Below are 576,716 nucleotides of genomic sequence, written 5' to 3'. Positions count from 1 at the left end.
ATTTTCTGTAAAGAGCCAGATAGTAAATATTTCAGTGTTTGCGAGACAAACGTTCTCTCTCTCCAATGTAGTGACTACTCAGCTCTGCTGTCGTAGCACGGAAGCAAGCACAAAAGCAAAGTAGTGACATCTACTCAATTCTGCTGTCACAGCACAAAAACATTCATAGAAATATGTAAACAAATGGATGTTTATTGTTTGCCAATAAAACCCTACAAAAACAGGTAGTGGATTTGACCTGTGGGCCAAAGTTTGCTGATGCCTGCTCTAGATCTTTACTAGTGAAAAAAGGAGATCTGAGCTGGACTCGGTGGTAGCTGCCTGTAATCCCAGCTACTCAGAAGGCTGAGGCAGGAGGACCACTTTAGCCCAGGAGTTTGAGACCAGCCTGAGTAACACAGTGAGACACCGTATCAAAAAAGAGAAAACGGCAATCTTTGGTAGCTCAGGGACAGTCACCTAAAATGCGTCTCATGTAGTACAGTTAATAGATGATATGCGCATGTTTCCAGCTGGACAATACTAGTGGAGAGGAGGCAATAATGGTGAGATCTTCTAAAATAAAGAAACAGTAGTGATAGCAATATGGTCTATTTGTCCTTTGTGTTAGGTTGGCCTAAGCAGAGGTTGATGAAATAGTGTAAAGAATGTCAAAGACAATAAGCCCATAAATGGAAAGATGAATAGTCATCTCTCTGACATTTCATTTTGCCCTTCTCGTAAGGAGGGGAGGAGGTTTTCTACAGAAACATCCAGAGCTGCAGAGCTTTCAGGTTTCAAAGACAATGAATTAAATCTAATTTAAAAATAGTTGGTCATTATGCTAATGCACATGCACGCACACACACAGGAGCAAAGTGTTGTGATCTAAAATACTTAGAAAAAATGACAGAATAATAATTCTGTTAGGAGAGTATGATTTATTATAACTTGAGTATCGACAGAAAGCAGGCATGAACAAGCAGTGTGAAAGGAGGAGAATGAATATTTTAAAAATATAATGTTTAATGATATTTCCAAATAAAATGTTTTTGAATTGGACTCTTTTCTTCTTTCAAAAAATTTATTCTATTTAATAATGGTTATTACCCATTTTTAAGGTGCCCTGTGATGAAAACAATCTTTTGAGACAAAGTAAAACTTCAGTAGGAAATGAAAACTTCCTCTCATTTTTCTCATATATCTGCAATGCTTACCCACAAAGTAAAGCAAACAATACAAATGCTAAATATAATGAGCATATGCTTAAATAATATCTACTCCTGACAGTTTCTTGATGTTGACATAATGTTTCCATGGGTCTGATTAGCTTGTTACTTCTCAGGTTAAATAGTTCATACACAAGTTTTCTTTCCTTCTCCATTTGACCACAACCTTACAGGGAGACATATCATTTGGAGACATATTTTTTGTTCCATCATGAATCCTGAGGTGTGTGGCTAAGCTAGTAAGAGCAATGCAGGTGCAGTCTGTCCAGGGTTCAGCTAGCAGCCCCAACCATACTATACCCATGAGTCCCAGAGGTCACTTCACTGTTCCTTGGAGGGCCACCAGAGTAAATGACAAGACGGCAGGAAAGGAGTTAGCAAGAACTCAAAGTTATATTCACCAGGAATAACAGATTTCCTGGGATAGGTCTACTTCTAACAGTTGACCTAACTGACCAGGCCTTAAATACATTTGTCCTTGGCAGACCACAGATCTAGAATTTTAACTTCAGAGCTAGGAGACTTTCAGATCCAGCCTTAAGAAGAGAATGAACAGGGAGCAAATGGGAAGAAAATGGTGCAAGGCCTCCACAATCTTGGTCACCTTCCCCTATTTAGTATGTGTGCTCTTCCCTCCCTTCCCATTAGGGGCTCATTGGCAATGAAGTCCCCGAAAATGAAAGTATGGTCAATCAGGAAGTGGAACCTAGGATGAGAGTAGCAAGAGCAAAGGAGGGAGACAAGTGTCTGTGAGACCTGTGAGGAGAGAGGAGCTAAGCTGAAGGATGGCAGCACAGCATCCTTCAGAGAACACCCATTTTGGGGTCAGATACTCATGTTTAAATTGTAATTCTTCTATCTGTTGGCTGTGTGATACTGTCTGGGGTGGGCAGGGGGACATGCAATTGAGTTTCTCTGAACCTGCAATTTCTTGTCTAACAAATGGATATCTAACACATACCTTGCCATTCTGGATATGAGGATTCAATGAGAGAATGCATGGAAACAGCCCCTCAAAGTTCTGGCACAGAGTAAGCCCTTGTGTTTGTTAGGAGTCTACTCTGGGAGCTTAGGGGAAAAGGGATCCTGGGTAGCCAGCACAAGAGAGGAAACAGCCCCAAAATTTAGCTTTCAGGAAACTCAGTGGGCTTTCTAGTCACCTCAGCCAGCTGCCTCCATTCCACGACAAAACCAACAGCTTGAAAAACAGGCCCTGTAGGAGATGATCAAACAGCTTTCCCTAGTCAGTTCCTTCTGATTGAATACCGTCATGTGGTTCACTGGATACTTTGAGGAAAGTAGCCATAAGGCAAAAGAATTCTCCAGTGAGCTCCCCCAAAATTTACGGCATCAGCTTAGCATCACAGCATACTGCTTAATTAAGATGACTCTTTTTCTCACCACCCTTTCCACCTTAATTCAGTATCGTTTAGTTAGCTGTCAAAAGGCTGTGCTCTTTGCAACAGCTGCTGCTCCCCTGGCTGCCAGGGCTGGAACGTTGAGGTCGCCTGGCAATTTCGTAATTCTGATCCTAAGTTGAGGACAGCATCATAGCAACACTTGAGTGTCAGGGCAGAATATCCAGTGTAAACACTTCATCCTGAGTTGGCTTCTGTGGCTTGTTCAGCACATTTTGGATTTATTACCCTCTCTAACTTCTGTGACCTCGAGGAATGAAAAGCCATTTTAATAGTAGTGTAAGTAAAGCTAATTTAAGAAGGGAAATCTGCTATATATATCAAATAATGTCTTTCAAACTGAAACGAGTGACTTTGGGGTGACTCATTGCCTTGGATTATCCTTTTGAATTATTCATGCTTCTTTTATTTCCTCCTTTAACACAACTGAAAGCTGGCATCACCATCCTACCTCAATTCTTGGGAGGGGGTAGAGATGATAAGGATCCTATTTACTAATATTTGTAATGGATACTTTGAAAATAAAGAAGAAATTTTTTTTTAAAAAGCTGCATTGAGACAGTGCCTACTTTCACAGAGCTCAACACGTGTTGGCATCATCTATTTGATGGCATCTATCCTCAAGGTCAATTTGTAAGTATGAATTGAGTGTCTACCATATGTGAAAGAGAACATTCCATGCTGTAAGCACAGAAGCCTAAGTAATAATAGATGTGATGCTGTCATTTGAGTAAGAAGAGATCAGGAAATGGAGAGGGAACCTGAATTTCTGAGTACCTCCCGCTTTGTATAAAAATGAAGAAACTTAAAGTGGGTAGATATTAAGTAGTTTTTCCATGGCCATACAGGCAGCATGAGGTAGGGCCAGGACTCAATCCTAGTTTCTCTGACTCCAAAGACTGTGATCTTTTCACTATACCATGTTGGTATCTAAAAATATAGGTCTACAGATCTGGGGCAGGAAATTTACATAATGATCCCAGAATATCTTAGCATGCCTAGCAAGGAAGCTTTCAAAACCTGCAAGATTCATGTAAAAAGGACTCAGGGGCCAATTTAAAGAGGTTCCCTATGGCCAAAGAGGGGCCAATGTGAGCCTCAATATAAGAACAATGAATCAAAACACATAAAATATGTTTAAACCCATGAATTCATTATTATATTTTGAAAATAATCACTCATTGATTATATTAGTGGATGCCAGTGAGCTAGCTCATTATTTGGAATTAGGCATTTATCCTGCCTTCTTATATAAACTGTACCACTGGATAACCAAGTAGTAGATGTACAGAAATATTCCAGCTAACAAATAAAGAAGGAATAACAAAACACGAACATCACCATTTTTGTAACCCTTAATGAATGAATGAATCTAGGTTTGATTGTCAGTGGCTGCTAACATCACAAAAACAGAGACAACCAGATAGTATGTGCCTCTAAATGTAGCGCACAAACTATATATGATACAGTTGACCAAAAACAAAACTAAAAGCAGAGAAACTTAAGCCTCTGAAACCAACTATTAATTCAGAGAAAACACAGAAGACTGCAGAGAATGTTAAACTTAACAACGAAAATGCAATGAATAAAATCCAGTATAGGAAATGCTACATGGAAAATTACCCATTTTCTTCAAAAAATAAATGGCAAATGGCCAGGTGCGGTGGCTCACGCCTGTAATCCCAGCACTTTGGGAGGCCGAGGCAGGCAGATCATGAGGTCAGGAGATCGAGACCATCCTGGCTAACATGGTGAAACCCCGTCTCTAGTAAAATTACAAAAAAAAACCCAGCCGGGAGTGGTGGCGGGCGTCTGTAGTCCAAGCTACTCGGGAGGCTGAGGCAGGAGAATGGTGTGAACCCAGGAGGCGCAGCTTGCAGCGAGCCGAGATCGTACCACTGCACTCCAGCCTAGGCGATAGAGCTAGACTCCGTCTCAAAAAATAAAACATAAAAAATAAACGGCAAAAAGAAAAAAGGAGGGGAACCTGTAGATTAAAAGAAAGTTAAAGGCCATATCAATCAATTATAGTATCTAGCCCATATTTGGAGTCTTATTCAAACAAATGAATATCCATTTATGACAACTGTAAGATAATTGGAAACTTTAACATTGACTGGATATTTGTAGATTTTAACACAGTTTTGTTCATTTTTAGATGTAATTTTTGAATTGTGGATATATTTTTAAAAGAATCTTAATCCTTTAGAAATACACACTGAATTATTTACAGATTAAGTGTCATGATGTCTGTGAATGGCTTCATGATATTACAAAAAGAGGTAAAGCAGATGTGGGTATAGATGAAACAATAGTGGCTGGGTGTTGATCATTGTTGAGGCTGGGTGATGGGTATAGGGGGCTCATTATATAGTTCTATCTGCTTTTATATATATTTGAAATGTTTCATAATTAAAAAGATGTATCTATACAACACACACGTACATGATTTGACGATACATGCATGCATATATGTGCCAAAATTCCTCTTCTTGGAATTGATCCTGTGGATACATAGTGGAACCATACCACATGCATATGTGAGTATGTAAATTCAAATATATACACTCGGTATACAGAGAGAGCAGAAAGAGGAGAGTGGGGAGACAGAGACAGAAAGTTAGAGAGAGGAGAGAGTTGAGGGAGAGAGGAGAAAACCAGTGAAATGGTATAGCAGGATGTGCCCACCATTTTGCTCAATGATCCTGCTGTGCCTAAGAAAGAACATAAGGTAAAAGCTGTGGCTCTTCTACTCCATCGGTAAGTTTCAGTACCTGTGTGTCTCTCATACAGTGAGTATCTCACAGTGATTGTGGTGTTTAAAGACACACATATTTCATTCAACATAGCTCATAACCACAAGCTAACCTCTTCATCTGGTGCTGAGCCAATGACTCAGTGATCTACTCCAACATTGGGGGCAAATAGGCTCTGCTGGAATAATGAAGATATGGCATGTCAGCCTTCCTGAGGAAGTTTTTGTTGTTGTTGTTTGTTTGTTTTGTTTTTTTGAGTCAGAGTCTCGCTCTGTCACCCAGGCTGGAGTGCAGTGGCGTGATCTTGGCTCACTGCAAGCTCCGCCTCCTGGGTTCACGCCATTCTCCTGCCTCAGCCTCCTGAGTAGCTGGGACCACAGGCGCCCACCACCATGCCCGGCTAATTTTTTTTTTTTTTTTGTATTTTTAGTAGAGAGGGGGTTTCACCATGTTGGCCAGGATGGTCTCGATCTCCTGACCTCAGGATCCGCCTGCCTCGGCCTCCCAAAGTGCTGGGATTACAGGCGTGAGCCACTGCGCCTGGCCTCCTGAGGAAGTTCTAAGGGTGGTTTTGACTCTATGGGATATTCATGTTATGTGCTAAATAATCTAGCAAAAAGGTGTTAAAGTCCACCGTACCCATACATGTGTGCAAGGACATGTGTCAAAAGATATGTTTAATGTTTAATATGTCACTGTAATATTTAAAAACTGGAAAAATACTAAATGTTCACTAACAGAGAACTGGTTAAACATAGTGTGTTTTCACAGTAGAATAATTTATGGAGTCATTACAAACAATAAGGTTGATAGCTTCCATGCAATGATAGGAAAAGATGTCTAAGATATACTGTTACAGGAAAAGAAAGCATGTGGTAGAATAACATATGTAGTAAGTTTATATTTTTGTAAATTACAAAAAGAATAAATATATACCTGTAGAGACATATACATCATTATTCTTTTACAACACATTTCTAAAAGAATACACTAGAAACTAGTAGTAATGATAGACTCTGAAGAGAGGAAATAGGACTTTAGAGTGAGAAGATAACTTCCTTTTAATTGCACACTCTTTAATACAGTTTGAAATTTTAACATGTGCATGCATCACTATTGAAACTTTTGTTGAAACATTATACACATATAGAAAGGTGCACAGTCCATATCTGTACGGTTCAATGAGTTAGCATAAAGTGAATACACACAAGTAACCACTACCCAGACCCAAAACAGAACATTGCCAGTCTCCAAAAGCCCCATTATGCACCTATAATTTTCATTTCTCTCCCCTTGGAAATTAACTACTATCCTGATTTCTAATACCACAGTTTAGTTTAATATGTTTTTTTAATCTTTATAGAAATTGAATCAGACAGTATGTATTATTTAGGGTCTGACATTTCAATCAGTATGTTTGCAAGAGCCTTTCACGTTCTTGCATGTAGTTATACTTTGTTCATTTTCATTACTGCAGCGTAGTCTATTGTACAAATGTATTGCAATTATTTATATATTTACTGTTGATGAACATTTTGGTTATTTTCATTACTTGACCAGTACTAAATTAATGCTCTAATGGACATTCTTGCGTATGTCTTCTGCTGAACACAGGCAGTGGAATTTCTGGGTCACAGGGTAGGTATTTACTTAGCTTTAGTAGATACTGCTAAACAGCTTTCCAAAGTGGTTGTGTCAGCTTACCCTTCAATTAGCTGTGCATACATATAATAATAAGAATGAAAACAAAATCCTACTTCAGTTCACATAAGCAGTGTTGATTTGACTGGTATTTCTGTGTTGTTTGTAAAAATTAAAGACATGAATCACTATGTTACCTAATATGTTTATTCAACATTCCTGTGACAAATCCATATTTGAGTTTTGTGTCAGGGAGAAGTTGACATTTAAAGAGGAATATATCCCTCTTCTGGTTCTCAAGTTATTTATGCCTCTGTAACTCTCACCCCTATCTGCAAAAAAATTCAGTCAAAGTCAGTGCTCAACATGCATAGTGTTCTGATCATGAGGTATCTGGTAATATCTACTCCTTCTTGAAACATGCAATTCTTCCCTATGTCTTACTTTACATGATGCTTAAACTAGTAAGTTTCTGCAAATCCTTTTGGAAATAAAGGGAGGAGGAGGTTAAATTGTAAATAAATAAACCAAAAATAGTTCTAGCCCCAGATGGTGAAGTTTAAAAAGGAACTGTAAGAAACTAAGGCTAATGCAGTCCAAACAACAAAAGTGCACAAAGAAAGCAGTATAAAATGCAGTGTTCAGTAATATGTGATTTGCCAACCACCATGCACATGGCTGGTGGCCAGGACAATGTCAGGTTTGCATGAGTTTCAAGCCCTCACAGAACATACTGCCACATTTTGTCTTCATGGGTGAAAGGTAGAAACTCCCAGGATTTGGAACCTTGTGACTCCTGCCCAGAGGATGAGCCCCTTTCCCCAGACAAGGGTCCAATTTATTCTTCTTGAACTGGAAAGAAATTATCCTTTGTAAGAGACACACAGTCTACTACTATGTCTCTCAGTCAAGTATTGCCACCCTGGAATATCTTCCTATCTGTGCCTCCAGGCAGACAGACGCCCACATCCTTCTTGCTCACTACCAGAAGGAGCCCTAAGCAATCAAAAGGCCCACTTGCCTCACCTTTGGATGCTGTTGTGGTGTTCATTTAATACTTGATGAATGTATCAATAGATTTCTTAGATCTCACAGTAGTGACCAGAGAGATTCAATAAGATTTTCCATTTGGCTAGAGGCTAAATCTTTGCTGAGTTTGAAACTGGTATCACACAGAGTAAGAGTTCAGGGCAGAACGCCTGGGATTCTGGAAGAGTATATGAGGCTCTAGAATTTAATTGGAGGTTTAGAGAACAGATAAGGTATAAAGGCAATAATTAACATGAAGTTTGGGAAATCACATATGCTGAGTAATGTATCTACAGACCAAAGCAGAGGGAATAGGTATTGGGAAAGGAGATTTGGATTAGTTCATGGAGGCCCTTCTATTCCAAATTAAGGAATTTGGAATTTATGCTATTATTGAAGATTTTCGAGTAGGGCGAGACGAGATCATAGTGCAAATAATATTTCAGGAGATGAATCTGGCCATGATATTCAGCACATACTGGGACTGGGGAGAAAGATAAGCAGGGATTTCACTGCTACTGCTATGATTCAGGCAAAGACAACACATATGAAATTGGTTGAGAGCAGCATGGATGGTAAAGCAGAAACAGAGAAGAGGACAAAGGAAGAACTGCTGGGTTCTGAAGTGATTAGGTGTACAAAAGGAGGCAGAAGGCAAAGCAGGCTTGGAGCCAGGAGAACCAGGAGACAGGCACCTCCATTACTGATGGTAGCATTCTTTGTAATAGCAAAAGATTAGAACCAACCCAAATATCTGTCCACAGGGACTCCCTGGTTGAACAAGCTATGATTTCTCTTCAGGCTGGCATAGGATGCAGTTATAAAAAAGGCACGAGGAAGAGCTCCATACAATGACATACGAAAATCTGTAGGATATGTTGTTAAGTGGAAAAAACAAAGAAGCGGGGCAGTGTTTATAGCACATGATACATTTTGTGTAAGAAACATGGGTGGAATACAACTACTAACTCTCATTTGTTTAATATTCAAACACATAATAGATCTATAAAACAAAACCTAATAAAAATGATTACTAAAGAGGGAAGAAGGAAAAAGAATGGTGAGCAGAATGGAAACAAGACTTCAAGAATATCTGCTCTCATAGGATTCCAACTTTGGAACATATAATGTAAAGATAAATTTAAAAGAGAAAGGAAAACAATCCCTAAAACTGAGGGGAAAAAATGAAGCAAAGGAATTAAACTGCGTATCAAGTTGGAAACATAACTCCACAGGGAAGGAAATTAGTTCAAGCAACATTAAAATATAATACTTTGACTACCTCCATAACAGGACTTTAAGAACAACAAAACAGCAAAGCAATCTTAAACTGCATTTCATAGTCTTAGCAGTAACACTTGAATTGTTATTTTTAAATTGTTACAAATATCATGTAGGGTAACTCAAGTAATTATGTTGATGTCATTAGGAACCAAGACTTTTAGAGTAAGAGAGAAGAGATACAGTTAAAAACACAAAAGACAAGTAAAACCCCTATCCTCTTAAATTTAACTTTGAAATATCAGTATAAACTCATCACTTCTACTGTTTAAAAAATACGTTATCTCCTAGCTCTTTCACTAAAAAGTAAATACATGACAATCTAGTAGCTATGAGGAAACCCAGCCCTCAGACTGTGCTCTCTAAATACCATTTCCCATTAACGGGAGCTAGAGCTCTTTGGATAAATGGTTGACCCCTAGTTTGGGTTTGGAATTGTGTAAGATGAGCCTGAAGCATCCTATATAACCAAAAATCAAGGAAGCTATCATGACAAAAGAAAACAGAAGCCAACTTAAAAGATTTAACTTAACAGTTATTATATATAACTATAGTTATAATATATAACTAGATATTATATATTATATAATATATAACTAGATATTATATATTATATAATATATAACTAGATATTATATATTATATAATATATAACTAGATATTATATATTATATAATATATAACTAGATATTATATATTATATAATATATAACTAGTTATAATATACAACCATATATTATAACTATAGTTATAATATACAACTACTATATATAACTACTCTGCCATTATTACATTAATATATATCATAATTAGTACTACTAGTTATGATATATACATAAAATGACGCTGCCATTATCACAATTAATAATTCATTATATATAATTCATATATATATATTCCTTATGAATTGTATAAGGAATATATAGGCGTTACCATTATATGAGAAGATAGAAGAATTGAAAAATTGAAAGGTATTACTGCTAATAAAAAGAGAGAAGATGGGAAGAGAAGTCAGTTTGGGGAAAAAAGATGAGGATTTTGAGACATGAAGTTTGGGAAGTCAGCCAAAGAACCAGGTTTAGATATGCAGCAGGAGGCTGAAGACTCAGACTTGGAGCTCAGAAGAAATGTCAGAGCTGGAGAGAGATTTGGGAGTCATCTATACAGATGCCTCTAAAGAGCAAAGCCTTGGGATTAGATTAATTTTCACCAGAAAAAGAGAGGGCAGGGCCAGGACCAAGCCCTAGAGAATATTTATATCACACTGGGGTGCTAGTGGTGGTATGGGGGAAATGGAAGAGGTAGTGGTAAGGAAGCAGGAGGAAAAAAAAGACTTGGGTGGGTATGGTGGTTCGTGCCTGTATTCCCAGCACTTTCAGAGGCTGAAGTGGGTGGATTGCTTAAGCCCAGGAGTTCGAGATCAGCCTGGGCACTGTGGCTGAAACCCTATCTCTACAAAAAATACAAAAATTAGCCAGGCATGGTGGCACACGCTTGTAGTCCCAGCTAATTAGGAGGCTGAGGTGGGAGAATCACCTGAGCCCAGGAAGTTAAGGCTGTAGTGAGCTGTGATCGTGCCACTGCACTCCAACCTGGAGGAGAGGAGTGAGACCCCATCTTTAAAAAAAAAAAAAAAAGAGTCAGAGAACACAAGGAAACCCAAAATAGTTTTGTCTTACAGAGGCCAAAGAGGGAAATAATGCCAAGGAAAGAGTGGTCAACAGTGTTAAATTCTACAAGGTTAAAGAGGATAAGGCCTCAGGAAATGCAACTATCTCTTACCCCAAATTCCTACCATATATCCAAATTAATTTCAAGCTGATGGTGACCTCACTAATAGTGGGCCTGTAAGACACTGTCTTAATCATCAGCCTCCATCTGTTCCTTCATTCATTCCTTCCCCCAATCCCCTGCTCCCCAGTCATTCATTTAACCAACATTCACTGAGTGCCTACTCCAAGCCAAACCCCTGCTACATTCTGCAGATACTGAGACAAATGAAATATCGGCCCTCCAGAAGCTCACGGCTTAATGAGGAAGACAGACCTAGAAATATAATTACAGCATAGTGTTAACACTTCAGCAACGACTTATTGAATGTATACTCTGGGGCAGACACTATGGGAGGCACTAGAGATACAAACAAACAAGTAGTTGTGCCTGCTGGGAGCTCAGAATATAGCTTGGAAGGCAGATAGAATTATAACATGTTATGATATGAAGTACAAATAAAAGGAACATACAAATTATATGAGAGCACAGAGTAGGAAATGAGGCTTATGAGGAAGTCCTGTGAGGTAAGGGATATTCGTATGCCCATTTTACATATGAGGAGATTGAGGCATGGGGAAATGAGGTGATTTGCCCAAGGCTATATAGCTGTGAGTGGTAGAGCCAGGGTTCAAGTATGGGTTTGGGAGACTCAGGAGTTCAGGCTTTACCCACTCTTCCATAATGCCTGAAGGCCTCTTCCAAGAATTCCCATGCTCTTTCCACTGTACCACCCTGGTTGCACTTTCAAGGGCACACAGTAGGTGCTCAATGAGTGTCTGTTGAATGAATAAATGGATAAATAAATGAACTATGCAACTACATAGGGTTGCTGAGAAGGTTCTGAGATAAGTACTTTGTTAATTAGAGGTCATTGTATAGAGTTACTGTGTAGGATGGCAGGTGAGGACAAAAAGACTCCACACCCAAGTGAGAATCTCTGCTGTGTGGGCCACTATTACCAAAGAAGTCACATCCAACGAGTAGGTTGGGATAGCTAGAGACTGGCATCAGGGAGCTCTGACAGTAGAAGGAAGGGCGTAAATCACAGGGGCTGGAAGGGGAAGTGCCAAAAGCCAGGCAATATCTCAACCCTAGAGTGCTCATGCTGTGAATGCAAGGGTCCAGGGCCCAAGATCTAGTTACCCAAACTGGGCCACTAGGTCAGAGCCAGGTCAGCTTGGTCCTGAGTCCATCAAGCCACTAGCCTGAGGTTCGAGAAAGTCCTCTGAAAATGGGGGATGGTGGGGTGGGGTGGGAAAGGAGAATGAGAAGGATAATGGAGAGGAGGAGGGGAAAAGCGAAGGTCGACATTTACCAAATGCTGATGTGGGCCAGGTGCTGCACTAAGTGCTTTCCAGGCTGTCAGGTTACCCTCGCAACATCCTATGACAGATACTTAACTTCCCAATTTTCTTGGCTAAACTTGCCAGCCAAGGGCAAGCGGCTCTGCTCTCTTCTTCATGCACCTGTGCAAGCCCTGCCTGCAGATAGCAGTGGCCCCTGCTGATGGCTCTAGAGGAGCCTAGTGAGCACGGCAAAGAAGTGTGAATCAGCTCTAAATGATACTTTCCCATCACAGAGAAAAGGGGATGGGGTGGGAAGAAGCAAAGTTCCAGCCTCCTCCTGTGAATTCCTGAGGTTGCCAATCCCCAGTCTGTAACAATGAAGATGCTAACAAGGTCATGCACAGGGCTTCTGCCATACAGCTTAGAAAGTCTTTTACATACATGACTCGATTATTATGCCCCCTTAGTGAAAATAATTAAAAGACAAAAACAACAATAAGATGGTTTTCAGTCATGGAGATTTTCCCCAAAAGATTATTTTTCTCCGCTTCAATCCATATATATTTCCCAGATGTCCTCCGGTCTTCTGCAATTTCTACTAAGAATTTCAGCTATCCTAACAAGGACGTTCAAACATCATAGTTTCTACTAACATATGGAGACAATATCTCTTGGCTCCAAATTCATTTCCCTTTCCACCACATCTGGCGCCTATGCTGCCAAAGGGATAGGAGAAGGAAAATCAGGTTCCACAGGAGCTGGGGTGTTATTCCTAGATTTTGTCTCATCAGCCCCCAGTTCAATTCCCTTCTCCTACTCAGATCCCTACAGTTGGAGCTTCCACCTAGAGGCTAAGGCCCACTCCAGTTCCCTGACCAGCCCATTCACAGGCACGAAGTCAATGCGTGGCCTCAGCCCTGGGCTGGAGCATTAGAATTAGGGTGCTCTCCCCTGTCTGGGACCTCCTAGAACAGCTGTCTGAAAGATCTGTAATGCTCCCAGATTAGAACTCTTCCCAAGCCTACCTCTTACATTGACCCATGCTTAACAGCTGGTCTTCTGCTTTGACTCCCACTCTTAAGACCTAGAGTTGTCCTGCCTACCTTCTTACCCTCCTTGAAAACTAAACGCTAGCCTAAATGAGACAGCATCTTACTTAAATCTTCCTTCAACACCTGGCGCAGAGGATGGTCCTCAATACTAGACTAATGCTGGATAGATGAGTCACTCTACCTGCCTTGTTTTTGCCCATCCTTCTCTCTGGAACTGGCACCTTGACTCAGTGGCTAGGGTGTGGCCACTGGTTAGAGGTCTTGCAGATGATGATTGCCCAACTGGCAGAAGAGCCAAGTAATACCCACATACTCCCTAAGCTGTGTGATTTTGAGTAGGTTATTTAACTCCTCTGTGCCTTAGTTACCTCCTATGTAAAGTAAGGAGATAATATTGCTGCCTCACAGGATTGTTGTGAAGACCAAAAGAATTAGTATATGCTAAATACTTACCAGTGTCCATACAAGTGTCTTCTTGTGCTATTGTTATTATTATTATTATGTTGGTAATGCTGTATTCCTCAGTATTCATCATTTTCTAGAATATCACCGAGGCACCCAGCTCTGTGTGGAGACTATTCTTCTCACCTTCTTGTCTGCCTCTACCTGTAACAATGCCATTTTCCCAAGCCTGTGTCCTGCTCAGTGGCCATATCCTGTACCACGGGTCAGCTATCTCTCCTCCCTGACTGGCCTGCTTCTGTCATTGAGACCATGATTTGACGTGCACAAGTCCAACGTTAGGACAAACAGCCACTTCTAAACCCAAAGATTGAGTAAGCAAACCATTCTCTTTTAGGCTAGGAAATAGGAGAAAGCACCAGTATAGTCTGAGAAGCAGCAGTTTTGGAGGAGTGAAGCAGAGATACAAAAAGCTGGGCTGTGTCTCTGGCAACTAGGTGCAGTTGTACAACCTCCCAAAGGCTAGAAAGCCCACTTCCCTTGATAGGAGAGCTACCCCGGGAAGTGTTGGCCAACAGAACAGGGAGACAGCTAAGCTGCTGCTTTGTGGGGGATGGGGACCTGCCAGTGCAGCTCCTGACACATCAAAAGCGAATCCTAGCATCTCAGAAACTCAGGGTTACATTCTGAAGAGAGAAAAATGGCCTACCAAGAGCACTTGTTTGTTGCTCAGAACCCTGATGTAGCCCAGCTCTGCATATCTGCTGGCTCAGAGAATGTTTGACTGAGGGATGTGTTCAGAGCTCATTTAGCCAATGAGCCTTTCTTCTACTGGTGAGAAAACTGAGGGCTTCTTCTGTCCTCTGCATGGCTTTTTAGAGGGGTTGCTCTATCCACATACTATACATGAGCCTCACTTCAAAACTCGTCTCAAACAATGCCAAGCCTTGGAAACTGTACCAAAGCACTCTCACCTTCCTGTGACTCACAGGGCTTGCTTTGTTCCGCACTCCCCCTACCAGTCATCTCAGTGCCTCCTGATTTTGGTTCCTCAGTTTGGGCAATCCACTTGGACTTCCTCTGGCTTGTAGACTTGAAAATAAGTCTATAAGCCAGAGAAAAGCTCGAAAAATACCTGAGGGCTGTCCCTCGGGTATTTTCACTACCCTGGCTGTGCTGCCTCAGGCAGTGTCTGTAAAGAGAATCTCTCCTTCAGCCCAAGCCAGATCAGTTCCCTCATCTGTCTGCCCCCCAACAGATTTTAGGTCATGGGATTCAGACACTATGGCCCAGAAAAATAATGATAGTAACACAAGCTCCTTGTCAGAGGTGAGATATTTTTTAACTGTTAAAATAAAGAACAGAATGCTGGTACAAATCTCAGCTCCAGCTCTGCAGAGCTACATGATTCTGAATAAATTATTAAACTTCTCTGAACCTCAAATTTCCTCCTCCATAAAATGAAGACTAAATGTAATATTGTATGTACATTCCTGGAAACAGAAAGTGATCACTAAACTGTAGTTAGTATTAGTAGTAGTAACAGATAATCTAATAACCTGTGCTTCTTCACTATCTATCAAGCTGGTGTCACAGAGCAATTGTTTAGTAAGTGTTGAGTGAAAAAGATGATTCCCTATTCAACAGGCACAACCACCAGGTGGGGCAGGTAGAGAGAACTTTGGTCTCCCCAGCGATGGAGACCTGAGGCTGAATGGTTAAATGACTTGTCTCAAGTCACAATTATTGAGCAGCAGAGCTTGGATTGGGAACTTCTGTTTCTTGACTCACTGTTTGTTGTTTACTGTTTTAATTTGCCTGATCAAATTTAGGCCAGAAAGGAATTTAGAGATTATCTAGTATAATCTCATCATTTCAAGGTTTGAAAACAAGCCAAAGAAATCAAGGATGTTTCTCCTAGAGCTAAAGAGCTGGTCAGCTGGGGAGTACAGCACAGATCTCCTGACTCTAGCTTAGTGCTCTGTCAATAATGTAACAGCTTACTTTGCAAAAATCACCTTTCTGTTTGTAACTCAGCAAACACAGTCATTCTAGGTGCAGAGCTGCTATAGCTTTCTAGGAAAACACCCAAATGGTAACTGCAAAGGCCTTCTGCAATAACAGGCCCACCCTCAGTGTACCAGATCCATTCTTCATGGAAAGTGCACCTTTGGTGTGACTTGAAGGAATGTGTCAACATGAAGCCCGGTGACAACCAAGTGTGCCAACAACCACAAGCTTCGTGGTGTGGAATGCCATCTTTGAAGCCGACCCTACAGTACCACTGGTACGTAAAGCATGAACTATGAGAAACAGCACCACTTGGCAGTTCCTTCTAAAGCAATAAAGACAGTTAAATGAGGCCCAAACAGCACAGGATATTATTGTTTACATGCAACCCTTATCCCATGGCTGTAGGAAATGGAGCCAAATTCCACAAGCGCTTTCGTTATAAGAGGACAGAGGAGGCCAGCAAGACAGAGGAGGCCAGCATTGTTGCTTGGTCTGCTGTTCTCTCTTGAATTCAGCTTCATTTGAGAATGAAAAATGTTGTCAGACTTCAAACTCCAATGCTGGGGAAATGTATTAGGTTGTTCCACTTGCAGTTAATCTGAGGATGCAAAAGTTAAATAAGCATCGTGTTTACCTCAAATGAAATACATAAGGAAGGGGCAGAGGTGAATAACTCATTTGTCAATGTAACTAGAAAGGGATCTCCAATAACTTCTAATTTAAAAGGTTTCAAATTTTGAAGTTTCTGATGGAACAGGAGGGGATGTTTCCTATAGAAGAAAATCAACACCTTAGATTCTAATACCACTCTTTATTCTACCTTCGAAAAATCATCGAAACACAGTGATTATCCACACCTATGCTATTGCACAATGGTGGCTACAGAAGCATATGATTGATGGAAGAGGCCTGACTCTATGTCCATGGCATGCCCTGGTCAAGCACACAAATCAGGAGTACCTTGCCCTACTCCCCCAAGCACAAGTAAGTTAACAGCAGTGTTTGTGGGCTCAGTAAATGCCATATCTCTTGGTTTTCTCTGCTCCTATTAGAAGCAGCTAGCAAGTCTTGGGTAAGCAGTCCATCTTAACATGCTTGCTTGGGTCTTGGCAGTAGAGGATAAAAGCCTTTTTGAAAGCACCATCTTCATGGCCAGTCTCCCAAAATGGTAACATTTTACAGTTGGTTTTACTCTTACTGCACTCATTCAACATATTTACTACAGGCCACGTTCTGCACTTGGCATTAGAGACAGGGAGAAGAATAAGAAAGGAAGCAATCAATTTTGTCTTGTGGAGGAACGATTGGGCTTGATACGATTTGAGTTGTTCCTGGAGGACATGAATAGTGCTTCAACAGGCATGGGGGTGGGGATGGAGTACTAATGAGAGAGAAGATGTAAGAAGGAAAGAAGCTGGCTAATGGCTCATACACTTATTTGCTTAAACAGTTTGAATCACTGGATTGTAAATGGTTGAGGCTGTTTTGTTGATGTGAATGAGTATATTCATGGAAAACGTGCTTGTTATTAAAATGACGCAATGCCTTTTTGCAAAAGACCGCATGTAGTTAAAAGTGCTCCCATAACTATGCTGGCTTCTAATAAACAGGAATTTGGTGTGTATCTAATTGGGTTTTAATGGCTCTGGCAAAATTAAGAACTAGAGTAATTTGATATGGCTTTTTTCATTCAAACTTTCTATCATCCTAATCTCCTTAGAAACTAGAAATTATAACTTACTTTCATCAGACTATAAGCAAAGCCCAAAAGCAAAGGAAAAAATTAATCAGATATTTTTAGTTTTATTAGATAACAAATATTACAACCCTGGCCCAATGTCTGGTCAGTAATGCCACAGAAAAAAATCGTTCATTATTTTGCAGCCTATTGATGAGACATTTTACAAAAATCAAAATCATCTTCTATGCCATTAGATCTTATGTCTACAAAGATGTATTTTACATCTGTACCCCTGGTGGTAATATGTCTATGTCATTAACTGGGGAAGAATCTAAAGCTGATAATCAATTAATTCTTCTTCATTGTTATCACTATTTGAAATTCTCAAGGGACTTCTAGGGTTCAGGAATCTCTCCTTTTTAAGTTCCAATGTCCTGAAATACATACCTACAGAATTTTAGGTATTTTCACTTTTTTAATAGATAGAATCAGTTATGCCAGTTCTTATCAAAATTGCAAAATTACAACTAGTCCTCTCTCCAGAACCAAACCCTGGCCATGTCACATAATCCAGAGATGGATATTTCTACCAAATAGCTAAAAAATGATGAGGAAACCACTGGTAAAACAGAAGGGCCTGTGGATGGATCAGGAATCTGAGTAGGGTAAATTAGGGAAAAAGCAGCCTAGAAAAGAAGAGGGCCAAGCACAATGGACAGGAGTTAAGGTAGGAAAAAATTTTTTCATGTGCCCATTTTCTCTACTTACTACTCTGAGAACACCATTCTTTTCCCTGCTTTGCCACTGGGAGACATTTAAACAGTAGACTAGTACCCACTAGGTGTGAAATCAGGGCTGGCTGGGATGATGGGTACTAGATATCAACTGCATGTGGAATGGCCAGGCTTTAAGAGTTTTTTCCCCACTTCCATCTGCATCTCGACACCCTGAACACTAGAGAACTACAACTACAGAGGATTATTTTGAAAGAAAGCAATGCCAAGGCTGAGTTACCATTTGTTACGCTAGAGGCTCTCTCCCCAGCAACACAGCTCCCCACTATCAAACTTATTGGGTTGGGAGGGGCACTAGGCAAGGCTTAAGTTTTAGTTGCTCCCCATAGTTACACATTACAATCCAAGACAGTCAAAACCCTAGTGGAATAGGGAAAAACAGCTAATGAGTATTCACTGAAAAGCATAGTGGAACAATTGAGAATAGCAGCTGAAACTGGTGGAGGTCGTCCACTCTCCAGTACTAAGTGAGTAAAAAAGGTCTATGGCAAGAAGGACTAAAGAGGCTGTAGGAATCTAGCCACTATGAGTTCTCAAAAATGACTTGTCAAGATTCCTTTCTAGGACAGAATACCACATTAAAGATAAACTGCTAGGAATGAAATCAAAATTGAGCAGGATCATTGCTTCTGCTTCTGATATGACTGAATAAACTCCTACTGATTGCAATCCTCCTGAAAACAGCAATTTTAAACACTGAACAAAATATACATAGAAACAACGATATAAAGAGACTGGAAAGTGAACAGAAGCAGACATATTCTTAAAAGGAGTTGACATTTGAATAAAGGTATGGCATAACGTGAGCAACCTATTTTTACAGCTTTTAGACTAAGGGCAAGCCAAAGCTGCCAAGTGGCTAGCACACTAAGAGTAAACTGACAATCATTCTGACATGAAGAACCAAAGAATAGAGCTTGGGACAAACTAAGCCACTGGATAGTTGGGGGGAGAATCCTGTAAAGGAGAGAGAGGCCAAGATAGAAGGAGCACTAATTTCTGTATATACAAACTATCCAAGTCTCAGTTGACCCCTGAACCACACATACATGGCACGGACTCTAGCTAAGGATAAAAGCACTGAACTAACATTTTAGCTACCAACCAAGAGACAGAATTTAGTTTCAGTCTAACCAAGTTAACTATCTGCTAAAACAATAAAATCAGTATTTTTCAGACACAGAACCCAGAGTCTCCATAATATAATATTCAAAAGACACAGAATACAATCCAAGGTTACTCAATATATGAAGAACTAGGAAATTATGATCCATTCCAAGAGATAATACAATCAACAAAGAGAAAACCTAAGATGATTCAGATGTTAGAATTAGCAGACAATAATTTTAAGGCAACTAGTAGAATTATGTTCAAGGAAGTAAAAGAAAGTATTTTCACAATAAATGAAAAGATAGAAAATCACAGCAGAGAAATATAAACCATAAAAAGTGAAAATTACACAATTGGAAAATATAATTTCTAACTTAAAATCACTGAATAGGCTTAACAGCAGAATGGAAATAAAAGAGGGAAGGTTCAGTAAACGTAAGATGAAACTTAAATTATGCATTTCTATAGATATATAGAGAAAAGAGAGAAAAACATATGAGAAAAAAATGAACAAAACCTCAAGAATGTGTGGGGCAATATCCAAAGGTGTAATGTACATGAAGTTAGAGTTCTAGAAGGAGAGGAGGAGGAGGAGAATGGGATAGGAAAAAATTGCATGTGTAATGGTTTAAATTTCCCTAAATTTAAATTAAAGATTCTAGAGGCTCAGCAAATCCCAAGAGGACAGAAAACAAAGTCTGTGAATATCATAGTCAAACTGCTGAAAACCAAATATAATGAGAAAATAAAAAAAACAGCCACATTTTACACAAAGAGGAGAAAAAATGACTCAATTACTGACACCAGAAATGATGGAGGCCAAAAGAGAGAGGACCAACATCTTCAAAGTGATAAGAAAAAGAAGCCAACCTGGACTTGGCAAAGAACAAGATGGTGGAAGAGAAATCTCTACTGATTTTTCCTCTGTGAGGACAGTAATTTAACAACTATCTACACATCAAAAAAACACCTTCTTAAGAACCAAAATCAGGTGAGCACTCACAGCATCTGGTTTTAACTTCCTATTCCTGAAGGAGGCACTGAAGAGATACAAAAATTCTTGATGCCACCCCTCCCTCATCTCCCAGCAGTGGCAGTGTGGTTCAGAGAGTGTTCCTGTGTATCACGGACAGCGAGATTGCAGCAATTGTTAGGCACTGAACTCAGTGCTGCCCTATAACAGAAAACAAAACCAGACCAAACTCAGCTGAATAGAGGGAACATTTAAGCCAGCCCTACCCAGAAGGGAATCAGCAGTCCCAGTGGTTAGAACTTGAGTTCCTGCTAGTCTTGCAACCACAGGTTAAAGTGCTCTGTGTCTCTAAATAAACTGGAAAGGCAGTCTAAGCCACAAGAGCAGCAACTCCTAGGAGAATCCTAGTGCTGAACTGGGCCCAGAGATAGCAGACTTTGAAAGGATTTGGGTGTTATGATCTAAACTGTATCTAAGCCCTTTTAAAGCAGATTCAGCTGAGATAAACCAGAAAACTATTAGAACTGTTAAACAAATTCAGTAAAGTTGCAGGATACTAAGTCAAAAGCAACATACAAAAATCAATAGCATTTCTATATGCCAACAATGAACAATTTGAAAAAGAAATCAAGAGAGTAATTCCATTTTTAATAGCCACAAATAAAATTAAATACCTAGAAATTAACTTAACCAAAGAAGTGAAAGAGCTCTATAATGAAAAGTATAAAACACTGATGAAAGAAATTGAGGATACCAAAAATGTAAAGGTATTCCATGTTCATTGATTTAAAGAATCAATATTGTTAAAATGTCTATACTACACAAAGCAACCTACACATTCAAGGTAATTCCTATAAAAACACCAATAAAATTCTTCACAGAAGTAGAAAAAAATCTTAAAATTTATATGGAACAACACAAGACCCAGAATAGCCGAAGCTATCCTAAGCAAAAAGAACAAAACTGAAGGAATCACATTACCTGACTTCAAATTATACCACAGAGCAATATTAACCAAAACAGCATGGTACTGTTATAAAAGCAGACACATAGACCAATGGAACAGAATAGAGAAACCAGAAACAAGTCCACATATCTACAGTAAACTCATTTTTTTATGAAGGTGCCAAGAACATATATTGGTGAAAACACAGTCTTTTCAATAAATGGTGCTGGGAAAACTGGTTATCAATATACGGGAGAATGACACTAGACCCCTACAAAAATCAAATAAAAATCAAATCACCATATACAAAAATCAAATCAAAATGGATTAGAGACTTAAATCTAGGACATCAAACTACAAAATACTATAAGAAAACATCTGGGAAACTCTCTAGGACATTGGTTTGGGCAAACATTTCTTGAGTAATACTCCGCAAGCACAGGCAACCAAAGCAAAAATAGACAAATGGGATTACATCAAGTTTTAAAAACTTCTGCACAGCAAAGAAAACAATCAAGAAAGTGAAGAGACAACCCCCAAAATGGGAGAAAATATCTGCAAAGTACCCATTTGACAAGGGATTAATAACCAAAATATATAAGAAGCCCAAATAACTCTATAGGCAAATATCTATTAACCTGATTAATAAATGGGCAAAAGACCTGAATAGACACTTTTCAAATGAAGACATACAAATGGCAAACAGGCATATGAAGAGGTGCTCATCACCACTGGTCAGCGGAGAAATGCAAATAAAAACTTCAATGAGATATCATCTCACCCCAGTTAAAATGGCTTATATCCAGAAGACAGGCAATAGCAAATGCTGGTGAGGGTGTAGAGAAAAGGGAACCCTCGTACACTGTTGATGGGAATATAAAATTAGCACAACCACTATGGCAAGCAGTTTAGAGGTTTCTCAAAAAACTAAAAATACAGCTACCATATGATTCAGCAGTCCTACTGCTGGGTATGTAACTAAAAGAAAGAAAACCAGTAGATCAAAGAGAAATGTGCACTCCCATGTTTGTGGCAGCACTGTTCACAACAGCGAAAATCTGGAAGCAACCTAAGTGTTCATCAACAGATGAATGAATAAAGAAAATGTGGTACTTACACAAAATGGAGTACTATGCAGCCATAAGAAAGAACAAGGTCTTGTCATTCACAACAACATGGATGAAACTTGAGATCATTATGCTAAATGAAATAAGCCAGGCACAGAAAGACAAACATTACGTGTTCTCACTTACTAGTGTGATCTAAAAATCAAAACAATGGAACTCATAGAGACAGAGAGAAAAAGGATGGTTAGCAGAGGCTGGGAAGGGTGGTAAAAGGGTGGGTAGGAAGTGGGGATGGTTAGTGGGAACAAGAAAATTGTTTGAAAGAATGAATAAGACCTAGTATTTGATAGCATGGGAGGGTGACTATAATCAATAATAAATTAACTGTACATTTAAAAATAACTAAGAGTATAGTTGGATTGTTTGTAACACAAATGATAAATGCTTGAGGGGGGTGGATACCCTATGTTACATGATGTGATTATTACATATTGCATGCTCATCTCAAAACATCTTATGTACCCTGTAAGTATATACACCTACTCTGTACCTACAAAAATTAAAATATCTTTTTACAGTCAACCCAGAATTCTATACTCAGTAAAAATGCTTTTTTAACAATGAAGGCACAACAAAGATACTTTGAGATACAACAAAATTCTAAAAAATTATTGTTATTAATCCGTCAGATGGATAGTTTGCAAATATTTTCTCCCATTGTATGGGTTATCTCTTCACTTTGTTGACTGTTTGTTTCCTTTGCCCTGGTGTGGTTATTACGCATTGTATGCCTGTATCAAACTAGCCTATGTACCCCATAAATATACACAACTACTATATACCCACAAAAATTTAAAATTAAAAAGATAAAATAGTGAAATTGTTAAAGAATAAGGGAAGAAAAAATTCTTTGCCAGCAAACCTGAACCACAAGAAATGCTAAAGTTGTAGGAGAACAGCTCTACCGCATGAGCTCCAGTGATCATTTTAGTCTCCATATGGGCCACTTAGGCAAGCCTTTACCGTAATCTGACCTGGCTCTTTGGAGAACACCATGCAATTCCTCTCGGAGCAAGGGAATATAAACAGCCTGGTGAGGAACCATCCCAAGGCTGTTTTTCATCCATCTCCCTAATGTCAGTGAGCACAGAACTTTCCACCTTGTTCCACTCCCTTATGATACAGCTGTACAAACATGTTTGGCTATAGTTTAAAGTTGGTTTCTCAGTGTCAGAGCAACCTGTTATTCATGTCACCTGGTTCCTCTGGTTCAGTGTAATCCTGTTGGACTATGGATATGGGCAGCTAATGCCATGTTGATCTTGCTGTTACTGTCTAAGTAATAAACTGAATCTATCTGGGTTTGTTTTTCCTTACTGGCTGAATCTATGAAAATGTGACAAGCTGACCTAGCAGCTAGACATGTGATCCTATTAGCTTCACTAAGCACGCCAATGCTGCCTAGATACTGCTTGACTTCTTGACAAAAGGAAGTTCTTCACCAGGCTGAGGGAAGATGAATCCAGATGGAAATGCATATATTAATTTTAAAAATAAAGCAGAAATTAGAAATATCTGGGTAAATATTTAAAAAGCCATTTCATTCCTCTTAATTTCTTCAAATACATATTCCTTAGACCAAAAATTATGACATTTACTTGTAGGCTTTATATGTAGATGTAATACATTTGACAACTACAGAAAAAAGGATAGGGAGTGGTTAAATTGACCTCTAATGTTGTAAGTTTTCTACATTTTATATAAAATCTTATTTTCTTTACTTAGACTGAAAAGTTAGAGATATGCATACTACTAATTCAGAGAGCACACACTAAAAACTACTGTAAAAATGAATATCTAAAAAGCCAAGAACTTTTATGTCATGCAAAGAATTTGGAGTAAAATGCTTTCAAATAATTATTTGCTTTAAACTTGAAATAGGTTAACATTAAATTATTTTACTTTATCTTGGTTGATGAAAGTGTTATTTGGATAAATGAAAAACATTTTTAAAGGCAACAAATAGAATGAACCTGGGAAGACTTAACGTTGTAAAGGTGTCAATGACCCCTAAATTAATGGGTAATTCAATGCTATTCCAATTAAAATTCTAGCATTGCTTTTGAAGCTTTTTCTTTTGAAATAATTATAGACTTACAGGAGGTTGCAAAAATAGTTTACAGAATCCACTGAATGCTTCCCTTGGCTTTCCCTAATGGTGCATCGCAGGTGATTATAGGAAAATACAATTAACTAAATTACAGAGTTTTTCAGTTTTCACCAGTATTTAAATGCACTCATGTGTGTGAGTGCGGTATAGTCCTGTGCAATATTATCACATGTATAGATTCACACAATAAACATCACAATCAAAACACTGCTTGTACCACCACAAAGGCATTCCCTCATGCTACAACTTTATCTCCTTTCTAATCACACCCACTCCTCATCCTTGTTCCTGTCCCCTGGCAACAACTATTCTCCATCACTGTATTTTACCATTTCAAGAGAGTTATATAAATGGGAATCATATGGTATTGACCTTTTGAAATTGGCTTTTTTCACTAAACATCAAATCCTTAATATCCATGCAAGATTTGTCAAGTAGTAGTACATGGTATGGATGTACCACAGTTTGTTTATCCATTCCCCCATTTGAGGATATTTGGGTTGTTTCCAATTTAGGGTTATTATGAATAAAACTGCTATGAATGGGCCGGACATGGCGGCTCATGCCTGTAATCCCAGCACTTTGGGAGGCCGAGGCGGGCAGATCACCTGAGGTCAGGAGTTCGAGACCAGCCTGGCCGATATGGCAAAACCCCATCTCTACTAAAAATACAAAAAATTAGCTGGGCATGATGGCAGGTGCCTGTAATCCCAGCTACTCAGGAGGCTGAGGCAGGAGAATCACTTGAACCCGGGAGGTGGAGGTTGCAGTGAGCTGAGATCGTGCCACTGCACTCCAGCCTGGGCAACAAGAGTGAAAATCCGCCTAAAAAAAAAAAAAAAAAAAAACTGCTATGAACATTTGTGTACATATTTTTATGTGCACATGAGTTTTCACTTATCTAGAATGAATGTCCAGGAGTGAAATTCCTAGGTTTTATGGTAATTGCATGCTCAGGTTTTAAAGAAATTTCCATACTTTCTTTCAGAGTGGTTGTACCATGTTAAATTCCCACAAACAATACACAAGAGATTGAGTTTCTCCCCATCTTCACCAGCATTTGGTGTTATCACTATTTTTCATTTTAGATATTCTAATAGGTATGTAGCAACATCTCATTATGGTAATTTGCATTCTCTGATGCCTAATGATATTGAACATCTTTTCATGTAATTATTTGCCATCTGTGAATCCTATTTGGTGAAATGTCTCTTCATGTCTTTTGCTCATCTCTTAATTGGATTTTTTTCCTGTTGAATTGTGAGATTCTTTGTATATCCTAGATATGAGTCATTTGTTGGATACGTGGTTCGCAAATACTTTCTCCCTGGCTGTAACTTGTCATTTATTCCCTTAACAGCGTCTTTCATAGAGCAAAAGTTCTAAATTTTTTAACTTTTAATTTTGTAAAACTTTTTTTAAGAGCTCTAATTTACAAACATTTCCTTTTATAGATCTTGCTTTGGGTATCAAGGCTAAGAATTCTTCACCAAACCTTAGATCTGAAATTTTTTCCTATGTTTTCCTCTAAAAAGTTTTATAGTTTATATTTTACATTTAAGTCCATGAAACATTTTGATCCAGTTTGCTTTAAAATACATTCTGAGTAAATGGATAATGGGCAGGAATACTCAATTCACTTCCTCACAAGAAGAAATATAATTGCTAAACAAATATACAAAATTCAGTCTCACTATTAATCAAAGAAAGCAAATTTGCAATAACAATAAAAGTTATATTTTAAGCAGTTATGTTAGTAAAAAATCAGGCCGTTTTTCCTGCAGAATTCTCCACCCTTTAGATTTGGTTGATTGCATTGACAGAGTTTTTGGTCTTTTAAAATAGGGGTTCCCAACCTCCAGGCTATGGACCAGTACCAGTCTGTGGCCTGTTAGGAACTGGCCACACAGCAGGAGTCGAGCAGCAGGCAAGCCAGCATTACCGCCTGAGCTCTGTCTCCTGTCATCAGTGGCAGCATTAGATTCTCATAGGAGTGCAAACCCTACTGTGAACTGCACATGCAAGAGATCTAGGTTGCGGGCTCCTTATGAGAATCCAATGCCTGATGATCTGAGGTGGAACAGTTTCATCCTGAAACTACCTCCTCAGTCCCCCGTTTTGGTCCGTGGAAAAATTGTTTTCCACAAAACTGGTCCCTGGTGCCAAAAAGGTTAGGGACTGCTGTTTTAAAATGTAGGTTTACTATTCAGGTGTTGTGAGGCCAAAGATCAAGAGACATCTGTCATTGAAAAGACAGTTTGTGGCCAGGCGTGGTGGCTCACGCCTGTAATCCCAGCACTTTGGGAGGCCGAGGCAGGCAGATCACTTGAGGTCAGTAGTTCGAGACCAGCCTGGCCAACATGGTGAAACCCCATCTCTACTAAAAATACAAAACTAGCCAGGTGTGGTGGCACATGCCCGTAATCCCAGCTACTTGGGAGGCTGAGGCAGGAGAATCACTTGAACCCGGGAGGCGGAGGTTGCAGCAAGCTGAGATTGCTCCATTGCACTGTCAGCCTGGGCAACCGAGTGAGACTCTGTCTCAAAAAAAAAAAAAAAAGAAAAAAAAAAAGAGAGAAAAGTTTGTTACCCACAATTCCAAAGGGAGGGGGAACACCATGCCACAACATGCAGGGCCACATGGGGAAGCACCAGGGTCAGTAAGAAGGCAAGACTACAAGAACTTGCTCCTTCAGGATGCCACACCAAGGTTGGTAAAAGAGGTGCCAACTACAAGTGAGGGCAGCAGGGCCTTCCAGTTTCTAGACAAGATTGAAGAGGATGATTATATCCATGGACAATTAATGAATTATCTTTTTGTGACTGAGAAGCTACATAAAATACCAAAACTAATCAAAAATTAAAAAGATAACAGGGCCTTTAGTTATCCAATATAATGCAATAGGAACTGAAATTTAAGCAATCCAATTTTCTAGTTGGCCACAGAAGTTCAGATTCTGACCTTCCCTCCTCAGAGGTAAGACCATGCACAATAGTGAGGAATTGAACAAAACAAAAAGGACCCCCAAGAAGTGGAAATTCTATACAAAAGCTCTAAGAGGAACAGGGAGGTTTCTTTCCTATTCAACCCATTCTCCTCCCAGGAAGGTACAAAACAAATGAGGAAAAAAGAGAAGTTTTGGACCTGGTCATTGGTCTCTAACCTGTTGACCTCTTATTGACTGTTCATTTCCTGTTACAGGAAAACTCCTTTCCCTTTTATTTCACAATCTGGCACTTTTAAGTTCAGGATCCTTCACTTAGCATCTAAAGCCTAAAGCTCTTCACAGCATGGTCCTACCCTTTCTTCCCAGTCACATTTATTTCTGAGTCATAAAGCTTAGTGGCTAAAAAGTTAGGCTTTGGAGTCTGACAGACTTGGTTTGAATTCCTGTTCTGCCATCTCTTAGCAGGTGACCAAGTTACATAATTGTTCTGACCTTTATTCTCCTAATTTGTAAGGTAGGAATAATACCACCTATAACAAATGAGACTGATGTGGCAATTAAATAAGAGAATGCATGTAGAACACTTAACACTATACATGGCAGAGTAATGACTCAATACATAGGGACTATTACTAGCCCTAAATGGATCCTATGATCTCCCACCTTGTTACTTTTGCCCAAGTTGTTCCTGCCTCCTAACACGACTCTGCCTGTAGAAATTATATCTGTTGTTTATGTCTAGTCCCCAAGGCTCCCTTTTCAAGAAGTCTTTCCTTTTGTTCCACCAGGATATCCTATCCCTGCTTTGAACCTCCAGTTCATTTGTACTCTTCCCTTGGCACTTCCTTCACACTGATAAGTGTATCTAGGCACTACCCAGGGCTGACCTTGCACTGGGCAGATGCTTCATGACTATATACTGAATTAAATCCATGTGGTGCCCAAATGTTACATGATTTTCTGGAATTTTAAGTAAGAATTCCAAATACCTGAGAAATAATTCAATTAATTCCATACACCAAAATTGTTGCTAACACCCTCAATCAATGTTATTATAAAAACACATGACCAAAAACTGAATTGGGGTTGAGAAAACATGGAGGAGATAATGGTGAGGAAGAACTCTCTGCTGGCATTTGCTAACGTGATAATGTTGGCCTCCAGGATGTGCCTGTGTCATGTATTTGTTTTGGGGACCTGCCACTGCCATTTTCTGCTTTGCCCAGCCTGTTTTCTTTGGGATTAGCAACAAAATAACTATGAAGTCTGAAAATAGTTCACAGGCAAGCATCTTAAACATCTACAAATGCTTTTTAGATGGATGGAGAAGATGGCATTTGTTTACAACAGGGAAGAGACATAACTCTGATGCCCCTTACCAACCTTGATGTCTCTTGTTCTGCCTGCCTCCAAATATCAACAGTGTCAAGGGAAAGTAAATGTGGAACACTAACTACCCATCCACCTCTTCCCTGGAAAGCAAAGGGGTCCAATACAAGACAGGTGCATCACCCAAACAGCCTCAGTGGGCACTTGTTATAAAACCACAGATAAGCAGAAAGTACAGATATAGAAAGTACTGCCTCACTGAAGAGGGAGGAAGGGAGATTTTTCACCAACTCTGTGGAGATGCACTGAAAAATTCCCCCCAAAAAGCAATCCTAGAACCCCTTGTGGATTACTTTCCCTTCTTTTTCCTGGCCTGGGAATGTTTACTGGCATGCGAGCATATAATTTTCCATCATGAATGACTCAGAGGGAGCTTAAGTGTCATGGAGAACCAAATAAATGATTAATTCAAGTGGATTCAAACTAAGCTGCTTTTAATATTTTCATGGTGAAACGAATAATGCTCAATTATCTTCAAGTCACTCATAGTCAAACTTAACACAGGAGATGATCTGCTGAAGTACAAAATATTGACACACACTGGGATGTCACTTAATCCTCTGTGCACAAAAACCAGAGAGAACAACCATTCTCTTGAATGGAAGCAACCCTAGCTTCATCTTCTGGCCTATAACTTCCTCCTTTCCTTCCTTTCTGGCACAGACATTTAATAAATACCTCCCATGTGCAGAACCCTGAGAAAGGTACTACTGGTAATACAGAAAAGAATAATACTGCATCCTCAGGTAGTTTATAAGCTTAGCAGGAAAGATACGATTGTAATAAAAGCAAAAATGAGCCACTTGAGATTCTTAAAGAATAGCCTAAAAACTCCAGACTGGCTCCCTCAAAAGAACTCTATCCTGGAGATGTCGTCACAGTAAGAGGAAGACTGACAGATCTGAGAAATTAAAGGAACATTTGCGAGAGAATTCTGGGGAAGTCATCTCACTCATATTAATTATAAATTCTCTTTCATTGAGCTTATTTCAAAGACAGTCTTTCTGGTAAACTTTTTGAGGCCTTAGATGCCTTAGAATATTTCATTCTTACATTTAAATTATACGTAGCTGGGTATAAAATTCTAGATTCTAAGTTTTTTCCCTCATTACTGAAAATTAACGTTCCACTGTTTTCTTCTATCTGGGTTGCTTTTGAGTATTGAGGTGTCAATATGATTTTGTTTCTTTGTAGGTAATCTGCTTTTTCTTCCTGGGAAGGCTTCTTTTTTTAAATTTTACTACTGTGTGTCAAGATATATGCTTTGTCTCATAAATCCTGGTTGGCAAACTCTGGATCTTTTTAAACTGAGATCATCCATACTTTCCTAAGATTGGAGAATTCTTGGTCTTTGTTTCCTCAGATACTTACATCCCCTCCACATACTCTTCTCCCTCTCTCTTTCTAGTACTCTTATTAAACTGATTTGACATTTCTCCTTCTAAAGTATTTTTCCCCTACAGTATTTTTCCTGTACTTCCCAACTATTTATCCCTTTCTGATGACTTCTGGGAAAGTTGTTCAATCTAGTATTCCAGGTCAATAATTTATTCTTCATCTGTATCTGTTGTTATTAATCCCTCCATCAAGTTATTTCAACTCATATTTTCATAGCTGCTATTTCTGAATGATGTTCTTTGTTTGTAACTGCCTATTCCTGCATCAAGTTACCAACATTGTCTCTTAGCTTTTCAATGATATTCTCGTTGTTTTCAATCATTGTTTTGATTAGTTCATTCATTCTGCTTTGTCTAGTACATTAAGATTGTTGTCTTTCTTTTGAGGTAGTTGCACTCCTCAAAAGATATGTTATTTAAGAAGACCAATGCTCAGTAACTTCTAAAGTTATTTATTAATACTTACTGCAGTTTTTTGACTGAGGAGACTATTTTGGTTGTAACTTCAAAACAGATTTCTCAGACTAATGTCAGTGATCCTATTCTATTAGGTTTAGGTTGTACATTCATCCTTCCAAAGGTTCATTCACCCATCAAAGAGACAATCTTACAAATAAGATAAGGCATCACTGTGGTTGTTACTGCTGTGGTTGCATAGCCTGAAGTATCAGTTGTGTGTGTAGTTTCTTGAATTAGACAACAGCACTAAATATTGTGAGATATTGCTATTTAAACTTAAAAATATAATGTTTAGCGTCAAAGTATGCCAGCTGTAACATCCCTTCACACGCAATAAGTTTATCATTTAGTTTTATAAGGATATACTACTCCAAATAAACATCAATATTTTATGTACAGAAATTTATTTCTTTAGAATAAACAAACCAAAAAATAAATTTACTTTTACATGTAAACCATGCACTCCCACACAGAACAACAGAGAAAAGATGACAGTCTGTATGCAGAGGGTCCAATTTGTAACTTACTGCGCAGTAAAACTCAGTCTTTAATCATTTTCTTGTTAATCTTATTCCTAACTATAAGCTGCCTCAGGGCATTTTCACAGCTTTCACCAGTCTGTCCCAGTTTAGTTTTAGGTGTTAAGTCTATTGACTCCAGGTGCTAAACACTAGATTAATAAGTCCTAACTAAGAGTTCCAATATCTCAGTAAGCACTTTTGCCCTGAGCCTAATCTTATCCAGTAATTAGCCTTTGCACAGTTCCCATGTCTCAGCCCGTTTCTCCAGCTCTCATTATTTTTCTCTCCTTCTTGGAGTATCTGAGCTGCCTTTTTTGCTAGAGGCATATGAAGGCATTGTGCCTACCCCTAGCTGTTCTTTTCTCTCAGATCAGCTCTCTTGAAGGACTCTCTGCAGGTCCAAAGACACAGCCCTTGCTTCTAGGGTGCAGACGAAAAGCTGGAGTGGAGGGAGAAAAAGGGCAGTTCACTAACCCATAATGACTAATCCTAGTAAAATAAAGGGTAGGGCCCTTTTAATAAACAGAGCACTCCAGGAAGAGGGTGGAGCCAACTGAATAAGCCCCAGGCTCTGATGAGACAAGTGTGCTCTTGGAAGCTGTCATAGCAACAGGAGTTTGCTATTCAAGATGTGGACTATCTCTACTTAAGGCAGTTCTCTACAACCAGGACATAACTCTCTAAGGCCATCCTTGCTTCTCGTTGTCTTTAAGTACCTGGCTCTAACTACCTGCAAAACCAATCTCCTGCCTCAAAGCAAGGGCTTTCCTTCCCTGTCTAGAGAGTTAAAATGGATTGTAGGAGACGCTAGACAAATTTAGCTCTCTCCTCCACAGAAGCCCAGTGTTTTGTGGTGTTACAGAAAAAGCCCTGATACACCAGTTCACATGACCCATAATTCTGACTGAATTCATGTGCCGACATCCAGAAGAGCTGCTTGAAAAATGATGTAATGATGCTTTATGAAAAGGAATGAACCTCTGAGGTGAAGTCTTACTGTAAAATGACACCTGGCTAGAGTAGATAGGATAGTGCCCATGTGCTATTAGCTTTGGAATTAGTTTCCCACTGGGATAGTGGTAGAAACACTTTAATTTTTTGTCTCATCCTATTTAGGTCAGCAGCCAGTTGAAAACAAATCCCTTCAGAGCACAGCGATTTTGATGGAGGAAGGGCGGACTAGGGAGTAGGAGAGTATAGTGGAAACCTATGAGGCAGGACCAAATGGATGAGGTAGCAGTGGTTCTCAGCTCTGGCTACACATTAGAATCTCCCAGGAGGCTTTCTTTAAAATTTTATTTTGAAATAATTTTAAAATTACAGAAAAGCTGCTAAAACAGCAAACAGTTGCTGCACACACTGCATTCTTCATGTCAACATCTTATATAACCATCATAGAGTTATCAAAACTAAGAAATGAACTTTGGTACAATATGATTAAACTAGATTTTATTTGCATTTTACCAGTTTCTCCACTACATTGCATCTTCTGTTCAGGGTCAAATTCAGGATTTCATATTGCATTGTCTCCTCTAATCTATGGCAGTTCATCCATTCTTTTATGTCTTTCATAATCTTGACACCTTGAAGAGCACTGATCAGTTATTTTATATAATGTACCTCAACAGTTTTCCCATTAATGTCCTTTTCCTGTTCCAGGATGCAATCCAGAATATTATGTTGCATTTAGTCATCATATCTTCTTATTTGCTTCCAATCTATGGAAATTTATTAATGTTTCCTTGTGTTTCATGATCTCAATAATTTTAAAGATAAATAGTCAAGTACTTTGTAGAATATCCCCCAATTTGGGTTTGTGTAATGTTTTCTCATAATTAGACTGGGATTATATATTTTGGGGAAGGATAGCAGAGGTGAAGTGCATTTCTTATCACACAGCATAAGGGGTTCAAGATATGAACATAAACTTACCAGTGATGTTAGTCTTGATTCCTTGGTTAAGGAGATTTCTGCCAGGTTTCTCCACTGTAAGCTACTTTAAGTATTTTATCGATGTAATTGTAGAATCAGATGAAGTTGTAAATGTAATAGAGAGGTCCTGTGAAATCCTCACTCAATTTTTCCCAATGGATACATCTTATGTAACTATAGTACTATACCAACACCAGGAAATTGACATTGGTGCAAAGTATTTGTGTAATTCTATGCCATTTAATCACATCTGTATTCTTGTAACCACCACTGCAATCCAGAAACGGAACTATTCCATCACTACAAATATCTTCCTTATGCTACCTCTTTATAGTTACAACTCCCCTCACCAACACCCCTAACCTTTGTACAGCACCAATCAGTTCTCCATCTTTTTAATTTTATCATTTTTGAGAATATTATATAAATGGAATCAATCAGTATATGACTGGAAGGATAATGGCTGTGCTGCAGTCAAGTATAGGCTGAGGTACACATCCTGCACTGAATGACACAGTGAGATTGGAGCACAGGCACACAATCCCATGCATTATATAATCACAGCTATGTAGCCATAACATGGGAGGGTTCATCACCTGGCTCTGAGCCATTATTGTCTGTGAGGTGCATAAATGCAGCACTGACAGTGTGGGGAAACTGCTGAATAAAGCCATGTCCCACCTACCTGGAACCTAACAGTGACCTTTTGAGATTGCCTTTTTTCACTCAGCATAATGCCAATGAGATCCATCCAAGTTGTATGTATCAGTAGTTCATTCTTTTTTTTTTTTTTTTTTTTTTTAATCACTGAGTATTCCGGTATGGATGTACCATAATTTTTTTTAACTATTCACCTATTAACCAAACACCTGGGTTGTTTCTGTTTTTTGATCATTGAAAACAACTCTGCTATGAACATTCATGTACAGGTTTTTGTATGGATGTATGTTTTCATTTCTCTGAGATACACACCCAGTAATATGATTGCTGAATAGTATAGTAGGTGTATCATTAGTTTTGTAAGAAACCAATAAGCCATTTTCCAGAGTGGTCATACCATCACCCATAAGCAATGTAGAATGATCCATGCATGGAGCTATAGTGATATCACATTATGGTATTAACTTATATTTCTTTAATGGTTAGTGATGTTGATTGAACAACTTTTCATGTGCCTATTTGCCATCTGTATATCCTCTTCAGTGAAATGTCTGTTGCTGTTTGTTGCTTATTTTCTAATAGGATTTTTTTATTCTATTGAGTTTTGAGAGTTATTTATATATTCTTTGTTGGATATGATTTACAAATACTTTCTTCCAGTTTATAGCTTGTATTTTCATATTTAAAAGGATCTTCCATAAAAACTTCCACAGAAAGTTTTTAACTTTGATGAGTTCCAATTTATCAACTACTTTTTCCTTTTATGGATCATGCTTTTGGTGTCAAGTCTAAGAATCTGTTGCCTAGCCTTAGATCTGGAAGATTTTCTCCAGTTTTCTAAAATATGTTTAGTTTTATGTTTTACAAACTTACATGATCCATTTTGAGTAAATGTCTACATAAGGTGTAAGGCTTAAGTTGAACTTTCTTTGTTTTGCCTATGAATGTCCAGTTGTTCCAACACAGCACCATTTGTTGAAAAGTCTATCCTTCCTTCATTGAATCACCTTTGCATCTTTGTTAAAATTCAGTTGGGAATATTTATATGGGTCTATTTCTGGGTTCTCTATTCTGTTCCATTGATCTATATATCTAACCCATCTGGCAATACTGCATGGTCTTGGTTACCATAGCTATATAGTTAGCCTTAATGTTAGATACACTGATTCCTCCAACTTTATTACTTTTTCAAAATTGTTCTAGCTATTCTAGGACCTGTGTCTTTTCATATAAATTTTGGAATATTACTCTAAGTTCTGACAAGATCGTGGAAATCATCACTCCCATCCTGACAAGAAGCAGCAGGACAAACTTAAAATCAATGACTTTTCATGAATCCTTCAGACAAATGAGGTTGTAGGGAAATCTGGAGAGTCAGGAACATCCAGAGAGACATAGCTGCAATTTGCTTGCTTGGACCGGAGTCACTGGAGTCATAAACTAGTAGGACTACCAAAACTGGCAATTTGAACAAATTGCTGGAGACTGAGTGTAGACTACTATGAGAATGACAAATTGAGGATTGCAGGCATAGGGAAAACCCCAACATTTTGTTGTCTTTACCTTCAAAAAAATCCAATAAGTTCTTACAGTAAAGATGAGTAAACTTATCTTGTGAATCTGTCGGCGAGAGTAAAAAATAATCGTTGTGAAATATGCCCAGAACCTTCCCCTTAACATTGGACTTTACACGGGAAAATATTTTTCTAGGGTCTTATCTGAGCTGGGGAAGGGCACTGCTCCTACCTACTCCAGTCCCCTCTAGCAAAACTGCAGAAAACCAAAGGAAAAAAACCTTGAAAGACAAGAGACAGACAGAAAACAACTTATAAAGTAATAAGGAAAAGAATCACATCAGGCTTCTCAAGGAAACATGCAAAAAAGAAGAGAGTAGAGTGAAATATTTAGTCTTGAAAGAAAAAAAAAAAAAACCACCAACCCACAATTCTATATCCAGTGAAAGTATCCTTCAGAAGTGAAAGTGAAGTGAAACCGTTTTCTCAGAAAAACAAAACAAAAACCGACAGAAATGAAAACCAACTGGCCCTGCAAGAAATGTTAAAAGGAGTTCTTCAGGGGGAAAAAGTTACAGTGATCAGAAACTCAGTCCTACAGAAAAAAAGGATGAGTGTAGACTGTTGGAGAAGGAATATATGAAGGTAAAATAAAATCTTTTATTTATTTTTCTAATTCTTAGCTGATCTAAAAGAACACTTTTTTTTTTTTTTTTTTTTTTTTTTTTTTTTTTTTTTTTTTTGAGACGGAGTTTTGCTCTTGTTGCCCAGCCTGGAATGCGATGGCACGATCTTGGCTCACCGCAATCTCCATCTACCAGGTTCAAGCTATTCTCCTGCCTCAGCCTCCCGAGTAGCTGGGATTACAGGAAAGCGCCACCACACCCAGCTAATTTTGTATTTTCAGTAGAGACGGGGTTTCTCCATGTTGGTCAGGCTGGTCTCAAACTCCCAACCTCAGGTGGTCCGCCCGCCTCGGCATCCCAAAGTGCTGAGATTACAGGCGTGAGCCACCATGCCCGGTCCAAAGATAACTGTTTAAAGTAACAATAACAACAATGTATTGGTTGATTATAGCATATGGATAAGTGAAATAAATAGCAATGTCACAGAGGATTGGAGGGAAGATTTGATAATACTCTGTTATGAGGCACCTGCACTATATGTAAAGCATTATAGTGTTATTTGAAGGTAGACTCGTAGTTAGCAATGTATATTTTAAACTGTAGGGCAACCACTAAAAAATTTAAAAGAAGTATAATTGATATTGTAAGAAAAGAGATAAAATAGAATTATATAAAATATCAATTTAAAAAGAGAAGGCAGACAAGAGTTGGGATATGAAAATGAAAAATACAATAAATAGAAAATAGTTACAAATGTAATCCATATTAATCTAACTATATTAATAATAACTTTAAATTTGGGTGACCTTAAGGCATCAATTAAAACAGAGGGGATAAAAAAATCAAACAAGACACAGCTATATCTTTTCTCCAAGAAATCTACTTTCAATATAAAGACATATGTAAAAATACAGAGATGGAGAAAGATATACCAGTCTAACATAAAAGAAAACTGGAGTATCTATATTAATTTCAGACAAAGCAGAATTAAGAACAAGGAAGATTATCAGGAATAAAGAGGGGCATCATACAAATTTTAGAACAAGTTTACCTACAAACAAACTTTGTTGAAATTTTGATTAAAATTGCATTAAACCTGTAGATCAATTTGGGGCAGATTTGACAACTTCACTGGGTTGAGACTTCCAATCCACACACACAGTATTTCTCTCCATTAATTTAAGTCTTCCTGATTTATTTCATCAGCATTTTGTAATTTTTGGCATACATATCCTGTACATATTTTGTTACATTTTGTTGTTTATATCCAAATATTTCATTTTTTTGTAGCAATTGTAAATGGTATTGTGTTTTGAATTTTGGGTTTGATGTGTTCACAGTTAGTATTTGAAAATGTAGTTGATTTTTGTGGGCTGACATTGTGTTTTGCAACCTTATTGAACTCAATTAACTCTAGAAGTTTTATTGTAGATTCTTTGGGATTTTCTACATAGACAATCATGCCATCTGCAAATTGGGAGAGTTTTACTTTGTCTTTTCCAATTCAAGTGCTTATTATTTCTTTTTCTTGCTTTATTATACTGGCTAGAATTTCTAGTACTATACTACATTGAATAAGAGTGATGAGAGCACCTGTTCTTGCCTTGTTTCTGATCTTAGTGTATTTTTCACTTTTTCTGATGCAAGCGTTTACTGCTATATGTTTCCCTCTCAATATTCCTTTAGCTGTGTCCCACAAGTTTTGATATGTTGTATTTTTATTTTCACTCTGATTTATTTTTTGCTCCATGGATTATTGAGAAGCATGCTGCTTTGTTTCCAGGTGTTTGGATATTTTCCTGGTATCTTTCTGTTGATTTCAATTCTTCTAAACTTCTTGAAGTTGCTCTATGGTCTAGTATATAGTTTATCTTGGTATATGTTTCATGGATGCTTGAAAAAAAATGTATATTCTGCTGCTGTGAGGTGGAGGTTTTTATAAACACTATATTCTGTTGGTTAATAGTCTTGTTGAGTTCTTTTACATCTTTGCTGACTTTCTAATTGTTCTATAAGTTGTTGAGAGAGGAGTTTGAAGACTCCCACTATAATTGTGAATTTATCTGTTTTCAATTCTATTGAATTTTGCTTCACATATTTTGCAGCTCTGTTTTTGGCACACACCCATTTAGGATTGCTGTCTTCTTGATTCACTGACCATTTAATCATTATTTAATGACCCTGTCTATCTTAGTAATTTTCTTTGTTCTTACGTCTATTTACCTAATGTTAACATAGCCATTCCCACTTTCCTTTGAATAATATTGGGGTGATATATCTTTTTTTACTTTCAACTTCCTTATATATTAAATAGAAAATATAAATAGTAAATAGTAAAACTACTAAATTTCCCTTTCATGCTTTATTAGAACTGAGTTAGAAAGTCCAGCTCACACTTGATGAAGGGGAATTTATCTCTACTACCTGTAGGGTGGAGTATCAAATAATTTGTGAACACATATTAAAACCACCATAGTAATTAACACAAATTTGGGAGCTAATAGTTTGTAGCTATGTAAATATCTTGTCCTCTGAAATTATTACTGTGGTGTATTCTCTCTCTCATTACCTATTTCTCTAAGAAAGTCTAATTCTTTTTAATTGAGAACGGTATTTAGGAAACAAGATGTAGTTCTAGGTAAGCTTCATTCTACTTCAGTGTTCTGCTTCTAGGCCCTCTCAGTGGACAGAGCTCTGAAATACAGTCAACCTTCAGTATCCACAGAGGACTGGTTCCAGAACTCCCTGTGGATACCAAAATCCATGTTGGATACCATGAATGCCCAAGTGCCTTATATTAAATGGTGTAGTATTTGCATATAAATTACACACATCCCCTTGTATACTTTAAATCCTCTCTAGATCACTTATAATAGCGAATATAATGTAAATGCCATGTCAGTAGTTGTTAGACCATATTGTTTTTCCTTTGTATGTTTTTTTATTGTTATGTTATTTTTTTTATTGCTTTTTCCCCCAAATACTTTAATCCACAGTTGCTTGAACTCACGAATGCAGAATCTACGGATATGGAGGGACAACTATATACATATACATATACACAGATACATATCCAAGAATACATCTGCTGAATATTTGTGTCCCTCCAAAATTTATATGTTGAAATCTTATTCCTAATGTGTTGGTATTAAGAGGTGGGTCCTTTTGGGAAGTGATTAAGTGATAAGGGCAGAAACCTAATGAATGCGATTAGTGGCCTTATAAAAGAGGTCTAAAGGAGCTTCTTAGCTCCTTACCCCTTCCACCATGTAAGGACACAGCAAGAAGGCACCATCTATGAAGCAAAGAACCCTCACCAGACACAGAATCTGCTGGCCCTTTGATCATGGACCTCCCAGACTCTAGAACTGTGAGCAATATATTTCTATTGTTTATAAATTACCCAGTCTAAGGTACTCTGTTATAGTACCCTGAACAGACTGTGACAACACCGTATCAACATTCATTTCTGTATCTACTTATCTTTATAGATAGACAGACAGACATATTTACTGGTTTTTCATATGGATCTCTCTGACGCTAATCTAGTACCACAGGGTTTAATTCTAGCTTTCGCTCTTTGCTTATTTCTACTTTCTTTCTACAACAGATTCTCTGGACTGCCTTTAAAAATGCAGATGCCTAGAACCCTATCCAATGCCAATTAATTTGGATACATCCATGTATTTTAAATATAACCCCAGACAAGACTGGATATGTAATTTGTGGGGCCCAGTGCAAAATGAAAATGTGGTGTGCCTTGTTCAAAAAAAACAGAGAAAAAGTGCCTTTAAAGGTACTAAAATATAACGATGTTGTCCTTTCTTCTGTGGTTTCTCATTCAACCTGCCATAGTGTTTCCTCTTTGCTATTCAATGTCATTCTAAGTAAAGAAAAAGTAAAATTTTAAATCATTAATAGATATTTTACTGTTCATCTTTATATTGTACGACACAGTGATATATTAAATTAAAATATCAGAGCATTTAACTCCTATGCAGAATCACCAAAACTGTACAATTTGTACTTCATACTTCATCTCTGAAAGGTGCCTTGAGCTGGCTGGAAGAGACTAATGCAAGTCAGATTCAGGAAGGTTGGAAGGAGAAAGACAGGGTCTCTCCAGACATGAAGCAGGCCCAAAGGACACTCTCTTGGGCATGGGGATATTCATGGGCTGAGGGTAGACTCTTAAAGGCACCCAGAAGTCCCACCCAGTGACTTGTATCTTGTGTGTGTGATTGGGCCTGACAACTATTGGGTCCTCCCTTCCACCACTCACCAGACTGACATGCTGTGCCTTATCAGAAGGCAAGGAAATTGAGCTTTAGCATCTCTCTTCCCATGGGCCCACCATCCCATCCCACAGAAGACAGGCAACTCCCAAGGATATTACAACCTCTTTACTAGGGTACACTTAGGTACTTAAATCAGGGATGGACAAGAGGCTTGCTGCCACTGTGTTTCCCACTGAATGTACCTGGTGCTGTGAGACAGGAGCAGAGATGATCGATGTCATGCCCTACTTAGAGGGGCTGCAGGGTGCATGCATCTGATCCTGACTCTCCCAACATCCAGGCTCCTGCTGGGGATGGATGAACAAGTATGAGAAAGGGGGGCCCAGGTAAGGCCAAGGGCACCAGAAATCAAGGGAGTGGTGGCCAAAAACCCATCCTGGAGATATGGGCAGTTGGTAGGAGGCAGACCCATATGTGAATCAAGATTTCAAGCCCCCAGTACATGCTTCATTGTCTCATTATACTTCACTTACAAAACACAGGTTCGAAGATAAAAATTACTAAGTTTCAAATGGAAACTACAGAGCATTAATTTCCCAGCATGGCCCTCCCTTCTGAGCAAGGGGTCCTGTGTAAATGCACTGGTCACATGTCTATTAAGCTGGTTCTGATCTCTGGAGATCCTAATGTGCAATCATGGTTGAGAATACTGAGCTACATACTATAAAAATAGGTGGTCAGGTTGGTTTTGCTCAAACTCTCAGGCTGCCAGAGCTTCCATAGAAAATAATGGATGGAGACACTGACCTAACAGTTGCTGAGAGGAGATCAAACTGGGTATCATTGCCTAAGGCAGTGGCATTATAGTGATCACAGTAAGTAAGCAGAAAGGTCAAGCCCTCAGTTTTGAAGAAAATCTCTAATTATCTCTTCCTCTCAGAGCCCATGGTCCTATCTCAGTGCCTGCCGGTTGCAGGTTGGCCTGCCCTGCCCAATGTGAGGGATTTTAAGACACAAGTTATACACATCTAATCAAATTGCAGGTGCCAGATAAGCCACCGAGGCTACCTTTCCCAGACTCTTCTCCTCTCATTTATTTTACCTACCAGCAGGCCAAGAAAGTACCTCAGGCTGCTCCAGGCAGTCACCTGGGTCCTGGGTTCAGTGTTCATCAGTCAAATTCCAGAACTAGAATACAGAAACCCTCTCACCTTTGGCCCCCAGCATGATCAAGCTCCTCAAGGGCCTTCTTTCTTTGTTATTCAATCTCGACTCTTTTTAGAACCTTTTAGCCTGTGTCAACTGCTTGGCACATAGCAGGCACTCACTCAATGGTTGCAGCCTGATGGATTGGCTCACTTTTGGCTTGCTCATGGAACAGTTCTTACATTCTCTCCCCTAGCTTCCATTGCCTTCTTTGGCTCCTCATTCAGGCAGAATGCCTTCCACCTCTCAGCATTCTCTCTCTGACCTTTCCCTAGTATTCAAATGTACCTTTATGATACCAGTATAACTGCATTTACATTACAGGGCAAAGAGAAGTAAAATGAGTATATATTTGGAGATTTATCACAGGCCCTTTCTGACACCACAATCAAGTAGGGTTTATCACAAGATTGTAAGGTTGCTTCAATAATAGAATAATTCAATTGATATAACTGATCATACTAACAGTCTAAAAAAGCCACGTAATTGTAGCAATTGATATAGAAAAAGCACTTGACAAAAGCCAACATCCATTAATTATTAAAAATAAATCTCAGCAAACTAGAAATAGAAGTAAACTTTCTCAACTTTAAAGAACGTCTCCAAAAAACCTACAGATAACATCATACTTAATGGTGAAAATCTAAATGTTTTCTCCTGAAGGCTGGTAACAATGTAAGACATCCACTCTTACCATGTATTCCATATCATTATGGAAGTCTTAGCCAATGCAGTAAGGCAAAAATCAATCAATAAAAGGCACACATATCAGAAAAAAAGAAAGAAAACTCTGTTTGTAAACAGCATGACTATCTACACAGAAAATCTCAAGAAATCTAAATAAAAACTCCTAAAAATAAGTGAGTACTATCAAGGTGATGGAAAACAAGTCAACACACAAAAATCAAGCATATTTCTTTATACTTGCAAAGCACCACTGAAAACCAAAATTTAAATGTGTGTGTGTGTGTGTATATATATATATAATTTATAATAGCTCAAAACAAATTTAAATACTTAGGTATAAGTGTAACAAAATATGTACAGATTCTTCATCCTGAGAACCATAAAACCCTGATGGAAGAAATCAAAGAAGATTTAAATAGAGTTATACCATGCTTATGGACTGAAAGAAACAGCATAATTTAATGCAATTTCAATCAATATCCCATAGAACTTTTTGTATTTACAGATAAGTGGAATGTCAAATTTATATAAAAAGCAAAGGAACTAAAAGAGCTAAAACAATTTTTTAAAAAAAGAATAAAACTGTAGAAATAACATTATCTGATTTTAAGACTTACTGTATATACACAGTAATCGAGACGGTGTGGTATTGTCAAAGGAAAGGACACATAGATTAATAAAACAGAAAACAGAGTATAAAAATGGCTCACATAAATATGGCCAACTCATTGTTGACAAAAATGCAAAAGCATTTCAATGGAGAAATATGTTTTTTCAACAAATGGTACTGAAATCATTGTATAACAGTATGAAAAAAAAATAACATCAACCTAATCTTACACCTTATATAAAAATTTACTCAACGTGGATTATAGATCTAAACATATAACATAAAACAATAAAATGTTTAGAAAAAAATAGGAGAAAATTTTCCTGACCTTGAGTTACTTGAAGAGTACTTACATATGACATCAAAAGCATGATCCATAAAAACAGAAGTTGATAAATTGGACTTTATCCAAATTAAAAAATTTTGTTCAGTGAAATACACTGTTAAGAGAATGAAAAGACTAGCTACAGACTAGAAGAAAATATTTTCAAATCACATATCTTACAAAGGTCTTTTATCTAGAATATAATAAAAAACTCTCAAAACTCAATAGTAACAAAAAAGTTCAGTTAGAAAATGGGGAAAATACATCAAGAGACATTTCAACAAAGATGTGTAGATAGCAAATAAGCACATGATATTTTCAACATTGTCAACTATTAGAAAAATGCAAATTAAATCTGTGATGAGATAGCACTGTATAGTTGCATAGTTGCAAAAGAGACCTCATGGCCTTCAAAGCCTAAAATATTTACTTTCTAGGGCTTTACAAAAGCACTAAAATATGCACTTATCCACAGTGTTCTCAACACATGTGGTGGGCTACAAACAAACGCTGAGTCTACATTTCATGTATGGCTGTCAGGTCTGATCAGAACTCTTATCAGCATTGGACAGTATAGGAATTGCACAGCATTAGAGCCCAGGGTTTGCCCTCAGCTTAAACACAATCTTCCACCTGCCCCTGCCACTTGTTACTATGTAAACACCTCTTTACCCTTTAGGACTTAGCCCAAGCACCACCTCTTCCTGAAGTCTTCTCTGACCATTCATTCCCACTCCAAGCTGGGAAAGGAACCTTCTCTTTATTCCCATGATACCCTCTGCATGCCTTTGTCACTTTGAAATAGTTATTTGCTATGGTCTGAATGTTTGTGTCACTCCCAAATTCATGTTGATACCTAATCCCCAAAGCAATAATATTAAGAGATGGGACTTTTAGGAGGTGATTAGGTCATGAGGGTGGATCCTCATGAATGGGATTAGTGCTCTTATAAAAGAGTGCTCAGAGAGTTTATTAGCCTCTTGCCCTTTTCACCATGTGAATATGCAGCAAGAAGGGACCATCTATGAAGGAGAGAGCCTTCACTAGACAACTGAACCTGCTGGCACCTTAGTTTTGGACTTTCAAGCCTCAAGAACTGTTAGTGATAAATTTATGTTATTTATAAATTTTCCAGTCTAAGATATGTTGTTATAGCAGCCCAAATGGATTAAGTGTGTCTTATAACTGTTTGCTTGTCCCTCTCTCCAAGAGTATAAGCTCTTTAAGGAAAGGAAAAGTATCAATCTTTCTATCATCACTACTCAGCAATGGTGATAGAAATATAGTGATGGGTATATTTCATAAGTGCTTATTGAATGAATGGACAGATGGTTGGATGAATGGATAGACGCGCGCGCGCGCGCGCGCGAGAGAGAGAGAGAGAGAGAGAGAGAGAGAGAAACTGAGAGAGAGCGGGTAAGTCCATTTCCTAAAGTCACACAAGTTTTAGCCAAATTAGGACATCCCTTAACAGCAATCTCATCATCTCTCTACTGTGGGATTATTTGATATACTCTCTCACCCAAGTCACGTGTATGTGTGTGTGTGTGTGTGTGTGTGTGTGTGTGTGTGTGTACATGTGTGAATCTACTTTTGTATGATGGTGTGACAAAAGAGGACTTATTTTATCAGCTGCAACCCACAAAAGGAGACACCAAAGCCAGAGCCCAATTATCCTCATTTGATTCAGACCCTCACTGTGATTGTGCATGGTAGCCCCATTGTTAAGGTTGCATACTAACCCTGGATTATTACCTCTTAGCACTCACAAGATCATTCAAATTCCACTTGCCCTCACTGAACATACACTCTATGCCAAACTGAGCGTTGGATACTTTCACATCAAATGCCTCACTGAATCCTATACCAACCCTTGGAGGTAGGTAGTGATCATTACTTCCATTTTAGAATGAGAAAATTGAGGCATGAGTGGTAAACAGAGAACAGATACTCAGCTCAATGGGAAACTAGATAGTAAGGCACTTACATCTTAGGCCGGGCGCGGTGGCTCAAGCCTGTAATCCCAGCACTTTGGGAGGCCGAGGCGGGCGGATCACAAGGTCAGGAGATCGAGACCACAGTGAAACCCCGTCTCTACTAAAAATACAAAAAATTAGCCGGGCGCGGTGGCGGGCGCCTGTAGTCCCAGCTACTCAGGAGGCTGAGGCAGGAGAATGGCGGGAACCCGGGAGGCGGAGCTTGCAGTGAGCCGAGATCGCGCCACTGTACTCCAGCCTGGGCAACAGCGTGAGACTCCGTCTCAAAAAAAAAAAAAAAAAAAAAAAAAAAAGGCACTTACATCTTAATCCCAGATTATGCCATTTTGATTTCCCATTATGAAGCCATGTTATGAGTCAGGGAGTTATTAAAGGTTTAATTAAAGGTTTTTGGAAAGAAAAGTTTTCACTGCAATAAGTAGCACTCTAGGTAGGGGAAACCTGGTCATCTGAGTTGATCCTGAATTAGGGGCATTTGCCCAAATCATTGGCTTCCATGCCTGCAAGGTATAAAAGGAGAGATATCACCTGATTAAAGGAAAGACTCTCTGGTTGACCAAGGACCTATGTGTTCTAGTGTATGGATGGGGGAGCTCATGGTGTCTTCGTTTGCAGGAGAAGAGATATTCTCAAGAGTTACTTTCAAATTAAGAGATAAAAAGTGGAAGAAGTAAAACAGAGAAGTGAAGGAAAGAAAAAACACTATAAAATGCCATTTCTTCTGCCTTAGCAAGGTCAGTTCAACACAGTATGTCTCTCCTCTTGCTTCCTTTCTAATTTCACCCCTTAGATCACATATAAAGTATTTAGCTTTATGACTTTTATTAAGACATAATCATTAGTGTAAATCACAAGGTCAAAAAGCCATACACCTTTAGGGAAATCCAACTTGATGTGGTGATCAATAATTTGTGTATTCAGGATCATCAACCCCACTGCACCTTTTAAACATCTATCAAAACTAGTGTTGAAGAATGGAAATACTGCCTTCAATTTTAATAAATCTTATGGCATAAATAATCCAAGCTCAGATAGCATTCTAGTGACAAGATAGACCAAACCAAAATGGACTACACAAGTGTAAAGGCCTTGTGTTAAGAAGAGTTGAACCATATCTCACTCAGTGTAAAGGTTTTCATTTGAAGTAGATTTAATGTGGTCCATTCCAAACAGGCCCTTTGCAATTCACTGGGAGCTTTAAGAAAGGTGGGAAACTTTAAAGGCACACTTTATTCAAAAATCCTTTGTTGGACACCTGCATACAAGAATGACAATCATTGGCAAGAATAAAGGTTTTATCTCATTTCCACAGTACATTTTATTTAATATGCCTCCAATCAGCAGTGCTCTACCTCTGGAATTCCAAGCTCAACTTGTATCTAAGCACTGTCAAATGAAAAGGAGATAATAAAATTACTAGTGTGTTGCAAGGTGATTAAATTTACATAATGACTCTGGATTTGATTAAATGCCAGATCCCCCTCTAAAAAAATTACCTGTAGAGGCATTAAATCTTCCAGCCACACACACTTCACTGCGTTTACGCTTTATCCACAGAAGCTCCCGTTTATCTTAGCAGAGATTACTGCCATCCCACCACAGGAACACAGCATGCAGGTAATGCCTGGAAGCTTATTTAGAAGAGTGGCAGGGGCTCATGCACTGATTTGCAGAATAAATATCAGAAAAATGTGAGAGAGACAATCATTGTGTTCATCCAGAGAACAGACTGTACTAAAGACTCAGATGCAGACTTTTTCTACTCTACCAAAAATGGAATGGCTTCTTAAAATGCCATCCAAACACGTTGTCCTGAAACTCAAGGCTTCCCCACTACTAACAAATTATAAGGAGCTTACCATGAGCTGGCCTTTCCAGGAGCACACTGGTGAGAATTGAGGCTATGGTGTGTCAGATTTGGAAATCCACTCCTGTCAAGCTGGTAGGTAACTAATGCATGTTCTCTCATCCTAAATATCATCTCAAAATAGGATTGCATAGTGGAATATTTCCCTATTGCTTGTTTGCTGCATGGCCCTGGATGGCAGTCTTTGGAATAAAAACATTCACACAAACAAGTAAAAAACCTATGCATTATAACGATGACACACAGCCAAGCAAACGGCACCATGATACGGCTTCCAGAATACCCATCATGCCTACTGAAAAAAATTACACAACGAAAGAGCTCTGAAAGATGATTTGCTTCTAGAACATACCACTGCAAATGGGTGGTACCAGCTAAGTGAGAAAAAGAAGTTTTACCACTTTCCAATAAAACATCAAGAATGGGGACTGTAGCATCAGCATGTTGTTGACTGGGTCCAGACTGCTTTAGTCAGATAAAAGCAATTACTTCTCTACTATGACTGATGTAAACTGGTCACTCCACATATCCCTAGCTTCAGTAACAGGCAGAGTCTTGGCCGGACAACTACCGAAACCTAAACCCCACTAAAGCTCTTGCTGTTGTTCAGTGTTCTGTTATCCAACCCTTTCAAAGCATCCCACTGTTTGCTATCAAATATGCACCAATCTCTTGCCAGTCTTCTGTAGAGATTCATTTTATTTTATTTATTTTCTATGCAACAAAAGCCACATTCGAAATCTTCTGTAAAGATTTAGAGGTAGCTATGGTCCACCCATGGCCTACCTACAGTACACCTGTACTGCATGCAGTGAAGGTAAGACTCAAGTCTCAGGTCAGCATTATCAGTAAATTGTAGAGTTAACCACAACTGTAGCAGGCGGGTTGCCTCAGCAACCTGTAACAATACTTTAGCATATGTCTAAGAGTACTTATGAAATAAGCTATAAAAAGTGCCATTATTGGGCTATTTTTCATATGTGTAACAATTTGTATATAAAAAGACCAAATTTTCAGTGGCCAGCACCAAGTAAGGACTACATACTAGTGGATTAATGATTTCTAGGCATCTTTTACGGCACTTAAGAATATGTGTGAGTACAATAAACAAACAGTTTAAGAGAGGATACAGGATGTCTTTTAGTATTTCAATTTTTTTATTATTTGTTAATTTTTGTAATAATCATTTGGAAGGCTAAAACTGAAATTTGTTTCCTGAAAAAATGTTTTTATCACATTGGTTATTATGGAAGAGTTGTTGTGAGTCATGAAACTGCCGTGTTCCATTTTTCTTTTTAAAAAAAAAAAGTCCCCAGGGAACTCAGGGAATTAAACTCATAAATTTAATTTCAATATCTGGTAAGCTGTGAGGACAATTATTAAGGCAGTCATTTATGAGTATCTAGAGGAAACCCAAGTGATAAACAGTAGTCAATACAGATTCTTCAAACACAAATCATGCCAAACGAAGCTAATTCCTGTTCATGATAGAATGACAAGCTGAATGGTGAAAGAGGATGGAGCAAAGTTAACATACCTTGGAGAGAGAAGCGTCTGATATAATTTAACCTGACATTCTTATAGGAATGTCAGAAAAGACCATAAATAGAGCTGGTAAAGAGAAACCTGATGGCATAGCTAGACTGGTTTGGTGTAAGCTCAATGGAACATATTACAGAGTAGGATAAATTTCAGATGCAATACCACCCAGATCATGCATAACCACTCTTAGGTTATATCAACACAGACTGTAATCATAGTCAATGATTATACAAAGTATATGTAGTTACATACACTATTGGGGAGAGAAATGAATAAAATACATTATTGATATATCAGAGATGTTTAAATCAACTTATGTGTCACGTTTTTTAAAGTCAAGTATTTCTCACAGAGAATCTTTACCAAATGAGTACAAATGTAACTAGAAGGAATTTGTCTGTAAAAGGGGCTACTGAGAAAGAACCAAGTGCTATGATGACAGGAAACAGACTCCTTTGTGATTTTGAGGGGTGGGTATTCAAGAGTCCCCTTAATCTACAGAGCAAGTCCACACTCTTAGTCTAGTATTCAAAGCTCTTCATAAACTGGGTCGGACTTACCTCTCCAGTTGTATGCCATACTGCTCTCCACCTTACCAGACTAATTGCCATGCATTTCCTGGGATTGCACACCTGCAGAATGTTTGGTTCTTCAACCTAAACTACCTTTCATCTAAATGTCTTCCTATAATAATCTCATCACCCCTTTAAGACAAAGCTCAAAATCACCTTCTTTCAAACAGCATACTTCCAGATACTCTAATTTGAAATAATTTTTTACTCCTCCAATATTCCCGTAATACCTTGTTTAAACTTCTGTATAGACCTTTATTATTGCCTTCTTTGTATGAGAATTAACAGTGCACATGTCAATTTCCCATTACAGTGTGAACTCCTGGAGAGTGAGAGCCATGTCTTATTCATTCTTTATCTTATTCACAGCAGGCATTCGACAAATACTCATTGAATTGGATTGGATTGGAACTGGAATAAACACACCATCTAGACATTCGTTATTGGGAATGCCCCCACAATTCCAGGGCAACTGCGATTGGTTTGGCCTTTCCCTTTCCAGATTTTCAGGCTTATTTTCCAGTGCTAGAAATAAACTAAAAATAATAAAACTAAAAACATAAAAACAAACCCCTTTGTAACCATTAAATTTCTATCAGACAGTGAATAAAGGACAGTTATCTAACATCTGAAATGCCCTTCCTTTTGGATACTGAGGAACTCAGAAATGTTCAGTTCTGTGATTGGGCCATGATCGCATCCTGATTCTGAATCCCTAAAACACAAAGGCAAGGCAGCTGGAGAGCCAGGATTGGAGTCCACCAGAAGAAGGTAGAGATAGAAACTGTCTCTTAGTTACCAAGGTTTCTTTTAGAAAATCTCATTCACACAAATCTGAATTCAAAGAGGCAACACCCAGGGTGAGCAACATTGATAAGGAAACTACAGAACTCTGACCAGGAAAATAAAACAAAAGACCATTCCCTCTTGTGTCTTGGTGTTTTGGGTCAAAGTAGGGGTTTCAAGTCTGTATCTCTAACTAATTTACAGTATAAAGGTATTACACAAAAATGCACAATAGGTGGAGATTCTGCCTGAGGTCTTCATAATGTCATTACACAGGAAAGACTGTGGGCTTCATACCGTGGGAATCTCTTTTTGGCTTATATTATAAGCAGGAAGTGCTTCTTCCCACCCAAGATCCCTCCCATGGTTTAGCTTGTAAGAAAAAGCAGTTCCAGCATGAGAAAACTCAGCTCCACCTTCTGGTATGGAGTCTGGCATGCAGTGTATGTTCAGGGCGTGGCTATTATTGTGGCTTGCCACTAGAGAATTGCAGGCTCACAGAAAAGCTAGAAATACTAATTTAAGGGAGGCAGTATATATACTGGTTAAATGCATATATTTTAGGGTCAGATAAACCTGGGTTCAAATTCCAGTTCTTCCATCTACCAGCTGTGTGACCTTAGACAATGTCCTAAGGCTTCCTGTGCCTCATCTGTCACTTTGGAGATAATTACTGCACCTCCCTCATGGGTTTGTCATGAGGATTAAAAGAAATTATGTATATAGTAAATGCCTAAATAAGAGTGAGCTAGAATGAAAGCTAGTGAGGTCAAAAGTCACTGACCTCAAGTTCCAAACAAACAAGAACTTTATAGTTGATAAGGCCAGACCAGAAAATATGGACTGAAGTTGTAGGAGAAAACTTATGAAAAGGAGAAAATAAACTATTAGAAAGTATTGGGACAAACTCTAAAGCTTGGTTTGAAACCCACTTTGAGTGTCGCCCAAGGCCAGAGTGGACACATGGTGTTCAGGAAGGAAAACCAATCAAGTTAATTTTCATCTCCATGGAACATTTGCAAGCCGCCAGAATTCTTCAAGTGTCAGAATGCATAACTGGGTAGTGCCCTCGATACAGAGAAAAAGTAAAGGAAACCTGAAGACAGCAAATGAACATGAATTTATACATTCAAAATCAAATTCAGTGCCCTCTACATAAAACTTATCAAAACCTCAGGGTTTTCCCAAAGTTACATTTGAACCATGTAGCCTTTAAGGGAGTCAGCAAGACTGAATGTGCTGACATGGAAAGGATGGAAAGATACACATGTGACATGGTTTCAATGTGTGTCCTCTCCAAATCTCATGTTCAAATGTGATTCCTAATGTTGGAGGTAGGACCTGGTGAGAGGTGACTGGTCAGCCCCTTTAGCTGCTTAGCATCATCACCTTGGTGATAAGTGAGTTCTCACTTTGAGTGCACATGAGATCTGTTTTTTTAAGAGTCTGGGACCTCCTCCATCTCTCTCTTGTTCTCTCTCTCACCATATGATGTGCCTGCTCCACCTTAGCTTTCCACCATGATTGTAAGCTTTCTGAGGGCTTCACCAGAAGCAGATGCCAGCACCAAACTTCCTGTACAACCTGTAGAGCCATGAGACAATTAAACCTCTTTTCTTTACAAATTACCCAGCCTCAGGTATTTCTTTATAGCAAAGCAAATGGCCTTCCATGTTGTAATATGGAAATGGATGTACAAAACTGTGTTTGCCATGCTCCAGTCTATGTTTTCTAAGAAAGCATGTGTGTGTATGTGTTATCTATGTACATATATATATGTATGAATGTATACATTACATACACACTTATATACATATAGAAAATTTTTACAAGGATATGTAAGAAATTGTTATTGATGTTATACAAAGGAGTGAAACGAGGGGCTTGATGTGGAAGAGGATCTTCTTTTCATTTTATATCCTTTTGTACTGTGCATTTTTACTGTAAGTATGTACTATTTTTATAATTTAAAAAGGGACAACAACTCAGAAATAACTCTAAAAACTCAGTACATTGTACAGTACTTTGCATGAAGTAGGTCGCAGTAAATACCTGACTGAATGGATGAAAGTCACTCAATCACCGCATCAGTTGGTATATGGGATGGGGGAAAAGCATATACAAAGAAGAGAAAAGAAATAAAAGGGGAGAATAGCAAGAAGCAACCTGGAGCAGTTTTCATTCCCTCCAAAGATTAAAAAAAAAAAAAAAATGGAAGGAAAGTCACCAAAGGAAAAAGCTGACAAGTATCTTCCCCACCCCAGTGGCGCCTGCTGTCAAAAATTGCAATGTGCTTTGCAAATACTGTCAGCAGATCTGTGAGAGCGTGTAAACAGAAGGCTCTTTAAAGAGTTAATCAAAGCTGTGCTGTGCTCCAAACAGGGAAGAAGCAGAGAGGAGGTTAATGTCCTCCTCCTGGCCATGAAAGATGCTTTGCCATGAGGATGCGTCTCAGTGAGGAGCCCAGGGACTACATGGAAAGTGCAGTAAAACACTCCACATCGGCAATAATAGATGCCATTTGTGGAACACTGCTTTCCCAAATATGAAAGTTTGTAACGAAATGCTTTTCCACAAAGAGCGGTAGAAATTATGGGTACAAAACCCTACTAGGTTATCCAGTGTCTCTTAGATTGGATTTAATTCCATATAAATCCTCATATGGATTTAACACTACATAAATCCTAATGCTTTCAATGATGTATAAGGGGGATTTACACTAATAAATCCTAAACAGAAAACACAGGCACAAAGCAACAATAGTAAATGCAAAGGAAAGCGAGTCACCTTCACTGATTCATCTTGATACACACCAAGGTAATTATGAACTGCCAGCATGTTTTAAAATTTAGGGTTCGTTTTTTTTTTAAGAAATTACAACTTCATTGAAAGTTTAATGGATGAAGCTATCAAAGTCAAGTTAAAACAAAAAAGCACAGATGCCATTTTCATTGATCAATTCAACTTAGTATGCTCATGGGACAGAACCAAATTCCTGAACAAATACAGGAGAGAAAAAAGGAAGCCTGGTCCCACAGCAAGCGCAGTGTACCTTTATTTTAACAAGGGCAAACCTGGCCTTTGGTCAAGGTGGTTAGACTGAGTGCAGTGGCCTTGTTCCCACTAGAGAAGTCCACCAGAGAGCAGATTTACTCATCAATGAAAACTATACAGATCATTTTCAATTTTGTAATTTAGCAGTTAGGGGCCCTTACAAATATGTTGTCTAAGTTATTTCGCTTTATTTTTTAAACCTTTCTATTTTCTCTCCATTCTATCCAGCTATGAAAAATAGGACACTTCCAAACTTTGGAACAATTACTCACCAAATGGCCCATAGAAAAAGCATAACGGGAATCCAGACTTCTCTTCTAGCAAACAACCTTCATCTCTTTCCTTCTCCTTTCTTCTCTACCTTACTTATTGTCAGGAGATGTGAGTGTGAGGCCTGGCTGTGCCACCAACTTGCTGTGTGGCCTATAAAGGTGGCTTCTCTTCTCTTAGGTTCACTCTCCCTATGTGCACAATGAAGAGGTGGACTAAATGAATGCTAACTTTCAATGGCATTGACTCCATTAATATAAAAAGTCCTTCTTGATCCCAGTATTAACCTGACAGAACTGGAGGCCTTTTCTAGTCAGATCCCCGTTCCCTGATGGAGGATACCCAGCTTTTGGTGCTCCCTTCAGGAGAGTAAAGTTTCTCTGACAGGAAGATGAGAGACTTCCACTCAGGCTCTGGATTAGCAACTCAGAAATCTGAGTCAATAGAAATTGTGCCAACCAACCTCTATGGCACAATATATGCTCACTTAGTAGACACAGTAATAATTAATTATTACTCAAATATTACTTAATATTTTATGACTATTTGGGTGAAAGAACTCATAATGACAGCTCACTCAAGGCTCTCCATAATCCTGCAACTGTCTCTGCTCAAAGTCGCATTGCTATCTTCATGATATCTGTTTCAGTCATGGTTATCCAGACAGAACAAATAGGAGATACACACACAAACTCACACACATGCATATGCTCATACATGTGCATACACACACATAAACACACATACACACTGTCTTAGTTCATTTTGTGCTGTTCTAACAGAATACCATAGACTGGATACTTCATAAACAACAGAAATATGTTTTCCACAGTTCTGGAAGCTAGAAGTCCATGATCACGGTACCAGCTGATTTGGCATTGAGTCAAAGCTGTCTCCACTTCCAAGATGGCTTCTTGAATGCTACATCCTCCAGAGGGAGAAACACGATTCCTCACATGGCAGAAGAGCAAGAGCTGTGAGGGAGAGAGCAAAAGGGGGCTAAACTTGCCCTTTTATAACATACTCACTTCTATTCAACACAAGGACATGTAGCTAGCCAATACACGCAACCCTGCTATGGAGCTGAGGCTCTGGGTCATTTCATTAAACCAGAAGCGCCTTGGCAAGGAGTTGAATACTACTAGACTAAGTACTACTACCACTACCAATGCCACCTTAGATTCACATGCAACTTAGCTTCCAAAATGATCACAAAGGCATTTCTCACCTTTCACCTAATTTTCTCAGGATGGCTCAAAAATTCCCAACAGCATCCCTCTACCTACGTTAGGCTACAAAGACACAAAAATTCTGCTTCATCATCCACCTCAGAATATTAACTTGAATTTAGCCTACAAGGTCATCAAAAGCAAAGTTTTACAAGGTTGTTCATTAACTGGTACATAGTGACTGAGAAACAAGACACAGTAGCTTTCATCTCGAGAGACGGGCCCACAAACCTGGCCCAGGCAGGGCAACCTGGTCCAAGGACTGCCCATATAGTCTTTGTAAGTTATAACTAAAACTTGGCTGGGATTAGAATAGACCAGCCTGGGGAAATCTAAAACACAGAGACTAGGCAGGCCCTTGATGGCTTTGAGGTTAGGGTCTCCAAAAAGAGATGAGAAGTAGAGACTAATAAACTGTGTTTTGTAGGCCCAGACATGAGTTACAGGGCAATGTCCCCACAGAGCAGATGAGGGTCTGGTAATAAGCAGCAGGCAGAGGTCTAGGCAAGGCAGGCCAGCAGTCTCACTGAGGATCAACAGTAAGCAACAAAAGGCTATGCTGGCTAGTAGGCTATGAGGCATTGTGGAGTCTTGGACACAAGCCTTAGACAAGTATCTCCATGGACAGTGATCCCAGATAATTCTGGCAGTGGACAAGCCCAGACCCCAGGAAGACTGAAAAGGGCAACAGAATTTCAGTCCTCAGTGGAAAAAAACACCAATACAAAGCCAAGGTAGGGACCAGGCTCCCTAAAAACAGAAAGTAGGTAGTAGACAGGTAATGAGCTCCTGGATATGGAAGAGAAGGCAAGGTGTGCCAGTCACAGGAAGGTGGCAAGAATCTATTTATTAGGACTAAGGTGAAGAGTCCAAGAACAACTTGCAGCTGTACCGCATCCATGACCTGCTTTTATGACTCTGGATCCTTCAGATCTCTCTTGACTACAAGGTAGGGCCTCAGAGCCTTGCTAGGTAGAGTGGAGTAAGGTGCAGGGCCTCATTCTGGGAGTCACATAGGCCCAGTTGCGGGGAAAGGAGGAGTGAAGGAGCATGAAGTCAACAGGCCCATTATAGGGTTTGTTGAGTGGAGAAAACACTTTCCTATCCAGGGAAAAGCCTATAGGGGGAAACCACAGTTCTCTTTATATGTCACCCACCACTCTGATCCAGGGATCCTGGGATGTGGGTCTCTTTCTTATTTCACAGGATGTCGGTAAGTACCCGCCAGAGCCACAGCCGGGAGAATTAGAAACCTAACTATTCCAGAATCCTAGAATTGGAAGGCAGAAGAGCTCAACGCCTGGCATTTAAAAAATGGGGAACCTGAGATCTGCCCAAGATCACCTAATAATTTAATCATAGAGGCTGAGACTTAGGTTTCCTGACTCCTAGCCTGAGGTTCTTTCCACTAAACCCCAAAGATGAATATTCCGACACCCACACAAATCTGAAGATGGCTTTATGACAGCCCCAATTTCCATCTATGCCTTGGACAATCAAGCTGATTTATCTCATTTGCTTTCAAAAAACATATTTATAGATATAGATCAAGTAAGGGAGACTTCAGCAACCACCATATATAATAAATTAACTTTCTGTCTAAAGCCTGACTTACTTTGTCATTTGAGAAATAATGGAAATACCTACAATATGAACCCCTCCACAAAGCGTGATATATTTAGCAACTTTCAGTAGCATGTTAATTTCAAAATTCCAATATTTCCCCGTTGCTATAGCTATGGCATCTGGTTAAATCAGAGTTCAACAGCTGTGGGCAATGCTAATACTGATTCCAGCCAACTTTTTGCTTTGTTTCTAATGCAGGATGAGGAAAATGAGAGCAAAACAGTCACACTGTCTCCCACTCCCTCTGAGGAGCAAAACCCCTTAACTAGTCTGAGTTAGACAACATATTAATTCTCCATCTGGCACCAATACAACTGGAGCCCTAAGTCCCAAAGTATTGAATTGATGATGCAAGTAACTCCAGATCTATAACTGGGAGTTACATGTTCAGGACGTGCTAATATGTGAAAGCTGTGATCTGCTCATCCAGAGAATCTTGCTGCTTAGTATAGTTGCATGCTTTTGTCAATTCCTTTTACAAACATACCATTTGAGGATTCCTGGACAGGAAAAAAATAAGGGCTTTCAAATAGAGTCATCACTTTGGGCTACACAGCTCACAGCCTTCCATTTTTAAACTTCCATTTTGAGCTACTATTATTTGAGGGCTTCTGTTACTCAATTTTCAAGAGAAGTTATCTTAGGCAGGTTTCTTAGGTCTACACACTGGATCCATTAATGGGCTCTAATCTGTCTACACAGCCTTCTATTTCCTTGACTCCAAATAGTGACTTGGTCTCTAAATGTTATTCCAAACATTTATGGGCCATCATAAATACACATGACAGAGATTTCCAAAGTTGTGACAATAAAATCAATACAGTATAAATTATTGCATAGATATGTGATGGCATGCTATCTTATAGGATTGGAAAGTAGGGCTGGGACCATTTTTAAAAAGGCATTTAGCAGGTTTTCTATAATCCTTTCTCTCAAATGTTAATTTTGTCTTCAAATTTTCAAAGTTTTGTTGGCACAGATTTTCTAGAAAATGGGGTCTAGAAAATAGCGTCTATACCTGAATTTAAATAGAAAGACCCAAGTCTGACAGAACCAGACTTGGGTCATTCTCAAATAAGGCCAATAGCTCATCTCAATCAGTATAGTTTCTACTTGGGAACCCTCAGCTTAAGAAGGACCTAGACTCATAGGAGATCTGCTACTGAAATGTTTTGGGAGACTACATAAATGGGAAATCTAGACATTGGGATTGTCCTTGTTTTTCAAATTAAAAATATCCACAAAGTGCCTGCAGGGTGAATACCTTTCGTCTGTCTCCAATATCCTGGAATTCTAGCAACAGCTCCCCATTTCCACTTTAATGTGCATTTCCAATGTACACGTGAAGAACCAGGTATATTGCACACATGTCTGGAGGAATTCAATGATTTTGAGTTTCTGTTCAGACTGATGTTGCCATAACATGATTATATGACATCAGGGTTTTATCACACAATAATATGCATTATTGGCTAATATTTTCTTCTTATTCTCAAATGTCTTATCAATATTCCCTTGTGGTATCCATGTTATTAGACACTCATTGTACAAATTCCTCATAGTAATGGGGACTTATCCTCACTGATGCGCACATTAATTCAAAACTCAAAAAGACACAAACTGCTAAGTTTTTGGTGAATAAGGCAGGGATGCTTTGGAGATCAATCCAAGAATCTTAAGAGCATTCTTATGTAACTCTGTAACTTTTGAAATATATTTTGGAGTGAAATATAATTGGTTAACAGTGACTGGAGAGAAGGTAATAAAAGGATATCCTTTACTATCTGGCTGTTGCTTGTGTCCCAAGTTAAGAAAACACATACAGAAAAGCACTGAAATGGCAATCAAAAGACATGGATTAATTAGTCTTTGCTCTGCCAATGTAGCTGTGAGACATTGTGTATGTCCCTTGGCCTCTTCAAATCTCAGTCTCCCTATCTATAAAATGATGGAGTTTCATTAGCTGATTGCTAAAGGACTTTCCTATTGCAGAGTCTATGGTTTCCTAACATTTTCATTCTGCAGATCATGGTGAGGGTGATCCCTAGTTTTTTGATGTCTGTGCTCATGGCCTCACTATTATTAGCCTAACTGATTAAAGACATAAGCTTCTGAAACTGTATGACCAGACTTGCCTTTATTATCTCATTCTCAAATACTTCCATATTTGATTCCTTTCCAAGATTATTTTAATTTGTGGTCATCTCATTGAAATTATTTAGGCCAAAAACAAGACACAAGAGAAGGAACTGACACATTTTACTACATAGGTGAGGGTTTTGTGCCCAAAATGATGCATGGGTGGGAAACAATGTCATTTGATGACCACTGAAGGAATTTTAAATGCTTACTCTAGACAGGAGTACTTGAAAACTATTTTTACATATATAAAGAGCTTTCATACTGGCAAAGAATTTAGTGTGGCTGTGTGACCCCAAGAAGTTTAATTTAGGAACAAGCAGTAGAAAATACTAGTTGATAGATTTTGGTATGGCCTAAAGAAAAGCTTTCTAATAGGGCAGCCTGATGAAATAAGCTGCCTTGAGATATAAAGAGCATGCTGTCAGTGGAGGTACTCAAAGCGTAAGCTAGACAACCACTTGGTAGCGATGCAGCCAAAGGTACTTAGCCTACACTACTAGCTCATCTTTGAGGCCCCTTCAAACTCTAGAATTCTATGGGCCAATTTACTCCCTCACTCCCTTTTCTTACTTTCCCAGATAAAAACTGCTCCCTTATCTGTGTGATGCTCTCACATTCTAAATACTTTGACACATTGTATTCTGTGGTGATGTGTTAGGTGACTTGTGCATGCAGCCACGTCTAAAAACACAGAATGCGAATGTGCCCTAAATGAATTCCCAACCTACAGGGTTTAATCTTCAACATGGCATTGCTGAGTTTGTAAACTGTTTAGCTTCTTTAATAATATTTCTTTATGCTTTGGTCACAATTCAATTTTTAGATGCCTAGGATGGAAAGGTTTTGTTATTATGATTTTTTCTTAGAATCTTAAAACATTAGTTGCCACAGCATCCTGAGGAGAAAGATGCTGCTGTGAAGAAAAATGCAAATTGCTTGCTTGTGGAATATAGTGAGTCAGTAGCAGATGAACAGGCATAATTTAATTTTACAGGGCTAGAAAATATGGAATGGAAATAGAAACTAGAAATGCTTTACTCTTCCTAAATGATGATTTCTACTTCTTCCTGTCCCAGATTAAGGTCTTACCAAGTCAGAGTGGCAGTATGAGAGCAGGTGAGCAGTAGAAAATAGTGAAGCCAAGACAGGTTAGCAGACAGGGTTGGCTCCAAATAAATGAGCTATTGCAGGAGCTGAAGATGAGCAAAAGATCACACAAACTGGTGGGCAGAGCCAGATGGGAGGCTTTAAGACCATACAAATATCTACATAGTGCTTATGTTTGCACAGACTCACTACGGAAGGACCTGAAAGAAGGTAGTCATAGCAGTTGCCTCTGGAGGAGGGAATTAAGGAACATAGGATTAGTTAGGACAGGTGAGGCTTACATTTCACTGAATATACTTCTGTTTTATTTGCATTTTTATCATGTAGGTCTTAACAAAAAAAAAGAACCTATCAAAAGAAGACAAGTTGGCAACTGTGAAGAGTGAAAATGTTGAAGGAACAGCACAAGATGCTCAACAGCCAGAAAATAAGCAAGACTGTCCTGACCTAAGCAAACAAGACAGGCCAGAGAACAAAGTAAGGCCCTTGATCTTGACCCTGACCCTGAGAGCAGTGCTGTCCAAATCACAGGTACCTATATTAGTTTGCTTCTCACCTTGCTGTGAATTAGTCCTGAGCAAACCTGATGTAGACACCCACAGATATAAATGAAAATACCTGGCTGGGTAGAAGGTGAGCTAGGAAGGGCAGGGGGCTTTCTTGGTAGAGGAACTGCTTTGATAATCAGGTTTCTTAGCGCACATTAAGCATATGTTCTTGCAAGAGGTTTGATGAAATTTTCTAAAACCTATACACTGATAGGTATTTAAAGAGTGATGGTCACTTATGTCCCAAATGATAACTCTACCTTACCTTGGTGACAGACATAATATTCATATACATTGAATCAGATTCACTTATCACCTTGAAAATGCAAAACGCAAACTTGAACAGGCTTGTGTGCAGGCTTGAACGAGATTTTAAGTCATGAAGTTCAATCTCATCAGATGTTTAAGCCCCCTCTACGGCTTCCCTGCCAGGTAAGTGGTCAGTTCACTACTTGAACTCTTCCAGTGACAAGGAACTCACTACCAAATGAATTAGCCCACTGAAGTCTTGGATAGCATAGTCATTAGAAAGTTATCCCTTGTGTTGACCCAATAATCTGACTTGCAGGCATTTCAATCCATTAGTGCTGATTCTGTTCTCAGGAGATTACCAAATCAGACTGTTCTTTGCCCTACATGTCAACCCTTCAAATCTTTGCAAGTTGCTATAATAGTCCCCAGACTCCTCTCATAATATTAAAGTAAATTATCTCCAGTTATTTCCACTGTTCTTTATACTACCAGGTTACAAAGTCATCCACATCCTGGTAACTTTCTGAAGGGACTCTCATTTGTCTAGGTGCCTTGTATGACAGGAACACAAGTAAGAAGTAAACAGAACAGGTGTGTGCAGGTATGGACCACTGCTTCTTGTAATCTAGGCAATAGCCTTCAATAAGGTGGTTTGAGGTCACATCAGTCCTTTGGAGCAACAACATCAACCTGTTAGGTACTGTTGGTCTTTCTATCAGTTGAAATCCTGAACGCTTTTTCCTACCTGGTGCTGTTAAAGCAGATCACTCGTGCGTGGTTCATTGGGGTTTGAAACCCATATTTCCCTTTCTTCCTCTTGGGTTTGATTTACTGTTACTTTCTGACAGCCAATGACTGTGTGAGCCAATGCCTTCACTTAACTGCCCAGCTCCCCCATCTGTGAATCTCCTCACAGGCCATCAGTGGTCTCTTCATGTCACTCTTGACAGTGCTGAACAGGTCAGAGGAAGGGATAGTGCACTGAGCAACAGCACCAGCAGCCTCTCTCTGCGGACATTAGTCTAGCCATCAGCATCTGTCACTGTAGGTTCAAAAAGGGCACATTTCTCTACCTTTTCCTTAATAGATGAGAAAGGCCTTTGAATTTTAGAAATCTTCTTTGCAAATACAATGTACTCATATTCTTCTAACTCATATTTACTTTTTACTTTTCTCCAAGGATATAATAATCCTTGCAAAGACTTGCTTATTTCATACTTGTCTGAAGAAAGTAAACAATCTTTTATTGTAAGGTGGAGCCATTTCTTCATACATAAATATTTACTGAGTATCTCCCTATGTACCAGGCACCAGTCTAGGAGTTGAAGATAAACAATGAAGAAAGGCAACATTCCCTGCCCTCCTGGCATGTACACTCTAGCATGGCTCGGGGTCCAGATGAATGTTCTTGATGTACTAAGAATATGCTAATGAGCTAAAGTGTTTCTCTTCAAAGTGCAGTCTAAACAAACACTTCGGTCCCTCCTGAAAGAAGACTTACTGCCTAGGAGGGTTCTGAATCTTGTTCATCTTCAAGGAACTCCACAGGGTTTTGTGGTTCAATTCAGTTCAGTGAGTATCTGGGAGGTGCCTGTGTGTAGCCAGCACAATACTTGATATTGTCAGTGACAACAGGGACCTAGTAAGATGATGGTCTCCATCTTTTCTAATAAGGTGAACCACCCAACTGGGGAGGCAAGCCTGCATTTAGGTTCCCAAACTTAGTTACAGAAATACAAGATGAAGAATAACAGACTTGAGAGTATCTTACTTCAAAAAGAGCTCACTGAGAGACTTTGAAGAATTCCCTCCCCTGCTCTGAGACCCATTTCCCTCCCAAACAAAATGAAGGGATTACACTGGCAGTGGTTCTCAGTGGGGATGGTACTACTCCCTTAGGAGGAATGAGGAAATATATGGGGTGGGGATTTTGTTGGTCATCAGAATGGCTGAGGGGTGCTACTGGAGTCTAGTTGGTGGGAACAAAGTGTACTACACGTCTTGCATTGCACAGGAGAAACAGTCCCCTGCAAGGAAGCATGGTCCCACCTAAAATTCCAATAGTGCCTGATATGGTTTGGCTCTGTGCTCCCACCCAAATCTCATGTTGAATTGTAATCCCCAGTGTTACAGGAAGGGCCTGGTGGGAGGTGACTGGATCATGGGGGGTAGTTTGTAACGGGTTAGCAACATCCTCCTAGCACTGTTTGTTTAAATGTGTGTTGCACCTCGTCCAACTCCTGCTGGCCATGTGAAGATGTGCTTGCTTCTCCTTCACCTTCTGCCATGATTGTAAGTTTTATGAGGCCTCCCTAGAAGCAGAAGCCTGTACAGCCCGCAGAACTGTGAACCGATTAAACATTTCTTTATAAATCACACAATCTCAGGTATGTCTTTATAGCAGTGTGAGAACGAACTAATACAGTGCCCCTATTGAGTTGCATTAGTAGATCATCCCTCTAACGGCCCTTCTATCATTTTAACTTTGTGACTTTGTGACTTTAGCTGATCACAAGACCTGACAGGGCTGTCAAACTACCAATACAACCTTGGACTACTTTGTTAACCAGAGACCCATGTTTCTTTTGGGACTACCAGCATCATGATTACCTGTGATGTCTGTTAAAATACAGAGTTCCAGGCCCTACGTATTGAAACAGGATCTCTGTAGGTAAGGCCCAGGATTGTGGATTCCAGTGCCCATTAAAGTTTGAGGGTTTACATAAAGAGAAAGCTGGTCCTGCCCTTCTTAACACTGATGAGAAGAGTGCTGGATTCCAACTTCACTACCCCTATGACCCTGTAAATGAAATGTGCCCAAAACCCTCCAAAATATCCTGAAGCTTACATCCTGTTGTCCGTCTCTCCTAAACTCTCCTCATCAGGGTTCTTTAACACTCCATTTTGCTGTTTTTCCTCCTGTTTCTCTCACTTTTCCTCAGTTTTCTTCATTGACTTCTCTTTTCATCCTATGCCCTAAAATAGCAGTTCTCAGGTTGTGTTCAGGCCCTGAGCTATTCAATCATAACCCTTGCTATTGAAGAGCTTAGTGTTATCTTGAATGATTTATGACTAGTATACTTTAATCATACATGAAATTCAGAGAGAAAAATATAATTATACAAAATTTACAGACAATAAATGCTTAAAATGCTATGGGAGGTCAAAATAAGAGATATTGTCATGTCACATGCCACCCAAATATACTACTGTATCCTCTTAGAAGAAAGAACCAGGAGTAAAGGTGGCAGATGAAGGTAGGATCCAGCGGAGTATGTGGGAAAGTGCCTTCATAACACTGTCCAGGACAGCAAAGTTATGACTTCTGCTAAAAGTCTTCTCTCTGAAATATTGCCAAACTCTTTTGCATTTTCCTTCTATCCTGGCACTGAGCCACAGTTGGAAGGAAAGGGTAGAACTGCAGCTATAGTGAAGTCATTGCGCCAGAAGTCATGGGACCCGTATTCTCCAAGTGAGTGAGCCAGGTAACCATGTCATTGGAGTCCAGAAGCTCTGATAATGGTGTGGTTAAGGCCAGCCCTGGAAGCAAGCCACTATCCCCATCTAGGAAAAGTACCCTAAAGTAAATAATATACTGGAGAGAAAGTAATCAACAATGTCTTCTTTGAATACAAAAGTCAATACATTGAGATGGGATATGGGAGGGAACTACCACTTTCTCAGCAATTACATGGTAGGTACTACACTTAAAATAACCCTATGATGTCATGATTTTTATCCCCATTTTTGCAGATGAGAAAATTAGGCTCAGAATGATAAAGCTGTCAAATAGAGAAGTCCTTTCAAAATCAATTATGTCTAGTTCCAAGGGCTATACTTTTTTGTCGCTGTTCTAAAAACTTGGGATTACTGGGCATGGTGGCTCATATCTGTAATCCCAGCACTTTGAGCGGCCGAGGAAGGAGGACTGCTTGAGCCCAGCAGTTTGAGAACAGCCTGAGCAACATACTGAGATCCTGTGTTAACAAAAAATAAGAAAGTTAGCCAGGCATGGTAGTACATGACTCCAGTCCCAATTACTTGGGTGGCTGAAGTGGGGGGATTGTTTGAACCCAGGAGATGAGGCTGCAGTGAGCTGTGATGGCACCACTGTACTCCAGCCTGGATAACAGAGACCTTGTCTAAAAAAACAAAACAAAACAAGACAAAACACTAACCAACAACCTTGGGATCTGGAAATCATATTAGGGAAAAGCCGATATTGGAAGGCAAGTGAACCAGGAAGGATCAAGGTAGCTGCCAGCTAGGTTCCCCAGAACATGGTAGAGGGCAATGTGTGTCTGCTCAGGACAGGCACAGGTCAGAAGAGCCCTAGTCAAGTACTGCCATAAATTATTCCAAAGGATAGGATATGACAGGCAGCAGGAAACAAAGGTTCATCTATCGACAGGGTCATGATAGCTAAAGTCAAAGGTTAACAAAGAAGAAGGTCAAACCTTGATATGTGAGGTACCACCGCGGCCCCCCAGATATCAGACTGACCAAGGGATGAGAGGAGGCTGGCAGCAAAAAGGATCGACTGGATCCAGATGTAGGCCCCGTCCTCACTGTTTCTTTTATTTTTTATTTTAATTTTTAAGTTCCAGGGTACATGTGCAGGATGTACAGGTTTGTTACACAAGTAAAAGTGTGCTATGGTGGTTTGCTGCACTTATCAACCCATCACCTAGGTATTAAGCCCTGCATGCATCAGCTATTTTTCCTAATGCTCTTCGTCCCTCCACCCCAATCCACTGTTTCTTAATGGAAAGCATCATGGCCCAGCCTGGTAAAATCTTAGGAGGGCTCTAATAAAAAGATAAATGACATTCTACTGACATAACTTTATCCACATGTTCAATAAATATACCACCAAAATTCATTCATGCACATAAAAAAATTTACTGATATGGTATTATATGCCAGGCACCATGACAACAACAGAAAAGATGGCACAGTCCCTATCACTACCCATGTGACTCTGAGTCAGGCATTTTTAGGAACATTCAATACATTTGTATCCACTCATTTGATATCTGCCTTCACCACCAGACTGGGAGATTTACTTGTGCAGGGAGCAACTGTATCACTCTGAATCACCCCAGTATCTGTAGCTCTCTCAGCAAGTCAACCTGGTCAATAGCTGACACTCCCATTGCAAATATGTCTGCTGGATTAACAGTACATTTTTTGGGTGGTGCTGGGGAGTCCACAGGAAGGCATCTAAATTAAATTGGGATGAGCGTGGTCAAACATTTTTTTTCCAGAAAGAAGGGGCTCCTCATACTGAATTCAAAAGAATGAGTAGTGTTAGCAAGAGGAAGAAGAGGGGGAAAAGTTTCAGCAGATGGAACAACAATGCCAATTGCCAGTTCTGACTGAACTAGCCTAAATAAGTACTAATCACTTAGCAACCCTGAATTCATTCAAACAATTAGATTTTAACCAATCAGAATGAAAGCAGCAGCTGTGTGTAGAGACAAGACTATGCACCATGCCCTGTGCATGTGTGTTTGCCAGCAGAGTTGGTTGTTGTTCTAGTATGGTATGTAATGATGAGCAGGAGGTGGGGGGCATCACAGGAATCATCCAAGAGAGCACAAGGTAGCAACCTCAAACTCTCAGCAGCTTAGTCCTCAAACAGTATTCACTATACTACCCAATAGGCTTTCTAGTCACTTCTTCAAGGTAGCTTCTGCCCCTGGACTATTTGCTGACCAGTCTGCTTCTTGTTCCACTGTCATATAATCTCATCAAGCAGCTCTGGCTGTCTGTGACATGTTAAAGTTGTCCATCAAGTCTTTGCTATTTCTTTCATTGAGAGGCAGAATCTAATTACCTTCCCTTTGAATCTGGGTTGGTCCTCAGTGACTTGCTTGACCAAGAGAATGCAGTGGAAGTGATATTTTGGGACTCCAGAGGCTGAGTCATAAAAGGTTGTGCATTTTCCACTTGGATCGCTGGAACACTATCCCTGGGGCCCTGAGATGACACGTAAGAAGTCCAACCACCCTGAGGTTACCATGCTGGTGAGGTCATGTGTAGGTTCTCTGGTTGATGGGGTTAGCTGAGCCTAGCCTTCCTGCCATCCTTGCCAAAGCACCAGACAAACATGTGAGTGAAACTGGAGAGTGGGATGCAGAGAGGCGGTTACCATACCAGTGCATTTACCATCTGAATGCCACTGAGTAATCCATGTTGATCAAAAGAATCACCAAGATGAGCCCTGCCTGAATTTCTGAATTGTGAGCTATAGTAAAATGGTTTTTACAGTAAAATCATTTTTACATTAAGCAACTAAGTTTTGAGGGTGGTTTATCACACAGCAATAAGCAAGTAGAACACTGTCTTAGTCACCATTATATCAATGGTGCTGGTATTGTGCTTGGCATGTAGTCTGCTTGCAGCATAAATTCACTGACTGAAGGAATGAGTACTAGAGAGAAGGATACGAAAAAGGGATATCAGGGAAAGATAAAGATGACTTCCAAGTGGCAGTTGTTATGTGTTGATACAACTTCATATACAATGAGTAGAGTTTTTTTAAATAACATGGTACCTACTCTGGGAAACTAACCAGAGTAGACATTTACATTGTCCTGGAAGGGGTAAAAAAGAAACAACTGAATCTTTGTGCTATGTTGCCTACCATAAAGTACAGCTGCCCAATGGCTGTCCCTTTGTCCCAGATCTCAGGATATTCCAGCTGTCATGATCTAGACCCAGTTCAGCTACAATTAATATGCTTTTCCTTCTCTTCACTGTAAGATCTCTGCACTTTCCTGGAAGTGATTAATTCCCAAAAAAAGGCCGGCAAGAAACTATGAACAAGAAAATAATTACCATGAATCTTTTCATCTTATTGATAACAATTTTATAAATTAGTTTCCACGGAATAAAGATTATTCTTGCTTTAAAAAAGAAAATAATTACCAAAATGAATGGGCTTTCAAGTTTAGCTTCAGAACCAGACCCACTTTCTAAAGTATACATACAGACTGTGCCTCCTGATGGAAACACAGAGACTTTGATTCTAAATGTAACTATGTTTTACTTGCCTCACCTTTAATTGTATGAAGTTCAGACCTAAATTCAATCAGTAGCCTATTGTTTGTTGCTTCCTGGGAAGCAAGTAGCAGCTGAAAGGAGAGCTGGGGAAGAATTGGGTGGGGTTGGAAATCTGAATCTTGGCACGACTCTTATGAATTTTCTTTTCCACTTTACTCACCTCCTTCTGGCTCTGATGTTATCAGTAATTTCCCAAGACAGAGAAAACCCAGACTTCCTCAAAGAGTTCAACTACCTGCCTCAGCAAAATCCAAAATGGGGAGACCAGCTCCTCCATAGAAATTCTGCTCCTGTGTTTGTGTCCAAGGAAACTTACAGAAAGGAAACACACTGGCAGGGCTCTTTCATTTCTACCTTCCTTTAGCTGGCTAAGAAGCAAAGTCTGTGGTGATTCTGGGCAGCCCATCCAAAATCTGGAATGGACAGGACACTCTTGCAGCCAGTGAATAGGCAGCAAAGAGAAAATGAAGCCACTTTTGATGTATTCAAAGACATGAGCAAAACAGAACCAAGAAAATGGATGATGGGCTCTGCAAAGGACAGCGCATAAAAGCAAACTTACTTTTAATTTTCACATTGAGTCTAGGGTTGCAGTTGTTTGACAACAGCTTTCAAATGGCACAAATGTTACAAGACCAAACCTGGCTTTTTCTACCTTACACTGTTCACTTGAATTCCTCTGGTTCCTCCGAAACCACATCTCTGAGTTTCTGCTAAGCTTTTGAGAGTTTTGAGATGAAAAAGCCAATGACTTTCTTATTCAAGTACTAGAAGGCAATATTGTATAGCTTTACAGATGCAAAATGTAGATGCAGATCAAGAAGCAGTGTACTTGGGCTCTAGTTCTGCTTATGCTGTTAACTGACTATGTTATCCTAGACTATTCCTTTCCCTTCTCTAGGCTTAAGTCTTCTCATCTGCAAAATGAACAGCATGGACAGACAGTGTGTAAGGGCTCTAAATGGCAAATATAATGAAATACTCATTATCCAAGGCTCAGTTTTACAAATGTAGCTTCTCTTCTCTGTGGGTCGCCTTGGTTTCAAACTTATGGATAACAACACTTTTGATGAATGCCTTCCCTGTTAAATTAAGGCTTTGCTGCCATTTCAACATCTTCTTAACTTTGTATTCAAAACTACTCTTGGAAATCCACACGCTTAACTACCTCCCATGTTGTAAAGGAAATCTTAGAGGGCAATGATTAAGAGAACTAAAAAATGAGGGGCATATATCCAGAATTAAGTACAAAAATCACTCATCAAATAATAGTGACATTGTGTTAAGTGGCCACCATATGTGAAGACTTTACATGGATCATTTTAACCCTTATGACAGCAACAAAAGTAATAAAGGATTAAGTTGTTGGTGAGAGCCAGACACTGTATTTGACACTCTGAAATACATGATCTCTGACATAAAATGCTGCATAGCACTTGCTACCTGCCAGGCCTTGTTTTAAGTGCTTCCTGTATATTGATTTCCTTAGTACTCACACTGACCTCATGAGGAAAAAGGCATTATTAACCTCATTCTACAGATGAGGAAACAAAGGCACAGAAAGGTTAAGTAACTTGACCAAGGACGTACAAGTTAATAGATAACAGAGCTAGGAATCAAATCTAGAAAGTCTGATCCATACAACCCTACAAGAAAGATAATGTCCTGTACCTGTAGGGATGCTTTTCAGCTGTGGATTAGCTGACAAATCAATCACAAAACCCCAATGGCCTAACACAACAATGGTTTACTTCTCACTCACGCTACATGTTGATTACAAGTTTATGAGTGTCTATGTTCCATATAGTCACTTAAGGACCCTTTATTGATGGGGGTTCCACCATGGAGATTGTTCTCTGTTACCTTAGCAGGGGTAAGACAGCACATGGAGATTGCACACTTGCTTTTTTCTACTTCAGCTCCAAAGTGTCACAGGTAATTTTCCCTCACAGCTTATTGGCCAGACCTAACCATATGGTCCCTATGGTCCTAACTACAGGAAGCTTGGAAATTAGTCTTTCATGCTTCCAGAAGGAGAGAATCAGATGGTAGTAAATACTAGTTATGTCTATGCAAACTGCATGTATCAAAACATCCAACTAAATGTTCAGCTACATATATAATGGGAAATAGCATTCTTTCAGCAAGGGAGAAGAAAATGGCTAGGATAGGTAAGTAGCAGTGTCCATCATATATCTTAATCTTAAGATGAAGAATGTGAGACTTAGAGAGGTTTAGTAATGGATTAAAAGTCATACAGTAAAAAAGTAGTAACACTCGAATTTGAACCCTGGTCTGACTCCAAAGCCTATAATCCTTTCGCTCCAGCAAACCGCCTCCCAAAGACAGGAAAAAATTGTTTTGTGATTATCCACTACACAGAATTATCCACAATGGTCCACAAAGTCTATACAAGAGAACTAGAGCTAGAGCTGGCTATTGACCACTGCTGCATCATATAAAACCAGAGATGTCAGAACACGAAGCGGTTCTTACATGACAAATCAGACCACCTATTGCCACCTTAGTACTTTTCAGATATGGAAACTGAGGCCCATGATGTGGAGTATGTTGTTCAAGAATACATGGATGATAATGAGATAGTGCTACTGTAACATTTGTATCAAGCAGGGTCTTGGCAGGAAACAGAGCACATTCAAAAGGTGTAACTGAAGGTAGAGGCATGGTTAAGGGAACCTATAAGTTATGGTGCATTGGTCCTGGATCAGTAGCAGGAAGAAACCACTACCATCTCTAGACTTGAAGTGGGAAGGAGAGTAATGGTTACCAGAACCTGGTCAAAGCTGAGGCTGTCAGAGAGGGACAACTCAACAGAAGGTGTGGCATGAAATAGTGGAACACAGCCACTGCCAAATGCGACCTGACAGAGAAGAAGCTGGAGAAGTAAACACCAAGATCTGGCTTTCCTCTCAACCCTCTGATCCTTTCTCCCTCCCACACTGATACCTCTCATTGTCAAACCTAACTAGAAGCCAGAGGACAAGGGAGCCTGGTTGATGCAGCCCATAGCAGTCAGTCTCCAGGGGCCCAGAGCAGGGTAAGGAAAGGTAGAGAGTACAGCTGGAGTGGGAAATTCAAGAGTATCCATTATAGTGACTTTCCTTTCTTTTCACTGATTCATTCATTTATTTATTTACCATACATAGTGTCAGAAAGTGCTAAACACATTTTAATTTCCATCAACATTCAAGTTTTGTCTTTAAAATTTAGTGGTGAAAGCATGTCATCTATCCAAGTATAATGCTATTTTTATTTCAAAGACCAGGGGTAGATTTTAAGGCCATGCTCAGTTTAGCATGACATAAAGAAAACTACATTTTAAAAATGCTACCATAGCTTGACTTCTGGTTAAACATGGCAGACTGATGATACATGATTATCTCTCTCCCTTCCGAAGTCTCATTAACGGAATTAAAACAATACAAATAAAAACAGTGTGTGTGTGTGTGAGAGAGAGAGAGAGAGAAGAGAAAGACAGAGAGAAAGAGGTGTAAGTCCACACAGACTAATAAAACAGGGAAGGAGACATTAGTGGACAAGAATTGTTCATAAATGTTTCGAAGACAGGAAATGATTGGAAGAATGCATATTTATTTCAGAGAGTAGAGGAAAATCAAGTTAGAACATAAGTGCCTGCAGAAAGATACGCCAATGAAAAGTGAAACAATTAGTCCCCAGTGAATCCTGGGAAGGCTTAAGGGTTTAGAAATACCAAGTACCACAGAAATTGGGATAAAACACGGGAAAACAGGAATTAAAACTCTGTATATGGAGCAGCAGGCATGCAGCTACCCAGGTTAACTATTTTATCCTCCCCCTTTGCCCCCAGGAAACAAGAGAGTTCCACTCTTCAATATGAATAGACAGCCAAGGATCACAAAACATTTGAAGAACTCATCCAACACGAGAAAAGTCAAAACAAACAAACAGAGAAAACAGAGATGATACAATAACAGAAGAAAACTTAAAACTATAATTAAAATCCTCAGAGATAAGAGAAAAATTTATATCCATAAGCATAAACAGGATACTACAAAAAGGAAGCGACAGAAAACAAAGGAATTTAAGGACACTGAAAATATGATAATCAAACTGCAAAAAAGTAAAAGGATTAAAATAAGAAAATCTCCCAAAAAGAAGAACATAAAGACCAAGAGAGGAAAAGATAAGAAAAGTAGAGGAACAATATGGGAGGTCTAATACCCAAATAATTGAAATTTCAGAGAGAAAAAACGAAGGGGAGAAAATTATCGAAGTCATAACATAAGAAAAATAAGGACATAAATTTCCACATTTAAAGCTCCTAAGGAAGGATCAGTAAAATGAACGCATAAAGATCTATACCAAGTCACACTCAAAATATGTCTGAATTGTAAGGGCTATAAAAAAGAACCTAAAAGGCTTCAGAGCAAGGGAAAAAACAACGCTTATACAGAAGACTCTTGTACCAGGACTAGATTGGCATCAGCCTTTTAAATAACACCACGAAAACGAGGAGACAATAGAGCAATGCCTTCAAAATTCTGTGAAAAACCAATTCATAATTTTATATGCAACACAGCTATTTATTTCCATTGGCAAAAAAGTATAATTTTACCTGTGGAAGGATTATTTTTATTTTCCATGATTATTGACATCAAGCTTGGCCATAAGACTTGATTTTCCAATGACATGTGAACACAAGTGATGTGTACCACTTCTGAGCAGCAGCTTTGAGAGTCAACACTGATTCAATCAGTGCTATTTTTCCTCTGCCTTGAGAACTGCTTCTCCTAGAGAGGGGCTGCTCCCTCAACCTAGGTGCCAGAGTAAAAAAGACCTAGCTAGAACTACTGCTAACCCATGAAAGACATAGGATACCAGTAAGAAAGAAATCTTGTATAAGCCATTGGGATTTTGGAATCATTTGCAACTATGGTATAACCTACTAAAACGCTGACTAATACAATTCCTCATACACCTTTACTTAGGAAGCTATTAAAGCACGTGCTCCAGCAAAACAAGTAAGCAAATAATTTTTAAAAAGGAGACAGAAGACCCAAAAACTAGGGTCCTAATACAGGAAACTAGCAAAGGGAGGGTGATTCCTGTACAGCAGGCCTAGAGAGCCAAGACTGAAGTGGGAGGCTGGAAGACTCCAGGAAAAAATAAAATCGGTAGGTTATCTGATATATTTCAGTATTCAAAAAATAACACTGAGGACTACTTGATAAATCTGATGAATGTTGTACAGAAAATAAGCAATAAATAAAAAGAAAACTAAGCAAATAAGAAATTAGGCAATTATTGACTCTGGGGAAAATAAAATATTATTCAAAAAAGGAAATGAAAGCATAATGCATTGCTTGGCTTGGCACTGGACATAAATGCAAAGCTATAATAACAAACACTGAATACCAATTTTGAAAAAATTCATGATTTGCTTATGTCGGAGTAATGGGGGAAGAAAATGGAGGGGCTGTATGGTCGTCATTAGGGCTGTTCACAAATATTCCAGAGCATCTCTTCCCAGGCACATGATAGGGTTGTACTTCCAGGCCTCTTTTCAGATTAAGTATAGTCATGTGGCTTGCTTTGACCAATAAAATGTGAATAAAACTAATTTATATCATACCTGGGAAGAAGTTTTGAGAGGCAGCAGGAAATTACCTCTTTATTTGCCCATTTCGTAGATCATAGGATCAGGTGTTGAGATGGAGCCTCCATCAGCCCATGTCCGTCCTTCAGTGACCAACATGAGCCGGAGGCCCCCTGCCCACTTACGTTGAATGTGTAGCATGAACAAGAAATAAACTTCTGTTCTGTAAAGCCCCTGGTAACTAGGAATGTCTTGTTATGCAGCACAGACCAGCCATGCCTGACTGATAGGGACTATGAGACAGCCAGCCTCTCATCTATCATCACAGGAAGTAAACACACAATATCTAAAATAAAGAATCAAGTAATGGCAGCATAAGCATATTATATAAAATATGAAGGTAAGTACCAAAAACAAGAGGAGCAGGATTGGGAGGAAGCCGTACTGGACTGATTGGTTTTGTTGATGTTATTATAAGCCTGAGTACAAAAATTATTCATATTATTGCATTGATAAAAATAACTTTAAACCCATATATATATATATATATATATATATATGCACATTTTACTGGAGATCCAGTATAAGGAATAAGATATTGGTAGCAGCAAGGTTGTAGTATGAATTTCCTCACCAATGCTCAGGATTCCTAATGGAGAAAACAGGGTCTAGCCTTCACTGTTTTTAACAGAGGAACTCAATGATCTCTTGGCCCTTAAGACAGGTTCCTTTAGATTAAACATTAACTCTAGATACTTTGTAGAACTTTATCCTCAAGGATCATCATTCCCTAAACAACAATGCTAAAAACAGCAGAAATGGATAAATCAAGACAGTTTTTATACTAAGTAATTAGGGATACTTTAGAAACAGTTTGTGAGAAGGACTCGGAGATTGTATTATTTTTAAAAATCACACTGAATCCAAGAAAACACACATTTCTCCAAGGGCCAAGCAGAAAAAAAAGAGTTATGTCATAATAGAACACCTGCCCAAGTAGACCCTGGTACCTCCATCAAGAGATTTTTCTTCCTTAGAGAGTTTCTCTATTCATGTTTGGAAGGATTTATGCTATACCATTTTTTTTTTTAAGACAGAGTTTCACTCTTGTTGCCCAGGCTGGAGTGCAATGGCATGATCTCAGCTCACTGCAGCCTCCGCCTCCCGGGTTCAAGCGATTCTCCTGTCTCAGCCTCCCAAGTAGCTGGGATTACAGGCGACTGCCACCACACCCAGCTGATTTTTTGTATTTTTAGTAGAGACGGGGTTTCACCATGTTGGCCAGGCTGGTCTTGAACTCCTGACCTCAGGTAATCCGCCCCCCCCCCCCCTTGGCCTCCCAAAGTGCTGGGATTACAGGTTTGAGCCACAGCGCCTGGCCCTGCTGTACTTTTTTAAAGGAGCAATACCTTTCACACCCCAATAGCAAAAGAGGAAGAGCAGTCTATGAAAGACCCATGCATCTCACAGCAAAGCAACATAGATATGAAGCAATATGAATGACAGCCCATGGTGAAGGTGAAACAACATCAGGAAAGAGGACCTCTGGCAAAATCTATGTTTCCATGTGGACTGCCACATCAATCCAACCATGTTCCCTGTTAAAATCATGGTGTGCATTTGGAAGATGGTGGGTCGGGGACAAGGATAGTGCTTGTGGCTATGGGCCAGAGGGTAATGATACATGTGCCTGGATAAGGGTGCACTGTAACCAATAGCTCCTATCATCCCCAATGTGTTCCAAAATGGTCTGACCTCTGGCTGCTCTTACAAGCCTAGTAAGCACTTGACTATGGCTGCTTGTGAATTGAAATCATATAAATAAGCCAAATGAGTCCTTTATATCCGAATCAGATGTGAGGTAGCCATGCTTACTTTTAAATATGAATGGCTGTGTGTTCTGGGACATCACAATATTTCAAGGCAATAATGAAATCAAACTATAAATTTCTGGCTGGGGAGCAGCAAAACTATCCAGCTCTTCTATCCCTCCTTCCCAAGCCTTCCTCAAAAAATCAAATCTTCTCTCTCTTCCCTAAGCTAAATATACATCACATACATTTCAGACTGATGCAAAGCTCTGGCCACCAGCCATGCTGGATGCTCTAACCTCTGACACACACTGTCCCTAAGGCTAAGGATCACTATTTCAGCTTCAATAACTTTTTCTTCTACCTCCTGCTACTCTACAAAAAAAGTTCTAAGAATGTAGACAAAATCATTACCTTGGACCCAACACCTTGAGTTCAAGGGATACCAACATAATCTTCTAAAAGCTAAAAGTCTCAACTCTTCAAAATCTGACCTGAATCTACCTTTCCATCTTGTCTCTAGTCATTTTCTGCCAATATCCATATTACTACATAAGTGATTCCCTGAACAAACCATGTATTTATCTGTTCTCAATTTCTGTTCATGCCAGTGCCCTGACCTGAAATTTTCTATCCAGATTGTTAGGTATTAGAGATAGCTGTTGATGTCTCTCTCTCTCTCTTACTAGACTGTGAGACAATCTGCGAACAGGGGCTGTGCCTTTCTCATCTGTACATCCCCAGCATCCAGCTCAGCACCAAGCCCATAGGAAAAATATGTGCTAAATAAATCTTAAAAGGCACCACAAACCGTTTGCTGATTTCTTATATTAACATATCTACCAACTAAAACATACCACTCCCTGCAATGCTTCAAATGGCCGAAAGGCCTACATACCCCATATATGAGCTCAAGAACAACAACAACAAAAAGGCAAAGAACTAAACTGAGATGATCATAGATTCCATTTTCAAAAACAAAAACAAAACAAGACCCAAAGAAACTTCATTTCTGCAAATAAAAGCCCATGGAAGACTTCTAACTCTGAAACAAAAGTGCAACGTATGGTTCTGGGCCCTCCATGTATTCTGAGCCTGGAACAAATGACTTTGCTCTAGATAGGATTCTGTTTGTCAACTGGGCATTGAGAAATTAGAAATGTGGCAGGAGAAAATAGCCAACTGTTCTTTATTAATGGGTCTGTGAAGATTATGTTGAAATGAACACAGAATAAGAAGAAATGAAATATACCTTAATCCATCAACACAAAAGGGGAAAGGGGAAAGTGGGAAAGCCCCACTGAAGGATGGTCCAGGTACCAACTAAAAGATCAAATACCAGCATTCACTTCACCTACAGGGCATTAATGCTATAATACCCCTGTACCCTCGTGAACTGGTTTAAGGGCTTAAGCCTAATAGATGTCATCAAGAATTTTAAAATTAGGTATAATGTGGATAATCTATAAATGATAAAGAATGGGTTATTGTACAGACCAAATACCACTCTACCATAAAGGTCATCCAGAAGTCTGCTGACATGTACCTTTAGGCACCATTTTTATCCAAAGCCTGAAAGTCTGAAGGAAAAAAATGGCATCTCCAATCCTATATAGAAAGCAGAGGGAGGTAGGGGTAGAAAAACAAGTGTAAGAGGGAGGGACAGGGGGTTGACAGCAGTCAATAATGATTTATGTAATTGGACTTGACTGGCCTACCCAAAGACCTTGAAGTAAACATAGCCACCAGCTGACAGAAGCAGTAGCAATTCAAGTCCATTTGCCAGAAGGGCAAGGGCAAATCTTATGGAGAAAGGAGTATCACTTTGGAGCTCTGTAAAGCAACCTGGGCACAGTGGATATTAAGAAAACAAAAAAGGAGAAAACCATTTTTAAGAGATACATGAAAGTACCTTTTTAGTTATCACAATACCCTGTGATGAAGATGGAAGGTATGTGGAAAACAATCAATAACCTTCCCTAATAGCTTTTTGGGAAAATGGCGGTAATACTTTTGTTGGTTCTCCTCAGCCATGTACTGAGGACATATGGCATCTCCGAATTCCTCCCAATGACAATTTGCCCTGAAGGTTCTCTCATACTGAACTACTGAGGAGAGAGAAAAAAATTTCAAAAAACTAAAGGAGCCAATTTTTGCTGAAAAATCTGGACAGTTAGCTGTTTGGTATCTGATAGCATTTTATTTCATAGGAGACTAGTGAATTCCCTTGTGGCTTCTTTGGTTAATACTTCCTGAAGAGGAGAGGCAGGAATTTCAGGTTCAACTCAAAGTGAACAGTGAGATGTCCATAGCTCCCTATGTATGTGTAACTAGGCTACGGGATAAAATAGGCTATTTTCCATTCTTTGCAACAGAACTTTTATAGCAATGGTTGGGATTTCCAAGACTTCAATGTAAGAAGAGCAGAAAAAGAAGAATGAGCACAGATCAAGAAGAGTCAGAACTTGGAGAGCCCCAGAGGTGTCCCTAAGAGGGCTGACTGGCTATCCAAGTTACAAAGATGAAAAAATCATGATAAATGCAAGCTGAACAATCTGGCTAGAAAAGACCTTGCACAGTGGCAATACTAATCTTGGAAATACGGTGCTGCCACCTTGCACCTTGCATACGGTGGCAGCATCGTATTTCTAAGATGTTTTATTTGAATTGAATGTTAGTTGGCAGTTTGGTGGAGAAACAGAGTCCAACAACCTAGGGAAAAACTTAACAATGGCTAGGCTGGATGCCAGAGCCCCACCCAAGCAGGACAGCCACCAGTTCAGTCCTGGAACACATCCTGGTTTCACCCACACCATCGTGTAAAAAGAAAAAGCTGCAGATTAGTGAGTCTCCATGGGCCCCAGGGGTTCTTCTGGGGGCACTTAACACTTAAGGTATCAGACTAATCTAGAATTAGAATTAATTACCTACTATGTGTAGGTACTTCTACTATCCTGTCAAGCTTAGTTACCTACCAATGCTTCAGGTACTGGGAGACACTGAGTTTGCCAGCTGCTGGCCTTTAGTGTCTACTCCTGATTGGGGCTGGGACGGCCAGAGTCTGACAATCGGGTGACAGGACTGGAATGCAGGGTCTATCTTACCATCGTACTCTGCCAAGAATCATCAATCCACTGGTGCAGGAATCCAGTGCCATATAAGGAAATGGAATTCAGCCTTTGGTTCAGTGACCCAGGGTACTAGCTCATATTGTATCAATATCTAAATGATAGCAGTTGATAGAAATCTAGCATTAACATTTCAGTGTCAGTGGCCTCATAGAGAGCTTCAACATATGTACCAGATGGATTCACTCTCTTAGATTTAGTTCCCTTCTCTCAGAAAACTCCTGCAACACCAAAGGAATAATTACTGCTCAGTGAAATGCTGCAGAGCTCTAGCCAAAAAATAGTCACATCAGTTTAAACCAGCAGATATGAATTTTTGGAAGAGAAAAGAAGCCTCTTTCCAGAGGCAATTATTTGCCTCTTCAGAAATATTTGCCAATATAAAATCTCCATCCCAAATCTGTGGAACTCAAAAATGAGAATCACAGCAGTGTATCTGCATGGAAGAGGCTGGAAGGTGTCAGGAAGAGGGGCAGATATGGCTTTGCACAGAACCTTGTATGTTGCTGTGACCCGAAAGCTGCAGTGCTAAGGAGAGGACAACCTAAATCTAAAACTCAAGTGCAGGTGAAGACACACTCACAAAGGAAAGACAACAAATGGCAGAATGATCATCATTTCTTCATGCACGGACTTGACAGGTTGCAAAGCACTTTTCCATCCATTATTTCACTGGAGCCACCCAACATCTCTGCAAGGTAGGCAGGACAAGGACTGTTAGACCCATTTTACAGAGGAAGAGGTGGGGTGTGGGAGCTGGGATAGCAATCTGTTGATCTTCATTTCAGACTTGCCTCCGTCCCACAACCATGGCATCATACAGGTGGTGCTGGACACAAAATGGCATACTTTGCCCCTCCAACAGCCACGCCATCCCAACCACACCAGATGCTGCTCTCAATTCTTTAAGAAAAGTGGCCTGTTTCTTAGGTTTGAAGGAAGTTGTTCAAAGCCCTCCACAGTCACATCCACCTGTCTCCTATGGAGGCTAGTAGCTAATCTAATCAAATTGTTATTAGGCACTACAGGAGGCAGCTTCGCTGTACACCTTCTACAGATAAGTCAATGAATATGTCTCTAGCAACCAAAGACTTTGCTTATAACAGTTTACACTGATTCCCTCTTAAAGCAGTAATGGTCCCACCACCGTAACTTCCCCATACTCCAAAGAGCCATCAAGACCCTGGCGGCTGGCCAGGAGCTATGAAGGAGCTGCCTACCTTGCAGAGATGTTGGGTGGTTCTAGTGAGATAATGGATGGAAAAGTGCTTTGCAACCTGTCAAGTCCGTGCATGAAGAAATGATGATCATTCTGCCATTTGTTGTCTTTCCTTTGTGAGTGTGTCTTCACCTGCACTTGAGTTTTAGATTTAGGTTGTCCTCTCCTTAGCACTGCAGCTTTCGGGTCACAGCAACATACAAGGTTCTGTGCAAAGCTATGAATTCAAGGAGCTATGAATTACTCTTTCAATCTCCATCCCCTTGAATATTTAGGACATCTTTCAATAGTATCACTCTTAGATTGGGACAACCAGATCCTGCCCTAGGCCCCATGGTTGGCAGGGCCTTACTCTGGCCCTGCTGCAGCCACGCTCCTCACAGGGCAAGGGGTATAGAGGGCCAAGGGGCCTTGCCAACCCCAAGTCTATGCTTCCCTCTTAGAGGCTATCCTCAGGATACTCATGACCTTGAAATCCTCTGCCTATGTCTATTTGTCTCAGGCCTGCCTTTGCAGCCTGTGTGATCCTCTTTCCTAGTTCTGTCTTCCTAAGGATAGACTAAACCCTAGGCCTGAAGGGTGACTGAGGGGTGGCACAGGGCAGCTGTTGCCCCTCCACTCAGTGGTGATGGAACTTGAACACGTGGGCTATGGCAGTGTTTCTCAAACTTTAATGTGCATGTGAATTACCTAGTATCTTATTAAAATCCAGATTCTGGTTCAGCAGGCCTAGAGTAGGGCCTGAGAGTCCATAGTTCTAATAAGCTCTCAGGTAATGCTGATGCTGCAGACTGGGGTCCACACTTTGAGAAGCAAGGCTCCTCAAATATAATGTGTTGAAGTCCTCTTAGGGGAAGGAACAGAGCGAGAATGTTGAAGAGAAGTGGGACTTTGCAGCGAGTCTGTATTTTACACCCTTGCCCCAGGCCCCCAAAGTTAGGAGTGGCCTTACCTTTCATCATGCCAAGGAGAAGTATCAAAAGTATGCTGTCCCTGGGCAACAAAGAAAGTCAAGTGGGAGACACCATTTGTCCAATTTGTCCCTGCTTCATAGCCTATATATCCCTCCCACGATCACCCCCCATGCCAGAAACTGGAACACTACCTTCTGAGACCCTTCACAATGACACGTCATCAATGTTCAACACAAGTGCCCCCTTCCACAGACATTTACATGGTGTTTTACTACTCCACTACAATGTCTGGCTCTTAGAAAGAATACATTCCACCTTGCCTGTTGGTAGTCAGCATCAGACACTGAACAATAACACTTCCTACCAAGCAATCATTCATATGCCCTGGCCTGAGAAGGAGGGTTGGGACCCTTTATGTAGACCTGACCCACCCATACTACCACATAGCCAAGAATCCATAAAACCCCAGTCTTAGGCACTGGTCCACTAACTAGTCACAGACAATCTATATTCAAATTACCAAACCCACATGAGCAAGCCTGGATTTTTCCCTGTCTTTTATTATTGTAAAGAGAAAGGTTAAAATAAAAATAAACACAAAACCACAAAAATATTGTTTAATTGGAATATTCAACTTGGGGAGCAAACCAGCTAATGTATTCCTGAGGTGCAGTCATTTTTAAAACTTTTACAACATAGAATCACCTATTTAAATGCAATGGTAGTGTAAGTCCATATAAAACAGATACAAACACAGCTGTCTGGCTGAAACAGGGGTTGCCAGCCCAGGGCCCTATTCACTTGACACCTCAATGAGTGATATATATGAGACCCCAAGGCAACTTCAAGAAAGCCCTGGTGCTCCAAGGTGCCCCATTTGAAAACCACCACTGAAGCATATGTCACTTTATTTTTTTTATTTATTTATTTTTTTTTTTTTTGAGACGGAGTCTGGCTCTGTCACCCAGGCTGGAGTGCAGTGGCGCGATCTCGGCTCACTGCAAGCTCCGCCTCCCGGGTTTACGCCATTCTCCTGCCTCAGCCTCCCGAGTAGCTGGGACTACAGGCGCCCGCCACCGCGCCCGGCTAGTTTTTTTTGTATTTTTTAGTAGAGACGGGGTTTCACCGTGTTCGCCAGGATGGTCTCGATCTCCTGACCTCGTGATCCGCCCGTCTCGGCCTCCCAAAGTGCTGGGATTACAGGCTTGAGCCACCGCGCCCGGCCGCATATGTCACTTTATTATGTCCTGGATTTTTCCTGTCTTTTATTATTGTAAAGAGAAGGATAAAAATTAAAATAAACACAAAACCACAAAAGTATGGTTTACTTAGAATATTCAACTTGGGGAGCAAACCAGCTAATGTGTTCCTTTCTTTCTAATCACACTGATTAGCACTCAGGCTTAAGAGGAGCAAAAAATGATCAGATGAAGGAAGTCATGCCACAGTCATCTGGGGGGGTGGGTCACAGAGCTGCCAAATGTTTTAACAATGCATCTAAATGAAGCCTCATGATCACTCGAGTAATACAGAGAACTGGGTCTGAGTCCTACTTCCGCAGCTAACTCGCCCTGTGATGTTAAAGCCCTTCCCTTCTCTCAGCCTCAGACATAGGATTCAGACTGATTTGCCCAGCCAGCCCTGACGCTCTGGGATTTTATGGTATTTCAGAATTCCATATTTAAGTGAAGATTCATGATCACATCCATCAGATAGATGCTAGAGGAAAATAAAGGAAACCTTTATGTTGTTCCTGCTGGCATGGTTCCGTGCTTTCGTTCAGAAGCTTACAGCATTTTAATAACTTATTCCATTGGATTCATAGCAGAAAAACAAAAAGGAAATTAATCTTGAAGAAATCATATGTCTCTGCAATCTTTGAATATCTCTTAGTAAGGTTCCAGCTACTTCTGCACATTGGCAGCCCTTACTGACTTCTGGATCCAGAAAGAGAGAGAGAACAGCATTTGCCTGTTTGGAAGGAGGGAGGTGGTCTTTAGGGAATAAGATTAGGGAGGCAGGGAGGAGGAAGAAGCATTTGCAGCAGTCTAGATAGCGATAAGATAATGAGGACCTGAACCAAGGCCACGTCAATGGAGGTAGAAAGAAAAGGACAGATGCAAGAGACATTCCGGAGAACTGACAGGACTGTGCGCTGATTGATGTTCCAGAGGAGGGAGGGGGAGATGGCATACATGATGGTGACACTATCCAAGTTATGACTGGGGAGAAAAAAGAAATTTGAGAGGCAAGAAGACAGATTATAGGTTGGAATGTTGACTGTGAGATGTCTGCGGTCATTGGGAAGAAATGTCCAGCAAGCCTTTCGTTATACTGGTATAAAGTCACACAGGCCTAGGCAGCTCAAATGTAACCACAAGATTAACTTGGAAGTCCTCAGCATATAGAGCCCCTGCCTCCTTATAATTACACCACATTGCCTCATTTATTCATTAAAGTACTTAAAGTCCCTTCCAAAAAATATTTACAGTCCCTACTTACTTTGCTAGGCAAGAGGATACATGGGTTAATATTTGAGGTGGTGGATATGTTAATCAGCTTGATTTGATCATTCCACATTGTCTTCATAAATCATAACATCATTCTGTATCCCATAAATATATGTAATTATAACAATTTGTTAATTTACAATTAAAAATTAAAAATTTCAAAAATAATAAAATATAGGCATGGTCTCTGTCCTTGTATAGCTTACATTCTAGCTGGGGAGACAAGTTTTTAAAAAAAAAATACAAGTATAATTTTAAATTGTGATAAATACTATGGAGAAGACAAATGGGTATAGTGATCAAGAATACTAGGGGGAAAAAGACAGACTTATCTGAAAAGGCCTTTAAACCAAGGTTTGAAGGGCATTCCTAGACAACGGAACAGACTACATGAAGACCTAGAGGCCGGAAGAATTTAGTCACAAGGCTGGGAGACCCATTACCTTGGTCTCTGTGCTATGCTTAGAATATTTGCTGCTGCTGTTACTGATACTTAAATGATAGTGGCTGGGCGCAGCGGCTCACACCTGTAATCCCAGCACTTTGGAAGGCTGAGGTGGGCGGATCACAAGGTCAGGGGTTCAAGACCAGTCTGGCCAACATGGTGAAACCCTGTCTCTACTAAAAATACAAAAATTAGCTGGGCATGGTGGCACGTGCCTGTAATCCCAGCTACTCGGGAGGCTGAAGCAGGAGAATTGCTTGAACCAGGACCTGGGAGGCAGAGGTTGCAGTGAGCTGAGATCGCGCCACTGCACTCCAGCCTGGGCTACAGAAAGAGACTCCGTCTCAAAAAAAAAAAAAAAACAGATAGTAATGAAGTACTACAATAAGAATAAGGCATGATCATAAAATTATACCAAAGCCAAAGCACTTAATGCCTATGAAATGGTGTTTAACAGTTTTATGTCGTCACTGATGGGGCCAGATACAGATGGTTACATTAGTTGGATGTAATATTAACTTAGGCAAAACTTTAAATAAAATTGCTACAGAGATCTGCATTCCATTACCAATAGCTCTGATTGCCTAAATCGCACTAGCATATTAAAGCCACACTCTGGGCAAAGTCACCATTCTGTAGAGTTTCTGTCAAACACTGTTATTGAGGAAGCAATACTTAAAATAACATTCCTTTTAATGATTAGAGTTGGCACAAACTGCAGGACAGAAAAAAATTCTATATAGCCATTGGGGAAAGGATAAGTAGGTTGTGTTCTGCAATTCCTTCCCGGTGAGTTTACAATTATTCCACAGCATGACAGCTAAAATGCCTAAGAAATCACTTACCTGAATCTCAATAATAATTAGTCCCCTATTCTTTGTATGTTCACCATGAGTTCTGTTGACCTCACCACATGGAAAGATTAAGTTTACCCATTTACAGTTCTAAGTATTTATTCCTTACAGGCAAACAAAAATATGCTGGAGGTTTAACAATCTCTGGCCAACTGTGTGTATTTTAACTAGGATGTTTAAGATGCATCGGTTGAATAATTAATGTATAAATCTTAGCCAGCTGGGTGAGGAAAATGAAACAAGCTTTATTTGTTATAGATTTAGCTATATTAAAGTCTTTCTGCTTTTAAGATGAAATCTGTGTCAAAAAAAAAAAAAAAGTCAAAATACAGAAATACTCCTGTTCGTAGTGTAATTAAAAAGGAAATTAACAAATTGTGTTACTTTGTTGTACTCGTAATTTGACTGAAGACTGTGGTGTTGCAGTATTCCCATTTGGGTGTGGGAAAGCATGCAAATGAATCCACCAGCACTTATCAACTCTTCACTTATTTCCGCATTTGTTAAACTATTCAGAAATGTGTGGCCTGCCTATAGTAAGCTATAATTAGGGCTATTTCTAATAATTAAGGGTTATTTTTAAAATTAAAATTTTAAAGTCCACTGGTAGCCCTTACATCTTTTGTCTCACACTGGCAGGACCAACAGGGTGGCCAGTTCAGAAGAAGCAAGAAGAAGCACTTAATTTTACTGCAGCCCTCAGCAAATGAGACATGTGTGATTTTGGCAAAGGAGGAAGGTCATCCAGCTTGCTGGTGGTATGTGCGTCACTAGGGGGTCTATCAGCCCCATCAGAGTCCCTGGAACACAGTGAACCTCTGGTTTAGTACTGGTATGTAAGATATTGCATCTCAGAGGTCAAGGAGCACAACTGTTCAATCCTATTCAATTTGCTTCCTGCCATTTCCACAAACGCTAAAAAGCTGACTGTCTTCAACACTCCTGACTCTAACAAACAAGCTGGGGAAAGGATTTTACTATTTATAGTTTAGTTTTGACTCTCAGGATTTTCATAGGTTCAACTCAACTGTAGTGCTTAGGGTGTATTTACTTTTCTCAAGTCAAAAAAGCCAAATGCCAAAGCCACAGAATTCTTTTCTATGCTTTAGAACTCACAACTGATAGATGAGCTATACATCTGTGCCTCCTTGACCCTCATTGTATATATGGGGAAACTGAGGCACCAAACATTTAGATAACTCGCCTAATGCTTCATGGCCAATTAGTGGCAAAGCACTAGCTAAAACCCAAGCCTCTTGCCCTCTCTCCCACAAACCTCCATGGAGAGCTCTTCCCAGCACACTATATCATCCCCACCAAAAGTGAGACATAAAATGTCTGGGCAGTGGGTTGTACAGGGTAATTTACTGGTACAAAGAAAGATCCACAGGGTTGTCAGTGAACAGACACTCAGGCTTTTAAGGAATGGCCTACTTACTGAGCTGCTCAGCCTCCCCATGGGGTCAGACCAAAGTTTAACAATGTGTTGCATTAAGAAAGATAATGAGGGGCCCCCCACAAGGTCGGACACCATGGCTCAACCAGGGTTTGGCTGGCTTAGACTTGTTCCTTACAACTGTTACCTCTAACCCTGACCCAACTGCCTATGATCTGGCTCAAGACCAAGACTCTTCGGCTCCTCCCTTGGTTCATTTCTAGATTCTCACTCTTTCTTCCTCCCTCCCAGCTTCCATCCCTCCATAATTCCTCTGTTCTTGAATCTTCTACCCCACCCTGCCCCCTCATCCCAGGATTCAAAGTCTAGGACACCACAGCTGGAGTACTCTCTCCCTTGGTGCACTTGCAGATGAGAACCAGAAGTGTAGAATGAGGTAGGGAAGGCAAGAGTATTTAAACGTCTTTCCTTTTTAAAAACATCAACTAGAAGGTTCTATCAATTTTTTTCCACAGGAAGGAATTGCAAAACACAACCTCCTTATCCTTTCCCCAACGGCAACCTTTGTCATAGCCATAGTACAATGAAAAAATAATCAAAAGCTGACCAGGGCTTTGCAAAGATCTTGAAGGGCCTATGGAAGCATCAGGAAGATGAAATTTGATTCTACCATAATTAAGACTGAATGTACTTTCCTAAATTCTTGACTTTTCAAAATTGTTCACCTCTATATGGTTCGCAGCAACTTATCCCTAGTAGAATATTTTCTAGGAATAAAATTACTATTATTTGGGGCTATTGTTTTTGTGATGTTTTTCAAAGAGCCAGGAAGTCACCTCAACAATCATAAAGATAATTCCTCATTAAATGGCATGGGTAGAGATCTTTCATTTAGCAAAATAAGCTTTCTGTAGGGAAAGTTACCAAGAAAATTAGAACTTGTTTAGCAAATGTGTGTCACATTAGTGATTGGCAATAAAATAAACACAGAAAAGTATAATTCAATTCATGCCATTTCTAAATTTGTGATAACTCAATCATGGCTGGCATATTTTACCTTTCCTCTATCTATTAAAGAAAGAGCAACAATAGGTTTCTGAGTAAATTAAGAGTATAAACATGAGCTCTTAGGGAACATTTAACCCAGTTCAGAGAACAACTCTTTCCAAGATCTCTAACATTCATTTGCATATAAATAATTAGTGTGCTGATGTCAAATGATCTGCACCTACTCAGTGGAGCATACTCATTCAAGACCTCTACTTGGCAATATTTTATTAGCTTTTTGTAATATCATTTCTGCTTGAAAATAAGAAAAAAATATTCTTTTAAAGAGATCTCATTAAAGAACATTAAGAAAATGTCTGTCCATAAATGCCTCATGCAGTAATACATGAGGTAGTTTGCCCCATTATTCAGGGTATATAAACCAAGTCTCCACTTAGGATCCAAAATGCCCAGTACCTTAAGAGACTCAAAGGGAAAGACCATGCACTCGTATTGCTTTTACAATTTAAAAAAAATCTACTGAGTGTAGAAAACTTCAGAAAACAGGTAAATAAGTGTTTTGGTAACTCAAACTCTATCTGAGCCTGAAAGGTAACTCAGAGGTCATGCAGGACGACCCAATCCCTGGCAACAAAACCCTCAGCATATGCCCAGAAACCTGGCTTCTGCTTAAGGACATCCAGAGCCTCAGAGCTTCCCATCTCCCAAAGCTCTTCCCATCATTCAACAGTCAAAGTATTAGTCTTTCCTCATATTGGGCCAAATCTGTTCCTACATATTGGTCCAAGTTTCTAGGGGAAAACACAAAACAAACAACAACAACAACAAAACGATGTTTCTATGGTTCTTTACACAGCACTTTCCACATACACGTTCTCATTGGACTATCTTAATAATCGTGTGAAGCAGTTATTCCTACTACCCTTGTTTCCTAGATGAAGACCTGGAGGCTAAGAGAGGCTCAGGAACTACTGAGTGTTGCAGCGTGGTGAAGTGCCAGAAGCAGGGCTTGAACTCAGGTTTTCTAACTCCACTTTTGACGGCATTTTCAGTATCCCTTGTTGCCTCAAACATTAAAAAGAGAGAGAGAGAAACAAGCTGCTTCTGCTTCCCCAGGGGTACAGCCCTTGAAGTTGAAAGGGGGTAGAATTATTGAAGATGCACTCTCTACACATTCTCTCTGAGAGATGGGGTCTTACTATTCACTTGGGTTTAAACTGCCCAGACAGAGCAGCCTAGACACATCCTGAGTTCCAGAACAAAATAGCTACTCTCCCCTCTGGAAGTCCCACAGCACCTCAAATTCAGCAGGTTCCAAGCTGAATGTATCCAATTTTTTGTACATTCTATCTCCACTGTTCATTCCTGAACTTGGTCAAAAAACCACCATCTACTCAGACAGCCAGGCCAGAAACCTGGAGAATTACCTTAGACACTTTTCTCTCCCTCGCCAACCTGCCCCACAACATCCTAAGAGTTTCACCATTTTGCATCTGCCTCTTCCTCTCTGTCCTCACTGCTACTGCCTTATTCAGTTCACCGTATCTTAGATGAATTCAGTGACTTTCAAAATGGTCTCTAGGCGTCTAGCAGCATCCCTTTCAAATCTACCTGCCTCCATATAGACTGTTACCAGAGTGATCCAACATGGCAGGCTATGTTACTCACTGCCTCCACACGTGACTCTCAAATCTAGCTAATTAAGAAAATGCCTAAGTTCCCCAGATGATGTTAATAATTCAGCAATGTGTAGGAACTAATGGTGTACAAAGCAAAGTCTACGTCCTCAATGATCTGAACCTTGCCTATCTCTAAGTCATCATTTCTGCCATTTTCCCCTTGCCAAGAATACTCCAGCAATCCTAAAAACGTACCATACCGGTTTGCACCTCTGTGCCCCGACTGGGGCTGATCTCTCAGCCTAGACTGTTATCTCTACCCTTGACCAATCTCCATTGAACCTTCAAAACTTAACTGAGGTGTCACTTCTTCAGGCAGTCTTTCGCAACATCATCAGACTGGATTAGGTGCCCCTCCTGCATGACTCCATACCATCACACAAAGTTCTCTATCATGACACTTAGCATATTGTATTGAAATTATTTGCTCATATGTCTGACAAGCCTATAAGCTCTCAAAACCAAGGAACATGCTTATTCATCATTGATAAGTACCTGTCACTCAGTAGGCGCTAAGTAAATGTTCACCTGAAATGGATCTAATTTCAAGTGTAGGCTCCATACGTGGCTAACTGTAGAGTTGAAATTTAGGAAACTCAATTCAGCCGCTTAGACCTCAGTTCGCCAAACTGTAAAACAGACACAACAAATCCCCATGTTTGGCCAGGTGTGGTGGCTCATGCCTGTAATCCCAGCACTTTGAGAGGCTGAGACAGGATGACTTCTTGAGGCCAGGAGTTCAAGACATGAGGCCAGGAGTTCAAGACATGCCTGGGCAACCCTGTCTCAAAAAAACAAAAAAAAGAAAAGGCCAGGCATTAGTGATGGTGCATGCCTTTAGTCCTAGCTATTTGGGAGGCTGAAGCATTAGGATCACTTGAGCCCAGAAGTTCAAGGCTGCAGTGAGCTATGATTGCACCACTGCACTCCTGCCTGAACAAGAGTGAGACCCTGTCTTTCTACAAAGCAAAATAAAACAAAACAAAAACCTCCATGTTCATTCATACACCAAACATGTGATTACTAAGGGACAGGTGCTGGCTTCTGTGAGGATTTAATAAATTGAATAATGTATGTGAGAGTTTTTGTAAACTGTCACATAGTATTACAAAGGTATTTCTGCAATTTTAGCTTCTGCTTAGGGTCTCAGCCATAAATAATTTCATTCCCTAAAGTCAAAGTCAACTAAGCTTTAGTCTCCATTAGGCTCACCAAGGTATCAGAGGGGGAAAGCCATGTGAACAAATATGAACCTAAAACAGTAAATCCTTCAAGATGGATCCCAAGTGGCTAACTGGGGCTAAATTTAAAATACAGCCAGGCAGCCATTTGCTGACTAGAGGTCACACACATACTCTGAGTTTCCCCAAAACTCCCACCTCTCTTTAACTTTGGGACTTTCAGAGCTCACCTATACCAACCAATTAGGGCTTAGCTGTATTTACCAATCAGAACTCAGCTGCATCACCCAACTAGAACTAAGACCATTTCAATCCTTCATTTGCATAAATAAACCTGATTAGGAACTCAGGCAGAAACTTTTGCTATAAAACCCAAACACTCTCTTTGTTCTCTGAAATGTACCTTTCTTTTATACAAAAGGCTGTGTCTCCTGAGTTTGCAAACTGCTCACTGGAATAAGGTATCTTTCCTCCGAATTCCTTTTCAGAACATCTTTTTCACAGCCACTCAACTCAACAGGAACTACACTGGCCTAAACGAGAGTGGAAGTGCACTCTGGGAAAGCATAAGACAGTAAAAAGCCACTTTGGCAGAGGCAGTGCTAATTTCCTAAGGACATAGGCTTCACAAGTAAGCACTACTGAGGAAAGGTCACTGAGCTCCAATCCTTCTCCTCACTGACACCTGCCCTAACTTGTACTCAGATTTCCAAAGTAAAGGGTGTGGATCCTGGTGGAGCAGGCAAAACTGAGCTAAAAAGCTGATTTCCAGAGACTCATCCAGGTCTTCCTGGAGCCTGTCTGCTCAGGTGATTACTGAGACCCCTGAGATTATCCTGGGGAGGTCAATCCCAGGGGCACTTTTAAAGTTTAGTCCCACAGAGCTGAGGGGAGCCAAATTGATTAGCTTGCCCTAAGGAATTTGAGCCCCGAGCCCTGCACTGTTCTTTACTCAAAAACACTGCCATCCCTCAGTGCTTGTATCCTGTAGGCCTAGATGGGACCATAAAACTTCCCAAAGTCCTTGGACTAAAGGTTCTTGGGCCTGTTTGAGGCTCTCACCCTCTACCATAGAGTTGCTCATCCTCTTGGGCTAAGTTCTAGTCTGAAGATTGCTTCTCAGAATCCCAAGCTCTGCAGACTTCTATCAATAACACCATGAGACATCATTCCCAGGCCACTAAAGGAATCTGATCTCTCATTGCTCCAAAAGTGACTACTAAAGCAGGAGAACTCATTGCTCCAAAAGTGACTACTAAAGCAGGAGAACTATCAGAAGTTATATGCCAAGAGCCAAGCAAGGAAGGGCTGGAAGCATTTCCTTTACATACAGAGCTCCCAGAAAGTATGTAAATTCACATTCACTGAAGCCGGTTCTTATCGACCATCCCTTCTGGATTCCAGCCATGTGATCATGTCTACCTCCAAGAAATCTCAAATGGTGGTTCACTAAGTAAACAAGGCAGGAAGAAGTGTCTGAGCAGAGGGAACACATTAAAAGACAGAAGAATATTTCTGGAGTGACAAGAGACAAAGCTGAAGAAGCAGGCAGGGAGCAGTACAATATGACAGGCTAAGGAGCTTAAACTATATTCTTTAGAAAAGTAAGTAGCCACCAGGGAGACTGTAAATATTGTTGTACTTGTTCTTATTTTGATTTGTTCTTTGCAGTGAAATGGCATGACTAAATTTTCGATTTAGAAATTCACTTTGTCAGTAGACTGCATGAAGGGGGTTGGGGGGCATGGTAAGAGACTAGACAGAAAGGCAAGATTGAAAATCACTGAAATAGTCTAAATGAGAGATGATAAAAGCCTGGACAAAGCAGCAGCATGGGGATAAAGACAGAAGATCAAAGAGAGTTTTAGAATAGTACTGACTTGGTGAATATTTGGCTTTAGGGGAGAGGGAGAAAGGAGGAATGATGGTCAGATGTATGTCCTGAGAACCCCAGATGGATGGTCTTGCCATTGACTGGAAATATGAGCGGAGGAACAAGTTTGGGGGCAGCTAAGGTGGGGAGAGTTAAGTTTGGACATGTATACAATTGCACATCTGTTCTACAAATGTCCATCTATCCAGTTGGACATCTGTCCCACAGACAGTTTGATATATATGTCTGAAGTTCTCAGAATATTCCAAGCCTAGAAATATTTATTTGGGAGTTATGTGTGTAAGTGATAGTTCATATCTTAAGATTACATACAAATAGCCAAGAAGGAAAGTATACATCGATTTGTAAAAGACTGTGGACGGTTGGACACAGTGGCTTGTGTCTGTAATCCTAGCACTCTGGAAGGCCAAGGCAGGTGGATCGTTTGAGCTCAGGAGTTCAGAAGCTCAAGACAAGAATAGGCAACATGGTGAAACCCTTTAGCTGGGCATCGTGGTGTGCACCTATGGTACTGGCTACTCAGGAGGCTGAGGTGGGCATCGTGGTGTGCACCTATGGTACTGGCTACTCAGGAGGCTGAGGTGGGAGGATCACTTGAGCCCAGGAGACGGAGGTTGCAGTGAACTGAGATCATGCAGATAGGTAATTTAAGGGGCAGATAAGAATAACCTGAAATAAAATGATCAAAGACAGGAGAACCAGAAGAGTAAGGGATCAAAAAAGTCAGAAGAGGACAGAGATGAGGAAGGAGAGAATACAAAGTAAAGAGAAAACATATGCAAAATATTATGAAAGTAATGTGGAACTTGGCAACAAATTGACTTTCCTATTTCATTTCTCTTACATTTAAATATGATGCCAAATTGAAAGTCTGGATGATTAGAAGAATAGTCATATGATTAACAGAAATAGGGAACACAGAGGAAGAATAAATTGATTGGGAGGAAAGACAATGAATTTCAGTTGTGATACACTGATTCTGCAATTAGGGCAATAACGGCTAAGAAACAGATGGGAAACTGCGACAATCTTAGGAGAAAGGTCAGAGTTGGAAGTAAACATTGGAAATCATCTGCACAAAGGTTTTAGTGAAATCCATGAAATTCCCATGGAAAAGAATATCAAAAGTGAAGAGACAAAGAAGATATACAAGTGGCCAATAAGCACATGAAAATATGTTCAATGTCATGGGTCATTAGGGAAATACAAGTCAGTCATAATGAGACACCAGTTCACACCCACTACGATGTCTATAACAAAAAATACTGATGATGACAAGCATTGGTGAGGATACGGAGAAAACAGAACCCGTCTACACTGCTAGTGACAATGCAAAATGCTACTAGCAATGTAGGAGGCATGGCAATGTAAAATGGTGCAGCCGCTTTGGAAAAGTTGTTCAGTTTCTCAGAGTTAAACACTGAGTTATCATATGACTCAGCAATTCTACTGCTGGGTATCTACTCAAGATAAATGACAACATATATTCACATAAAAACTTCTACCAGGCTGGGCGTGGTGGCTCACACCTGTAATCCCAGTACTTTGGGAGGCCAAGGTGGGTGGATCGCCTTGGTCGTGAGTTCGAGACCAGCCTGACCAACATGGAGAAACCCTGTCTCTACTAAAAATACAAAATTAGCCGGGGATGGTGGCATATGCCTGTAATCCCAGCTACTTGGGAGGCTGAGGCAGGAGAATTGTGGAGGCTGTGGTGAGCCGAGATGGCACCACTGCACTCCAGCCTGGGCAACAAGGGCAAAACTCCGTTTCCAAAAAAAAAAAAAAAAAATTCTACCAAATGTTCATAACAACATTATTTACAATAGCCAAAAGGAAGCAACTCAAGTGTCCACCAAGAGATACATGGATAAACAAAATGTGGTATATCCATATGATGGAATATTAGCCATAAAAAGAAATTGGACTTCAGTAAAATTAAACCAAAAACCTTATACTCCGTGAAAGGTACTGTTAAGAGAATGAAAACAGAATTCATGTGAGAAATATTTTCAAAACACGTTATCTGATAAAGGATTTGTATCCACCATACACAAAAAGAAAACAATCAATTTAAAAATGGGAAAAATATCTAAACAGACATCACATCAAAGAAAAAGTACAGATGGCAAATAAGCATGTAAAAAGATGCTCAGCATCATATGCCATCAGAGAATTGCAAATTAAAACCATGAACTACCACTGCAAACCTATTAGAATGACGAAAATCCAAACAACTTACAACACCAAATGATGGCAAGGATGTAAAGCAACAGGAATTCTTATTCATTGCTGGTCAGAATGCAAAACGAGTTTCTTACAAAGATAAACATAGTCTATGCTCACTGGTATTTACCTAAATTGGGTGAAAACTTATGAGCCCACAAAAACCTGCATGCACACAAATGACTGAAGCAGCTTTATCCATAACTGCCCCAAATTGGAAGTAACCAAGATGTTCTTTAAAAGCTGAATGGATAAACTGTGGTAAATCCACACAATAGAATATTATTTAGCCATGAAAAGAAATGAGCCATTAAGTCAAAGAAAGGCAGGGAAGAAGCTTACATGCACATTACTTAGTGATAGAAGCCTCTCTGAAAAGATTACATGCTGTATGATTCCAATTATATAACATTCTGGGAAAGCAAATCAAAAGATCAGTGGTTGGTAGGTGTTGACAGGGCGGAGGGAAAGACTGCCCTAAAAGTTCCCTGTGTTTTACCTTTTCATCAAAACTACTCTCTATGATACTGTAATGGTAGATATATGACATTAGACATTTGTCAAAACCCATAAAACTGTACAACACAAAGAATGAACCCAAATGTACAGACTTTAGTTAATAATAATGTGTCAATATCCATTCATCAATTATGACAAATGTACCACACCAACGCAAGATGTTTGTGGGCAAAACTATGGTCAGGAATGGAGAGAAGGGAAGTATAAAGGAATTCTCTGTACTATCTGCTCAACTTTCTGTAAACTTAAAACTGCTCTAAAAAGTAGTCTGTTAATTAAAAACTTAAAAAGAGAGAGAGAATAAAGTGCTGCTACATGCTACAATATGGATGAACCCTGAAAACATTAAGTGAAAGAAGATAGCCATAAACGACCATATAGTGTGTGATTCCATTTATACGAAAGGTCCAGAATAGGGGAATTCTATGGAGACAGAAAGTAGATTAGCGGTTATCTAGGATTAAGGGGAAATGGAGGGTGACTGCTAATGGGTATGGGGTTTCTTTCTGGGGTTTTGAAAATGTTATAAAATTTATTGTGGTGGTTGTGGTGATGGTCTAGAGCTCTATGAGTACACTAAAAATCACTTTAAGTGGGTGACTTGTATGCATATCTCAATAAAAGTGTAAAAATGGTAAAGAGTTTGAAAATCTCAATAACAAGGACAATTTTCTAGGAAAATTAGCTAACTGGAATCACAAAGAAGTAGAAAACATGGGGAAAAATAGGGTGCTACAAATTTTCTTCCGATGATTGTTACAGTGCCCAGACAGCTTTATGAGCAAGTTCTTTTTAATTTACAAAGAACAGGCAACTTCCATGCTCTACAAGTGGTTCTCATTATAAAGTAAAAGAAGAAATAAGCCCATTCATTTTATAAAACTAAAGTTATCCTGATCACAAAACCTGACAAACACCCACACAAATACACACAGAAAGAAAACTGAAGACTGATGTCACTTAGGAATATAGATGCAAAAATCCTAAATGAAATGTCAGCAAGCCAAATCTGGCAAGACATTATGAGTAAGGAGGGATTATTTCAGGAGTGCAATTTATTATTAGGAAGTCTAGACATATAATTCATCACAACAATCAGTTGAAGGAGAAAACCTGAACAAATAACAAGAAATTAATATTTTAAATGTATTTTTTAAATCTATTAATAAACAAGGAAAAACCTATACCAAAACATAAAATTGAGCAAAAAAGAAAAAAATAGTTCAGTTTTACTTGTGATTAAATAAATGTTAATTTTAAAATACGATAATTCTTTGTAGTCAAATTGGCAAAATAGTAATATCAAGAATTTGGAAAAAAAAGGATATACCAATATTCTGCCTCTAAGATAAAAATTGTTATAGGAACATTTAGCAATACCCATGAAAAGCCTTAAAAATTAACATACAGGTGAAACACAGTTGCACATTTAGGAATTTATTCACAGGGAACAATCAAGGACTTGCAAAGACGTAGTCATACACTACTTACCTCTATATTGTTTATAGTACAGAAAAACAGAAAGTGACTGAAATGTCCAGCATTAGAAGATTCATCAGATAAATTCTGGTATGTTCATTCAATGAAATGCCATGTAACCAGTGAAGGTAAAAAAGAACAATGAACTTAGGTATTCTGAATTCATTCAGTAAAAAAGCTTATGAAAGAGCATGTAGAATATAGAGAAAAGAAAGCTGGGTGGTTACAATAAAATGCTAATAGTGGCTATCTCTGAGTGGGAAGAATACAAGTAACTTATATGCTGTCTTTTTTGTATATCTGTGATTTTGTACATGTTCTATAATAAACATATATTACTTTGGTAAAGAAAAATACAATAAGAGTGTATTTTAATGTATATACTCTTAACTAAGAAGTTTCACTGCTAGAAATTTATCTTTAAAATCAGATATTCACAAGATTTATGTATAGGAACACATATTATAATAACAGCAAAAAAAGGAAACCAACTAAATGTCTAGCAATTATAAAGTATGAAATAACTATGGCTATACAATGGAATACTAGGTAGCTATTAAAAATCATGAGGTAGAAGAACATATAATGACAAAGAAAATTAAGCAAAAAGGCAGATTATAAAATAGTAAATACAAAATGAGGCTAATTGTTTCTTTTATACATTTTTAATTTTTTAATTTTTAATTTTGTGAATACTAAGTGTGTATATATATGTGTATACACATATACATATATGGGGTATAATTTTTAAAAATAAAACTATATGGAAAAAATACTGGAGGGAAACATACCAAAATGAACATCAATTACAATTCTCCCGAAGCCAAAGAACCACTGGTAATTTGTTTATTTTCACCTTTCTGCATTTCACAAATTTTCCACAATAGATTTTAAACTCTAGGCATTTGAGGAGCAAGCAAGGAGCGAGAAAAGGTATAAAACCATAATAATTTTCTCTGCTGCCATTATACTAGGCATTTATAGTATCCCATAACTGAATGCAAGAATTGGTCCTATATAAATGGGAAGAACATGGATTAAAACAAATGAGAAAAGGGGCAATGTACTAATATGTTATCTGCATAATTTTTTAAAGCGTAAATATAAATCTGGAAACCAACATATTACGAGGTTAAGAATGGTTACTTCTTGTTGGTAGGAATGTGGGTAATGCTTAATTTTGTAAGTGTGATTTTCTTTGTTTAATTTTTGAAAAATAAAAAAATTAAAATTAAAACCAAATGAGAGACCTATAAATATTTCCACTCACTGGTGTTGGGGCAGTGTGAGTACACTTCCTCCTCTGTGTCTGAGACTGTGGGAGGAGCCCAGTCAGTCCCCGGGATGGGAGGGAACATTCATGGCCACTGCTTTCCTCCCCAAGTCTCAGGGGCTGAACATTGGTGCCCTCTCAGTGAAATAAGACAGCGATGCTCGTCTCTCCATTCACTGAATGCCAGGGAGCCCCTGATCCTATGGCAACTGCCCCATAAATCAGGCTCATGGACCCCTAACCCTTCAGAGCTCCCAGTCAGCAGAGTTCTCTCCCACATCATGGCCCTCTATTCTGGCTTCTGCACCCTGCCATGAGACCGGGAGCTCCTGGAGGGCAGGGCCTGTAGTTTAGCTCAAAGCTTGCCTCTGTGACTACCCTAGTGCCTTGCATAGAGTGGATATTCAATTAACATTTATGAGACTTTGAAAGGCAGGCAGGTATGAAATATCATCTTGGTGCCTGACTTGGGAATAGAGGAACATGGATACTAGCATATATCCATGAAGCCTTTCATCCTCTCAGGAAAAGCACAACCCAGCCCATGGCTTGGCTACTTCTTGACGAGCGCACAGGTGCAGTGGTCTCATGGATGAGAATGCCACCTAGTGGCATGGATGTGACAGTCTCGTGGATGAGAATGCCACCAGGGTAGGCATGGGCAGTGATGAAAGCAGGTCAAGGAAGAAATTAAACCTGGTTCAAACAGATCATCTTTGAAATAAAGATATACAAACCATCACAGTAAATGGAACAGTGGGGGCTAGATGAGGTGTCTGTATAAAGGCACGGTAGCTACAAAGTCAATATAGCATCAATATACAAATTTACCTGTGATGCAATAGGTTTCCTTTGTTTCAAACTGAAAGAAGACATTCCATCTCACTGCCAAAGGCTTACAAATTAACCCTGAGGGTCAGGGTTCATGGTACTTACACAAGGTTCCTGTGGATGCTGTTGTAGCCCATAACTTTAAAATTATTCTATCATCCTTGAGCACTTTCTCTTAGTGCGGAGATGATGGAATTTGGTGATCATAAGAAGTATATAATGGGAGAAATCTCCTTTGCTAAAGGTTCATGTAATGAAAGTTATGAAAAACTTTTTTTCATTAAAGCAAACTAATTTTTTCACTGAAGAAAAAGTAATTATTTAAATGTTTAAAGAAACAACTTTTTTCATTAAAGCAAGTTAATTCTTTAAATATGTCAGAGTGTCTCCAGGTACTGACTAGTGTTCTTAGAAAAAAAACCTTTTAGGAACAGAAAAATTCAGATGAAAAGAACACAGCCCTTATCTTTCCCCCTTCAAATATAAGTCCAATAGTGGCTGTGAAACTGAATGCAGGGAAATCCCTCCATTTTTTATAACATCAAAATGGAATAAGGCTTCATTGCTCAAGCTCACACATACCAGCTCTGAAAGCACGTGTGGGTTAAATATCTCAGACTTGGTTTGTTTGAAATGATGTTCTTGCTTTCAATATGATCAACTAAAGACAGTTACTTTGGACTTAGAGCTTCATGGAACAACATAGACTTGATTATGCCAAAAGTATTTTACGCAGCTTGAGAAGTCCACTCTCAACAAGTGCCTTTGGAAGTCAAGGCAAAGGATTTTTTTTTTTTTAAAAATGAGCTGGAAGAGATCCTGACCGGTATAACTAGACAGCCTGTGGGATTCAAGAGGTAACAGCTTATCTGCTTTTAAACGCTAGTACAATAAGAGAGTTCACAATACAGTTGGACAACCACCATAACATCTTTTATCGAAACTGTCTCAAGTTTGTAACTGATCTTTCTGTTTTCACTTGACCCAATTTGGCCAAACCCACACAGCCTAGCACAGGCTCATAATGGTAGAATTATGAGCCTGTGCTCCAGTCAAACTAAATTTCTCACTGTTCAACTGTGTCAATATTTTTTTAACTCTCTAGCACTGAAAAAAATTGAGTCACCCCAAAAGGTTGTTAGGATCATTCTCAAGTACCGTAAAAACCCTGTCCAGAAGAGACATATCCTCAGACATGCTGTCACATAAGACTCTGCCTTTGGAAATATAGATCCATGGAGGATGAGACAAGAGTTTATACCTCTCTGCACCTGACCTGGGTTGTTTTATTGCTTGTTATGCTACTGACTAATCCAGTGCTTCCCAAACATTTTTGGAGTTTTGACATTTCACTGGTTCTAAGCAAAACAATTGTTTGTATTGTTTTTATAAAATGTACCTATCTTACCCCCAAGAATGATGTAACTTTTCAAAAAAAAATTAAAGTTAATTAAAATGAATTTGGCTTTGAGAAATTTAGAACAATTTTGTGAGGTACTTTGAAATCCTATGAAACACTCTAGAATTCCCAAAACAAGGGGTTGAGAATAACTATTTTGGCAAATATGTTTGTCTCTCCATGCTTTGTTATTCCCACCTATAAAATGAAAACTAATGATGCTCCTACTCTTTCCCAAGTTTCCCAGTCTGTATATTACGAGAACACAGGCTTACAGAAAGAACTCTGCTTTCCCCAGAATAAAGGATTCCCATCTAACCCAGATAAAGAAATTTAACTATAACTCTGAATTCTCCTTATGAGATAAACATTCCACATGTTACCAGCAAAATATGAGATACTGTAACATTACCTGATAACACAGAGACATAAAATTCTTTCAGGCTGCAAAAAGATATTTATGTTACTAAACTTACATTTGAAGATCACAGTGCTTGAGAAAGTGTAGATCCAACATCCAAACATAGTTGCCACTGGGAAGGAACTGCCTTTAGCTTCTGTGAACAGAGGAGTCTCTTCTGAGGTAGGGATGGGAGTTCAGGACTCTGAGAAGATAACATGTCATAATTTCCACTGGGTTCTCTGTTGAAATGTTTCTTTCTGCAGAGAGATTAGAAGTGCGGCACTGGGAGGAGAGGCTGAAAAACAAACATAAGCCTCCCTTGTTGGAGTACATTTTGTCCCCACAAAGTTATTTTGTTTGTGATCACAATTCAGTGAATTCTTTTTGAGAGAATTCTTTTATTGCAACTGTCTCTAAGAAGCTAAATTTTTCCAAGCAGCACTCTGTGGAGAATCCCAGAATTAGACAATAATTATAAATAAGAGTTCTACAAGTAACCAGAGACACAGACCAAAGGGAATGTGATAGGCCATACAGGGTACTGCTCTGCCTCCAGGCTGGATAAGAATCCTAACCCAAATGGACTGGGAAAGAGTTCACGTCATTCTAAAATAATAACAGGAAAGAATCTGTTATGGACTGAATGTGTCCCTGCAAAATTTATATGTTAAAATCCTGACCCCTAAGGTGATGGTATTAGGAGATGGGTCCTTTGGAAGGTGATTAGGTCATGAGGGTGGAACCATCATAAATGAGGTAAGTACCCTTATAAGAAGAGGCCAGAGAGCTAGCTCACTCTTTCTTCTGAGGACACAGCAAAAAGATGGCCATCCGCAACCCCAAAGAAGGTCCTCACCAGAACTCATATTAGCACCCTGATCTAAGACTTCCAGCCTCCAGAACTATGAGAAATAAATTTCTACTGTTTTCAAGTCATCCAGTTTGTGGTACTTTGCTTTGGTAACCCAAACCTTTCTGGATGAGGCAGAATCCAAGAGTTAGAGATCTGAGAGTCAGAAAACACCTCTAGAGATCACTTGTTGCAGCCTTTTGAAGAGAACAAAGGTATTATGCTAATTTTCTGTAGGCCTAATGTTAAGGTATCCTCAGGTGAAAATAACGAATGTGATATAAGCTACATATCGTGTAATACTGTACAATCTCAAATAACATGATTATACAACTTATTAAGATCCTATGACTATTTTTTGCATATAAAAAAGAAGTTAGCATAAATTAGTTGTTAGCTAATGTAAAAGTATTGAACAGTCCTTTGTGCTTTTTTTTTTTTTTTTTTTTTGAGATAGGATCTCACTCTCTCGCCCAGGCTGGAGTGCAGTGGCTTGATCTTGGCTCACTGTAACCTCCACCTCCTGAGTTCAAGCGATTTTCCTGCCTCAGCCTCCTGAGTAGCTGGGATTACAGGCGCCCACCACCATGCCCAACTAATTTTTATATTTTTAGTAGAGATGGGGGTTTCATCATGTTGGCCAGGCTGGTCTCGAACTCCTGACCTCAAGTGATCTGCCTGCCTTGGTCTCCCAAAAGTGCTGGGATTACAGGCGTGAGCCTACTGAGCAACTGCTTAGGTTAACCTACTCCTGCTCTTACCCAGAATCACAGGTGACTTAGAGCTTTCAAAAGAGGAACCTATCCTTTAAAAGACCCCAAAGAAACCTTGGAGTGATAGAACAACACTTCATTTTCCCTAGGAATTTCTACGTGTTTAGAAAAGGAGGTCTAGATTAAACCAAGCCACTTCTCAGAGCTAACCAGACATACTAAAAGGAGGCTGCAAGTTTCTCAGATCATAAGCCAGGCAAAACCACACACAATTCCTGCAAAAATGGCCACAATTTAAAAATTAAAAAATAATAGATGTTGGTGTGGATGTGGTGAAAAGGGAACACTTTTACACTGCTGGTGGGAATTTAAACTACTATAACCACTACAGAAAACAGTATGGAGGCCGGGCGCGGTGGCTCAAGCCTGTAATCCCAGCACTTTGGGAGGCCAAGACGGGCGGATCACGAGGTCAGGAGATCGAGACCATCCTGGCTAACACAATGAAACCCCGTCTCCACTAAAAATACAAAAAAATTAGCCGGGCGTGGTGGCGGCGCCTGTAGTCCCAGCTACTCGGGAGGCTGAGGCAGGAGAATGGTGGGAACCCGGGAGGCGGAGCTTGCAGTGAGCCGAGATCGCGCCACTGCACTCCAGCCTGGGCGACAGAGCGAGACTCCGCCTCAAAAAAAAAAAAAAAAAAAAAGAAAACAGTATGGAGACTCCTTAAAGCACTAAAAGTAGATCTACCATTTGATCCAGCAATCCCACTATTGGGTATCTAACCACAGGTAAAGAAGTCATTATTTTTGCAATTTGCAATTGCAAAAATATGGAATCAGCCTAAATGCCCATCAACTAACGAGTGAATAAAGAAAATATGAGATAGATAGATAGATAGATAGATAGATAGATAGATAGTATCTCCCACGTATACCATGGAATACGATTTGGCCACAAAAAGTAATGAAATAATGGCATTTGCAGCAACCTGCATGGAGTTGGAGACCATTATTCTAAGTGAGTAACTCAGGAATGAAAAATCAAACATTGTATGTTCTCACTTGTAAGTGGGAGCTAAGCTATGAGGACACAAAGGCATAAGAATGATATAATGGACTTGGGACTCAGGGGTAAGGGTGGGAGGGGGATGAGGGATAAAAGACTACACATTGGGTACAGTGTACACTGCTTGTATAATGGGTGCACCAAAATCTCAGAAATCACCACGAAAGAACTTACCCATGTAACCAAATACCACCTCTTCCCCAAAAAACAACTGAAATAATAATAATAATGAAATAAAAAATAAAGATGATGACATTGCTGGTGTGAATATAAACTGATGGAGCCACTCTGGAAAACAGTTTGGCCATTAATTCTTTCAAATGTTAAATATAAATTTGCCATGTGAACCAGCAATTCAACACCTAGGCAATAAATAAAATGAAAACCTATGTCCGCACAAAGACTTGTAAGTATGCTCATGACTGCATTATTCACAATAGCCAAAAAGTGAAAACAATCCAAATGTTCATCAACTATTAAACAGATAAACAAAATATGATACATCCATACAACGAAATACTAGCCAGCAAAACAAAGGAACAAAATACTGTTACATGCTACAACATTGATGAGCCTCAAAAACATTATGCTAAGTGAAAGAAGCCAGATACAAAAGACTAGATATTGTATGATTCTATTTATAGGAAATTCCAAAGATAGGAAATCTACAATAACAATTTTGGTTGCCAGGGTTGGGGATAGGAAGGTGACTGACTGCAAATAGGCATGAAGGATCCTCAGAGGTGACGGCAATGTTTTAAGAGTAGATTATGTTACTGGTTACATAACTGTAAATCCACTAAAAGTTACTAAATTGTACACTTAAAAGGGTGAATTTACGATATGTAAATTTTATCACCATAAGCCTGATTTTTAAAATGAGGGAGAAATGAGGACTTTCTCAGGAAAACAAAAATAATGATGGAAATCCTAGCCAATATTTCTACACTACAAGAAATCTTGAAGAGGTTTTTTTATACCGAAGGAATATATTAGATGGAAACATAAATGTTCACAAATAAATCAAAAGGGCTAAAAAGAAATAAATTAACTGATCTAAAATATTACTAGGAGTAAAATATTGTGCAGAAGTAGCTATAGTAATATCAGACAAAGTAAACTTCAGAACAAAGAATATTGTCAGAAATTGAGATATTACACAATGAAGAGGTCAATTCTCCGATTAGATATAAAAATTGTAAATGTGCAGGCACTTAACAGAGCTTAAAATATATTAGACAAACTGTGACACTACTGAAAAAATAAAATGACAAATACACAATTATAATGGGAAACTTTAACACTTCTCTCTCAGTAACTGAAAGAAAATGTAGGCAGAAAATTAGTGATGGCATAAATTACTTAAACAGCACTACTATTCACCTTGACTTAACTGATATGTATTTTTAAAACTACATCCAATGCATGTTTTTCAGCAGCACATGGACTGTTCATAGAGATCAACCATACTGTGGGCCATAAAAAACAACAAATTTAAGGCCGGGCGCGGTGGCTCAAGCCTGTAATCCCAGCACTTTGGGAGGACGAGACGGGCGGATCATGAGGTCAGGAGATCGAGACCATCCTGGCTAAAACGGTGAAACCCCGTCTCTACTAAAAATACAAAAAACTAGCCGGGCGAGGTGGCGGGTGCCTGTGGTCCCAGCTACTCGGGAGGCTGAGGCAGGAGAATGGCGGGAACCCGGGAGGCGGAGCTTGCAGTGAGCTGAGGTCCGGCCACTGCACTCCAGCCCAGGCGACAGAGCGAGACTCCGTCTCAAAAAAAAAAAAAAAAAAAAACTCAACAAATTTAAAAGAATTGAAATCATTAAAAGTATATTCTCAGGAGCTGGGCGTGGTGGCTCACGTCTGTAATCCCAGCAGTTTGGGAGGCCAAGGCGGGCAGATTGCTTGAGGCCAGGAGTTCGAGATCAGCCTGGCCAACATGGAGAAACCCTGTCTCCACTAAAAATACAAAAATTAGCGGGGCATGCTGGTGCGCGCCTGTGATTCTAGCTACTTGGGAGGCTGAGGTATGAGAATCGCTTGAATCTGGGAGACAGAGGTTGCAGTGAGCCAAGATAGCATCACTGCACTCCAGCCTGGGTGACAGAGTGAGACTGTGTTTCCAAAAAAAAAGTATGTTATCAGGCGATATTGGAAATTAATAAAAGAAAGATATTTGTAAAGAACACTTTCGAGAGAATAAAAGGACTAACCACAGACTGGAAAAGAATATTTGCAAATCATAAATCTGAAGAAGGACTTGTATCCAGAATAAAAAAAAACAACCCTCTAAATTCAACAGTAATAATGATCCACACAGTGTGGTACTGAAGGAAGTATAGACACATAGAACAATAGAATAGAATAGCATATACTTTGGGAGGCCAAGGTGGATCACTTGAGGCCAGGAGTTTGAGACTAGCCTGGGCAACAGAAGGAGATTCTGTCTCTACAAAACATAATAATAATTAAAAAGCTGCATATGGTGGCGCACACCTGTAGTCCTAGCTACTCAGAAGGCTGAGGCAGGAGAATTGTTTAAGCCCAGGAGTGAGCCATGATTGCATCACTGCACTCCAGCCTGGGCATGCAGACCCTGACTCTTAAAAAGAAAAGAAAAAGAATATCAGAGACAGAAATAGATCCACACAAAGATGCCCAACTGATTTCTGACAAAGGTGCAAAACCAATTCAAAGGAAGAGGCAGAGCTTTTTCAGTAAGTGGTGTTGAAGCAACTGGACATATATGGAAGGGGGAAAGAAAGAAAAAGAAAAATGAACCTTGACTTAAACCTCAAACTTTAACTCAAAATGGAACATAGTGTGAAATGTAAAAATGTAAAACTTTTCAAAAAAACACAAGAGAAAATCTTCAGACATAAGATTAGGTGAAGAGTTCTTACACTTGGCATCAAAAGCATGACCCATAAAAGTAAAAATTGAAAATTATACCTCATCAAATTTAAAAACTTTGCTCTGTGAAAAACTCTTTCAAGGAGATGAAAAAAGACAAATTACAGACGGAGAGAAAAATCTGCAAGTTATATATCCCACAAAGGACTTATATCTGGAATATATAAAGAACTCTCAAAACTCAACATTAAAAAAAATCCAATTAGAAAAGAGGCAAAAGACATTTAACTGAAAAGGATACACAGATGCCAAATAAGCACATGAAAAGATGTTCAATATCATTAGCCCTCAAGAAAATGCAAATTAAAACCACAATGAGATACTGCTACAAACCTATCAAAGTGGATAAAATAAAACACTGTGACAACACCAAATGCTAACAAAGATGTGGAGCAAATGGATCACTGACATCGGTGGTCAAAATGTAAAATTGCACAATCACTCTGGAAAATAGTTTGGCAGTTTCTTCTTTAAAATTATTACTAGTATTATTATTATTATTATTATCGTACTTTAAGTTCTGGGGTACATGTGCGGAATGTGCAGGTTTGTTACATAGCTATACATGTGCTACGGTGGTTTGCAGTTTCTTTGAACACTAAAAATGGATTGGCCAGGCACAGTGGCTCACGCCTGTAATCCCAGCACTTTGGGAGGCCAAGGCAGGCGGATTATGAGGTCAGGAGATCAAGACCATCCTGGCCAACATGGTGAAACCCCGTCTCTACTAAAAATATAAAAATTAGTGGGCGTGGTGGCGCATGCCTGTAATCCCAGCTACTCAGGAGGCTGAGGCAGGAGAATCTCTTGAACCAGGGAGTTGAAGGTTGCAGTGAGCCAAGATCGTGCCACAGCACTCCAGCCTGGTGAGAGAACAAGACTCCATCTCAAAAAAAAAAAAAAACAGATTTACGAAATGACCCATCAATAGCACTCTTGGGCATTCACCCCAGAGAAATGAAAACTTATGTTAATGTAGAAACTTGTATATGAATGCTCACAGAAACTTTATTTGGAATAGCTCAAAGTGGAAACTACCAAAATTGACAATGCTTAAATTATAGTACATCCATACTATGAAATACTATCCAGCAATAAAAAGGAATGAACTATTGATACATGTAACAACTCGAAGGAACCTCCAGGAATTATGCTGAGTGGAAAAAAAGCAAATACGAAAAGGAAACACACTATATAGTATGCTTCCATGTATATAACATCCTTGGAACAACATTATACAGATGGTAAACCAAATAGTGGTTGACAAGGGTAAAGGATATACAGTAGGAAGTGGGTGAGGCTGTGGAGAGGTAGTATGAGAGGAACATTGTGGTGATGACACAGTTCTGTACGTTGATTGTTGTGGAACCTACACAAAACCATACATGTGATAAAACTGCATAGAAACACACACACACAAGTATAACTGGTAAAATCTGAATAACCTCTGTGGATTGTACCAATGTCAATTTTCTGATATTAATATTGTACCATAGTTAGGCAAGATGTTAACACTGGGGGAGAGTGAGTGAAGGGAATACATTTCTTTGCAACTTCCTTTAAATCTATAATTATTTCCAAATAAAGTTTTAAAATTAACCATAAGAAAACAAGCAACCCAATATTTTGAATGGACGAGAATATAAACAGAAGATTTACCAAAGAAGTTATATGGATGGCAAATGAGCATGTTAAAAGATGTTCAACATTAATAATCATTACAGAAACGCAAATTATAACCAGAAAGAGATACCACTATACACCTTAGAGTGGCAAAACAAAACAAAAACATACACAGAAAAACTAGCAGTACCAGGTGCTGGCAAGAATGTGGAACAACTGGAACTCTCAAGCCCTGCTAGTGGGAATGCAAAATGGTACAGCAACTCTGCAAAAAGTTTGACAAGTTCTTAAAAAGAACTATAACCCAGCAATTTACCAAGTAACCCAGCAATTTCACTCCTGAATATTTACTCAAAAGAAATAAAAACTATGTTCACACAAACCCTGTACACAAATGTTTATAACAATTTATCCATAATAGAGAAAAAATGGAAACAAACCAAATATCCCTCAACTATAGGACTCATAAACAAAATGTGGTACATCTATACAATGTAATATGACCCAGCAGTAAAAAGCAATGAACTCCTGGGCTGGGTGCAGTGGCTCACACCTGTAATCCCAGCAATTCGAGAGCCAGAGGCAGGTGGATCACTTGAGGCCAGGAGTTCGAGACCAGCCTGGTCAACATGGCGAAATCTCGTCTCTACTAAAAATATAAAAATTAGCCAGGCGCGGTGGTGCACGCCTGTAGTTCCAGCTACTTGGGAGGTTGAAGCATGAGAATCCCTTAAACGTGGGAGGCAGAGGTTGCAGTGGGCCGAGATTGCACCACTGCACGCCAGCCTGGGCAAGAGAGCGAGACTATCACACACACACAAAGGAATGAACTACTGATAACACAACAACATAGTTAAATCTCAGAAGCATTTTGTTACCTGAAAGAAGCCACATCCAAAAGGTTACAACCATATCATTCTGTTTCTTTGATAATCTGGAAAACTATGGGAATGGAAATTAGATCAGCGGCTGCCAAGGCTGAGAATGGAGAAGGGGTTGAATACCAAGAGAAGGTACAAAGCAATTGCTGAGGTGACGGAATCGTTTGGTAACTTAACTGTAGTGATGGCATTAGGCAAAAGCCATAAAACGGTACACCACACCAGTTTGCACTATGTAAAAAAATAAGTAAACATGCCAAAAAAGGATCCCCCTGCATACCCACCTAAGTGACAACATGTGCTGTCAAGGACGGAGAGCAAATGGAACTCACACATTGCTGGTGGTAATGTAAATTGCTACAGCCGCTTTAGAAATCTGTTTTTCAATATCTGCTAAAATTAAACATATGCATATCCCATAAATCATCAATTTTACCTCTAGACATATACATAACAGTAACACATATTCACCAAAGAAAGTAAATCCAAGCATGTTCATAGCAGCTCTGTTTGTATTACAAAAACCTGGGAACAATTCCAGTATGTACAAATAGTGGAATGGGTAAATAAATCACGGTATACTGATAAAATGGAACAGTACATGGCAATGAGAACAAAGTATTGCTCACATGACAACATGGATGAATCTCACAAGCAATATTTAATATAAAAATCCAGACAGTAATAAGAGTACATAGAGTATGATCCCATTTATGTAAAGTAATAAAAAATGTTGCAAAATAGCAATTACCTTTGGGCAGAAGTAGTGACTTGGAGGGTATTACAAAGAGGTCCTAGCGGTGTTCTATTTTGTGATTTAAGTGCTGGCTATCTTGTTAAGTTGTGAATGTTCATCAGTGCATTCACTTAATATTTGGGCATGTTTTCTATTTGCAAATTATACTTCCATTAAACATGTTTTAGGCCAGGCATGGTAGCTCATGCCTGTAATCTCAGTGCTTTGGGAGGCTGAGGCAGGAGGATTGCTTGAGGCCAGGAATTTCAGACTAGCCTGGGCAACATAGTGAGACCTCATCTTTAAAAAAATTTTTTTTTAATTTGCTGGGTGTGCTGGTGTATGCCTGTGGTCCTAGCTACTAAGGAGGCTGAGGTGGGAGGATCACTTGAGCCCAGGAGGTCAAGGCTGCAGAAAGCTATGATCACATCACTACACTTCAGCCTGAGTGACAAAGCGAAACCCTATTTCAAAAAAAAAGTTTTAAAAGTTTTAAATGTATGCTTCATTTTCTTTTCTTTTTAAAATTTAGGTTTGCTTATATAGCCAATTGCTGTAAGTCTGTAACTAAAACCAAGATTACAGTAGCTCAATTAATAGAAGGTAAAGATAGATAAGCCAATTTTGTAATCTTGCCTTTTACTTTTTGTTTGTTGGATTTTACATTACTTAAAAATTGTTAAGGAGTAATAAATGCCTGTCCACGTCCATTCCTGTCGGGTCTAGAAAATTTAAATTGTCTATAAGTCTTTTGGCTGTAAGTCTCTTGGCCACAGTGGTCCTACCAAGGAACAGGACGGACCTGGGGCAGGCAGCCAAACCATCTCCACAATGCTATGGGACAAAATAAAAGTTTGGCCATTGATGTTGCCTCTGACAAATCCTGGCCAGAAGGAAAGAATGTAAACCAAAAATAAAATTCTAAGCTCCCCAACCATCTGAATGGACCCCTCCTCTTGGCCAAGGGCATTCCAAAGTTAACCTGAAAAACTAGTTCAGGACATGATGGGGAAGGGGGAGTCGGACATGCCTCATTACCATTAACATGAACACAGACCTTAAGACTGATAGAATAGACTCTTTAAGTCTACTAAGAAACATTTACATTCTCTCTGAAGCCTGCTACCTGTAGGTTTCATCTGCATGATAAAACTGTGGTCTCCACAACTCCTTATCATAAACCAGACATTCCCTTCTAATGATTCCAGGTCTTTAGATAAGAACTCAACCAATTATTAATGCCAGTCAGAAAATTTCTGAACCTGCCTATGACCCGGAAGTCCTCCAACTTCCATTTGTCCTGCTTTTCCAGACCAAACCAATGTACATCTCAACACGTATCAATTGATGTCTTATATCTCCCTAAAAACCAACCTGTGGCCTGACCACCTTGGGCATGTCACCAGGACCCCCTTAGACAGTGTCACAGGCATGTCCTTAGCCTTGGCAAAATAAACTTCTAAATTGATTGAAAAAAAATTTTAGGTTTTCTGATAAGATCGATTCCAAGTGAGAGGAGTGAGAATTATACATGAAAGCTTTTGTTCCCAATTGGACAGAAGGATGCAAGCAACTTTTGATGACCTGCTCTACCATGAACAGTGCCAGGAGCTTCATAATAACTACGAGAGGTATGTATTTTATTTCCATTTTAGAGATGAAGAAGATTCAAGAACAAGAAGAACTTTACTAGTTTAAATTACAATTATATGATTCCAGCATTTCTAGAATGAAAAACTCAGGGAATATCTGAGAGAGAAAGGTCTGTAAAGAGCATTTAATCCAGCCCCTTTATTTAACAAACTGGGAAAATCTGTCCCAGGAGGGAAAGGGACTAGTTCAAGATTACCCATCTACTCAAAGAGAAGGAACTCGAATTTCAGTCTCTTGAGTGCCACCCAGTGGACAATGTACCATGACCGATATTTACAGACAAGTTATCAAAAAACTTTTACGGAATAGTGGGAAAGAGCATTCATTAAATTGAGAATTGGAAGAACTGGATCCTGTCCCGGTTTTGCCAAGTAAGGTTAGCTTCCCCTCTCTTGGTTTTAATTTCCCCACCTGTGTAATATGAAGTGACAATAGGAAAACCGACATGAGGCAGCAAGTCTTGGATCCAAGACAGACACAGATCCAGGTTTTGTGGGGCTTGAAGCTTGTAACATTTGGGGCCGCCTTTAAGTATAAGAATGCAAAATTACCAATATAAAATTGGGAACAAAAGCCAATATTTAAAATGAGAAAAAAAAAGAACACACACATTTGAAAAAGTTGACAAATGCTAGAAACATCTGAAAATTTAGAAAAAAATACATAAATAGCTACTTATCTTTAGTACTTAATTGCCTCATGCACTTCTGTAGTATGTTATTCCTGCTTTTCTTGTTTGTTATAGTTGGAAACACGGGATTCAGCATATAGTTATAATCACAACTAAGATTTATTACAGCAATGTACTTAGGGCACACAGCCAGACCACAAGCAGAAAAGACACAGGCAAAGTTTGGAGGAGCCCATGAACAGACTTCCTTATGCTTTCTCCCTCCCATGAGGGGCCACACAGAGCACATGCTTTTCTCGGCAACAAATATGCAGTGGCACGTGTGATGTTTCTGGCCAGAGAAGCCCAGACGCATTGCCCACAGTTTACACTGGGGTTTGGTAACAGAGACATCCTCTGCCTAGCATGCACCAAAATTCCAGACTCCCAGAAAGAAAGCAGGTGTTCAGCATAAACTACATTGTTTGTATTAACAATCAAGGCACAGTGAGCCACCTTATCAGTTAACTGTTGACTAGGGAAATTCTGAGAGTCAAGTTTCCAGATGCCAGCAGGGAGCGTAACTTCCAAGCAGGTCTTTCTAAGGGTAGCAGTCACAGGAACTGTGACTGTGCCCTTTCTAGCTCAGGACACATTTGATGTTGTCACTGTTTGGGAATTCAGTCCTGACCAATTTAAGAGGTTGTGTTTCTTAGCTGTCTCTGGCCCCTGGTTTGCCCAGTTTAATTCTGTGCCTGTCCAGCACAACTCTTCTGCATACTATTCAATGTTTCTAGTCCTCCTACAGGTCCGTGTCCTACAATCACAGGAATTCTGAAAAATGCCATTTTACAAAACCCCCTTCCAAATGTGCAAATAAACGTATCTTGTATTTATAGTTGCGTACACTGTACGCTGGGTATATTCCTGACAAGAGGGCACTTTTGCTTTTCAATGAAAATGGAATCCTTCACTTACAATTTTACACACCTGATTGATGACTGGAAGATTTTTCCACAGACTAGCTTCTGGTGCTGTATACTGTGAATCTTGGTTCTCCTCCACTGCCAACATACCCCTGATGTCAAGTGCTGCAAGTCACAGTGACATTGCAATGTACCCTCCAGCCTCACCCCTCTTGTCCTAACACCGGATGCATTAGCATAGTAAGCAGAAGTATTCCTGCAAGCTATTTCAATAATAAAGGGCAGCTGGCAATAACTGGGAAATACATGAAATTGTTTGTGGACCCCTATATATCCTAAACTAAATGAATCCCAACTTAAAGTCCCATTAGTTGAATTCCCAACATGACCATGGTTATTGCATTGCTACCCAACACACAGGCAAGAGGGATAGAGACAGCATAGTGGAAAGAAAGATTCCCTGAACCAACTGTGGTTAAAGTATCTTTTGTAGATTTTCCAAACCATACAACTGTAGGACCATGATGCTAGGGGCTGTGTAAGCAAAAGACACTGAAGCTTTATCTTAAACTTCATTCACTTCACTGTGTACTTGCATGGGGTCTAGAGACTTACAGAAGAGAAACCATGAGAAAAGACGTAGGGCCCAGATAATGAGACAGAACGGAAGAAAGTACACAATCAGAAACAAGGACAAGGAAATTAAGACAAATTCCAGATAAACAAAGTGCAAAATTTACCTGGGAATGTGTGACCTGCATGTGACCTAGCATGGGAGAGGCAGCCTGAAGAGTTATTCTTCCTAAGCTGGGGCACAACACAAGGATCAAAACAACAGAGCTGGCTTTATTCCATGGCTGAGCCAGGAGGATGTATCATGAGATTCTGTCGATATTGAGTGGATAGGAGGAGGACTAGTTCAGAGATGTCAGGATTCTTGGACCACAGACAGAGAGTTGTTTTGCTGAGCAGGCCAGGATTAAACTGGGCAAACCAGGAGCCAGAGACAGCTAAGAATCACAACCTCTTAAACTGGTCAGGACTGAATTCCTAAACAGTCACACCATCAAATGTGTCCTGAGCTAGAAAGGGCCTTCTAGGTACCATACTCCACCATTCCACCACTATCTTGTGGGTACAGAGATCAAATCACCATAGTCAGGGTCAAAAAGACTGGTTGAGTCCTGCCTTGATCACTTACAGCACAAGCTGAGGCAAATCACTTCCCCTCTCTGAATTTCAGCATCCTCATCTCTTGAGTGAAGAGAATGATAATGTGGTCCCAGGAGCCTGTGAAGAATTCAGTGTCACATTAGGATGAGAAAAAGGACCTGGAGAGGCATTCCTGCTGACCCAGAACACAACACAAGAACCTAAAGACAAGTACGTTATAAGCTTCAAAGCCTTGCAGGAATGTTACCTTTGCTTTACTACAGAGGAGGCACCAGCAGGAGAACTCTCTCTCAGAAGACAGATGGAGTCCTCAGAAAATGCTGATTCTCATGAACTCTTCTCTGTCCCTAATGTACAAGTAGTTTCAAGCAGGGGTCTTGTTGGTATTTTAGGGGGAAATTGATGGTACTACTTTAGGATTAATTTGATAAGACTAACGGTCATTTTATAAAGAGAAAGTCTCCCCATAAGTAGTATGGCTGGGAAGGGAGAATGAAGGAGGGTACAGGAAACCTGAGCAAGTATTGAAATATCTAAATGAGAGGTAAGAAAGCAAGGGCAATTATGCTGTGATTGAAGGTGACACTTGCACCCCGATCATCTCCCCACCCACCTCTGGCCCAGATGACTTACTGGCCACATGAGTGAATCAATGAATTCTCCTCAGGAAGAGAACCAGTTTGCCTTTTAAAAATGCTGACAGTGAAACCCAAGTGAGGACACTCACCTGCTGCACCCAGCGTACAACCCACACTCCTTCAGTGGGCCTTTAGGAGTTGGACCCAATCTAGTTTCCCAGCCTCTTCTCCCATGACTTCACTCTACGAATGGGTCTGCTCCAGCCACCAACCTTCTCTGGGCTCCTTGAAGGTACCTAACCCCTTCAGGCTGTCCTTCCCCCATTTCCCACCTAACAAAACCCTTTCGACCTTCAAGGCCCAGCTCAAACACCCGGTCCTCTACGAAGCCTCCCCCAGCCCCTTGCCCAGAGTGAGCAGTTCCTTCCTCTTCACATTCACCTAACTCCTCTTGCCTGTAAGATGCCCCCTTACAAGTAACAAAGACATGAGTGTGCACCAACCTTCAAGGAGCCTCTTCCAGGAGGGGGCCTGGCTTCGATCTGCTTTTTGACATGATACTTTGCACTGAGATCTGCCGTCTCCTGTCAGGCTGTGCTCACACCAATACCAAGAGATCACGAGACACCCTGCCAGCAAATGCCCTGGAAGCACATCCCCTTCATGCCCCTGGCAGTTGTCTAATGCACACACAAGATGAAAGCAGCTCTCAGGTGGCCTGTTGCAGGGCACAGCACAGTTCTGCCTATGCCAAGGCAGATGCTGGGCCCTTCCCTATTATGCTCAGCACATACCCGTTCTCCAGGGCACCTTTCCTGGGCATTAATTCATCCAGGCAGTTAATATGGATTGCACAGCCTGCTGTGTGCCAGGTACCATGTGGACCCCACCACCCATGCCCAATGCAGGCCCCTCTACTGGGCAACCCTTGCTCCACACCTCCCTGCTGGGCTGCTCAAGACTGTCAGGTCGGGCTCAACCTGCTCTCCAGCCCTGCTTCCTTCCTGTCCCTTTCCTGAGGGTTAGTTAGCCCCAGTAAACCTTTGGTCCTGCCAACTCGCTCTCACAGTCTGCTTCCTGGAGGACCCAATCTGAGACAGTGGGTTCCAGAGTGGTCCGAGAAAACAGGTGGTAAGATGGGGTCTTGGTACAGGATTGCCCTGCATCTCCCCAACTGGCAACGAGGTTCCCATCTTCGGGGGTAGGTGGCACGCAGGTGGCTCTAGGCACAAGATGGCAGGCTAGCTGCTAGACCTTCGATGTTAGAACTTTTGCTGGGATGGCCGCGGCTTGTGAAGAGGAAGTTCCTGGAAGGCGAGGAGATCCAGGCAGGGCAGATGCCTGGAAATGAAAACTCAGGGAACGGTATGTTTCCTGAAGGACCCACCGGGATTAATGAGAGGCCAAGGGCAATTAACAAACATCTAAAAATTAAGCAGAAACACTGGAGTCTTCCTGGTGGTTTACAAAGTAGCCCCCGATCCAAGCAATGGGCAAGCGGCAAAGTCTGAAGAACAAACCCAGGACTTGCTAAGGTGGCTGAACTCCAAAGACAGTTGAACGCTCAGCCAAGGCAGGTCTGTCATGCCAATGACACAAGTCCTGCTGGGAAAACCTGCATCCCTGATACATGGAACACGCACATCTAAGAGAAGGTCTCTGAGTATCTGGTCTCCCTAGATGCCCTTGAAACTTCTGAGCTTGCAGCATCAGCCCACCCCTCCCATGAAGCACTGCAGGCACCCTATCCCGAAGGAGAAATAAATAACACAAGCATTTTCCCCACAGGTGTCCTCCCTCCCAGGAGCGGCCCTCACCTTATCACTGGCTGCCGGGTAGGGTGATCAACAGTCCCAGTTTGCCGAGGGACTAAAAGCCAGCGAGTCCCAGGGAAGCAGGAGGAATTGGTGAGCTGACTGCCACACCCGTGACTAGAGTGAAGGTGCAGCACAGAGCTGCGCAGGCAGGGTGTGCTGGGTCTGGGAAGGGGGAAAGCCATGACACCCCTGAGGAGCTGCAGGATCAGCATGCACCTGCAGCGGCCGGGGGGTCCCTGTGGGATGGGACCCGGATGCAGCTCAACCAGTGGGGGCCGGAAACGAAAACTACACAAGGGACTTGGAGACACTCTGCTGCTCAACACAACTGAATGCCCTGGTAGGGAGCCGAAGGGATGGGGCAAACCTGTGGATGGCATGGGATGGGCATCAGTGATGGTCCAGGCCTGAGTGACGGTGAAAGGCCCGAATTGTCATGGCAGATGGTGAAGGAAGGGATTCAAAGGCTAAGCAAAGTGAGTTTGCTGGAACTTGACAGAAGAGGTTAGGCCAGAAGACACCCTGGAGGATCATGTTTCAGGACAGGGCCCAGAGGACACATGCGTCAGCAAGGGCATCAGGAATGTGCTGGAGAGAGGGCGCCAGCATCCCTCAGAGATCCAGCGCGGGAATCCTCTGCAGGCCAGGGTTGACCACAGCGGAGTGTCTTACAGAACGGGGCACACCGAGAACTGGAGCCTGATAAGGGCGCTGCAGCCTCCTCCTCCTCCTCATTTCCTTTTCCCCCCCTCCTCCCCTCTTCCTCCCCTCCTAATACTCTCTTCCTCCTCTCCATCTCCTGTCCTTCTTTCTTCCTCATTTCCTCTTCTTACTCTCCTCCTCCTCCCCCTCCTGCTCTCCTTCTCCTCCGCTCCTCCTCATCCTCTCCTCTCTCCTCTTCTCTCTTCTTCCCACTTTTCTCCTTCTCATTTCCTTCTCTCTTCCTCTCCTCCTTCTCCTCTTCTCTCTTCCACCTCCTCCAACTCTGTTCCTCCTCCTCTCCTCTCCACTCCTCCCCCACCTCCTCCTCCTTTTCCTCTGCTCCTCTTATTCTATTCCTCCTCTTCATCCTTTCCTCCTCCTCCTCTCCTCCTGGTCCTCCTTTCTTCTGCCTCCTCCTCTCTGCTTTCTCCTCTTCTCTGCCTCCTCCTTTCTTCCTCCACCTCTCCTCTTCCTCCAAATCTCCTCCTCTTCCTCTCCTTCTCCTCCTCCTCTGCTCCTTCTCTCATCCTCTCCTCTTCCTCCTACACCTCTCCTCCTTTCCTCCCTCCTCCTATTTCTCTCCTTCTCCCTCTCCCCGTCCTCCCCTCTCCTCCTCTCCTCCTCCTTTCTCTCACTCCTCCTCTTCTCCTCCTTTCTCCTTCTCCTGTTCTCTCTTCCTCCTCCCCGCTCATCACTCTCCTCTCCTTCTTCCCTTCTCTTTCTCATCTCCTCCTCTCCTCTGCCTCCTCTCCTCCACATCTGTCTCTCCTTTTTCTTCTGTCCTTCTCCTCTCCTCTTACTCCCCCGTCCTCCTCACTTGCGCTTCTTGTCCTCTTCCTCTTCTTCCTCCTTTGCTGCTCCTCCTCCTCTTCTCCATCTCCTCCTCTCTTCTTTTCTGTGTCCTTCTCTCCTCCTTCACCTCTTCTCCTTGGTCTCATCTCCTCCTCCTCCCCTTCTCCTCCTCCAACCCGCTCCCTCTCTTCCCCCCCCCCTCCTCTTTTCTTCCCTCCTGCTCCCCTCCAGCTCCTATTCCTCCACTTTACCTGTCTCCTCCTGCTACACCACACGTTCACGCGACCCTGTGTGAGTCCAGGGCAGAAAAGGAAAGCTAAAAGGCGGACAAATGAGTGCAAGAGAGCAAAGAAGGGAGCCCTCTCTAATCTAATGGGCGGGGCACTGCACGCATGCAAGCACCTCCTCTTTGGGGGAGGGGCCACAGCCTCCAGAAGGAGGGGCAGTGGGACACTCCATGACCTCTGGGGTTACTTACAGTTTGGAGTGCTTAGGTGAATACTGAGTCCAAAACAGCCCTGCAAAGAGACGGAAGAATAAACCCCTGAGCAGATGTGGTCTCTGAAATACAAAAAACCAACATGGGGTTTGAGGCAGAATTCAGAAAGAGCTCCTATAACTCCATACCAACAAAGCAAGTGACTCAATAGAAAAATGGGCAAGCCGGGCACAGTGGCTCACGCCTATAATCCCAGCACTTTGGGAGGCCGAGGCAGGTGGATCACCTGAGGTCGAAGTTCCAGACCAGCCTGACCAACATGGAGAAACTCCATCTCTACTAAAAATACAAACTTAGCCAGGCATGGTGGTGCATATCTGTCATCCCATCACTGGGGAGGCTGAGGAAGGAGAATCACTTGAACCTGGAAGGCGAAAGTTGTGGTGAGCCGAGATTGCGCCAGCCTAGGCAACAAGAACGAAATTCCATCTAAAAAAAAAAAAAAAAAAGGCCGGGCGCGGTGGCTCAAGCCTGTAATCCTAGCACTTTGGGAGGCCGAGACGGGCGGATCACAAGGTCAGGAGATCGAGACCATCCTGGCTAATACAGTGAAACCCCGTCTCTACTAAAAAATACAAAAAACTAGCCGGGCGAGGTGGCGGGCGCCTGTGGTCCCAGCTACTCGGGAGGCTGAGGCAGGAGAATGGCGTGAACCCGGGAGGTGGAGCTTGCAGTGAGCTGAGATCCGGCCACTGCACTCCAGTCTGGGCGACAGAGCGAGACTCCGTCTCAAAAAAAAAAAAAAAAAAAAAAAGGAAAAGAAAAAGAGAAACGGGCAAAAGCCATTTCCTAGACGAGGAAGGCAGGCTGAACAAGAAGCATCTGAAGGAAAACCGTGAATTAGAGTCAAAGCAATCCCAGACTGGCCGTGCCCCAGAACACTAGGCTGGATCAAACGCGAACCCTCTCCAGAGGAGGGCAACTTCCTCCTGGGCCTCAGAGTCAAAAAAGCACAGTGAGGGGAGGTGGCTGCACTCTGGAAAGTCTCAGTGGGGAGGCAAGGGAAGAGGAAGGGGGTGACAGGCTCAGAAAACAGGAGTCGTCGCACAGAAATCACGCTGAGCAAAAACAATGCTTCCCTAGGGGAGCATGTGGGCGGAAGAGAGGGACTACACAGTCAGGGATACTGAGCACAGAGAGGGAAGGTGATGGCAAATTCCCAGGGGACAGCTGTGGCCAGGGAGGCTAGCCTGCCATAGAGGGAGAGGACAGAGCAGGAGAGGGCAGGGCAGGGCAGGGGGGTGCAGGGCAGGGGAGGGGAGGAGAGCGGAGGGCAGCAGGGGAGAGGGGAAGGGAGGGGAGGGGAGGGGAGGGGAGGGGAGGGGAGGGGAGGGAAGGGAAGGGAAGGGAAGGGAAGGGAAGGGAAGGGAAGGGAAGGGAGGGGAAGGGAGGCGAGGCAAGGCTCAGAAGGCCACTGGGATGGACAGGGAGCTCTGCAGGGGGCTCCCTGGGGATGAGGAAGGAAGGAAGACCTGGGGGCGGGGGGTTGGTTTCAGGAAGGAGGCAGTATCTTGGGGGAGGCAGGCAGAGGGTACAGTCAGCTGCAAAGCAGGATCTTTGGAAAAGCCAAGGGCTTCCTAAAAGAGACACAACGTGTAGCACAATGGGCTTGCAAGCAAGGCCTGAAGAAGAAAGCAGACTTTGAGGAGACACACCCCCAGCCCCAGGAGTTGGGGTCAGTTGAGTGTGTGCTAGTGGGGTGCAGCCAAGCAGAGCGGTTTCATGGGAGCACAGCAAAGAACCCGAGAAGGCCCCGCATGCCCGCAGTTGGCTATTGCCTGGGGCTCCAGAGCATCCACGGAGGGCCCCACAGGGGAAGGCAGGAGCAGGACGGGCCTGGGGAGGTGAAGGCCGACCTGACCTGCTAAGAGACAAGCAGAGAGGGAGGGGAAAGTCTTGTTCCTGCCAGGACATTGTTAATGGGAGGAATGAGGAGGCAGCAGGTGAAGAGAGTATGGCGTGGAGGGCAGAAATCAGAGCGTTTTCGGGTCTGGTGCTGACCTGCTATTGGGAATGAAAATGAAGACTCAGGTGCATTCTGGTCCCTTTCTCAGGGATAGCTGAACACCACCCGCATCCCTACCTGGCCTGGTGATGCCATTCTTCCTAGGCCCACTCACCGCTGCAGCTGCTTTACTTGGACTTCCTCTCCTCATCCGACCACAGATGAGACCTCTGTGGGAGGTCTCAGGGAGAGTGTGCACCCACGTGCGCATTGCACCCCACTGCCCAGCACACCCAGGAGTGAGAGTGAGGGGCAGCTGGGAGAGTTGGAAAAGGGAGCTCTTATGTAGCCACCATGGGCTTCCCCGCTAGCAGCCACACGGTGACTATCCAGCTCATTATGCAAGTTCTAGTCCTTCATACAAGACGCTACAGGCGGAGCAACAGCAACCCACCATCCCGGGGATCCTCACTCATGATTTGAAACCACTCCCAGCAGGTTCTGGGGTGTTTGGCAGAAGCTGGCAACCATTCTTGGGGGGAAGGAACCCAGGAGGGGATGCTAGCATGCATAGGAATTGCAACTGGTGATCTGAAGGTCCCCTGCAGCCCTACGGCCTACATCCCATAAAGAGGGACCCTCTCCTCCTCACCTCATCTTCAGTATTCCTGCTTCCTCGAGCTTCTCCAGGGAGAAGTAGGTGCATCTCACTAGAAAAAACAAGAAGGCAGACCTTTGCTGGTTTAACACTTACTAAGTAGATACTGTGCCCTGGGCACCCAGTTTCAGAAATGAGTAAAACACTGGCCTTGCCTTCAAGGAGCTCAAGAGACCCTGCGGCAGCCACAGACTCTTACAGAGCAATTGCCACCAGGGGTTGCAAGAGCCTAATGTGGAGTGGGAATGGGGGATGTAGAAAATGCTATCAGAGCTGGAGACAAAAGTCCCTAATACTCGGGGTGGGACTGTGAAAGTGACATTAAAGTTGTGTCTTGAAGGAGGTCAGGAGTGCACCAGGACAAGGCCATGGGAAACTGCCGGTGCAAAGCAAGGAGACCTGGAACAGCAGGCTGGTGGGGACCAGTGACTAAACAGCACAGCGTGAACCCAAAGAGTGTTCGGCTTAAGGGTGGGGAGAGCTGAGCCGACTCCCTGAACTGTTAGGACTTAAACCTGAGAAGGCCCGGCCGCGTTTTCACTAGAGGATTGTTGGGGACAGATCTGTGACTTAGAAACTGAGCCAAAGGAATGTGGAGGACAGACCTGAGGGAGGAAAGACAGAGGCTTCCAGGTTGGTCAGGAGGCTCATGGAACAGTGCAGGCTCCGGACCACGAGCCCTGAATTCTGCAAGTAGCAGCGGGGATGCAGGACGAGGAGCAGTTTTGTCTCATCAGGCACTCCAGAGGCAGGGACTCAAAACTTGCTTATAAAGTCAATGCGGGAGACTAGATAAGGGGAGGGACAGAGGAGTAAAGCATGGCAGCACTACAGAATCTGAGCCCCTGACTGAGATGGAGAAGAGAGTTTGAAAAGCAAGTTTGCCAGGGAAGTTGGGCTGTGTGTGGGGCGACTTAGGTCGGAGGAGGCAAGACATTAAGAGTGTGGATGTTTCTCATCACTTGCAAAAGAGGCGTCAAAAAGAAGGTCCCTCTGGACCCCACTGGCAGGCACTGACAGCGACTAGGACACAGGAGAGCAGGCCTGGGGGCGCTCAGCCCTGCAAGACTTAGCCTAGAGCTGCATGGAACCCAGGCAAGTGTTCCCGCCCTTCTTGCTACTTCCACGCCCTCTGGGGGTAGACACTGGAGGGGCCGTTAGGTCGCCGCACGCAAGTTTGGACTCTTGCCTAAGGGTGCATCACAGAAGGGCCTCAGCTCCATCCCCATTTCGGCTCTGCTCCACCAGCATCTCCACCCCCCGTTTTTCCTCTTGAAACTCCGTCCCCAACTTCTCTTGCAGCTTCGTTCAAGCTGCTCCCACAGTTCCACCCCAGCTGTTCTGCCCCCCTGCTCCTCCTCCCTCAGCTCCGCCCCAGCTGTTCCTCCCACACTTCCGCCCCAGTTGTCCCGCCCCCGCCCCCCTCCACTCAGCACTTAACTAGTTCCACCCGCAGCTCTTTCCCACAACTACGCCCTCCTCTTGCATGCGGCTCCCCAAGCAGCTCTGGCCCAGTTCCCGCTGCAGCCGCAGCCACAGCCCCAGCTTCTTACCCCCACCTCCTCCTCCCACAGCTCTTTCCCACAGCCCCGCCCTGCTCCCCCTTCATCACCGATCCCAGCTCCGCCTCTTCTAGTCCCGTCACGCTTCTCCTACCCCTCTGCCCACTCCAGCAGCTTTCAGCTTTCCTTCAGCTCTGCACTAGCACCTCCCACGCCATTCTCACATGCCAGCGTTACTTCAGCGTGGCTCCTCCTCCTCCAGCTCTTTCCCGCAGCCCCGCCCCATCTGCTCCCACAGCGCTTTGCCACAACCCCGCCCTTCTCCTCCTTTGGGACCGCCTGGCTTTCCCTCAGCTCCACCCTGCAGCTTAGCTGTGCACCAGGCCCTCCCACAGAGCTTTCTCGTGATTCCACCCTACACCTCCCCAAGCCCCCGCTCCCCCAAGGTGGTTCTCAGGAGTCCGCGGGGTCCTCCCGCAGCTGCTCCTCGCTCAGTTCTCCCACTGCCCCTTCTCACGCCACTGATTCCAAATCCCGGGCCCCAGACCCTCCCCAGTGGTTTCTCTCAGCCCCGCCCCTCCCGCATCTGCTTCCAAGGCCCCGCTCCCCAGCCCCTCCACAGCGGTCTCTCAACCCCGCCCCTTCCCAGCCCCGCCCTACTCCTCCAGCACCTCCCTGCGGAGCCCCGCCCCCAGCCCCTCCCCAGTGGTTCCTCAGCCCCGTCCTGCCCCGAACCCCGCCCTGCTTCTCCCGCGGCTGCTTCTGAAGCCCCGCCCCGCCCAGAGCCCCGCCTCTCCCCAGCTCCTCCCTGCTTCTCCTGTTGCTGTTTCCAAAGCACCGCCCCCAGCCCCACCCCAGGGGTTTATCTTGGCCCCGTCCCCAGCCCCACTTCGCCGCGTCTGCTTCCAAAGCCCCGCTCCCAGCCCCACCCCATGGGTTCCTCTCGGCCCCGCTCCGCCCCCAGCCCCGCTTCTCCAGGGGCAGTTTCCAAAGCCCCGCCCCCAGCCCGTCCCCAGAGGTTTCCCTCCGCCCCGCCCCACCCCTCCCCGAGCCCCGCCCCACCCCTCCCCGAGTCCCGCCCTGCTTCTCCTGCTCCAGCTTCAAAGCCCTGCCCCCAGCCCCTCCCAGTAGTTTCTTTCAGCCCCACCTTCGTCCTCTCATCAGCCCCCTCCCTCCCCGCGCTCGTTATCAGGAGTCCACGAGCTCCTCCTACAGCCTCTCATCGCTCAGATCGCCCACAACCCGCCTTCAGTGGTTTCCCTCAGCCCCGCCCGCCCCCCTCTAATCCCCGCCCCGCTCTCAACCACGCCCCAGCGGTTTTTCCCACTCCCACCCTTCCCCTCCCCCAGCTCCGCCTTCCTCCTCTCAGCCCCGCGCCCCAGCCCCTCCCCAATGGTTTCTCCCAGCTCCTCCCTGCTGGTCTCGCAGCTCTGGGCTTAAAACTCCTGCCTGGTGGCCTCGTCCTGCCCCTCCTCTTCCTCTTCCTCCCTCGGGTTCCTTTTCCTCCTTCCGGTTCTTGGTCCAGGCTGCCGGTTTCGAGCTCCCCTGGCCTTGGCCTGGTTGGCTGGCGCGCGTCACGATCCGGTAAACTGAACAGCGTCTCCTGGCGGCCAGTGCGTGCGTACGTGCGTACGTGCGTGATGACGTCAGTGCGTGGCTTCGTGATACGTGGATTCCTAACGACTTGGCGGTCTATAGGCGTGGCTGAGTACATGCCTCCTGCGTACGTGCGTGGTGTACGTACTTGCGTGATTACGTGCACACGTACGTTCTTTGCGGAAAGGATTAGGGGAGCTGATTGAAAGCGGAAGAGTTATGGACCGTTAGCACCTGTCACTGGCGCCCGGATTCCCGGAGTTACCGGCAGCTACCTTGCAGCCCTGACACGAGCTGGCTGCTCTCTCTTCTCACTGCGGCCACGTCTCCTCGCTGGCTCCGGTGGCCTCGCTGGGTCGTGAGGAGGCGGAGGACTGTTCTTCCCTGTGGCCAAAAGCCAGAGTCGACCCTGTACTCCCACGACTCGCAGGGTCCGGAGGCCGTGAGACCAGCCGCCGCTGAAAGGTACCAGGGCCCGTGGTGCCGGAGCCTGTGTGCTCAGCCCTCTTGCGGGCGGTGCCTGAGGCTGGGGTTTCCCCTGGGTTTGGGGCAGGGAACCCGTGTGGGGGCGCCCGAGGCACCCTTTCGTGTCCCCTGCTCTCGCCAGCGTCTCGGCCCCCCTCCTTCTAAGCGCGTGTACCTGCGACAAGCGTCTGCAAGTGCTGCTCCACACACAGCGACCCCACCTCGGCCCGGACTTCCCTGCCTCCCGCTTGGCCCCATAAGTTCGCCTGGAACCGAGGCCGGGCAATGCACAGCTCTGTGGCCTGTGGCCCCGTGCTCAGCATGACCTACCCAGAATTAAACAGTGGACAATGGGATTTAGGCCCCCCAAAGCCTCGCCCGGTGACAATGGGAGGGGAAGTGGCATTTTTCTCCCCTCGGATGGAGCGTGCTCAGCTGTAGGAATGTGACTCAACTTGCTGAAATGATTTTCTGCCCTGCGGGCTGGTGCACCCTGTGACCCAGACAGATGCGGAGGGTCCCACTGCTGTGATTAGCAGAACCAAATCGTGAGTGAGGTGCACATGTGTGTTACTCTTAGGACCGGCCCTCTCAGCTCTTCTTGGTTTCCAATGCCTGCTGAGTAGAAGACCTTCCTAGGGCCATGAACCAGCTTTGCTGTCTTGCACTTAATGACCTTTCCTCTGTATCTTCCTTGTTGTGCAGGTAAAGAAGCTAAGTGAAGAGTGTTTTCTCCTTTGGCTGCAAAGCAGGTACTCTCTGCAGCACCAGGTAGGAGGGGACTCAACTTCTTGCCTTTTCAGTTACTTCAGTTCCTACTAGGGATTCCACACACACACAGTTCGCGTTTGTTGTGATTTTGTGGTGATGATGAGAAAAGGGTTGGCTAAAAAACTGAGCGGCGGAAAAGAGGCAAACATTCACTGTAGCCATGTATCCCGATGGAAGTGGCCTGGCCCTGTGGGAGACATTCAGTCTCCGTCAGAAGTAATCCAGAACCAAGGAACCTGGTGATGTTTGGTCACCCATCAGGAGAATAATGAGGCTCAGGGGCCGCAAGTGTGTGAGGAAATGGCACCATGGATGGGTTGGTGGAGGGTACACAGGTGAGTCTTTGTGGAAAGTCATTTGCTGGCAGATAGCAGCATCTTAGATGGGCATGCCAGGCGGCCGAGGCATTCCCTTCAGCATGTCTTCACACAGCAAGTGTTAGAGGTAATGTCATTTCTAGTGGCAAAAGTGGGGAGCAGCTTGTAACTCTCCGTCAGTGGAGGAGTGGTCAGGCAAATTATGAGACGGCCAACAATGGGATATCACACAGGCAGTGAAAAACAAGGTAGATGAAGATTGTCAGGTGGAAAGAATGGACTTGATGTGCTGTCAAATGGAAAACTCATGCCCTATCCTGTGGAGATGTGTTGGGAACAGCAGTTTGCCAAGATGGTTGAAGCAAAGGACCATAAAGGGGCTGGCTTAAACAACAGACAATCATTGTTCTAGAGGATGGAAGTCTGAAATCAAAGTGTTGGCCAGGTTTGTTTGTTCTGTGGGCTGTGAAAGACAATCTGGTCTGTCCCTGTTTCTTAGCTGCAGGCGGCTAGCCGGCAATCTTTGGCACTCATTGGCTTGTAGAAGCATCTCCCTTATCTCTGCCTTCATCTTCTCATGGTGTTCTCCCTGTGTGCATGACTGTCTCTGAAATCCCCCTTTTCATAAGGACGCCATCCACATTGGATATGGGTCCACCCTAATGGCTTCAGTCTCACTTGATTGCCTCTGTAATGACTCTGTCTTTATATATAAGGCCACATTTTGAGGTGCTGGGGTTTAGGACTTCAACATACACGTTTTAAGAGGACACAATGCAACCCATCAGAACTGACAAAGGACCTGAGGTAGAAACAAGCTTGGCATGTTCCCTCAGGGGATGGAAGGCCCCTGTGGCTGCAGGGTGGTGAATAAAGGGGAGAGGAGAGGACATGGCTGGGGTGGGAAGACAGATCAGGAGGGACCTTGAGTGCCCTGAGAGGAAGTGTGGATTCTGTTCTAGTTGGGGCAGGGAGCCCTTGAAAGCTTTCAGTAGAGGAGTGACATAATCTCATTGTCCCTGTACCAAGATCATTTTGATGGCAGTGTGGTCACAAGAGTGCAGAGGACAAGGGCTGAGACGGGAGTGGGGGTGCTATCAGGAGACTTCTTCAGAAGGCAGGGGGTTTTAGGGGATTGGATTGGAATTGTGGCCATAGAGATTATGGAAAGAGATCAGATTCAGTGTCGGTTTTGGACACAGTGCCACGGGATGTGGGCCGCAGAGAGGGAGGGCAGAGAGCAGCTAGGTCTGGGGCAGGAACACTGCGTAGCTGGTGATGCCACTCACAGTGGAAGGGAGGTGGACTTGGTGGTGGTGGTTGGGGTCCTGAGTATGTACAGGCCTGTCCACCTAAGGCTGAGTCTGAAGGGGCGTGGCCCTGCACCACGGGATTCAGAGCAGGCTGGTGAGCAATGTGGGGGTCCCGGAAGGAGGGAAGGAGTGTGCTCAGCCCTGCTGGGGCTGCCGAGCATGGAATAAGATGAAGACAGGACTGGCATGAGGCCGGCCATGGGTGCTTGTGGGGATAGGTCAGTCAGTGGAGTGGGTGGGGGGGTGGAGAATAAAGAGAGAAAGGTGGGGGTGGGGACAGAAGGTTCAGAGAGGAAGTAGAGACTGTGCATGTAGACAGCTTTTCCGAGGTCTCGGCTGTTCAGGGTTTAAGAGAAGGGAGGCAGAGCAGGAGGCGTGCGTGTGTTCAGAGTAGGGATGCTGAGCGAGCATAGATGGTGGCCGGTGGCACCCAGGGCCCGGAGTGAGCCAGAGGAGCAGGGTCCAGAGCACAGCAGGCAACCGGCTTGGCTGGGGCAGCTCACCCCAGAGGCGGGAGAAGAGCAGGAGATCTGGCGCTCAGAAGGCTGTACTGCGGATTGGGAAAGGAGTGAATACCAGGCAGCTTTGGTCCTGTCAGGGCTTTGTCTCATGAGGGTGGGTGTATTTTCTTAAAATCATAGAATGTATTAGATGTCGAGTTTATGTGCCGAAAGGAAGGACAGAGAGATAGTAACCAGAATGGAGGAGGGCAGCTCAAGGGTGGAGTTCAGGGCCATGGGACGGAGCCACAGGCCTGATGATGATGACGACGGTGAGGGGTGAGGGGAGCCACCGTTTGTGAGTGTTCTCTTAGGTGCCAAGTACTGGGCTGGGTGCTCTTGGTGCCTTATCTCCCATCCTCACAGCCATGTGGAAACTGAGGCATCTCAAGAGTCTATGACTGGGCTGAAGTTCTGGCTTCAAGCCCAGGGCTCCTGCCGAGGCACAGGGCTGTCCTCCATGCAGGAGGAGGGGACCCTCTCCCAAGCCACACACGCAGGAGGTCAGGCAAGAGTTGTGGGAAGTCAGAGCCCGTGTGACCGTGGGCTGGGCTGGTGCCTCATTCTCCTCAGCCATAGAGTAGGCCTCCCAGTACCACTGACCCTGCTGGGTCACTTGAAGATTCAATATGATGATCCAAGGATCGTGCCATCCCAGAGGCTGACACGTGGAAGGCGTGTGTGTGGGGGTGCCAGTTGTTCTGATTATCATTCTTCTTTTCTCCGCTCAGATTGGGACAGGGGCATCTGCTGACAGTGGAGAGCAGTGGTGGGGGAAGGGGCTTGAGGAAGGTGGTACCCAGAGGGGTGGAGAGGAGATATATGACTGAGGGCCATCTGAGGTCACAGTGCATCCTGAGAGCAGAGCAGAGCTGAGATTGGTTATCAACGATGTGGGCTCAGCAGCCCTGGAGTAGGAGCTGGGAAGGTCAGTGCCTTGGTGGCGGCAGGGCCAGGGCACTGAGAGTATTGGCAGAGCACAGCAGGGGGAAAGGAAGAGAAGCAGAGCCTGGGACTGTCCCTCTGTGCTGGAAGACGGCTAACACCAGCCCCGACTCTCCACTCTGGCTAGGCCGAGGGGGCCCTCTGTCCTCTGTGTTGCCCTAGGGCTCGGTGACCTCTGTCATAGCACTAACCACATGCTGTCCTGCCTGTGCCTTCCTCTAGCTGTCTCTGCCCTACTCCAGACCGCCCCAAAGACTCTGTGGGATGAACCTGAGTCAGCCAAATCCCAGCCCCTTCCCTTGGGCCTGCCGTGGCGCGGGACATCAGTGACAGGCGGAAGCAGCGGACCATCAGGGTCAGTGGGATTTAGGCCACCTGAGAGACACAGGGGTATGGTCAGGCCACTGCCCGTGAGCTTGGAGGGCTGGCATGTGACGTGCTTCTGTGCTTCCACAGGCCACAGGAGGCCCGGGGCGCTTGCGAAGATGAAGTTTGGCTGCCTCTCCTTCCGGCAGCCTTATGCTGGCCTTGTCTTAAATGGAGTCAAGACTGTGGAGACGCGCTGGCGTCCCCTGCTGAGCAGCCAGCGGAACCGTACCATCGCCGTCCACATTGCTCACAGGGACTGGGATGACGATGCCTGGCAGGAGCTGCTGGTGGAGAGGCTGGGGATGACTCCTGCCCAGATTCAGGCTTTGCTCGGGAAAGGGGAGAAGTTTGGTCGAGGAGTGATAGCGGGTAAGTGACGATGTGCCAAATGTGCAGACAACGCCTAGAGTTGCCACCCAAGATCTTGCTTGGGAGTCTGGGGACTTTTGTTGTCGTCTGAACTGATTGGCATGTATACCACAGTTTCCTTTGGCAGCACACCTTCAAAGGGACAGCAAGGGCCCTGGGCTGGGGGTTGGCAGGCCTAGCTTCCGTGAGCTCTGGTAAATCATTTCTCCACTCTGGGCCTCAGTTCCTGTTTCTGATCTCAGTGAGAAACCAGATCAGGTCCATGTACACGTGGTGCTTGTGGTGTTTGGCTGTGTGTGTATGTGTGTGTGTGCATACATGTGTGAGTGCACATGTGTGGCAGAGACCATGAAAAGCAGCCCAGCCCGCCGAATGGGTCAGGTGGCCTCTAGAGTTGGGCTGCCTGCCTGACTTCACAAGCCTGCCCCAGCCCCACCACTCACGGCACCCTGGGCAAGTCCCCTAACCTCTAGGTGACTGAGGCCTGACAATAGCATCTGTCCCCTGGTGACCTGCTCAGGCATCACCTGTAGCTTCCCAGGCAGTGGCTGGTGCCCTTCCAATCTGCAATCGCTGCCCTCGGAAGTCTGGCTTGGACCTGCCTCTTACTTGTGTGGCTTCATCGAGGACAAGGCCCTCTCCTCTGCCTTTCTGGAGCCCTCCCCCGCCTCTCCCAGAGTTTGGCTCATTATCAAAGCAGTGGAAGAAGGACTTGACTCCCTTCTTGTCATTTTGCTGATGCCACCTTACTCTCTGATTGTGACTTTGAGTAATCGTGTTGTCACATGGGCAGGCCTTGGGCTATGGAAGTGAAAGGCATTCATATGTATCTCTCTTTGTGTACAGGACTCATTGACATTGGGGAAACTTTGCAATGCCCCGAAGACTTAACTCCCAATGAGGTTGTGGAACTAGAGAATCAAGCTGTACTGACCAACCTGAAGCAGAAGTACCTGACTGTGATTTCAAACCCCAGGTGGCTACTGGAGCCCATACCTAGGAAAGGAGGCAAAGATGTATTCCAGGTAGACATCCCAGAGCACCTGATCCCTTCGGGGCATGAAGTGTGACAAGTGTGGGCTCCTGAGAGGAATGTTCCAGAGAAACCAGCTAAATCATGACACCTTCAATTCGCCATCATGACGCAGACCTATATACATTAGGTTAAATCTGAATTTCCACTGCTTTGGAGAGTCCCACCCACTAAGCACTGTGCATGTAAACAGGTTTCTTTTCTCAGATGAAGGAAGTAGGGGGAGGGGCTTTCCTGGTGTGATGCCTTCTTAGACACACAGGCAATGTCTCAAGTACTTTGACCTTTGGGTAGAAGGAAAAGCTGCCAGTAAATGTCTCAGCATTGTTGCTAATTTTGGTCCTGCTAGTTTCTGGATTGTACAAATAAATGTGTTGTAGATGACAGGTTAGTGTTTGAGGCTCCGTTCTATTGAGACATCCAGGTGGGAGAGGTTCCCCAGAGAAACTCCAACCAGCCTACACACTGGGAGGAATGTGCACTGGGGTGGAGCCACAGAAGTTTACTCCGCTTGCATTGGGGAGGAGCCTGGCCCCTCCTCTTCCTGAATGGAATCTTGGATTCAATCTGTGAGGCAGGAAGTGCACCAGCAGGGACCCTGGCTCTGTGGAGGGTCCCTGTTTCCCCTTTTTTCCTTTTCACTCAGTAAAACCCTGCCTCACCCTTCAAAACATCTGGGAGCCTAAATTTTTGTGGCCGTGTGATAAGGACCCCATCTTTAGGTGAACTAAGGAAAAGTCCTGCAACATGTTTGGTGTGCAACGTCGATGCTCAAAACCTCTCACTGTTGTGCATCTAAGCATTTTCATCCTCGGATTTCTGAGCTTGCAGGAAACCATGCCCCCACTCCTGTTGCTCCCAGGCATTGGGAAGGTTGGCCTTGGTCTTCATGGCCTTTTCCTTTTTGGAGGGGGATGGACCAGCTAGCAATGGCTCCCCACCACCCTCTCCTGCCTGCCAGGGCCAGGACGCATGGCTCAAGGCTCCCTGGGTGGCTGACTGGCAGTCCATGTCACGCGCTGCTGGAGCCTTCTTCCCAAGCCAAGGGGTTTAACTCTGTTGGACAGTAATTAAGCTTTTCTCCTGGTGGAGGAACCGGTTGCATAAGAATAAGAGGTTCTTCCCGGCATTTTTAAGCTTTTTTTTTTCCTCTTCTCCACCCTATGAGCAGTTAGCTTTTAGAGGTCCGCCCTGCTACCTTTAGAAGATGTTTTACTAGGCTAGAAATAAGGATCCCTGTTTATATTATCTGTAAAGCTTTAATTGTGAAAAAGGATGTGTTAAATTGTAGACAGTCTGCTGTGCTTTGCTTGCCTTTATGGTTTGTAGCAAACTTCCTTGCAACCCTCAGTCGTCTTCTCTTGTTTTACATCCTGGGGGGGCATGGCTTTGTTTAGCAGCCCTGCCTTAGGGAATGAGTTCCTTTCTTTTTTGATATCTGCATGTTTTCCTAGCCCTGTCTCTTAACCCCACCCAGGGGCTGGGTTTTCTCCTTCCTGTCTGTGTAGGTGTGTGTGTATGTGTGTGTGTGAGATATCTGTAAAAAGAGCTCTAATTTGGCCTAAAGAAAGACAAGTGCTTGGATCAAATATTTTTTAAAGGGAAGATAAAAGCTGTGGTACCTTTAAGTTCACATGTTTTTAATGTTTGAGAAATAAAAATAGCCTTAAAGATTATTGGTAAAATGCAGGTGTTATTAAAATGTAAATAGGTGAACTAAATTATGCAGGTCAGATGCAAGGTTTGCTAAATGTTTTAAGGTTATAAACTACTTTTTTTGTTTTGAGAACTGTCTGTCTTGCCTGCTTCACAATTGGTAGGGCCTGGAGATGTTTGGAACTAACCACACCCTGAATTAAGAAGGAAACCTTGGCGGCACTTAGCACACAATTAAAACAAAAGGTTTTACATTAGAGTTAAAAATGGCTAGGAGTTACCATTATAACATGTAACTGAAACTACTGAAAAATAGATGTACATGGAAGATGTGTGAGAATAGTAAAATGTGTTTTTTAGTAAAAGGTTATAAGAAAGCTTGGAAATGTAAATGTTTGCCTAGGGTTAAAGGATTGTTTTAAATTAGGTAAGATAAAGCTGAAGGTTCAAACAAGTGGAGGAAATACTATGGAAATTAATCTTGCAGAAAAGGTTCTCTATGTGAACAAATTGACTAAATTGCAGAAAGGTATTACATTATATTCCTACCTCGTAGGTTTTTCTGTAAATTGATCATTGAAATAAAAACACAACAAGGTTTTCTTAAGGTGCTAATTTGCTCTTTGGCAAAATTTGTAAAGGATTTTAAAAGATTTTTGCTTTAAAATTTCTGAGTCATCATTTTGGCAACATAAATAACATGGTAATCTGGAATTCTATTTCATAACAAACGTATTTAACAGCCTTTCCAAAATCAAACTTCAATTTCAAAATTGTCTTTCCTGACACTTGGCTTTTCGGATACTTCAGAGGGCCCCTGAAACATCCAGAAAAGAGGTCAACAGGATTATTTGACATGTTTAGTTAGGTACGTGGGATTGCCAAAATGATGTTCATTCTTCTTTAGGTTATATTTTTATGAATAATGCTAATGTATGTTCCAAGAGTATATGGGATTTCTAAAATTATAATGTCTAAGTATATACTCTCAATCATAATTAAGGTTGTTATGTTATTGTAAACCACAGAGGTAACCAAACTTCTTTGTCAGTTACGTTTCTGACTGTAATTATCCTGGACATTTTGCTATTCACAGACAATTGTTGTCTTGTTTTAATCCTTTTCAAAAGATGGCTTATAATAAGCTATAGGACTTTGACAGGTGCTCTCAAATACAGGCTTCTGTCTGATAACTTTGGAGATTGTGACATTGGAATAAAGAAAAATGTACAGGACTCAAAAACAGCTGAAGTGTTCATGAACTGAAGCAAAACAAGAACTAAATGGACTGAACTCAGAAAGCTGAAGCAACCTTATTGACTTTTGCTTGGAATATTGTTGATCCTTGTTTTGCTTTTCAGAGTCAAAGAAACTTACTTTGAACTATTTACAGCATTTAATAATTAAGCAAGGTATACTCTGGTGAGCAAAATTTGGAGCATGTTTGTTTCTCTCTGTCTGGTTCCTGTAGAATTTGGAAACTGTAAATATTGTTAACGTATGGCAATATAGTTGTTTGCATCAGTGCAATAAGAATCCATTTTTCTTTTGCAACAGGACGCAATTGGAAAAACTGATAATTTTACCAAGGCTTTGACTGGAAGGGTATGCTTCACTTTAAGGAGTCAATTTCGACTTGCAGAGCCAATAAAAGCCGATTGGGGAAACTGGCCTCATATCCTTGCCTGCGCAGTCCCTGTACAGGATTCCTGACCTGTGGTCAGTAAAGAATGTCACTTTCTAACAGGTCCAGGAGCTCCAAGTTTATCTTGGGACTGTAAGAGGAGAGGATCACCCAACTCGCTGGTATCTGAGGATACAAACCCATGGCTGGGCTCAGCTTTAAAAGGTCTTATCTAATATTCCTTGTAGAACAGAGTTCTGTCAAAACCAATCCAAAAGGCCTATGTAGAAATACTTATTCTTGCTATACTTTATGCAGATAATCAGGTCAAATATAAGACTGAAGTCTATTTTGCAAACCACTGAGTCCTATGATTTGTTTTTTTTAACAAAAAGTGAGGATTGAAGAGAGAGGAATTATGTTTTAAAACGTGTATGTCATTAAATCCTAAACTCAGTTGTTTTTAGGTGTTCACCTACATTTTAGACTAAATCTGTTTTTTCCTGTAAACCAACCAGCAATCTCTGGCTGCAGCTCAGAAAGAACAAAAGGGACAGGTAATGCAAAACTCTGGATCAATATCCTAGTTCTGAGGAGGTATCCTGCAAATCCTGCTAGAGGATGGAATAAATAGGATGCCCATCTCTCAGAGGTCGCCTTTTGGGAAAGTAAGACCAGGGGAGCTAACGAAAGCAAGCACCATGCACCCAAACCCTACAGGCATAACTGTAACTACCAGTTGTCTGGGTGTATCACAGGACATCCGTTTCTCTCCCTCGGAGGAAGACTCAGTTCCACAGCTTCACCTTAGCATTCGGCTTATAATAAGGAGTTCGTGCAGTCCCCGCTGAGACACATTTTTGTCCCAAACTCAATTCCAAGCTTCGGGTCAAAGCCCTAGGAAGGAAAACGATCTGAGGAATCCAGAGGCAGATGATAATGGAATTTAAAAGGCACAGCACAGGTGAGCGTGGCTGATTCCTGCCAATTAAGCCAAGCTTCAAAGGCCATGTTAGCATCCATGGCATAAATGAGGTCTAAGGAATCCAAGGTTTCTGACATCAGGGTGTACGTGGGTAAGAGTAGATGATTCCTATCCGGTAGGCCCCCTTGCTTCATGGGTGCAAGCCACCTTGGCACCCATGTAGCACCTGCCAAGGTTCCCAGGACTCTGGGAGGCAAGGATGGAAGAGAGAAAGAGAACACTCTTCCCTCTCTCCCTCATGTACCCTGGGTATCTGCTAGGAAAAAAAGGGAACCAAGGACGCCTGCTCCCCTCTTTCTAGATGAGTAACCATTCATCCGCAGTCTGTACCCCTTTCGAATGTATCCTGAACTCCTGGGACTCCTTTGAAAAACACCTTTTTCCCTTTCTCCTCCTCTGTTCTCTGTTCACAGATAGGTAATTGTGTCTCCATACTGTGGGACACTCCCCTTGGATACATCCTTCAAACTGGAAAGAGTTAATTTCCTGAACCTTTAACTGGTTGGCTCAGGATTGGACTCAGGGGAAGGGAACCCAGAAGCCCAACATGTTGGCAAAAGGGTAAAGTATTTCTTCCCAGTCAAGCTTTTGGCCTCCCTCTCCCTGTGCAAACTGGTAAAAGGCCTCAGGATTTTTTAGCTGTCCTTAACACTCCCCTTGTTTCATTTTGATACATGTTTTTTAAAAACATGGTTTGTCTCTGCTTGCCTTCAGGCCATCAGACTCCAAATGGTCATGCAACTGGAGTCCCTGACGATGGCCCCTTCTGCTGGGAATGCTTAGATTGGTTTCTGAAGGAGCTCTGACTGCCATTTTTCCAAAACAGGGGTCCCTTTCAGCAGGAAGCAGTTAAGATCAGACCTTGTCCTTATTCTAATGGAAGCTAGATGGACTTTTTTAGAGGGAAGAATGAGACAGCCAGGTGGGAGGGGGTCCCCAGAGAAACTCCAACCAGCCTGTGCACTGGTAGGAGTACACACTGGGGTGGAGCCACAGAAGTTCACTCCATTTGCCGTGGGGAGGAGCCAGGCTCCTCCTGGGTAGAACCTGGGATTCAATCTATGAGGCGGGAAGCATACCAGCAAGAACTCTGGCTTTGGTAAGGGTCCTTGTCCCCCCTTTTTTTCCCTTTTCACAGATAAAACCCTGCCTTACCCACCCTTCAAATCATCTGTGAGCCTAAATTTTTGTGGCCATGTGATAAGGACCCCATCTTTAGCTGAACTAAGGAAAAGTCCTACAACACTGTTTTCGCCTGTATTTGTTCTGGTCAGAAGTCATCAAATGTGTGACTAACATCCAGGAAACATGGAAAGTGTGGGACCTGATAGTGAGCAGCCATTAATGGACTAACTCATCCAGGATGAAGAGGGCCTCAGACTTAGAGCAGCTGTCTGTCCTTTCAGGTTACTCTTACTCTGTTGTGAAAGTGTCTGTCGGTTTCTGAAGCATGTGTGTCACCTGCATCACATAGCTACTTCCTATCCTAGCAATACATCCAAAATACAGCTCTGGTAGAGTCAGGTTAACTTTGGAAACTGATTAGTGTTGTTTTATTTTTTAGTAATTTTTTTCAGTAATTTCTTAGCAGTTTCTAGTGGTTGTTATCTATGAGGATGATGGACTTTTTCCCCTAGATGTTAACTGCAGTGGCCTTTCTCTTCTGAGCCAGGATGTTATAGTGGTCGTACATCCCTTGGCAGATGGGGTGGCCTAATTTTGAGATGGGCCTCTGGAGGCCCCTGGATGCTAGGCTAGGGATGCTGAGCTGCTATTGATCAGGAAGTGATCAGATACTTCCTGGCAACACTGGAAGGGACCCATGAGGATAGAATCTCCTGTTTGAAGATACAGGAACCATGTAAGGTGATACTGCCAGAATCAGGAGCAAGGCTGTTCTGTCTCCTGACCAGCAGGCCAGACTCAGGGGACCAGATCTTCCTGGGCTTGGCCTCAACATTCCCTAGCAACATCCTCTGCTGAGTGTGTGAAAATGCTGCTTCTCCAAATGAATGAGGACAGTGGGGACCAAAGCCTTCCTTGGACAGGATTTTCAGCCTCCCCTGGCTTGTCCCAATGAGATGTGTATAGGATAGTAGGTTAGAAAAAGCACAGACCCGCAATTCTCATTTAAATTGTTTATTCTCATAGAATTTTGTTTTTCTTTGTTAGGACCAAAAATGTGTTTCTCACTAGAAAATGCCAACTTTTATCAGTCATCAGTGGCCTGTGAGGGGGGGGGGGGGGGGGGGGGGGGGGGGGGGGGGGGGGGGGGGGGGGGGGGGGGGGGGGGGGGGGGGGGGGGGGGGGGTTCATGGACTTGGAAGATTGTCCCTAACATGTTCACAGAGTACACACTTGTAGTCTGAGGGGCCTTCCTCCTCCTCATCAGGGGGCTCATTTGGAGACATGACTGAGATGGCAACCGACAGAATAGAGTAACGGGTATTGTACAAAGACATTACACAATCATAGTCTGGGTAAACCAAGGTACTAGGCACTTCCCCTGTGCTTTCCATCCCTGTGCACTTCACCTGTGCAGTAGTCAAAGATGCAAATGTGACATCCTCAGAGGTGCCATCACCACTTGGGTCATTTGGCTCCTGTGGGGGCCCACTTCCCAGGGAATGCCCAGTGATACTGTTCATGGAACACATACCAGGGGACATGAAGGACTGGGTGTCACTGGGTCCCTGAATATTGTTGGCTTCTTTCATGGCATTATTGTGATGAAATCGGGGGGAGTGTCTTATAGGTACCAGCTTCTTTCTCTTTGGAGCTGGGACACGGGTTGCTTGCTGAGCGGTGTTTCTGAGGTCATCTTTAATCTGGATATTCTCAAGTAGCCTGGGCATGTCTCTCTGAAAATTGGAGTTGTGGTAGATCTGAAACAAAATGAAACATTTTAGTAATTCTGGGATAAATTGTTTATTCCTTTCATCCCCCCCTCCCAAAATGATGGTCTTGTTTTACAATGGAGAAAAGAATGTTTTAAGTGGCAGCAAGTGTGGTTATGCTCTACAGCATGACCTGACTAAAGATAAACAATTCATAGGTCAAGGCAGTAATATATAAATAGCATGGATTTTGATATTAAACTGCAACCCCCTTAGAGGTAATATGCAGGTCCGCATAATATGATGCTTACATTATCTCTAAGGGGGTTGTAGTTTAATATCAAAATCCATACTTTTTAAGTTCTATACTTTTCATCTTTCAATAAACAATATTTCACATTTTAAAATGCTATCTTTGACACTTAAGCTCTTACAGTATATTCTTTATATTAGTATCTTATGAAGATATGTTTGAGAAAGAGAGAAAAGGGATTACAGAAATGCTTTCTACTTTACCATCATTTTCTTGTTTCCTGGAGAGTTGCTTGGGTGTGTTTTGCAGAATCCATAGAGGTTCAGTTGGCGAATGAAACTCTTCAAGCTGTCTGTTTCGAAGATCCTCTCTGCACCTCTCCGTTGAAGAACTTCCCTCTGGAAGAGATCCTTCTCGATGATCACGGCGTCTCCATCATCGTTCCAGCTCACAGACTTGAATGTGTCTTCCTCCACCATCATCCAAAGCTTTCTTTGTGGTTGTCTTCCGTGTTGACTACGGATTGGTTTCGGTCTTCTGGTGGTGAGTTAACTTGGGAGCCTGGATCTTGGCTCACGGCGTGGTCCTTGTGTCTGTCCAAAACCTCGCTGGAATCTGGATTTGGATCAGGTGAAGAACTAAATGGGTCCCCGCTTGTTGGCTCTCCACCAACAGACGGGGCCAGCTTGTCTTCATATTCCTGTTCGGTGTTCTGACTCGCCATGGAGCTACACCAGAATCAGGAGCATTTTGTACCCAAGACCCTTATCACTGTCCTAGCAAGTCCAAAATGCCTTCAGTCAGAGTAGGCGTGCCCAGTAAATACCGTCCACAAAATTCTAGAGTCTCGGTATCGGGGCAACCAGCGGCTTAACTCACCATCTGCCATATTTGTCGCACGATATCACAAAGGTAGCTCTCAGCCAATCTGGAGAGGGGACGCTGGCCAGGTGTTGGGGGAGTAGACAGGTGGCATGGCCTTCAGCTTCTCCTTTTTCTAAAAGTATAAACAGGCATGGTTCAAGTTCCCAGAAAAGTCTCCCATCTTCTGAAAGTCACATTGTGTCACAGGGCCAGGCCCCAGATGAGCTGAGAAACCATGGCTCTGTGGCCACTCCCAACCCTGAAGACAGGGGAGGTCTGTTGCTGGTCTCTCTGATTTGCTCAAGGGCCAGCCTCCATTTAGCTCTAGCTTGGGTTTCTCCAAGACTGCCTGAGTCAGCCGGGCATGGTGGCTCATGCCTGTAATCCCAGCACTTTGGGAGGCCAAGGTGGGCGGATCATGAAGTCAGGAGATCGAGACCATCCTGGCTAACACAGTGAAACCCTGTCTCTACTAAAAATACAAAAAAAATTAGCTGGGCATGGTGGCGGGAGCCTATAGTCCCAGCTAGTCAGGAGGCTGAGGCAGGAGAATGGTGTGAACCTGGGAGGCGGAGCTTGCAGTGAGCTGAGATTGCGCCACTGCACTCCAGCCTGGGCGACAGGGCAAGACTCTGTCGCACAAGAAAAAAAAAAAAAGACTGCCTGAGTCAGACGGGTCCCTCACAGGTGACTGTGCCTTCCAGGAGATGGTGGTCCGTACTAGACTGGCCTATTCTGGATTGGTAGCACCCCATTTTCCAGCCCCCCCATCTCCTTCCTGCTTTGGTCTCTTCCAGCTACTCCTAATGGTTGGTGGGATGTGCTCCAATGGGCCCAGATGAAGTGTTCCTTATTCCACTTGGTCGAGTTGTTCCCAGAGTGGTGCTGTGCCTGAGCATGGTGGGAGCACTCCCCTCACTCCTCTACCACTGTGTTACCCAGAGCACCATTTGTGGTTGGATGGCCACATCCTCAGCTGTGCTTTGGAGTCCCCTGTGGAGCTCTGCTTGCCCCTGCATCTCACCCTCTTGCAGATCACAACAGGAGATTATCTTTAGTTTCTATTCTTGCCTATAAGTACTGTTCTCATTGCCCAAGACATGCTCACTTCATGTAATCCAACACAAAACTGCCCATTATTGTATATTTGAAAATAGATGAGAGTCTGGGTGTGTGATGAGGGGATGATCAGGAGGACAGAGAAAACCCAAATGAAAGTCATCTTCAACCACAGATGAGAGGATACAACAGTCTTTTTGGTGATATATTTTCTCTAGCCATTGTAGCCAGCTTTGTTCTTAATATTCACTCTGTATAAAGAGATGGAGTGATACAGTGGAAAGGCCCTAGGCTGAAAGGACCCTGGGTCCTCATTCCACTGAGTAGCACCCTTTGCCATCTCTGAGGGTCACCACTGACCGCGAGCAGGGTTGGAAGAGGCTCTCCCAAGGTGCCTTTCAGTCTCAGGGTTCCCTAATCATTCATAGTGCCCCCACAGCTAACTCAGGCATGAGGACCAGTGGCCCCATGGAAAGTGGTCTCAGTCCTGACTCACTGCTGCTTCTGTGTAGCTGTTTAGTGATGGAGAACAGTGCTGAGCTCTCGACTATGGGGTCCTAAGGCCTGGAGCCAGCCATGGGGCAAGACTCACTGTGTAGGCCTTGCCTGCCACATATTCCTCCAGGGCCTCCCTCGTCCTCTCACTGGCTTCCCAGGAGCTTCTTCCTTACTGGTCTCTCTTCTGGGCTCTAGGATGTGTCCATACAGTTGTTTCATCCCATCTTGGAGGGGTCTTTCTAAACTGTGACTTGGAACTTGTCAGTTGCTTAGGCACCAACACCTCATACCTCCCAGGCCTTCCTTTCCCAGCCTTGTTAGCCACTGGGCTCCTCTTTCTTACACACTTAGACATCTGCCATGCCATCTGCCCTTAACCCTCCTTCACTCAGCATTTGCTTGGTGCTGGGTCCTGGGTAAAACAGTTCTCAACCTCTGGTTCCCCCAGTGCTGTTTTCTGAGCACACTGTGAACTTCCTTGCTGGTGTTGGTGCTTGTACTGCCCCTCCTACAGAAATGCCCTTCCACCCAGAAGCCACTCAGTGTGTTAGGGTCCAGGTCACTCCATGAGGTCACCTGGCAAGACTTGTTCCCAGGGGCTGGCCCAGCACAGCTCTCCACCATTGGTTGGGTGGATCCCGAGTACCTGCGATGTTGGGCATGTTGATGGGCTGTCTCCCCTCTGGACTAGGAGGTCCTTGAGTATGGCCAAGACCATGGTGTGAATGTGACCTTCAATACATACAAGTTGGAATGAAGAAAGTTCTGTGTCATAAGTAGCTGAGTGGGGTTTAGCATCCTCGGGCATGACTCTGCATTAGAATAGTGATGATAGGACAGTTATTGTGAGCTCCTATGTCACGCTACTTTGCTAAGCACTCCACTGGTCTGTGTCATTTACTGTACACAACCATCTCTCGGGTGAGTGTTAGGAATGAGCCCATCTCTCCAATGAGCCAACCTAGGCCATTGAGGGATTGAGCCATGGTGCAGGTTCCACAGTGAGGAAGCAACAGGGCCAGAATAGGCCCACATGGTCAGACTGTCAGACTCACAATCTCACTCAAGTAGAATAAATGTTCCAGTGATCTGAGCAGAAAAGGTGGGCATCGTATGTAGAAAATTGTTGGAGAAAGCAGAAACAGAAAACAAAGAGCAGACTAGTCATTGATATGGTTTGGCTGTTTTGTCCCTCCAAATCTCATCTGAAATGTGACCTTCATTGTTGGAGGTGATCTTAGTGGGAAGTATTTGGGTCATGGGAGTATGTTTCTCATGAATGGCTTGGTGCTGTCCTCATGGTAATGAGTGACTTCTCACTCTGTAAGTTCACCTGAGATTTGGTTGTTTAAAAAAGCCTGACAGTTCCTTGTTCTCTCTCTTGCCATGTGATACACAGATTCCCCTTTTGCCTTCTCTCGTGATTGGAAGCTTCCTGAGCCCTCACCAGAAGCAGATGCTGGCACCACGATTCTTGTACAGCCTGCAAAAATGGGAGCCAAAATAAATCTTTTCTTTATAAATTACCCAGACTCAAGTATTCCTTTATAGCAATGCAAAACTGACTAACATGTAAAACTGGTTCAGGAATTGTGTGTGGCTATAACAATATCTGAAGATGTGGAAGCAGCTTTGGAACTGGGTAGTGGCAGGGGTTGGAAGAGTTTGGAGATCTCTGTAGAAGACAGGAAGATGAAGGGATGTTTCAAACTTCTTAGAGACTTGTTAAGTAGTTTTGACCAAAATGATGATAGAAATATGGACAGTGAATGCCAGGGTGATAAGGTCTCAGATGGAAATGAGGAATTTATTGGGACTGGAGCAAAGTTCACCCTTGTTATACTTTAGCAAATAACTTGGCTGTGTTGTGTCCATGCCCTAGGGATCTGTGGAAGTTTGAACTTAAGAGTGATGGCTTAAGGTATCTGGTTGAAGAGATTTCTAAGCAGCAAAGCATTCAACATGTGGCATGGTTGCTTCTGACAGCATATTCTCAGATGTGGGAGCAAAGGGATGACTTACAGTTGGAATTTACAATTAAAAGGGAAGCAGAACATAAAAGTTTGGAAAATTTGCAGCCTGGCCATGATGTAAGGAAGGAAAGAGCATTTTTGAGGATGAATACAAGTGGGCTGCTGAGGAACCACTTGCTAGAGAGATTTACATGACTGAAAGGGAGCCAAGTGCTAATATCTAACACAATGGGAAAAAACCCTTGAAGGCATTTCAGAAATCTTCTAGACAGCCTCTCCCATCATAGGCCCAGTGGGCTAGGGGGATTGAATGACTTGGGGAGGCCAAGCCTGGGACCCTGCTGCCCTACATAGTCTTAGGACATTGCTCCCCACATCCCTCCTGCTTCAGCTTCAGCCATGGCTTAAAGGGCCCAAGGCACAGCTCAGCCTTGGAGGGCACAAGCTGTAAGCCTTGGTGGCTTCCCCATGGTGTAAAGTCTGCAGGAGCACAGAATGTAAGAGCAAAAGAGGCTTGGCAGCCTCCACTAGATTTCAGAGGATATGTTCGAAGGCCTGGGTGCCTAGGTAGAAGCCTGGTGCAGGGGCAGATCCCCTGCAGACAGACTTTTCCGGATAGTGACCCAGGGAAATATGGGGTTGGAGCCCCTACATGGAGTCCCAACTGGGGCACTGCTGAGTAGAACTTTGAGAAGGGGGCTGATACTGGAAGAGCCACCAGCATCTTGCACCCTGAGACTGAAAAGGCCATGGGCACTCAACTCTAACTCATGAGAGCAGCCATGGGGGCTGGCCCCAGCAAAGCCACAGGGGCAGAGATGACCAAGGCCTTGGCAGCCCACCCCTTGCACCAGTGTGCCCTGGATGCAAGACATGGAGTCAAAGGACATTATTTTGGAACTTTAAAATTTAATGATGACTGTGCTGGGATTCAGACTTACCTGGGGCCTGTTGCCCCTTTATTTTGGCTGATTTCTCCCTTTTGGAGTGGGAATGTTTACCCAATGCCTGTATCACCATTGTATCCTGGAATTAAATAACTTGTTTTCGATCTTACAAGCTCATAGGCAGAAGGAAAATGCCTCAAGTCTCAGAAGAGATTTTGGAAGTTTCAGTAGATGCTGAAATGAGATGAGACTTTTGAGGAACTATTGGGATGGGATGATTGTGTTTTGCAGTGTGAAAAGGACAGGGGATTTGGAGGGCCAGGAGCAAAATAATACAGTTTGGATGTTGTGGCCCCTCCAAATCTCATGTTAAAATGTGACCTCCAATGTTGGAAGTGGGCCTGTTGGGAGGTGTTTGAGTCATGGGGGTGGGTCCCTCATGAATAGCTTGTTGTTGTCCTTACAGTAATGAGTGAGTTCTCACTCTGAGTTCACATGAGATTATGGTTTGGCCCTGTGTCCCCACCCAAATCTCACTTTGAATTGTAATCCTCATAATTCTCATGTGTCAAGGGTGGGACCAGGTGGAGGTAATGGCATCATGGTGGCAGTTTCCCCCATGCTGTTCTCATGATAGTGAGTGAGTTTCACAAGATCTGATGGTTTTATAAGCATCTCTGGCATTTTGCCTGCTTACACTCATTCTCTCTCTTGCTGCCCTGTGAAGAGAAGAGGTGACTTCTACCATGATTGTAGGTTTCCTGAGGCCTCCCCAGCCATGCAGAACTGTGAGTCAATTAAACCTCTTTTCTTTATAAGTTACACAGTCTCAGGTATTTCTTCAAAGCAGCATGAGAATAGACTAATACAGTAAATTGATACCATGGAGAGTGAGGTGCTGCTATAAAGATATCCAAAAATGTGGAAGCGACTTTGGAACTGGATAACAGGCAGAGATTGGAACAGTTTGGAGGGCTCAGAAGAAAATAGGAGGCCAAACGTTCTTCGCCGAGAGTCGTCGGGGTTTCCTGCTTCAACAGTGCTTGGACGGAACCCAGTGCTTGTCCCCCATCCTGGCCAGCCGCCCATAGCCAGCCCTCCGTCACCTCTTCACCGTGTCCTCAGACCGCCCCAAGGCCCCCGCCGCTGCTCCAGCGCCGCGCGGCCACCACCGCCGCCGCCACCGCCGCCTGTCCTTAGCCTCCGCCATGACGACCGCGTCCACCTCACAGGTGCACCAGAACTACCACCAGGACTCAGAGGCCGCCATCAACCGCCAGATCAACCTGGAGCTCTACGCTTCCTACGTTTACCTGTCGATGTCTTACTACTTTGACCGCGATGATGTGGCTTTGAAGAACTTTGCCAAATACTTTCTTCACCAATCTCATGAGGAAAGGGAACATGCTGAGAAACTGATGAAGCTGCAGAACCAACGAGGTGGCCGAATCTTCCTTCAGGATATTAAGAAACCAGACTATGACAACTGGGAGAGCGGGCTGAATGCGATGGAGTGTGCTTTACATTTGGAAAAAAAATGTGAATCAGTCACTACTGGAACTGCACAAACTGGCCACTGACAAAAATGACCCCCATTTGTGTGACTTCATTGAGATACATTACCTGAATGAACAGGTGAAAGCTATCAAAGAATTGGGTGACCACGTGACCAACTTGCGCAAGATGGGAGCACCCGAATCTGGCTTGGCAGAGTATCTCTTTGACAAGCACACCCTGGGAGACAGTGATAATGAAAGCCAAGCCTCAGGCTAATTTCCTCATAGCCATGGGGTGACTTCCCTGGTCACCAAGGCAGTGCATGCATGTTGGGGTTTCCTTTACCTTTTCTATAAGTTGTACCAAAACATCCACTTAAGTTCTTTGATTTGTACCATTCCTTCAAATAAAGAAATTTGGTACCAAAAAAAAAAAAAAAAAAAGAAAATAGGAAGATTTGGGAAAGTTTGGAACTTCCTAGAGACTGTTGAATGGCTTTGACCAGAATGCTGATAGTGATATGGACAATGAAGTTCAGGCTGAGGTGGTCTCAGATAGAGATAGGAACTTGTTGAGAACTGGAATGAAGTTGACTCTTGCTATGCTTTAACAAAGAGACTAATGGCATTTTGCCCCTGATTTAGAGATCTGTGTAACTTTGAACTTGGGAGAGATGATTTAGGATATCTGGTGGAAGAAATTTCTAAGCATCAAAGTGCACAAGATGTGACTTGGTGCTCTTAAAAGTATTCAGTTTTCTGCATTCACAAAGATATGGTTTGGAATTGGAACTTATGTTTAAAAGGGAAGCAGAGCATAAAAGTTTGGAAAATTTGCAGCCTGATGATGCAATAGAAAAGGAAAACCCATTTTATTAGAAGAAATTCAAGTCAGCTGCAGAAATTTGCATAAGTAAAGAGGAGCCAAGTGTTAATCACCAGGACAATGGGGAAAATGTCTCCAGGGCATGTCAGAGGTCTTTATGGCAGCCCCTCTCATTAAAGGCCTGGAGGTCTAAAAGGCAAAAATGGTTCCATGGGCCAGGCCCAAGGCCTTGCAGTCTCAAGACTTGGTACCCTGCATCCCAGCTGTGGCTAAAAGGGACCAAGGTACACCTCAGGCCATTGCTTCAGAAGGTGCAAGCCCCCAGGCTTGGCAGATTCCATGTGATGTTGGTCCTGCGGGTGCACAGATGACAAGAATTAAGGTTTGGAAACCTCCACCTAGATTTCAGGGGATCTATGGAAACGTCTGGATGTCAAGGCAGAGGTGTGGTGCAGGGGTAGAGCCCTCATGGAGTACCTCTGCTAGGGCAGTGAGAAAGGGGAATGTGGGGTTGGAGCCCCCACGGAGTCCCCACTGAGGCACTGTCTAGTGGAGCTATGAGGAGAGGGCCACCATCCTCCAGACCCCAGAATGGTAGATCATTGACAGCTTGCACTGTGCACCTGGAAAAGCTTCAGACACTCAATGTCAGCCTGGGAAAGTGTTGGAACCGAACTGTTGATTCCTTCCTGGGCAGGGGTCGCCGCGAAGGATCACCGACACGAGATTCACAGCAGAGAGTTATTTATTACTAGCGCGCTAGGGTCCTAAGCTCTAAGTTGGCCCCGGGACCCTGACTGCTTGTTACAGGCTGTTTATATAGGCAAACACAAGTTCAAACACAGCTTAGGGCGCGAAATTCAAACAAAGCTTTAGGCGCGTGGTAATTGGGTCTGTCTATGGCCTGAGCAAGGTGTCTTGTTCTAATTGGTTAGAGCAGGACCTTATGAGGTTTTTTCCTGGAGTTGTTGATTCCGGGAACTTCGAGGCAGGGTGGGACCCCCGGAATTGGCAGGGTGGGACCCCATGAGGTTGTTTCCCGGAATTGGCAGGGTGGGACCCTATCAGGGTGGGACCCTATTGAGGCAGGGTGGGACCCTATCCAGAGCCACCTGGTGTTAATTTTTTTTTTTAAGTTCTTTTTTTTATGAGGCCTAGTTTCATTCCCTCCTCTTTTTGTGTCAGAGGCTCAATCTTGAGCCTCTTCTTCAGTCCTGAGGGTCTGGTATTGTTGGGTCAGAACCATAGCATGTACTATGTTTATTCTATTTTTAATAAGGGTGAGTAAGCAGTTGAGTATGCATGGCCTGAAAGTCAGGATGAGCGTGAGCAGGATGAGGGGTCCTAAGATGGTGGAGATTAGGGTGCTAAGCCAAGGGGATTGGTTGTACTAATTTTTAAACTAACTTTGTTGAGATTTTCTTTTTTTTTTTTGTCTAATCTTTTTCTTAGTTTTGCCATAGAATCTTTAACTATTCTTGAATGATCTGCATAAAAACAACATTGCTCTTTTAGGGCTGCACAGAGCCTGCCCTCTTTCAGAAAGACAATTTCTAGTCCTCGTCGGTTTTGTAATACAACTTCAGACAGAGAAGTCAAGGACTCTTCAAGTTTTGTGATAGAGTGTTCTATGGCTCTAAGGTCTTTATCTATGGCTACTTTAAGTTGTTGCAGATGATGGTTACTATGCACTAGGGCTGCTGTCCTGGTCTTAACTCCAGCCGCTACCTTAATTCCTAACATGTCGGCGAGGGTGAGGGAGATTAAGGGCGGGGAAGTGCTTTGAGGAGCTTTTAGTTGGGGCTTTTCCGATATGGAAACCGGGGGCTTCCTAGCTTCTAATAAAACCTGGTCTGGCCTTACTGCAACAGGGGCAGTGTCTGGATTGACTAATAGTCTGATTTGGAGGGGAATTTTAGGCGGGTTGTGCTGGTATAAATAGAGACCTTATATTAACCTTGTTGTTATTTATCTGTTATCAGATTTTGCCGCATCTTCAAACTTGATGCGAACCAGGTTGCAATTTTCCGAATATCGGGTTGTGGTACAGGGCTGGACAAAGGACATGGTTATATACTAAGGTTTTGTGGCCTATTTCTAGTTTCTATTATTAGTAGTCACACAGGACCAGCTTTTGCAATACAAGTGAGTCAGATCTCTACAAGTTTTTTTTATTTGTCCTGTCCTGAATCCGGGACAGGCATAAAACCCGTTCCGGCTGATGGACACCTTTCTAGCCTGTCCTTTCCATTCTTGTCTATCCTGAGGAGTTCCTGATAGGACTCCTGTGGGACCAGTAAACCGGGGGCCTGTGTCTTTTATCTTTTCTGCTATATATATATATATTTTTTTAGGTTGAAATAGAGGTCTGGAAACCAAGTCTTTATAGGAGCATTCTCGGAGGTCTTATTTAAGACCTCTTGATTATTAAAATTAATTATCTGTCAGGTCAGGCTAAATGGCCGGTGGGGGTTAGTGTCAAAAACTACACTAGAGACGGCGCAGGGAAGAAGGGCAAACAATAAGCAAGGAGTTAGATACGAGAGAGTCTTATCTTGAGCGGGTCCGCGGAGCGTCGGAGTTTCCATGTCTCAAGTGGTGTTGGTCCGGACGTCTCTGGAGCAGCCTTGGCGTGGGATGCGTGGATCTAAGTGGAGATTCCGTCAACCTTTATGGCTGTGGGCGTGGTCAGGAGAACAATGTAGGGTCCTTTCCACCGAGGCTTTAGTCCTTGAGTACGGTGCCGTCTAACGTAGACAGTCTCCTACCTGGAAGGGGTGACTGGTCTGTGGATGTCCTGGTTGGTACAGTTCTGCCAAGGGGGCCTAGATTTGGGCCTGTACTGCTTGGAGTCCTTTTAGCCGAGCCTGTAGGTCAGTTTTAGGATCGGAGGGGGAGAAGGAGTTAAGCAAGGTTGACAAAGGGGGAGGTCCTCCGTAGAGGATTTCATATGGAGTGAGCCTAAAACGGTTAGGTGTATTTTGGGCCTTTAACAGAGTTAAGGATAGGAGGCGTCTCCAATCTTTTAAACCAGTCTCTAAGGTCAATTTAGTAAGGGTCTCTTTTATTGTTCTATTCATTCTTTTTACCTGTCCTGAGCTCTGGGGTCTATAGGCACAATGTAATTTCCAATTAATCCCCAATATTCTGGCGAGCCCCTGACTTACCTGAGAAATGAAGGCCGGCCCGTTATTTGACTTAATTACCTTGGGAAGTCCGAATCTAGGAAAGATTTCTTCTAAAATTTTCTTGGCTACTATGTGTGCCGTTTCTTGCCAGGTGGGGTAGGCTTTTACCCATCCTGAAAAGGTATCTACAAACACCAGTAAGTACTTATATCCAGCATAGTGAGGTTTTACTTCAGTGAAGTCTATTTCCTAATAGACTCCTGGGCGGTTACCACGAGTTCGTTTCCTTTCTGGCACTCGGGTAGCCCCAGCGTTTACCTGCTGACAGACCTTACAGGCAGATGTCACTTGTTCTATGAGGGTACTTGCCTTTGGGATTAGAAAGTCAGTTTTTTCAATCAGTAATTTTAGCTTTCGATTACTCAAGTGTGTCCAGGCATGCATCTGCTGGATCATTGCCAGGGCCTCCTTTTGGGGAAGGACTATTTTTCCTCCTTTTTCCTAGTTTTTAGTGTCTTTGTTCTTTATAGCCCCTATGGCTTTTGCTTTTTCCTGGTCTTCTGGGGTATAAGTATGTTCAATAGTTATGTGGCTGGTTTCGTCCTACTGCGACTGGATCCTGTCCTTTCTGATGCCTGGGGCAGTGAATTATAGCCACTTCTTGAGGAAGAAAAAGGGCTTTTAATAAGGCAATTATTTCAACTTTGTTCTTGATTTCCTTTCCTTCTGAGGTTAGGAGACCTCTTCTTTCATAGATACTTCCATGAGTATGAGCCGTTGCAAAGGCATACCGGCTATCAGTATAAATGTTAGCTTTCTTTCCCTTGGACAGCTCTAGGGCCTTGGTTAGTGTTATTAACTCAGCCTTCTGTGCAGACGTGCCAGGAGGTAGTGATTGTGCCTAAATGGTGTTGTGGCCATTTACTACCGCCGCTCCCGCCCTCCGGGTACCTGAGTCAAGGTAACTGCTGCCGTCTGTGTACCAGGTGTGATCCGTGTCTGGGAGTTCTTGGTCTTTAAGGTCTTCCCGTGTTCCATGGGTCTCAGCCAGTACTTGCCGACAATCGTGTGGGCTTGGTTGGTCTTCTGGTACCGGCAGCAGCGTAGCAGGGTTTAGGGTGACCGGAGGGCCAAACTGGACGCGGTCCGTGTCCAGTAGGAGGGCCTGGTAGTGGGGGTTAGGTGTGCGTTGGTTATCCACCGGTCCGGGGGCTGCCGCACTATGGCCTCTAGAGCATGTGGGGTAATAACAGTTAGTGGCTGCCCAAGGGTTAACTTAGCAGAGTCCTTGACCAGCATAGCGGTGGCTGCCATGATGCGAAGACACGGGGGCCAGCCGGCCGCCTCCGCTTCTCTCCCTCTCTCCCTGGTCCTTTCTCTCTCACAACTGCCGCCAGGATTTTTGTTAAATGCTTATCTTTCACTCGGTTCTTACGATCCTCTCGCTCTATCTGTTCCTTCGCTAACCTGGCTTCCCTTTCCTCAGGGGTTTCTCTCTTATTATACACTTTTTTTGCCTCCTTAACCAATTCCTGTAATCCATAGGTTTGGATTCCATCTAGTCTTTGGAGTTTTCCTTTGATATTTAATGCAGCTTGGTCTATGAATGCCATAGCTACAGTAGCCTTATGTTCTAGGGCCTCTGGGTCTAATGGGGTATATATTTGGAACCCTTCCAGAAGCCTTTCCATGAAGGCTGCCGGGCTTTCATCTCTTTCCTGAGTTATGGTCCTTACCTTGGCCAAATTTGTGGGGCGCTTTCCTGCCCCTTTGAGACCCGCCAACAGAGCCTGGCGATAGATTTGGAGACTCTCCTTACCTGGTGCCGTTTCATAGTCCCAGTCTGGGCGGGTGAGGGGAAATCCCTCGTCTATTTTATTGGGAAGTTGGGTTGGGAGGCCTCCTGGTCCTGGCACATTTTTCCGGGCCTCCAGGAGGACTTGCTGCCTTTCTTCAGTGGTTAGGAGGACCTGCAAGAGTTGCTGGCAATCATCCCAAGTGGGCTGGTGAGTGAGGAGAATGGATTTTATTAACGAGGTTAGGGCCTGGGGGTCTTGGGAAAAGGAAGGGTTATGGGTTTTCCAGTTGTAGAGGTCAGAGGCAGAGAAGGGCCAGTACTGGACCGTGCGATTGACAGTACGGAGGGGAAAAAGGGAGGATTGCTAAGTGGAAGGGCCTTCTGGGTCCTCAGTCCACCGCAAGCGGAGACGAGGAGGTGTCGGCGGCGGCGTCCGAGGGGTGAGTTTGGGCGGGGCTGGAGAAGGAGACGGGGTGGAGGGAGGGGCCGAGGGAGAAGTTGGAGAAAGGGTAGGGGCCGAGGCGGTAGAGGAAAGAGCTGGGGACAAGACAGGGGGCAAGGGTGAAGCGTAAGGTGGAGGTCCCAGAAGGGGGTTTTGAGGTGGAGGAGGCAGGGGATCAAGAAGGAGGAGGTCCCTCTGGGGTTCATCTGGGAGGACTGGCTTATGCGGGTCCAGATTCCGATTCTTTGGGGCTTCTAAGGCAAGGAGGGTAGATTGGGATGGGGAAGGGGAATGGAGGAAGGGTTTCACCCAAGAGGGAGGGTTTCGGACCAGATCCTCCCAAGTAATTATGTAGGCCACCTGGTCTGGGTGTCCGTGTGGCCCAGGATCCATCACTGTTGCTTTAACCTGTAAGATAATTGGGAGGTCAAATGTTCCGTCCCGGGGCCACCCAACATGGAGGGTAGGCCACTCGGACGAGCAGAATTTTCGCCATCGTCCCTTACGGACTTCTATGGAGAGGTTGTGGGCTCGAGCCCGAACGTCAGGGAAGTGAGTCAGGGTCAGAGACAAAGGAGTCGTCAACGTCTGTCTTATTTCGTCCACGTATAACAAGGACAAAATGAAAGTAACAAAAACAAAGACCAGACAAGTAAGGAGAAGCCGCGCGGCCAGAGAGTGGCGCCACAAGATCACAAAATATTCAGACGGCAGGGGCGGCCTGCCTACAGATTTGAAGAGGCTGACTGAGTCGTTAGCCTTCTCCCAGACTACCGCCAGGGCGTCCCCCGGGGCGTAAGTGGGAAGGTGCCGGACACGTCTGTCCCCCTTCCCCACTTAATTCAGAAGGAGTACTCCCCAGAGTTCAGAGTTAGCCGGCAAGACAGACAGAACAAAATGAAAGTACCTGGTAGGTCCGTTCAGTCAGCAGTCCGTGGCCCGGGCCAGATGGGTCTCCGCCGGATGGGTCGGGGGTCCTCGGACGACCCCACTTCCCGGCCAACGCACCAAATGTTGGAACCGAACTGTCGATTCCTTCCTGGGCAGGGGTCGCCGCGAAGGATCACCGACACGAGATTCACAGCAGAGAGTTATTTATTACTAGCGCGCTAGGGTCCTAAGCTCTAAGTTGGCCCCGGGACCCTGACTGCTTGTTACAGGCTGTTTATATAGGCAAACACAAGTTCAAACACAGCTTAGGGCGCGAAATTCAAACAAAGCTTTAGGCGCGTGGTAATTGGGTCTGTCTATGGCCTGAGCAAGGTGTCTTGTTCTAATTGGTTAGAGCAGGACCTTATGAGGTTTTTTCCTGGAGTTGTTGATTCCGGGAACTTCGAGGCAGGGTGGGACCCCCGGAATTGGCAGGGTGGGACCCCATGAGGTTGTTTCCCGGAATTGGCAGGGTGGGACCCTATCAGGGTGGGACCCTATTGAGGCAGGGTGGGACCCTATTGAGGCAGGGTGGGACCCTATCCAGAGCCACCTGGTGTTAATTTTTTTTTTTAAGTTCTTTTTTTTATGAGGCCTAGTTTCTAAGTTTTATGCGGCCTAGTTTCAAAAGCAGCTGGGAAGGGTACTGTACTCTTCAAAGCTACAAAGGGAGGAGCTGCCCAAGATCATGGGAGCCCACCTCTTGCATCAGCATGACCTGGATGTGAGACATGGAGTCAAAGGAGATGATTTCAGAGCTTTAAGATTTAATGACTGCCCTGTTGGATTTTGGAATTGCAGGGGCCTGTGGCCCCTTATTTTGGCCAATTTCTCCCTTTTGGAATGGGAGCATTTACCCAATGCCTGTACCTTCATTGTATTTTGGAAGTAACTAACTTCTTTTTGATTTTACAGGCTCCTAGGTGGAAGGGACTTGGCATATCTCAGATGAGACTTTGGACTTGGACTTTTGAGTTAATGCTGAAATGAGTTAAGACTTTGGGGGATAGTTGAGAAGGCATGATTGGTCTTGAAATGTGAGGACATGAGATTTGGGAGGGACCAGGGGCAGAATGATGTGGTTAGACTTTGTGTCCTCACCCAAATGTCATCTTGAATTGTAATCCTTATAATCCCCACATGTCAAGGGAGAGAACAGGTGGAGGTCATTAAATCATGGGGGCAGTTTCCCCCATGCTGTTCTCATGATAGTGAGTTCTCACAAGATATGAGGTTTTTATAAGGGGCTCTTCCCCCTTTGCTCAGCACTTCTCCTTCTTGCCACCTTGTGAATAAGATGCCTTGCTTCCCCTTCACCTTCCACCATGATTGTAAACTTCCATAGGCCTCCCCAGTCATGCTGAACTGTGAATCAATTAAACCTCTTTTCCTTATAAATTACCCAGTCTCAGGCAGTTCTTTATAGCAGTATGAAAATGGACTAATACATGGTTGTTTAAAAGAGCCTGGAAACTCCTCCCTTTCTTTCTTGCTTGCTCTCTCACCGTGCGATACACTCTCTCCCCCTTTGCCTTCTGCCATAATTGGAAGCTTCCTGAGCCCTCACAAGAAGCAGATTGTGTCACTATGCTTCCCGTACAGCCTACAGAACCATAAGCCAAAATAAACTTCTTTTAATGACAAATTACCCAGCCTCAGGTATTCTTTTATAGTAACAGGAAACTGATGAACATCATTTCAAAGTTACTTTCAATCTAGGATTAAAACAGAGAGGACTTCCTTATTATGCTGGCTTAGGTTAAATTGAATCTTCTGGGATTTTTGTATTTGTTTTTTGAAAATTGGCCTACTTGAAAGTTCAGTATGATTATGTACACTCAGCACAAGTGACCCCATTCTAGTTTGGTGTGGTTGGCTGGGGCTTAGTGAAGGATGCTAATTCATAGCAATGGCCTCCCCTGAACACTGTTTCACAGAGGCTTTTGGGTTAATGAGCCTTTCTAAAGAGGGCTGTGCTAGCTTTGGTTATCAACCATCTTTTGTCCCTTGCTGTAGACAGGGACAATTGGATGCTCATGATTTCTACTGGTTTTCTTTTCTTCTTCTTTTTTTTTTTTATTATACTTTAAGTTCTGGGATACATGTGCAGAACATGCAGGTTTGTTATATAGGTATACACGTGCCATGGTGGTTAGCTGCATCCATCAAGCTGTCATCTACATTAGGTATTTCTCCTAATGCTATCCCTCCCCTAACCCCCCACCCCCTGAAAGGCCCCGGTGTGTGATGTTCCCCTCCCTGTGTCCATTCCACTGGTTTTCTATAGTATCTTAAAATCCTTTTGTAGGAAAGTTTGTCTGTAAGGAATTGTTTTAAAATTTTTCTGAATCAATATCTATTTAGTGCTTGTGTGCTTGCTCACTCTGTGTGTGTCTGTGTCTGTGTTAAACTTTTCTGGGTTTTTTTTTTTTTTTTTTTTTTTTTTTTTTTTTTGAGACAGAGTCTTGCTCTGTCACACAGGCTGGAGTGCAGTGGCATGATCTCGGCTCACTGTAACCTCTGCCTCCTAGGTTCAAGCAATTCTCCTTCCTCAGCCTCCTGAGTAGCTGGGATTGTAGGCATGCGCCACTACTCCCAGCTAATTTTTGTATTTTTAGTAGAGACGGGGTTTCACCATGTTGCCCAGGCTGGTCTTGAACTCCTGACCTTGTGATCCACCTTCCTCGCCCTCCCAAAGTGTTGGAATTACAGGTGTGAGCCACCATGTCCAGCCTGTGTTAAACTTTTCAAGCATGGAAACTAGAAAATGTTTCAGGTGATAATTCTCACCTACTGGAATCCCTGGAAAAGAAATCCACATGGAAAAGAGAGGCAGTCTCCAGGTGGAGATAACATCTTCAGAGATTTTAAAAGCACTTTTCAGGTTATGTTCTAAATGGATCAGAGATTACCTGTATGTATAACCCCTAGGCTGGAGGAAAGCCTTGCCTGTTGTTTGTACTTGGTATGTTGCTGTCAAAGGGCTTTGCAGCATGTCAGCTTTCCTGCAGCACGGTTGACGTTTCTCTATTGCTTTTCTCCACTACGCTGAGACCTGTTGGTCTCAGCATGAAACTCAGATTTTCACACATCCAACTTGTTTTCAACATAGCTCAGCCAAGCAGATTGTTAGGCATTGAAAGCCTTCCTAGCTTCCATACCCTGATAAAACTCTCCCCAAACCTACTAACCACAGATAAGATAGAGCCTTGTGGTTAGGAGATTCCCAAGCCACTCTGCCTAGCTGCTAAGCAACATCCCTTAGACCCATAAGCCCCTTTTCCAACTCCCATGTCACCCAGTAGTTCGCTGCTTTCCTCCCCTTCTGATGGTGACCCCAGATCCATAAACTCTGGACAGATTTCTGCTCTGAAGATATGTGCTCTCCTGCACCTTGTCCAAGCACAACTCAATAAAACTCCTTGTGTGATACTGCCACTGGTAGTCATACTGTTGTCCTTGATTAGCCCCCTAATCCCAAACAGCTTGCAGTGAGCTCTTATGAACTCAGATGTTTGACCCTTAGAGGCTGAGGATTGAGCCGAGGTGCATGATTTGAGTGGGTCTGTTTGAGCTGTAAGACCGAGAAGGCCACAATACCTTAGGAAAGCACACCAGGTGGACTTCTAAAGGGGTCCTGGAATGCTGCTGCTGTCTGGTCTAGCAGGCATTTCAGCTTTCCTGTGGCTATAGAAAACCCTCTGACTCTTTTGGAATCTTGAATTCACAAGTCTCAATAGGCTGATCTAGAATCTTTGCTGAAACTTGAAACTATCCCCTCTGGGCTGTTTCAGACTCACCACAAGCTGCACTGAATAGAAAGCAGTCATAGGGGCTGGGCACAGTGGCTCACCCCTGTAATCCCAGCACTTTGGGCACCCTCAGAGGCGGGTGGATCGCCTGAGCTCAGGAGTTAGAGACCAGCCTGGGCAACATGGTGAAACCCCATCTCTACTAAAATACAAAAGATTAGCTGAGCGTGGTGACATGCACCTGTAATCCCAGCTAGCTACTCAGGAGCCTGAGGCAGGAGAATTGCTGGAACCTGAGAGGCAGAGGTTGCAGTGACCTGAGATTGCGCCACTGCACTTCAGCCTGGGTGACAAGAACAAGACTCTGTCTCAAAAAAAAAAAAAAAAAAAAAAGAAAAGAAAAGAAAAAGCAGTCATAGGTTAATGCACTGAAGGGGTCTTTGACTCTGGGACTCTGGTAGGTTTTGGACAACCCTCTTCAGGGGCTCAAAACTGTCACATTCCGGATGATGCCCTGGACCATCTGCATCTGTTTCAGATGCACATGATGAAGGGCTTGTTCTCAGATGGGGCAAGCTGGAGTTGAGCTGCTCATGGGCACTGCATTTCTGATGCAGACAGGTTGCACTTCTAACTGGTGATGTCTGTCGAAAGCTGCGCATTGGGAGAGGGCACCCCACAGGGACTGTGATACCTCCACCCGCTCATGACAGATCAGTCTCAGACCCCTTCTCTGGGATGTCCACTGGTGGTGACTTGTGTCCAACAATCCACACCAGTTGCTGTTAGGGACAGTGACAGACTGACTCTTCTTCCTGTCCTTCCTCTCCCTCCTGGTCCATACTCCAGGCAGTGGGATTATCAAATGCAGCTGGGCCCAGGAAGGGATGGATTTTTAAAAATTGTTGTTGTTCTCCACTATTCACTGCATAAATGAGCAGGATGCAACGGGGTATGTAAAACCCATTTTGGAATCTTTTGGAATTGCAGGATTTTTTCCTGACTGCTTCCTAAACATGATGGGTCTTTCCATCCACATCTTGTTTTTTGACAGCATTTTTCTATGAAAATGTTTTTGTCCCTGTGACATACAGCCCTGCCAGGTGAGAAGGCCTGAGGGAGGGTAGGGGATGATTGAAGCAATGTAAAGCTTTTATTACTGAGTGGGCCATGCTGATTTTATAAGGATGGAGGAAAAATATAACAAGACATTTTGGGAGGTGTCGGGGAGGACATTGTGATCTTGATATTGCAGAACTGTTCCTGGAAGCTTTTTTCTCTTGCTGAAGGAAAACTCTTCATGCCTCCTTTGCAAGCTGCTGCAAGTTCTGTGACTCCAAACTGATGGCTTCTCCCACGACAACATCTGACCCTGCTGAGTAGGGGATAGAGGGAGAGGCCCTGGCTCCTCCATGTTCCCCCAGAGCACCTGTAGGTATCCACTGCACCAGTCATGGACAAACCAAACTGTCTGCAACTGAAACCATAGTTGGAACTGGATTTTTTGTCTTATACTGGAAACCCTGTGACTGGCAGAAGGTGCCACAGTGGGAGTCCATGGTGAGGCCCTGTTAACATGTGTTGACTGACTTCAGTACACCCTCTTGGGGTGCTAAAACTATGGTACACTCGGTGTTTGAAAGGGACCATGTGTGCCCTCTGGCATTGTACATCCTGTGTGTCCCCTGCCTGTCATGACACTGCCTTGGCTCTGGATGGCTTTCAGGGCAGCTCAAACTTGCTAGCCAGAGCTGTGTTTTACCTGAATTGATGCCCTCAGCCAGGTAAAAAGAACAGATTAGTACTGAAATTTAAGACAATCCATGTGGCTGTCTAAGACCTGTGTGGTTAATGGGGTTGATAATGTTTTTCAGTCCAGGACCCCTAACAGGCATAAGTGACATCTGTATGCAGCTCAGTGTCACCCTGCTGTGTCAGATCCTATTATCCTATAATATCCCTTGGCTAATGGGGTGCACTGTGCAGAAAAGACCTCACACAGCAGGCCTCATTGCTTTCCTTAGAAACCCTGCGTCTTTCAATGTTGTCCACTGGCTGGATTCTGAGGACTTGGATTTGGGAGGGATTCCACTTTCCTCAGATCAGAGTGCCTCACTATATCTAAACTGTATGTGCAAACAAAAAGCTGCACACTGCTTTCCTCCTGGGAGTCTGGAATTTTGGCCCATGCCTGGGAGAACTACTTGTGTGACCAGCCCCAAGTCCAACTCATGGGTGATGAGGTTTTACTGAGTTCCACTGGTTGGCAGCATTTTACATGTGTGGTCACTCCTTGTCGTGGGGGAATTAAGCGCATTCTGTGTGACCCTACTGGGAGATGAGATGACTCTGGAAACCTGTGTCTGGTCTCCTGCACTTCTCCCTGTGCACCCTTTCCCTTAGCTGATTGTGCTTGGTATCCTTTCACTGTAATAAGTTGTAGTCATGGGTAGGACTATATAATGAGTCCTGTGAGTTCTCCTAGTGAGCTACTAGACCTGATTTAGTGGTTTGGGGTCCCCCATTTGGTCCATTTTTGGGACCCTGACACACCCATCCAGCCCCTCCATCTCCCACTCCAGGAGGTTGCAGATCAGGACACTGCTGGGAAGAATCATAGTGGACAAGCTTGCTTGAGTGTTTCTTAGGTCTCAAGGCCTGTTCTCAATGCCTTTTAAACATCTAATTTAATCCTTACCACTCCCCTTTGAGATAGATTCTATTGTTCCACCCATTTTGTGAAGGAAACCCTCAGTCCTATATATGCAGCTTTTCTCTAAATCCAACTCTGTTCTAAAACAAAAAGTTTAGGTTTCTAAAAGGTAAATGGTAACAAGAACATTGGGGAAAGAAACCAGAATTTGCAGTAAGATCAGTGTAGTGGTGAAATTCCTGTACCATGTTTTCCCCTTCTATCTCCAAGCCAACAGTCAAAGGCAGCCCAAATATGAGAATTGCACATGAGGTGTGGACAAGAAGAGATCTATGAGAAAGATTTTTCTTTACTGACGGAGAGCTAGAAAGACAGGCCTTTACAGCATACAGATAATGAGGGACAAAACCTTTTTATCTTGCTTGCTCTACCTCCAGGCCAGCCTCTGTCCTGAATCTGTAACCTGTGGCGGCAGCATCAACCACAGCCGGGCAGGCACATAAACACTCCAGGCAGTGATTCCTACTCTCTGATAAGAAATTTCGTCCAAAAACCCTGGAGGGATTGCAAGGAGGAAATGAAAAGTACTTGTGCAGGTCACAGCAAGGGGAACAGGCTAACAAAAAGACTGAGGCCTACTCACAGGTGTGTAGGCCTCCACGCCTTACCACTACATCAGGAGGGCTCCTGTGTAATAGCAGGAGAATGGCACTGAAACAACTGTGCATCTCAAACTTCACTTAAGAAGTCTCTGGGGAAACCCAAGATGACAGGGGCAGACCAAAAAAAAAAAAGGAAACCAGAAGAAAGTTCAACCTGCGAAGCCTCTAGCTCCACAAAACAGTAAACACAGTTTAACTCCTAGTTAAATAAAAATAAACTATCACTGTAAAGGCCTGTTTTCCTCAATTCCATTTACCTAGCACATGATATGTTTTTTAACAATAATAGAAATGTTTCTTTATGGAAGTAATGTTTTGTGTCTTGATTTTGTTTTTATTGAACAAGTAATTTTAAAAAATGGTAATGGAACACACATAGTCCCACAACCTTTACGCATATACCATTGCATTGTGTAACAGCAGTAGTAGTAGTAGCTAGCATTTATTGTACATTTACTGTGTGCAAGGCAAAAGCTAAAAACTTCCTTTAATTCGCATGATGATTATGTAAGGTAGTTATTTTACTATCTCATTTTACAAATGAAGAATTTGCAAAACAAAGATAATAATGGGTATCGTACATACTTATAACCAGAGCATGAAGTCAACTTTGCATTAAGCTTCTTTCACTTAGTACAATGATGTATTTTCCATATTGAATAGACCATTCCAGTATATTCACATATCAGTTTTCTTCTCATTAGACATTTAGATCATCCCATTTTTCACAATTATATTTAACATTGTAGTGATCAATTTCATTTGGTGCTTGTCTTGAATTATTTTTCTTAGGATGGGGTCTCAAAAGTAATCTGCCTCAATCCAGAGGTAAAATCACCTAACTTTGATAATAACATACTAAAACAAAAAACTTTTTTAAGAAAGCCCACATTTTGTCAACGTTTGTAAAACCAAATCATTCTCTTGATAGGTTTAGATCGTCATACATTTAAAATAATTGTACTGTAATTTTAAAATTATGAAGGTATTTTTATATAATTCAGTCTCATTGCAAAATCACTCCAGTGGAGGCTACCTTCCAGGTAGCTAGGCACTTCAAGAAAACTTCCAGATTTATGAAGGCAAGATGTTTCTGCCTTCTACTGAATTCACCCCCAAAACACAAGAGAATGAGAACCAGAATCACAACTCAATTTTGGACAACACCAGAAGACATTTGTGACTCAGAGCTCTGTTGTACGAGCAGAGGACGGTGGCAGGAAAGGTCAAACCAAGTATCTGAAGAAAGGCTCAGGAACCCAAGGCACCGGCTACTGCAGAAGGTGAGCAAGAAGTGCAGGCTGAAAACAAGGGAGTTATGTGAGTCTATGTAAGGGACAGAGTCCCCCAATTTTCAGTCCTATTAGCAAGAAGCAGGATGGCATCCCTCAGGGAAACTGAAAAGAGAGCCTCTGGATATGCAGACACCAGGCCCAGAGTGGAGCATGGTATACCAGACCAGACCCAGGGGACTGGATGAAGTCTGCATCTTGAATGGAGAGACCTCCAGATGTCTGGTTTTCAACAACAACAACAACGAAATTACAAGGCATAGTAAAAGAAAAATAACATAGTTTGGAAAGAATGAGTATCAGAAACAGACTCAGCATATGGCAGAGCTGTTTTGTGGAGCTAGAGGTGTCGGAGTTTGAACTTTCTTCTGGTTTTTTTTTTTTTTTTTTGGTCTGCCCCTGTCATCTTGTGTTTCCCTAGAGACTTCTTAAATGATGTTTGAGATGCACAGTTGTTTCAAATTGACAATTTCGATTTTTCATTTATTTTTATTTGTATGGGTACGTAGTACCCATAGTAGGTGTATGTATTTATGGATTACATGAGATATTTTGATACAGGCATGCAACATGTAATAATCACATCAGGGTAAATGGAATATTCACCACCTCAAGCATTTACTCTTTGTGTTATAAATAATACAATTATACTCTTAGTTATTTTAAAATGTACAATTAAATGATTTTTTGCTATAGTCACTCTGTTGTGCTATCAAATACTAGATCTTATTCTTTCTAACTATTTCTTGTATCCACTAATCATGCTCACTTCCCCCTTCCACCTCCAACTACCCTTCCCAGCTTCTGGTAACCATCCTGCTACTCTGTCCCCCTGAGTTCAATTGTTTTTATTTTTACCTCCCACAAATAAGTGAGAACATGCAAAGTTTGTCTTTCTGTACCTAGCTTATTTCACTTAACATAATGTCCTCCAGTTCCATCCATGTTGTAGCGAATGACAGGGTCTCATTAGTTTTTAGGGGTGCTAGTACTCCATTGTGTATATATGCCACATTTTCTGTTCCTTTCTTTTTTTTTTAATTATACTTTAAGTTCTGGGGTACACGTGCAGAACGTGCAGGTTTGTTACATAGGTATGCACGTGCCATGGTAGTTTGCTGCACCCATCAACTCGTCATCTACATTAGGAATTTCTCCTAATGCTATCCCTACCCTAGCCCTCCACCCCCTGACACTCCCCAGTGTGTGATGTTCTCCTCCCTGTGTCTATGTGTTCTCATTTTTTCAGCTCCCACTTATGAGTGAGAACATGTGGTGTTTGGTTTTCTGTCCTTGTGGTAGTTTGCTGAGAATGATGGTTTCCAGCTTCATCCATGTCCCTGCAAAGGACATGAACGCACCCTTTTTTATGGCTGCATAGTATTCCATGATACATATGTGCCACATTTTCTTTATCCATTTATCTGTTGATGGACATTTAGGTTGCTTCCAAATCTTATCTGTTGGGAATAGTGCTACAATAAACCTGGGAGTGCTGATATCTCTTCAGTATAATGATTTCTTCCTTTTGGGTATATACCAACCAATGAGATTGCTGGATCATATGATAGCTCTATTTTTAGTTTTTTGCAGAACCTCCAAACTTTCCCATAGTGGTTGTTCTAATTTACATTCCCAACAACAGTGTTCCATTTTCTCCACATTCTCACCAGCATTTTTAAATTGCCTGTCTTTTGGATAAATGTCATTTTAACTGGCATGAGATGATATCTCATTGTAGTTTTGATTTGTATTTCTCTGCTAATCAGTGGTGTTGGGCACTTTTCATATACTATTAGCAACTTGTATGTCTTCTTTTGAGAAGTATCTATTCAAACTTTAGACCTTTTACTCATTTTGAATTGGATTACTACACTTTTTCCTATAGAGTTGTTTGAGCTCCATATGTATTCTGGTTATTAATCCCTTATGAGATGAGTAGTTTGCAAATATATTCTGTGGGTTATCTCTTTACTTTGTTGATTTGTTTTCCTTTGCTGTGAAGAACATTTTTTACTTGGTGTGATCCCATTTATCCATTTTTTCTTAGGTTGCCCATGCCTGTGCTTGCAAAGATTACTCAAGAAATCTTTGCCCAGATTGATGTGCTGGAGAGTTTCCCCCAATGTTTTTAGTATTTTCATAGTTTGAGGTCTTAGATTTAAGTTTTTAATTCATTTTGATTTGATTTTTATATATGGCAAGAAATAGAGGTCTAGTTTCATTTTTCTGCATGTGGATATCCAGTTGTCCCAGCAGACATTTATTGAAAAGACTGTTTTCCCCAATGTATCTTCTTGCCACCTTTGTCAAAAATGAGTTGACTGTAGATGTATGGATTTATTTATTTATTTATTTATTTATTTATTTTTGAGACGGAGTCTCGCTCTGTCGCCCAGGCTGGAATGCAGTGGCCGGATCTCAGCTCACTGCAAGCTCCGCCTGCTGGGTTCACGCCATTCTCCTGCCTCAGCCTCCCAAGTAGCTGGGACTACAGACGCCCGCCACCTCGCCCGGCTAGTTTTTTTTGTATTTTTTAGTAGAGATGGGGTTTCACCGTGTTAGCCAGGATGGTCTCGATCTCCTGACCTCGTGATCCGCCCATCTCGGCCTCCCAAAGTGCTGGGATTACAGGCTTGAGCCACCGCGCCCGGCCAAGGATTTATTTCTAGGTTTTGTTTTCTGTTACACTCATCTATGTGTCTGTTTTTATGTGAGTACCATGCTATTTAGGTTACTGTAGCTCTATAGTATAATTTGAAATCGGGTAATGTGATTAATCCAGTTTTGTTCTTTATTAGTAGGGTAGCTTTGGCTATTCTGGGTCTTTTGTGATTCTATATAAATTTTAGGATTGTTTTTTCTATTTATGTGAAGAATATTATTGGTATGTTGATTGAGATTGCATTTAATTTATAGATAGTTTTGAATAGTATGGACATTTACCAATATTGATTCCTCCAATCCATAAACATAGAATATCTTCCCATTGTTTGGTGTCCTCTTCAGTTTCTTGCATCAGTGTTTTACAGTTTTCATTGTAGAAATCTCACTTTGGTTAAATGAATTTCTAGTTATTTTATTTTATTTGTAGCTCTTGTAATCAATAATTACATTCTTGATTTCTTTTTCAGATTATTTACTGTTGTCATATAAAAATGTTACTAAGTTTTGTATATTGATTTAGTATCTTGCAACTTTACTGAATTTATCAATTCTAATAGTTTTGGTGGAGTCTTTAGATTTTTCCAAATGTAAGTTTGTATCATCTGCAAACAAAGATAATTTGACTTTTTCTTTTACAACTTAGATGCCCTTTATTTCTTCTTGTCTGACTGCTCTAGCTAGGAATTCCAGTGATATGCCGAATAACACTGGTGAAAGTGGGCATCCTTGTCATACTGCAGATCTTAGAGGAAAAGCTTTCAGTTTTTCTCCATTTAGTATGATAGCAGCTGTAAGTCTGTCGTACATGGCTTTTATTGTGTTGAGGCATATTTCTTCTATACCCAGATTTTTGAGTTTGTTTTTTGTTTGTTTATTTATTTATTTATTTATTTATTTATTTATTGAGACGGAGTCTTGCTCTGTCGCCAGGCTTGAGTGCAGTGGTGCGATCTCAGCTCACTGCAACCTCCGCCTTTTGAGGGTTTTCTTTTTTTAAATCATGATGGGATGTTGAATTTTGTGAAATGGTTTTTCATCAGCAATTGAAATGATTATGTGGTTTTTGTCTTTCATTCTGTAGATATAGTGTATCACATTGATTTATTTGTATGTGCTAAACTATTTCTTGCACTCCTGGGATAAATCTCACTTTGTCATAAATAATGACCTTTTTAATGTGTTGTTGAATTTGGCTTACTAATATTTTGTTGAGGATTTTTGCATCTATATTCTTCAGTGAGATTTGCCTATATTTTTCTTATTTTGGTGTGTCTTTGGTTTTGGTATCATGGTAATACTGGCTGTAGAATGAGTTTGGAAGTATTCCTTCCTCCCCTACTTTTTGATTTGAAATAGTTTGACCAGGATTGGTACTAGGTCTTTATATAATTTATATATATAAAAATCATATATATGATTTATATATTTAGAGACGGAGTTTCACTCTGTTACCCAGGCTGGAGTGCAGTGGTGGGATCTCGGCTCACTGCAACCTCTGCCTCCCAGTTTCAAGCAATTCTTCTGCCTCAGCCTCCTGAGTAGCTGGGACTACAGGCCTGCACCACCACACCTGGCTAATTTTTGTATTTTAATAGAGACGGGGTTTTGCCATGTTGGCCAGGCTGGTCTCAAACTTCTGCTAGGTCTCCTTTAAATGTTTGGTAGAATTCAGCAATGAAGCCAGTGGGTTCTGGCCTATTTTTACTGGGAGACTTTTTAGGTAATTAGCTGAGGTCATATTTTCCTGGATGATCTTGATGCTTATTGATGTTTGACTGTGCTTAGACATCGAAGAGTTAGGTATTGTATTCTTCACAGTCTGGGCTTATTTATCCTTCTTGGCAAGGCTTTTCAGGTATTCAGAATGACTTGGGTGTTGTAATCTAAGCTGTTTCTGCATTAGGGGCCACCCCAAGCACGGTAATGCTATGGTTCTTGCATATTCATAGAGGTACCACACCTAGGTGGTTTTAGATAAGATCTGTAAGAATTCATTGGATTACCAAGCAGAGACTCTCTTGTTCTCTTCCTTTCTCTCAAACAAACAGTCTCTCTCTGTATGTGCTGAGCTGCCTAGGGCTGGGGTTGGGGTGACACAAGCACTCATGTGGCTGTTTTAGGCCAGAACTGAAGCTAGCACAGCACAGAGTCTTGCTCAAGGCCCACTGTAATCACTACCTGGCTACCACCTGAGTTCACTCAAGGCCCCAGGGCTCTACAATCAGCAGGTAGTGAAGCCAGCCAGGCTTGTGTCCTTCCCGTTAGGGCAGTGAGCTCCCCCAGGCCCCAGGCAGGTCCAGCAATGCTGTCCAGGACCTAGGTGCTAGAGTGAAAAACCTCAGAAGTCTGCCTTGCATTCTCCTCTACTGTGGCTGAACTGGCCATCAAACCATGAGATACAGTCCTACCTGATCTCTCCCCTTTCCATAGGCAGAGGAGCCTCATCACATGGCCACCACTTCTACAGGCCCACGGGAGTACTGATAGGCTACCATTGATGTTCACTTAGGCCCAGTGGCTCTTTAGTCAGCTTGTGGTGAATTCTGCCATGTCTGGAACGCACCCTTCAGGGCAGTGGCTCCACCTCTGGCCCAGGACAGGCCCCAAAATGCCATCCAAGTGCCAAGGCCTGGAACTAGGGACCCAAAGAGCATGCTTGGTGCTCTACCCCACTGGCTGAGCTGGCACCTAAGGTGTAAGCGAAGGTCCCCTTTTCCCTTTGCTTTCCTCAAGCATAAGGAGTCTCCTGCCATAACTCCCACAGCTGGGAATGTGCTGGGTGTCACCGGAAGCCAGCATGTCTCAGAGTCTCACCTAAGGCCCATGGCATACTACCTGGGAAGCACTGCTGGTTATTCAGAGCCAAAGGGATGTTTGGTTAGCAGCTGATAGATTCTGCCTGGACTGGATACTTCCCTTCAAGGCAGCAAATTCCCTTCTGGCACAGGTTGTATCTAGAAATGTCATCCAAGACCTAGGACCTAGAAGGGGCTACTATTGAACAACAACAAGAAGCCAGGAAATAACAAGTATTGGCAGGGATGTGGAGATACTGGAACTTTTGTGTTGTTGGAATGTAAAATGATATAACTGTTGTGAAAAACAGTATGTGATTTCTTACAAAATATAAAATAGAATTACCATATGAGTCAGCAGTTTCACTTCTGAGTATATACCCAGGATTACTGAAAGAACACTCTCAAGGAGATATTTGTATATCCATATTAATGGCAGCCGTATTCACAATAGCTGAAATGTAGATGCAACCCATGTGTCCATTGATTAAAAAATGAATTTAGGCTGGGCGCGGTGCTCACGCCTGTAATCCCAGCACTTTGGGAGGCCCAGATGGGCGGATCACGAGGTCAGGAGATTGAGACCATCCTGGCTAACCCGGTGAAACTCCATCTCTACTGAAAAATACAAAAAACTGGCCGGGCGAGGTGGCGGGCACCTGTAGTCCCAGCCTGCCCCGGGTGGTCCAGGGCTGGCAGCAGGGGCGGTCCTGGATTATTTGGGGTCCTCTATCTGGGCTGGAGACCTCCTCTGTCTTCCCTCAGCGTCTCATCTTGCCTTCTCACAGAGCCTGGAACCGCTACCCTCCGCCGATCTCAAACTGCCCCTCAGAAGGAGGCCCTCGCTCTCTCTGATCCCGGAGGCGCAAGTCAGTGGCTTCACATCTCGCCACGAACCCGGGGCTTCCCTGGGTTGACAGCAGGGATGGAACAGGATTCTGCCAGGATGGGGGTGAGGGTGAGGGGCTGTGGGGTTGGGGGATGCCCTTCAGTCCTCCCTCAGGTTTCTGACCTTGATTCCTTGCAGAATCTGGACCCCATCTTCTGCGGAAGGTGTCTGCTTGCTTCACACCAGGTTTCGGACTCTGAGTCCCCTGAGGTGGCAGTGGAGGGAGGGGTATGGTCAGGCGACAAGGCTGCTGGGGTCTTCCAGGGCTGACAGGAGGGGCTGAGCTGGATTCTGTGGCCCCTCTATGTGGAGGAGGGTGGGCCCTCAGTCCTCACTCAGGAGGGTCCTCTTCCTTGCTCCTGGCTCTTTGATGAAGTCATGGGGTGCAGATGCTCTGTTTCTGTCACCTCTGAGCATTTGCCCAGCTCCACCCCTTGCAGAGAATGGCTGCGGGTCCCAGGCCAGGTGCTCCCTGGGGGGCTGCAGCAACTGTGATTGTAGTGGCCTCTGGGAGGAGACGCCCACCTTCCCACGGGGGTTTCTCCCCAGCCAGAGCTAGAGTTTGCAAACCTTTTGTCCTAAAAGATTTATTTTTACCCTGAAGAGGCTGAGTGGCAGCAAAAGATTTGAAATTTGGTTTTGAATTTATCTAACATTTCATGGTCTAGTTTAGTGATTTTCATATTTTAATTCTCATTCATGTAGTAAGGAATAAATTTTACTTCTCTGCAATTGTATGGTACATTAACTTGGTATATGTAGATTATACTTATATTTATGTTTATATACATAAACACATATATGTATGTATATAGGTTTATATTAGATACATACAATTATATGCATTTATATGTATATGACTTTATGTATATATTTATACATGTATATATGTATACTATATATACTTATTAAACACTATTTACTCATAATATGTGTGATTCACACATACTTCCCATTCTATTTCTAGTTCATTCTTTATATTTCATTAAAATAATAAGTTTTTTGAAAGTCAGTCCTCTCTCACTGTTTCAGGTTTTTATTAGCAAAACTCTGGAGCTATAGTTTCTCAATCAACCTGAATTTCCTCATGTCCTGGTATTACCCTCACTGTTTGTTTCAGATTTTTATTAGCAAAACTCTGGAGCTATAGTTTCTCAATCAACCTGAATTTCCTCATGTCCTGGTATTACCCTCACTGTTTGTTTCAGATTTTTATTAGCAAAACTCTGGAGCTATAGTTTCTCAATCAACCTGAATTTCCTCATGTCCTGGTATTACCCTCACTGTTTGTTTCAGATTTTTATTAGCAAAACTCTGGAGCTATAGTTTCTCAATCAACCTGAATTTCCTCATGTCCAGGTATTACCCCAGGGCTACCCACATTGTATATTGAAGTGCTGCCTCAGATTGTGCAATGATGTGGGGTGGAATTTTAAAATCTTTCCTCCTACCCATCCTGTAGTCTTCCAGTTTGCAGACTACAGACTTCTTCAAGTTCCCTCTGGCCTGCCCCACCCCAAACACAAGTACCAGTTCAATACAGTCATCGTTCATTCCCAGGGCTTTCTCTGTTTTCTAGTTTAGATTTTATTGCTGATACATATATTTTTTCTTTTTCCCTTTTGTATTTTTCCAGGGTTGATTTTGGGAGCAGAACGCAACACCTGATCTCGATTGTCACTTTGGCAGCTACAGGTAAGGCACTTTACTCTGTATTTTGTTTAAGTAGCATTTGCATCTTTGCCATATTCTGTTCCCTGATGATTAATATGGTGTACTGCTTCATTTGTTTTAGATTTTTTTTCCTAACTCTGTCATAAACTTGTACAGTTGCCTCCATAAACATCTTGTATATTTTGGTTAGGCTTCTTCTTAGTTGTATTTTGGATTTTAATTATCTTGTGAATGATATATTTTTTATTTTATATTCTAGGTGTCTCTTGTGTGACAGGCCTTTGATTTTGCTGTTATGATCTTTAATATGCTCTTTTCTGAAGTCTCTTCATTTGCATATTCGATGCATCTGTTACTTTCAATTTTCTTGATGATTACATTGTGAAAAATGCTATTTATTTTCAATCTTCATACCTCGTTTCAATTTTTCTTTCCATAGCTCTCTTTTTCATTTTGATATCCATTGCAGCTATGGACGATGGTGGAGTGAGTATATGTCAGTGACTTGTCCCTGCTGTGAAAGAAAATACTTCTAACATTTCAAATTCAAGTATGCTTCCTGTCAATTTTAGGAAATCAAAGTTCCTTTTAATCTTAGTTTGCTAAAAGGTGTTAATTACGAATCACATACACTTTCTTTCAGAGGATTTTTCTGTACCCATTTTTATGATTGAATGCTTTTTTCTACTATATCTTGAATGTAAGGAATTACAATGGAAATTTTTTCTAATATTAAATAATATTTTTATTCCTTGCATACAGGCTGCTTGTTCATTTAGTCAACTGCTGTGATGAATATATGATTATCTATTTAGGACATTTTCTGTGATATCAGTGAACAATTGACTCATGTGTTCTTTTCACGTAGGCTAGGGATGTCTTAACCTGTTTCTTCAATCCAGAAGAGAGAGCCTGGGAGAATGAATTGAATAATTGCCCATCCGTTTTTGAGGCTTTGGAAGAGCTAAGATGATTATTAGTTTTCCCTGACCATTTGGTAGAACTGGCCTCCAAAACTGCCTGACCTGGAACATTTGAGAGTGGCTTGAGCTTTCAATACACTTTCAGTTTGGATGTACCATTGGTTTTATCCATTCACCTCTTGAACGAAGTTATCTTTGACAATTATGAGTAAGCTGTTATATATTTTTGTACATGATTTTGCATATGCAAACCTAAATTTTCAATTCACTTACACAAAATCTAGAAGTACCATTGCTGAATCTAATGCTGTCTTTGTTTCCCCATATAAGAAATGACCAAAAGACCTTGTAGAGTAAATGTATCATTTTTCTTTTCTACCAGCAATGAATGAGAATTCCACAGCCTATCCAGAATTTGGTATTTTCAGTTTTTTGAATTTTATTCATTGTAATAGCTGTGTAAGGAAATCTTACTGCTGTTTACATTTGCATTTTGTTGAATAATTATGCTGACTATCTTTTCATTTTTTTGTGATCTTTATATCTTCATTGGTGAAGTGTCTATGAATCATTTACATTTTTATTGGTTTCTTTGTTTTTATATAGAGAAGTGTTAAACGTTGTTTATTTACTCAGTATGAAAGTACTTTGTCAGCTACTGAATTCACAAATATTTTCTTCTCATCTGTGGCTTTTTTCCCCATTCTTGTAACAGTGTCTTTGTTTAGTAAACTTTCTATTTTAGAATATTTTTTATTTAAATAAATATTGCAAAGACAGTTAAGAGAGTGTTCGTATGCATTATACCCAATTTCTTCCATTACAATCGTCATACTTTAATATGATACATTTATCACAACTAACAAGCAAATATCCATCCTCAGCTTCCTTTCATTGTTCCAGGATCTCATCTAGGGTACCACATTATCTTAGTCATCATGTATCCTTAGAATCTTTTTAACTGTGATGGTTTCTTGGATTTTTCTTGTATTTGATGACTGACAGTTTTGGAGAGTAAAAGCAATTCATGGAATTACACCTCATTTGGAATTTTTCTGAAGTTTTTCTCATAATTAGACTAGGGTGATGGGTTTATAGTAGGAGGACAAGAGAGATGAATTGTCATTTTCATCACAAAATATTCTACCCCTGTGACTTATTGCTATTGATGTTGACATTCATCATCTATCTGAGGTAGTGTTTGTCAGGTTTTCCTTCTGTAAGGTTATTACATTCTCCCTTTCCGTATTGTACTTTATAGAAGAAAGTCAGTATGGGCAGCCCATTAAGGAGCAGGGAGGTTCAGCCTCCTTGGGAAGGGGTGGTATTGATATGAATGATTTGGAATTGTTCTCAATGGGAGATTTGTCTATTCTCCCTCATTTATGTATTTATTCACTCGTTGATTTATCTCCAATGAATTCATGGTTATTTATCATATGTTTTTGAGTATAATCCAATACCACTTTATTTTGTTGTTCAAATTGTTCCATCTTTGTCCGTTGGGAGCTGTTTCAGTTGACTTTAGTGTCCCATTCACATATCTGCTGTATTATATTTGTTTTTAGCTCTGTCTTACTTTCTGTCATAACAAGATGGCGCAAATATACTCATTTGTATGTTTCTTCTTCCAGTCATAGAATACTTCATATTCCATGGATTTCTGCTTACTTTTATTGGAGAAGAGTATTAGAATGCTGGATGTGAGTGCTAGGCATGCTCATTGTTCCTGGGGAGTAGTTGCGCCTAGCTGTCTCAATTGACAGAGCAATGAAGTGTATGTCTGTATATTAACCTGAGAAGATACAAATATCTTTAAATTTTTACATGTGCAACCCTCTGTATGTATATTAAGCTGAATATGAATTCTTACTGATATCTCAAACACTATTACTACAAGGAGCTTCTAGTCTGCTTCCTTTGTTTACCTATAAACATCCACTCCAACAGTCAGTAATCTAACACCCACAATTCTTCATCCATATAATTAGTCCATGGGTGTGTGTGTATATGTATACACACACATATATATTTCAATATATATATTTCAATATATATTTCTATATATTTTTCAATATATATTTCAATATATATATTTCTATATATATTTCAATATATATTTCTATATATCTTTAATATATATATTTCTATATATTTCTATATATATTTCAATATATGTATTTCTATATATTTCTATATATATATTTCAATATATATTTTCTATATATATTGAATATATATATTTCTATATATTATATATGTATTATATATATATTGAAATATATATATCTCTCTCTCTCTCTCAATATCCTTAGTGGTACCAGAATTGTTAACTCCCTATCTGTGGGAAACAGCTTTATCAACTAGACTATACTGTTTTAATACAGTTCCTTTTGCCTTCAATCATAGACACTCCCTTCCACAGTTACATAGGCCAGCACCATATCCTCTGATACTCATCAATGAGGTTGTTTTATACATTTGTAACACAGTTAGATTGTTTTGCCATGATCTATATCTCACCTTGGGATCTCCCAACCTCCTAATTTTTTAAAACTTCACATACATTAAGGTTTACTGTTTGTGTTTTAAGGTTCTGTGCTCTTTGAGAAATGCGTAATGTAATCCACCTTCTGATAATAAATAATCCACAATGGTATAATGTAATTCATCATTGCAGTATCCAAGAGAATAGTTTCACCAGTCTAATAAATCTCCTCTGCTTATCCTAGTCATACCTTCTCCCCACCCCAGATCCCTGGCCACAACAGATAATTTTATTGTCTTTACAGTTTCGCCTTCTCTAGAATGTGAAATAAATTAGATCATATACTACCTTGCCTTTTCAGAGTGGCTTCTTTTACTTAAGACTAAGTATTTAAGATTTATTCATGTTTTTGTGTACCTTGAAAGGCTTTTTTTTTTTTTTTGACAGAGTCTTGCTCTGTCGCCCAGGCTGGAGTGCAGTGGTGTGATCTTGGCTCACTGCAACTTCTGCCTCCTGAGTTCAAGTGATTCTCATACCTCAGCCTCCCAAGAAACTGGGATTACAGATGTGTGCCACTATGCTCAGCTTTTTTTTTTTTTTTTTTTTTTTTAGTAGAGAGAGGGTTTCGCCATGTTGGCCAGGCTGGTCTCGAACTCCTGACCTCAAGTGATCTACCCGCCTCGACCTCCCGAAGTGCTGGGATTACAGGCGTGAGCCACTGCCTCAGGCTGAAAGGTCATTTTTGATCAATGAGTAGTGTTCAATTATTGTTGAGCCACAGTTTGTTTATTCATTCGCCTCTAGAAAAACATTTTGGTTGCTTCTAGTTTTTGGCAATTATAAATAAGCTGACATACACATTCATATGTAAGATTTTTTGTGTGGAGATATGTTTGCAAATTAGTTGGAAGTATGCCTAGGAGTGGCAAAACTGTGTTCAGCTTTGTAAAAATATCAACTGACAAACCATCTTTGAATGTGGCTGTACTACTTTGCATTCCCAGTAACAAGGGATGAGAGTGCCTTTTGTTCTTCATTGTTGCCAGCAATTGACATTGTCAGTTTTTTTTTTTAATTTTTAAATTTTTATTTTAGGCATTCTAGTAGGTGTGCGTCTCATTGCTATTCAATTCACAATTCCTTAATGAAATGTGATGTTGACTCTCTTCTCTTTTCCTTATTTTCCTTCTGTATATCTTGGTAATGTGTCTGTTCAGAGTTTTCACCAATTTATTAATTGTGTTTTCATAAGTTTTCTTATTGTTTAGTTTTAAACATTCCCTGAAGATTTTGGATTCAAGTCATCTATCAGATATATGTTTTGCAAATATTTTCTCAAAGTCTGTAACTTCTTTTTTTCTTGTTTTTGCTAGACAGTGTGTTTTACAGAGCACTATTATTTTTTAAATTCTAGAATATGTACCTTATCAATTTTTTCCTCGATGGGACATGTTTTTAATGTTTTATCTAAAAACTCATCACCAATGTGAAGTGACGTAGATATTCCCCCTATGTTTTCTTCCAGATGTTTTATAATTTTTCATTTTATATTTGAGTCTATGAACTATTTTGAGATAATTCTTTGTGAAAGATGTAAGGCTTATCTAGGTTCATTTCTTTGCATATTGACATGCATTCATTCAGTTGTCATTTGTTGGAGAGATTGTCATTTCTCCAGAGAATTGAATTTGCACTTTGTCAAAACTCGGTATATTTTTTTGGGTCCCTTTCTATGCTCTATTTTGTTCAATGACGTGTGTTTTCCCTTTTGCCAATATTACACTTGTTGATTATGGTGGCTTTACAGAATACCTGTATATAAAAACTAACATCAACCATGAGAAGTCACATTTGTAGTAATTTCCTTTATGTGATATAATGAGAATGGCATTTTACCTCTGAGATCTTCCACTGAAAACCTATACCCCCATTCTAATAATGAGAAAAACATGTAAGACAAATCCCCCTAGATGGGCTGTTTACTAAAGAGCTGACCAATATTCCACAAAATGTTAAGATCATCAGAAACAAGAAAAGTCTCAGATATTGTCATGACAAAGAGGAGACTAGGGAGACATGACTAACAAATGTAATGAAGTGCCTTGGGTGTGATCTTGAAAGAGCAAGAGAAAATTCAGTATGACTGAGGACATCTGATAAAGTATAGACTTCTGCTAAAAAAATTATGTATCAATACTAATTGATTAATATAGAAAAATGTACAATCTAACGTAAGACTTTAATAACAGGGAAACTGTGTGAAGCATTTGGAAATTCTCTTTATCATGTTTGCAATAATTCTGTAAATCCAAAACAGTTTAAAAATCTAAAATGTATTTAAAAAATAAGTCTTGGGCCGGGTGCAGTGGCTCATGCCTGTAATCCCAGCAATTTGGGTGGCCGAGGCGGGCGGATCACCTGAGGTTGGGAGTTCAAGAACAGCCTGAGCAACATGGAGAGACCCCATCTCCACTAAAAATACAAAATTAGCCAGGTGTGGTGGCACATGCCTGTCATCCCAGCTACTTGGGAGGCTGAGGCCGAAGAATCGCTTGAACCCGGGAGGCGGAGGATGCCGTGAGCCAAGATTGCACCACTACACTCCAGCCTGGGCAACAAGAGTGAAACTCCGTCTCAAAACAAAAAAAAAAAAAAAAAAAAAAAGTCTTGGACCCCATTAGAAATAACAAGTGCAGCCAGTCCTTACTCTGAGAATTGACGCTCCAATGGAAAAAGAATAAGTGTTTTTATTCGCCCTTCTGGTGTATTTCAAGGTATCACAATAGCTACAGTTCACAAGGGAGAGTTCTTCACTGAAGATTTGCAGCTGAGGATAGTGAAGACTATGTTTCACAAAAAACAAACAAACAAACAAACAAAAAACACAATATCTGAAACCCCCAGTGACAGAACTGATGTCAGATGGATGAAACACTTTGGTTGAATGTCAGTGAGGCATCCTACAAGAGAGGAATGAAACTGTCATCACCCCAAACCACAGGTCAGTGTTAAGAAGATCAAGAGTGAAACAACCAGACATCATGTGCCTTGTGCTGAGATGCAGTTGGAGACATGACATTTCCTATGAAATCCTTTTATCAGAACAAAGTCAGACCTGTCTCTAACCTAGCCACTGAGGCTAACTTCCTATGATCAGAACACTGAGAAAGAGCAACAAATTAAATGACACAAAGAGGCAGCAGACAGACAAATGAGTAGTGGCGAGACATGCTGCAGGTCCACCAATTTGTCTGCTAAAACAAGTCTACAGAATGAAAAAGCATGGTAGGATGGAGGCAGGCATTGTGGGCAATAGGTCTGTCAGAGACTAAAAGTGATCCAAGTGTATGAACTAAAGTTGAAAATCCATACACCCCAAGCCTCAGAATGTCTTCTGGGTAGTGGGGTTTGGGGGGAGATGAGGATGGTTAATGGGTACAAAAAATAGTTAGAAAGAAGGAATAAGACCTAGTATGTGATAACACAACAGACAGACTATAGTCAATAATAATTTAATTGCACCTTTTAAAATAACTAAAAGAGTATAATTGAATTATTTGTAACACAAAAGATAAATGCTTGAGGCAATTGATACCCCATTTTCCATGATGTGATTATTACACATTGCATGATTTTATCAAAATATCTCATGTACCCTATAAATATATATACCATGTACCCACAAAAATAAAAATAAAACCTTCAACATGTAGTTAATGATCATGAAATCTGGCCAGCTCTTAAGAACTATCTCCTGATGGGGCTGGAGAGAGGCCAAGTGGGCCAGGTCCAGTGACAGTCTCTCACTGGCTTCGCCGCAGGCTTCAGCCATGTGGCGTGGGTCATCAGGCACTGGGTAACTGTTGATGATGGCTCTCCTTCCCTGGTCATAGGGGAGATAGCTGAGGCCAGGGTGAGGGCCAGGCCCTGATAATGAGACTGCCACTGGTTATAAGGTAAGCCAATCATGTACCTTTTCTGTGCCTCAATTCCTCATCTATAAAGTGGGCATATAATAGTAAAAGTTCAGAGCATTGGTGTGAGTTTATACCTGATGTCACCTGCATGTAAAATGTCTGGCCCAAATGAAACGGTAAATAAGAAGTAGACTTTGTTATTGTGTGTCTAAGTTGCACCTTACCCCTCATACTTTAACATTTCTAAACCTGGATATAACTTATGACCCACATGCACGTTGATTAATGCACTTATTTTCTTTTCCTCCTGAAAATCTGTTATCATGAATGGTTCTTCTCACATCTTGGAACTGTGCAGACATGGTACAAGTGGTTCTGGATGGGGCAACAGTCACAGCTACTGAACCAGGGCCTGGATCAATATATAGGTCTGTGGGAATTGGCCCTGGGTGAAGCTTCCAAGACACCCTCCAGGCTCATGATCCCTGTACCAAAACCCAGACCCCAAATCTCTGTGAAGGAGGGTCCTCCTACTGGGCACCTTGAATGCACACAGCATACTTGTCTCTGGCCTTTCAGGTTCATGTTTCCAAAGAGCACTAGAGTGACATTCCAAACTCTTGCTGCCATAGCTTGAACTTGCAGGGCAGCCCTCCACATAGTTATTTAAGAAGTATTCTTGCTCACACAGTTGTTTTCAAAGTTTTTTTTTTTTTTTAAATCAGCCTAGAGTTATCTACTTATCAGCTTGCAAATATCTCTTATGACTATGATATTTCCAATTTCCTTTTCTCTCTCTCTCTCTCCCCCCTCCCCCCCTTTCTCTCTCTCCTCTCTCTCTCTCTCTCTCTCTCTCTCTCTCTCTCTCTCTGTGTGTGTGTGTTTGTGTTTATGTGTCTGTGTTTCTGTGTTAAGCTTTTAAACCATGGAAACTAGCAAATGTCTGTAGGTGATAATTCTTGCCTCTGGGGATCCCTGAAAAAAGGAAGTCCACATGGAAAACAGAGGCAGTTTCCAGGTGGAGATACATCCTCAGAGATTTTGAAAGCAGTTTTCAGCTTGTGTTCTATAAATGTACCAATGATGACCTGTGTGTGTAGCCCCTAGACTGGGGGAAGGCCTTGCTTGTCATTCAGACTAGGGATGTTGCTGGCAATGGGCCTTGCTGCATCTTGGCTTTTGGGCAGCACTGCTGATGTTTCTTTACTGTTTTTCTTCACAAGACTGACGCCTGTTGCCTGAGAAGCCCATGAGCATCAAACTCAGATTTTTCACACGTCCAAATTGTTTTAAACTTACCTCAACTGGCAGATTGTTGAGCATTCAAAATCTGCCTGGCTTCCGTACCCTGCTAGTCCTCACCCCACATCTGCTAACCACAGATAAGATAGAGACCTGTGGTTAGGAGACCCCCGAGCTACTCTGCTCAGCTGCTGAGCAACATTCCCTAGACTCACAAACCCTTTCTCCAATTTCCATCTACCACAGAAGGTCTCTTGTCTTCCTCCCTTTCTGCGGGTGACTGCAAACCCATAAACTCTGGACAATGTTCTTCTCTGAGGGCGTGTTCCCTCCTGCAGACTTGTCCAAGCACCACCCAGTAAAGCTATTTGTGTGTTACTGCCTCTGGTAGTCATAGCATTTTCCGTAATCAGCCCCCTGATCCTACACACTTCACAACTGGCTCTTATGAACTTGGATTTCTGACACTTACAGGCTGACGACTGTCCACGCTGAGGTGCATGATTTGAGGAGGTCAGTTCCACCGGTAAAACTGACAAGGCCAAAAGGCCTTAGGAAAGCACACCAGGCAGGCGTCTCACAGGGACATGGAATGCTGCTGTTGTCTGGCCTTGCAGCATCACGGCTTTCCTGCTGCTGCAGAACACACCCTGACTGTTTTGGAATTCTGAATTCAGATCTCAGTAGGTTGGGCTTGACTCTAAGCTAAAACCCAAAGTGTCCACTCTGAGCTGTTTCAGACTCACCACAAGCTGTGCATGCAACCCTGGGCCATCCACATCTCTTGCAGATGCCCATGATTTAGGGCTTGTTCTCAGGTGGGACCCACTAGAGTGGGACTGCTCATGGGCACTGTAGTTCTGATTCAGGCAGGTTGCACTTCTAACCAATCATGGCTGCCAAAAGCTGCACATCGGGAGAGGGCACCCGACAGGGACTGTGATCCCTCTGCCCACTCATGACAGACCAGTCTCGAACCCCCTCTCTGGGATGTCCACTGTTGGTGACTCGTGTTTGACAACCTACATCAGTTACAGGTTGGTATAGTGGATGGACAGCCTGACTTGACTTCCTCTCCCTCCTCCTGGTCCACATGCCAGGCAGTGGGGTTATCAAATGCAGCCTGTGCCCAGGAAGGGATGAGTTTTTTCTACTCTGCTCGCTGCATAAATAGGCGGGATGGAAAGGGGTATGTACACCCATTTTGAAATCTTTTCGAAATGCAGGATTTTAAACATGATTGGTTTTTCTGTTCACATCTTGTTTTATGACAGTGGTTTTGTCCCTGTTATATACAGCCTTGCTAGGCGAGAAGGCCTGCGAGAAGGTATGAGTGATTGAGGGAATGTAAAGCTTTTATTACTGAGTGAGCCACATTGATTTTATAAGGATGGAGAAAAACACAACAAGATATCTGTGGAGGTGAGAAGAGAGCACTATGGTCTTGGTGTTGCAGAACTGTTCCTGGAAGGTTTCCTCCCTTGCTGAAGGAAAACTCCCCATGCTGCCTTTGCAAGCTGCTGCAAGTTCTGTGACTCCAAACTGATGGCTTCGCCTAACGCCATACCTGACCCCACTGACTAGGGGAGAGAGGCGGTAGCTCCAGCCCCTCCATGGGGTTTGTGTTGACTGGTTCAATCCAGGACTCCTAACAGGCATAAGTGATATCTGTATGCAGCTTGATTTCACCCTGCTATGTCCGGTCCTATTGATAATTTCCCATAATATCCCTTGGCCAGTAGGATGTGCTGTGCAGTTTAAAAGAGCTCACACAGCAGGCCTCATTGCTCTCCTTAGAAACCCTGCGTCTTTCAATGTTGTCCACTGGCTGGATTCTGAGGACTTGGATTTGGGAGGGATTCCACTTTCCTCAGATCAGAGTGCCTCACTATATCTAAACTGTATGTGCAAACAAAAAGCTGCACACTGCTTTCCTCCTGGGAGTCTGGAATTTTGGTCCATGCCTGGGAGAACTACTTGTGTGACCAGCCCCAAGTCCAACTCATGGGTGACAAGGTTTTACTGAGTTCCACTGGTTGGCAGCATTTTACATGTGTGGTCACACCTTGCTGTGGGGGAATTAAGCGCATTCTGTGTGACCCTACTGGGAGATGAGATGACTCTGGAAACCTGTGTCTGGTCTCCTGCACTTCTCCCTGTGCACCCTTTCCCTTTGCTGATTGTGCTTGGTATCCTTTCACTGTAGTAAGTTGTAGTCATGGGTAGGACTATATGGTGGGTCCTGTGAGTTCTCCTAGTGAGCTACTAGACCTGATTCAGCGGTTTGGAGTTCCCCATTTGGTCCATTTTTGGGACCCTGACACACCCATCCAGCCCCTCCATGTCCCACTCCAGGAAGTTGCAGGTCAGGACACTGCTGAGAAGAATCATAGTGGACAAGCTTGCTTGAGTGTTTCTTAGATCTCAGGGGCTGTTTTATTATTTTATTTTATTTTATTTTTTTCAGAGTCTTTTTCTGTCGCCCAGGCTGGAGTGCAGTGGCAAGATCTAGGCTCACTGCAACCTCTGTCTCCTGGGTTCAAGTGATTCTCTTGCCTCAGCCTCCCAAGTAGCTGGGACTACAGGCACGTGCCACCACGCCTGGCTAATTTTTTGTATTTTTGGTAGAGACGGGTTTCACCGTGTTAGCCAGGATGGTCTCGATCAACTGACCTTGTGATCTGTCCGCCTCAGCCTCCCAAAGTGCTGGGATTACAGGCATGAGCCACCAGCCTGGCCTGTTCGCAATGCTTCTTAAATATCTAATTTAATCCTCACCACTATCCTTTGAGAGAGATTCTATTGTTCCACCAATTTTGTGAAGGAAACCCTTGGTTTTTTCTATGCAACTTTTCTGTAAATTCAAATCTGTTCTTATACCAAAAGTTCATGGTTCTATAAAATAAATGGTAGCAGGAGGTTTGGGCAAAGAAACTAGAAGTTGAAGTAAAATCAGTATGGTGGTGAAATTTTCATGCTATTTTTTTTCCTCCTGTATCTCCAAGACTGAACTCAAAGGTTGCCCAAATTTCTAAATTGCAAATGAGGTGTGGACAAAAAGAGCTTTATGAAAAAGTCTCTCTCTGTGGTCCAAGAGCTAAGAAGGCAGGCCCATGCAGTATACAGGGAATGAGGGAAAGAACATTTTGATCCTGCTGGCCCAGCTCACAGATTAGCTCCAGTCCTGAATCTGTATCCTGTGGCTGCAGCATCAACCACAGCTGGAAAAGCATCTAAAAATCTCAAGGAGGGGAATCCTACTCTCAAACAAGATATTTTGTCCAAAAAAGTGTGAGAAGATTGGAAGGTGGTAATGAGTAGCACTTTTGCAGGTCTCAGCCCAGGGCACAGGCCAATAAAAAGACTGAGACTTACTCATAGGTCTGTGGAACGCTTCCTCTTTGCCACACCTTACCAGTATGTCAGTAGGACTCCTGTGTAATAGCAGGGGAATAGCACTGAAACAACTTCATATCTCAGATTTCATTTAAGAAGAAATATCTAGGGAAACTCAACACAAGAGCAGAAAGTTTAACCTCTGAAACCTATGGCTCCAGGAAACCATAAACACAGTCGCACTCCTAAACGGACAAAAATAAACTGTAACTATAAAGTCTTATTCTCCTCAATTCCATTTACCTAGTACATTATGTCTGACTTTCAACTAAGAAAGAAATTACAAAGCATACTAAAAAGAGAAAATACATTTTGAAGAGACTGAATATCGAAACAAACTCAGGTATGGTGGAGTTGTTAGAATTATCAGTCTGACAATTGAATACCACTATGGTGAATATGCTAAAGGCTCTAATGGAAAAAGTGAATAACATGCAAGTACAGGTTGGTAACATAGGCAGGGAGATGTAAAGTCTTTGAAGCCAAATCCAAAAGGGTATGCTAGAAGTCAAAAACACTATAAAACCATCAATAAAACAAAATGTAGACTTATTGGACTTTATGAAAATTTAAAACTTTTGTGCATGAAAAGATACTAACAAGAGAATTACAATGCAATCCACAGGCCAGAAAAAAATATTTCCAAATCATATATCTGTTAAGAGATGCACATGCAGAATATATAGAGAACTCCTAAAATTCAACAACAACAAAAAACAAACCAATTCAAAACTGGGGAAAGTATTTGATTAGAAATTTCTGCTTAAATGTTATGCAAGTGGACAGAGGGCATATGAAAAGATACTTAATGAAACTGATTGTTAGGGAAATACAACTCAAAATCATAGTGAGATAGGATCCCACACTCACTAAGATGGCTACAATGTTTTTAAAAAATGAAACATCAGCAAGCCAGGAAATAACAAGTGTTGGCAAAGATATGGTGATATTGGAACATTTGTGTCTTCTGGAATGTAAAATGATGCAACTGTTGTGCATAACCCTATGTAATTTCTCAAAAAAAAATCAAAGTAGAATTACCATATAATTCAACAATTTAATTTCTGAATATGTATCCAAAATAAATGAATGCGCAGACTTAGATTTTTGTGTAACAAAAAATATAGTATCATTACTTGCAATAGCTAAAATGTAGAAGCCACCCAAGTGTCCATTGCTAAATGAATGGAGAAGCAAAATGTGGTATATGCATACAATGGAAACTTATTCAGCCTTACAAAGGAAAGACATTCTAGCATACATTACAACATACATGAATCTTGAAGATATTATGCTGAATGAAATAAATCAGTAACAAAAAGACAAATACTGCATGATTCCATTTACACGAGATACTTAGAGTGGTCAAATTCATAAAGACAGAAATTAGAAAGGTAGTTGCGAAGGGATATGGGAAAAGGGAATGGAAGCTACTGTTTAATGGGTATAGCGTTTGTTGTGCCAGAGGATAACAGTTCTTGAGATGAGTGGTTTTTATGGTTGCACAATAATACGAATGTACTTAAATATCACTGCTCTGTAAACAAAAACTGGTTGGGAAGGTCAACTTCATGTTATGCATGTTTTACCACAACAAAAAACATTTTATTAAAAAAAAGAAAGCAAGAAACATCTACTGGAACAAAAATGAATAATGCCTTTGATTGGCTCATCAATAGACAGGACATGGCTGAGAAAATAAGTAAAAGCCTGATGAAACGCCAACATAAGCTTTCAAGCCTGAAATGCAAAGAGAAAAAGGAAAGGAAAAAGACAGAACAGAATATTCAAGAACTGTGTGACAGCTATACAAGGCATAGCTATGTATAATTGGAATACCAGAAGGAAAAGAAAGAGAGGAACAGGAGAAATATTTGAACTGGTAATGGCTGAGAATGCCCCCAAATTAATGACGGACATGTATTCACAGGTTTAGGAATCTCATAAAACACCAAGTAGGATACATACTAAAAAGTATGCAGCTATACAAATCATATACAAACTGTAGAAAATCAAAGAGAAAAATAATATTGCAAGAAGTTGGAGGAAAAAACAAGTGTCAGAGGAATTCCTATTGTTATTTTTCTCTATCTTCCTACTTCCTGGCCTCCTAGCCAGGCCCTTTAAAGGGAAATGCACAGCAGTATGAGTAGACAAAAGACCCACCTCCTAGTGAGAAAGTAAGAGGGAGTTCCCTGGGACTGAGTGGACATGGTGAAGATCACTGAGAATAGTTGATATGGCTTGAATTTGTGTCCCCACCCAAATCTCATGTCAAATTGTGATTCCCCAATGTTGGACGGGACCTGGTGGGAGATGACTGGTTCATGGAGGCAGATTTGCCCTTGCTGTTCTCATGATAGTGAGAGAGTTATCACAAGATCTGGTTGTTTGAAAGTGTATGGCACCTCCCCCTGCTCTGTCTTCCTACTTCTCTGACCATGTAAGACATGCCTGCTTACCCTTCACCTTCCACCATGCAGGGCCTCCCCAGACAGGCTTCTTGTTCAGCCTGTGGAACTGAGCCAATTAAAACTATTTTACAAGAATAAATTACCGAGTCACAGGTAGTTCTTTATAACAATGCAAGAACGGACTAATACAATAGTAAATGTAAGAAAGAGAACACATTAAATTTGGTAGAATTTCCTGCATCAACCCAAGATGCCCATGTAGGAATCTTTCTATTAATCTAGGACTAGAGAATTAAATTAGAGAAAGATCATCACCCAGTTCTCAGCCTAGGCCTAGGATGACTCACACACACTGTGGATTCAAATATCAGGGCGGCAGCAAAAGCAGAATATATAATACATTTTTTTTTTTCCAGCATGTGTGCAACACTCATCAAGCTACATCATCTTCTGAGTCATGGAACACGCAACAGATCTGTAAAAATTAAAATCACCAAGAGTATGGTCTCTGATCTTTCATGGCATCAAATTAGAAACCAAACAATAACATTAATACAACAGGAAAATCTCAAACAACTTGGAAACTAAACAATGCAATCGTTAACAATTCAAGGATCGCACTGAGTCTCGCAAATAAAAAATCCATAAAACTAAGTTAAAATGAAAAGGCAACATATCACAACTTGTGAGATGCAGCTAAAACAGTGGTTAGAGATGGAATTATAGCAGTTAAAGCTTAGATTAAGGTAATAGAAAGGTCTCAAATAAATACGCTTCTACTTTCCCTAACTAGAAAAAAAAAGAAAACAAATTAATTCAAAGCAAGCAGAAAAAAGTAGAAAGTCAATAGAAGTAATTGACTTTGAAAAGAGACAAAAGTAGGAAAAAAATTGAAAAACCAAAATCTAGTCCTTTGAAAAGATCAAGAGAATGGATGGGACTCTAGTCAGCCAGACAAAGTAAAAAGAGAGAGGACACAAATTATTAAAATCAGGAAGGAAACAGGAGTTATCATTACAGAACCTGCAGATGTTAGAAAGATAAAACATGAAATACTGAAAGCAAATATATGCAGAAAAATTCAAGATGGAATTGATGATGAAATTAAATGAATTTCTCCCAAACTCAGAAACTGCCAGAACTCACCTTAGCTGAAATGGATCACCTGAGTAGGAATCTAGCCAATAAAATAATTGATTTCATAGTAAAAAATCTTTCTGGGAATTAACTACGTAGACCCAGATGTGTTCACGGGAGATATCTTACAAACATTTAAAGAAAAAGTCACCCTCATCTGGACACTCTCATACAGAAAATAAAAGAGAATGGAATGCTTCCTGAATCTTTTTTATCAGGTTAACATTACTGTGATATTATCAGGCCAGCAATACAAACAAACAAACAAACAAAAAAGGAAATACAAAAGAAAACATTAGAGACCAATATGCTTTATAAACATGGATGCAAAAATCTCCATCAAAACCTTTTTTAATAGAGTACAGCAACATCTAAAAAGTGAGAATTATCTGGGAAATGTAAGGCTGGTTCAATATTTGATAATTAATCAATATAATTTACCATGGCAGCAGACTAATGAAATTTATGATGATCTGAACTGAAGCAGAGAAGAGCACTTGAGAAAATACAACATATTCATAATCAAAAGTCTCAGAAAACTGGAAGTAGAAAGAAACTTACCTGACAGAGCACATATACCAAAAAACCTAGAGCAAATATCAACGTTTGCAGTGAAAGACTGAATGCCTTTTCCTAAGAACAGAAACAAGAAAAGGGTTTCCCCTTTCACTACTCCTATTTAGCATTGTAGTGGGATTCTTACCAGTGAAATCAAACAAGAAACATAAATAAGAGGGACCCAGAATGGAACATATTATACAACATTGTTTCTAACCTTAGAAGACATGCCCTGTCTATGCAGAAACTCCCAAGGAAACTGCACAAAAAATTCTCCAATAAGTAAGTGCAGCAAGCTCACAAGATAGAAGCTCAACATACAATAATAATATTTCCATGTGATGGCAATAAAAGTGGGAAGTTGCTCTTGCCATTTCTTCAGATTCACTGAGTGTGTTCTTTGCTCTGTCCAGTCTACTGTTCAGCTCATCAAAGTCATCCTTCATTCTAGCTACGTGATATTTTTCATTTTTAGCATTTCCTTTTGACTCTTACAGTTACCATCCTTCTGCTGATATTGCTTATCTGTTCTTGTACATTATCTTCTGTTTCCTTATAGCCCTCAGCACATTCCTCACAGTTGTTTTAAATTCCCAGTCAGATCATTCCAATATCTCTACCATATATGAGTCTGTTTCTAATGATTGCTCTTTCTCTTCACACTGTGTTTCTTGTGTATTATGGTTTGAAATTTTTGTTGCAAACTTGATGTAATGAAATAGATAAAAAGAATGGAGTTAAGTAGGCATTTAGTGCGAGGCTTTGTGTTCATCTGGCTGTGTTTACTGTTTGCTGTAGCTGTAGGTGTCAGAGGCTAAACCTCCCTGTTGTGTCCTTCATTTCTCCTCCTTGGTGGTGTTTGGTTTTCCTCGGAGACTTGCTCACTATGATCTGGCATGTACAGTTCTTTCACTTTCATTTCCCCGTTGATGTGGCAGTGAGCTGTGGAGGGAGGGAAAATGTTCTATCCTCCTATGACTAGGTGTCAGGCTTCAACCAGGGTGCCCTGGGCTGCAGCTTTCACTAGTGCTTCTCAGTTTTGTTTTCCCCTTGAAGACACAAAAGGCTGGATGGTGTTGTAATTGGATATTTCCCTTCCCACAGGTTGGTTAAAGTCTAGAAAAAAACCCAGCAAGTTAGACTCTGGAAAAATAGTTTCTCTTGAGTTCAGGCCCTGGTAAGAAAAACAGAACACTCTGGGCATATTTTCTAATTAATTATTTCCAAACTCCTTACAGGAAGTAGGAAGAGATTTTTCCCTGATCTTCACTGAGAAAACCTGACAGCGCTCCTAGAGAGAAGACTTTGGAAAGGATGGTAGTCCCCTCCACACAGTTTCCCCAAGAACTCTCAAACTTGCCAATACTGAGCCTCCAGCCATTCATCTTGTAGAGATGAGGTTTTCCCATCTTGGTACTTGTTCTTGGGTATTCAGCTCCTGGACTTCTTGTCTCCAAGGTGTGACTGTATTTTGCCTGTTTCTTTGGCTTTGGTCTGGTAGTTTTCCCTGTGGTCCCAGTTCCCTAAGCAAATCTGAGAAAAGTTTTTTTTTTTTTTTTTCAATTTATTCAGCTTTTTACTTGTTTGTGTTAATGAAAGAGAGACTTCAAGTTTCTTATAGGCTAAACTGGAAACAAAAAGGACAATAAAAATTGGAAAACATATTTTAAAAGATCAGGTTTTTTTTGTTTGTTTGTTTGTTTTTGAGACGGAGTCTCGCTGTGTCACCCAGGCTGGAGTGCAGTGGTGGGATCTCGGCTCACTGCAAGCTCCGCCTCCCGGGTTTACGCCATTCGCCTGCCTCAGCCTCCGAGTAGCTGGGACTACAGGCGCCCACCACCACGCCCGGCTAGTTTTTTGTATTTTTAGTAGAGACGGGGTTTCACCATGTTAGCCAGGATGGTCTCGATCTCCTGACCTCGTGATCCACCCGCCTCGGCCTCCCAAAGTGCTGGGATTACAGGCTTGAGCCACCGCGCCCGGCCAAAGATCAGTTTTAATAGATTAAAAAAATAAAATGCTTTGCTATATAACTAATAAAATAAGTCCCTATCTGTGTGGAGAAATGACAAAATGCTAATGAAGACAATTCAGAGGTCCAAGTAAATATATGAACATATTCTCTTCATGGACTGGAAGACTCAGTGGAGATGTGTGACCTATACCAAAGCTATCCATAGATTCAAAGTCAATGCTGTCAAACTACTAGCAGGAATTTTTGTACATGTAGACAAGCTGACTCGAAAAGTGTATGGAAAGGCAAAAGATCTGGAATAGTTAAAACAATTTTGAAAAAAAACCCCAGAATATCATGATGGAATCATACTGCTCAATTTTAAGATGTAATATAAGCCTACAGTAAGAAATGTATGGAATTGGCTAATGGATACACATATAGATTAATGGAATAGAACGCAGAGTCTTTTAATAGACCCACACAAACATGGCCAATGGAGATTTTTAGAAAGGAGTAAAGACAATTCATTAGAAAAATGTTAGGCTTTTCAATCAGTGGTATTGGAACAATTGAATATCCATATGTTATTAACAAAAAAACTTCACCAAAATTTCACACGTTAGACAAAAATTAACTCACAGTGCATCATAGATTCAAATGTTATACAAAAAACTATAATGCTTTTAAAGCAAATATAGGAGGAAATACTGATGACCTGAAATCAGGCAAAGAGGTCTTAAACATGACACCAAAAGCATGATTCATAAAGGAAAAAGTGATCAATTGGATTCCTCAAAATTAAAACTTTTACTTTGGGAAATACACAGATCAGAGAATAAAAAGTCAAATGTGGAGTTACATGAATATATGCAAATTATATGCCAAACAAAAGTCTTTTATGCAGAATATATAAAGAGTCCTAAAGTTTCAGACATGAGAAAACGTGTCAAAAGACAAAATTACACCAAATTTGGTTCAAAAACCTAATTAGCTTTCATTTGCAATTCTATAGTGAACAACTTCTCATTCTATTTAAATAGAATAGGTGCTCCAATGAGCTGAACATAACACGTTGGCTTTACATACAGTGCAAGGCTGAGAAATGTACAAACAAGTCTTCAGCCTGGGCCCCATTCCTAGGTAAGTAGCTGAATTGGGGTTTTCTACTGGAAATTTTCCATAATGGCTAAAAGTTAAGATTAATAAGTAGCTGGTCTTAATTTCTCCTTACCAATAGAGTACTCAGTAATCCTATAGACTGTGCTGTCTTTTGTTTTGCTTAACTGCCTTTGTTTTTGTTTTGTTTTTTGTTTTGTTTTTTATTGTTGTTTTTGTTGTTTCAGTCTTTTTCCCAATGGATTTGACCAACTCTACTGGACTTGGTCAAATCCAAAGGAAAGTTCCAAATTATGGGGAGCAAGGTCTCTGAATTTGCTAAAATCATGCAGCTGAAAAAAAGAAAGAATTTGATTACCTTAGGTGCATTATTCACATAACAAGGCCACCTTTTACTAGCCAAGCCAAATTGAAAGAGCAATGGTTGTAGTTCAGTAGCTAAGATTCTGCTGTTTTTTCACATGACAGCCTGAGTTCGGTTCCTAAATCAAGTCCTTTCTGGTTTGATATTTTTGTTTCATTTGAACTATCAGCAGTTTATCCTGGCCAAAATATAGTAATGAGATTTAAAAGGATTTTTTTAAGAGCACAATTATTATGTCAGCTTAATTAAAATCTAAGATCCAAGATGTATATGTGTGTGTGCATGGGTATGTTCAGAACAGGGATCTCTGAGAAAAACAGAAACAAAAATTTAAAAAGGTAAATATATATGTATACACACCTACATATATATAATATATATGTGTATGTGTATATATATGTATATATTGAAAAGGCCTTTATGCTTTCTTTCTCTTCTAGAATATTATTTTTTGAGAAAAAGCATTTTTTACCATTCTCAGTCAACAAAATTCTGTTTTCTCCATTTACTTCTGCCTGTCTCTTTCTTCTTGCCACCATCTGCTGCATGAGGGGCCTTAAATAATTTCAGGGTCTGTGAAATTAGATTTGTTTGTAATTGCAGAAGAGCTCATTAGATTTAATTTTTATATATTTAATTATATATTTTATATATTTATATATAATCTATATAATTTAATTTTATACATTTAATTGGCTTAGAGACAAAAAAGCACTTAAATCACATACTTTATCAGAAAAACAGAAGCCCAAATGCTTTTATAAGTTTACTTAAGTAAATCCTTAATAAATAAGTTGATTTTAAAATTATTGGTAAAATAAAATTAGAAATTTATTCAGAATGGTCAACGTACATTATTGTTGGATTCATTGGTCTAGTAGTTTAATATTTATCTCCGTTAGGTGTTAAAAGTTGTCAAAATTTTGCATGAGGATTGTAAAGCTTGCAGCCCACAAGAGAATTATTTTTGTATAATTTTTTATAAATAAGGCACTGAATATTGTTGGGTTTAATGGGAACAGCTAAATCTTGAATATTGGAAAAATACACCATTTTTTTAACCTTAAGGTTCTTACTGAGGTAAATACCTGAAATGCACATGCTATAAAATGATTAATAGGGATATAACTTTAAATGATGACTATCACAATTTTCATAAGCAATCTAGTTAAACTATTGAGAAATACAATTAATTAACTGATTAGGAAAATGCAATGAAATAAATGCTTGCAAATAAACTTCTCACATAATTTAGAATCTAAAGTTATATTGAGTTAAATAATAGGTATTCATTAAATTGATCATTTCCAATTTCTTTAAAAAATTATAGGGAAACATTTTTCATTAAAAAGTGTGTTCTTATTTAAAGGGAAATAAGTTTAGTATAAATTTAAAGGTTATTTAACGGTTATTTTTGAAACAAGGTAAAAGGAACCAGTACATAAGAGAGATGTAAAGAAAGTTATAGATATAATAAGATATTTTGGTAAGAAAGGCTAAAAGGAAAATAATTTTATATAAAATGAATCTTGCATGGTAAATTTTTTTGCCCTAAAATAAAATGACTGGTTATTTAAGAAAAAGAGTTGTTTAGGATACAACAGGAGGTCCAAGAATGTTGTTAATAGTTTCTGTAAGCCATAATAAAGTTTGTAAAAAGAGCATTCATAAGAGAGAAACTTTATGTGATCAAGTTGGCTATAATTAAAAAGAAATTATTTATAATTGTCTTTCTAGAGATTGGGTACTGATAAGGAAAAAACACTAGTACACTAAAGAATTGGTTAGAACAACATTTTTAAGGTATTGATTTATTTTTAGTAAACTTACAAGGGATATTATTTTTTTTAACTCAAAAGTTCAATGTTATTGCATCTCACTGTTTTCAGCTTTCTCTCCCCTTTGAAAAGGGCTGAGATAATAACTGTCTCTTTTAATTTTTTCATCAGCTCCTGTAACCTTTTTCCTCAGGTTTTAACTGCTGTTGTGGCCTGATGCTGAAAGTGTTTCATTTTAAAGGTCTAAAGGAAATGTTTTCTTCCAGTATAATATTCTGTGCTCTTGGCTTTAAATTCTGTGAAACTAAAAATTTTCACTTGTGGCCCAGGACACACTCTACCTATTTCTAAGTACTATTTTCATTAGTTCTGACTTGCAGGTTATCTAAAAGGACTCCCTATAAGAAAAGCATTCACACTGCAGAAGGCTTTTTTTTTTTTTTTTTTTTAATCTTTTGGTAAGTGACCTAACAAACACATTTTACATTTTATCAAAATAATTCCTATGTCATTGTTACTACGTTTTGATTTCCTCAGGAAAACTGAGATAAAAAATTAAGGTTATTATATCCATGTAAGTTTCTGTATTTCTTTTAAAGTCCTAGTGCTATTAAGTTACAGGGCTTTGATTCCTGGGACTAAAAAGGATGCCAAGTCCTGCCAAGTCTTAAACACTGACAGCAGTTAAAGCCTCATCTTCAGGCCTGGTAGAAGATGACAATCAAAATAAACTGTTCATGAGACACAGGGCCAGAAATTAAAACTATTCAATCTCTCTAGGCCTTGGGAGTATTGTGGCAGAGGTGGGCACATCAGATTGTAAGGGCTGATTTTGGGAGATAAAATTAGTTCAGAGTTTCTCTATAAATTAAACATTAATATCAAAGGCACACTAATGCAAGACCAGCATCTGGGCCCCTATCTCAGATTAACAAGGTTTTCTTGGAGCATTAACCCGCTTTAAAAAGAATTTAAAAGATTATAAAAAGGTTTATAAAAATTATATCTTATGGTCAAGATGATGAAAATTTAATAGATTTGTTTGTAAAATTTGATAGACGGATATAATTGGCCCCACGCAGTCTTTATAAAGGCTTACTGTTTGGAAAATTGTCTCCTCTCCCAAAGAATAAAGGGTCTTGCTTCTTTTTGAAATCTTTGAGTTATCACTTTGGCTGAATTAATAATGTCTTTGTAAAATAGTGACCTGTAATCCTATCTTGTGATATCAAGTGTTTTAACCTTTTTATATATGACAAACTTTCCAAAATTAAATGCTAAATTGAGTCCTTTTGACCTCATTAGTTTTTTGATATTAGGTCTTCTGAAGTGCAAGAGAGACATATTCAGCTTACTTTCTATAATAAAATAATACAGGAAGCATTGTCAAATATGAAATGGTATCTATCCTTCTTTGGATTATATTTATATAAACATGTTATTAACATGGGTTCCAAAATTATATGAGACTCCTGTGATTATGATATGTCTTGTTTTATGTTATCAGTATTACTTATGATTATTATGTAAAATTATTGTATGCCACAGAAGTAATCAAATTTCCCTGTCAGTTTTGTCTTTAACCATGGCTGTTCTATGTCTTTTGTCATCTGTAATTGTTGTTTTACCTTGATTATTTTATAGAGTGGCTTATAATTAGCTATAGAACACTGAGGAGTACTTTAAATATAGGTTTCTGATAATTTTAGAGATTGTGCCATTGGAATAGAGAGAAAAACTTCCAGGACTCCCATAGAGATCTGACGTATTCATGAGGATTGGTGATCCAATATCAAGCAGATCAGAAATTAATTGCATGGATTGAACTAACAGAAGATTGAAATAATCTTTTATGACTTTTTATTGGAAACATTTGATGATTCTGTTTGGTTTGTTTTTCAGAGTCAAGAAAATTTTCTCTTCTTTTAAGCTATTTACAGCATTTAACAATTGAATAAAGTATACTGTTATAAGCAAAATTTAAAATCTAATTCCTTTCTCTCAACTTAATTTCTCCAAGTTTTGGAAACTATTTTGTGAGTATTCTTAATTTATGACAATATAGTTATTTGCATAAGTTGAACATGAATATTTTCTTTTATAACATGGCATAATTGAAGACACTAGTTATTCTACCAAGGCTTTGACTGGCATGACAATTTTTAGATTGCCTTAAGAAAATAAGGCTGAATTATAGAGCAAATAAAAGCCCCTTGGAAAAACTGGCCCTATGCCTTTTGCTTTACAGGATCTTAACCTGTGGTAGTAAAGAGAGAAATTCACTCAATTCACACAAGTACCTGGAGGCATAGATAAATCCTTGGCTGAACTTGAGGCTTTTAAAAAGTTCTAATCTTAGATTCCTTATGAAAAAGTTTCCAGCAAAGCCAATTTGAAAAAAGAGAGAGAGGGGCCGGGCGCGGTGGCTCAAGCCTGTAATCCCAGCACTTTGGGAGGCCGAGACGGGCGGATCGCGAGGTCAGGAGATCGAGACCATCCTGGCTAACACGGTGAAACCCCGTCTCTACTAAAAAATACAAAAAACTAGCCGGGCGAGGTGGCGGGCGCCTGTAGTCCCAGCTACTCGGGAGGCTGAGGCAGGAGAATGGCCTAAATCCGGGAGGCGGAGCTTGCAGTGAGCTGAGATCCGGCCACTGCACTCCAGCCCGGACGACAGAGCCAGACTCCGTCTCAAAAAAAAAAAAAAAGAGAGAGAGCCTATATGGCAAATGATTATTCTTGCTGCACTCTATGCAAATAATCAAACCAAGTGTAATAGGACTAAAATAAATTGATTCCACTATGATTTTGTCTTTAACAAAATTGAGAAATTGAAGAGAAAAATTATGTTACAAAATAAACTATACTATACCTGTTGTTAGATTATAGTCTTGCTTAATGTTTTTCAATTTTTATTATTTTCTGCAATTTGGATTGAATTCTAAATTTTTTCCTGCATATAAATCTCCAAAATAAAGTTTTCAATTTTTTTACTTCTTTTTCCCCCTTTTCCTATTTTTATTGATTTGAAATTACTAAAAGTTAAGCTGTGTTTTCCTTAATCTCCTATAAACTGGAGCTAGACAACTTAAACTTCAGAAGAAAATAGTAGCAACCTATTTATACACATAAACCAATTTCATTCCTACCTACTAATATATGGGCTTCAGAGTAATATAGCCTATATCAGTTTTCCAGGGTTGTTCTTCTTTTTTTGTTGTTGTTGTTTTCTTTCTCTCTTCCTCTTCCTATTTTTCCTTCATAAGGTGTGTGACTTCACAACCTGCTAAAAATGAGCTTTCCTAACAATGCGGGACTTATTTTTCTAGGAATAAGCCATCCTAGTCATGAGTGATCAGATAAAAACCCAAAACCAGAAACACATTTTCTTCTGAAATGCTGATATGGTTTGACTCTGTGTTCCCACCCAAATGTCATCTCAAATTGTAATCCCCACATGACCAGGAAGGGACCGGGTGGGCAGCGATTCGATCACAGGGGTGGTTCCCCTATGCTGTTCTCATGCTACTGAGTGAGTTCTCATGAGATCTCATGGTTTAAAAGTGTTTGGCAGTTCCCTTCTTGTGCTCTTTCTCTCCTGCCACCATGTAAGATGTGCTTTGCTTTCCCTTCACCTTCCACCATGAATGTAAGTTTCCTGAGGGCCTCTCCAGCTATGCGGAACTGTGAGTCAATTAAACGTTTTTCGTTTATAAATTACCCAGTCTCAGGAAGTTACTTATAGCAGTGTGAAAATGGACTAATACAAATGCTTTGTCTGAAAGATTTTCAAAAGAAAAGAGGGAGAAATGTGAAAGAAACATAAAAATGTGGGACCGCCATTCACCATGCCAAAAGAAGAAAATGAGGCTGAAAGCTGAGTCATGTAAGAAGCTGCCTTTCCTTTTGTTCCTAAGCAGATAGCTACAGATAAAAGGTTAAGTCTATCCACAGGTAGCTATTCTACATTCACTTGATCTTACATAAAGTGCCGATTTACTGAGAGAGAGAGGAATGCATAACTGTTTATTCCCCTACCCACTCCTATTTCTCTCACAACATGTATATTCAGTAATGTGACCATGCCTACTCTCTATCTCCTCCATCTTGCTTTTACCCTTTAAAAATTGGGCCGGGCGCGGTGGCTCAAGCCTGTAATCCCAGCACTTTGGGAGGACGAGACGGGCGGATCATGAGGTCAGGAGATCGAGACCATCCTGGCGAACACGGTGAAACCCTGTCTCTACTAAAAAAATACAAAAAACTAGCCGGGCGAGGTGGCGGGCGCCTGTGGTCCCAGCTACACAGGAGGCTGAGGCAGGAGAATGGCGTAAACCCGGGAGGCGGAGCTTGCAGTGAGCTGAGATCCGGCCACTGCGCTCCAGCCCCGGCGACAGAGGGAGACTCCGTCTCAAAAAAAAAAAAAAAAAAAAAAAAAAAAAAAAAAAAAATTGAACCCCTCAAAATCATCTTTGAAGAAAGGCACAGACCTATCTCCTGGGCATGTCTTTAACATTGGCAAAATAAACTTCCAAATTGATTGAGACCTGTCTCAGATACTTTTTAGTTTTCAGATGAAATTCAGGGGAACAAACTAAATGTAACAAATCCCAAGATACATGTATTTTCATGAACATACCTCTACCGGTCAACAGGTATCTACCAAGAGAAATACAAAAATGAAAAAATAAACTGAAGACTCTTTTCTCACCATCACAAAGAATCTTAAGTTGTTGTTGTTGTTGTTGTTTTTAATTAGACTAGTGAAGAGAAGGGAAGAACCAGGAATAACTTTTAACTCCCCTTTTCATTTTTTTTTTTTTTTTTTTGAGACGGAGTCTCGCTCTGTGGCCCAGGCTGGAGTGCAGTGGCCGGATCTCAGCTCACTGCAAGCTCCGCCTCCCGGGTTCACGCCATTCTCCTGCCTCAGCCTCCCGAGTAGCTGGGACTACAGGCGCCCGCCACCTCGCCCGGCTAGTTTTTTGTATTTTTTTTTTTAGTAGAGACGGGGTTTCACTGGGTTAGCCAGGATGGTCTCGATCTCCTGACCTGGTGATCCGCCGGTCTCGGCCTCCCAAAGTGCTGGGATTACAGGCTTGAGCCACCGCGCCCGGCCCCCCTTTTCATTTTTTAAAAATTTCTTTTGGTTCAGCTTATGCAATATTTTGTATCCATGTAAGAATCCAAATTTATTGAATAAAAAACATTGCTAATGATTTAAAGCAATTAAAGCAAAATAAATTGCTAAAGGGGTATAATTTATTGAGTTAAATAATACAAATTTTTTCCATATTAGTAATGGATATTCATTTGATTTTTAAAAAGACACTGTTTGAATTAGGTCATCACAAAGCAGATTTACATAAAACTGTTAATTGGAGCAAAACAACACATTTTTTTTTATGTGATCTGAACAGAGGAACTCTCCTTGATCAAAAGAAAATGCAGTAGCTTTAGAAGGTAAAGCTGTTAAGTTTACCGAAGTACAAAACAACAAAACACTTTAAGCAAAAACTCTTTATTTTTCAGAAAAAGGTATGATTTCTCCTTTTCTATTCTTGACATAAATTTTAATTATTTCCAGTGGAACCTAAACCTCCTGAATGCCTTTCAGTTTCATCCAGAGCTTGAACTTCTACTTATGGATAAAAAATCTGTTCACACAATGAGAATACTTGGACACAGGGCGGGGAACATCACACACTGGGGCCTGTTAGGGGGTGGGGGATTGGGGGAGGGATAGCATTACGAGAAATGCCTAACATAAGTGACGAGTTAATGGGTGCAGCAAACCAACATGGCACATGTATATCTATTTAACAAACCTGCATGTTGTGCACATGTACCCTAGAACTTAAAGTATAAAAAAAATCTGTTCACAAAAAAGTTGTGAAATTTGATCACCTTTTTTGACTTCAAACCTTTCTTTACCAAAATTAAGCAGGACAGCGCCAACATTTCCTGTATACTCTTCATCTATGACACCAGCTCCTATATCTATAAAGTGTTTTGCAGCCAGGCCAGACCAGAGCCACTCCTCCATAACATCCAGAAGGAAGAGCTATCTGAATGTTCGTTTTCATAAAAGCTTACTCCATAGATGGTATTGTATAATCATAGGCATTATACATAATCCACGGTCAGTCAACACTCATGGGTCAGAGCCATGGCATGCTTGGAGAGTGGGCAAAGCACAGCTGCATGCTGCCCTCCTCAGCAGGCCAGGCCTACTTGCTGGGAAAGAAATGGAAGCTATCTCTTTGGAGCAGGGCATGGCAGAGCAAAAGATGAGCAGAAGAAAGAGCCCAGAGAGCGAGAGCACAGGATGAACCCAAGTTCACTTTGATTATGTGGCAGTTAGCACCAGTGTCTCCATTCTGTTTTGGTCTGTTTTTCCTGGGACCTGGGGACAGACCTTAGTCCAAAACAATGACTCGTAGGAATTCATTTAACACAAACAAATTTTGTAAATGGGCAAAAAATATCAATATACACTTCCCCTAAGTGGACGTACACATGACAAATAAGCACATGAAAAAGTACTGTCCATCTCATCTATTAGAGAATGAGAATTAAACCATGATGAGATAGCAAAACACATATTTGAAAATGACTGAAAATTTTTTTTTTTTTTTTTTTTTTTGTGGCGGAGTCTTGCTCTTGTTGCCCAGGCTGGAGGGCAGTGGCGCAATCTCGGCTCACTGCAACCTCGACCTCCTGGATTCAGGCTTCCCCTGCCTCAGCCTCCTAAAGCTGGGATTACAGGCACCTGCCACCATGCCCGGCTAGTTTATGTACTTTTAGTAGAGACGGAGTTTTGCCATGTTGCCCAGGCTGGTCTCAAACTCCTGACCTCAGGTGATCTGCCCGCCTCAGCCTCCCAAAGTGCTGGGATTACAGGTGTGAACCACTGCACCTGGCCGAAAATGACTGAATTAAAAAATAAAGATATTGCTAAGTGTTAGCAAGGATGAAGAAAATCTTGTATGTTGCTAGTGGGAATTATGAAATGGTACAACCACTGTGGAAAATGATTTGGTAATTTCATTTTTTTTTCTAGTTTTGCAGTTTGTACTGCATTTATTTTTAAAAAACATTTTATTATTTTTTGTTTCTCTCCAACTTTTATTTTTGCTTTAGGGGCACATGTTCATTACATAGGTAAATTGCATGTCATGGGGGTTTGGTGCATCAATTTTATATCATTCAGGTAATAAGCATAGTACCAGATAGGTAGTTTTGTTTGTTTTTGAGAAAGAGTCTCACTCTCTCACCCAGGCTGGAGTGCAGTGACGTGATCTCGGCTTGTTGCAACCCCTGGGTTCAAGCGATTCTCACACCCCAGCCTCTTGAGTAGCTGGGATTACAGGCATACATCACCACGCCTGGCTAATTTTTGTATTTTTAGTAGAGATGGGATTTCACCATGTTGGCCAGGCTGGTCTCGAACTCCTGACCACCCACCTCAGCCTCCCAAAGTGCTGGGATTACAGGCATAAGCCACCGTGCCCAGCCAAAAAAGGTAAGTACTCCCATCTCTACCCTCAAGTAGGCCCCAGTGTTTCTTTTTCCCTCCTTTGTGTCCGTGTATACTCTATGTTTAGCTTCTACTTACAAGTGAAGACATGCGGGTATTTGGTTTTCTGTTCTGCACTAATTTGCTTAGGATAATGGCTTCCAGCTGCATCATTGTTGCCGCAGAGGGCATTATTTCTTTCTTTTAATGATGCATAATAGTCCATGGTGTATGTATACCATATTTTCTTTATCCAGTCTACCACTGACAGGGATCAAGGTTAATTCCATGCCTTTGTTATTGTGGGTAGTGCTGTGATGAACATTTGTGTGCATGTGTCTTTATGGTGGAAAAATTTGTATTCCTTTGGGTACATACCCAGTAATAGGATTGCTAGGTGAATTGGTAGATCTGTTTTCAGTTCTTGGAGAAATTTCCAAACTACTTTCCACAGTGGCTGAAGTAATTTACATTCCCACCAGCAGTGTATAAATGTTCCCTTTCCTCACAACCTTAGCAGCATCTGTTATTTTTGACTTTTTAATAGTAGCCATCTTATATAATGATATCTCATTGTGGTTTTGATTTGCATTTCTCTAATATTAGCAATGTTGGACACTTTTTCATATGCTTGTTGGCCACTTGTACGGCTTCTTTTGAGAAATGCCTACTCTTGTCCTTTGCCCAGTTTCAGTGGGGTTGTTTTTGCTTGTTAATTTGTTGATCTTTCTTATAGATTGTGGATATTAGACTTTTGTTGGATGCATAGTTTGCAAATATTTTCTCCCATTCTGTAGCTTGTCTGTTTACTCTGTTGATAGTTTCTTTTGATGTGCAAAAGCTTTTTAGTTTAATTAGGTCTCATTTGTCAATTTTTGTTTTTGTTGCAATTGCTTTTGGAATCTGCATCATGAAATCTTTGCCAAGGCCTAGTTCCAGAATGGTATTTCCTAGGTTTCCTTCTAGGATTTTTATAGTTTTAGATTTTTGAATTAAGTCTTCAATCTAGTTTTAGTTGATGAATTAAAGATTAATCCATCTTGAGTTGAAACTGGAAGGGGCCCAAATTAAATCTTCTGCCTATGGCTAGCCATTTATTCCAGCACCATTTATTAAATAGGGAGTCATTTCCTCATTGCTTGTTTTTATCAATTTTGTTGAATGTCAGATGGTTGTATGTGTGTGGCTTTATTTCTGGGTTCCCTAACCTGTTTCATTGGTTTATGTGTCTGTTTTTCTACCAATATTATTGCTGTTTTGGTTACTGTAGCTTTATAGTACAGTTTAGAGTTGACTAGTGTGATGCCTGTGGCTGTGCTCTTTTTGCTTAGGATTGCTGTGGCTATTTACATTCTTTTTTTGGTTCTGTATGAACTGTAGAATATTTTTTTCTAATTACATAAAGATGTCATTGGTAGTTTGATAGAAATAGCATTAAATCAGTGGCACATATACACCATGGAATACTATGCAGCCATAAAAAAAGGATGAGCTCATGTCCTTTGTAGGGACATGGGTGAAGCTGGAAACCATCATTCTGAGCAAACTATTGCAAGGACAGAAAACCAAACACTGCATGTTCTCACTCATAGGTGGGAATTGAACAATGAGAACACTTGGACACAGGGTGGGGAACATCATACACCAGGGCCTGTTGTGGGGTAGGGGGAGGGGGGAAGGATAGCATTAGAGATATACCTAATGTAAATGATGAGTTACGGGTGCAGCACACCAACATGACACATGTATACATATGTAACAAACCTGCATGTTGTGCACATGTACCCTAGAACTTAAAGTATAATAAAAAATAATAATAAAAACAAATCAATAATAAAAAGAAAGAAATTATAAAAATAAAAAAATTTTAAAAAATCAGTAAATTGCTTTAGGCAGTATGGCCATTTTAACAATATTGATTCTTCCTATTCATGAGCATGGAGTATTTTTCCATTAGTCTGTGTCAACTTCAATTTCTTTCAGCAGTGTTTTGTGATTCTTATTGTAGAGATCTTTCACTTCCTTGATTAGTTGTATTCCTAGGTATTTTATAATTTCATCATTATTGTGAATGGGATTTTGTTTTTGATTTGGCTCTCTTTGTGAATGCTGTTGACGTATAGAAATACTACTGATTTTTGTACACTGATTTTGTATCTTGAAACTTTGCTGAGGTTATTTATCTGATCTAGGAGCTTCTGGGCACAGACTATAAGGTTTTGTTGTCATAAAACCATATCATCCACTAAGAGAGATAATTTGACTTCCTCTCTTCCTATTTGGATGCCTTTTTGTATCTTTTTGTTGCCTGATTGCTCTGACTAGGAATTCCAGTACCATGTGGAGTACGAGTGGTGGGAGTGTGGATCTTTGTCTTGTTCCACTTCTCATGGGGAATGCTTCCAGCTTTTGGTCATTCAATATGATGTTGGCTGTGCGTTTTTCATAGATGGCTCATATTATTTTGAGGTATGTTCTTTCCATGCCTAGTTGTTTGAAGGCATTTTCCAATGTGGACATATTCATGACAAATAAGCACATGAAAAATTATTCTACATCACAGCTATTAGAGAAATGCATATTAAACCATAATGAGATATGGTAACATATATTTGAAAAAGATATTTAAAAGACATGGCTGGGCACTGTGACTCAAAGCCTGTAATTCCAGGACTTTGGGAGACTGAGGCAGGTGGATCACTTGAGGCCAGTAGATCGAGACCAGCCTGGCCAACATGGTGAAACTCCATCTCTACTAAAAATACAAAAAAAAAAAAAAAAATTAGCCAGGCGTGATGGTGCACGCCTGTAATTTCAACTACTCGGGTGGCTGAGGCAGGAGACTGGCTTGAACCCAGGAGGCAGAGGCTGTAGTGAGCTGAGATCACACCACTGCACTCCAGCCTGGGCAAGAGAGTGAGACTCTGTCTAAAAAAAAAAAAAAAAAAAAAAAACCACAACGACAACAACAAAGAACCATTACTAAGTGCTACCAAAGATGAAGAACAATTTTAAATCTGATATGTTGCTAGTGGGAATTATGAAAATGGTACAACCATTGTGGAAAATGATTTGATGGTGGTGGTTCCCTAAATCTACACATGGGCTAAGGCCACAGAACAGGACACATAAAGAAAACAAAATTACTGTTAATTTAAATAATGAAATTAAAAATTAAAAAAAGCAAGTTGGAGTGATTACATTGAGTAAACTTTTTAAAACTTTATAGGAAGGAAAATTACCATGGATAAATAGGGACATTATGCAATGATAAAAGAGTTAATTAAGAAACAAGACATAATCCCGTTAATTCACCTAAAAGCATTATTTCAAAATATGCAAAACAACATCTGATAGAACTGAAAGGATAAATAGTCAAATCTACACTTGCATTTGGAGACTGCAAAACTCCTCTCTGAGTAAATGGCTGAAGTAGACAGAAACTCTGCAAGGTTATAGAAGAAACTGACAACACAAGGAACTAACTTGATCTGATTGGCCTTTACTGGACACTCCACAGAATAAGAACAGAATGTATAATATTTTCAAGTGTATGTGGAATTTTTACCAAGATAGACCATTAAACAACCCATAAAAAATTTAAAACAACCAAAATTGTACAAAGTGTAGTTTAAAAATCTATAAAGGAATAAAGTACAAATATAACAAAGGACATACCTATAAAGTCCCCAAGTATTTTTAAATAAACAACACATTGTTATTACTTTATGTTTAAAAAAATTCTTGAGGAAAACTAAAAAATATTTTCTGATAAATAAAAATGGAAATACGATGTTTTAAAATTTGTGGAATTCAGCTAAGGTAGTGCCTATGGAAACATTTATGTCCTTAAATGCTTACATTAGAAAGTAACGAAGGGCTCAAATAAAACATCTAAAATTTGCTCTTAAATAACCAGTAGAGGAAAAGTACATTAAAACTAAGGCAAAGAAAGAGATGGGGTGGTATAGATAGGAAGAGAAAAATTAATGAAATTAAAATTTCAGAAATTTCAGAGAAACAATAAATGAACTTTACAAAACCAATAGTTAGCTTTTTTGATAGATCAGACAAGTCCTAATGTCTGATGTCAATCTGAGAAATTAAAAAAAATATTGTTATTGAGAAGCATTGGCTTTGAACACAGCTAGAAATAAAGGCAACTATACACAAACTATAATTTGTCATGATAACTACACCCTTAATTTCTTGGAGAAGGTTCTGAGATCAGATTTTCTTTGAATTTCTCTTAATTTGTAAGGGACTGCTATGTGTCAGATGCTTCCAAATACATTAACCCATCTAATTTGAAGATAATCCTGTAAGGTCAGCTGGGTGAGTTCACCTTCTTCACTCCATAGCATTTTCTGCACTTCCTTTTGCAACACCATCTGTCTTCTCAGTAGGCTGAGGATTTCCTCTTTCCATCTGATGCAGGGGCAGAATCCTACCCACCTTCTCTGCTACCCTCCACATGATTGCTGTTGTCTGAACACCTGTATAGGTGCCACTAGTCACACTGAAAGCCAGTATGTTCCTGGGGGCAGATGCCAAACAGGAGGCAGTGGAAGGCTGGTTCTTTTCAAATTCCAGCTGGCATGTCCACCAAGGAACAGTTTCTCACATCCTAGGAGAAGCCCAGGATTTGTAAGAATTCAGTTTCAGGAGATGGCTGCTCTTCTTCTACCTTTTATGAAGGAATGGGATTCCTGAGCACCATCCATTTGCCTGTTCAGTCCCCAGCTTTGAATAAGAAGCTCATTACAATCCTTCTGCAAATATGCTAGTGACTTAGACAAACTACTCTCTACCTTCCGTGCTGTATCCCAAGAATCAAGAGATTATGTGCAATGCAGACTCCACTCACACCCCACTGAGAGAACAAAGAGTATTTAGAGGACTCCCAGGGAGAGAGGACCAGGTGTCTAAAGTCACAGTCCAGAGTGGCTGTGGCTGTGGGACAGGACTGAGGTTGAGTGGTGGAAAAGTCAGGGAACTTTTGCAGGGGATAGGAATGTTCCATGTCCTGGGGAAGGCAGGTGATTCTGTGCAGCCTCAAGATGTAGCAGGGAAGAGCAAGCAGCAGGCTAGGTTCCCAGAGATGGAACAGAGGGTACATGAGGGGGACCAGATGAAGGGTGTTGTAATTCAGGAAAGTGCTGGAGCCAGACAGAAATGCTGGCTTGGAGTGTACTTGTCCTATATGCTGAAGGAGAGAATCCAATATGTGGATGAGCACTTGTAGGCTCTCCCATAACATGTTTGATAATAGGTACTCAACAGAAAGCACCCAACAGTCAGCTCCCAGGGGAACCACCATGCCCCTAATGCTGTTTGATTCTCATTGTCACCTTCTTTTGGCCTGCTTTTAGTACCTTGGCCTCAGGCTCCTTCTTTTTGTCACCTGAGAGACATGATGCAGTGCTGAGAAATAAACTACTTGCTACTCAGGAGGTGGGCGTCAGGCTGTCAGGAATGGGAAGAGCATGGGCTCCACAGGAATCACACTAGAGATCTGGTTCCAGCCCTATTACTAGCCATGTGATCCTGGGAAATGCCCAAGCCCTGTGAGCCTTGGGTTCTTCATCTGTGAAGCAGGTGTGATGATCCCTGTTCAATAGCACTGTTGGAGTGTATGCAATGTAAATGATGCACCTGGCTCAGGGCCTTGTGTAATTTAGAAGTTTAAAGAACGGCAGATGACTATATTTCTACTATTTGACCCCCGATCCTAGCACTCTCGGATTTTGTTCTTGTTGATTTCTCCAGGACTTATCAGAAAATATGCAGCTTATTAGGATCTGGAAGAATTACTTAGCCAAAAAAGGAAGCTTTGTCAATGAATTTCAGTAAGCTTACCCACTCAGAGGGTATACTTCAAAAATTCAATGTGCAGGAGTCTTCCTCAACTGGAATGCAACTCAGAGCTCCTAGAATATGAGTCAAGAATAAAGTCCTTCCCTCTTTCTCAGCTTCTTTTCCATCTAAACCACCATTTTCATTCATTATATCACCACCCCAAATCTTTCCCTTGTTAAAACTGGCCAAATTGCGCTTCAGATAAGCTAATCAGAATGTCTTTTTAATACAGTCAGCTCTGGCTCTCACAACCAGGAAAACAAGCACATGTCCAGTGGCATCTGGGCCTCACATCTCAGCAGATTCATGCTTATCTCTCAGGAAACCCATGTGTATGATGGGTATCCATCACCAACTTTGTGTGCTGTGTTCAACCGCACTGAGACAAGAGTGCAGGACACCTCCCATTCCTGCCCCAGGAGGAGATGCCTCTCTGTTTCATCCACCATCCAAAAGGAACTGCTGAGCAGGTTTCCCTTCCAAGCTTTTCTCTTGTCCTCTGAGAATCTGGCTCTGGCCCCAACCCACTTCATTAGAATCAGCTCACCCAAAAGGTACTGCAGTTTCCCAAAGCCCAAAAGGCCTTGGCTCAGGGCATGTACACTCCACCACTCTCACCTGTTGCTCCACATGCTCATCCCTCTTATTTTCCCTTTAGATCTTAAAGGATACCTGGCCACCTTAGTTATGTGACTGCAGATACTAGACTCTACTACCCTAAGGTCAGGGGTGGGCCTGGCTTACCTTAGCATCTCCAGTACTAACCCAGCGCCTTCCAAATAGCAGAAGCTCAATGAATGTTTTGGGAAAAAATGAGCCAGTGAGCAGGGGGACTTATTTATTCATATTTAATTCAGTTTCATTCTCAAAGAAGCCAAGCAAATCCAGATACATAGGGTACACCAAGAGGTACAAAGAAGGCAAGAATTAACTATTGTTTAATTTCTTTATGTCTTTATCTCATGTATTTTACTGCTATGTTGTTTCACATTTCTAAAAAACCTTAATCCTCTGCTCTTATAGTGTCTGAATTCAAGAAACAACATGGGTTTCCCAATATAAATGAAAAGCAAGACGCTTACTCCTAAACTATATAAAAAGCAGTAAGTCTGTCTACTGTCATACATAAAATGAATGTTGAAGTTCATTATACCATCCATTAAAAGGAACATTGGAACAATTCCAAAAGGAAACAAAGATAAACCTCCAAATCACCCAATAGAACAGGAACTGAGAGACGGTCCACACTGTGTTCCCTCACACCCAACATGCTCCCCACTACTGAGAACGGTGACTGCTCTCTTCAAACAGAGTGAAGAATGGGTCTCATGTAACAGGACAGGAAAGGGGTTGTTTGTGGCCCTGGAAAGTGCACTGGCCCAGGCCCTCCAGCAACCTGCGCCACTGACCCTAGCTGCAACTCCTGCTCAGACTCCTTCTTTCTCCTCTCCTAAAGCCTCTTCATGCAGGGATGGGTAGGAAATGCGAACTCTTGCATTGACCCTGACCACATGCTCCAGGACTTTCACATAGCTGGTTTCAGCGAGGGCCCTTGGACCCCACAGGAACTCGTAGCGCACAGGATCACTGCCGGGCACCTGGCGGTACTCCAGGTAGTTCTCTTGCACCCAATCTTGGGTAAGCAGCTTCCTGAGCTTCCAATAGACACTATGCTCCCTCCCATCATACAGCCCCATCACACTCAACGCTTCCCAGATTGCCTCCTCAGGAGCACAGCTGCCCTTCATTAAGATCATGCCCAGAACGATTATCAGGAGGCCGGTCTTGGGCGTGCTCTGATCATCACCCAGCAGGCCGTCATAGGAGAGGCCCAGGCAGGTGACAAGGACGTAGCAGTGGCCGGCGGGGTCCACTTCCTTCACGTCAATGCCAAAGATCACCTGCATGCACTCAGAGGCTTTGCTGAAGATCTCAGGAAAGTGGTTCTTGTAATTTTTGATGACACTCTCCAGCATTTCTGCCTTTGTGACCGGCTCCTTAATTTGATATTTGCGGAGCAGGAAATGAACTAACTCAGCCACTTTCTCATCAAGTGCTTCCCGGAAAAGGGACTCCAGGTGAGCTGGGTCTGGGGAGGTGCTTGGCCCCTCCTCTTCATTGCTGCTGGAAACCTCATTGGATTGGCTCCATAGAGTGTCGTCGGTGACGGTCAGGGAAGAGGAGGCACCCCGAGGACTCTGGGCAGGACTCAGTGACCCAGAATCAGGCACCTCCTCCAGGGTTCCCGCGATCAGAGTAGAGGAGGAGGATGCAGCCTTCTGCTCCTCAGTTGTGGGAATCTGCACATCCATAAGCCCCGGTGCATCTCCTTGGGCCTGACGGCCTTCCTCAGCCTTGCAGGACTGACGCTTCTGCCGAAGAAGCATGATGACTCAGGTCAGGGCAGCAGGCGAGTGTGGGCCGGAGCTGGGCAATTGAGACCCACAGGCCTGGGGAGAGAGGAAGCGTGTGAGAGGCCTCAGCTGGGTACCACACCCTGGATGCCCTAACAAAGGCCTACTTACAGGTCTCCTTCAGTGCTCCTCTGGGGCCTCCCGACCTCCCGGCTGGCCTGTTCCCTGCGAACCTGAAAGAGGAATTGAGAGGGCATCTCAGGGTGCAGCCTCTGGGCAAAGGCTATGGCTCCAGGACTGACAGAAGGGCTGGTAGAGCCAGGAACTGTGGGGTTCCTGTTGTTTTGATGCTAGAGGGGCCTCTAGTATACATACAGAGGAAACACCACCTCAGCTTGACTGCTGGTACTGCCTGGACCTCTTATGCTCTGTGACTAAAGATACTGCCTCAGACCAAGGCCTCACAGCCTGGTTCCTGGAGCTCCTAGAAATCGAGGGGGAACTCAGGCTGCAGACTACAAGCACAGCCCCAGCACCCCAGTGCTGTCAGGAGGTTGAGCCTGACTCTATGAGCGCGCCACTATTTTGCGTGGATGGTCCTTTCTGTGCTCACTCAGGGCCCTCACCTTTCTCCCGGCAGGGCCCGGATCTGGCCCTTTTGCTGGCCTGAGAAACTTTCAGATCAAGGGTTCACATCCCTGATATGGAAGAGAAGGACGTAAAGGGACCCACATCTGGCCCCATGTGCCCAAGGCCTCCTGGGGAAAAAGCAATAGCTACAGAAAGTACATTGGGGTCCATGTGTCCTGTCCTAGGGTGAGAAAACAGCAATAGCTACACAAAATACATTGGGGCCCATGTGTCCAAACGTGAGGATCCTGGTTGGTCCTCATCTTGATGCCTCCAGGTTCTGAAACTCTCCCTGGGCTGACTTGAGGCCACTTCCTCAATCCAAGGACCTATCTCCAGGAGACACTAGAAGAGCAAGTGAGGGGATTCCATCCACCCACCTTTTCCTGCACTTCCCATGACTGACAGAAGGTGCAGGGAGGGGTTCGGTCCTGTGTATTTGGTGAGTGGTGTCCTTTGAGTCCCTGACTCCTGGCAGGTCCTTGGCCCTCCCTCTGCTGACCTGAATGCAGCCCCCTCAAACCAAAGCCTTCTTCTCCCTGAGACCAATGAGTCTGGTATCACACAGGGGGCCTCAGCTGCTAGTCCTGCTCATGCTTTCTGGGGTGACAACAGAGGCAGGGCAGATTTCTGTTGGGCTCCCATCTGTTTTTTGCCTGCTAGGAGAACCATCGAGGCTATCCTCAATCTTCTTTCAGTGTTGTCACCTAGACTCTTGTAGATTCTTGAACCAGTGAGTCTGTTGCCCAGATGGGGGTCCTTGCTTTGTCCTGAGTCACTCTGAGAACAAGGTCCTCGCTTCCCTGAGATCCCAAGAGAGAAATGAGGAGTCACCACATCTGATGACCACTGGGTGGGGTGTCCAGGCATGACACTAGGGTCTGTCCCTACTTGTTCTTGAGTGGTGGATTCTAAGGCCTTCAGGGGGTTCTTCATCTTTCCCCTGATGGAGCCTGTCCTTCCTCAACCCACAACACGCTGATATGAGCAGACATCTCCCCTTACCACGAATACCTCATCTTCCTGAGTTTCCCCAACTTCCTGCCCATAGTACAGGTGAGATTGCCACTTAGGGCCACCCTTGATTGGGTTTCCCCAGAGATAATAACCAAAGTTAGCCAGACTTTGTGGGGTCCCTTCTTTCCAGGCCAGGAGTACCCCCAGTCATCACAAAGAGTACACACCTTGGGTCCTGCAGATGTTGTACACACCTTGGGTCCTGCAGATGTTGTGATCCTGTCCCTCTGTTGAACAGGTGTGGCTCCCTCTGCTGAGCTGAGGATGCCCTTCAGACCGAGGTTGCCACCTCCCTGAGACCCGGGAGGCAGAAGTAATGGGGGCACTACACGGACACCCCTGCATGGGATTCCCAAGGCTGACAGAAGTAGTAGGTTTCATGGGGTCTTTCTCTGTCTGGGTGTCATCCAGTTATTCATATTTACTCCACGACAAGGCATGGCCCTTTCCTTCCTGCTGAACCATGGATGTGTCTTGCATGCCAAGGCCACCATCTCCTTGAGGCCACCGATCAGAAAGTTGGGGGGCCACTTCCCTTCCCCACAGTCCTGCCTGGAGTGCCCAGACCTGAGAGCAGGAGCAGGTTTCTTAGGTCAGTGACGGGAGGTCTGCTGAGTCCTCCTTAAGGGCTCTGGGGCACCTCTCTCCAGTGACCTGAGACTTCACTCCTCAAACCACAGCCCTCTCCTTTCTGACACCCTGAAAACGCAACAAGGATGCGCCACATGCAGCCACAGATCATGGGACCTCCCAAGGCTGAGTTCTCCACTGATTTGGAGTCCAAGATCCCCTGAGTCCTCCCTCTTCTTCTTCTCCTTGACTCCTGGCAGGGCTGGGCACCACCCCCCTGCTGACTTGAGTCTCAGTCCCTCAGATTCCTGAGGCCAAATGTGGAGGCGCCTCAGTCTCAGACAGGTAGGGTGGGCCTCCTGTCCTGGGGTCCTGGGTCCCCTCAGGCCTCCCTCATCTCCCAGCATGGCCTGGGACCTCCCTCTGCTCCTCTGAGGCCGTGCTTATGAAGCCCCTTCGCTGCATCATCCCCGGATGGGGACGTCAGAATCAGCTAGCCCGGCCGCCATGCCCGGCCACCATGCCTGGCCGCCATGCCAGGCCGCCATGCCCAGGGCTGACAGTAGGGGCAGCGATGTGCCCTGTGGGGCCTCAGCCCTCCTTCAGGGTCCTGCCCTTGATGCCTGGCAGAACCTGGGCCCTGCCCTCTGCTAACCAGCCCTGCTCTGGTCACACCAAGCTCTCACTCCAGATTCCCCTGTGGCTTAAGCGCAGGGCTGGCTAGGGGTGGCCCAGCCAGACAAGTCTGCCCCCTAGTGGTCCAGGGCTGGCAGCAGGGGAGGCGCTAGATTATTTCGGGTTCTACATGAGGGGTGGGGGCCTCCTCAGTCCTCCCTCAGGGTCTCACCTTGCCTCCTCACAGAGTCTGGGCCCGCTTCTCTCAGTCGATCTCAAGCTGACCCCTTAGAACCAGGCTTCTCTCTGATCTCTGCGGCCACGTCAGTGGCGTCACATCCGTCCACCCAGGGCTCACCTGGGTGGACAGTAGGGGCGGAACCGGATTCCAGTGGGGCGGGGGATGAGGGAGGAGCGGCTCAGTTATCCCTCAAGGTTCTCATCTTGATATCTGGCGGATCCTGGAGCCCCGTACTCTGCTGATAGTGTCTGCCTCCCTCAGACCAAGGTTCTGATTCCAAGTCCCCTGAGGTGGCAGTGGGGGGAAGGGTGTGGAGAGGGGACAAGGCTGCTGGGGTCTTTCAGGGCTGACATGAGGGTCTGAGCTGAATTCTGTGGCCCCTCTATGTGGTGTGGGTGAGCACTCAGTCCTCACTCAGGAGGGTCCTCTTCCTAACTCTTGGCTCTTTTAGGAGATGCTCTGTTTCTGTCACCTCTGAGCATTTGCACAGCTGCACCCCTTGCAGAGAATGGCTGCGGGTCCCAGGCCAGATTCTCCCTGTGGGGTTGCAGCACCTATGATTGTAGTGACCTCTGGGAGAAGAGGCACACCTTCCCACTGGGGCTCTTCCCCAGCTAGAAGAGGATTTTGCAAACCTTTTGTACTAAATGATTTATTTTCACACTGAAGAAGCTGAGTAGCTGCAAGAAATTTGAGATCCTGAGTTTTGAAGTTATCTAACAACTCCTAGTTCACTTTCGTGATTTTCATATTTTAATTCTCATTCATATAGTAAGAAACAAATGTTAAATCTATGCCAATTGTATATGTGCATTATATTTATGTTTATATGCATAAACACGTATGTGTATGTATATGTTCATATTATGTAAGTATAATTATATGTATGTATATGTATATATCTTTACAAATATTTATACATATATGTATGCCGACTATACATACTTATTTTATCAAACAATATTTACTCATATAATGTGTGATTCACTCATACTATTCTATTTCTAGTTCATTATATGTATTTGATTAAAATAATAATATTTTGGAAAGTCAGTCCTAACCTACTCTTTGTTTCTAGTTGTTATTAGCAGAACTCTGGAGCCATAGTCTCTCAATCAATCAAATTTTCCTGGTGTCCTGATAGTACCCCTGGGCTACTGGCCTCGTGTTTTGAGGTGCAGACTCAGATTGTGCATTGATGTGGTATGGTCCTTTAAAACTTTTCCTGCAACTCACCCTGTCATCTGCAGTGGTTGCAGACCTCCTCAACCTCCCTGCCTCTCCACCTGCCCAGAACACAAGTACCAGTTCAACACAGTCTTCAATCTTCCCCAGGGTTTTCTCTGTTTCGTTGTTTAGACTTTGTTGCTGATATTGTTGTTTTATTTTTCTTTTTCCCTTCTTTATTTTTCCACAGTCGATTTTGGAAGTAGAACACGGCAGCCTGGGCTTGATTGTCACTTTGGCAGCTACAGGTAGGCATTCACTCTTCATTTAATTTAAGTAAGATTTACCCCTTTTCCATATTCTGTTCCTCATCAGTGAACATCATATACTACTCCATTTATTTGGAAATTTTTTCTCTGAATCTGTCAGCAGACTTGTACAGTTGCTTCTGTAAATGTCTTGCATATTTTGGTTAGGCTTCTTCTTCTTTATATTTTGGATTTAAATGCTGTTAGGGATCGTATATTTTTAATTTAATGTTCTAAGTTGCTTATGTGTGGCAAGTCTCTTGTATTCGCTGTGATGGTCTTCGTATGTTGTCTTCTGAAGTCTCTTATTCATTTAAATATTCCGTGTGTCTCTTCCTTTGAATTTTCTTGATAGTCAAATTGTGAAAAATACTATCTATTTCTTTTCAATCTTCATACCTCTTTTTCATCTTGATATTCGTAGCTCTGACTCTTTTTCATTTCGATTTTCAGTGCAGCTATGAATGGTAGCAGTGAAAGCATACATCAATGACTTGCTCCTGACAAGAATGGGAATGCTTCTAACATTTCACGTTCAAGTATGTTTCCTGTCAGTTTTAGAAAATTAAAGTGCCTTTTAATCTTCGTTTGCTAAAAATGTTAATTTGAAAATATAATAAAATTCATTTCAGAGGCTTTTTCTGTGTTTTTATTCCTTGCATATGAGCTGCTTGTTCATTAGTCCACTGTTGTGTTGAATATACAATTATCTATTTAGGACATTTGCTGCAATATGAGTGAACACTTGGCTCACATGTTCATTTTATAAAGGCTGGATGTCTTTATCTGTTTTTTCTTTTTTTCTTTGTTTTTCCAATGCAGGAGAGGGAGCCTTGGAGAATTCGTTGAATAATTGCCTGTGTTTTGGGATTATTTGGAAGTGTTAAAATGGTGATTCGTTTTCCCTGACCACTTGGTGAAACTGACCCACAAAACTGCCTGCCTTAGAACGCTAGAGGGTGGATTGAGCTTTAAATACATTTTCAGTTTGTGGATGTACCATTGGTTTTATCCATTCACCAATTGGAAAAAGTCTTGATTGTCAATTATAAATAAGCTGCTATATATCTTTTTGTGTACATGATTTTGTGTGTATGAACCTGTTTCGAATTCTCCTTGATAAAACCTAGGAGTACAATTACTGTGTGTAATGGTAAGCTAAGTTTTGCTATATTAGAAATAGCCAAAAGCCCTTCTAGAGTGAATGTGTTCTTTTTCTTCTCTACCAGCAATGAAAGATAACTCCACATCTTTTGTACAATTTGGTATTTTCAGGTTGTCGCATTGTATCAATTGTAACAGGTGGGTAGAAGAATGTTATTGCTGCTTACATTTGCATTTTTATTGAATAATTATGGTAATCATCTTTTCATATGCTTTTTTTGTGATCTGTGTATCTTCACTGGTGAAGTCTTCAAATCATTTACTATTTTATTGGACTCTTCATTTTTATATGATTGCGTGTTATAAGGTGTTTATTTATTCAGTATACAAATCCTTTATCCGACACAGGGTTTACAAGTATTTTCTCCTCATTTGTGGCTTTTTTCCCCATCTTTTAACTGTTTTTTTTTTTTTTTTAGTAACCATTTTAGAGTAATTTTAAATTTACAGAAAAGTTGTGAAGACAGTTAAGAGGGTTTTCCTATACATCATGTCCAGTTTCTCCTATTATTAACATCATACAATAATATGATACATTCTTCATAATTCACAAATCAATATTCACCTGCACATTCCTGTCATTGTTTCAGGATCCCATCTAGGATACCATGCTACTTTAGTCATTATGTCTCCTTAGAATCCTCTAAGCTGTGATAGTTTCTCAGACTATTCTTGTTTTTGACGACTTTAACAGTTTTGGGGAGTATTGATCAGGCTATTTGTGGAATTACCCTCATTTGGTATTTGTCTGAGTTTTTTTCATATATAGACTTGAGTAATTGTTTTGGGGTAGGAGACCAGACAGGTGAAATGACATTCTCATTACGTGATATTTTAGCACCATGACTCATCACTGTTGATGTTGACTGATCAACTGGCTGAGGTAGTGTTTGTCAGTATTTCCCTCTGCAAGGTTATTACATTCCCCCCTTTCTGTATTGTGCTTTATAAAAGAAAGTCACTAAGGGCAGCCCATTGGGTAGTAGGGAAGTATGGTCCACCTTCTTGGGAAGGGATAGTATTGACATGAATGATTTGGGATTCTTCTCAATGGGAGATTTGTCTATTCTCCCCCATTATTTGTATTTATTTAACCTTCGATTTATCTCAGATGAACTCATGGCAATTTATTATATGTTTGGGGTTATAATTCAGCACCACTTTTATTTTGCTGCTCAGATTGTTCCATCTTTGTCCATTGGAGGCTCTTTCGGTTGGCTCTGACGTCCCTTTCAAGCAACTGAGTCATTACACTTGTTTGTAGCTCTGTCTTACCTTATGGTATGACAAGATGATGCAGGCTCGTTTTTATATTTCCTGTTCCAGTCATAGAAGAGTCCATTTTCCATGGTTTTCTGCTTCCTTTTATGGGAGAAGAGTACTGGAATGTGAGAGGTAAGTGTTAGGCATGCTCATTGTTCCTGAGGATTTGTTATTCCTAGCCACTTCAATTCTCAGATTAAGGATATATATTTTTGTATATTAACCTGTGTATATACACATATCTATAAGCAGAATTCTCAAACCCAATCCCTGTGGGAAATAACTTTAGAAGTCAGACAATACTGCTTCAGTACAGTTTCTTTTAACTTCAGTCTCAGAGACTGACTTCCACAGGTACTTAGGACAGCACCATATCCCCAGATACTCATTAGAGGTTGTTTCATAGATTTGTAACACAGTTATATTGTTTTGTCATGTTCTATACTCCACCTCGGCATTCCTCAACCTCCTAATTTTTTCAATTTTGCATACATTGAGATTTATTCTTTGTGCTTTAAAGTTTTATGCTTTTTGACAAACGCATAACATATTCCATTTTTTAACAGCATGTCATCAACCATGACATGATACAATCAATCATTAAAGTAGCCTAGAGAATAGTTTCACCAGTCTAATAAATTCCTTCTGCTTATCCTAGTCATACCTTTTCCCCACCCCTGATCCCTGGCCACAACAGGTATTTTTACTGTCATTATAGTCTTGTCTTTGGAGAACGTCAAATAAATTGGATCATATACTATGTAACCTTTTCAGACTGGCTTCTTTTACTTAGAGCCAAGCATTTAAGATTGATTCATGTTTTTGTGTGCCTTCATAAGTAAATCTTTTGGTTGATGAATAGTGTTCCGTTGTTGTTGGACCACAGTTTGTTTATTCATTTGTCTCTTGAAGAACATCTTCGTTGCTTCCAGTTTTGGCCAATTATTAAATAAGCTGCCACACCCATTCATATGCAAGTTTTTTTTGTGGGCATAAGTTTGCAAATTAGTTCAATGTATACCTAGGAGTATCAAGAATTTGTTCAGCTTTGTAAAAAAAAATCAACTGACAAACCATCTTTGAAAGTGGCTGTACTACTTTGCATTCCCAACAGCAACAAATGAGAGTGCCTGTTGTTCCTTGTTGCCAGAAATTGGTATTGTCAGTATTTGGATTTTGGACATTGTAGTAAGTGTGTATCTTTGTTATTTAATTCATAATTCTCTAATAAAGAATGACATTGACTATGTTGTCTTATGCTTATTTTTTATGTGTACATGTTTTTTGTTGATTTGTCTGTTCAGAGTTTTTGCACATCTATTAATAGAGGTTTCTTAAGTTTGTTTTCTTATTTACTTTTAAGCATTCTCTGTATATTCTGAATAGTTCTCATTGTTTAGTTTTATACTTTCTCTGTAGATTTTGGATACAAGTCCTCTATGAGATGTACGTTTTGCAAATATTTTCTTAATGTCTGTAGCTTATCTTTCCTTTTTCTTATCAGTGTCTTTTACAGAGCAGTAGTTTTGTTTTTAATTTTCAGAATGTCCACCTTTTCAATTTTGTCTTCTATGGGCATGCTTTTGATGTTGTATGTAAAAACCCCTCACCAATATCAAGGCCATGTAGATCTCCACTTATGTTTTCTTCCAGAAATTCTATAATTTTATATTTTATATTTGAGTCGGTGAAGTATTTTGAGATAATTCTTTGTGAAAGTTGTAAGGCTCTTTCTAGGTTCATTTCTTTGCATATTGATATGCATTTGTTCAGGTACCTTTTGTTGGAAAGACTGTCATTTCTCCATAGAATTGAATTTGCACCTTTGTCAAAAATCAGTAGACTATATTTGTGTGTCTTTTTTTGGGCTCTACTTAGTTCCATTGATGTGTGTCTGTTCTTTTGCCAATAGCATACTTTCTTGATTACTGTAGGTTGACAGAATAACTGCGTATCAAAGCTAACATCAACCATGAGAAACCATTCATATGTCTAGTAATTTCCTTTTATATGATATAATGGGAATGACATTTTACCTCTGAGATCTTCCTCTAAATGTTCTTATCTCCATTCTTTTTTTAAAAAAAAATGTTTTTTTATTTTCAGTTCAAGGGTACATGTGCAGGTTTGTTATGTAGGTAAACTTGTGTCATGGGGCTTTGTTTTGCAGATTATTTCATCACCCAGGTATTAAGCCTAGTGCCCATTCGTTATTTTTCCTGATCCTTTTCCTCCTCCCACCCTCCACCATCTGAGAGGTGCCAGTGTGCCTTGTTCCCCTCTATGTGTTCATGTGTTCTCATCATTTAGCTCCCACTTATAAGTGAGAACATGTGGTATTCGTTTTTCTGTTCCTTTATGAGTTTGCTTAGGATAATGGCCTCCAGCTCCATCCATGTTCCTGAAAAGGACAGGATCTCATTATTTTTTATGGCTGCATAGTATTCCATAGTGTATTTGTACCATATTATCTTTATTCAGTCCATCATTGATGAGCATTTAGGTTGATTTCATGTCTTTGCTATTGTCCATAATGCTACAATGAACATACATGTGCTTGTGTCTTTATAATACAATGATTTATATTCCTTTGGGTATATACCCATAATTGGATTCCTGGGTCAAAATGTATTTCTGTTTTTAGGTCTTTGAGGAACTGCCATACTATCTTCCACAATGGTTGAACTAATTTACACTCTCATCAGCAGTTTATAAGCATTCCGTTTTCTTTGTAACATCCTCAGCATCTGTTATTTTTTGATTTTTTAATTATAGCCATTCTGACTGGTGTGAGATGGTATCTCATTGTGGTTTTGATTTGCATTTCTCTAATGATCAGTGATGTTGAGTTTTTTTTATCTGTATGTATGTTTTCTGTCTTCTTTTGAAAAGTTTCTGTTCATGTCCTTTGCCCACTTTTTAATGGGGTTGTTTATTTTATTTTTGTAAATTTGTTTAAGTTCCTTATAGATGCTGGATATTAGATCTTTGTAAGATGCATAGTTTGCAAAAATTTCCTCCCATTTTGTAGGTCGTCTGTTCACTTTGTTGATAGTTTCCTTTGCTGTGCGGAAGCATTTTGGTTTAATTGGATCCCATTTGTCAATTTTTGCTTTTGTTGCAATTGCTTTTAGCATGTTTGTCATGAAATCTTTGTCCATTGCTATGTCCTGAATGGTATTGTTTAGGTTATTTTCCAGGGTTTTCATAGTTTGAAGTTTTACATTTAAATCTTTGATCCATCTTGAGTTAATTTTTGTATATGGTATAAGGAAAGGGTCCAGGTTTTTTTTTTTTTTTTTTTTGAGATGGGGAGTCTCACTATGTCACCCAGGCTGGAGTGCAGTGGTGTGATCTCGGCTCACTGCAAGCTCCGCCTCCTGGGTTCATGCCATTCTCCTGCCTCAGCCTCCTGAGTAGCTGGGACTACAGGCACCCGCCACGCCCAGCTAAGTTTTTGTATTTTTAGTAGAGACAGGGTTTCACTGTGTTAGCCAGGATGGTCTCGATCTCCTGATCTTGTCATATGCCCGCCTTGGCCTCCCAAAGTGCTGGAATTACAGGCGTGAACCACCACACCCGGCCAGGGTCCAGTGTTAATCTTCTGCATATGGTTAGCCAATTATCCCAGCACCATTTGTTGAATAGGGAATCTTTTCCCCATCACTTGTTTTTGTCAGGTTTGTTGAAGATCAGATAGTTGTAGGTGTGTGGCCTTATTTCTGGGTTCTCAATTCTGTTCCATTAATCTATGTGTCTTTTTGTACCAGTACCATGCTATTTTGATTATTATAGACCTGTAGTGTAGTTTGAAGTTGGGTAGTGTGAAGCCACCAACTTTGTTCTTTTGGCTTAGGATTGCCTTGGCTATTTGGGCTCTTTTTTGGTTTTATATAAATTTTTAAATAGTTTTTTTTTTTTCCAGTTGCATAAAGAATCTCAATGGTAGTTCAATAGGAATAGCATTGATTCTACAAATTGATTTGGGCAGTATGTCCATTTTTATGACATTGATTCTTCCTATCCATGAGCATAGGATGTTTTTCCATTTGTTTGTGTCATCTTTGATTTCTTTGAGCAATGTTTTGTAGTTCTCATTGTAGAGATCTTTCACCTCCCTGGCTAACTGTATTCCTAGGTATTTTATTCTTTTTGTGGCAATTGTGAATGAGAGTTCATTCCTGATTTGGCCCTTGGCTTGACTGTTGTTGGTGTGTAGCAATGTTACTGATTTTTGTACATAATTTTGTATCCTGAGACTTTTCTGATGTTATCAGCTTAAGAAGCTTTTGGGCTTAGACTATGGGGTTTTTTAGATATAGGTCATGTCATCTGCAAACAGGGATAGTTTAACTGACTGCCTCTATTCCTATTTTGATGCCCTTTATTTCTTTCTCTTGCCTGATTGTCATGTCCAGGACTTCCAGTACTACGTTGAATGGGAGTGCTGAGAGAGTGCATCCTTCTCTTGTGCCGGTTTTCAAGGGAAATGCATCAAGCTTTTGCCCATTTAGTAGGATGTTGGCTGTGAGTTTGTCATAGATGAATCTCATTATTTTGAGGTATGTTCCTTCAACACCTATTTTATTGAGAATTTTTAACATGAAGGGGCGTAGAATTATATTGAAAGTCTTTTCTGAATCTATCGAAATAATCGTGTGATTTTGTCTTTAGTTCTGTTTATGTGATGAATTACATTTATTGATTTGCATATATTGAACCAACTTGTTTCCAGGGATAAAACCTACTTGATCGTGGTGGATAAGCTTTTTGATGTGCTGCTGCATTTAGTTTGCCAGTATTTTGTTGAGGATTTTTGCATTACTCTTCATCAAGGATCAGGGTTCTTGCACTGATTCTTATTATCCTTGCACTGATTCTTACTATCTTTGTGGGCTTATGTACCTTCAGTCTTTGAGGTTGCTGACCTTTGGATGGATTTTTTCTTTTATCCCATTTGATGACCTTGAAGGTTCGATTGTGGTGTAAGGTGGGTTCAGCTGGCTGGTTTTGTTTCTGGAAGATTTTAGGGGGCCAACACTCAGCACTCAACACCTGGGCTCTGTGTTCTAACTCTGGGGGATTTGTATTGGGTTCCATCTTTGTTCTCTGGCTCCTTGAGGTTTGGAATCCACTGCACTGTGCAGGCAGAGGTACAACAGCTGTGGTAGAGTGTTTGTGGGTGCCAGGGTGCCTACCTCCCTGCGTGTGTTTACCAGTGGTGGAGGCAATACAGCTGGATGGGGGATGGGGGCCCTCTGCTGGAGACTGTGTGTGTGGTCACAGTGGAGGAGGTGGTGGTGGCTCAGGGGTGGGGTGCTGGTGGGTGCAGATCTAAGTGCCTTCTCTATGCCCTACAAGCAGGAGTGATCACTCATTGTGGGGGAGGATCTGTTGTCATATCCCCATTCTAATCAGGAGAAAAAGATAAGACAAATACCACTGGATGGATTTTGTGCTAAAGAGCTGACCAATATTCCTCAAAAGTGTTAAGATCATCAAAAACAGGAGTAGTCTCAGGAATTGTTACAACTAAGACAAGACTAAGGAAGCATGACCAGCAAATGTAATGAAGTATCCTGAATGGGATCATGAAACAATAAAAGAAAATTCAGTATAACCAAGGATATATGAATAAAGTATGAACTTTAGCTAATAACAATGTATCAATATTGATTCATTAATGGGGACAAATGTACAAGATAATGTAAGATAATAATAACAGGGAAACTGAGTTTGAAGTGTATGGAAATTCTCTTTATCATACTTGCAATAATTCTGTAAATCTGAAAGAGTTTTAAAATTTGAAAGTTTTACTTAAAAAATGAATCTTGGACCCCACTAGAAGTAATAAGGGCAACCACTCCTTACTCTGAATATTGGTAACATAATGGAAAGAATTAAACTTTTATTCTGCCCTTCCTGTATATTTTAAGATTACTCTATAGGCACACTTGAAGAGGGAGAGCTCTTCCTCACTGAAAAATTTAAGCCAAGCTTAGTGAAGGCTATGTTTAACAAAAGAAACAATATCTAGAACCCCAGTGACTGAACTGATGTAGGATGGATGAAACACTTTGGTTAAAGGTCAGTAAGGAATCAGTCAAAGGAGGAATGAGACTATCATCACCTGAACCCACGATCAGTGCTGATATGGTAAAGAGTGAAAAAACCAGAACTCATGTGCTTCATGCTGGGATGCTGTAGGAGACATGGCACCACTGATGAAGTCCTTTTACCAGAAGAGTGAGACTTGCCTGTAACCTTGACACAGAGGCTAACTTCCTATGATCAGAAACACTGGGAAAGAGCAACAAGTTAAATGACACAAGAAGGCAGCATACAGACAAATGAATGGTGATGAGACATGCTGCAGGACCACAGGTCAGTCTGCTAAAACAAGCCAATAGAATGAAAAAGGACAATGGGATGGAGGCAGACATTGTGGGCAATAGGTCTGCTAGAGACTAAAAGAGACCCAGGAGTGTGATCTAAAGCAGAACATCCATATACCCTAAGCTCCTGAATGTCCCCTCTGAGGTACGTACTAGTGAAAAGGCATACATTCATTCAGCAAAAGATGTGTCTAAGCATGCCCTCAGTAGCATGCTAGAAACAGCCCCAGTGTTCATCACCCTAGCATGGGTAAATATATTGGAACATATACAAAGGAATACTATACAGCCACAAACATGAAAAAAAACATGTTACTTCTACAACATGGATGAAGGTCACTAATCTATTTTTGATCAAATATAGCCAGACCCAAAGAGTATCAGCTCAATAATTCCATTTAGATAAAGATCAAAACAGGCACTACTACTCTGTCCACTAAAGTTAGGATAGTGGTTACCTTGGGAGACAGTGACTGAGAGGGGAATGCGGGGGATTCTCAGAGAATATGTTAATTTCTTGAGAGATGATGGCCCCTCCAGGGATATTCACATGTGAAAATTAAGCAAGCCTGTGTCTGTGATCTGTGCACTTCGTCAGCAGGGAGAGGGAGAATTAGGAGACATGAATGAATACAGTGTGTGAATCTAGTGGGTTTGGATCCAAACAGACACAATCCCATAGGCCACAATTCCAAATGTTGAAACCCCAAAAGGTCAATATTTCTAAAGCCTAATTTCCAAAAGATCAAAATCCCTGAGCAGAAGATGAGAAAGGTTAATAGGGAATGCTCATGTCAGTGTAACATAGAATTTCAATAAAGCAGTGCCATGAAGAAAATGAATGTGAATATATTCACTGAGGATACCCATGTCCTAAATGAGAAAAAAAAAGCAGCTATATGATGTGATGCATAACTTCAAAATATAGTAAATGATCGTGAAATCTGGTCAGTTCTTAACCACTATCTCCATGCAATTGCCCATAATTTACACCTGTGATGCACTTTTTCTTATGTCATTCTTAAAGTTTTTGTTTCCTATTTATTTTCTTTTTTTTACCATGTTAAATTGTCAGCATTATTTTTTACAATGTGTCATATGTCTTTCATCTTGGCATTGCTTCCAGTACTAGAGGCATAAATTATGTAGAGACTTTTAAAGAGCCTAATTTGTTTTATGCATTTTTTTCAAGTTAGATTCCACAAAAGTACATTATCACAATGCTTTGTGTGTAAGCATTGTGATGTATGTATAATCTTGCTCAATAAATGAAGAGATGTCTTTTTTCGTTCATGTGCATTTTTGAAAGATACAATTTCTCAAGATCTTGACTTTAGGTGAAGGTGTGCAGTGGTGATCTAAATGGTTTTTGATAAAAGACTTAGGTTGTTGGTCACAGTATTTCGTATGACACCAAATTTATAAAATGAGCTTACAAAATTATCAATAATAGTAATATTTGTTGATACCTTTCCCTGTGTGACCTATTTCTTTATGATTATGGTTTGTCCGCTGTTGTTGTTGGGGGGGGGGGGGGGGGGGGGGGGGGGGGGGGGGGGGGGGGGGGGGGGGGGGGGGGGGGGGGGGGGGTGTCATAAGAGTTATACTTGTGTGACTGTCATTGGTATAACTGTTTGTGCTTGCAAATATATGCAAGTTATTATTGTCTATTTCATTATATAAAGTGGCTTATGAAGTATCCTGTCATGTTTTTACATTTCTCAAATAAGCCTACATTTTAAAAAAGTAAATAAACATCTTCAATGATTTTTAAAATTATTTTTCCCAGAAGTACATTTTCAGCATTTTGATATTTTGGGATTTCAGCATTTAGGGTTATGGTGATTGGCATTGCATCTTGTGGGATTACGGAGGACTCCTCACTGTAGACATCGTATTCTGGCCTGCTGGCCCTAGTGTGGGCCTAATGGTCAGCCTGCCCAGTGGGATTGGCCCACAGGTGACCTTTGGGCCACCCAGTCAGCTAGGAACGAAGGAGATGATTCAGGGCAGGTATATGGCAGTGTAGGGCCCACCCCTGAACAGGAGTACAGCCTCGGGAGGGTGGAAGGGACCTGCACCATCCATGTACAAGTAGAAGCTTCTTCATCCTCACCCACACTGTCCTAAACCCCAACCCTCCTCCAGGGCCCTTGTCTGTATTTTAGAAAGGATGGTGTCCTAATGGAGATGGGGAGAGGACAGGTGGGCCAGGTCCAGTGACAGTCTCTCACTGGCTTCCTTGCAGGCCTCAGCCATGTGGCATGGGACATCTGGCATTGGGTAACTGTTGATTATAGCAACCCTTCCCTGGCCATGGGGTAGACAGCTGAGGCCAGGGGGAGGGCAGGGCCCTGTTAAATGCAACTGTTGATGGTTATAAGCTGAGCCAATCACATACCTTCTCTGCCTCAATTCTTCATCTGTAAAGTGGGAACAGTACAAGTTCAGAGAATTGGTGTATGTTTTTACCTGATGTCACCTGCGTGTAAAATGACTGGCCCGAATGATGTGGTCAGCAAGAAGTAGCTTTTGTTACAGTGTGTCTAAAATATGCCTTCACTCATATTTTAATATTTCTAGACCTGTATATGTCTTCAAACCCACTTGTACATTGATTAATGCATTTATTTTCATTTCCTCCTGAAAATCTGTTATGATGGATGGTTCATCTCACATCTCGGAACTGTGAAGACATGGTATAACTTGTTCCAGCACTGGCTGGGGTAACAGTCAGAGCTGCTGGACCAGGGCCTGGATTACTACATGAGTCTGTGGGACTTGGCCTTGGGAAGGTTTCCAAGACATCTTCCAGGACCACACTCCCTGCCCCCAACCCCAGACCCCAAAGTTTTGCAAGGGACAGTCCTCCAGCTGGAAGCCCTGAATGCCCACACTGTGCCTGTCCCTGGACTCCCAGGTTCCTGTTTCTAGAGAATGCTGGAGCCGCATTCCAAATTCTTCCTGCCATAGCTTGGATTTGCAAGGAGCCCTCCACATAGGTATGTAAAAACCATTTTTGCTCACACAATTGTTTTCAAGGTTTGACTCAGCCTAGAGCTACCTACTTAGAAGCTGCAAATCTCTCTTGAGCCTAAGATATTTACAATTTCCTTTTCTGAATTTCCTTCCAGAAAGCAGCCAGAGGAAGAATTATGTCCCCAGAACACAATTATGTGCTAAACCATGGCTAGGAACTTGTTGATTGTGTAGACATCAACCTTTCATATGTCCAAGGCCTTGCTCTCTCAGCTTTGTCATCCACTGCACTTTTCTTTTTTGCACACTCAGAAATCTGCCACACCACCTGCCCTTCACCCACCTTCTGTTAGCATTCAATGGGTGACAGGAAACTGCTGCACAAAGTGCTCTGGGAGTCTGTGTCATTTACTATGTGCCACCTTCCCTTCAATGTGTATTTGGAAAGAGCCCATCTCTCCAATGAGCCAGCCTAGGCCATGGAAGGGTTCAGACATGGCCCAGGTTCCACAGTGAGGAAGCAAGAGTACCAGAATATGCTCACATAGTCAGACCCTCAGACTCACAACCTCCCTCAAGTAGAATGAGTGAGTGTTCTATTGAACAGAGGAGCGAAGTTGTCTTTGTAGCCAGAAAAGTGCTGAAGAGAGTGGAAACAGAAAACAAAAAGCAGGTTGGTCGTTTCAAAGTTGTTTTCCATTTAGGACTAAAGTGGAAGAGACTTCCTAATTATGCTGACTTATGTTGATTGGAATTTTCTGAATTATTTTTAACTGACCCATTTGAAAGTTCAATTTGATGTCATGACAATTAGCATGAATGACTCCATTCTGATTTGTTCTTCTGGAGGCTAGTGCAGGAGGCTGGTCTGATACAATGGCTTCCCATTAACTTTGTTTCACAATCCCCCCATTTTGGCCAGGGTGAGAGTGTGGCCAAATCAGAGGGCATGAATGCTACCCTCAGTCACCATCAGTTTTGGATGTTTGGTGTTAACATGCCATTGATATATTATAGTGTCCTTGTTATCATGTGTTTCTTGGAGCTTTCATCATTGCAGCTGTAGAGAGGCCATTCAGCCTTCAGGAGATGGCTGCATGGAGATTTTTAAGCCTTTTTGAGAGGATGCAGTGAACTAGGGAGACTACTCTTATGACTGTCAGGAGGATAATGCCAAGAGTTTGGAGCATATCCTTGCAATGGGAATGACAGAGCAAAGGTTGCTGCCTAGCCAGTTGAACCAGAACATCACACCCAAATGTCTCAAGCCTCTGGTCAGAGACAAAAAATTTAGAGGTGTATCTCCCGCCTAAAAGACTGGGCTTCCCCTGTTTTTCCTTCCAAATATTTTACTTTAAAAGGACCATTCAGGCATTTGCCTGTGAACTTAACATGACCCATATCCTATTTTTCTATATTTATACTGCTCTCTCTCTCTCTTTCTCTCTCCATGTCTCTGTCTCTCTCCCCTCCCTCTCCCTGTGCCTGACTCTTCGCTTCTTCATTCTTGCCTCATATGATCAGGGAATGGAGAACTGTCCTCCCAACCCTTTGAACCCTCTCTGACCAGGATCTGTAAGTAATAAATCTTTGAATTTATTTCCTGTCATGGTGGTAATTTGAATTTTTGCCTTTCATTGGAATACCCTGTGTCTAACCAAGGCCAGGCTTTACTTGGGATGTTGTGAGGAACACAAGATCAGGCTCCATGTGACAGGACAGTGGTCAGGCAGGCATAAACTAAACACAGATTAGACAAGAACTGCAGTGACATCTGCCAGTATAAACAAATTTCCCACATGAGGGGCTACCTGATCACTGGTTGGACAACTAGGCACAAGAATTATCCTGTGAAAGGCATACTGGAAACATCTACCTTCAGCTCCCCTTCATTTTCAGTTAGGGAAACCTTACCAGCTACTCTGGTACTGGAACCTCAGTTTGGCTGGGGATTTTAAAAACAGCCCCTTAGGCAGGCTTCCCATGGATTAAATCAACTGAAATTGAACAGATCAAAGAATGAGCTAGATGAGGAATCTACTTGTTTTAACCAAGCAGTCTGTTTGTCCTATTTATCCACGTGCAACTGAAAGTGTTAGCAACTGCAGAGATCCCTCTCTTTTGAGCTAGAAGGTTGCAGTTCTATGATCTACTATCCTATCACAGGGCTAAATTAAAGCAGAGAGTGAGGTCAAGTGGATTTGGAAGTCTGACTCTATAAAAGGATTACTAGCAAAGTTTGGATAAACAATTGCATCAAGGATGTTGATAAAACTAGCTACTGGGTGGATTAAAAATTCTCTTGGGTCACATAAAAATATGGGTTTGGCATGGCATATCCAACTTTCTATGGAATCTAATCATTGTAAAATTCTAACTACTTTTGACACTTGAACAATGCGGGTTTGAAATGTGTGGGTCCAGTTATACATGAACTTTTTTCTGCTCATGCCATTCCTGAGACTGTGAGAATAACCCCTCCTCTTCTTTTTCTTCCACAGCCTGCTGAAAGTGTGGATGATGAGGACAAAAACCCTTATCATGACCCACTTCACTTAACAAATAGTAAATATATTTTACTAGAATATACAAATACATAAAATATATAAATACAAAACACTTATGATGATCCACTTTCACTTCATGAATAGTAAATATATTTTCTCTTACACAGGATTTTCTTTTGTTTTTTGTTTTTTTTTTTTTTTTGAGACGGGGTCTCGCTCTGTCGCCCAGGCTGGAGTGCAGTGGTGCGATCTCGGCTCACTGCAAGCTCCGCCTCCCGGGTTCACGCCATTCTCCTGCCTCAGCCTCCCGAGTAGCTGGGACTACAGGCGCCCACAACCGCGCCCGGCTAATTTTTTGTATTTTTAGTAGAGACGGGGTTTCACCGTGGTCTCGATCTCCTGACCTTGTGATCCGCCCGCCTCGGCCTCCCAAAGTGCTGGGATTACAGGCGTGAGCCACCGCGCCCGGCCACACAGGATTTTCTTATTAACCCTTTCTCTTCTCTAGCTTTCTTTATTGTAAGAATATAGTACATAATGCATTAAACAGAAAAAATATGTGTTAATTCTTATGGTTTCCAGTCAGCAGTAAACTATTAGTAGTTACGTTTCTAAGGAGTCATATGTTATATGTAGATTTTTGACTGCACTGGGAGTCAGTGCCTCCAACCCTCACTTTATTCAAGGATCAGTTGTACAGGTATTATCCTGACAAGTAAATGAGGTAAACATAAGCAAGAAAAAATTAAGAGGGGTAAGGGTGTCATTGTCATAGAGAGTCTTATTTCAATAAGACTTCAGTAAGTCGATAAGTTTTATTTCAAGTGTGACTTCATAAGAAGTCATACATTTTTAACTTTTATGTTAAGTTCAGGGGTACATGTGCAGGTTTGTTATACAGGTACATTGTGTGTCATGGGGGTTTGGTGCATGTCTTATCCAGATAATAAGCATAGTACACAATAGATGGTTTTTCAATCCTCACCCTCCTCCCACCCTCCAACTTCAAATGGGCTCTTGTGTCTGTTGTTCCCTTCTTTGTGTCCATGTGGACTCCATGTTTACCTCCCACTTTTAACTGAGAACATGTGGTATTTGGTTTTCTGTTCCTGTGTTAATTCACTTAGAATAATGGCCTCCAACTCCATCCATGGTACTGCAAAGGACATGATCTCTTTCTTTTTATGGCTGTGTAGTATTCCATGATGTATATGTACTACATTTTCTTTTTCCAATCTATTGCTGATGGACATGTAGGTGATCCTATATCTTTGCTTTTGTGAATAGTGCTGCAATGAGTATATGCATGCATGTGTCTTTATGGTAGAACGATTCCTTTGGGTATATACCCAATAATGGAATTACTGGGTTTAATGGTAATTCTGCCTTAAGTTCTTTCAGAAATCATGACTGGGTTTTTCACAGTGGCAGAACTAATACACATTCTCACCAGCAGTGTATAAGAATTCCCTTTTCTCTGCAACCTCACCAGTGTCTGTTATTTTCTTCACTTTTTAGTAGTAGCCATTCTGACTGGTTTGAGATCATATCTCATTATGGTTTTGATTTGTATTTCTCTAATAGTGATGTGGAAATTTTTTTCATATGTTTGTTGGCCACGTGTATGTCTTCTTTTGAAAAGTATCTTTTCATGTCCCTTGCTCACTTTTTTTTTGGGTGGGCCGGGTGGGGGATGGAGTCTCACTCAGTCACCTAGGCTGGAGTGCAGTGGCGCAATCTCGGCTCACTGCAACCTCCGCCTCCCAGGTTCAAGCAATTCTCCTGCCTCAGCCTCCCGAGTAGCTGGGATTACAAACATGTGCCACCATGCCTGGCTAATTTTTTTTTTTTTTTTTAGTAGAGACAGGGTTTCACCACATTGGCCAGGCTGGTCTCGAACTCCTGACCTTGTAATCTGCCTGCCTCAGCCTCCCAAAGTGCTGGAATTACAGGCATGAGCCACCGCGTCTGGCCCCTGCTCACGTTTTAATTGAGTTGTTTCTTGCTTGTAAATTTAAGTTCCTTATAGATTCTGAATATTAGACCTTTGTGAAATGCATAGTTTGCAAATATTTTATCCCATTCTGTAGATTATCTGTTTATTCTGTTAATAGTTTCTTTTGCTGTGCAGATGCTCTTTAGTTTAATTAGGTCCTATTTGTCGATTTTTGTTTGTGTTGCAATTGCTTTTGGCATCATTGTGAAATCCTTGCCAGGGCCTAGGTTTAAAATGGTATTTTTCTTGGTTCTCTTCCAGGTTATTATAGTTTTAGGTTTTACATTTAAGTTTCTAATCCGTCTTGAGTTATTTTTTGGATATGATGTAATGAAGTGGTCCAGTTTCAATCTTCCACATATGGTTAGCCAGTAATCCCAGCACCATTTATTGAATGGGTAGTCCTTTCCCCCCTGCTTATTTTTGTTGACTTTGTCAAAGATCAGGTGATTGTAGGTGTGTGTGGCTTTATTTATGGGTTCTGTAACTTGTTCCATTGGTTTATATATCTGGTTTTTTTTGTACCAGTACCATGTTTTCTTGGTTATTGTAGCCTTGTAGTACAGTTCGAATTCAGGCAGTGTGATGCTTCAAGCTTTGCTCTTTTTGCTTCAGATTGCCCTGGCTATTTGGGCTAGTTTTTGTTCCATATGAATTTTAAAATAGTTTTTTTTTTTTTTCCTAATTGTGAGAGAAATGTCATTGGTAGTTTGATAGGAATAGCATTGAGTCTCTAAATTACTTTGGGCAGTATGGTCATTTCAACAATATTGATTCTTCCTCTCCTTGAACATGGAATATTTTCCATTTGTTTGTGTTATCTCTCATTTCTTTGACCAATGTTTTATAATTCTTGTAGAGATGTTTCATCTCTCTGGTTAGCTGTATTCCTAGATACTTCTTTCTTTTTTTTTTTGTGGCTGTTGTGAATGAGATTGCATTCTTGATTTGGCTCTCTTCTTGGATGTTGTTGGTGTATAGAGATGTTACTGATTATGGTACATTGATTGTGTATATGAGACTTTGTAGAAGTTGTTTATCAGAACTAGAAGTTTTTGGGCAGAGACGATGGGTTTTCTAGCTATAGAATCAAATTGTCTACAAACAGAGGTAGTTTGATTTTGTCTCTTCCTATTTCGATGCCTTTTATATGTTTCTCTTGCCTTATTTCTCTGGCTAGGACTTCCATTACTATGCTGAATATGAGTGGTGAAAGTGGTCATCCTTGGCTTTTTCTATTTCTCAGGGAAAATGCTTCCAGCTTTTGCCCACTCACTATGATGTTGGCTGTGAGCTTGTCACAGATTGCTGTCATTATTTTGAAGTATATTCTTTCAAAGCCTGGTTTTTTAAGGGTTTTTAACATGAAGGACACTGTCCCCAAACCAAGGCAGACTTCAGACTTTGCCTGCTGTACAGATTTGGGTGAATTCCTCTCTTCTCTGGGTCCCCAAAATATTTTGAGGTCCCTAGGCCTTCAGGAAGTGACTTTTTTTCTCACTCACTATAAGGCTAGGAACCCTCAAAGCCATGAATTATATGGACTTTCTCAAATGTGGTGTCCCAATGACTATCTTGGTAATATAACTAACATTGCCAATTGTATCCTGTTATGAAGAGAGCAGATTGTGATTGAACTTATGCAAACAATATCATTATAAAAACTAGAAAATATATATATTGTTTCTGATTCCTAGAGGGACTAAGTAGACAGAAAAATTAAATGATTTCAATTTTGTTCACAAAATTATACTTTACCAAATTATAGTAAGCCCTAGATACCTTAAAATAAAGAAGTTTCCTTAAATCTGGAAAACAAAACATTAGAATAAAGAAGCAAGGAAATTCCAAAATAAACAATATGAAAACATTATACTCATTGGTTCATTTATTCCCATGTAATTAATTCTTGTTCTGCTTGATGTTGGAGCAACTGTTTCATGAAGTCATCAGTTTCTTCATTAGGTTTATGGACATTCTTATCAAGTCCAATGGTATGATTTTAAAGTTACCAGAATCCTGTACTTTTCAGAGTCTTTTGCATGAGTCTTTTTGAAAACAAAGCACTTAAGGATTACAGTTGTTGGGCGCGGTGGCTCATGCCTGTAATACCAGAACTTTGGGAGGCCGAGGTGGGTGGATCACCTGAGGTCAGGAGTTTGAGACCAGCCTGGCCAAAATGGTGAAACCCTGTCTCTACTAAAAATACAACAATTAGCTGGGTGTGGTGGCAGGCGCCTGTAGTCCCAGCTACTCGGGAGGCTGAGGCAGGAGAATCACTTGAACCTGGGAGGTGGAGGTTGTAGTAAGCCGAGATCACGCCACTGCACTCCAGCCTGGGCGACAGAGTAAGACTTGATCTCAAAAAAAAAAAAAAAAAGGAAAAAAAAATAGGATTACAGTTGCTTGAAAAAGCATTCAAAAAATAATTAACTGTGGATGACAAGACTTGAAATGGTCATGGTTTAAAATCTGATGAGATCATTCTCAACAAACTATCACAAGGACAGAAAACCAAACACCGCATGTTCTCACTCTTAGGTGGGAATTTGACAATGAGAACACTTGGACACAGGGCGGGGAACATCACTCACCAGGGCCTGCCTGGAGGTCGGGGGCTGGGGGAGGAATGACATTAGGAGAAATACCTAATATAAATGACGAGTTGATGGGTGCAGCAAACCAACATGACACATGTATACCTATGTAACAAACCTGCATGTTGTGCACATGTACCCTAGAACTTAAAGTATAATGATAAAAAAAAAAATCTGATGAGAGTGCATTATAATGATGACACTGTTGACAAGGAATTTGGCTATTTCTGTGACATACAACATTTTAACATAATGGCTGAAATGATGACTGATAACATATCAGTTTTCTAGGAATCTCTTGCAACTTTTGGAGTGCATATTAATGACATCTATAAAAATAGACTCAAAGAAGGTTAAATATCACTTTTTATTTGACAATGTGTCCCAATAATTTAACTTATCAAATAAGCCTAATTGGTTCAATAGCTCCCTTCCTTTGAAGAGGTTTAGGAGCCCTTTGGAATGCTCTAACATTAATTTAGGATGAAGAAAGACTTAATTTAGGATATGATTTTGGGAAGTTTTTGAAAGACGTCACAAGGTTTAAAGCACTTCACTAAACAGGATCACCGATCAATATGAAGCAAAGACAAATACAGATATGTTACATAGCTTTCAAAAGACTTAGGTCTCTGAAGATTTACAGGACTCAGTTTTTTTTGAAAAAATATTGAAATACGTGATAAAAGACACATAAAAAGATAAAATACCTTATAAAATACAACAAAAAAATCTTGACGAAACACTGAATTTATTATTTTCTTGTTCCTTAGGTAGATCACTAAAAGCATATGAAAATCTTTCCTAGTCTTTTATCAACACTCCAAGGAAATACCCATTTTCAAAAGCAAAGATCCGATTCTAGTTTTGCATCAGGGTACTTTTGATATTAAAGCTCATCCAAAAAAACTCTTACAATAAATTTATTCTGTTTTAGCATGCTTGACCCCACATGAAATTATTTTCACAGTACTATTATGTTCTTGTATCTCTTTGGTCTTTCATATACTTTTTCTCTTTCACATTGTGGAACAATCAGTCATTTTATTTTAGGATAAAAATTATTCTCCTTTTCCCTTAAGGCAAACACAGCATCATACATCTGCTTTTTTTTTTTTTAAATAAAATGTGCCTTCCTTTCCTCACATATAGAGTTGTTTTCCTTTATTTTAGTTTTAGTTACCACATATTAGATTTGTCAAAATCCCTTATGATCTTGATTTTTTTTTGTTAAACTATACAGTAAGCAATTTGAACTGTCATATACTAACATTTTATAAATATACTTTTCATATAACAATTTTTTTGTTTAACAACAGACTCAAATATATTAAGCTTCACTATACGTTATAAAAACACGCTTCCAAAGTATCGATACTTTATATTTATGTTAAGCAATTAATGTTTCAATAATTTAACTTACTTAGGAAAGACTTAGACATTTTATGACTATCTATTATTTCATTTAACATAACATAATATTAAGATGCCAAGTGATGAAACAAGATTTTTTAAGTTTTATTTTACTTTCAGGGGTACATGTGTAGGTTTGTTATATAGGTAAACTTGTATCATGGGGGCTTGTTTTACACATTAATTCATCACCCAGGTATTAAACCTAGTACCCATTAGTTATTTTTCCTGATCCTCTCCTTCCTCCCACACTCTACCCTCCAATAGGCCCTAGTATGTGTTGTTCCCCTCTTATGTGGCCATATGGAAAAATATTTTTGAAACTATGAAAAGCTTACTTATAAAGTTTATTCCGTTTATATTTACCTAATTTACTCATTCTTAACAATTCAATTGCTCATTAAGCAAAGTTAGCTATTGGAGGAGCTCATAAAATGCCAACCTACAATGCATTGCTTTGGTATACTAATCACTTTGAGCTTAAGGCTCTTGAAGAATAGCAAAATGTAAGGCAAGGCTCTCTGAATTCCCCTTATCTACCTAAAGACAGATCCTTCAAAAGGAACTCAACTGTCATGAGTCCTCTGAAAATGACTCTTATCACAGAACAGGAGGTCAGAAGTTGACACCACACCCAGACAGACCTCCTCACAAACCACCATCTGTTCTTCTAAGAGACCATTCATCTTCCCTCCAAATCAGTTACTCTGAGGATGTCTCTTCTTCATCCCCTAACCATTTTACCCACTCCAGTGAGGGGGTTGAATCAAGGGACCCTTGCCCTATTCTTGATCCACCTACCTGATTGTTGCCCTGAGCAATTATTACCTGGGGTGTTCCTTGTCATCTCTGCCTTGTGGTTTTTAACATTTTTACAGAAAGGGAGAAGCAGAACAGATTTGTTTGGGGTACTGCAAAAGTTAGGGGACTAGCAGAGAGTTTCTCTGGTCCATTCAACTATTAGTAAATTTAACCCTTGTTCTAACTCCATTACTGTCCTTTTAATTCATCCAATTTTTAAGAAAGAAAAATTATCCTAAATTTGCATCTCAAAAGGGATAGTTCTTAGGTAAATCAAAGTAGGAAACTTACATGTCAAAGGCACAGAACTTAGATTTCAGGACTGAGTTCCTTTACTTGCCAGACTGAAAAAGGAACAGTTAGGAAGTTGAGTAAAGACAAAATGGTAAAAGGTGAGGCTTATTTAAAGCAATACTTTCTCCCACTGCAAGAATTTCTGGTGATTTTCTAAATGCCAGAAAGTTGTATTTTGTAGACTGATTTAGTTCGATGTGTGGTATTTTCAACTCAGCTTCTGTTTCTCAACCAAATGACTGAGTTTAAGGCAATGTTCATTAAGGAATAGTGCAGGCAAAGCATTTTCTATAGCTGGAATCATCAACATGGATAGTTCTGAAAAAGAACCAAGCCTGCTTGTCCTCAACTTAACTTATAAATGCCTTATCTAGCTTCCTTTGTATCCTTGGAGCAGGAAAGTAACTAAGTGAAAATGTTGGCAAATTCCATTTTCCTATTAATTACCTACTTAAACTTTGCATTTGTCTTCTATGAGGGATTTCTTAAAGAGGCAAGGCTTAAATAAATATTTTTAGAAGTTTGTGCACATGAATAGTCATCCGTGTGGGGACCTATTTCAGGAGGCCTAACTTTTTTTTGACAGGTAATTTGTATCTTTATTTCAGTAATTGTCCACACATTGTGGTGAACACTCTTGTTTTTGACAAAATCGATACCTGCAGAAACATTGTTTGACACTTTCTTAGAAGCAAAGTGTCTTTTTCTAATATGATGGATACATATTATTCCATTGAAATCAACAACTGAGAGTCAAGTTTGATAATTGAAAGACCTTGTTGATTCTAATAGAATCTAAAATAACTGCTTTTTTCTAATGAGCAGTGATCTTGAGCTTTTTTGTTCATATGATTGTTGGCCGCATGCATGCCTTCTTTTGAAAGTGTCTGTTCATGTTCTTTGCCCACTTAACGGGATTGTTTGTTTCTTTCTTGTAAATTTGTTTAAGTTCCTTATAGATGTTGGATATTAGACCTTTGTCAGACACATAGTTTGCAAAAATGTTCTCCCATTGTATAAGTTGTCTGTTTACTCTGTTGATAGTTTCTTTTGCCATGTAGAAGCTCTTTAGTCTAATTAGATTTTATTTGTCAATTTTTGTTTTTGTTGCAATTGCTTTTAGCATCTTCATCATGAAATCTTTGTCCATGCCTATGTCCTGAATGGTATTGCCTAGGTTGTCTTCCAGGGTTTTTAGTTTTGGGTTTTATGAGATATCATAAATAGCCATCAGAATGGCTATTATTAAAAAGTCACAAAACAACAGATGCTGGTGAGGTGACAGAGAAAGAGAAACACTTATACACTGCTGGTAGGACTGTAAATTAGTTCAGCCATTGTGGAAGACAGTGCGGCAATTCCTCGGAGACCTAAAGACAAAACTACCATTTTACCCAGCAATCCCATTACTGGGTGTTTACCTGAAGGAATACAAATCAGTCTATTATAAAGACACATGCATGTGTATATTCATTACAGCAGTATTCACAATGGCAAAGATATGGAATCAACCTAAATGTCCATCAATGAGACTGGATAAAGAAAATACACCATGGAATACAGTGCAGCCGTAAACAAGAATGGGATCATGTCCTTTGCAGGGACAGGGATGGAGCTGGAGGAGGAGGCCTAATTTTTAAGCACATTTTTGGGATGAACAACCTAGTTCATCTGAAATGTTCCACATGATGGCCATTGTAAGTCTAAATTATCCTTATTAAGATTGTGCCATTTTTTAAAGGGCTTGCAGATTCTGCTGCCTAATACTTATACACATTAAAAGCAAGTATAGCCAGAAGGTGGAGGACACAGGTCTCTGGAAAGTAAAGATCTCCTTAAATTTTTTTCCATAAGTTATTGGGGTGCAGGTGGTGTTTGGTTACATGAGTGAGTTCTTTAATGGTGATTTGTGAGATTTTGGTGCACCCACCTGAGCAGCATACACTGCACCATATTGGTAGTCTTTTATCCTTCACCCCCTCCCACTCTTCCCCCACAAGTCCCCAAAGTTCATTGTATCATTCTTATGCCTTTGAGTCCTCATAGCTTAGCTCCCATATATCAGTGAGAACATAAGATGTTTGGTTTTCCATTCCTGAGTTACTTCACTTAGAATGACAGTCTCCAATCTCACCCCAGTCACTGTGAATGCTATTAATACATTCCTTTTTATGGCTGAGTAGTATTGCATCATACACACACACACACACACACACACACACATATACACATACACACACACACATATATATATATCACAATTTCTTTATCCACTCGTTGATTGATGGGCATTTGGGTTGGTTCAACAACTTTGCGATTGTGAATTGTGCTGCTATAAACATGCGTTTCCAAGTATCTTTTTTGTATAATGACTTCTTTTCCTCTGGGTAGATACCCAGTAGTGGGATTGCTAAATCAAATGGTTGTTCTACTTTTAGTTCTTTAAGGAATCTCCACACTGTTTTTCATAGTGGTTTTACCGGTTTACATTCCCACCAGCAGTGTAGAAGTGTACCCTGATCACTGCATCCATGGCAACATCTACTGTTTTTTTTTTTTTTTTTTTTTTTTTTTTTTTTGATTATGGGCATTCTTGCAGGAGTAAGATGGTATCACCTTGTGGTTTTGATTTGCATAAGGACATGAATAGACGATTCTCAAAATAAGATACACAAATGGCCGAGATCTCATTTTTATGTTGACTCTTGGGTCTTTCAGAGCTGACATCAAAGTCTAAGAAGGAAATGCCATGGGATTGGGTCCTGGATTGCTTTCTAGTGAACCTTCCTGCATGGATGCTGTCTTGAAGTTGGTGGGTGACATGGTATTAAACTTACTTGTTTCATGACCAGCTGATCCTAACATGGATGTCTTATTTACAGTTGGTGAGTGCTCTAATCGCTCCTAAGTGCCTAAACCATGCCCGCCCCGTCAAGTCATGGCTGTGACTCTGAGGTCCCCTTGACTAATGTAGCCATTGAATCTATCCTACTATGCATGCACACAAAAAGGAACTGGAAGAACCAAATCTCTGCAAATCTCCAAAAGCCAGAGTCACACACTGCATGTGGTAAGCTTCTCTCATCATCAGTTACCATTAAAACTGCAGGTCTTGTCAGTGACTTGTCAGCCCCCATAAACCCCCAAGAAACTCATGTGCTGTCTCACAGGACACATGAATCCTGGAATCAAGAGCCAAAAGTGTCAGGGGAATCAATGCAAAAATGTGACCCTAGAGGAACTTACAACCCTTGTGTCTCTGTGAAGGTGAAAGGGTTCTCAAAAGCTGTCAGCGGCATCTCCCCTGCATTTGTCAAGGGGTCTCCAGAGTCATCAGCAGTGCCTTTTGGGTCCTATCATGGGTTGCCAGAAACTGCCAAAAGAACAAATAACAGCAAATCAATTTAAAAATCAAACTGGCTTTTATTTGCAATACTAGAATTGGGCAACAGCACATTCTATAAAATAGAATGAGTGTGCCAATCCACCGAGAGAAGGAGGTTGGCTTTGAAAGCAGAAAAGGGCTGAAAGAAGCAGAAACGGAAAAAAAAAAAAAAGTAAAAAGCAGGTTAGTCATTTTGAATTTACGTTCCATTTAGGGTTAAAGAAGATACTCCACTGACTCGGGGATTCAGGTTAACGGGAAGATTCTGTTTTTTCTTTTTTTCCCCCCACATTGGAAAGTTCAGGATGCTTGCGCTACACTCAGCACAAGTGATCCCATTCTGGTTGGGTGTGGTCAGCTGGGGCTTAGGACAGGAGGCTAGTTCACAGCAGTGGCCTCTTGTGTAGGTTGTTTCACTCAAGCCCCTGAGTTAACGGACCTTTCTAAAGGAGGCTGTGCTGGCTTTCCTAAACAGCCAACGTTCCTCCCCCTCTGTAGACAGGAAGATCTGGATGCTAGTGGTTTGCACTGGTTTTCCTTTCTATAGTACCTTAAAAGATTTTCATAGAAAAGTTTGTCTGTGAGGAATTGTTGTATTAAAATTCTCAATCGATATTTAGTGCTTGGATTTGCCTTCTCTCTCTCTCTCTCTCTCTCTCTCTCTCTCTCTGTGTGTGTGTGTGTGTGTGTGTGTTAAGCTTTTCAAGTATGGAAACTAGAACATGTCTCTGTGCGTGATAATTCTTGCCTCTTGGGGTCCCTGGAGAAAGGAAGTCCACATGGAAAAGAGAGGCAATCTTCAGGTGGAGATACATCCTCAGAGATTTAAAAGCAATTTTCAGCCGGTGTTATATACATGTAACAAAGATGACCTGTGTGTGTAGTCCCTAGGCTGGAGGAAGGTCTTGGTTGTCGTTTAGACATGGGATGTTGCTGTCGATTGGCCTTGAGGCATCTCGGCTATCCTTCAGTACTGCTCGTGTTTCTCTATGTTTTCCTTCACAAGACTGAGACCTGTTGACTTGGAAGCCCACCAGCACAAAACTGAAATTTTCACGTTTGATTGTTTGAAACGTGGCGCTGCCAAGCAGATTGTTAGGCATTCAGAGCCTTCCTGGCTTCCATACCCTGCTAAACTTCACCCCACATCTGCTAACCATAGATAAGATAGACCCTTGTGGGTCTCAAAGCCACTTTGTCCAGCTACTAAGACACATCAGCTAGACCTGTAAGGCCATTATCCAATTTCCGCCTCCTCCAGCAGTTCTCCTGCCTTCTTCCATGTGTGATGGTGACACCTGAACCATAAACTCTGGACAGCCCTCTGCTCTGAGAATATCCCCTCCCTAGCACCCTATCCAGGCACCACCCAATAAAGTTGCTTTGTGTGGTACTGCCTCTGGTGGTCCTATCATTTTCCTTGATCAACCCCTAGGCCCACACAGTGTGAAACAAGCTCTTATGAACTCAAATATATGACCCTTAGAGGCTGATGACTATATGAGCTGAGGTGCATGATTTGAAGGGCTTGTTTGAACCGTAAGACTGACAAGGCCAAAAGGCCTTAGGAAAGCACACCAGGCAGGCATCTCATGGGGACATAGAATGCTGCTATTGTCTGGCCTTGCAGCATCCTGGCTTTCTTGTGCTGGAGAAACTCCCCTGCCCCCCTGACTGTTTGGGATTCTGAATTCACAGATCTCAATAGGATGGGCTTGACTCTAAGCTAAAACCCAAAGTGTCCACCTTGAGCTGTATCAGACTTACCACAAACTGTGCTGAACAGAAAGCAGGCATAGCTCAATACAATGAAGCAGTCTTTGACTGGGGGACTCTGGTTGTTTTGGACACCCCTCTTTGGGGTTTGAAACTGTCACAGCACGGATGCAACCCTGGATCTTCTGCATCACTTGTAGATGCCCAGGATTAAGGGCTTGTTCTCAGGTGGGGCCAACTAGAGTGGAGCTGATCCTGGGCACTGCATTTCTAGTGCAGAAGAGTTGCACTTCTAACTGGCGATGCCTGGTGAAAGCTGCACATTGAGAGAAGGCACCCAACAAGGACTGTGATCCTTCCTTCCAATTGTGATGAATCAGTCTCAGACCCCCTCTCTGGGATGTCCAATGTGGGTGATGTGTCCGGCGATCCACATCAGTTGCAGTTTGAGATAGTGGATGGACAGTCTGACTACTTCCTCTCCTTGCTCTTGGTCCACAAGCCAGGCAGTGGGATTATCAAATGCAGCTGGGCCCAGGAAGGGATTTTTTTTTTTAATTGTTGTTGTTCTCCACTGTTCACTGCATAAATGAGCAGGATAAAAAGTGATATGTAAACCCATTTTGAAATATTTTGGAAACACAGGATTTTTCCTGACTGCTTCCTAAACATGATGGGTCTTTCTTTCACATCTGGTTTTATGACAGTGTTTTTCTGTGAAAATGTTTTTGTCCCTGTGACATACAGCCCTGCTAGGTGAGATGCCTGGGGGAGGGTAAGAGGTGATTGAAGCAATGTAAGGCTTTTTTACTTGGTGGGCTACACTGATTTTGTAAAGATGGAGCAAAAAAGCTTTCTCCTCTTGCTGAAGGAAAACACCCCATGCTGCCTTTGCAAGCTACTGCAAGTTCTGTGACTCCAAACTGAAGGCAGTGCCCAGGGCAACATCTGACCCCGCTGACTAGGGGACGGGGGGCAGGCCCTGGCTCCTCCATGTTCCCCACAGAGCACCTGTAGGCATCCTCTGAACTGGTCATGGAAAAGCCAAACTGTCTACAAGTGAAAACAGGGACCTAACTGGATTACGTGACCTGTACCCTGTGGCTGACAGGAATTACCACAATGGGAGGTCACATTGGGGTTCCGCTATCCTGTATTACCTGACTCAGTATAGCCATCTTGTGGTGCCCACACTATGGTACAGTGTGTGTTTGTAGGGGGACTGCGTGTGCCCTTGGGGTTGTAAGTCTTATGTGCATCCTGACTTTGTGACACTGCCTCAGCCCTGGATGACTTTCAGGTCAGCTCCAACTTACTGTCTAGAGCTGTATTCTACCTGAATTGATGCCTCAATTGATTACATTGGTCAGGTATAAAGAAAAAATTAATATTGAAATTTAAGAGGAAAGCCTCATGGCTATCTAAGATACACCTCAATGTGGGGTTTGTGTTCATTCCAGGACCCCTAACAGCATAAGTGACAACTATATGCAGCACAGTTTCACCCTGCTGTGTCAGGTCCTACTGATAATTTCCTGAAAAGACGCTGTGTAGAAAAGGAACATTGAGTAAATAAACCAAAAGTTGAAATAAGATCAGCATGGTGGTGAAATCCCTGTGCTATTTTCCCCTCTTGTATCTCCAAGCATGTACTCAGAGGCAGGCTAAATTTGAGAATTGCACATGAGGTGTAGACAGAAAGACTTGTATGTATTTCTGCTCATGCAGAAATCTTCATACTTACCAAGGACTGGAGAAGGGGAGTAGGGGTAGATCATCACCCAGTTCTCAGCCTTGGGCCTGAGTGACTCACAAACACAAAGGATACAAATATCATCACAGCAACAACAGCAGAATGTGGATTTATTTTTCAAGCACACATAGAACACTCACCAAACTAGATTATCTCCTGAGCCCTAGAAGAAACAGGATTTTAAAAAAATTCTAATCATCAAGGGTACGCTCTTTGCCCTTTATGGCATCAAATTAGAAATCAAACACTAACAGAAATAAAACAGGAAATTATCATACCATGTAGAAATTAAACAACACAACCTTGAATAACTCAAGGATCAAACAGCCTTAAGGAAATAAAAATTCCATAGAAATAAATTACAATGGAAAAGCAAATATATCACAACTTGTGGGATGCAGCTAAAACAGAATTTAGAGAGAAAAATATGCCTCTTAATACTGAGATTAAGATAAAACAAACATCTCAGATAAAGCTACCTTAACTAAACAGAAAAAGAAGAAAAATATTTAAATTAAGAACCCTCCTGTGAAAGAAATCTGTAGACCCAGATAGGTTCCAGAGATTTCTTGAAAACATTTAGGAAAGTACCACTAATTTGCACACTATCTCAGGCAAAATAGAAGAGAAGGGAATGTTTCCCAAATCGTTTTATCAGGTTCACATTACAATGGTGTTACCAGGCTGGCAGTGCAGACAAATGAGGAAACACAAAAAACGGAAATATTAGAGGCCTGTATGCTTCAAAAACATACATGTAAAAATCTCCAACAAAATACTAGCAAATAGAATCTAGCAATATCTAAAAAGTGGGATTTTCCTGGGGACTGCAAGGTCAATTCAATATTTGATAATTAATGCAATTTACCATATCAACAGATTAAAGAAACTTATGATTATCTCAACTGAAGCAGTAAACAGCATTTAAGAAAGTACAACTTAATTGCATTGCAAACTGTCAGGAAACTAGAAATACAAAGGCACTTAACCTGACACAGGACATCTACCAAAAACCTAGAGCAAATATCAAACTTTATAGTGAAAGACTGAATGCCTTCCCCTAAGAGCAGAAGCAAGAAAAGGATATCCTCATCACCACTCATATTCAGCAGTGTAGTGGTATTCTTACCAGAGAAATCAATCAGGAAATATAAATAAAAGGCATCCTAAATGGAACAGATTATGTAACACTGTTTCTAACCTCAGAATACACGACTGTCTATGTAGAGAATCCCGAGGAAACGGCACAAAAACTTGTAATAAGTGAGTGCAGCAAGGTCTCAAGACAGAAGCTCCACACTCAATAACCGTATTTCCATACAGTGGCAATAAAAATGAGAAGTTGCTGCTGCATTTCCTCAGGCTTACTGATTGTGTCCTTCACCCTGTCTAGTCTCCTGATGAGCCCATCAAAGGCATTCTTGATTTCTGTTAGGGCATTTTCTTATTTTTAGCATTTGTCTTTGACTCTTTCTTAAAGGGTTTCCACCTGTTTGCTTCATTGTGTATCTGATCTTGCACATTATCCACTGTTTCCTTAGAGCCCTCAGCACATTCCTCATAGTTGTTTTTAATTCCTGGTCAGATCATTCCAAAATCTGTTCCTCATGCCTATTCTGTCTCTTCACACGGTGTTTCTTGTCTATTATGGTTTAAAGTTTTTGTTGCAAACTTGATAAAATATGTCTATTATGCTTATTTTGTCTCTTCACACTGTTTCTTGTCTATTATGCTTTGATTTTTTGTTGTTGCAAACTTGATATAATGGAGTAGATAAAAAGAATGGAGTTAAATAGGCCTTCAGTGTGTGGTTTATGTTCCTCTGGCTGTGTTTGCTGTTTGCTGTAGCTGTGGGTGTCAGAGACTAAACCTCTCTATGGTGTCCTTCATTTTTCCACCTTTGTTTTGTTTGGTTTTCCTTGGGAGCCTGTTCAATAAGGTCTAGTATGTTTTGTTCTTTCAGTTTCATTTCGTGGTTGATGTGACGGTGATCTATGGATGGAGGTGTTAGAGTAGGCAGATAGTCAGAAATGAGCAGGCAAGGAAGCCCTGGGGAAAAGAAGTCCCAGAGATGATGCCCATTAATAGTCAGCACTGCCCACTGACAATTGGCAAAAAAGACAATGGCTGCACTGGCTACTTCTGGCCTTGTGGTGAGGTTCTTCCAACCCTAAAGGGGACTTCTAAGGCCCTAGCCAGAAATAATCATGGTAGGGATTTTCCCCACTGACAAGCATGCACACTCCTCCAAAAACTCACCCTAGAGGAGCCTTTTGCTCATCTAGGATTTTAATAGTAAAAAAACCACCCTTGGTTGGAGACCTTAAATGCTAATGAGATATGCAACATTTGTAGCAGCATGTATAACCACAGAGCATGCATGCCTAAAAAGACCTCCCAAAACATGTTTGCAAGTAACACCCCTACATGCCCCTTCATGAAAAATCATGTAAGATTCTCATAAAGACAGAGTCCTCCAGTAGTAGCTGCTGTTGGCTCATTCTCTCCAATCACACACTCTCTTGTCTTCCAGAGTGTACTGTCTCTTTAAATAAGCTCTGGCTACTACTATTTTTCCAGCTGGACCAGCTCAGAGCTGTTTTCTACTCCTCTCTAGGAATGTACTTTATCTTCCTTCAATAAACTCTGCTACTTAACCCTTGCTATGTGTCTCTTGGCTGAGTTCTTTCTTCCAAAAACCTAGAGCAAATATCAAACTTTTAGTGAAAGATTGAATGCCTTCCCCCAGAACTTGGCTGAGTTCGTTCTTAGAAAAGAACCAAGGATTCCCATACTTCCTATAACAGAGGAAAAACATTCTATCCTCTTATGACTAGGTGTCAGACTTTGATTCAGTGTGCCCTGGGATGTAGCTTTCACTGGTGATTCCCAGTTTGGTTTATTCTTGCTTTGTTTTCCCCTTGGAGAGCCAGGAAGGCAGGAGGGTGTTGTAATTGGATATTTCCTTTCCCTAAGGTCAATTAGAATCTGGAAAAAATATATAGAATCTGGAAAAAAATATAGCATGTTAGACTCTGGAAAAATAGATTATTCTGAGAGTAGCCCTTGTTTAGAAGAACAGAATACTCTGGGCATATTTTCTAATGACTCCTTTCCACTCCCCGTGCAGGAAGCAGGAATGGATTTGTCTCTGGTCTTCACTGGGAGAACCTGGTAGGGCTACTGGAGGTAAAACTCCAGAAAGTGTGGTATCCCCCTTAACATGGTGCCCCCAGGAGTTTTTAGCTCTCAAACTTGTCCATTCTGAGCCTCTAACCACTCGTCTTGTACAGGTGAGGGTTTCCTACCCTGGTACTTGTTCCTGGGTATTCTGCTCCTGGGCTTCTGCTCTCTGAGATTGTGGTTGTCTGTATCTGCCAGTGTCTTCAATTTCGGGTCAGCAGTTTGCCCTATGGCCTAAATTCGCTGAGTGATCTAAGTAAAGTTGTTGGTTTTTAATTTGTTCAGCTTTTTTCTTGTTCGTGACAATGGCAGAGAGATGTCAAGCTTCTTACAAACCCAACTGAAAATAAGAATTTAAAATATTGAAAAACACATTGAAAAATTAGCAGTTTTAATAAAATTAAGAAATAATGTGTGTGTGTGTGTGTGTGTGTGTATATATACATGTCTAACAAAACACATACATATTGGGATGGTTCAAGCTCCAAAATCCTGATGAAAAATTTCAAGGAGGGGCAAATAAATAAATGGACATATCATGGTCACAGACTGGAAGATTCAGTGAAGATGTATGCTTTATATCAAAGTGATCTATAGATCAAATATAAGTCCTGTCAAATACCAGCATGAGTTTTGTGTACTTATACACTAGCTGATTCAAAAATATATGGAAAAGCAAATAAACTGGAATAGTTAAAACAATTTTAAAAACAGCATGATCAGGGGAAATCCTACTACCCAATTTTAAGATTTAATATAAGGCTACAGTAATCAGGTTTCTATGGAATTGACTAAGGGATACAGATAAGAGTAATGGTATAAAATGGAGAATCCATAAACAGACCCAGACAAATGTAGTCAATGGAGTTTTTAGAAAGGAGTAAAGAAAATTTATTTGAAAAATGTTAGTCTTTTCAATCAGTGGTATGAGAACAATTGAACATCTGTGAGTTAAAAAAAAAACTCTTTACCAAAACTTCACAGGTTATACAAAAATTAACTCACAGTGGATCATAGACCTAAATATTACATGAAATGCCATAAATTTTTAAATAAAACACAGAGGGAAATATTAATGGCCTAAAGTTAGGCAAAGAGGTCATAAATATGACACTAATCACATGATTCATGAAGGAAAAAATGATAAATTGGACTTCCTCAAAATTAAAATTTTGCTCTGAGAAAGACACTGATCAACACATAAAAATTCAAATGAAGGATATGTCAAATAATTGCACATCATATATCCAAAAAGATCTTTTATGAAGTGTATTAGTCCGTTTTCATGCTGCTGATAAAGACATACCCGAGACTGGGCAGTTTACAAAAGAAAGAGGTTTAATTGGACTCACAGTTCTACGTGGCTGGGGAGGCCTTATAATCATGGCAGAAAACAAGAAAGAGCAAATCACATCTTACGTGGATGGCAGCAGGCAAAAAAAAAAAAAAAAAAAAAAAAAAAAAATAGCCTGTGTAGGGCAACTCCCATTTTTAAAACCCTTGGATCTCGTGAGACCCATTCACTATCACCAAAACAGCACAGGAAAGGTCTGTCCCCATAATTCAGTCATCTCCCAAACCTCTAGTCAAAAGCCCTAGCTGAGATTCTAGCTGATAGCCAGCACCAGCTGCTAGCAATGTGAATAAGCAATGTGAATAAGCTATCTTAGACATCTATCTCAATCAAGCCTTGGGATGACCACAGTTTCAGGTTGACATCCACCTCAACTGCAGAATCAATCCCACATGATAATTGCTTAGCCAAACCCTTGTCAAATTTCTGGCCCATAAAAATCGCAAGCAAAATAGAATGGTTTATGTAAGTCGCTTAATTTTTTCCACAATTTGTTACATAGTGATAATAATTGGAAAACAAGCTAAGAAATCAACCGATAAGAGGCATGTTTTTCTGTCTTCCAGTACCACTCCCTCTATGGCCATGTGAGCAGAACAAGTGGAATAGAAAGGAAGATGCCTTGAAAGAGAAAGAGATCTTCAGTTTACCCTCTCCTATTGTCTGGATGAAATATTCCTATAGAAGGAAGATCTACACCTCAGCCAAAAGTGTGCTTTAAAGCATGTGGCTTATGAGCTATTAAACTGATGGAAAAATTGGGTATTACATTCGCTTGTGCCTTTAGTAATCCAAACATGTGTTATCATCAAGTGTTTGCTATGTGTTTAATGCTCTGATAGGCACTTTGGGAAATATAAAGAAATAATATAAAAGATGTCTTTTTATTCAAGGAGTTTACAAACTTCTCAGCATTATATATTTTTTGCCATTTGATTTAAACAGTGCATTTGAAACATGTTACAGTACTGGAATTCCATAAACAAAATTTAGTTTAACATTCAAGCCTCTCACTGTCTATTCCAGCAAAACTGAAACCGTTGTGCCCAGACAGACATGCTGGCTGGGAGAGTACTTGTCCCTTGTGCCTTTGACAGAGGAGCCAAGATGTGGATGAGCCCTTGTAGGCTCTCCCATAACATCTTTCACAGTAGGTCCTCAACAGAAAGCACCCAACAACTTCCAGGGGCCCCAACACATGCCACCCACATTCTGTTTGATTCTCATTGTCACCTTCTTTTGACCTGCTTTTAGTACTTTGTCCCCAGAGTCCTTCCTTTTGTCACCTGAGAGACATGACGAAGTGGTGAGAAATGAACTACTGCTCAGGAAGTGGGCCTCAGGCCGGGAGGAGTGGGAACAGCATGGGCTCCAGGGGAATCAGACTAGATATCTGGTTCCAGTCCTGTTACTTACTACCCTTGTGATCTTGGGACACTCTCAAGCCCTGTGAGCCTCAGATTCTTCGTCCATGAAGCTTGACCAATAGGACTGTTGGAGTGTATGTAATGTAAGTGATGCACCTGGCTCCAGTCCTAACACAAATAAGAAGTTTACGGAACGGCAGATGGCTTTTATTTCTATTATTTGACCCCAGATCCTAGTATTCTGGGATTTTGTTATTGTTGTTGTGGTTCTCCGGGACTTCTCAGAAAATATGCAACCTAATAGGACATGGAACAATTACTCAGCCAAAAAAAAGGAAGTTTTGCTAATGCATTTCACTTAGTTTACCCTCTCACAGGGTATACTTCAAAATTTCAGTGTGCGAAACTCTCCCCCAACTGGGATGCAACTCAAAGCTCTTAGAATAAAGTCCTTCCTTCTCTCTCAGCTTCTTTTACATCCAAACCACATTTTTCATTGATTATATCATGACCCAAAATCTTTCCCTTGTTATAACTGGCCAAATTGCACTTCAGATAAGCTGGTTAGAATGTCCCTTTAATAGAGTCAGCTCAGGCTATCACAACCAGGAAGAAAAGCACCTGGCCAGTGGCATCTGGGCCTCACATCCCAGCAGATTCATGCTTATCTCTCAGGAAACCCTTGCATAGGATGGATATCCATCACCAACCTCGTGTGCTGTGTTGAATCACACTGAGACAAGCGTGTAGGACACCTCCCATTCCTGCCCCAGGAAGAGATGACTCTCTGTTTCCTCCACCATCCAAAAGGAACTGCTGAGCAATTTTCCTTTCCAAGCTTTTCTCTTGTCCTCTGAGAATCTGGCTCTGCCCCCACCCATTTCACTAGAATCAGCTCACCCAAAAGGCACTGTAGTTTCCCAAAGCCCAAAAGGCCTTGGCTCAGGGCATGTACACTCCACCACTCTCACCTGTTGCCTCACACCCTCACCCCTCTCTTATATTTCCTTTAGATCTTAGGGGACACCTGGCCAGCTTAGTTATATGAATACAGATCCTAGACTCAACCACCATAAGGTTAGGGCTGGGCCAGGCTTACTTTAGCATCTCCAATACTAACCCAGGGTCTTCCAAATAGCAGAAACTCAATGAATGTTTCAGGAAAACATGAGCCAGTGACCAAGGGGACTTCTTTATTCATATTTAATTATATCACATTCTCAAGCCAAGCAAATTCAGGTACACATATGCATTTTTTAACTATACAGTGTACAGTAAGAGGTACAAGGAAGGCAAGAGTTAGCTACTGTTTGATTGGGATGGGTAGGAAATGCGAACTCTCGCATTAACCCTGGCCACATGCTCCAGGACTTTCACATAGCTGGTTTCAGCGAGGGCCCTTGGACCCCACAGGAACTCGTAGCGCACAGGATCACTGCCGGGCACCTGGCGGTACTCCAGGTAGTTTTCCTGCACCCAATCTTGGGTGAGCAGCTTCCTGAGCTCCCAATAGGCGCTGTGCTCCCTCCCATCATACAGCCCCATCACACTCAACGCTTCCCAGATTGCCTCCTCTGGGGCGCAGCTGCCCTCCATTACGATCATGCCCAGGACGATTATCAGGAGGCCGGTCTTGGGCGTGCTCTGATCGTCACCCAGCAGGCCGTCATAGGAGAGGCCCAGGCAGGTGACAAGGACGTAGCAGTGGCCGGCGGGGTCCACTTCCTTCACGTCAATGCCAAAGATCACCTGCATGCACTCAGAGGCTTTGCTGAAGATCTCAGGAAAGTGGTTCTTGTAATTTTTGATGACACTCTCCAGCATTTCTGCCTTTGTGACCGGCTCCTTAATTTGATATTTGCGGAGCAGGAAATGAACTAACTCAGCCACTTTCTCATCAAGTGCTTCCCGGAAAAGGGACTCCAGGTGAGCTGGGTCTGGGGAGGTGCTTGGCCCCTCCTCTTCATTGCTGCTGGAAACCTCATTGGATTGGCTCCATAGAGTGTCGTTGGTGACGGTCAGGGAAGAGGAGGCACCCCGAGGACTCTGGGCAGGACTCAGTGACCCAGAATCAGGCACCTCCTCCAGGGTTCCCGCGATCAGAGTAGAGGAGGAGGATGCAGCCTTCTGCTCCTCAGTTGTGAGAATCTGCACATCCATAAGCCCCGGTGCATCTCCTTGGGCCTGACGGCCTTCCTCAGCCTTGCAGGACTGACGCTTCTGCCGAAGAGAAGCATGATGACTCAGGTCAGGGCAGCAGGCGAGTGTGGGCCGGAGCTGGGCAATTGAGACCCACAGGCCTGGGGAGAGAGGAAGCGTGTGAGAGGCCTCAGCTGGGTACCACACCCTGGATGCCCTAACAAAGGCCTACTTACAGGTCTCCTTCAGTGCTCCTCTGGGGCCTCCCGACCTCCCGGCTGGCCTGTTCCCTGCGAACCTGAAAGAGGAATTGAGAGGGCATCTCAGGGTGCAGCCTCTGGGCAAAGGCTATGGCTCCAGGACTGACGGAAGGGCTGGTAGAGCCAGGAACTGTGGGGTTCCTGTTGTTTTGATGCTAGAGGGGCCCCTAGTATACATACAGGGGAAACACCACCTCAGCTTGACTGCTGGTACTGCCTGGACCTCTTATGCTCTGTGACTAAAGATACTGCCTCAGACCAAGGCCTCACAGCCTGGTTTCTGGAGCTCCTAGAAGATAAATCGAGGGGGAACTCAGGCTGCAGACTACAAGCACAGCCCCAGTACCCCAGTGCTGTCAGGAGGTTGAGCCTGACTCTGTGAACTCCCCACTATTTTGTGTGGATGGTCCTTTCTGTGCTCACTCAGGGCCCTCACCTTTCTCCCGGCAGGGCCCGGATCTGGCCCTTTTCCTGCCTGAGAAACTTTCAGATCAAGGGTTCACATCCCCGATATGGAAGAGAAGGACGTAAAGGGACCCACATCTGGCCCCATGTGCCCAAGGCCTCCTGGGGAAAAAGCAATAGCTACAGAAAGTACATTGGGGTCCATGTGTCCTGCCCTAGGGTGAGAAAACAGCAATAGCTACACAAAATACATTGGGGCCCATGTGTCCAAACGTGAGGATCCTGGTTGGTCCTCATCTTCCTGAGTTTCCCCAACTTCCTGCCCATAGCACAGGTGAGATTGCCACTTAGGACCACCCTTGATCGGGTTTCCCCACAGATAATAACCAAAGTTAGCTAGACTTTGTGGGGTCCCTTCTTTCTAGGCCAGGAGTACCCCCAGTCATCACAAAGGGTACACACGTTGGCTCCTGCAGATGTTGTGATCCCGTCCCTCTGTTGAACAGGTGTGGCTCCCTGTGCTAACCTGTGAGTGACACTGGGACCATGGTTCTCACCCTCCTGAGACTGCCCATCCCCAACCATGTGGCAGAAATGAGAGCGTGCCACATGTTACCCATGCCTGAGGCCTCCTAGGACTGAGAACCCAAGTCAGGCTCCACAAGTTCCCTTTTTCTTTGGGCTGTGTAGGTACCTTCTTACCTTCAGTCTTCACCAACCTTTCTCCCTTTGACTCCAGGCAGACCCTGGATTCCTCCCTGTGCTGACCAGGTGTGGCTCCCTCTGCTGAGCTGAGGACACCCTTCAGACCCAGGTTGCCACCTCCCTGAGACCCCGGAGGCAGAAGTAAGGGGAGCGCTACACGGGCACCCCTGCATAGGATTTCCAAGGCTGACAGAAGTAGGTTTCATGGGGGCTTTCTCTGTCTGGATGTCATCCAGGTATTCATATTTACTCCATGCAAGGCATGGTCCTTTCCTTCCTGCTGAACCACGGATGTGTCTTGCAGCTCCCTGAGGCCCCCGACTGGGGAGTGGGGGAGCACATCCCTTCCCCACAGTCTTATCCGCGGTGCCCCAGCCTGAGAGCAGGGGCAGGTTTCCTGAGGCCAAATGTGGAGGCGCCTGAGTCTCAGACAGGGGTAAGGTGAGTCCCCTGTCCTGGGGTTCCTGGTCCTCTCAGGTCTCCCTCATCTCCCAGTACGGCCTGGGCCGTCCCTCTGCTCCTCTGAAGCCGTGCTCACGATACCAAGCCCCTTCCCTGCATCAGTCCCCTATGCGGACATCAGAATCAGTGTGCCCGGCCGCCATGTCCGGCCGCCATGCCCAGCCACTGTGCCCAGGGCTTCCCAGGGCTGACAGCAGAGGCAGCGATGTGTTCTGTGGGGCCTCAGCCCTCCCTCAGGGTCCTGATCTTGATGTCTGGTAGAACCTGGGCCCTGCCCTCTCCTAACCAGCCCTGCCCTGGTCACACCAAGCTCTGACTCCAGAGTCCCCTGGGGCTTGAGCCAGAGGTGGTGAGGGGTGGCCCAGCCTGAGAAGTCCGCCCCCGAGTGGTCCAGGGCCGGCAGCAGGGGCGGCGCTGGATTACTGAGGGTCCTCTGTCTGGGGCGGGGGCCTCCTCAGTCCCCCCTCAGCGTCTCACCTCGCCTCCTCACAGAGTCTGGGCCCGCTTCCCTCAGCCGATCGCAAGCGAACCCTTCAGAAGCAGGGCCTCGCTTCTCTCTGATCCATGCGGCCGCGTCGTCAGCGGCGTCACAAGCGGCCACCCGGGGCTCACCTGGGCTGACGGCAAGGGTGGAGCCGGATTCTAGCGCGGGGCAGGGAGGGGCGGCTCAGTCATTCCTCAAGGTTCTCACCTGGAGATCTGGGACAGCCTGGAGCCCCGCCCTCTGCTGATGGGGTCTGCACCCCTCAGACCCAGGTTCTGACCCCGAGTCTCCTGAGGTGGCAGTGGGGGGAAGGGTGTGGTGGGGGGACAAGGCTGCTGGGGTCTTTCAGGGCTGACATGAGGGGCTGAGCTGAATTCTGTGGCCCCCCTATGGGGTGTGGGTGAACCCTCAGTCTTCACTCAGGAGGGTCCTCTTCCCGAATCCTGCTTTTAGGAAATACTCTATTTCTGTCACCTCTGAGCATTTGCACAACTGCACCCCTTACAGAGAATGGCTGCGGGTCCCAGGCTAGACGCTCCCTGCGGGGTTGCAGCACTCACGATTCTAGTGACCTCTGGGAGAAGACACACACCTTCCCACGGAGGCTCTTCCCCAGCCAGAGGTCGACCTTTCAAACCTTTGTGTACTAAATGACTTATTGTTACACTGAAGAGGCTGAGCAGCTGCAAGAAATTTGCGGAGGTCCTGAGCTTTGAAGTTATCTAACCATTCCTAGTCCACTTCAGTGATTTTCGTATTTTAACCCTCATTCCTATAGGAAGGAAGAAATTTTTCATCTATGCCAATTGTGTATGTGCATTATATATGGTATATGTAGATCATATTTGTGTTTACATGCATAAGCACATACATGTATGTATATATGTTTATATTATATAGCTATATGTATTTATATGTATGTATCTTTACATATATTCATACATATATGTGTGTGGACTATATGTACTTATTTTATTAAACAATATCTACTAATACTATGTGTGATTCACTCATACTATTCTATTTCTAGTTCATTCTATATATTTAATTAAAGTAATAATATTTTGGAAAGTCAGTCCTAACCTTCTCTTTGTCTCTAGTTGTTATTAGCAGAACTCTGGAGCCATAGTCTCTCAATCAATCCAATTTTGCTGGTGTCCTGATATTACCTCGTGGCTACTGGCCTCGTGTTTTGAGGTGCAGACTCAGATTGTACATTGATGTGAGGTGGTCATTTAAAACTTTTCCTGCAACACACCCTGTCATCTGCAGTGGTTGCAGACCTCCTCAACTTCCCTGCCTCTCCACCTGCCCAGAACACAAGTACCAGTTCAACACAGTCTTCAATCTTCCCCAGGGTTTTTCTCTGTTTCCTTGTTTAGACTTTGTTGCTGATATTGTTGTTTTATTTTTCTTTTTCCCTTCTATATTTTTCCACAGTTGATTTTGGGAGTAGAGCACAGCAGCCTGGGCTTGATTGTCACTTTGGCAGCTACAGGTAGGCATTCACTCTTTATTTAATTTAAGTGAGATTTACCCCTTTGCCATATTCTGTTCCTCATCAGTGAACATCATATACTACTCCATTTATTTGGGAATTTTTTCTCTGAATCTGTCAGCAAACTTGTACAGTTGTTCTGTAAATGTCTTGCATATTTCGGTTAGGCTTCTTCTTCTTTATATTTTGGGTTTAAATGCTGTCGGGGATGGTGTATTTTTAATTTAATGTTCTAAGTTGCTTATGTGTGGCAAGTCTCTTGTATTCGCTGTAGTGGTCTTTGCATACTGTCTTCTGGAGTCTCTTATTCATTTGAACATTCCATGCGTCTCTTCCTTCGAATTTTCTTAATGGTCATATTGTGAAAAATACAATCTATTTCTTTTCAATCTTCAGACCTCTTTTTCATCTTGATATCACTTTCTCCTTTTGATATCCATCGCAGCTATGAACGGTAGCAATGAAAGCATGTATCAGTGACTTGCCCCAGACCAGGACGGGAATGGTTCTAACATTTCACATTCAAGTATGTTTCCCGCCAATTTTAGAAAGTTAATGTGCCTTTGAATCTTAGGTTTGCTAAAAGTTTTTCATTTGAAATCGCATAAAATTTATTTCAGAGGCTTTTTCTGTATCCATTGACCTGACTGCTTTTTCTACTCTATCGTGTATGTAGAAAATTAAAATGGAAGTTTTCTATTGTTAAATAATATTTTTGTTCCTTGCATATGAGCTGCTTGTTCGTTTAGTCCACTGTTGTGTTGAATATACAATTATCCATTTAGGACATTTGCTGCAATATGAGTGAACACGTGGCTCACATGTTCTTTTTATAAAGGCTGGATGTCTTTATCTGCTTTTTCAGTGCAGGAGACGGAGCCCTGGAAAATGAGTAGAACAATTGCCACGGTTTGGGATTATTTGGAAGAGTTAAGATGGCAATTTGTTTTCCCTGACCACTTGGTGGAACTGACCCCCCAAAACTGCCAGCCCTAGAACAACAGAGGGTGGATTGAGCTTTAAATACATTTTCAGTTTCTGGATGTACTGTAGGTTATATCCATTCACCACTTGGAAAAAGTCTTGATTGTAAATTACAAATAAGCTGAGATGGAGTCTCACTCTGTCGCTCAGGCTGTAGTACAGCGGTGCAATCCTGGCTCACTGCAAGCTCCGCCTCCTGGGTTCACCCCATTGTCCTGCTTCAGCCTCCCGAATAGCTGGGACTACAAGAGCCCACCACCACACCTGGCTAACTTTTTAAATTTTTTTGTATTTTCAGTACTTTTAGTATTTTTGTATTTTTTGTATTTTTGTATTTTAGGGGTTTCACTGTGTTAGCCAGGATGGTCTCGATCTCCTGACCTCGTGATCCACCTGCCTCACCCTGCCAAAGTGCTGGGATTACAGGCGTGAGCCACTGTGCCCGGCCAATTTAATTTATTTCTTTATCTCACCCATTTTACCACTTTGTTCTTTCACATTAAAAAAGATACTTAATCCTCTGCTATGTTATGTTGTCCCAATTCAAATAAATAACATAGATTTCCCTACATAAATAAAAAACAATGCACTTACTTTTAACTATATAAAAAACAATAAGTCTGCCTACTGTCATACATGAAATGAATGTTGAAGTTCATTACAACATCCATTAAAAGGAACATTCGAACAACTCCAAAAGGAAACAAAGATAAACCTCCAAATCGCCCAAGAGAACAGGAACCAAGAGATGGTCTGCCTTGTATTCCCTCACACCCAACTTGTTCCCCACTGCTGAGAACGGTGACTGCTCTCTTCAAACACAGAGTGAAGAATGGGCCTCATGTAACAGGATAGGGAAGGTGGTGGATGTCGCTTTGGAACGTGCACTGGCCCAGGCCCTCCCCCAACCTGCTCCACTGGCCCTGGCTGCAACTCCTGCTCAGACTCCCTCTTTGTCCTCTCCCAAAGTCTCTTCATGCAGGGATGGGTAGGAAATGCTCTCTCTAGTACTGACCCTGGCTGCATACTCCAGGACTTTCACATAGCTGGTTTCAATGAGGGCCCTTGGACCCCACAGGAACTGGTAGCACGGGGGATCACTGCTGGGCACCTGGCGGTATTGCAGGTAGTTTTCCTGCACCCAATCTTGGGTGAGCAGCTTCCTCAGCTCCCCAAAGAAACTGTGCTCCATCTCATGATACACCTCCATTACACTCAACGCCTCCCAGATTGTCTCGTCAGGGGCACAGTGGCCCTCTGTTAAGATCATGGTCGAGACCATAACTCCAGGTGAGTGAGGTCTGGCGAGGTGGTTGGCCCCTCCTCTTCCCGGCGGCTGATGCCCTCACTGGATTGGCTCCATAGAGTATTGTCGCTGATGGTTAGGGAAGACGAGGAGCCCTGAGACTCAGGGGAGGACTGGGTGACCCAGCAGCAGGCACCTCCTCCAGGGTGCCTTCAACCAGAGTAGAGGAGGAGGCAGCCTCGTGCTCCTCAGTGGCGGAAGCCTGCGCACACACCAGGCCCAGAGCCCCCTCTCCTTGGGCCTCAAGGCCTTCCTCAGGCTTGCCGTGCTGACTCCTCTGCTCAGAAGACATGATGACTCTGGTCAGGGCAGCAGGCTAGACTGTGGGCAGGAGCTGGGCGATGGGGAGGAATCCACAGATCTGGGGAGAGAAGGAGCTTGTGAGGGGCCTCATTTGCGAACCACACCCTGGAAGCCCTAACAAAGCCTACTTACAGATCTTCTCCTTCGGTGCTCCTCTGGGGCCTCCTGGGGCTTCTGATCTCCTGGTCGGCCTGTCTGCTGAGAACCTGAAGGAGAAAGTGAGAGGGCACCTCAGGGTACAGCCGGCCAGCAGAGGCTGAGGCTGCAGGACTGACAGTAGGGAGGGTGAGGCTGGGCTCTCTGGAGTCCCTTGTGTTCTGGGGAGTGTGGGGCCCTTGTTGTCCATTCAGATCAGAACCTCGCCTTGACTGCTAACACTGCCTGTGACTCCTCTGCTCTGTGGCCTGAGGACAATGCCTCAGACCAAGGCCTAACTGCCTGGTTCCTGGAGCTCCTAAAAGAGGAATCGAGGGACCCTCAGGGTGCAGACCGCAAGCACAGCCCCGGCTTTCCAGTGCTGTCAGGAGAGTTGGCCACACTCTGTGAGGTCCCTACTCTCATTGGGTTACATGGTCCCCTCTGTGCTCACTCACCTTTCTCCTGGAGGGGCCTCATCCTGCCCTTTTGCTGGCTCGAGAAACTCAGATAAAGAGTTCACAACCCTGATATGGAACAGAAGGGTATGAGGGGACCCACATCGGGCCACACGTGCCCAGGTCCACTGGGAGAGACAGCAAGAGATATCCAAATTCACTGGACACCATGTGTCCTGGGCGAGGAACCTGCTTGGTCCTCATGTTGACTCCTGGCAGAGTCTGGGGCCCTCCCTCTACTGACCTGAGTGCAGCCCCCTAAAGACCAAGGCATCCTCCTTCCTGACACTGAAGATCCCAGGATGAGAGAGGGTCCTCAGCTGACAGCCCTGCCTATGCTCTCTGGAGTGACATCAGGGGCAGGGAAGATTTCTGTGGGGCCCCCATTTGCGTTCTTGCCTGGGGTACCCTCAACCCTCCCTCAGGTTCCTCACCTGGACACCTGGCAGATCCTGGGACCACTGTGTCAGTCGATCAGATTGGGGTCCCTGTGTTGACCTGAGTCACCCTCTGAAAGCAAGGCCTGAGGGTGAGCCTCCCTGAGATCTAGAAACAGAAGTGAGGAGGCTCCACATCCCATCACCCTTGGGTGGGGTGTCCAGGGTTCACTCCGGGAGCTGGCCCCTTTGGTTCTGGGGTGAGGCTTCCAATGTCTTCTGGTGGGTCATTCATCTTTACTCCTCCTGGCATCTGCCCTTCCTCAACCCCCAAACTCCTGAGATGAGCAGCCATCTCCCCTTTACACCAACACCCCATGCTCCCAAGGGTTCCCCAACTTCCTATCTGTGGGACAAGTGAGATTGCCAATTAGGGACATTCCTGATCTGGTTGCCCCAGAGCTAAAAACAGGTGGCAGCCATAATCTGTGGGGTCCCTTCCTTCTGGGCCAGGGGTACCTCCAGTCCTCATGAAGGGGGCACTCCTTGGGTCCTGCTGATCCTGGGACCCCTCCCTCTGCTGGCCAGATGTGACTTCCTCTGTTGAACTGTAAGTGCCACTAATACCAAGGTGTTCACCTCCCTGAGACCTCCCACCTCCCGCCGTGTGGCAGAAAGGAGAGCATGCCACATGGTACCTATGCCTGGGGCCACCCGGGGCTGAGAACAGTGGAAGCCAGGTTCTGCAAGTTCCCTTCTTTTTCGAGGTGTGGAGGTACCTTCTTACCTTCAGTCCTCACCAACCTTCCTCGTCTTGACTCCTGGCAGACTCTGGACCCAACCTGTGCTGACCAGGTGTGGCTATCTCTGCTGAGCTGAGGACACCCCTCAGAGGGAGGCCCCCACCTCTCTGAGGCCTGGGAGGCAGAAGTGAAGGGGCGCTACACTGACATCCCTGAATGGGATTCCCAAGACGGACAAAAGGTGCATGTTTCAGGAGTGCCTCCTGTGTCTGGGTGTCCTATAGGTATTCAGATTTACTTCCGACAGGGCCTGGCCCTTTCCCTCCTGCTGAACTTTGGATGGGTCTTGTAGGTCAAGGCCACCATGTCCCTGGGATCCCTAACCAGGAAGTGGGGACCAGGTCTGTTCCCCACAGTCCTGCCCGAGGCCCCCCAGGACTGAAGGAAGGGCAGGTTTCCTACATCTGGGAAAGGAGCTCTGCTGAGTCTTCCCTCAGGGTCCTGAGACTCCTCCCTCTGCTAACCTGAGCCTCCACTCCTCATACCAAAGCCCTCTCCTCTTTGTCATCTCCAAGGCATAGGCAGGGATGTACCACATGGAGCCATCGTGCGTGGCACCTCCAAGGGCCGAGGTCCCCAATGATCTGGAGTCCAAGGTCTCCTGAGTCCTCCCTCTTTTTCCTCCCCTTGATCCTGGCAGTGCTGCGTCAGAGCTCCTCTCTGCGGACCTGAGTCTATCCGTCGGATTCCTGAGGCGGAATGAGGAGGTACCTTAGCCTGAGATGGGGGCGGGGTGGGCCCCCTGTCCTGTGGTGATTGTCCTTTAAGGCCTCCGTGCTCTCCTGGCAGGACCTGGGCCCTCCGTCTACTCCTCTGAGGTGGTGCTCATGATACCAAGCCCCTTCCCTCCATCAGCCCAGGATGTGGACAACAGCATCAATGTGCCTGGTCCCCATTCCCGGAGCTTCCCAGGGCTGACGGCAAAGACAGAGCTTCCCTCTCTGGGGCCTCAGCCCTCCCTCAGAATCCTGACCTTGAGGCCTGGCAGAGCCTGGCCCCTGCCCTCTCCTAACCAACCCTGCCCTGGTCAAACCAAGCTCTGACTCCAGAGTCCCCTGGGGCTTAAGGGGAGGAGCGGTGAAAGGTGGCCCAGCCTGAGAAGTCCGCCCTCAGGTGGTTTAGGGCTGGCAATGGGGGTGGTGCTGGATTATTTGGGGTCTTCTATCTGGGGTGGGGGCATCCTCAGTCCTCCCTCAGCGTCTCTCACCTTGCCTCCTCACACAGCCTGGGCCCGCTTCCCCCCAACAATCTCAAGCCTCCATCAGAACCAGACCCTCACTTCTCTGTGATCCCCAAGGCGCAAGTCACTGGCATCACATCCGGCCACCAAGATAGGGGATTCCCTGTGTTGACAGCAGGGGCGGGACTGAATTCTGTCACGGTGAAGGGCAGAAGAGGGGATTTCGGGGGTCGGGTGGGGAGTGGACACATTTGGGGGTGTAGGTGTAGGAAGAGGTGTGGAGGTCAGAGAGGGTAGTGGGGGTGTGAGGGTCTGGGGGAGAGACTGCGGTGTGGGGGTGGGGGAGGGGTGTGGTAGTGGGGGAGGATGGGGGTAGGGGTAGTGGGAGACTGCAGGTGGGGTTTGGGGAGCCCTCAGTCATCCCTCAGGGTCCTGACCTTGATTCCTCGCATAGCCTGGATCCCTATCTTCTGCCGACGGTGTTGGCTCCCATCCGACCAAGGCTCTGACCTGAGTCCCCAGAGGTGGCAGTGGAAGGAAGGGAGTCCTTGGGCAAGGCTGCCGGCGTCTTCTAGGGCTGACAGGAGGGGCTGAGCTGGATTCTGTGGCCCCTCTATGTGGGGTGAGAGAACCCTTAGTCTTTACCCAGGAGGGTCCTCCTCCTGGCTCTTTGATGAAGTGATGGGTGGGAGATGCTCTGTTTCTGTCACCTCTGAGCATTTGCCCTGCTCCACCCCTTGCAGAGAATGGCTGCGGGTCTAAGGCCAGATGGTCCCTGGGGGCTGCAGTAACTGTGATTGTAGTGACCTCTAGGAGAAGACACACACCTTCCCACGGGGGTTCCTCCCCAGCCAGACCTAGACTTTGCAAAGCTTTTGTCCTAAAAGCTTTGTTTTTACACTGAAGAGGCTGAACGGCAGCAAGAGATTTGGGGAAGCCATGAGTTTTGAAGCTATCTATCATTTCATAGTCCAATTTAGTGATTTTCGTATTTTAATCCTCATTCATATAGTAAGAAATAGATTTTAAATCTTTGCAATTGTATGTGTGCATTATATATGGTGTATGTAGATTATGTTTATATTTATGTGTATATACATAAACACATACATTTGTATATGTTTATATCATACATGCATATTTATATGTATGTATCTTTAGATATAGGCACATGTAGATATGTAGACTATATATATATATACACACACACACATGCACACATATACATATTTCATTAAACACTATCCCCTCATAGTATGTGTGATTCACAAACACTATTCTACTTCTAGATCATTCTTTTTTTCCATGAAAATAATTTTTGGAAGGCCTGTCCTCTTCCACTAGGTTTGTTCCAGGTGGTTATTAACAAAACTCTGGAGTCAAAAATTCTCACTCAGTTCAAATTTCCTGATGTCCTGGTATTATCCCAGGGCCACTGGCATCATGTTTTGAGGTGCTGCCTCAGATTGTGCGATGATGTGGGGATGTCGGGTAGATTTTAATATCTTTCCTTCTACCCATCCCGTAATATGCTGTCTATACAGACTACACACCTCCTCAATATCCTTTTGCCTTCCCCCACCCCAAACATGAATACCAGTTCAACACTGTCTTCAATCATCCCCGGAGTTTTCTCTGTTTTCTTCAGATTTTTTTTTCTCTTACCTTTCTATATTTTTCCACGACTGATTTTGGGAGCAGAGCACAACAGCCTGAGCTTGACTTTCACTTAGGCAGCTACGAGAAAGGCACTTTGTATATAACTTAAGCAGGATTTACATCTTTACCATATTCTGTTCTCCATCAATGAATGTGGCATGTTACTCCATTAATTTTGGATTTTTTTCCCTGAATCTACCAGTAAACCTGTATGGTTGCCTCCATAAAGGTCATTTTGGTTAGGCTTCTTTTAATTTATATTTTGGATTTCAATGCTCTTGCAAATGGTATATTTTCTATTTTAGACACTAAGTTGCTTTTGTGTGACAATCCTCTTGTGTTGCTGTTGTCATCCTTTATATGATGTTTTCTGAAGTCTCTTATTCATTTGAACACTTCGTGTGTCTGTTCCCCTGAATTCTCTTGATAATTATATTGTCAAAATACTATTTGTTTTCAATCTTTATACCTCATGTATATTTTTCATGTCCACATTTTTGGTTCGTTTTTATTTTCGTATCCTCTGTACCTATGGAAGGCCATGGTGATAGTCTGTGTCGATGGTTGTCCCTGCTGTGAATGAGAATGCTTCTAACTTTTGAGATTTAAGTATGCTTCCTGCCGATTTTATGAAATGGAAGTTCCTTTTCATGTTAGTTTGCTGAAAGTTGTTAATTTGAAATCACATAGAATTTCGTTCAAAGTCTTTTCTGTACCCATTTACACGACGGAACTTTTTCTCTATCTTGTATGTAGGGAATTACAATTGCAACTTTTTCTAACGTGAAATAATATTTTTATTCCTGACATACAGGTTGCTTATGCATTTAGTCCACTGTTCTCTTGAATATGCGATTACATATTTAGGACATTTGCTATCTTATCAGTGAACAATTCACTCACGTGTTCTTTTCATGTGAGCTGAGGATGCATCTTTATCTGTTTTTTGAATCCAGGAGTCCTAGCCCGGGAGAATGAAGTGGACAATTGCTCATCTTTTTGGCTGCTTTGGAAGAGTTGAGATAAGGTGATGATAATTTCCCCTGACTATTTGTTAGAATTGGCCTCCAAAAGTGTCTGTTCCAGAACATTTGAGGGTGGCTTGAGCTTTGAATAAACTTTCAGGTGATGGATGTACCACTTGTTTTATCCCTTCACCCCTTGAAGGAAGTCTTGGTTGTTGATTTTGAATAAGCTGTTATATATGTTTGTGCACACAGTTTTGTCTATGGGAACCTACATTTTCAATTTAAACGAAATCTAGGAGTAGGATTGCTGAGTCTAATGGTAATTCTATGTTTCCCCATGTAAGAAACAATCAAAAGGTCCTGCCGTGCAATGTAACAGTTTTCTTCTTTCCCAGCAATGAATGAGACTTCCACATCCTCTCCAGAGTCTGGTATTTTCAGGTCTTTGAATTTTATTCATTGTATTAGGTGTGTAGAGAAATCGTACTGCTCTTCATATTTGCATTTTCATTGAATAATTACAATGATTATCATTTTTATATCTTCTGTTCCAGTCACAGAAGAATCCATTTTCCAAGTATTTCTGCTTCCTTGTATTGAGGAAAAAGTATTAGAATCCTAGATGTTCGTGCTAGGAATGCTCATCATTCCTTGGGAGATGTTGCTTCTTGCTCTCTCATTTACAGAACAAAGAAATATATGCGTGTTTATTTACCTGCTTATTAGTGTTTATGTGTGCACCCTCTGTATGTTTATGAAGTTGAACATGAGTATTTCCTGATGTCCATGACACTACTCTAATACCACAAGGAGCTTTTAGTCTCCTTCCTTTGTTTATCTGTAAGTATCTACCTCAACAGTGAGAAAGCTACTTCCCACCAACCTTCATCTATATAATTAGTTGGTCTATGGGGATAGACAGATAGATAGATAGATAGATAGATAGATAGATAGATAATTATTCTGTTGTCACATTGCTGTAAAGAACTACCCGAGACTGTGTAATTTACCAAGAAAAGAGGTTTAGTTGAGTCACAGTTCTGCAGGCTGTACAGGGAGTATGGTTGTGGAGACCTCAAGAAACTTACAGTCATGACGAAAGGTGGAAGGGAAGCAGGCACAGCTTCAGTTGGAGTAGGAGAGAGAGAGATAGCAAAGAGGGGATAGTTTCACACCTTTAAACAACCACATCTTGTGAGAACTCAATCAACTCCTTGAGAACAGCAAAGAGGAAGCTCCCCCCCACCCCAACATGATCCAATCACCTCCCACCAGGCCTCTCCTCCAACACTGAGAATTATAATTCGACATGGGATTTGAGTGGGGACACGGAGCCAAACCATATCATTCCACCCCTGGCCCCTCCCAAATCTCATGTCTTTTCTTACATGTTCTTACACAACCAAGCCTTCACAACAGTCCCCCAGAGTCTGACCTCATTCCAGCATTAACTCAAAAGTCCAAGTCGAAAGTCTCATCTGAGACAAGGCAAGTCACTTCTGCCTATGAGCCTGTACGATAACAAACAAGTTAGTTCCTTCCAAGATACAGTGAAGGTATAGGCATTGAGTAAATGCTCCCGTTCCAAATGGGAGAAATTGGCCAAAAAACAAAAGGGCTACAGGCAAGTTTGAAACCCAACAGGGCAGTCATTAAATCTTAAAGCTTCAAAAATAATCTCCATTGATGTTATATCTAGCAATCAGACCACACTGATGCAAGAGGTGGGCTCCCAAGACCTTGGGCATTTGGCTCTGCAGGGTACAGTCCCCTCAGCTATTTTTTAAATTGCTTCCTTTTAAGCATTCTCTGTAGATTTTAGATACTTGTTATTGTTTAATTTTAAGCTTTCTGTAAAGATTTTAGATATGAGCCTTCTGTCAGATGTATGCCTTGCAGATATTTTCTCATAGTCTGTAGCTTGCCTTTTCTTTTTCTTAATAGTGTCTTTTGCAGAGCAATTTTTTTTTTCTTTCAGAAAGTGCACCTTTTCCATTTTGTGTTCTGTGGGCCATGTTTGTGATGTTGTATCTAAACACCCATCTCCAGCATCAAGGTCATGTGCATGTTCCCTTGTGTCTTCTTCCAGAAGTTTTAAAATCGTGTATTTTATATTTGGGTTTATGACCTATTTTGAGTTAATTCTTTGTGAAAGGTGTGAGGCTCTCCCTAGGTTCATTTCAGTGTGTATTGGCATTCATTTTGTCAGGTGCCATTTGTTGAAAAAACTACAATTTATCCATATGACAGCCTGTGCACTTTTGTCAAAAATCAGTTGACAATGTTTGTGTGGGTCTATTTTGGGGTTTTATTTTGTTCCGTCGATGTGTGTCTATTCCTCCACCAATACCCATATTTTCTTGATTAGTGTCGCTTTACAGAAGAAGTGCATACCAAAGCTAACATCAATCATGAGAAGTCGTATTTCTGGTAATTTCCTTTGACATGATGTAATGAGAATGGGGTTTTACATCTGAGATCTTCCTCTGAGAGCTCATACCTCCAATGCTAATCATGAGAAAAGAGATAAGACAAATCTCACTGGATGGACTTTATGCAGAAGACCTAATCAATACTCCTCAATGCTGTTAAGGTCATCAGAAACAAGAGAAAACCTCAGAAACTGTCACTACGAAGACAAGATGAAGGACACGGGATTACCAAATGTCATGAAGTATCGTCGATGGGATCTTGAAACAGCACAAGAACATTTGGTATAACTGAGGATACTTGAATAAAGTATGGACTTAATAACAATGTATCAGTATTGATTCATTAATGGGGACAAATATAGATGCTAATGTAAGATGTTAATAATAGGGAAACTAAACGTGAAGTGTATGGAAATTCTCTGTATCCTGTTTGCAATAATTCTGTAAATCTAACACTGTTCTGAAATCTAAAAGTTTATTTTAAAATGACACTTGGATGTCATTAGGAGTGCGAGCCGGGCACAGTCGCTCATGCCTGCATTCCCAGCACTTTTGGAGGCAGAGGCATGTGAATCGCCTGAGGTCAGGAGTTTGAGACAAGCCTGCCCAACATGGTGAAACCCCACTACTACTGAAAATACAAAAATTAGCCGGGTGTGGTGGTGGGTGCCTGAAATCCCAGCTACTTGAGAGGCTGAGGCAGGAGAATTGCTTGAACCCAGGAGGCAGAAGTTGCAGCGAGCCAAGATTGTGCCGTTGCACTCCATCCTGGGGGACAGAGCAAGACTCCATCTCAAAAAAAAAAAAAAAAAAAGGAAGAAGTGCAACCACTCCTTACTTGGTGACTATCGGCAATCCACTGGAAATCATTAAGCTTTTTTCTGCCCTTCCTTTGTATTTCAAAAATTCACAATAGTTACGGTAGTTGAGGGAGAGGTCTTCCTCACTGAAACATTGCAGCTGAGGATGGTAAAGGCTATGTTTCAGAAAAAAACCAAAACCAAACCCAACCCAATATCTGCAACTCCCAGTGAGACACTTGCTGTAGGATGAATGAAACGCTTTGGTTCAAGGTCAATGAGGCATCCTACAAGAGAGGAATGAGACTGTCATCACCTGAACCCACCTGTCAGTGTCAATAAGCTCAAGAGTGAAACAACCAGAAATCATGTGCCTCATGCTAGGATGCAGTAGGAGACAGGAAACCAACAATGAAGTATTTTCATCAGAAAAGAGTGAGACCTACCTCAAATCTAGATATGAACCTAAAGCCAGATAATCAGAATCCATGGAAAGGAGCAAGAGTTAAATGACACAATGAGGCAGCAGACAGACAAATGAGTAGTGGGGAGACATGCTGTAGGTCCACTGATCAGTCAGCTGCAACAAGTCAATACAATGGAAAAGGACGGTGGGATGCAGGAGGGCATTGTGGGCCATAGGTCTGCTAGAGACTAAAAGAGACCCAAATGTATGAACTAATGCTGAACACCCATACACTTTAAGCCCCTCAGAATGTCCTCTCAGAGGTATGTACTAGTGGAAAGGCACACATTCATTCAACAGAAGATGTGTATAAGAACACCCTTAGGAGCGTGCTAGAAACAACCCCCATGTTCATCACCATGAGCATGGGGAAATACGTTGGAGCTCATACAAAGGAATACTATACAGCCCTCAGCGTGAAAAAGCTATGGCTACATCCATAACGTGGAAGAAGACCACGAACCTAAAAAGTAGCCAATGCAGAGAATATCAGTTCCATAATTCCATTTAGGTGGAGATCAAAAGAGGCAATACTACTCTACGGCACTGAAGTCAGGATAGTGGCTACCTTGGGAGACAGAGGCTGGGAGGGAAATGAGGGGAAATTCTCATGGCAGATGTCTTTTGTGTGGTGAGTGATGGGCTCTCCAAGGATGTTCATGGGTGAAAATTAAAGAGCTCTACATTTATGATCTGTGCACTCGTTAAGCAGAGGGAGAGAGGATTAAGAGACACGAACAAAAGCAGTGCATAAACCTAGTGGGTTTGGATCAGAATCCCAAAAGACCCGACTCCGTAGGCCATAATGCCAAATGCTGAAAGCCCATAATGTCAATCTCTGACATCTAATTTCGAAATGATCAATACCCCTAAGCAGAAAATAGGGAGGGTTAGTAAGGAATGCTCATTTCGTGTATCATAGAATTTCTAAAAGAGCAGCGCCAAATAGAAAATGAATGTGAGATATCCTTCAAGGACACACATGTCCTAAAAGAAAAAACAGCAGGTACATGTGACGCAAAACTTCAACATATAGTTAACGACTGTGAAATTCAGCCAGCTCTTAAGGACTATCTCCATCCAATTGCCTATATCTTCACCTGTAGTGCCTCTTTTCTCAGAATTTTCTAGTTTCTTTTTCCTGTTTGTGTATTTTCACGGTGTTGAAGTGTCAGCATTATTTTTAACCACTCACTATGCTATTCCTTTCTTTGCATTATTTCCAATACTGGAGGTATAAATTGTGTGGAGACTTTGAGAGAGTTCTAATTTGTTTTATGCATTTTTCAGATTTGACTCCACAAACGTACATTATCCCATTGTTAACTCTGTGTGCAAGCACTGTGCACGCATGTATAAACATTGACACTTGCTCAGTAAATGAAGAGATGTCCTTTTTTAAATCTTCATTCGTGAAAGAAAAAATTTCTCATGATCGTGGCTCCTTGGGTGAAACTATATGCAGTGTGATCTGTCAAGGTTTTTCATAGATGTCTTAGGATGACTTAGCTTCTGGTCACAGTATTTCATATGACTGCAGTTATGAAGAAGGCTGCACACAATTACTAACCTTAGTAATATTTGTTCATATATTTTCCTTTTTGACCTACTGGAGTTGGTCCACAGGAGATCATTGGGCCACCCAGTCAGCAGGGAGAGATGGGGAGGAGTCAGGGCAGATTTATGGGGGTGCAGGCCCCACGCCGGGACAGGAGTGCAGCCTCTGGAGGGCGGAAGGGACCTGCATCATCCATGTACAAGTGGAAGCTTCTCCATCCTCGCTCACTCTGTTCTAAACCCAACGTCTCCAGCAGAGCCCTCATCTGAATTTCAGAAAGGGTGGTGTCCTAATGGGGTTGGGGAGAGGCCAGGTGGGCCAGGTCCAGTGACAGTCTCTCACTGGCTTCCTTGCAGGCCTCAGCCATGTGGCATGGGGCATCGGGCATTGGGTAACTGTTGATGAGAGCAGCCCTCCCCTGGTCATGGGGAACACAGCGAGGCCAGGGCGAGGGCAGGGCTCTGTGAAATGTGACTGCTGCTGGTTATAAGCTGAGTCAATCATGCGCCTTCTGTGTGCCTCGATTCTTCATTTGTAAAATGGACATGTAATAGTACAAAGTAAGAGCATTGTTGTGAGTTTATACCTGAGGTCACCCGCATGTAAAATGCCTGGCCCAAATGATGTGGTGAATAGGAAGTAGCTTTGTTTACTGTGTGTCTAAGTTTTAACTTCCCCCCGTATTTTAACATTTCTAAACCTATATATGTCTTATGATCCACGTGCACATTGGTTAATGCATTTATTTTCTTTTTCTCTCTGAAAATCTGCCATCACGGGTAAATCATCTCACATCTCAGACCTGTGCAGGCATGGTGGAACTTGTTCTAGTCCTGCCTGGGACGACAGCCAGGGCTATTGAACCAGACCCAGGATCAATACATGTGTCTGTGGGAGTCGGCCCTGGGGGAGTCTTCCAAGACATTCTCCAGGCTCACCCTGCCTGTATCCATCCCCACAACTCAGAGCTCTGAGAGGAGAGTCCTCCGCCTGGACACTGTGGATGCCCCCACTTTGCTTGTCCTCAACCTTTCAGGTGCATGTTTCTAAGGAGGGCTGAAGCCACATTGCAAATTCTTCTGCCACAGCTTAGACATGCAGGGCAGCCCTCTACATGGCTATTTGAAACACAGTCTTGCCCACACAGTTGTTTTCACGGTTTGAAACAGCCTGCAGTTACCTATTTAGTAGCTGCAAATCTCTCTTGAACCTATGATCGTTCCCATTTTCTTTTCTGTATTACCTTCCAGAAAGCAGCCAGAAGAGGAATTATGTCCCCAGGACATGAGTATATGCTGAATCATGGCTCAGAACTTGTTGATTGCATGGACATCAACTCCTCAGATGTCTCAGGCCTTCCTTTCTTCTTTGTCAGCCACTGCACTCCTCTTTTTCACACACTCAGGCATCTGCCACACCAGGTGCCCTTCACCCTGCTTGGTTCAGGGTTTACTGGGTGCCAGGCAGCTGCTGTGCTAAGTGCTCTGCTGGTCTGTGTCATTTTCTGTGTGCAAGCCTCCCTTGGGTGGTTGGTAGGAATGAGCCCATCTCTGTAATGAGCTAACCTTTGCAATGGTGGGATTGAGCCATGACCCTGGTTCCACAGTGAGGAAGCAGAGGACCAGAAATAGGCCCACAAGGTCAGACCCTCGGACCTGCAACCTCACTCATTTAGAATGGGTATTCTAATGATCTGTGCAGAGGAGTTTGCCTTTCTACACAGAAAAGTGCTGAAGAAAGCAGAAACAGCAAGCAAAGAGCAGATTGCTCATTTCCAAGTTCCTTTCCATTTAGGGCTCAAGCAGAGCGCATCTCTTGATTATGCTGAGTCATATTGATTGGCATCTTCTGAAATTTTTTAACTGGCCCCCGTGAAAGTTCAGTTTCATTTCATGACACTTAGCATGAGTGACCCCATTCTGGTTTTATGATCTTCCGGGGCCTAGTTCAGGAAGCTAGCCTGGCACAATGGCCTCCCATTAATTTTGTTTCACAGTCTCCTTTCCTTTGGGTCATGACCAAATCGTAGGACATGAATGCTACAGTTAGTCACCATCAGTTTTGGGTTTATGGAGTTAACATGCCATTCATATGTTACAGTGTCCTTGTTACCATGTGTTTCTTGGAGCTTTCATCATTCCAGCTGCAGACAGACCATATGGCATTCAGCAGATGGCTGCATGGAGATTAATAAGCCTTTTTGAGAGGATGCAGTGAACCAGGGGGACTACTCTTATGACTGTCAGGAGGATAATACCCATAGTTTGGAGTATGCCCTTGTAATGGGAATGGCAGAGCGGAGGTTGCTGCCTAGGAAGTTGAAGTAGAGCAGTACACTCAACTGGCTCAAGCCTGTGGGCAGAGTTAAAAATTTAGAGGCATCTCTCCCCGCTTTTCCTTCAAAATCCTTTTCTTTGAAAGGACCATTCAGACTTTTGACTGTGAACCTACCTGACCCATTCCCTATTCCTGTATATTTATATGTTCTCTCTCTCTCTCTCTCCTCTCTCTCTCTCTCTACCTGCCTGATTATTTGGCTCTTCGTTCCTGCCTCACATGATCAGGGAATGGAGAACTGTCCTCCCAACTCTTTGAACTCTCTCTTCCCGGGATCAGTAAGTAACAAGTCTTTGAATTTATTTTGTGTTGTGGAGGTGATTTGAAGTTGTGCCTTTCACCTGAACATCCAATGGCAACCAAGGTCAGACTTTATCTGGGATGCTGGGGGATGGAGAGAATTTCAAACTCCAAGCGCCGGAATGGTGGTCACAGGCAGGCATAAGCTGGACACAGATCAGACAAGAAGCACAAGGACATCTGCCAGAGTAAACAAGTTTCCCATATGAGGGGCCACGTGATCACTGGTCGGTTGGACAACTGGATATTAGGCTGTCTGCCAGGCACAAGAATTACCCTATGGAAAGCATGCTGGAAAAACTTGCCATCAGCTCCCCTCCATTTCCAGTTAGGTCAGCCTTTCCAGATACTCTGGTACTAGAATCTCAGGTTGGCTGGGGGCTCTGAAAACAGCCCCTTAGGCAGGCTTCCCATGAGCTAAACCAACTGAAATTGAACAGACCAAAGAATGAGCCAGATGAGGAATCTACCCATTCTAACTAACCAGCCTGTTTGTCTTATTCATCCACATACAACAGAAAGTGTCAGCAGCTGCACAGAGTCCTCCCTGTTGCTGCATGGATGCTGTCTTGAGGCTGGCGGTGACATGGTATTTAACTTGTTTCATGACCAGCTGATCCTAATACAGATATCTTATTTTTAGGTGGTGAGTGCTCCAATCGCTCCTGAGTGCCCAAACTGGAGCCACCAGTCAGTCCTGGCTATGACTCTGAGCTTCTCTTGACTAACGGAACCAGTGAATCTCTCCTACCGAAGCATACAAGCAAAAGAAACTGGAGAACCCAGATCCCTGCAAATTTCCCAAAACCAGAGTCACACACTGCCTGTGATCATCTGCTCCCTCCATCAGTTACCTTTAAAACTACACGTCTTGTCAGTGACTTGTCAGCCCCCACAAACCCCCAGGTCATGTTCTCTCTCACAGGACAAATGAATCCTGGAATCAAGAGCCAAAAGGATCAGGGGAATCAATGCAAAAATGTGACCCGAGAGGAACTGACAACCCCTGTGCCTCTGTGAGGGTAAGAGGGGCCTCCGAAGCTGTCAGCGGCATCTCCCCTGCATTTGTCAAGGGGTCTCCAGGGACATCAGCTGTGTCTTTTGGGTCCCCCAAAACCACCAGAATCTGCCAAGAAAATAATAACAGCAAATATGATTTAAAGATCAAACTGGCTTTTATTGGCGATGCTAGAATTGAGCAACACTACATTCTGTAAAATAAAATGAGTGTTACAATGAACCAAGCAGACGAGGTTGGCTTTGTAGGCAGAACAGTGCTAAAGAAAGCAGAAACCAAAAAAAAAAAAAAAAAAAAAAAAAAAAAAAAAAAAAGAAAGAAAGAAAGAAAAAAAGAAAAGGAAAGAAAAAGAAAACGGATTCAGCATTTCAAAGTTCCTTTCCTTCTAAGATTAGAGCAGAAGGGTCTTCCTTATTTCGCTGGCTCAGGTTAATTGGAAGATTCTAAGTTTTGTTTTGTTTTTTCTTTTCTTTTCTTTTCTTTTTAATTGGCCCATTGGAAAGTTCAGGATGATTATGTGGCACTCAGCACAAGTGACCCCATTCTGGTCGGGTGTGATCAGCTGGGGCTTAGGGCAGGAGGCTAGTCCACAGCAGTGGCCTCCCCTGAATGGTGTTTCACACAGGCCCGTCAGTTAATCAGCCTTTCTAAAGGAGACAGTGCTGGCTTTGCTTAACACTGAGCTTTCCTCCCTTGCTCTAGACAGGGATACTTGGATGCTTGTGATTTCCACTGGTTTTCTTTTCTACAGAATCTTAAAAGCCTTTTGTAGGAAACTTTGTCTGTGAGGAATTATAGTATTAACATTATTCGCAATCCATCTATATCTAGTGCTTGGATTTGCTTTCACGCTTTTTCTCTCTAACTCTGCGTGTGTGTTTGTGTTAAGTTTTTCAAGTATGGGTAACAGAAAGCGTTTCTGAAGGTGATAATTCTTGCCTCCTGGGATCCCTGGAGGAAGGAAGTCCACATGGAAAAAGAGAGACGGTCTCCAGGTGGAGATACATCTTCAGAGACTTTAAAAACAGCTTTCAGCTTGTGTTCTATAAATGAACCAAAGATGACGTGTGTGTGTAGCCCCTAGGCTGGAGGAAGGCCTTGCTTATTGTTTAGATGTGGGATGTGGCTGGCAAAGGGCCTTGCAGCAGCATCTCAGCTGTCGTGCAGCATTGCTCATGTTTCTCTATGTTTTCCTTCACAAGACTGAGACCTGTTGGCTCAGAAGCCCATCAGCACAAAACTGAATTTTTCACACATTTGATTGTTTGAAACGTGGCACTGCCAAGCAGATCGTTAGGCATTCAGAGCCTTGCTGGCTTCCATACCCTGCTAGTCCTCACCTAACATCTGCTAACCATAGGTAAGATAGAATCTTATGGTTACGAGACTCCCAAGCCACTTTGCCCAGCTGCTGAGCAATATCACCTATACCCATAAGGTCCTTCTCCAATTCCCATCTGCACCATCAGTTCTCCTGCCTTCCTCCTGTTCTGATGGTGACCCTGGAAACACAGACTCTGGACAGTCTGTCCCCTCCCTGCATTCCCTGTCCAAGCACCACCCAATAAAGCTGCTTGTGTGGTATTGCCTCTGGTGATCCTATCATTTTCCTTGATCAACCCCCAGTCCCAAACAGTGTGAAATGAGCTCTTCTGAACTGGGACGTCAGCCACGTATAAGCCGATGACTGTTGGAGCTAAGGTGCATGATTTGAGGTGCACGTTTGGACTGTAAGACTGGCAAGGCCTAAAGGCCATAGGAAAGCATACCATGCAGGTGTCTCCCTGCCTCACTGTTGTCTGGCCTTGCAGCATGCTGGCTATCCTGCTGCTACAGAATCCCTTCCCCCCACTACCGACTGTTTTGGAATTGCAAATTCACAAATCTCAATAGGCTGGCCTTGACTCTAAGCTAAAACCAAAGGATCTGCTCTGGGCGGTTTCAGACTCACCACAGGCTGTGCCAAGCAGAAAGCAGGCATAGCTCAACGCAACAAAGGCATCTTTGACTCTGGAACCCTGGTAGGCTTTAAACACCTGTTAGTGAGGTTCAAAACTGTCACCACACAACACAGATGCAGCCCTGGACCTCGCACATCTCTTGCAGATGCCCATGATGAAGGGCCTGTTCTCCGGTGGGGCCAACTGGAGTGAAGCTGCTCATGGGCACTGTATTTCTGATGCAGACAGGTTGCACTTCTAACTGGTGAGATGTCTGCTGAAAGCTGCATGTTGTGGGATGGCACCCCCCACCCACTGTGATTTCTCCACCCACTCGTGACAGATCAGTCTGAGATCTTCTCTCTAGCATGTCCACTGCCAGTCACTTGTGTCCCAGGACCCACGTCAGTTGCAATTTTAGGTAGTGGACAGACAGCCTAACTCTGCTTCCTCTCCTTCCTCCTGGTCCACACGCCAGGCAGTAGGATTATCAAATGCAGCTGAGCCCAGGAAGTGATGGATTTTTTTTTCTTTTTATCGTTGTTGTTCTACACTGTTTACTGCATAAATGAGCGGGATGAAAAGGGTTATGCAAACTCATTTTGGAATCTTCTGGAAACACAGGACTTTTTCCTGGCTGCTTCCTAAACATGACGGGTCTTTCTATTCACATCTTGTTTTATGACAGTGTTCTTCTGTGAAAATGTTTTTGTCCCCATGCCACATAGCCCTGCCAGGTGAGAAGGCCTCGGGCAGGGTAGGGGATGATTGAAGCAATGTAAAGCTTTTATTATTGAGTGGGCCATGCTGACTTAGTAAGGATGGAGGAAAAACACAACATCTGGGGAGGTGTGAGGAGGGCATTGTGATCTTGGTGTTGCAGAACTGTTCCCGGAAGCTTTCTTCTCTTGCTGAAGGAAAACTCGCCATGCTGCCTTTGCAAGCAGCTGCAATTTCTGTGACTCCAAACTCACGGCTGCACCCATGACAACATCTGACCTTGCTGACTAAGGGACAGAGGGGGAGGCCCCGGCTCCTCTATGTTGCCCGCGGAGTACCTCCAGATGCCCTCCCTACCAGTCATGGAAAAGCCAAATTGTCTGCAAGTGAAACCAGGGGCTGAACTGGATTATGTGTCCTGTGTACTGGATACCCTTGTAGCTGTCAGGGGGTGCCATGGTGGGATGTCACAGTGAGGCCTCGATATTCTGTGCTTCCTGACTGAGTTCGGCCATCTTGGGGTGCCCAAATTATGGTACAGTGTGTGTTTGCAGGGGGACCACATGTGCCCTTGGGGTTGTAAGTCCCATGTGTGCCCTGCCTTTGTGACACGGCCTCAGCCCTGGATGACTTTCAGGTCAGGTCACAATAGTCCAGAGCTGTGTCCTGTCTGAACTCATGCCCCAATTGATTGAATTGGTCAAGCATAAAGAAAACATTAATACTGAAATTTAAGAGGGGGAGCCACGTGGCTGTCTAAGATGCACCTCTGTGGTTAATGGGGTTTGTGTTAACTGGTTCAGTCCAGGACCCCTAATGGCATAAGTGACATCAATATGCAGCTCAGTTTCTCCCTGCTGTGTCAGGTCCTACTGATAATTTCCTGTAAAGACGCCTTGTCCAGAAGGGTGCATGGTTTAGAAAAGGAGCACTGGGCAAAGAAACCAGAAGTTGTAGTAAGGTCAGTATAGTGGAGAAATGCCTGTGCTATTTTTCCCTCTTGTATCTCCAAGCATGGACTCAAAGGCAGCCTAAATTTGAGAATTACACAAGGATAGGAAAAGCTGTATATATGAAGGTCTCTCTGTATGGTTCAAGAGCTAGGAAGGCAGGCCCGTAGAGGACACGGATAATGAGGGAAAAAAACCTTTTGATCCTGCTGGACCTGCCTCCACACCAGCCCCAGTCCTGAATCTATAACCTGCGGTGGCAGCATCAACCACAGCTGGGCAGGCATCTAAAACCCTCAAATAGGTGATTCCTGCTCTCTGACAAGAAATTTCAACCAAAAAGTATGGGGAGAGTTGGGGGGTAAGAAATGAAAAGCACTTGTGCAGGTCATGGCACAGTGGCAGAGGCCAATGAAAAGACAGGCCTACTCATAGGTGTGTAGAACGCTTCCTCTCCCCCATACCTTTCCACGATGTCAGTAGGCTCCTGTGTAATAGCAGGGGAACAGTACTGAAACAAGCGCACATCGCAAACTTCATTTAAGAAGAGTCCCATGCCAGGCACAATGGCTCCCACCTGTAATCACAGCATTTTTGGTTGACAAGGCGGGAGGGTAACTTGAGGCCAGGAGTTTGAGACCAGCCGAGGCAACACAGAGTGACACTGTGTCTAAAAGAAACAAACAAAATAGAAGAAGAAAAAGTCTCTAGGGAAATCCAAGACAGGAGGTAAGAACAAAACAAGGACACCTGAGTAAAGTTTAACCTCTGACACATATAGCTCCAGCAAACAGTAAACAGTCTACAGCATAGTCAGATAAAAATAAACTCTCATCTGAAAGGCCCTTTCTCTTCCATTCCATTTACCCAGGACATTACTACTGGCTTTCATCAAAAAATGTTACAAGGCATAGTGAAGGGGGAAAAAAAATCACAGTTTGAAGAGTAAATATCAGGTACAGACGCAGGTATGGCAGAGATGTTGGAATTGCCGGATTGAGAATTCATACCACTATGATGAATAGGCTAAGGGCTCTAACGGAAAAAGTGAACAACATGCAAGAACAGGTGGGTAATATAAGTAGGGAGATGGAAACTCTTTAAGAAGAATCACAAGAAAACACTAAAAATCTAAAACACTGTAAATAGGCAATAAAAGAAAACAGACAAATTAGATTTCATGAAAATTAAGAACTTTTGTGCATCAAAAAGCACTATGAACAGAGTCAAAATGCAAGTCAAAGACTGTGAGAAAATATCTGTAAATCATATATCTGATAAGGGATATATACCCAGGATGTATAGAGAACTCCTGAAACACGACAAAACAACAACAACAACAACAAAATCAAAAATGGGTAAAATATTTGAATAGACATTTCTCCTAAAAATATATGCAAGTGACTGATGGGCACCAGAAAAGATACCCAACACCACTAATCATTAGGGAAATAGGAATCAAAGGCACAATGAGCCACCTCCTCCCACTCACTAGGATGGCTACTGTTAAATAAAGCAACAAGGAACCAGGAAATAACAAGTTGGCAAGGATGTGGTGTTATTGGAATCTCTGTGTTGGTTGGAATGTAAAATGTTACAAAATTGCTGTGGGTAGCAGTATGTGATTCCTCACAAAATTCCAAATAGAGTTACCGTATTATCTAGCGATTCCCCTTATAAGTGTATACCCGGAATAATTAAAAGCAGAGTCTCAAACAGATGGTTGTAGATCCATATACATGTAGCAGCAATGTTCACCATAGCTAAACTGTGAAAGCAGCCTAAGTGTCCCTTGACACATAATTGGATTCGGAAAATGCAATATACATGCAATGGAAAATTATTCAGCATTCAAAAGGAAGGAAATTCTGGCATAAGGTACAGCGTGACTGAACCTGAGGACATTATGCTAAGTGAAATAAGTCAGGCATGAAAAGACAATACCATAGGATATCATTTACACACGGTACATAGAGTGGTCAAATTCATAGAGACAGGAAATAGAAAGCTAGCTATCAGATGAGAGGGAGGAAAAATGGGGAGTTATTTTTAACGGGTATAGTGTTTCATTTTTGTCAGAGGAAAAGAGTTCTTCAGATGAGACATGGCGATGGTTGAATAAGGGTATGAATGTATTAAGACCCCTGAACTGTGCACTTCCCATGGTTAGGAAGGTTTATGTGATATGTGTTGTATCATGATAAAAATAATTTATTAGGAAAAATAAAACAACCCCCACTGTAACAGAAATGAAGGATATATTTGATTAATTCACGAACAGGCAGGACATGGCTGAGGTAACAAGCACCAAGCCTGAAGAAATGTCAATCGAAAATCCAAACCTGAAATGCAAAGAGAGAAAAAAGGAAGGAAAAAACAGAACAGAATGTTCAAGAAGTGTGAGACAGTTACAAAAGGCACCACTGTGCATAACTGAAATACCATGCTCAGAAGGTGAGAAAGAAACAAAGGAAATATTTGAAGTGGTAATGGCTGAGAATTCCCCCAATTAATGACAGACATGAAACTGCAGATTCAGGAAGCTCATGGAACAGGAAACAGGATAAATACTAAGAAGTATACATCTATGTATATCATATTCAAACTGCAGAAAATCAAAGAGAAAAAAGTCCTGAGAGAAGCTGGAGGAAAAACAAGTGTGAAAGAAATCCATATTACGTTTCTCTGTTTATCCTCCCAACACTTGGCCGCCTAGCCTGACTCCTGAAAGGGAAATGCACAGCAATGTGAGGACACCAAAGACTTACCTTCTAGCTAGAGGATCAGAGGAAGTCCCCAGGGACCCAGTGAACTTGGGAAAAAACCACTGAGAATAGCAAGTGTAAGCAAGAGAACACATTAAATTGAGCAGAAATTCCTGGGCCCAACCTAAGGTGCTCATGCAGAAATCTTCATAGTTACTAAGGACTGGAGAAATGAACTAGTGGTAGATCATCACCCAGTTCTCAGCCATTATTCAGGATGACTCAGAAATACTATGGATGCAAATATCACAGCACCACCAACATCCGAATATGTCTTTTTTCAAGCACACCTGGAAGACTCGCCAGGCAGATTGTCTCTTGGGTCATAAAATAAACTTTTTTTTTTTTTCTTAAGACAGAGTCTGGCTCTGTTGCCCAGGCTGGAGTACAGTAGTGAGATCTCATCTTACTACAGCCTCTGCCTCCTGGGTTCAAGGGATTTTCCTGCCTCAGCCACCCGAGTATGTAATACCATTTGACCCTAGACTCTAGAACTCTGGGATTTAGTAAATGTTGTTGTTCTCCAAGACTTACCAGAGAATATACAGCTCAACAGGACATGGGATAATCAGCCCAAACAGGAAGTTTTGTCAATGAAATTAAGTATTTCCTCTTTGCGAATGTACTTCAAAATTTGGGTGTTCTGGAGTCTTGCGCAGCTGAATGCAGCTCAGAGCTCCTAGAATCTGAATCCAGAATCAACTCCTTTCCTCTCTGCCACCTGCTTTTTGATCCAAGACACTGTTTTCACTTATTTTGTTAACACTCAAAATCTAACCTTTGCTTACAATTGGTCAAATCCCACCTGAGATAACTTGATTAGAATGCCTTTTAAATACAATCAACTCTGGCTCTCCCAGACAGGCAGAAAAGCACCTGGCCAGTGACTTCTGGGCTTCCCTTCCCGGGAGATTCACCCTCATCTTGCGGGAAACCCTTGCAGATGATAGGTATCCATCACCTAGCCCCTGCACTGTGTTCAACCGCACCGAGACGAGAGCGCTGGACAATTTCCTTCTATTCCTGTCCCAGGTGGAGACTCTTCTCTGTTCATCCACTATCCAAAAGGAACTGCTGAGCAGTTCTCCATTCCAGGCCTTTCTCTCATCCTCTGAGAATCTAGCTCTGGCACCATCCAGCTTCAATAGAATTACCTCCCCCAGAAGGAATTGCAGTTTCCCAAAGCCCGAAAGACCCTGGCTCAGGGCATATACACTCGACTGCTGTCACCTAGAGCCCCAAACCCTCACCCATGTTTTATTTTCCTCTAGTTCTTAGAGGACATGGCACCATCTTAATTTTAGGATTGTGGCTCCTAGACTTCACCACCCTATGGGGAAGGGGTGGGTCTGGCTTACCTAGCCTCTCTACTACTAACCCAGGGTTTTCCGAACAACAGATGCTCAGTCCATGTTTGAAGAAAAAATGAGCCAGTGAATAGGAAAGATTATTCTTTCAATTTTTATTTCTCTTACATTCTCAAAGAAGCCAAGCAAATCCAGGTATACATGTATGTATTTTAATTTTACAGGGGAGAGAAAGAGGTATAAGGCAAGAATTAACTACATTTTCATTTCATTATTTCTTTATGAGCTCTATTTTGCTGCTAAGTTCAAGTTTCTAAAAAAATTATTAATTCCTCTGCTACGTTATCTTGCCCCAATTCACAAAATAACAGGGATTTCCCCATGTGAATCAAAAGCAAGAGTCTTACCCCCAAATAACATAAACAGCAATAAGTGTGACTACTGTCATTCATTAACCTCGATGGTGAAGTTCATTAAACTGACCATTAAAAGAACATTTGAACAATTCCAAAGGGAGCAAAGATAAATCTCCAAATCACCGAATAGATAAGGAACCCAGAGAAAACATACAGTGTGTTCACTTCCACCCACTGCCACTGAGAACGCTGATTGCTCTCTTCAAATACAGAGTGAAGAATGGGCCTCATGTCGCATGGGGCAGGGCAGCTGCTGGATGGGGCCCTGACCCCACAAACATTGGCCCTGGCTGCAGCTGGTGCTCAGACTCCCTCTTGTTCCCCCCCAAAAGCCTCTTCATAAAGGGATGGGTAGCAAATGGGCTCTCTTGCATTGACCATGACCAAATAATTTATGACCTTCTCATAGTTGGTTTCAGCATGGGCCTTTGAACCCCACAGGAACTCATAGTGCGCAGGATCACTGCCGGGCACCTGCCGGTACTCCAGGTAGTTTTCCTGCACCCAATCTTGGGTGAGCAGCTTCCTGGGCTCCCCATAGAAAACGTGCTCCATCCCAACATACACCCCCATCACACTCAACGCTTCCCAGATAACCTCTTCGGGGGCGCAGTTGTCTTTGGTTAAGATCACACCCAGGATAATGATCAGGAGGGCAGCCTTGGGCATACTATGATCATTACCTAGCATGCTATCGCATGAGAGGCCAAGAGCAGTGACAAGGATGTAGGAGGGGCCGGCGGGGTCCACCTCCTTCACCTCAGTGCCAAAGATCAGCTGCATGAACTCGGAGGCTTTGCCGAAGATTACAGGAAAGTAGTGCTTGTAATTTTTGATGACACTCTCCAGCATTTCTGCCTTTGTGACCGGCTTCTTGACTCGATATTTGTGGAGCAGGAAACGAACCAACTCAGCCACCTTCAATTTCAGTGCTTCTTGGAACATGAACTCCAGGTGAGCTAGGTCGACCGAGGTGCTTGGCCCTTCATCTTCTTGACTGCTGGAGCCCTCATCGAACTGGCTCCATAAAGTGTAGTAGACGGAAGTGGAGGAGGAAGAGCCTCCCTGAGGACTCTGGGGAGGACTTGATGACCCAGCAGCAGACACCTCCTCCTCCTCATCAGAGGAGGAGGAAGCCTCCTGCTCCTCGCCTGTGGGATCCTGTGCACCCATCAGGCCCAAGTCCTCTCTTTGGGCTTCAGGGTCTTCATCAGGCTTGCAGTGCGGACTCCTCTGCTCAAGAGACATGATGACTCTGGTCAGGGCAGCAGTCGGGAGTGTGGGCAGGAGCTGGGTGATGGAGACCCACAGGCCTGGGGAGAGAGGGAGTGTGTGAGAAACTTCAGCTGAGAACCAAACCTTGGAGGTTCTAACAAAGGCTGACTTACAGGTCTTCTTCAGTGCTGCTCGGGGGCCTCTTGGGGCTCCTGTCCTCCTGGTCAGCCTGTCCTCTGAGAACCTGAAGGAGGAAGTCAGAGGGCTACTCAGCGTGCAGCTGGCCTGCAGAGATCAAGGCTCTATGAGTGACAGTAGGGTGGATGGGGTCAGGTGCTCTGGGTTCACATGTGTGCTGGGGCAGGTGGGGCCCCTTGGTGCACATTCAGGGCGAACACTTCACCTTCACTGCTGACACTGCCTGGGCCTCTACTGCTCTGTGACCTGAGGACACTGTCTCAGACCAAGGCCTGCCTGCTTCCTGGAACTCCTGGAAGAGGAATCGAGGGGCCCTTAGGCAGCAGACTGCAGGCAGAGCCCCGGTCCCTCAGTGCCGTCAAGAGGGCGGGCTGGACACTCTGAGTTCTACACTTTTGGGGTGGATGGTCCCCTCTGCGCTCATTCAGGGCCTTCACCTTTCTCCTGGCAGGGACTGGACTCCACTCCTCTACGTGCCTGGGAATCTCTCAGATCAAGAGCTCACATCCCTGACATGGAACAGAAGGACATGTCCCAACCAACATCTGGACACACCTGCCCAGGGTTTCCCCGGAAGTACAGTAAGAGATGTCCAAATTCAATGGGGTTCATGTGTCCTGGGATGAGGATACTGCCTGGTCCTCATCTTGATGCCTGCAGGGTCTGGAACCCTCCCTCTGTTGACCTGAGGCCCTATCTCCATGAGACACCTCAAGAGGAAGTGAGGGGAGTCCGTCCACCCAGTGGCTTCCCTCAGCTGACAGAAGGGGCAGGGTCGGGCTAGGTCCTCTGTGTTTGGTGAGTAGGGTCCTCTGTGTTTGGTGAGTGGGGTCCTCTGTGTTTGGTGAGTGGGGTCCCCTCAGTCTGTACCTTGACTCCTGGCAGGGCCTGGGACCCTCCCTCTGCTGATGTGTGCAGCCCCCTCAGACCAAGGCCAGCCCTCCCTGACACCAGGATGGACGAGGGACCTCAGCAGACAGCCCTGCCCAGGTTCTCTGGGGTGACAGTAGGGGCAGGGCAAACTCTCTTGATTTGAGAGTTTCTCTGGCCTGGTGGTACCCTCAATCCTCCCTTAGGTTCCTCACCTGGACTGCTGGCCAATCCTGGGACCACTGTGTCTGTTGAAGAAAGGGGGTCCCTGTTTTGTCCACACACCCTCTGAGAACAAAGTCCTCACCTCCCTGAGATCCAGAAACAGAGGTGAGGAGGCCCCACATCTGTCACCCCTGCGTGGAGTGTCCAGGGCCGACCCCACCAGCTGACCCTTTCGGGTATGAGGTGGGTGTTCCAAAGTCCTCCTGTGGGTTATTCATCTTTACTCCTGCTGGGACTTGTATTTCCTCGACCTCCAAACCCGTGAGATGAGCAGACATCTCCCTTTACACCAACGCCTCATCCCCCTGAGGGTTCCTCAACTTCCTGCCGTGGTACAAGTGAGCTTGCCACTTAGCGCCATCCTTGATCAGGCTTCCCCCTCTCCCCCAGATCTAAGAACAGAGTTCACCCAGACTCTGTGGGGTGGCTTCTTTCTGGGCTGGGAGTACCTCCATTCCTCATGAAGGGGGTACACCTTGGGTCATGCTGATTCTGGGAGTCCTCCTTCTGCTGACCAGGTGTGGATCCCTCTGTTGAATCTCTCAGTGCCCCTGGGATCAAGGTATTCACCTCCCTGAGACTTCTCATCCCCAATCACGTGGGAGAAATGAGAGCATGCCACATGTCATTCCTGCTTGGGGCCACCTGGGGCTGAGAATAGGTGACATCAGTGTCTGTGAGGTCCTTTGTTCTTTGGGAGCATGGAGGTACCTTCTTATCTTCGGTCCTCACCAAACTTCCTCCCCCTCACTCCTGGAAGACCCTGGATTCCACCCTGTGCTGACCAGGTGTGGCTCCCTCTGCTGAGCTGAGGACGCCCCTTGGACCAAGGCCCCCACTTCCCTGAGACCCGGGAGGCAGAAGTGAGGGGGTACCTCATGGTCACTCATACATGAGATACCCAAGGCTGACCAAAGGAGCAGGTGTCAGGGGGCCTCATCAGTCTGGGTGCCCTCTAGGTATTCGTATTTACTTCGGACAGAATCTGGCCCCTTCCATTTTGCTGAACCAGAGATGAGTCTTGCAGACCAAGGAAAACTTCTCCCTTAGACCCTCTTTGAGAAAGTGTGTTTTGGGGGTTGGGGTGGGGCACTTCCCTTCCTCACAGTCCTGCCTGGGGCCTCCCAAGACTGACGGCAGGGGCAGGTTTCCTAGGTCTGGGATGAGAGGTCTGGTGAATCCTTCCTCAGGGCTCTGGGACTCCTCCTTCTGCTCACCTGAGGCCCCACTCCTCATAGCACAGCCCTGTCCCCATTGACACCCGATCTCAGAAGCCACAATGCACCACATGTGGCCACCGTGCCCGGGATAGCCCAGGTCACGATCCCCACTGAGCTGGACCCTGGGGTCCCCTGTGTCCTCCATCTTGTTCCTTCCCTGGTCTCCTAGGGGACCCTCTGTGGACCTGAGTCTCTATCTGTCGGATTCCCGAGGCTGAATGAGGAGGCGTCTCGGTCTCAGATGGGGGTGGGGTGGGCCCCTTTTCCTGGGGTGCTGCGTCCCTTCAGGCTTCCCTTGTCTCCCAGCAGGACCTGGGCCCTCCCTCTGTTCTCCCGCGGCCATGCTAACGATACCAAGCCCCTTCCCTTGGTCAGCCCAGGATGCAGACATCAGGATCCGCTTGCCCGCCATGCCTGGAACTTCCCAGGGTTGACTGCAGGGGCACTGACTCCCTCTATGGGGCCTCAGCCCTCCCTCAGGGTCCTGACCCTGATGCCGGGCAGAGCCTGGCCCCTGCCCTCTCCTAATCAGTCCTGCCATGGTCACACCAAGCTCTGACCCAGAGTCCCCTGGGGCTTAAGCAGTGGGGTGGCGAAGAGGGGCCCAGCCTGAGAAGTCCGCCCCCGGCTGGTCCAGGGCTGGCAGCAGAGGTGGTGCTGGATTATTTGGGACCCTCTATCTGGGGTGGGGGCGTCCTCAGTCCTCCCTCAGCGTCTCACTTCGCCTCCTCACAGAGCCTGGGCCCGCTTCCCTCTACCCATCTTCAGCCACCACTCAGAACCAAGCCCTTGCTACTCTCTGACCCCCAGTGCGCAAGTCAGAGGCCTTACATCCGGGCACCTGGAGCTGCTCTGGGTTGACAGCAAGGGCCGAACCGGATTCTGCCGCGGGAAATTTGGGGGGTGGGGTGCGGTGGGGTGGAGTGGGGGCGGGGTGAGGATGGAGGTGGGGAACCTGAGGCTGTAGGTCACGGTGGTGGTGGCTGGGTTAGGGGTGTGGAGGCCTTCGGCCCTCCCTCAGGGTTCTGACCTTGATTCCAGTCAGAGCCTGGGCCCAGCTTGATAAGCCCGACCCTGCGGGGTGATCCAGGGCTGGCGCAGGGGCGGCGCTGTATTATTTGGGGTCCCGTATCTGGGGTGGGGGGGTCTTGAGCCCTCCTTGAGGGTCTCGCCTTACCTCCTCACAGAGCCTGGGCCCGCTTCCCTCCGCCGATATCAACCCACCCCTCAGAGCGAGGCCCCCGCTACTCTCTGATCCCTCAAGTGCAAGTCACTGGTCTTACATCCGGGCACCTGGGGCTTCCCTGGGTTGACAGCAGGGGCGGAACGAGATTCTGGCGCGGGGGGAGTTGGGGGTGGGGTGGAGCCTGTGGTGGGGTGGAGTGGAGAGTGGGGCTGAGGATGGGGCTGGGGAACCTGGGGCCGTAGGTCATGGCGGGGTGGGGGGACCCAGCCCTCCCTCAGGGTCCCGACCTTGATGCCCCGCAGAGCCTGGGCCCTGCCCTCTCCTAACCAGCCCTGCTCTGGTCACACCAAGCTCTCACTCCACAGTGCCCAGCAGCTTGAGCGGCGGAGGGAGGGAGTGGGTCCAACCTCACAAGTCAGCCCCAGATCGGTCCCCGGGTGGTCCAGGGCTGGGAGCAGAGACGGCACTTGGTTCTTTCGAGTCCTCTATCTGGGGTGGGGACGTCCTCAGTCTTTCCTCAGCACCTCACCTTGCCTCCTCACAGAGCCTGGGCCCGCTTCCCTCCACCGGTATCAAGCCGCCCCTCAGAAGGAGGCGTGTCCCTTCTCTCTGCCCCCCAGTGCGCGTGTCAGTGACGTCACATCCGGCCTCCAAGCCTGGGCCTTCCGTGGGTCGACAGTAGGGGCTGAACCGGGTTCTGGCGGAGTAGGGGTGGGGATGGGGATAGGGGCCCTCAGTCATCCCTCAGGGGGTCCTGACCTTGATGCCTGGGTCTGGATCCCCATCCTCTGCCGATTGGGTCTGCTCCTCTGGGACCAAGTCTCTGACTCCCAGTCACATGAGGTGGCAGTGAGGGGAGGGGTGTGGTCGGGGTGACAACATTGCCAAGGTCGTCCAGGGCTGACAGGAGGGGCTGAGCTGGATTCTGTGGCCCCTCTATGTGGGGAGGGTGAACCTTCAGCCCCCACTCAGGAGGGTTCTCCTGGCTCCTGCTCTTTGGTGAAGTGATGGGTGGGAGATGATCTGTTTATGTCACCTTTGAGCATCTGCTCAGCTGCACGCATTGCAGAGAATGGCTGTGGGTCCAAGGCTAGATGCTCCCTGGGGGGCTGCAGCACCTGTGATTGTAGGACCTCTGAGCGAAGATGCACACCTTCCCATGGGGGCTCCTCCCCAGCCAGAGCTAGACTTTGCAAACCTTTTGTCCTAAAAGATTTATTTTTACAGGGAAGAGGCTGAGCAGCAGCAAGAGATTTGGAGAAGCCATGTGTTTTGAAGGTATCCGACATATCAGAGTCCAGATCAGTGATTTTCATATTTTAATCCTCATTCATATGGTAATAAATTTTACATTGTATATGTACATTATATATGTTATATGTACATTTTGTTTATATACATGTTTTAGACATCATATACATTTATGCTTATATGTATATATACATGCATCTATATCTTTATATCATATGTATAATTATCTGTACTTACATATCTTTAGATACATATTCGTTTGTATTTGTAGACTTTATACTACATATATGCACACATATTTTATTAATATCTACTCCTAGTATGTGGGTTTCACACATACTTACTATTCTATTCCTAGTTCATTCTTTATATTCCATTACAATAATAAGTTTTTGGAAGGTGGGTCTTCCCCTACTAAGTTTGTTTCAGGTGGTGGTTAGCAGAACTCTGGAGCCATAGTGTCTAAATCAACTCAAATTTCCTGGTGTCCTGATATTACCCCAGGGCTACTGGCACCAGATTTTGTGGTGTTGCCTCAGGCTTTGCGATGATATGGGGTGGAATGTTAAACACGTTCTCCTACCTATCCTGTAATCTGCCATCTATGCAGGGTACAGACCTCCTCGATTTCCCTGCTGCTCCCTGGACCCAAACACAAGTACTAGTTGAGCACAGTCTTAAGTCATCCCCAGGGCTTTCTCTGTTTTGATGTTGATGTGTGTGTATACACACACACACACACACATATATATTTTGTCTTTTCCCTTCTATATTTTTCTGGGGTTGATTTGGGGAGCAGAGCACAGCAACCTGAGCTTGGTTGTCACTTTGGCAATGACAGTTAAGGCACTCACTCTGTATTTAAGTGGCATTTACATCTTTGCCATATTCTGTTCCCCATCAAGGAATATGGTATACAGATCCATTTACTTGAATTTATTCCCTGAGTCTATCAGCAACTTCGCACAGTTGCTTCCATAAAGGTCTTGTTAGGCTCTTCTTATTCACATTGTGGATTTTAATGCTGTTGTGAATGGTATATTTTCTATTTTCTATTTTATGCACTAAGTTGCTTTTGTGTGGCAAGGCTCTTGACTTTGCTGTAATGATCTTCTATAGGATGTTTTCTGAAGTCTTTTACTCATTTGAATAATCAATGTGTCTATTCCTTTGAATTTTCTATGCAGACAGTCATATAGTTAACACATACTATCTGTTTCTTTGCAGTCTTGGTATCTCATTTTCATTTTGTCATCCATAGCTCTGGCTCTTTTCCATTTTGATATTCACTGCAGATGTGGATGGTAATGGTGACAGCATATGTCAATGACTGGTCACTGCCGTGAATGGCAGAGCTTCTGACATTTCACATTTACATATGCTTGCTGCTGATTTTAGGAAATGGAAGTTCCTTTTAATGTTACTTTGCTAAACGTTGTTAATTTGTACTTACATAGAATTTCTTTCAGAGCCTTTTCCCGTACCCATTGTCATGACTGTTTTTTTTCTTCTAGTCTATCTTGTATGCAGGGAATTAGAATTGAATTTTTTGCTAACATTTAATCGTATTCTTATTCCACGCATACAGGTGGCTTCTTCGGTTAATCCACTGTTGTGTTGGATATGTGATTATCTGTTTATGAGATGTGCTGCGATATGAGTGAACACTTGCCTCACAAATTCTTTTCATGAGTGCTTGGGTGCCTTCATCTGTTTTTGAATCCAGGAGAGGGAGCCTGGGAGAATGAGTTGAACAATTGCCCTTGTTTTGGATGCATTGGAAGAGTTGAGATAAGATGGTGATTCATTTTCCCTTGCCACTTGGCTGAACTGGCCTCCAAAATTTCCTGTCCTGGAATATTTGAGGGTAGACTGAACTTTGAATACACTTTCAGTTTGTAGATGTCCCATTGGTTTTACCCATTCACCTCTTCAAGGACATCTTGGTTGGTGATTATGAATAAACTACTATATACATTCGTGTACACGATTTTCCATGGGAGAACCCAAGTTTCCAATTCACTTAGGTAAAACCTAGGAGTACGACTGATGGGTCTAATGGTAAGTCTGTTTTACTACCTAAGAAAGGGCCAAAAGGCCTTCTAGAGTGAATGTAACATTTTTCTTGTCTACCAGCTATGAATGAGAATTCCACATCCTCTCCAGAATTTGGAATTCTGAGGTATTTGAATTCTATCCATTGTAAAAGGTGGGTAGAGGAATCTTAGTGCTGTTGACATTTGCATTATTAGTGAATAATTAATGGCGATCATCTTTTCATATGTGTATCTTCATTGGTGAATGTATATGTACTTCTGTGTATCTTCATTGGTGAATGTCTTCAAATGATTTCCATCTTTAATTGGATTCTTTGTTTCCAAATGGTTGAATGTTAAAAGTTTGGTATTTATTTAGCATATGAGTTATCAGACATCAGATTACTAATATTTTCTCTCCATCTATATATTTTTGTCCCTTTCTTTTAACAGTATTTTTTTTTCTTTTTTTTCTTTTTTTGAGACAGAGTCTCACTCTGTCGCCCAGGCTGGAGTGCAGTGGCGTGGTCTTGACTCACTGCAACCTCTGCCCCCCGAGTTCAAGCGATTGTCCTGCCTCAGCCTCCTGAGTAGCTGGGATTACAGGTGCCTGCCAATGTGCCTGGCTAATTTTTGTATTTTTAGTAGAGACAGGGTTTCACCATCTTGGCCAGGCTGGTCTTGAACTCCTGACCTCGTGATCCACCTGCCTCAGTCTCCCATAGTGCTGGGATGACAGGCGTGAGGCACTGCGTCAAGCTGAGATTTACAGGAAAACCAGGATTGGAGCAGTATAAGTTTGTAGGGAAGAGTTTTTGTTTTGTTTTGTTTTGTTTTTTGAGACGGAGTCTCACTCTATCGCCCAGGCTGGAGTGCAGTGGCGTCATCTCAGCTCACTGCAAACTCCGCCTCCCAAGTTTACACCATTCTCCTGCCTCAGCCTCCCAAGTAGCTGAGACTGCAGGCTCCTGCCACAACGCCTGGCTAATTTTTTTTTTTTTTTTTTTTGTATTTTTAGTAGAGACAGGGTTTCACCGTGTTAGCCAGGATGGTCTCGATCTCCTGACCTCACGATCCACCCACCTCAGCCTCCCAAAGTGCCGGGATTACAGGCATGAGCCACCGTGCCCGGCCAGGAAAGAGGTTTTTAAGTGGCAGCATCTTTGCATGATTCAAACTCTGGAGGCATATGTATAAAGTCCAAGAAATACATGTGAAAATTGTACTTCTTGGAAGCTAAGGAGCTCACAAATGATGAAATGTGATTCACACCAATTTGTAAATGAGCACCCATTTGTAAGTGAGCAGGTCGAGACAGGGAGATCCACCTGCAGACCATGGCTGGACTGTGAATTAATCCATTCCCATGTCTGCGTTCTCTTATGGCCTCTTCCCACTTCTCCCAGGACTCTGCCACCTACTGTCAAATTAAAAATCACAGACAGGGATATGTGTCGGTGTTGGGGCTGTCTGCACGCCCTGATTTCAGAGCTGTTTTGATGTCTGTGCCCAGTTGTGTCTACGGTAAGAACTTGAACCTATTTCCTCAGATCATTCAGTCAAAGAGGCTCATTGATGATAGCATGTGTTCTAAGTTGAACACTCCAAGTCACCAGAAAAGGCTGCTTCCTTAGGTAAAACATGACATCTTTTAAATTAATTTTTGACTCAAAAAGAAAGAAAGAGAAGGAAGGAATGGAGGGAGCGAAAGAGACAGAGAGAGAGAGAGAGATGGGAAGGAAGGAAGGAAGGAAGGAAGGGAGGAAGGAAGGAGGGAAAGAAGGAAGGAAGGAAGGAAAAAAAACAAGAAAGAAAAAGTGGGGGCGTAGTGGGGGAATCAAGGAAGGAAGTAAAAAAAACCCCACCGGCTCCAGTACAGACATAAAAGCCAAACGTAAATCCTGTCCACCAGACACTAATGAGCACCCTCTAAACCGTAAACCCATAGGACTCCTTGGTAGCATCTGTGACCTCCGCAAATAACAAGGGCACTTTTTAACCCAATGACAAAGCCAGACGTGATCTCATCTGTGTGTAAAGTGAAGATCCTGTTATATAAAGGCACCGCCACGACAAGGTATGGCCAGCAACACAGTGACATTGTGAACCCTCGGCCATCAATGCTAGCACCACAATTGGCACTCAGCGAGCAGCTCCAGGTAATTTTTTTTTTTTTTTTGAGACGGAATCTCCCTCTGTCGCCCAGGCTGGAGTGCAGTGGCGCGATCTCGTCTCGCTACAAGCTCCGCCTCCCGGGTTCACGCCAGTCTCCTGCCTCAGCCTCCTGAGTAGCTGGGACTACCTGCGCCTGCCACTACGCCCGGGTAAGTTTTTGTATTTTTAGTAGAGACAGGGTTTCACCGTGTTAGCCAGGATGGTCTCGATCTCCTGACCTGTGATCCGCCCGCCTCGGCCTCCCAAAGTGCTGGGATTACAGGCATGAGCCACCGCACCTGGCCAGCTCCAGGTAATTTTTAATGAGCAGAGGCAGGATGTCTGCGGGGCTTCCTAAAACCCAGCACCTGCTCGAGTATCTCCTGGGCATTTTTCCAGGGAGGTGTGTTAGGCTGAAGTCTTTATCATGCAAGCCAAAGATGTCGGAGGGGGGTACTCGACTGCAAAGAAACAAAAAGGACGGAGACCATGAAGACTCTTTTGTGCAGTCAGAAAATTACTCATTTTGTGACACATTTATTGACCGGCACATATTCTGCCCAAATGCTCGCCTCTATGTGCGCTGGTCTGCGTAGTCTGGGTATGCCTGGGGCCATCGCTAGCTGGCATGTACTGTGATGTGCGGTGGCTGTGGGGGCAATGGTGGTGCAGAGCTAGGGGATGGGGGAACATGGCCATGGAGACAACAGGCTGTGCAGCCCCAGCAGCCACTAGGGTCACCGGCACCCAGAGATGGCAAAAGGGCAGCATGCCAGGCGCAGGAAGTCCTGTGGTCTCCATGGCAAGGGTACTGGGGGACGCTGTGGGAAGGGCCACCACAGGCCTGTAAGAATTCATCTGGGTGGGAGATCCGGGGACAGAGAGGAATGGCTGCGCTGCAGGCCCAGGGACAGCGGCCACCGGAGTGACGTGAGCCTGGCTGCCCTCTGACCACTCGCCGGCTGGCTGGGTCACTGGAGTGTTGTCACTTGCCATGGCAGGATCGGGCACCATCACAGGACTTGCTGGTAGAGCAGAGACACTTCTGATTTGGGTGTTGGGACCCACCGCTTCCTGGTGTTGCGGTGTGACCTGATCATTCTCATTCGGAGATGTGTGATTTTGTTGCTCAGTGTCTGCTGGTGCCAGACAGGATCCAGCAGCTTCTGGCTTGTCCTCCTCCTGATGTCCTGGTGCAGACTTGACGCCCACTCTTCTCTTCATCCTCACGAGGAGGTGAGGGGAGTCTCTTTGAAAGTAGGGATGGCAGTAGAACTCTAACTATGAGTCAAAGTTTAAATAAAGAAAAGGAAACTGCAAGTCACAAGGATGAACTGCAACTCCCAACCATCTACGCCCCTGTGCAAGAGAACTCTACTGGCCCAGGAGGACTTTCTGGAAAAGGTCCCAGTCCCCAAAGGAAGCTGGGGACTCGTGTTCACATCATCAAGGTTTACCAATTTGTGGCGGGCCTTTCCGTCTTGGAAAAAGCCTCAAAATGGCAGATTAGGGTGGCCACGGCCGGCGGAAAGGGTCTTTGAAGTTGCAGACCAGGAGGAAAGATGATTCTGGGCCTCCCCCACAGTGTCAGCTGGCAACAGAATGCACCCCGGCTGGGCTGGAGGTCCTGGGCACTGGCTCTTCCACAGCAGGGGCCCCACCTACCAAGGGCAGCAGGAGCGTCTGCACCTCCTGTGCCAGGCGCCCTTCAGCGCTTCAACTTGAGCACTTCTCCGACACCAGCTAGGGTGATAGTGGTACAAATACCAGACTCCCCTGGCCTGCTCACCTCCCAGGGTAAAGCGCTATGGAGTCAGGGGGACACAGCAACCACCAGAGGACATGGCTGGTCCCGGGTAGGAGGACATGCAGATACGGCTACTTAGCACCTGTGATATTTTACACACTCCAGAGGGGCCGGCACCATCCTCAGCCCTCTCCCCACATTCACTCTTAGTTCATGTCACCTCCACCCAGAGGGAGACATAGGCCCACAGTGATGGCCCCACACCCTGCCTGAGGTCGCCCACTTCCCAGGAGGCAGTCCTGGGACTTCCACCTGACCGGGACCCAGAGCCCACAGACTTAACCCCTCCAGAGGCTTGTCGTTCATTACCTTATTCAAGATGGAGACCGGCCTTTGTGCGGGGAAAACGTGGGTGAGGGTCCTGAAAGAGCATTGACGCCGTTTTCGGAAGCCATACAAGTTTAGCTGGCGGAAGAAGCTCTTTATTGAATCCGTGGCAAACACTTTGTGTGTGACGTCCCTTTCGAGAATCTCCTTTTCAAAGAGTTTTTGATTGATCACTATAGAAGCCCCTCCTTCATCCCACCAGATGGATGAAAACTGATTGCTGCTGACCAGTCTCCACAGTTTCTGCGGAAAAGGGAGGGAGAGGAGATTGTCTTCTCCCTGGGGCGGGATGTCACCATCAGGGCGCGGCCTTCTGAACGAAGCCTCCTCGGCCAGAGCTTGGAAAGCGATTTCTTCTGTCAGCAGCCTGAAGTTAGGGCTCCCAGTGGACACTGGGTCATCCCAGGCAGGGGAAGGATCTGCTGGGTGAAGGTAGGTCTCTGAGTGCAACTGGGGAGGAAAAGGCACCCTGTCCAAGCCATGACCCTGTCCTCTCGAATTTCTTTCTTCACAGAGAGCCACACTCAGTGATGGCTTGTCCTCCATCTGGCAAACTTGCTAGTGCAGTGTGGCCAGCAGCACCCCTTGGCAGTCATGTAACCAGCCCCACGACATCACAAACGGGCTCTGACTGCTGGGGGGATGACATCTCCACAAACCCAGCAAGTTATGTAATAAAGGGCCAAGGCAGACAAGTAGCTGCCCATCTGCCCGTGCACATTCTAGTCCTCACAGTCATTTCAATGGGAAAGACGACACTAGTACACAGGAGTGTCGAGGGGCCCTGCCACACCTTAGGTGCAGACCTGGAGCGGTCCCCTTGTCCCAGAGCTCCTGAGCCAGGCAGAACCACAGCAAAGCCCTGGCTCAGGAAGGTCAGAGCTCACCGTCTGAGTCATGAGCCCACAGACACCAGCACGACTGACCCTTTGAAGCACAGAATAAAGGGTAGGATGGTGCCCACGGGTCAGGCTGTAGCCACGCCCCCCTTTCTACCCTGTCCTAGCCAGCGGCAGCAATGTGCTCCATACAGATCCACCTAACACACCCCCCACTGTCGGTCCCCAGCACGCAGATGCCCGAAGGCCACTTACGCAAATGGCTTAGCTGACTGCCCCACCAGCGTCGCCATGCAGTCCAGTGGCAAGTCGGAGGCTGCCTTCTTCCCGCCTCTCCTTGGCCTGCATGTGTCCCCCCACCAAGCAGAGACACTCTTCTACACCCCGGCTCTCTGCGGTCACATCGTGGTGGGGCATGCAGCTGTTGGCCTTCGAGCATGTCTTGTTTTCCTTGGCCAGTGTCTCCAGAGAAACGCACGTGGGTTTGTGCCCAGAGGTCCATCTCTGCAACAGTTGTTCCTTTGGGATGTGATGCTAGGAGGTCACGGGAGAGGCGTCCCTCCAAAGCAGTGTCTGTGTCACACACTGTCCCCACACACAGGGCCACCTCTCTACAGATTTCCCTGACTCAATTCTGGGCACAGAGCTCAGGGACCTTCCAGAGACTTCCACAAACCAGTGATGCCTCCACGCTTGAGACATCCTGACCCCAGGGCCTAAGACGCACTGGCTCAGGGGGTGACGGTGAGGGGTCTGCAAACAGACTGCTGATGCTGGTGTCTCGACCCGACCGCTGCCAAGCTGTGTGACTTGGGCACGTCACTTAACCTCTCTCAGCCTCTGTCTCCTCCTGGGGATAAGAGTAGTAGCACCTGCTTCCCAGGGCTGTGAGGATCCAGTGGGACGAATAGGAACTAGCAAGGCACCTGGCAGTTGGGTCATAGCTACTGTTGTCACTTCACAAGGCATTTTCTTGAACAGCAAGTCGGAAATCTCATGAGCCTAAGGCAGAATCCACCTGTGGCCTCTGGTTACAACCCACAGGACTGAAAATCCTTCCAGCCACAGCAACTGGTGGATTTCCTCATCAATTGCCGCAAGTCATGAGCTCAACCCCACTTGAGTTTCAGTTCAGGCAGAACTCTAGAGACAGCTAGGGCTAGCTAGACAGCAATTGCAGAGCCTTTTGTTGCAGCATGAGCAGTCCTCAGCTGTTGACATGACTGGGGAGCAAACGAGGGCCAGCAGCAGTAAAAGGACAGTGTCTGCTGCAGACTGTCTTAGCACCCGAGGAACACTCCAGAAAGCCTCCTAAGCAGTAACAAGTGTGGCACGGTGTAGCCCAGCCAACAGTGGCATCTGCGCAGCGTCCCCTCCTTCCCGCTACCCCATATATCCCTGGGAGCTGTGCGCTCAAGGACTCATTCTAAAGGCTGTGTCCCAGCAGCCGCCAGCCTCACTCGGCTGCCTGTGCCAGCTGGAGATTTCTTTCCTCTGAGGCTGGCTGAGAGGGCCATTCCAGTTCCTGGGCCATCCAGCAAATAAGATACACATCGTGCACATGTAAAACGAGGAACCAGTTTATTGAACAGCTTAAGAGAGCAAAAATAGTGGCTTTCGCTACATTTTTTTACACACTGAGCAGGAAAGGCTAAACCATCCTGCTCCCCCGTACCCCAAAAAGAGCAGGCTTGCTGGAGGCCAGTGCCAGGGGCGGAGTCATGTTCGCAGCAGAGTTGAATTAACCCCAAGTATGCCGGCGAGCAGTTGGTCGTGTTAAAACGCCACACTCTTCTCCTGGCTGAGAAGATCAATACTCATTTTTTACCCTTTTTTCAGCATAGGACCTATTTGTTTTCGGGAAGGAGGATGTTAAACTTGTAGCCTCCGGCACACGGCAGAACCTGCAGTGCTTGGAGAAACGGCACGCACACGTGAAAACATCGTGCCTACCCCAAAGCGTTCTTGTTGCTGGCAGGAGGGAAGCCTGAGACTTTCCCAAGCATAATCGTGACCCGCGTGGCCATTTCTGCTCTCAGCAACATTCTCCAGTGTTCCGGCTTCAAGCAGCGCTTGTCAGGTTTTAGGCTAGCCACTATTCTGAGAACGTCAGAAAAGCATGGACCATCTCTTGCTTGGCTTTGCTGTTCTGGCAATAGCAGCTACTACGTACCTGCATGAGTTCCAGGGCAGAAGTGGCAACGTCCCAGGAAGGCATGGCACCCCACTGGGGCGGGGTGGGTGTGCCACGGGTGTCCACTTCTGCAGCAGAAGGCATGTGCCTACAGCACAAGCTTGTAAAAAAATACTTGAACAGAATATGCTGTACAGAACTAGGGGTTAACACCGCATATGAAGATGCTAAAACATTTGTATAAATACTCTGTATACAGGCATGGAGTCACTCCCGCAGAAAGGGCTCATCGGTGAGGCTATGAAAAAGTGCTGTCAGCATGCCCAAAGAGAAACTACTTCCACCGTAGGAACAGAAAAAAGGACTGTGCTGTGTCTAAACACGTGGTGCATCAGAGACATAGTTACAGTTCCTACTGACTGCGCCAGCTACGACCTGGGAGTGCTAAGGACCTGGGAGTGCTGAGAGAGCTGCAGGAGGTCAGCCCCGTAGAGAAACATTTCTAAACAACACTTTTGATTGGGATTTCAGCACCGTGTAGACAGATGTTCCTTTTGTGGACCTGGTAAGCAGCCATCCCCCGGTGGGTCTGACGAGGAAGAGGGGTACCTGGGGCCCCTCCCAGACAGATGGAAATCCCGCCCCTGTTCTCACACTCTTCCTGGCATCCACATCTGCTGGCACACACCCCTGTCACCTGCCACTTCCACGTCCCGTCGTGGTGAGTGGCTGATAGGCGCAGGATGCAAACAAGGCATGAGATGGACGTACCTGGAGACCCAGCTCCAGTACTGGTTCTGGTTTGTGGGGTGAACGAGGGGGCAGAGGAAGGTGGAGAGAGCGCGTCGCAGTCCACTTTAGCTCTGTCCCCGGAAGTGGCATCTAATCTGGCATTTCGATATTTAATTTGGGAGGTGGGAGCACATACTTCCCAGGGCTCTGGGTAATGACCACCCTGGCCTTCTTTCGAAACATGGGTGCGATTTTAGGAGGCTCCGGAACTGGGGTCTCTTCGGTTTCTTCATTATCTTCGTGATGGAGATCATAGGAAATATTTCCATATTCTCGTAGAAATGGGAAGATTTCAAGCAGAAACTGACAGAAATCTTTGCGGATACCAAACCACCCTGAAAAATAAGAATTTTTTGTTTCACACACGAGCTCAACTGACCTTCCTGTTAACTTTCTTTCCATAACAAGAAGTTTCACTCCTACAACGTCATAATATACTTTATCCAGACTCCTGAGTCACAAAGCCTGAACAGGGCTTGAGTACCCAAAATGGGGGAGAAGTACAAATGCTAGCTCTGTGGTTCTCTGAGTGAGGTTCCCGGACTGGCAGGGACAGCGTCCCCGGGGTCTATTTAGGGATGCCATTCTCGGGCCCCAGCCCAGACTTCCAGAAACTGAGTCGGGCTAGGGTGGACTCCAGCGGTCCCCTTTTTCTGGCCCTTTTGGGATTCTGCTGGGTGCCCAAGTTTGAGAACTACTGCTCCAGGGAGTCTCAAAATATCTGCGGTGCGTAGACTATGGTGTCTTCCGCTAATCTTCTCCAGCCAGGATAAACTCATGGATGACAGTGCCACCCAAAAACACGATTTCCATCACCCTCTAGAATCTGCGAGGGCAGTAGTCATGCATGGGTCCTGGCCAGGAGGGGGCCTGAACTCATGGAGCCACCTTAAAGCCACTTTCCCAGTCCCAATGCTACTGGAGTGTCAGCTCGGTGCAGGCCCTCCCTGCTCCCGGCGGGGCAGAGGCACAAACAGCAAGCATAGCCTGGGCTGCTGGGCTGCAGTGAGGCCCGGCCCCCAAACCCACTGGCTTTCCGAAGGGCAGTGCTCTGGGCTTCCATGCCATGGAGCTCACAGCCTCGCCAGGAAGGCACCCTCTGCAGAGATCATTTTGGCAGTGTCTGCCTCAGCAAGCAGATGGAGGGGAATAGAGTACTAGCAAGGCAAGACAGGCAAGGCTCAGGTGATGGCAGCAAGGATATGGGGGAGGCAGAGGGGCCAACAGGGACCTAGGATGAATCCCAGGGTTTGGGTGGGAGATGTGGATTTTCCATCAAACCCTCACAGGCCTGGGAAAAATCTATCTTGATCCCCATTTTGCAGAGGAGGGAACGGGATCTCTGAGAGGTTGCCTGCCTTGTCTGGTTCTACCTCAAATGGCAGCGTGCGCTGCGAGAAAAGTCCCAGTGCAGGCCAGCGGAACACCGGAGTTATGGCATGCCCTTCCCTTAGAGGGTCCCAGAATTTCCTCAGCCCTCGCTTTCCCACACAAGCTTCTAAATTGGGGCCCTCGGAGACTCATCCCTTCCTAAACTTCTATCCATCCCCCACCCCATGGTCCCACCCCACACACACACCAAGGACTTCTCAAATGCTGAGTACATACAGTGGTTTCCTCCCTTCTGTCCAAATGTGGTTGCCATCAGCGTGATCAACGAGAGCCAAAGGGGGACAAAAATCGGGATGCAGGAGAAGGCGTTGTGGCCATCCAGTTTGTGAACCAGCAGAATCTAAAGAGACATAGTCCCTGTTGATGCCAACATCGAAAACGGATAGAGGTGGAAGCCAGACCTCATTAGGCAGCTCCTCCCCACCACCCCACCCCCGCATGGGCTCCCAGAAGAGGGAACATCAGCACCGCAGGAAAAGGCAGGAAACCACCCATCCACGGGTAAAACTCCAAATGAGCTTTTATGTCCCTCTTCAGAGCTCAGCAGTAGCCTCTCCACTTGAAAAGTTCGCAATGCCAGCAGTTTTATGGCAAACTCTTCCCAGTGTTTGTTCTAAGGAGTCAACAGCTCCCATTCTAGAATTCTCCATGTGACTCCAATACATAAATCCGGCATCCAACTCTGCTTTTCCAAAGTGGAAACTGGAGCCATACAGAGGCACCATGGCTAAAAACGGTGCACTCTTCTCCCTGCCAGGCCCACGCACTGCCCCCAAGAGAAAGGAAGGATGCTTTCCTTTCTCCAAATCTCCCTCCCAGAGATGGCCGTGTTCTCTCCCCTCTCCTGGAGTGGGCTCACTGTGAGCTTGACGGACAGAGGCTGCCTTTCCAGGGGTGCAGAATCCTGTCAGGGGAAGCGCAAGCTTCCGGGGCTGAAGAGGCTTCCCGTGGAACACTTACCTCAAACGTAAGAAGGGGCACGACGATGGTCATCCAGCTCAGGGCCATGGTTATGTGTGTCCTGCGCTGCTCGGCAATCACATCCATAGAGCGCAAGAACAAGACGGACCACACGATGTAGTAGAGGACCACCAGGCACAGAAAAGACATGAGAATCCACAGCGGGACACACACAACCTGGGAGTGGGGGAGAGAAGAAGTCTCTTTAGAGCTTCCCACCCGGCCTCTGATGGAAGGCACCTTTAGCACCTTGCTGTGTCTCTCCAGTTAAGGCGGTCCCTCCCGCGAGCTGAATAAGGACGTTCTACCTCCCAGGACTGCTGCGAGGATCGCTCAGGACGGAAAAGGTATGGTATGTTCACTATGGGGCCTGCTGCCACCGTTTATGACACAAACGCTCAGTGAGTCCTCAGTCCGTCTTCTTTTGGGTGACAGACAGCCCTGCATCTGGCTCCGCAGCCTCTACTCTTCCAGAGGCCCACCCTCTCACACTCGCTCAGGCTCCCCCAGGCTCTGCTGCCATCACAGCTTCTCAGGAAACGGGACACAGCTGTCACCCTGTGCACACACACAAGATCTCACCACAACAGACTCTCTTCACAGCCAACATTCCCACAACCTGCTGAGGGTACTTTGGCAACACAAATGGGAAAGGGCTCCCCGGAAAGTGTGGCTGCCTGGGCTCCTAAGGATCCCTAACCTCACCCCTACCAAGTTAGTGAACTTGACAGGTTGATGCTGGATACAGGTTGATGCTGGATACAGGTTGATGCTGGATACATAGGGCTGCCGGGTCCCTGCCTCCACGGCAAGGGTGCATTCCAAGTATGTTGCTGTCGTACCAGGTAGACCTTGTCTCATCCACACACAAGCCCAGAGGATGAGTTCTGGGGATGCCACTTGGCCAAGGCTCCCCTGTGACACGTCATCGCCCTCCTGGCCTGCCCCCTGGGACGACACTTCTCTGTTCTCCCTTTTTATTAATTATCTATCATACAGCAGGAAAAGTGACTGTCTTCCTTTAGTGTGCGTTCCCTGAGTATTCACACAAGTGTAGATTCGCACAGCCATAGACAGGATGCGGAAGAAGTCTGTCACCCTGCAAAACTCTCTCGTGCTGTCCCTCCACTATCACACTGTCCCACCATTAGCCCGGCAAACACTGATCTGTTCTCCGTCACTGTACTTTTGTCTCTGCTGGAACTTTATGTAGATGGCATCGCAAGACAAGTAACCTGTTGAGAGTAGCTTCCTGCCATCAACATAATATCTGTAATGAGATTCATCCAAGTTGTTCCCTCCCTGTATCCACAGGTCATTCCCTCTCATTGCTGAGTGGTATACCATTGTATGAATGCCTACAGTTTGTTTATCTGACTGTCCGCTGAGGGTGGCTTGTGAAAACCAAACAAGGATCCGCCATCCAAAATGGAATCAAGACTGCTACAAACACTGGTGTGTGGGTTTCTACAAGGCTGCGTGCTTTCACTTCTGTAGGGTAAATCTTATACCCAGGAGTGGGGCAGCCAAGTCGCATGGTAAGTGCGCTTTTAACTGCATCAGAGACTGTCAAACCATTTTCCACATTGCCTGTACCATCTGCCTTCCCCCCAGTAATGTTGGAGTGTCCCAGTTCCTCTGCATTCTCCCAGGCACGTGGCCTTGTTGGTGTTGTTGAGTTTTGCATTCTGAAGCCACGTGTGTCGGGCCCTCATCCTGGTTGCAGTTTGTCTTCCCTAACCTGTAATGGTGTTGAGCATCTTTTCCTAAGCTTTTTCACCATGTGTATATCCGCTTCACAAATTGTCAACTCTTTTGCCAATTTTTAGGTGTTTCTTTTTGCAGTTTTGAGTTTTTAAGAGTTCTCTGTATGTTGTGGGTGCAAGTGAATGTTTTGATGTGTGCTTTGCAAACATTTTCTCCCAGTCTGTGGACTGTCTTTGTTTTATTTTATTTTTATTTTGAGAAAGTCCAAATTTATTTATTTATTTGGTTCTAGGACTGGGGCCTAGGAAATACAAGGTGAGATTAGCATTTTGTGGTGCCAGAAAATAAAGAAGTGCTTAAGAAATGATGCGGTATATAAAAAGGGCATAGGAACTTCCAAAGACTAAAAGGGCTCCCAAAAGCTGGAAAATTTGAGCAACAATATAAGTAATGATAGCATCGAATTATAAGCAATAGAATAAAATAACAATTTAGATTTTTCTCAGGTATAAGCATGGATTATCTCTTCATTTATTTAGATGTTTTCAAATTTTTCTGTCATATTTTGTAGTTTTCAGTATACAGGTCTTACAAATTTTTAACTAAATGCATTCCAAAGTACTTTATATTTTGCTATTCATAAAGCACGTGCTTTTTGTCATTTTCATGTGTTTGCTGTCAGTATAGAGATATAGTATTAATTTCTGTATATTAAAAGTGTATAACCGTGGTATATTCACTTATTAAATGCAGTTTTGCTTTTTTCTTTGTAGAATCCTTAGGATTTTTCAGACTGACCATCATGTTGTTTGTCGTAAAGACCATTGTATTTCTTCCTTTTAAATCATGTTTTTCGTTCCTTTCTCTTGCTGCATTGCAATAGTTTGAACCTCTAATAGAAAAAGTTGAGGAGAAGTATGATATCTGTTATTTTTGCCTTGATTCTGACCTTAGATGGAAAGCATTCAGTGTTTCATCATTAAGCATATTCTTAGCTCTAGTTTTTTTTTTTTTTGCAGATTTCCTTTAATGAATTGATAATGCTCATATCTATTCTTAATTTGCTGAGAATCTTAAAAAATGAAATGTGTTGAAATTTTCAAATGATTCTCTGAATTTAATGGTCATTAGATCTTCTTTGTTCTTAGTGACTTTCTGTTTTTTTCTAACAATTATAGGAATCTTATATAGGTCCTAAATTTAGGTCTACATAAAGAAAGAATACCAGAGAAGAAATAAATAAAAGTAAAATAAAATGCTTTCTTATTCTTAACTGACCTAAAATGTAACTATTTAATTAAATTAATAATAGTAACAATGTATCAGACAATTAGTGTATATGGATAAACGAAATAAATGATTGTAATGGTAATGTTTCAAGCAATGCAACGAAGGAATTGAGTATACTCTTTTATAAGGTATCTATACTACATATGAAGCAGTATAGTGTTATTTTATGGCATGTTATTAAAATATATATTATAAACTCTAAGACAAAGACTAATTTCTTAAAAAAGATGTGTATTTTACGTGTACTGAATGCTCTATAAAGTGAAAGAAGACAGAAAAAGAAGAGGAATAAAGAAAAATTAAATACTTAGAAAACAGTTACATACATGGTAGATATTAATGCAATTATATTAATAATCACTTTAAGTTTGAATGGTCTAAATACACCAATAAAAGACAGATTGTCAGAATTAACAAAAAATAATACTGAGGAACATGTTGTCTATAAGAAACCCATTTTAAATTATAAGGACTCACATAAGTTCAATGTAAGGAGGTTGAAAAAGGTATTCTAACACTGACAAAAGAAAGCTGGAATAGCTACATTAATTTCATATTTAGAGTGTCTAAAGTTAAAAGAAACAGACAATATCAATTGCTGGCAAGGATGCTGAGCAAAGAGAATCACTCATTGCTGGTGGGAATGCAAATAGTACAGTCACTTTGGAAGACAGTTTGTGAGTTTCTTAAAAAGTTGAACATAGTATTACCATGTGATTCAGAGAACACACCCCTAGGTATTAACCCAAGTAATTTGAAATTTTATTTCTACACAAAATCTTGCACATAAATTTTATCATAGCTGATTTTATGACTGTCAATAATGGAATAAACTAAGTTGTTTTTCAGTAGGTGAATGGACAAACAAACTGTGGTACAACCACTTAATAGAACACTATTAATCAATAAAAAGAAATGAGCTATCAAGCTTTATTAGTCTGTTTTCATGCGGCTGATAAAGACATACCTGAGCCTGGGAAGAAAAAGAGCTTTTATTGGATTTACAGTTCCAGATGGCTGGGGAGGCCTCAGAATCATGGCAGGAGGCAAAAGGCACATCTTACATGGCAGTGGTAAGAGAAAAAAAATGAGGAAGAAGCAAAAGTGGAAACCCCTAATAAACCCATCAGATCTCATGAGACTTATTCACTATCACGAGAATAGCATGGGAAAGACCAGCCCCCATGATTTAATTACCTCCCCCTGGGCCCCTCCCACAATACATGGGAATTTTGGGAGACACAATTCAAGTTGAGATTTGGGTGGTGATACAGACAAACCATATCACAAGCCATACAAAGACATGGATAAATATTAAATGCCTATCCCTAAGTGAAAGAAACCAGCCTGAAAAGTTTAAATAGTGTATAATGATACAATTTATTTGGTATTCTGGAAAAGGCAAAACTATAGAGACAGTAAAAAGATCAGTTGCTTCCAGGGGTTGGGTGGGTGAGGGGGAAGGATTGAATAGGGTAAGCACAGGGGATTTATTAGGGTGGTGAAGCTATCCCGTATGATACTGTAATGGTGAATATAACACTATGGATTTGTCAAAATGCTCACAATAATTGTGACCCCTAATGGATGCAAATATAAAAAAAAATTTAGAAGGTCTGAATATCCCAGGAAAGAATGGACAATATGACGAAACAGAATAACTATATTACAAACATATGAAACAACCTCTTTAATGAATATCAAGAGAAAAGGTGCTGGCATAAGTAACTGTGGAAGTGAGTAGAACCTGTAAGAATAAAGTTAGAAGGAACTCAACACTCCAGAAAAGAAGGGCCCTCCAGGATTCTGGCTGTTGCCGATTGTCAGTCCTAGGACAACCCTGGCAAGAGGCTGGATGTGGCACGCTCTCACTTCTGCAGTGGGATGAGAGTGGGGCTTCAGGGAGGTAAGGCCGTGGTCTGAAATGCAGAACTCGGATAATCAAGGGCTAGGTTTGGGATAAGAGTCAAATGAGTGTAAAACAGTGGTTTGAATGGAAAAACAGCTGGGAGGGAAGAGAATGAGTTGGTCTTTCACTCAAATTTCAAGATCTTTGAGCTGCATCCAGATGGGGAAGACTCTCGCACACCCAAATTAAATAATAGGCCATCTTGGAGGGAAATTTTACTAACTTTTATTCACACAGCTTCAATTTTGACTAATTTGGTATTACATGTTCTATTGAGCTGCATATTCTCTGAGATATTTTAGATAACAACAGAAGTAATTCCCAAAGGAGATTATAGTAAGATATGGTCTAAAAACAATATTTGAAAACTACCATTTATTAAATATTCAGTATACACCAGGCACTGTGTCAGTGTCAGGTGATTTAATACATTTCTTACATTACAACAGTCTTACAAAAAAATGATCTAGCAAACAGAGTCTTGTTGTCCCCTGTTCTTGGCTCTACGGGGACCTCATCACGGGTGGCTCTAAGTGGCAAGCTCACTTGTACCACAGGCAGGAAGTTAGGGAACCCCCAGAGAGATGAGGTCTTGGTGTAAAGGGCAGAGGTCTGCTCATCTCAGGGATTGGGAGTTGAGGAATGGCAGGCCCCAGCAGGAGTAAAGATAAATAACCCACAGGAGGACTTTGGAATCCCCGTCCCAGAAGCGACAGGGCCAGCCTCTAGCTGTGGTTGGGGAAGAGCCCCTGTAGGAAGGTGTGGGTCTTCTCCCAGAGGTCACTACAATCACAGGTGCCAGAGACCCCCAGGAAGCACCTAGCCTGGGGCCCGCAGCCATTCTCTGCAAGGAGTGCAGTTGGCAAATGCTCAGAGGTGACTGAAACAGAGCATCTCCTACCCATCACTTCATCAAAGATCTGGGAGCCAGGAGGAGGAGTCCCCTGAGCGAGAAGTGAAGGTTCACTCTCTCCACATAGAGGGGCCACAGAATCCAGCTCAGTCCCTCCTGTCAGCCCTGAAAGACCTTGGCAATGAAAGCCCATATTTTCCTGTGGGGCAAGTACTAGACAAGAGAAAGTAGAAACTTGGTTAATTATTCTACTAAAATTTGAGCTAGTACTCCCACCAAGGCAGCATTTTTCACCTCCTGGAGACTCTGGGGTTTTAGGACTTCAGCCTTAGTAGATGTTGACTCCACAGTGATTCCCATGTTCTCCAGCTTATGCGGGAGACTTTAGATTTTCACCACCAAGGTAACGTCATTCATCCTTGTATGTGTTCAGTGACCAGTTTCAAATAAAACACCCCATTAAATTCCTATTACAAATAACAAGGTGGTTTAAAAAAACTCTCTCTGTATAACTTCATATCTCAAGAATAGTATTATCATGTGCTAATCACATTCCACTCACCATCTATTTAGAAAAGTTTGAGAGTGTATTTAGACACACAGTTGGGGTGACAGGATGTGTAAAGGGGAGGGCAGGTGATTTCACTTTACCTTCACAGCAAGCAGCAGGGAGGAGCAGGCAGCAGGCCAGATTCCAATTGGAAGAGAGGGCACATAGGGGAGACCAAGAGAAGGCCTCTATGATGAGGGAAAGTGTTAGGGCTGGACAGAAATTCCTGCACCTGGGTAGAGTCAGCTCTCAGGAACCCTAGGGCTCAGGCAGGAGGACCCTAGGTTAATAAAGCCCACAGACTATCCCCAGATTATGTTTCATTCTCATTGTCACCTTCCTTTCGTAGGCCTGGTTTCAGTACCATCTCCACAGGGTCCTTCTTTTGGCCACTTAAGAGACATTATGCAGTACTGAGAAAACAAAGGAATTAAAGGACAGAGGTATACTTCAGGCTGGAAAGAGTGAGAATAGAATGGGCTCTAGATGAATTCAGACCAACCTTGTGGTTTCCCAGTGATAAGATCTTGGGAAAGTAACTGAGCACCATGAGACTCAGGTTCATCCAGAAAATGGGTTTGATAGACCATTTTTTAGGACTGTTATAATGTAGCAAATGTATTAAAACACCGGGGACAACGCCTGGAATATATTGAATATTTAAGGATTGACAGCCATTTCTAGTATTACTTTGACCCCAGGTGCTACCACTCTCTACTTTGGAATATTTCTTATTGTCCAGGACATCTCAGAGAATCTGCAACTCAATAGGAAACTGCATTTCCTTCGTGAATATGTATGTGGGGGGGGGGTGTACGTGTGTGTGTGTGTCTGTTTGTGTGTGTACTTTCATAGAACAACAGATGAACATGGATAAGACAAGAATTAATGACCTTCTCCTTTTATTTCTGTTTCACAACACCAGTTCAACTTTATTGCTAAGTTCTTACATTCTCCAAGAAAATACCTATTGCAAATCACAGCAAGATGGAAGATTTCCCAAAATGTTTTACAAAATGGCAAACTCTTGCACTTGAAATGGATAAGCAAAACTACATGTGTGGTCAGCATCATCCACATACATAGATGTTGAAGCTAACTAAAACTTTTATTAAAGGAACACTATTTGAAAATTACCAAAAGGACACAAAAAGAAATCTCCAAGTCACCGTATGGAAGAGAAACCTAAAAGCGGTATACAATGTGTTCCCTTCCATTCACTGTGCCTTCTACTACTGATAACACTGACTTCTCCATAAAACACAGAGGGAAGAATGGGACTGATTTCACACAGGGCAGGGAAACTGCTGGGTGTGTCCCTGAAGCATGCATTGGCCCGTTTCCCTGCCCACTGGCCCTGGTTGCATCTCATGCTCAGACTCCCTCTTCCTCCTCTCTCAAAGCATCTTCATACAGGGATGGGTAAGAACTGGGATCCCTCCCATTGGCATTGGCTATGTACTCAAGAACTTTCATCTTGCTGGTCTCAGCGTGGGCCCTTGGACCCCACAGGAACTCATAACATGCAGGATCAGTGCCGGGCACCTGCCGGTACACCAGGTACTTTTCCTGCACCCAATCATGGGTGAGGAGCTTCTTGGGCTCCCCAAAGAGGAAGTGCTCCCTTCCAGCATATACCCCCATAATGCTCAGGACTTCCCACATAACCTCTTCAGGGACACAGTTCCCCTCCATGAAGATCACACCCAGGACTATTATCAGGAGGCCAGACTTGGGCATGCTCTGCTCATCACCCTGTATGCCATCATAAGAGAGGCTGAGGGAGGTGACAAGGACATAGGAGTGGCTAGTGGGGTCCACTTCCTTCACGTCAATGCCAAAGAGCAGTTGCATGCATTCAGAGGCTTCCCTAAATATCTCAGGAAAGTAGTCCTCATAATTTTTGATGACACTCCCCAGCATTTCTGCCTTTGTGATCAGCCCCTTGACTCGATACTTGCGGAGCAATAAATGAACCAAATCAATTATCTTGTCATGTAGTGTATCTTGGGAAAAGGACTCAGGGTCTATCAGGTCGGGCGAAGTACTTGGCCCCTCCTCTTCTTGGCTGCTGGAGCCCTCATCAGATAGGCTCCCAAAGATGGAGTCCATGGCAGTGGGAGAGGAGGACTCCCCCTGAGGACTCTGGGGAGGACTTGGTGACTCAGTAGCAGGCACCTCCTCTAGAGTGCCCACATTCAGAGTAGAGGAGAAGGAGGCAGCCTCCTGCTCCTCAGCTTGGAGAGCCTGTGTGCCACCCACCAAGCCCGGGTTGTCTTCTTGGGCCTGAAGGCCTTCCTCAGGCTTGCAGTGCTGACTCCTTTGCTCAAGAGGCATGATGACTCCGGTTAGGTCAGCAGGCCAAACTGTGGGAAAGATCTGGGTGATGGGGCCCCACAGCCTGGGGAGAGAGGGAGTGTGAGAGCAGACTCAGATGAGATATGAACCATGGAGAATCTCACAGAGGCCTACTTACACTTCTCCTCCGGTGATCCTCTGGGTCCTCCTGGGGCTCCTGTCCTCTTGGTTGGCCTGTTCTCTAAAAACCTGAAAAAGGAAATGAGAAGGCTGCTCAAGATGCAGCTGGACATCAGAGCAGGAGGCTCCAGGACTGAGGTAGGGCAGGTGAGACTGCAAGCGGGGGGTCCCTCAGTGTACTGGGGCAGGTGGGGCCATTTGCAGGTTGAGGGTGAACATCTCATCTAGACTGCTGGCACTGCCTGGGCTTCCTGTGTTCTGAGACCTGAAGACATTGCCTGAGACCAAGGCCTCACTGCTCGGTTTTTGGAGCTTCTGGAAGAGGAATCATGGGGCCCTCAGGCTGCACACTGCAAGCACCTATCCTGGCACGCCAGCACAGTCAGAAAGGTGGGCCAAACTCTGTGAGTTTCTCACTTTTTTGGAGTGGATGGTCCCCTCTGTGTTCAGGGCCCTCAACTTTCTCCTGCCAGGGCCTGGAAGACACACCTCTCCTGACCTGAGAAACTCTCAGATCCATAGCTCTTTCCTAATATGAAAGAGGACATGTGGGGATACACATCTGCCCACATGTACACAAGGCTACCCAGGAAGGACAGCAAGAGATGGTGACAGTCAGCTGGGTCCATGTGTCCTGGGGTAAGGAGCCTGCTTGGTCCCCATCTTGATGCCTATCTTGGCCTGGGACCCTCCCTCTGTTGACCTGAGGCCATCTCCTTAAACCCAACTCTACCTCCAGGAGACACCAGAAGAGGAAATCAGGGAAACAGAAACACCCATGATCCCAGCGACTTCCCATGGCAAACAGAAGGGGCAGGAAAGGGCTGGGTCCCATGTTTTTGGTAAGTGCGGTCCCGTCAGCTCCCACCTTGATTCTGGTCATGCCTGGGACCCTCCCGCTGCTGACCTAACTGCAGCCCTCTCAGACCAATGCCTCTGCTCCCTGAGACCAATGATCCCAGTATAAGAGAGGGGTCTCAGCAGATAGTTCTGCCCATGCTCTCTGGGGAGACAGCAGGGGCAGAGCAGATTTCTATGTGGCCCTCCTCTGTGTTCTGGCCAGGGGCAACCTTCAATCCTCCCTCAGGTTTCTCACCTGGACTCTTGGCAGATCCTGGGACCACTGTATTTGCGGACCAGATGGGGCTCCTTCTGTTGACTGGAAGTCGTCCTCTGAGAACATAGTGCTCACCTGCCCGAGATTCCAAAACAGAAGTAAGGGGCCCCACGTCCCATCACCTCGTCATGTGGTTATCCAGAGCTGACAGCAGAAGCTGGCTCCTTCGGTTCTGGGGTGGGGATTCCAAAGTCCTCCTGTGGGTTTTTCATCTTTACTTCTGCCGGGGCCTGTCCTTCCTTGACTCCCAACCCCTGAGATGAGCAGACATATCCCTTTACACCAAGACCTCATCTCCCTGAATGTTTCCCAACTTTCTGCCTGTGGTACAAGTGAGCTTGCCACTTGGGGCCACCCATGATCAGGTCCCCATACAGCCAACCACAGGGGATAGAGAGACTCTGTGGGATCCCTTCATTATGGGATGGAGATACCTCCAGTCCTCACAAAGGGGACACACACACCTGGAGTCCTAAAGATCCTGGGACTCCTCCCTCTGCTGACCAGGTATGGCTCCACCTGCTGACCTGTCATCACCCCCTTGAAATAAGGTGCTCACCTCCATGAGCAAGGTGCCACCCCCAACCTGGTGGCAGAATTGTGAGCACGGCACATGCCTCCCCTACCTGGGGCCTCCCAGGGATGAAAACAGGGGAAGCTGGGATTTGTGAGGTCCCTTTTTCTTTGGCACGCGGGAGGGTACATTCTTACCTTCAGTCTTCATCAATTTTCCTCTCCTTGACTACTGGTAGATCCTGGACTCCACCCTGTGCTGACCAGGTGTGTATCCCCCTGCTGACCTGAGGACCCGCCTCAGGCCAAGGGCCCCACCTCTCTGAGATGTGGGAGGCAGAAAGTGAAGGGGCACTACACGGACACCCCTGCATGGGATGCCAAAGGGTGACAGATGGAGCAGATTCAGGGGTGCCTCCTCTCTCTGGGTGTCCTGCAGGTATTCAGATTTACTCCTGACAAGGCCTATCCATGTCTCTCCTGCTGAACTGTGGATGAATTTTGCAGGCCAAGACCACCATCTCCCAGAGAACTCCAACTAGGAAGTGGGGAGCTGCCTCTCTTTCCTAGAGTCCTGCCTGGGGCCTCCAACGACTGATGGCAGGGGCAGGTTTTCTACCTCAGGGATAATTGGTTGCCTGAGTCCTCCCTCAGTGCTCTGGGACTCCCCACTGGGTTCACCTGAGGCCCCACTCCTCAGACCACAACCCACTCCTCTCTGACACCCAAAGTCAGAGTGCGGATGCACCACATGTGGCCACTGTGCCTTAGAACTCCAAGGGCCAAGGTCCCTACTGACCTGGAGTCCAAGGTGTCCTGAGTCCTCCTTCTTCTTCTTCCTCTTGATGCTGGCAGGGCTGCACCCGAGACCCTCTCTGCGGATCTGAGTCTCCATTCCTCAGATTCTCAAGGCTGAATGAGGAGGCACCTCAGTCTGAGACGGCGGGGTGGCGGGGGGGGGGGGGAGCCGTTCTGGGGTGCTGGGTCCCTTCAGTTGTCCCTCAGGCCTCCCTCGCCTCCCAGCAGGGACTGGGCCCTGTCTGTGCTCCCTCTAAGTCGTTCTCATGATACCAAGCTTCTTCCCTCCGTCAGCCCAGGATGCGGAAATCAGAAACCATATGCCTAGCGGCCATGCCAGGAACTTCCCAGGGCTGACAGCAGAGAGGGAGCCTCGCTCTGTGGGGCCTCAGCCTTCCCTCAGGGTCCTGACCTTGATGCCTGGCAGAACCTGGGCCCTGCCCTCTCCTAACCAGCACTGCCCTGGTCACACCAAGCTCTGACCCCAAAGTCCCCTGAGGCTTAAGCAGCGGGGGACAGAAGCCGAGGGGGGTGGCAGGAGGGGACGGCCCAGACTGAGAAGTCCGTCCCCGTGGGGTGATCCAGGCCTGGCAGCAGAGGCGGTGTTGGATTATTTGGGGTCCTCTATCTGGGGAGGGGGTGTCCTCAGTCCTCCCTCAGCATCTCATCTTGCCTCCTCACAGAGCCTGGGCCTGCTGCCCTCAGCGGATCACAAGCCACCCCTCAGAACCTGGCTGTCACTTCTCTCTGACCCCCTAATGTGCAAGTCCGCAGCACCAAGCCGGGAGGTCCTTTGCGTTAACTGTAGGGACAAGGATGGACTCTGGGGCCCCTCTATCACGATGGGGTGGAACCTCTCCATAATTTCTCAGAGTCCTGATGTTGATGTCTGGAAAGGCCGGGGCCCCACCCTTTATGGAACTGCCTCTGCCCAGGTCACACCATAGATTCGACTCCCAGAGTCTCCTTGGGCACTGAGGTGGGGGATTGTCTCAGCCTGACAATTTGGTCTCCCCTTATTTCAGGGCTGGCTCCAGGGTTGGCGATGGATTATCTGGGGCCCTCTATCTGGGGAGGAGGCCTCCTCAGTCCTCCTTCAGCTCTCACCTTGCCTCCTGGGCCCGCTGCCCTCTGCCACTCTCAAGACACCCCTCAGAAAGACGCGTTCGCTTCTCTCAGATCCCAGAGGCGGAAGCCAATGGAGGTCACATCCGGCCCCCACGCCTGGAGCTTCCCCGGATTGACAGCAGGGGCGGAACCCGATTCTGCCGGTATGGGGGCGGGGCGGCGGGGAAGAGTAGTGGCGAGGGGTGGAGATGTGGTCGAGGGTCATGGGGGTGCCTGAAACTTCCCTCAGGTTTCTGACCTTGATTCCTCGCAGAGCCTGGAGCTCCGTCCTCTGCCAATGATGTCTGCTCCTCTCGGACCAAGTCTCTGACTCTGAGTCCCGTGAGGTGGCAGTGATCGGGAGGTGTGAGGTTGGGGGACAACATTGCCAAGGTCTTCCAGGGCTGACGGGAGGGACCGAGCTGGATTCTGTGGCCCCTCTATGTGGGGAGGGTGGACCGTCAGTCCTCACTCAGGAGGGCCCTCCTCTTGGCTGCCGGTTCTTTCATGAAGTGATGGGTGGGAGATACTCTGTTTCAGTCACCTCTGAGCATTGCCCAACTGCATCCCTTGCAGAGAATAGCTGCGGATCCCAGGCTAGGTGCTTCCACGTGGCTTCAGTACCCATGATTGTAGTGACCTCTGGGAGAAGACGCACACCTTCCCACGGGGGCTCCTCCCCAGCCAGATCTAGACTTTGCAAACTTTTGCCCTGAAAGCTTTATTTTTACACTGAAGAGGCTGAGCAGCTGCAAGAAATTTGTGGAAGTCCTGCGTTTAGAATTTATCTAACACTTCGTAGTTCATTATAGTGATTTTCATTTTTTAATTCTCATTCAGTGTCAAAAATCATACTTAACCTAACTATGCCTATTTCAGTCTGATGGTCAATACTCTAATTTAATCCATTCGTTATCTTCAATTAAAATGATAATTGTTAAAAAGCCAATCTTTATCTACTGACATGGTTTTAGTGGTTATTAGCACAAATTCCAGCCATATTCCTTTAATCAACCAGTGTTTCCTCCTGTCCTGAAGTTACCCCTCGACTACTGGCACCTATGGTCTGAGATGCTACCCGAGTTTTCCACAGTGAAGTAGGGGCAGAATTTTAAACATTTCTTTCTTCCTGTCCACCCCAACTTCCCTGCCACTCTTCCCCCGCAATCACAAGTATTCCTTCAAAATACAATGAAATTCTCAGGGATCGCTCATGTTTTTTGGTTTAGATTTCATTGTTTATATTGTTTTCTTGTTCCTTTATTTATGTATTTTTAGTCTGTAGTTTTCCGGGGTTGTTTTGGGGAGCCTAAGATAGAAGCCCAAGGCTGAACACGGTGGTTGACACCTGTAATCCAAACACTTTGGTAGGCCAAGCCGGGAGGAACACTTGAACCCCATAGCTCAAGATTAATCTGAGCTACATAACAAGACCCCATCTCAGAAAGAAAGAAAGAAAAGAAAGAGAGAGAGAGAGAGAGAGAGAAAGGAAGCAAGCAAGCAAGCAAGCAAGCAAGAAAGAAAGAAAGAAAGAAAGAAAGAAAGAAAGAAGAAAAAAAGAAATGAAAAATTAGTTGGGTGTGGTGGTGTGTGATTGCAGTCCCAGCTGGTAGGGAGGCTAAGGTGGAAGGATCACTGGAGCCCAGGAGGTCAATGCTGCAGTGAGCTGTGTTCACACCACTGCACTCCTGCCTTAGAAACAGAGTGAGGTCCTGTCTAAAACAAAAACAAAAACAATCCAAAACCAACAGATGCCTGAGCTTGAGCGTCATCTTGGCTGGTTAAGGAATTATGTCTGTCAATTTTTGAAAATAGAATTGCCATCTTTGCAATATTCTATTGCCTGTCAATGATATCATATACTGCCTTGTTTATTTGGGCGCTCTTTGAACTGGATGTGTCAGTACTTGTATAGTTGCCTCAGTAAAAATCATACATGCTTTTGTTAGTCTTGTTAGGTAATTTTTGGATATTGTTGCTATTGTGAATGGGATATTTTCTATGACCTGTTCTTAATAGTTATTGTCTGTTTTGCAAATATTTTGATTTTGCTTTATTGATCTTCCATTCACTATTTTTCACATGTCTCTTATTCATTTGACTATTTCAGGTGCGCAATTTTTGAATTTTCTAAATAGACTGTTGCATTACCCTACCAAATATCACTCTTTCTTTCCAATATACATACCTCTTATTTATTTTGGTATCCGTATCTCTGGCTTTGTATTCCAATACAACTTTGAAAAACAGCAATGATAGCATACATTTATGACCTGTCCCTGACACGAATGCTTCCAACATTTTATAATTAAGTATATTTGCTATTGATTTGATGAAACAAAATTTCCTTCTACTCTTAATTTTCTAGTTATTTTTATCATGGATGATTACTAATTTTTTCAAAGCATTTTCTGTATCCGTTAATATGATCATATGTTTTGCCTCTATAATCTTGTTAATATAGGGAATCACAATGAAGGTATATTTTAATGTCAAATTGTATTTTCATTCTTTGGATATATCCTGTTTTTCCATTTAGTACACTACCCAAATGAATTGGCTATTAATTTATTTAGGATATTTGTTGCTATGTAGTAACTTTGGTTTAAGTGTTCTTTTCATGGTGAGGTCCTCTTCTGATATTTGAAACAAAGAATACTAGTCTCAGAAAATGAGTTCCACAATTGCCCATCTTTTTGTTTGGTTTTTAAGAGTTTGCTTAGGATGACAATGAGTTCTCTCTAATTATTTGGTAAAACTGGCCTCTGAAACTTTCTTTTCCTGGATCATTTGTGGGTGGTTTGAACTGATAACACAGTTTTAGTTTGTAATGTTTGATTAAAGTTTTCTATTTCTCTATGGACCAATTTGATCTTTTTTTTTTTTTCCCCCCCGAGACAGAGTCTCACTCCGTCACCCAGGCTGGAGTGCAGTGGCACGATCTCAGCTCACTGCAACCTCCGCCTCCCAGGTTCAAGCAATTCTCCTGCCTCAGCCTCCTGAGTAGCTAGGATTTCAGGCATGCACCACCACACCCAGCTAAGTTTTGTATTTTTAGTAGAGACAGGGTTTCACCATATTGTCCAGACTGGTCTCAAACTCCTGACCTCATGATCCACCTGCCTCGGCCTCCCAAAGTGCTGGGATTACAGGTGTGAGCCACCGTGCCGGGCCATTTTTTTTTTTTTATAAAATATAGTTCATTTCACTTAGGATTTCAAATTTAATGCCATGATATTTATAATGAAATATCTTTATTATAGAAAGTGTCAAACATGTAAAACAGTATAGTATAATATACCCAATATACTTGATATTCAGCATCAAAACTCTTCAATCCATTACTAATCTGTTTCCAACTATACGTCTACCTACCCCACATCTCAAATGCTGGAATAATGTAAACTAACTCAGTAACCTTGGATAGAAACCTAGATCCAATATGCCAGTTCATGGTACAGTGCAGCTGACCTGGCTCTGAGACAGCCTATGGCTCAGAGAAAAGGGTCTGGCTTCAATAGACCAGCCTCCTTAGACCCCCACCTCCTACTCTCTGTTCCAGGGCCCTGAGGTACTGCACGCCTTTGTTCTCTTCTAGACACATGCTCCTATAATACTGCTAGCTAACGCTGCCTTCCAGACACCCTCGGGTCTTTCTCGAAATATCTTCTCTGTGAGGCCTTCTGTGAATAACTTTTCTTTTTCTTCATAGAATTTGTGTCTTTATTATTTATTTTTGTAATTTCACTTTCATTTTAGATTCAGGGGGTACATGTGCAACTTTGTTACATGGGTATATTGTGTGATGCTGAGATTTGTGATATTATTAATCCCATCACTCAAGTAGTGAGCGTAGTACCCAATAGTTAATTTTTCAACTCTTGCTTCCCTGTCTTCCTCCACCCTCTAGTATTCTCATGTGTCTTTCATTGCCATCTGTATGTTCATGAGTACCATCAGAAACGAAGTACTCTAAAATTCATGTGGAACCAAAGAAGAGCCCGAATGGCCAAGGCAATCCTAAGAAAAAAGAACAAAGCCAGAGGCATCAAATTACCTAACTCCAGACTATACTACAACGTAACCCAAACAGTAGGATACTGGTAGATAAACAGACACATAGATTAATTGAACAGAATAAAGAGCCCAGAAATAAAACTGCCCACTTACAGACATCTGATCTTTGACAAAGTCAGCAAAAATAAGCAATGGAAAAAGGAATCTCTATTCCATGAATAGTGTGCGGATAGCGGGCTAACCATATGCAGAAAAATGAAACTGGATCCTGACCTTTCATCATATACAAAAATTAATTCAAGATGGATTAAAGATTTAAATGTAAGGCCTCAACCTAGGAAACACCATTCTGGATATCACTCTCGGGAAATAATTTATGACTATGTTCTCAAAAGCTATTGCAACTAAAACAAAAATTGACAAGTGAACCTAATTAAACTCAAAAGCTTCTGCTCAGCAAAAGAAACTATCCACAGAGCAAACAGACAACCTGAAGAATAGAAGAAAATATTCACAAACTACGCATCTGACAAAGGTCTAATATCCAGAATCTATAAGGTGCTTAAACAATTGCACAAACAAAAACAAATAACCTCATTAAAAACTGAATACCCTTTCTAAAACTGCAATCCTTCCTCTTAACTCATCCCAAACACTTATTCAGTTCTTTAGATTCAATTTGTTTCCATAGTATTTATCACCACGTGGACCAAAATTAAGACTGATTAGGCAAAAATAATTGGATAAATGTTTATTGGAAGCCAAATGTGAGGACTGACCTGGGAGGAGAAAACAACAAAGTTCGGAGTGTTCTGGAGTGTCTTACAAGTTGGAAGGGTTTTATGGGGGAGTTTAGAAGAAGAGAGGAGAACTTTTTGTATGGCAGTTGTCGTTTTTTATTAGGGAATACAATACGGAGATTAGAATCATTGTATCAAATTGCAACATACAGGCTAAAATGTCCATATACAAGACAATCAGTAAAACTTCATGATTTAAAAATAAATCAGCCAACTTTTCAATGTTGGTACCTTACATATTAATCCATATGTAAACAATTTGTGGAACACAGGATAAGACACTTTACTGACGGACAGGATGTCACCAGAAGTCACAAGACCTCCCCCAGGTGAGTTAATTTGGAAGCCTGCCAAAGGTGATTTGTAAGTTAACCATTAAATCTACTGCACCTTTAAGTTTGTTTCATGATTCATTGTGTGCCTACCCCTTACCTCACTAGAATATAAGTTCCACCAAGGGAGGAAATGTGTTCAATGTTGTATCCTCAGAGCCCAGGGCAGTGCCTGGCACACAGTACATGCTCGGTATTCATTTATGGAATGAATAAAGAACTGCCAGTTCTATGGTCCTAGTATTTGGAGCTTCTCTGTACTAAAGTCTCATGGAATTTTCAATCTTTCCGATGACCCAACAGCCAAAGTTTGGATGCTCCCACTATCTTCTAATTGTTGGCTCCTGGACCAGGTAAGCATCTGAATTTCAAGGGGACTCCAAAGGCCTGCTTTCCCAGCTTCTGGTTTGTGCTCCTGGAATCCTGGGTAAGTCAGCATGGCAGGGTTCCAACCACCCAGGGCTATCTGAACACTCTCTCCTGTCAGGAGGCAGCTGTGACCTTTCCCTGATGCCCTGTTTCTTTTTCCATCTTGTTTGGATCTGCAAGTTAACACTGTAGTCCCTGCAAGGTGGAATCTAACAGCCTAATTGTACCTGTCGGGATTTGGGGTTTCCTTCTCCTGAGGCCCATCTCTAAGCCCCCATCACCTTTGCTGCAGTGCCCACAATTGCCCGCAGTCTCCTGTATCTGACTTCAGTCTTCCCCCCTGGGGCTTGGAATTGCAGCTCTCCAATACAACTACTCAAGACTCAGTGTTGAGGTTTATGAGCAGTTAATCTTTTATTTAAAATTCTCTACTTAGAAATCCCCTTCCAAAGTATTGTGGTTCAGATGGAACTGGCAGAAGATGAGGTAGCCATTTGGTGAGTTTCCTAGGGGTTGGTAAATAATAAAGAATGTTGTGTGAATGAGTGACAAATCACTATAATGATGAGTTACTTTTCAAATGATCCCCTATGTAATGCCCACACATTAATTAAACTAATCACCTCGTTAAGGTGCCTATGAGTTTTTGCTTTCTAAACTTGATCCACAGAGGTGATGCAGAACTGTTCTTTCAGTGGCCAAAGAGCCATCTAGGATCTCACTGTACCCCCAAAATAGTTTGAGAAGACTAATGGGTGAAGCAGACTATGAGATCTGTGGTCATTAGTATACTCCTCCAGGTCCCAGAAGATCTTCAGGTCAAATTGGGATTTGGAAAGGAGCCAGGAAGGGTAAGGTTTTCTTGTTACCACAGGATGTAGGCTGTGATGAGTTTGGAAAAGTTTGAGAAGGATCATCTGCTGGATCCATCTACACTGCCTTAGGCTGGCCACAGGAGGAATGTAGAAGTAAAATGGGACTGGAGGTGAGCTGGAGCCCTGCAAGATGTCATGAACTGAGTGCTTCCAGAAAGAGCTCCAGAGCAGACTGCTTTGTCACACTCCAGGATGACAACTGGGACACTTAGTGTCCCTTGTTGGAGAGAAATGACAGATGGGGAGAGTGCTGACTCTAGGATGCCTAAGTACTGCAAGGCTAGCGCAGCTAGGGGGTCTCACAGCGCCCCACCAACAGCCTCTTCTGGAGGCATTCCCAGGGTCTAGCATATTCCACAGAAGCCTCCTGTGTGGTCACACACCACAGAGGATGTAAGCAATCCTGACCAGGGTAAGGCAGAGCAGATGGGAGCCTTCCTGTGCCCATACATGCGAAGGTCCTGACTGTCTCTGGATGTCTTGAGCCTGCCCACTGAGGGACTGATGTGAGACCTGTCAGTCACGGTCCTGCTCTCCTAAGAAACCTCTCTGTTCCACCAGCTATGACTGAAGCCCTGCACTTAACTTCAGCTTCCTTGGCAAGCGGCTGACCTCCTGCATGGTTCTTGAAAGGTGTATTAGTCCATTCTCATGCTGCTGATAAGGACTTACCCGAGACCTGGAAATTTGAAAAAGAAAGGAGTTTAATTGGACTTACAGTTCCACATGGCTAGGGAGGCCTCACAATGATGGGGGAAGGCAAAAAGGAGCAAGTCACGTCTTACATGGATGACGGCAGGCAAAAAGATCTTGTGCAGGGCAACTCTCATTTTTTAAAAACCTTGGGATCTCATGAGACTCATTCACCATTATGAGAATAGCATAGTATGGGGTGACTGCCCCCATGATTCAATTATCTCAAACCGAGTCTCACGACACGTGGGGATTATGGGAGTACAATTCAGAAGGAGATTTGTGTGGGGACACAGAGTCAAACCATATCACCAGCTCTTCCCTGTGGCAATTACCCCGTCAGCCTTTCCGGAGCAAATAAGGGGTCCTGTGTCTCCTTTTATCCTTGATCCCAGGGCAGGAGCTGAACATAGGGACAGCAGGGGCTAGTGGCAGGATGCCTGTTATGTCCCAAGGGAAATCCACAAAATAGCATGAGAGGACAAAGCCAAGGTTGCCCATCACTCAGACTGAGGGTAGTGCAAACGAGCCCTGCAGACACTGACACCTACGTGGATGCAGTGAGAGTCCACATGTCTCATGAGCACTGTGCTTCGTCCTACTTGCCCCACCATGTATCTGGTTGCCAGCCTGCTCAGTGGAGTTGGCTTGAAGGAAATCGTTGAGTCACCCAATCTGCTGAGAATAAAAGAGACCAGGCCAGGCAGGTACACAGCAAGGCAGGACACATGTCTGGACATAATAGCAGCCTCTGGAAGACTGGACCTCTAATATTCATGTCAAATGGTCACTGTAGCCTGGCAACTGCACTTGGGCCATGAGCTTCCAGGGTACCCTAAAGGTCAATGGAAGTCTTCCTGGAGGCTGGACTTTTTGGCACATTTGGGGTTCTAAGCCTGCTGCAGGCTCTACCATCTTCTCACTTGATTTATCTCTGGGATCCCTTTGTTTTATTTGTGTGTAATGCATTTTATCTTGCTGTATTACATAATTCTTTGTAGCCTGCCCCAAATATTTTCTGAATGAAGCAGGAGTGAAAAAGAGGGGGAGGAAAATAGTGAGCGAAGTCCCTTCTCATTCCCACTTAACTCCTTAATGTCTTCACTTCATCTGCATTCCCCTCTGGATCCCCAATGTTCTATTAATGGAGCACAAGCTCATTGCGGGGCTGGTGGTTCCAAACTGCAGGTGTTCTGAACTGCAGCCCATCTGGAGCTCTCAATGCAGAAACTTCTCCATCTATCTTTATCCTAGGACCCACCTCTCCTCCACGGCATTTGTCTCCATGTCATATGGATAGAACAGGAGAGAGGCCATTGGGTAGGATTCTGTTTCAAGCTCTCACTGGCACCACCACTTGGCTCCTTTAAGATCAGTCCTAGGGGCATATTGATAGGGCAATAGTCAGCAGTGGAAGATGGCTGGCACTCCCTTGTTTGTGGTGGGGGGCGGGTAGCTCAACCCGGTAAAAGAGACAGGGCTTTGAACCCATACGAAAGTAAGTTTGAATATGAGCTCTGTCACTTATAAGCCCATACATCAGGTATCCTTTATGTACTTCAGTTTTCTCATCTGTAAAATGGGAGTAATAATAGTACAACTTAAGAGTGTTTATGTGAGCATCATATAACATGCCACTTGTATGTAAAATGCTTAACCCTAATAACGTGGTCATTAATAAGTGGCCATTATTATTGCGTGCCCATGCTGTATCTTCCCCCACATTTTAATATTCCTGAACCTGTATATGTCTTATGATCCATATATGCATTAATAAATGCATTTATTTTCTTTTCTCCTTGAAAATCTGTTACCATGGATTCTTTAATCCCACATCTTTGAACTGCATAGACATGATATAACTTGTTCTAGTCCTGCTTGGGGCAATAACCAGGGCTACTGAACCAGGACCTGGATCAACACATAGGTCTGTGAGAGTTGCTTCCAAGACTTCCTCCAGGCTCGCCCTCCCTGCATCCAATCTCACACCCCAGAGCTCTGCAAGGGAGAGTCCTCCAGGTGAACACACTGAATGCCAAAGAAAAGGTCCCACACTGTGCCTGATCCTGGTTTCCCAGGTTCACATCTGTGAGGAGTACTAGAGCCACATTCCAAATTCTCCAGGCCACTGCTTGCACTTCATTGGGATGGCCCAATGGTTATTTTAAAAAGTGCATTGTTCCTTGCACAAATGTTTGCATATTTTGCAAAAGCCTAGAGTTACCTACTTTCCAAGTATAAATCTCTTTTTATGCCTAATGTGTTGCCAATTTTCTTTTCTCCCTATCTTAAATTTAAAGGAGCAGATAAAAGCAATCTTATGTGCCCAGAAAGAAGAGAACCAAATATTTGTGACCAGCTCTGATATGCACAACTGAGGTCATTTTAGAGGATGAAGCTAAGGCCCCTTTTCTCCATCTACTTGTCATTGCTCTAGTCCAGGCCTGCTCCTATTCTGTGGGAATCCTCAACCCTGGACATTCCAGTCTCTTAACTGTTACCATATGACAGTAGCAACACAAAGAAGTAGGAAGAGAATGGAACTGTATGTGAACAAACCCACTGTATATATTTTAATTAAGCTGGTATTAATTTAAATAGATTGGTGCAAGTTAAACTATCAATTGTAGTCCCGAGGACAACTGCTAAGAAAATAATACCTTAAATGACAATGGGATTAAAATGGTAGAACTAGAAAAACATATATTTTTCACAAAGGAAGGTAGTATTGAAAACATAAAGAAGGAAAAATACATATGTGATATAAAGAGTAAATCACTGGCTACAACACAGAAATATTACCTTACCAGTAATTTTAAATGTAAATGGATTAATCACCTCAATTAAAGTCAGAGATTGGAGAAATATATTTTGGAAGCCTATTCTAACTATATACTGATTATAAGAGAATCCCGGGGTGCGAGCAAGATGGCCAAATAGGAACAGCTCCAGCCTCCAGCTCCCAGCGTGAACAACACAGAAGACGGGTGATTTCTGCATTTTCAACTGAGGTACTGGGTTCATCTCACTAGGGGGTGCCAGACAATTGGTGCTGGTCAGCTTGTGCAGCCCGACCAGTGAGAGCTGAAGCAGAGCGATGCATCGCCTCACCTGGGAAGCGCAAGGGGGAAGGGAATCCCTTTAGAAACTGAGACACACAACACCTGGAAAATCGGGTAACTCCCACCCTAATACTGCGCTTTACCAAGGGTCTTAGCAAATGGCACACTAGGAGATTATATCCCACACCTGGCCGGGAGGGTCCCATGCCCACGGAGCCTCCCTCATTGCTAGCACAGCAGTCTGAGATCTAACTGCAAGGCAGCAGTGAGGCTGGGGGAGGGCCGCCTGCCATTGCTGAGACTTAAGTAGGTAAACAAAGCCTCCGGGAAGCTCGAACTGGGTGGAGCCCACCGCAGCTCAAGGAGGCCTGCCTGTCTCTGTAGACTCCACCTCTGGGGACAGGGCAGAGCAAAAAAAAAAAAAAAAAAAAAAAAAAAGCAGCAGAAACCTCTGCAGATGTTAATGACCCTGTCTGACAGCTTTGAAGAGAGCGGTGGATCTCCCAGCACCGAGGCTGAGATCTGAGAATGGACAGTCTGCCTGCTCAAGTGGGTCCCTGACCCCTGAGTAGCCTAAGTGGGGGACATCCCCCATTAGGTGCAGACTGACACCTCACACCTCACACGGCGGGGTACACCCCTGCAACGAAGCTTCCAGAGCAAGAATCAGACAGCAGCACTCGCTGTTCAGCAATATTCTATCTTCTGCAGCCTCTGCTGCTGATACCCAGGCAAACAGGGTCTGGAGTGGACCTCAAGCAATCTCCAACAGACCTACAGCTGAGGGTCCTGACTGTTAGAAGGAAAACTAACTAACAGGAAGGACACCCACACCAAAACTCCATCAGTACGTCACCAGCATCAAAGACCAACGGCAGATAAAACCATAAAGATGGGGGAAAAGCAGGGCAGAAAAGCTGGAAATTCAAAAAATCAGAGCACATCTCCCCCTCCAAAGGAACGCAGCTCATCACCAGCAACGGATCAAAGCTGGACGGAGAATGACTTTGATGAGTTGAGAGGAGAAGTCTTCAGTCGATCAAACTTCTCAGAGCTAAAGGAGGAACTACGTACCCAGCACAAAGAAACTAAAAATCTTGAAAAAAGGATGGAGGAATGGATAACTAGGATAATCAATGCAGAGAAGGTCGTAAACGAACTGACAGAGATAAAAACCATGACACAAGAAATACGTGACAAATGCACAAGCTTCAGTAAATGACTCGATCAACTGGAAGAAAGAGTATCAATGATTGAAGATCAAATGAATGAAATGAAGCAAGAAGAGAAGTCTAGAGAAAAATAAAGGAAAAAGAAATGAACAAAGCCTCCAAGAAATATGAGATTACGTGAAAAGACCAAATCTACGTCTGATTGGTGTGCCTCAAAGTGAGGGGGAAAATGGAACCAAGTTGGAAAATACTCTTCAGGATAATATCCAGGAGAACTTCCCCAACCTAGTAAGGCAGGCCAACATTCAAATTCAGGAAATACAAAGAATGCCATAAAGATACTCCTCGAGAAGAGCAACTTCAAGACGCATAATTGTCAGATTCACCAAAGTTGAAATGAAGGAAAAAATGTTAAGGGCAGCCAGAGACAAAGGTCGGGTTACCCACAAAGGGAAGCCCATCAGACTAACAGCAGATCTCTCGGCAGAAACTCTCCAAGCCAGAAGAGAGTGGGGGCCAATATTCAACATTCTTAAAGAAAAGAATTTTAAACCCAGAATTTCATATCCAGCCAAACTAAGTTTCATCAGTGAAGGAGAAATAACATCCTTTACAGACAAGCAAATGCTTAGAGATTTTGTCACCACTAGGCCTGCCCTACAAGAGATCCTGAAGGAAGCACTAAACATGGAAAGGAACAACCAGTACCAGCCACTGCAAAAACATGCCAAAATGTAAAGACCATCGATGCTAGGAAGAAACCGCATCAACTAACAAGCAAAATAACCAGCTAATATCACAATGACAGGATCAAGTTCACACATAACAATATTAACCTTAAATGTAAATGGACTAAATGCTCCAATTAAAAGACACAGACTGGCAAACTGGATAAAGAGTCAAGACCCATCAGTCTTGCTGTATTCAGGAGATCCATGTCACAAGCAGAGATACATACAGGCTCAAAATAAAGGGATGGAGGAAGATCTACCAAGAAAATGGAGAACAAAAAAAAGCAGGGGTTGCAATCCTAGTCTCTGATAAAACAGACTTTAAACCATCAAAGATCAAAAGAGACAAAGAAGGCCATTACATAATGGTAAAGAGAACAATTCAACAGGAAGAGCTACTATCCTAAATATATATGTGCCCAATACAGGAGCACCCAGATTCATAAAGCAAGTCCTTAGAGACTTACAAAGAGACTTAGACTCCCATACAATAATAATGGGAGACTTCAACACTCCACTGTCAACATTAGACAGACAACGAGACAGAAAGTTAACAAGGATATCCAGGAATTGAACTCAACTCTGCACCAAGTGGACCTAGTAGACATCTACAGAACTCTCCACCCCAAATCAACAGAATATACATTCTTCTCAGCACCACATCACACTTATTCCAAAACTGAACACATAGTTGGAAGTAAAGCAGTCCTCAGCAAATGTAAAAGAACAGAAATTATAACAAACTGTCTCTCAGACCACAGTGCAATCAAACTAGAAATCAGGACTAAGAAAATCAATCAAAACTGCTCAACTACATGGAAACTGAACAACCTGCTCCTGAATGACTACTGGGTACATAACGAAATGAAGGCAGAAATAAAGATGTTCTTTGAAACCAATGAGAACAAAGATACAACATACCAGAATCTCTGGGACACATTTAAAGCAGTGTATAGAGGGAAATTTATAGCACTAAATGCCCACAAGAGAAAGCAGGAAAGATCGAAAATTGACACCCTAACATCACAATTAAAAGAACTAGAGAAGTAACAGCAAACACATTCAAAAGCTAGCAGAAGGCAAGAAATAATTAAGATCAGAGCAGAACTGAAGGAGATAGAGACACAAAAACCCTCCAAAAAAAATCAATGAATCCAGGAGCTGTTTTTTTTGAAAAGATCAACAAAATTGATGAGAGAGAAGAATCAGATAGACGCAATAAAAAATGATAAAGGGGATATCACCACTGACCCCACAGAAATACAAACTACCATCAGAGAATACTATAAACACCTCTACGCAAATAATCTAGAAAACCTAGAAGAAATAGATAATTTCCGGGACACTTACACTCTCCCAAGACTAAACCAGGAAGAAGTTGAATCCCTGAATAGACCAATAACAGGCTCTGAAATTCAGGCAATAATTAATAGCCTACCAACCAAAAACAGGCCAGGACCAGATGGATTCACAGCCGAATTCTACCGGAGGTACAAGGAAGAGCTGGTACCATTCCTTCTGAAACTTTTCCAATCAATAGAAAAAGAGGGAATCCTCCCTAACTCATTTTATGAGGCCAACATCGCCCTGATACCAAAGTCTGGCAGAGACACAACAAAAAAAGAGAATTTTAGACCAATATCCCTGATGAACATCGATGTAAAAATCCTCAATAAAATACTGGCAAATCGAATCCAGCAGCACATCAAAAAGCTTATCCACCATGATCAAGTGGGCTTCATCCCTGGATGCAAGGCTGGTTCAACATATGCAAATCAATAAACGTAATCCACCATATAAACAGAACCAAAGACAAAAACCACATGATTATCTCAATAGACACAGAAAAGGCCTTTGACAAAATTCAACAGCCCTTCATGCTAAAAACTCTCAATAAATTCGGTATTGATGGAATGTATCTCAAAATAATAAGAGCTATTTATGACAAACCCACAGCCAATATCATACTGAATGGGAAAAAACTGGAAGCATTTCCTTTGAAAAGTGGCACGAGACAGGGATGCCCTCTCTCACCACTCCTATTCAACATAGTGTTGGAAGTTCTGGCTAGGGCAATCAAGCAAGAGAAAGAAATAAAGGGTATTCAGTTAGGAAAAGAAGAAGTCAAATTGTCCCTGCTTGCAGATGACATGATTGTATATTTAGAAAACCCCATCATCTCCACCCCAAATCTCCTTAAGCTGATAAGCAACTTCAGCAAAGTCTCAGGATACAAAATCAATGTGCAAAAATCACAAGCATTCTTATACACCAGTAACAAACAGAGAGCCAAATCATGAATGAACTCCCATTCACAATTGCTTCAAAGAGAATAAAATACCTAGGAATCCAACTTATAAGGGATGTAAAGGACCTCTTCAAGGAGAACTACAAACCACTGCTCAGTGAAATAAAAGAGGACACAAACAAATGGAAGAACATTCCATGCTCATGGATAGGAAGAATCAATATCGTGAAAATGGCCATACTGCCCAAGGTAACCTATAGATTCATTGCCATCCCCATTAAGCTACCAATGACTTGCTTCACAGAATTGGAAAAAACTGCTTTAAAGTTCATATGAACCAAAAAAGACCCTGCATTGCCAAGACAATCCTAAGTCAAAAGAACAAAGCTGGACGCATCACGCTACCTGACTTCAAACTGTACTGCAAGGCTACAGTAACCAAAACAGCATGGTACTGGTAACAAAACAGAGATATAGACCCATGGAACAGAACAGAGCCCTCAGAAATAATACCACACATCTACAGCCATCTGATCTTTGATAAACCTGACAAAAACAAGAAATGGGGAAAGGATTCCCTATTTAATACATGGTGCTGGGAAAACTGGCTAGCCATAAGTAGAAGGCTGAAATTGGATCCTTTCCTTACTCCTTATATGAAAATTAATTCAAGATGGATTAGAGACTTAAATGTTAGACCTAAAACCATAAAAACCCTAGAAGAAAACCTAGGTAATACCATTCAGGACATAGGCATGGGCAAGGACTTCATGTCTAAAACACCAAAAGCAATGGCAACAAAAGCCATAATTGACAAATGGGATCTCATTAAACTAAAGAGCTTCTGTACAGCAAAAGAAACTACCATCAGAGTGAACAGGCAACCTACAGAATGGGAGAAAATTTTTGCAATCTACTCATCTGACAAAGGGCTAATATCCAGAACCTACAAAGAACTCAAACAAATTTACAAGAAAAAAAAAACAACCCCATCAAAAAGTGGGCAAAGGATATGAATAGCCATTTCTCAAAAGAAGACATGCATACAGCCAACAGGCACATGAAAAAATGCTCGTCATCACTGGCCATCAGAGAAATGCAAATCAAAACCACAATGAGATACCATCTCATGCCAGTTAGAATGGCTATCATTAAAAAGTCAGGAAATAACAGGTGCTGGAGAGGATGTGGAGAAATAGGAACACTTTTACACTGTTGGTGGGATTGTAAACTGGTTCAACCATTGTGGAAAACAGTATGGTGATTCCTCAAGGATCTAGAACTAGAAATACCATATGACCCAGCCATCCCATTACTGTACGGTATATACCCAAAGGATTATAAATCATGCTGCTATAAAGACACATGCACATGTATGTTTATTGCAGCACTATTCACAATAGCAAAGACTTGGAATCAACCCAAAAGTCCATCAGTGACAGACTGAATTAAGAAAATGTGGCACATATACACTATGGAATACTATACAGCCATAAAAACGGATGAGTTCGTGTCCTTTGTAGGGACATGGATGCAGCTGGAAACCATCATTCTCAGCAAACTATCGCAAGAACAGAAAACGAAACACTGCATGTTCTCACTCATAGGTGGGAATTGAACAATGAGATCACTTGGACTCTGGAAGGGGAACATCACACACTGGGGCCTATTATGTGGGGGGAGGGATGGCACTGGGAGTTATACCTGATGTAAATGACGAGTTGATGGGTGCTTACGAATTGGTGGGTGCAGCACACCAACATGGCACAAGTATACATATGTAACAAACCTGCATATTGTGCACATGTACTCTAGAACTTAAAGTATAATTAAAAAAAAAAGAAAACAAACAAAAAAAAGAGAATCCCATTACATCCAACGACATAAATAGGACGAAAGTAAGTATATGGGAAAAGATATATCATACAAGCAGTAACCAAAAGAGGGCTAGAGTGGCTATGCTAATATCAGACAAAATAGACTTTAAAATAAAAGTTGTTACTAGAGGAAAAGGAAGATATTTTATAATGATGATAAAAGTTTTAATCTATCAAAAATATGAAACATTATAAGCATATATGTACCTAATAACACAGACCCCAAAAATATAGGAAGAAAGAATTAAAGAGAAAAATAAATAATTCAATAATAATTATTGGAGACTTTAAACCCTGATTTCAATAAAGGTATAACAAGATAGAAGGTCACCATGAGTATAGAATATTTCAACAACAACATAAACCAGTCAGACCTAAGCCCCAATTATAGAACACAACACCCAAAACAGCAGAATATTTTTCTCAAGTATACATGGATCACCTTTCAGGATAAACAATATGTAAGCCCACAAAACAAGTCTCAATAAATATAAGGGGATCGAGATTGTACAAAGTATTTTATCTGTCTGCAGTGGAATAAAATATGAAATTAATAACATCGGTAAATTTCAGATATTCACAAATTTGCAAAAATTAAACTACATACTCCTAAACAACCAATAGGCAAAAGAAAAAAATCACAAAGGAAATTAAAAAATATTTTGAGATAAATGATAACGAACATATATGTACACACATGGTCATGTACAAATGAACACCAGCTTATCACATGGTTCAGGTGCACTAGCTTGCATTGTTGATTGCACAGTTTTAGAGAGACGTGGTGATGACCCTATTTTGCCACTTCAGAGACCAGATGTACTGTGCAATTAACCAGAAAACACTGATTTATAAAGCATGAAAATAAGAATCTCTTCTGAGCTTATAACTAAACGTATCTAAACTATAATAAACACTAAATTCCAAGGACTTGATATGGTTTGGATCTGCATCCCCACCCAAATCTTATCTCGAATTGTAATCCCTACACGTCAGGGGAGGGACCATGTGGGATGTCATTGGATCATGGGGGAGGGTCCCCCCATGCTGTTCTCAAGATAGTAAGCGAGTTCTCATGAGAGCAGATGGTTTTAAATTGTAGCACTTCCCCATTTGCGCAAACCCTCCATCCTGCAGCCTTGTGAAGAAGGTGCCTGCTTCCCCTTTGTCTTCCACCACGATTGAAAGTTTCCTGAGGCTTTCTAGCCATGCTTCCTGTTAGGCCTGCAAAACTGTGAGTCAATTAAACTTCTTTCCTTTATAATTACTCAGTCTCAGGTAGTATTCTTTATAGCCGTGAGAGAATGGACTAATACAGGACTACAGCTGTGCCTAAACAGGCTTCATCAAAAATAATAATAAAAAAGCTACTCCCAAAGAAATCTCAAAGAACTAGGAATAGAAGTATCATTTGACCTAGCAATCCCCTTACTGGGTATATACCCAAAGGAAAATAAATCATTCTTCTGAAAAGACACAGGCACTCCTATCTTCATCACAGTGCTATTCACAATAGCAAAGACATACAATCAAGCTAAGTGACTATCAATGGTGGACCAGATTTTTCAAATGTGGTATATATATACATCATGGAATACTACACAGCCATAAAAAGGAAGAATGAAATCATGTCCTTTGTAGCAACATGGATGTAGCAGGAGGCCAGTAGCCTAAGTGAATTAATGAAGAAACAGAAAACCAAATGCCACATGTTCTCACTTATAAATGGGGGCTAAACACTGGGTACGCACAGACACAAAGATGGGAACGATAAGCACGGGGGATTTCAAAAGGGTGGAAGGATGGGGACAAAGCTGGAAAAACTACTTGATACTATGTTTACTATTTGGGTGACAGGATTATTAGAAGTGCAAACCTCAGCATCATGCAATACACCCATGTAATAAACCTGCACATGTATCCTCTGAATCTAAAATAAAGTTGAAATTTTTTAAAAAAGAAAAAAAAAAAAAAGATGAACAATGGCTACCTCTGCCATATGGGAGGGTTTAGATGGGCTACCTTCTCAAGTTGGGAACACAATCCTGTACATACGTGCTTACCAGTGCCACATCATAGATTACAAGTCAGCACGGGAAACCCAATCAGAGACTATAAGATGCCCCTCAATAAATAATTAGCTGCACAGCTTCAATAAGTGTGCTTATCTGACAGCCTAATATCTCTTTCAGGGACTAACTTTACAGCTGAAGTCACAATCTTCTAGGGGTGGTCACCAATCAATGATTAGGCAATGCAGTTGTAGTCAAGACCATACACTTCTCAGAAAGGCCACCAGCCAATGACTGAGCAAGTCGAGGGTAAAATGGCTTAGAAAGTCCCATAAAAGGGACCCCTCCTCCAAGCAATCTTTGCTTCAGAGCTCCAAATCGGACTAGCAAAGACTTTGTGAGATCTGCCCAAAAGACAAGAGGGAGAAATTGGTTATGTATAATTGTTCTTACATGACATGCGAAATAATATATTATTTGAAGGTAGACTGTGATTAAGTAGAGATTACATTGTAAACTTTAGGGCAACCACAAAAAGTTCACTAAAAGAGATACACATAATTAGGCAGCAATGAAGATAAAATGGAATAATAGAAAAATGAGTGCCTATTCACAATAGCAAAGACATGGAATCAACCCAAATGCCCATCAATCATAGACTATACAAATAAAATGTGGTACATATACACCATGGAACACTATTCAGCCATAAGAAGGAATGAGATAATGTCCTTTGCAGTGATATGAATGAAGCTGCAAGCCATTATCCTCAGCAAACTAATGCAGGAACAGGAAACCAAACATCACATGTTGTCACTCATAAGTGGGAGCTGAACAGTGAAAACACAGGGAGGGGAACAACATACAATGGGGCCTGTCAGTGGGGCAAGGGAAAGACAGCAATAGGAAAAATAGCTAATGCATGCTGGGTTTAATACCCAGAAAGCTGGGTGGGAGCCTGAGGGCCATCAACACATGCATTTCATCAGAACACAGAGGTACGCATCAAACCTGGAACAAAGAAATATATTGTCTCACAAGACAATAAGCCCAGCACAGGCTGTGAGGGCTCTTTATCTCCCAAGAAGAAAATGTTGCAGGTACAAGGCCCATCTTATGCAACTGAGCAGGTTGGTCAACAGACAGGACATGACTGCCTTTACCAACAATATTAAAAGGGGAATGTATCATTATTGAGATTTATCTCAGAAATTCAATATTCTCAAATCAATCTCTGTAATTAACTGCATCAACAGACTAAAGGAAAATGTATTTGATCATATTCAAATGATTAAAAAGTTTTTATGATAAAAAGTCTAGACAAGTCAAATTAAAAAAGAAATAATTCAACTTGATATAGGACATGAGAAAAAAAAAGAGGAAACCTCTACAGTTAGCATCATACTTAACGATGAAGGACTGGATAAAAAGCTGGGATGTCAATTCCGACCAATCCTACCAATATCTCTGTGAAAGTCCAGACCGATGTAATAAAGCAAGAACAAGATATTAAAGACATTCCAACAGGAAAAGAAAAAAATGAAACCATCTCTATCTGCAGATGACACTGATCGTATTTCTCCCTTTTCACACTGTTATAAAAAAAATATCCAAGACTGGGTAATTTACACAGGAAAGAAGTTTAATTGATTAGTAGTTCCATGTGGCTGGGGAGGCCTCAGAAAACTTACAATCATGGCAGAAGGGGAAGCAAGCATGTCCGTCTTCACAAGGTGGCAGGGAAGAGAAGTGCAGTGTGAAGGGGGAAGAGCCCCTTATAAAACAATCAGATCTTGTGAAAACTCAGTCAGTACCATGAGAACAGCATGCAACTGCAGGCCCAATACCACCTGGAAACCACCAAGGCTTGGGCCTTGCACTCTCTGAAGCAATGGCCTGAGTTGTACATTGGCCCCTTTTAGCCATGGCTGGGATGCAGGGCACCAAGTTTTGAGACTGCACAAAGCAGCAAGTCCCTAGGCCTGGCACACGAAACCATTTTTTTTTTCCTTAGACCTCAAGCCAATCAGGAGTCCTGAATTCCTAGCCTTCCCAATTCTAGGAACCCCCTGCCCCTGGTAGGGAGGAAAGCATCTGATGTCAAAAAGACTCAAGGGTATCATGGACCTTCCATATGGGTACAGGACTGCAGGACACCCATCAGCCTCCAAAAGACCTCTCCACTGCCTTTCAGTTGCTAGCTTCTCAGACTCATAGGCCCAGAGGAATTACAATGGGGCTGCCGCTGGCCTGGGAAGAGCAAAAACTGTGGGGCCTTGCACGTAGCAGGAAAAGACTGGAAGGAGACTCAAGACCATGACAACTCCTTTCTGTGAGGGGCCCTGAGAGGGCAAATAGGTAATGATGGAGGGTGCCAAGTGAGAGGAATGTAACGAAGGGACGGTTGTGAAATTTGAGGAGAGAGGCGGTGAGGTCAGGAAGGAGATGTGGGGTCCTCAGGAGGCTGTTGAATAGGGAGAGGGCACGGGGTCAAGGGGTGTGGTGCATGGGGTCTGCAGAGGATGTGGGGTCAGGAAAGGGTCTTAGGATTTCAGGTGTGGGGACACACAATGAGGTCCCAGGAGTAGAGCCCATTGAAGTGGAGGCTCTGTTCTATCTGCAATCTTGGTCCACACCCCTTAAGATTAACCAGAGAAACACGTAGAGGACAAAAAGATAGTGAATGTGGACACAGCAGTGAAGATGCCAGTGGCCACAGAAAACACTGTTTCTTCCATGTTCTCGCCGGGGAGCGCTGCGGTGTTTGATGGAAGGTACAGCAGTAGGAGTGGTGTCAACTTTGACCTGCCAGAGCAGACGAACAGTACTTGAAGGAAACGCTAGAGTCAGAAGCCATGTAAAAGCTTCCAAATGCACGTGTGTCAGGGTCAGCAGAGGCAGGAGGTGCCAGCAACCCAGACCCCATGACTCCTTCTGTGGGGATCAGTCAGGTGGCCTTGGCATTGGTCAGACAGGAAGTGAGGTGGGTTAGGACTGAGAACTACCAGGAGTCAGCAGGGTACCACCAGCTTGGATCCTGGGTCTGGAAGAAGACCATATCTGAAGCAGTGCCCCTCCTCCCTCGGATTGGCCCAGGTCACCCCTAGGAGGCCATCCCATTCTTCTCCTGCCATCTCAGGAAAGTACATCACAGTGGAGGGCATAAGCTGACCCAGCACCCCCAACCAATTATCATCCCATGCGTGACTTTACACACAGATACTTTCCTACACACAAAGACCAATTCAAAGCTGCTTATCACTATCCCCTAAGTGAATCTTTAAGGAGCCTAATGTGACAGGGCCTCAGGTCAGGCCCACTTGATCAAATCCAGCACCTTCTGAATGACCACCAGGGCACACCCAGAATCTGCCTGGAGGAAGCCCAAGCCCTGCCCTGACTGCTTTTTCTCTACTTCACCTTTCTCTCCTCTTCAAGGAAATAAATTTGCTTATACTGAGGGTCACTTGTCACCAGGCTGACTTATTTCTTCCACTCTGTCCTACAACAGTGCTTGTGGACTCCAGGCAATGCTCCTCCAACCGCACCACCTAGGGACTAGTTAAGAACCAGCATCTCAGGCCCCACTCAGCCCTAAGGAGTGAGAATCTACATATCAACAAGATCCACAGGAGACTCCTGTGCATGTCCCCATGTGCTAATCCAGATGTGGTGTTTCTTCTTTGTGCCTCTGCCTCAGGGAATCTGTGACTCACTGAATTCAAGGTCCTCTGTTCATTAGTCAGGTGGAATCAGGCAGGATGTCCTGACTGGATCCTTTTCAGAATCTTCCACCAATGAAACCATACCACATAGCAAGAGCTGCTTTCCACTTTCTGAAGTGGATGCACTTTTTTGCAATTTAACATTCCCAGCAACAATGTATGAGGGCTCTAATTTCTCTACAACCTTGTCAACACATTATTATTTGTCATTTTTGTTGTAGCCATTGTAGTTAGTATGAAATGGTATCTCATTTAGGTTTTGACTCGCATTTCCCTAGTGACTAATGAAGTTGAGCATCCTTTCATGTTATTTTGGCCATTTGTAGGTAGGTATTCTTTAGGGAAATTTCTATTCATATTATTTGCTCATTTTTGATGGTTTGTCTTTATATTGTGGTATTGTAAATGTTCCTTATATATTCTGGATACAACTTTCTTATCTGATACACAGCTTGCAAATATTTTCTCTCAGTCTGTGGGTTGTCTCTCTGTCTAGAGGAGCCTTTTAGAGCACAAAACGTTTTTTTTTGTGTTTTTTTTTTTTGTTTTTTGTTTTTGTTTGTTTGTTTGTTTTTTACTTTAGGGAAATCTAGTTTATCAATTTGTGATTTTGTGGGGGAAAACTATGCTATAAATTGGAGGGAAAAATGCAACTGAGCAGCAGTATGAGCTCAAGGAAGAAATTTTTTGACAGTTGAAATTGTCACATTATTTTTAGTGTGAATGATCCAGTAAAGAGCAAGGATTAGCTAATAAAAGAGAAAAAATGAGACAATTTCAAGAGAAAAATGCTTGAGAAAGAGTCTGTTCTAGGCGCTTAGATAGTGCTGGAAAGCTTTGTCTTTTGTCAGAAAAGAAATGACAGAGAATGCAGGATATTGGTGGCATCAGAGGTGGGATAAAGAGTGAACTGCCATCAAATAGTTTTCATTTGCCTTATAAGAAGGTGGAAAATTGGCCAGGTGTGGGGGCTCACGCCTGTAATCTTAACATTTGGGAGTCCAAGGTGGGCAGATCACCTGAGGTCAGGAGTTCGAGACCAGCCTGACTAACATGGCAAAACCCCATCCCTACTAAAATGCAAAAGGTAGTTGGGTGTGATGGCGGGCATCTATAATCCCACCTACTAGGGAGGCTGAGGCAGGAGAATTGCTTGAACCCAGGAGGCGAAGGTTCCAATGAGCCAAGATCACGCCATTACACTCCAGCCTGGGCAACAAGAGTGACACTTTGTCAAAATAAAATAAAATAAAGAAAAGAAAGAAAAAAGAAAGAAAGAAATGAAAGAAGAAAGAAAGAAAGAAAGAAAGAAAGAAAGAAAGAAAGAAAGAAAGAAAGAAAGAAAGAAAAAGAAGGAAGGAAGGAAGGAAAGAAAGAAAGAAAGAAAGAAAGAGAGAGAAAGAAAGAAAGAAAGAAGGAAGGAAGGAAAGAAAGAAAGAAAGAAAGAAGCAAAGGAAGGAAGGAAGGAAGGAAGGAAGGAAGGAAGGAAGGAAGGAAGGAAGGAAAATCATCAGATACTGTTGAAGGCTAGAGTGTTTTGGAGATTTGAGAAGATTTGAAATAGATTTTTTGCAGAGTGAGAAAGTGAATTCACTAGAGGAATTAAGCAAGTTGTCTCAAATACTTCAAAGGACATCATAAAAAATTGAAAAGGCAACTCACAGAATGGGAGAAAACATATGTTAATCATATGGAATAAGGATCTAATATCCAGAATATTGAGAGAACAGTCACATTTTAACAATTAAAATACATATAACCCAATTTAAAATGGGCAAAGGATTTGAATAGACAGTTCTTCAAAGAAGATACATAAATGCCCAATAAGCACATGAAAAGATGCTCAACATCGTTAGTCATCAGGGAAACACAAATCAAAATCACAATGAGATACCACTTTACATACACTAGAATGGCAAAAATAAAAACGGCAGACAATAATAATATCTCTAAGGATATACAGAAATTAGAATCCTCATACATTACTGCTAGAAATACAAAATGATGCAGCTGCTATGAAAAACATTTTGGCAGTTCCTGAGAAAGTTAAGAATGGAGTGTTACTTTATGACCCAGCCATTCCATTCCTAGACCCACACCCAAAATAATTGAAAGGAAAGAATCAAACACTTGTACATTAATGCACATAGACGCATTATTCATAATACCAGAAGGTGGAAATAACCCAAATGTTCATCAAGAGATGAATGGATAAACAAAATGTATATACATTTGTTCATCCTTAAGAAAATGAAGTGCTGATACATACTATCACATGAATGAAGTTTAAAAATAGTATGGTAAGTGAAAGAAGACAAACACACACAAAAAGCTACATGTTGTTTGATTACATTATTATGACGTTCCAAGAATAGGAAAATCTATGGACAAAAAGTAGATTAATTCCTGCCAAGATCTAGAAGAAGAGGGAATGGGAAGTGATGGTTAATGAGGAGGTGTTTTCTCTTGGGGATAATGAAAATGTTCTGGAATTTGATATGGCACAACTTATTAATAGTTAAGAATAGTGAAAATTACTGAATCATACTTTTGAAGTGGTAAATTTATGGTATGTATATTTTTTTTAAAAAGAAAGCAAACTGACAACCCACAGAATTGTGGTGGAGAATAGGAAAGAGCATCAGTAGAGAGCCTCTTTGGGGTGCAGCCCTACTGAGCTCATAAAAGCGAGGAGGGGGCAGGAACTCTGATATAACACTCCCACATGATGGACCTCACTCTACACACAGGTAGAGACAGATCACCATTGGGAGACTTTGAAGGTGATAGCAAAAACAAAGCCTAAACCCAGCTAAACTACTGAAGAAATTGACCACACACTTCCCTCACACACAAACTTACAACCTAGCTGAAGAAGACACATTCCAATTTACGTGCATTAACATTATTTACCTCAGCCTCTACTGTTCTTTTACACATGAGGACTGGCATTCAATAAAAATTATAAAATACAAAAAAATTAGTAACTCATTTTCATGAAGAAAAGCAATAAACAGACCTGGACTCAGAAATGACCTAACTGCTGACTATATTACAAAGTTACTTGGAAAGAATTGTGATTAATGTGTGTATGAGTCCATTTTCACACTGCCGATAAAGACATACTCGAGAGTGGGAAGATTACAAAGAAGTTTAAGGGACTTACAGTTCCACATGACTGGGGAAGCCTCACAATCACGGTGGAAGGCAAGGAGGAGCAAGTCACATCTTACATGGATGGCAGCAAGCAAAAAGAGAGAGAGCTTGTGCAGGGAAACTCCCCTTCATAGAACCATCAGATCTCATGAGACTTATTCACTATCACGAGAACAGCAGGGGAAACACCTGACCTCATGATTCAATTACCTCCCACCAGGTCCCTCCCACAACACATGGGAATTCAAGATGAGATTTGGGTGGGGACACAACCCAACCATATCAACATGTTAAATAATATAGTGGAAAAACTGAACAATATGTATGAAGACAGGTATCAAGAAAATCATGAATCACTGCACACACTTGTTAAAATAATTGATTGGGAGGCCATAAGACTGAAGCAGCTCTAGCACCCTGAGTTCCTGTGTAAACAAACGGAAACTTTACTCAATGCAAATGGAAAAATGAAACAAATTTTACCAAAGTTGGCCAACTAACCTCTAACAGGGGCTTTGCCAATTGGAAACCACCAAATAACCACTAACTAGGGGCTTTAAGACTACTGCTTCACTTTTTTTTTTTTTTTTTTTTTTTTTCACTGAGACAGGGTCTCACTCTGGTGCCCAAGCTGTTGTGCAGTGTTGTGATCATAGCTCACTGCAACCTATGCCTCTCAGGTTCATGTGATTCTCATGCCTTAGCCACCTGAATAGCCAGGATTACAGGTGTGTGTCACCACACCCAGGTGATTTTTTTATTTTTAGTAGAGATGAGGTTTTGCCATGTTGGCCAGGCTGGTCTCGAACTCCTGACCTCAAGTGATGTGTCCACCTCAACCTCGTAACGTGCTAGGATTACAGGCATGAGCCACTGTGCCCGGCCCTACTGCTCCATCTAAACCAAAAAAATATTTTCTTTTCCTTGCTTCTGCATGCACATCATAAAAGTTCTGCCCTCATGCCCTTGTGGTGAAGCCCTGGATCACCTGTGGTTTTATGCTGCCCAATTCATGAATTGCTGTTTGCTGAAATAAACTCTTTACAATTTTAATTTTTCTAAGTTTATCTTGTAACACAACTATTTTCAGTTTACTGTATACATTGAAACAAATAACTGATCTCTGAGTGATGAGAGATGGAAAATAAAGTGAGCCCTAAAATTTCCTTAGCTTACTGCCTGGAGGACAGAGTACACAGCAGGAAAGCCTTGATATTTTTTGAGTTGAGGAGGTAGAATTGGGAGGACAGAGAGACTAAAAATTGCAGAACAAAATAATGAAGAGGAGAAAGTCGTATAGAGAGAAATCTCCAGAGCTTACACAGGTATGAGGATAGTTCTTGTTTCCTCTATTCAGAGTGAAAAACCTTATAAAGCATGGGACATCAGCTAAAAATCTTAAGAGGGTTTTGTCCAGGTTATGAGGCATTATAAGCTATAGACTAAAAACTGCTCTGATCTCACCTAAAAAGTTAAGAGCAAGACTTGAAAAAAATGCTACTATTTTCAAGAAACTTACCTATGCTGAAGAATAAATTCCAATAATATTTTATGGAAATACAAAAATATCCAGCACTCAACAAAGTAAAACTCACAATGTCTTCCATCCAATCACAATGATCAATTTTGTAAAAAAGCAGAAATTATGATCAATAATGAGGATAAAACACACACATGACACCGATAATAGAGATTGTAGGCAAAGACAATTAAAAAATTCTGAATGTATATGAGAACCACAAAGCAGAGGGGAAAATGAGGGATAAAAAATACTTAAGGAAATAATGAAAAGTTTCCAGGTTTGATAAAAACCATAAACCCCAAAATCTAATAAACTAAAAAAAAATCGCAAGAACAATAAACGTGTATAGAGGTATACCAAGGCACTTGATAATCAAATTGTTTAAAATCACTGAGATTTTAAGAAGAAATCACAAGAAACTTTTAAAAGTAACCAGAGATACAAATTATGTACATTACCTACAAAGGAACAAAGATAAGGATGACAGCAGATTTCTTGTGAAAGATAATGAAAGCCAGAGGAGAGTACTATCTTTACATATTGAAGGAAACAAATACTAAAGACGTAAATTTCTATATTGATGAAAATATATTCCAGGAATAAAGATGAAACCCTTTTGTTTCAGGAATGCAAAATTATAATGAATTTATCACCAACATATGTGCACTAGAAGAAATGTTAAAGCAAGTGCTCCAGGCAGATGGAAAGTGATGCCAGAGAAAAATCTGGATCTATACAAAGGAATCAAAAGCCCTAGAAGGTGCAACTGCATGCAAAGTATAAAACATATTTTCTTTATTATGTAATGTCTTCACAGCAAAGTGACTGTTTAAAGTAACAGTACTTAAAGTACTTAAAGGTATTAAGTTAAAAAATAGCAATGTATGATGTGGCTTACAACATATGTAAATGCAAAATGTATGCTTAGAATAGACCATAGGATGAGAAGGGGAAAATGGAAGTATACTGTTGGTTTTTATGTATCTGACTATTATAAGTGCCAATGGGTAGAGCTGAATAGAGATGACTGTTTTCCTCATTGCACATGAGGCATATTAATAAGGTGAGCCTGCACATAACAGACATTTTTTAAAAACACTCATCATTTATTATGTGAACAGAGAGAGTGCTGTGAACTCCAGACAATTACTCTTTAATATTCCTTAAATGAGAAACTCTTACAGAAAGAACTTTACCTTGTTTTCTTAAAGGAAATTAAGAGACATATCTCTAATAAATTTTGGTTGATATGAAGCCATCTAAACATCAGTCAAGGGGATTGTGCACCATGTGCGGAAGCAGAGGCAACAGGTAAAAGTAAAATGAGTCAAGATCCTTGTTCTTGTTGAGCATGCTTGTACATGGTCTAAGAATACTCTCAAAAGAAGGAAATACAGTGAAAATGCCCATAATGCTGTTTGGTGATGATAGGTTGTAGCAGGGGCCTCTTTTCCAGAGGAGAGGCTGAAGCAGGGCTAGGAATGAGGTTAGAGACAGAGATTGGGGCCAATACTAAGGAAGATCCTTGCAAAATTCTAAGAGGGATAGTGGATTGAAGGGAGGGAGGGAGGGTAAAACAGTCCCATTTTGAGAATAGAGAATAGATAAATACGTAGAAGAACAGTGTGTGCCTATGTGTGTTTAGGTCAGGGGTAGGACAATGAAGAAATGGGTAAACAAGAGGTGACATGGTGAGGTATGCTGACGATACAGAGATTGGGGGCTATCAGTTGTTGGCAGGGCTGGAGAGCCAGGAGGCAAAATTGGGATTCAGTGCATTGGGCAGAATGGCATCCACATAGATTTGTGACTGTGCAGGGGCATGATGAAGCCCACCTTTGAGGAAGGTCTTCTAGCACAGAGCTTTCCCAGTAGTGCAGGGACATCCCTAGTGTTCTGTAGCAGGTGAGGCATCAGGGCCCACTGCCTAAAGGAGGGAGAAAGGATGCTGGGTGAACGGACTCTGGGACTAGAGTGCTCACTTCAACCAGACTGCTCTGCCTTCTAATGTTCATAAATTGGGGTTCTATGGAAGGCTTCAGTTAAAATAAGGGATTCTATGTCTAAAATTTGGCAACCATAGTCTACTTGTGAGATATGGGATGCATCGTGGTGTCCTGGCATCCTCTACTTGTGCCTAATATTGCCTTCAGCCCTTTGCTTCACTAACTTTAGTTACTGCAAAGTTGCCAGCTGCCTACAACACACTAGATTAGAGGAGGTTTAACAAGGAAGTATGTACCATCTCCATGGGTTTTCCATCTACCCTTCAAATATCTGCACTTTAAACCAATCCTCTATTCCAGACATTATCTGCTGACATGTAGACCCACTTTTGTAGTCACAGGACACAGGTTCTCTGTTGTGACAAGAACGCGGAAACCACGGGAAGCATTCTGAGCTGGGAACATCACCTGGATCATTTTTCATAGACCTTTATCTACAGTTACTGATTAATTGGTCCTGGGCATTCCCACTCCAGCTTACCCCTCCTTGCAGATGCACATTCCCTAACATTGCTCATTGGTATTCCTAGCCTGTATCAATGGTCAGCCACCAGTCATCAACTCCACTCGCATAGCACCCACCTCTATGAAGGGGGTCCACTGTACACAGGAAAAAATTTGTCAGCCTCCACTGGGGATCAAGACAGCTCCCTGCCCTGGTGAGAGTGCACAGGATTACTAGAGTGGTCAAGAGAATGACTTAGGCAGCCAGCTATACCCTTTCTGACAGGAGACAGGGAAATTTTAATGTAGGCTGATTGTATATGTATATGTAGGTGTATATGTATATGTACATACATATATTCACTCCATGGTTCCTGACACTCTCATAGATCTTGTTATTTCCTAAGTGAGTAAAACAATAAGAATATCTTTCATTAAAATATTTGTCCTTTTGTCTTTGGTTCCTGAAGCAGCTTCAGAAGAGCTTCAGAATAGTAAAGGTGGAAGACAGTCTTTTGTTATACTGTCAGAGTGCTTTAGGCCTCAGAAGCAGACCTCAGAAAACACCATCTTGCTCTCTAACTTTCTTTTGCCCCCCTTTCACCTTCTTCTTTTTCTCCCTAAGACAAGCTGTAGAAACGAAAAATATACTCATCTCCTCTCACCTGTCTTAGAGCTGGTCATAAATAAATTCTCTGACCTACCTTGTCTGATTGTAGGTCTTAAACTGCCATTTCAGAAGAGGTCCTGACCCATACCCTGGAGGACACAATGCTGCTCAGGGAGAACAGGAAGAATCTGAACAGACAGGCCTTGCTGGTTTCCTGACTCAGTCTCTTAGTATTAGGTTATATCTTTCTGTCCAATCATATTTCTACACATCTGTCCATGCTTTAATCATGCCTATCCAATGAAGTCTTAGTAAAAGGTCCAGGAAGACAGGATATTGAGAGCTTCTGAACAGCTGAATTCATGGAGGCTTGCAGAAAGGTGCATAAGAACTCATCCATGTGCCAGGAGAGTGCTGCACCCCAACTTCATGGGAACAGAAGCCCTTGTAGGGCAGACCCTCCAGAACTCGCCCCACGTACCTCTTCATATGGCTGTTTCATTGTGTCCTTTAAAATATCCTTTGTTATAAACCAGTAAACATAAATGTTTCCCTGAATTTTGTTAAGCTTATCTAGCAAATCAAGCCTGAAGAAGGGGTCATGACAACCTGAAGTTGAAGCCAATCAGTTACAAGTTCCAGGGGCCTGGACTTTTTTTTTTTTTTTTTTTTTTTTGAGACGGAGTCTGGCTCTGTCGCCCGGGCTGGAGTGCAGTGGCCGGATCTCAGCTCACTGCAAGCTCCGCCCCGGGGGTTTACGCCATTCTCCTGCCTCAGCCTCCCGAGTAGCTGGGACTACAGTCGCCCGCCGCCTCGCCCGGCTAGTTTTTTGTATTTTTTAGTAGAGACGGGGTTTCACCGTGTTCGCCAGGATGTTCTCGATCTCCTGACCTCGTGATCCGCCCATCTCGGCCTCCCAAAGTGCTGGGATTACAGGCTTGAGCCACCGCGCCCGGCCCGGGGCCTGGACTTTTGACTAGCATCTGAAGTGAGGGCACTGTTGTGGGACTGAGTCCTCAACCTGTGGATCTGATGCTATCTCCAGATAGATGGCATCAGAATGGAATTGAATTAAAAGGCACCTAGCTGGTGTCTGTGTAGAATTGATTTCGTGCTTTTTGGTGAGGAGAAATCCCCATACATTCAGTCACAGAAGTCTTTGTTGTTTGTTGTGGTGTGAAAGCAGATGAAAACAGGGATTTTTTTTTTTCTACACGGCTAAGTTGTCCAGCATGCCACTGGTGCATTCAGCTATCAGGCCTGCTCACTCACATCACATGGCCATGTCCAACTGGAGGTGATGGTGTCCAGATTTCCCAAGCCTATTCCTGCTCATTGTCCTGTCCTCCCTTCTCCCTTTCCCCTTATCTCCCTCAGGTCCCTGACCCCACTGGGCTGAACTCTGGATTGAGAGCTCTGAGTGCCAGCCTGCCTGGGACTCTGTGGACTTGGTTGTGTGCACGGTCTCTCTGATGGACTCTGGCAGTTGCCCTTTCTTGGATCCTCCTAATGCCCCTCAAGAGCTGAGGGTGTCCTGTCTTCTCTCCTTCTCTGCCACCTGGTCAGTCTGACTGCATTAGTCCACTCTCGTGCTACTATAAAGAATGGCAGAGACTGGGTAATTTATAAAGGAAAGAGATTTAATTGACACAAAGTTTCACAAAGCTAGAGAGGCCTCAGGAAACTTACAATCATGCAGGAGGGGAAACAAATATGTCCTTCTTCACATGGTGGCAGGAAGGAGAAGTGCTGAGCAAAAGGGGGAAAAGCCCCATATAAAACCATTAGACAACTCACTCACTATCACAAGAACAGCATGAGGGTAACCATTCCCGTGATTAAATTAACTCTCACCATGTTCCTCCCGGGACACATGGGGATTATGGGAACTACAATTCAAGATGAGATTTTGGTGGGACCCAGCCAAATCATATCATTCTGCCCTCAGCCCCTCCCAAATCTCATGTCCTCACATTTCAAAACACAATCATGCCTTCTCAACAGTCTCCCAAAGTCTTAACTCCAGAATTAACCGAAAAGTACAACTTCAAAACCTCATTTGAGACAAGGCAAGTCCCTTCTGCCGATGAGCCTGTAAAATCAAAAGCAAGTTAGTTACTTCTTAGATACAGTGGGGTAAAGACACCCATTCCACCTGGGATAAACTGGCCAAAACAAAGGGGCTATAGGCCCCGTGCAAGTCCAAAATCCAATAGGTCAGTCATTAAACTTTAAATTTCCAAAATGATCTCCTCTGATTTCATGTCTCACATCTAGGTCACACTGATGCAAAAGGTGGTCTCCCACGGCCTTGGGCAGCTCTGCCCCTGTGGCATTGTAGGGAACAACCCCCTACTCAACTTCCCTCAAGGTCTGGCGCTGAGTGTCTGTGACTTTTCCATGTGCACAGTGCAAGTTGTCAGTGGATCTACCATTCTGGGGTGTGGCAGACTGTAGTTCTCTTCTCACAGCTCCACTAAGGAATACCCCAGTGGGGACACTGTGTGGAGGCTCCAACCCTACATATCCTTTCATCACTGCTTTAGCAGAGGTTCTCCATGATGGCCCTACTCCTGCAAGAATCTTCTTCCTGAACATCCAAGAGTTTCCATACATCCTCTGAAGTAGGCAGAGGTTGCCAAACCTCAATTCTTGACTTCCCTGGACCCGCAGGCTCAACACCACAGGGAAGCTGCCAAGACTTGGTGCTTGTATCCTCTGAAGCCATGGCCTGAGCTGTACCTTGGCTCCTTTTAGACATGGCTGGAGGGGCTGGAACACAGGGCACCCAGTCCCTGGGCTGTACATAGTATAGTGGCCCTGGCCCAGGAAACCATTTTTTCCTCCTCAGCCTCTGGACCTATGATGGGAAGGACTTCCGTGAAGGTCTCTGGCATGCTCTGGAGACATTTTCCCCATTGTCTTGGTGATTACATTTGGCTCCATGTTACTTATGCAAATATCTGCAGTTGGCTTGAATTTCTCCCCAGAAAATGGGATATTCTTTTCCACTGCATTGTCAGGCTACAAATGTTCCAATTTATATGCTCTTTCACCTTTTGAATGCTTTGCTGCTTAGAAATTTCTTCTGCCAGATATGCTAAATCATTGCTCTCAAGTTCAAAGTTCCACAGATCTCTGGGGCAGGGGCAAAATGCCACCAGTCTCTTTGCTAGCATAGCAAGAGTCACCTTTATTCCATTTCCCTACAAGTTTCTCATCTCTATCTGAGACCACCTCAGCCTGGACTTCATTGTCCATATCTCTATAAGCATTTTGGTCAAAGCCATTCAACAAGTCTCTGGAAAGTTCCAAACTTTCCTACATCTTCCTGTCTCCTGAGCTCTCCAAGTCTCTAGAAAGTTTCAAACGTTCCCACATTTTCCTGACTTCTGAGCCCTCCAAACTCTTCCAATCTCTGCCTGTTACTCAGTTTCAGAGTCACTTCCACAATTTTTGGTATCTTTACAACAGCTCGCCACTACCCGGTACCAACTTACTGTATTAGTCCATTCTCATGCTACTATAAAGAACTGCCCAAGACTGGTTAATTTATAAAGAATAGAGGTTTAATTGACTCACAGTTTCACAGGGCTGGGGAGGCCTCAGGAAACTTCCAGTCATGGTGGAAGGGGAAGCAAATATGTCCTTCTTCACATAGCAGCAGCAAGGAAAAGTGCCCAAAGGGGGAGAAACTCCTTATACAACCATCAGATCTCATGAGAACTCACTCACTATCACAAGAACAGCAGCATCTGGGTAAACACCCCTGTGATTCAATCACCTCCCATGGGTACCTCCCATGACACGTGGGGATTATGGGAACTACAATTCAAGACGACATTTTGGTGGGGACACAGCCAAACCATATCACTGGCCAAACCCTTCTTGAAGTAAAGATAAATGGGAATTTCATGTCAGAAGATGTTTACTGCTGGTCTTTCTTCATGTACCACTTGTGAGAGAGGTTATGGTTTTGACCACCTAGGAAAGTTAGTTTTAAATAAGACTACATCAAAGGCATGCTTCATTTCTGTTACATTACCTTTGAATTATAGCACTCACTTTAGATTACTTCATACAGTTTTCAACTCTTTGCTGTCGTTTCCCATCTATTCTTGTGTGTTGTCTACTTTTTTTCATTAGACCTTAAACATATGAATCACTGATATTTTGTATTCATATTTTATAAGTATAAAATTTGTGTCATACTCAGTATGGTTTTGTAACTTGCTTTGTCACTTCAGGCTCTTTTTCCTTGCCTTGTGTCATGCTGTGGATTTTTTTTGTGAAAAACTGAATATGATGTATTTGGTAATAGTAAACCAAGATGAAAAGTGTTTAGTGTGATACTTTCTGTTAATCTGACTAGGTCTTGGACAGGGCTTAATGTTTGCTGTAGCTGTAGGTGCCAAAGCCTTCAATGCCCCACAGTATTCTTTTTCGTCTCCTCCTATTGTCTTTGGTTTTCTTAATAACTACCAATTAAATTAAGCCTGCGTCTTCTAGCTCTTCATTCATTGTAATCCACCATCGATATGGTTGTAAGGTGTTAGGGAAAGAATTGAAACCATTTTTGTAAATGTTATAAAATTAACTGGGAAAGAAGAGAGGAGGAGAAAGAAAACAAACCAAGCTTTCAGCACAGTCAGCATTAATCATTAGATTAGCTTGCTCTCTGACCCACTCCTCATAGTCATTTGTCTCTTTTCCTCAAAATCACACAGACCTTGTTATCAGATTATAGGTCCCCATAATTGCTCTATAGATAGCAACTTAAACATTCTGAAATGTTAAGTTTTCCTTTTGAGATATTCTTTCCAATCCTTCATACCAGTGAAACCTACTGATTCTAGCTGGTCTGAAGGACCCCAGGAGGAGCTGACTCATGGAAGAATGCAGTTTCCACATCCTGATGACTTCATCTGTCTTACCCCAATCAATCAACCACTCCAACTTTCAGCCTCTTGCCCTCCACGATCCTCTTAAAAATTGTCATGCACGTCCGTGTGAAAAGACCACCAAAGAGGCTTTGTGTGAACAATAAAGCTTTTTAATCACCTGGGTGCAGGCGAGCTGAGTCCAAAAAGAGTCAGCAAAGGGAGATAGGGGTGGGGCCGTTTTATAGGATTTGGGTGGGTAGTGGAAAATTACAGTTAAAGGGGGATTTTCTCTTGCAGGCAAGGGCAGGGGTCACAAGGTGCTCAGTGGGGGAGCTTCTGAGCCAGGAGAAGGAATTTCACAAGGTTAATCGCTCAGTTAAGGTGGGGCAGGAACAAATCACAATGGTGGAACGTCGTCAGTTAAGGCAGGAACCTGCCATTTTCACTTCTTTTGTGGTTCTTCACTTGCTTCAGGCCATCTGGATGTATACGTGCAGACTTGGGCTCAAAGGCCTGACAAAAATCACATCCCAGAACTCCTTGGGGAGATGGATTTGGGGGTCTCCTCCCATCTCCTTACTCAGGGCCCTGTGATAAACTTTCCTTCTGCAAACTTTGCTCTCGTAGTGTATTCAAGTGTTACTGCTCAGTGAGCACATGAACCTGTTGGTCCTATAATAGGATCATTCCATAATCTTATGATTGAATTGCAGGAATTATTGAATGTGTGTCTCTGAGTTGTGATCTTCATGACTGTTTCACCAGCAGTATAGTTTATTTGCCCCATTTCCCCCAACTCCTTTTGCTAGCTCGTGTGTTCCTATGCAAAGAAAGATTGTCAAATCAGGCAGCTCCAGAACCAGGATAGGTTCAGAGCAACTCCGGGGTTGCCACGTGATGAGATAATATTTGTGTACCAATAAAGGATAGTAATATACAGAAAACAGAAGTGACATAGAGTAAGAACTGGATAGGCCACAGCTGGGCATTTGCCTTGTTTGAACCTGCTTTGAACAGTTGGCTCCTTGTGGTTGACTGAGACTCAGTTGCTTGTTACAAGGTATATTACAATCTGTTTATACTTCAAGTTAGGTTACACTACACTATGTATAGAGGAATCTTTAGGCCAACCTTCAAATATGTAGAGGGGAAGATTTAGATCAAACTCAGTTATGCCCTTTAGGTAAGACAAGAAAGCTAGAAGTTTGCAGTGGGAGGAATGCCATTCCCCAAGCTGGGATGATGCTATGGCAAAGGCTTTTACTGCTGGAGAACACCTTTATTATGGAGAAGACTTTGAGTGTTTTTCACAATGGCTATTTTTCTCCTACTCCTTCCCAGATGAATGAGAGAAGCTTGCTCAGATCTTCAAGGTGCGAATTGGCTGATGCTCCTGGAGGTAAAGCACTCAACAGTTTGCCTCCCAAGACTGTGGCTGCCAAGTAGTTTATCACTCTTATGGTACTCCACATTCAGCATCCAAAATTTCATTAAATTGCCACTTACAGGTTTTTTACTAGGTTACAGACCCAGAATCATCTACTCCTGATAAGCGTAACTTAGCTTTGTCTCTTTGCACCTGACTCTCCAGATTTTGGGTGGTAATTTGCCCTGCAACATCAATTCCTTAGTATGTGTGAGAAACATAATTGATTTTCAGTTTGCCAAGCATATTTTTGTAGTAAAAATGACAGTGTCAATGTTCAACACCTTTACAGTCAGGGCTGAAGTTAGAAGCCCTGTATTAATTTTTAGTTATCGATTTATTATTATGTATACCTGTTAGAGTAGGCAGATAGCCAGAAATGAGCAGGCAAGGGAGTCCCTGGGAAAAGGAGTCCTGGGAGACAGTGCCCACTGACAGTCAGAAAAAAATAAAAACAAAAATAAAAACCAATGGCTATATTGGCTACACCTGGCCTTGTGGTAAGGCTCTTCCAGCCCAGAAGGGGTCTTACCAGGCCCTAACCAGAGACAACAATAGTAGGGACTTTTCCTACTGAGGAGCATGCACACTCCTCCCATAAATCACCCTGGAATAACCTTTTGCTTATTGTAATAGTGAAAAACACACCCTGGGGTGGAGACTTTAAACGCTAATGAGCTATGCCACGTGTGTACTAGTATGCACAACCACAGAGCATGTGCGGTCAAGGGGATCACCTAAAACATGATTGCAAGTGACATTCCCTTATGCCCCTTCATGAATAATCATGTAAGATTCTCATAAAGAGAGTCCCCCAGCACTAGCTGTTGCTGGCTCATTCTGTCTTTCAACAGCCCACTCTGATTTGTCTTCCAGAGTGTACTGTCTCTTTACACAAACACTGCTATTGCTCTTTTTCCAGCCAAACCAGTCTGGAACTATTTTCCACAGAGTAAGTCTGCTCCTCTCTAGAAGTATTCTCTTATATCCTTAATAAACCTTTTGCTTACATTACTAATTACTAATTTGCTTACAATACTAATCTCTTGGCCAAATTCTTTTCCCCAAGTTAGACAAGAACAGAGGATTCCTGTACTTCCCAGGAAAACACCTACCTTATCAAGATTATTCCAGTTATTCATTTTCTATTACTGGATTGTGCATTTTCATTGCATCTAAGTAATTGTTGGCTACTACATAAATGAGCCAAAGGTGGCCCCTGCGTTTTGCCCTAAAATAACCCCCATGGCATTTAGTTCTTCACAGCAACTTAAGGTCATTAGCCCAAAGCCCACTAGTGCTAAACTCAAATTCTTATGCATCCAATTGCTTTCAATATAGTCCAGATAAACATATTTTAACAATTTGGAACCTATCTATTTTGCATACCCCACAAAAATGCACCACTATCTGCTAACCATAGAAAATCCGCAGCTGTAAAAGACCTCCAAGCTGCTGTTGTCCTTTGTAACTCTCCTCTTACCCAGAGATTCCAATCTTGCTATTGAGTAACATTTCCTAGACATGTAAACCACCTCATCAATTTCTTCTTTCCTGGAAGGTTACTTGCCTTATTCATCTTCCCAAGATGATTCTCTCCCCTCATGCAACCCTGTCCAAGTGCTTCCCAATAAAACTGGCTGTATGTTACTGCATCTCATGGTCCTGCCCCTTTCCTGATCAACTCTCAAATCCTTAAACTAATCACAGTAATCAAAGGTAACAAAGATTTTTCTCCTCCGTATTCTTCAAGAATTTTTTATTTTAGTTTTGACATGCAGGTTTATGATCCATTTAGCGTTGCATTTTTCTATGAATCAAGATATGGACTGAAATTTATTCTTTGCATATGGATATCAACCTATTCCAGACATAAGTGTTAACTATTCTTTCTCCTTGTATCAATAATGAATTCTCCATAAATACGTGTATGTGTGAGTATATTTCTAGACTCTCTTTAGTTCCATTGATATATTTCTATTGTTAAGACAACACCACACTTTTCTGATTATCGTCACTTAAATAAGCCTTGAAATTAATTACCGTAACCCCTGCAATTTGTGTTGTCATTTTAAAAGTTATTTTGGCAACTCTAAGTTCTTTGTACTTATACGTGAATGTGAACACCAGTCTGTCAATTTCTATTTTTAAAAAACCCTTTCAGGTTTTTTGTATGGATTTGATTTAATCTGCAGGTAAATTTGGAAAGAAAGTACATCTTAATAATATTAAGTCTTCCAACTCATGAATAAGATACCTATCTCCATTTATTTAAGAGATATATACCGAAATAAACTTTATTTAGGCACTTATCCTTCATTAATTTATCACTGCAATATTTCGTAGTTTTCGGTGTACAGATCTTCTACCTATTTTGTCATGTCTACGTATTTTAAGTTTTCTAGTGTTATTTTTATTTTATTATTTTATTTTATTTTATTTTATTTCTCCCCTAGTCCAGACCCTGGGAAGCCATGGGAGGTTAGGGTCCACAGCATCACCTGTGGTCAGTGAATTCCAGAATATGGTGATATGCAGATGCTGTCTACAGAGTCTCTATTTCTTGCAATTTCACCCCAAACTGGAAGCTTTGGGCCACCTGCCCCTTTGACTCCGGAAGTGGCACTTACATTTCAAAAGCAAGATGATCACAACGATCATTTTAAGCAGGAAAGTTGAGTGGCAACCAGGGAATCTCATCTGCAGAGAGGAGTACACTCTGTTAACAGAACACAGTGCTTTTAGAGCCAAGATAGAAGAACAGACAACAAGTATGTTGCTTAACTTACATAGGCACATGAAATCAAGGCTGAATGAGCAGGAGGCTGGGTAAACTGCTCCAATAAAGCCTTAATCCATCTCCCAGTTTCCAGACCTGAGCCAATTCTCAGACACAGAATTTATTAACTGAAGATAATATAATGGTAGAGTCCTCTTGAGGAAACCACCTGCAATACTATGGCAAGTTGATACAATCGTGGTTTTCCAAGTCCAGTTTCCAAAGGAACCTATGTCTATTCACCTCAGTAACTGAACACTGGGAAGGGGGAAAACACCCAAACATTTCAAGGACTGCTGGACACAGAATCCGCATTGACACTGACACCTAGGACCTGAAGCTTCATCATTGCCCCCTGTTAGAGTGGAAGCAAATGTGGCCCAGCAATAAATGGAGTTCTTGCCTAGGTCTGACCCAGAGTGCCCATTTATCCAGTTTCCAAATGGGAAATTGAAATGGACTTACTCGACAATGGGCACAAACCCTGATTGGGTCCATGGCTGTTAGTAGAAGAGCTAGCAGAGCAGAGAAGGCCAAGTGCACTTCCTGCACCTTGGCCACGATAGTAAGTGATAAACAATATTGCATCTTGAGGGATGGAAAATGTTAATGACATCCTTAGTACCTAAAGGATGTAGCGGTGGTGATCCCCATCATATCTTAATTTAAGTCAGCAGCCTGGCTCCTACAAAAACCTGATGGGTCATTGGGACTACTGCAACTTTGGACCACTGCAAGCTCAATGACGAGAGCCTTAACAGATGTGTTATCTTCACTACAACAGGTCACTATGGCCTCAGGCACATGGCATGTAGCCATTGATCATCATGAGCTAGGTTCTGTCAGGCCCACAAAGTCAGGTGATTCCAAAAGTAATCTGTGATAAGATAGAAGTAGTACATCCAGGATCAGACACCAGCACGGCCATACATTACAAGCAGGTGACCTAATCCCCAGTATCATCTGCCAATGTTGTGTCTGTGTCTCTCCTTCAGCTCTTTATTTATTCCTATAGATTAATGGACCAGGAAGTTCTCTTATGACCAGCTGCTGGAGGAGTAGAAGTGCTGAGCTTAGATGATAGATGGTTTGGTTGGATTTAGAGTGCAAACTGAAAATGAACTTCTGTTGTAATACTACCTCGATCAAATGTGGTCAAGAAATACAATGCTGAGCAGAAATCCCCAGTTGGCAGAGCTTCAAATGGTGCATCTGACGATCCACTTCATATCTGAAAGAGAAGTGACCCAAACTAAGAATGGACTTATGGACAGTGAAAAACAAATTGGACAGCTGCTCAGGGACTTAGAATGACAAGTAGTGACAGATTGCAACAAGCAGGATTGGGGAAGGAGGTTTATTGATGGACGTATGAGAAGGGACACTATATGTGAAGATATTTGTATCACGTCTTAAGGCTCAAGGGAGCATTCACCGTGGAAGAGACACTAAACGTTTAATCAAGAAAAAATGACCTGACTAGTTGACATTAGCCAGCCTCAGTCCCTGGCCACATTAATGCTACACAATGGCCTTATGTGTGGAATAGCCATGGTGGAAGAAGTGGATGCTATGCACGTGTTCAACAGCGTGGGTCCACATTCACCCAGGCATATCCAGCTATTTTTGCCAAATGTTTAAACTGCCAGGAACCAGTGCTGAATACCCAGTATGGCACCATTGCTTAAGGAGACTAATCAGCCCCTCGTGACTTGTTGATTGCGTCCAGCAACTTCCATCCTGGAAGGAGCAGAGATTCATCTTTACTGGAATTTGTCTACATTAGAGGTGTAAGTTTGACTTTCCCGCTCACATTTCTTTGTCAGGCACCACTAACAGAGGGCTTAAAGAATGTTGGATACACTGAGCCAGGATATTTCATATGATCAGCTGGGACCAAGGGACCCACATGTAGCAAAGGAAGTGCTCAGTGGGCACATGACCGTGTAATCTAAAGTTGTGATCTCATACTGCGCCACCCAAAAGCCACTGGTGTACTGAAACAATGGAGTGGCTTCTTCACAGTGCAAATGAGGTGCAAATTTGGAGCTCACAGCCTATGAGGATGGGGTGTCATTCTCTACTGTACTGTATATACCCTAAATCTATTATCACTCTCTTCCATCAAAAGATAGAATAAATGATCCAGATACCAAAAGGTGGGATGACCTCACTTACTGTCACTCCCTGTGACCTATATGGGAATTTGTACTTTCTGCTGCATAAGTTTAGGTTCTGTAGTTCTAGAACGGCGCTTTCCAATAAGGTGTCACTGGCCACATTTAGCTATTTGCACATAAGTTTAAACTATTTAAAATTAAATTTAAAGTTCAGGTCCTCAGTCACACTAACCACATTTCTATACTCAATGGTCACATGTGGCTGCTGGTTACCATATTGGACGGTGCTGGCTAGATATATTGGTTCCCAAAGTAAGATTACTTCCACCAGGAAAAAACAATTTAATGAGACTCTTTCCATTAAACTTCAAGCTATTGCTCCCATCTGGGCACTTTGAGTTTCTCATGCTATAGGACCAGCAAGCATAAAAAGGAGTTGCCATGCTTGCAGGGGCATTGGCCCTGATCATCAGGAGGAGGTAGGGCTGCCCTTATACAATGGGAACAGAGAGGAATCTTTCGCTCTCAAGTGACCACTTGAATGTGTCTTGATAGTCCCCTGCCAGATTTCTATAGTATGGGGACAATTGTAAGTGCCACAGCCTGAGAAGGTCATGGAGGACGAGGAGCGCAGAACCTTCTGGGATGAGGGTTTGCACTACTCTACTGGGTAAGTAATAGAGAACAGCAAAGATTCTGGTTGAGACTGATAGTACTCTAGAATGGATAGTAGACGAGCAACAGAGTTATCATCACTTGTGGCTTAGAGGCCAGCTGCAACAGAGGGCCTATCGTTTGTCCACTCTTCTTTCTCATGTGAACTTCTTTAGTAAGAGATCACCAGAATCCCTGAGGAGTTGTGTTCAAATGAGGTGAACTTTCTACATGAAAAAGTAGAGTTAATCCACTGCTTGGTATATACCCAAAATAAAGGAAATCAGGATATTGAAGAGATATCCGCACTCCCATGTTTGTTGCAGCACTGGTCACAAAACCCAAGATTTGGAAGCAACCTAAGCATCCATCCACAGATGAATGGAATAAGAAAATGTGATACATATACACAATGCAGTACTATTCAGCAATAATAAAGAATGAGATCCTGTCATTCACAGCAACAAGATGGAACTGGAGGACATTATGTTAAGTGGAATAAGCCAGGCACAGAAAGACAAACTTTGCATATTCTCACTTATTTGCGGGAGCCAAAAATGGAAACAATTGAACTCATGGAGACAGAGCAGAAGGATGGTTAACAGAGTCTGAGAAGGGTAGTGGAGTGGGGGCGGAAAAGGATGTTTAATGAGTACAAAAATACAGTCAGATTGAATGAATGTCGTATTCGGTCATACAACAGCGTGACTACAATCAACTATAATTTATTGTACATTTTTAATAACAAAAAAGACTATAATTGAAATGTGTGTAACACAAAGAAAGGATAAACGCTTGAGGTGATGGATATTCCATGTACCCTGATGTGATTATGCATTGTATGCCTGTGTCAAAATATCTCATGTGCCCCATAAGTATATATGCAGCTACTATGTACCCCAAAACATTATAAATATTAAAAAAAAAACTATAGACAAAAATGCAGGTTTAAGTGTTGTGAGAGAAGATGGACTGTAGTGGATGGTATAGTGCTACCAAGATCTTTCCTTTACAACTGAGGCTCTCATTCCCCCAAAGGTATTGGTTGTTGATGACTGATAACCAGGGTCCTCTCCATGGGTGGCCCTCAGTTGTAGGAAACTTCTTTTCTGGGGTCAACTTCCTTCTAGTGACAAGTCAAGGAATCAATGGGAGGAGTACGAAGCCCTCATCCCCTTGCTTCGTATAGGGTTACTTCTTAAAGGCTATCCTGGTTGCTTTCTGTTTTCAAAAATTACTGTGACTACTGTGCTCTGAAATGACAGCAGAATGAAGTGGAAGTTAGACCCTGAAATATCACTATTGGAGGCTTAAGCCATGGGCAGGGGCCATACCTGTCCTCTGTTGGGAACTCTAGAAATAGACTCCCCAGGAGGAACTGAGACACACAACACCTGGAAAATCGGGTAACTCCCACCCCAATACTGCGCTTTAAGCAAACAGGCACACCAGGAGATCATATCCCACACCTGGCCGGGAGGGTCCCACACCCACAGAGCCTCCCTCATTGCTAGCACAGCAGTCTGTGATCTACCAAGGCAGCAGCGAGGCTGGGGGAGGGGCGCCCGCCATTGCTGAGGCTTAAGTAGGTAAACAAAGCTGCTGGGAAGCTCGAACTGGGTGGAGCTCACAGCAGCTCAAGGAAACCTGCCTGTCTCTGTAGACTCCACCTCTGGGGACAGGGCAATAACAAACACAGCCGAAACCTCTGCAGACGCAAACGACTCTGTCTGACAGCTTTGAAGAGAGCAGTGGATCTCCCAACACGGAGGTTGAGATCTGAGAAGGGACAGACTCCCTGCTCAAGTGGGTCCCTGACCCCTGAGTAGCCTAACTGGGAGACATCCCCCACTAGGGGCAGTCTGACACCCCACACCTCACAGGGTGGAGTACACCCCTGAGAGGAAGCTTCCAAAGCAAGAATCAGACAGGTACACTCGCTGTTCAGCAATATTCTATCTTCTGCTGCCTCTGCTGCTGATACCCAGGCAAACAGGGTCTGGAGTGGACCTCAAGCAATCTCCAACAGACCTACAGCTGAGGGTCCTGACTGTTAGAAGGAAAACTATCAAACAGGAAGGACACCTACACCAAAACCCCATCAGTACATCACCATCATCAAAGACCAGAGGCAGATAAAACCACAAAGATGGGGAAAAAGCAGGGCAGAAAAGCTGGAAATTCAAAAAATAAGAGCGCATCTCCCCCGGCAAAGGAGCGCAGCTCATCGCCAGCAACGGATCAAAGCTGGACGGAGAATGACTTTGACGAGATGAGAGAAGGCTTCAGTCCATCAAATTTCTCAGAGCTAAAGGAGGAATTACGTACCCAGCGCAAAGAAACTAAAAATCTTGAAAAAAAGTGGAAGAATTGATGGCTAGAGTAATTAATGCAGAGAAGGTCATAAACGAAATGAAAGAGATGAAAACCATGACACGAGAAATACGTGACAAATGCACAAGCTTCAGTAACCGACTCGATCAACTGGAAGAAAGAGTATCTGCGATTGAGGATCAAATGAATGAAATGAAGCGAGAAGAGAAACCAAAAGAAAAAAGAAGAAAAAGAAATGAACAAAGCCTGCAAGAAGTATGGGATTATGTAAAAAGACCAAATCTACGTCTGATTGGGGTGCCTCAAAGTGAGGGGGAAAATGGAACCAAGTTGGAAAACACTCTTCAGGATATCATCCAGGAGAACTTCCCCAACCTAGTAGGGCAGGCCAACATTCAAATCCAGGAAATACAGAGAATGCCACAAAGATACTCCTCGAGAAGAGCAACTCCAAGACACATAATTGCCAGATTCACCAAAGTTGAAATGAAGGAAAAAATCTTAAGGGCAGCCAGAGAGAAAGGTCGGGTTACCCACAAAGGGAAGCCCATCAGACTAACAGCAGATCTCTCGGCAGAAACTCTCCAAGCCAGAAGAGAGTGGGGGCCAATATTCAACATTCTTAAAGAAAAGAATTTTAAACCCAGAATTTCATATCCAGCCAAACTAAGTTTCATAAGTGAAGGAGAAATAAAATCCTTTACAGATAAGCAAATGCTTAGAGATTTTGTCACCACCAGGCCTGCCTTACAAGAGACCCTGAAGGAAGCACTAAACATGGAAAGGAACAACCAGTACCAGCCATTGCAAAAACATGCCAAAATGTAAAGACCATCGAGGCTAGGAAGAAACTGCATCAACTAACGAGCAAAATAACCAGTTAATATCATAATGACAGGATCAAGTTCACACATAACAATCTTAACCTTAAATGTAAATGGACTAAATGCTCCAATTAAAAGACACAGACTGGCAAACTGGATAAAGAGTCAAGACCCATCAGTCTGCTGTATTCAGGAGACCCATCTCACATGCAGAGACACACATAGGCTCAAAATAAAGGGATGGAGGAAGATTTACCAAGCAAATGGAGAACAAAAAAAAGCGGGGGGTTGCAATCCTAGTCTCTGATAAAACAGACTTTAAACCATCAAAGATCAAAAGAGACAAAGAAGGCCATTACATAATGGTAAAGGGATCAATTCAACAGGAAGAGCTAACTATCCTAAATATATATGCACCCAATACAGGAGCACCCAGATTCATAAAGCAAGTCCTTAGAGACTTACAAAGAGACTTAGACTCCCATACAATAATAATGGGAGACTTCAACACTCCAATGTCAACATTAGACAGATCAACGAGACAGAAAGTTAACAAGGATATCCAGGAATTGAACTCATCTCTGCAGCAAGCAGACCTAATAGACATCTATAGAACTCTCCACCCCAAATCAACAGAATATACATTCTTCTCAGCACCACATCGTACTTACTCCAAAATCGACCATGTAATTGGAAGTAAAGCACTCCTCAGCAAATGTACAAGAACAGAAATTATAACAAACTGTCTCTCAGACCACAGTGCAATCAAACTAGAACTCAGAACTAAGAAACTCAATCAAAACCGCTCAACTACATGGAAACTGAATAACCTGCTCCTGAATGACTACTGGGTACATAACGAAATGAAGGCAGAAATAAAGATGTTCTTTGAAACCAATGAGAACAAAGATACAACATACCAGAATCTCTGGGACACATTTAAAGCAGTGTGTAGAGGGAAATTTATAGCACTAAATGCCCACAAGAGAAAGCAGGAAAGATCTAAAATTGACACTCTAACATCGCAATTAAAAGAACTAGAGAAGCAAGAGCAAACACATTCGAAAGCTAGCAGAAGGCAAGAAATAACTAAGATCAGAGCAGAACTGAAGGACATAGAGACACAAAAAACTCTCCAAAAAATCAATGAATCCAGGAGTTGGTTTTTTGAAAAGATCAACAAAATTGACAGACCACTAGCAAGACTAATAAAGAAGAAAAGAGAGAGGAATCAAATCGACGCAATTAAAAATGATAAAGGGGATATCACCACTGACCCCACAGAAATACAAACTACCATCAGAGAATACTATAAACACCTCTACGCAAATAAACTGGAAAATCTAGAAGAAATGGATAATTTCCTGGACACTTACACTCTTCCAAGACTAAACCAGGAAGAAGTTGAATCCCTGAATAGACCAATAGCAGGCTCTGAAATTCAGGCAATAATTAATAGCCTACCAACCAAAAAAAGTCCAGGACCAGATGGATTCACAGCTGAATTCTACCAGAGGTACAAGGAGGAGTTGGTACCATTCCTTCTGAAACTATTCCAATCAATAGAAAAAGAGGGAATCCTCCCTAACTCATTTTATGAGGCCAACATCATCCTGATACCAAAGCCTGGCAGAGACACAACAAAAAAAGAGAATTTTAGACCAATATCCCTGATGAACATCGATGCAAAAATCCTCAATAAAATACTGGCAAACCGGATTCAGCAACACATCAAAAAGCTTATCCACAGCCGGGCGCGGTGGCTCACGCCTGTAATCCCAGCACTTTGGGAGGCCGAGGCGGGCGGATCACGAGGTCAGGAGATCGAGACCATCCTGGCTAACACAGTGAAACCCCGTCTCTACTAAAAATGCAAAAAATTAGCCGGGCGAGGCAGCGGGCGCCTGTAGTCCCAGCTACTCGGGAGGCTGAGGCAGGAGAATGGCGTGAACCCGGGAGGCGGAGCTTGCAGTGAGCCGAGATCGCGCCATTGCACTCCAGCCTGGGCGACTAAGCGAGACTCCGTCTCAAAAAAAAAAAAAAAAAAAAAAAGCTTATCCACCATGATCAAGTGGGCTTCATCCCTGGGATGCAAGGCTGGTTCAACATTCGCAAATCAATAAACATAATCCAGCATATAAACAGAACCAAAGACAAGAACCACATGATTATCTCAATAGATGCAGAAAAGGCTTTTGACAAAATTCAACAGCCCTTCATGCTAAAAACGCTCAATAAATTCGGTATTGATGGAACGTACCTCAAAATAATAAGAGCTATTTATGACAAACCCACAGCCAATATCATAGTGAATGGGCAAAAATTGGAAAAATTCCCTTTGAAAACTGGCACAAGACAGGGATGCCCTCTCTCACCACTCCTATTCAACATAGTGTTGGAAGTTCTGGCTAGGGCAATTAGGCAAGAGAAATAAATCAAGGGTATTCAGTTAGGAAAAGAAGAAGTCAAATTGTCCCTCTTTGAAGATGACATGATTGTATATTGAGAAAACCCCATTGTCTCAGCCCAAAATCTCCTTAAGCTGATAAGCAACTTCAGCAAAGTCTCAGGATACAAAATTAATGTGCAAAAATCACAAGCATTCTTATACACCAGTAACAGACAAACAGAGAGCCAAGTCAGGAATGAACTTCCATTCACAATTGCTTCAAAGAGAATAAAATACCTAGGAATCCAACTTACAAGGGATGTAAAGGACCTCTTCAAGGAGAACTACAAACCACTGCTCAGTGAAATAAAAGAGGACACAAACAAATGGAAGAACATACCATGCTCATGGATAGGAAGAATCAATATCGTGAAAATGGCCATACTGCCCAAGGTAATTTATAGATTCAATGCCATCCCCATCAAGCTACCAATGAGTTTCTTCACAAAATTGGAAAAAACTGCTTTAAAGTTCATATGGAACCAAAAAAGAGCCTGCATCTCCAAGACAATCCTAAGTCAAAAGAACAAAGCTGGAGGCATCACGCTACCTGACTTCAAACTATACTACAAGGCTACAGTAACCAAAACAGCATGGTACTGGTACCAAAACAGAGATATAGACCAATGGAACAGAACAGAGTCCTCAGAAATAATACCACACATCTACAGCCATCTGATCTTTGACAAACCTGAGAGAAACAAGAAATGGGGAAAGGATTCCCTATTTAATAAATGGTGCTGGGAAAATTGGCTAGCCATAAGTAGAAAGCTGAAACTGGATCCTTTCCTTACTCCTTATACGAAAATTAATTCAAGATGGATTAGAGACTTAAATGTTAGACCTAATACCATAAAAATCCTAGAGGAAAACCTAGGTAGTACCATTCAGGACATAGGCATGGGCAAAGACTTCATGTCTAAAACACCAAAAGCAACGGCAGCAAAAGCCAAAATTGACAAATGGGATCTCATTAAACTAAAGAGCTTCTGCACAGCAAAAGAAACTACCATCAGAGTGAACAGGCAACCTACAGAATGGGAGAAAATTTTTGCAATCTACTCATCTGACAAAGGGCTAATATCCAGAACCTACAAAGAACTCAAACAAATTTACAAGAAAAAAACAAACAACCCCATCAAAAAGTGGGCAAAGGATATGAACAGACATTTCTCAAAAGAAGACATTCATACAGCCAACAGACACATGAAAAAATGCTCATCATCACTGGTCATCAGAGAAACGCAAATCAAAACCACAATGAGATACCATCTCACACCAGTTAGAATGGCGATCATTAAAAAGTCAGGAAATAACAGGTGCTGGAGAGGATGTGGAGAAATAGGAACACTTTTACACTGTTGGTGGGATTGTAAACTAGTTCAACCATTATGGAAAACAGTATGGCGATTCCTCAGGGATCTAGAACTAGAAGTACCATATGACCCAGCCATCCCATTACTGGGTATATACCCAAAGGATTATAAATTATGCTGCTATAAAGACACATGCACACGTATGTTTATTGCAGCACTATTCACAATAGCAAAGACTTGGAATCAACCCAAATGTCCATCAGTGACAGATTGGATTAAGAAAATGTGGCACATATACACCATGGAATACTATGCAGCCATCAAAAAGGATGAGTTTGTGTCCTTTGTAGGGACATGGATGCAGCTGGAAACCATCATTCTCAGCAAACTATCACAAGAACAGAAAACCAAACACCGCATGTTCTCACTCATAGGTGGGAACTGAACAATGAGATCACTTGGACTCAGGAAGGGGAACATCACACACCGGGGCCTATCATGGGGAGGGGGGAGGGGGGAGGGATTGCATTGGGCGTTATACCTAATGTAAATGACGAGTTGATGGGTGCAGCACACCAACATGGCACAAGTATACATATGTAACAAACCTGCACGTTATGCACATGTACCCTACAACTTAAAGTATAATAATAATAAATAAGTTAAAAAAAAAAAAGAAGAAAAGAAATAGACTCCCCAGGAATTTGACTTGGGCTCAATCAAAAGCCAGACTCTCAAGCCTACTGTGTTCTGTTACTTGTTTCAGCAAATGAGATAACCTCTGTGGCCCACTGAATAAACTGTAAAGTACTAGTAAGAGGACGCTATTATTGCTCTCACGGCAATAGTTCTGCATCCCACAGTAAGCCAGTGTAGTGGTGGATAAGAACGGAGCTTTGAAATCAAAACACCTGAGTTGTTTGAAAGCTCCAGTGAGAAAATGCCTGTGACCCACCCAGGGCTGCCCAGCACTGCATAATGATGGCAGAAGCCATTCAGGATGTTAAGGGGCTTCACCAGGACTGGACACTAAGAGGTTGCAGAAAGTAAGAACATTTGACAGATGCAACAGCACCCTCTGGAGCACCTGAGGATCAGGGCAAGCCTTAAGGACGAGGATAACTATACACCACTGACAGATCATTTACTGTGCCAGGCAGTGGGTTAAGTGCTTCAAGTTCCTCACAGCCCTGGGGAGGAGAAGTTTCGGCCATATTTTACCAACCTTCCGTGAGCCGTCTTACTGAATCCTGAGGCCACACACACACACCAGTGACTAGTGAGGTCAGGAGTTGCTGATTTAATAAACACTCCTATGACACTTACTAGGTACCAGGCATTGTTTATGTGCTTGAAAGATATTACCTGATGCAGTCTTTATATGTGCTTCGTGAAGTACGTACTACTGCTATTCGTGTTTGACAGATGAGGGAGCTGAGATACAAGGAGATTGGAAGCTCGCCCATGATCACACAACTAGGAAGTGGCAGCGCCAAGATTCATATCCAGGCTGGCTGGATCCAGAGCCCCTGCTTCCAGCTGTGTCCCTTAAACCCAAGTCCGGCTAAACTATTCTCACTTGGAAACAAACGTGTTTCTAATTGTACACTTGTGTTCTACACACACCTTGGCTCTTCTGAAACCATACGGAAAGAATCTCCTAACCTAGCCACATACCCCTATTAGATCATGAGCACCTCAAAGCAAGGTTTGAATGCCATGTTTTGAACTACTGGTGCCCGTGATAAGCCTTAGCACCCAGTAGGAGATCATGGTATGTTTATTAAATAATGGTTTACCCAAAAATCAAATAATCTTATTGGATCAACTTTATCTGGCTTCCAATACATGCAACAGGCTTGGGCCCTGGTATGTCAGCACCTAAGGCTACGGGTGAGGATGCTGGATCTTGGAAATGACTCCTGAAAAGGCTGTGCATGTGGGAGATGGGGAGGTACTTGGGATGTCCTTAACTGCCTAGGGCACCACTCTCCACACCCACTGGCTCCCTCCAAGAAGGGACAAGTGATGTCGCTGTTTCCAGTAATGTCCTTGTTCCATCCTGGAGTGCCCACAGGGGTCTGACCCAGGCCATTCCTGGGAGCACCCACCTAATGACCTGGTCCAGGGTTCCAGCTCACCTCAGCCTCCTTCTGCTCCCATGTCCCTCTCCCCGCAGCCGGCCCAGGGCAGTACAGCTGGATCTGGCAGGTGCTCCTCCTCATATCTCTCCTGCGGTGGCTGATGCTCAGCACAGCCTAATCCCTCCGGACCCCAAAGCCCTCTCACACCTAGCTGCTTTCCAAATCCTAATGTGGATCTGGGAGTACTCTGGGGACTGCGGAGTGTCCCGGTACTCAACGCCCCCACCATCTGCTACAGCCTATAGTCTTCTTTAACTGCCTGTCTGGGGATACCGAGGCCCTAGCTGCCTCTGCTAGGAGACCCCAGCCCCACCTCTCTGGATCAACCTCAGAAAGTAAAACCTCATAGTCACCCATTTAAGGTGCTCAGTTAATCAAAAGCCAGGCATTACATGGGGAATTATTTGAATAACATCTCCCAATCATCGTGATTTGTCACTCATCATATCAGAATGCTTATTATTTACGAGGAGACTCACCAAAAGGCTTCATCATCTCCTGCCAGTTCTGTCACCACAAGACCTTGGAAGGAGATCCTTACCAGGGAATTTATCACAGTGATAATTGCATATGAGCATAGGCTCCAGGTTTTGAGCAGTAGTTAGCGGGGCGACAGGAAGGGCAAAGCCCCAAGCTGAGCAGACTGAGGCCCGATTGGGGCAGTGTGGACACAGCAGCAGGGGGGACATGAGAACACAACTATGGGCCCCAGGGAAGGAAACTTGCAATCCCAACAAGGGCATAAGACTGCTGGCTGCCAGCCTCCACTTCAAGGACACATCATGGCTCTTAAAATACCGATGGGTCATGCTTCATGGCCCAAAGGGTGCAGATGGCAACCCAGGAATTCCTGGAGTCAGCCTCCTATGGGGTGTTGCCTCCTTTGAAGACCTCCATCCCTGCCCACGGCTTCAAAGTACAGAATCTGGTATCTCACATAGAAGGGAGCAAATGTGTATGACTTAAGTCTCTGGATGTGTTCTCAGGATGTGAGAATGAAACCCAGCACTCCCGAGTCTCCTTCTATGGAACCTGCCTCATAGAGCTTCATGAGCCCCAGCTTCTTGCCTGCCATCCCCTGAGGATCTGGTGCCGGTTCCCCATCTGTGACACTCCTCTCCTCACCTGACCAGTCCCTGTCACATGGCTAAAGGAAAGGGAAGAGAATGCTTGATCTCAGAAGGAGGGTGAGTAGTGTGCACTTCCCACTGGGGGTCACGTCATTCTTGTGCAGCCTCAAACTCCTGCACTGCTCCCCTGACCTCTCCCTGGAGGGTTTTGCACACTCCACAGTCCCTCCTGCTGTGCTCTCAAACCCTAGTGTGTATCTCCAGAATATGTCTGCAAGGACCTAGGGCTCCAACATACTCTCCCTTCTTCCCCATCTTGGCATCAAATCTGTCTTGGAGGACTCTAGGAATACTAGTCTGATTTTTGTAGAACATCCTTCAGTTTCAGCGGGTCTAATGTCTTCTCACGATTAGAAGGGGATGCATGATTATGCATTATTAGGAAGAACACCACGGGACTGGAAAGCCCTTTTTATAGTGAATACAGTATCTCCAGCACTTAGGTCAGTGCCTGGAGCATATGAGGAGCTGGATAAATATTGAATGAATGAGTGAATGAAATCACGTCACGTTACCTCTCGGAGAATGCGTAATGATTCCTCAAATAACTTTGAGAAGCAAGGAACAGTGTGTACAAAGGCAGGGATGGCACCTGTCTACTGGCACTGGGGAGAAATCATGATGGAGCACTTTCCAGATGAATGCAACCTTGCAAACCACGTTTGGCCACCCTTCCTACTTTCTCCAGGGAAGTAGCATCAAAGTAGTGGGTGAATATGGGACTTCTGTCTAGAGCTTGTCCAAGAATCAATGGGAATGTGCTACTTGAACTGAGTGTTACATAAATCCCTTTAAGGCCCAGCTGAAACCCAGGGACATGTGAGACCTTGACACTGGCTGCTTGCAGACCCAAACGACCAGAGAGAGGAGCAGGGAATTGGGACAAGGGCCACAGCTGCCTACTGGCAAGAGAGAGTGTTCAGATTGCCACTGATGTTTGTAGCCCTGCCTGGCTGACTTCCCCAGATGCCAGGAGCACAGACCAGGCGCCGGGACAGCAGGTCTCTGGAGTCCCTAGAGCTCAGTTGCTTACCTCTTCCATGACTCAACAATAAGAAGATGCTGGGACGCATTTAATCTTTGATCGTTGGGTGGTTGGGAGGACTGAAAATGCCACGAGGCTCCAATGCAGAGGCTGCAACTACTAGGACCATGGAGCTGTAGTTCTTCACGCATCCCACAATTGAGTACGGAGCATATACTGTTTGCCAGGCACTGCTCTAAGCTCTGAGGATACAGCATTGAACAAATTCCCTGCTTCTGTGGAGCTTATATTCTAGCAGGAGGGGAGGGGCAGGCACACAATGAACTGTGGAACAAAGTGAAAGGTGAAGGAAGTGTTATGGTGACAAACGCTATGGAAACAAATTGAATCGAGAGAACTAAATAAGGAGTCTTGGCAATTGGGGGCAAGGAGGGATTGCAGTTTTTACAATGGTAGTCGTAGAAGGCCTCACAGAAAAGATATTTCCAGACAGAGCTGAGGATGTCTGGGAAGGAATGCTAACAGTATTATAAGAGGAAATGTCTAGAAGAGAACAAAGACAAGCAGTCGCTCAGGGCCTTGGAACAGAGTGTAGAAGGCAGGGTCTAGAGACACTGGTCTGGTGAGCCAGGTAAAGGGCATTCCCTGGTCCTCTGAGCCACGGACTGCCTCAGAGCCAGGTCAGCTGCACTGTACCATGAACTGGCTTATTGGATCCAGGTTTCCATTCCAGGTTACTGACTTGAGCTGAGGATTGGGTACAGAATACAGGCCTAGGTGTCCAGAAACCTTTCTCTCAGGATAAAGGGGATGGAAGGCACCGCTGGCATTGAACAGGCAAGGCTGCTGGCCTGCTGCTGTGGCACTGCTGCAGTGGGCAGGACAATGGTGCATATGTAAAGACTGGGTGCAGAACAAAGCAGAAGGCTCTCTGGTGACACCTAGTGCTCGTTCCAGAGTAGATCCCGTGTCTTCAATGAGGGGCCAGATGTCTTAATCCAGGACTGGATTTCCTGTCTTTCAAAGTTCACCTCAGGTGGAGGCCAGAAGCAGGTATGGCTTTTTGTTGGGGGGAAAGGTACACATAGGAGGCTCTATGTGTTTCCTACTGTACTCCAGCAGGAGGCATACAACTTCTGGCTGTCCAACCCTTGATCGTATTGGCTCTGATCAGTGGGCTCAGGTGGAGACAGCCTTGTTCCTCCATTATAGAGTGCGTCATCCTTGTTCCTCCATTGTAGAGTGCGCCATCAACCTTTCAACAATGTTTCATCCATTGATTAGCATGGATTGCATCAGTTGCATTGCTGGGTATTGCAAATACTTGTTTTCTTTTTCTCTCATACGTTGCATTTTCCTCAGCTGGAATTCTCCAGTAAGGAAGAAACTTTCCTCATCAACTGTAGCTATTGTGTCACCCTGAAATACAGTTAGTACAGGAAATGCAGGATAAATGTTTTATTCTCTCTCTTGCACAGCCAATTCTCAATGTGAGGAGTGGTTATTCTTGTTCCTTCCAACAGGGTCCAACGATTCATTCTTTATTAATGACTTTTTATTTTAGAAAATGTGTAGGTTTACAGAATTATTGCAGAGATAGTACAGAGAATTCTTATATACCCCACATCCAGTTTTCCCTATTACCATCCTCTTATATTAGCATTACACATTTGCCACAATTAATAAAACGAAAGACAAAAACAAGGACACTAGAGGAATTTGAAGCCTCTGGCATCTATAGCTATAAGAAACAAAGCCCAACTCCTACACAGTAGAGATCCAATTGCCTCTGTTCCTATGACCTCACACAACATGTGCACTCTCGACAAAAGGATTGCAAGGGACACACACACGCAAAAGAGTAAGAAAATACATAGTCTGAAGAGACAAGGCAATCAACAGAACTGAACTCTAATATGACTCAGATCTTGGAATTATGAGGTGGATAATTTAAAATAACTATTTTTAAAAATTTAAGAGGCTTTAACGGAAAAAGTAGGCAACGTGGAAAAACAGATAGGTAATGCAGGAAGAGAAGTATTGTGTTCAGCAAAATCCGGAGTATGGGAAACTGGACAGAACACAAAGCATGTCTTCATTTTCAACAAACGAGCTTCAAAAAAAGATAATGTGGGGGAATCCATAAATTACTTAAGGTGGCTAGGAGGAACATAAACACGATGTATAGATCATATTTGCAAACCGATTCAAAGAAACTGCATTTTAACAGGAGCATATGTCCACCAGATACACGTGACAAATAAGTGAATATTTCATTATATTAATGACTTGCTTAAATGTTTAGGAAAGATAATAATGTTGGCTTTATGTTTTATAAGAGAGTAGTTATCTTTAGAAATGCACTCTGACGTATTTGGAGATGAGATCACATGGTGTCTCGGGTTTGCTCCGCATTATTTCAGTTTCTGCTATGTGGAGTAGGTAGGGGTATAATTAGAACCAGATTGGCCATGAATTGAAGATTACTGATACTGAAAGTCTGGTATGTTAGATTAATTATAATATTTACTCTACTGTTAGGTGTGTTTATGTTTAAATGTTTGTAATTAAAGTATTTTTGAAATAAATATGATATTTAATTTGAAATCCTAAGTGAAATGGGTAATATTTTAGGAAAATAAGTACATGAACAAACTCATACAAAAAGAACTTCACATCTTTAACCAAACAATAAGAAGTGAAACTAATCTAAACTCAAGCCATCCTCAAATGTGGACAAGGCAGCTTTGGAGGCCAATTCTACATTATTATCAGGTAAAGCTCAAAACCACCTTGAGTAAACTCTTCCAGAGCATATGAAATGTTGGGCAATTATTCAAATCATTTTTCCAGGCTAACTGTTCTTCATTCAAATACCAGAGCAGGACAGCACCATGGAAACACTGAGCCAAACTTCACTCACACAGAGGCAAATATATTAATTAAATTAGTAGTATGTTCAACATAGAAGTGAATTAACAGATCGTGTCCAAGGAACAAAAAATACCATTTAATATAAAACAATTTTCATTTGTAATTTCCTACATTATCAATTAAGATTTTTAAAAAGGACCACTGTAATAGGTACAGTAGGTACAGAAAAGCTTCTGGAGGAAATTCTACACAAGGTCATGGTCAAAACTTTTAGCAAAATGAGGTTAGCAGGGTATTTTCTTTTCCTGAGATCAATGGACAACATACTTAAATATGAACTCTTAGAAGAGTTCTTGTCATGGACTTATGCTATTAACCTCTATCTCTGGAAACCACACTGTAACATATGGCCAGAGATATGGATATCAAAAGAAATAAGTATAAATATTAAACAGAAAGAGTTAATATTTGGTATGACAATAGGATTATCTAGAAAATTCAAAGCAATTTGCACATGGAATAGTCAAATAACAGACTTCAGAAAAATAGTATACAGAAGGTTACTACAGTAAAATCAAAATCCTTGCAACCCAATGAAATAACCACTCAGAACAGGTAATAGAAAATACCCCATTCACAATGACAACAAAATCTAGGAATTATCCAATGGAGACAGACAAAGTGTACAAGATCTTTATGGAAACAACTATGCAAGTACTGACAGATTCAGGTCAAAAAGTTCCCAAATAAACAGAGCCGTATTCCAAATCCCTTAATAGGGAACAGACTATTGAAAAGATATCAATTTTTCTCATTCAAGATTTGCAGATATAATGCTTAAAATTTAGCTGCCAAGATGAATGTCAGGCTTGGACTTCTGCCTCCACTCCCAAAATCAATCCCGGAAAGCTATAGAAGAAAGATTAAAATAAAAAACAAACAAACAAATAGTATCAACAACAAAATCTAAACAACAAAGCAAAACCCTGGGGGAGAATGAAGCCTGTGTTTAACTGGTACCTTTAATCGAAGTGGCCGGAGTGGCAGGGAAGTTAGGGAGAGTCCGTAGCTGGCATAGAAGGAAGATGACAGGACGTGTAGCAGGAAATGTTTAAACTTTTGCCCCTATTCCACTGTGAAAATGTCAGGTGGCACCTGAGACCACAGGTGCCACTAGTCTGGTTTGAAACAGTAGTAGCTCCAGTCTGTGCTAATAACCACCTAAAACCACATTAATAGGTGAAGACTGGCTTAACTGAACATAAAGATTGGGTTACAAATAGAGTGTTGAGCATTAGAATGTAACAGGCATAATGAGGTTAAGTATGATTTCTGATGCTGAATGAAAGTTTAAAAATGAAAATCACTGCACTGAGCTATGAAATGTTAGATAATTCCAATGGCAGAACTCCTTAGATTTCTAGCTGCTGGTCAGCCTATTCAATGTAAAAATAAATATTGTAGGGTAAAAGGTTTGCAAATTCGACCTCTGGCTGGGGAAGAACCGCCCTGGGAAGGTGCACGGCTTCTCCCAGAGGCCACTACAATCACAGAAGCTGCCGCTCTGCAGGGAGCACCTGGCCTGGGACCCGCAGCCATTCTCTGCAAGGGGTGCAGCTGGGCAAAGGCTCAGAGGTGACAGAAACAGAGCATCTGCACTCATCACTGCATCGAAAGAGCCAGGAGCCAAGAGGAGGATCCTCTTGAGTGAGGACTGAAGGTCCACCCTCCCCTCATAGAGGAGCCAGATAATCCAGCTCAGCCCCTTCTATCAGTCCTGGAAGATCCTGGCAATGTTGTTGCGGTAGCCACACACCTCCCATCACTGCCACCTCAGGGGACTGGAAGTCAGATACTTGGTGTGAAGGGAGCAAACCCAATTGGCAGAGGACGGGGGTCCAGGCTTTGCAAGGAATCAATGTCAGGACCCTAAGGGAAGCTTGAGGGCCCCTATAACCATTCCTACTCCCACACCTGGAAGTTCCGCTACTGTTGTCAACCCAGGGAAGTCCCAGGCTTGGGGGCTGGATATCACGCCACTGACTTGGCTTCAAGGGCCAGAGGATAGCGAGAGCCTCACTCTGAGTGGCAGCTTGAGATTGGTGGAGGGAAACAGGCCCCAGCTCTGTGAGGAGGCAAGGTGAGACACTGAGAAAGACCGAGGATGCCCCCACCCCAGATAAAGGACCCCAATTAACCCAGTGCCACCCCTGCTGCTAGCCCTGGACCACCTGGGGGCAGACTTCTCAGCCTGGGCCACTCCCGTCTCCATTGCCACTTAAGTCGCAGGGGGACTCTGGAGACAGAGCTTGGTGTGACCAGGGAAGAGGTGATTAGGAAAGGGCAGGACCCATGCTCTGCCTGCCAGACATCAAGGTCTGGACCCTGAGGGAGGGCTGAGATCCCACAGAGTGAGACTCCATCTCTGCTCTCAGCCCTGGGAAGTTCCAGGCATGGTGGCCAGGCATGTGGATCCTGATGTTCACATTGGGGGCTGATGGAGGGAACGGGCTTGGTATCATGAGCATGGCCTCGGGGTCCAGGCCCTGCTGGGAGACAAGGCAGGCCTGAGGGGACCCAGCAACCCAGAACAGGGGGCCTACTCCACTTCTGTCTGAGACTGAGGCGCCTCCTTGGGAATTTGAGGGATATAGATTCAGGTCCACAAAGGGGTGAGCCTCAGCCCTGACAGGATCAAGAGGAGGAAGAAGAGGGAGGACTCAGGGGACTTCGACCCTGGGAGGTCCTGGGAGTGTTGGCTGTGTGTGGCACATCTTTGCTGTGTCTTTGGGGTGCCAGTGATGAGAGGGGTGTAATATGAGAAGTAGAGCCTCAGGCCAGCAAAGAGAGAAGTCATCTAGAGCCCTAAGAGAGGACTCAGCAGACCTGTTATCCCTGACCTAGGAAATCTGCCTCTGCTATCAGTCCTGGGAGGCCCCAGGCAGGCCTGTGGAGAAGGGACATTGTCCCCCACTTTCTCCTTGGGATTCCCAGGAAAATGGTAGCCTTGGCATAAAAAACTCATCCACAGTTGAGCAGGAGGGAAAGGGCTGGGCCCTGCCAGGAATAAATCTGAACACCTGGAGGACACTTAGACAGAGGAGGCACCCCTGAAATCTGCTCCTTCTGTCAGCCTTGGGAATCCCACGCAGAATTTTCCGTGTGGTGCCCCCTCACTTCTTTCTCCCAGGTCTCAGAGAGGTTTGGGCCTTGGTCTGAGGCAGTGTCCTGAGGTCATAGAGCAGAGGAGGCCCAGGTATTGCCAGCAGGCAAGGTGAGGTGTTTACTTTGAATGTATACAAAGGGTTCCACTGGCCCCAGAACAGAGGGGACTTCAAAGTGCCAACCCCACCTGCCCTACTGTTAGTGCTGGAACCTCGGCCTCTGTTGACAAGCTGCACCCTGACGAGCCCTCTTGTTAGCTGTGGCAGGTACCCAAGTTACCCTGAGTTACTGGTGGTGTATCACTATAGGTCTGCAGCAACTTCAGTTCTTGCCTCCTCAGAAGAAAGAATTCCACTGAGGGGCAAAAGGCAGAAGGAGAGAACGAGGCCAAAAAAAAAAAAAAAAGCTTTAGAACAGTAAGGAAACGAAGAAAAGGAAACAAGAGAAGTATAACCTGGAAGAGGGCCAAGTGGGCAACTTGAGAAACCAAAGGCACAGCTTGACCTCTTGGCTTGTGGTTTTATGTTGGCATATCTATTAGTCTGTTTTCATATTGCTGATAAAGACATACCCAAGACTGGGCAATTTACAATAGAAAGACGTTTAATTGGACTTACAGTTCCATGTGGCTGGGGAAGCCTCACAATCATGGCAGAAGGCAAGGAGGAGAAAGTCACGTCTTACATGGATGGCAGCAAGCAAAAAACAAAGCGTTTGCAGGAAAACTCCCCTTTATAATAACCATCAGATCTCGTGAGACTTACTATCATGAGAACAGCATGGGAAGGACCTATCTCTATAATTCAGTTACCTCCCACTGGGTCCCTCCCACAATGCATGGGAATTCAAGATGAGATTTGGGTGGGGACACAGCCAAACCTTATCAGCCTACTTCAGAGATCTTGTGATACTTTGTCCCCAGCCCTGAGATCTTATTGGGAAGCTGCTGATCCAATTCAAGTGTTTTCTATTAGGAGACTGCCTTCCCCTGGCAAGGGCTGTGAACAATTATTACTTTACAGAAATAGTTAACAACCACTTGACCATAGCCTGATGGTCACCCGACATTCCTAGTTTGTGTGTGTGTGTGTGTACGCGCATGCGTGCACACGTGCTCATGTGTGGAAGGGCCGGGGGAGCCTTCTCCTTCCCTGCTCATACCTGACTAGCTACCCACTGTAACACTCTCACTTCCTCCAAGTTCTCAGTGAATAGGCCAGCTAGGAAGATAGGTGCCCCAGGAGGCCCCAGAGGAGCACCAAATGAAAAGATCCATAAGTCAGCCTTTGTTAGAGCATCCAAGGCTTGGCTCTCAGCTGAGGTCCCTCATTGACTCCCTCTCTCCTCAGGCCTTTGGGTCCCCATTGCCCAGCTCCTGCCCACACTCCCACCTGCCATTCTGACCAGAGTCATCATGTCTCCTGAGCAGAGGAATCAGCACTGCAAGCCTGAGGAAGGCCTTGAGGCCAAAGGAGATGAGGCTTTGGGCCTGGTGGGTGTGCAGGCTCCCTTGGCTGAAGAGCAGGAGGCTGCCTCCTTCTCCTCTCATCTGACAGTGGGCACCCTGGAGGGGCTGCCTGCTGCTGGGTCACCTGGTTCTCCCCAGAGTCCTCAGGGAGCCTCCACCTCCCTGACTACCATTAACAACACTCTATGGAACCAATCCAATGAGGGCTCCAGCAACCAAGAGGAGGCTCCAGGCACCTCACCAGACCCAGCAGACCTGAAGACCTTGTTCCAAGAAGCATTTGATGGGAAGGTGATTGAGTTGGTTCATTTCCTGCTCTATAAGTATTGAGTCAAGGAGACAATCACGAAGGCAGAAATGCTAGAGAGTGTCATCAAAAATTATAAGGATTACTTTCCTGTGATCTTGAAGTGCATGTGGTTGGTCTTTTTTGTTGACGTGAAGGAAGTGGATACCACTGGCCACTCCTACATCCTTGTCACCTCCCTGGGCCTCTCCTATGATGGCCTGCTGGGTGATGATCAGAGCAAGCTCAAAGCAGGCCTCCAGATAATAGTCCTGTGCACGATTATAATGGAGGGCAGCTGCACCCCTGAACAGGTCATATGGGAAACCCTGAGTGTGATGGGGCTGTATGCTGGGAGGGAGCACAGTGTCTATGGGAAGCCCAGGGAGCTGCTCACCCCAGACTGGGTGCAGGAAAACTACCTGGAATATCGCCAGGTGCCCAGCAGTGATCCTGCACACTATGAGTTACTGTGGAGTCGAAGAGCCCACACTAAAACCAACAAGATGAAAGTCCTGGAGTATGTGGCCAAGGTCCACAGGACATTTCCCACCTCCTACCCATCTCTGTATGAAGAGGCTTTGAGAGAGGGGGAAGAAGGAGTATGAGTACAAGTTGCAGCCAGGGCCAGTAGGTGGCAGGTTTAGGGACAGGGACAGTGCATGTTCCAGGGGCACAACCTACCCCATGTGAAATCAGGCCCTTTCTTCACTCTGTATTTGAAGAGAGCAGTCAGAGTTCTTGGTAAGGGAGGTCATGGTGGGTGGAAGGAAACACATTGCATACTATCTTTGGTTTCCTGTTCTATTGAGTGATTGGAGATTTATCTTTGTTTCCTTTTAGTAATTTTCAAATTTGTTCCTTTTAACAGAAGATTTAATTAGTTTCAGCATCTAAGTTTATGGATGATATTAATCACACATGTATTTTTACTAATCCATTTCATGCATAAGAGTTTGTTATTTTGTAATGTTATGGGACCTTTGGGGTGTCATTTTTCTGGCAAGAAACCTCTGTGGCCAGTGGCACCTTTGCCTGAATTTTGCTTGGACCTGCTGGGCTTGTTTGGGTCACTCAACCCGGCATGCTGTGCCCAGCTCACACTGCCAGTCTGGATCCCATTCCCACCAAGGGCGAGTCAGGTGTGGAATGGCAAGGGTTGTGTGAGTGACTGTGAGGTCCAGCCATGGTACAAAGTCCGACATGCCAGCTGCTGCAGTGGGGCAGGCAGCTCTAGACACTGGCACAGGTATTGGCTCTCCACAAACCTGCAGCTCGGCCAGGCACACCACAAGCAGCTTCCACATCTGGCACTGCAGAATATGGTGGCACCTGGAAGCTTGGAGATGCCAGGAATCGCCCCAAAGAGGGAGTCACAGCCCTGGCTCAGGGAGCTCCCAGGTCTGGGGTCCCTGATGGGCCAGCCACAGCTCTTATCTCCTTCTCTTTGCTCGCAACATGGTGAGCAAGGGGCATGTTTCAGTCTGTTTGTGTTACAGCTCTTTTAGCTCAGCTATTCAATGGGTCCCGAGTTCTTGTCTTATGACCAAGAAGAACGAGGTACACAGACAAATGGAGAGTGAGCAAGATGAAGAGGAGCTTTAATGAGCAATAGAACAGCTTAGTCTCCTGCAGGCAGCAGCTCCTTCCTGCAGGCAGGGTGTCCCAACAAGTGTTCAGCTTCTAGCAGAGAGGAGACCCTGGAGTGGGAAGCTTCTCTCTGCAGGCAAGTCCTCCCGTCTCTGCCGCTTCCAGCAGAGAGGAGGCCCTAGAGTGGATAGCTCCTCTCTGAAGCTGGTTGTCCTGACATCTGCTCACCTCTGGCTGAGCCTGGGGATTTTGGGGCCTCAGAAGGGAGGAAGTGCAAGCCAATTGGTACATAGGTGGCCATGTGTGGGCCCAGAAAAGGCACCACAAGTTCCCACTCTGGTCCACAGGACAGGCAGCCCAGTCGCCAGATTTCAGGCCCTCCCTGGCCTGAAGGTGGGGCCTCACCAGGGACTCACCCCCTTCTGCCCAGGAACCTGTCTGCCTCCTGCTGTCATTCACAGAGCCCAGGCCATAGGTGCCAAGGGATGCCCACAGGCCAGTTATGAGCTGCCCTCACCACCCCATCAGCTTCCCTATTATGCTCATTGGTGGCCGAATTCCATAGGGGTCCAAGCCAGCAGGGGGCTGATGTGTCAGCACTGCCCCGAGTGTGTGCACACCCAGCCAGGCTGTGACAGCAACTGGGCTTGGCCCAACTTTGCTCTGAGTCTGGAGTGGTTAGTGATAGCAGGGAGAAGCCAGGAGTAGGAGCAGGTATTTCTGACCCTGCCAGAGCAGTGGGGGCCTTCCTGGGCCCCCAAGAGTGCAGGTATGCCAGAATCTGCAGTCATGGTTTGGGCGGTTGCAGCTGTGCCCAGGGGAGGGGGGTGGGGCTCCTGCCTGCTCCATGGGGCAGGATGTCTGGGTCTGCAACCATGGTTCGGGTGGCTGCAGCTGCACCCAGGGGAGTGAGGCTCCTGTCTGCTCCACGAAGCGGGAGGTCTGTATCCAAAGCTGCAACTTGGGTGGCTGTGGCTGCACCCAGGGAGCTCCCACTCCACCAACTCAGAAGGAGCAGGGCTCCCACTTGTCCCTGCCTCACGCTGGTTCCAAGGAGTGTGCAGCCCTGGCTGCACCTCCCTGTTGTAGCTCATGTGATGGTAGCATCCACTCCAGTCTGATCACTGCTGCCTTCAGTGAGACATACTGGGAAACCTTCCATATTGCTTTGTGACTTAGAACAATATACCATGGCATTGGAATAGATATTTTCTTGGCAAATGTAAGAAATTATCAGTAAGATTGATGGGGCCATAAAATAGAGAAATAAAAGGAAAAGTGTGCTAATTCTAGCCTTTTTGTTCATTTTCATTTGTTGTTCTATAAAATTGAAACATATACGTATACCTGGATTTGCTTCACTTTTTCAAGGTTGTAGGAGAAATTACAACTTAACAGACCTGCTCACTGACTCTTTCCACAACTTTTATGAGCATCTCCTCTTTGGAAGGCTCTGGGTTATAGTGGAGTTACTAGAATAAGCCAGAGAAACCCCTACCCTTAGAGTTGTAGAGTCTAGGAGCTGCAGTCATGTAATTATGGTGGTGAGATGTCCTCTAAGACGCAGAGGAAAAGTAAGAGAGAGGTGAGGGTGTGGGGCTCCGGGTGAGAATGGTGAAGTTAAATGCCCTGAGCTGGGGCATTTTGATCTTTGGGAAACTGTAGTTCCTTCTTGAAGAGTTGATTATAATGAAGCTGACAAGGGCCAGCATCTCAGACCATGAGTCTCAGAGGGTGAGAGAAAAGCCTGGAATGAAAAACTGCTCTGAGAAGTTCCTTTTGGATGGTGGATGTAGCAGAGAGGAGTCTCCATCAGGGGCAGGAATGGAAAGTGTCCTGCACTTTTGTCCCAGTGTGGTTGAACACAGTGTAAGAGGTAGCTGATTGATACCCAACATCTGCCATCTGCAAGAATTTCTTAAGAGATAAGCATGAATCTCCCAGGAAGGGAGGCCCAGAAGCCACTGGCCAGGTACTCTTCTGCCTGGTTTGGTGTACAGCTGACTCCACTGAAATGGCTATACTTTTGGTGGGGATGATATGAATGAGGTGAATGAAAAATAGTGGTTTGAATGAAACAGAAGCTGGGAGGGAAGAAAGGAGTTTGTGACCCAAATTCTAGGATCTTAAAGTTAGTGAGTTGCACTCAGCTATGGAAGACTCCCTAACACCTAATTAAATAATGAATCCTCTTCAAGGGACATTTACTAAGCAGCATTTTTTAGTGATAATTCTGTTTCCCATTCAACTGCAAATTCTCTGAGATGTCCTGGAAAACAAAAATATTTTCCAAAATCTGGGGTCAAAATAATATTAGAAATAAATGATACTTATTAAAGATGCAATGTATGTCAGGCACTGTGCCAAGTGTTTTAATAAATTTCTTATATTCTAATAGTCTATTATAAAAAGTACCAAACACATGTTATAGATAAAGAAGCTGAGGCTCACTGGGCTTAGTAATTTCCCAGGATCACATAGCTAGTGAGTGACAGACTGGCACCAGATCTCTGGCCTGATTCATCTAGAGATCACGCTGATCCCTGGCCTGATTCATCTAGAGACCATGCTATTCCCATTCTTCCCAGCTTGAGGTCTGCCTTCTGACTTGTAATTCATTTTTGTAGTAAGCATTGCAGAGTGTCTCTAAGGTGACAAAAAGAAGAATACTGAGGTCAAGACACTAAAAGCTGACCTAAAGTAAGAATGTGAAAATGATCGTCTGAAAACTGTGCCTTGCTCCCAGTGGAATGGCCCAGAATCACCTGCCTTGCCCCTGACATAGAGCATGCCTGCTTCCTGCAAACGTCCTGTGGCTGTCACATTGCTCACCCTGGAACTCTTCTAATGGCAACAGCCTCTTTGACATAAAAGTTCACTTGGACAGTGATGTTCAGATGCCTGGTTATACGCCTGAGAGTCAAAACACACTCTGAAACTTTTTCAAATGGGTGTAGGGTCTGATTTGGCACACAACGTATTCCTTCTTGTTACTGAAATGTAAAGTTAGAGAAAGGTTTTTGAAAGCATCTAGATATTGCAGTAGGATTTTAATAAAATGTCTTATTAGACTTTCCACTGAATACACACAGGTTAATAAGCTTACCTAGGTGGTCAAACATCAAAGCTTGTAGATGCAGAAAGACAATGTAAACCACTGTAGGAAAAAAAAATCTACTGAAGTGGAATTTCTAAAAACCCTGGAACCCTCCAAGGAGGTGAAAAATGCTTCCTTTTTGGACATGCTAGCTCTGATTTAAAAAGAAAAAAATAACTATATTTCTACTATCTCTTGTCTTTGTACCTCTCTACAGGAAAATCCTTGCTTGCAATGTGCCTAATGGCACTTGCACAAGTCTTCAGGTAAATTCAGTTATGTGGACAGTAACAAAGACTCACAAGTTAAAATTTTGACCATGAATCAAAAAGGGTAAAAATCTCAACCTACTAAGATTAGAGGTTATTGCAAAGGGAAGTGCGGAAATGTGCCACTGAGTGAAGAAGGTGAACCTTCCCTTGATGAGATTTCTAGAATTATTTGAAAATTAGATGTGATCCTGTATTTGAAGCATCTGTCACATAATAAGTAGGTACTTGAAAAAGCTGGGGAATTTTGAAGCAAATCTGGCCTTTTCAGAAATTCCTCCCAGAAATGAAGAGGATTGCTGTAGTAATAAATTATAATACAGTTGACCTTTGAACAACATGGGTTTGAACTGTGTGGGTTCACTTATACACAGACTTTTAAAAATAAATATATTGGAAATTTTTTGGAGTTTGCAACAATTTCAAAAAACTCACAAACTGCATAGCCTAGAGATACAAAAAAGAAAAGAGTTTGTCATGAATGAATAAAATATATGTGGATACTAGGCTATTTTGTTATTTAGTACCATAAAATATATGAAGTCTATTGTAAAAGGTTAAAATTTATCAAAATTTATGCACACAAAAAGTTACAGACCATACATGGTATTATTCACAGTCAAGATAAATGTAAACAAATGTTGAGATGTAGTATTAAATCTTAACTACATAGAATTAACTATAGCATAAGCTGTGCTACTGTAATAATTTCATAGCCACCTCCTGTTGCTATTGCAGTGAGCTCAAGTGTTCTTGTATCTGCTTGAAAAGTCATGGTATGCTAATTATCTCCATGTGAGGAGTTTGTCTCTCCAGTAAATTGCCTATAGCAGTAAAAAGTGATCTCTCATGGTTCTCACACATTTTTCATCATGTTTAGTGCAATACTTTAAAACTTGAATAACACCATAGGATCTATACAATGTGCCACTAGTGATGCTAGAATTCCTGCCAATAAGCAGAGAAAAGAAACAACATTACAAGAAAAGTTGAATTGCTTAACATGTACAGTAGATTGGGTTTGCAGCTGTAGTTGCCCACTGCTTCCAGATTAATGAAATCAGCATAATAAGCATTGTAAAAACAAAAGAAAAAAGAAAAAGAAAAAGAAATTCATGAAGCTATTTCTGCAACTACATCAGCAGGTGTCAAAACCTTGCACATTTTGTGAAACACCTTTTTATCTCATATGGAAAATGCAGCCTTTATGTGGTGCAGAATTGCCACAAGAAAGGTACACCTATAGACTTTAATATGAATACAGAAAAAGCCAAGTCATTATATGATAACTTAAAGCAAAAGAAATGTGAAGAATATAAAGCTGGAGAATATAATGCCAGCAAAGGATGGTTTGATAATTTTATTATGTGAATATATATATATTTAAATATATACATAATAAAATGAAATATATATGTGTGTATATATATACACACATATATAAACTGGGTCAACTGAGGCCAGATATTGGGGAGTATGGGCACGTTTGGGCAAAGCACAGGTATATATATCATATATGTCCTATATGATATGTCATATACGTCCTATATGATATGTCATTTACGTCCTATATGATATGTCATATACGTCCTATATGATATATGTCATATACGTCCTATACGATATATGTTATATACATCCTATATGATATATGTCATATATGTCCTGTATGATATATGTCATATATGTCCTGTATGATATACATCCTATATATCATCTCATATATTTATGATATATATCATATCTCATATATTTATGATATATATCATTTATGATATATCCCATATATTTATGATATATATCATATGTCATATGATATATCTCATATGTGATATATCATATAGTACATATATGATATATCTCATATATGAGATATCATATAGGACCTATATGAGATATCTCATATATGATATATCATATAGGATATATATGATATCTCATATATGATATATCATATAGGACCTATATGATATATCATATAGATATCTCATATAGGATATATATGATATATCATATAGATATCTCATATAGGATATATATGATATATATTATATATATCATATGACGGCTTTTTCTGGATTCATATTAGAATCTATAGGTATGCCTTTCTTGTGGCAATTCTGCACCACATAAAGGCTGCATTTTCCATATGAGATAAAAAGGTGTTTCACAAAATGTGCAAGGTTTTGACACCTGCTGATGTAGTTGCAGAAACAGCTTCATGAATTTCTTTTTCTTTTTTCTTTTGTTTTTACAATGCTTATTATGCTGATTTCATTAATCTGGAAGCAGTGGGCAACTACAGCTGCAAACCCAATCTACTGTACATGTTAAGCAATTCAACTTTTCTTGTAATGTTATTTCTTTTCTCTGCTTATTGGCAGGAATTCTAGCATCACTAGTGGCACATTGTATAGATCCGATGGTGTTATTCAAGTTTTAAAGTATTGCACTAAACAAGTATTGCACTAAACTGGGCTAGAGTCAATGGTCTGATAATCTTAGAAAAAGGTTTGGCTTGAAAAATGTCAGGATAACAGGAAAAGAAGCTTCTACTAACCAAGAGGTAGCAGACAAGTTTCCAGACGTCATTAAGAAAATCATTGAGGAGAAAAGATATCTGCCTGTACAGGTTTTTAATGCAGATGAAAATACCCTACTCTGGGGGGAAAAATGCCACAAAGGACATTAATTAGTGAGGAAGAGGAAGAGAAGTGAGCACCAGGATTTAAGGCACAAAGCAATAGGCTAACTCTATTGTTTTATGCAAATGCAGTCAAGTTTGTGATCAGGACTGTCCTTATCTATAAAGTTGCTAACCCTCAAACCTTGAAAGAGAAAGATAAAACACCAGCTTCTAGTCTTTGGGTTGTACAACAAGAAAGCCTGGACAATTAGAACACTTTTTCTGGATTGGTTCTATCGATGCTTTGTCCCTGGAGACAGGAAGTGCTTTGGCAGTAAGTGACTGCCTTTTAAAGTTCTTTTGATATTAGACAATGTCCCTGGCCACCCAGAACCCAATGAGTTCAACACTGAAGGTGCTGAAATGATCGAAGTTTTCCCCAAACACAAGGTCTCTAATTCAGCCTCTAACTCAGGGGGTGATAAGGACCTCTAAGGCTCACTACACATGGTACTCTATGGAAAGGACTGTCAATGCTATGGAAGAGAACTCCCATAGAGAAAAAATGTGGAAGTCTGGAAGGGTTATACCATTGAAGATGCCATTATTGTTATAGAAAATCTGTGAAAGCCATCAAACTTTAAACAATAAATTTCTGCTGGAGAAAACTATGCCCAGATGTTGTGCATGACTTCACAGGATTTATGACAGAGACAAATAAGGAAATAATGAAAGAGGTTGTGGATATGGTCCAAAAGATGGAGTGTAAAAGATTTCAAGATACCAATCTTGAAAAAATTCAAGAGTTAATAGACACCATGCCAGAGGAAATAACAGAAAGTGACTTGATGGAGATCAGTGTTTCCAAACCAGTGACAGATCATGAGGAAAAAGATGTATAAGAAACAGCGCCAGGAAAAAAAAATTAACACTAGACAATCTGGCAGAAGGATTCCAATTTTTTAAGACTGCTTTTGACTCCTTTTATGACATGGACCCTTCTGTGATGTGGGCAGTGAAACGAAAACAAACAGTGGAAGAAAGACTGGTACCATATAGAAACATTTTTAGATTAAAAAAAAAGAAAATTACAACTTATTTTCACTCAATTACACTGAGTGTGCCTGCCTCTCCTGCTTCCCCTGATACCTCTTCCTCCTCTGCCAGCCCTGAGACAGCAAGACTAACCCCTCCTCTTCCTTTTCCTCAGCCTACTCAATGTGAAGATGATATCTTCGTGATGATTTACTTCCACTTAATGATAGTAAATACATTTTCTCCTTCTTATGATTTTCTTAGTAACATTTTCTTTTTTATAGTTTATTGTTAGAATACAGTGTATTATACACATAATACACAAAAATACCTGTTAATCAACTGTTTACATCATCAATAAGGCTTCCAGTCGACAATAGCCTATTAGTTAAGTTTTGGGGAAGGCAAAAGTTATAGGTGGATTTTTGACTGCATGGAGGGTCAGTGCCCCTAACTCCCACATTGTTCAAGGATTAATTGTAGTTGCTTTATGTTGGACATCTGCAAAACAGTTTATGGGAGAGAACACAAGTGCTCATCTATGTCTTATCCTCCTTTCCTTCCTGAACACAGGGGAACATCACAGTCCTTTTGAAGTTAGGAAGGGTCATGTGATGACTCTTTGCCACTGAAATATGAGCAGACACATTATTTTGTGACAGTCATTTCTATTGAAGGTGCTGCAGAAGCAATGCATTCTCAAACCATAACAACACAGAACACAGATCACTCTACACCTAGGAGTTGTCATACACATTTGCTCCCTTAGATGTAAGAAACCAGATTCTGTGCATTTAAGGCCATGGGTAGGAATCACCCTACAGGATGCTGACTATAGGAAGTTTTTCATGTTACCTGCAATCTTCAGGCTTCTGAAAGTTGTGTTGTCCTCCTCAGTATGGGTGGAAGGCAGTGGCCAAAATAGCCAAAATCTCAGTTGAGACCAGGGGTTTCCTTCTCCTGTTGCTGTGCCCAAACTAGCCCATACTCCCCAATACCTGGCCTCAGTTGGCCCTGTTTACAGCTTTACCATTCTTATCTCTACTAACAACCACTGGGCCCAAGATAGGATCTGATGATTATGTTAACATGCAAATATCATCATTTGAAATTCCCCAGTAAGGAATCCCCTTCCAAGATATTGTGGTAGAACTGGCAGGAGATGATGAAGTTTTTGGCGAGTCTCCTAGTGGTTGGTAAATAATAATCATTGCAGTGTGATGAGTGACAAATCACTATGATTAGGAGGTACTATTCAAATAATCCCCCATGTAATGCCTGGCTTTTGATTAACTGATTACCTTAAATGGGTGACAATGAGGTTTTGCTTTCTGAGGTTGATCCAGAGAGGTGTGGCTGGGGTGTCCTAGCAGAGGCAGCTAGGGCCTCTGTATCCCCAGACAGGCAGTTAAAGAAGACTAAAGGCTATAGCGGATGGTGGGGGCAGTGAACATCGGGACACTCCGTGGTCCCCAGAATACTCCTAGACCCACATTAGGATTTAGAAAGGAGCTTGGTGTGAGAGGGTTTTGGGGTCCTGAGGGATTAGGCCACGCTGAGGAACAGCCACCCCAGGAGATACGTGAGGAGGAGCACCTGCCAAATCCAGCTGTACTGCCCTGGGCTGGCTGTGGGGAGAGGGGCATGGGAGCAGAACAAGGCTGGACCATGTTATGAGCCAGGTGCTCCTGGGAATGGCCAGAGGCAGATGCCTATGTGGCACTCCAGGTTGGAAGCAAGGACACTGCTGGAAACAGGGACACTGCATGTCCCTTCTTAGAGCCAATGTGTGTGGAGAGTGCTCACCCTATGTTTCCTAAGGACTGCGGGGCTGGAGCAGCTAGGATGTTCCACACATCCCCACAGCCTCCCCTGGAAGCATTTACAGGGTCCAGCATCCTCCACAGCAGCCCCCAGTGTGGGCACACATCACACAGGACAGAGCCAATCTTGACCATGGCAGGGCGGAGCAGATGGGAGCCTCCTTGTGCCCATCCGTGGATAGGTCTTGAGGGTTTCCAGATGCCCTGAGCCTGCCCACTGAGGGGCTGGTGGGAGGCCTCTCAGACAAGGTCTCGCTTCCCTCAGAAACCTCCCTGTTCCACCAGCCATGGCTAACACCCTACTCTGAACTCCAGCCTCCTTGGCAAGGAGCTGATCTCCTGCCTGGCTCTTGTCAGCCCTTGCCTTTGTTGACATCGACACAATAAATTGCTGGATTTTAATTGGGATTTTGTTAAATATATAGATGAAGTTAGGAAGAACTGACATCTTAACAATACTGAATCTTCCTATCCATGTATATTTGTTTTAAATGCCTCCATTTATTGTTTTTAATGTTTCTGTACCAATATTTGTCTTAGATTCTACATGTGCATTGACTGGTACAGCTTTCTTCTCCTGAAAATCTGTTGTCGTGGGTAGTTCATCTCACATCTCGGAACTGTGCAGATATAACTTGTTCTAGCCCTGGCTGGGGCAAAAGTCAGAGTCACTGAACTGGGGCCAGGATCAATACATGGATCTGTGGGTGTTGACCACGAGGGAGGCTTCTAAGACATCTTCCAGGCCCACCCTCCTTGCATTCAACCCAACACCCCAAAGCTTTGTGAGGGACAGTCCTCTGGCTGGACACCCTGAATGCCAAAGAAAAGGTTCCACACTGTGCCTTCTCCTGGCCTCCCAAGTTCATAGTTTTGAGGAATGCTGGAGCCACATTCCAAATTATCTCTGTCACAGCTTGTACTTGCAGGTTGGCCCTCCACATGATTATTTAAAAACCATTGTTACTAATTGTCAGGGAAATGCAAATTAAAACCACAGTGAGATACCACCTTACTCCTGCAAGAATGGTCATAATTTAAAAATTTTAAAAAAAGATGCTGGCATAAATGTGGTAAAAAGGGAACACTTTTACACTGCTGGTGGGAATGTAAACTAGTACAACTATAGAAAACAGTATGGAGATTCCTTAAAGAACTAAAAGTATAACTACCATTTGATCCAACAACCCTACTACTGGGTATCTACCCAGAGGAAAAGAAGTCACTATATGAAAAAGACACATGCACACGTGTGTTTATAACAGCACAATACACAATTGCAAAAATATGGATCCAACTTAAATGTCCGTCAACCAACAAGTGAATAAAGAAAATGTGGTATATAGACACCATGAAATACTACTCAGCCATAAAGCAGAACAAAATAATGGCCTTTGCAGCAACTTGGATGGACCTCGAGGCCGTTATTCTAAATGAAGTAACATAGGAACAGAAAACCAAACATTGTATGTTTTCACTTAGAAGTGAGATCTAAGCTAAGAGGATGCAAAGGTGTAAGAATGATATAATGGACTTTGGGGACTCAGGGGGAAGGATAGGCAGGGGTGAGGGATGAAAGACTACATATTGGGCACAGTGTACCCTGCTCAGGTGATGGACGGGTGCACCAAAATCTCAGAAATCACCTCTAAAGAATGTATCCATGTAACCAAAAATCAACTATACCTCCAAAACTATTGATTTTTTTTTAAAAAAAATTATTGTTGCTCACACAATCATTTTCAAGGTTTGAATCAGCCTAGGGTTACCTACTTGTCAACTGCAAACCTCTCTTGAGCCAATAATATTTCCGATTTCCTTTTCTCCATTTCCTCCCAGAAAGCAGCCAGAAGAGGAATTATGTCTCTGAGGACATAATTATGCCCACATAATGAACTGGAAGCCACCTCCGAGTGGTTTGGGTAAGACTCTGTGATGGTTAATACTGAGTGTCAACTTGATTGAATTGAAGGATACAAAGTATTGATCCTGGGTGTGTGTCTGTAAGGGTGTTGCCAAAGGAGATTAACATTTGAGTCAGTGGGCTGAGAAAGGCAGACCCACCCTTAATCGGGGTGGGAACCATCTAATCAGCTACCAGCATGGCTAGAATATAAACCAGGCAGAAAAATGTGAAAAGACTAGACTGGCCTAGCCTCCCAGCCTGTATCTTTCTCCCATGCTGGATGCTTCCTGCCCTTGAACATTGGTCTCCAAGGGCTTCAGTTTTGGGGCTTGGACTGGGTCTCCTTGCTCCTCAGCTTGCAGACAGCCTATTGTGGGATCCTGTGATTGTGTGAGTTAATACCTAATAAACTCACCTTTAAATATATATACACATATATATCCTACTAGTTCTGTCCCCCTAGAGAACCCCGACTCATACAGGCTATAAAATATTAGTTGTTCCGGCTGCACCTTTTCTATGCCTGACCCCTAGTGATCTGCCAGCTTCCTCATCTGAAAAATGGGGTGTATTAGTCCATTCTCATGCTGATATGAAGAAATACCAGAGACTGGGTAATTTATAAAGAAAAGAGGTTTAATTGACTCACAGTTCTGCAGGGCTGGGGAGGCCTCAGGAAACTTATAATCATGGCAGAAGGGGAAGCAAACATGTCCTTCTTCACATGGCAGCAGCAAGAAGAAAAGCTGAGCAAAAAGGGAAAAGGCCTCTTACAAAACCATCGGATCTTGTGAGAACTCACTCAGTATCACAAGAACAGCATGAGGGTAACTGCCCCCATGATTCAATTAACTCTCAGTAGATCCCTCCCATGACACGTGGGGATACGGGGAACTACAATTCAAGATGAGATTTGGGTGGGGACACAGCCAAACCAAACCATAGCACAACTTCAGAGCACTGGTTAAGATTGCACTAGTTCCCTGGGACTGCCATATCAAAGTATCGTACCACAAAGTGTGTGGTATAAAACAACACCAATTAATTCTCTCTCAGTTCTGGAGGTTCAGTGCCCAATATCAAGGTGTTGGCAGGGTTGTGCTCCCTCTGAAGGCTCTAGGCGAAGATCTTTCCTTGCCTATTCCAGCTTCTGGTAGCCCCAGGTATTCCTTGGCTTGTGGCAGCATCACTCCAGTCTCTGGCTTCAGTTTCACATGGCTGTTTTCTCTCTGGGTCTGTGTTTCATTTTCCCTTTTCTTACAAGGACATTAGTCATACTGGATTAAGGGCCCACTCCAATGACCTCATTTTAACTTTATTACAGCTGCAAAGTCCCTATTACCAGTGAGGTCACCTTCACAGGTATTGGGGATTAGGACTTCAGCATATTGAAGGGTATATTTTGGAGGGTACAATTCAACTCATAACAACAATTAGATGGCCCAGAGTAGGCCTTCTCATGATCAATAAGAAGGAGCAATTAATGCTGAACATCTAAGGTGCACCTTCTCCTATACATGGTAATATTTCTGAAAGAGTATAGATCATAAGATGCATAAGTACATTGATTCATGCAGGGTTTTTCCCCTGAATATCTGTTATTAAATAGATGGTTCATCTCACATCTTAGAACTGTACAAGCACAGTATAAGTTGTTTTATAAGAAGACACAAAAAACCTCAACATGTCAATGATTGGTAGGAAAATGGGAATGTGGGTACCCACAGATAATGTCTGCAGATATTAGAAACTTGGAAAGAAATGGCCATTGTTTCTGCAGACACAAGTTGCCTGGTTTGAGGCAAGGGATGAGGAAGAACTGCTTTTTTGTCTGTGCCCTGTGACTGTCCAACATCAGCATTCATTTCATAACCATTGCCTGAGCACCTACTGCATACCGGGATCCAAGGATGCAGGGTCATAGTGGGGAAGCATCATGGGACTCTAGAACTGAGTCCTCCAAGTGCAGAGAGCTGAGAGAGCACACGCACAGCTGCCTGTAGGCAGAGTGGGGTGGTGGGAAGGGAAGGGAGGATGGTTGCAGACAACACTGTTCTCCAAAATGGTGCACCTGCCTCCACTCATTGACTTCTGTGCTTTTACAACTGTTGTTTACTCTGCCTGGAACCTCATTTCCTCTCTTCCTACCCTGCAATGTTATTTTTTCTTTCAGATTCAGCTCGGCGGTTCCCACATCCCCAATGCTTATCGTGCACAATGCTGTGTTTTCATTATTCATATCTGTGTGTTCCCAGTGCCTTCCACAGCACCCGGCACAAAGCAGACACTCTGGAAGATATATGTCAGATGAATGCGACTAAAGGAGTGAAGGTTACAGCCTACCCAAGATGAAAGGATCCATTAGGGGAAGGCAAGATGAGGAAGAGTGCATTTGATTAGTAGGGCAGAGAGCCCCAGAGGAATGTGTCAGAAATCCAATGTGGAAACACAAAGGGAGAAAGACAAGCAGTGAGTGGAGATTCAAGAATGAGAGCAGGTTGGGAACAAGCAGAAAAAGGAATCATGTGGGCAGCTGGTTGGTGACCTTTGGCAAGCATGGGCCTTTTTGTCTGCCCCATGTGCTTGGCCACATGCACTTGACCTGGGCTTTGCATACACCGCACCCTGGAGGAGTGTGGCACAGCTGGGAAGGCTTCCTGGAAACCCTGGCATCAGGAGAGGTCCAGAGAAGCAGCAAAGGGATACCGTGGTGGTTTGCAGGCCCAGGCAAATGCTCCCCATTCTGCCTTCCAACAGGAAATGGCCCCTGCTTCCTTTAGTAGAAAGCTTGCTCCATGAGGGATGATAAACCACCCACTCCCAGGGCTACCCTGGGTGACAGGAGGTCCACTGGGGCCTTGGGATTGTCCTCCCTCCCTCTTCTCTCTCAGTAACTGTAGTTTGATACCTGAGGGAAGACTCCCTGAGGAGGTGGCTCCTTCTGGGCTCTGGAAGGCCATGGGGGTTGCTGCTAGTCCAAGCAGAACTATAGCTACTACCTCTGTGGTCCCTTCGGTTGCCTCCCCGCAATCTCTTCCTCCAGTTCTCCAAGCCCCTAAATCTAGCCCTGTATTTAACCAAATCCCTGTCTAGACTCCAGACCTACTCACCTCCCAGGGAGATCTCAATGTGCATCCAAGTTAGGCTAAAGTTGTCTGAAACAACGGGTTCTGTCAGGAAGGGGGAGATTGCATTCCGCAGGTGGATTAATTCCCAGCATCTTCAGCAATTCTCTAACTGGTGGCATTCAAAGTGTGGACTTTAGGGAACCTAGAGTGGGGAATTCCAGACTGAGAAAGCCTTGCAGACTGGCACCTCCATGTTTCCTGGCTAAAGAACTTGTCAATCTGACCTCCCAGAAGCTCTTTATAGTCCCATAGACCTTGCAGGGACTGGATCCCAGCGGGCCCTCCCTCCACTGGAGCAAGGGTGAAGCTGGTGTTGAGTTCGAATCTACTAATTCCACACTCTCTCCATTCTACTGCTGCAGCCAGGGAAGGAGCCTTGGTGGTGTGGAGAGCTGTTCCACTGCCATTTTCTTCCCCTATGCCAGGTCTCCCCAGTCCAAGTGTCTAAATGCACCAGGATTCTCTTCACCAGGGCCTTGCTCTTCAGAGGACAGCCATCCTATATCACCACATTGGAGCTAATGTGAATATTGAATTGGTCAAGCCACCAACTTATCAGAAGGGTGGTACAAATCCAAGTTAGTCTTTAAAACCATGGTCAGATATACACTAATGCTTCTGGAACACTGTAACCTAAGCCCACCCCAAAGTCACAAGAATATGCTTTCTGGCTTATTTGGGGGTCATGCTTTTTCAATCCAGAGCCATTTCTTGCCTTTGAGTGAAGAACACTGGGAGCCCCTAGTAAGATAGCCCTGGAATTTTGTGGCAAGTCAAGAAAAAGATAAAGTCAAACTCTGCTAGTGGAGAAGATGTGGGTGTCATCTTCTCCACTAGTAATACTTACTCTTGATATGTCACCTTTCTTCTGAGAATGTAGAAACATTTCATAAGTGGTAATTAAGCTTCCCAACAATCCTGGTGCCTGCATATGGCCCAGGATCTTTCTCTAATGTCAGGATCACTTGTGGGTCTGTCTACACAGGTCATTGAGGCTTTGGACCTCCATCTAGGGTGGGACACTGAGTGAGGGCTCTGAAGTGAGCAGCGGGTTGTCAGTAGGGTCTTTTGCACTTGCTGGAGAGAGGACCAGATGGACATCTGGTTTCTGGCTTTTTTTTTTCCCAGTAGTGTACCGGGCTGGGCTTCTAGAAGCAGTCCAGGTAATTCACCTCTTGAAGACTGGGGATGTAAGGCCTCGGGAAAGTCCAGTTCTTCCTGTATTTCCTCACAGACAGGTTCGTATGTTCCTCTTGGCAATTTACCTTGTCAGAGCTAAAGAACACACTGACAAGTAATTTGTGCATCAGTGCCCTGTTGCCTTTGCTAGATAGCTTCTAGGGCCTGGTCAACTCTGGAAGAACTGCTAAAACTGAACTTGTGGGCCTGTAGAGCGGTGGTTCAGCTCCAGGACTCCCTGAGATCTCACTAAAATAGCATCTGCCCTCAAGGATCTGGACTCTGAGAAGCCTGCCTGGTCTCTATCTATGAAGCTCTTGAAAGGACAACGGTGCCTGTTATTCAAGTGTCTGAACTGGCAGACCATCTTCTCATGCCTGCTTGGGGCAAGGTCACTGGTAATGAAGATGGTGCTGTCCAATCTGACCACTGGCAAGCATCTCTTTCTAACGGTGTGGACTTCAGGTTCAGCTAGACCCTGAGTTGCATCTGTGCTCCTCCACCCTTACTTGCTGGCTTGCTCAGGGTCTGTTTTACAAGCTTCTCGGTACCTTAGTTCCTCGTCTGTATTTGAGTGTTTATTGAGAACCTCCTCTGGGCTACACATTGGACTTTACCCAGATGATGGGAAAGGAAGATGGGTGAAAAAGTCTGGGACAGGGTCCTGGTGCTTCAGCAGATGAAAACTTGATTTGGGTTACTCATCCTTAAAATCAGCTCATATAATAATATCCATTACCCAGTGGGTGTTGGGAAGCTTAATTACCACTTATGATATGTTTTTACATTCTCAGAAGAAAGGTGATACATCAAGGCCAAGTATGACTATAGCAATTGTGATTCTCTCAAGCTGCCCTTGGGGCTAAACAGTATAAAATTGTCATTTGTGAAACTCTGCTATTGCAACAAAGGATGACTACTATCCATAATGATACTAGACTAATGTTTAAGACATTGCTGTGCTCATGAAAACTTAAATCTGCCCGAAGTGAAGATGGTAAACTAGGTCACCTGCTATGAGCTTGTCTTGCTCTTGGATTCCAAAAGCAAACAAAATCCTCGAGGGGCCGACACCTGAAAGAGTACCAGATATCAACAGCATTCTTTGAACACCTAGCGTGTACCAGGCAGTGTGTTATGCACATGATCTCACTGAATCTTCCTAACACGCTTAGAAAAGAGGATTTTATCTTTCCATTCTCCAGAGGAGAAAAACTGAGACTCAAAGATGTTGACTTGCCCAAGGAAGATGAACCTGGTACCTGTAAGTAGGGCAGCCTGGAGTGGAGGCAGACGTCAGTGTGAAGTGACCACAAAGTTTAGACAGGATCCAAGGAGGCTCTGAATTGGGTTAGAAAAATGAGGATGATTTCCACGTCTCCTGCTTGAATATCCCCCTACGAATAGGCCTGCTGCTAAGGGAAAAAGGGAACCCAGGAGGGGGAGGCGGTTGTGACGGGAAGTGACTTTGGGGCTAGGTAGCTTGAGTTGGGAATAGCCAGCATACCTGGACATGCTGCCTTGGGAACTGGAAGGGAAGCTGGGACCCAAACTTTGGAGTCGTTGACAGATGTGACAGGTGAAGCCTGGGATGACATCGCCAAAACGCAACGTCTCACTCGTTGTCACTACTCCCAGGGCTCAGTTGTCACTGGGGAAAATCTCCAGAAGGTAGCGCGGGCCAAGGTGACAGGTGTCTGCCAAGACCTGTCCGCCAGACTCCTCGGCGGCGCGCTCCCTCCCTGCAGGACTTCAGCCCGTCAGTATCCCCTTCCTCGGTGCCCTGCTCACTCCCAGCCTCCATCCCCCTGCCATCTCGTCTCCTCGGCGGGTCGCGTGCAGACCCAGGCATGGGGGCCTCTCAGCGCTGTGCGCTCTGGGCGGGGCTCCGGACGCATGCGCGGCCGCCGTACGGAAGCCCGGAAGGAGGGGCAGGGGGCGGTGGCTCAGGTTTCTCTGGGCGGTGGCGGTGGCGGTGGCGGCGGCGGCGGTGGCGGTGGCGGGAGCAGTAGCGGGAGCAGCAGCGGGGACGCGGCTGGAGCTGGCGCCATGAACCCGCTGTAAGGCGCAGGCTGTGCAGCACGGGCTGCGGGGGAGGAGGAGGAGGACGCCGCGGTGAAGTTCTCCGCCATGAACCTGAGGGGCCTCTTCCAGGACTTCAACCCGAGGTGAGGCGGCGTCGTTGGCGTCCCCGGGAGTCCGCGCTGCGGGCTCGGGCAATTGCTGGTGTTCGGCTCCGGGGAGACACGGCGGGCGAGATGCTGCAGCCCGAGGACCCGGGAGCCTGCCCGAGCCTCCCTGCGGGTGCAAGCTGTCCCCAGGCAAAGCAGTCGGCCTCGGCGCCCGCCCGCTTCCTCCTCCCGTGCCCGGTGCCTTCAGCCCCTGCCCGGCCGCGGGCCCCGTCCTGCCCCAAGGGAGCCCCATTCCTCTCTGCTTGCTGTCCCTCATTGGTTTCCCAATTTCTTCCTCTCGGTTCCATCCTCTTCTACCCCGCTGCGGGCCCTGCATTCTCCGCGTCAGGGCCGTCTCACTTGACCCAACACCCCTACCCCCACCCCAGCTGTTTCCTCCAGTTCCGCGCAGTCCTTGGGGTTTTCCTTGGGTTTATGCCCATCCCTCTCTTGTTTGCTTCTTTGTTGAACGGATACCTGCAACAGTGTTGAATACTTGGAGTCAGTGTCAGGGTATGGCAATGCCTTATATAATGCATTTCTGGGTAAGCCTGATCATTTTCCATACTCATTTTCTCATCAGTCTTCACTACAAGTTTATTTGCAGGAAGTAGATATTGCTGGCCTTCTTTCCCAGCTGGGGAACACCCAGTGGACAGTGTGGAGAAAACACTGGCTAAGAACTCAAGCGCCTGTCCTTGCACTTGCCCGACTGTTTTGTAACTGTTCTTTCCCCCAGGCTGTGAGCTCCCTGAAGTTGAGACCATCTCCTGCTCATCTCAGTGTCCCCAGCGCCTCCCACCCACCGTATCTGGCATATAAAATGTTTGTGGAACTAAACTGAGCCCTAAGACTTGGATTGGAGACCAGGCCATATGTAACTGGGTGATTCTCTGCCCTTCTTTGGCCCTTCTGTAAAATAAGGAGTTGGCCTAACTGATCACTTAAGTGCACTGCTCTCCGAAGGGAGTATGCGTTTCCCTTATTTGCTAGTTGGGAAGACATGCGCTCAGTGAACATTTGTGTGCTGTAACCTATGCTAGGTGCTTTAGATGCTGGCGGTCTCAGCATAGGGGTGAAGAAGGGCTTGTACACTTAAGATGCCTTACAGTACTGTGCAGTGCTGTACTATGGGGGTCAACTCTGGGGACCGTTGTCTTGGCTGCTTGTTGAGGATGAAAGGAAGTTTTAGGGAAGTATTTGTATGTTGAGGGTGCAGTCTCCCTAGGGATGGTGACATTTTAACTTGTGAGTCATTGTGACTTTCTATGTGCTCTTATTCCACTTTGAGTTCATGTTCTGGTCTGCAGTGCCAGTGTCTCTAACACAGTGCAGACATTATCATTGCTGGCCTGGAAGGCATAGAGGAGGTAACAGAACTAACTGCAGTCCGTTCCTCTGCTGCATCAAGGGGTTAGGATTGGTCTGCAGGGTAGTAGGGTTGGTGCTGTAGCTGGACAAGCCATGTGTGTCTTCTATTTGGAGATGGTGATAAGAAAGTTAAGTAAAAACTGAATCGTTTTGTGCCCTTGGGCAACTCACTCATCTATTGTTTTATCTGTAGAATGAGTATAATCTCTCAGCAGGGTAAGGAGGCCAATTAATGATTGATTACAAAGTGCCTTACAAATAGAAAGCTACATGACTTGTTTGCAAGGTGACAGATAATTCAGAAGCCACAAGAAACTGCCTCAAGTGATCAAACAGGCTAACAGAGTTACCAAAGCAAAATAGTGCTACACTGATATTACCTTTAACCATTTTTTCCTTTAGCCCTTTCCCCCCCAAAAAAATTATTATATGAAATTACAATGAAATACCTGGTATCTAAGCAGATTTATAGTAATTATCAACATATTTATCAATATCTTAATTCTACCTGGATTAAAATGTATTTCTGCCTGAAAAGTTTAAAGGTCTTTTATACTGTGCCATTTTCCTGATTCATTGTTGCCAGAGGTAGTGAGTTCCTTAATTTTACAGATATTTCAAGAGGACATTGGCCAGGTATTATTGGTAAATCAGATTTGTTTTTTTAGCTGGTAGTGTTTCATGTCTCCTGAGCACTACTAGTTTTTGACAATGTGCTTTAGTCCCCTTGAATGCTGAGGAAGGCCTTCCCAATAGCTAGAAAGAAAACTGAGGGGTGTACACAGGAAGTTACCTTATGCTGGGGATTCAAACCTTGATGCTACTGCTTTGCCCCCTGCCTCTAATTTTGAATCCATTCAATATCTCCCTCCTATCCCAGAACCTTGTCACCTACTGTTCTCTTTACCAGGAATGTTTCCCTCTCTTTTCCTCTCCTCTAGGCCTAGTGAACTGCTTTTTATCCTCACTTGGCACTTGCTAAGGGAAGCTCTCCTGACTTCCCTGACCAGATTTACTGCTCCCTGTTTCTACGGTTCCTGTAGTATTTACTACTCCTCCATCATAGTACATATTTGTACCCATGTGTCTGTCTGGATTCTTATTTGATTAATACCTGCCTCCCCACTAAACTTTAAGTTCTATGGGGTCAAGGCTGTGACTGTGTCAGTATTGTAGCCTGCATACTTGGAATAGTACCTGGCTCAATAAATATTTTTTGAATAAATAAGTGGATAACTCTCCAGAGCCTATAAGAGAAATCTAGAGCTGCTGCCTTCAATCACTGCTTTCCTGGTGGTCTGTGGCCTGGTTCTCTTTCTTCTCACACTCTTCCCACCTTCAGAGTGCAGCCATTCCATTGGAAAGATGGGAAATAACATGGCACTAAGGCAGAATATGGCTATATTTACTTTGAAGAGTATGTCTTTGTTACAGAAATAGTCACTGTCATAGTTTGGTGGGTCCCAAGGCATGGGTCATGGCTCCAGATCCCCTTTCCAACCTTTTGGATCTTGGTAAGTCTGAACCCATTGCCGTGTTGGCAAGGCTCTGGAAACTGCAGTGACAGAGAATGATTCACGGGTGTCAACACTCAGATGTACAGGGCTGCCAGCTGACCCACTCTGCCTATTTCCATCTGGCACAGAACTGGTTGATCATGAACTTCTTTTCATAATTGCTTTTTAGTTGTGCAGGTTAACACATGCTGAAACAGATGTACTGGACTCACAAACAAGTCCTTCCTTGAATGCCTGAGGCTTCCTAACAGTGAAAGAGCCCTGTTCTTAGAATAGGCAAACTGATTCTGAGGCATTTTGGGTGGTAGGGATCTGGTAGTAGGTAGCATTAGGTGGGCTCCCTGCACTCACCACGGAGCCTTGAAATTTTCTGCTACTTTGGGGGAGTTGCTGGTTCAGAGAAGGCTCTTCCACCCTCGCAGCCATGTGGCACTGGAAGGCTGTGAGAACTCTACTGGGCCTTCTTAGTCATCTGTGTGGTGAGCTCCTGATGAGAGTGTGGTATATCCCTCAGGTGGGCTAGACTGGAACAAAGGCTGAGAAATGTTGCTCCAGGGGTTCCGTCATGTGGGCATGGGGTACTGTAGATCAGTAGTGTTTGGAAACTTCTATATGCTGCATCTTCAAAAGACATTCTGTAGTCCATATAAGTTATCTTGTACCTTGTTTGAAGTCAGGAAAAAGGAATGCGATTGCTGGTAATATAGTTCACTAAAGGCAGCTACCTGGCCTCTAATAGTTATTTGCAAAGTATATTTAGAACATTGATTCATCAAACATCTCCTAGGTTCCTATCTCATGCCAAGCGATGTACTAGGTGCTCTAAGTACAAAAATAAATGGAATATAGTCCTCCTCTCAATGCATAAGCCTAGTGGAAGAAGCAGAAATGAAAGGGAAATAAGAATTCAGTAGAGTATGAGGCATTACAGAGAAAGAAAACAAATGTCTTGGAAGTACAAATGGCAGAGCCACTAGTTCTGTCTCGAGCAGGCAGGGAAGAGTCTATAATGGAAATAACTTTTGAGCTAGGTTTTGAATTGAGCTAGTCTTTTGAGCCAGACTTTTGAGCTAAAATTGTAGGGTTGTCATCAGACCAGAGAGTTGGAAGGGTATCTTGTGGGGAAAAGAAAGATCAGATTGTTACTGTATCTATGTAGAAAAGGAAGACAAGAAACTCCATTTTGATCTGTACTAAGAAAAATTGTTTCTGCTTTGAGATGCTGTTCACCTGTAACTTTAGCCCCAACCCTGTGCTCACAGAAACATGTGCTGTAATGAATCAAGGTTTAATGGATTTAGGGCTGTGCAGGATGTACCTTGTTAACAATGTGTTTGCAGGCAGTATGCTTGGTAAAAGTCATCGCCATTCTCCATTCTCGATTAACCAGGGACACAGTGCACTACGGACAGCCGCAGGGACCTCTGCCCAAGAAAACCTGGGTATTGTTCAAGGTTTTCCCACACTGAGACAGCCTGAGATATGGCCTCATGGGAAAGGAAGGACCTTATGACACCCATAAAGGGTCTGTGCTGAGGAGGAGTAGTGAAAGAGGGAGGCCTCTTTGCAGTTGAGATAAGAGGAAGGCTTCCGTCTCCTGCTTGTCCCTGGGAATGGAATGTCTGGGTGTAAAGCTGACCATTCCCATTCGTTCTATTTGGAGATAGGAGAAAACCGCCCTGTGGCTGGAGGCAAGATATGCTGGCAGCAATACTGCTCTGTTACTCTTTGCTACACTGAGATGTTTGGGTAAAGAGAAACATAAATCTAGCCTATGTGCACATCCGGGCACAGCACCTTTCCTTGGACTTATTCATGATACAGATTCCTTTGCTCACATGTTTCCCTGCTGACCTTCTCCCCACCTGTTGCCCTGCTACACTCCCCTTGCTAAGATAGTAAACATAATGATCAGTAAATACTGAGGGAACTCAGAGGCTAGGGCTGGTGCGGGTCCTCCATATGCTGAGCACCAGTCCCCTGGGCCCACTGTTCTTTCTCTATACTTTGTCTCTGTGTCTTGTTTCTTTTCTCAGTCTCTTGTCCCACCTGATGAGAAATACCCATAGGTGTGGAGGGGCTGGCCCCTTTCCGTATCTCAGAAGGGACAAAGTACACAAAGGCATGGGGTCATGATAGTGCCTGGTATGTTCAGGTAGTGAAGAGGTCCGTGTGGTATGAGCACTGCAGATGACATGTGTCGTGTGAATTAAAAATATATAGTGTTAGTTACTGCAAATGTTTTTTACACGTTATTGTTTTTAAGAAAGCAGTATCCAATGCACAAGTGTACTGTCAATACTGTCAATGAACTACTTAGCACTCAAGTGACTGCTTATTTGTTGTTCTGTCCTCTCAAGCCACCTACAGTCAGAAAATGGTCTTGATTTTACTGATGTTGCTGTTAATAATAGCTGTGACTTCTTGAGTACCCACCACATGCCAGGCCCAATGTAGGGGCTTTGCATCCATTATCCATGATCTTTACAACAACCCTGCAAAATTAGATATCAGCCTTATTTTAAAGTCTTGACAGCTTGTGACTTCCCTGAAGTTTCTCAGACAGGAAGAATCCAAGTCAAGATTCGAATCCACGTCAGTCTCATGAAGCCTGTGCTCTTTCCCGCATGCCATGCCGTATTTCTAGTTAAGTGACAACTCCTTTCCCCCATGACATTGTAGATCCAGTATACTAAGGAACCCTCTATTTACAAATTGTAAGTAATTAAAACAAACCTCTTAGTGGCGCTTATACATCCAAATGAGTGTTGTCATTCAAAGAAGTTACTTGGGGAAAGAGAATGTATAAACCTATGCCATCGTTCATACTCCTTGTTACTCATCTGGAATTCCCTTTAAAGTCAGTTTACATATCACATAAGAGGATCCATCTCATTGCTTTATGATCATCTATCATTTTCAACCAAAATAGTTCCACCTAGTTTGATCACACATCCTATTCACTAACCTTGGCTCTGACTGACTGCCATTTCCAAAATTCGAATCCACCCTCAGTGAAAATGTAGTACCATTTGGAATAGTCAGAAGATCAGACTGCAGGTTCTTAAGGTGCTTCCAAGAAAAAAGCTTCAAAGATGATTTGAGTAATGAAGTACCATTGGAATTACTGCATTGCCTCCCAAGGGGACTGGTTAAAGGAGAGAAATCTCATTTGAATGTATAATTTCTAGCTTTAAAAATATCATTCCTATTACTTGATAATTATACACACATTGTTCTTAGCTGTGTTCTTTAAGGGCCAGGATTTGGAGGTGCTGAATTAGGTGCTGAATGAGTGGATGTTGAGTACAAATAGACATCTACCACTGGGAAATCTTTGTTGTACAGGAGAGACGGTGAATTGAAGGAGTTTTAGATAGTTTCCTAGGACTCCAGAAGTTAAGCTTTTTAATATGGAGCTTGAGTTTTTAATTATTTTGCCTGATATGTCATGCCTGTACAAGGTGACTGGAATTTAAGACAAAAGCTTCGGACTCTGGAGATAGATGCTTTATAAGTGGAGACTCATACTTTGTCAGCTCCAACCTAATAGTGACAACAATGATTACTGAACAAGGTTGTTACCTACAGTGTGGCAGAACTTTTGTCTTTCATAGTACTGCTAAAACTAGAATGGGTAAAATGTATCATTTACACAGTGCTTTCACATACCCTTGTCTTAATGAATCAGTATATGAGGAATCAGATGAGGAAACAGACCTGGGGGAAAATAACTCACCCAAGACCACACCGCTGATGAATAGCAGTTGAGGAACTTAAATGCAGATCTTCCTACTGGCGTGGGCTCTGCTATTATTTGGCTTTTGTGCTTTTTTGTATCTACTGGTTAAATGCTCTTAAACATTTTTCATCTTAATAAAACCAGCTAAAATCTCCACTAAAAGACTTTAAATTTGGTTAATAAGGTGTAAGAGGGGCAATTCCCTTGATAGTTTGTGAGAATGTCAGGTTGTCATTTGGAGCCATGCTGTCAAGCTGTAAACTGGGATGTGCCATCCAAAGTTTGTGTGTGCGTATGTGCCTGTGCGTGTGTACGTGCATGCAGGCATGTGTTAAGGCGCGTGTATGTGCTCCAGGGAAGCCAGCAGCTTCCACTGGAAAAAAACTGATAGGTCTAAAAAGAGTCCAGCTGCATTCTTATGATATGCAGAAAACAGATACCAGAACTTTTACAGTCAGAGTCATCATTCCTTTGCTATGTATATTCTCTCCCTCCCTGCTTCCTTTTCTCTACCTATTCTCCCAACCCTGCAAACTGGAGAGAGGGAATTTGAGCCTGAGCAGAAAGCTCCATATAAATTTCAGAGAGGACACCAGGTAACACTACTTAGTGATTCATAATATACTAACACTACAGATTCAAATGAGAGTGGAATAAATCCATTCTAAAGGTGTAACTGGAAAGGTGCATTTTAAGAAGTAGTGATTAATGTTAAACCGGAACCTCCCAATTCTCCCAGGTTTGTGGAGAATTAAGCAGTCTATTTTTATATTTGGAATCTGGTCTGAATATTTCTTGAAAAGTAACTCAAAGTAGTTTAGGCTATGACTGTAACTTATCTTTGTAAATGCATTTTCTTATCACTGTATTATTGCACATTATTGTGTATTCTCTTGCAAATCAGGCTTGATATTTCCTTTTGGCTATGCAGTCACCTTTTAGACTTTGCTTCCAAGTATATTGATATAGTTAAGATACTATCCTCTTTCCCCAACTAGGAATGTGTATGAATTACATCTTTTGAACTTTCTGATTATATTACTTTGGTTTACTTGATCAGCTTTGTAGTTTAATTTTTTTTAAAGCCAGCTGTTGGGATTACTGATCAGTTTCATTTTCATATCTATATTTCTACCTTTACTTTTATTATTTTCATGTCTTGGCTTTCCCCCCAAATTTCTTAGAAACTCAGTTTACTAGTTTTCCTTTGCCTCTTTTTTTTTTCTTTGTTTTCTACTTTTATTTAAACATTTGAAATGAACACATTTTCTCTGAGTTTTGTTTTGGCAGCTGCCCAGGTGTTTTTATGTTTCAATTGTATTTTAGTAATTTTTTTTTTTTTTTTTTTGAGACGGAGTCTCGCTCTGTCGCCCAGGCTGGAGTGCAGTGGCGGGATCTCAGCTCACTGCAAGCTCCGCCTGTAGTCCCAGCTACTCCGGAGGCTGAGGCGGGAGAATGGCATAAACCCGGGAGGCGGAGCTTGCAGTGAGCTGAGATCCCGCCATTGCACTCCAGCCTGGGCGACAGAGCGAGACTCCGTCTCAAATTAAAAAAAAAAAAAAAAAGAAAGAAAACTTCTAAAATTATTTCCATATTCCATGGTCATGTTGTTAGGTTTTTGTTATTTAGGTTTTCCTTATTAGTCCTCTTGGCATTTTAATACTTTTGGCTTTGAAATCTAATTTATCTCATTTTAAAGATAGTAAATTGTTGCTCTTATCTTTATCCAGGCGTGCTAAACCTCTGTCATCTGATTTCTGATAGTTGGTTCGACTTTTGACTCTGATTCCAAGTGTAACTCTTGAATGTAACAGATTTACTTTCTTAATCTAGGAAGCAAGCTTTCTTTTTATAGAGGTGTGGTAGGCAGAATAATGACCCCCAAGTATGTCCACATTCTAATCCATGAAACCAGGGAATATGTTTTGTTACATGGCAAAGGGGAATTAAGGTAGCAGATGGAATTAAGTTTGCTAATCAGCTGACCTTAAGATGGATTATTCTGGATTCTCTGGCTGGGGCCAATGTATTTACAGGGTCCTTAAATATAGAAGAGGGAGACAGAAAAGGAGGTCAGAGTGATTCAGTATGAGAAGGACTGCATTCTTCATTGTTGACTTTGAAGATGGAGGAAGGGGCCATGAGCTAAGGAATGTGGCAGCCTCTAGAGCTAGAAAAGGCAAAGAATCATTCTCTCCTAGAGCCTTCAGAAGCATAGTCCTGCTGACACCTTAAGTTTAGCCTAGCAAGACCCATATTGGACTCTGACCTCCAGAACTGTAAGGGTTATGCTTTTTAAACTACTAGGTTTATGCTCTTTAAGCCACTAGGTCTGTGGCAGTTTTGAATGGCAGCAGTAGGAAATTAATAAAAGAACATTCAGCCCATGTATATTTTTCTAACCCTAGTATTTGAATCATGAATTATGTTTTGTGTGTCCTTTTGTAAGTTTATCTTCTTTTCTCTTTTCCATGTAATAGACATAAAATTTTAAGTTTCCTTTAAATTATGTCAAAAACCACATAAATAATCACTTTTCCAGCATTTAAAACATTTTGGTACTTCCCTTTTCTTTAGTTCCACTATTCTCTTTTTTTATTAAATAAGGAAACTGTTTTACAGAGGATAATGAAGTTAGCTTACAGCATTTACCCCCCCAACCACCACCAGCAGTCTATTTTTTTATTTATAGTCTGAAAATCCTTTAGGATAAAAATTACCTGTACTATTATCTAATTTACATATGAATCCTGTGTCTTTCATTATCTTAGCATTTGTTAATGTTTGTATCCACTAATTTCTTTTAAATTGTGTGTTTTCAAGTCCATTGTTTCTGATAATTATATTTGTAGCCACAGGCTTTAGTTGACAAATTGGCTCTGTTTTTTTAGATTTTGGAATATTCCCCTCTGCTTTAAGAGAGAAAACTTCTGCCTCTACTAATTGTGCACTGTATTTGTGGTGATAACTCCATTTCTATTAACTTGTGAATCCTGCTCCACCCCACCTTGACACAGGCTCTCTTCTTGTCCAAAGTCTAAGGGATGAAGTCATTTTTATCTTGGTTTCTTTAAATGTTCTCCCTCTCTTTGTAGCAGCTTGTAAAAGCCTGTTTTTGTTTTCGAGTATTAATAATATTAATTAATGCGTATTGAGTACGCTGGTTGTCAGACTGTTTTCCACAGACCTTGGAGGTGGGCCTTGAGACCCTTTCCAGGTATCCGCAAAGTCAAAATAATAATAATACTAAGACATTCTTTGCCTTGGTCGACATTGGCACTGGTGGTGCAAAAGTGGTGCATCAAACACCTGGTGCCAGAGCACAAATCAGGACAGTGGCACCAGCTACACTAGTCTTCTGTCACTGGATTCTTCACCACCACATGCTGGACTTGCAGTTAAAAAAAATGCCAGCTTCACTTACGAATGTCCTTGATAAAGCAGAAAAATATTAATCTCATTTAATCTTGACCCCTGAATGCACATCTAGTTTAATATTCCATGTGATGAAATGAGAACAATGCATAAAGGCTTGTTGTATGCTGAAATGCAGTGGTTGACTTAAGGAAAAACATGTGTGCCTGAGTTACAAGCTGCTGTTTTCATGGAGTATCATTTTTATTTGGAAGGATAACTGACAGACAAGACTGTGGTTATTTGTGTTATGGTGTTTGACAGACATTTTCTTGAAAATGCAAGAAGCAAACCTTCAAAGAAAACAACTCATGGTATTTTTTATAAATGGTAAAATTTGATCTTTCATGGGGAAACCAGAATTTTTGAAAAGTTGTATCTACTACCATGAGTTTGACAGCCTCCCAGTACTTAAAATATTTCTGATGAAGTCGGTGGAGATGGTAAGTAATGTGATATTTTTTTGCTATTGTATATGAAATGTGTCGACATTTGAAAGCTCTTTATAACTCAGTAAACCAATATTTTCCAGTCAACCTACATTGTATTATATAATAATGCTGGGATAAAAGATTCACTGAAAGTATAAGAGAGACCAGTGGATTTCAGTGTAGCAGAGTACAAAAAGGTCATTGATATGATTCCGGATTCCACATCGCAGTTAACCTTTAAGAAACTACCACTTGTTGAGTTTCAGTGTCCTGTTGAATATCTACCATTATCTGAAAGAGCTATTAAAATAGTTCTTTTCTAACTACTGTTGGGGTCCGCATGTTTCCTAAACAAAGGAATGAACACACAAGACAACACGAGACAAGACAAACATGGCGGCCGCCTCGAATGGCGCGCTCTGCTTTATTTTATACAGTCGTTTGTGGAATGTTGCCAAGTCACAAGACACATTGTTGTTTTTCTGACCTTTCCCTGACTTTCTGGATTTTCAAGATGTTTACACATAAACAAGCCCCCAACGCCCTGCTTCGTTTGCAAGAGCAGGACTTATCGGGAACGTCTCGTTTGCGAGCACGTAGTCTTCTACAAACTACACATCTCTGTGAGGCCAGATTTTCTTCATATACTTGAACCAAAACAATGTATTGCAACAGAATGAATGTCAATGTAGATATTAGAATCTAGGCGTCTTCTATGAAATCATACATTTAAAATTTTGCTAAACTGTAGAAACAGTGCTGCTGCTCTCACTAAATTTGTGTTGGATTTGGAAATGTTTTTAAATAATGTTATTTATGTTAGTATGTAATGTGTTTATTATTACCTTTAAAGAGTAGATATTTTTTGAATAACCACTGTATCAGAAATATTAAATACCAATAGGGATAACCCACATCAACAAGAGCTCTTTGGGATCCTCAGTAATTGTTAAGACTGAAACGGAGTCCTTTTTAAGAGTTAAACGTCAAAATTTTTGATACTAAAAACTTTGAGAGCCACTGACTTAGTGCTTTATACAAAGCACTTGTTATACTCATTATCTTACATTCGTAGCCACCTTATGGGGTACATATTATTGCCCTAACTTTACGGGTAAGAATACTATGACACAGTGATGCTATGTATATTTTTGTTAGCAACCCCTCTGAATCTCATGGTCTTCCCAGCATAGTTTTCTCTCTTAGAGGCTTGCTTCTGAGTTTAATTTTGTAGGTCCCATCTTCTTACAACCCTCCTCCCTTTTTTCCAATCGAAGTTTCTTGTGTTATTTTTCATAGTGCAAAAATAGTACACGTACCTTACAGAAAACTCAGATATCATAAGCAAAAGAGTATAAAGACTATCCTTAATCTTCCCGAGTGGAGACCCGTTAGCTACTCAGCAGATACTTATTCAGATGCTTTTCTGAACATGTTCATTTATCAGTGTAAAACTTGTTTAGTATAATACTGAATTAAAAGGATTTTGGAGTCAAAGAGTTTGACTCCCAACTCTGAGCTCTTAGACAAGTTATTTAACATCTAAGCTTTCTGTTCCTTATCTGTAACCGCACTGATCTGTTTTCTGTGTCTAGAGTTTTGCCCTTTCCAGAATGTCAAATAAGTAGCATTGTATAGTATCTTGTGTTTTCAATCTGAATTATTTTACTTATAGTGTGTTTTAGATTCATCAGTGTTGTTCTTTTCACCCGTAGTTTGTTACTTTTTACTGCTGATTAGTATTCCATTGAATGGATATACCAAAATTGGGTTAACCATTCACCAGTTATGGATATGTGAGTTGTTACCAGTGGCAATTATGAATAAAGCTTCTTTGAATATTTGATTACAAGTCTTTGTGTGGACATATGTTTTCATTTTTCTTGAGTAAAATACCTAGGTGTGGGATTGCTGGGCCATAGAAGAAGTATACACTTAACTGTATAAGAAACTTCCAAAATGTTTTCTAAAGTGGCTGTACTATTTTGCATTCCCACCAGCATATGTAAGAGTTCTAGTGTGTGTGTAATCTTATCTCATTGTGGTTTTAATTTGCATTGTCCTAACACCTGAAAATACTGAGTATTTGTTGTGTGCTTATTTGCTTTTTGTATGCCTTCTTTGATGGGATGTCTCTGAATTTTTTGGCCATTTTTAATTGGCTTGTTTGCTTATTTTTTTAGTTGTAAAAGTCCTTTTTATATACTGGATACAGATTACTTTGTCAGATACGTGTTTTCAGAGTATGGTCGTCTAGTCTGTGGCTTGGCCGTCATTTTCTTAATGATAGATATCTTTTGGAGAGTAAGAGTTTTTCATTTTGGAGAAGTCCAATTTCATATCCCATCTAAGAAATGTTTGCCTAACCCTGGGTTGCAAGTATTTTTTTTCATATGTGTTTTGGACATTTTATAGTTGTGTATATGACATTTAGGTCTATGATCCATGTTACATAAATTTTTGTATATGTTGTGAGTTTAAGAGTCGAGGTGTACTTTCCTCATTTATCCAGTTGTACCACCATTTATTGAAACATAATTATTTCTCCATTGAATTGCCTTGGCACCTTTGTGGAAAATTAACTGACTCAGTATGTGTGGGTCTGTTTTCCGACTCTCTAGTATGTTCTATGTATCTATCCTTATGCCAGTACTACATTGTGCTTATTACTGTAGCTTTATAGTAAGCTTTGAAAGCACATAGTATAAATTGTCCAACTTTGCTTTTTCTCAGAATTGTTTTGCCCATTCTAGGTCCTTTGCATTTCCATTATGACTTTTAAAGTCAGTATGTCAATTTCTACAGAAGAACCTGCTGGCTTCCAATTTTCATTGGTATTGCATTGATTCTTTAAAATAATTTGGTTAATTTGGTGTGTGTGGTAGGCTAAATCATGGCCCTCAAAGATACCAACTTCCATGGAACCTGTTAAAGATCTTGAGATGATGGGGTTATCCAAGTGGGGAATAAATGCAGTCAATCACAGGTTCTCTTAAAAGAGGGAGATAACATTAAGAGAAGGCAGTGTGGTGGAAACAGAGAGATTTGAAGATTTTGTGCTGCTGGTTTTGATGATAGAGGAAGGGGCCATGAACCAAGGGAATACAGCTCTGGAAAAAACAAGTAATAGATTCTCCCGTAGAGTCTCCAGGAGTAGGTCCTGCTGACATCTTCATTTTAGCCCAGAGAAACCGTTTTTGGATGTCTGGCTACAGGATAATAAATATGTGCTATTTTAAGTCACCAATTTTGTGGTAGTTTGTTACAGCACCCATAGGAAACTAATACACGAAGGATGTAAATCTTAACAGTAGTGAGTGTTCTATGAACACAGTATATTTCTCCATTTATTTAGATCTTTAATTTTTCTAGGCAGTTGTGAACTGAATGTGTCCCGTCAAAAATCACAAGTTGACTCTAATCCCCAATGTGATGGTATTTGGAGACAGGGCATTGGGAGGTGATTAGGTTATGAGGGTGGAACCCTCATGGTTGGAACTAGTGTCCTTATAAGAAGAGACCAGAGAGCTAGCTCACTCTCTTTTCACCATGTGAAGGGTGTGAGAAGTCTGCCATCTGCCACCCAGAAGGCAGCACTCGCCAGAACCCAGCCATGCTGGCATCCTGATCTCCAACTTCCAGCCTCTGAAACTGTGAGGAATAAATTTCTATTGTTTATTAGCTTCCCCACAGTCCTACCAGTGTTTTGTAGTTGTCAGTATATAGGTTTTGCATATATGTTGTTACGTTTGTCCCTGTTTTATATTTGTGATGCTATTGTAATGGTGGATTTTTCATAAACTTTTAATTTTTGAATAGTTTTAAATTTATAGGAAAGTTGCAGTAAATGATATATATTTTTAAGTTTCTGTTTCCAATTTGTCATAGCTACTATATAGAAATGCAATAATTTTTGTACATTTACCTTGTATCCTTCAATTTTGTTAAATTCACTTACTAGATCTACTAGCTTTTTCGTAGATTCCTTAGGATTTCCTACACAGAAAATCATGTTGTCTGTAGATAATGACAGGTTTACTTCTTTCTTTCAAAACTATATTCTTTTAATTTCTTTTTATCATGTTATTGTTGTGGCTAGGACCTTTAGTACAATGTTGAATAGATGCGTTGAAGTGGACAAACTTGCCGTGTTTCCTGTCTTAAGGGGAAAGTATTGAGTCTCTCACCATTAAGCATAATAACTACAGGTTTTTCATAGATGCTTCTCTACTCCTAATTTGTTTAGAGCTTTTACCTTGAATGGGTAGCAAATTATGTCAAATGCTTTTTAAACAACTATTGAGATGATCATGTGATTTTTCTTTTTCGGCCTACTAATACCACGAAGGTTGCTAACTGATTTTCAGATATTAATCCAGGATTGTGATCTTGCAATCCCAGCTAAACCAGACTTAGTCATAATGTAGTATCCTTATATATTGCTGAATTCAGTTGGCTAAAATCTTTTGAGGATCTTTGCATCTCTGTTCATGAGAGATATTGGTCTGTAGTTTTCTTTCTTGGTCAGTTTTGGTATCAGGGTAATGCTGGCTTCATAAAATAAATTGGGAAATGTTCCCCCCTCATCTTCTTTGCAAGAGTTTGTGAAGAATTGCTGCTATTTCCTCCTTAAATGTTTGGTAGATTTTGCCATGGCCTGACATTTTCTTTGTGAAAAAAGTTTTAACTAGAATTGCAGTTACCATGTCTTTGTTTCAAGAAATTTCCTGGCATAAAGTTGTTTATAATATCCCCTACTTATCCCTTTAGTATTTTTAGGATTTGTAGTGATATCCCTGCTTTCATTCTTGATATTAATAATTTGAGCCTACTCTTTCTTACTGATTACTCTGGCTGTAGATTTACCAATTTTCTTATTTTCTCAAAGAAACTGCTTTTAGTTTCATAGATTTTTTTCTCTAATGCCTTTTTACTGTATTTTATTGATTAATGTGCTTATATTTATCAGTTTGTTCTTTCTGTTTACTTTTTAAAAATTTCCTTCCCTTTCTTACATGGAGGTTCCTTACCTCCACGTTCTTTCTATTTTCATAAGATAGAATTTTAGATTATTGACTTGATATCTTTTCTAATGTAAGTATTTGATGCTAAAATTTCCCTTAAGTACTGCTTTAGTGTATCTCACAAATTTTGGTATATTGTGTTTTTGCCTTTATTTAATCCAAAATATTTTTCAATTTTCTTCATAGTCTTTGACCTATGGAGTATTTAGCAGTGTGGCATTTAATTTTCAAGTATTTCGAGAATTTTCCAGATATTTTTCTACTGTTGATTTCTAGTTTGACTCCATTGTGCTTATTTACTTTGTGTGATTTCAGTCCTTTTAAATTTGTTGAGCCTTGTTTTATGGCCCAGAATTCAATCTGTCTTGGTGAATGTTCCATGTGTTTTTGAAAGGAATCTGTATTTTGCTTTTTTTGGGAAGAACTCATTAATATTAATTAGGTCAAGTTGGTTGATAGTGTTGCTACAATCATATATATCCTTAGTAATTTTCTGTTTATGTGTTCTGTTAGTTACTAAGAAAGGAATGTTAATTTCCATTTATAACAGTTTGATTTTTTTTATTTCTCCTTTTAGATTGATCAGTATTTTCTACATGTATTGTGAAACTTTGTTATTAGGCATATAAACATTTATGATTGTTAGATCTTGACAAATTGACCCCTTTATCATTATGAAGTGCCTCTATTTGTCCCTGGAAATAGTCCTTGTTCAAAAATATACTGTGTCTTATGTTGTGGTAGGCAGAATGCCCCACCCCCACAAATACACAGATACTCAGGCCTTAAGCCCTGAAACTTGTGAATATGTTATTTTACATGGCAAAGGGGACTTTGAAGATATATTTATTAGCATTAGTTTCTGCTGTTACCATGACAAATTACTGAAACTACTCAAGCTTATTATCTCTCAGTTCTTTAGGTCAGAAGTCCGGGTACAGCATGACTCAGATGGGTCTTCTGCCTAGTTTCACAGGGTCAAAATCAAAGTGTTAGGAGGGCTCTATTCCTTTCTGGAGCCTCCAGGGATTCATCTGCTTTCAAGCACATTTGGGCTCTTGTCAGAATTTAGTTCCTTGGGGTTGTAGAGCTGAGGTCCCCTTTACCTTGCTGGCTGTCAGCTGTGAGTTATTCTCAGCTTCTGAAGCCTGCCTGCATTCCTTGGTTCATGGTTCCTTACCTCCGTGTTCAAAGGTAGAAGTAACAGGCTGAATCCTTCTCAAGTCTGGAATCTCTCTGACTTCTTCTGCCTCATCTCTCTTCCACCACATCTCTCCGATTTACTCTTCTGCTGTCTTAAGGGCTCATGTGATTACACTGGGCACACCTGGATAATCCAGTATAATCTCCCTATTGTAAAGTTAGCTGATTAGTAACCTTAATTCCATCTGCAAAGTCCCCTCACAGTATTACTTAGATTACTGTTTGATTGAATAATCAGGGCACAGGAATCCTGGAAAACTTCTTTAGAATTCTGCCTACCACAGTTATGGACCTTAAAATAGGGAGAGTAGCCTGGCTTAACCAGGTGGACCCAGTTTCATCACATGAACTCTTAAAAGCAGAGAACTTTCTCTCACTGGAAGCAGAAGCGATATGGCAGAAGTGAGAAAAAAATCCCAAGCATGAGAAAGATTCAATATGCTATAGCTTGTTACTGGCTTTGAGATGTAGGGGCCTATTTGCAAGGCCCAATAGAAGCCCCTACTATCTAAGATCAACTGCAGGGTGACAGCAAGCAGAGAGACACGTACCTCAGTCCTACAACCACAAGAAACTGGATTCTGCCAACAACCTGAATGAGCTTAGAAGTGGATTCTGCCAGAGTCCCCTGATAAGCATTCCACCAGCCGACATCTTTATTTCAGCCTTGTGAGATTCTGAGTAGAGAAACCAACCAAGCTCATCTGGCCTTCTATCATATAGAACTGTGAGATAATAAATTTACGTTGTTTTAAGCTGCTAAGTTTGTGGTAATTTGTTATAGCAGCAATGGAAGACTTAAACAGATGTTAATATAGTCATTCCAGCTTTCTTTTGGTTAGTGTTTATTTGGTATAACTTTTTCTTTCCTTTTGCTTTTAATCTGTCTGTGTCTTTATAGATAGATAAAGTGGGATTCTTATAGACAGCATATAGTGCCTTGCTTACTAATCCAATCCGATCATCTTTGTCTTTCAGTTGGCCATTTATATTTAATATAGTTATTGACAGGGTTGAGTTTTAACTACTTTCTTGCTGCAGCCTGGAAGCTGCCTCTGATCTGCAAACTGCGGCAATAGTGGGGTTTACCTCCTTTGTTTCCTCCCTCTCACCTGTTCTCCACTGCCTGTTGTCAATGTCTGAAAACTGTTCTTTTGTAGATGGTATCAAGTTTCTTATTTAGGCGGGAAGGTAAATTATATTCCCATTATTAAATCAAGGCTGGAAATAGAGGTCCTCAAGAGTATAATTTCTAATTATTTCAAGGACATCTTCAGTAGCGATTCCCTTTTATATGAGACGTGAGCATGTGTATATGTGTAATTTATTCATTCATAGAAAGTATAATACATATACTAAAATGTTCATGCCATATGAATATGACAGATGGCTGCCTTTTTAGAAATAGAATCAGTCAGTGATAGAACTTGACCATTTTCAGAGCACATCAGCCTTTTCCAGTCTCTGTGTCTTGGTATAGCTAGTTCCATCTGCCTGGAATACTTCCTCATCTCACTTCCTTTCCTGCCTGGCAGGTTTCTGCTTGCCCTCTGGAACCAGCTCCAGGGTCACCACCTCTCTGCTTCTGAGTGCCTCAGACACAATCTGTATTTCCTCTTCCAAGCTCTCATCACAAACATCATGCTGTATTATATGTTTCTGTGTGGTCTTCCTTCTATGAGGAAGCCTTGGAAAGCAGGAGACTTATTTTAGACTTCTTTATGTTTCTCTTATTCCTAACACATTATGTCTGCCCCATAGACCTTTTCAATAAATGATTGGTTAAGCTAGTGACTCCTTTTACATGCTGACAAATATGGCTCTTATTGCTCCCCATTTCAGTATCACATATTTGTGAAAGTGAATCCTCTTTAATCGTTTTACTTTTCTCCTAGTAAATTCCTCATCTATGCCTGTCTGCTGCTGTTCTCTGTGCTGCTGGCCCTTCGTTTGGATGGCATCATACAGTGGAGTTACTGGGCTGTCTTTGCTCCAATATGGCTGTGGAAGTTAATGGTCATTGTTGGAGCCTCAGTTGGAACTGGAGTCTGGGCACGAAATCCTCAATATCGGTAATACTGCTTTATACAACTCATTGGTCTCTAGCATGAGGGAGCAATATCTTGACTTTTCTCACTTTTGATGAAGTAAGGACCATTTTATTTTCTGCCTATCTGGGGTCTTAGAACTATAGTATAAGCTAACAGATCTCTTCTGTGTTTTTGAAAATTTGGTCTTTGGTATGTAGTTTCTTACAAAAGCAGTGCCATTTGGGGGGTAAGTTGCCAGCCAGCTCACAAATGCCTGTATAATCCAAAATGTACCCAAAATACAGAACTGGTATGCCATACTAGACTAAGCAGCATGAAACCACCCTGTTTTTAGGAAAAGACACTCATATTATGTTTGGTCATGAAAGATCTGTCTCCAATTCAGTTTTGAAGCTAGGGCTCCCATTGTCCCACCCTCGTAGTCCCAGAGCTTTAGGACTATTAGTAGTGTAAGGGAGGTGGCTTGGCCAGGAGACCATGAGTCCCTCAGACAGCAGCTGGGGAATGAGGAAAGTCAAGGGTTGGATGCCAAGAAGGAAAGCAGAGCCTTTGGGGGCAGGGGAGAGGAGTACCCTTTACTGTTTCCAACTCTTGCCCTCCCTGCTCTTGGATACCTCTGCTGGCCCAAATTCTTGGGAGTTGGCTCACACCAGCATGCAGCCTGGTGTTGCTGGGACCTGCAAGAAACTTTCCCTTCTCTGCCACAGAGACTGTAACTACATAAAGGGAAAAGGGGGACTTAAGACTGGGAGGCTATTATGAACCTTCACTGGGAAGATGAGGAGTACAGGAATTCCCAGAAGGCAGCTGCTCGTGTGGGAAAAGTGTAAAGTTGAAACTTTTTTTTTTTTTTTTTTTTTTTTTGAGACGGAGTTTCGCTCTTGTTGTCCAGGCTGGAGTGCAATGACGTGATCTCAGCCCACTGCAACCTCCACGTCCCGGGTTCAAGTGATTCTCCTGCCTCAGCCTCCTGAGTAGCTGGGATTACAGGCACCTGCCACCATGCCCGGCTAATTTTTTGTATTTTTAGTAGAGATAGGGTTTTACCATGCCAGGCTGGTTTCAAACTCCTGACCTCAGGTGATCCACCCACCTTGGCCTCCCAAAGTGCTGGGATTACAGGTGTGAGCCACCACGTCCAGCCACTACATCAACTTTTTAAATTTTTGTTTACTAAATATAAAAATGATTCAGATCCTGTAAATTCCATATCACATACATGTCTAAGAACTGTAAAACAGTTACACAGAGAGCCTTGGCAGGTGAGGAACATTCATGTATAGCTGTTTCAAAGTTCTTAGATTTTGTTTTGAAAGATTGATGACCTGTGTGGCTGTATATGTTTTCTTTTTTTAATGAGCTATTTCAGATAATCTAATGTTTGCTTCTCAAAGAATGCAAAGTTAAATAAACATTTAGGTTCTACTAATTGATATTTAGAATATATTCAAACTTCTCTTTGTTGGTCTTATTTAAGATGCTTGGAGCAAGGAAAGGAATTGTGTATGTGGGGTTGAATAAGGAATGTACAGGCGTGGTCATTCTCGTGTTAACATTAACCAGTGGAACACGGTTGGGTCCTACAGGAATAACCTCTGATAGCATTTTCTCTGTGATCTAACTTCTGGTGTATTTATCACCCACAATACATGCATATCATAAATGTTCATCTGTATTTTGAATAAACATTGTAGGCCTTTCAAATGCATTATGGAGCCTTTTCCTGATTGCTGGCCTTACCATTGCTCAATTGTAGATCTGTTAAGGTTATTGTGTATGATACTTAACTAATTAAACTGATTTTGTTTGAGAACAGTTTTAACTCTTGTTCTTCTTTCTCTTTCATCTGCAGGTGTTAATGTATCTTAATGGAATAGAAAGGAAAATGAAAATCATTTATATGTTTTATTTGCATTTTAAAATAGCACCTAACAATAGTTACTACCATCTTGTTTAAATATAACCGGCACTTGTTCATAGAACTAGAGTTATTTTTATAATATTGTGTGAAGGATGGTTTACATGGTTTTTAATTCATTGAAAAATGAGGATCGTGAGACTTAAGGGGTATTTGCCTGGTTTTAGCAGCAGAAGCAAATCAGCTTGAATACTCTTGGAAGTAACTCGTTGTTGAATTTAAAGATGTGAACAGAAGTGTTTATGTACATTGTCAGGGAAATAACTGGCTATTACTTTTGAGAATATGCCTATACAGTTAAAACATTAAATTCTGGTTTGGTTGTAATGTTCATTTGGTATTATGTAGTAGTTCTTCGATGTTTCAGAGATTGCCTACCAAAGCTTAGGTTTAAGTTAGCTTTCTACCTGATTTCCCTTACTTTTGTCAAATTTTCAAGTCAAATTCAAAGTATCAGTATAAGTTGGTATTTGCCCTGAACTGCTTGCTTATAATGGAGATTCTGAAATGAGGGTGTTTTCTTCTTCTCTCCCTTTTTAGAGCAGAAGGAGAAACGTGTGTGGAGTTTAAAGCCATGTTGATTGCAGTGGGCATCCACTTGCTCTTGTTGATGTTTGAAGTTCTGGTCTGTGACAGAATCGAGAGAGGAAGCCATTTCTGGCTCCTGGTCTTCATGCCGCTGTTCTTTGTTTCCCCGGTGTCTGTTGCAGCTTGTGTTTGGGGCTTTCGACATGACAGGTCACTAGAGGTGAGATTTCATATATTTAAGAATGTTTTCCACTTTGGGAGGTCAAAGCAGGCGGATCACTTGAGGTCGGGAGTTCGAGACCAGACTGGCCAACGTGGTGAAACCCCATCTCTACTAATAATACAAAAATTAGCCGGGTGTGGTGGCACGTGCCAATAATCCCAGCTTCTTGGGAGGCTGAGGCTGGAGAATCTCTTGAACCCAAGAGGTGGAGGTGGCAGTGAGCCAAGATTGCACCATTGCACTCCAGTCTGGGTGATAGAGTGAAACTCCATCTTAAAAAGAAAAAAAAAAAAGAATGTTTTCAAAAGTAAAATATTTTGCTCAGTTATTCAGATGTCAGTTTTTTTACCCTTTGTTAGGAAGAGTTTGATCATTAACAACTCTACATCATGAGACAACAAGGCAACAAAAGACAATGGAAATAACCATTTTTCTTTCTTCACTTAGAACACTAGCTTTTCACCCAGGACATCAGCCTTCTCTCAGCTTCATATCCTGTATCAGACAGAAACAGAACTGATAGGTTAGATACAGATGTACGTATAAAGAGAGTTAAGGAACTGGCTCACATTACTGTGGGGCTGCCAAGTCTGAAATCTCCATGGCAGGTGAACAGGCTGGAGACCTAAGAGGAGTTGACACTGCAGTCCTGGCACAGAATTTCTTCCTCTCCAGGAAACCACAGTTTTTGCTTTTAAGGCCTTCACCTGATTGCGTGAGGCCCACCCATGCTATGGAGGGTAGTCTCCTTTATTCAAAGTCAGTACCTTCATAGCAACACCAAGCTTAGTGTTTGATTAAATAACTGGGTACTATAGCCCAGCCAAGTTGACACTCAAAACTGACCATCTCCCCACCTCAGACCCCATGATTTAGCACCTCCCCTGCTCTCTGGTTAGCTTATACTGATGTGCCCATGTGTTTGTTTATTCATTCAATAAACATTTATCAAGTATTTACTGGATGCCAAGTCCTTTTTCCCTAAGCATAGGGGATATGCAGATGAATAAAATACCAGGACTAGTAATAGTAGTAATGAAAATAATTGCAGATAATGTTTATTGAGCACTTACTGTGTGCCAGGCATTGTGCTAGGCACATCACATGCAGTAGTTTTCTTATTAACTATTCACAACCCTGTGAGGTAGGTCCAGAGAAGATAAGTCATTTGTTCATGGCCACATGCGAAGGGGCAGAACCAGGATTCCATTTGAGTCGGCCCAACTCTAAAGCCTGGGCACATAACTACATAACTGCACAGAAGCTGAGGGCCCAAAGCTGAATACTGATGGGTTAAGGGGAGAACTAGAGGCTGTAGATGCCTGGTTTTGAGCTGTGTGGATAAAGAGTGAAGGAAGAAGACCGCAGTTGGCTTAGGAAGTAAACATAGCAGCCGTAGGGTGGGTCAGGCATATAAGCCTGGACCCCAGGTATAGGCGTGAGGGGAAGGTACCTAGACAGAGGGATGGTGATGGAGCAAGGCCCTGTGGGACTCAGGGAGAATGGGACCCGGAGCACCAGGAAGGGTTTGGCCTTGAACAAGGGGAGCTATTCCCTGATTTTCATGCTGGTGGAAAGGCCACAGCATGGGTATGACTGGTAGGTAGGAGCGAGCTATGGAGAGAGAGTATCTGATGGTCCACTTTCACCCTCCCTAGAATTCCCAGTTTATATCAGGGACTTGAGCATCCATGGATTTTGGTATCCATGGGGGGTCCTGGAACCAATCCCCCACAGATACCGAGGGACAACTATACAAGGGCTAGGACTGCATTGGGCCTGAATTGCAGAAAGTAAGTCTTTCATACATTCACACTCTTGGCATTCCTGCCCTTGGAAGAAACAACATACCAGGAGCTGAGCTCCCTCCTCCTGTGACGCAAGAACAGTACCTATGTTGGTGAGGGGGTGGTTTGGAGTAGGTTCATGCAGAGATGGGAAGGAGGAGTTGAGGGTCTGCCAGGGAGCCCTGTGTCGGGAGGAAAGGGATGGCATTTTTGGGACACATTGAAGCCTAGAGGCAGGAAACACTCCATCAGCTGAGTGGACTGTGGCAGTTCAGATCCGACGGGAGCACAAGGTGGAAAGGAAGGAACTGTGGGAGTTGAGATGAGAGGGAGCCTCTACAGAGGGATTGGGCCAAATAGGGGCCACATCCTCAGCCTGCAGAGCATGTGCTGAAGTGCCCCAGGCACCCCAGTGCACTCGCAGGGCACCAGGGGATAGTGGACATTTTGAGGAAAACAGTAATACCTGACATTTGTTGGGACACCATACAAACTACTAGCTTGAAATAGTTTACAGGTTTATTTTTAGGCCACACTACATTCCTTTCAGTGATGTCGTATCTTTAAGAAGCTGGGTTTTCGGCAGCTGCTTTGAAAACTCAGAAGGCTAGTGCTGTGTGAAAATCCAGGTGAAGAACAGGTGACAAGAGTGGGAGCACCTTGTCTGATTCCAAGGCGTGGGAAATGGTGAGCTACCTGACAGTCACACGCATCCCACTGGGAATTAGTTTTGGTTATTTAAGAATAATATTAACATTTTTCTTTAGATTTATATGAATTATTTTTTCAAGTGGCTACTTAGAAATACTTACTAGGTTAGACGTAATTACTTAAATCAATGCAACGGTTGACATTCCTAGCCACATTAGGGATTTCTTTTGGCCTAGAGGTCTATGGAGGAATTACTAAATTCCTCATGTACCTATGTACTGAGAACTTTGGGAAGCTCTGGGCCCGGTCCCAGATTTCGATTTTGTGGGCAAGAATGTACTTTACCAGAGTGAGGAGCAGCCTGCAGGGCATTTGAACTGGAGGCAGGAGGTTAGTAAGGGGTTGCTGCAGTGGTAGGGGATGGTGAGGAAGAAGGCCTCACTAGGCAGTCATCATCAGCATAGAAAGTGGGCACGGGATTCAGGAGAAGTCTGGACGCTACAGTGGACAGGATGTGGTGACTGAATGCAACAGTGTAGGAAAAAGAATACAGGGTGATTCCCGGGCTCATGGCTTGACAAATGAGACCACTGTTGTGCCTCAAAGTGACATGGGAGGCTATAGAAAGAGAAGAGATAAGGTTCTAAGTGCAGGCGATAATGACCTCTGTTTGGGACTGGCTTCATTTGAGGTGCCTCTAGGAGAGCCGAGTGGCATATGCACAGCTGGGTTTGCTATGCAGCAGGAAGGCTAAGTTGGAGAGAGATGAGAGAACTCACCATTAAGGAGGTAATAATGGAAGCCAAGGGTCTGGTTGAAATTTCTTCTCCCCCAGTCCAGGGTGCAGCAGGTGAGTGAAAATATGTGTGTTCTTGTGTCTGTCTCCCTAATGGGGAGAGAAGACTGTTTGTGGCTCTGGGGAGCATCACCATTTAAGGAGGGGGAAAAGGAGACAGAAGGAATTACCAGAGCACTCCAGAGGGCTCCAAGACTGCATGGTGGGATCTTAGAAGGCCAGGAGGAGGGGAGCAAACAGGAAAGACTCATCCACAGTATCAGTAGGATGCCAGCTGAAGTGTTTTTGCTGTCTCCTGGTTATTGGTGACTTTGATGAAAGCTGTCTACTGATGGTCATGGGGGGTGGAGGCCAGATCACAATGGAGGAAGCTGGGAATGGTAAATGAGATAGTAGGGGCTTGCATATTCATTACTGTCTCACAGAGAGAAACCTGAGGCTAAGAGGGGTCTTGGATCAAAGGATGGGGTGGGTTTATCTGGTTTGGGGTTTTTTGTTTTTAATGAGAAGGAGTTATTTCTGTGCTGCTAGGAGGGATCAATGGAATAGGTGGGGTTAAAGATACAGTAAAGAATCTATAATTGATGGCTTGATGTGACAAGGTCCTCAAGGAGCCTGAAAGGAAAGGGTGGGATCCAAGGGCAAATCTGAGGTATGAGAAGAAGGACGCACAAGGATGGTTTTGAATAGACAGTATTGTTGGTAGGGGCATGAAGGAAGCTTAGTGGTCTATTGCAGTTAGCCTGTGTTCCCAGCGAACCTGGAAACAAGGTTCTCATCTGTGCTCAGGCCTCAGGCCACAAAGGGCAAGGCAGCAGAGGGGCAAGGCAGCAGGCCGAGCCATATTTCCCCTTGCCGTAATACTGCCGTGCCCCTCTGGTACCGAAAATCAGGAGTTTCCAGTGCAACATAATATTATACAAGTTACACTGTATTATAATGTGTATTGTCTTTTAGTGTGTTAACCAAATTACTGCAATATTAAATGCAAATTATACTTTGTTTAACTGATTCTTCTCTTCATTTTTAGTTAGAAATCCTGTGTTCTGTCAACATTCTCCAGTTTATATTCATTGCCTTAAGACTGGACAAGATCATCCACTGGCCTTGGCTTGTATGTAACTTTTAAAATGCTTAAATAAACTTCTTTTTTTATTATAAAAGTAATTTATATTCACTGTAGAAAGCTTGAAAAAGACAGACAAGCAGAAATAATAACCTAATAGTCACCCATAATCCCACTATGGGGAGATAACATGGTTAGTGTTTTTTATGTCTGTGTTTTATACAAACAGTTGGGATATAACTGTGTGTACCGTTTTGTATCCTGATTTTTTTGTTTTAATGTTGTATCATAAACATTTTATCATGTTAATAAAAGGTCTTTATAAACATGACTTCTAAAGTTTAATTGATACAAAATATTCTTCAAGTGCATGTATCAAACCATCCTCTTATTTCTAAAATATGGTATTTCCATTGTTGCCAGTACTGAATGATTTTAAATCATGCTGCAGTGTATATGTTTATGCATTAAAATTTTTGCCTTAATTTTTTTTTTGGTTGTTTTCTTAGGAAATAGTCCAGAAATAGTGTTACTGGGCTACAGGTTGGGAACTGTTTGAGATTCCTATATACATATACTACACTGCCAACTTGCTTTTCCAAAAGCCATACCTGGCCAGGCGCAGTGGCTTACACTTATAGTCCCAGCACTTTGGGAGGCCGAGGTGAGCTGATCACTTGAGCTCAGGAGTTCGAGACTAACCTGTGCAATGTAGCAAGACCCTGTCTCACTAGAAAAAAAAAAAAAGCCGTACCCATTTACACTCTTGCTGGTGGTGGCATCTGTCATGCTTCTAAACTGTGACTTCAGTTACTGGGCATTTGGTTGAAATTAACCGTGAATAAATGGGTGGATGGATGCAGAGACAGAAAGATAAGTGGCAAGACAGAAATTAGAGAACACAGTATAGTTTCCACTATTAAATGCATGGAAAAAAGATGGAGACTAAAGGCAGAAGAGTTCTATTGCCACTGGGAGGTAAGGTCATGCTAGTGTTTTTGTTTCAGTTTTATTTTCTCTGTTGTTTGATGTATAATTTTGCATACAATATATTTTATGTATTAAATATAGTTACCTTTAAAAAGTAAAAAGTACAGTAAAGAATTGGGAGCAGAGAAGAAACGAAGGGAAGCTAAATACACTCCATACTTAAAGATGGGAATAATCTCTTCTGCCCAAAGCCTTTGTTTTTATTCAGCCACTCATCCTCAACTTCACAGTGCTGTATCTGGAGAATGGTCACTGGGTTCAAAACTGTTTCTGTTGTGACATGGAGGAAACATGTCCAAACAAGACCAAAGTTTTTAGTATAAGATACTGTCAGGGAAAAAAAAATGATTAGTAATTTTTAGTGCTTTCCACAAATGAGAAGAAAGATTTTTTCTGCCCTTCATCCTCTGTAGATCCCAGTTGATGAAGCAGTTTGAGTACATGTTTCCCATAGTGAGCGAGAGACAAGAAGGAAGGCTATTGAGATCTAACATTCCACCCATGAAGGAACTTCAGTAAAAAGGAGAATCTCATCACAGAACGGGGAAGGGGGAAGAAAGGCTGTGCATAGACTCTGCAGAAAAACCTACGATCAAAAACTCCAGGCTGGTCAGGAGGGGTAAAATTCCTATGCCAACTCAAATCATAGATCTAAAAGAAAATGTGAAACTATAGATCTGTTAGGAAATAACATAGGACAGAATCTTTGGGGTTTGCAATTAGGCAAAGAGTACTTAGAAATGGCACTGTTAATATAGTCCATATGAGAAAGAAATCATAAATTTGGACTTCCTCAAAATTGAAATGAAGACAGACCACAGACTGGGAGAAAATATTTGCAAAGCACACATCAAAACACTGACTTGTACCGAGAACATACAGAGAACTCTTAAAAACTCAAAAATGCAAAAAGAAACACCTACTTTAAAAATTGGCAAAAGAGTTGACAATTTGCAAATGGGATATATGCATGGGGAAAAAGCACAGGAAAAGATGCTCAATGTCATTACAGGTTAGAGAAGGCAAACTACAACCAGGATGAGGGCCCGAAACACATGGCTTCAGAATGACGAAACTCAATAACACTGACAAGGGCATGTGCCCAGGAGGATGCAGAGGAACTGGGACACTCCAGTGTCACTGGGGGGAAGGCAGATGGTACAGGCATTGTGGAAAATGATTTGGCAGTTTCTCATGCAGTTAAAAGCACATTTACCCTGGGATGTGGCTGCCCCACACCTAAGTATTTACCCTAGGAAGTGAAAGGGCGCAGCCAGGTAGAAACCCACACTCTAGTGTTTGTAGCCACCGTGTTTGTGATAGCCAAGGGCTGGAAACCATCCGCAGCGGAGGGCTGGGTAAACAAACTGTAGGCATCGATACAATGAAATACCACTCAGCAATGAGAGGGTCCACCTGTGGATACAGGGAGGGAACAATTTGGATGAATCTCAGAGGCATTATGTGGATGGCGGGAAGCCAGTCTCAACAGTCTTGTCTCGCGATGTCATCTACATAAAGTTCCAGCAGAGACAAAAGTACAGTGACGGAGAACAGATCAGTGTTTGCCGGGCTAATGGTGGGACAGTGTGATAGTGGAGGGACAGCACGAGAGAGTTTTGCAGGGTGACAGACTTCTTCCGCATCCTGTCTATGGCTGTGCGAATCTACACTTGTGTGAATACTCAGGGAACGCACACTAAAGGAAGACAGTCACTTTTCCTGCTGTATGATAGATAATTAATAAAAAGGGAGAACAGAGAAGTGTCGTCCCAGGGGGCAGGCCAGGAGGGCGATGACGTGTCACAGGGGAGCCTTGGCCAAGTGGCATCCCCAGAACTCATCCTCTGGGCTTGTGTGTGGATGAGACAAGGTCTACCTGGTACGACAGCAACATACTTGGAATGCACCCTTGCCGTGGAGGCAGGGACCCGGCAGCCCTATGTATCCAGCATCAACCTGTATCCAGCATCAACCTGTATCCAGCATCAACCTGTCAAGTTCACTAACTTGGTAGGGGTGAGGTTAGGGATCCTTAGGAGCCCAGGCAGCCACACTTTCCGGGGAGCCCTTTCCCATTTGTGTTGCCAAAGTACCCTCAGCAGGTTGTGGGAATGTTGGCTGTGAAGAGAGTCTGTTGTGGTGAGATCTTGTGTGTGTGCACAGGGTGACAGCTGTGTCCCGTTTCCTGGGAAGCTGTGATGGCAGCAGAGCCTGGGGGAGCCTGAGCGAGTGTGAGAGGGTGGGCCTCTGGAAGAGTAGAGGCTGCGGAGCCAGATGCAGGGCTGTCTGTCACCCAAAAGAAGACGGACTGAGGACTCACTGAGCGTTTGTGTCATAAACGGTGGCAGCAGGCCCCATAGTGAACATACCATACCTTTTCCGTCCTGAGCGATCCTCGCAGCAGTCCTGGGAGGTAGAACGTCCTTATTCAGCTCGCGGGAGGGACCGCCTTAACTGGAGAGACACAGCAAGGTGCTAAAGGTGCCTTCCATCAGAGGCCGGGTGGGAAGCTCTAAAGAGACTTCTTCTCTCCCCCACTCCCAGGTTGTGTGTGTCCCGCTGTGGATTCTCATGTCTTTTCTGTGCCTGGTGGTCCTCTACTACATCGTGTGGTCCGTCTTGTTCTTGCGCTCTATGGATGTGATTGCCGAGCAGCGCAGGACACACATAACCATGGCCCTGAGCTGGATGACCATCGTCGTGCCCCTTCTTACGTTTGAGGTAAGTGTTCCACGGGAAGCCTCTTCAGCCCCGGAAGCTTGCGCTTCCCCTGACAGGATTCTGCACCCCTGGAAAGGCAGCCTCTGTCCGTCAAGCTCACAGTGAGCCCACTCCAGGAGAGGGGAGAGAACACGGCCATCTCTGGGAGGGAGATTTGGAGAAAGGAAAGCATCCTTCCTTTCTCTTGGGGGCAGTGCGTGGGCCTGGCAGGGAGAAGAGTGCACCGTTTTTAGCCATGGTGCCTCTGTATGGCTCCAGTTTCCACTTTGGAAAAGCAGAGTTGGATGCCGGATTTATGTATTGGAGTCACATGGAGAATTCTAGAATGGGAGCTGTTGACTCCTTAGAACAAACACTGGGAAGAGTTTGCCATAAAACTGCTGGCATTGCGAACTTTTCAAGTGGAGAGGCTACTGCTGAGCTCTGAAGAGGGACATAAAAGCTCATTTGGAGTTTTACCCGTGGATGGGTGGTTTCCTGCCTTTTCCTGCGGTGCTGATGTTCCCTCTTCCGGGAGCCCATGCGGGGGTGGGGTGGTGGGGAGGAGCTGCCTAATGAGGTCTGGCTTCCACCTCTATCCGTTTTCGATGTTGGCATCAACAGGGACTATGTCTCTTTAGATTCTGCTGGTTCACAAACTGGATGGCCACAACGCCTTCTCCTGCATCCCGATTTTTGTCCCCCTTTGGCTCTCGTTGATCACGCTGATGGCAACCACATTTGGACAGAAGGGAGGAAACCACTGTATGTACTCAGCATTTGAGAAGTCCTTGGTGTGTGTGTGGGGTGGGACCATGGGGTGGGGGATGGATAGAAGTCTAGGAAGGGATGAGTCTCCGAGGGCCCCAATTTAGAAGCTTGTGTGGGAAAGCGAGGGCTGAGGAAATTCTGGGACCCTCTAAGGGAAGGGCATGCCATAACTCCGGTGTTCCGCTGGCCTGCACTGGGACTTTTCTCGCAGCGCACGCTGCCATTTGAGGTAGAACCAGACAAGGCAGGCAACCTCTCAGAGATCCCGTTCCCTCCTCTGCAAAATGGGGATCAAGATAGATTTTTCCCAGGCCTGTGAGGGTTTGATGGAAAATCCACATCTCCCACCCAAACCCTGGGATTCATCCTAGGTCCCTGTTGGCCCCTCTGCCTCCCCCATATCCTTGCTGCCATCACCTGAGCCTTGCCTGTCTTGCCTTGCTAGTACTCTATTCCCCTCCATCTGCTTGCTGAGGCAGACACTGCCAAAATGATCTCTGCAGAGGGTGCCTTCCTGGCGAGGCTGTGAGCTCCATGGCATGGAAGCCCAGAGCACTGCCCTTCGGAAAGCCAGTGGGTTTGGGGGCCGGGCCTCACTGCAGCCCAGCAGCCCAGGCTATGCTTGCTGTTTGTGCCTCTGCCCCGCCGGGAGCAGGGAGGGCCTGCACCGAGCTGACACTCCAGTAGCATTGGGACTGGGAAAGTGGCTTTAAGGTGGCTCCATGAGTTCAGGCCCCCTCCTGGCCAGGACCCATGCATGACTACTGCCCTCGCAGATTCTAGAGGGTGATGGAAATCGTGTTTTTGGGTGGCACTGTCATCCATGAGTTTATCCTGGCTGGAGAAGATTAGCGGAAGACACCATAGTCTACGCACCGCAGATATTTTGAGACTCCCTGGAGCAGTAGTTCTCAAACTTGGGCACCCAGCAGAATCCCAAAAGGGCCAGAAAAAGGGGACCGCTGGAGTCCACCCTAGCCCGACTCAGTTTCTGGAAGTCTGGGCTGGGGCCCGAGAATGGCATCCCTAAATAGACCCCGGGGACGCTGTCCCTGCCAGTCCGGGAACCTCACTCAGAGAACCACAGAGCTAGCATTTGTACTTCTCCCCCATTTTGGGTACTCAAGCCCTGTTCAGGCTTTGTGACTCAGGAGTCTGGATAAAGTATATTATGACGTTGTAGGAGTGAAACTTCTTGTTATGGAAAGAAAGTTAACAGGAAGGTCAGTTGAGCTCGTGTGTGAAACAAAAAATTCTTATTTTTCAGGGTGGTTTGGTATCCGCAAAGATTTCTGTCAGTTTCTGCTTGAAATCTTCCCATTTCTACGAGAATATGGAAATATTTCCTATGATCTCCATCACGAAGATAATGAAGAAACCGAAGAGACCCCAGTTCCGGAGCCTCCTAAAATCGCACCCATGTTTCGAAAGAAGGCCAGGGTGGTCATTACCCAGAGCCCTGGGAAGTATGTGCTCCCACCTCCCAAATTAAATATCGAAATGCCAGATTAGATGCCACTTCCGGGGACAGAGCTAAAGTGGACTGCGACGCGCTCTCTCCACCTTCCTCTGCCCCCTCGTTCACCCCACAAAACCAGAACCAGTACTGGAGCTGGGTCTCCAGGTACGTCCATCTCATGCCTTGTTTGCATCCTGCGCCTATCAGCCACTCACCACGACGGGACGTGGAAGTGGCAGGTGACAGGGGTGTGTGCCAGCAGATGTGGATGCCAGGAAGAGTGTGAGAACAGGGGCGGGATTTCCATCTGTCTGGGAGGGGCCCCAGGTACCCCTCTTCCTCGTCAGACCCACCGGGGGATGGCTGCTTACCAGGTCCACAAAAGGAACATCTGTCTACACGGTGCTGAAATCCCAATCAAAAGTGTTGTTTAGAAATGTTTCTCTACGGGGCTGACCTCCTGCAGCTCTCTCAGCACTCCCAGGTCCTTAGCACTCCCAGGTCGTAGCTGGCGCAGTCAGTAGGAACTGTAACTATGTCTCTGATGCACCACGTGTTTAGACACAGCACAGTCCTTTTTTCTGTTCCTACGGTGGAAGTAGTTTCTCTTTGGGCATGCTGACAGCACTTTTTCATAGCCTCACCGATGAGCCCTTTCTGCGGGAGTGACTCCATGCCTGTATACAGAGTATTTATACAAATGTTTTAGCATCTTCATATGCGGTGTTAACCCCTAGTTCTGTACAGCATATTCTGTTCAAGTATTTTTTTACAAGCTTGTGCTGTAGGCACATGCCTTCTGCTGCAGAAGTGGACACCCGTGGCACACCCACCCCGCCCCAGTGGGGTGCCATGCCTTCCTGGGACGTTGCCACTTCTGCCCTGGAACTCATGCAGGTACGTAGTAGCTGCTATTGCCAGAACAGCAAAGCCAAGCAAGAGATGGTCCATGCTTTTCTGACGTTCTCAGAATAGTGGCTAGCCTAAAACCTGACAAGCGCTGCTTGAAGCCGGAACACTGGAGAATGTTGCTGAGAGCAGAAATGGCCACGCGGGTCACGATTATGCTTGGGAAAGTCTCAGGCTTCCCTCCTGCCAGCAACAAGAACGCTTTGGGGTAGGCACGATGTTTTCACGTGTGCGTGCCGTTTCTCCAAGCACTGCAGGTTCTGCCGTGTGCCGGAGGCTACAAGTTTAACATCCTCCTTCCCGAAAACAAATAGGTCCTATGCTGAAAAAAGGGTAAAAAATGAGTATTGATCTTCTCAGCCAGGAGAAGAGTGTGGCGTTTTAACACGACCAACTGCTCGCCGGCATACTTGGGGTTAATTCAACTCTGCTGCGAACATGACTCCGCCCCTGGCACTGGCCTCCAGCAAGCCTGCTCTTTTTGGGGTACGGGGGAGCAGGATGGTTTAGCCTTTCCTGCTCAGTGTGTAAAAAAATGTAGCGAAAGCCACTATTTTTGCTCTCTTAAGCTGTTCAATAAACTGGTTCCTCGTTTTACATGTGCACGATGTGTATCTTATTTGCTGGATGGCCCAGGAACTGGAATGGCCCTCTCAGCCAGCCTCAGAGGAAAGAAATCTCCAGCTGGCACAGGCAGCCGAGTGAGGCTGGCGGCTGCTGGGACACAGCCTTTAGAATGAGTCCTTGAGCGCACAGCTCCCAGGGATATATGGGGTAGCGGGAAGGAGGGGACGCTGCGCAGATGCCACTGTTGGCTGGGCTACACCGTGCCACACTTGTTACTGCTTAGGAGGCTTTCTGGAGTGTTCCTCGGGTGCTAAGACAGTCTGCAGCAGACACTGTCCTTTTACTGCTGCTGGCCCTCGTTTGCTCCCCAGTCATGTCAACAGCTGAGGACTGCTCATGCTGCAACAAAAGGCTCTGCAATTGCTGTCTAGCTAGCCCTAGCTGTCTCTAGAGTTCTGCCTGAACTGAAACTCAAGTGGGGTTGAGCTCATGACTTGCGGCAATTGATGAGGAAATCCACCAGTTGCTGTGGCTGGAAGGATTTTCAGTCCTGTGGGTTGTAACCAGAGGCCACAGGTGGATTCTGCCTTAGGCTCATGAGATTTCCGACTTGCTGTTCAAGAAAATGCCTTGTGAAGTGACAACAGTAGCTATGACCCAACTGCCAGGTGCCTTGCTAGTTCCTATTCGTCCCACTGGATCCTCACAGCCCTGGGAAGCAGGTGCTACTACTCTTATCCCCAGGAGGAGACAGAGGCTGAGAGAGGTTAAGTGACGTGCCCAAGTCACACAGCTTGGCAGCGGCCGGGTCGAGACACCAGCATCAGCAGTCTGTTTGCAGACCCCTCACCGTCACCCCCTGAGCCAGTGCGTCTTAGGCCCTGGGGTCAGGATGTCTCAAGCGTGGAGGCATCACTGGTTTGTGGAAGTCTCTGGAAGGTCCCTGAGCTCTGTGCCCAGAATTGAGTCAGGGAAATCTGTAGAGAGGTGGCCCTGTGTGTGGGGACAGTGTGTGACACAGACACTGCTTTGGAGGGACGCCTCTCCCGTGACCTCCTAGCATCACATCCCAAAGGAACAACTGTTGCAGAGATGGACCTCTGGGCACAAACCCACGTGCGTTTCTCTGGAGACACTGGCCAAGGAAAACAAGACATGCTCGAAGGCCAACAGCTGCATGCCCCACCACGATGTGACCGCAGAGAGCCGGGGTGTAGAAGAGTGTCTCTGCTTGGTGGGGGGACACATGCAGGCCAAGGAGAGGCGGGAAGAAGGCAGCCTCCGACTTGCCACTGGACTGCATGGCGACGCTGGTGGGGCAGTCAGCTAAGCCATTTGCGTAAGTGGCCTTCGGGCATCTGCGTGCTGGGGACCGACAGTGGGGGGTGTGTTAGGTGGATCTGTATGGAGCACATTGCTGCCGCTGGCTAGGACAGGGTAGAAAGGGGGGCGTGGCTACAGCCTGACCCGTGGGCACCATCCTACCCTTTATTCTGTGCTTCAAAGGGTCAGTCGTGCTGGTGTCTGTGGGCTCATGACTCAGACGGTGAGCTCTGACCTTCCTGAGCCAGGGCTTTGCTGTGGTTCTGCCTGGCTCAGGAGCTCTGGGACAAGGGGACCGCTCCAGGTCTGCACCTAAGGTGTGGCAGGGCCCCTCGACACTCCTGTGTACTAGTGTCGTCTTTCCCATTGAAATGACTGTGAGGACTAGAATGTGCACGGGCAGATGGGCAGCTACTTGTCTGCCTTGGCCCTTTATTACATAACTTGCTGGGTTTGTGGAGATGTCATCCCCCCAGCAGTCAGAGCCCGTTTGTGATGTCGTGGGGCTGGTTACATGACTGCCAAGGGGTGCTGCTGGCCACACTGCACTAGCAAGTTTGCCAGATGGAGGACAAGCCATCACTGAGTGTGGCTCTCTGTGAAGAAAGAAATTCGAGAGGACAGGGTCATGGCTTGGACAGGGTGCCTTTTCCTCCCCAGTTGCACTCAGAGACCTACCTTCACCCAGCAGATCCTTCCCCTGCCTGGGATGACCCAGTGTCCACTGGGAGCCCTAACTTCAGGCTGCTGACAGAAGAAATCGCTTTCCAAGCTCTGGCCGAGGAGGCTTCGTTCAGAAGGCCGCGCCCTGATGGTGACATCCCGCCTCAGGGAGAAGACAATCTCCTCTCCCTCCCTTTTCCGCAGAAACTGTGGAGACTGGTCAGCAGCAATCAGTTTTCATCCATCTGGTGGGATGAAGGAGGGGCTTCTATAGTGATCAATCAAAAACTCTTTGAAAAGGAGATTCTCGAAAGGGACGTCACACACAAAGTGTTTGCCACGGATTCAATAAAGAGCTTCTTCCGCCAGCTAAACTTGTATGGCTTCCGAAAACGGCGTCAATGCTCTTTCAGGACCCTCACCCACGTTTTCCCCGCACAAAGGCCGGTCTCCATCTTGAATAAGGTAATGAACGACAAGCCTCTGGAGGGGTTAAGTCTGTGGGCTCTGGGTCCCGGTCAGGTGGAAGTCCCAGGACTGCCTCCTGGGAAGTGGGCGACCTCAGGCAGGGTGTGGGGCCATCACTGTGGGCCTATGTCTCCCTCCGGGTGGAGGTGACATGAACTAAGAGTGAATGTGGGGAGAGGGCTGAGGATGGTGCCGGCCCCTCTGGAGTGTGTAAAATATCACAGGTGCTAAGTAGCCGTATCTGCATGTCCTCCTACCCGGGACCAGCCATGTCCTCTGGTGGTTGCTGTGTCCGCCTGACTCCATAGCGCTTTACCCTGTGAGGTGAGCAGGCCAGGGGAGTCTGGTATTTGTACCACTATCACCCTAGCTGGTGTCGGAGAAGTGCTCAAGTTGAAGCGCTGAAGGGCGCCTGGCACAGGAGGTGCAGACGCTCCTGCTGCCCTTGGTAGGTGGGGCCCCTGCTGTGGAAGAGCCAGTGCCCAGGACCTCCAGCCCAGCCGGGGTGCATTCTGTTGCCAGCTGACACTGTGGGGGAGGCCCAGAATCATCTTTCCTCCTGGTCTGCAACTTCAAAGACCCTTTCCGCCGGCCGTGGCCACCCTAATCTGCCATTTTGAGGCTTTTTCCAAGACGGAAAGGCCCGCCACAAATTGGTAAACCTTGATGATGTGAACGCGAGTCCCCAGCTTCCTTTGGGGACTGGGACCTTTTCCAGAAAGTCCTCCTGGGCCAGTAGAGTTCTCTTGCACAGGGGCGTAGATGGTTGGGAGTTGCAGTTCATCCTTGTGACTTGCAGTTTCCTTTTCTTTATTTAAACTTTGACTCATAGTTAGAGTTCTACTGCCATCCCTACTTTCAAAGAGACTCCCCTCACCTCCTCGTGAGGATGAAGAGAAGAGTGGGCGTCAAGTCTGCACCAGGACATCAGGAGGAGGACAAGCCAGAAGCTGCTGGATCCTGTCTGGCACCAGCAGACACTGAGCAACAAAATCACACATCTCCGAATGAGAATGATCAGGTCACACCGCAACACCAGGAAGCGGTGGGTCCCAACACCCAAATCAGAAGTGTCTCTGCTCTACCAGCAAGTCCTGTGATGGTGCCCGATCCTGCCATGGCAAGTGACAACACTCCAGTGACCCAGCCAGCCGGCGAGTGGTCAGAGGGCAGCCAGGCTCACGTCACTCCGGTGGCCGCTGTCCCTGGGCCTGCAGCGCAGCCATTCCTCTCTGTCCCCGGATCTCCCACCCAGATGAATTCTTACAGGCCTGTGGTGGCCCTTCCCACAGCGTCCCCCAGTACCCTTGCCATGGAGACCACAGGACTTCCTGCGCCTGGCGTGCTGCCCTTTTGCCATCTCTGGGTGCCGGTGACCCTAGTGGCTGCTGGGGCTGCACAGCCTGTTGTCTCCATGGCCATGTTCCCCCATCCCCTAGCTCTGCACCACCATTGCCCCCACAGCCACCGCACATCACAGTACATGCCAGCTAGCGATGGCCCCAGGCATACCCAGACTACGCAGACCAGCGCACATAGAGGCGAGCATTTGGGCAGAATATGTGCCGGTCAATAAATGTGTCACAAAATGAGTAATTTTCTGACTGCACAAAAGAGTCTTCATGGTCTCCGTCCTTTTTGTTTCTTTGCAGTCGAGTACCCCCTCCGACATCTTTGGCTTGCATGATAAAGACTTCAGCCTAACACACCTCCCTGGAAAAATGCCCAGGAGATACTCGAGCAGGTGCTGGGTTTTAGGAAGCCCCGCAGACATCCTGCCTCTGCTCATTAAAAATTACCTGGAGCTGGCCAGGTGCGGTGGCTCATGCCTGTAATCCCAGCACTTTGGGAGGCCGAGGCGGGCGGATCACAGGTCAGGAGATCGAGACCATCCTGGCTAACACGGTGAAACCCTGTCTCTACTAAAAATACAAAAACTTACCCGGGCGTAGTGGCAGGCGCAGGTAGTCCCAGCTACTCAGGAGGCTGAGGCAGGAGACTGGCGTGAACCCGGGAGGCGGAGCTTGTAGCGAGACGAGATCGCGCCACTGCACTCCAGCCTGGGCGACAGAGGGAGATTCCGTCTCAAAAAAAAAAAAATTACCTGGAGCTGCTCGCTGAGTGCCAATTGTGGTGCTAGCATTGATGGCCGAGGGTTCACAATGTCACTGTGTTGCTGGCCATACCTTGTCGTGGCGGTGCCTTTATATAACAGGATCTTCACTTTACACACAGATGAGATCACGTCTGGCTTTGTCATTGGGTTAAAAAGTGCCCTTGTTATTTGCGGAGGTCACAGATGCTACCAAGGAGTCCTATGGGTTTACGGTTTAGAGGGTGCTCATTAGTGTCTGGTGGACAGGATTTACGTTTGGCTTTTATGTCTGTACTGGAGCCGGTGGGGTTTTTTACTTCCTTCCTTGATTCCCCCACTACGCCCCCACTTTTTCTTTCTTGTTTTTTTTCCTTCCTTCCTTCCTTCTTTCCCTCCTTCCTTCCTCCCTTCCTTCCTTCCTTCCTTCCTTCCCATCTCTCTCTCTCTCTCTGTCTCTTTCGCTCCCTCCATTCCTTCCTTCTCTTTCTTTCTTTTTGAGTCAAAAATTAATTTAAAAGATGTCATGTTTTACCTAAGGAAGCAGCCTTTTCTGGTGACTTGGAGTGTTCAACTTAGAACACATGCTATCATCAATGAGCCTCTTTGACTGAATGATCTGAGGAAATAGGTTCAAGTTCTTACCGTAGACACAACTGGGCACAGACATCAAAACAGCTCTGAAATCAGGGCGTGCAGACAGCCCCAACACCGACACATATCCCTGTCTGTGATTTTTAATTTGACAGTAGGTGGCAGAGTCCTGGGAGAAGTGGGAAGAGGCCATAAGAGAACGCAGACATGGGAATGGATTAATTCACAGTCCAGCCATGGTCTGCAGGTGGATCTCCCTGTCTCGACCTGCTCACTTACAAATGGGTGCTCATTTACAAATTGGTGTGAATCACATTTCATCATTTGTGAGCTCCTTAGCTTCCAAGAAGTACAATTTTCACATGTATTTCTTGGACTTTATACATATGCCTCCAGAGTTTGAATCATGCAAAGATGCTGCCACTTAAAAACCTCTTTCCTGGCCGGGCACGGTGGCTCATGCCTGTAATCCCGGCACTTTGGGAGGCTGAGGTGGGTGGATCGTGAGGTCAGGAGATCGAGACCATCCTGGCTAACACGGTGAAACCCTGTCTCTACTAAAAATACAAAAAAAAAAAAAAAAAAAAAAAAAAAATTAGCCAGGCGTTGTGGCAGGAGCCTGCAGTCTCAGCTACTTGGGAGGCTGAGGCAGGAGAATGGTGTAAACTTGGGAGGCGGAGTTTGCAGTGAGCTGAGATGACGCCACTGCACTCCAGCCTGGGCGATAGAGTGAGACTCCGTCTCAAAAAACAAAACAAAACAAAACAAAAACTCTTCCCTACAAACTTATACTGCTCCAATCCTGGTTTTCCTGTAAATCTCAGCTTGACGCAGTGCCTCACGCCTGTCATCCCAGCACTATGGGAGACTGAGGCAGGTGGATCACGAGGTCAGGAGTTCAAGACCAGCCTGGCCAAGATGGTGAAACCCTGTCTCTACTAAAAATACAAAAATTAGCCAGGCACATTGGCAGGCACCTGTAATCCCAGCTACTCAGGAGGCTGAGGCAGGACAATCGCTTGAACTCGGGGGGCAGAGGTTGCAGTGAGTCAAGACCACGCCACTGCACTCCAGCCTGGGCGACAGAGTGAGACTCTGTCTCAAAAAAAGAAAAAAAAGAAAAAAAAATACTGTTAAAAGAAAGGGACAAAAATATATAGATGGAGAGAAAATATTAGTAATCTGATGTCTGATAACTCATATGCTAAATAAATACCAAACTTTTAACATTCAACCATTTGGAAACAAAGAATCCAATTAAAGATGGAAATCATTTGAAGACATTCACCAATGAAGATACACAGAAGTACATATACATTCACCAATGAAGATACACATATGAAAAGATGATCGCCATTAATTATTCACTAATAATGCAAATGTCAACAGCACTAAGATTCCTCTACCCACCTTTTACAATGGATAGAATTCAAATACCTCAGAATTCCAAATTCTGGAGAGGATGTGGAATTCTCATTCATAGCTGGTAGACAAGAAAAAATGTTACATTCACTCTAGAAGGCCTTTTGGCCCTTTCTTAGGTAGTAAAACAGACTTACCATTAGACCCATCAGTCGTACTCCTAGGTTTTACCTAAGTGAATTGGAAACTTGGGTTCTCCCATGGAAAATCGTGTACACGAATGTATATAGTAGTTTATTCATAATCACCAACCAAGATGTCCTTGAAGAGGTGAATGGGTAAAACCAATGGGACATCCACAAACTGAAAGTGTATTCAAAGTTCAGTCTACCCTCAAATATTCCAGGACAGGAAATTTTGGAGGCCAGTTCAGCCAAGTGGCAAGGGAAAATGAATCACCATCTTATCTCAACTCTTCCAATGCATCCAAAACAAGGGCAATTGTTCAACTCATTCTCCCAGGCTCCCTCTCCTGGATTCAAAAACAGATGAAGGCACCCAAGCACTCATGAAAAGAATTTGTGAGGCAAGTGTTCACTCATATCGCAGCACATCTCATAAACAGATAATCACATATCCAACACAACAGTGGATTAACCGAAGAAGCCACCTGTATGCGTGGAATAAGAATACGATTAAATGTTAGCAAAAAATTCAATTCTAATTCCCTGCATACAAGATAGACTAGAAGAAAAAAAACAGTCATGACAATGGGTACAGGAAAAGGCTCTGAAAGAAATTCTATGTAAGTACAAATTAACAACGTTTAGCAAAGTAACATTAAAAGGAACTTCCATTTCCTAAAATCAGCAGCAAGCATATGTAAATGTGAAATGTCAGAAGCTCTGCCATTCACGGCAGTGACCAGTCATTGACATATGCTGTCACCATTACCATCCACATCTGCAGTGAATATCAAAATGAAAAAGAGCCAGAGCTATGGATGACAAAATGAAAATGAGATACCAAGACTGCAAAGAAACAGATAGTATGTGTTAACTATATGACTGTCTGCATAGAAAATTCAAAGGAATAGACACATTGATTATTCAAATGAGTAAAAGACTTCAGAAAACATCCTATAGAAGATCATTACAGCAAAGTCAAGAGCCTTGCCACACAAAAGCAACTTAGTGCATAAAATAGAAAATAGAAAATAGAAAATATACCATTCACAACAGCATTAAAATCCACAATGTGAATAAGAAGAGCCTAACAAGACCTTTATGGAAGCAACTGTGCGAAGTTGCTGATAGACTCAGGGAATAAATTCAAGTAAATGGATCTGTATACCATATTCCTTGATGGGGAACAGAATATGGCAAAGATGTAAATGCCACTTAAATACAGAGTGAGTGCCTTAACTGTCATTGCCAAAGTGACAACCAAGCTCAGGTTGCTGTGCTCTGCTCCCCAAATCAACCCCAGAAAAATATAGAAGGGAAAAGACAAAATATATATGTGTGTGTGTGTGTGTGTGTATACACACACATCAACATCAAAACAGAGAAAGCCCTGGGGATGACTTAAGACTGTGCTCAACTAGTACTTGTGTTTGGGTCCAGGGAGCAGCAGGGAAATCGAGGAGGTCTGTACCCTGCATAGATGGCAGATTACAGGATAGGTAGGAGAACGTGTTTAACATTCCACCCCATATCATCGCAAAGCCTGAGGCAACACCACAAAATCTGGTGCCAGTAGCCCTGGGGTAATATCAGGACACCAGGAAATTTGAGTTGATTTAGACACTATGGCTCCAGAGTTCTGCTAACCACCACCTGAAACAAACTTAGTAGGGGAAGACCCACCTTCCAAAAACTTATTATTGTAATGGAATATAAAGAATGAACTAGGAATAGAATAGTAAGTATGTGTGAAACCCACCTACTAGGAGTAGATATTAATAAAATATGTGTGCATATATGTAGTATAAAGTCTACAAATACAAACGAATATGTATCTAAAGATATGTAAGTACAGATAATTATACATATGATATAAAGATATAGATGCATGTATATATACATATAAGCATAAATGTATATGATGTCTAAAACATGTATATAAACAAAATGTACATATAACATATATAATGTACATATACAATGTAAAATTTATTACCATATGAATGAGGATTAAAATATGAAAATCACTGATCTGGACTCTGATATGTCGGATACCTTCAAAACACATGGCTTCTCCAAATCTCTTGCTGCTGCTCAGCCTCTTCCCTGTAAAAATAAATCTTTTAGGACAAAAGGTTTGCAAAGTCTAGCTCTGGCTGGGGAGGAGCCCCCATGGGAAGGTGTGCATCTTCGCTCAGAGGTCCTACAATCACAGGTGCTGCAGCCCCCCAGGGAGCATCTAGCCTTGGACCCACAGCCATTCTCTGCAATGCGTGCAGCTGAGCAGATGCTCAAAGGTGACATAAACAGATCATCTCCCACCCATCACTTCACCAAAGAGCAGGAGCCAGGAGAACCCTCCTGAGTGGGGGCTGAAGGTTCACCCTCCCCACATAGAGGGGCCACAGAATCCAGCTCAGCCCCTCCTGTCAGCCCTGGACGACCTTGGCAATGTTGTCACCCCGACCACACCCCTCCCCTCACTGCCACCTCATGTGACTGGGAGTCAGAGACTTGGTCCCAGAGGAGCAGACCCAATCGGCAGAGGATGGGGATCCAGACCCAGGCATCAAGGTCAGGACCCCCTGAGGGATGACTGAGGGCCCCTATCCCCATCCCCACCCCTACTCCGCCAGAATCCGGTTCAGCCCCTACTGTCGACCCAGGGAAGGCCCAGGCTTGGAGGCCGGATGTGACGTCACTGACACGCGCACTGGGGGGCAGAGAGAAGGGACACGCCTCCTTCTGAGGGGCGGCTTGATACCGGTGGAGGGAAGCGGGCCCAGGCTCTGTGAGGAGGCAAGGTGAGGTGCTGAGGAAAGACTGAGGACGTCCCCACCCCAGATAGAGGACTCGAAAGAACCAAGTGCCGTCTCTGCTCCCAGCCCTGGACCACCCGGGGACCGATCTGGGGCTGACTTGTGAGGTTGGACCCACTCCCTCCCTCCGCCGCTCAAGCTGCTGGGCACTGTGGAGTGAGAGCTTGGTGTGACCAGAGCAGGGCTGGTTAGGAGAGGGCAGGGCCCAGGCTCTGCGGGGCATCAAGGTCGGGACCCTGAGGGAGGGCTGGGTCCCCCCACCCCGCCATGACCTACGGCCCCAGGTTCCCCAGCCCCATCCTCAGCCCCACTCTCCACTCCACCCCACCACAGGCTCCACCCCACCCCCAACTCCCCCCGCGCCAGAATCTCGTTCCGCCCCTGCTGTCAACCCAGGGAAGCCCCAGGTGCCCGGATGTAAGACCAGTGACTTGCACTTGAGGGATCAGAGAGTAGCGGGGGCCTCGCTCTGAGGGGTGGGTTGATATCGGCGGAGGGAAGCGGGCCCAGGCTCTGTGAGGAGGTAAGGCGAGACCCTCAAGGAGGGCTCAAGACCCCCCCACCCCAGATACGGGACCCCAAATAATACAGCGCCGCCCCTGCGCCAGCCCTGGATCACCCCGCAGGGTCGGGCTTATCAAGCTGGGCCCAGGCTCTGACTGGAATCAAGGTCAGAACCCTGAGGGAGGGCCGAAGGCCTCCACACCCCTAACCCAGCCACCACCACCGTGACCTACAGCCTCAGGTTCCCCACCTCCATCCTCACCCCGCCCCCACTCCACCCCACCGCACCCCACCCCCCAAATTTCCCGCGGCAGAATCCGGTTCGGCCCTTGCTGTCAACCCAGAGCAGCTGCAGGTGCCCGGATGTAAGGCCTCTGACTTGCGCACTGGGGGTCAGAGAGTAGCAAGGGCTTGGTTCTGAGTGGTGGCTGAAGATGGGTAGAGGGAAGCGGGCCCAGGCTCTGTGAGGAGGCGAAGTGAGACGCTGAGGGAGGACTGAGGACGCCCCCACCCCAGATAGAGGGTCCCAAATAATCCAGCACCACCTCTGCTGCCAGCCCTGGACCAGCCGGGGGCGGACTTCTCAGGCTGGGCCCCTCTTCGCCACCCCACTGCTTAAGCCCCAGGGGACTCTGGGTCAGAGCTTGGTGTGACCATGGCAGGACTGATTAGGAGAGGGCAGGGGCCAGGCTCTGCCCGGCATCAGGGTCAGGACCCTGAGGGAGGGCTGAGGCCCCATAGAGGGAGTCAGTGCCCCTGCAGTCAACCCTGGGAAGTTCCAGGCATGGCGGGCAAGCGGATCCTGATGTCTGCATCCTGGGCTGACCAAGGGAAGGGGCTTGGTATCGTTAGCATGGCCGCGGGAGAACAGAGGGAGGGCCCAGGTCCTGCTGGGAGACAAGGGAAGCCTGAAGGGACGCAGCACCCCAGGAAAAGGGGCCCACCCCACCCCCATCTGAGACCGAGACGCCTCCTCATTCAGCCTCGGGAATCCGACAGAGAGAGACTCAGGTCCACAGAGGGTCCCCTAGGAGACCAGGGAAGGAACAAGATGGAGGACACAGGGGACCCCAGGGTCCAGCTCAGTGGGGATCGTGACCTGGGCTATCCCGGGCACGGTGGCCACATGTAGTGCATTGTGGCTTCTGAGATCGGGTGTCAATGGGGACAGGGCTGTGCTATGAGGAGTGGGGCCTCAGGTGAGCAGAAGGAGGAGTCCCAGAGCCCTGAGGAAGGATTCACCAGACCTCTCATCCCAGACCTAGGAAACCTGCCCCTGCCGTCAGTCTTGGGAGGCCCCAGGCAGGACTGTGAGGAAGGGAAGTGCCCCACCCCACCCCCAAAACACACTTTCTCAAAGAGGGTCTAAGGGAGAAGTTTTCCTTGGTCTGCAAGACTCATCTCTGGTTCAGCAAAATGGAAGGGGCCAGATTCTGTCCGAAGTAAATACGAATACCTAGAGGGCACCCAGACTGATGAGGCCCCCTGACACCTGCTCCTTTAGTCAGCCTTGGGTATCTCATGTATGAGTGACCATGAGGTACCCCCTCACTTCTGCCTCCCGGGTCTCAGGGAAGTGGGGGCCTTGGTCCAAGGGGCGTCCTCAGCTCAGCAGAGGGAGCCACACCTGGTCAGCACAGGGTGGAATCCAGGGTCTTCCAGGAGTGAGGGGGAGGAAGTTTGGTGAGGACCGAAGATAAGAAGGTACCTCCATGCTCCCAAAGAACAAAGGACCTCACAGACACTGATGTCACCTATTCTCAGCCCCAGGTGGCCCCAAGCAGGAATGACATGTGGCATGCTCTCATTTCTCCCACGTGATTGGGGATGAGAAGTCTCAGGGAGGTGAATACCTTGATCCCAGGGGCACTGAGAGATTCAACAGAGGGATCCACACCTGGTCAGCAGAAGGAGGACTCCCAGAATCAGCATGACCCAAGGTGTACCCCCTTCATGAGGAATGGAGGTACTCCCAGCCCAGAAAGAAGCCACCCCACAGAGTCTAGGTGAACTCTGTTCTTAGATCTGGGGGAGAGGGGGAAGCCTGATCAAGGATGGCGCTAAGTGGCAAGCTCACTTGTACCACGGCAGGAAGTTGAGGAACCCTCAGGGGGATGAGGCGTTGGTGTAAAGGGAGATGTCTGCTCATCTCACGGGTTTGGAGGTCGAGGAAATACAAGTCCCAGCAGGAGTAAAGATGAATAACCCACAGGAGGACTTTGGAACACCCACCTCATACCCGAAAGGGTCAGCTGGTGGGGTCGGCCCTGGACACTCCACGCAGGGGTGACAGATGTGGGGCCTCCTCACCTCTGTTTCTGGATCTCAGGGAGGTGAGGACTTTGTTCTCAGAGGGTGTGTGGACAAAACAGGGACCCCCTTTCTTCAACAGACACAGTGGTCCCAGGATTGGCCAGCAGTCCAGGTGAGGAACCTAAGGGAGGATTGAGGGTACCACCAGGCCAGAGAAACTCTCAAATCAAGAGAGTTTGCCCTGCCCCTACTGTCACCCCAGAGAACCTGGGCAGGGCTGTCTGCTGAGGTCCCTCGTCCATCCTGGTGTCAGGGAGGGCTGGCCTTGGTCTGAGGGGGCTGCACACATCAGCAGAGGGAGGGTCCCAGGCCCTGCCAGGAGTCAAGGTACAGACTGAGGGGACCCCACTCACCAAACACAGAGGACCCCACTCACCAAACACAGAGGACCCTACTCACCAAACACAGAGGACCTAGCCCGACCCTGCCCCTTCTGTCAGCTGAGGGAAGCCACTGGGTGGACGGACTCCCCTCACTTCCTCTTGAGGTGTCTCATGGAGATAGGGCCTAGGTCAACAGAGGGAGGGTTCCAGACCCTGCAGGCATCAAGATGAGGACCAGGCAGTATCCTCATCCCAGGACACATGAACCCCATTGAATTTGGACATCTCTTACTGTACTTCCGGGGAAACCCTGGGCAGGTGTGTCCAGATGTTGGTTGGGACATGTCCTTCTGTTCCATGTCAGGGATGTGAGCTCTTGATCTGAGAGATTCCCAGGCACGTAGAGGAGTGGAGTCCAGTCCCTGCCAGGAGAAAGGTGAAGGCCCTGAATGAGCGCAGAGGGGACCATCCACCCCAAAAGTGTAGAACTCAGAGTGTCCAGCCCGCCCTCTTGACAGCACTGAGGGACCGGGGCTCTGCCTGCAGTCTGCTGCCTAAGGGCCCCTCGATTCCTCTTCCAGGAGTTCCAGGAAGCAGGCAGGCCTTGGTCTGAGACAGTGTCCTCAGGTCACAGAGCAGTAGAGGCCCAGGCAGTGTCAGCAGTGAAGGTGAAGTGTTCGCCCTGAATGTGCACCAAGGGCCCCACCTGCCCCAGCACACATGTGAACCCAGAGCACCTGACCCCATCCACCCTACTGTCACTCATAGAGCCTTGATCTCTGCAGGCCAGCTGCACGCTGAGTAGCCCTCTCACTTCCTCCTTCAGGTTCTCAGAGGACAGGCTGACCAGGAGGACAGGAGCCCCAAGAGGCCCCCGAGCAGCACTGAAGAAGACCTGTAAGTCAGCCTTTGTTAGAACCTCCAAGGTTTGGTTCTCAGCTGAAGTTTCTCACACACTCCCTCTCTCCCCAGGCCTGTGGGTCTCCATCACCCAGCTCCTGCCCACACTCCCGACTGCTGCCCTGACCAGAGTCATCATGTCTCTTGAGCAGAGGAGTCCGCACTGCAAGCCTGATGAAGACCCTGAAGCCCAAAGAGAGGACTTGGGCCTGATGGGTGCACAGGATCCCACAGGCGAGGAGCAGGAGGCTTCCTCCTCCTCTGATGAGGAGGAGGAGGTGTCTGCTGCTGGGTCATCAAGTCCTCCCCAGAGTCCTCAGGGAGGCTCTTCCTCCTCCACTTCCGTCTACTACACTTTATGGAGCCAATTCGATGAGGGCTCCAGCAGTCAAGAAGATGAAGGGCCAAGCACCTCGGTCGACCTAGCTCACCTGGAGTTCATGTTCCAAGAAGCACTGAAATTGAAGGTGGCTGAGTTGGTTCGTTTCCTGCTCCACAAATATCGAGTCAAGAAGCCGGTCACAAAGGCAGAAATGCTGGAGAGTGTCATCAAAAATTACAAGCACTACTTTCCTGTAATCTTCGGCAAAGCCTCCGAGTTCATGCAGCTGATCTTTGGCACTGAGGTGAAGGAGGTGGACCCCGCCGGCCCCTCCTACATCCTTGTCACTGCTCTTGGCCTCTCATGCGATAGCATGCTAGGTAATGATCATAGTATGCCCAAGGCTGCCCTCCTGATCATTATCCTGGGTGTGATCTTAACCAAAGACAACTGCGCCCCCGAAGAGGTTATCTGGGAAGCGTTGAGTGTGATGGGGGTGTATGTTGGGATGGAGCACGTTTTCTATGGGGAGCCCAGGAAGCTGCTCACCCAAGATTGGGTGCAGGAAAACTACCTGGAGTACCGGCAGGTGCCCGGCAGTGATCCTGCGCACTATGAGTTCCTGTGGGGTTCAAAGGCCCATGCTGAAACCAACTATGAGAAGGTCATAAATTATTTGGTCATGGTCAATGCAAGAGAGCCCATTTGCTACCCATCCCTTTATGAAGAGGCTTTTGGGGGGGAACAAGAGGGAGTCTGAGCACCAGCTGCAGCCAGGGCCAATGTTTGTGGGGTCAGGGCCCCATCCAGCAGCTGCCCTGCCCCATGCGACATGAGGCCCATTCTTCACTCTGTATTTGAAGAGAGCAATCAGCGTTCTCAGTGGCAGTGGGTGGAAGTGAACACACTGTATGTTTTCTCTGGGTTCCTTATCTATTCGGTGATTTGGAGATTTATCTTTGCTCCCTTTGGAATTGTTCAAATGTTCTTTTAATGGTCAGTTTAATGAACTTCACCATCGAGGTTAATGAATGACAGTAGTCACACTTATTGCTGTTTATGTTATTTGGGGGTAAGACTCTTGCTTTTGATTCACATGGGGAAATCCCTGTTATTTTGTGAATTGGGGCAAGATAACGTAGCAGAGGAATTAATAATTTTTTTAGAAACTTGAACTTAGCAGCAAAATAGAGCTCATAAAGAAATAATGAAATGAAAATGTAGTTAATTCTTGCCTTATACCTCTTTCTCTCCCCTGTAAAATTAAAATACATACATGTATACCTGGATTTGCTTGGCTTCTTTGAGAATGTAAGAGAAATAAAAATTGAAAGAATAATCTTTCCTATTCACTGGCTCATTTTTTCTTCAAACATGGACTGAGCATCTGTTGTTCGGAAAACCCTGGGTTAGTAGTAGAGAGGCTAGGTAAGCCAGACCCACCCCTTCCCCATAGGGTGGTGAAGTCTAGGAGCCACAATCCTAAAATTAAGATGGTGCCATGTCCTCTAAGAACTAGAGGAAAATAAAACATGGGTGAGGGTTTGGGGCTCTAGGTGACAGCAGTCGAGTGTATATGCCCTGAGCCAGGGTCTTTCGGGCTTTGGGAAACTGCAATTCCTTCTGGGGGAGGTAATTCTATTGAAGCTGGATGGTGCCAGAGCTAGATTCTCAGAGGATGAGAGAAAGGCCTGGAATGGAGAACTGCTCAGCAGTTCCTTTTGGATAGTGGATGAACAGAGAAGAGTCTCCACCTGGGACAGGAATAGAAGGAAATTGTCCAGCGCTCTCGTCTCGGTGCGGTTGAACACAGTGCAGGGGCTAGGTGATGGATACCTATCATCTGCAAGGGTTTCCCGCAAGATGAGGGTGAATCTCCCGGGAAGGGAAGGCCAGAAGTCACTGGCCAGGTGCTTTTCTGCCTGTCTGGGAGAGCCAGAGTTGATTGTATTTAAAAGGCATTCTAATCAAGTTATCTCAGGTGGGATTTGACCAATTGTAAGCAAAGGTTAGATTTTGAGTGTTAACAAAATAAGTGAAAACAGTGTCTTGGATCAAAAAGCAGGTGGCAGAGAGGAAAGGAGTTGATTCTGGATTCAGATTCTAGGAGCTCTGAGCTGCATTCAGCTGCGCAAGACTCCAGAACACCCAAATTTTGAAGTACATTCGCAAAGAGGAAATACTTAATTTCATTGACAAAACTTCCTGTTTGGGCTGATTATCCCATGTCCTGTTGAGCTGTATATTCTCTGGTAAGTCTTGGAGAACAACAACATTTACTAAATCCCAGAGTTCTAGAGTCTAGGGTCAAATGGTATTACATACTCGGGTGGCTGAGGCAGGAAAATCCCTTGAACCCAGGAGGCAGAGGCTGTAGTAAGATGAGATCTCACTACTGTACTCCAGCCTGGGCAACAGAGCCAGACTCTGTCTTAAGAAAAAAAAAAAAAGTTTATTTTATGACCCAAGAGACAATCTGCCTAGCGAGTCTTCCAGGTGTGCTTGAAAAAAGACATATTCGGATGTTGGTGGTGCTGTGATATTTGCATCCATAGTATTTCTGAGTCATCCTGAATAATGGCTGAGAACTGGGTGATGATCTACCACTAGTTCATTTCTCCAGTCCTTAGTAACTATGAAGATTTCTGCATGAGCACCTTAGGTTGGGCCCAGGAATTTCTGCTCAATTTAATGTGTTCTCTTGCTTACACTTGCTATTCTCAGTGGTTTTTCCCAAGTTCACTGGGTCCCTGGGGACTTCCTCTGATCCTCTAGCTAGAAGGTAAGTCTTTGGTGTCCTCACATTGCTGTGCATTTCCCTTTCAGGAGTCAGGCTAGGCGGCCAAGTGTTGGGAGGATAAACAGAGAAACGTAATATGGATTTCTTTCACACTTGTTTTTCCTCCAGCTTCTCTCAGGACTTTTTTCTCTTTGATTTTCTGCAGTTTGAATATGATATACATAGATGTATACTTCTTAGTATTTATCCTGTTTCCTGTTCCATGAGCTTCCTGAATCTGCAGTTTCATGTCTGTCATTAATTGGGGGAATTCTCAGCCATTACCACTTCAAATATTTCCTTTGTTTCTTTCTCACCTTCTGAGCATGGTATTTCAGTTATGCACAGTGGTGCCTTTTGTAACTGTCTCACACTTCTTGAACATTCTGTTCTGTTTTTTCCTTCCTTTTTTCTCTCTTTGCATTTCAGGTTTGGATTTTCGATTGACATTTCTTCAGGCTTGGTGCTTGTTACCTCAGCCATGTCCTGCCTGTTCGTGAATTAATCAAATATATCCTTCATTTCTGTTACAGTGGGGGTTGTTTTATTTTTCCTAATAAATTATTTTTATCATGATACAACACATATCACATAAACCTTCCTAACCATGGGAAGTGCACAGTTCAGGGGTCTTAATACATTCATACCCTTATTCAACCATCGCCATGTCTCATCTGAAGAACTCTTTTCCTCTGACAAAAATGAAACACTATACCCGTTAAAAATAACTCCCCATTTTTCCTCCCTCTCATCTGATAGCTAGCTTTCTATTTCCTGTCTCTATGAATTTGACCACTCTATGTACCGTGTGTAAATGATATCCTATGGTATTGTCTTTTCATGCCTGACTTATTTCACTTAGCATAATGTCCTCAGGTTCAGTCACGCTGTACCTTATGCCAGAATTTCCTTCCTTTTGAATGCTGAATAATTTTCCATTGCATGTATATTGCATTTTCCGAATCCAATTATGTGTCAAGGGACACTTAGGCTGCTTTCACAGTTTAGCTATGGTGAACATTGCTGCTACATGTATATGGATCTACAACCATCTGTTTGAGACTCTGCTTTTAATTATTCCGGGTATACACTTATAAGGGGAATCGCTAGATAATATGGTAACTCTATTTGGAATTTTGTGAGGAATCACATACTGCTACCCACAGCAATTTTGTAACATTTTACATTCCAACCAGCACAGAGATTCCAATAACACCACATCCTTGCCAACTTGTTATTTCCTGGTTCCTTGTTGCTTTATTTAACAGTAGCCATCCTAGTGAGTGGGAGGAGGTGGCTCATTGTGCCTTTGATTCCTATTTCCCTAATGATTAGTGGTGTTGGGTATCTTTTCTGGTGCCCATCAGTCACTTGCATATATTTTTAGGAGAAATGTCTATTCAAATATTTTACCCATTTTTGATTTTGTTGTTGTTGTTGTTGTTTTGTCGTGTTTCAGGAGTTCTCTATACATCCTGGGTATATATCCCTTATCAGATATATGATTTACAGATATTTTCTCACAGTCTTTGACTTGCATTTTGACTCTGTTCATAGTGCTTTTTGATGCACAAAAGTTCTTAATTTTCATGAAATCTAATTTGTCTGTTTTCTTTTATTGCCTATTTACAGTGTTTTAGATTTTTAGTGTTTTCTTGTGATTCTTCTTAAAGAGTTTCCATCTCCCTACTTATATTACCCACCTGTTCTTGCATGTTGTTCACTTTTTCCGTTAGAGCCCTTAGCCTATTCATCATAGTGGTATGAATTCTCAATCCGGCAATTCCAACATCTCTGCCATACCTGCGTCTATACCTGATATTTACTCTTCAAACTGTGATTTTTTTTCCCCCTTCACTATGCCTTGTAACATTTTTTGATGAAAGCCAGTAGTAATGTCCTGGGTAAATGGAATGGAAGAGAAAGGGCCTTTCAGATGAGAGTTTATTTTTATCTGACTATGCTGTAGACTGTTTACTGTTTGCTGGAGCTATATGTGTCAGAGGTTAAACTTTACTCAGGTGTCCTTGTTTTGTTCTTACCTCCTGTCTTGGATTTCCCTAGAGACATTTTCTTCTTCTATTTTGTTTGTTTCTTTTAGACACAGCGTCACTCTGTGTTGCCTCGGCTGGTCTCAAACTCCTGGCCTCAAGTTACCCTCCCGCCTTGTCAACCAAAAATGCTGTGATTACAGGTGGGAGCCATTGTGCCTGGCATGGGACTCTTCTTAAATGAAGTTTGCGATGTGCACTTGTTTCAGTACTGTTCCCCTGCTATTACACAGGAGCCTACTGACATCGTGGAAAGGTATGGGGGAGAGGAAGCGTTCTACACACCTATGAGTAGGCCTGTCTTTTCATTGGCCTCTGCCACTGTGCCATGACCTGCACAAGTGCTTTTCATTTCTTACCCCCCAACTCTCCCCATACTTTTTGGTTGAAATTTCTTGTCAGAGAGCAGGAATCACCTATTTGAGGGTTTTAGATGCCTGCCCAGCTGTGGTTGATGCTGCCACCGCAGGTTACAGATTCAGGACTGGGGCTGGTGTGGAGGCAGGTCCAGCAGGATCAAAAGGTTTTCTTCCCTCATTATCCGTGTCCTCTACGGGCCTGCCTTCCTAGCTCTTGAACCATACAGAGAGACCTTCATATATACAGCTTTTCCTATCCTTGTGTAATTCTCAAATTTAGGCTGCCTTTGAGTCCATGCTTGGAGATACAAGAGGGAAAAATAGCACAGGCATTTCTCCACTATACTGACCTTACTACAACTTCTGGTTTCTTTGCCCAGTGCTCCTTTTCTAAACCATGCACCCTTCTGGACAAGGCGTCTTTACAGGAAATTATCAGTAGGACCTGACACAGCAGGGAGAAACTGAGCTGCATATTGATGTCACTTATGCCATTAGGGGTCCTGGACTGAACCAGTTAACACAAACCCCATTAACCACAGAGGTGCATCTTAGACAGCCACGTGGCTCCCCTCTTAAATTTCAGTATTAATGTTTTCTTTATGCTTGACCAATTCAATCAATTGGGGCATGAGTTCAGACAGGACACAGCTCTGGACTATTGTGACCTGACCTGAAAGTCATCCAGGGCTGAGGCCGTGTCACAAAGGCAGGGCACACATGGGACTTACAACCCCAAGGGCACATGTGGTCCCCCTGCAAACACACACTGTACCATAATTTGGGCACCCCAAGATGGCCGAACTCAGTCAGGAAGCACAGAATATCGAGGCCTCACTGTGACATCCCACCATGGCACCCCCTGCCAGCTACAAGGGTATCCAGTACACAGGACACATAATCCAGTTCAGCCCCTGGTTTCACTTGCAGACAATTTGGCTTTTCCATGACTGGTAGGGAGGGCATCTGGAGGTACTCCGCGGGCAACATAGAGGAGCCGGGGCCTCCCCCTCTGTCCCCTAGTCAGCAAGGTCAGATGTTGTCATGGGTGCAGCCGTGAGTTTGGAGTCACAGAAATTGCAGCTGCTTGCAAAGGCAGCATGGCGAGTTTTCCTTCAGCAAGAGAAGAAAGCTTCCGGGAACAGTTCTGCAACACCAAGATCACAATGCCCTCCTCACACCTCCCCAGATGTTGTGTTTTTCCTCCATCCTTACTAAGTCAGCATGGCCCACTCAATAATAAAAGCTTTACATTGCTTCAATCATCCCCTACCCTGCCCGAGGCCTTCTCACCTGGCAGGGCTATGTGGCATGGGGACAAAAACATTTTCACAGAAGAACACTGTCATAAAACAAGATGTGAATAGAAAGACCCGTCATGTTTAGGAAGCAGCCAGGAAAAAGTCCTGTGTTTCCAGAAGATTCCAAAATGAGTTTGCATAACCCTTTTCATCCCGCTCATTTATGCAGTAAACAGTGTAGAACAACAACGATAAAAAGAAAAAAAAATCCATCACTTCCTGGGCTCAGCTGCATTTGATAATCCTACTGCCTGGCGTGTGGACCAGGAGGAAGGAGAGGAAGCAGAGAGTTAGGCTGTCTGTCCACTACCTAAAATTGCAACTGACGTGGGTCCTGGGACACAAGTGACTGGCAGTGGACATGCTAGAGAGAAGATCTCAGACTGATCTGTCACGAGTGGGTGGAGAAATCACAGTGGGTGGGGGGTGCCATCCCACAACATGCAGCTTTCAGCAGACATCTCACCAGTTAGAAGTGCAACCTGTCTGCATCAGAAATACAGTGCCCATGAGCAGCTTCACTCCAGTTGGCCCCACCGGAGAACAGGCCCTTCATCATGGGCATCTGCAAGAGATGTGCGAGGTCCAGGGCTGCATCTGTGTTGTGTGGTGACAGTTTTGAACCTCACTAACAGGTGTTTAAAGCCTACCAGGGTTCCAGAGTCAAAGATGCCTTTGTTGCGTTGAGCTATGCCTGCTTTCTGCTTGGCACAGCCTGTGGTGAGTCTGAAACCGCCCAGAGCAGATCCTTTGGTTTTAGCTTAGAGTCAAGGCCAGCCTATTGAGATTTGTGAATTTGCAATTCCGAAACAGTCGGTAGTGGGGGGAAGGGATTCTGTAGCAGCAGGATAGCCAGCATGCTGCAAGGCCAGACAACAGTGAGGCAGGGGGACACCTGCATGGTATGCTTTCCTATGGCCTTTAGGCCTTGCCAGTCTTACAGTCCAAACGTGCACCTCAAATCATGCACCTTAGCTCCAACAGTCATCGGCTTATACGTGGCTGACGTCCCAGTTCAGAAGAGCTCATTTCACACTGTTTGGGACTGGGGGTTGATCAAGGAAAATGATAGGATCACCAGAGGCAATACCACACAAGCAGCTTTATTGGGTGGTGCTTGGACAGGGAATGCAGGGAGGGGACAGACTGTCCAGAGTCTGTGTTTCCAGGGTCACCATCAGAACGGGAGGAAGGCAGGAGAACTGATGGTGCAGATGGGAATTGGAGAAGGACCTTATGGGTATAGGTGATATTGCTCAGCAGCTGGGCAAAGTGGCTTGGGAGTCTCGTAACCATAAGATTCTATCTTACCTATGGTTAGCAGATGTTAGGTGAGGACTAGCAGGGTATGGAAGCCAGCAAGGCTCTGAATGCCTAACGATCTGCTTGGCAGTGCCACGTTTCAAACAATCAAATGTGTGAAAAATTCAGTTTTGTGCTGATGGGCTTCTGAGCCAACAGGTCTCAGTCTTGTGAAGGAAAACATAGAGAAACATGAGCAATGCTGCACGACAGCTGAGATGCTGCTGCAAGGCCCTTTGCCAGCCACATCCCACATCTAAACAATAAGCAAGGCCTTCCTCCAGCCTAGGGGCTACACACACACGTCATCTTTGGTTCATTTATAGAACACAAGCTGAAAGCTGTTTTTAAAGTCTCTGAAGATGTATCTCCACCTGGAGACCGTCTCTCTTTTTCCATGTGGACTTCCTTCCTCCAGGGATCCCAGGAGGCAAGAATTATCACCTTCAGAAACGCTTTCTGTTACCCATACTTGAAAAACTTAACACAAACACACACGCAGAGTTAGAGAGAAAAAGCGTGAAAGCAAATCCAAGCACTAGATATAGATGGATTGCGAATAATGTTAATACTATAATTCCTCACAGACAAAGTTTCCTACAAAAGGCTTTTAAGATTCTGTAGAAAAGAAAACCAGTGGAAATCACAAGCATCCAAGTATCCCTGTCTAGAGCAAGGGAGGAAAGCTCAGTGTTAAGCAAAGCCAGCACTGTCTCCTTTAGAAAGGCTGATTAACTGACGGGCCTGTGTGAAACACCATTCAGGGGAGGCCACTGCTGTGGACTAGCCTCCTGCCCTAAGCCCCAGCTGATCACACCCGACCAGAATGGGGTCACTTGTGCTGAGTGCCACATAATCATCCTGAACTTTCCAATGGGCCAATTAAAAAGAAAAGAAAAGAAAAGAAAAAACAAAACAAAACTTAGAATCTTCCAATTAACCTGAGCCAGCGAAATAAGGAAGACCCTTCTGCTCTAATCTTAGAAGGAAAGGAACTTTGAAATGCTGAATCCGTTTTCTTTTTCTTTCCTTTTCTTTTTTTTTCTTTCTTTCTTTTTTTTTTTTTTTTTTTTTTTTTTTTTTTTTTTTTTGGTTTCTGCTTTCTTTAGCACTGTTCTGCCTACAAAGCCAACCTCGTCTGCTTGGTTCATTGTAACACTCATTTTATTTTACAGAATGTAGTGTTGCTCAATTCTAGCATCGCCAATAAAAGCCAGTTTGATCTTTAAATCATATTTGCTGTTATTATTTTCTTGGCAGATTCTGGTGGTTTTGGGGGACCCAAAAGACACAGCTGATGTCCCTGGAGACCCCTTGACAAATGCAGGGGAGATGCCGCTGACAGCTTCAGAGGCCCCTCTTACCCTCACAGAGGCACAGGGGTTGTCAGTTCCTCTCGGGTCACATTTTTGCATTGATTCCCCTGATCCTTTTGGCTCTTGATTCCAGGATTCATTTGTCCTGTGAGAGAGAACATGACCTGGGGGTTTGTGGGGGCTGACAAGTCACTGACAAGACGTGTAGTTTTAAAGGTAACTGATGGAGGGAGCAGATGATCACAGGCAGTGTGTGACTCTGGTTTTGGGAAATTTGCAGGGATCTGGGTTCTCCAGTTTCTTTTGCTTGTATGCTTCGGTAGGAGAGATTCACTGGTTACGTTAGTCAAGAGAAGCTCAGAGTCATAGCCAGGACTGACTGGTGGCTCCAGTTTGGGCACTCAGGAGCGATTGGAGCACTCACCACCTAAAAATAAGATATCTGTATTAGGATCAGCTGGTCATGAAACAAGTTAAATACCATGTCACCGCCAGCCTCAAGACAGCATCCATGCAGCAACAGGGAGGACTCTGTGCAGCTGCTGACACTTTCTGTTGTATGTGGATGAATAAGACAAACAGGCTGGTTAGTTAGAATGGGTAGATTCCTCATCTGGCTCATTCTTTGGTCTGTTCAATTTCAGTTGGTTTAGCTCATGGGAAGCCTGCCTAAGGGGCTGTTTTCAGAGCCCCCAGCCAACCTGAGATTCTAGTACCAGAGTATCTGGAAAGGCTGACCTAACTGGAAATGGAGGGGAGCTGATGGCAAGTTTTTCCAGCATGCTTTCCATAGGGTAATTCTTGTGCCTGGCAGACAGCCTAATATCCAGTTGTCCAACCGACCAGTGATCACGTGGCCCCTCATATGGGAAACTTGTTTACTCTGGCAGATGTCCTTGTGCTTCTTGTCTGATCTGTGTCCAGCTTATGCCTGCCTGTGACCACCATTCCGGCGCTTGGAGTTTGAAATTCTCTCCATCCCCCAGCATCCCAGATAAAGTCTGACCTTGGTTGCCATTGGATGTTCAGGTGAAAGGCACAACTTCAAATCACCTCCACAACACAAAATAAATTCAAAGACTTGTTACTTACTGATCCCGGGAAGAGAGAGTTCAAAGAGTTGGGAGGACAGTTCTCCATTCCCTGATCATGTGAGGCAGGAACGAAGAGCCAAATAATCAGGCAGGTAGAGAGAGAGAGAGAGGAGAGAGAGAGAGAGAGAACATATAAATATACAGGAATAGGGAATGGGTCAGGTAGGTTCACAGTCAAAAGTCTGAATGGTCCTTTCAAAGAAAAGGATTTTGAAGGAAAAGCGGGGAGAGATGCCTCTAAATTTTTAACTCTGCCCACAGGCTTGAGCCAGTTGAGTGTACTGCTCTACTTCAACTTCCTAGGCAGCAACCTCCGCTCTGCCATTCCCATTACAAGGGCATACTCCAAACTATGGGTATTATCCTCCTGACAGTCATAAGAGTAGTCCCCCTGGTTCACTGCATCCTCTCAAAAAGGCTTATTAATCTCCATGCAGCCATCTGCTGAATGCCATATGGTCTGTCTGCAGCTGGAATGATGAAAGCTCCAAGAAACACATGGTAACAAGGACACTGTAACATATGAATGGCATGTTAACTCCATAAACCCAAAACTGATGGTGACTAACTGTAGCATTCATGTCCTACGATTTGGTCATGACCCAAAGGAAAGGAGACTGTGAAACAAAATTAATGGGAGGCCATTGTGCCAGGCTAGCTTCCTGAACTAGGCCCCGGAAGATCATAAAACCAGAATGGGGTCACTCATGCTAAGTGTCATGAAATGAAACTGAACTTTCACGGGGGCCAGTTAAAAAATTTCAGAAGATGCCAATCAATATGACTCAGCATAATCAAGAGATGCGCTCTGCTTGAACCCTAAATGGAAAGGAGCTTGGAAATGAGCAATCTGCTCTTTGCTTGCTGTTTCTGCTTTCTTCAGCACTTTTCTGTGTAGAAAGGCAAACTCCTCTGCACAGATCATTAGAATACCCATTCTAAATGAGTGAGGTTGCAGGTCCGAGGGTCTGACCTTGTGGGCCTATTTCTGGTCCTCTGCTTCCTCACTGTGGAACCAGGGTCATGGCTCAATCCCACCATTGCAAAGGTTAGCTCATTACAGAGATGGGCTCATTCCCAACCACCCAAGGGAGGCTTGCACACAGAAAATGACACAGACCAGCAGAGCACTTAGCACAGCAGCTGCCTGGCACCCAGTAAACCCTGAACCAAGCAGGGTGAAGGGCACCTGGTGTGGCAGATGCCTGAGTGTGTGAAAAAGAGGAGTGCAGTGGCTGACAAAGAAGAAAGGAAGGCCTGAGACATCTGAGGAGTTGATGTCCATGCAATCAACAAGTTCTGAGCCATGATTCAGCATATACTCATGTCCTGGGGACATAATTCCTCTTCTGGCTGCTTTCTGGAAGGTAATACAGAAAAGAAAATGGGAACGATCATAGGTTCAAGAGAGATTTGCAGCTACTAAATAGGTAACTGCAGGCTGTTTCAAACCGTGAAAACAACTGTGTGGGCAAGACTGTGTTTCAAATAGCCATGTAGAGGGCTGCCCTGCATGTCTAAGCTGTGGCAGAAGAATTTGCAATGTGGCTTCAGCCCTCCTTAGAAACATGCACCTGAAAGGTTGAGGACAAGCAAAGTGGGGGCATCCACAGTGTCCAGGCGGAGGACTCTCCTCTCAGAGCTCTGAGTTGTGGGGATGGATACAGGCAGGGTGAGCCTGGAGAATGTCTTGGAAGACTCCCCCAGGGCCGACTCCCACAGACACATGTATTGATCCTGGGTCTGGTTCAATAGCCCTGGCTGTCGTCCCAGGCAGGACTAGAACAAGTTCCACCATGCCTGCACAGGTCTGAGATGTGAGATGATTTACCCGTGATGGCAGATTTTCAGGAGAAAAAGAAAATAAATGCATTAACCAATGTGCACGTGGATCATAAGACATATATAGGTTTAGAAATGTTAAAATACGGGGGGAAGTTAAAACTTAGACACACAGTAAACAAAGCTACTTCCTATTCACCACATCATTTGGGCCAGGCATTTTACATGCGGGTGACCTCAGGTATAAACTCACAACAATGCTCTTACTTTGTACTATTACATGTCCATTTTACAAATGAAGAATCGAGGCACACAGAAGGCGCATGATTGACTCAGCTTATAACCAGCAGCAGTCACATTTCACAGAGCCCTGCCCTCGCCCTGGCCTCGCTGTGTTCCCCATGACCAGGGGAGGGCTGCTCTCATCAACAGTTACCCAATGCCCGATGCCCCATGCCACATGGCTGAGGCCTGCAAGGAAGCCAGTGAGAGACTGTCACTGGACCTGGCCCACCTGGCCTCTCCCCAACCCCATTAGGACACCACCCTTTCTGAAATTCAGATGAGGGCTCTGCTGGAGACGTTGGGTTTAGAACAGAGTGAGCGAGGATGGAGAAGCTTCCACTTGTACATGGATGATGCAGGTCCCTTCCGCCCTCCAGAGGCTGCACTCCTGTCCCGGCGTGGGGCCTGCACCCCCATAAACCTGCCCTGACTCCTCCCCATCTCTCCCTGCTGACTGGGTGGCCCAATGATCTCCTGTGGACCAACTCCAATAGGTCAAAAAGGAAAATATATGAACAAATATTACTAAGGTTAGTAATTGTGTGCAGCCTTCTTCATAACTGCAGTCATATGAAATACTGTGACCAGAAGCTAAGTCATCCTAAGACATCTATGAAAAACCTTGACAGATCACACTGCATATAGTTTCACCCAAGGAGCCACGATCATGAGAAATTTTTTCTTTCACGAATGAAGATTTAAAAAAGGACATCTCTTCATTTACTGAGCAAGTGTCAATGTTTATACATGCGTGCACAGTGCTTGCACACAGAGTTAACAATGGGATAATGTACGTTTGTGGAGTCAAATCTGAAAAATGCATAAAACAAATTAGAACTCTCTCAAAGTCTCCACACAATTTATACCTCCAGTATTGGAAATAATGCAAAGAAAGGAATAGCATAGTGAGTGGTTAAAAATAATGCTGACACTTCAACACCGTGAAAATACACAAACAGGAAAAAGAAACTAGAAAATTCTGAGAAAAGAGGCACTACAGGTGAAGATATAGGCAATTGGATGGAGATAGTCCTTAAGAGCTGGCTGAATTTCACAGTCGTTAACTATATGTTGAAGTTTTGCGTCACATGTACCTGCTGTTTTTTCTTTTAGGACATGTGTGTCCTTGAAGGATATCTCACATTCATTTTCTATTTGGCGCTGCTCTTTTAGAAATTCTATGATACACGAAATGAGCATTCCTTACTAACCCTCCCTATTTTCTGCTTAGGGGTATTGATCATTTCGAAATTAGATGTCAGAGATTGACATTATGGGCTTTCAGCATTTGGCATTATGGCCTACGGAGTCGGGTCTTTTGGGATTCTGATCCAAACCCACTAGGTTTATGCACTGCTTTTGTTCGTGTCTCTTAATCCTCTCTCCCTCTGCTTAACGAGTGCACAGATCATAAATGTAGAGCTCTTTAATTTTCACCCATGAACATCCTTGGAGAGCCCATCACTCACCACACAAAAGACATCTGCCATGAGAATTTCCCCTCATTTCCCTCCCAGCCTCTGTCTCCCAAGGTAGCCACTATCCTGACTTCAGTGCCGTAGAGTAGTATTGCCTCTTTTGATCTCCACCTAAATGGAATTATGGAACTGATATTCTCTGCATTGGCTACTTTTTAGGTTCGTGGTCTTCTTCCACGTTATGGATGTAGCCATAGCTTTTTCACGCTGAGGGCTGTATAGTATTCCTTTGTATGAGCTCCAACGTATTTCCCCATGCTCATGGTGATGAACATGGGGGTTGTTTCTAGCACGCTCCTAAGGGTGTTCTTATACACATCTTCTGTTGAATGAATGTGTGCCTTTCCACTAGTACATACCTCTGAGAGGACATTCTGAGGGGCTTAAAGTGTATGGGTGTTCAGCATTAGTTCATACATTTGGGTCTCTTTTAGTCTCTAGCAGACCTATGGCCCACAATGCCCTCCTGCATCCCACCGTCCTTTTCCATTGTATTGACTTGTTGCAGCTGACTGATCAGTGGACCTACAGCATGTCTCCCCACTACTCATTTGTCTGTCTGCTGCCTCATTGTGTCATTTAACTCTTGCTCCTTTCCATGGATTCTGATTATCTGGCTTTAGGTTCATATCTAGATTTGAGGTAGGTCTCACTCTTTTCTGATGAAAATACTTCATTGTTGGTTTCCTGTCTCCTACTGCATCCTAGCATGAGGCACATGATTTCTGGTTGTTTCACTCTTGAGCTTATTGACACTGACAGGTGGGTTCAGGTGATGACAGTCTCATTCCTCTCTTGTAGGATGCCTCATTGACCTTGAACCAAAGCGTTTCATTCATCCTACAGCAAGTGTCTCACTGGGAGTTGCAGATATTGGGTTGGGTTTGGTTTTTTTTTTTCTGAAACATAGCCTTTACCATCCTCAGCTGCAATGTTTCAGTGAGGAAGACCTCTCCCTCAACTACCGTAACTATTGTGAATTTTTGAAATACAAAGGAAGGGCAGAAAAAAGCTTAATGATTTCCAGTGGATTGCCGATAGTCACCAAGTAAGGAGTGGTTGCACTTCTTCCTTTTTTTTTTTTTTTTTTTTTTTTTGAGATGGAGTCTTGCTCTGTCCCCCAGGATGGAGTGCAACGGCACAATCTTGGCTCGCTGCAACTTCTGCCTCCTGGGTTCAAGCAATTCTCCTGCCTCAGCCTCTCAAGTAGCTGGGATTTCAGGCACCCACCACCACACCCGGCTAATTTTTGTATTTTCAGTAGTAGTGGGGTTTCACCATGTTGGGCAGGCTTGTCTCAAACTCCTGACCTCAGGCGATTCACATGCCTCTGCCTCCAAAAGTGCTGGGAATGCAGGCATGAGCGACTGTGCCCGGCTCGCACTCCTAATGACATCCAAGTGTCATTTTAAAATAAACTTTTAGATTTCAGAACAGTGTTAGATTTACAGAATTATTGCAAACAGGATACAGAGAATTTCCATACACTTCACGTTTAGTTTCCCTATTATTAACATCTTACATTAGCATCTATATTTGTCCCCATTAATGAATCAATACTGATACATTGTTATTAAGTCCATACTTTATTCAAGTATCCTCAGTTATACCAAATGTTCTTGTGCTGTTTCAAGATCCCATCGACGATACTTCATGACATTTGGTAATCCCGTGTCCTTCATCTTGTCTTCGTAGTGACAGTTTCTGAGGTTTTTCTTGTTTCTGATGACCTTAACAGCATTGAGGAGTATTGATTAGGTCTTCTGCATAAAGTCCATCCAGTGAGATTTGTCTTATCTCTTTTCTCATGATTAGCATTGGAGGTATGAGCTCTCAGAGGAAGATCTCAGATGTAAAACCCCATTCTCATTACATCATGTCAAAGGAAATTACCAGAAATACGACTTCTCATGATTGATGTTAGCTTTGGTATGCACTTCTTCTGTAAAGCGACACTAATCAAGAAAATATGGGTATTGGTGGAGGAATAGACACACATCGACGGAACAAAATAAAACCCCAAAATAGACCCACACAAACATTGTCAACTGATTTTTGACAAAAGTGCACAGGCTGTCATATGGATAAATTGTAGTTTTTTCAACAAATGGCACCTGACAAAATGAATGCCAATACACACTGAAATGAACCTAGGGAGAGCCTCACACCTTTCACAAAGAATTAACTCAAAATAGGTCATAAACCCAAATATAAAATACACGATTTTAAAACTTCTGGAAGAAGACACAAGGGAACATGCACATGACCTTGATGTTGGAGATGGGTGTTTAGATACAACATCACAAACATGGCCCACAGAACACAAAACGGAAAAGGTGCACTTTCTGAAAGAAAAAAAAAATTGCTCTGCAAAAGACACTATTAAGAAAAAGAAAAGGCAAGCTACAGACTATGAGAAAATATCTGCAAGGCATACATCTGACAGAAGGCTCATATCTAAAATCTTTACAGAAAGCTTAAAATTAAACAATAACAAGTATCTAAAATCTACAGAGAATGCTTAAAAGGAAGCAATTTAAAAAATAGCTGAGGGGACTGTACCCTGCAGAGCCAAATGGGCAGAGATGCCCAAGGTCTTGGGAGCCCACCTCTTGCATCAGTGTGGTCTGATTGCTAGATATAACATCAATGGAGATTATTTTTGAAGCTTTAAGATTTAATGACTGCCCTGTTGGGTTTCAAACTTGCCTGTAGCCCTTTTGTTTTGGCCAATTTCTCCCATTTGGAACGGGAGCATTTACTCAATGCCTATACCTTCACTGTATCTTGGAAGGAACTAACTTGTTTGTTATCGTACAGGCTCATAGGCAGAAGTGACTTGCCTTGTCTCAGATGAGACTTTCGACTTGGACTTTTGAGTTAATGCTGGAATGAGGTCAGACTCTGGGGGACTGTTGTGAAGGCTTGGTTGTGTAAGAACATGTAAGAAAAGACATGAGATTTGGGAGGGGCCAGGGGTGGAATGATATGGTTTGGCTCCGTGTCCCCACTCAAATCCCATGTCGAATTATAATTCTCAGTGTTGGAGGAGAGGCCTGGTGGGAGGTGATTGGATCATGTTGGGGTGGGGGGGAGCTTCCTCTTTGCTGTTCTCAAGGAGTTGATTGAGTTCTCACAAGATGTGGTTGTTTAAAAGTGTGAAACTATCCCCTCTTTGCTATCTCTCTCTCTCCTACTCCAACTGAAGCTGTGCCTGCTTCCCTTCCACCTTTCGTCATGATTGTAAGTTTCTTGAGGTCTCCACAACCATACTCCCTGTACAGCCTGCAGAACTGTGACTCAACTAAACCTCTTTTCTTGGTAAATTACACAGTCTCGGGTAGTTCTTTACAGCAATGTGACAACAGAATAATTATCTATCTATCTATCTATCTATCTATCTATCTATCTATCTATCTATCTATCTGTCTATCTATCCCCATAGACCAACTAATTATATAGATGAAGGTTGGTGGGAAGTAGCTTTCTCACTGTTGAGGTAGATACTTACAGATAAACAAAGGAAGGAGACTAAAAGCTCCTTGTGGTATTAGAGTAGTGTCATGGACATCAGGAAATACTCATGTTCAACTTCATAAACATACAGAGGGTGCACACATAAACACTAATAAGCAGGTAAATAAACACGCATATATTTCTTTGTTCTGTAAATGAGAGAGCAAGAAGCAACATCTCCCAAGGAATGATGAGCATTCCTAGCACGAACATCTAGGATTCTAATACTTTTCCTCAATACAAGGAAGCAGAAATACTTGGAAAATGGATTCTTCTGTGACTGGAACAGAAGATATAAAAATGATAATCATTGTAATTATTCAATGAAAATGCAAATATGAAGAGCAGTACGATTTCTCTACACACCTAATACAATGAATAAAATTCAAAGACCTGAAAATACCAGACTCTGGAGAGGATGTGGAAGTCTCATTCATTGCTGGGAAAGAAGAAAACTCTTACATTGCACGGCAGGACCTTTTGATTGTTTCTTACATGGGGAAACATAGAATTACCATTAGACTCAGCAATCCTACTCCTAGATTTCGTTTAAATTGAAAATGTAGGTTCCCATAGACAAAACTGTGTGCACAAACATATATAACAGCTTATTCAAAATCAACAACCAAGACTTCCTTCAAGGGGTGAAGGGATAAAACAAGTGGTACATCCATCACCTGAAAGTTTATTCAAAGCTCAAGCCACCCTCAAATGTTCTGGAACAGACACTTTTGGAGGCCAATTCTAACAAATAGTCAGGGGAAATTATCATCACCTTATCTCAACTCTTCCAAAGCAGCCAAAAAGATGAGCAATTGTCCACTTCATTCTCCCGGGCTAGGACTCCTGGATTCAAAAAACAGATAAAGATGCATCCTCAGCTCACATGAAAAGAACACGTGAGTGAATTGTTCACTGATAAGATAGCAAATGTCCTAAATATGTAATCGCATATTCAAGAGAACAGTGGACTAAATGCATAAGCAACCTGTATGTCAGGAATAAAAATATTATTTCACGTTAGAAAAAGTTGCAATTGTAATTCCCTACATACAAGATAGAGAAAAAGTTCCGTCGTGTAAATGGGTACAGAAAAGACTTTGAACGAAATTCTATGTGATTTCAAATTAACAACTTTCAGCAAACTAACATGAAAAGGAACTTCCATTTCATAAAATCGGCAGGAAGCATACTTAAATCTCAAAAGTTAGAAGCATTCTCATTCACAGCAGGGACAACCATCGACACAGACTATCACCATGGCCTTCCATAGGTACAGAGGATACGAAAATAAAAACGAACCAAAAATGTGGACATGAAAAATATACATGAGGTATAAAGATTGAAAACAAATAGTATTTTGACAATATAATTATCAAGAGAATTCAGGGGAACAGACACACGAAGTGTTCAAATGAATAAGAGACTTCAGAAAACATCATATAAAGGATGACAACAGCAACACAAGAGGATTGTCACACAAAAGCAACTTAGTGTCTAAAATAGAAAATATACCATTTGCAAGAGCATTGAAATCCAAAATATAAATTAAAAGAAGCCTAACCAAAATGACCTTTATGGAGGCAACCATACAGGTTTACTGGTAGATTCAGGGAAAAAAATCCAAAATTAATGGAGTAACATGCCACATTCATTGATGGAGAACAGAATATGGTAAAGATGTAAATCCTGCTTAAGTTATATACAAAGTGCCTTTCTCGTAGCTGCCTAAGTGAAAGTCAAGCTCAGGCTGTTGTGCTCTGCTCCCAAAATCAGTCGTGGAAAAATATAGAAAGGTAAGAGAAAAAAAAAATCTGAAGAAAACAGAGAAAACTCCGGGGATGATTGAAGACAGTGTTGAACTGGTATTCATGTTTGGGGTGGGGGAAGGCAAAAGGATATTGAGGAGGTGTGTAGTCTGTATAGACAGCATATTACGGGATGGGTAGAAGGAAAGATATTAAAATCTACCCGACATCCCCACATCATCGCACAATCTGAGGCAGCACCTCAAAACATGATGCCAGTGGCCCTGGGATAATACCAGGACATCAGGAAATTTGAACTGAGTGAGAATTTTTGACTCCAGAGTTTTGTTAATAACCACCTGGAACAAACCTAGTGGAAGAGGACAGGCCTTCCAAAAATTATTTTCATGGAAAAAAAGAATGATCTAGAAGTAGAATAGTGTTTGTGAATCACACATACTATGAGGGGATAGTGTTTAATGAAATATGTATATGTGTGCATGTGTGTGTGTGTATATATATATATAGTCTACATATCTACATGTGCCTATATCTAAAGATACATACATATAAATATGCATGTATGATATAAACATATACAAATGTATGTGTTTATGTATATACACATAAATATAAACATAATCTACATACACCATATATAATGCACACATACAATTGCAAAGATTTAAAATCTATTTCTTACTATATGAATGAGGATTAAAATACGAAAATCACTAAATTGGACTATGAAATGATAGATAGCTTCAAAACTCATGGCTTCCCCAAATCTCTTGCTGCCGTTCAGCCTCTTCAGTGTAAAAACAAAGCTTTTAGGACAAAAGCTTTGCAAAGTCTAGGTCTGGCTGGGGAGGAACCCCCGTGGGAAGGTGTGTGTCTTCTCCTAGAGGTCACTACAATCACAGTTACTGCAGCCCCCAGGGACCATCTGGCCTTAGACCCGCAGCCATTCTCTGCAAGGGGTGGAGCAGGGCAAATGCTCAGAGGTGACAGAAACAGAGCATCTCCCACCCATCACTTCATCAAAGAGCCAGGAGGAGGACCCTCCTGGGTAAAGACTAAGGGTTCTCTCACCCCACATAGAGGGGCCACAGAATCCAGCTCAGCCCCTCCTGTCAGCCCTAGAAGACGCCGGCAGCCTTGCCCAAGGACTCCCTTCCTTCCACTGCCACCTCTGGGGACTCAGGTCAGAGCCTTGGTCGGATGGGAGCCAACACCGTCGGCAGAAGATAGGGATCCAGGCTATGCGAGGAATCAAGGTCAGGACCCTGAGGGATGACTGAGGGCTCCCCAAACCCCACCTGCAGTCTCCCACTACCCCTACCCCCATCCTCCCCCACTACCACACCCCTCCCCCACCCCCACACCGCAGTCTCTCCCCCAGACCCTCACACCCCCACTACCCTCTCTGACCTCCACACCTCTTCCTACACCTACACCCCCAAATGTGTCCACTCCCCACCCGACCCCCGAAATCCCCTCTTCTGCCCTTCACCGTGACAGAATTCAGTCCCGCCCCTGCTGTCAACACAGGGAATCCCCTATCTTGGTGGCCGGATGTGATGCCAGTGACTTGCGCCTTGGGGATCACAGAGAAGTGAGGGTCTGGTTCTGATGGAGGCTTGAGATTGTTGGGGGGAAGCGGGCCCAGGCTGTGTGAGGAGGCAAGGTGAGAGACGCTGAGGGAGGACTGAGGATGCCCCCACCCCAGATAGAAGACCCCAAATAATCCAGCACCACCCCCCCATTGCCAGCCCTAAACCACCTGAGGGCGGACTTCTCAGGCTGGGCCACCTTTCACCGCTCCTCCCCTTAAGCCCCAGGGGACTCTGGAGTCAGAGCTTGGTTTGACCAGGGCAGGGTTGGTTAGGAGAGGGCAGGGGCCAGGCTCTGCCAGGCCTCAAGGTCAGGATTCTGAGGGAGGGCTGAGGCCCCAGAGAGGGAAGCTCTGTCTTTGCCGTCAGCCCTGGGAAGCTCCGGGAATGGGGACCAGGCACATTGATGCTGTTGTCCACATCCTGGGCTGATGGAGGGAAGGGGCTTGGTATCATGAGCACCACCTCAGAGGAGTAGACGGAGGGCCCAGGTCCTGCCAGGAGAGCACGGAGGCCTTAAAGGACAATCACCACAGGACAGGGGGCCCACCCCGCCCCCATCTCAGGCTAAGGTACCTCCTCATTCCGCCTCAGGAATCCGACGGATAGACTCAGGTCCGCAGAGAGGAGCTCTGACGCAGCACTGCCAGGATCAAGGGGAGGAAAAAGAGGGAGGACTCAGGAGACCTTGGACTCCAGATCATTGGGGACCTCGGCCCTTGGAGGTGCCACGCACGATGGCTGCATGTGGTACATCCCTGCCTATGCCTTGGAGATGACAAAGAGGAGAGGGCTTTGGTATGAGGAGTGGAGGCTCAGGTTAGCAGAGGGAGGAGTCTCAGGACCCTGAGGGAAGACTCAGCAGAGCTCCTTTCCCAGATGTAGGAAACCTGCCCTTCCTTCAGTCCTGGGGGGCCTCGGGCAGGACTGTGGGGAACAGACCTGGCCCCCACTTCCTGGTTAGGGATCCCAGGGACATGGTGGCCTTGACCTACAAGACCCATCCAAAGTTCAGCAGGAGGGAAAGGGCCAGGCCCTGTCGGAAGTAAATCTGAATACCTATAGGACACCCAGACACAGGAGGCACTCCTGAAACATGCACCTTTTGTCCGTCTTGGGAATCCCATTCAGGGATGTCAGTGTAGCGCCCCTTCACTTCTGCCTCCCAGGCCTCAGAGAGGTGGGGGCCTCCCTCTGAGGGGTGTCCTCAGCTCAGCAGAGATAGCCACACCTGGTCAGCACAGGTTGGGTCCAGAGTCTGCCAGGAGTCAAGACGAGGAAGGTTGGTGAGGACTGAAGGTAAGAAGGTACCTCCACACCTCGAAAAAGAAGGGAACTTGCAGAACCTGGCTTCCACTGTTCTCAGCCCCGGGTGGCCCCAGGCATAGGTACCATGTGGCATGCTCTCCTTTCTGCCACACGGCGGGAGGTGGGAGGTCTCAGGGAGGTGAACACCTTGGTATTAGTGGCACTTACAGTTCAACAGAGGAAGTCACATCTGGCCAGCAGAGGGAGGGGTCCCAGGATCAGCAGGACCCAAGGAGTGCCCCCTTCATGAGGACTGGAGGTACCCCTGGCCCAGAAGGAAGGGACCCCACAGATTATGGCTGCCACCTGTTTTTAGCTCTGGGGCAACCAGATCAGGAATGTCCCTAATTGGCAATCTCACTTGTCCCACAGATAGGAAGTTGGGGAACCCTTGGGAGCATGGGGTGTTGGTGTAAAGGGGAGATGGCTGCTCATCTCAGGAGTTTGGGGGTTGAGGAAGGGCAGATGCCAGGAGGAGTAAAATGAATGACCCACCAGAAGACATTGGAAGCCTCACCCCAGAACCAAAGGGGCCAGCTCCCGGAGTGAACCCTGGACACCCCACCCAAGGGTGATGGGATGTGGAGCCTCCTCACTTCTGTTTCCAGATCTCAGGGAGGCTCACCCTCAGGCCTTGCTTTCAGAGGGTGACTCAGGTCAACACAGGGACCCCAATCTGATCGACTGACACAGTGGTCCCAGGATCTGCCAGGTGTCCAGGTGAGGAACCTGAGGGAGGGTTGAGGGTACCCCAGGCAAGAACGCAAATGGGGGCCCCACAGAAATCTTCCCTGCCCCTGATGTCACTCCAGAGAGCATAGGCAGGGCTGTCAGCTGAGGACCCTCTCTCATCCTGGGATCTTCAGTGTCAGGGAGGAGGATGCCTTGGTCTTTAGGGGGCTGCACTCAGGTCAGTAGAGGGAGGGCCCCAGACTCTGCCAGGAGTCAACATGAGGACCAAGCAGGTTCCTCGCCCAGGACACATGGTGTCCAGTGAATTTGGATATCTCTTGCTGTCTCTCCCAGTGGACCTGGGCACGTGTGGCCCGATGTGGGTCCCCTCATACCCTTCTGTTCCATATCAGGGTTGTGAACTCTTTATCTGAGTTTCTCGAGCCAGCAAAAGGGCAGGATGAGGCCCCTCCAGGAGAAAGGTGAGTGAGCACAGAGGGGACCATGTAACCCAATGAGAGTAGGGACCTCACAGAGTGTGGCCAACTCTCCTGACAGCACTGGAAAGCCGGGGCTGTGCTTGCGGTCTGCACCCTGAGGGTCCCTCGATTCCTCTTTTAGGAGCTCCAGGAACCAGGCAGTTAGGCCTTGGTCTGAGGCATTGTCCTCAGGCCACAGAGCAGAGGAGTCACAGGCAGTGTTAGCAGTCAAGGCGAGGTTCTGATCTGAATGGACAACAAGGGCCCCACACTCCCCAGAACACAAGGGACTCCAGAGAGCCCAGCCTCACCCTCCCTACTGTCAGTCCTGCAGCCTCAGCCTCTGCTGGCCGGCTGTACCCTGAGGTGCCCTCTCACTTTCTCCTTCAGGTTCTCAGCAGACAGGCCGACCAGGAGATCAGAAGCCCCAGGAGGCCCCAGAGGAGCACCGAAGGAGAAGATCTGTAAGTAGGCTTTGTTAGGGCTTCCAGGGTGTGGTTCGCAAATGAGGCCCCTCACAAGCTCCTTCTCTCCCCAGATCTGTGGATTCCTCCCCATCGCCCAGCTCCTGCCCACAGTCTAGCCTGCTGCCCTGACCAGAGTCATCATGTCTTCTGAGCAGAGGAGTCAGCACGGCAAGCCTGAGGAAGGCCTTGAGGCCCAAGGAGAGGGGGCTCTGGGCCTGGTGTGTGCGCAGGCTTCCGCCACTGAGGAGCACGAGGCTGCCTCCTCCTCTACTCTGGTTGAAGGCACCCTGGAGGAGGTGCCTGCTGCTGGGTCACCCAGTCCTCCCCTGAGTCTCAGGGCTCCTCGTCTTCCCTAACCATCAGCGACAATACTCTATGGAGCCAATCCAGTGAGGGCATCAGCCGCCGGGAAGAGGAGGGGCCAACCACCTCGCCAGACCTCACTCACCTGGAGTTATGGTCTCGACCATGATCTTAACAGAGGGCCACTGTGCCCCTGACGAGACAATCTGGGAGGCGTTGAGTGTAATGGAGGTGTATCATGAGATGGAGCACAGTTTCTTTGGGGAGCTGAGGAAGCTGCTCACCCAAGATTGGGTGCAGGAAAACTACCTGCAATACCGCCAGGTGCCCAGCAGTGATCCCCCGTGCTACCAGTTCCTGTGGGGTCCAAGGGCCCTCATTGAAACCAGCTATGTGAAAGTCCTGGAGTATGCAGCCAGGGTCAGTACTAGAGAGAGCATTTCCTACCCATCCCTGCATGAAGAGACTTTGGGAGAGGACAAAGAGGGAGTCTGAGCAGGAGTTGCAGCCAGGGCCAGTGGAGCAGGTTGGGGGAGGGCCTGGGCCAGTGCACGTTCCAAAGCGACATCCACCACCTTCCCTATCCTGTTACATGAGGCCCATTCTTCACTCTGTGTTTGAAGAGAGCAGTCACCGTTCTCAGCAGTGGGGAACAAGTTGGGTGTGAGGGAATACAAGGCAGACCATCTCTTGGTTCCTGTTCTCTTGGGCGATTTGGAGGTTTATCTTTGTTTCCTTTTGGAGTTGTTCGAATGTTCCTTTTAATGGATGTTGTAATGAACTTCAACATTCATTTCATGTATGACAGTAGGCAGACTTATTGTTTTTTATATAGTTAAAAGTAAGTGCATTGTTTTTTATTTATGTAGGGAAATCTATGTTATTTATTTGAATTGGGACAACATAACATAGCAGAGGATTAAGTATCTTTTTTAATGTGAAAGAACAAAGTGGTAAAATGGGTGAGATAAAGAAATAAATTAAATTGGCCGGGCACAGTGGCTCACGCCTGTAATCCCAGCACTTTGGCAGGGTGAGGCAGGTGGATCACGAGGTCAGGAGATCGAGACCATCCTGGCTAACACAGTGAAACCCCTAAAATACAAAAATACAAAAAATACAAAAATACTAAAAGTACTGAAAATACAAAAAAATTTAAAAAGTTAGCCAGGTGTGGTGGTGGGCTCTTGTAGTCCCAGCTATTCGGGAGGCTGAAGCAGGACAATGGGGTGAACCCAGGAGGCGGAGCTTGCAGTGAGCCAGGATTGCACCGCTGTACTACAGCCTGAGCGACAGAGTGAGACTCCATCTCAGCTTATTTGTAATTTACAATCAAGACTTTTTCCAAGTGGTGAATGGATATAACCTACAGTACATCCAGAAACTGAAAATGTATTTAAAGCTCAATCCACCCTCTGTTGTTCTAGGGCTGGCAGTTTTGGGGGTCAGTTCCACCAAGTGGTCAGGGAAAACAAATTGCCATCTTAACTCTTCCAAATAATCCCAAACCGTGGCAATTGTTCTACTCATTTTCCAGGGCTCCGTCTCCTGCACTGAAAAAGCAGATAAAGACATCCAGCCTTTATAAAAAGAACATGTGAGCCACGTGTTCACTCATATTGCAGCAAATGTCCTAAATGGATAATTGTATATTCAACACAACAGTGGACTAAACGAACAAGCAGCTCATATGCAAGGAACAAAAATATTATTTAACAATAGAAAACTTCCATTTTAATTTTCTACATACACGATACAGTAGAAAAAGCAGTCAGGTCAATGGATACAGAAAAAGCCTCTGAAATAAATTTTATGCGATTTCAAATGAAAAACTTTTAGCAAACCTAAGATTCAAAGGCACATTAACTTTCTAAAATTGGCGGGAAACATACTTGAATGTGAAATGTTAGAACCATTCCCGTCCTGGTCTGGGGCAAGTCACTGATACATGCTTTCATTGCTACCGTTCATAGCTGCAATGGATATCAAAAGGAGAAAGTGATATCAAGATGAAAAAGAGGTCTGAAGATTGAAAAGAAATAGATTGTATTTTTCACAATATGACCATTAAGAAAATTCGAAGGAAGAGACGCATGGAATGTTCAAATGAATAAGAGACTCCAGAAGACAGTATGCAAAGACCACTACAGCGAATACAAGAGACTTGCCACACATAAGCAACTTAGAACATTAAATTAAAAATACACCATCCCCGACAGCATTTAAACCCAAAATATAAAGAAGAAGAAGCCTAACCGAAATATGCAAGACATTTACAGAACAACTGTACAAGTTTGCTGACAGATTCAGAGAAAAAATTCCCAAATAAATGGAGTAGTATATGATGTTCACTGATGAGGAACAGAATATGGCAAAGGTGTAAATCTCACTTAAATTAAATAAAGAGTGAATGCCTACCTGTAGCTGCCAAAGTGACAATCAAGCCCAGGCTGCTGTGCTCTACTCCCAAAATCAACTGTGGAAAAATATAGAAGGGAAAAAGAAAAATAAAACAACAATATCAGCAACAAAGTCTAAACAACGAAACAGAGAAAAACCCTGGGGAAGATTGAAGACTGTGTTGAACTGGTACTTGTGTTCTGGGCAGGTGGAGAGGCAGGGAAGTTGAGGAGGTCTGCAACCACTGCAGATGACAGGGTGTGTTGCAGGAAAAGTTTTAAATGACCACCTCACATCAATGTACAATCTGAGTCTGCACCTCAAAACACGAGGCCAGTAGCCACGAGGTAATATCAGGACACCAGCAAAATTGGATTGATTGAGAGACTATGGCTCCAGAGTTCTGCTAATAACAACTAGAGACAAAGAGAAGGTTAGGACTGACTTTCCAAAATATTATTACTTTAATTAAATATATAGAATGAACTAGAAATAGAATAGTATGAGTGAATCACACATAGTATTAGTAGATATTGTTTAATAAAATAAGTACATATAGTCCACACACATATATGTATGAATATATGTAAAGATACATACATATAAATACATATAGCTATATAATATAAACATATATACATACATGTATGTGCTTATGCATGTAAACACAAATATGATCTACATATACCATATATAATGCACATACACAATTGGCATAGATGAAAAATTTCTTCCTTCCTATAGGAATGAGGGTTAAAATACGAAAATCACTGAAGTGGACTAGGAATGGTTAGGTAACTTCAAAGCTCAGGACCTCCGCAAATTTCTTGCAGCTGCTCAGCCTCTTCAGTGTAACAATAAGTCATTTAGTACACAAAGGTTTGAAAGGTCGACCTCTGGCTGGGGAAGAGCCTCCGTGGGAAGGTGTGTGTCTTCTCCCAGAGGTCACTAGAATCGTGAGTGCTGCAACCCCGCAGGGAGCGTCTAGCCTGGGACCCGCAGCCATTCTCTGTAAGGGGTGCAGTTGTGCAAATGCTCAGAGGTGACAGAAATAGAGTATTTCCTAAAAGCAGGATTCGGGAAGAGGACCCTCCTGAGTGAAGACTGAGGGTTCACCCACACCCCATAGGGGGGCCACAGAATTCAGCTCAGCCCCTCATGTCAGCCCTGAAAGACCCCAGCAGCCTTGTCCCCCCACCACACCCTTCCCCCCACTGCCACCTCAGGAGACTCGGGGTCAGAACCTGGGTCTGAGGGGTGCAGACCCCATCAGCAGAGGGCGGGGCTCCAGGCTGTCCCAGATCTCCAGGTGAGAACCTTGAGGAATGACTGAGCCGCCCCTCCCTGCCCCGCGCTAGAATCCGGCTCCACCCTTGCCGTCAGCCCAGGTGAGCCCCGGGTGGCCGCTTGTGACGCCGCTGACGACGCGGCCGCATGGATCAGAGAGAAGCGAGGCCCTGCTTCTGAAGGGTTCGCTTGCGATCGGCTGAGGGAAGCGGGCCCAGACTCTGTGAGGAGGCGAGGTGAGACGCTGAGGGGGGACTGAGGAGGCCCCCGCCCCAGACAGAGGACCCTCAGTAATCCAGCGCCGCCCCTGCTGCCGGCCCTGGACCACTCGGGGGCGGACTTCTCAGGCTGGGCCACCCCTCACCACCTCTGGCTCAAGCCCCAGGGGACTCTGGAGTCAGAGCTTGGTGTGACCAGGGCAGGGCTGGTTAGGAGAGGGCAGGGCCCAGGTTCTACCAGACATCAAGATCAGGACCCTGAGGGAGGGCTGAGGCCCCACAGAACACATCGCTGCCTCTGCTGTCAGCCCTGGGAAGCCCTGGGCACAGTGGCTGGGCATGGCGGCCGGACATGGCGGCCGGGCACACTGATTCTGATGTCCGCATAGGGGACTGATGCAGGGAAGGGGCTTGGTATCGTGAGCACGGCTTCAGAGGAGCAGAGGGACGGCCCAGGCCGTACTGGGAGATGAGGGAGACCTGAGAGGACCAGGAACCCCAGGACAGGGGACTCACCTTACCCCTGTCTGAGACTCAGGCGCCTCCACATTTGGCCTCAGGAAACCTGCCCCTGCTCTCAGGCTGGGGCACCGCGGATAAGACTGTGGGGAAGGGATGTGCTCCCCCACTCCCCAGTCGGGGGCCTCAGGGAGCTGCAAGACACATCCGTGGTTCAGCAGGAAGGAAAGGACCATGCCTTGCATGGAGTAAATATGAATACCTGGATGACATCCAGACAGAGAAAGCCCCCATGAAACCTACTTCTGTCAGCCTTGGAAATCCTATGCAGGGGTGCCCGTGTAGCGCTCCCCTTACTTCTGCCTCCGGGGTCTCAGGGAGGTGGCAACCTGGGTCTGAAGGGTGTCCTCAGCTCAGCAGAGGGAGCCACACCTGGTCAGCACAGGGAGGAATCCAGGGTCTGCCTGGAGTCAAAGGGAGAAAGGTTGGTGAAGACTGAAGGTAAGAAGGTACCTACACAGCCCAAAGGAAAAGGGAACTTGTGGAGCCTGACTTGGGTTCTCAGTCCTAGGAGGCCTCAGGCATGGGTAACATGTGGCACGCTCTCATTTCTGCCACATGGTTGGGGATGGGCAGTCTCAGGAGGGTGAGAACCATGGTCCCAGTGTCACTCACAGGTTAGCACAGGGAGCCACACCTGTTCAACAGAGGGACGGGATCACAACATCTGCAGGAGCCAACGTGTGTACCCTTTGTGATGACTGGGGGTACTCCTGGCCTAGAAAGAAGGGACCCCACAAAGTCTAGCTAACTTTGGTTATTATCTGTGGGGAAACCCGATCAAGGGTGGTCCTAAGTGGCAATCTCACCTGTGCTATGGGCAGGAAGTTGGGGAAACTCAGGAAGATGAGGACCAACCAGGATCCTCACGTTTGGACACATGGGCCCCAATGTATTTTGTGTAGCTATTGCTGTTTTCTCACCCTAGGGCAGGACACATGGACCCCAATGTACTTTCTGTAGCTATTGCTTTTTCCCCAGGAGGCCTTGGGCACATGGGGCCAGATGTGGGTCCCTTTACGTCCTTCTCTTCCATATCGGGGATGTGAACCCTTGATCTGAAAGTTTCTCAGGCAGGAAAAGGGCCAGATCCGGGCCCTGCCGGGAGAAAGGTGAGGGCCCTGAGTGAGCACAGAAAGGACCATCCACACAAAATAGTGGGGAGTTCACAGAGTCAGGCTCAACCTCCTGACAGCACTGGGGTACTGGGGCTGTGCTTGTAGTCTGCAGCCTGAGTTCCCCCTCGATTTATCTTCTAGGAGCTCCAGAAACCAGGCTGTGAGGCCTTGGTCTGAGGCAGTATCTTTAGTCACAGAGCATAAGAGGTCCAGGCAGTACCAGCAGTCAAGCTGAGGTGGTGTTTCCCCTGTATGTATACTAGGGGCCCCTCTAGCATCAAAACAACAGGAACCCCACAGTTCCTGGCTCTACCAGCCCTTCCGTCAGTCCTGGAGCCATAGCCTTTGCCCAGAGGCTGCACCCTGAGATGCCCTCTCAATTCCTCTTTCAGGTTCGCAGGGAACAGGCCAGCCGGGAGGTCGGGAGGCCCCAGAGGAGCACTGAAGGAGACCTGTAAGTAGGCCTTTGTTAGGGCATCCAGGGTGTGGTACCCAGCTGAGGCCTCTCACACGCTTCCTCTCTCCCCAGGCCTGTGGGTCTCAATTGCCCAGCTCCGGCCCACACTCGCCTGCTGCCCTGACCTGAGTCATCATGCTTCTTCGGCAGAAGCGTCAGTCCTGCAAGGCTGAGGAAGGCCGTCAGGCCCAAGGAGATGCACCGGGGCTTATGGATGTGCAGATTCTCACAACTGAGGAGCAGAAGGCTGCATCCTCCTCCTCTACTCTGATCGCGGGAACCCTGGAGGAGGTGCCTGATTCTGGGTCACTGAGTCCTGCCCAGAGTCCTCGGGGTGCCTCCTCTTCCCTGACCGTCACCGACGACACTCTATGGAGCCAATCCAATGAGGTTTCCAGCAGCAATGAAGAGGAGGGGCCAAGCACCTCCCCAGACCCAGCTCACCTGGAGTCCCTTTTCCGGGAAGCACTTGATGAGAAAGTGGCTGAGTTAGTTCATTTCCTGCTCCGCAAATATCAAATTAAGGAGCCGGTCACAAAGGCAGAAATGCTGGAGAGTGTCATCAAAAATTACAAGAACCACTTTCCTGAGATCTTCAGCAAAGCCTCTGAGTGCATGCAGGTGATCTTTGGCATTGACGTGAAGGAAGTGGACCCCGCCGGCCACTGCTACGTCCTTGTCACCTGCCTGGGCCTCTCCTATGACGGCCTGCTGGGTGACGATCAGAGCACGCCCAAGACCGGCCTCCTGATAATCGTCCTGGGCATGATCGTAATGGAGGGCAGCTGCGCCCCAGAGGAGGCAATCTGGGAAGCGTTGAGTGTGATGGGGCTGTATGATGGGAGGGAGCACAGCGCCTATTGGGAGCTCAGGAAGCTGCTCACCCAAGATTGGGTGCAGGAAAACTACCTGGAGTACCGCCAGGTGCCCGGCAGTGATCCTGTGCGCTACGAGTTCCTGTGGGGTCCAAGGGCCCTCGCTGAAACCAGCTATGTGAAAGTCCTGGAGCATGTGGCCAGGGTTAATGCGAGAGTTCGCATTTCCTACCCATCCCAATCAAACAGTAGCTAACTCTTGCCTTCCTTGTACCTCTTACTGTACACTGTATAGTTAAAAAATGCATATGTGTACCTGAATTTGCTTGGCTTGAGAATGTGATATAATTAAATATGAATAAAGAAGTCCCCTTGGTCACTGGCTCATGTTTTCCTGAAACATTCATTGAGTTTCTGCTATTTGGAAGACCCTGGGTTAGTATTGGAGATGCTAAAGTAAGCCAGGCCCAGCCCTAACCTTATGGTGGTTGAGTCTAGGATCTGTATTCATATAACTAAGCTGGCCAGGTGTCCCCTAAGATCTAAAGGAAATATAAGAGAGGGGTGAGGGTGTGAGGCAACAGGTGAGAGTGGTGGAGTATACATGCCCTGAGCCAAGGCCTTTTGGGCTTTGGGAAACTACAGTGCCTTTTGGGTGAGCTGATTCTAGTGAAATGGGTGGGGGCAGAGCCAGATTCTCAGAGGACAAGAGAAAAGCTTGGAAAGGAAAATTGCTCAGCAGTTCCTTTTGGATGGTGGATGAAACAGAGGCATCTCCTCCTGGGGCAGGAATGGGAGGTGTCCTACACGCTTGTCTCAGTGCGGTTGAACACAGCACATGAGGTTGGTGATGGATACCCATCCTATGCAAGGGTTTCCTGAGAGATAAGCATGAATCTGCTGGGATGTGAGGCCCAGATACCACTGGCCAGGTGCTTTTCTGTCTGGCTGGGAGAGCCAGAGCTGACTCCTTTAAAAAAGCTTATCTCAAGTGTCATTTGGCCAACTGTAAGAAAGAGAAAGATTTTCCATGGTGACAAAATGAATGAAAAGTAGGTGCTTTCTGTTGAGGACCTACTGTGAAAGATGTTATGGGAGAGTCTATGAGTGCTCATCCACATCTTGGCTCCTCTGTCAAAGGCACAAGGGACAAGTACTCTCCCAGCCAGCATGTCTGTCTGGGCCCAACACTTTCCCGAATTATAACACCCTTTCCCTGGTCGCCAACACGTTCCCTCTATTCCAACTCAGAGGCCAAGCCTGGTGCTTGTGCTTCCTTGCTGCCTCTGGAGCCTGCACGGAATCCCCTGCTTTCCCCAGAAAATGGAGCATCCCTGTCCCCTGCAGAACTCTCCTAGCTTTCCCACGGCTCACCTTCTGTCCTGTCCCACAGCCACAGCCACCTGGTCCTCCCTCCCTAGGAGTTCCATACACATTCTTTGTTTTCCCAATGGGCTGTGAATAGACTATACTTTGCCCATAATCTCCTAACTCTTGGGAAACATCCCTGAAGGTGGAGAGTAGGTTCTTAAGCCACTCACATATTCGCAGTAGGATTCAATAAGCTTCTTATCTGAAGCTGGGGACTGAATAGGCAAACAAATGGATAGTGCTCAGAAACTCCATTCCTTCATAAGAGGTAGAAGAGGAGCAGCCATCCTCTAAAGCTGAATTCTTACATCCTCTAAAGCTGAATTCTAAAGCTGGGCTCCTCCTGGGGCATGAGAAATGGGTCCTTGATGGACATGCCAGCTGGAATTTGAAAAGAATAATTAATCACTCTTCCACTGCCTCCTCTCTGGCATCTGCACCCAGGGACATACTGGCTTTCAGTGTGACTAGTGACACCTGCGCAGGTGTTCAGGCAAGAACAGTTATGTGGAGAGTAGCAGTATGTTGGGTAAGATTCTGCCCCTGCATCAGATGGAAGGAGGAAATCCACAGCCTCCTGAGGTGATAGATGGCATTGCAAAGGGAAGTGCAGTCAATGCTATGGAGTAAAGAAGGTGAAATCTCCCTGCTGACTTTTGCAGGATCTTCTTCCGTTTGATGGGTTAATGCATTTTAATGCATCTGATACATGGTAGACACTTGCAAATTCAGATAATTTCAAGGCAAAACTGGTCTTCTCAGAACCGTCTATAAGAAATGAAGAGTGTAGTTAACATGACAAATTAGAGTTTGTATGTAGTTTCCTCTACTTCTGGCTGCATTCATAGCTGTTGTTTCTCCACAGCTACATTTTCAAATTTCTCAGATTGACATGGGTCATTTTAGCTAGTCTGATCTATGGAAAAAAAAAAAATCTTGGTTTCGTCAACCCCTTTTACTGTTTCCAGAAGTTTCTGAAGTTTCAATTTCATTAATTTTTCTCTTCATGTCTATATCACCCCCACATTTTTGTTTTCCTCAGGTTTAATTTACTTTTGTTTTCCTAATTATTTAACATCAACGATTAGATGTTTTATTTGAGTCCTTTGTTACTTTCTTACATAAGCACTTAAGGACATAAAAAATCCCCTAGGGACTACGGTAGCTGATTTCCACATATTTTAAAACATCATATTACCATTTTTATTCATCAGAGTATGTTTTCTAATTTTCCTTAAGAATTTTTTAAACAAAGAAGAGTGAAAATGTGTTGTTTATTTAAAATTACTTAGAGACTTTACAAATATGTCCTTTGTTATATTTTTATTTTATTTTATTCTGGATTTTTAAAATTTATACTTTGTACCATTTCAATTATTAAATTGAAATGTATATTTTGAAATGTATACTTTCATCATATTAAAAGGTATACTTTGTACAACTTCAAATATTTTAAAGTTGTTAAGGGTTTTTTTTTTTTTTTTGGTCTATCTTTGTAAAAATTCCACATACACTAGAAAAGAATATTTATTCTGCTGTTCTTCTGTGGCATGTTCAGTAAAAGCCAGTCAGCTCAACTTGGTTCTTTGTGTTGTTCGGGTTGCTCTATAATCCTGCAGAGTTTCTGTCTACTTCAATCATGTACTCAGACAGGGGTTTTGTAATCTCCAAATGCAAGTGTAGATTTGACTATTTATTCTTTCAATTCTGTCAGATGTTTCTTGTATTTTAAAACAATGCTTTTAGGTGAAGTAACAGGATTATTATGTCTTGTTTGTTAATCGACTCTTTTGTCATTGCATAATGTCCCTATTTATCCAGGGTAATTTTCCTTCCCATAAAGTTTTTTAAAGTTTACTTTTCTTTTTTCCAGCTTTCTTTTTTAATTTTCAATTTCATTATTTAAATGAACAAACAGTATTTTTTTTCTTTTTCTGTCCAGTTCTGTGTGTGTAGCTCATGTGTAGATTCATGGAACCACCACCACAATCTTCATACAAACAATTCCGTCACCCTCCTCTCCAGAAGAAACCCCTTTTACTTGCTATACATTTATAGTTATACCCACACATCTACAACTAAGAGTGGGAACCACTCACCTGTACTCAGCATTTCAGTTTTCTCTTTCAAGAATGTCACATGAGGCCGGGCGCGGTGGCTCAAGCCTGTAATCCCAGCACTTTGGGAGGCCGAGACGGGCGGATCACGAGGTCAGCAGATCGGGACCATCCTGGCTAACCCAGTGAAACCCCGTCTCTACTAAAAAATACAAAAAACTAGCCGGGCGAGGTGGCGGGCGCCTGTAGTCCCAGCTACTCGGGAGGCTGAGGCAGGAGAATGGTGTAAACCTGGGAGGCGGAGCTTGCAGTGAGCTGAGATCCGGCCACTGCACTCCAGCCTGGGCGACAGAGCGAGACTCTGTCTCAAAAAAAAAAAAAAAAAAAAAGAATGTCACATGAAAAGAAAAAATAGAATACGTACCTGGTTCATTTGAACCAGGTGCAAAGAGACTGGCTCTTTCCACACTGCAAGACACCTTTGAGTTTGATAGACCTTGTTGTGCATACTGATAGTTCACTCCTTTTTATTGCAGAGTAGTTATTTCATAGTATGGATGCACAAAAACTTCATTATCCATTTATTCACAAAAATACATTTGTATAATTTTCAGGTTTTCTCAAATATGACTAGACCTGCTATAAACACTCACGTAGTAATGTGTTTAAAAAATTTCTTAGTCATTTTCAAATATATGTTATTGTAGCTCATTATGCCTTAATATGCATTTCTCTAATAGCTGTGATGCAGAATAATTTCTCATGTGCTTCTTTGTCATGCATGTGTCCACATTGGACAATGCCCTTAACATACTAGGCATTGAAGCAACACACCTCAAAATGATATAGCCATCTAAGTACAAACCTACAGCCAACATCATATGGAATGGACAAAAGCTGGAAGTGATCTCCATGAGAACTGGAACAAGACAAGGATGCACATTTTCACCATTCCTATTCAACATATTATGGAAGTCCTAGCCAGAGCAATCAGGCAAGACAAAAACATAAAAGGCATCCAAATAGGAAGAGAGGAAGTCAGATTATCTCTCCTTGAAGATGATATGATTTTACACCAAGAAAGCCCCCCATAATCTCTGCCCAGAAGTTCCTAGATCTGATAAATAACTTCAGCAAAGTTTCAAGATACGAAATCAATGTACAAAAATCAGCAACAATTCTATACACCAACAACATCCAAGTGGAGAACCAAATCAAAAACATAATCACGTTCATAATAGTCACAAAAGTATAAAATGCCTAGCAATGCAGCAAATCAGAGATGTGAAACACATTTACAATGGCAGTTACAAATACTGCTGAAAAAAAATCGGAGATGACACAGTCAAATGGGAAAACGTTACATGATCATGCATAGGAAGAATCAATATTATTTAAATGCCCATAATGCCTAAAGCAATTTACCGATTTAATGCTATTCCTAACAAACTACCAATAACATTTTTCACAGATTAGAAAAAAAACTATTCTAAATTCCAAATGGAGCCAGAAACGAACCTGAACAGTCAAAAGCAATCATAAGCAAACAGAATGTAGCCAGAGGCATCACAGGACCCCACTCTAAACTATACTATAATGCTACAGTGACCAAACCGTGATACTGTTCTCTAACACAGGTCATAAGCAAAAACAGCATAGACAGAGGCATCACAGGACCTGACTCTATACTGTAATGCTACAGTAACTAAAATGTGATACTGTTCTCTAACACAGGTCATAAGCAAAAAGAGCATAGCCAGAGGCATCACAGAGAGGCATCACAGGATCTGATTCTATACTATAATGCTACAGTAACCAAAACATGATACTCTTCCCTAACACAGGTCATAAGCAAAAAGACCATAGCCAGAGGTATCACAGGCCCTGAGTCTGTACTCTAATGCTACAGTAACCAAAACATGATACTATTCTCAAACACAGGTCATAAACAAAAAGAGCATAGCCAGAGGCATCACAGGGCCTGACTCTAAACCATGCTATAATGCTATGGTAACCAAAACATGATATTCTTCTCTAACCCAGAAATAAAGACACACAGCTATAACCATCTGATCTTCAACGAGATTGACAAAAACGAGCAATGAGGAAATGACTTCCTATCAATAAATGATGCTGGCATAACTTGCTAGCCATATGCAGAAAATTGATAGTGAACCCCTTCCAGTTTCAACTCAAGATGAATTCATCTTTAATCCATCAACTCAAGATGAATTGAAGACATAAATTAAATCCTAAAACCATAAAAATCCTACAAGAAAACCTAGGAGATACCATTCTGGACGTAGGCCTTGGCAAAGATTTCATGATGAAGACTCCAAAAGCAATTTCAAAAAACCCGCAAATTGATAATAAGACCTGATTAAACTAAAGGACTTCTTCACGTGAAAAGAAACTATCAACAGAGTAAACAGAAAAGCTACAGAATGGGAGAAAAGATTTGCAAACTATGCATCTGACAAAGATCTAATATCCAGAATCTATAAGGAACTATAAAAAAATTAACAAGAAAAGAACAAACAACCCCATTAAAAATGGGCCAAAGACATGAGCAGACGAGCAGACACTTCTCAAAAGATGACATATACACAGCCAACAAGCATGTGAAAAAGTGTCCAACATCACTAATATAGAACGGCAAATTAAAATTACAGTGGGATACCATCTCACAACAGTCAGAATGGCCACTAATAAAAAGTCAAAAAATAAAAACTGATGCTGCTGAGGTCGTGAGGAAATTGATACTCTCCTAGTGGGAATGTACATTCCTTCAGCTATTGTGAAAAGTAGTTTGTAAATTTCTCCAGGAAATTAAATCAGAACTACCAATCGACCCAGCAATCCCATCACTGGATATGTACCGGAGGGAATATAAATTGTTCTACCATAAAGACACATGCACACATATGTTCATCGCAGCACTATTCACAGTAGCAAAGACATAGAATTAACTGAGATGCCTATCAATGGTGGACTGGATAAACAAAACGTGGTATATATAGAACATGAAATACTATGCAGTCATTAAAAATAACAAAATCATGAACCTTGCAGCAACATGGATGGAGCTGGAGGCTATTATTCTAAGCAAATTAATGTAGGAACAGAAAACCAAATACCACATATTCTCACTTATAAGTAGGAGCTACACATTGAGCATACGTGGACACAAAGGAGGGAACAATAGACACTGGAAACTACTCTACCAATGTGGGAGAGTGGAGCTAGGGGTAGGGTGACAATTTGAAAATCACCTATCTGATACTATGATGATTACCTGAGTGATAAGTCATCAGTATACCAAACCTCTGTGACACGCAATATACCCTTGCAACAAACCTGCACATGTACCCCCTGAACCAAAAATAAAAGTTGGAAGAACCAAAGAACCAAAACCTAATTAAAATTTTTTAAATAAATAAATGCAGTAAAGACTGTAAAGCCAGAAAAAAATTTCCAAATCATTTTCCACAGTTTTTGTACTATTTGATACTTCCCACTGGCAACATACCAGATTTTAAGTTGGTCTTCATCCTTGCTAGCACTTAGCAGTATCTTTTTTTGAAAAAATTTCAGTCATTTTCAACTATGTGCTATGCTATCTCTTTATGGTTTAATTCTCATTTCTCTAATAGATATGATGAACAATAATTTTTCATGTCTTACTTTGTCATGCATATATCCACTTAGGGGAAGTGTCTATTGATATATTTTGCCCATTTACAAAATTTAGTTATTTGTGATAAGTGAACTCATGTCAGGTGATTGTTTTGGACCAAGGTCTGTGTCTGGGCTCTAGCAGAACAGACCGATACAGAATGGAGACACTGGCGCTAACTGTCACTTAATCAAAGCGAATGGTGGCTCATCCTGTACTCTCTTGTTCCCTGGACTGTCTCCTCTGCTGCTCTCCTTTTGCTCTACCATGCCCTGCTCTGAAAAGACACCTGCCATTTCTCCCCCAGCAAGCAGGCCTGCTCTGCTGAGGAAGGCAGCATGCAGCTGTGCTTTGCCTGCTCTCCAAGCATCCATGGCCCTGAACCAGGGGTCTTGGCTGATCGCAGTGTATAACCTGTATAGTGCCTACGATTGTACAATACCATCTATGGAGTAAGCTCTTGTGAACAGTGCTCTTCCTGCTGGCTGCAATGGATGAGTGGCTCAGTGGTCTGGCCTGGCTGCAAAGCACTTTATAGATACAGGAGCTGGTGTCATAGACAGATATTATAGAGGAAATGGTGGTGCTGTAGTGCTTAATTTTGGTAAAGAAAGATTTGAAGTAAAAAAAGTGATCAAATTGCACAAGTTTTTGCGAACAGATTTTTTATCTGTAAATAGAAGTTCAAGCTCTGGATGAAATGGAAAGGCCTTCAGAAGGTTTAGGTCCCACTGGAAAGAATGAAAATCTCTGCCAAAAGTAGAAAATGAGAAATCATAACTTTTTCTGAAAAATGAAGAGTTTTGCTTAAAGGGATTTGTTGGTTGGTATTTCTGTAAACTTAATAGTTTTAACCTTCTAAAAACACTGCATTTTCATATGATCAAGGAATGAGTACATCTGTACAGATCACATAAAATACCTTCTTATGTTTTTTTTTCCAATAAGCAGTCATCCTAATAGGTGTGTATCTCACTTTTATTGAATTCATAATTTCCTATTGAAGAATGATGTTGATTATCTTGTCTTATGATTATTTTCCATCTGCACATGTTTTTTGTCAATGTTTCCATTCAGAGATTTTGCCTGTGAACTTTAAAAAGCATTTGGGGCTAGGCATGGTGGCTCACGCCTGTAATCCCAGCACTTAGGGAGGCTGGGGCGGGCGGATCATCTGAGGTCAGGAGTTCGAGACCAGCCAGACCAACATGGAGAAACCCTGACTCTATGAAAAATACAAAATTAGGTGGGCATGGTGGCACATGCCTGTAATAACAGCTACTCAGGAAGGCTGAGGCAGGAGAATCGCTTGAACCAGGGAGGTGGAGGTTGTGGTGAGCCATGATTGTGCCACTGCATTGTAGCCTGGGCAATAAGAGTGTAACTTGGACTCAAAAAAAAAAAGCATTTGGGCTTCCATTTTTTGATAAAGTCTTTTAGTGCTTTTTTGTCTTTAAGTAAATTAAATATAGAAAATTAAATTATATAAATTATATATAGGTATACAAAACATATAACATAAAATTATATACACATAAGAGATCTCATGAGCTCTTTTGAAATTAGAAAAAAATCTAATTTTACAAACTTCAAAATTATTTAAAGTCCCTTATGCAGCAGAGAGTAGCAAGAAGAAAGAGACAGGCAGAAATAAATGGAGAAAACAGAATTCAGTTGACTGAGCAGGGTAAAAAAAATCCCTTTGTGTCAAAAAAATAATATCCTAGAAGAGAAAGAAAGCATAAAGTCCTGATATATATATGTATATATATGCTTCCTTTATACACATATATATGTATGTGTATGTGTATATTTATGTATATTTACCTTTTATTATTATACTTTAAGTTATAGGGTACATGTGCACAATGTGCAGGTTTGCTACATAGGCATACATGTGCCATGTTGGTGTGCTGCACCCATTAACTAGTCATTTACATTAGGAATATCTCCTAATGCTATCGCTCCCCCATCCCCGCGCCCCACGACAGGCCCCAGCGTGTGATGTTCCCCACCCCGTGTCCAAGCATTCTCATTGTTCAGTTCCCACCTATGAGTGAGAACATGCAGTGTTTGGTTTTCTGTCCTTGGGATAGTTTGCTCAGAATGATGGTTTCCAGCTTCATCCATGTCCCTACAAAGGACATGACTCATCCTTTTTTGTGGCTGAATAGTATTCCATGGTGTATATGTGCCACATTTTCTTAATCAAGTCTATCGTTGATGAACATTTGGCTTGGATCCAAGTATTTGCTATTGTGAATAGTGCCACAATAAACATATGTGTGCATGTGTCTTTATAGCAGTATGATTTATAATCCTCTGGGTATATACCCAGAAATAGGATGGTTGGGTCAAATGGTATTTCTAGTTCTAGACCCTTGAGGAATGGCCACACTGTCTTCCACAATGGTTGAACTAGTTTACAGTCCCACCAACAGTGTGAAAGTGTTCCTATTTTTCCAATCCTCTCCAGCGCCTGCTGTTTCTTGACTTTTTAATGACCGCCATTCTAACTGGTGTGAGATGGTATCTCACTGTGGTTTTGATTCTCATTTCTCTGATGGCCAGTGATGACAAGCATTTTTTCATGTGTCTGTTGGCTGCATAAATGTCTTCTTTTGAGAAGTGTCTGTTCATATTCTTCACCCACTTTTTGATGGGGTTGTTTGATTTTTTCATGTAAATGTGTTATGTTCTTTGTAGATTCTGGATATTAGCCCATTGTCAGATGGGTAGATTGTAAAAATTTTCTCCCATTCTGTAGGTTACCTGCTCACTCTAATGGTAGTTTATTTTGCTGTGCAGAAGCTCTTTAGTTTAATTAGATCCCATTTGTCAATTTTGGCTTTTGTTGCCATTGCTTTTGGTGTTTTAGACATGAAGTCCTTGCCCATGCCTATGTCCTGAATGGTATTGCCTAGGTTTTCTTCTAGGGTTTTTATGGTTTTAGATCTCACATTTAAGTCTTTAATCCTTCTTGAATTCATTTTTGTATAAGGTGTAAGGAAGGGATCCAGTTTCAGCTTTCTACTTATGGCTAGCCAGTTTTCCCAACACCATTTATTAAATAGGGAATCCTTTCCCCATTTCTTGTTTTTGTCAGGTTTGTCAAAGACTGGATGGTTGTAGATGTGTGGTCTTATTTCTGAGGGCTCTGTTCTGTTCCATGGGTCTCTATCTCTGTTTTGGTACCAGTACCATGCTGTTTTGGTTACTGTAGCTTTGTAGTATAGTTTGAAGTCAAGTAGCGTGACGCCTCCAGCTTTGTTCTTTTGGCTTAGGATCGTCTTGGCAATGCGGGCTCTTTTTTGGTTCCATATGAACTTTGAAGCACTTTTTTTCAATTCTGTGAAGAAAGTCATTGGTAGTTTGATGGGGATGGCATTGAATCTATAAATTACCATGGGCAGTATAGTCATTTTCATGATATTATTCTTCCTATCCATGAGCATGGAATGTTCTTCCATTTGTTTGTGTCCTCTTTTATTTTGTTGAGCAATGGTTTGCAGTTCTCTTGAAGAGGTCCTTCACATCCCTTGTAAGTTGGATTCCTACGTATTTTATTCTCTTTGAAGAAATTGTGAATGAGAGTTCACTCATGATTTGGCTCTCTGTTTGTCTGTTATTGATGTACAGGAATCCTTGTGATTTTTGCACATTGATTTTGTATCCTGAGACTTTGCTGAAGTTGCTTATCAGCTTAAGGAGATTTGGGGCTGAGATCATGGGGTTTTCTAAATATAGAATCATGTTATCTGCAAACAGGGACAATTTGATTTCTTCTTTTCCTAAGGGAATACCCTCTATTCCTTTCTCCTGCCTGATTACCCTGGCCAGAACTTCCAAAAATATGTTGCATAGGAGTGGTGAGAGAGAGCATCCCTTTCTTGTGCCAGTTTTCAAAGGGAATTTTTCCAGTTTTTGCCCATTCAGTATGATATTGGCTGTGGGTTTGTCATAAATAGCTCTTATTATTTTGAGATACGTTCCATAAATACCGAATTTATTGAGGGGTTTTAGCATGAAGGGCTGTTGAATTTTGTCAAAGGCCTTTTCTGCATCTATTGAGATAATCATGTGGTTTTTGTCTTTGGTTCTGTTTATATGGTGGATTACGTTTATTGATTTGCATATTTTGAACCAGCCTTGCATCCCAGGGATGAAGCCCACTTGATCATGGTAGATAAGCTTTTTGATGTGCTGCTGGATTCTGTTTGCCAGTATTTTGTTGAGGATTTTGCATTGATGTTCATCAGGGATATTGGTCTAAAATTATCTTTTTTTGTTGTTTCTGCCAGGCTTTGGTATCAAGATGATGCTAGCCTCATAAAATGAGTTAGGGAGGATTCCCTCTTTTTCTATTGATTGGAATAGTTTCAGAAGGAATGGTACCAGTTCCTCTTTGTACCTCTGGTAGAATTTGGCTGTGAATATTTGTGGTCCTTGACTTTTTCTGGTTGGTAGGTTATTAATTATTGCCTGAATTTCAGAGCCTGTTATTGGTCTATTCAGGGATTCAACTTCTTCCTGGTTTAGTCTTTGGAGGGTGTATGCGTCCAGGAGTTTATCCATTTCTTCTATATTTTCAAGTTTATTTGTGTAGAGGTGTTTATAGTATTCTCTGATGGTAGTTTGTATTTCTGTGGGGTCGGTGGTAATATCCCCTTTATCATTTTTTATTGCGTCTATTTGATTCTTCTCTCTTTTCTTCTTTATTAGTCTTGCTAGCGGTCTATCAATTTTGTTGATCTTTTCAAAAAACCAGCTCCCGGATTCATTGATTTTTTGAAGGGTTTTTTGTGTCTCTATCTCCTTCAGTTCTGCTCTGATCTTAATTATTTCTTGCCTTCTGCTAGCTTTTGAATGTATTTGCTCTTGTGTTTCTAGTTCTTTTAATTGTGATGTTAGGGTATCAATTTTAGATCTTTCCTGCTTTCTCTTGTGGGCATTTAGTGCTATCAATTTCCCTCTACACACTGCTTTAAATGTGTCCCAGAGATTCTAGTATGTTGTGTCTTTGTTCTCATTAGTTTCAAAGAACATCTTTATTTCTGCCTTCATTTCGTTATGTACCAAGTAGTCATTCAGGAGCAGGTTGTTCAGTTTCCATGTAGTTGAGCGGTTTTGATTGAGTTTCTTAGTCCTGAGTTCTAGTTTGATTGCACTGTGGTCTGAGAGACAGTTTGTTATAATTTCTGTTCTTTTACATTTGCTGAGGAATGCTTTACTTCCAACTACGTGGTCAATTTTGGAATAAGTGCAATGTGGTGCTGAGAAGAATGTATATTCTGTTGATTTGGGGTGGAGAGTTTTGTAGATGTCTATTAGGTCCACTTGGTGCAGAGGAGTTCAATTCCTGGATATCCTTGTTAACTTTCTGTCTCGTTGATCTGTCTAATATTGACAGTGGGGTATTAAGGTCTCCCATTATTATTGTGTGGGAGTCTAAGTCTCTTTGTAAGTCTCTAAGGACTTTCTTTGTGAATCTGGGTACTCCTGTATTGAGTGCATATATATTTAGGATAGTTAGCTCTTCTTGTTGAATTGATCCCTTTACCATTATGTAATGGCCTTCTTTGTCTCTTTCGATCTTTGATGGTTTAAAGTCTGTTTTATCAGAGACTAGGATTGCAACCCCTGCTTTTTTTTTGTTTTCCATTTGCTTGGTAGATCTTCCTCCACCCCTTTATTTTGAGCCTATGTGTGTCTCTGCATGTGAGATGGGTTTCCTGAATACCAGATTCATAAAGTAAGTCCTTAGAGACTTACAAAGAGACTTAGACTCCCATATAATAATAATGGGAGACTTTAACACCCCACTGTCAATATTAGACAGATCAACGAGACAGAAAGTTAACAAGGATATCCAGGAATTGAACTCAACTCTGCACCAAGAGGACCTAACAGACATCTACAGAACTCTTCACCCCAAATCAACAGAATATACATTCTTCTCAGCACCACATTGCACTTATTCCAAAATTGACCACATAGTTGGAAGTAAAGCACTCCTCAGCAAATGTAAAAGAACAGAAATTATAACAAACTGTCTCTCAGACCACGGTGCAATCAAACTAGAACTCAGGACTGAGAAACTCAATCAAAATCGCTCAACTACATGGAAACTGAACAACCTGCTCCTGAATGACTACTGGGTACATAACAAAATGAAGGCAGAAATAAAGATGTTCTTTGAAACCAATGAGAACAAAGATACAACATACCAGAATCTCTGGGACACATTTAAGGCAGTGTGCAGACGGAAATTTATAGCGCTAAATGCCCACAAGAGAAAGCAGGAAAGATCTAAAACTGACACCCTAACATCACAATTAAAAGAACTAGAGAAGCAAGAGCAAACACATTCAAAAGCTAGCAGAAGGCAAGAAATAATTAAGATCAGAGCAGAACTGAAGGAGATAGAGACACAAGAAACCCTCCAAAAAATCAATGAATCCAGGAGCTGGTTTTTTGAAAAGATCGACAAAATTGATAGACTGCTAGTAAGACTAATAAAGAAAAGAGAGAAGAATCAAATAGCTGCAATAAAAAATGATAAAGGGGATATCACCACCGATCCCACAGAAATACAAACTACCATCAGAGAATACTATAAACACCTCTACGCAAATAAACTAGAAAACCTAGAAGAAATGGATAATTTCCTGGACACTTACACTCTCCCAAGACTAAACCAGGAAGAAATTGAATCCCTGAATAGACCAATAGCAGGCTCTGAAATTGAGGCAATAATTAATCGCCTACCAACCAAAATATGTCCAGAACCAGACGGATTCACAGCCGAATTCTATCAGGGGTACAAGGAGGAGTTGGTATTATTCCTTCTGAAACTATTCCAATCAATAGAAAAAGAGGGAATCCTCCCTAACTCATTTTACGAGGCCAACATCATCCCGATACCAAATCTGACAGAGATACAACAAAAAAAAGAGAATTTTAGACCAATATCCCTGATGAACATCAATGCAAAAATCCTCAATAAAATACTGGCAAACCGAATCCAGCAGCACATCAAAAAGCTTATCTACCATGATCAAGTGGGCTTCATCCCTGGGATGCAAGGCTGGTTCAACATATGCAAATCAATAAACGTAATCCACCATATAAACAGAACCAAAGACAAAAACCACATGATTATCTCAATAGATGCAGAAAAGGCCTTTGACAAAATTCAACAACCCTTCATGCTAAAAACCCTCAGTAAATTCGGTATTTATGGAATGTATCTCAAAATAATAAGAGCTATTTATGACAAGCCCACAGTCAATATCATACTGAATGGGCAAAAACTGGAAGCATTCCCTTTGAAAACTGACACAAGAAAGGGATGCCCTCTCTCATCACTCCTATTCAATATAGTGTTGGAAGTTCTGGCTAGGGCAATCAGGCAAGAGAAAGAAATAAAGGGTATTCTGTTAGGAAAAGAAGAAGTCAAATTGTCCCTGTTTGAAGATGACATGATTGTATATTTAGAAAACCCCATTGTCTCAGCCCAAAATATCCTTAAGCTGATAAGCAACTTTAGCAAAGTCTCAGGATACAAAATCAGTGTGCAAAAATCACAAGCATTCTTATACACCAGGAACAGACAAACAGAGAGCTAAATCATGAATGAACTCCCATTCACAATAGCTTCAAACAGAATAAAATACCTAGGAATCCAACTCCCAAGGGATGTAAAGGACCTCTTCAAGGAGAACCACAAACCACTGCTCAGTGAAATAAAAGAGGACACAAACAAATGGAAGAACACACCATGCTCATGGATAGGAAGAATCAATATTGTGAAAATGGCCATACTGCCCAAGGTAATTGATAGATTCAATACCATCCCCATTAAGCTACCAATGACTTTCTTAACAGAATTGGAAAAAACTGCTTTAAAGTTCATATGGAACCAAAAAAGACCCCACATTGCCAAGACAATCCTAAGTCAAAAGAACAAAGCTGGAGGCATCAAGCTACCTGACTTCAAACTATACTACAAGCCTACAGTAACCAAAAGAGCATGGTACTGGTACCAAAACAGAGATAGAGACCCATGGAACAGAACAGAGCCCTCAGAAATAATAGCACACATCTACAGCCATTTGATCTTTGACAAACCTGACAAAAACAAGAAATGGGGAAAGGATTCCCTATTTAATAAATGGTGCTAGGAAAATTGGCTAGCCATAAGTAGAAAGCTGAAACTGAATCCTTTCCTTACTCCTTATACGAAAATTAATTCAAGATGCATTAGAGACTTAAATGTTAGACCTAAAACCATAAAATCCCTAGAAGAAAACCTACATAATACCATTCAGGACAGGCATGGGCAAGGACTTCATGTCTAAAACACCAAAAGCAATGGCAACAAAAGCCAAAATTGACAAATGGGATCTAATTATACTAAAGAGCTTCTGCACAGCAAAAGAAACTACCATTAGAGTGAACAGGCAACCTACAGAATGGGAGAAAGTTTTTGCAATCTACTCATCTGACAAAGGGCTAATATCCAGAACCTACAAATAACTCAAACAAATTTACAAGAAAAAAACAAACAACCCCATCAAAAAGTGGGCCAAGGATATGAACAGACACTTCTCAAAAGAAGACATTCATACAGCCAACAGACACATGAAAAAATGCTCATCATCACTGGCCATCAGAGAAATGCAAATCAAAACCACAATGAGATACCATCTCACATCAGTTAGAATGGCAATCATTAAAAAAATCCGGAAACAACAGGTGCTGGAGAGGATGTGGAGAAATAGGAACACTTTTACACTGTTGGTGGGACTGTAAACTAGTTCAACCATTGTGGAAAACAGTGTGGCGATTCCTCAAGGATCTAGAACTAGAAATACCGTTTGACCCAGCCATCCCATTACTGGGGATATACCCAGAGGATTATAAATCATGCTGCTATAAAGACACATGCACACATATGTTTATTGCAGCACTATTCACAATGGCAAAGACTTGGAATCAACCCAAATGTCCATCAGTGACAGACTGGATTAAGAAAATGTGGCACATATACACCATGGAATACTATACAGTCATAAAAAAGGATGAGTTTGTGTCCTTTGTAGGGACATGGATGCAGCTGGAAACCATCATTCTCAGCCAACTATCGCAAGAACAGAAAACCAAACACACCGCATGTTCTCACTCATAGGTGGGAACTGAACAATGAGATCACTTGGACACAGGAAGGGGAACATCACACACCAGGGCCTATTGTGGGGAGCGGGGAGCGGGGAGGGATAGCATTAGGAGATATTCCTAATGTACATGACGAGTTAATGGGTGCAGCACACCAACATGGCACATGTATACATATGTAACAAACCTGCACATTGTGCACATGTACCTTAGAACTTAAAGTGTAATAATAATAAAAAAATTAAAAAATAAAAATAATTAAGACAATTTCAAGGAGAATCAGGTCTCAGAATCTTCTCTAAATAATGAAGAATGTTATCACAAGAAAATTATAGTTTACATATACTTTCCTCTATTTGAAGCTTTGTTAAAAGTCGTTGCTTCTGAACAACTGTTAGAAAAACATTCTCATATTGACGTGAGACATTTCAACTAGTCTTATCTATTTAAAGAAGTAACTTTTAGAGGCCAACACAGGCAGATCATCTGAGGTAAGGAATTCGAGACCAGCCTGGCCAACATGGTGAAATCCCGTCTCTACTAAAAATACAAAAATTGGCTGGGCGTGGTGGTGGGCGCCTGTAATCCCAGCCACTCAGGAGGCTAAGGCAGAATTGCTTGAACCTGGGAGGCGGAGGCTGCAGTGAGCTGAGATTGCACCACTGCGTTCCAGCCTGGGCGACAAAGTGAGATTCTACCTCAAAAATTTAAACAAAAAGTAAATTTAGTTCCATCAACCTCATTTACTATTTTTCTATAATTTCTGAAATTTATTTTTGATGTTCACATATATATATATATATATATTTCTTTTTTTGAGATGGAGTCTCACTCTGTCATCCAGGCTGGAGTGCAGTGGCGTGATCTCGGCTCACTGCAACCTCCGCCTCCTGGGTTCAACTGATTCTCCTGCCTCAGCCTCCTGAGTAGCTGGGATTGCAGGTGCCCACCACCACGCCCAGCTAATTTTTGTATTTTTAGTAGAGACAGGGTTTCACTACGTTGGCCAGGCTGGTCTTGAACTCCTGACCTCATGATCCACCTGCCTCGGCCTCCCAAAGTGCTGGGTATCATCCATATATTTTTCTTGGCCTTAGGTTAATTTACTTTTTTTTTCTCATTATATAAGATCAAAGTTTAGATTTTTTGTTTGAATCTTTTCTTACATTCTAATATAAGCATTGATCTAGGCACTACTTTACCTGAATTCCACAAATTTTTAAACATGAAAGTTACGTTTTAATTTATTTGGAAATATTTTCTAACTTTCCTCAAGAATTTTTTTGAAACATGGATCACTAAAACTATGTTATTTAAAAAACTACAGGTATCTCGTTTGTTATATTTTTAATTTTATCCCGCTAAGGATTTTAAAAATATACTTAGTACATATTCAATTATTTTAAATTAGTTATGGGTTGATTTGTGATTTATTTTGGTAAAACTTCCACATATACTTGAAAATCTTGTATATTCTGCTGCTTTGCTGTGGCGCATTCAGCAAAAGCCAATCAGCTTGACTTGGTTCATTTTGTTGTTCAGGTCCTTCCATAACTTTGAGGACTTTCTGTCTAGTTCATTTATCATTTACTCAGAGAGGAGTGTTGGAGTATCAAAATATGATGGTAGATTTGACTATTTGTCCTTTCAGTTCTATCAGATGATGTTTTGTGTATTTTGAAGCTCTGCTTTTAGGTGAATTAACAGTTGTTAGGATTATTATGTCTTATTTGTTAAGTGACTATTTTTTATCATTGCATAATGTCCCTATTTATCCATGGCAATTTTCCTTCTTATAAAGTCAAAAAAATTAAGTAATATAGTCACTGTAGCTTACTTTTTAATTTTTAATTTTATTCTCTAAAATATCAAATACTAAAATTCTTTTCTCTTCTTTTGGTGTCCAGTTCTATGGGTTTTAGCCCATGTGTTAATTCATGGAACCAAAATTACTATCATAATACAATTTCATCACATTCCTCCCCCAAAACACCCCCTCCACCTGCTATTACAGTCAATCCCACCCCTCCACCACTAACTCTAGTATCCACTCACTTGCACACCATCATTTCAGTTTTCTCTTTCAAGAAGGTCACATAAACAGAATAATAGAAGTCAGGCATGTTTGGCACTTGTTCTTGTGGGGCAGTCGGGATTCTGGAATACTTTGGCTTTTGGGGTAGTCAGGCTTGTGGAGCAGTTGTGTTTCTGGTGTACTAGGCCTTGTGTGATAGCCCGCTTGTGGGGCAGTTTGGCTTTTGGGGCATTCAGGCTTTTGGTGCACTAGGGCTTTTGGGGTAGTCAGTATCGTCGGGCACTCAGGCTTGTGGGCCAGTCCGGCTTGTAGGGGCACTCAGGCCTGTGGAAAAGTGAGGCTTCTGGAGCACTAGGACTTGTGGTGCAGTCAAGCTTCTGGGACAGCTGGGCTTGTGGGGCAGTTGGCTTGTGGGACAGTTGGGCTTGTGGGGCAGTTGGCTTGTGGGACACTCCGGCTTGTGGGGCAGTCAGGTTTGTGGAGCACTCAGGCTTTTGGAGCACTAGGGCTCGTGGGGCAGTTGGGATTGTTTGGCAGTTGGGATTCTGGAGAACTAGCGTTTGTAGGGCACCTGGGCTTATGGGGCAGTCAGGCTTGTGAAGCACAGAGGTTTGTGGGGCTTTCAGGCTTGTGGGGCTTTCAAGCTTTTGGGGCAGTTGGGCTTCTGGAGGACTCAGGCTTGTGGGGAACTAAGGCTTGTGGAGCACTCAGGCTTGTCAGGCTGTCACGTTTGTGGGGCAGTCAGGCTTGATGGTCAGTCAGGCTTTCAGGACAGCTGGCATGTTATGCAGTCAGGCCTGTGGGGCAGTCAGGTTTGTAAGCAGTTGGCTTGTGGGGCAATGGGGCTTGTGGGGAAGTTGTGATTCTGGAGAACTAGGGCATGTGCGGCAGTTGGGCATGTGGGGCACTCGTTCTGCTCTTTTGCCTTCCTTTTTGTCTTTCCATATCAGTTTTGAAAGCATCTATTTTCATTTTTTTCTGGCTTTCTTCTTGTTTCCTCAGCCATGTCCTGTCTATTGATGAGTTAATCAAAGTCATTCTTCATTTTTGTAACAGTGGGGATTTTGGGGTTCTTTTTTTTTTTTCTTTTGAGAAAGGGTCTCACTTTTTCACCCAGGCTGAGTGCAGTGGCACTGAGTGTGAGTCACAGCTCACTGCAGCCTTGACCTCACTGGCTCAAGTGATCCTCCCACCTCAGCCTCCCAAGTAGCTGGGACTACAAGCATGCACCACTCTGCCCAGCTAATTTTTGAATTTTCGTAGAGAGAGAGTCTTGCAACTTTACCCAGACTGGTCTCAAACTCCGGATGTAAGCAATCCTCCTGCAATCCTCCCGCCTTGGCCTCCCAAAGTGCGAGGATGAACAGGCATGGGCCACTGTACCTGCCCTGGTTTCATTTTTTTCTAATAAAACATTTTTATTTTGGTAAAATACACGTAAAATTGACCCTGCTAACCATTTTAAAAGTATACTTCAGTGGTATTAAGCACATTCATATTTTTATGCAACCATCACCACCGTTCATCTCAAGAACTTGTTTCCTGTGGCAAAAGTGAAACACTCCACCCACTAAACATTAGCTCCCCATTCCCTCTTATCCCAAAGCCCTGGCAACTACCTTTCTTCTGTCTGTATGAATTTGACCATTCTAAGTACTTCATGTAAGTAGAATCATAAAGTAATTCCTTTTTTTGTGACTAAATTATTTCACTTAGCCTAATGTCCTCAAGGTTCATCCATGTTGTATACTATTCCACAATTACCTACCTTTTTAAGGATGAATAATATCACATTGTATGTATATATTACATTTTTCTTATTCATTCATTTATCAATGAATTCCTGGAAAATCTTTCTCATAGATCTCTTCCTGTCCACACCTCATGTGCAGTTCTCATATGTGGGCTGACTGTGACTCCAGGCTTGGAGGTACCAGAGGAAAACATGGTACAGGAATTTTCACTACCATATTGATCTTACTTCAAGTCTGGTTTCTTTCCCCAATGCTCTTGTTACTATTTACTTTTTAGAAACCTAACCATTTTGTTTTAGAACAGAGTTGGATTTACAGAAAAACTGCATAGATAGGACTCAGGGTTTTCTTCACAAAATGGGTGGAACAATAGAATCTATCTCAAAGGGGAGTGGTGAGGATTAAATTGGATGTTTGCAAACCATTGAGAACAGGCCTTGAGACCTAAGAAGCACGTAAGCAGGCTTGTCCATGATGATCCTTCTCAGCAGTGTCCTAATCTGAAATTCCCTGGAGTGGGAGATGGAAGGGATGGATAGGTGTGTCAGGGTCCCCAAAATGAAATGGGGGACCCCAAACCACTGAATCAGGTCCAGTAGCTCACTAGGAGAGCTCATAGGACTCATGATATAGTCCTACCCATGACTACAACTTATTACAGTGAAAGGATACCAAGCACAATCAGCAAAGGGAAAGGGTGCACAGGGAGAAGTGCAGGAGACCAGACACAGGTTTCCAGAGTCATCTCATCTCCCAGTAGGGTCACACAGAATGCGCTTAATTCCCCCACAACAAGGTGTGACCACACATGTAAAATGCTGCCAACCAGTGGAACTCGCCCATGAGTTGGACTTGGCACTGGTCACACAAGTAGTTCTTCCTAGGATGAACCAAAATTCCAGACTCCCAGGAGGAAAGCAGTGTGCAGCTTTTTGTTTGCATAAGCAGCTTGGGTATAGTGAGCCACTCTGATCAGTTCTGAGAAAGGTAGAATCCCTTCCAAATCCAAGTCCTCAGAATCCAGCCAATGGACAACATTGAAAGCAGCAGGCTTTGCCAAAGATAGCAGCGAGGCCTGCTGTGTGAACTCTTTTCTTCACAGTGCACCCCACTGGCCAAGGCATATTATAGGAAAATTATCACAGGACCTGACACAACAGGGTGAAACCAAGCTGCTTATAGATGTCGCTTGTGCCAGTTAGGGGTCCTGTACTGAACCAGTTAACACAAACCCCATTAACCAAAGAGGTGTATCTTAGACAGCCACGTGGCTTCCCTCTTAAATTTCAGCACTTTTTCTTTATACTTGGCCAATTCAATCAATTGGGGCATCAATTCAGATAAAACACAGCTCTGGACAGGAAGTTTGAGTTGACCTGAAAGCCATCCAGGGCTGAGGCAGTGTCATGACAGGCAGGGCACATAAGCTGTACAATACCCGAGCATACACATGGTCTCCCTGCAAAATTAGAGTGTACTATAGTTTGGGCAACACAAGAGGATGTACCCAAGTCAAGCAGCACAGGTTAACAGTGCCACACTGTGGCCTCCCACGGTAGCACCTCCTGCCAGTCACAGGTTTTCCAGTACAGGCTATATAATCCAGTTCCATCCTTGGTTTCCCTTGCAGACAGTTTGACCTGTGCATGACAGGTCCATAGGATACCAGGAGGTGCTCTGAAGGGAACATGGAGAAGCTGGGGCCACCCCCTCTGTCCCCTAGTCAGTGGGGTCTGGTGTGGTCTCAGGCATGGCCATGATTTTGGATACACAAAACTTGCAGAAGCTTGCAAAGGCAGCATGGGGTGTTTTCCTTCAGCAAGAGGAGAAAGCTTTCAGGATCAGTTCTGAAACACCAAGACCACAACGCCTTCATGCCTTCTCCCACACCTCTCCAGATGTCTCATTCTCTTTTTACTCCATCCTTATAAAATCAGCACGGTCCACTCAACAATAAAAGCTTTATATTGCTTCAATCATCTCTTACCCTCCCCCTGGCCTTCTTGCCTGGCAGGGCTATATTAAAGACAGATGAAACTGTTTTTACAGAAAAACACTGTCATACAGCATCATGAGAACAGAAAGATCCATCATGTTTAGGAAGCAGTCTAGAAGAAATCCTGCATTTCCAAAAGATTCCAAAATGGGTTTACTTCTTTTCATCCTGCTCATTTATGCAGTGAGCAGTGTAGAACAAAAATTTAAAAAATAATAATCCCTCCCTGGGCACAGCTGCATTTGATAATCCTACTGACTGACTTGCAGGCCAGAAGCGAGGAAAGAAAGTAGCCCGACTGTCTGTCCACTTTACCAAACTGAAACTAATGTGGATCATTGGACACAAGTCACCAGCAGTGGACATCACAGAGAGAAGGTCTAAGACTGATCTGTCACAATTGGGCAGAGGGGTCACAATCCCTGTTGGGTGCCCTCTATCAATGTGCAGCTTTTGACAGGCATTACCAGTAAAAAATGCCACCTGTCTACATCAAAAATACAGTGTTCATGAGTAGCTCCACTCTAGTTGGCCCCACCAGAGAACAATCCCCTCATCATGGGCATCTGCAAGAGATGCAGACAGTCCAGGACAGCATCTAGGTTGTGAGAGTTTCAGACTCCAGAGAGGGGTGTTCAAAACCTACCAGGATCACAGGGTCAAAGACCCCTCCAGTGCATCGAGCTATGCCTGCTTTCTGTTCAGCACAGCTTGACATGAGTCTGAAACAGTCCAGAGTGCACATTTTTGGGTTTTAGCTTAGAGTCAAGACAAGCCTATTGTAATTTGTGACTTCTGGGTTCCAAAACAGTCAGAGTTTTCTACAGCAGCAGGAAAGCTGAGATACTTCAAGACCAGACAACAGCAGCATTCCACGTCCTGGTGAGAAGCTTGCCTGGTGTGCTTTTCTAAGGCCTTCTGGCCTTGTCAGTTTAACCGTCCAAACAGACCCCCTAAAATCATACACCTCAGCTCAGACAACCATCAACCTCTAAGTGCAAGACATCCAAGTTCAGCAGAGTTCATTGCACACTCTGCAGGATTAGGGGGTTGATCAAGAAAAATGCTATGACCAACCAGGGGCAGTACCACACAAACAGCTTTATTGGGTGGTGCTTGGATAGGATGGCAGGAGCGGGGACATCCTCAGAGCAAAAGACTATCTAGAGTTTATGGGTGTGGGATCACCATCAAATGGGGAGGAAGGCAAGAGAACTGCTGAGGGAGATAGAAATTGGAGAAGGAGCTTATGGGTCTAAGTGAGGTGTCTCAGCAGCTAGACAGTATGTTTTGGGGGTCTTCTAACCACAAGGCTCCATCTTATCTATGGTTAGCAGATGTGGGGTGAGGTTTGCCAGGGTATGAAAGCCAGGAAGGCCTCCAATGCCTAACAATCTTCTTGGCTGAGCTATGTTGAAAACAATTTAGAAGTACGCAAATCTGAGTTTTATGCTGGTGGACTTCTGAGCCCTCAGTGTGGAGGAGAAAAACAATAGAGAAATGTCAGCGGTGTTGCAGGAGAGCTGAATTGCTGCAATGCTCTTTGATATCAACATCCCAAGTCTAAACGACAAGCAAGGCTTTCCTCCAACCTAGGGCCTATACACACAGGTCACCTTTGGTGCTTTTATAGAACACAAGCTGAAAACTTCCTTTAAAATCTCTGAAGATGTATCGCTACCTGGAGACTGCCTCTCTTTTCCATATGGACTTCCTTTTTCCAGGGATCCCAAGTGGCAAGAATTATCACCTACAGAAGCTCTATGTCCTATACTTGAGTTTAACATACACACACACACACACACACACACACACACAATGTGTGTGTGTTCAGGCATTAGATATTAATTCAGAATAATTTTAACACAATTCCTCACAAACGTTGCTACGAAAGGCTTTTAAGATACTGTAGAAAAGAAAACCAGCGTATTTTACTCTGAGCAGTAAATTAGGATAAATTAATTAGGATAAATTAATTAGATAAATTAATTAACTAATTTTTAAAAACGTGCATGGCCGGGCGCGGTGGCTCACGCCTGTAATCCCAGCATTTTGGGAGGCCGAGGCGGGCAGACCACGAGGTCAAGAGATTGAGACCATTCTGCCCAACCCCATCTGGTGAAACCCCGTCTCTACTAAAAATACAAAAATTAGCTGGGCATGCTGGTGCGTGCCTGTAATCCCAGCTACTCAGGAGGCTGAGGCAGGAGAATCACTTGAACCCGGAAGGCAGAGGTTGCAGTGAGCCAAGATCACACCACTGCATTCCAGCATGGCTACAGAGAGAGACTCCGTCTAAAAAAAAAAAAAAAAAAGAAAGAAAGAAAAAAAAAAAAAAGCAAATTATGAGCATCTAGGTGTCCCTGTCTATAGCAAGAGTGGAAAGATGGCTGATAAGCAAACCAAGCAAAGCCTCCTTTAGAAAGACTCATTAACTCAGGGGCCTGTGTGAAACGAACTTCAGGGGATGCCACTGTTGTGGACTAGCCTCCTTCCCTAAGCCCCAGCTGACCAGACCCAACCAGAATGGGGTCACTTGTACTGAATGCCACATAATTATACTGAACTTTCAAAGGGGCCAATTAAAAAAAAATACAAAAATACTCAGAAGATTCAGTCAACCTGAGTCAGTGTTACAAGCATGTCCCCTCATCTTTAACTCTAGAAGGAAAGTAACTTTGAAATGATTGTGTTGGTCAGTTTTGTACTGCTATAAAAGAATACCTGAGGCTGGGTAATTTGTCAAGAAAAGAGGTTCATTTTGACTCCCAGTTCTGCAGGCTGTACAGGAAGCATGGTGTCATCATAGCCTTTTTGTGAGGGCTCAGGGAGCTTCCATTCATGGCAGAAGGCAAAGGAGGAGCTGGCATATCACATGGTGAGTGAGAGAGCAAGCAAGAAAAGGAGGAGCTGCCAGGCTCTTTTAAACAACCAGATCTCATATGAACTCACAGAGAGAGAGAACTCACTCATTATTGTGAGGACAGCAGCCAGTTATTCATAAAGGACCCACCCCCATGACCCAAACACCTCTCCCACTAGGCCCACCTCCAACATTGGAGGTCACATTTCAACATGATATTTGAAGGGCACAAAGTACCTAAGCTGTTTCATTCTGCCCATGTCCCCCCCACAAGTCTCACATCCTTTTCACACTGCAAAATACAAGCATCCCTTCCCAATAGTCCCCCAAAAGTCTCAACTCATTTCAGCATCAACTCAAAATTCCAAAATCTGAGACTCAAGGCACGTTTCTTCCAACTATGAGCCTGTAAGATAAAAAAACAAGTTATTTACTTACAAGATACAATGGTGATCTAGGCATTGGGTAAATACTCCAATTCCAAAAGAGATAAATCAGCCAAAAGAAAGGGGCAACAGGCACCACACAAGTCTGACACCCAGCAGGGCTGTCATTAAATCTTAGAGCTCAAAACGAATCTCCTTTGTCTCCATATTCTGCAACCAGGTCACAGTGATGGAAGGGGTGGGATGCCAAGGCCTTGTGCATACCCATCCCTGTGGCTTTGCAGTTGCAGCTCCCATGGCTGCTCTCAGCGGTTGGAGGTGAGTGCCGGTTGCTTTTCCAGGTTCAGAGTACAAGCTGCTGGTGGCTCTATCATTCTCAGCTGCCTTCCTACAATCCCACTCAGCAGTACCTTGATGAGGACTCTGTGCAGGGGCTCCAACCCCACATTTTCCATGAGCACTGTTCTAGTAGAGTCTCTCTGTAGGAGCTCTACCCTTGTGGCAGGCTTTTCCCTGGCAACCCAGGCTTTTCAACACATACATCCTCTGAAATCTAGGTGGAAGCTGTCAAGCCTCTTTCACTCTTGCATTCTGTTCTCCTGCAGACATAACACCATGGGGAAGCCACCAAGTCTTATAGCTTGTGTCCTCCAAGGCAGTGGCCTGAACTGTACCTGGGACACTTTTAGCCATGGGTGGAGCTAGACCAGCCAGGTGCAGGGAGCAGCGTCCAAAGGCTACAAAGAGCAGTAGGGCCCCCAGCTTGGACCCCAAAACCATTCTTACCCACTAGGCTTCTGGGTCTGGGATGGGAGGGGCCTAGATTCTGAAATGCCTTCAAGGGCTTTTTCCCATTGTCTTAGATAGGAGCACTTAGCTCCCTTTTAGTCATGCAAATCTCTCTAGCAAGAGGTGCCTCAGCATACTGCTCGATTTCTTCTCCGAAAATGCTCTTTCGTTTCCTACAATATGGTCAGGCTGCAAGTTTTCCAAACTCTTATGCTCTGCTTCTCTTTTAATTATAAATTCCAATTTTAAGTCTTTCCTTTTCTCCTACATCTGAGATAGGTTGTTAGAAGCAAGCATGCAACATCTTGTATACTTCGCTGCTTAGAAATATCCCTTTGGCCAGATACACTAATTTATCACCCTTAAGTTCAAACTTCCACAGATCTCTAGAGCATGGACCCAATGCAGCCAAGTTCTTTGCTAAGATATAACAAGGATGACTTGCCAGTAAATTCCTCATTTCCATCTGAGACCTCATCAGCCTGGCCTTCATTGTCCATATTTCTGTCAGCAATTTGGTCAAAACCACTTAACAAGTCTCCAATAAGTTTGAAACATTCCTGCATCTTCCTTTTTCTGAGATCTCCAAACTCTTCCAACCTCTGCCCATTACCCAGTTCCAAAGCTGCTTTCACATCTTCAGATATCTTTATAGCATCACCCAACTCCTGTACCAATTTTATATGTTAGTCAGTTTTGCATTGCTATAAAGGAATACCCGAGGCTAGGTAATTTATAAAGAAAAACGTTTATTTTGGGTCATGGTTCTTCAGGGTGTACAGGAGGCATGGCACCGGTATCTGCTTCTGGTAAGGGTTCAGGAAGCTTCCAGTCATGGCAGAAGGCAGCATATCACATGGCAAGAGAGAGAACAAGGAGCTGCCAGGCTTTTTTAAGCAACCAGATCTCATGTGAACTTAGAGAGTGAGAATGTAAGGTTAGCCAAGAGAAAGGACAAGAGAGACAGAGAGCCCCAAGTTCAGGCAAGCCTTTATTAACCTGCCAGCTGCCCCCATAACAGTCAAGGAAAGCAGCTCCAAGCTTACAGAATGAGGGAGTTACATTGGGGCAGGGAGTTGGAGGGAGTCCTTTGGTATGGCTGCATCCCGGGGTTGTTTGCTGGTTAATTCTGCCACATAATCACCTTGTGATGTTTATGGTACTGGAGGGTGCAGGTAAAGTTTGTTTATGCTTCCCACAACCTCCCCCTGTTCAGTCTGGATGGTTTGTAATTGGGGTTTGCTTTATCGCTCAAGGCCTGATAGGTAGTCTAACAGGCTGGCTTCACTGCGGTGCCTAGATAAGGACTTAGAAATGTAAAAAGGTTTGGGGAAAGGGTAGGCAGCACAGAGAGGTTTGGGGGGAGTGTTGGCAGTACCAAGAAGCTTTTTGCGGTGGTTTGTACCTAACAAAGAACTCACTCATTACCACAAGGACAGCACCAAACCATTTATGAGAGATTCACCTCTATGACCCAAACCCCTCCCACTAAACCCACCTCCAACACTGAAGGTCACATTTCAACATGAGATTTGGAGGGACAAAACAGCCAAACCATATCAATGACTAATATGCCCTTTGTTTTCTGTTTTTGCTTTCTTCAGCCATTTTCTGCTTAAAAAGTCAAGTTCTGCTCAGATCATTGCAACACTCACTGTACTTGAGTAAGGTTGTAAGTCTGACAGTCTGACCATGTGGGCCTATTCTGGCCCTGTTGCTTCCTCACTGCGGAACCTGCACCATGGCTCAACCCCTCTATGGCCTAGCTTGGCTCATTGGAGAAATGTGCTCATTCCTAATATCCACTCAATAGATGGGTGTGCACAGTAAATGACACAGATTAGCAGAGCACTTAGCACAACTCATTGACTATGAGTTGTCCAGATCATTGGCGTTTTGAACAAAGAATTGAACAAAATGCACAAAGTAGCAGAGGAATGAAATGTAGCAACAAAGCAGTGAAAGCAGGAATTCATTAAAGTGAGAAAGCCCTCTGCAGGGTGGGAGTAGGTTTGAGCAAGTGGCTCAAGGGCCCAGTTACAAAGTTTTCTGGGCTTTAAGTACCCCATTTGAGGTTCTTAATGACTATTCCTTATCTGAAGGATTTGGCCTGTGGCTAATTAAAGGCTGAAGTGAACTGGCACCCTAGATGAAGGGATGGTCCCTGCTTGGCCCACGGTCAACAAGGCACTCTACCCTCCCTTTCCATCTGAGATGTGGTGGAAGAGGGATGGTTGTAGGGAGAGTAGCCTCTGATCCTTTGTTACTCAGCATGGTTTTTATCTTTTGGTTTAGCTTTAGGAAGTTTGTGTTAATTGGCCTTAGGTTTCCTGCCCCCAGACTCAGGTATTTTCCTTTTGATCCAGCTTTGGGAAGTCAGAGTGAATTGGCCTTAGATTTCCTACCCCCAGACCCTAGTGTTTTCTCTTTTAGGAAGTCAGCACAGATTGGCCTTAAGTTCCCTGTTTCTAGACCCTATTTTTCTGTCTCAATAGGAGCTCACAATAATTGCCCTGTTATCACTGTTCTAATGTAGAACCATGTCCAAGGATGCTAAACTCCACTGAGCTGGTGACATAGAACTTTCTTCATCCAACTTGTATTGAGGGCTACATTTGCACTGCGGTCTTGGCCATCCTCATGGGCCTCTTAGTCCAGAGGGGAGACAGCCCATCAACATGCCCAACCTCACAGGAGTTCAGGATCCACCCAACCAATGGTGGAGAGCTGTGCTGGGCCAGCCCCTGGGAATAAGCTTTGCCAGCTGACCTCATGGAGTGACCTGGACCCTGACAAGCTGAGTGACTTCTGGGTTGAAAAGGGCGTTCCCATAGGGGAAGAAGCACAAGCACCCTCATCAGCAAGGAAGTTCAGTGTGCTCAGAAAACAGCACCAGACGGAACCAGAGGTTGAGAGTTGTCTTACCCAGGACCCAGCATCAAGCAAATGCTGAGTGAAGGAGGGTTAAGGGTGGGTGGCATGGTAGATGCCTGAGTGTGTGAGAAAGAGGAGCCCAGTGGCTAACGAGGCTGGGAAAGGAAGGCCTTGGAGGTGTGAGGAGGTGGTGCCTAAGCAACTGACAAGATCCGAGCCACAGTTTAGAAAGACTCCTCTGGAGTGGGATGAACCAACTGCAGGGACAGATCAGCCCGGGAGAGATCAGCAAGGAAGAAGATCCTGAGAGGCCAGGGGGAGGATGAGGAGAGCCTGGGGGATCATGTGACAGGCAAGGCCTACACAGCGAGTCTTGGCCTGTGGCTGGCTTCATGCCTTGGGGCCCCACTGTCAAGAGCTCAGCACTGTTCTTGATTGCTGCACAGCTACAAAGCTGCAGTGAGTCAGCACTGAGACCGCCTTCCACAGGGCCACTGGTCTTCATACCATAGTCAGTTGTGCTCTGCTTGGGTCGCTTGACCATGATGTTTTCATTCATAAAGCAGCAACACAGAGGGTCCATTGGAGCATGGAAGAGAAGACCAACCATTTTCCTCAAAGGGGCTTGCAGGTGGCAGGTGTCTCATAAAGAATGTCCGAATGGTTGCTGAAGGTTGCAGAGCTGATCTTTGGGGACTGAGCAGGCTTAGCTGGAGGAGGCTGGTTTTCCCACTATGCCTCTTCTTGTCTAGACTTAAGTCAGTGCCCTCAATATTCCCTCCAGGGGACAAGAGGAGCTTGATGTCTTAGACTCGTAATCCCAGTGGACATTCTGTGACTTAAAACAAAGAAGAATGGTAGCTAATGGTCCTATAGAAGCCACATGACATAGTGTGACTAAATCAAATCAATACCAGCTCTTGGCTGAATGCCACTGTGTAGTTTCCCTAGCCATTTTCTTCATGATCGTTCCCCTCCCACTCAATGGCTAAAAGCCTTTATATAAGTAATCAGCAGAGTTCATAAGTTCGCAAAAGCCACAACACAATGTCATTCTCAGTCTTAAGAATTCCCCTATGAAAAAGCACTTAGGTATGTAAGTGAAAGATGCCAGCTGTGCAACTGAATACTCAAGGATCCTCATTCAGTGATGTCACCAAAGGCCTCTATTTTAATATTTAGCCTCAGAGTGCATGTGCCTACAGGTTACACTGAGTCCTTGAACAAAACCTTTGTAAACCTGTTTAAAAAGCTTGATGACCATGAACCAAGCCTGCATCCAGGCATGGGGGGCACCATGAAGGATTAGAGAGCCCTGACATTGAAAAGCACCTTGGAAGAGCCTCTTCCAACCCTCTTCGCACTCAGGGCCGATCCTGAGTGGGCAAAGGGTGCTACTCAGTGGGACAAGGACCCAGGGTCCTTTCAGCCTGGGGCCTTTCCACTGTACCACTCTGTCTCCCTATACAGAGTGAATATTAAGAACAAAGTTGTCTTTAATGGCTAGAGAAAATGTATTACCAGAAAGACTGTTGTATCCTCTCATCTGGGGTTGAAGATGACTTTCATTTGGGTTTTCTCCCTCCTCCTGCCCACCCCAACACACACTCATACGCTCATCTGTTTTCAAATACACAATGATGGCACTTTTGTGCTGGATTACTTTAATCAGGTCTAACTAGACAAGCAGGAACTTTTCTTAGGCTAGTTTGTGTAAAGCAGGCCTCAGAAATGAACATGTCTTGAGCAATGAAAACAGTATTTATGGGAAAAAACAGAAACTAAAGGTAATCTCCTGCTGTGATCTGCAAGAGGGTGAGATGCAAGGGCAAGCAGAGCTCCACAGGGGACTCCAAAGCACAGCTGAGGATGTGGCCATCCAACCACAAATGGTGCTCTGGGTAACACAGTGGTAGAGGAGTGAGGGGAGTGCTCCCACCACGCTCAGGCACAGCACCTCTGGGGACAACTCGACCAAATGGAATAAGGAACACTTTATCTGGGCCCACTAGAGCAGATCCAACCAATCATTAGGAGTACTTGGAAGAGACCAAAGCAGGAAGGAGATGGGGGAGACTGGAAAAGAGGGGTGCTACCACACAGATCAGGTCAAACAGCCTACTAGGGACCACCATCTCCTAGAAGGAAGTCACCTGTGAGGAGTCCATCTGACTCAGGCAGTCTTGGTGAAACCCAAGCTAGGGCTAACGAGGGGCTGGCTCTTGAGCAAACCAGAGGCCAGCAAATGGCCTCCCCTGTCTTCATGGTTGGCAGTGGCCATAAACCCATGGTTTCTCAGCTTATCTGGGGCCCGGCCCTATGACACAATGTGACTTTCAGAAGATGGGAGACTTTTCTGGGAACTTGAACCACGCCTGTTTATACTTTTAGAAAAGGGAGAAGCTGAAGGCAATGCCACCTGTCTACTCCCCCAACACCTGGCCAGCGTCCCCTCTCCAGATTGGCTGAGAGCCACCTTTGTGACATCGTGTGACAAATACAGCAGATGGTGAGTTAAGTCACTGGTTGCCCTGATACCGAGACTCTAGAATTTTGTGGACAGTATTTATTGGGCACGCCTACTCTGACTGAAGGCATTTTGGACTTGCTAGGACAGTGATAAGGGTCTTGGGTACAAAATGCTCCTGATTCTGGTGTAGCTCCATGGCGAGTCAGAACACCGAACAGGAATATGAAGACAAGCTGGCCCCGTCTGTTGGTGGAGAGCCAACAAGCGGGGACCCATTTAGTTCTTCACCTGATCCAAATCCAGATTCCAGCGAGGTTTTGGACAGACACGAGGACCACGCCGTGAGCCAAGATCCAGGCTCCCAAGTTAACTCACCACCAGAAGACCGAAACCAATGCGTGGTCAACACGGAAGACAACCAGAACCTTTTTAGGCTCTCCTTCCCAAGAAAGCTTTGGATGATCGTGGAGGAAGAAACATTCAAGTCTGTGAGCTGGAACGATGATGGAGACGCCGTGATCATCGAGAAGGATCTCTTCCAGAGGGAAGTTCTTCAACGGAGAGGTGCAGAGAGGATCTTCGAAACAGACAGCCTGAAGAGTTTCATTCGCCAACTGAACCTCTATGGATTCTGCAAAACACGCCCAAGCAACTCTCCAGGAAACAAGAAAATGATGGTAAAGTAGAAAGCATTTCTGTAATTTCTGTGATCCCTTTTCTCTCCTTCTCAAACATATCTTCATAGGACACCAATATAAATAATACACTGTAAGAGCTTAAGTGTCAAAGATAGCATTTTAAAATGTAAAATATTGTTCATTGAAAGATGAAAAGTACAGAACTTAAAAAGTATGGATTTTGATATTAAACTACAACCCCCTTAGAGATAATATAAGCATCATATTATGCGGACCTACATATTACCTCTAAGGGGGTTGCAGTTTAATGTCAAAATCCATGCTATTTATATATTACTGCCTTGACCTATGAATTGTTTATCTCCAGTCAGGTCATGAGGTAGGACATAACCACACTTGCTGCCACTTAAAGCATTCTTTTCTCCATTGCAGAACAAAATCGTAATTTTGAGAGGTGGGAAAGGAATAATTTATTCCGGAACAACTAACATGTTTCAATTTGTTTCAGATCTACCACAACTCCAATTTTCAGAGAGACAAGCCCAGGCTCCTGGAGAATATCCAGAGAAAAGATGACCTCAGAAACACGGCTCAGCAAGCAACCTGTGTCCCAACTCCAAAGAGAAAGAAGCTGGTAGCTACAAGACGCTCCCTACGTATCTATCACATCAATGCCAAGAAAGAAGCCATCAAAATGTGTCAGCGGGGAGCCCCCAATGTTCAGGGACCCAGTGGCACTCAGTCCTTCATGTTCTCTGGCATGTGGTCCAAGAACAGTATCACTGGGCATCCCCTGGGAAATAGGCCCCCTCAGGAACCAAATGGCCCAAGTTGGGAGGGCACCTCTGGGAATGTCACATTTGCATCTTCGGCTACTGCCTGGATGGAAGGCATAGGGCAAGTGCCTAGTAGCCCGGTTTACTCAGATAATGGTAGTGTATTGTCTTTGTACAATATCTGTTACTCCATTCTGTTGGCCACCCTCTCAGTCATGTCTCCAAATGAACCCTCTGACAATGACGAGGAGCAGGAAGGCTCCTCAGATTACAAGTGTAAACTCTGTGAACAGTTCAGAAACAATGCAAGTCCGTGAACTCACAGGCCACTAATGACCGATAAAAGTTGCCATTTGCAAATGAGAAACACATTTTTGGTCTTAATAAAGAAAAACAAAATTCCATGGAAATAAATAATAAACAATTTAAATGAGACCTGTTGTCTGTGTTCTTTTTAACCTTCTATATTATACACATCTCATTGGCACAAGCCAGGGGAGGCTGGAAATCCTGTCCAAGACAGGCTTTGGTCCCCATTGTCCTCGTTTATTTGGAGAAGCAGCATTTTTGCACACTCAGCAAAGGATATTGCTAGAAGTGTCGAGACCAAGCCCAGGAAGACCTGGTCCCCTGAGATTGGCCTGCTAGTCAGGAGAAAGAATAGACTCGCGCCTGATTCTGGCAGTATCTTCCTGTATCTTCAAACAGGAGATTGTTTCCTCATGGGTCCCTCCCAGTGTTGCCAGGAAGTGTCTGATCAGCAGCTCAGCACCCCTAGCCTAGCATCCAGGGGCCTCCAAAGAGATCCACTTGAAAGTCAGGCCACCCCATCTGCCATGGGATGTACGACCACCATGACATCCTGGCTCAGAAGAGAAGGGCCACTGCAGTCAATACCTGGGGGGAAATGCCCATCATCCTCAAAGATAACAACTAGAAACTTTGCTAAATCACCAAAAAAAAAAAAAAAAAAAAAAAAAAAAAAAAAAAAAATTACTACAAAATAAAACAACACTACTGATCACATTTCCAAGTTAACCTCACTCTACCAGAGCTGTATTTTGGATGTATTGCTAGGATAGGAAGTAGCTATGTGATGCAGGTGACACACATGCTTCAGAAACCGACAGACACTTTCACAACAGAGTGAGAGTAACCTCTGATGGCCAGTGATGATGAGCATTTTTTCATGTGTCTGTTGGCTGTATGAATGTCTTCTTTTGAGAAATGTCTGTTCATATCCTTTGCCCACTTTTTGATGGGGTTGTTTGTTTTTTTCTTGTAAATTTGTTTGAGTTCTTTGTAGGTTCTGGATATTAGCCCTTTGTCAGATGAGTAGATTGCAAAAATTTTCTCCCATTCTGTAGGTTGCCTGTTCACTCTGATGGTAGTTTCTTTTGCTGTGCAAAAGCTCTTTAGTTTAATGAGATCCCATTTGTCAATTTTGGCTTTTGCTGCCGTTGCTTTTGGTGTTTTAGACATGAAGTCTTTGCCCATGCCTATGTCCTGAATGGTACTACCTAGGTTTTCCTCTAGGGTTTTTATGGTATTAGGTCTAACATTTAAGTCTCTAATCCATCTTGAATTAATTTTCGTATAAGGAGTAAGGAAAGGATCCAGTTTCAGCTTTCTACTTATGGCTAGCCAATTTTCCCAGCACCATTTATTAAATAGGGAATCCTTTCCCCATTTCTTGTTTCTCTCAGGTTTGTCAAAGATCAGATGGCTGTAGATGTGTGGTATTATTTCTGAGGACTCTGTTCTGTTCCATTGGTCTATATCTCTCTTTTGGTACCAGTACCATGCTGTTTTGGTTACTGTAGCCTTGTAGTATAGTATGAAGTCAGGTAGTGTGTCGCCTCCAGCTTTGTTCTTTTGACTTAGGATTGCCTTGGAGATGCGGGCTCTTTTTTGGTTCCATATGAACTTTAAAGCAGTTTTTTCCAATTCTGTGAAGAAACTCATTGGTAGCTTGATGGGGATGGCATTGAATCTATAAATTACCTTGGGCAGTATGGCCATTTTCACGATATTGATTCTTCCTATCCATGAGCATGGTATGTTCTTCCATTTGTTTGTGTCCTCTTTTATTTCACTGAGCAGTGGTTTGTAGTTCTCCTTGAAGAGGTCCTTTACATCCCTTGTAAGTTGGATTCCTAGGTATTTTATTCTCTTTGAAGACACCAACATGGCACAAGTATACATATGTAACAAACCTGCACGTTATGCACATGTACCCTACAACTTAAAGTATAATAATAATAAATAAATTTAAAAAAAAAAAAAAAAAAAGAGAGTAACCTGAAAGGACAGACAGCTGCTCTAAGCCTGATGTCCTCTTCATCCTGGATGAGTCGGTTGATTAATGGCTGCTCACTACCAGGCAAACATTCAGTGCCAGGTCTCAGACTTTCTGCAATGTCTTCTGGATGCTAGTTATACATTTGATGAGTTTTGACCAGAACAAATCAGGGGAAAACATAGAACGAAGTCTCAAACACTAACCAGTCATCTACAACACATTTATTTACACAATCCAGAAACTAGCAGGACCAAAATTAGCAACAGTGCCGAGACATTTACTGGCAGCTTTTCCTTCTACCCAAAGGTCAAAGTACTTGAGACATTGCCTGTGTGTCTAAGAAGGCATCACACCAGGAAAGCCCCTCCCCCTACTTCCTTCATCTGAGAAAAGAAACCTGTTTACATGCACAGTGCTTAGTGGGTGGGACTCTCCAAAGCAGTGGAAATTCAGATTTAACCTAATGTATATAGGTCTGCGTCATGATGGTGAATTGAAGGTGTCATGATTTAGCTGGTTTCTCTGGAACATTCCTCTCAGGAGCCCACACTTGTCACACTTCATGCCCCGAAGGGATCAGGTGCTCTGGGATGTCTACCTGGAATACATCTTTGCCTCCTTTCCTGGGTATGGGCTCCAGTAACCACCTGGGGTTTGAAATCACAGTCAGGTACTTCTGCTTCAGGTTGGTCAGTACAGCTTGATTCTCTAGTTCCACAACCTCATTGGGAGTTAAGTCTTCGGGGCATTGCAATGCCCCAATGTCAATGAGTTTCCCCAATGTCAATGAGTCCTGTACACAAAGAGAGATACATATGAATGCCTTTCACTTCCATAGCCCAAGGCCTGCCCATGTGACAACACGGTTACTCAAAGTCACAATCAGAGAGTAAGGTGGCATCAGCAAAATGACAAGAAGGGAGTCAAGTCCTTCTTCCACTGCTTTGATAACGAGCCAAACCCGATTCAGGAAATGCTGGGAGAGGCGGGGGAGGGCTCCAGAAAGGCAGAGGAGAGGGCCTTGTCCTTGATGAAGCCACACAAGTAAGAGGCAGGTCCAAGCCAGACTTCCGAGGGCAGCGGTTGCAGATTGGAAGGGCACCAGCCACTGCCTGGGAAGCTACAGGTGATGCCTGAGCAGGTCACCAGGGGACAGATGCTATTGTCAGGCCTCAGTCACCTAGAGGTTAGGGGACTTGCCCAGGGTGCCGTGAGTGGTGGGGCTGGGGCAGGCTTGTGAAGTCAGGCAGGCAGCCCAACTCTAGAGGCCACCTGACCCATTCGGCGGGCTGGGCTGCTTTTCATGGTCTCTGCCACACATGTGCACTCACACATGTATGCACACACACACATACACACACAGCCAAACACCACAAGCACCACGTGTACATGGACCTGATCTGGTTTCTCACTGAGATCAGAAACAGGAACTGAGGCTCAGAGTGGAAAAATGATTTACCAGAGCTCACAGAAGCTAGGCCTGCCAACCCCCAGCCCAGGGCCCTTGCCGTCTCTTTGAAGGTGTGCTGCCAAAGGAAACTGTGGTATACATGCCAATCAGTTCAGACGACAACAAAAGTCCCCAAACTCCCAAGCAAGATCTTGGGTGGCAACTCTAGGCGTTGTCTGCACATTTGGCACATCGTCACTTACCCGCTATCACTCCTCGACCAAACTTCTCCCCTTTCCTGAGCAAAGCCTGAATCTCAGCAGGAGTCATCCCCAGCCTCTCCGCCAGCAGCTCCTGCCAGGCATCGTCATCCCAGTCCCTGTGAGCAATGTGGACGGCGATGGTACGGTTCCGCTGGCTGCTCAGCAGGGGATGCCAACAAGTCTCCACAGTCTTGACTCCATCTTCGCAAGTGCCCCGGGCCTCCTGTGGCCTGCAGAAGCACAGAAGCGCATCACATGCCAGCCCTCCAAGCTCACGGGCAGTGGCCTGACCATACCCCTGTGTCTCTCAGGTGGCCTAAATCCCACTGACCCTGATGGTCCGCTGCTTCCGTCTGTCACTGATGTCCCGCGCCACTGCAGGCCCAAGGGAAGGGGCTGGGATTCGGCTGACTCAGGTTCATCCCACAGAGTCTTTGGGGCGGTCTGGAGTAGGGTGGAGACAGCTAGAAAAAGGCACAGGCAGGATAGCTTTCTCTCTTTATTCCCCACCCCCCCACCCACTCCACTGACTGACCTATCCCCACAAGCACCCATGGCCGGCCTCATGCCAGTCCTGTCTTCATCTTATTCCATGCTCGGCAGCCCCAGCAGGGCTGAGCACACTCCTTCCCTCCTTCCGGGACCCCCACATTGCTCACCAGCCTGCTCTGAATCCCGTGGTGCAGGGCCACGCCCCTTCAGACTCAGCCTTAGGTGGACAGGCCTGTACATACTCAGGACCCCAACCACCACCACCAAGTCCACCTCCCTTCCACTGTGAGTGGCATCACCAGCTACGCAGTGTTCCTGCCCCAGACCTAGCTGCTCTCTGCCCTCCCTCTCTGCGGCCCACATCCCGTGGCACTGTGTCCAAAACCGACACTGAATCTGATCTCTTTCCATAATCTCTATGGCCACAATTCCAATCCAATCCCCTAAAACCCCCTGCCTTCTGAAGAAGTCTCCTGATAGCACCCCCACTCCCGTCTCAGCCTTTGTCTTCTGCACTCTTGTGACCACACTGCCATCAAAATGATCTTGGTACAGGGACAATGAGATTATGTCACTCCTCTACTGAAAGCTTTCAAGGGCTCCCTGCCCCAACTAGAACAGAATCCACACTTCCTCTCAGGGCACTCAAGGTCCCTCCTGATCTGTCTTCCCACCCCAGCCATGTCCTCTCCTCTCCCCTTTATTCACCACCCTGCAGCCACAGGGGCCTTCCATCCCCTGAGGGAACATGCCAAGCTTGTTTCTACCTCAGGTCCTTTGTCAGTTCTGATGGGTTGCATTGTGTCCTCTTAAAACGCGTATGTTGAAGTCCTAAACCCCAGCACCTCAAAATGTGGCCTTATATATAAAGACAGAGTCATTACAGAGGCAATCAAGTGAGACTGAAGCCATTAGGGTGGACCCATATCCAATGTGGATGGCGTCCTTATGAAAAGGGGGATTTCAGAGACAGTCATGCACACAGGGAGAACACCATGAGAAGATGAAGGCAGAGATAAGGGAGATGCTTCTACAAGCCAATGAGTGCCAAAGATTGCCGGCTAGCTACCTGCAGCTAAGAAACAGGGACAGACCAGATTGTCTTTCACAGCCCACAGAACAAACAAACCTGGCCAACACTTTGATTTCAGACTTCCATCCTCTAGAACAATGATTGTCTGTTGTTTAAGCCAGCCCCTTTATGGTCCTTTGCTTCAACCATCTTGGCAAACTGCTGTTCCCAACACATCTCCACAGGATAGGGCATGAGTTTTCCATTTGACAGCACATCAAGTCCATTCTTTCCACCTGACAATCTTCATCTACCTTGTTTTTCACTGCCTGTGTGATATCCCATTGTTGGCCGTCTCATAATTTGCCTGACCACTCCTCCACTGACGGAGAGTTACAAGCTGCTCCCCACTTTTGCCACTAGAAATGACATTACCTCTAACACTTGCTGTGTGAAGACATGCTGAAGGGAATGCCTCGGCCGCCTGGCATGCCCATCTAAGATGCTGCTATCTGCCAGCAAATGACTTTCCACAAAGACTCACCTGTGTACCCTCCACCAACCCATCCATGGTGCCATTTCCTCACACACTTGCGGCCCCTGAGCCTCATTATTCTCCTGATGGGTGACCAAACATCACCAGGTTCCTTGGTTCTGGATTACTTCTGACGGAGACTGAATGTCTCCCACAGGGCCAGGCCACTTCCATCGGGATACATGGCTACAGTGAATGTTTGCCTCTTTTCCGCCGCTCAGTTTTTTAGCCAACCCTTTTCTCATCATCACCACAAAATCACAACAAACGCGAACTGTGTGTGTGTGGAATCCCTAGTAGGAACTGATGTAACTGAAAAGGCAAGAAGGGGATTGACTCCCCTCCTACCCGGTGCTGCAGAGAGTACCTGCTTTGCACCCTACCTGCACAACAAGGAAGATAAAGAGGAAAGGTCATTAAGTGCAAGACAGCAAAGCTGGTTCATGGCCCGAAGAAGGTCATCTACTTAGCAGGCATTGGAAACCAAGAGGAGGGCCGGTCTTATCAGTAACACACATGTGCACCTCACAGTTTGGTTCGGCTAATCACAGCAGTGGGATCCTCAGCACCTGTCTGGGTCAAGGACACAGGGTGCACCAGCCCGCAGGGCAGAAAATCATTTCACCACGTTGAACAGCATTCCTGCAGCTGAGCACGCTCCATTCGAAGGGAGAAAAATGACACTTCCCCTCCTATTGTCGAGGGGCGAGGGTTTGGGGCTCTAAATCCCATTGTCCTCAGCTTAATTCTGGGTAAGTCACGCTGAGCACGGCGCCACAGGCCACAGAGCTGTGCACCGCCGGGCCTCGGGGTCCAGGCGAGCTCACAGCAGAGGGGCCAATGGGAGGCAGGGAAGACCAGGCTGAGGTGGGGCCGCTGTGTGTGGAGCAGCACACCGGCTTTCTACTCGCAGACGCACGTCGCGGGTACACGCGCTTAGAAGGAGCGGAGCCAAGACCCTGGCAAGAGCAGGGGGCAGGAAAAGGAGCCTTGGTCGCGCCCCGCACGGGTTCCCAGCCCCACATCCAGGGAAGCCCTAGCCCTCAGGTACCGTCCGCAAGAAGGCTGCGCACATAGGCTCCTGCATCATGGGCCCTGGCACCTGTCAGCCCTGGCAGGTCTCACGGCCTCCGGAACCACGGACTCTGCGAGTCGTGGGTGCCCAGGGCCGACTCCGGCTTTTCGCCACAGGGAGGAACAGTACTCCGCCTCCCCGAGACCCAGCGAGGCCACCGGAGCCAGGACAATGGGCTCCCAAACGAGGAGACGTGGGCCGCGGTGAGAAGAGGGAGCGCCTGGCTAGTGTCGAGGCTGCAAGGTCGCTGCCGCTAACTCCGGGAAACCGGTGGCCAGTGACAAGCGCTAGCGGTCCAGAACTCTACCGCTTTAATGCAGCTCCCGTCATCCCTTTCATGAAGAACGCACGTGGGCACGTAATCACGCATGTACGCACAACACGCAGGAGGCACGTAGTCAGCCATGCATATAGACAGCCAAGTCATTATGAATCTCGCATTCTCGAAGACACGCACTGACGACATCACGCACGTACGCACGCCCTGGCTGCTAGGAGACGCTATTCCCTTTACCAGGCCCTCATGCGGGCCAGCCAGCCAGGCCAAGGCCAGGGGAGCTCGAGACTGGCAACCTGGGCGAAGAACCGGAAGGAGGAAAAGGAAACGGAGGGAGAAAGAGTAAGGGGAAGGGCGGGACGAGGCCACCAGGCAGGAGTTTTGGGTCCAGAGCTGCTATACCAGCAGGGAGGAGCTGGGAGAAACCGCTGGGGAGTGGGTGTAGGCGGGGTTGAGAGGAGGAGGGTGGAGCTGGGGGAGGGGCAGGGCGGGACTGAGAGAAACGATTGGGGGCGGTGTTAAGGGCGGGGCTAGGATAAGGGTGGGGGTTGGGGCAGGGCCGGGCGGAGCTGAGAGAAACCACTGCGGGCAGGGCCGTGGGAGAGCTGAGCTAGGAGAGGCTGCAGAAGGAGCTCGCGGACTCCCGAGAACCAGCAGGGGGAGGCAGGAGTCCGCTGAGAGTAGGAGGGCGGGGGAGAAAGAAACCGCTGGGAGGGGCTGGAGGCGGGGCTTTGAAAGCAGCTGCGCGAGAAGCAGGGCGGGGCTGGGAGCAGGGCGGGGCTGGGGTCCAGAGGGACCGTCTTTTTAACGCCTCTTTTGCAGGTGATGAGAAACGTCCACACTCCTAATGTCTTGCCTCCTCTAAGTCGCCGGACACACAGCCCAACTTCCCTGGCAAACTTGCTTTTCAAACTCTCTTCTCCATCTCAGTCAGGGGCTCAGATTCTGTAGTGCTGCCATGCTTTACTCCTCTGTCCCTCCCCTTATCTAGTCTCCCGCATTGACTTCATAAGCAAGTTTTGAGTCCCTGCCTCTGGAGTGCCTGATGAGACAAAACTGCTCCTCGTCCTGCATCCCCGCTGCTACTTGCAGAACTCAGGGCTCGTGGTCCGGAGCCTGCACTGTTCCATGAGCCTCCTGACCAACCTGGAAGCCTCTGTCTTTCCTCCCTCAGGTCTGTCCTCCACATTCCTTTGGCTCAGTTTCTAAGTCACAGATCTGTCCCCAACAATCCTCTAGTGAAAACGCGGCCGGGCCTTCTCAGGTTTAAGTCCTAACAGTTCAAGGAGTCAGCTCAGCTCTCCCCACCCTTAAGCCGAACACTCTTTGGGTTCACGCTGTGCTGTTTAGTCACTGGTCCCCACCAGCCTGCTGTTCCAGGTCTCCTTGCTTTGCACCGTTAGTTCCCATGGCCTTGTCCTGGTGCACTCCTGACCTCCTTCAAGGCACAACTTTAATGTCACCTTCACAGCCCCACCCCAAGTATTACGGACTTTTGTCTCCAGCTCTGATAGCATTTTGTACATCCCCCATTCCCACCCCACATTAGGCTCTTGCAACTCCAGGTGGTAATTGCTCTGTAAGAGTCTGTGGCTGCCGCAGGGTCTCTTGAGTTCCTTGAAGGAACCGCTGGTGTTTTACTCATTTCTGAAACTGGGTGCCCAGGGCACAGTATCTGCTTAGTAAGTGTTTAATCAGCAAAGGGCTGCTTTCTTGTTTTTTCTAGTGAGATGCACCTACTTCTCCCTGGAGAAGCTCGAGGAAGCAGGAATACTGAAGATGAGGTGAGGAGGAGAGGGTCCCTCTTTATGGGATGTAGGCCGTAGGGCTGCAGGGGACCTTCAGATCACCAGTTGCAATTCCTATGCATGCTAGCATCCCCTCCTGGGTTCCTTCCCCCAAGAATGGTTGCCAGCTTCTGCCAAACACCCCAGAACCTGCTGGGAGTGGTTTCAAATCATGAGTGAGGATCCCCGGGATGGTGGGTTGCTGTTGCTCCGCCTGTAGCGTCTTGTATGAAGGACTAGAACTTGCATAATGAGCTGGATAGTCACCGTGTGGCTGCTAGCGGGGAAGCCCATGGTGGCTACATAAGAGCTCCCTTTTCCAACTCTCCCAGCTGCCCCTCACTCTCACTCCTGGGTGTGCTGGGCAGTGGGGTGCAATGCGCACGTGGGTGCACACTCTCCCTGAGACCTCCCACAGAGGTCTCATCTGTGGTCGGATGAGGAGAGGAAGTCCAAGTAAAGCAGCTGCAGCGGTGAGTGGGCCTAGGAAGAATGGCATCACCAGGCCAGGTAGGGATGCGGGTGGTGTTCAGCTATCCCTGAGAAAGGGACCAGAATGCACCTGAGTCTTCATTTTCATTCCCAATAGCAGGTCAGCACCAGACCCGAAAACGCTCTGATTTCTGCCCTCCACGCCATACTCTCTTCACCTGCTGCCTCCTCATTCCTCCCATTAACAATGTCCTGGCAGGAACAAGACTTTCCCCTCCCTCTCTGCTTGTCTCTTAGCAGGTCAGGTCGGCCTTCACCTCCCCAGGCCCGTCCTGCTCCTGCCTTCCCCTGTGGGGCCCTCCGTGGATGCTCTGGAGCCCCAGGCAATAGCCAACTGCGGGCGTGTGGGGCCTTCTCGGGTTCTTTGCTGTGCTCCCATGAAACCGCTCTGCTTGGCTGCACCCCACTAGCACACACTCAACTGACCCCAACTCCTGGGGCTGGGGGTGTGTCTCCTCAAAGTCTGCTTTCTTCTTCAGGCTTTGCTTGCATGCCCATTGTGCTACACGTTGTATCTCTTTTAGGAAGCCCTTGTCTTTTCCAAAGATCCTGCTTTGCAGCTGACCGTACCCGCTGCCCGTCTCCGCCAGGATACTGCCTCCTTCCTGAAACCACAGCCCCACTCAGGTCTTCCTTCCATCCTAATCCCTGGGGAGCCCCCTGCAGAGCTCCCTGTCCATCCCAGTGGCCTTCTGAGCCTTGCCTCCCCTCCCTTCCCCTCCCTTCCCTTCCCTTCCCTTCCCTTCCCTTCCCTTCCCTTCCCTTCCCTTCCCTTCCCTTCCCTTCCCTTCCCTTCCCCTCCCCTCCCCTCCCCTCCCTCTTCCCTCCCCTTCCCTCCCTCTCCCCTCCCCTCCCTCCCCCCCTTACCTCTCCCTCGCCTCTCCCTCACCTCTCCCTCCATGGCAGGCTAGCCTCCCTGGCTAGAGCTGTCCCCTGGGAATTTGCCGTCACTTTCCCTCTCTGTGCTCAGCATCCCTGGTTGAGAGGTTTAGGAGGAAGAGGAGAGGACGAGAGGAGGAGAAGAGTCCCTCTCTTCCGCCCACATGCTCCCCTAGGGAAGCATTCTTTTTGCTCAGCGTGATTTCTGTGCGACTCCTCCTGTTTTCTGAGCCTGTCACCCCCTTCCTCTTCCCTTGGCTCCCCACTGACACTTTCCAGAGTGCAGCCACCTCCCCTCGCTGTGCTTCTTTGACTCTGAGGCCCAGAAGGAAGTTGCCCTCCTCTGGAGAGGGTTCACGTTTGATTCAGCCTAGTGTTCTGGGACCGCTTTGACCCTAATTCATGATTTCCCTTCAGATGCTTCTTGTTTGGCCTGCCTTCCTCGTCTAGGAAATGGATTTTGCTCATTTTTCTATTGAGTCACTTGCCTTGTTGGTATGGAGTTATAGGAGCTCTTTCTGAATTCTGCCTCAAACCCCATGTTGGTTTTTTGTATTTCAGAGACCACATCTGCTCAGGGGTTTATTCTTCCGTCTGTTTGCAGGGCTGTTTTGGACTCAGTATTCACCTAAGCACTCCAAACTGTAAGTAACCCCAGAGCTCATGGAGTGTCCCACTGCCCCTCCATCTGGAGGCTGTGGCACCTCCCCCAAAGAGGAGGTACTTGCATGCGTCCAGTGCCCCGCCCATTAGATTAGAGAGGGCTCCCTTCTTTGCTCTCTTGCACTCATTTGTCTGCCTTTTAGCTTTCCTTTTCTGCCCTGGACTCACACAGGGTCGCGTGAACGTGTGGTGTAGCAGGAGGAGACAGGTAAAGTGGAGGAATAGGAGCTGGAGGGGAGCAGAAGGGAAGAAAAGAGGAGGGGGAGGGGGAAGAGAGGGAGTGGGTGGAAGGAGGAGAAGGGGAGGAGGTGAAGGAGGAGAGGAGGACACAGAAAAGAGAAGAAAAAGGAGAGGAGGAGACAGGAGGAGGAGCAGCAAAGGAGGAAGAAGAGGAAGAGGACAAGAAGAGCAAGTAAGGAGGAGGACGGGGGAGTGGGAGGAGTAGGAAGAGAGAAGGACCGAAGGAAAAGGAAAAGGATAGGCAGATGTGGAGGAGAGGAGGCAGAGGAGAGGAGGAGATGAGAAAGAGGAGGGAAAAAGGAGAGGAGAGGGATGAGTGGGGAGGAGGAGGAAGAAGAACAGGAAAAGGAGAAAAGGAGGAGGAGAAGAGGAGGAGTGAGAAAAGAGGAGAAGGAGAGGAGGATGGGGGAGGACGGAGAGGAAGGGAGAAGGAGAGAAATAGGGAGGAAAAGAGGAGAGGTGTAGGAGGAAGAGGAGAGGAGGAGCAGAGGAGGAGGAGAAGGAGAGGAAGAGGAGGAGATTTGGAGGAAGAGGAGAGATGGAGGAAGAAAGGAGGAGGCGGAGAAGAGGAGAAAGCAGAGAGGAGGAGGCAGAAGAAAGGAGGACCAGGAGGAGAGGAGGAGGAGGAAAGGACGAAGAGGAGGAATAGAATAAGAGGAGCAGAGGAAAAGGAGGAGGAGGTGGGGGAGGAGTGGAGAGGAGAGGAGGAGGAACAGAGTTGGAGGAGGTGGAAGAGAGAAGAGGAGAAGGAGGAGAGGAAGAGAGAAGGAAATGAGAAGAAGAAAAGTAGGAGGAAGAAGAGAGAAGAGGAGAGAGGAGAGGATGAGGAGGAGCGGAGGAGAAGGAGAGCAGGAGGGGGAGGAGGAGGAGAGTAAGAAGAGGAAATGAGGAAGAAAGGAGGACAGGAGATGGAGAGGAGGAAGAGAGTATTAGGAGGGGAGGAAGAGGGGAGGAGGGGGGGAAAAGGAAATGAGGAGGAGGAGGAGGCTGCAGCGCCCTTATCAGGCTCCAGTTCTCGGTGTGCCCCGTTCTGTAAGACACTCCGCTGTGGTCAACCCTGGCCTGCAGAGGATTCCCGCGCTGGATCTCTGAGGGATGCTGGCGCCCTCTCTCCAGCACATTCCTGATGCCCTTGCTGACGCATGTATCCTCTGGGCCCTCTCCTGAAACATGATCCTCCAGGGTGTCTTCTGGCCTCACCTCTTCTGTCCAGTTCCAGCAAACTCACTTTGCTTAGCCTTTGAATCCCTTCCTTCACCATCTGCCATGACAATTCGGGCCTTTCACCGTCACTCAGGCCTGGACCATCACTGATGCCCATCCCATGCCATCCACAGGTTTGCCCCATCCCTTCGGCTCCCTACCAGGGCATTCAGTTGTGTTGAGCAGCAGAGTGTCTCCAAGTCCCTTGTGTAGTTTTCGTTTCCGGCCCCCACTGGTTGAGCTGCATCCGGGTCCCATCCCACAGGGACCCCCCGGCCGCTGCAGGTGCATGCTGATCCTGCAGCTCCTCAGGGGTGTCATGGCTTTCCCCCTTCCCAGACCCAGCACACCCTGCCTGCGCAGCTCTGTGCTGCACCTTCACTCTAGTCACGGGTGTGGCAGTCAGCTCACCAATTCCTCCTGCTTCCCTGGGACTCGCTGGCTTTTAGCACCGCAAGTCCCTCGGCAAACTGGGACTGTTGATCACCCTACCCGGCAGCCAGTGATAAGGTGAGGGCCGCTCCTGGGAGGGAGGACACCTGTGGGGAAAATGCTTATGTTATTTATTTCTCCTTCGGGATAGGGTGCCTGCAGTGCTTCATGGGAGGGGTGGGCTGATGCTGCAAGCTCAGAAGTTTCAAGGGCATCTAGGGAGACCAGATACTCAGAGACCTTCTCCTAGATGTGCGTGTTCCATGTATCAGGGATGCAGGTTTTCCCAGCAGGACTTGTGTCATTGGCATGACAGACCTGCCTTGGCTGAGCGTTCAACTGTCTTTGGAGTTCAGCCACCTTAGCAAGTCCTGGGTTTGTTCTTCAGACTGCTGCTTGCCCATTGCTTGGATCGGGGGCTACTTTGTAAACCACCAGGAAGACTCCAGTGTTTCTGCTTAATTTTTAGATGTTTGTTAATTGCTCTTGGCCTCTCATTAATCCCGGTGGGTCCTTCAGGAAACATACCGTTCCCTGAGTTTTCATTTCCAGGCATCTGCCCTGCCTGGATCTCCTCGCCTTCCAGGAACTTCCTCTTCACAAGCCATGGCCATCCCAGCAAGAGTTCTAACATCGAAGGTCTAGCAACTAGCCTGCCATCTTGTGCCTAGAGCCACCTGCGTGCCACCTACCCCCGAAGATGGGAACCTCGTTGCCAGTTGGGGAGATGCAGGGCAATCCTGTACCAAGACCCCATCTTACCACCTGTTTTCTCGGACCACTCTGGAACCCACTGTCTCAGATTGGGTCCTCCAGGAAGCAGACTGTGAGAGCGAGTTGGCAGGACCAAAGGTTTACTGGGGCTAACTAACCCTCAGGAAAGGGACAGGAAGGAAGCAGGGCTGGAGAGCAGGTTGAGCCCGACCTGACAGTCTTGAGCAGCCCAGCAGGGAGGTGTGGAGCAAGGGTTGCCCAGTAGAGGGGCCTGCATTGGGCATGGGTGGTGGGGTCCACATGGTACCTGGCACACAGCAGGCTGTGCAATCCATATTAACTGCCTGGATGAATTAATGCCCAGGAAAGGTGCCCTGGAGAACGGGTATGTGCTGAGCACAATAGGGAAGGGCCCAGCATCTGCCTTGGCATAGGCAGAACTGTGCTGTGCCCTGCAACAGGCCACCTGAGAGCTGCTTTCATCTTGTGTGTGCATTAGACAACTGCCAGGGGCATGAAGGGGATGTGCTTCCAGGGCATTTGCTGGCAGGGTGTCTCGTGATCTCTTGGTATTGGTGTGAGCACAGCCTGGCAGGAGAGGGCAGATCTCAGTGCAAAGTATCATGTCAAAAAGCAGATCGAAGCCAGGCCCCCTCCTGGAAGAGGCTCCTTGAAGGTAGGTGCACACTCATGTCTTTGTTACTTGTAAGGGGGCATCTTACAGGCAAGAGGAGTTAGGTGAATGTGAAGAGGAAGGAACTGCTCACTCTGGGCAAGGGGCTGGGGGAGGCTTCGTAGAGGAGCGGGTGTTTGAGCTGGGCCTTGAAGGTCGAAAGGGTTTTGTTAGGTGGGAAATGGGGGAAGGACAGCCTGAAGGGGTTAGGTACCTTCAAGGAGCCCAGAGAAGGTTGGTGGCTGGAGCAGACCCATTCGTAGAGTGAAGTCGTGGGAGAAGAGGCTGGGAAACTAGACTGGGTCCAACTCCTAAAGGCCCACTGAAGGAGTGTGGGTTGCACGCTGGGTGCAGCAGGTGAGTGTCCTCACTTGGGTTTCACTGTCAGCATTTTTAAAAGGCAAACTGGTTCTCTTCCTGAGGAGAATTCACTGATTCACTGATGTGGCCAGTAAGTCATCTGACAAACCTTTGTGTACTTCTGATGGGATAGGAGTGTTTGTAGACAACGGTCACACAAATATGCAGCCCAGTGCAGCTCAGGAGCAGCCTTCCATGGATAAGCCATTGGTACCTACAGTGTGCTCCTGTCCTTGCTAATCTGAACACATGGGTAGTAACCTTAAGCGTGTCTCAATCTTCTGACTTGTGATGAGGTTTCCAATTCTTGTTCCTGACTTTAGAATGAAGTTTGGAGAGATGTCATTAAGTCTCTAGGTTCTGAGGATTACTGTGGGGTGGGCAGAGGGAGAAAAGGGTGTTGGGGCCAGATGTTCCTGTGCTTCTACCAGAAAGTTGATTTGCCCAATGTACCACCCTCACTTGGCAGGCCTGAGCAGAGTGGCCTGCCACTCACAACCCAGAGAAAGAAGGTACAGTGCGGGCTTGCCCTGGCGGGCGCTTGGATGCCCTAAGCTGCAGCATCCACGCCAGGTGGGATTTGGTAGGGTAGGCCCCCCATCCACTGTGTCTGATCATACTGCCTTTGAAAGAGGAGGGTGGATGATGAAGACAAGACGATGAGATAGGGTGGCCTCAGCATGTTGCAGCACCCAACTGGAACATTTGCAAATGATACTTGGAGAAAGCTTTAGGAAAGAGGCCCACTTCATTTATGAAATGACACTAGATAATGTTTGACCTTAGTCACATGTTCCTTGATTCCTCATTTTGCCCTCTGTTGGCTGACTCATGCAGCTTCACTTTTAATTAAAGGTGGGCTGTGATGAGAGTCATGATCAGTGAGTGGCTTCCATAGCAGAAAGTTCTGTGTAGTTCTTGGGGGATGTGAGTTTAAGTATGAGGTGCTAAGACGAATATGTCCATACATTGTATTCTATTTCCTCTGTCCTTTCCCTCCTCTAACCATTTCTGCCTTCTTCATCTTTCTAACTTTCCCAAGGCATTTTACATCAGATTTCAGATATAGAACAGTGGATGTTAGAACAAACCCAAATTCTTAATGCTTGTTACCATGAAAACATGGCAACACCATTCACATTTTCTTTACAAATGGCCTGTACGGGTCAGCCCAGGCATTGACTTAGGAGCCCATTGTTTGCATCCTCTGGGTCCTTGTAGTTCATATGCTGGAGCAATGTATAGAGGCGCACAGAAGGGCTGAGAATGTGGCCATGAGGTATGTAACAATGAGGCCCAGAGCCTGAGCTTTGGTGTCTAGCAAACCTAGGTTTGAATGTTAGCTCTTTGTGTTCCTGTGTGACCTTGTTGGTTACTCGTGTCTCTGTGTCTCCTTCTCTTACAAACCAGGAGGTACAAATGCCACTCATGTCACAGGGCTGTTGCTGGGACATACACTTGCACCTTGTGTTCTCTCTTTCTGGGACTCAGGTTCTCAAGATTTGCTTCTGCATTTACAGGTTGGAGATTATTCCAGCAACGCTGAGGAAACTTTTCTTTTATTTTTTTTCTCAGCTTTGCAAATTTCAGAGATTTCCAACAGTGTTCGAGGGACTGTGATGTGCTCTTGCAAAAATCCCATATGTTTTTTGAAGAATCTCAGTTGTGCTATCTAGAAAATGAATCAGTTAATCTAGAACATGGTTTTCAAACCTATGTGGCCATGGAATATCATTTTGGAGGGACGCTTTCACAGGATGTAAGATTCTGAGTGAAAGCTTTTTTTTTTTTTTTTTTTTGAGACAGTCTCTCGCTGTGTGGCCCAGGCTGTAGTGCAGTGGGGCAATCTCTGCTCACTGCAACCTTCGCCTCCTGGGTTCAAGCAATTATCCTGCCTCAGCCTTCCAAGTAGCTGGGATGCCATCATGCAAGGTGCATGCATGCCATTACGCATGGCTAATTTTTGTATTTTTAGTAGAGACAGGGTTTCGCCATGTTGGGCAGGCTGGTCTTGAACTTCTGACCTCAGGTGATCTGCCCACCTTGGCCTCCCGAAGTGCTGAGATTACAGGTGTGAGCCACCACACCCAGGTGAAAGCTATTTTCTTTAAGCCCTTGAAAAAAGTTGTGCCACTTCCTTTTGGTATCCTTGGTTTGGTAAGGTATCATTTTTCTCACATTGCTTCCAAGTTTTTCTTGTTTTTTTTTTTTTTTTTAAATTATTATTATTATTATTATTTTAAAGACAGGGTTTTACTTCATTGTCCAGGCTGCAGAGCAGCATTGCAATCATAGCTCACTGTAACCTTGAACTTTTGGGCTCAAGCAATCCTCCTGCCTCAACCTCGCAGGTAGCTAGGACTACAGATATGAGCTGTCATGCCCAGTTAAGTTTTTTTTGTTTTTATTTAAGAGTTCTCAGAAGTTTAACTCAAGTGTTTTAGTGTAGAATTGTTTTGGATTTATTCTCTTTGGGATTTGTTCAGCTTCTGAAGTCTGCAGGGTTATGTCTTTTGTCAAATTTGGGAAATTTTCAGCCGTTACTTCTTTGATTTTTCATCCCCACGCTTTTTCTCATTTCCTCTGGGACCCTTATGACACAGATGTGAGATCATTGTTCGTAGTCCCACAGGTACCTAAAGCTCTGTCCATCTTGTTTTCCCATGTATTTTCTATTCGTTTTTCGGAATGGGAAATTTCTGTTCTGTCTTCAAGTTCACTGGTTCTTTCCTCTGTTCTTTCTATTCTGCCAGTGATTCCTTTATAGAGTTTTTAAAATTTCAGTTATGGTATTTTTCAGTTCTAAAATTTCCATTTGATTCCTCATTATGTCTTCTATTTATTTTTTGGCTGAGACTTTCTATTTTTAGTTTGTTTCAGATGCGTTCTTAATTGCTTAATGAAGCATTTATATAATGGTGGTTTTCAATTTTTTTTTACAGATAATTCTAACATCTTTGTCATCAGTGTTGACATCTCTTGATTGTATCCTGTCATTCCATTTGAGATCATCCTGGTTCTGGGTATGATGTGTGACTTTTGATTGAAATCTAGAGATTTTCATATTATGTTACTAGGTTTAAAGTGTTATTTAAACTTTGTTTTAGCTGGCATCCTCTGACATCACTCCAGCAGAAGAAAGGGAAGGATCATGCCGCATTACTGCCTGGTGAGTGCAGTAGTCTACCTTCCCCACATGGCCTCCATTGATTCCTGAAATGGGTGGGGGTACTCCTTGTTTCTGCTGGGCAGGAGTGGACTTTTTGGATCTGATCTGGGGCTGCACTGATACCTTTGTGGCTGGGAGGGTTTGATATTTTTCAGCACTGTATTCAGTATCACCTGCACAGACACCTTAGGGGATGGGGACTTGCTATTGCCTGGCAGGGATGAAAATGCCAGCTCCCTGATTGGCCACCTCCAACAGCACCAAGGTAGACAGGAGGGATGTTACAGCTTAGCAAGCATGTTACACTGAGCCCCCTAGTTGACCTTTGCTGGCATGTGTGGAAGTGGGGATCAAACTATATTTCTGTCGTATTTAACTAGAGTAAAGCAGCTTACTGTCTAAAAGTTTTCTATCTTGGTAAGTTACAACTTTCTTGGTCCTCTGGCTTTGGTTCTTCTTTCCTCCCTCCCTTACTGTCCACCTTTCCTCCCTCTTTTCCTTCATTCCTTCTTTCTTCTTTCCTCTGTGTTTGTTGACATTTCTGGATCCTAGCTCCTTCAGCTCCATGTCTGGTGTATATGGGCAAAGAAAAAGAGAGAGAGAGAGAGAGAGAGAGAGAGAGAAAGGGAGGAAGGGAGGAAGGGGAAAGGAGAGGAGAGGGAAAGAAAGAGGGTGGAGAGAGAGGGAGGGAGGAAGGGGAAAGGAGAGGATAGGGAAAGAGAGAGGAGAGAGAGAAGGAGAGAGAGAGGGAGGAAGGGAGGGAAGGGGAAAGAGAGGGAAAGAAACAAAAAGAGAGGGGAAGGGAGGAATGGGAAAGAAGAGGAGAGGGAAAGAAAGAAAGAGAGACACACACCAGATAACTAATTAACTCCATTGTTCCTCAGGTCACAAGGTCCCTATCCGATCTGCCTTCACTCCACCTTTCAGAGTCTTATGTTTGTTTTGTGTATATTATCAAGGGGTTTTAGGTCACTTAGTTGGAAGAATAGGGAAAAGTATATCTACTCTAGTTTTGTGGAAGTGGAATTCTTCTGAGAACCTCTTTTTTGATACAAAATATGTACTTGTGCATATTTTGTATCAAAATATATAATGTACATGTCCATTTTGTACATGTATATAAATTGTATATAAGTATTTAGGGTTATAAAAATAACCAAAGACACCAAAAACTGCCACAGGTGGATTTGAGAAGACGTTGAAATGCCTCCCCTGCTAAGACACGCTCCTCCTTGACAGAGTGGGAACCCTGAAAGCTGTAGTGTCACCACTGCCCTGTCCTGTACCTACCTATCTTTTGACTCATTTCCTCCAAGCTCAGGTTTTCAGTTTTGGGTGTGTGCCACCTAAAACTGAGCTGTGGAACTGCAGCACAATCATCAAATTCAAAAAAGGCAAGGACATCTGGCTCAGATTTTAAGATACACCATAGATGGAGTAAACTAAAACCTTTGATTCCAGATCCTTAACCCCGATAAAAAACAACACAACCCTTCATGCCTATTTAAAACGTCCCTTGCAAAAGATGGTTTGAATATTCCAAGTTGGAAATACCCAGCCTTTTTAAGTTACAGCACCCTTTTTGATACAAAAAATGGGCATGACAGAAATTGTATAGTGAGTAGCGTTATAAAAATAACCAAACACACCAAAAGCTGCCACGGGTAAATTTGAGAAAGTGCTGAAATACACCACACAGCGTGAGACCTTGCTGGCTCTGTCTAACAGATGACGCTGGGGCTGCAAATGGTGTCCCAGCCTTCCAGCGTCTGTGGTCTCCAGAACAGGGCTGAAACCTGTTCTGCGCTGACACTGCTCTCCTAAGAAGACCCCAAGTTGAGAGGAGCCTCTTACCCACTCATCTATAATCAAAGCAGACTTGATGCCCATCAGAGTTGCCCAGTGATTCTGGTGAGCCCTTCCTCCCTCTGGCTGTGAGTACTGGGGAGCATGGTGGGGACTTTCAGATAGCTCGGTGGAGCACAGAAAGAGAGGGAGTTCCCCCTGACTCCTGCCCCAGTCGGTCAGCCCCGTGGGCCGAGGGGTAGCCCCACTGCTCAACCTCTCCACTCTCTTGGGGAGGACGAGGCAGCCTTGACCCACGAGGGCTGATGAATGGGTCGGTTATCGGCAGGCTCCTAGGCCACCAGCTTGGAGATCACGTTGTCCCTTTTAGATTCAGTGTGGCGGGAATCTAAAAGGTTGAGGATGGAGAAGCCTGCAGGATGGCAAAGTGAGGGACCCCGGCAGTGGGACATCAGGAATCCACCCCTGAAACTCTGACTGGGGTGCCCGTGGAGGCCCTGAAGGTACAGCAGTCAGGCGCTCTGTGGCATTCTGAATACTGGCACGCAGCCTTCGGCCTCTGCCAGCTTTTGTGAGCTGCCCTGCACCAGGCAGAGGTGGCCCCCAGGCCTGGCACAGGGTCTGACACATGGCACATGCTATAGAAATAACTGTGGACTGCCTGACTGCAAGATCTCATTGAACGTCTGGAACATCTGGCCTCAGCCTGTGCTGCTGCAGCCAGGAGCAAATACAGGGAAGTCCGGCTAAGGAGAACGCATGCCTGTGTGGGCCCCAAGGATCCATCCTGAGATCAGGAGGAACAAAAACCCAATGACCTTGACAGGCCCGTCAGGCAGCCTGTTAAATCCCACGTTCCCATGCCCAGAGGTTTTTGGCTCCTGCCCCAGAGGCCCAAGATGAGGACCTGGCAGCACAGGGAGGCTAAGGGAATGATGAGCTCAAGGAGAGGTGGCCAGACCACCTGAGACACCTGTTGAAGTGCACTTTCCCATGTCCAGAACTGCGAGCTCCTGAGACAAGGTGCAGAAACCAGATTACACTTATCTTTCTGACCTAATTCACAGAATGGGCAGCAGCCCCCGCCTAACCACTGCCCCCTCACTGAGCAACAAGTTAGCAACAGCAATGCTGGCCACATGGGAGGCCCTCAGGTGTCCTCAACCCACCCCTAGTTTTACTGACAGGTACCCTGCAGGGAGGAGGGTGGGGTCCCGAGCTGGACTTCACCCAACATTGCCACCTCCTCAACCCGTGTCCTGCCTACCACCCAAGGAGCTGAAGGACCCAACGGCACACCCTCAGTGGTTTCTGAAAGGTAGCAAAGCTCTTTCTACCCTTTTCCACTTTGGGTGAGAACATGTAGCTGGGTTGACAAGTTGGTTTTTCAGAAAGGAAGCACTGAATAGTGAGGCACTCGCCCAGCCAGAAGAGCGATCTGCAAAGACAGCCCCATCCCCAGGATGGGATTGCTGGATTCAGATACCACAAACCAAGAGAACCCAGACTCTGAACATGGAGCAGTACCAGGGTGAAAGACTTTTCCCACCGACATGGTCACATAGCCATTCTCCTTGAAGTACTGGGGGATGGTGGAGAAGTTTCCAGCGTGCACCCTCCAGTAGGAGTTGAAGTTGTGCAGGCGGGTGGTGTCAGGTCTCCTGCCAGTAAGGAAGGACACGTGGCTTGGGGTGCACACTGCTTGCTGTTAGGGAGCAGAAGCAGAGGTAAATGTCCTCACAGCAAAATGTGCCTTCCATCTCATAGGTATCCAAGCAACCTCCCTCCTGAGGCCCCTAGCAAACAGCTTGGTAGCTGAGTCATGCAGAGCTCAAACCAGACACTGGGATTTGGGCATCACCTAGGCAACAGACAGCTTCCCGGAGAGAGAAAGGGAAGCAATCAGCCCCTGAAATCAGCAGATGCTTATCTCCTCCTACGCAATGGCCTCCCCAGGCACGCAGACCTGCCAGTGTTGCTGGGGGCAGAGCCATGAGGGGGTTCAGGGAACAGAGCCACCCTGACTAGCTCTTACCTGAGGCCCAGTCTGCAGACCTGTGGGTGCCCTTCTGCAGTACCCCTTCCTTCTGAGCAGCAGGCAAGCCCCCGTTCTGGGAGAAAGCTGCCCAGGGCTGCCGTGAGCACATTAGGTCCAGGGCAGACCTTCCACCCAAGGAGAAGGCCACCCTTGAAGGTCAAGCTTTCCCATCAGTGGAAAGCCAGATTTTCTCCACTACCATTTTCTAGACTGCTTCCTCCTAACAAGATGTCCTGCACAATCTGTGCCATCTGACAATAGCTGAAGCTCCCCGCCCCCAACCCTCAGTGCCCGAGGAGGCACACACCCACAGCTAGAGGTTCCCAGACACACCTGCGCAAAGGCATTCTGGAAGAGGAGGCTGTGGGATGCCAGTTGGTCAGTGTTTGGGGCCTTCACTAGTTCATCCCTGCAACTTGAAAGGGTAAGACGTGTTCTAGAAAATAACACCTGTGGCCAGGCGCAGTGGCTCATGCCTGTAATCCCAACACTTTGGGAGGCCAAGGCAGGTGGATCACTTGAGGTCAGGAGTTCGAGACCAGCCTGATCAACACGGAGAAACCCCATCGCTACTAAAAATACAAAAGTAGCTGGGCGTGGTGGTGCATGCCTGTAATCCCAGCTATTCAGGAGGCTGAGGCAGGAGAATCGCTTGAATCCGGGAGGTGGAGGTTGCAGTGAGCTGGGATTGCGCCATTGCAAATGAGTGAAAAACTCCATCTCAAAAAAACAAAAACAAAAACAAACACTTGTAAGAGAGTGAGGGAAGTAGAATTGAGTCAGTCCCTCAGGGAGCTCTATGGTTGGGAAGATTCTATTGAGATGTTGCAAGTAGAGGCTGGAGTCCAGGTGTTGGTACTCTCCACCCTTCATTGACCCCTTGACTGATATTTGGAGAGAGAGTTATGTGCCATCATCACGCAACACCTTTGTCAGGCAGGGGAATGATTATCTCCGCCATCAGGCTGGGCTGTGGAACGACCACAGCATCGACCACAGCCCATGTCTTGCAGGCCTCAGATGGGCTTGCTTCACACAGGATGCTCCCCTCATTTGGGAATAACTTCTCCAGGATTTGGCTTGGCCCTTTTCCTGGGGAGTTGAACATGAGGCAGGGTAGTGGGATGGTGTATGGCCCGCATGACTGCAACTGGCTTTGAAGCCACAACTGATGCTCATGGTCTTCCTCGTCTATCCAATCTAGAGTGCTCTCAGTCTCAGCCACCATGTCTGCTGTTCTCAGTGACCTACCTGGTCGAGTAACAGACCTTTATCCCTGAGGATTGGTTCTGAACCCATGGTCCCCATGACCTTCTCAGACTGTGGGAATTGCATGTGTCCATTTACCATAAAAATTGGGCAAAGAATTATTAGGAGACATTCAAATGGATCACCTGGGTGCCAAATATATCCTTCTCTGTTCACAGTGTGTAAGAACAACCCTGCCTCCTCATCATGATCAGAGCCAATACCCCTGACAGAATGGCTACTCTTCTTTACACCTGCTTAGTCCCATAGCCATAGCAGGATGAATGAACCCAAGGTTCCCATGACTTGTAATTCAGTTATCAGCCATGGCTCATAATTCAGTGGGACTCCTACTGTGTGTACTGGTGGAAGCATTCCCATTTGAGTAGCCAGGATCCACTGTTCAATTAGGTAGCCACTGGCTGCATGTGCCTACTGAGTACTTGAAATGTACCTGGTGTATCTGAGGAACTGAATTTTAATTATCTAAAATTCAGATAAAATAACTAATTTTATCTTAATTTAAATTTAAATAGATGAATTTTGCTAGTGGTGACTGTATTGGGACGGGAAGCACAAATTCCCATGTGGATCACTAGGAGAAATAATAAGTGAGGTCATTCCACTGCTTGGTCCCCTGCTTCCAGACCCAAAGAGGCCTACATGGCATCGTGCTTCCTTCTTAGTGGTAGGAGGTGTGAGATACAGTCATTTGCCTCTGACTTTGGAGGGGTGGTCCTAGCATGCCCCTGATCAGTAGCCCCTTAAATACTTCGTTGATATGGCAGGGCTCTGAATCTTTGTAGGCTTAAGCTACCACTCTCTGAAGTGCTTATGTCTTTCAAAGGCCTCTAAAATCCCTGCCATGTCTTGCTCATCCAGTTGTTAGCATGATGTCATTGATACAGTGGACTTTAGAACCTAAGTGGGCAGACACTGGTAAGTGACCAATGACTTCACCTGTGGTGTGCAAGCCAGATCAGGAAGCCTCTACCATCACTTTGGTGTACTGGGAAAGCTATTTTTAGTGTGTAGACTTTTGCCAGATTTGCCCAGATCAGGGGTGGGATGCCCAGAGCTCCTGGTTGTTGGAAGTGCTCTACCTTGAGTACAGAAATCCACACCAACTCACTCCCTTCTCCAAGGGGACCCTCACCCTGAGAAATTTAACTGGACCTTGCTAACATGCCGGGAGAACGTCCCTGAGAAAAAGAGCAGTGAAGGTGCACGTGAATTTCCTGTTGCATACCCACAGTGGGCCAGAAACAAGACCATTGGATTTTTACCTCGTACTTTTGATGTTTGGCAGTCATTGATTCTAGTTTGGGGGTGAAAGAGATGACACATGTATTGGAACCTTCCTTGGGGACTGCTAGTCTTAGGGACAAACTGCCAAAATCAAGCTAGGCAGTGGTGGTCAGAGCTATGGGATGGAAAGCGAGGGATAGGACATACAAACTGACAGCTGGAGGCCCAGACACTGCCCATGTTAGCATGGTTGGGGACAAAATAAGGTGGAACAAGAGTGGGTGGAACAGAGAACAGAGTGGGTGGAACAGGAGCAGTTCAGGGACTCTGCAGAAATAACCTATGGCTCCTCAGAGAGCTTACAGGGGAAGCTTTCCTTGAGTACCCAGATGTCAAAGAGATTGGCAGAGGCAGGAAGGATATGTTCCCAAGCAAAAAGTAACAGCAGCTAACTTTGATTTCATGGAAGGTGCGAGTCCAGCTGTGAGTCAGAATAGGGAGACAGGCAGTGAACAGAGGACAGAATGATGACCTGCAGTGCTGAGAAACGGGCCTATGTATGACTTGGTCCTCAGTCCCTGACCCAGGGGAACACCAAGGATGCCGTGGGGTGCAGGGAGGGCCAGAAGAGCTAAGTACTCAATTTCTGCAAAAAGGCCCGTGCCCCAGGACAGGCCTGGGAGAAGACATACAGATGATCCCTACCCCTAGTCCTCCAACAAACACATCTGCCTCAAAACTGACATATTCTCAGCTGGTGGAAGCATCCAGGAAAGATAACACATGGCTCCATGTGCAGCTGTGGTGCCTGTGGGGCACTGGGGATTATACCACCAAACAGAGCTTGAACAGTGTCCCCAGCTCCTGTTCTTTTTAAAACTGTGTTAAAATATATATCATATAAAAGTTACCATGTTAAACATTTTTAAGTGTCCAGTTCGGTGGCATTCAGTGCCTTCACATCATTGTACAATCATTGCCCCACTAGCCTCTATTCTTTTTAAAAACTTTAAACTTTTATTAATATTTTAGATTTAGGGGGTACATGTGTGGGTTTGTTATAAGGGTGTATTGCATGATGCTGAGGTTTGGGGTTGGATTGAACCTGTCACCCAGGTAGTGAGCATACTACCTAATAGGTAGTTTTTTAACCCACATCCTCCCTCCCTCTCCTCTCTTGCGGTTCCCAGTATCTGTTGTTCCCGTCTTTATGTCCATGTGTACCCAATGTTTAGCTCCCACTTACAAGCAAGAGCATGTGGTATCTGATCCTGTGTTAATTTGCTTAGGATAACGGCCTCCAGCTCTATCTGTGTTGCTGCAAAGGACATGATATCATCTTTTTATGACTGTGAAGTACTGGTGATACAGATGCGCCACATTTTCTTTATCCGGTACACCAGTGATGGAACCTTAGGTTGATTCCATGTCTTTGCTATTGTGAATAGTGCTACAATGAACATACCAGTGCATGGTCTTTTTGGTAGAACCATTTATTTTCTTTGGGATATATATCCAATAATGGGATTGCTGAGTTAAATGGTAGTTCTGTTTTAAGTTCTTTGAGAAATCTCCAAACTGCTTTTCACAGTGGCTGAACTAATTTACACTCCCACCAACAGTGTATAAGTGTTTTCTTTTCTCCACAGCATCACCAGCATCTGCTGTTTTTTGACTTTTAAATAATAGCCATTCTGACTGGTGTGAGATGGTATCTCATTGTGGTTTTGATCTGCATTTCTCTGATGTGATGTTGAGCATTTTATCATGTTTATTGTTTGCTTGTATGTCGTCTTTTGAGAAGCATCTGTTCGTGTCCTTTGCCTGGTTTTTAATGGGGTTATTTGTTTTTAGCTTGTGGATTTAAGTTCCTTATAGATTCAGCATATTAGACATTTGTGGATGCATAGTTTGTAAGTATTTTCTCTTGTTCTGTAGGTTGTCTGTTTACTCTGTTGATAGTTTCTTTTGCTGTGCAGAAACTCTTCAGTTTAACTAGGTCCCACTTGTCAATTTTTGTTTGTGTTGCAATTGCTTTTGAGGACTTAGTCATGAATTATCTGCCAAGGCCGATGTCTAGAATTTTCTTCTAGGATTTTTGTAGTTTTAGGTGTTACACTTAAATATTTAATCCATCTTGAGTTAATTTTTGTATATGGTGATAGGTAAGGATCCCGTTTCATTTTTCTGCATATGGTTAACCAGCTTTCCCAGAACCATTTATTGAATAGTAATTCCTTTCTCTATTGCATATTTTTGTTGACTTTGTCGAAGACTTTGTTGTAGGTGTGCTTCATTGTTCCTGGGCTCTCTATTCTGTTCCATTGGTGTGTGTATCTGTTTTTGTACTAGTACTATGCTGTTTTGGTTACTGGCGCCTTGTAGTATAGCCTGAAGTTGGATAATGTGTTGATTCTGGCTTTATTCTTTTTATTTCGGATTCTTTTGGCTATTTGGACTTTTTTTTTTTTTTGGTTCCATACGAATTTTAGGCTAGTTTTATCTAATTCTGTGAAAAATGATATTGGCATTTTGATAGAAATAATTTTGAATCTGTAGATTGTGGATATATGCACATTTTAATAATACTGATTCTTCCAATCTATGAGCATGAAATGATTTTTCATTTGTTTAAGTCATCTATAGTTTCTTTCAGCTCTGTTTTGGAGTTCTCTTGGAGAGATCTTTCACCTCCTTGGTTAGATGTGTTCCTAGGTATTTTAATTTTTTGTGGCTATTATAAATGAGATTGTGTTCATGATTTGGCTCCCAGCTTGAACATTTTTGGTGTATAAAAATGCTACTGATTTTTGTATGTTGATTTTGTATGCTGAAACTTTACTGAAATCACTTTCAGTTCTAGGTGCTTTTTGGCTGAGTCTAGGCATAGAATCATCAACAAAGAGAGACAATGTGATTTCTTTTCCTTTTTTTTTTTTTTTTGTTTTGTTTTTTTGTTTTTGAGATGGAGTCTCGCTCTGTCGCCCAGGCTAGAGTGCAGTGGTACGATCTCGGCTCACTGCAGCCTTTGCCTCCTGGGTTCAAGCAGTTCTCCTGCCTTAGCCTCCAGAGTAGCTGGGATTACAGGTACCCACCACCACGCCCAGCTAATTTTTAGATTTCGCCATGTTGGCCTGGGTGATCATGAACTCCTGATCTCAGGTGATCCTCCCACCTCGGCCTCCCGAAGTGCTGGGATTACAGGCATGAGTCACCACACCTGGCCATTCTGGCCCTTTTCCTAATTAGATGCCTTTAATTTCTTTATCTTGCCTGATTGCTGGCTAGGACTACCAGTACTATGTTGAATAGGAGTGGTGAGAGTGGGTGTCGTTGTCTTGTTCCAGTTCTTAAGGGGAATGCTTTCAGCTTTTGCCCATCATGAAGAGATGGTGGATTTTTATCAAAAGCTTTTTCTACATCTGGTGAGATGATAATGGTTTTTGCTTTTACTTCTGTTTATGTGGTGAATCACAGTTATTGATTCGTGTATGTGGAACCAATCTTGCATCCCAGGAATAAAGCCTACTTGATTATGGGCAATTAATTTTTTGATGTGCTGCTGGATTCAGTTTGCTAGTTTTTTTTTTTTCTGAGGGTATTTGTGTCTATGTTCATTAGGGATATTGGCTTGTAGTTTTCTTTTTCTTTTCTTTTCTCTTTCTCTCTTTCTTTCTTTCTCTTTCTCTCTTTCTTTCTTTCTTTCTTTCTTTCTTTCTCTCTCTGTCTCTTTCTTTTCTCTCTCTCTCTCCTTTCTTTTCTTTTTCTTTTTTTTTTTTTTTTTTTTTGATACAGAGTCTCACTCTGTCACCCAGGCTGGAGTGCAGTAGCGCAAGGTGCAATCTTGGCTCACTGCAACCTCTGCATCCTGGGTTCAAGCGATTCTCATGCCTTAGTCTCCCAAGTAGCTGGGATTACAGGCATAAGCCATTGTGCCCGGCCTTCTTTTTTTTTTCTTTCATGACTTTGCCAGATTTTGGTATCAGGATGATGCTGGTTTTGTAGAATGAGTTAAAGAGGAGTCTCTCTCAATTTTTTGGAATAGTTTTAGTAGGATGAATACCAGCTCTGTTTTATATATGTCTGGTAGAATTTGGTTGTGAATGTATTTGGTCCAGTACTTTTTTTGTTGGTAGGTTTTGTTTGTTTTGTTTGTTTGTTTGTTTTCTGACAGGGTCTCACTTGTCACCCAGGCTGAGGTGCAGTAGTGCAAACACAGCTTACCGTAACCTCTGCCTCACAGCCTCAAGCCATCCTCCCACCTCAGCCTCCCGAGTAACTGGGACCACAGGTGTACACCACAATGCCTGGCTATTTTTTTGTCTTTTTAGTAGAGACAGGGTCTCACTATGTTGCCCAGGCTGGTCATGAACTCCTGAGCTCAACTTATCTGCCCGCCTTGGCCTCCCAAAGTGCTAAGATTACAGGCGTGAGTCATTGTGCCCAGCCTTGGTAGGTTTTTTTACATTACGAATTCAATTTTATAACTTGTTATTGGTCTGTGTAGGCTTTTAATTTCTTACTGATTTAATCTTGTGTGGTTGTGTTTTTCTAGGAATTTATCCATTTCCTCTATTCCTAGGAATTTATCCATTTCCTCTGTTCCTAGGAATTTATCCATTTCCTCTGTTTCTAGGAATTTATCCATTTCCTCTAGATTTTCTAGTTTGTGTTCAATGAGGTGTTCTTAATAATCTCTGAACAGCTGGGCACGGTGTCTCATGTCTGTAATCCCAGCACTTTGCAACACTGAGGCAGGTGGATTGCTTGAGTTTGAGACCAGCCTGGGCAACATAGTGAGACCCTGTCTCTATTGAAAAAAAAAAAAGAATCTTTTCTGAGGATCTTTTGTATTTCTGTGGGATTAGTTATAATGTCACCTTTGTTATATCTGATTGTACTTATTTGAATCTTTTCTTTTTTTGTTTGTTAATCTAGCTGGCAGACTATTAATCTTGTTTATCTTTTCAAATAATAAACTTTTTGTTTCATTGATTCTTTGTCCGGATTTTGAGCCTCAATTACATTTAGTTCTGTTCTGATTTTAGTTATTTCTTTTCTTCTAGCTTTGGGGTTAGTTTGTTCTTGTTTTTCTAGTTCCTCTAGCTGCAATATTAGATTGTTAATTTGAGATCTTTCTGTTTTCTTGATGTAAGCATTTAGTGCTATAAACGTTCCTCCTAACACTGCTTTTGCTGCAGCCCAGAGATTTTGGTATGTTGTATCTCTGTTTTCATTTATTTAAAGTAATTTTTTTGATTTCTGCTTTAATTTCATTTTTTACACAAAAGTCATTCAGGAGCAAGTTTGGTTTCCAGGTAATTGTGTGGTTTTGAGAGTTTATCTTGATATTGATTTCTATTTTTGTTTCACTGTGGTCCAAGAACCTGCTTCATATGATTTCAGTTTTTTTGAATTATTGACTTGCTTTATGGCTGATCATGTGATAAATCTTAGAGTATGTACAGATGAAAAAATAGATATTCTATGGTGGTTGGGTAGAGTATTCTGTAGATGTCCATTAGATCCAATTGTTTGTGTCAAATTTAAGTCCAGAATCTCTTTGTTAGTTTTCTGCTTCAATGATCTGTTCAATGCTGTCAGTGAGGTGTCAAACTCCCCCACTATTATTGTGTAGCTGTCTAAATCTTTTTGTAGGTCTAGAAGTACTTGTTTTATGAATCCGTATGCTCTGTGTTGGGTTCATATGTATAGATAGTTAAGTCTTCTTGAATTGAGGACTTATATAATTTATCATTATATAATGCCCTTCTTTGTCTTTTTTTACTGTTGCTGGTTTAAAGTCTGTTTTATCTAATATTAGAATAACAACCCCTGCTGTTTTTTTTTTTGTTTTCTGTTTGTGTGATAGTTCTTTCTTCATCCCTTTACTTTGAGCCTATGTGGCCCCTATTTGTTAGGATAGAAGACCTAAGATAGAAGAGGCTATCTTCTTCTGGAGGTTACAAAGCTGCCCTTGTGGGAGGACTCTTGGAGGGTCACACATGAAGACTTGATCTGGTTGTTTTACTGTGTATTCTTCCCCAACATGTTGCTCTTACTTTTATCCTGAATATCATGCCTCCAGCCCCCACTATGACAAAAAAAAAAAAAAAAAAAAAAAAGATTGAAGGAAACTGCTGACCCAACACCAAAAGTCTCTGATGCCTGCTCTTGAAATTGCTCCTGCAAGAGACCAGATAAGCCCAGACCTTGGGGAAGCAGGGAGAGGTGGGAGAGAAGTGACTTGGCCAGGAGAAAGAAAAGGGTCCAAAGGATAAGGAATCCTTGGAATGGGAAGGAGAACTAGAGCTTGACATGGCATGTATTAGGGGCCAAGTGGGATAGACTCCAAGGACAAGCTTCGACACGTCTGCCTGTCCCTAGCTGTCTCATGCCCTGTGGGCACCTGCTGTTTGGACACTTACAAGCCCACCTAAGAAAATGGTGAGGACTCAGATATCAACCCCTGCTTGAGGGATACATGGACAAAACAGAATCAACAGAGTACTTTACCTATGAGAAGGGAAGAAGGGTCTAAGTGTCACTGTTGCACTTCCCTGTTCTTGGCTTCCTCCCACCACTTCCCACCTTAGAACCCACAAAGCCAATTCTCGTAATCAAATGATTATTTGTTTCCACATCTTTCTGCAAAGGGTAAGGCCAGAACCTGGTTAAAGGATATATTTGCTTCATGCTGTGTCTCGCCAAACATCTGTCTTTTATCACCACAGCCTTTATGTGGCTGCAAGAAGAATTTGGCTCCTATGTCTGAGTCTGTCCTGGGAGTTGGGAGACATGGGCTCTCAGCACAGTTTTGCTGTGGAAACTGCCTGGGAGATGTAGGCTCCCAATCTGTTGGGAGTGTGTGTGAGTATAGGTGTGTGTGTGTGTTTCTGTGTGGAGGTAGAGGAGGGATGGTCTCTGGGACCGAGTTTCTAGGCTTCTCTAAGTCTTTGTCAGGTTCTTTAGCAACTTGCCTCCTGCCATCTCCATGAAAGGCAGTGGTCACTCTGACAGATGAGATAAAATCATCCTCATGATGGAAAGGAAAGCAGATGGAAGAGGGGCTCTGCTTTGATCGAGTTGCCTGCTTTTCTGTTACCCCATGACCCAAACCTGGCACCATCAGTTCAAGTCCACTGGGGGATTGCTGGCAAGCGAGCTTTAGAGATTTTGGTAAACTATGAGATTTCGTCCACTGCCTGTAAAGGAAAGGGGTGTGTGTGTGTGTGTGTGTGTGTGTGTGTGTGTGTGTGAGAGAGAGAGAGAGAGAGAGAGAGAGAAAGCTACCCAGATAAAGATAGTCAGGCTTCTGTCCTCCACAGGGCAAGCAGGGCAGGAAGCACAAACTTTGTAGTTATAAACCTGGAATTGAACCCGGCTCCATCATTCAATGGATGTGTGACTCAGAAAGTCACTATACCTCTCTACGTTATAATTATCTCATCCGGAAGATGGGTACAATATTAACCATCCACCTGCAGGAGTAATAAAACTTCTCAGTCTGTCTCCTGGGGGATGAGATTCCTGTGGGAGTGATCTGTAAACTATAAAGCACAGTATTACTAATAGTGGTGAAGACACATTTCTGTTTTCCCAGGAATGACCTTTTGAATAAGTGTGTGGGGATGCTGGCCTGAGCTTGGAAGCCTGTAGATGGGAGATGGGCAGATAGGGAAAAGCCTCCAGCTTGGGGAGAAGGAAGAAGAGCTGTGAGACTGTAGATTTCCAGTCCTGAAGGTCCTACAGGATATGGCCTGTTTGGGGACTTAGATTCCATCCATGGATTATGTGTAGTGGCTCTGGGCCAATAGGGAGGCAGTGAGAATCGACTTGGGTGAACTGACAGGTTTGAAAATTGAGGGCTATTTCAGTACCAGGAATCTGTAAGGCGGGAAGCCTCTTTTTTGATCTGTGTGGAAATTGATGCCTAGGGCAGTACAGACCCATGATCTATTATTCACAAAACCCTAATCCATAAAGCTCTGGCAAGCAAAAGGTTTTTCACAGGCCTGCTCTAAATTCTCTTGCTAGTAAAACCTAAAATGGATGATACGAAACTGTTTATAAAATACTGAATTTTCTTCATTTATCATATTTTGTATTCATACATCTCACTGTTTAAATGTCAACGTGTTTGCTAGACTCTGAGAGGTGTAACTGATCTACACACCTCATCCCCTTTCTGAATTCTGAAAATTATCTCTGCATATGTGATACTAACACCAGTAAGAGCCACCATTTGTTGAGGCCTTGCAGAGGGCTAGAGTTCCTGGATATGTGCTTTTTCTCCAGCCTTGACCTCATGAGGGCGCCCTTCCTAGGACAGTTGGCCACAAAGCTGAAATAGCACAGGATCTCCTTGTAGCATGGTGCTTATTGTGGTCACACATTCTATCGTTTCCTTCTTCACCAAATCTGTGTAGAGCACAGGGGGATAAGTGAGGTGGCTTCACTAGCTGAAACTGGGTTTGAGTCCTGCCTTTGTCACTTACTAGCTGTGTGACCTTAGACAGCTTATGTCCACTTTCTCATCACGTAACATGAGGATGGTAGAACCCACATCCCAGCATTGTGGGGCCATAAAGTCCTTTAGACAGTGGTGTTCAGGGCTTACTCACTCAGACTTGGTAGCTAACAGTAATAACTTAGAACTAATCTGGACCCTGAATTGTAAAATGTACTTTTCCCACATGTAAAATTGGGGTTTTCTGACAGCCTATGATCTGGAAACTCTTGCCTATCCACCCCTGCTCTCAGCCTTGTGACCTTCCATGTGCTCTAGTTGCCTATGAGAGCAGATCATGGTTACCCTTAAAGCACAGGGCCTAGCAGTCCAGCCCAGTGCCCTGGCCTGTGGCAGTGTTGCATAGTGATTAAGAAGCCAGGGGCTAAGTTCCAGCTCTTTTGGCTATGAGACCTTGGGCCAGTGATGACCCTCTTCAAGCCTCAGTTTGTGCATTGGTACTCTGGAGAGAAAAATAGTGCACAGCCCTCGGGCAGCAGTGAGGATTCAATGAGTTGAAAAGTCTGGGATGAATTTGATCCACAAAGATGTTATTGGAAAAGAATAGCAAAACACTCCTGGGGTTGGGGTCTTTTGTTTGACTTTGGACCGCACTGTGGACTGACGGTGGTATGAAGAGTGCTAATTGTATCCCAGTGAGAACTTAATCTTTATTTTATTTTTATTTTATTTTATTTTATTTTAGACAGGGTCTCACTCGGTAACCCAGTCTGGAGTGCAGTGGTGTGATCTCAGCTCACTGCAACCTCTGCCTCTGAGGTTCAAGCGATTCTTCCTTCTCAGCCTCCTGAGTAGCTGGGATTACAAGCTTGCACCACCACGCCTGGCTAATTTTTGTATTTTTAGTAGAGACGGGATTTCACCATGTTGGCCAGCTGGTCTCGAAAGAGAACTTATTCTTTAAGCAGCTCATTGTTGATATTGAAAACAAGTTACACTGCATGATAGTAGCCATAGATGGGGCCCTCAGGAAAATGCTCACGAAACCCTGGAGCCTAGTCAGATGCATCACCTCAGTGCAGGCTGAAAACCCCCACATGGCACAGGCTGTGGCTTCAGAACTGAAAATATTTCGCTGGCCCTTATGCATCTCTCTGAAGTTCACAAGCCATGATATGAGCCATGTGGGGCTCAGGAGAGCCAGCAATTGCTGCAGCTTTGCCCCAACTGGGCTGGAGCTGAAGCAGGCTGAGAAGGCTGGGATCTGGAACTCCACAAGCTAGCCTCTGGTCAGGCAGGCAGAACCTGCTTCATAAAGGCCCAGTTGATTGAGTACTTACTGGAGGCTGGAAGTGGGTCCCTCCGCTGGCTGTTTGTGGGATTCACATTTCCTGATGGGGCCCAGGGAAGTTTAGCAGTGGCTCAGGGTCACACAGGAGCTGGGGTTGAAATAAGGCCTGTCTGATTCCAGAGTTCATACTTTTTCTTTTTTTCTTTGAGACAGAATTTCGCTCTTGTTGCCCAGGCTGGAGTTCAGTGGCGCAATCTCGGTTCACTGCAACCTCTGCCTCCCGGGTTCAAGCAGTTCTCCTGCTTCAGCCTCCTAAGTAGCTGGAATTACAGGTGCCTGCCACCATGCCATGCTAATTTTTTTGTATTTAGTAGAGATGGAGTTTCACCATGTTGGTCAGGCTGGTCTCGAATTCCTGACCTCAGGTGATCCACCTGCCTCGCCCTCCCTTGCCTGCTGGGATTACAGGCATGAGACATTGCTGCAACAGAGTTTATCCTCTTTAGACTGCCCTATCATGTGACTGCTTAGCCACCATCAGTCAGAAAGGTGGGAACCAGGCAGCCAGCTGGGGGCAAGCTGGTGGTTTCTGCATTGGGATACAAAGTAAGGGTTAAGACCGTGGGCCTCAAGGCCTTGCTCCTGCCCAGGATTTAACTGCAATGCTTAGGCTCCAAGATTCGATGGAAAGAAATCCAGCTGTGGGCTCTGAGGACTTTGAAAACTGTGTTTCATATGTGAATACACTTGCCCTTTAGCAGGAATCTCCGCTGATAAGCCTTCCTCCTCTTGAGTGTTTTTATCGGTCACTTAGAGAGTGTTAGAGAAGTTTCCCGTTTTGATAGACTTTTTAATGATGTTACAAAAATATCATTTCATACTGATTCCACAGGGGGGACATCTGCTGCTTCCCAAATGCCACATTTCTTCAAATAAAAAGCAGAAGATAGCATGTAATACATAAGGAACTCATGTCTTAATAAAGACAAAATTGAAATTCTTTTAATAATTAGTCTCATATGATAGAAAAGAGGACTGATTTTCCTCACCCACCCAGCAAGGTTGCTCTTCTCACTATACTTGTTTGGCATAAACTACTGACTACTTCTAAGCACTGATCTGAAGTCATGGTAATTTGGCATATCTTTGAAGATCCTTCCTCCTACACTTCTGTTTGTACCCTTAAAGGTGTCATATTTCAGGCTGTATTTAGCTATTCTTTTTGTTGATGCATCCATTCATGCCTGAGGTATGTCTCATAACACACCTATGAGAGGGGACCTTGGAGGAACGTCACCAAAGGCTGAGGAGCAATGTCTTTGCAGTGTTTCCCAGTCCATCTTGTCTTCTGGCTCTTACTTCAGAAGGGACAGTCCTGCTTTGCTGGCAAGAGGGAGTGGGCTCTGCCTTGAATTCCAGCTGTGGGCTCTGCTTTGCAAGATATCTTCTTGTCAGAACCTGAGGTCTATATGACTATGGGACAGGTCCCAGGTATGCGACTGACAGGCCTGAGGGACCAGAAGCCTTTCTCCTTACCCAAGCCCAGATGGGGAAAACTTCAACTGTGAGAGCCCCCCTTTATTCCCAAACAGCCATCATTGTTTCCCTTCCCTGAGGCTCTTTGTAAAGAGATCTGGGAGAGTAAGAATAAATCCTTTCTAGATCAAAGAGAAACAGCAAAAGCCAGGAGAGAAGCAGGTAACCAATGTACCCATTCCATTCAGATGAATGCAGTCCAAACGGAAAGAGAGCCAGTCATACATCACTCAGTGACAGTGCAATGCAGTACTTCCAAAGATCTGGTTAGGCACTTCTGTTTTTCTTATTTTAAGCTTATGCTTTACAAAGTAAGTTGGTTGTGTTTTGTTTTGTTTTGTTTTGTTTTAAATGAATCGCCTTTAAAGTAGTGGGGGCAAAACACCAGAGCTTAGGCAACCCCTGCTGGAGGCTTTTACAATTCCTCTACTTTTTGGCTCTGACAGCACGAGGGTTGCCTGCTCTAAGCCCTGCCTATCCACCCACCCAGAACTGAAGTGGCTGAATCATTGCCTGGCATGACAGGAAAGTCTTGGGCTTGAGGGGAGAAGAAAAAGAAAAGAAGAGAGGGAAGAGGGTGGGACGAGAACTGGAAAGAAGAGGAAGCAAGGGAAAGATTGTTCAGAGGATGATGCAAGATGTCCACAGGCAAATGGGACTGGGACTAACCTCTTCCATCATGAGAAAATGTCTCAGCTCCTGAAGTTCTTGACATAGTGTGTGACCCAGGGTAGGAGCCCAGCAAACGTCAGGGCTTCTGTGATGCCCAGCCCCTTGGCTGCCCTGTCATGCTCCATGGGACTTCACTTCTTCCTGGGAAGTAAAACAGAATCAGATTCTGGTTGTGTTGCCATTCACTTTCACTCCTCTGGAACCCCAGGGAGCCTAGAGCTGCTACTGCTGCACCTCAGTCCTCAGGGCAGCACAGACCTGGCTATGGAACTAGATGCTTATGGATGACCATCTGTACTCTCCAGAGTTCAGATTGAGAGCAGAGTTCTCACACATTGCCTCACGCACCTTGAGATAGTCTCTTCTGGGAACAGTGCCCTCCGTGCCCAGCGTATTTGGGTAACATTCACAGCTGACGTTAGGCTCCTCCTTGGAACACCATTTCATGTGCCCACAGAGTCCAGGGCCCTGCCTGTGACTCTGCAGGGGAGAGAGCCCTCACTGGCATTGGGCTGAGGACAGCCTGGGACATTCCCTTTCCTCATCCAGGTAGTTCTCATCATGGTTCTCATCCCGAACCGTTGAAACCCCACGAAGGTACTAGCCCCGGTGAAAAAGTAGTAAATGGACTGGGCAGAGCCTGCCCTTGAGGAGTGCCCATCCAAGGATCCCTGGATCTGGAATGAGAGACAGATCTTGAATTCTCCCCTGAATCCTCATGCTACCACTGTGTGGGACTATGTACCAGTTTGCCAATGTGCATTGTCCCCTCCTCCTGGAGTTAGGATCAAAGGTGGGGGTAGAAGTCCAAGAGCGAGGGGAGGCAAGAGAAGGTCCAGAGTCCTAGAACTCCTCTCACACCAAATCCACATATCTTAGCTACAGAAGTATCTGGGGCAGTCCCCTTTGCTTCCTGTGACACTAAAGTGGCATGAGAAAGCAGCTGAATTTTCCTGTGCCTCCAAGGAGGTAAGAGAGGGAGGGAGAGAGAAAGAGGGAAAGAGAAAGAGGGAGGGAGCGAGAGGGAGAGGGGGAGAGAGACCGAGAGAGTGAGAGGGAGAGCGCACCTCCAAAAAATGTCACAATAGAAAATGGCATGGACTGTGCAGCTAGGAACCAGGTTAGAATGACACCACCACATTGGAAGACAGCATGAAGGTATGCTATCTCTGAGCACTGGATGGGATTGTACATTGGAGTGGATGCTGGCAAGGACAGGTTGCCGTTGACAATGAGCAGATTCTCTTCTCTCTTGCTCTCTCTCTCTGAATTTAAGAGCCTTACAGACTTTAGGTGATAGGCTGGGGCAAAAGAGACAATCCTAAATCACTTGATAACAATAATTGGTAATTAGTAAGACAATCCTGAAGTAACTGGGAAAATGTGGAATTGACTAAATTTTCTGTTATCTGTTGGAATTGAGACTCAAGATAGGGCTCTTTTGTGGTAGATGCCATTCTAGGTGGCCCCCAAGTTTCCTGCCCCGTAGTGTATGTGACCCCTTGCGTACGGGTAGAATGTACTACAATCAGCCTCCTTATCAATGTGTTCCACATCTGTGGATTCAGCCAACTGTTGAATTTGAAAAAGATGGATGGTTGTCTCTGTAGTGAACATGTACAGACTTTTTTTCCTTGTCATTATTTCATAAATAATGCAGTGTAACAACTATTTTCATGGCACTTACATTGTACTAGGAATTATAAGTAATCTAGGGGTAATGTAAAGTATATGGGAGGATGCGTGTATGTGATATGTAAATACTGCACCATCTTATATAAAGGACTTAAGCACCTGTGGATTGTGCTATCCACAATCCTGAGCTTTAAGTGAGAATGCAGTCCTTCAGTGCAACCTTTTGAGATCCTGAACTTAAGACCCAGCTTAGCTGTGCCTGGATTTCTGACCCACAGAAACTAGGAGGTGATAAATGAGTGGTGTTTACAGCCGCTAAGCTTGTGGTCATTTGTTACATAGCATTGATTGGCCCTTATCCCTCATTCACTGAAGACTCAGGTACCAGGCTCACAGATGACCTTGGTACCCTGTGTCCTGTCGTCATTCTGGGGGACTGCAGTGTATTCATCAGCAGCTTGTGCCACTCACAGACCCTTGACTTCTTCCTCATCTCTAACCTCTAGCAGTCTCTTCCTCCCCGCCTCAGCCTCCCAGCTTCAAGGCCACATCCTTGACCTTTAAATCACCAGATCTGTTTTACCTCAGAAATCTTAAATTTCAGGATCTCATTCTGGGACTAAAACCAGTACTCTCACACCCTTGCTGCCTCTCTACATCCTCAACCATCTCCTAGATCTTTCTTTGTCCCCAGTCCACTAGTCTTCTTAACCACTGTCAGCCACCTGAACTGCTCTCTTACTGGCTCTCTCCACTTGCTCCTACTCTTGTCTTTCTGCTGCTATGAGCCCCAGCAAAACCTCAAGCTTACACCAGAGCAAACAGACAACAAAAACAAACACACACAATTGTGCCAAGTGGTGTATATAATTTTCTATCCCAGCTGAGCCCATCAATCTTGTTAAATTTTGAATATTTATAGGTAGTGTTAGTTTACTAGGGCTGCTGTAACAAAGTACTACAAATTATGTGGCTTAGAACAACAGAAATGCATTGTCTTACAGTTCTGGAGACCGGAAGTCTTAAATGAAAGTGCCAGCAGGACCATGCACCCTCTGAAACCTATAGAAGAATGCTTCCTTGCCTCTTCCTAGCTTGTGGTTTGCTGGCAATTGTTGGCATCCACTGGCTTGTAGATGTATCACTTCAATCCACTGTCTTCACATGAGTGTCTTCTCTCTGTGTGTTTGTGTGTGTGTCCACATTTTTTCTTTTGATAAGGACCCCAATCATATTGGATTAGGGCCCAACCCAGTTACCTCCTTTTAACTTGATTACCCTGTTAAAGACCCTGTTTCTAAATAAGATCACATTCTGAGGTACTGGGTGTTAGGACATACAATTTTTGGGGGAGGACACTAACATATAAGTCAAAAAAGACCAAAATACATGTCACACAAAGCAAAGGCCCTCTGCCCTGCACCTTCCCTCTTCTGTTCTCATTTTAAATATTTCTATTTTCATTTCTTCTAGTAGATTGTCCCTGTCTTTCTAAATACTATGTTACTGCTATATCAACTTTCTAATGTTTTCAACCTTAGACATTGCTGACTTCTTCCTATGATAGATGAGATCACTTATCCATTCCCCTTTTTATGTACATATTTTTAACCTTGGATTTTGGAAATTGATCAAGCCTATACAAGATTACAGAAAATAGTGTAATAAACCCCAGGTGTTCATCAATGAACTTCATTGGTTATCAACTCATGACAAATTTTGTTTCATCTCTCCCTGCCATTTTCCCTTCTCCTTTTACTATATAGATTTATTGCCACTTTTAAGTTTTCTATTGTTTACTTTTGTATCCTTAAATATCCCTAAATCTGTATTTCTCTTTCTATGAACTGGGGACAACTATTGATTTTTCTTTTTTTATTTTATTTTATTTTATTTTTTGCGATAGGCCGGGGCAAAGGACACAATCCTAAATTGCTAACCCTAAGTTAATGTGCCTACATTTCCTGCCATCTGCCTTCCTCCTCCTCCCAGCTTTTTGCCAGCTGTTAGTTACTGCAGGCCAGGTTCCCAAGGAAGCCGACTAAGATGGAGAGTAATGTGCAGGAAGTTTCTTAGGGAGTACTCTTAGGATCAACACCTGTGGAAGGGGAGGGGAGGGAAGAAATCAAAATTCAACAGACTGAGAAAGTGGGCAGTTTCAAATAAGGTTTCAGTTAACCCCACAGGGAGCTCTGAAGCTGAGATGGCCTTTCAGAGATGTCCCAAGTTGGGGTAAGGGGCTGGACCGTTTTTTTTTTTTTTTTTTTTTTGAGACGGAGTCTCGCGCTCTCTCCCGAGCTGGAGTGCAGTGGCCAGATCTCAGCTCACTGCAAGCTCTGCCTCCCGGGTTCACGCCATTCTCCTGCGTCAGCCTCCCGAGTAGCTGGGACTACAGGCACCTGCCACCTCGCCCGGCTAGTTTTTTGTATTTTTTTTTTTTTAGTAGAGACGGGGTTTCACCATGTTCGCCAGGATGGTCTCGATCTCCTGACCTCGTGATCCGCCCGTCTCGGCCTCCCAAAGTGCTGGGATTACAGGCTTGAGCCACCGCGCCCGGCCTGGGGCTGGACCTTTATACCTTCAAGTTGAATCATTGATGTGGGCTTCCTGAGGACAGGGGATAATCTTGGCTGAGGTGCCTATCTTTTTCTAAGACACTTTCTGATGAGGGCTCACGACAGCTAACAGCTCTCAAGCCAGCTAGGGAAGTAAAATTTTTGGTCTTCAAGGGAGATCTGAGCAGTGCATCACAGCACCATCACAGCTATATTTGTACCTTCCCATTGTCCATTGTCGTTTAGTCATAATTAAGTCATCTGGGCTTTGTTATAGATTGATTCTCAAAGTTGAAAATCCAACTGTGTTTGCAGTATTAGGACGGTATAATAGTATTCAGTACAGTACAGTGTAGGGCTAAGATTCCATCTCCCCACAATTGCTGCTCTCTCTGCTTGGCGCACCCTTCTTGCAGACCTCAATGCGGCTTGCTCCCTCACTTCCTTCAAAATTTTGTTCAAATGCCCCTTCACTAGTGAGGCCCTGCCTGGCCACCCCATAGAAAATAACAAGCATGCCCCGCACCCACGCTTTATTTTTCTCCAGACCGGGTATGCCCACCAACTGACTATCTATCTATCTATCTATCTATCTATCTATCTATCTATCTATCTATCTAATCTATCTGTCTGTCTGTCTGTCTATAGTTTTAAGCTCCACCAAGGCAGGGACATAGAGCCCCAGTACCAACAACAGCGCCTGGTATACATATTTGCGATACTTAAGAATTAGTTGAAGAAATGAATAGGAAAGGGAGTCCTTTTAGATGGAGGAAGGGACTTTCTCAAAAGTCCTCATGGAAGGAAAATGGCATTGAGGCTGGATTACAAGAAGTGTGTCTTTTATAAAGATAACAAGGAGGGGCAGGGCTTCCAGGTGAAAGGCATAGCACAAGCAAAGGCAAAATAGACGGGTAACTGCTAGTTGTTAAGGGCAGTGGTTGAATCGCAATATCCCTAGCAGTTCTACACCTAGGGGCCTGCGGGCCGCTGGGTCTGCGAAGCTTGCAAAGCAGCTGGCCCGCCCCGGCTCTGCGCCTGTTTCTCGGCCACGCCTACTGCCGCAGGATGACGCGCACCTCTAGAACCCGCCCCCAAGGGGAGGGACGCAGGGAAGAGTCGCACAGACGCACTCGCGCCGTGGCCAGCGCCCGGGCCTCCGGGCCCGGGCGGCGGCTGTGTTGCGCAGTCTTCATGGGTTCCCGACGAGGAGGCCTCTGTGGCTGCGGCGGCTGCTGCTAACTGCGCCACCTGCTGCAGCCTGTCACCGCCGCTCCGGAGCGGCCGCGTCGAAGCCGAAATGCCGACGCCCGGGTCCGGCCGAGGCTTTCTCTGGCTGGGTCTGGTCCTGAGCTCCGTCTGCGTCGCTCTCGGATGCGAGACGCAGGCCAACTCGACCACAGGTGCCGCCCACGCCCTCCCTGCCGTCTCCCCTCCTCTCTCCTCTCCTTCCTCCTTTGTTTATATCCATTGTTTTTATTCTCCCTCTCTCCTACCATTCTCTCTTTCATCCATCCATCCATCATTCGTTCCCTTCCTCCATTTTTTACTCCTTCCTTCCCTCCCTTCATCCCTCCCTTCCCTCCTTCCTTCTATTCATCCATCCTCCTCCTATCCCTCTGCTTCTCTTCCTCTTTTCTCCCATCTTTCCCATCTCCATCCATCTTCACCCTTCCTTTCCTCCCTCCATTAGTCCATCCGTCCGTTTTACCTTCTATCTATTCATATTTCTGTCTCTCTCCTTCCTTCCTTCTCTCTATCCTTTCTTCCCTTCAACTATGCATCTTTTCCTCCTTATCTTCCTCCATCCAACCATCTGTCCTTTCCTCCATACATCATTCTCTTTTTTTCCTAAATTCATCTTTCCTTTCCACCGTCTTTCACTCACTATCTCGCTTCCTCACCCAGGTTTGAGGCCATTACCAAAGCCTAACCCTGCCACCCAGGACTCAGGCTTCCTCCTCGAGCCCCACTCCCACCCTTGCCGAGGCACAGCCCCCTCCCTGCCTGGGCTGCTAAGGTGCAGGGTCCAGCCTTGGGCCTCTTAGTAACCTAGCACCTACTATGAGGGAGGGTTCAGTGTCAGTGCAGGTTACCTCACCAAAGCCCCTCCCTCCTGTGTAGATGCTCTGAACATTCTTCTCATCATCGTGGATGACCTGCGCCCCTCCCTGGGCTGTTATGGGGATAAGCTGGTGAGGTCCCCAAATATTGACCAATTGGCATCCCACAGCCTCCTCTTCCAGAATGCCTTTGCGCAGGTATGTCTGGGAACCTCTAGCTGTGGGTGTGTGCCTCCTCGGGCACTGAGGGTTGGGGTCGGTGAGCTTCAGCTATTGTCAGATGGCGCAGATTGTGCGGGACATCTTGTTAGGAGGAAGCAGTCTAGAAAATGGTAGTGGAGAAAATCTGGCTTTCCACTGATGGGAAAGCTTGACCTTCAAGGGTGGCCTTCTCCTTGGGTGGAAGGTCTGCCCTGGACCTAATGTGCTCACGGCAGCCCTGGGCAGCTTTCTCCCAGAACGGGGGCTTGCCTGCTGCTCAGAAGGAAGGGGTACTGCAGAAGGGCACCCACAGGTCTGCAGACTGGGCCTCAGGTAAGAGCTAGTCAGGGTGGCTCTGTTCCCTGAACCCCTCATGGCTCTGCCCCCAGCAACACTGGCAGGTCTGCGTGCCTGGGGAGGCCATTGCGTAGGAGGAGATAAGCATCTGCTGATTTCAGGGGCTGATTGCTTCCCTTTCTCTCTCCGGGAAGCTGTCTGTTGCCTAGGTGATGCCCAAATCCCAGTGTCTGGTTTGAGCTCTGCATGACTCAGCTACCAAGCTGTTTGCTAGGGGCGTCAAGAGGGCAGTTGCTTGGTTACCTAAGAGATAGCAGACATGTTTTGCTGTGAGGACATTTACCTCTGCTTCTGCTCCCTAACAGCAAGCAGTGTGCGCCCCGAGCCGCGTTTCTTTCCTCACTGGCAGGAGACCTGACACCACCCGCCTGTACGACTTCAACTCCTACTGGAGGGTGCACGCTGGAAACTTCTCCACCATCCCCCAGTACTTCAAGGAGAATGGCTATGTGACCATGTCGGTGGGAAAAGTCTTTCACCCTGGTACTGCTCCATGTTCAGAGTCTGGGTTCTCTTGGTTTGTGGTATCTGAATCCAGCAATCCCGTCCTGGGGATGGGGCTGTCTTTGCAGATCGCTCTTCTGGCTGGGCGAGTGCCTCACTATTCAGTGCTTCCTTTCTAAAAAACCAACTTGTCAACCCAGCTACATGTTCTCACCCAAAGTGGAAAAGGGTAGAAAGAGCTTTGCTACCTTTCAGAAACCACTGAGGGTGTGCCGTTGGGTCCTTCAGCTCCTTGGGTGGTAGGCAGGACACGGGTTGAGGAGGTGGCAATGTTGGGTGAAGTCCAGCTCGGGTCCCCACCCTCCTCCCTGCAGGGTACCTGTCAGTAAACCTAGGGGTGGGTTGAGGACACCTGAGGGCCTCCCATGTGGCCAGCATTGCTGTTGCTAACTGATTGCCCAGTGAGGGGGCTGTGCTTAGGTGGGGGCTGCTACCCACTCTGGAAATTAAGTCAGAAAGATGAGTATAATCTGGTACCCAGGAACTATAGGGTGCCAGAGATGAGACATTCCTTACCTCAAATGCTGCCTGATAAACTGGCTGTCTTTAATGCCAATATGGGGATAGTGAAAAGCAAACAAACTTTAAAACTTTTTATTTATAGAAGTAATGCATGAGTATTTGAGAAAAACGGAGAAAAAAGTATTGGAAGACAAGAGCACCATAGGGACAATAATGCTTATCATTTGGGAATGACGGCTTGAATGTTTTCAGTCTCTTTCCCTTTGCTCAGTGGTTACACTGGCAGGCCTGGCAGCCTTCTGCAGGAACCCAGCTGGTCAGGCTGGTCAGCCCAGGTTGAGAGTAACATTCAGCTCTACTAAGTCAGGCCAGTTTCAGAGGTGAACCTGTCGCGAATCATATTGCACAGCCAAAAGCCCAGTGTCAGGAGAACTTTCTGCAGTTTGTTGTTCTCATTACCACACCCCTTGCCTGAATGCAGCTGCAGGGAAGTGATGATTTTGGAGAGAGGAGGAAACACAGCAGAGGGTGGAGATTGTGCTTTGGGAGGGGAAGCCAGGCAAGGACTGAGTGATGTTGCTTGACTTCCTCCCTCCTGATGATTCGATTTTGGCATCAGGCTCTAAGCGCCATGTCCTTCCCAGAGAATAAACCTTTTCTGGCAGCCCTTGTGGGAACACATTTTTCAGCTGAGTCTGTGTTCTCAAGACCTTTTTCTGTTAGCATTGGGCCTGCTTCAAGATGACAGTAGCCACCACTGAGTGCCAGGTATGTACCGTTTACCATGCTGGCCACTCCTTTAATCCTCCCAACAGCAAGCGAGGTGGGTTTTTATCATCATCATCATTTCCCAAGGAAGACATGGAGGCTCATGGGAGTCAAGTAGCTTGCCAGAGGTTGCAGGGATGCTAAGAGGCAGCATCTGGATTTGGACCTGTGGTGGTTGGCCTCCTGTGTGCTCTTTCCACAGTGCTTGCTGTGTTCATAGGTCCTCCACCCGCTGCCCTCTTTCTCTGCATTCCTGCCTCTTCTGGTGCTCCCTATTGGAGTCCTACTGTGTGACTGTTGCTGATGCTTTCTCTCGAGGTTCTGCCTGTGATCCCCTCCACTCCTGGCTAACCACTGTAGGCAGCGCTTCCCTTCAGATCCCTCACAGGCCTTACTGGCTTCTAGAAGTCCTCCCTGCTAGTCCTCACCTGACTCACAATAACCTCTGTGCTTGGAGGATCCCCCACTTGGCTCTTCGATGCTTCTGAAAGCTGGCAGTCCTTCCTTGGTTTCCAGTACTACTATATTGTCTTCCCAAATAAACTATAAACTACTAAGCTTAAGGGTGGGTTTCTGCTTCATGAATGAGCACTTGAACTTGGAGTTCTAAAACATGGTTTTGAGTCCTGGCTGCCTTATCTAATATCTGGTTAGCATCGGATAAGGCACATACCTTCCCTGAGCCTCCCCTTCCTGCCCCCATCAACTCCCTGGTGGTGCTGATGCCTCTGCTGCCTCCTTCATAGGGTGAGAGATAGGTTTCAGCATGGGCTCTAAGGAGCTGACTGTTCTTGTCCTTGTGGGTCCCTTCCACAGAGCCTATCACAAATCATTAGGGCTTAGGGACCAGGAAGTCAGATGCTCAGTTCTCAAATAGAAACTAGAGAGTTTGGCTTTAGAGGGGACTTTTATAGATGAGGAAACAGCCCCGAAGAAGAGAGGTTCCACTTGCCCTTTTGTTTACAGAGTTTTAGTTATGGGGAGTGTTTTAACAACTTTTTTTTTATGTCATGTTTTAACAACTTTTTTGTCATGTTTTAACAACTTTTTTTTTTTTTTTTTCCAAGGGATAACTTCTAACCATACCGATGATTCTCCATATAGCTGGTCTTTTCCACCTTATCATCCTTCCTCTGAGAAGTATGAAAACACTAAGGTAAGGCTGTGAAAGGGACATTTCTGAAGAGGAACCACTTTTTCCTTTGTCACATAAACTACTGGGTATACTGCATGTTCTGTGAAGCTGGTTATATACCGCAAAGTTGTGGGTTTCATTTGTGATAATGTCTTGACAGAAGTAAGTTCAGCATTAGGCCCGACAGGAGCAGTGGCTTCATTCTAGAAGCTGGTGGGTGCTACTTGTTCTAAAACCTTGGGCTCTAATGTATCAGAATCATTGAATAGCTCCCCAGTGCTCACTCTGGATGAGACTAGGAGATGCTGAGACATGGGAGGGAGAAAAGAGGCTGAGCTCCAGGAGCCTTAGCCCAGAATGGGAGAGAGGCATGCCGTGTATCTGTCTCAGACCTAATGTGTATGTTCAGCAGCTGAGACATCTGATAGGGGTTTTAAATTTTTAGAGCATTATGAAAAAAAGTAACCTACAAAGAAAATCTTGGTTTAGAGGAAACCCAAATGTATAAATGAAACTAAAACCCACATTTAAAGAAACTCAGAAAACCAACTGGGGAACTGAGAAATGAAATGTACCTCTGAGGTTTTAGTAAACATGTTGGGAAGGGTGAGGGTTTGGAGGTGAGGTGGAAGGTATTGTTCTAAATTCCTGACAGCTTTCCATTTCAGAATACAGTGAAAACTGTGAGCTCTGGCCTTTGGCTTGTGGCTTGAATAGGGAAGATCCCATCTTAATTCCCTGAAGCCATCTTGCTCCTTTTTAGTGGCCTCACTTACGAAGGCCAGGTCCCTGCCCTAACTGCCCCCCTACCCATTTCTTCTCAAAGTGGCGGGTCTGACAACACTAAATCTCCCTCGAGTGCTGCAAATTGCGTATATATAGATGATGAACAAGTGGTCTGAGGCGGGTGCTGGGCTGTCCTGCCCAAGGGTGGGGTGAGCAAGGCAGGGCTGTGAAAAGGCAGCAACACTCTTTGAGATGGAACAGCAGCTAACACAGCCCCTTGGTCTTTGTGATATACACATCATGGTCAAAACTAACTTTGGTCTCACGGCCAACATGTCTACTTTGGGAAATAAAGCAGGAGGTTTCATTCTGTGCCTAGCGTAGCTGAAGATCTGGAAATTCCATGGACTGTCACCTTATCAAGTTGACTGGGACCCTGTCATTTACAAGCCTTAACCTGTCTTTGTAATTTGAAATGTTTTTTTTTTTCTTTTTAATTTTTTAATTAAAATAGAGTTCATATACCATAATGCTCTCTCTTTTAAAGTATACAATTTAATGGTTTTTAGTATACTCACAGAGTTGTGCAGCTACACCAAATCGATCTTAGACCATTTTTATCACTCTCAAAAGAAACCATGTACCCATTACCAGTTGTTCCTCATTTTGTCTCAGCACCCAGCCTGGGACAACAACTGAACTATTTTTGGTCTCCATGGATTTGTGTATTTTGTCCATTTGGTATAAATAGAGTCATACACTATGTAGCCATTTGTTTCTGGCTTCTTTCACTTAGAATTCTGTTTTTGAGGTTCAACCACATAACAGTATAAATTAGTACTTCATTCCTCTTTTTTTTTTTGAGACAGAGTTTCACGCTTGTCACCCAGGCTGGAGTGCAATGGCGCTATCTCAGCTCACTGCAACCTCCACCTCCCAGGTTCAAGCGATGATTCTCCTGCCTCAACCTTGCGAGAGCTGGGATTACAGGTGCCCGCCACGACACCCAGCTAATGCTTGTATTTTCAGTAGAGACGGGGTTTCACCAGGTTGGCCAGGCTGGTCTCGAACTCCTGACCTCAGGCAATCCACTCACCTCCTAAAGTGCTGGGATTAGAGGTGTGAGCCACCGCACCCAGCCTTTCATTCCTTTTTATGGCCACATAATTGTCTGTTGTACCACATTTTGTTTATCAATTCATCACTTGATGGATATTTGGTTGTTTCTACTTTTGACTATTAGAAATAGTGCTGCCTTTGACATTTTTGTACAAGTGTTCTTATGGGCATATATTTTTTGTTTTCTTCAGTATAATAACTATGTTTAACTGTTTAAGGAATTGCCAGACTGGTTTTCAAAGTGACTGCACTATTTTACATTCCCACCAGCAATGTGAGAGGGTTCTAATTTTTCTGCATCCTCATCAACACTTGTTATTTTCCATCTTAAAAAATTATAACCACCCTATTGGGTGTGAAGTGGTTTTGATTTGCATTTCTGTAATGACTAATGATGTTAACCACATTTCCATGTTCAGTTGGCCATTTGTATATCATCTTTGGAGAAATGTCTATCCAAATCCTTTGCCCATTTTTAATTGGCATTTTTTTAATTGTTGAATTAGAGATGGATTTTTTTTAATAGTCTACTGGGGTTTCTTTTAATTAGTTATGATATGGAGAAGGAGTATTAGTGACAAGAAACTAAGTGCTAGTGGATTTCTGGCCCCTGCCTGGAAAACAAGAAACACTTTTCTGTTTTAATTCTACTTCTGATGTGTCTGTTCAGTCTGAATAACACATGAAGGGCTGATTATGTGAACATTAAATCTGTGTGTGTAGCCTTCATGGCTTCCATTTCTTACACTTAAAAAGCTGATGTTATATATTTTGTTTTGAAAGACATGTCGAGGGCCAGACGGAGAACTCCATGCCAACCTGCTTTGCCCTGTGGATGTGGTGGATGTGCCCGAGGGCACCTTGCCTGACAAACAGAGCACTGAGCAAGCCATACAGTTGTTGGAAAAGATGAAAACGTCAGCCAGTCCTTTCTTCCTGGCCGTTGGGTATCATAAGCCACACATCCCCTTCAGATACCCCAAGGTGAAGAGCTGGTTGAAGGCTGATCCAGCACAGCCACCACAGCTGTGTTGTTTGTTGAGAGAGGGATTTGCACAGGGAAGGTGGCCACATCCTGCCATCCCCAGGCATCGTGGATGCCTGATGGGCACTAGTGTCCTCAGTGGAGTGAAGATGGGATTTAGAGGCCAAGGCCAAGAACATGTAAGAGTCTTGTAAGAAATGCTTGGCTTTCCACTTCCCTCCACTGGAGGATTTGATTTCCTTTCCTTGAACTTATCAAGCACATGTTGAGTTGGATGGCGAGATCACCACAGAGAAGTGAATCAGAGCTGGCTGCCAAGGCCTGTAATAAGGGATGGCCCTTGCAGAACAGCCCCAGGGAATATGAAGCCCTCTTTAAAAACTGCCTGTTCCCCCGAGCCTGTCAGGTTAGATCGTGTAAACACAAAGCACTGCATTGCTTCTTGGAACCTCAAATCCTGTACTTGCTTGTATGTCATTTAGAGCATGTAGTCTTTTCTGTTTTAGAATCCTTTTCCATTTTTCCCTATCATGTTTTATGAGGGCCTGAGTATCCCATCCTTTTGACTTTGCAGAGAATGCCCCTCACATGTAATGAGAGTAGAGACCAGCGGTATGCTTTTTGATGCTGCAGGTATCTTGCTTTGATTGGCCCAGGGGATCTTGCCTTCCTAGTAGGAGCTGTCAGCCCCCTTGATAGAAGAAGGCTGTGAGGTTCACCTCTCCTGCCTCTTTGCAGACAACAGTTAACAAAGCTGACCTGGCTATGATTCTTTGAAAGGCCTGCTTATAAGTCTAGCCCTTGGCTGGCATCTGGGAACTTTGATTTCCAGAGTGTTCCCACTACTCCCAGAATTGACTTACTATGCTTAAACTGTTTAGACAAACATTGTGGTTGATGATGAACCCTTGTTTTTTTTTTTTTTTTTTTTTTTCTGGGAGTCTGGCATTTTGGTATGTTTCAGACAGACAATGCCTACCTGACCAGCCCCAAATAAAAACTGGATAATGAGGCTTTAATGAGCTTGCCTAGTTAGCAGCATTTCACATGTATTATCACACAACTCATTGCTGGGAGAAGTAAGTGTATCCTATGTGACTTCCCTGGAAGAGGACTTGAAGCTTGTGCCTAGTTTCCTCTAGACATTGTCTCATGTCCTTTTTTCTTTGCTGAGTGTGTTTTACTGTAATAAATCATAGCTGTGCGTGAGACTAAATGCTGAATCCTATGAGTTCCCCTAGTGAATTACTGAACCTGAGGGTGATTTTGGGAACCCAACACCTCATGACACTTTTCTAGCCAGGCAGGAGGTGGGGACAGGAACAGAAGGGCATCTGTTTGTATGAAGGAAGAGAGCTGTTGCTGCTCAGTTTGTAGGAAACAGAAGTCGTATGATTTCATTGCCATTGGCATCTCATGAGAGTAACTTAAGGCTGGACTTCCAGGTCAGGGATGAGCACATGGGAAATGCTAGTGAGCCACCATGTAAATGCATCACAGGCTTAGAGAAAAGGCAGCATAGATACTAATAGAGCCACAACCTTGTGCTTTTGCTAAAACAGTGACAACTTTGTGGCTTTGTGTTTTTCCCCAAGGAATTTCAGAAGTTGTATCCCTTGGAGAACATCACCTTGGCCCCCGATTCCGAGGTCCCTGATGGCCTACCCCCTGTGGCGTACAACCCCTGGATGGACATCAGGCAACGGGAAGATGTCCAAGCCTTAAACATCAGTGTGCCATATGGCCCAATTCCTGTGGAGTTTCAGGTATCAAGGACATAGTTGGAGGATGTATTGGACACTGATGACATAGTGTCATAGGTGAAACCACTCTTCTCAGTAGACACAACTCCATCTATAATGTCTTATTAAGAGCTTTCTTTGTGTGAGTTATCGGGCAAAGAGCTGGGGTGGAGGTGTCCTATAGGTATTTAGGGCACAGGCAGTGTTGCATGGATCAGAACTCTCCCAGCCAGTGTCTTACCTTCTAAAGAAGGGAATATCCAGAGAGTTGGTGACTTGTTGCTTGTGGACACGGGTGGGGAAGCAGCCTGGGTGACCATTCCTAACCAAGGGGGATACTGTTTAATTTAGGTGATAGCTCATTAGTTGTAGAGTGATGAGCAAGTCCCGAGCAGCCCAGAATGCTTGGTTTGCTGGTACTTGCAGGTTCCCTTTGTGGGAAAAGCCCATCCTGGCTAGCTGTCACTCTCAGGGGGTGGCTTGGTGAGCAGGACCTTGGTGCAGAGGGAACTGGGACACCATCATGGCCAGTGCCATCCAGTTGTGATGTCTGGCATTCCTTTGCCATGATTTAGGGGCAGAGCAACCACATAATTAGAATCCTCACACTGACTCATCAATCACCTTTTCTCCCTGGAGAGCAGAATACACATTGACTAATGCTCTTTCTGGAATATTCCACACAGAACCGTGCCCTTCTCTTACCACATGAATGCTGTGGCAGGCAAGCTATAGTGAATGGAAGATGGCAGGGTTTTCAAAGTATGCGTCCTGGACTACCTGCCTTAGAATTTCTGGGAGGGCTTGTTGGGAATGCAAAGTCTTGGCCCACTCAGATTTACACAGTTGGAAGCTGGAGGTGGAACCTGACCTGACAACCGATATTTCTTTAAAAAAAAAAAAAAAAAAAAAAAAAAAAAAAAAAAAAAAAGCACACCAGGTGATTCTGATTCATCAGAAGTTTGAGAGTCTCTGCTGTAGTGTATTGTTCAAAACAAACACAATAAAACCACCGTATACAGATATCCCTTGCTATCCAAACTTACTTGGCCCCTGAGATTGCACAACAAGAGTGTGGGTGGTGAGAGGTGTGCATTCCTCAAATCCATTTGATTCTGGTTTCACTGAGAGTTTGGAAAGCAATGCAGCCATCTGTTTTTTTTCTAATTTTGTGTTTCTGGGCTACTGATGATGAAGTGGCTTGAACTGGCCCTGAGGCTGCACCTGGATGCTTTATTAGTGACGGTCACTTAAAACGACCCTTCAAAATGGACTGTGTGCCAGGAAGGGCGCTGACTCATGTGTGGTATTACCTTTAGTCCTCATGGGGACTTAGTGAGGTACCTGCTCTCTGTTGTCTAGGTGAGGAAACTCAAGGCATGAGAGGTGTGCTGACTTGTCTGACAGCACAAAATTAGTGCTAGGTGGAGCCGATTCATCCCCAGGGACTGTAACTCCAAAGCCCCATGGTTGGATCTGTTGGTTCCCAGCAGTGTGGGTTCAAATTCATGTTCTACCCCATACCAGCTGCCTAACCTCTGTCAAGTCATGTTACCTCCCTGAGCCTCCCTGAGTTTTCTTCTCTATAAAATTGAAACAAGGTAGGTAAAATTTTTCCATGATAACACCTACTTTAGAGATTTTCAGCAAGAATCAAAGAGAGCATGTAGAAGTATCTAGGACCGTTTCGGCTGCACAGAGCGGTCTCCTTCAAGTTCTGTTAGTCCCCTCCTTAGACACAGTGGACAGCATGACTCAGAGGGCCTCCCTGATGCATGCACATGCTGGTCCCAGCCCTGTATTCCGCTTAAACTCGGGCCTGTTCACTGTCCTCTTGCAGCTTTGGATGTCCGCATCCATGCCCATCTCACTGCACTCTTGAGCTCTGGGCTCTCTTCAGCTCCAGCCCTCTAACTCAGCTCCACATGAGCCAGTGACCTCAGGGGCCACACTCAGGAGTTTGTTGCCTGCTGCTTCTGAGTCACCACACTGACCACAACCTCTTCTAGCACCTCCCTTGCTCCACCTCACGGGGATTGCCAGAATATGCATTTCTATCTCCCCCTTGTGTCCAGGGCCTGTTGGCTTTGTTGCTTTCCTAAATAGCTAAGGCCTGGTGGTAGGTGACTACTGTTCTTCCCAGCTGCTTAGCTCACCATACTTGTCCATTTATCCTTGCCCCTCCTGCAATACCCTTATCGTCAGACAGTCCAACCACACCCTCTGCTCTCCAGTCCAAGTCCTGAAAGCTGCTGGAGAAAATCCACGCCCCCACGAAGCAGGAGGCCCTCAGATACCCCGCCTCCAGCCCCAGCAGCCCAGGCAAGCTCTCTGCTCAGCTCACCTCACTTGTCCTCTGCAGCTGCTCTGTTTGTATGACCTCTTCCCTACTCCCCTTCACTGCTCCCCTCCAGGCCTTTGCCACCCCTGTGCCCCATTTCTCAGTGGACAGCACCTTTCCTCTTGTAGAAATGGAGGCTGGTGGATAGGCGGAGGTAGGGGATCGGATGGGGTGGATGTGGGTACACATTCTGGCTGTGCCCCTTATCAACTGCGTGACTCTGGGCAAGTTAACTAACCCTTCTGAGTCTTGGAGTCCTTAATGTGCCATTCAGAGGATCAGATGCCACCTAGTGTGTACTTGTTGAATGGGCTCTATTAATAATCTCCGTCACTGAGATCTGGAATTTTGTGTTTGCATGTTCTGGGCTCGAGGCCTCTTCCCTCGACTCCCCACCACTGTCCCTGCTTCCCACGTCTGCAAGCAAAAAGAGCAAGGTCTTCCTTCTCACTCACCTTCCCTGCAGCCTCTCCATCTGCTCTCATCCCTCTCAGCTGCAAAAGTGCCAGCCCCCTTGCCCCTGCCTGTTTCTGCTTTCCACTCCCTCACCTGACCTCCAAGGCAGAACGACTGCACACTGGGCTGTTCTGGCTATGTCTGTGGCCTCATTGTCTATTTGTTCTTCTCTGTCCTCTACGCAGGCTTCCACCTCCCCAACCCACTAAACTTTCACCTCAGCACTGACCTTGGTGGCCAATAAAATCCATCTGTGTGGGTCCTGACCTTCCTTGGGCTCCGTGTCACTTCCTCACTGGCCAGCTCCACCCCTTCTGGAACTCCTTCCTCCTCCTCCTCCTCTTGCACCGCCTGCCCCCACATGCCAGCGAATTATGCCACCAGCTGAATGTGAAACCTGGAGTCACCCTGGGGTTCCTCAACACCTCCTCCTGCTCTGCTCCCTGCCCCCATGTCTACTTGATGCCCCTAAATTCCTCTGACATCCACATGGTCCTCTAGATCCTTCATCACATTGTTCTGGACCACTTTAGTGGGCCTTGCTTTGTTTTGTTCATTCAGCAAGTGTGGTGAGCACCTCTTATGTACCCAGCAGTGGCCTAGTACCATTTTGTCTAAAGCCTCTGGAATCTGTGTCTGTGTCCTGTTGCAACATGACTCTTAATAACTTGCAGCCCGGATCATGTCAATTTCTCGCCTTGAAAGACCTCAGTGACTCCATTGACCTAGAACTTGGAGTCTCCACTCCCTGGATAGACCCACCAGGTCCATATTATCTGGCCCAGACCTAACTTTCCAGTCACCCCTCTGCCCTCCCATTTGATTCTCCAGTCACATGAGCCTTTTATTGGCCCCACGCACAACCTACTCCGTCACAACTCCACACTGTTCCATGCCCTGCAGCCCCTGCTTGGAGCATCTGAGCCCCATTTGTCTGACTGCAGGCGCTTCTTGTCAAGTTCTAACTCCTCTGTGAAGCCTTCCCTGAATCTCCCATGCAGATTTGAGGGCTTATTCCCCTGTGTCACCCCTGGGCCTCTGTGGGGGATTGGTCAGAGTGGTGGGAAAAACTATAGGGAAAGGATACAAACCTTCTGAAAGGTCAGAAGGTTCTGCAGAGCCCCAGGGGAGAATAGCTGAAGGCAGCTATTCTATAACCCTGAGGCAGAGGGCAAGGAGTAGGTACAAGGAAGCGTGGGGGAATTTATCTTAAACAGTCTTGTTTACTTATGTTGACCAGGAGCTGACCTTTGATCATCTGTGCATGTGAGGTTCCCTGGAAGGAGAACAATAAATGTTAATTACCTACAGGTTGGCTCCAGGTTTTTGGCATTGTGCCTGCACTGAGTAAAAGCAAGCAGCTCCAGCTTCTCGGGGCTGCTGTCTCGCCACTAGAGCTAGGCAGTCACCTAGCTGCTCTTACACTGCATACCTGTGTCTGAGTACTCATTTCCTCCATAGGCCAGGGTCTGCAGGACAGACCCGGCAGGCCTCACTGATAATTAAACATTTTCTTGTCTCCGTGATTGTGTCCTCACTGGATGGGGTGGTTCATCAAGGTTGAGGACCTTGTCTGCTTATTGCCTTACATCCAGGGGCTAGCATAGGAAGGAAGGAATACTTTTGTATAGGACACAGCCATCCTGACAGGTGTCTTTCTTCCCCAGGAGGACCAAAGTTCCACACGTTTCAGGCTGAAGACTTCATCTACCAGAAAGTATAAGTAGGCCAGGGTTCAACATAATCCTGCTAGAAAGTTAGATGTATATCTTTTCTCTTGACTGCAAGTGAGAACGGGTGAATCTTATGATTGTCCTCACCCTGGCAGTGATAAGAAGAAGCTGGTGGGTGCAGATGATAAGTCAGTGACTGGTCTGAGAAGTCATGGCTTTCTTCTCACCCCTCTTTGGGGTGGAGGATTAATCTTTGTTCTTAGCATTTGTGAACCAGGCTGGGGATGAGAGCCCAGGAGAGGCCGGTGGCTCATTTACTTCAGGGTATGATCTGGCTGTTCCCAAAGCCCCTCTTGGGTTCAGGGACTGTGAAGGACGTGCTGCTCTCTGGTCTCTCCCTTGCTCTTCTGCCTGCTGACAGTTTGTTAGAAATGAGCTCCATGTAACAGCCATGGTCCATGAAAATATGCAGTTGTAATCTGCTGTTGGGTTAGAAAGTGATCAGAGGGAAAGGCTCAGTCAGGGTTGTTGTTATGTGTTAAGTTATGAATTTTTTTCCCTGAAAAGAGCTGTTGAAGTCCTAACCCCCTAGTACCACAGAATGTAACCATATTTGGAAATAGGTGTATTGCAGATGTAATTAGTTAAGATCAGGTCATATTGGAGTAAGGTGGGCTCCTGATCCAATATGATCAGTGTCCTTTAAGAAGAGGGGAGAGAGATACACTGGAAGAACACATGAAGATGGAGACACAGTGAGGCAGCTGCAAACTGAGGGATGCCAGGGACTGACCGCCACCATCAGCAGTTAGGGAGACGCAAGATTCTTCTACTTAGAGCCTTCAGGGAGAGAATGGCCCTCCCAACACCTTGATCTTGGACTTCTAGCCTCCAGAGCTAGGAGACAATACATATCTGTTGTTTTAAGCCACCCAATTTGTGATATTTTGTTATGGCAGCCACAGGAAATTAACAGAACTGAATTGTATCTTTGTGACCTTTATCAGAGCGTGTGTGGGCCTGTGTTTCAAGGGACTGTAGGATCAGTTTCTGTGTACATGTTCATCTCTTGGAACCCATCAGAATATGTGAGGGAGACAGAAAGGAGCAGTAGGTGACACATTCATCCACTGTGATCTGTGCCCTAAAGTGAAATCTGATTTGCTTAGAAATGTATCTTATTTGTAGACCTACAGATTTTGCTGTGACTCTGTGGGTGAAGCGATGCAGACGGTAGGAAAAGGAGTGTTACATTTTGGCTGAGAAAATCATTAAGGGCATCAACTAAGGGGTTGGGATTGGGAGAGATACTCAGGCAAGCATTATCTCTGTATACCATGGCAATTTAAATTGCAGTCACTCTCATTATTATGTTTTTTAATTTGCAGCGGAAAATCCGCCAGAGCTACTTCGCCTCTGTGTCATATTTGGATACACAGGTTGGCCGCCTCTTGAGTGCTTTGGACGATCTTCAGCTGGCCAACAGCACCATTGTTGCATTTACCTCGGATCATGGTAAGCGTTTTGAAATTCCCTGGTGAGTCAAAACATCTGAACTTTCCTGTGAAATATGCTTTGCAAAATTGCCATTGACATAAACGTGGGTTTGTTCTCTTTTGTGAACCAGTGGTGCCTTGAGTTTGGGATCCTGGGGTATTTTTATGATCAACTTGTTAGTCCTGAGACCTCCATCTTAGATGCTTGACGGATAGGTGTGGGTGGGTGGGGGAGGGTCTTGTAGCAACTTTTTTTTTTTTCTTGGTGAATGCAGCAGGAACCCTCCATTTGTGTGGCAGAGCTCTTGTAACCCCCATTTTTAACTGGAGGGTTGGAGGTCTTTTAGTTTGGGTGGAGAGGATCCAGAACAATCCTGGCAGAGCCCAGCAAGCTCTTCAGGCCTGGCTCCAGCCCTCCCACCCCATCCCCGCTGTCTTCTCTGCTGAGAGCCTGGGATTTTCAAGTCTTTATCTCCTTTAAGGCTGGTTCCTACTTTTCCAAAAATGAAACTATCTTTTTAAAAGCACTTTTTTAATTCTTCAACATTCCAAGAGCAGGGAATAAAACAGCAGCTCCCCCCGTTTCCCACTCACCCACTCCCCCATCTCTGAATTGTTTTGAAGCAAATCCCAGATGGTTCTGTTTTCTGATCACTATCTCTGAAAAATATTGCCTCTTTTGAAGTATAACCATAATACTGATATACTTAGAAAAAGGAAAATAATTTATATCATCAAATATGAAATAGGATAATAGTAAATCATAACCTGTGCTTATCATAAAGAGAAAAAAGGATACAGAGCATATAATTCAGGGCCAGAACATCCTGCCCTTTTCTCCCACCTGCTCAGGGCTAACAGGTGCTAATGGATTAGGGATCCATCTGCCAGCCATCAGTTGTGCACATATGCACAAAGGGATATACATGTGTATGTTTGTAACATGTATGTCACAAGATGTGATTGCTTGTTCTGTGTGTACTGTTAACATTCCCTGGTTTTGTACACTTAATATCATAGACAATCTCTGGGTCATTTCTCAGAAGCCTGCTTTTTCCCTTAGAAAGGTCTGTAATATTATATATGGAGGTGCCATAATTTTTCACATATTCCCGATGATCTGCCATCTGCTTCTGACCCCTCAGTGCCCAGTTTCCTTTTCTCCATGAACACACTCTTTGTTGTGAGGCAGCTGCCGTAGATTACAAATAGCCCATCTAAGAGTACCCTCCTGGGACATTCTCCATTAGAACCGTCTGGGAGCTAGTAAAACATGCTGGTTTCTGCAACTGGTCTCAGGAACTTGCAGGTCTGGGCATGGGAAAGTGCAGTTTAACAGGTGTCCCTGAGCTCATCATTCCCTGGGCCTCCCTGTGTTGCCACGTCCTCATCTTGGGCCTCTGGAGCAGGAGCCAGAAACCTCCTGAGCTGCCTGTCAAGGTCACTGGCCTCTTGTTCCTCCTGATCTTGAGACGGATCCTTGGGGCCCACACAGGCATGCGTTCTCCTTAGCCGGACTTCCCTGTATTTGCTCCTGGCTGCAGCAGCACAGGCTGAGGCCCGGCACCAGACGTTCAATGAGATCTTGCAGTCAGGCAGTCCACAGTTATTTCTATAGCATGTGCCATGTGTCAGACCCTGTGCCAGGCCTGGGGGCCACCTCTGCCTGGTGCAGGGCAGCTCACAAAAGCTGGCAGAGGCCGAAGGCTGCGTGCCAGTATTCAGAATGCCACAGAGCGCCTGACTGCTGTACCTTCAGGGCCTCCACGGGCACCCCAGTCAGAGTTTCAGGGGTGGATTCCTGAGGTCCCACTGCCGGGGTCCCTCACTTTGCCATCCTGCAGGCTTCTCCATCCTCAACCTTTTAGATTCCCGCCACACTGAATCTAAAAGGGACAACGTGATCTCCAAGCTGGTGGCCTAGGAGCCTGCCGATAACCGACCCATTCATCAGCCCTCGTGGGTCAAGGCTGCCTCGTCCTCCCCAAGAGAGTGGAGAGGTTGAGCAGTGGGGCTACCCCTCGGCCCACGGGGCTGACCGACTGGGGCAGGAGTCAGGGGGAACTCCCTCTCTTTCTGCGCTCCACCGAGCTATCTGAAAGTCCCCACCATGCTCCCCAGTACTCACAGCCAGAGGGAGGAAGGGCTCACCAGAATCACTGGGCAACTCTGATGGGCATCAAGTCTGCTTTGATTATAGATGAGTGGGTAAGAGGCTCCTCTCAACTTGGGGTCTTCTTAGGAGAGCAGTGTCAGCGCAGAACAGGTTTCAGCCCTGTTCTGGAGACCACAGACGCTGGAAGGCTGGGACACCATTTGCAGCCCCAGCGTCATCTGTTAGACAGAGCCAGCAAGGTCTCACGCTGTGTGGTGTATTTCAGCACTTTCTCAAATTTACCCGTGGCAGCTTTTGGTGTGTTTGGTTATTTTTATAACGCTACTCACTATACAGTTTCTGTCATGCCCATTTTTTGTATCAAAAAGGGTGCTGTAACTTAAAAAGGCTGGGTATTTCCAACTTGGAATATTCAAACCATCTTTTGCAAGGGACGTTTTAAATAGGCATGAAGGGTTGTGTTGTTTTTAATCGGGGTTAAGGATCTGGAATCAAAGGTTTTAGTTTACTCCATCTATGGTGTATCTTAAAATCTGAGCCAGATGTCCTTGCCTTTTTTGAATTTGATGATTGTGCTGCAGTTCCACAGCTCAGTTTTAGGTGGCACACACCCAAAACTGAAAACCTGAGCTTGGAGGAAATGAGTCAAAAGATAGGTAGGTACAGGACAGGGCAGTGGTGACACTACAGCTTTCAGGGTTCCCACTCTGTCAAGGAGGAGCGTGTCTTAGCAGGGGAGGAATGCATATGTGGGAACCACCACAGAGCCCTACGTTAGGTATATGTTGCTAGTAGTTTGTTAAGATATTTGAGTTTGGAAATTTCATTGTTTTTTGTTTTTTAAAGGTTTCCTCATGAGGACAGATAACTGATTTTGAGTACAGCAGCATTCAGTTGAAATCACCCTTTCTGTGGTAATTCCAAGTGAAAATTTTTCTTCTAGGTGATGAGTTTCTACTTTCTCTGGTTTTTACAACAGGAAATGAAATGGTGTCTAAACTAAACAAGCTGTGGTATGATGATTATTCATTTTCTGTCATTCTGTGCTTTTTATGAACTAGGGTGGGCTCTAGGTGAACATGGAGAATGGGCCAAATACAGCAATTTTGATGTTGCTACCCATGTTCCCCTGATGTTCTATGTTCCTGGAAGGACGGCTTCACTTCCGGAGGCAGGCGAGAAGCTTTTCCCTTACCTTGACCCTTTTGATTCCGCCTCAGAGTTGATGGAACCAGGTATAAAATATGCTGAAATGATATTGCTTGACAATAAGATCACCTTTAGTTTATATGTGAACCACTTTATTGAATCATAGGCTTTGGAGGTTACACAGACCCTGCTTCCTGCCTTGTGTTGGAATTTCTTCTCAACATTTTGTGGTCAGCACATGCTTCCTGAGCATCTCCCATACTCTGGGCAGGGAAAGAGTGACAGCACCTGAACTGACAAGTATGGTCCCTGTCCACAAGGAGCCTTGTGGGGTGATGATGGACAAAGGAACAGATGCATCCCCAAGATGAGGAGGGCTGTGGTACATTCTACAAGAGCCTGCTCCAGAGCTTAGAGGAAGGGGCTGCTCCCATAACAGATGAGTAGAATCCTTTCCCTCAATGCACCCTTTTGGTAGGGACTCAGCCTCCTTTGTAGGGGGTACATTTTCCATTTTGACAGCTCATCAATCTAGTGAACCACTAGATCTGTAAAATCTACCAGGTGATTCTACTCTGCCCTCCCCAGCAGTGAAGAGCAAGTTTACTTTGACTTCCATGTACTAGTCCTTCAAAACTTTGAAAACAGCAGTGATGCCTCCCACCCTATCCCTCCACCAATACCTTCTCTTCTCTAGGCTGAAATCCCCAGTCCTTCAACCATTCGTCACAAGGTAGTGTTTAGACCTGTGGTTGTTCTGGTCTCTGTCTTCCAAAATGTTTCAGTTTGAGAAAGCACTTCCAGAATACCAGTTGGACCAGATACCCCTCCTGGATGTGTGGGCAACCTGTGTAGGTTCTTGTGAGTTCTATCCTGACTCGATCTGCCCAGTGCATTTCAGAGACAGGTTGTATACTGTCTCTGAAATGGCGTATGATGTTCGCTGTTTTTGGAGCACCTCTTCTATGAACAATGCTAAACCAGATTGCCCCCTTTCTGGACTTATGCATTTAATCCATCCTTAACATCTAAATCTTGTACTGTATGTTGATTCCTGTTTAAATTTGTCTGGTTCTGGACCATCATTCTGGCCTTTCTGGATCTTTCCGAGTTTGCTTTATACTACCCAATTTTATTTTTTACACATTTGATTTTTGTGCACTGCATGCCCTGTCTTTTTTCATGTCATTGATAGAAAGGTTAAACAGTTTCAAGGCATGATTTTAGCCCTTTGTTTGCTGGGAAAGATCTTCTGATTGGTTGAGAATCTTTTCTGAAACTTTCGTTGGGAAGTGTTCAGCAATTTAGAAATGGATGTAATTGCACTGCCTTTCAGTTTATTTCCAAATTTTATCTCTAGTTGTGTCTTTTCCCTGAACTTCAGGCTTTTGTTTCCAACAGTCTTTCCCACTTAGCCAGCCTAACATATCCAAAGCTGGACTTCACATCTTTCATCTTCAGGTTTTCCTTCAGCACTCTTCTTGTCCTCAAGAAATGAAAATAGTCACTCATGCCAAAAAATCATGGAATAATCTCAACCCCGGTTTTTCCTCTTACTCCATATGCAATACTCAGTCTATGAGCAAGCCTGTCACACTCCATTCAGACTCTGTGTACCACTTCCCACCACTTCCCCTGCCACTGCCTTGGACCCCCAGACTGCTGCTATCTTGTGCTGAAGTACTGCAACAGCTTGCTAAATGGTCTCCTTGCTTGTGCCCTGGATCCCTTGGAGGTTTTCCTCCTCAGAGTAGCCACAGTGATCTCACTAAAACCCAAGTCAAGTCATGTCACAGCCCGGCACAGGAGGCTCTTATGTACCCTTCTTGATCTGAGTAAATGTCGTCACAGTGGCCTTACATGTTCTGGCCCCATTATCTCCCTGACCTCATCTTTTTATAAGTATCCAGGCCAGTTGTCCTATACAGTGTCCCACAGCCTGGATTTGTCTGATTGTTTCCACATGACTACATTCAGGGTAACATTCTTGACACGTGTGCTACATGGGCTGTTGTATTCTCCCATTGTGTCACATTTGGGGGTAGGGGGGTGCACTTCATGGCCAATGTTACTAGTATTGTAAGTTTGATCACTCAGTTAAAGAGCTAGGCATCAGCCAGATCTTGCCATTGTAAAGGTACCCTTTTCAACTTTCTTTACTTGTTTTCTTTTTATTTTGCTTACAAATTCAGTGTCTAGAAAATGAAATCAAGCATGATAAAGCACTATCTTAAAGATCCAGAAGGGCCAGCATGATAGTGCAAATCCAAGATCAATTTTAACAGGAATCAATATAAAGTACAATATTTAGACTTTAAATATGGGTGAACCACAATGAAATACTACTTCATACCCACTAGGATGGCTATTAATAAAAAACAACAACAACAAAGAGCTGTGAAAGGCCGGGTGTGGTGACTCACGCCTGTAATCCCAGCACTTTGGGAGGCCAAGGTGGGTGGATCACGAGGTCAGGAGATCAAGACCATCCTGGCTAACAAGGTGAAACCCGATCTCTACTAAAAATACAAAAATTAGCTGGGTGTGGTGGCACATGCCTTGGGAGGCTGAGGCAGGAGAATCGCTTGAACCTAGGAGGCAGAGGTTGCAGTGAGCCGAGATTGCGCCACTGAACTCCATCCTGGAGACAGAGCTAGACTCTGTCTAAACAAACAAACAAACAAACAAACGAAACAAGTGTTAAGACTGTTAGTGATTATATGGAGAAATTGGAACACTTGTGCATTGCTGGTAAGAATGTAAAATGGTACAGCCACTGTGGAAAATAATTTGGTGGATCCTCAGAGTTAAACATAGAATTACTCTATGGCCCAGAAGTTCCACTCCTAGGTATATATCCACAGAGCTGAAAACAGGTATTCAATCAAAGGTTGTACATTAATGTTCATAGCAGCACTATTCACAGTAACCAGAAAGTGGAAGCAACTCAGATGTCTATTGACAGAAGAATAGACAAAATGTGGTCTGTCCATACAATGGAATATTATTCAGCCTTAAAAAGGAAGGAAACTGACACATGCTACATCATGGATGAACCTTGAGGACATTATGCTAAGTGAAATAAGCCAGTCACAAAAGAACAAATACTGTATGATCCCACTCCTATGAGGTATCTAGAGTAGTCCAGTTCATAGACATAGAAAGTAGAATGGTGGTTTCCACTTGCTGGGTGAAGATGGAGAAAGGGGAGTTGTTATTTAATGGGGACAGAGTTTCAGTTGTGTAAATTAAGAGGAGTTCTGGAGATGGATGGTGGTAATGATGGCCCAACAGTGTAAATGTACTTAATTCCACTGAACTGTACACTAAAAAGTTGTTACGATGGTAAATGTTATGGTGTGTGTATATGACAGTAATAAAATGAAAATATAACTCTAATGCAGACATCCAGAAGGGGGTAATGTGTGGGGTGATCCTGTGGAACTCAGAATATCCTGTTCCTCAACAGACTTTTTTTACCTAGTGGTTTTAGCCTTAATTGATGATCCTTGTCTGAGTCAGTTATTACATTGGTGGTTCCAAAATTCAGGTTGTTTTAAAAAGTGCCAACAGGCTGGTGGGACTCTTAATTTTGCATCCTGCTATTTGATTGGATGAGTAATTAATGCAGGGTGAGGTGCTGAGGTGGTGTTTCTAAACGTCTGTTGTTAAAGATAAATGTTGTAAATTAAAAAAAGAAAACATGGAGCCCAGACAGGTTCCTTTACTGATCCTGCCTGGCCATGGCAGGCTTTTATAATGTAACCCATTCTGCTCTGTTGCTTCCTGTTTCAGGCAGGCAATCCATGGACCTTGTGGAACTGGTGTCTCTTTTTCCCACGCTGGCTGGACTTGCAGGACTGCAGGTTCCACCTCGCTGCCCCGTTCCTTCATTTCACGTTGAGCTGTGCAGAGAAGGCAAGAACCTTCTGAAGCATTTTCGATTCCGTGACTTGGAAGAGGATCCATACCTCCCTGGTAATCCCCGTGAACTGATTGCCTATAGCCAGTATCCCCGGCCTGCAGATTTCCCTCAGTGGAATTCTGACAAGCCGAGTTTAAAAGATATAAAGATCATGGGCTATTCCATACGCACCATAGACTATAGGTATACTGTGTGGGTTGGCTTCAATCCTGATGAATTTCTGGCTAACTTTTCTGACATCCATGCAGGGGAACTGTATTTTGTGGATTCTGACCCATTGCAGGATCATAATATGTATAATGATTCCCAAGGTGGAGATCTTTTCCAGTTGTTGATGCCTTGAGTTTTGCCAACCGTGGATGGCAAATGTAATGTGCTCCCTTCCAGCTGGTGAGAGGAGGAGTTAGAGCTGGTTGTTTTGTGATTACCCATAATATTGGAAGCAGCCTGAGGGCTAGTTAATCCAAACATGCATCAACAATTTGGCCTGAGAATATGTAAGAGCCAACCCTTTTCGTTTAGTCTTTATTAATTTATAATTGGTAATTGGACCAGTTTTAAAAAAATTTCCCTCTTTTTAAAACAGTTACAGCTTATTTACTGAATAAATACAAAGCAAACAAACACAAATTATGTCATACCTTCGGATACGAAGACCATACATAATAACCAAACATAACATTATACACAAAGAATACTTTCATTATTTGTGGAATTTAGTGCATTTTAAAAAGTAACCATATATCAAACTAGGCACCACACTAAATTCCTGATTATTTTGTTTATAATTTAATAATGTATCTTATGTAGCCCTATATATTCAAAATATTATGTTAACATGTAATCCATGTTTCTTTTTCAAATCTAAAGTTAAAAAAAATACCAGAAGCCGGTGTCTTAAAATCTATCTTTTATTTTTGTTTCTAAGACCATGGGATTTCAAAATCTCAAGATAAAATATGTATGAAGTAATTAATGTAGACTTTTTACATCAAATAATAAATAATGCTCAACAAACTAGAGATATGAGGTGTGTAGGAAATTTGGTTAAACTTTTTTCAGATACTTTCTGGCCCAAATAATAATTTGTTAACAAATAATATGACCCTTGAACTCAATGGCCATCTATTGGAAGACTGTTATTCACACTGGAAAACATTTAAAGATGTAATTATATCCATGGATGGATTGAATCACTCAAAATATATTAGTATCCTTCTTTAGGGACGGTTGGTTGCAGACATGTGTTTATTCAGGAGGCACAAAATATTCCATTTTAATTGCTTATTAATTAAATTCTAAATTATTTTATTAAATTCTAAATTATTTTGAGGACTGTGAAGACTTCATTAGTGTAATATTAGGTCATTGTCAATCTCTCAGAATGTGGTTCTGTATTCTTTAAATATGAAAGTATCCAGAAAGGCCAGTGGCAGTAAAAAGCTTAGTGTATATAATCTCAAAAGGGATGGAATATTTACAACTCATATTTATAACATGTTGAATCTTATCAGTTATCAGTAGTCATCAGAAGTGTCAGCAGCTTTCTAAATAAATATTAAATATCTAATGTCCTGTAGTGAAGGAGTAATTTTTAGTAATTGTCTCTTTACAAAGTCTCCAGTGTTTCAAGGTAAATGTTTGTGAAACAAAATACAGCAAAGTACATTAAGTTACTGCAGTGTATTGTTACCAAAAATGACAAGATATTATATTAAAATCAGTAAATTTTAGACAGATTTTTAAAATTAATTAGCCTACAATAGAGGTATATATGGTAGCATGATGATCTTTTAAGCAGTTAAGTTACTGACTGTTCTGGCAACAACGATTTCTCTGTGACTGAAGAGCCCTGTTCATCTCCTGATCCTGAAGCTCGTCTCTCTCTTGAGCCTCGGCTTTCTTTGGTCAATGGTTTCCCTCAGCTTTTTCTTCACTGTTCTTCATCCTCATTGTTGCTGTCATCACGTTCACTGTGACTTTTACAATACAGCCTGTAAATTCCTTATGACATAGTTCAGTGCATTTGGCTTTATCGCCTACTCCACAGTTCTTTACCTTGACTTGGCTTAGAGAAACCATATCTTTGTTGCTTCATATAACCTTTCCCCAACCCCACTAAGCTGGATATGACTTATTAGTGGTCCTCCAGTCACTTTATTTGTAGAAATCTCTTATTTCACTTGAGCAGGGGTTCTTTCATATGGTTTAGCTGACAGCAGAACTAGTGATTCTAGACATTTTGAATGACTCTCATTCAGTGGCTCACAAACACGAGGGAACATCACAACTACCTGAGGGGCTTGTTAAAACCCAGTGCGTTAGAGGCCGGGCATGGTGGCTCACGCCTGTAATCCCAGCACTTTGGGAGGCCGAGACAGGTGGATCACTTGAGGCCAGGAGTTCAAGACCAGCCTGGCCAACATGGTGAAACCCTGTCTCTACTAAAAATACAAAAGTTAGCCAGGTGTGGTGGCACATGCCTGTAATCCCAGCTTCTCAGGAAGCCAAGGCATGAGAATCGCTTGAACTGGGAGACGGAGGTTGCAGTGAACGAAGATCGTGCCACTGTACTCCAGCCTCGGCGACACAGCGAGACTGTGATTTTCTTTGGAGACTCCTAGATTTTCTGTGGATTTGAACCGAATTTGTTGGATGTTGGCAGGTTCCTCTTATGAGCTGTTTCTTTGCCCTGCATTACCCCACAAAGACTTATCTGGAGATGAGCAAAGTATGTTTGGTAGTGAGGTCACGAATGCAATCAGCCCCTTCTTCCCCACTCCCATTGCCATCTTCTCAGTCCTTCTCCCTTTCTTTCCAAGTAGTTTACCCACCCCTCCTCCTTCCTCCCCTGTCCCTAAAATAATCCATGTGTCTTCCTAAAATCTCTCTTTGATCCTGTCCTTTGATAACACCGTCAGTGCCTACTACTGGGTCTAGACAGACCTCTGTTGAGCAGTCAGAGTCTTCCCTGACTCCACAATGCCCCTTTCCTTGGCTGACCAGTATGACTACTGGTCCCCACCTTTCCCTTGCCTATCCCTACCTCCCTCCTACTAGGTTGTCCCCTCCCTCTCTTCACCCATTCATTCATGACCATTTTTCACTACCAAGCTCCCCCCCTCTCCTGAAGGAGGCTGAGGTTTTTGTGACTCTCTAGACTCTATTGTGGGATGGAATGAACATTGCTAAAGAATCTTGTGTTTGCTTTACTTTAAAAAGGTATTTTTTTCCTAATTATAAAATTGATGTGTCAGTTATGGAAAAATTAGAAATGCAGCACAAATACATGAGTATTTTACTGCAAAATTGCCAGATAATATCTTGTCTTTTTTGGGGGTGTGAATTTTTTGCATTGTTGTGGTCATATTGTGTTCTTTATCATGCAATTTATGTTCTTTTTTTTTTTTTACTAAGTATTATGTGTGGTTATTACAGATTTTCACAAAGATACTTTGTATTGTTGGTAATATATTTTATTGCATAGTCTTATAATTTACTTAACCTTTTTTCAATTGTTAGAAATTTAGGTTATTTCCAGATTTTCAGTATTGTAAATAATGCTGTGATGACCAATTTTGTGAATAAAATGTTTTTATGTATTTCAGATTATTCCCTTAGGATAGTCTGTCAGTGCCAAGTTGTCAAAAACATCTCTCTTTTGCTTCTCTTCCTGCTCTCCTGCTGCCTTAGGGGGTAGTAAACTGAAACATAAACATGCATACAAATAAAAAACATAAAAATAAGCAGCCTGATGGTAACAGGTAAAAGTGGTAACCTGTTTTAACTTTGAATTCTGGCCGGGCGCGGTGGCTCACGCCTGTAATCCCAGCACTTTGGGAGGCCGAGGCGGGTGGATCACGAGGTCAGGAGTTCAAGACCAGCCTGGCCAAGATGGTGACATCCCGTCTCTACTAAAAATACAAAAATTAGCCGGGTGTGGTAGCGGGCACCTGTAGTCCCAGCTACTCGGGAGGCTGAGGCAGCAGAATGAAATGAACCCGGGAGGCAGAGCTTGTAGTGAGCCAAGATCGCGCCACTACACTCCAGCCTGGGTGACAGAGCGAGACTCCGTCTCAAAACAAACAAACAAACAAAAAGCTTAAAATTCTTTGCTTGTTAGTGACCTTGATCGTGGTTCTCTTTGTGCGATAGTTGGGCATTTGTATTTCTACTTGTGTTAATTTGCCTTTAAATTTTGGTTATGGGTTTCACCTTTTAAAGTAATCAAACATATTTATCTTTTCCTGTGTGATAGTTTTTTTCTGTGTCTTTTCCTGTTAAACACATAGACCCCTCCCCAATATGGAGATCGAATAAATACTCATTTTCCTTTGCATTGTTTGTGGTTTGGTTTTATGCTTACTGTGTCTCTCTACCCCATTATCAGAGTAATATATGCTCATTACATAAAATCTGGAATATGTGAAGACTGGAGATGAAAAGAAGCCCACCATTTGAGACATAGCCACTGCTGACATTTGTATATTTCCCTTCACTCTTTTACCTGCCTAAAGACATATATGCAGATGTGGACATATTTAGCTTTACATAGCTGCAGTCTACCATGTATAATCTATATCTTGTTTTTTTGATCTAATAAAATGTTTGCTTGGTTTTTTATGTCATTGACAGTTCTTGGTTAGCAGCTGTAATGGCTGCACAGCCCTGCTTCATTATTACTATTTTTTGTACTGAAATGTATGTACCACTTTCTGCTTATCCATTCATCCACCAATGGCCACTTGGGTCATTTCTGCCTTTTGGCTATTGCAATAATGTTGCTGTCAATAAGGATGTACAAGTATCTGTTCGAGTCCCTGCTCTTAATTGTTTTGGGTATACACCCAACCTACATTAATCTTTAATCACTTAAAATGTTGGGCTTTGTGCTGGGAGGTAACCAAGGTAACTCTGGAGCAGCCTAACCCTGGCTACAGAGGGAAACTGACTCTTCCCTCTCTGCCCAATCTTTCACCACCTGTCAGGTTCCCAAGCTGTCCATACCTCACTGTGTGAAGGGCTTTGGGTATAAACTCCCAAAGGGAGGCTCAGCCCCTTTTCCTTTCCCAAGTTCATCCTGGAGATTATAGCTCTTCAGAGGAATCTCTTGAGTTCTGGCCTGGGATCTGGGATTAAAGTAGAACCCGGGTTGTCCCTTGGGGCCTTAGGGATAGTCCGTTGTGGTGGAACCTGCCATCAGCCCCACTGCACTCAGTGGTCCCCTTGTACTCCAGGACAGTTTCTCTCTTCTGCACATGAGAACTTCAAGCAGAGAGGACTGTCATTAATTGGTGCCTTCACATCACCCATCGTTTGGCCATAATGGCCAAGAGCCCTCACTGCACTTGGGTCTTGCCTTCCCACATGTTACTGAAAGCTCCTGTTGGTGTCCCTGTCCACTAACTCACCTGATGGGGCAGATGCCCCTTTCCTCTGAATGATAAAACACAATCTGTTGTGGGGAGCCCACACTCAAGGATTTTCTTTGGGATCAGAGTTTCCCGGCTATTAGTCCATGCCCTGCTTGAGATCACTGTCATCTATGGTGCTAATCACCAAAGGATGCCCTTGTTTGATTCTGGATTCCAGGTGATAGTCCTTATCCCCAGATGGGGAAAGAGTTTGGGTGGGAGAGAACAAATGTGACAAGTTGGCTTCAGGTGAGGTGGCTGGGAGCCAACCCTCAGGTACCTGGCTCCGCAATGTGACGGCCCAGGCAAGAGGGCTCCCACTGCCAATGAGAAACAAAAGCTTGAGGTCTAGTAGTGTATTCAGCACATGCTAGGAAACAAGAATTGGGACGTGGACGAGGAGCAAAGTCCAGGGGTTAACTGCTTTTGGCTTTTCCTCTATAAAAGTCAGGGACTATGATTTACGTGGGTAAGAAGGTTTGGAGTAGGACTGAAGCTGCCATTTACAAAACCCTTGCCCTAATTTATTGTAGTTTTGGGTGTGTTTCCAAAAGAACCTTTCACAGGTGATTTTTATTCAGTACTCATTAACTCACAGATTTTATGGATTCACATCTTCTACACTATTGAAAAACATATCTTGGTATTTATGTTAAGTGCAGCATGAGTTATTATATGAATAAATCACATTAAATTTGCCATTATCATGTGTGCAATTCTTGCTGCTGTTTTGGGACTGCTTGGTGCTGCCTTAGAGAGGCCATTTAACAGATCTTAAGACCGTGGTACAGGTTTGCCCCCTTAAAGTATCCAGCCTGTTCCTCCCCATGTGAGGCCAAGGCAGCTGTGGCATGGGTTTTGTTAAGAAGTTGAATTCTTGAAGGTAGACAGTGAGTTGCAGTTGACTGTAGACACACTTTTCTGGGCAGTGGTATGCCTCTCAGCTTGCCCTGCAGTTATAGTACAGAGACTCACCAGAAAGAAAGAGGAAGTGGGCTGACCAATTAGGTAGGCTTAGGGAAACCATATATGCAATAGCAACAAGGTAGAGGAAGGAAATTAATGGGTTCTTGGGGTTCCCAACTGGAAATTTGCCTGTTTACTGGTCTTGGCTTAGTGTCTTGATGAGCCTTAGTTTATCTTTTTCTACCTATCCTACTGGTTTTGACTAAAAATTTGGCAGGCAGTGCTGCTTATATTGGTGAGGACACTGGAAGACATACATTTCCAAATAGATAAGGGCAGGTTGGAAGGATTGAATAAATCTCAGCAGGTGAAGTAACTTCAATGTATTCATTTACTGGCTTGTTTATTGGGCATGGTGTGAAGTTTAAAAAGCACAAACATGAGGGAGGATTGTTTGAGGCCAGAAGCTCAAGGCTAGCCAGGGCAACATAACAAGACACCCATCTTTACACACAATTTTTTTTTTTTTAAATTAGCTGGGTGTGGTGGCATGGCACCTCTAGTCCCAGCTATTGGGAGGCAGAGGCAGGAGGATCACTTAAGTCTGGGAGTTCAAGACTGCAGTGAGCTCTGATCATGTCACTGCACTCTGGCCTGAGTGACAGAGCGAGACCTTGTCTCAAACAAAAAAAGGCACAAACATGTATACAATGAAGAGTCATTTCCTCTTCCATCCTGTTCCCCAGTTACCCTATTATCCTCAGAGGCAAGCATGCTTACCAGTTCTTGGAAACTGCTGAAGTTTGAAAAGGATACATGGAGACCTAACAGGCAGGCCCCAGAACCAAGGTGCTAGTGAGGGATGACCCAAGGGAGCAGTATTGCACATGCAACCCTTTCACATTGTGGCCAACAGCTGAGAATGGGGGTGCGGGGTGGTGTGGCTGCCAGGAAGTGAAAGGCATCTCAGGCTACATAAATGGATATCCAGGAGGAAGGAGGAGGTAAGCTGCTCTGCCTATGTGCCACGGTCAGCCAGCACCTGGAGAACCGTGTTAAGTGGCGAACACGGAGCTGTCATGTAAATGTGGACGAACAGGAGCCTGTTCAGAGGACAGCCCTAAGATGGGTGAGACCCAGCATGTCATGTGAGGAACAGTTGAAGAAGTGTTCAAATGGGGAAAGAAAAGACTCTGGGGTGGGTAAATGTAGGGGTTGGGGGGAGAGCATGGCACTGTCTTGAAATTTCTGAAGAACCATCAGAGGCAAGAGAGATTAAACACACTATCTAAAGCCCCAAGGGAAGATCCAGCACTGGACCCTGCAGGGAGACAGATGGCCATCCAGAGGTTGAACTTTTGGCTGGGCATGGTGGCTCACGCCTGTAATCCTAGCACTTTGGGAGGCCAAGGTGGGTGGATTGCCTGAGCTCAGGAGTTCGAGACCAGCCTGGGCAGCATGGTGAAACCCCGTCTCTACTAAAATACAAAAAAAAAAAAAAAAAAAAAAAAAAAAAAAAAAAAAAAAAAAAATTAGCCAGGCCTGGTGGCGTGCACGTGTAGTCCCAGCTACTCGGGTGGCTGAGGCAGAGGAATTGCTTGAACCCGGGAGGCAGAGGGTGCAGTGAGCCGAGATCGTGCCACTACACTCCAGCCTGGTGACAGAGTGAGACTCCGTCTCAAAAGAAAAAAAGAAAAAGAAAAAGAAAAAGAAAAAACAACAGAGGTTGAACTTTCGAACATAGCAGCTTACCATTGGATGAGCCTGCTCCTAGGTGTGGTGAGTTGTCATCTGAGGTATGTAAGCATCATGTAGGCAAGAGGTTCTCAATAGAGAGCAATTCTCCTCTTGGGACATTTGTCAGTGTCTAGCGTCATATTTGGTTATCACAACTGGGGAAAGGCTGCTACTAGCATCTAGTGTGTAGAGGCCAGGGATGATAGGAATCACACGCAGACAGCACCCCCTCCCCAACAACAATAAAGAACTATCTGGCCCAAATGGCAATAGTTCCAAGGCCGAGAAACTCTAACATAGGCACACATTTGCTACAGAAAGAAAAACTACTAAAATCCCTTCTTTCTCTGAGACTTCTATGATTGGAGAATGCATGTTTAATTATTAAAATAGCATGCTGACTATATAAGGTGATTGGCCCTTTGCATATAGCCTTGAAAACATTTTTAAAGATTGTAAGGAGCTTTCAAATCAAGATGAAGATTTAAAAACAAACCATTTTATGTATTAGTAGTAGTAGATTGGATTTCTCTTTCTTCCTCTTCAGTGGAGAGACCCTCCCATCTGAGTTTCCTCTCCCATAGAAAATATGTTAAGTAGGTGATTTCTTTTAAAAAAATAATACTGCATTTTTCCTCAGTTGAAAAAGTATTACATATTCATCACAGAAAAATTAGAAAAATATATAAAAGCAAAGAAAATAATCTAACACCACTGTTTACTTGGTTGGCATAGTCCTTCCCCTGAATAATATATAAAAAATGGATCATACTCTATCTCCCATTGATTTTTCTACACCGTGTTTTACAACCTGGGTGTGTGGTGGCATGGCACCTGTAGTCTCCTTTTCACACTGCATGATTTCTAAGGGCTTCCCCAAATTCAAATTTCTATGACACACAAATTGGCAGAATTTCCATATGAACATGTGAGGCCATTTCCTGGAGGACAAAAGTAGAAACTTCTGAGTTTCCTTCCTCTCCCATGACGTCTAATAAATGTGAGTGTTTCCACAAAAGAAAATACTGAGGCTGCTGCTTTTCACAGCCTTGAGTTTCACGACTCTGTTTGCTCACAGCGTGCCCTGGATAGCCCAGAAACTCTATGGGATAGAGACATCCACCACCAGGCCATAGGCTTTTACTCCTTTGTGTATCCATGTATCCATCTGATACATGCATCCACTGATACTTTGTGTATCGGTGTATCCATCCAGGTTTCTACCTCCACCAGGTATCATTCTGAAGCCATCTCCTATCACTTGGACATGCAACCGCTTCATAACTGGTTTCCTACTCTTGCTGCACTGCAAACAAGTTCACACAGTTCTGAATATGATCTTTGCAAAATGCAAACCTGATTGTGTCACGGCCTATCACTTGTACCTCCCTGCTCTCCCTCCCTCCCAATGGCTTCCCATTACTACGAGGACAAGCAGAAAACTCCTGAACCTGCCCTTTGCGTAGACCATTCAGGGTTTGGCCCCTGCTGACCTGCCACACCTCCTTGTTTTAACTTCTACTCCATCTTCAGGGCCAACTTAACCCTTTCTTCCCAGGGTCATCCTTCCCTGATGCCTTTGACTTGGTCGCGTAGCAGCTTGCATCACACTCATACCACTTCTTCATAGTCCTCAGCTTGGTTGTACTTTGACATTGGTTTGTGTAATTATTTCATTTATATCTGTTTCCCCAGTAAGCTCCATGGGGGCAGATAGTGTCTATTTTTGCATCATTGTCGCCTAGTGCCCGGTACACAGTAACACCCACAGCAAATGTTTGTGGAATGAATGAGTACAGTGTTTATAATGGCTGCATTGTTTTCTGTCATTTCCCTAAGCTCCTATTGCTGACTCTTTAGGTTGTTTCCAGCGTCATTTCTATTACAAACTATGATGCAGACATCACCATGCAGCCATCTTTGCGCACTTGTGTATTAATGTATCTCTAAAGGATAAAATTGTAGAAATAGAATTCTTGGGTCAAAGGTATGTGTAGAGGACATTTGACATGATGTTGGACACCAGCATCATAAGTGCCTTTCTCAACTCGGGAAATTCTGCACTCAATTATTTTGAGTGGCAGGCAGGGGGAGCCCACTTGCCACTGCAGAGGTGCAAAGTGCCAGAAGCTCATTTTCCCATGACTTCCTTGTGGCTAGAGAGCAGGCATATGACTTTGACTCAACTCAGCAAGATGCTTTCCTCCTTGAGTTGGTAAAGCAGGGACCAGTGTGAATTCATCTTCCCCCAGAGGAAGGCTCTGCGGTGATGGTAACCACCAGTGTCCAGCACTGGCAGTGTCACTATGGTTACCAGACTGTTTTTGTGTGGTTATGGCAGCTTGCCTGGTCACCTTTGTCCTTACCTGTTTTTTAGGTTTTTGACTTTGGCCTCCCCTGGGATTCTATGAGCTACTCAAGCCTTTCAAAAACAAACAGACAAAAAACAAAAATCCTTTTTTTCTGCTTAAATTAACTAGTCAGTAAAACAACCAGGGCTCCTGACTGGTGTAGTGTCTGCATTTGAAAATCTGGAAGCTAGTGCCAAATTTCCTCCAGAGAGGTAGCACAAATTCACACTCCCATCAGCAGAGTGCACAGAACCCGAGTTCCTATCTTCCCTCTAGTACTTTTTACGTTGCTTTGCAATGACCTATTTCTAAGGAAGGGGACATTTCTTATTCATTTTTCTAGACTAAGCCTCTAACCTAGGGCCTGACAAATTTAGGCACTTACATGTATGCTAAATGAATGAATGAAAAGAATTGTTTTTAAAGTTTGAGAAAGACCAAAGGTACTGTAGCTTGAATCAGAGACTGGGAATTGGAAGGGCACCCATCCAGCTCCTTATTTGTTTATTTTCCTTTTGTTTTTTTTTTTTATAGACAGGATCTCCCTATGTTGCCCAGCCTAGCCTTGATTTCCTGGACTCAAGCGATTCTCCTACCTCAGCCTCCCAAGTAGCTGGGACTACAGGCATGCACCACTGCAGCTCCTTATTCTGAGGTGGGAGCTAAAAGCCCAGAGATGGCAAGCAGCTCCACCAAGGAAACACAGCTAGCCAAGTGGAAGCAGCCTCAGATCCAAGTCCACCAAATCTATTTTCAGCTCACCTCCAAGTCCAGTCCTTTGCAAGGACTGCTGCTTCCACAACGTTTCTCTTCTTGGGTCTCCCGATCCAGGGAGTAGATTTCAGCTGAAATGATGTGCAAAGGAGCCACGGCAAAGCTATGAAACCGCCAGAAAATCACTTTGTGAAAGGAAGAACGCTGGCGACCACCCGTTTGGAAAATTGCCTTTGTAGTAACTGGAGGGCACACATGTGTGTGGAAGGATCAAGCGTCAGCCTTGCTATGTCCACAGTTTTGATTTTCCTTTATTCTTTGTATTGCTTTCAAGTCAAAGGGAAGCCGTAGCAGAGAACCTCTTGCCCTGAGCTACACATATGAAAATGAACAAGGTTATGGGAGTCGCGTGTTTTCAATAATGGATCGCTGGTGCCGCCCTTTCTAGGAAATGAAGCAAGACTGTTGCTAGGTTGGCGGTAAGAGGCACTGGGCAGGGGTAGGGGGTCCTAATTCCAGTGGTTTCACCTTTCCCACTATTCATTCCAGTCCAACCAATTGGTAGAATAAGAATCAATTCTGAGCAGAACAGTGTCTCATTCTATTTCAAGCCTCCCCGCTCCCCCACCCGCTTTTTGACATTTCTATCACCACAGCTTGATAGAGAAAAATATTCACAAAGCCGAGTCCGTTTTGAAGAGAACATCTGTAAAATTGGGTCAGCAGATACGTTACACGTTGGCGTGGAAGATGAAATAGAACCCTGTCTGGTCTGAACTTCACAGCAACAGGGAAGGGCTTTGTTTCTACGGCGGCGCGCACTTGGATTTGTGCCTTACAGCTCTGATCCGGCCACACAGCCCAGGCCCCTAGGCAGCCACAGGGCGCCGCCGCCTTCCGCCCTGGCTTTAGGGACAAGCTGGAGCCTGGCGGTGGAGACAGCGTGTGGTTCCTCAGAGAACCACTGGAGGCCGCTGTGGCACCAAGAACGCACGAAGGGCGCCCGGCTGGAGGAGTGAGTGTCTCCAAGGAGTAATGACTGTCGCGCACACTGATTGTTCTCAAATTCTAGTCCAGGATTTTAAAGACACTGTTATGAATTAACGAGAGTAAAATACTCGGCAGATGAAGCTTGGGTCTCAGATGCCCTGGGGTTGTTTTCTAACTGCTTTCTCATTCCCAGCCCCCTCTGGAACTGGGTCTCATTTGCAATCCACGAGGCACAGGCTTTATATACGGTGGAAACGTCTTCCAAAAATGACACAAATGCACAAATGTTACCCTTGCAGCCTATAGTATTCATCCCCAAATACTATTGCAAAATATTATGCTATTTTCTCCATCAAGCAGTGTTGGTGGCAGGTGCCAACCACCACGTAGGCCGCAGGAATACAGCTGCTGGATAAAATGCAGGATGCCCAGTTAAATATGAATTTCTGATGAACAATAAATAATTGCTTAATATACGTATGTTCCACGTAGTACATGGATCATATTTATACGGCATAATTATTCATTGTTTATCTCAAATTCCAATTTAATTGGGAGCCCTGTGTTTTTATCTGTAAAATCTGGCCTTCTCTCACAGAAAGGGTGACTCAGGTGAGGTAGCAAGGAGGTACCCTGGCGCCCTGAGGGCACTCAGAGCTGGGAGGTGGTCAGAACTGAAGCTGAGCACAGAGTTCTGTTCCAATGTGGGTGGTAATATGTGTCACATGTTCTCACAGAACAAATAAGCTCTTAGACCTGCCTGTTGGGAAGGGGTCTCAGAGGAAGAGATTTGTACAGTAACTGGCGGTAATGTTCCATTTTTCACTTTTTGGTTATTGCCTTCACCCTAATACCTACATAGGCACACCAGCTTCGAGTAGCATTAGTCCAAGCCCCACTGAAAGGCAGAGTTCACTTCCCCTGAGTTCAACCAAGGGCCATCATGCCCTGGTTCTGGAAGGCTGAGCACACACACACTGTGGTCATATAGACCTTGCCCCTGGTGTGATCACTCCAGGTCCCAGAGTGAACCTGGGTCTGCAGGTAGACTTCATGGACTACTGGGCCAGCAGTAGACTTCATTCTGGGCAGCCAGAGAAGGAAGGAGAAGGCAGCAGAGGGGAATTTGCCTTGTATTATAGGTGGCACATCAAGCATTTTGAACCTGGGGCTCCTTAAATTTCCGAGGTCCCGATATATTAATGTTCACCTCCTCCAACTCCTCACAAGGCTCTCCCCTCTGGGTGCAGATCTCCATGAGTCAGTGGTGACATGCATCCCTGGAATTTTTATTTTGTGACTTGGTGGATAAACAAGAGCAACTGAAGAGCCTTCAATCTCTGGCCCCCTTTTTGGGGGTCTGCTTGGCAATCCAGGCAGCCCGGAAAAAAATGCTGGGGGATCTCAAGAGCAACAGCAAGGGAAGAGCCTTCGTGGCCCCAGATTGATCCTGTTCTGCCACTTGAGAGCTGGACAACATTGTGCAAGCCACTTCCCTTCTCTGGGCCTGTTTGTTCAGTGGATTGGGGAAAGTAGCTGCTCCTCTTGAGTGGGTTTTTGAGCCCTCAGTGAGCAGGTATTGAGAACATACGATGCCTGAGCAGTGTCTGGCATCTGTTCCATAAGTGTGCCTCCTCCTCTTTTTCCTTGTTCATGAGCCGTGGAGAAGGGTGGGATCCACCTGAAAGTGACCCTGATCCTGACCCTGCCACGTGGGTGACCCTGGATAATCCTCCTTTTGGGGCTTGGGTCTTCCCATCTAGGGGCCATCCTTCCCAGCTGTCATACTCTACAGTCCTGTAAGAAGCCAGCTGTTCTGGACATAGGAGCTGTGTTCATTGTGAGTGGCAATATACATCTTATGCATTTACTTTCCTTCTTTTTGTAGACACTAGGCTTTGAAGGATCTTCCACCTCCAACCTCGTACACATATACATTTCCTAACGTCCTCAAAAGCAGAGAATCCCAGACTTATATGGTACCAGGGCTGCCTGTAGCTTGACAGCCACTTCCAGGGTGATGAGGACCAGGCCTGGGAAACACCTCCTGGCAGAAAGTATGGAGATGTGGGATCGCCCCACAGGTTATCACTTTCAGTGGCCAGACCTTGATCTGGACACCTGGACCTGCCCTTACACTCACACAAACACAGCCTAGGGGAGCAGGATTTCCTCCAAAGATGCTGGGTTGTAGAAAGCACAATTTGCCTCATTCCCTGGCCACCAAGTCTTTAGACCTGCCACATCTGCCTCTGATTACCTTGCTTCATTTCCTTCATGGCATACACCATTTTCTGAACTTGAGTGCCGTTCTTGTTAATGGGTCATTGTATATTTCCCTGCTAGAATGTCAAGTCCAGAGAGCAAGGACCTTGTGGCATCTTATTTACCACTGTATTCTCAACACTTAGAATAGGTCCTGACAAATGTGTGAAAATATGTATTTCATCACTTTTTAAAGTTTATTTGAAAGCTTGTAAGAGAAACGGTGGCATATGAGAATGTGCCCTGAATTTGGAGTGTGAATTCTGACTCCATCCCTGACTGGCTGTGTGGCTTTAGGTAAAGCTCTCTGAGCCTTAATTAGTTTCCTCATGTGTAAAAGGGCATGATAGTACTATCTATCTCACTGAGTTGTCGTTAGAATATGATCAGACTATGTGAACTCTTCAGATTAAACCCAAGGCATTAGAACGGTTATGCTACTGCAATATTGTCACGCATTTGGACAGCCCTTGACCTTGGGCGAGGCACTTAGGGGTCAGTGGTGATGCTGACACTAGGAATCTGGTCCCCTCATCCCTGGCCCAGATGACTTTTGATTCACAGTTAATGACCCCATCTGAGTGACCTTGGCAAACTGTACTCATGTAGAAGAAAAACTGGACTTAGATTTCCTAGTTCCCAGCATCCTTGCTTTCCCAGCTGGCCCTGAGCCACTCTTCTCACAGGATGATGGGTCAAAGGTGGGGGTGAGGGAGCAGAGGCCAAGACTTGTTTGCTAAAACCTTTCCTCTGTTGAAGGCTCCACTGTCTCTTTCATCATTTCCCACTCAACATGCAGCCCAGGCCCCTTTGGTTTTCATCCTTCTCTTGATGGGCTGCAGCTGTGTATGCTGAAGACCTGCAGCATTCATGGGGATGGGGTCCACTTTTGCTAAGGCTAAATGCAGACCCTGTCCAAGGCTCTCTCTTCTAGGAGGTGCCCAGACCAATGTAGACAGCTTTGTCCCAGGAGACAGTCCAAAGAAACCTGGCTGGGCCAGAGGTCCCTGCACCAGCTAGTTTTGCTGCTACTAACCTGCTAGGGTTTGCCATCTTTGCCAAGTTTATCTTGCCAATCCACTTTCCTAAATCAATGGCTTTAGTTAGATTCTGTAACAAGAGAAGTTGCAGCATCTGTAAGCACTTTGGCAAATATTTGAATGAGCTCGGAGTTCACGTGTGAGGACTCAGGAATAACCAATATTGTGATTTTTTTGTTCTTTCTTGGCCAGTTCCCCTAAAGGCTACTGGAATAAGAGACTTCAAAATAATTCACTTTACCTAAAGGTGTACATTAATTCATTTGCTCTTTTTCTTAATCCATCAACACAGAGTACCACCTACTCTTGGCCATGCACACGCTGGGCTGAAAGGCTTCAAAGGAGCCTGGGGCAAGATCCTCAGCTGTGAATGGATCATCAGATCTGGGCCCTTGGAGTGATACTTAATTTCAAGCTCCAGTCCCTTTGGTGTGTGTAGGTGTTTTTTTTTTTTTTTTTTTTTTTTGATGGGGTGGGGGAGGGGGTCCTCTATCAGGAAATGGAATAGGCTTCAATCAGCATGTAAGTGTGTGTGGGGTAGGGTAAGGTGGAGCAGACTTGGAAAGCATAATTGAATTCAGTCTGGACTGGAATACAGTCCAGAAGTGGGATGGCAAATAGATTTCTACTTGCATGCCAAGCCCTGTTGACTGGAAACGGCTGCTGAGAGTGTATTCAGAGGATGCAACTGGGTCCAGAGAAAAAGGCCACTCCACAAAGGCTGTCATGGACCCCGGTGGGGGATTGGTAGGCAATTGTTGGCCTAATCTTTATAGGTGGAAGCAGTGCAGGTCAAGAGATAGGGTTTCTAGTCTGAAATTTACATCTAAGTAGTCTTGTGACCTTAGCAAGTCACCTACCTGTTCTCTGCTGTGGAATATGAATCTTTATCTATAAGATGATGTCTTAGTTCAGCTCCCCTAGCAGCAGACCCTGAAACAAGGATTCAGATACAAGCAGTTTATTTGGGAGGTTTTATTAGTCAGGATTCTCCAGAGAAACAGAACCAATAGGAAAAAAATATATATAAACACACAAACATATATGTGTATGTATATATATACACTATATATATGTATATATAGTTGACCTTTGAACAATGATGCAGTTAGGGGCACTGACCTTGCATACAGTCAGAAATCCATGTATAACTTTTGACTCCTCAACAACTTAACTACCAATAGCCTACTGTTAACTGGAAGCTTTATGGATAACATAAACAGTCAATTAACACATACTTTATATGTTATATATATTATATACTGTATTCTTACAACAAAGTAAGCTAGAGAAAAGAAAATCTTATTAAGGAAATCATATGGAAGATAAAATTAATTTACTATTCATTAAGTGGAAGTGAATTGTCAAAGATTTTCATCCTTATTGTCTTCATGCTGAGTAGGCTGAGAAAGAGGAGGAAAAGGAAGAGTTGACTTTGCTGTCTCAGGGGCAAAAGAGGTAGAAAAGGTGGAAAGGGAGGCAGGCACACTTGGTGTAAATTTTATTGATGTAAATTTTATTGGTGTCAATTTATCCTTATATAAGTGGACCTGTGCACTCGAAACCCATGTTATTCGAGAGTAAACTGTGTGTGTGCATCTATATATGCACACACAATCATACACACCACATGGTATATATACAACTATATCTATACACACGCACATACACACACATACATATATGTGTGTATATATGTGTGTGTGTATAAATGTATATGTATATACATGTGTGTATATGTGAGAGAGAGAGTATGAGATTTATTTTAAGGAATTAACTTATGCCAGGTTTTGGGGCTGGAAAGTCGAAAATCTGAAGTGCAGGTCAGCTGGAAACCCAGAGAAGAAATGATGTTGCAGCTCAAGTCCAAAGGCAGCTAGGAGGCAGAATTCCTACTTTCTTGGGGGACCTCAGTCTTTTTCTCTTAAGGCCTTTGATTGGATGAGGCTCACCTACATTATTGAGGGGAATCTGCTTTACTCAAAGAAAGCCTACTGATTTAAATGTTAATTGCATTCAAAATAAATTTTCACGGTAACATCTAGACTGGTGTTTGACCAAAAGCATCTATACTGGTGTTTGCCTAGCCAAGTTGAAACATAAAAACAACCCTTACAGAGGTGACCTCAGGAAACACTGGTAGAAGAATGAAGAAGTGATACAGGGAAGGGAAAGTAGACAATAAAGGGTGTGTTGTCAAGTGAGTTATCACTGTGGACAAATAGAGCTGAATCCTTGTGGAGAACTCTGGATACCTGATATAATTTGGCTGTTTCCCCACCCAAATCTCATCTTGAATTGTAATTCCGACAATTCCCACATGTCATGGGAGGAACCCAGTGGGAGGTGATTGAATTACAGGGGAGGGAATTGTTCCACATGGAACTGTAAGTCCAATAAACCTCTTTCTTTTGTAAGTTGCCCAGTCTCGGGTATGTCTTTATCAGCAGCATGAAAATGGACAAATACAATACCAGGGTAGAATACATGCCTCAGAGTCACCCTGCCCACAGTATGAAGGAATTGGGCCATTAATCCACTAACTTCCATTACTCAGTGTTCCAGAGCTGCTTACAGTGTGGAGGTCAATTCCTCATCCTACAGGGATGCTATGTGAGCAGGTGAAGCCAACACTAGTGATCAGAGACAGTGTCTAGGCAGAGACTCACATACTGACAGTCAGAAATTGGGCCAATGTATATGGAAATGGCAAGGGCTAAGGGACATGGGTGGGACACAGAAAGTGTCTACAAAATAGAGAAAAACATGTATTCTCAAACTTCCTTATTGAGTATTTGATTTCTAACAGTAAGATGAGAAAAATAGACGTGAAAATACTGGAATTTTACTTTTTATAAATGAGATATTAACCATTTAAGTAAAAAAGACTATTTCAAAAGCTAGAATTTCAAATTAACAAAAATACCCTATTTCATGAATATTCCATTTAATCAAGATTTTGCTGACAAATGCCATGTGAGGCTAATTTCTATTCATCTTTCCAATCTTAGTGAGGATGTCATATTTTCCAGGAAGCTTTCTCTGTCACCTCTAGCCATGTCAGGTTCTATGTTATACTCTCTCAAACTTTCAAGGTAACATCTAGACTGGTGTTCTTTTATTTTCTCAAAGCCCCCTGTTCTTTTATTTTCCTTCAGAACATTTCCCAGCTCTCTGAAGGAAATGACTATATATTTCTTGTTTATTAATAATTCCCCAACACCTAGCAGAGTACCTAGAACATAGTAGGTGCTCAATAAATATTTGATTAAAAAATTAAAGAAATGTGGCAGGAAACCTTTCTTGAAATCCATAATGAATTACTTACTACTGTAAAATAAATTCAAAACATGACTCATACTACAATCAGAAAGTATCTTTAGGAAACTAAGTGCCTTAATGAAGAGAAAAGAATGACTTTTTATCAATATGGCAATTATTCATAAGTAAATTGGTGCTTTTAAAGCACTTGAGGAAAAGTACTTTCTTAAGTAGATTGTCTGACCCCTGAAATTATGTTTATACTACTAATTTCAGTGGGAAACCCTTTCATCATAGTCTATTAGTTGGTATGAGTTACATTATGCTGTGGTAACAAACAACCCCACACATCTTAGTGGTGTAACATGACAAAGTTCTACTTCTTATTCACATGATTTCTCCAAAGCAGATCAGCAGGGGGCTTCATTCCTCATACTCATTCAGGAATTCAGGCTGGTAGAGGCCCTCTTGTCAAAATTTGCTTGCACAATCACCATGGTGGGAACAAGGAACATGGAGAATTATGTGCTGCCTTTTCAAGTTTCTGCCAGAAAGTGACATGGTCATGCTATTATCCATACTTAACTTCTGGAGGTCAGGTTCCCAGAAGGAGTACCAGAAATATTTAGTAAATAGCCTTAATGGCATAGACTCCAAAGGTAAATTCCAGGCTAGGCTGTGTCTTATATCACAAGCTCCAAAATCATAGAATATACACAAATGAGGTTTGGCTGATTTCATCAGTACATCAGAGTCTCCCAATCAGAGATAAGATCTCTTGCTGTAAGTAGAGGTCATAAGAATCGACGCATGTTGGAGGAACTGAGCCATCT

General features: G+C 43.8%; 16 protein-coding genes, 3 long non-coding RNA genes and 6 pseudogenes across 33 annotated transcripts; 12 read left to right on the top strand and 13 right to left on the bottom strand.

Moving 5' to 3' along the window:
- Positions 1 to 46,237: 46,237 nt before the first annotated feature.
- Positions 46,238 to 113,163, bottom strand: LOC126945445 (uncharacterized). Its single transcript, XR_007722447.1, has 3 exons — positions 112,121 to 113,163; positions 99,014 to 99,197; positions 46,238 to 54,174 (listed from the first exon to the last, which is right to left on the bottom strand). It is a non-coding gene; the product is annotated as an uncharacterized LOC126945445 (long non-coding RNA).
- A 283-nt stretch (positions 113,164 to 113,446) lies between these two features.
- On the bottom strand, positions 113,447 to 121,214 carry LOC126945444 (uncharacterized; annotated as a pseudogene). The gene is made up of 3 exons (XR_007722446.1): positions 119,689 to 121,214; positions 119,078 to 119,135; positions 113,447 to 114,649 (listed from the first exon to the last, which is right to left on the bottom strand). The product of XR_007722446.1 is annotated as an uncharacterized LOC126945444 (transcript).
- A 762-nt stretch (positions 121,215 to 121,976) lies between these two features.
- Positions 121,977 to 128,647, top strand: EOLA2 (endothelium and lymphocyte associated ASCH domain 2). 5 transcript variants are annotated; one of them, XM_050775288.1, is made up of 5 exons: positions 121,977 to 122,646; positions 123,352 to 123,398; positions 126,715 to 126,847; positions 126,949 to 127,230; positions 128,077 to 128,647. In XM_050775288.1, exons 4-5 carry the CDS (start codon positions 126,978 to 126,980, stop codon positions 128,298 to 128,300), a joined length of 477 nt encoding a protein of 158 aa, XP_050631245.1. In that variant the 5' UTR covers positions 121,977 to 122,646; positions 123,352 to 123,398; positions 126,715 to 126,847; positions 126,949 to 126,977; the 3' UTR covers positions 128,301 to 128,647. The 5 variants fall into 5 exon arrangements, with proteins under 5 accessions (XP_050631245.1, XP_050631244.1, XP_050631247.1 ...); XM_050775287.1 differs by having other exon boundaries at positions 123,352 to 123,417; XM_050775290.1 differs by lacking the exon at positions 123,352 to 123,398.
- A 6,186-nt stretch (positions 128,648 to 134,833) lies between these two features.
- LOC126945367 (heat shock transcription factor, X-linked member 3-like) lies at positions 134,834 to 136,423 on the bottom strand. Its single transcript, XM_050775286.1, is given in 3 exon segments — positions 134,834 to 135,413; positions 135,882 to 136,114; positions 136,117 to 136,423. Coding segments are annotated over 3 exon segments (1,032 nt in total). The 5' UTR covers positions 136,343 to 136,423; the 3' UTR covers positions 134,834 to 134,840.
- Positions 136,424 to 140,794: 4,371 nt separating this feature from the next.
- Positions 140,795 to 142,844, top strand: LOC126945930 (ferritin heavy chain-like; annotated as a pseudogene). The gene is made up of 3 exons (XR_007722555.1): positions 140,795 to 140,865; positions 141,627 to 141,651; positions 141,890 to 142,844. The product of XR_007722555.1 is annotated as a ferritin heavy chain-like (transcript).
- Positions 142,845 to 192,763: 49,919 nt separating this feature from the next.
- Positions 192,764 to 193,467, bottom strand: LOC126946420 (deoxyuridine 5'-triphosphate nucleotidohydrolase, mitochondrial-like; annotated as a pseudogene).
- A 7,926-nt stretch (positions 193,468 to 201,393) lies between these two features.
- LOC126945296 (melanoma-associated antigen 8) lies at positions 201,394 to 246,169 on the bottom strand. Of its 5 annotated transcripts, XM_050775204.1 has the most exons (4): positions 205,987 to 206,083; positions 203,933 to 204,211; positions 203,094 to 203,155; positions 201,394 to 203,018 (listed from the first exon to the last, which is right to left on the bottom strand). In XM_050775204.1, the coding sequence occupies exon 4, from the start codon at positions 202,953 to 202,955 to the stop codon at positions 201,996 to 201,998; it is 960 nt and encodes a 319-aa protein (XP_050631161.1). In that variant the 5' UTR covers positions 202,956 to 203,018; positions 203,094 to 203,155; positions 203,933 to 204,211; positions 205,987 to 206,083; the 3' UTR covers positions 201,394 to 201,995. The 5 variants fall into 5 exon arrangements, with proteins under 5 accessions (XP_050631161.1, XP_050631160.1, XP_050631162.1 ...); XM_050775203.1 differs by lacking the exon at positions 203,933 to 204,211 and having other exon boundaries at positions 205,987 to 206,123; XM_050775205.1 differs by lacking the exon at positions 203,933 to 204,211 and having other exon boundaries at positions 203,094 to 203,406.
- Positions 242,816 to 246,174, bottom strand: LOC126945929 (melanoma-associated antigen 8-like). The gene is made up of 4 exons (XM_050775885.1): positions 246,160 to 246,174; positions 246,086 to 246,117; positions 244,013 to 244,074; positions 242,816 to 243,937 (listed from the first exon to the last, which is right to left on the bottom strand). The coding sequence occupies exons 1-4, from the start codon at positions 246,172 to 246,174 to the stop codon at positions 242,937 to 242,939; spliced, it is 1,110 nt and encodes a 369-aa protein (XP_050631842.1). The 3' UTR covers positions 242,816 to 242,936.
- Positions 246,175 to 246,260: 86 nt separating this feature from the next.
- Positions 246,261 to 248,125, top strand: LOC126945312 (uncharacterized). The gene is made up of 3 exons (XR_007722398.1): positions 246,261 to 246,364; positions 247,533 to 247,590; positions 248,036 to 248,125. It is a non-coding gene; the product is annotated as an uncharacterized LOC126945312 (long non-coding RNA).
- Positions 248,126 to 249,840: 1,715 nt separating this feature from the next.
- Positions 249,841 to 250,172, bottom strand: LOC126945928 (melanoma-associated antigen 12-like; annotated as a pseudogene).
- A 3,279-nt stretch (positions 250,173 to 253,451) lies between these two features.
- On the top strand, positions 253,452 to 561,544 carry IDS (iduronate 2-sulfatase). The gene is made up of 10 exons (XM_050775197.1): positions 253,452 to 253,455; positions 535,117 to 535,390; positions 536,112 to 536,248; positions 536,914 to 537,091; positions 539,410 to 539,498; positions 542,106 to 542,306; positions 543,903 to 544,073; positions 549,908 to 550,034; positions 553,193 to 553,366; positions 557,076 to 561,544. Exons 2-10 carry the CDS (start codon positions 535,288 to 535,290, stop codon positions 557,546 to 557,548), a joined length of 1,653 nt encoding a protein of 550 aa, XP_050631154.1. The 5' UTR covers positions 253,452 to 253,455; positions 535,117 to 535,287; the 3' UTR covers positions 557,549 to 561,544.
- LOC126945299 (melanoma-associated antigen 9) lies at positions 272,497 to 274,226 on the bottom strand. Its single transcript, XM_050775207.1, has 2 exons — positions 274,161 to 274,226; positions 272,497 to 274,085 (listed from the first exon to the last, which is right to left on the bottom strand). The coding sequence occupies exon 2, from the start codon at positions 274,018 to 274,020 to the stop codon at positions 273,076 to 273,078; it is 945 nt and encodes a 314-aa protein (XP_050631164.1). The 5' UTR covers positions 274,021 to 274,085; positions 274,161 to 274,226; the 3' UTR covers positions 272,497 to 273,075.
- Positions 283,627 to 286,880, bottom strand: HSFX2 (heat shock transcription factor family, X-linked 2). Its single transcript, XM_050775195.1, is given in 3 exon segments — positions 283,627 to 283,736; positions 283,739 to 284,408; positions 285,244 to 286,880. Coding segments are annotated over 3 exon segments (1,269 nt in total). The 5' UTR covers positions 285,808 to 286,880; the 3' UTR covers positions 283,627 to 283,701.
- LOC126945306 (transmembrane protein 185A-like) lies at positions 287,665 to 291,857 on the bottom strand. The gene is made up of 3 exons (XM_050775216.1): positions 291,379 to 291,857; positions 290,635 to 290,758; positions 287,665 to 289,361 (listed from the first exon to the last, which is right to left on the bottom strand). Exons 1-3 carry the CDS (start codon positions 291,526 to 291,528, stop codon positions 289,117 to 289,119), a joined length of 519 nt encoding a protein of 172 aa, XP_050631173.1. The 5' UTR covers positions 291,529 to 291,857; the 3' UTR covers positions 287,665 to 289,116.
- MAGEA11 (MAGE family member A11) lies at positions 298,593 to 303,778 on the bottom strand. The gene is made up of 5 exons (XM_050775194.1): positions 303,701 to 303,778; positions 302,595 to 302,707; positions 301,262 to 301,357; positions 300,164 to 300,234; positions 298,593 to 300,088 (listed from the first exon to the last, which is right to left on the bottom strand). Exons 2-5 carry the CDS (start codon positions 302,688 to 302,690, stop codon positions 299,062 to 299,064), a joined length of 1,290 nt encoding a protein of 429 aa, XP_050631151.1. The 5' UTR covers positions 302,691 to 302,707; positions 303,701 to 303,778; the 3' UTR covers positions 298,593 to 299,061.
- Positions 382,672 to 416,163, top strand: TMEM185A (transmembrane protein 185A). Of its 2 annotated transcripts, none has more exons than XM_050775200.1 (7): positions 382,672 to 383,009; positions 401,610 to 401,786; positions 404,224 to 404,431; positions 408,699 to 408,782; positions 412,272 to 412,448; positions 413,069 to 413,192; positions 414,466 to 416,163. In XM_050775200.1, exons 1-7 carry the CDS (start codon positions 382,972 to 382,974, stop codon positions 414,708 to 414,710), a joined length of 1,053 nt encoding a protein of 350 aa, XP_050631157.1. In that variant the 5' UTR covers positions 382,672 to 382,971; the 3' UTR covers positions 414,711 to 416,163. The 2 variants fall into 2 exon arrangements, with proteins under 2 accessions (XP_050631157.1, XP_050631156.1); XM_050775199.1 differs by having other exon boundaries at positions 382,751 to 383,009; positions 413,069 to 413,221.
- Positions 416,545 to 420,201, top strand: LOC126945291 (heat shock transcription factor, X-linked-like). Its single transcript, XM_050775196.1, is given in 3 exon segments — positions 416,545 to 418,584; positions 419,420 to 420,089; positions 420,092 to 420,201. Coding segments are annotated over 3 exon segments (1,269 nt in total). The 5' UTR covers positions 416,545 to 418,020; the 3' UTR covers positions 420,127 to 420,201.
- LOC126945297 (melanoma-associated antigen 9) lies at positions 429,523 to 431,340 on the top strand. Its single transcript, XM_050775206.1, has 2 exons — positions 429,523 to 429,676; positions 429,752 to 431,340. Exon 2 carries the CDS (start codon positions 429,817 to 429,819, stop codon positions 430,759 to 430,761), a length of 945 nt encoding a protein of 314 aa, XP_050631163.1. The 5' UTR covers positions 429,523 to 429,676; positions 429,752 to 429,816; the 3' UTR covers positions 430,762 to 431,340.
- On the top strand, positions 453,692 to 454,023 carry LOC126945926 (melanoma-associated antigen 12-like; annotated as a pseudogene).
- On the bottom strand, positions 455,738 to 457,602 carry LOC126945310 (uncharacterized). Its single transcript, XR_007722397.1, has 3 exons — positions 457,499 to 457,602; positions 456,273 to 456,330; positions 455,738 to 455,827 (listed from the first exon to the last, which is right to left on the bottom strand). It is a non-coding gene; the product is annotated as an uncharacterized LOC126945310 (long non-coding RNA).
- LOC126945300 (melanoma-associated antigen 8-like) lies at positions 457,691 to 461,045 on the top strand. Its single transcript, XM_050775208.1, has 3 exons — positions 457,691 to 457,777; positions 459,789 to 459,850; positions 459,926 to 461,045. Exon 3 carries the CDS (start codon positions 459,989 to 459,991, stop codon positions 460,922 to 460,924), a length of 936 nt encoding a protein of 311 aa, XP_050631165.1. The 5' UTR covers positions 457,691 to 457,777; positions 459,789 to 459,850; positions 459,926 to 459,988; the 3' UTR covers positions 460,925 to 461,045.
- On the top strand, positions 491,399 to 493,965 carry LOC126945293 (heat shock transcription factor, X-linked member 3). The gene is made up of 2 exons (XM_050775198.1): positions 491,399 to 492,793; positions 493,263 to 493,965. Exons 1-2 carry the CDS (start codon positions 492,311 to 492,313, stop codon positions 493,845 to 493,847), a joined length of 1,068 nt encoding a protein of 355 aa, XP_050631155.1. The 5' UTR covers positions 491,399 to 492,310; the 3' UTR covers positions 493,848 to 493,965.
- Positions 496,002 to 500,569, bottom strand: EOLA1 (endothelium and lymphocyte associated ASCH domain 1). Its single transcript, XM_050775215.1, is given in 5 exon segments — positions 496,002 to 496,601; positions 496,603 to 496,625; positions 497,486 to 497,715; positions 497,817 to 497,949; positions 499,534 to 500,569. Coding segments are annotated over 5 exon segments (669 nt in total). The 5' UTR covers positions 499,601 to 500,569; the 3' UTR covers positions 496,002 to 496,385.
- On the top strand, positions 500,573 to 505,076 carry LOC126945301 (uncharacterized). Of its 4 annotated transcripts, XM_050775209.1 has the most exons (5): positions 500,573 to 501,218; positions 502,603 to 502,660; positions 503,253 to 503,782; positions 504,596 to 504,678; positions 504,870 to 505,076. In XM_050775209.1, the coding sequence occupies exons 1-5, from the start codon at positions 501,004 to 501,006 to the stop codon at positions 504,890 to 504,892; spliced, it is 909 nt and encodes a 302-aa protein (XP_050631166.1). In that variant the 5' UTR covers positions 500,573 to 501,003; the 3' UTR covers positions 504,893 to 505,076. The 4 variants fall into 4 exon arrangements, with proteins under 4 accessions (XP_050631166.1, XP_050631169.1, XP_050631168.1 ...); XM_050775212.1 differs by lacking the exon at positions 503,253 to 503,782; XM_050775211.1 differs by lacking the exon at positions 503,253 to 503,782 and having other exon boundaries at positions 504,841 to 505,076.
- LOC126945925 (uncharacterized) lies at positions 506,033 to 507,050 on the top strand (annotated as a pseudogene).
- Positions 561,545 to 576,716: the final 15,172 nt, after the last annotated feature.

Source organism: Macaca thibetana, chromosome X, assembly GCF_024542745.1.
Source record: "Macaca thibetana thibetana isolate TM-01 chromosome X, ASM2454274v1, whole genome shotgun sequence".
Taxonomy (NCBI): Eukaryota; Metazoa; Chordata; class Mammalia; order Primates; family Cercopithecidae; genus Macaca; species Macaca thibetana.
Note: the sequence above shows the minus strand (reverse complement) of the source record. Positions and strands in the feature narration are given on the sequence as shown.

Coding starts and splice junctions, on each gene's coding strand:
- EOLA2 (XM_050775291.1), top strand. CDS start 126,978: ATGAAGTTTGGCTGCCTCTCCTTCCGGCAGCCTTATGCTGGCCTTGTC. Junction 127,231..128,076: donor TGGTCGAGGAGTGATAGCGG/GTAAGTGACGAT, acceptor CTTTGTGTACAG/GACTCATTGACATTGGGGAA.
- LOC126945296 (XM_050775202.1), bottom strand. CDS start 202,955: ATGCTTCTTCGGCAGAAGCGTCAGTCCTGCAAGGCTGAGGAAGGCCGT.
- LOC126945929 (XM_050775885.1), bottom strand. Junction 244,075..246,085: donor AGACTCTGTGAGGAGGCGAG/GTGAGACGCTGA, acceptor TTCCTCTTTCAG/GTTCGCAGGGAACAGGCCAG. Junction 243,938..244,012: donor AGGAGCACTGAAGGAGACCT/GTAAGTAGGCCT, acceptor CTCTCTCCCCAG/GCCTGTGGGTCTCAATTGCC.
- LOC126945299 (XM_050775207.1), bottom strand. CDS start 274,020: ATGTCTCTTGAGCAGAGGAGTCCGCACTGCAAGCCTGATGAAGACCCT.
- LOC126945306 (XM_050775216.1), bottom strand. CDS start 291,528: ATGTCTTTTCTGTGCCTGGTGGTCCTCTACTACATCGTGTGGTCCGTC. Junction 290,759..291,378: donor TGCCCCTTCTTACGTTTGAG/GTAAGTGTTCCA, acceptor ATGTCTCTTTAG/ATTCTGCTGGTTCACAAACT. Junction 289,362..290,634: donor ACAGAAGGGAGGAAACCACT/GTATGTACTCAG, acceptor CTTATTTTTCAG/GGTGGTTTGGTATCCGCAAA.
- MAGEA11 (XM_050775194.1), bottom strand. CDS start 302,690: ATGGAGACTCAGATCCGCAGAGAGGGTCTCGGGTGCAGCCCTGCCAGC. Junction 300,235..301,261: donor AGGATCTGCCAAGAGTCCAG/GTGAGAAACCTG, acceptor TTCCTTTTTCAG/GTTTTTAGAGAACAGGCCAA. Junction 300,089..300,163: donor AGGATCACCGGAGGAGAAGT/GTAAGTAGGCCT, acceptor CTCTCTCCCCAG/GCTGTGGGGCCCCATCACCC.
- TMEM185A (XM_050775199.1), top strand. CDS start 382,972: ATGAACCTGAGGGGCCTCTTCCAGGACTTCAACCCGAG. Junction 404,432..408,698: donor GACATGACAGGTCACTAGAG/GTGAGATTTCAT, acceptor CTTCATTTTTAG/TTAGAAATCCTGTGTTCTGT. Junction 412,449..413,068: donor TGCCCCTTCTTACGTTTGAG/GTAAGTGTTCCA, acceptor ATGTCTCTTTAG/ATTCTGCTGGTTCACAAACT.
- LOC126945297 (XM_050775206.1), top strand. CDS start 429,817: ATGTCTCTTGAGCAGAGGAGTCCGCACTGCAAGCCTGATGAAGACCCT.
- LOC126945300 (XM_050775208.1), top strand. CDS start 459,989: ATGCTTCTTCGGCAGAAGCGTCAGTCCTGCAAGGCTGAGGAAGGCCGT.
- LOC126945293 (XM_050775198.1), top strand. CDS start 492,311: ATGGCGAGTCAGAACACCGAACAGGAATATGAAGACAAGCTGGCCCCG. Junction 492,794..493,262: donor CAGGAAACAAGAAAATGATG/GTAAAGTAGAAA, acceptor AATTTGTTTCAG/ATCTACCACAACTCCAATTT.
- LOC126945301 (XM_050775209.1), top strand. CDS start 501,004: ATGCATATAGACAGCCAAGTCATTATGAATCTCGCATTCTCGAAGACA. Junction 501,219..502,602: donor AGGAAACGGAGGGAGAAAGA/GTAAGGGGAAGG, acceptor TGTTTTTTCTAG/TGAGATGCACCTACTTCTCC. Junction 502,661..503,252: donor GCAGGAATACTGAAGATGAG/GTGAGGAGGAGA, acceptor CATTCCCAATAG/CAGGTCAGCACCAGACCCGA.
- IDS (XM_050775197.1), top strand. CDS start 535,288: ATGCCGACGCCCGGGTCCGGCCGAGGCTTTCTCTGGCTGGGTCTGGTC. Junction 537,092..539,409: donor GGGAAAAGTCTTTCACCCTG/GTACTGCTCCAT, acceptor TTTTTTTCCAAG/GGATAACTTCTAACCATACC. Junction 539,499..542,105: donor AGAAGTATGAAAACACTAAG/GTAAGGCTGTGA, acceptor TTGTTTTGAAAG/ACATGTCGAGGGCCAGACGG.